The sequence below is a fragment of the Eulemur rufifrons genome, chromosome 18 (assembly GCF_041146395.1).
Source record: "Eulemur rufifrons isolate Redbay chromosome 18, OSU_ERuf_1, whole genome shotgun sequence".
Classification (NCBI taxonomy): domain Eukaryota; kingdom Metazoa; phylum Chordata; class Mammalia; order Primates; family Lemuridae; genus Eulemur; species Eulemur rufifrons.
In genome coordinates, this window is record NC_091000.1 from 15,617,648 (window position 1) to 16,194,363 (window position 576,716).

The 576,716-nt window shown below is 38.3% G+C and overlaps 1 non-coding gene across 1 annotated transcript; it reads left to right on the top strand.

The window, feature by feature from the left end:
* The first annotated feature begins 233,235 nt into the window (after positions 1 to 233,235).
* On the top strand, positions 233,236 to 233,396 carry LOC138399272 (U1 spliceosomal RNA). The gene has a single exon (XR_011236155.1). It is a non-coding gene; the product is annotated as a U1 spliceosomal RNA (small nuclear RNA).
* The last annotated feature ends 343,320 nt before the right edge of the window (positions 233,397 to 576,716 follow it).

Consider the following 576,716-nt stretch of genomic DNA (forward strand, 5'->3'; position numbering starts at 1 on the left):
AAATTATGATTTAAAAATCTCAGTTCAAAAAGTCTTTCTAAAATAATAAACCCATGCTCCTTAAGCATAAATGGAGGATTAATTCTAAGAAATCCTCCCGCCAGTTTCCTCAGCACTCTTTACAGCTATAATACTTTGAGCTCTCAATATTTATTAAAGCAAAGAAAAAAAAAAAGGAAGAAAAAATGTGAAGAAAAAGATAAATATAAAATTTTTGCTGATTTCATATCTTTTTCATGTATATCTTCAGCACTTTTGAGAACAGAGAGAAAAATCTTTTATACATTTTAATACTGACCCATAAAACAAAAAGGTGTCATTAGTGACCAATTAAAATTGAATATAACCTGTAATTAGTTTAGCAGTATGACAAGGTGTACTACTTGTATCTATTCGGTAATAAGCTTAAGTCACAACAAAAGCTGCTGTTTTAAGAAAGTTACCCACTGTTTCTCAGAGTGGGAAAAGCAAAATATGTTTAGATTCCCTGGTATTTTGAAAATGTTGATTTCAACCTTGACTGAGATGACAATCTAAGACACTTGACTCAAATTCATGTCTTTCCATTGTCATGCTTTAAACTTTATTAAGAGAAACTTTTTCAAAAAGCCATATTAAAAATCTGCAGAGATCAAAACACTAACATATTGTAGCTCTATTATATCTATTATACCAAGGGATAAAGAGAAGTAGTTTATCACATTTTTAATTAAAATGCTCCAATAGCGAGCGCCCTGCTCCATTGTGAGGCCACTTCCTCACTCCGTATGTGATGCTAATGCATGTTTACTGAGATAAATCACGATGTTCTAACAAATCTAACTAGGGTCACATAGGTTCGCTATAAGGATAATTACATTCTGTAAGTATTAATGATGATTTTTCATGATCATTGATGGAAACTGCTTTTTAATTGTTTTCACATCCTAATCAGTTCCTTATCTATTCTCACATGTACCCATTTGCTACATTTCTGATGGTTCTTTAGGTAAGCAGCCGTAGTCATCTACCAAGAGATTAAATTTGTCACCGTGTTTTACCAGAGACATTTTACAAAAGGTTTTTCCTTGTTCAATAATGGTCTTTTCTACATTAAAAAAAAAAAAAAAAAAAAAAAAAAAAGGTCTATCATGCTATTTTATGGGACAGGTAAAGAACTTCTTAGAAATTTTTCTAATTGTTTAGCCATCTTCCAAACATAGTGGGTAAATAATGCATCAGTGCCGCATTGGTTTGTGGTGCTCCTGAAGTTTAGAACGCATTACTTTTACACAGTTGGTCTATTTCTGGGCCAGATGTCCTGTGGTGCCCACTGTCTGTGTCATTTCGGTAGCTGCACACTCTTTAGATGAGGCCTTTTGAGATCTTTTACCATCCAGTATCATGTCTACCTCATTGCTTTACATTTTCCAATACACTTCTCATTATTCTTGACTATTTGCTCCTGTGGATCAGCTTTAGAAACCGTTTTGTAACATTATTTTTAAAGCACTCCAATGGAAGGAATTGGATTTGTGTTTTATTTATTTGTTAATTTGAGACAAATGGAAGGTTTCACAATATTTATTATTCATGCTCAGGATGGTGTTATGTGTCTCCAATTAAAAATAGGTCATAATTTAAAATTTATAAAAAAATTCAAAAATAAAATTCATGCAAAGAACATTTGAATGTCTTTTACTGAGGTTCAAATGTTGTTAGTATTTTATCTCATCTGCTTTGTCATTTGTTCCTGCTCTCGTCCTCTGAATTTTTTCTCTGGATGACTTGAGCGTCACACATCATGGCCATGTCCCTCTGACTCCTTCTGCTTGCATTACCTAAAAGCAAGGGTCAGCTTCATAAGTTTCCATTGATAGGATAATTTTAATTTAATTTACCATTCATTATCCTTTTATTTCAGTTGACCTAAGAATGTCCTTTATACCATTTTCCCCTTCAGAACACAGTCCAATTGGGGTCAAGAACGGCACTTCATTGTCATGTCTCCTTAACAACTTTTCATCCAGACCATAGCCACCGTCTGTCTTTATATTACATTGATATTTTAAAAAATAAATCTCCCCCCTTTTTAATAGAATGTTTCTCATTTTAAGTTTGCCTGATATTTTAAAATTATCATGATCATGCTAATAAAATTATCTAATCAGATTGAAATGATTTATTTTTGGTGCAAATATTGAATAATTAACATTACACCCTGCACAGAGACTCTCATCTGGAGGCCCATTGCTTCCATGCGTCTTTTCATTGATGTTGTTAATTTTCACACCCTGTCAAAGTGTTGCCAGACCTCTGTACTGTATCATTGCTATTTGATTTTTCTCCTTTGTACCTCATAGCAGACTGAGGGGAGATACTTTGAGACAAGGCAAACATCCTGCCCTTCATCCAAGCCTCTCCCTAGGTTTAGCATCCACTGATGAACCTTTCCTAAGATGCTCCTGCCCTGATGGCTACAAAAGGGTAATTATTGTTCACCCAGCACTTCTTCCACGTCTTTGGTCACCTAAAGCATTCTGTTGTAACCCAGACCCTCCTTTCTTCCCCATTCATTTATCTATTATAGTATGAACACAGGCATTTGTTAATGGTTTATGATTTATATGTGATTTATGGTGAAGTTGTGGCAGATTTGACCAGGGGTAAACCATTTATCCCTGTTCTTGTGACAATCCCCTGTTATTGTGTAAGAACATCCTTACTTTTTGGCAGAAGAGATATTTCAGGATCATCTTGAACCTATCGTGCCAGTGCCCTGGAATCAGCCATTTCTCTGAGGAACTCTGGTTTCCAGGTCTGAGTGCTACATTTGTTCATTGATACTGGGGTGTATTTGCACCATGGCCTTTTCAGAGACTAGACTCAGGAAATATGTGTATACACACACACACACGTACAATAATGAACACACACACATAAATGTTTTAGAAATCATGAATTCGCAGCAATACTTCCACTTCCAATCACCCCAGCACGATTTTCTTTGTTTTTCTCCATTCCATATTTAGATGCTCCTTTTCCTATGTGGACAAACCCAGCTCCCAGCCACATTTTATTATTTGTTCAGTCTTGTAATACAACTCAAATAGTTTTAGTATAGTTACACCAATACCTCTACAACAACCTACTTAAAAATAATATATTTTCGATTACCCCTGCTACATTCCTTCCTCTCCCAGTCTAAGACTGAGAAAACATAATTAAATAGTGTGTTTATAAATTACTCTCTGTAGCTCTGTGGTTCTGTCTCTCAGTCTTTCTCCTTCAGTGTGCTTGTGACAGTCATTTGAAATAAAGTTACATTCACTTGTTTAAGTTTGTTCTCATTTTAGAGTTTTTTTCCTCTTTTCCCATTCTTATTGATTTAATTTTTTAAAAAATATTATATAATATATGTGGTATTAATATGCTATCTGTTATGGATTGGAAATTTAATCCAAAACTCATGTTGGAATTTAATCCTCAATGTGATGGTGTTGGGAAGGGCTCTAGATTAATGACCACTGACGCCATCCCAACGTGGTGAGAATGGATTAATTCCCCAGAAAGCAGATTCTTGCAAAGCGTCTGACTTCCTCGGTTTCTCTCTCTTGCTTCTTCTCTTGCCATGTGATCTCCCTGTGCACAAGCCCACTCGCCTTACGCTTTCCCCACAGGTGAAAGCAGCCTGGGGCCCTCCCCTGGTGCAGTGACCCAATCCTGGATTTTCCAGCCACCCAAACAGTGAGCCAAATAAATGACTTTTCTTTGTAAATTACCCAGTTTCAAGTATTCTGTTACAGCAACAGAGGAGACCTCTTTCTCTACATTCTCGCTAACAAAGTGTACTGTTTAAGCTTTTCAAGTGTGTCGTGTGAATCTAATGGGAAATAGGTAAGAAAAGGTACTTCAGTATGATTTTAATTTATATTTCTCTTCTTGTGAGTGAATTGAACATCTTTTTTATATATATTTAAGGAACTTTTGATATCTTTTAAACAATTGTTTATATTTTTGTCCACTTTTCCATAAAATTTGAAATTTTAAAATTTCTATAAAATGTTTACTACTTTTCCCCTTAAATTTTAAAAAAGCTTTTTAAAAAATAAATTAGGGGTATTAGCCTTTTGTCTGTGACATGTGTTGCATTGTATTCCCTAGATTGCCATTTGTCTTTTGACTTGAATTTGCTATTTTAGCCATGCAATTTTTTATATATATGAACACTAATTAATAGACTCTTTCTTTTATTGTAGCTAGATTTTTAGTCGTAGTTAGAAAGCAACTCCTTGAAGCTAGGTTATAAAGAATTTCACTCATGTTTCCTTGTAGGATTTTCATATTTAAACTTTCAAACTTAGATTTCTCATTCTCTTCTAGTTATACGTAGCGTGACGATTGGATCTAACTTTATCTTTTTCCAAATGGCTATTCTAGTTGTTCCAACTCCATTTATTATGAAGATTATTTTTACCTCGTGATTGAGATGTTACTGTAATACACAGGAATCTTGGGCCATAATAAACACGCAATAATAGTTGTTAAATGAGTGGTATATTAAGTTCTCATGTGTACTTACCATAATAAAATATTTTTTTTAAAAAAGAAAGAATATATTTTACATTAATATTCTTTAAGACATAATAACATATTTTCCAATTGTGGAGTAGTTTTTAAAATATATTCTAGCAGCTTCTAAGGGGAAGTTTTATTAATAGGAAGATAAAGAGAACAGTAGTGATCTACTGTAAGTTTAAAATATATTAATTATAGATGAATATATATATGTACCAAAAGAGGAAAACAACACAGAGAAGGCAGAAACTTTGCATTTCAATGACATATTTTTTATTAAAATAATATAATTTAAATATAGCTCTTTCTCCAAGGGATGATTTCACTTGTAAACATCCTACACATTTGCTTCCTCTTTTTCTCTTTCTCTTATTGTTATTTTATTTATAGTTTGCTTTTTATTTTATTTCCAAAGAGGTTTTTATACTCACTGAGTTGGAATCATGGCAGTATTCCCCACAGTGTGTTGACAGAGTTTGACATTAATTTTCTTCTTCTCTGCCCCTCTCTTTACCCTGGCTGTACGGCACTGCCTGGCAGCTTTCAGGGAGACCACTGGCTGTCACTCAGGCTCCAGAGACAGATACAAGAGGAGCAGCTCAAAATTGTTCCAGAAGTGGTTTTGAGGAAGAAGACAGTTGATTAATTCAAGATTTCTTTTCCTGTATAAATTGCGGGAGGGAAGAAGTTTGGTAGAAAATCTCATCCATGATGAACTATGGAAACTTTATTTATTGAGAACTATTTGCTTGGCATACGGTCCTTTTATGCTATTTTATTCAATCCTGTATCTACCTCCACAAATTGAGGATCATATGCATTATTCAGTGCTACACAATTAATAAATGATAGATATCAAAATCTAGGATCTGATCATTAAACATTTGCTTTGACAGAAGATTATATAGTTTCGTGATAATTAATGTATAGCTTTTCTAAGCATTTATTATGCTCAATTTACTCTTTTAGATGATTAGAGTCTTAAAAAGATGTACAGAGTCAGCCTTCCTTCAGTTAACTTCTAACTGAGTCAGAAGTTCACCCTGTAAATTGGTGATTTTTTTTCCTGAAATTTTGAATTTCCCACAGTAAAAAACATGTTCTTCAAATATTTTTGGAAAATTTCTAATACTAGAATTCAAAACACTTGCCAAGTAATCAGGTAAACCAAACTGTACAATACAGTAGCTAGAAATCTGAATTTAAAAACTGTTCTTTCACTTGTGCTATCACCGGCAAATCATTTAATTACTGCATGCTTCAGTTTATTACTCTGGAAAAACAGGAACCTAAGAATAACTACCTCATAATGTAATTGTAAGGATTACTTTAGGCAATGCAGGCAAATCACCATCCATGGTACCCAGCTCATCGTAAGGATTTAATATATGAGTCAGTGTTGGCTTAGTTAGCCTCATGGTCAAAAACATAAGCTCTGGAGGTCTGCATTTGACATGGATAGGTCAGCTTCTAGTAGATTAAATCTCCCATTGGTATCAATGATGCATTCTAAAATATATAAACCAACAAAACCCAGAAGCTTATGATGAGTTGACAAAAACATGCCGATTCTAGAGAGGAAGACTTGGAAGATGGAGATGAGACAAACCTAGGTGAGCTTGCTGTTTGTCCACTTTTATTATGAGTAAAGTTGGCATTAAGTGGCTACACAGAGAAGTCCTTCAGTTTTTCAGGCCTGAATAAAGAGGACTGGGTTGAGGTGTCTCTGAAAAGTAAGGGGGAAGTCTCAGAAAGAAAGGAAGCAGACAGGGCGCCAAGTTCTGTTTAGAAAATTCTTCCAAGTCCCTGGCTGACTCTTCAATCATGCAACTTTAGACCAGTAGAAATAAATGAATAGTGATTAGAGCTCCTGCCCAAGCAATAAAGTTTGCAGTTCAAGTTCAAGCTAGTTAATTGCCTTCTAAAACCAAGATATCAAGATGTGTTGGTGGACTATAACAGAATCTAGATCTTCCGCAATATATAATAACATTCACAATGTCCAGGATAACATAAAAAATTTCTTGATATATAAGGAACCACGAATATGTAAGCATTTTCAAGATAAAAGAAAATTAATAGGAGTCAATCCCAAAATGACCCACATGTTGGAATTAGTGGACAAAAGAGTTAAGGAGACTATTAGTACTATGCTTTATGACAGGAAGGGAAATATGCTCACAATGAAGGAGATCATAGAAAATCTCAGTAGAGAAACAGAAAATTTAAAAGGAGGCAAACAGAAATTCTAGTACTAAAAAATATAACATCTGAAGTTAAATATTCACTGCAAGGGGTTATGATGAATACTGAGGAATGTATTGGTAAAAATGTTCAGTAGAGATTACCTGGTCTGGAGAGAAGAGAAAAAAATATTTGAAAAAGAATTGGACAGAAGTTTGGAAGCCTGTGGGACAATATCAAAAGTTCCAACACATGCAATTGATTCTCAAATGGAGGGAGAATGAGACAGACACAACATGTAAAAATATGATGGCCAAATATTTCCCCAAGTTGTTAACCGATGTATATTTGTTTCAAGAATCCCAGCAAACCCCAAACAGTAGAAATATGAAGAAAGCTACACACAGATACATCATAGTCAAACTTATCAAAATCAAACAAAAAAAAATCTTAAATATTGCACATGGAGAAACAATTATTAAAAATACTGCTGACATCAAGAAGCTGAAAGGAACTGGGCCACTGTTTACAAAATGCTGAAAGAAAAACACTGAAAACCTAGAATTCTATACACAGTGAAGATAAATCTCATTTAAAAATAAAAGTGAAATAAAGACCTTTCTGACAACTACAGCCTGAGAGAATTTTGTTGCCAGCAGAACTTTCCTACAAAGAAGCAACAAAGAAGCAACAAAGAACATCAGACGGCAGGGAACTCACACCACATGCAAAGGCAGATCTTCAGGAAACAATGACCAGTATCGGAAATGAGAATTGTCTGGTAAACGTATGCAGAAAGATAAAAGGTAAAATTAAACTTAAAATGTTCATATATAGAAATATCAAAATATTTTCTTTCAATTTCTTTAATATACATTGCAAAAAGCTGTTTCCCCAAAAAGATCAACACATTGATAAATTCCTTGCTAGCCTGATCAATCAGAAACAAATAGTGAGTACACAAATAACAAATATCAAGAATGAAAGAGAAATTAAGACTACAGATTTTATGGAAATTAAAAGAATAATAAGAAAATATTAAGAAAACTTGCCATGGCTCACGCCTATAATTCCAGCAATCTGGGAGGCCGAGGCAGGAGGGTCTCTTGAGGCCAGGAGCTTCAGATCAGCCTGAGAAACGTAGCCAGGCACCCGTCTCTACACAAAAACTTTAAAGAAAATCAGCTGGGCGTGATGGTGCACACCTGTAGTCCCAGCTACTCAGGAGGCTGAAGCAGGAGGATCCCTTGAGCCCAGGAGTTTGAGATTGCTGTGAGCTATGATCACGCTACTGCACTCCAGCTCCAGCAACAGAGAGAAACTCTTTCTCAAGAAAAAAAAAAAAAAAAGAAAACTTTATCCCACTGGTTTTGAAAACTAAAATGCATAAATTCTTTGAAAAATATAACTTAAATTGTGAGACAAAATATAAGAAAAAAACTATGAGAAGAAAATCTGTTTATTAAATGAGATTTATTTAATAGAGGCATTAAATAAAATCTACATTTATTAAATAAATGGAATTTTGAACTAAAACCCTTACACAGATTAAACTCTAAACCCAGACTGATGTATTGGTAAAACTCATTATCTGTATCTGTAAATATCTGCTACAGTCTGAGTGTTTCATCCTGTCCAAAATTCATGTTTAAACTTAAGCTCCTACAAAATCCAGGTGTAGCCAATGTTAAAGTATTAGGAGGTGGGGCCTTTAAGAGGTGATTAGGTGATGAGGTCTCTTCCCTCATTAATGGGAGGCTCTGGCCATAGCAATAAAGAAATTAAAAAAGAAACAAAAGGAAAAAAGATCAGAAAAAAAGTAATAAAACTGTTTTTATTTGCAAATAATATGAATGTTTATATAAAAATTTCAAAGAAATCTATACAACAATTACTAAAAGTATTAAAATAGCAATCTATTTTTTAATTTAGTAACAAACAATTAAAGAATGACATTAAACAATTCCATTTGCAATATCATGATAAGAGACAAAATATGATGAAATTTAGAAAAACTTTTGGCATTATTTCCTAAAATACTTCTTTCTAACTCTGCCTGGACGCTTTCCTCTCCTTTGGGGACTTCAGTTATATGCAACGTGAAACTTCTTGATATTTCTCACAATTCACTGAGATTTCATGCATGTCTGTTTTAACTTTTTTTTTTTTTTTTGTCTCTCTGTGCTTCTTTGGGTAGTTTCTATCCCTATATCCTTAAATTAACTGACCTTTTCTTCTTGCAGGGTCTAATCTGCTATTAGAGCCATTCAGTGAATTTTTTAATTTCAGGTATTATATTTTTGAACTCCATTTGGTTCTTTTTTACGTCTTCCTTTTCTCCCCTCTATGTTCACGTCTTTTTACATCAGGACATTGAAGGAATATAGCATGGAAAAGTACGAGAACCAAAGATCTGGGGGTTAGCAAGAGGGGAGTTTGAGGCGTTTTTTGCATGAATGATAATCCTCTCTTGAGTCTGGACTTGGGAAGTAGGGATGTTCATGGGAGAAGAATTTTGTTTGGGCCACTTATGTAGAAAGTAATTTAATTTCACATATATCTGGTTAATTAAAACCAGTGATGTATTCTTTATATTACCCTTGGCTTTGGTCAGAATCTTACTAGTGTGTGCATGTTCATATATTTAAAAAATTTTTATTATAAGGAGATCCCAGAGGAGCATTAAACAAATAAACAGGCAAACAATACTAAATAAATAGAATACAAATGCTAGGGTTATTTAGCACTGATAAGGATAAAAACATGTTAATAAGCCTGGACTCAGTCAAGAGATAGCTGAACAAAACCAGTGGTTCTGTTCAGGAATGGAAGATTTAGAAGGGGTGGGCTTAGCATGAGAGATGCATGTTGTATTCAGTATGAAGATTTTCTGAATAGAATTAATAAGGATAAGAGATTTGATTTACTTATTAAAATTTGAAAATTACTAACAGTGAAATTTAGATAGAGAAAATATCTTGTAGATATGTTAGTTGTATGTAGGGTTTGCCAAGTAATAAGTGGAAAAGAGTGAAGATCAATGAATGCATTTCTTGATCTCTTGAGGAACTTTATGAATTTAGAATAACGCATTTGCAGTTTCAAGTTGCCATATAAATTACATTTTCATATACTTATCAATTAGATACATTTACCTAACACCAATCTGTTTTAGAGATTGCAGTTATGAGCAAATTTGATGTAAATTATTAATATCAATTATTATCAACATTTGAAACCGTATTCATTGGTTTGTTATTCTCCAACTTACATAAAATTTCTTAAATCATTTTTCTGCATACAGAGTAGGAAAAATCCAAGCTATAAGAACAGCTGCCACTTAATATAATCCACTTACTTTACCTAAAAGAAAAATTATAACAGTTCAAGAAATACCACATATGAAAATATCTAAATTTTGTCAAATTCAGAGATAAGATTTCATGGTTTTCATCTTAAATTGTCACAATAGAACACAATTTAGATCCAGTTTTATCTCTTATTGAGGATTCCAATCAACTATACTCAGATTTACAGTCAGCTCCTGATTCTTTTCTTCAGTCATCAACCGTGCTATGATTTTAATGTGTTCCCCAAATTTTATGAGTTGGAAACTTAATCCACAAATTCACATGATGATTGGAGGTGGGGCCTTTGGGAGGTAATTGGGGTTGGGTGAGGTCATCTGGGAGGGGCACCCATGGTGGGGTTGGTGGCTTTACAAGGGGAAGCTGATACACACACTCTCGTCCTCTCACCACATGGTGCCCTTCACCAGGTCCTTATGCAACAAGAAGCCCCTTGCCAGATGCTGGCTCCATGCTCTTGGACATTCCAGCTTCCAGAGCCATGACGTAAACAAACTTCTTTTCTTTAAAATTACCCCAGCAGAAAATGGACTAAGACAACCCAATCTGATGATAGATGTCTGCAGACAGGCACAGGTAATTTCTATATCTGAGTCAGTGATGATTCCAGACACAAAATCAAAGAGTAGGACCCCACCAGCTAACTTTTGTCCTCCAAGTCTTGTTTACTAATAATCAAAGTAAGGAATCAGAGCTCAGAACTAAGTTTAAGCACTTACCACCTCCAAGAAATAGCACCCACTATTCTAAGGGCCTGGCTCCTGGCTAGGCTTGCCTCGATTTGTATTCTGATTGCCAAGAAATCTTGTTCAAAATTAGAATTGGAGACGCATTTTCCATTGATTTGCTTTCTCTGGCTAGGCTTTTGGTACCTATCAAACAATATGGAGCCAAGAGGAAGAAATTGGAGGGGTGCACACACTGCTTGCATAATACACTCCCTAAATATGGCAACTTAATGTTTCAGTGTCACGAAGGTGAGAAAGGTATATGTCTGTAGAAAGTTAAATAACATTTATGTATACAAAATCCAGGTAGGTATCTGCTTGTGTTCTGATAGTGTCAACACTGTAAATTTTGAATGGACTAATTAAAATCCACTATTAAACCATGAACGCCATCTTGTGGCGAGTTCTCCTACTGCTCCATCAGGTCATGCCCCCTTGCCCACCCAAACCTCAGCTCCTTAGCTCTTTGTAGTTTTCGGTAAGGCTGTCCTCATCACATCCAACCATTAATAAAGATGTTTTAACTCAGAGACAAATCTTGAAATACTGGGCTCCAGACAAAATTTCACAAAGTGTCAGAAAGAAATTTGTATTTGTAAGAGAAATACATTTTCTCTTACCTGTGCTCCAAATCGTCTTATTCTGCTACTTTGAAAATGAGCCCATCTTCAAAAAAAAAAAAATCATTAAACACCAAATATTTTTAACAAGAAAAAAGGTGATAGAAAACATCAAAGTGCTTGCACTGAACTTCCTTGGCTCTTCCATGGTATTAGAGGAAGCTGATTAAATACTGGTAAGTACTTCCACAGTTTCATATGTGATGCATATTCCAAGCCCATATTAATAATCCATTTTTATATACTAAACAAAACCACAGATGTAGCTTGAGCAAAGAAATGTTTTAGACCAAAGCTCATGTGTTTGTCCAAGTCAAAAATTCTCTTTGGCTTGACTACCTGTCATTTCCAATGTCTGTGATAAAGAAAAGGACATTTATGTGATAAGTCTTTCATAATTAAATTTAACTAAGCCACACCACACATTAACTGCAATAGTGTTTCTGGAAAGGAAATGTAAAACCACCACACGACCTAGCAGAATTTTTAAGAGAAATGTAGTTTAAGCAGAGTCAGAGTGTCAAGAACACAAAGAAAAGTTGGAAAATGCCACACGGATTTAAAAACAATTTGTTCATTTAGCATGCAGAAACTCAAAAAAAAAAAAAAAAATGCAGTTGCTCTGAAATTCATACACAACATTATGCCTAAAATATAGAAGAGGTAGAAGCGATGAATTTAAGTTTGTTGACTCTGTGGACAAACTGAGATGACAATGACTGGATTGACTGTTAATGATGAGTGCGATGCGCACTGTCTGGGGAATAGACACACTTGAAGCTCTGACTCTGGAGGGATGAGGGGGCACGGGCAATATACATAACCTGAACTTTTGTACCCCCATAGTAAGCTGAAATAAAATAAAATAAAAACAATGTTTTGGTACTTTCAGGTGGTAATGGTGAAATTAGGATTCAACTGAGACAATAGAAATATTATGAGAAAACCTGAGATTACTGGGTTCTGAAATAAAAACATTTAGGAGACCACAAATCAAGCACAGAATTTTATGCATGTTAATGATAAATTGACCTTTTAGAGTACACCTACTGGATGGTTAACCATTCTGTTTGTGAATCTGTGGTTAACTGGTAGTGAGGAAGCTGTTTATTTCTAGTAAATAAGCTGCAGATTATATTAATATTAACACAAGCAAATATATATTGTGGAGAAAGTACAGGGGTTGTGGAGAAGAATAGCACAAAAGAGTTAAATGATTGAAAAAAATAAATAGAACAATAATTCTTATAAGTTATGCTCAGGTGAGAATCCAGTTATAATATTATTATTACAAATACATTTTCCTTTTGTTAAATGGAAATAATTTAAAACAAAGTAGCACCTCTCATTTTGAGGGTGATTGTGCAGCATTGTGCCAGGTGTTTTGTGGATGTCAATAAATAGGAACTGAACATGACCATGTTCTTCAAGCCTAGTGAGATCTTCTGAATAAAGAAAAGGCAGAATGGAAAAACTGATCGCTTTATAATAATGATTAAAATGATACTTTCAATTATTCACACACCCTGCCTACTTAAGGAGCTGATTCCTTTCAAGATTATGCCTTAAGCCACAAGTGAATAAAATGTAAAGCTCAATTTGTTGCTGATTATTACAATTGATTAGAATGTAATATAAGCCAATATTTATTTAAAATCAATTGTGTTGTCTCTCTCCAGACCTGCCAATCAATCACAGAAAAATAAATAGTATTTGTTCTTCTCCATTTGATTCCACTGAGTTCTGGATAGTTTCAAAGGCATTTACATTAGACCTTCATGGTGCCATACAAGTTAAACAGTAACTTTTTTGTTTCCATGAAAAGTGAATTTTCTTGGAGATATTCTAAATAAATGTTCATGTTTAAACAACTTTACGTTTTTCTCTTTTTCAATGACTCTAATTCTTGGATAGAATATATTTCTCTTTCTTCATTTATACATTGATAAAATTCAAATATAAAGTTTGAGATTAAAAATTTTTTTCTCTAGTCCATATTTCATGGCAGACTTTCATACACACAAGTAGCTAAATATGGAAATCAGCACTTTAGCCAGCAAATTCTCCAGGGCAGCCATTCCGCCCTGTGTATTACAGCAGGAGCCGACGCGGAGTTCCAGAGTAGAAAACCCAATTTATCTGTCATTACTGTTGTCTTGGGGAACCAGTATCTTTTGCAAATTTAAGACCCAATGAATTTATTACATTTCCCCAAAGAAATAAGATTGAATTTTACGTAAATACACATCCAATGACATTTAAGCTTACGCTGTGTGCCATCAAAATATAAACCACGGTCAAACACAGATATTACTTTTTAAAAAGTGATCCATTTTCAAAATGAACCAATGTCTTTTTTTTTTTTTTCTTTTTCAGGGAAATAACTATTGTAGCAGAATTCTAAGGAAAAGACAAAACATTAACATTTAGACTAAAAAACATGCAAAGACTTGTCAGAGACTAGAGCGGATCACCTTAAAGGTCGTTCTACTGCCGAATTTTGGATTACAATTGAATTCAGCTTCTGACCTCAGAAATGAAGACAAATGATGGACTCTGCACAGTGTTAACTTATATTTTTAAAGTAAGTCTTGTTATTCTTTTTAAACTTTGTTCTACATAGAACACTGGCCCGTTAGCATGCAGCTTAAATGAGCTTGTCCGTGATAATCCCTCTTTCTCCATTAAGATCAGAACAAAGTACTCTGAAAGATTTGCATGAACTATCGTTCCATTAGTGTATATTTATGTGCATATTGCATCTATCAATGAAAATTTATAATAAAAATTAATTGAGAATTTCAAATGAATACTTAGTTCACTATTACTTTGTTTTTAGCTGTTCTTCCTAAAATCTCTGTTTGTAGAAATAATAATTTGCTTTTTAGAGGACACAATCTGATTTCTGTCATTCTCTGGCTCTAAAAAAATCGCTCTTTCAAATATTAGTGACATTTTAATTACCAAATGTAGTGACTTTTTCCCTTGTTATTTTAATTGATTACTGCCAGAATTTGAAACACATACCTTTCATTCTTTCCTGAAATGTGTCCTTCCTTTCTTCCTTCCTTTCTTTCCATTCTTCCTTTTTTTGGGCTTTTTTTTTTTTTCCAAACTGACTAAGGGCTTAAAGATTTAAAGTCCAACAGACCAATGGCCATGTCTGCATACTAGCTGGGTGACCTTGAGCAAGTTCCTTAACTCTCTAATCAGTGTGATATCAGATTGTGCATCTTGAGCTTAAATACCTCAAGTGCTTCTGCCAGTTAAAAGGAAAATGATATAGGGAAGGCACTAATAAGTGCAATAAAATGAGGAGTGTTGTGGAATCCCCTCCACTCTCGAGAGGCTCTGGTCCTGGGCAGGTGGCTGTGGGTGGACAGTCTGGACACATCTCCACAAATCAGGCACCAGGTGTGGAAGAGTCTGCAGCCCCATTTCTCTCCTTGACACAACAGCTGGTTTTCCAGACAGATACCCTGTGAAGGTCTTGCCAGCATTGTGAATGTACTTTAGCCATGAAATCTCCGTTTTCTCACTTAATCACTCCAGAGAATTGAGAGTCCCCTGCAGCTCTTCCTTGCTCTACATGTTGGATCAGTTACCAAATCTTGCCATTCTAGCTCCTCCGGGTCTCCTCCTTCCTCATCCTACAGCTGCAGCCCTTGCCAGAGAGCTTGCTGTCATCTGCCACGGCTATTGCAGGGGCTTCTGGATGTTTTCTTCTCCTCTGATCTTTCCAGTCTTGAATCCAAGCTCTCGGTGGCTGCCAGGTGTCCACAAACAGCACTCCAGTTAGGCTGCTTCCCTGAAAAGCCCTCTCCAACCCTGACAATGGCCACTGCTTTAGTGACCGTATCTGCCTGGCAGCCTGGCTTTCCACGCTATGGCCTCAAACCATTTTCTCATCTTGTCAACTTAGTCATTCATTTAATTCACTCAATAAACATGCACTAAGGGCCTACCGCATTTTCCATAGTAGTGAAGTACACAGACGGCTCTTGCTTGCGTTCACGTACGTTACAAGCAAGGGAGGTCGATGACAAACATTTAACAAAAATAAATGAATAAAGCTGAGTGATATGATAGAAGATAAATGAGGAGAGACGGGTCCATTTTAGGTAGGTAACCAAGGTAACCAAGGTAACCAGGGATAGCCTCTCTGAGGAGCAGGTATTTGAGCTGAGATCTGAATGAGAGGAAGCAACCATGGGAAGGTCTTGGGCAGAGACTTCCCGACAGAAGGGAGGCAGACACAAGGCCCTGGAGCAAGCCAGTCTCAACACACTGTGTACACTCAGGCCCAAACTGAATTTCTGGCTGACACGTGACTTTTACTTTGCCATTTTTCCACATAACTGCCATTGCTCATGATGGTTCCGATACCCTAATCCTCTTTCTTAAGGAATAAAACCCATCCTTTAAGCCCTGATTCAAATGCAACCCCGAGGTTTCCTTTTCTCATCAAAAGGATGAGCTCTTCCTATCATTTAGGCCTTGTCTCTTTCTTGGGACTCTGCCCATATTCTATCACTATGCACTTGTTTGGGTACTTGGTTCATGCCCTCTAGTAAACTATAAGTTTCCTGAGGACAAGATTTATAATAAATTTTTTGTATCTTTTGTTCTCTACAGGCTCTGGTATAATGTCTTAAATACAGAAGAGTTGCTCAAAAAGTTATTTATGGAACTTGAGAGAACTGACACTTTTATTGAAGCCTCAGACCTCAGCTTACTGAAGTTAAAGTCTGCTTTGACCATGGCTTCCAATTGCCCTGCAGAAAGTGACCAGTCTGCGTCACAAGTGTACCAACCTTCCACTCTGCAGCTTCTTTACACTAGGATTTTATTTCTCTGTTATCCAGCCTTATGGAGGTATTTCTACTTCTGGTATTTACCTCGGCACATGCCATTGGGTCTGCTTGTACTCCTCCTCCACTCCTAGCCACCACCTCCACCTTCCACGTTGCTCCCACCTGCAAAACACCGTGGTTACTTCCCACGTCAGCTGCAGCCTCAGACCCTCCGGGAAGCATTTCTTCACTATTGTCTCTGCCCAAATGTGGATTAGGGGCCTATATTAAGTGTTTCCAAAACCCCCGTGTTTATCCCTATCAGAACATTAAAGCATGGGGATCTATTATTTATTTATTTCTCCTAATGCACTACAAGCTTCTTGAGGTAGGAAATTGACTAAATTCTCACCTCATATTCCCAGTGATAGCCCAGTTCCTGGCGTATAGTGAGTGTTCAATAAATATCTTTGAAAGGATGAATGCACTGATTAATCATGAATTACACAAGAGCACCTTTTATACTCCCTGGTCCCTGAAACAGTGCTTGGGTATATGGTCAGTGCTCAAAAAAAAATTTGTGAAATAAGTGAATAAAATGTTACCATTATCACCATTTACTTTTTTCTATTTTTTCAAGATTGTGTTATGTATTAAGGGGGATACACCAAAATGAATAGAATGCGGTGCTTTCTCTCCAAGAACTGGCGATCTTTTTGAGATATAAAATACTTTAACACGCTTTAAAAATGGCAAGGCCACAGCACAGCTTGTTTAGAGACCACTCATAAATTTGATTGATTTAACAAGATGATGGAAATAATATAGTACACGAGTTGAAACAAAGCTGGATTTACTTATTGTGTAATTGTATAATTATGTTTTACATTTCACAGCTTTTTTGTTTCCATGAAAAGTGAATTTTCTTGGAGATATTCTAAATAAATGTTCATGTTTAAACAACTTTACGTTACTGAATAAGACAGTTCTCTTCTAATGGACAATTGGACAAGTTGTTTGAGTAGACTTGGTGGTGGGCAAGAGACCCCCCACGAGGCAGTGATAAAATTCACGTGACAGGTATTGCCCCCAGGAAAGGGGATCAGTGGACATTTTTATCAAGTACAGAGAGGAACAATGTAGACCATGGGGTCTGAGCCAGAAGAGAATTGTGCTGGTTCCACCACGGGTGACCATACAGGAGATACTTGGATTTGGAGGAGAGGGGGAACACTTGTTGCTAAGGGGCACTCCACCTGTTGCCCACAGTGAGAGCCGGGAGACAGACGCCAGAGAGGATACCCTGCCTCAGTTCAGGAGCTCAGTGAGAGAATGTTCCTCGGTGATCGTACTAAATCAGACCCTCGGCTGCTCCTCCCCGTGACCCATGGCCCAGAGCTCATTCCACAAAGCCCACCGCATTGCTGATTTGTCTTGGGGACGCAAGCCTGGTTTTGGCTTCACACCTACCCACATATGAAGGACACGTGTTTACACTTAGTTTTCTCTTCTTCTTAACAGAGATGTTTACTTTTAAACAGACTTGTAAAAGCGAATATTTTAAAATATCTTGAATGTTGTATTGCCAATCAACAGTAATATAATTCATCTCAATGATATTTTATTATCCATATCTGATGAGCAACCTGGCCATTTTACAGGAATGAGATTTCCTTTTGCCATCACAGGGCATCCAGAGGGGTTTGCCAGAGATAATTTACATGATGAAACTCAACTGTGACTTAAACATGTCATAGTAAAGCGTGTGCTTAAATCAGGACATCAATACCCCATGCTCTCATTTTTTAATCTGTATGAAGTGACGAATTAAACTGAAGTGAAAAATAAAGAGTTAGGGATAACATATAATGTCATTCATGACAATTTTCAAATGCAAAGAATATATAAACCCTTTCCCCCCTTGTAAGGCACTAATTAGACTTAATCCGGTACATTCATGTTGTATTGCAAGAATTGTTTTTTATCTATCCATGTCATTCAGCAATTTTTTTAAATCTATATATCATATATGTCATTTTTCACTTATGTCATCCCTATAAGTACTGTTTAAGAATGAAATCTAAATGATAATTCACATTTAGGAAGGAAAATTGTGTTGGTGCTGTAGTTAACTCTGCATCACCACAGCCTTACATAATTTCTGCAGGAAGTTTTACTGGATAAATGCATGGAGCCCAGGAGAAATTAAGACTAGTCCAGTTGTTACCCAGAACAGACATACTCACTAGAGGGCAGGGACTGTATCTTTAATTAGCTTTATACTTTGTACGCAGCATCAGCAATAAATAGTACAAATAAAAACATTTGAATTTTTGAAAAGAATATTTAATATTGTATTATTGCCACTTAAGACTAGACAGTAGATACCAAAGTATCTTAGCACATTTCTAGGCACATTCTCCTCCAAATCCAAAATGTGTTACTATCTTCAGTTGCATTGACTGAAAGTAAAATATGTCTTGAAAGGATAGTTACCACCTAAACTAGTCTTAATTTTGTCAAAATCTGTTAAACCTTGATCCTGCAAACGATAGCCATGCAGCTTGGCACTGAAGAACTAACTTCTAAGCACTACTTTTTCATATATAAAAGTTGGGTACAATTATAGTGTTCTTCAATATTTTCTGTGAGGATAAGCCATTTACACATAAAGGCCTTAGCATAATGCTTTATATGACTTATATAGGCCAATAAATGCAGTTATTATAATTAGTGTTGTAAAATATTAAATAATTATTAACAACAGAAATTCCAGGCAAAGAGACAGTGCTCCTCTCTGGGGTTGGGCTGTGCCGAAGCAGAGTGACTGTGCCTTCTGTTTTCCTCGGGACAGCTCTAATAAATATCTGTAGTCCTTGCATAATTATTAGCTAATATCATACACTTTCACCCTCAAGTCTCAACATTTAGATGATACATTTAAAGTTTGCTCTCCTTCCAGACAGCAGAATCAAGGAGAGTGGTGTTGAGAGAAAGTATCCAGGAGATCAGATAACAAAGAAAATAGATATTCACCCTCGTGGATATCCGAGCAGAAGTAAATTGGGATGTCTCCACCAGTAAGCTGAGTATATTGATGGGGAATGAGCCTGTAGTCAATTCAGGGGTCTGGACCTCCAGCGGCAGGATGTAAGGATGTGTGTAGATGGGGGGGCCAGGACGGCTGTAGTCCACACCCTAGAGCAAGGTCAGTTGGCAGAGCAAGGCAGATGCAGGCCTTTTAAGGGTTAGGTTTTCAGGAACTCTATCAGGTCAGAGACAAAGCACAGAGCACCCAGAAGGGAAGGCAGAATAATAACAGAAACAATCGACATTTATTGAAAGCTGTTTAATTTAAGTATATTGTGTCCTTCAATTCCCTGATAGGGAATGTGGTACCCATCTGAAGTTCCAGTCCTCTCTCTGTCTCTTACATCCTTGTCACCTTGCCCAGGTATTTAACTTCATCATAACTAAGGTTCCTGATTTTTAAAGTAAGAATAAGAATATGTATCTCACTGAGTGACTGTGCAGAATAAATGGGGGTGGAGGGAACTATGAGGGCTGTCTGGAAAGTATCCAGCCATTGTTAATATGTAATTTTCCTATTATATGGCTGGATACTTTCCGGACAGCCCTCGTATAGACAAACACACATGGAACCTAGCAAATAGGAAAAACTCACTAACATTATTACTATCCTGATGACTATGGAAACTGTAATTTGAAGTGGAGGTTTCATTTCAGGAGCAAAGCCAAGGTCCAGCTCCTCCCATGGGGATGCAAATCAGAGTCTGATTGTCCCTTATTTGGTCCTAAATCACCTAATCTAGAGACTTTTAAATCGCCTGTGCTAATTAGAGGCATATAAAATGGAGCTAAGCTTGGGCAGAGGGGAGTGGATGCTTCGAGTATGTGTTAAGGTAGAAAATAAGCAGTCCTTGGTGATCTCTCTGACCCGGGCATGGATAGCATTTGTGCTCTAGGAAATCCCGTGTGTTCCCAGTACATTGGGGTTACAGTAGGCTTGCTGAAAAGCTGCAAAATGAAGAAGGGCATCTGTATACATTCTGGAATGACTCTTATTATCTTTCCCAGAAGCATAATCTATGTGTAATGTTACAAATTTAGCAATTAAGTGCACTTAATGAAATTAATAGTATCAACTTGGGTTTTAAAAAAAAAAAGCTTTTTCCCCTCTTAAAGAAAGGACAAATAATATGGATCTGGAAAGGATATGTTCCTGATACAAAATTCACTTCAGTTCATGCATTGCCTTAACCTATTGAATTCTTGCCATTAAGAAGAAACTAAGTTGAATCTCATTTTCCTCTGCGATGGCCAAGCTGGTGATAAGTCAACAATAAAATAGGATGGAGCAACAGTGGTTGACTGGTCTCCAACAGATATAAAACACCCATTAGTTTTTGCCTATTGCCTGGAAAATTGAGTTGGATATTTAGAGCTCTGGTTCCAAAGACTTAAATAAAGACATGAGGACAGAATTAATTATCTTTAGAGTTTCAAATGCTCTATTAGGTTCAGTGTTGTTTTGTATGAATCAGGAAGCCACATAGCACTTTGAGATAAGCCAGTTATTTCATTATTTCTCTTGTTGACAGTAAATTCACATTTAAACTTAATACTACATATGGCATTCCCATTTACCACAGAAGGGGTGGCACAGCTCATCAAGTCCCCCAGGTCCCCTCAGGGATCTCGTGTTCCAGACATCTTCCCTTATCTCATACCATCCAGTTGTCCCATCCCAACGCCACCATAACTATTGCAGTTAAAACCTGATCATCTCTTAGCCTAGACCCTTTCTGATTCCTTTCTTTCCCTTCAGTCTATTTTCCCTCCTGATGCCAGAGGGATTGTAATTTTTTACTCTTTGTATTCTTGTCACAACCAGAAGAGGTGCATAGTTGCTCTTAATTTTTTTAAGTTATGCTTTGTGGAATGATTAGTCACTGCTCTAAGCCCCTTAACACATATTATTCCTTGTAATTGTCACAATAATTGTTATTTACACATAGTAAATGTCAGAGCCAGAATCCCAAACAAATTCTGTGCCACTGTGAAATCAAGTGGACTCTTGGCAAATATCTGACGAAGATCAAATGTCTTTACTATGAGCTCACCAGGGCCCTGACTATTCCTGATTAATGAAATGAGGGGAGGAGAAGGGATTCACCAAGTAATATCCAACCCAGAAATTTCCTTTTCATCTAAAATCTTTATAAGGAACAATTTTACAGATGGAAAAGTAGTTTAAAAAATAGAAAATATATTGTAAATAGTGATTGAAGGCAATAATTTTAAAAGGCAGGCCATCAAAAAATCAATGTGAGAACACTAGCTGTAAAACACCGTCTTCACTTTTCCCTCTATTCTCAACAGAGTAGGCCATCACATTAGTATCATAAATTTTAAATTTATTTTGTGCAACATTTTGCATAAATTTGCATATCATATATGGCTCTTCCATATATGAGAAAAAACAATAGCTACTTAACCACTGAACCTTTTCACAATTCAATCCAAAGAACTAGTACTCCACAAAGCACGTTTTGGTAAACTTGCTTTATAATTAAATGTGCTTAAAAGATTTGTTCTTATACATTTCAAATGCATTTAAATAAAACAAAAATCACGGAGAGATGCAGAAATACAATTAATCATTTGAACACACACTTGTAAATTATCAAGACTAAAATTGGTAACTATCACAACTTACTTTTCTATTTATTCAGTTTTTTACACTCTGGTGAGAAACTGGAGCAAAAATGAGAAGAGATGGAAATGGTAGGTGTTTGCTCTATACATAGAGGATGCTTAACTAATGAAATGGTTTTAATTCTTTAATTATCCGAAAGGCTACTAGAATTCAGATTCCACCTGCAAAAATTACTATTATAAACATATGTTAATAATAACAAACAAACACTGGTAAGATGACAACAATACACATCGGCTTACATTCCCCCCTGATTTGCCCCCGTCCATGTGAATGTTACCACTGTCCTCCAAGTTGATCACACGAGTGACTACTTTGGGATATGCTTATTTCCAAAACCCAGTCCAAAATCAAGTTCCGTGTTGATTGCACCTCCACGAACACCTTAAATTCATCCAAGTCCCTCTGTTGCTGCCTTATCACGCTGGTTCAAGCCATCATCATCTGTCCTGCTCTTCTGTGGTGATCACGCACCAGTCGCCCATTGAATCTCTGCTTTTAAAGGAAACTCCAGACAGGAGCCAAACAAAAAAGCAAATAATAGGCGTAAACATCTTCAAAACTTTCAACAATACCATTCCAATAAATTTTTTAAAACTTAAAATCTGGTCCTCTTACTATGACCTATATTGCCTCTGTGATCTGTCCCCTGTTGTGTCCGTACCTTCGACCCAAAGCCCTCTTCCCAGAACGGAGCGGGCTCTTGCCCGCAGCAGGGCTTTTGCGCACGTTCACTGTGGATTTCAAATGCTCTTCACCTGCTGAGGGCAAATCCTACCACTTCTCATCTGTCGGGTCTCAACTTCAATTACTCTTCCTCTGAGAGCTTTGACCGTGAATCAAAACAACTCTTCCCATCCCCGCAGGCCCCAGGTATTCTCTACTCAAGCACCTGCTTTGTTTCCTGCGTAGTTTGAGATTCGTAGCTTCTATAAATGCGGTGTTGACTCAGTATTTGTCTCCCATCGCAGACGATACATCTCATGAAGGCAGATGCTGTGTTTGCTGCGCTCACAGCCTTGTACGCAGCGCCTAGCTTCTTGCCTCCCACCCAATAGCTCTCAGTACGTATTTGCTAAATGAACGAATGGACGATTATCTGGAGTCCGTTGTCCTCTCTTTTATTTTTCGATGGAGAGAGGGCATCTTATCTTACTGCTACTTCCAGTGTCCCCCAGAGCAATGAAAAATCCTAAGCAATGCCTCTCTTGATTTTATCAAATAAAGGCAAAGAGGATTTCTTGCTAGAGGTTAAACTCCTGAGGGAATTGGGCCGCAGATTTCATGCCGTGCTATTGGGCAGCAACAAGGGCAGCAGGTGCTTTGGTGCCATCTTGATTTCATTCTTAGAAGTCACTTCTAATGAGTCCTCTAGAAAATTATCCATCTACCCTCTATTCAGGTCATACAAAAGCGATGTTTTGGCTTCTTTAAAACATCTTACAGAAAACATATATTTTAAAAAAATAGTCTCCTCTTTTTTTCCCCCCTTGGAGAGATGCTGACTTTTATACACTTGATGGTGTGTTCCTGCAGCTCTCCCACCAGTCTAGCGTCACTCGATGAAGAAACCTCCCCAGCTTGCACAGCCAATAAGTGCTTGCATTTTTTTAAATGTTCTTTGGAATCTTTCTCTAGCCCCAAGGCCTCCAGTTTCCATAATATTACAATTTAAATGTGATTTTCTTTTCAGAGGATAGTAAAATAGGTAGAATGCACATTTAAAAAAAAATCATACTTTTTCCAAAAAAGTGTGTAGAAGAAAAAAAGAATATGTCTCGAAATCAGACATTCTTTTAAATAATCTCTTAAAACAATGCTTATATTTCAATACATGTTTTGGAAGACAGAGGTAAAAAACATTCAATTATCTTTGGTTATAAATATTATTCATTCAAATAAGTTGTTATTAAAAACACAGAATATCATTTCTGTTTCCATTAGAAAAAAATAACAAAGCATGGCTATTTTAAATAAATTTGATGCTGGAAATATCTCTTTCTGTATAAGAATAAAATAGAAATGTCATAATAATATAAGGATGTTGAAACATGAAGCAACTTGAAATTTATGCCCACTAGTAATGAATTACTTACATTGATCATTTTCTGAAATAATATTTAAATGACTATCTCTGATGTTTTATGAAACAGAAAGATTTGAATCATCTGGTGACCAGTAGTAAAACTACTACAACAGGTAAAGATTTACTGACACCTTTCCACGTAGTTTGCCAGGACTGCCAGAACAAGGCAACACAAATTGGGTGGCTTAAAAAATAGACATGTTGTCTCATGGGTCTGGATTCTAGAAGTCCAAGGTCAAGGTGCGAGCAGGGTTGGTTCCTTCTGAGGGCTGTCAAGAAGAATCCGTTTCATGCCTCTCTCTTAGCTTCAGGGGGTTTCCCAGCAGCCTTTGCCATTCCTTGGCTTGAGGAAGTATCACTCTCATCTGTCTTCATGTTCACATGGTGTCAACCCCGTGCACACTGCTCTGTGTCCAAGTTTCCCCTGTTTATAAGGACACAAGTTATATTGGATGAGGGCCCACCCTAATGACTTCATCTCAACTCTTTCACCTACAACGTTACTATTTTTAAATAAGGTCAAATTCTGAGGTCAAATTCTGGGGGTTAGGGCTTCAATATATGAATTTTTTCTGGGACACAATGTAACCCTTAAAATTTACTATACATTTAACACTTCCCTTTCATTATCTGACTTAATCCCTGTGCCAGCCCCACAAGAGGTGTCATTATTGCAGTGTAGAGTGGAGATTGCATTAAGTATATTATCCAGAGTTACACAAGTGGCAAATGCCAGATCCTGGAGCCAAACCAGCTTTCACTGACTCCAAGGCCATGTTCTTACAATGACATCTTGAAACTTCTAAACAACATACCACTTTCAAACAAGTCTCATAGTGTCATGAGACTGAAAGTAGGAACATTTATTCTCAAAAAGTCATTATTTAAAATGTAGTGCAATAGGGAAAAATAAAGCAAAAGGAGCAACAGGAGGAGGAGAAAGCAACGACAGGGCTGCAGGAATGGCAGGCAGATGTTTAAAAAGAAAAATTGCTCTTTATCCCTCACAGTGTTTTCTGATAGTTTCTCTCTGTGTAGGGATAAGGAGTAAATAGAAAGTAAGATCAGACTTGGTTTTCCTAAGTTATAACTCAAGAAACACCCACGAAACAAAGACACAGGCTTACGAATGATCACTCCTGTGACTTCCCACCTCTAATCCAGGGGGCTCTACTCCCACACTATCTTTAAAATCTGAACCAGATAATTTATTCCTCTAGAATCAAGTTTCAGATATGAGAAAATATATAAAATTATATCTCATCAGAAAGGCTTTCCAAGCCATTAACTTCCATTATAATTATGTAATATTCATTCCTTACAGATATGCACAACTGTGTTTGATATAATCATATTATGTATGCATGGATATTTAAATTTGATTTGGGGAGGGAGGACAGGAGTTTGCTAGCAACATCCTGGTTGCTATTACATTTACTTTCTCAATATTATTTTTCTCATCTTTTGGTTCTCAAGAATCCAAATCAGTAAACATAAATCTAGAATGTTCCCTCAAGCTCATTACTTGAGAGGGAAAAAATCTACTTCCCTGGCCCTATGTTAAAAATAACTGAAAACAAAAAATTAACTACTTGCTCTAAGAAATACTCTTCGATATACACCCAAAATAGCTTAGTTATCAAGACTAATGGTTTGCTCCCCAAGGCTCACCTCAAATCCTCCCTTTTCTGTTCCCATAAGTCCAAGGTTTTTATTTCACAATTTCTGCCCAACCCCAGAAGGTTTCCAGCTTTTTAAGAACTGCTTTAAAGTCACCCATCCCAGACCCTAATACCATACATGTATCTTCTCTTGACTTCCCACTTTTGAGATACTACTAAGACTGCTTCAAAGTGGTGTTCTCTTTTACTTTGATAAGTATAATGAACTCAGTTTTTCTGATTACAAATCTTTCTGGTAGTCAGCAATTGAAAATGGAGTATGTGGAACAATGGTGGCGGTGGTGGTGCTGGTAATAGCAGTTGTATTAGAAGCAACTGTGGGAGGAGAAGCCATCTTGGCAATGGCAAGTATGTCACGTGATTTCCATTCAGTTGGGAATATGGAACTCATAAAAGCCATACAATTAAAAAATGTATCTTGACCTGTATGTTTTCAGAATCTCAAAATAAAATATGTCTACATAATTTGCAAGTTGTATTAATTCTTCCGAACTCTTAAGAGACTGTTGCTATTAAAATAATAATAAACATAAATGTGAGTTCTTCAAGTCTACAAAGCTCTTACAATTTTTATTCTATTTTTGAAGATTTTTAGAAAAAACTTCACAAGGTAAGTAAAATTATGTCCATTTTGTTAACGTAAAACTCAAGAGGAAGAGGAATTAAACTTAAAATTCATTCAGGTACTATGTAAATTAAATCCTTCACATTTAAAACCTCACATTCATTATTCCATGCCAGACTGTCCCTTCAATATAATTTTAAAGCAATAATTTGCTACCTGGGATGACATGTTATTTAATATACTGGAGCAACTTTTATAAAATAATATATCATCACCTTTGTATATTTTCTTATATCTTAAAATAAGTGTAGCATTTTCAACATTTTTATTAGCACTTATTTCATGGTGTGACCATGTGTGTATATATTTATTCCCTCAATCTCTTTGTGAATAGAGATTGTGCGCCATTCATTTTTGTATCTCGATGTCGGGAATATAGTGACACACATTGGGCCACATACATTTGTTGAATAAATGGATGAATTAAAGGATGAATGAGTGAGAGTCCTGAAAAATGGAGTGCTTAATTACATTCTAGCTAATTTATTGTTTAAAAAGAACTCTTTGAATATTTTGTAAATGAAACATCCCTTGCAAACATTAACATAATCATTTCCTAGTTAAATGTTTTCATATTGGTTTTTCTTATAGTGGGCTCCTGTGTTTCCTTCATCTTTATCATACAATAGCCTTTTGTTATGTGTATTTTACTTGAAAAGACAACTCGGCCCAAGCAGAGGGTCAGAAGAGCAATTATATTCTTTACTATTAATGTCATAGAAGGGAGAGATTGTAATTTCTAGTTCTGTTTTCTGATGAAACCTTCAGGGCAAAGATTCCCCAGTTACTTTGTAAACTGAGCATAAGGAAACAAATAATTCATTATGGATCAAAAATTATTTTGCTTGGGGAACAAATATATCAACTCTTGTATACATTCTATGGACGTCACAGCATAGTCTAGGGCAGGGTTTATAGCTCTAAACAACTGGATCCTAGAATCATGAGAAATGCCCTGTGTCCCTGTTGGAAGGCAGCCAGGCACTAGAATCAACACTTGGCAATTGCTTTAATAACCAAACGTGGCCTAAATCTGTTTTACAATTTGTCTGCCCACAGATAGCAGGTCCAAGGAGTTTTATTGAGTTACCCTCAGTAAGCCAGTCTTGTTGTTTAACTAGTCCAACTTTCCATTGGCTTTCGCTTCCCTTTCTGCGTGAGAGCCCCCACCGCGACCTCCACTATCTCCGAGGGTCTGTAAAACACCTTCTTGCTTAGCGGCCCAGAATCATGCACACTAGTGTTTTTGTATCTCTTGGGTTCAGTAAGGAGACCAGAACTTTCCTTAACCTTTTACTAATACTTATAAATTTGTCTTGCCAAGCTCTGCTTGTTGAATCCTTAACCAAACGGGTGGTTTTGCTTAAAACAGTGCCAAAGCCCTACAGAGAGCCAGCTTCTTCTGGAAGTCAATTACTGTTTAGGAAAGCGTTTTAATTTTTCAGATCACCCCATATAATTAGTGCACTAATGGCGCCCAAGTGAAAGATTTAAGGCAATAGACAAAACGCTTAGGTGGCACTTCTGTATCCTAAAAGAATGAATAAAACCCTGCCTCTCTGTATCTCTTAATTCCCTCTCAAAACATTTCATACCTCTCTTGTTTCTCACAACAATCCCACAGGACCCATGAGATAGATTATTATTCTGAGATGAGGACACTGAAGCCCTTTTCCCGGTTGTAGTCTTGCATAAAGTGAGACTTCGGATTATTTTTAAAAACATTTTAATGATTATAAAATGATTGTGTAGTCACTGTAAAATACTAAGAGTAAATGTTAGATTAAAATAAAATCCTCCTTAGCCCAAGGAAAGACATGTAGTTAATACTTTTGAGATTGTATAGATTTATACATTTTTCTTATGAACTTGGGGTTATATATTTTATTCACTTAATAATGTATCTGAAGCAATTTCTGAAATTCAGACTTATTTTTGAGAGCCTGATTTTTAATAGATGTAAGGTACTGCTACTTAATTCAAGCAATCTACTTCTAATTTGCTGCAGCAGTAGCTTTGTAAAGAACTCTTTGTGCCTACTTATAACTATTTTTTCATAATACATTCCAAGAAGTAGAAATAGTGAGTTAAAAGATATGTACATGTTTAAGAGTCTTGGTATTAATTGCAACTTGGATGGAACTAGAAGCCATTATTCTAAGTGAAGTAATGAAGGAAAAGAAGAACAAATACCACATATGCTCACTTATAAGTGGGAGCTAAGCTACAGGTATGCAGGGGCTTATAGAGTGATACAATGGACATTGTAGACTCAGAAGGAGGGAGGGTGGGAGGCAGTGGAGGGAAGAAATACCATTTATTGGGCGCATTATTTGGTGATAGATACACTAAAAATCCAGATATCATCACTACACAGTTCATCCATGTAACCAAAAACTACTTATACTCCTAAATCTATTGATATAAAAAATTAAAAATAAATAAAAGCAAATAGTTTATTCTCTTTAATAACTAGAAATAAAGTATTTTGGACAAAGGTTTTATTTTATTCAATTTTATGACCCTGAAATTTAACCTAATTACTCATATGTAGAAATACTTTGAATTCAGTATACTACTAGTGAAAGTACTAATAATTTACCCTACCGACTTGGAGTACCAAAATAATACATCAAAGTGATATGGATGTTGGAAAATATAATTATTTTACAAAAAATTTACTATTGATAAAACAAAATGAAGGTTATCTTAGATTGGTATAGGCTATAATTTCTTAGCCAGTAAATAGACTTTTTGATGTTCTTTTAAGATTCTTGATTTCAAGGTATTTTTAAAAAATACTGTTACACTTTATGTAACATCTTTTGCCCACATCAGAGCAAATGGCTATAAGTTAGAGAAATGCTTAATGAGAGTCCCTTGAGGTTTCTCAGAATGAGGTTCTAAATCTTCTCTGGCCAGACTGTGTTTGTGTTTGACCAAAGATTTGTACTGTATTTAATCTTGTCATTTTCTCTTCAAATAATTAATTGAGCTCTTAATATTTTCTGATGTATGTTTAGAGAGCTGTCTGTTTATATTTTTATTAATATGAACATTATCCAGAATGTTCAATAGCTACATTTTGATTTGAATTTATAATACAGAAGTTAAATAGTAGATCTTGGATAACAGCTTCAACCATTTTTAAAGTATGATTTTTGACCTTAATGCTACTGAAATGCAAGTCATTAAAAACAGCTGTAAATAAACACAGTGGTTACAGATTAAACTATTTGTGGATCACGGATGCTAGTACATACAGTTACGATTAAGTATTGATTCCTTACTATTGTAGCAGCTTGAAGCTAGAATATGTATTGTCTAAATCCTAAAAATATTTTTTAATTTATGTGTTTTTAGGGCTATACGAATTGTAAAGTTATAAGCCCCAATTGGTTTAAGTTACCTTCTCTATAGAAATATAGAAGGTTTTTGCACCCCAAAATATTAAATTAAACTAATAAAATTTTAACATATCTCACTGAGTTTTTAGAATGCTTTTATATAACCAAATAACCTACAGTTACAAAATGCTGCTTATTAGAAAAAAATCATGGATGACTCATTACCTCAAACCATTTTTTTCTTTTTAAACATATATTTCTTCTTTTTATGTGTGTATTATTTCTGTGATGATGTTGTTTTTCTTCCTCAGTTCCTAGCACCATAATCTTCCATCTTCCCTCCTGTGTTTTTATTTCATCATATCTTTAATATCTTTTTCTGATGAATTCATGACCCCCCATATTTCCTCTATATTAAAAAAATACTCAAGGGAAGAGTTTTTCCCTTTTTCTCTTGGTTTTGCTTTTTTTCCAGAATGTTTTTTTCATCTTTATTTGACTATACTCTTCCGTTCCTTTATTTTATTCATTTTATTATTTGACACTTCATTTCATTTCTCTTTATTATGTTTAATGTGGAGAGCTTTTTTATTTCATTTGAACATAGTATGAATAAAGCTTCCTTTATTTCATTTATTTTACTTCCAGTTTTTCTATTTGCTCCTAAAATTGTATTCCTTTCCTTATTTTAAAGTATATAGTGTGTTCTTTTCACTATGTTTTTAATAGCTAGGGGGTTCCAGTGTGCACAGAGAAGAGCCTGTGTGGGATGGCAGAGGTCTGACTTGATGGATTTTGGTTCTTGTCATTGTGTGCTGTGCTAGGGGCGTGGTAGGCAGTCCGCAGAATTTAGTACAGACTGGCTAATGTGGATTCATGGTCCTTTTGTCTTGTACTTTCTTTGACCACACTTTTAAACATTTCTCATGTGGTTGAACCTTTTATCTTCTTTATTATTAATGTTTTTTCCTATTTAAAAAACCTAATTTGGGCCGGGCGTGGTGGCTCACACCTGTAATCCTAGCACTCTGGGAGGCCGAGGTGGGCGGATCGTTTGAGCTCAGGAGTTCGAGACCAGCCTGAGCAAGAGTGAGACCCCATCTCTACTAAAAATAGAAAGAAATTATATGGACAGCTAAAAATATACATAGAAAAAATTGGCCGGGCATGGTGGTGCATGCCTGTAGTCCCAGCTACTCGGGAGGCTGAGACAGGAGGATCCTTTGAGCTCAGGAGTTTGAGGTTGCTGTGAGCTAGGCTGACGGCACTCACTCTAGCCTGGGCAACAGAGTGAGACTCTGTCTCAAAAAAAAAACCTAATTTGGTTTACATTTATTATATAGGGAAGGAGATATTTTCATTTGACTTTACTTCATCTTCTTAATCATTAAGTTTCTGTTGTTTCTATTTTGCCACAAAAGAGGATTAAACAATATGCAAAAAATAATTTAGCATGAACAACTAATTGGTCTGGTGAGAGAAGAACAGTGTGTTGTGAGGTGGGAAAGATCACTGCCATGTTATGCTTAAAATTATATGCTCCCACTGAAGTTTCCTCAGCCCATGACATGTATGTTTTTGAAGTAGTATTGTTTGGACATTGGCATGAAAAATGGACATCAAATTTATTTTACATTAAATAGCATTTAAAAAACAGTTAGCAATTGAGGACATAGCTCCAACAAAGATGAAAATCAAAGGATTCGAATCTTTAATATATGATGAGTTCAGTGCAATGGATAAGATAATGCCAAAGGGTATGGACAATTTGGGAAAGAGGGAAAAGGTAAAAGCCTAAGAATAACACGGGGTGGTGCTGGGTAGGTTCAAACCTATTAATATTCAAAGAAAGTTATGATATTCATCTATCAATCTAGCAAGATAATAAACTTGTAATAAAAATGAAAAATATAAAATGAAAAAAATGAAAGTAAAATCGTAGACGTAGGAAATTTAAGCTGAAATAGACATCCCCAGCCACTGCAAGGCAGAATAGAAAGCTGTTCAGTTTTGCAGAAATCTATTTGGTAAAATCATCCACTATCACCTGCTAGGCAGAAAAGAACAAAAACATTGTCCTTGATGTCATGGAGACTTCTCCTGGGAAGACAGACAATGAAGTGACTGTTAAAATAGGGGAAGTGCAATACAGGTTAGAGTGATGTAATCTAGTCTTTAAAAATGTTCATATACTTTCACACAGCAATAATACTTATAGGGATTTATTCCAATGTAAACCTGCAAACAAAGTTTTATGCATTAATGGCTTTCATTGCACAAATTTATTAATTATTCATAAAAAGAAAAATTATGAACAGATGAAACATTCAACATCTGAAATAACTATAAACTAAACTGCAGTACAACTATGTAAGGGAATAAGATACAACCATTAAAAACACTATATATGAAAAAGCAGTAAAATAGAATAATCCACATGCTATAAGATTAATATTAACACAAAATAAAAATTTCAAGCTTAATACTAGCTTAATCATTTAAAATATACATAAACTGAACAAAATAACTGAACAAATATAAGGAGTGGTAAAAGGTTATTTCTTCATTTTTTTTTTTATATTTGCAGTGCATAAGATTCTTTTTTTTACCACAAAATTAGGACAAAATTTAAAACACAAATGAAATTGTAGGCAATTTACTTTTATTTTTATCTTTGTCATTTGGCTAAATTTTACCTTTTAAAAAATAGACGTATTTGAGATGATGTACAATTTAAAAGACACAAACCAGTATACGGTGGAAAGAAATTTCCCTCCCTCCAGCCTTCCAGCCACTTAGTGTCCCTTTCATTGGAAGGAAACACTTTTTCCTGCTTCACCAGTTACTTCTGTGTCCTTTCAGAGATAAACTGTGTATATATAAGCATATGTCATTAATATAGTATATATCATGTACCTATTGGTTAGATATTTGAACCTGTAGATCTCTTATAAGAGGACACAATACAGTGCAAAGAGGAACAGACATGAAATGAGAGTACCTGGTTGTGTTAGTTCTACCACTTGAAATATTCATCAGTTTCAGATTCCTTATGTGAAAATGGGGTAATAGCCTCTTGCCTGCCAGCCTCACAGGATGAACACATCTAAGGAGGTATAGACAGTGGTTTAGAGAAGGGTCTCTAGAACCATACTACTGGGATTTACTGCATCTCACACATTTCCATATGCTCTATGGTTAATGAGCATATGTTGTTTAATTTTGAAATTTTTAAAAATTTTTTTATGTAATTTTGGAAAAAAGTTCTATGTTGATTTTTTTTCCCCCTCCAGCACTAATAAGATATTGCTCCATCTTCTTCTGGCCCACATGGTTTTTAATGAGGGAACTACTGCCTCAAGCATTTCTTTTTATCTCCATCTGATTTTAAGTTGTTGTCTTTATATCTGACTTTTCAGCAATTTTTTAATGATAATACTTGTGTTTATTTTGCTAGGGTTCCTTGGAGCTTCCTGGACTGGTGGGTTAATACCTTTTATCAAATTTCTAAATATTTCTATATTTCTTAAATATTTTTTCTAATTTGTACATTTTTATATTTCATTTATCAGATATTTTATATTTCCAACTCCCTGTTTTTTCACTTTCTGGAACTTCAGTTATCCTATTTTGCTAACATTACCCCAGAGGTCATTTAGGTTCTGCACACTTTTGTTCAGTCCTTTTTGTCTCTTCGTGCCTCAGTTTGCATAGTTCCTATTAACATATCTTGAAGTTCACATTTTTTCCTTCCTATAATATCTATTTGGTATTAATTTAATTCAAGTAAAGTTTTTATTGCAGATATTATATTTTTCATCCATGGGGTCTCATACAATTTTTTTTTTTTTACATCTCCTGTTTATCAGTACATCCATGTTTTTCTTTAAGTCCTTAAAAATATATTTTTTAATTCTTACCTGCTAATTTCTCATCTTGTCATTACAAGATTTGTTTCTATTAAATATTTCTGAAAAATAATTTAGTCTGATGAATGATTATTGACTGGATGCTGACATCATGGGATTTACATTGTTGAGTGGTGTATTGTGTTTCTTTAAAGAGTTTTGGGTAAGTTATGAAGATGTACACGAATTGCAGATACTTCCTAGGCCTGTTTTTTTGTCTGTTGGTTTTGTTTTGTTTTTAATTTAAGCACTCAAGCAAATAACCAAGAAAAAATCAAACAACCCCATTAAAAAGTGGGAAAAAGGCATGAATAGAAAGTTTTCAAAAGAAGACAGACTAATGGCCAACAAGCATGAAAAAATGTTCACCATCTCTAATCCTCAGGGAAATGCAAATCCAAACCATAATGAGATATTACTTAACTCCAGTGAGAATGGCTTTTATCAAAAAGTCCCAAAACAACAAATGCTGGCGTGGATGTGGAGAGATAGGAACACTCATACACTGCTGGTGGAACAGCAAACTAGTACAACCTCTTTGGAAAGCAGTATGTAGATACCTCAAAGAACTGTAAGTAGAACTACCATTTGATTCAGCAATCCCAGTACTGGGAATTTACCCAAAGAGGAAAAAAAACATTCGATAAAAAACACACCTGCACTAGAATGTTTATAGCAGCACAGTTCATGTTCACAGTTCAGCCATGAAAAATGGTGAACTAACACCTCTTGTATTAACCTGGATGAAACTGAAGAGCATTCTTTTAAATGAAGTATCAAAAGGATGAAAAAACAAACACCACATGTACTCACCATTAAGTTGGAACTAATCGATCAACACTTACGTGCACATAAGGAAGTAACATTCATTGGAAATCAAGCATGTGGGAAGTGGTGGAGGGGATGGGTAAATTCACACCTAATGGGTACAGTGCATACTATCTAGGGGATGAGCACACTTATAACTTTGATTCAAATGGTACAAAAACAATTTATGTCACCAAAACATTTGTACTCTCATAATATTCTGAAATTAAAAAAAAAAAAGGTTGAGTCTGAAATAGTCTTTTCTCTAGAGCTAGGTTAACTCCACAGCTAAAACATACTGTGTCTAGCATGTCCATGTAAGGTTTGAGATATTCATCAGGGTATCACTCAAGCATGTGAAAAATGGAATGCTTCACAGTCTTACATGAGTTTTGCAGTGGTTCAGCTTCAGCTTCCATGTTCACTTTCAGTAGCACTTCTTTAAACTTTGTGGAGTTTTATTCTAAGTCTCCGCAGGTTGATACTCAGGTACTCAACCAATGACTCCAGAAGATCCCCATATGGTGATCCAGCACTTTTTCTCTATTTAGCTTCCTTTTGTTGTTTGGTACCAGGCCCCATACATTATAGCCACTTTGGACCCGTGGGCACTTATCACTGCCTCCATCACTTAGCAAATCTGCTGGAGCACGTTTGGATTGACTCCCCCTGTGCTGCAGTGTGGAAATAGCTTCTAGGCAAAAAGGTCACTTGATGGGTTGGGGTCACCTTGCTTGCTTTCCTTCTGTTAGGGACAGTACTCATGCACTGCTCATTGTCCAATGTCTCAAAACTGTTGTTTTATACATTTTGTCCAGTTCTGGTATTCTTTTTTTTTTTTTTTTTTTTTACTGTTTTTCCTAATGAGAGCACAAGTTCTACAGCAGTTGCTTCAGTTGCTTCTTCATGGGCAACCCCTATTGCCTGCATTTAAATCCTGACTTTCCCATACATAGATGTATGAGCAGAAACAAAAGTTCTTAACTTCTTGCCTCTACTTCCTCATCTGTAAAAGAGGACAGATGATAACACTTACTTGACAGGATATTTGTGATGAATAATGAGTTAATATATGCAAATTGTTTATGAAATGTCTTGCATATTGCAAGCTCTGTGGAAGGAAATGATTGAAGCTTCAATAATGAGCAAATACAGACAGTGTCACTGCCAACATGGAGCATAGAGGCTAGTGGCATAGAGATATTAATTACATAGTTGCACAAACAAATTGCAAATGTGAAAAACACTACAGAGAAGAATACTGTGCTATATTGTGCTAGTGATCATTGTAGGAAAACCTTCCCTGATAAATCAGTATTTGAGGTGAAATCCCTGACAAATTAATGTTTGAGATAAAATTTGATGTAACAAATTACCCTTAGTCTCTCATTCTTTAAAGTAGGTTACTATAAATCATGTTGCAATTTTTTAAAAAAGTCTGTATTGGATTTCAGTGGGCCATTACCTACAGTTTGAGAATTAGATGCAATCTAATGAAATATAAAATATATGTTGTACATTTCCTCAACACGTTTGGATTACATGAAAAACAAAATATCTACATGCAAACAGTATTCAATGCTTCTCTTAAAAAAAAATCAACCTGGCAATTAAATTATGTACCATGGACATTTGCTTTACTATAGGAAGCCTTAAAAATCTCTAGTAAGTATTTTTCTTCAAAATTGAAGGATACTTTTACACTCTGGTAGTTTACAACATGATCATTCTATTTTTATAAAAGCCTATATGCACTTTCCTTAGACTTACAGAACGTTGCTAATTGTTAGTACTTGCTCCTGGCAATGTAAAAATTGAGTTGGTGATAATTCATGACAAATTTATTCTTTGTATCCATTTGCTAACAGTTTGATCAAGTATTTAAAAACTTGGTTTGAGAAAAGAATTAAGAATATATGGGAAGGCATATTATTGTGTGTTTTGGAGGTGGAAAAGAATAATAGAAAAAATCCTGTGTACTTACTAGAAGAATATAATTCACAAGTTTCTTCAAAAGGAGTTTTGTGTAAGTTTTACAATGACTTTTCTATTGTTATTAGGTTCTAAGTAAATGTTTTTGAGTTTTCCAATAGCTGGCACCCAGATCATTTTTTTAAAAAATGTTTTATAGGAATGATGGAGAGAATAAAACTTTACTCTGCTTTCTCAAGGAAGACATATTTTCTCTACAGAAGAATATGCCTTTTCTCTCCATCAAAATCTTCACAGCACATCAGACTTCTAAACCAACATCATACTGACCAGAGGACTTAATTCATTTACTCTGAAGTAGATATGATTTTATTCTTTCTGTAAGTGAATTAGTAAGATAACATTTCTTCCAGTTTCATGTAATTACTATATAACAAAGGTCGCAACATGATCTTTTATCCTTCCTCACAAATGACTATTATCCTGAGGTTGTTCAGTTTCGCCATGAGGATTTTTATCTTTTAAATTTGCATGTTTGTATGAATAAACAAAGTAGAAACTTGTCTGTGTGGTTAACTTTTATATAAACATCATCATACTATATGTGACAATATTCAATTTGCTTTTTTGTTACTTTGTTTTAAAAACTTATCTATGTTTATTACACAATTCACCCATTCTCCTTTCATGTAGATTAAGACACTCTGAATTTTCACCAATACAAACAATATTAAAATAAATATTTAGAGCTCCTCTAAGGAAAAATCTGGAAATATAATTGTTGGATTACTACTGGAGTTACGAGGTATAAATATTTTCACTTTGCTATAATGACTAAATTGCTCTCAAAAGGATTTGTATCAAATCAGTTTGAGATTTCCTTTTTCTCCATACACTTGCCATCACTTGTTATTATCAATATTTGCCAACCTACTGGATATGAAGTAATATATAATTTTAAATCTATGCTTCTGCAGATTGTCTGGATACTAATATTTGCTATTTACAAAGTTGCAAACATGTTCTACCAAGGCAAGGCCTTGATTTAACCTTAGTATGGTATAATAAAAGGATAACATGTTAAATTTTACTTATAATTTTTGCTTTCTGTGTCTTTTTAAAAATATTTTTATCAAAGATGACAAAGATATGCTTCCATATTTTCTTCTAAAATTTTTGAAATGTCACATCTCACATTTGGTTCTTTAATCCACTTGGAGTTGGTTTTACTTTTATAGTGCAATAAGAATTTAATTTTACGGCCGGGCGCGGTGGCTCACGCCTGTAATCCTAGCACTCTGGGAGGCCGAGGTGGGCAGATCGTTTGAGCTCAGGAGTTCGAGACCAGCCTGAGCAAGAGCGAGACCCCATCTCTACTAAAAATAGAAAGAAATTATCTGGACAGCTAAAAATATATATAGAAAAAATTAGCCGGGCATAGTGGCGCATGCCTGTAGTCCCAGCTACTCGGGAGGCTGAGACAGGAGGATCCCTTGAGCTCAGGAGTTTGAGGTTGCTGTGAGCTAGGCTGACGCCACGGCACTCACTCTAGCCTGGGCAACAGAGAGAGACTCTGTCTCAAAAAAAAAAAAAAAAAAAAAAAAAAAAAAAGAATTTAATTTTACTTTATTTTCCACTGCATAACTGACTATGCCAAAGTAATTGCTTCCTCAATTTTCGCTGTCATCTCTATTGTGTCATATTATCATAAATGCTGTCTTTTTGTTCCACTGATAATTTGTTTATCCTGTGAAAATACCACACTGAAAAAATTACTACTGCATTTTAATGTCTTAATATCAAAATAGGAAAAGAAAATTATTAATTCAAAATTGTCTTAATCATATTTGATTCTCTACCCTCCATATGATTGGAAAATCAACTTGCTATACATACATATCCAGACATATACAAAGTTGATTTTATATACATATGTATACGAGGTCTGTCCAGAAAATATTCAGCCACTGTTAATATAATGAGAACGGTTTGCGCCACTTCGATGTAATCCTGCAGCCAAGGCTAGTGGCCTGGAATGTGCATGCGTGAACAATGACGGCTTCACTGTGCTAGTCAGTGGGGCACTAGGTGTCATTGAGTGAGCATGTGTACTGTGTGGCCATCGCATTCAAAATGACTGAACGAGTAGAGCAACGAATCTGCATCAAATTTTACGTTAAGCCTGAACAGTGCTCCGCGGAAGCTATTCAAATGATTCAGAAGGCTTTCAGGGATGATGGAATGAGTGCAGAGCAAATGCAAGTGTGGCACAAAGGCTTCAAAGATAGTCGAGAATCTGTTGAAAGTGATCCACGTTCTGGAAGGCTTGCAACAAGAACACCTGTGAATGTTGAATGTGTACTGGTTAGGTTAAGAGATGCTAGGAGAACTGTGTGAAGTCCCAAGATGCCGACTTTGAAGGAGACTGAGGTGTCATTGTCCTGTGTACAATGTTTCTTTTATCTTGTATGATCTTCAACAAGTGTCTCTATTTTTCATATGGGATAGCTGGATACTTTCCAGACAGACCTTGTATACACATACACACACACTCTCCACATTGGTAAAATTAACATAGTAGTCTTTATATTCATTAATGTGGTAAATCTGTACAATTATTAAGGTCTTATTTATGGTCTTCAATAAATATTTTCCACAATGACCTTACCTATTTGTGTTAGATTTATTCCTAGGCATATTATAACATTTGCTATTATGATTGATAGGATGATTTTTCCAATATAGTTTCTAATTACATTCCAGTATTATATAAAAATGTCACTAATTCTCATATGTTGATATGGTGTCTATCAGTACATTCTTATGATTTCTAATATTTATCTAATTGATTATTTGATTTGGTTATTCTGTTTTTAACATTTGATTCATATATAGAGAAATATTTGATTAATTGATTTTTGGCATAGAAAATTTGGTTTTTAATTTGATTATTTGCATAGAAAATCATATCCTGTGCTAAAAATGTTGTCTCTCCCTTTCCAATAATTATGGAATTTTTTTTCTTTTCTTCATTATGTTATATTGGCTAGTATGTCTTGTACAATGTTGAATAGAAGAGATAATTGTTTTTTCTGAATTAAAGGAAAGCTTTTAAAGAACTTTGTTTCCTAGTTCGCTAATTGTATTTATCATTTTTGGAATGATCATATGCTTTTTTCCCTCATTTGAATTTTTTAATGTAAAATATTACTTTGATAACATTTTTGATGTTGAAGCATTTTTATGTCCTTGAAATATAATCTACTTGATCAGTGTATTCATTCATACATTTATAAATTATATCTACTAGTACTTTAAATGTGATTCTAGTATTTTAGCTCTAAAATAAGATTTACTTGTAAATTTTTCTTATTGTTTTTCTCCAGTTTTAATAGGAAGACTTAGCCTGATAAGTTATGTATCTACAACATTTTCTATTTTTTAACTGTTTTTAAGATATAGGGATTATGTTTTCTTTAAATTGAGGTTAAACTTAATTATAAGTTTTTTTGATGGGATAGGAATTAAATCACTTTTATTTCAATGAGAATTGTTTCCTTATTTATGTTTTCTATTCTTATTAATCAATTAGGGAAATTGATGTTTTCTGTAGAGTATTTCTCTTACTTGAAATTTTCAAGTTTATTGTTATCTACATTCATAATATTTTCTTAACTTTAGAAATATCTATCATTTATGGTTTTATATCCTGACATAAATTATTTCTGTTTTTCTTTTGTTCTAAAGCAGTCTTTCTAGAAGTTTGTCTATTTTATAAACAATTCTAAAGATATAGAGTGTACTTCTGTTAATTCTCACCTCTAGTCAACATCACACAGTGATAACATACACTTGCATGTCAAGGAAATTTAATAATGGAGGAGATAATAATAAGATGTCTATTTGTCTATATTTTATGACCTCCTTTATAATTAGAAGAAATAATATTTATGTTTATATTTTAGCAATTGATTTTTTGTTATAAATTAAGTATAAAAACAATTCTACAAGATGAATTATGGTAACATTACTATTATAAATGATTGTTTGCAGTGATCGTTGTGAAGGGAAACACTCATATATTAATAGTCTCTTTATTTTATCACTACATATCACATATAGACTCAGATATAATGCTGTGCCCACTGGAGAGAAGATTGATTGTTGATTAATTGATGGATTGGTTGATTGACTTAGAAACTGAGGAACTATCATTTAAAAGTGAACCATTAATTTTTAATCTTTGGATGTGGAATGCAATTAACATTGTGCAGCGACCCTGAGTTTTTGAGAAAGAACCTGACTGCTTCCTCTGCTTGTTTAAGTCAAGACTGAGCATCATCTAGTTTTCCAGGGAAAGAGTTTAAGAATATATATGCAGAGAGTGAGATAGTGGGAAAGAGAGAGGAGAGGAAAGTGCTATCTGTGAGTGAAGGCAGGTATCCATGTGCATAGTTAAATGTTCTTAGGACTGTGCAATCAAAATTAACTTACAAGCATGTTAGGAGGATTCTAAAAGGCACGGTGGCTGGAATGATTCCAGATTCCAGATAAAAGTATCGAAACTGACAGAGTCAGATAATAGCACCTTAAGAGGAGGGTTAGAGGGATTCTAGCATGAATTGAAAAGCTAATCCTTAAAGTATTTAATTTAGAAGACTGATGGCACTTCCGTAGTTGATGGGAAGGCTTTTCCCATCAACAGACTCTTATACTGAATAAATGTCCCTGGGACTTTTTTTAACATAGGGAAGGAAGTAGAGAGGTAGAAACTCAAAGACTCTGCTTCCTGCTAATATGGCAATTTGGAATCTCAGAGTCATTGTAATCCAATTTTATATTAATAGGGCCAGACAGTGGACGCTACTACAGCCAGACCCGCTCCCTCCTGACCCTCCCCATCAGCTGTGGGTACTGATAATCTACTGCTTCCCCTTCCTGAGAAATGCCCCCGTCCCATAGGGACCCAACTCACTTGCTCACACCTTTCGCATGTCCACCTGGGCCACCTTCGCCTGGGGCTGATGGCCCTGGGTGCACAGGCCCATGGACAGCCTTCCATAGGCTCTTCTGTTTCCTCCAAGCTTCAAAGTGGAGTTAGGCAGGAGATGAGCTTTTATCCTCCCTAGTGATCCTGGTTATTTCACTCTCTCCTCCTGAGACAACGCCAGCCATAAATCACGTGTAGGAGAACAGTGTAATATAGGGGGTTTTAAGGCCAGTCGGTTCCCCTTCTTGAGCAGCTGATTAAGTCCCTTATCGGGTTCTCATATCCCAGCCACCACACACCCACGGCAGGGCTGGCCCCAGACTACCAGAGGCAGCCTGTCTGCTCCAGAGCCTGCTGACATCACTCAAGCCAGACAACCCGAAATCTGCCCACTCCGCCTGGCCCTCTCCCTCCTGCAGACGCCATCATGAAGGCACCTGCCCAGGGCGCCCTCCTGTCCTCTGCCCTGGCCCTGCCAGGGTGTGCTATCCTCCTGGGGCTGAGAGTACAGGGAAAGTTCCAGGTTCTTTCTCTTGGTCTGTGTCCGGCCTCCCCATACCTCGCCTAAGGTAACCTGGTTAAAACACATCCCCACCTCGGGCTCTGCTTGTAGGGCACCTGCCAAAAACAGCTGGAAAAGTCCTAGAACATCAGGAGTACGCGAACATTTTAGAGAAACCTCAGAGATCATGGAATTCAGTGTGGGCCATACATATGAATCTTATATTGATGTTTTTCAGTGTGGGCCATATATATGAATCTTATATTGATGTAATGTTTGTTTGTTTTTTAATAAGTGTGTATGTTCATTCCCTACTCCCAGAGATTCAGATTTGGTGAATGTGATGAAGCTATGAGCTATGTATTTTTAAAAATCTCCACGATTTCATGATAGACAGCTATGGTGAAAGACCACTGATGGAGTCCCTCTACTCCCATTTTGTAGTTAATTCATCCATTTAGTGTATTGATGTATACTAGAGGCAAGCAAATTCTGAGGCTACTAATATTTTTCTTACTCTTAGGATTCCTTCCATCTTTTTCTTTATCCTTTTTATTAGTTTTCTTCTCCTAGCCTGATCAGATTTTAGTTCTTTTACTCATTTTATTTGACCTTAGGAAAATTACTTGACTACTCTAAACTATGTTTTTCTTCCTCTTTAATAAATTAAATTATTGCGATGTGATTTGCAAGATAGTATACTCAGGGAAGAAGTATGAAAAGTGCAAGTGTTTAGATAGCAGTTGCTATGTGATAAGCACTGAACATATTTCCTTCATCCTCCCTCCCTTCCTCTCTTCCCTCCTTTCTTTTAAATTAACCTTTAGACTAATTTGTGACACTTGGCTATGGGGTTCACATAGCTAGCTTGCCTTGATGCAACTGTATCCATAATGAGTATCTATTATTTTGATGGAAGTTTCCTAGTTTAGAAGTGCCTATCCTTGGATTATAATGAAACAACAACAGGGAGCCTAAACAATAAAGCCTTGGGGAGTCAAGACGTGTAAAGGCCAGAATTTTAAATACATAAGGTTTATTGAACATTAAAAACAAATATATTGAACTTTCCATGGAGGAAACTTTATCCTTGGTGGTACTGATATTAGCAACACAAATAAGATGCAAATACACATTCTTAGTATGCAAAACATTGATTTTATGTGGCTTCCAGCTTTCAGGTTGCAGTGCCAGGGTTTACTGACATTTAATGTTCAGTGTGATACTGTCCCAAGTGCTGCCTGCCTTTACACTATACAATATAAGCTATTGTCAAAAGTGACTTTGAGAAGCCACAAGGGCATGAATTAAATTTACAGCATTTATAGAAAATAGAGCCTGGTAAATACAGAACAAATATAACTTAATTTTCAGTTTTCTTTGGCAAAACAACTTTGCAATCCTTTCTGAATCTTTCTTATTCTCTTCATTACTCCCCATGTATTTACCCAGAAAGGTTTCTAGCCCTCTTTCCACTTCTCATCAAAGACAAGACTCTTTGTGTAAGGAAACTCAGTAAATATTGTTTTTCACTGTAATACTTGCAAAAATTTAACTTACTAATTAGAAAACAAATTCCTAAATAAATTATTTTTTAAGAATCAGGGCACTTTGCAATTTAAAGGGAACCATTGCCTAACAGCCTATCCTGATTTCTTACTTAACTTATCTGCATTCATCTGCATTTCTTACTTAACTTATCTGCATGCATCTATATAAGAATCTATGTATTTGTGAATGAGATCTGCTTGAAGTAAGCCAAATGTATATTGTGGTTCAGTTGAATTTTTGAAATTAAATTCTACTAAATGAAATGCCTTTATACTTTGGATGGAAACTTTATTGTGTCTTTAAATATATACAAATCATTAAGTTAATTATATTACATTAAATGTAAATCACTGACCTAAACTGTCTGTATTTTGATTTCACTTTCAAGATTATAGAGAACTTCAAGATCATCTAGTCTAAAATCTTTTAGAGATAATTATGGCTCTTACTGTTCCAGGTAGAAAAAAAAATAATGCCAAATATATCCTACATTTAAAAGGGTTTAATATAGAAAAATAACATAAAAATATATATACAGGTTATATAAAAGTTATAAAATACTATAAATTAAGTTAAAAAAGTAAAACTGAGTAATGCATTGAAGGCACTTAAGTTTGACCTTAAGAAACTTAAAACTCGTCAATAAATGAAGTCTGTCTCTTCACCACCTTGCATCCCTATGGACTCTGACTGCCTTGACCAACAGAACATGGCAAAAGTGACGTGTGACCACTACAGATAGAGCATAAAGAGCTTCCTGTATTTTCTCTCTGAGCCACTTGGATTGCTTACCCTGGAACATGGAGTCCACGCTACAAGAAGCCCAAGCCACAGGGAGAGGCGTCCATGTTCATTTTGGGTGGGGTTTTAACATTAAAATGAGGTGGCATTCATGTCAAAGGGTGAACTATAGGGCATATTCTCTACAGGCCGGCCCAAAGTGTCTTGAGGTCTGCAGCTGTTTATCAGGAAAGAACGTTTTAAGGCCATCCTCTGTCCAACTGTCTCGGGGCAGAACCGCAAGGTGGAGGTTTGGGAGGCCGGTGTCACGCGGTCTGTCGGAGGACAGTTGGGGAATTTCCAGCTTTAGTTGTTTCAACTGTGTTTCTCAGGAACTGATTTCTGCTTAAATACAGGGAAAAAACCTTGTGGCAGTTAGTGACACAGGCATACGTAATCCCGCCCTCACCCTGCTAGGACCCTTTGGTTCTGTTCTGATGTGTCTCACTTTAGCCACGGGGAGTCCATTTTGTCTGTTTGCTGAGGTATATTTTAACATTTGTTAGCCACAATGGATACTTAAAACAGATGCTTAGAATGACTCATAAAATCGTCCAGGTAGAATCCAGATGTGACTCCCCCTTTTGAATGTCACTGTCTTCCACTCCTCAAACACAGCTCTGTCACTAAATAACTCTACCAAACATTTTCACATAACCTCTTGTTTATCATCTTATTTTCTTTTCACTATCTCTGTCAATATCATTGGAATTAATGGCTTCATTTCTGATTTGCAAATACATAGGGTCAACTTTATGAAGTGCTCCATCTTTTCCTAATTCTCCATTTTCTACAGCTGCAGTAACACCCGGAGGAAGGGGGTCTTCCCAGGACATGACAGTGCTGCTTGACTTAGTCCTGCTCCCGGCTGGGATTGGGAAGAGCAAACACACATAAAACACTTGTGAGTCATGGGCGATCCAGACAATACTCTTCTGGCTTCTCTCTCCCTGTCCCAAAATTAAGAGAAGTTGAAATGAACTTTTTCTTCTGTAGATTCTACAAAGCACATTTGGTAGCCCTTTTGCAATGGGAAGGGTAAGTGTGGAAAATCTTCTTTTAACAACACAAAAATTTTACAGCTTATTGCAATGTGGCTACCTGAATAGCCTACACCCCTCCGCTAGAAGTTCTTTCTATATGACATGATTGCAAATGAGAAAAATGAAATGAAATAATTGAAATACTTATTTATCACAATATGGGAAATCTGTGCAAATAACAGTATCTCTGAATAAATGGGAAATAAAAATATATGCTTACCTGAATTATTTATTTGTTAAAATTAAAAGGCCTTTTTAATATTTGCTTTTTGTTTTTAATAGCTAGTAAATAGTATGCAAACAGTAGCTTATGTATGATATTCAATAATGACACAGGCGAGTTCCATGAAATGATTCCAAAAAAGGAACCCAGGCTTTGACAGCAGTAACTCAATAGAACGATAACTTTAGAAATGTGTAGATGAGACTGACAAGTAACTGACATTTTTAAAATAGTAGAATTAAATTAAAATATATTTAACACATTTCTTAATTTTACTTTAACAAAACTACTGGATGCTTTATAATAATTTACACTGACTTTTGGTTATAGAAAATAGTTTTCAAACTCTCTTTTTTGACAGCTCTGATGATCTCATCTGTACCTTTCCAACATTATCAATCTGTTCAGTTATTGCTGTCTGGTGTTCCTTCTTTTTCCTGTGGGAAGCCTCATAAGGGACCACTTAAAACTATTTCCTGGAGTCTAGAAAGCACAGTGAAATACTACCTCCATTTTCACACAACAAACAAAAACATAAAGGCAATGTGCTAAGTATTGTTATTGTTGGTAGGAAAAAAAAATACCAGCTCCATCACAAATGAATAAAAATATTTATTGATGTGAAAGGATCCTAAGGTCTTTTATTTTTCCTGCTTCAGGTGTTCAAATTATTTTATCCTGTCTATTGTAATTTGCTATATAAAATGATTCACAGGTTTAATGGTCATTTGATTGACATACATGAAAGATTATTCCATTATGTAGTCTAATCCTTCTTAGTAGAATATGCTTTCAAAAATCTCTTCTCCTATACTGCATTGTCAATGGCAAAGTGAATTGACAATAAAATTATGTGCATGTCATATTTGGTCGCTCATTGCTTGACAGAAACATATTGGCTGACAGAAGTATCAAAAGTCTTACTCAAAATCCCTTTTTTTATTTTTAATTACTCATGAAGACCAAAGTATGAGGATATGTCTTATATTAATTTAATCTTTCCCTCTTTGTAAAGATTTTGTAATAAAATATAAAATTAAGCAGAATTGACTGACATCTTTCTTCAGAAGACATTTGGCAATAATGGAAATAATTATTCTCTTCCTTTCCAGAATGCCTGGATAAATTGTGAATTGAACATAATTTATCAGAATGTTATTTTTTTCCAGAAATGAGACAAAGAAGGACTATAATACATTCACTTTCCATTATGTGATTTTCTTCAGACATTTCACCACATTATGAGTTCCTACAGGGAAATCATTATCTTTCTTACAAGAAAAAAATGAGGCAAGTCACCATTTCATTACCTGTATTTCAAAAAGTTAAATGATTTAAAATGTCTGCCCCGGGAGATCACTGTATTTGCTTGTCTGTGCTCTCACAATCATTATTATCCTTAGCTATAATTCACTTTTGAAATGCCAAACATGAGGTAGAGTAATGTTTACCAGATTTAACCTTGTTCACTTTAGTGGTTAAAATAAATCCATGGAATATGTGCAAAAGAGGTGGAAGTGCCCATTCGGAAAAATAACAAAACAAATAGGACCCAGCTAGAGATTCCCCTGTACCATTATTTGTATTTATTAATATGACTTTGAACACCTAAAATGTTATACTTATCTATAAGCACTAAATGTGCAAACAATAGCAGAATATATGCATAAAAATGTCAAGTTAACACAAGGGATATTTGAACTGCATTCACTGCGATCTAGTGGACTTTAGTGCAAAGCAAAATCAGAATTCCAACTGTGGTTCTGGCACTGTGACCTGGGACGCCTGTTACAGGCATCCTCCGTTCATTGGGTTTCACTTTGTTGTGCTTCACAGATGTGTGTTTTTACAAATTGAAGATTTGTGGCAACCCTGCATAGAGCAAATCTATTGGTGCCATTTCTCCAATGGCATGTGCTCTCTTCTTGTCTCTGCATCACAGTTTGGTGATTTTGCAATGTTACAAACTTTTTCATTATTATTATGTCTGTTATGGTGATCTGTGGTCTTTGACGTTATTATTGTGAACCGTGCCCCATAATGATGGCAAACTTAATTGATCAATACTGTGTGTTCTGGCTGCCCTACTGCCCGGATGTTTACAAGTCTCCCAGCCTCTCCTTGGCCCTCTCTGTTCCCTGAGATGCAACAATTATTGACAACAGACCAGTTAATAACACTGCAATGTCCTCAGATCAAGTAAAAGGAAGAGTCGCAAGTCTCTCACTTTAAATCAAAAGCTAGAAATAGAAATAGCTTTAGAAATAGCTAAATAGAAATAGCTTCCTCAGTGAGGAAGGCATGTCAAAAGCCAAGATAGGCGGAAAGCTAGGCTTCTTAGCCAAGATGTGAATGCAAACAAAAAGTTCTTGAAGGCAATTAAAGCTTTACTCCAGTGAGTACTAAAATGATAAGGAAGCAACACAGCCTTATTGCTGATATGGAGAAAGTTTGAGTGGTCTGGAAAAAGATCAAAGCAGCCACAATATTCCCTTAAGCCAAAGCCTGATCCAGAGCAAGGCCCTAACTCTATCGAATTCTATGAAGGCTGAAAGAGGTGAGGTAGCTGCAGACAGAGGGAAAGTGTGAAGCTGGCAGAGTTCAGTTCATGAGGTTTAAGGAAAGAAGCAGCCTCCATAACAAAAAGGTGCAATGGGAAGCAGCTAGTATTGATGGAGAAGCCACAGCAAGTCACCCAGGAGATCTAGCTAAGATCATTGATGAAGGTGGTGTCACTAACCAACAGATTTTCAGTGTAGACAAAGCAGCCTTCTATTGAAAGATGATGCCATCTAGGATTTTCATAGCTAGAGAGGAGAAGTCAATGTTCTGCTTTAACCTTTATAAGGACAGTAACTTTGGAAGGACCAATCCAATTTTCATACTTTGTTTCTGCTTTCCTCAGCTCTTTTCTATAAAGCCAATCTCCTCTGCTCAGCTCATCAGAACACTCATTTTATTTTATAGGATGAGGTGCTGCATGATTCTAGAATTGCACATAAAAGCCAATTAAGATTTTTTTCCCTACTCCTTTATTTTATTTTATTTTATTTTTATTTCAGCATATTATTGGGGTGCAAATGTTTAGGTTACATATATTGCCTTTGCTCCACCCAAGTCAAAGCTTCAAGCATGTCCATCCCCCAGACAGTGCGCACAGCACCCATCAGGTGTGCATATTCCCATCCCATCTGCCCAACACCCGATGAATGTTATTACTATATGTGCACTTAAGTATTGATCAGTTAATACCAATTTGATGGTGAGTATATGTGGTGCTTGTTTTTCCATTCTTGTGATACTTCACTTAGTAGAATGGGCTCCAGTTCTATCCAGGATAATACAAGAAGTGCTAGATTACTATTGATTTTTGTGGCTGACTAGAATTCCATGGTATACATATGCCACATTTGATTAATCCACTCATGTATTGATGGACACTTGGGTTGTTTCCACTTCTTTGCAATTGTGAATTGTGCTGCTGTAAACATTCTAGTGCAGATGTCTTTTTTATAGAATTTTTTTTTTTCCTTTGGGTAGATACCCAGTAACGGAATTGCTGGATCAAATGGTAGATCTACTTCTGTCTCCTTGAGGTATCTCCATATTGCTTTCCACAGAGGTTGTACTAGTTTGCAGTCCCACCAGCAGTGTATGAGTGTTCCTATCTCTCCACATCTGCACCAATATTTATTGTTTTGGGACTTTTTGATAAAGACCATTTTCACTGGAGATAAGTGATATCTCATTGTAGTTTTGATTTGCATTTCCCTGATGATTAGAGATGTTGAAAATTTTTTCATATGTTTGTTGGCCATTAGTCTATCTTCTTTTGAAAAGTTTCTGTTCATGTCCTTTGCTCACTTTTTGATAGAGTTGCTTGATTTTTCCTTGCTGATTTTCCTGAGTTCTATATAGATTTTAATTATCAGCCCTTTATCAGATGTGTAACATGCAAATATTTTCTCCCATTCTGTAGGTTGTCCGTTTGCTCTCATGATAATTTCCTTGGCTGTGCTTTTTAATTTGATCAGATTCCATATATTTATTTTTGTTGTTGCTATGATTGCCTTTGGGGTCCTCTTCACAAATTCTTTGCCTAGGCCAATGTCTGTAAGAGGTTAGCAGTTTGAGGCCAATTAAGATCTTTATGTTTGTTGTAGTTTTGCCTTTTGACAAATGGGTACACAATTCCCATCATGACTTCTGGGTCACTATAGAAGAATGCAACCTGGCAGAGGTGTGGAGGGGCTTCAAGTTATTGTGATGTTCTATTTTTTAAGCTGGATTGTGGATGTGTGAGTATCCATTTTATTCTATGTCAAACTCAACATTTACATTGAATTCTCTTATTTTACATGTGGTTTATTTGTTTTATTATTTAAACTCTGATTACTATCACATGTTTTTTAACATAAAAGATTCTATTAAGCTCTTCATGAGTGCCACTTCTGATGCATTCAATATATGGGACTAGAAAGGAAAGAAGAAGTATTATAGATAATTTTTGTAGATACTTTATTTTTAAGCAGAAATAACCCCCAAGGGATATAAAATCCTGGACAAAATCAAGTACTGAAATTATACACTGATTCATATTTTACCCTTTGCATATGCTAGTACCATTCAAAATGTAATTGGCATAATTAATGAACAGTCTGATAGGAGAAGCGGTGCCAGCAGTAAAAGGAAATGGTTTCATGTATGCCCCCACAGCTCTGAACACTCTATAAAAGCTCTGCTTGCAGAAAGGAGAGAAGATGAATGACCTCTGGCCCTACCTAATGTTTGTACTTGATTGCTTTATACAAATTATGCCTTTGAGAAAGGCTTAAGGTAGTCATAAAATTGCAACCAATCCCAAGGAATTCTAAAATTAAAACATAATCCACTATAGAAGCATAATTAAATTAGAGATAAACCATATCTATATAAATCTGTACAGGAAGTGGCTTCTGAAGACTGGTTCAAACCTGCACAAATATAGGCTTCTTATCTTCACCAGCAAAGATAATAATTTGCTTCACTTTAAGGGGAGGAAGTGCTCACCTGGCCAAAGTCTGCCCCGCGGAGATGGGGAGCGTGGGGGGGTGGGCTGGGCATATACACAGAAAGCAAATCGGGCAGCAACTGCAGCTGTCAGATCTTCAGAAAGGAAGCAAGAAACTCTTGCTAGTAACTTCAATTGTTATGTATTTTCTGAGGTAAATGAAAGTTGAATTTTAAAAAAATGCACTATTATCAATCAATGGACATCATTACCAATGCTCATTTCTTTTGAAAAATAATGGTTCCTAATATAAATATTCTTTTATTTTTGTGTCTTGGCCGTGCCTCTTCCTGGTTGTGTGCGCACTGTTGTGTGGAGTGGCCGTTTGCCCTCAGTGCAGAGGGGTGGAGGAAACAATCAGTGAAGAGACTGAGAATTCCAGAATTCCACAAATGGAGTCATTACCCACACGAAGCAGCAATACTGGTTAGTTGGTTGTCTGGTATAACCACGTATCAAAAGCACCACCAGCATCTCGTGTTTGTGTGGAAATTTCTCTTCACTTGAAAAAGGCAAGTGAGGCTTTTCATACCATATGCCGGGTATAGCTAAAAAGTGAAGTTTCCTAGTCTAGGAGCTATTTTTTCTCCTTAAGATGACTTTGCATATTTTAGCTTTAGTTTTAGAGTTTTTTTTATAACAAATATTAACTATTGAAAAATTGTATTATTTCCTTTTCATTTAAAATTTTCAGATGCATTACGTATTTGTTTTTACCTTACTCCAGTCCTCAATCCAGGTAATTTTCAAAGATGACTTCTTTTTTTATTTTCAGAAAAGTCTTTAATGGATATAGTTCATCATATCTTCACTATTTATTTCAATCAAGCATCACCTCTCATATATGATACATTATATTCGCTATATATGTGATGTAATTGGATTTCTGAGACACTGGATGATTTTTAGAGACACCTGGGCCTACCTGCTAATGTGACTTTCTCCACTGCCAAATGATAATGTGGCCTTGGTGACATAGGGAATGGCTCAAGAACACGGAGGGTTTCCTGTATCTGTAATTACTAAACATTAAGGCCAGTGATTAGTGGTATATCTTTCTGAATGGTGTGATAGCCTTACATGTAATAAGGATGCAGCACAGCAATTATCCGGTTTTTCAGATCTGGCAACATTCTACTTTATGGAAACAATGTCACCATCATTAAGAATCCCAGGGACCAGGTGTCAATTCTCCCAGACAGCTTTTATGGATTCAATAAAATCTCACTCAAAATCCACAGGATTTCTTGTGGAAATAAGGCAAGATAACTTGTAAAATTTGTTGGAAATCAATGCCAGCTAAGGCAATTTTGAAGAATAGAGGGAAAAATAAAGCATTCACCCCATCCAATATCAGGACTTGTTATAAAGCTATCTTATTAAAATAGTCTGGAGAGACAAATAGACCAAGGACCTAGAATAGACAATCTAGAAATATACCTGTACATAAGCAGATATTTGATATATAATAAAAGTGGAATTGCAGAGCAGTGAAAATAGGAACAACATTTTAATAAATCATTCTGTGTCAAGTGTATATCCTTATTAATAAAACAAAACAAAACAAAACAGTAGAGGACTCCTGCTTTATAACATGTAGAAAAATCAGATCAAGATTGCAGGTTTAAATCTTAGAGAATAAAACATTTCTAAAAATAAATATAAAAAAATGTCTTCATGACTTTGAGGTAGGAAAAATTTTCTTATTCAAATATATGTGCTAACCATGAATAAATTATTAAAGTTTGAACTTCACTATACTGAGGAACTGACCAAGATAACTTGGCACAGTAGAAAGAAAAAATAAAGAATTAAAAATAAAAACTGTACTGAAGAATCACTGAATATCAAAAGCACCCTGTCTGCTGAAAATCCTCCTGAGAAGAGTATGATAGCAGAGCTATTGATAGCATGATCATTTAAACAAAGAATTGCTCTTTCTAAGGCTGGGAGGAAGGAGAACTGAGAACAGCCAGCCACAGAGTTGGAGGAGACATTTCAACACATAGAACTTACAAAGGGCTTGCATTCAGAAATAAAATACCTCTGATAGAAATTTGTAAGTAAGTAGATTTGAATATAACGTACAAAGGGCTTGCATTCAAAAATAAAAAAGAACACTGGTAGAAATATGTGAATAGATTTCATTAAGTCCTTCCCAATGAGGATACTCAAAAGGGCAATAAACATAGGAAAAAGCAGTCAAGCCCATCAGTAATTACAGAAGTGCAAATTAAAACCAAATGAGTACTTCTACACAGCCACCAAAATGATTAGAACTAAAAAGTGTTAAAAACCAAATATTGGTAAAAATATGAAGCAAGGATGTGAGTATAAATTTATAAATCTACTTTAAAAATTGAAGGTAAAAATGTATGTCTGGCAAAAATGTGTAACTATGAGCCCAAAGGACAGGTGCAGCATTGCTTTTAGTTAGAAGCATTATATAATATTATCCAAATTGGAAATAATGCACTGTCTCTTAATTAGCATAGATAAATAAATCGTAGTATATTCACATAACATCATATCATTCAACGATGAAAATGCACTTCTGCAATACACTTCTGCAACATGCAGTAACATGGACACATCTCACAAGCATGACATTGGTTGAAAGAAGCCAACCACAAAAACAAAAAAGAAAGAAAGAAAAAAAGGAAGGAAGGAGGAATAGACATACTGTATGATTCCACATATGTAAAAATCAAAACAGGTAAAACTAGTCTACCTTTTGGGAGGAGGGAGGTGAAGAGAAATAAAGGCGGCTTTGGGGTTGCTAGTAAAATTCTATTTCTTGGCCTGGGTGGGGATTACGGAGGTATTTTCATCATACGATAATTTATTCAGCTGTACACTTATGAGTTGCAAGGTTTTCGTGATGTTATGTATCAGTAAAATTTTAACTTAAAATATGATGCATTTGAGAATAATATACTAAATTAAAATATGTGAAAGTCAAAGTCCACTTTCTGGAGAGCTACATATTACCTAATCCTCAATTACCAACTTCCTTTACACATAGCTTAGATGGTTTGTTTCTGAGCTTTCATCAATAGTTTAAATTTTGCTCTTTTCTCTCCTGATTGAAGGTGGAGTCAACTGGGTTCAGTCTAATAAGCACCCATTAAGGCTAAAGATTCTCTGTTCTCAGCATACCTGCTGATTTACAACTGCTCTCAATTTTATGAAGTTTGTGATATCTTAGCTTTTTCACAATATCAACATTTTTATTAATTTTTAAATAATTATGAAAGTAAAATATAACATTCTAAAATTTCTATAAGCCCATCTGTAGACAATGCTACTGACAAATCTGTATTGGTCATTGGCAGCTGTATCAACATGTAATAATACAAAATATTCATGTCTTAGCTGTTATTAGTATTAACAAATGCAATTTTGCATATAAAAGTCATTACAACGATATCAGTGTGTGACTTATTATAGTGTGAGTTACTCAAAAGCCAAATACATTAAAATTAAAAACCTCTAGGATATTCTAAATCATTTTGTAATACATTTTGTTTCAAATATCTATATGTAATAGAAAGATTTCCCTAAACCAATGCCTGATCTATATACATACGGTTTGTATACTTCATTCAAATAATTTTTTTTAATCATAGAGTTTTCTTTGGCCATGATAAATAAGTGTTGTTCTTAAGGCATGAAGAAAATTGAGCCGCTTTATTTCTTTTTCACCTTTTCTCAAGTTACTATACCTCAACACTTTCTCCTCTATATTTAGAATACCACAACCATTTAAAGAAAACTCGATATGTTATCTTTTACTCAATACTTGAATCATCAAACAGGAGGAATGAGTTTACAACCTGTTTTGAACAGTGCTTGATACATAGCATTGCTCTATAAATATTTGTTAAAATAAAATGAAATCTTTCATGAGGTAATATCATAAGTTGGTTTTGGGCTCTTTGGGTCTAGTAAATGTTGAAGGTGACTCTGTCTCTTGGGTTCTTAATTTCAACAATGTTGTTTTGATTAATAAGACTTTTATAAGACTTTTTAATAGTAACTTATTCTCATCTGTTTCATTATGATTCCTTTTCTTCTTTTTGGTTCTGTATTTTTAAAAGCCATTATACCCCCTACCTCTGATTCCCACACAAACAATTCAAATACATATTTATTACTTTGTAATTTTAGGTTTAATTTTCCTGTGTAAATTTTCAGTTGGAGTGTTTGATGAGATAGACTAGTAAATCTTTTACTTCATCACTTAACAAATTATATCAGCAATAATTTTTACTTATGTTCCTCCCAACCTTGTTTTGAAATGCCATGTTTACATAAATCACAGATTCCTCTTTCTGTTTCTAGGATTTGGGGTTTATTTTCATTGACAAGTTTATTTGTGGTCAAATACTCTACTAATTTTAATTATTTTTGCTTTGAATTATAGCTTTATTTTCCCTTTGTTCTTTGTAAAATTCAAAACCTTCTAAATTATTTTTTTCCACCGATTTCTAATGAACTTTAGAGTCATCTGATCTGAGGCTTATAGAATGAGTAGAAGTGACCTGGAAATGGCAGAGCACAAGCAGGCACAGGGAGCCACGTGTGCAAAGGCACCTATGTGCACAAGCACAGAAATTTCTATAAATTGCAAATGGTACAGTGTGATTACATTGGACAGTTTAACAAGGTAAATGGCACAAGGTCATCAGAAGCATGTCATATAAAAATTTGTAGGGTTTTCTTTTATTCTGAAGATAATAAAAGGCTTTAAGCCAGGGAAAGAGCTGAACAGATTCATGTTTTTAGGAAGCTCACCTTGATAACAGTAAAAAATGAGTCCAAAGGAGTGAGACTGAGATGTGGCTGTAATCAACACAAAAATGATTAAGGCCTAAAATATAGCAGTAGGGATTGACAGCAGAGAATGGAAGATTTAAGAAAGTGCAGGAAGAAGATCCAGAAGTGTCAAAAGACATGATTTTAGTAATGACCGTCAGAGGTGAGAAGGGCAAAGAGCAGAAGAGTCAAAATCACTTCCAAGTTTCTGTCTTCAGATAATGGGGGAAGGTGTGGATATTAACCTAATTTAGAGACTCAACAGGGGAACATATTCAAGGAGAATTTTGAATTCATGTCATCCAATGTGACATGACCCAAAGGTCGTTGTAAATGCATCTTAGAACTACCAAGAGTAATAATCTTCATTTAGACATTATTCTATGTCAATTGAGATCATGGGATTAGATGAGATTATGCAGAAAAAGTAGGAAAAAAGTGAGTAGAAGACTGAGAAAGAACCATGGAATTATCAACACAATTGCAACATGTAAAGAGCAATTGCCAAAAAAAAAAAATCATAAATAAAGAGAATGAGGAAAGTGGGAGTGAGCAGCCAGGAAGAGCAGCAGGAAAACATGGATAATGTTTCAAAAAGCAGCAATAAACATTCACACTTTCAAATGTTGCAGAGGAAAGAAGAGATTGGAAATGAAATATATACACCGGCTACTGCATCTAGAACTTCAATGATTCAGAAAGAATTAGTAGTAATTCCAATCAACCATTCATACATTCTTTCAACATGTATTGTTTGAGGGCTACTATATGAGCCAAGCACTGTGCTGGGCATAGGCCTATAGCGGTGAATTAATTAAACAAATTCTCTAGTCTAATAGAACCTACATTCTTGTGTGGGCAGAGATAAAACATAAATAAACACATGTATGTATGGGTGAACAGAGAAGGCTTCACTGTGGCGGTGTGATTAGAGACACATGGAATGATTATCATGTATAATCATTAAATGTATTATTAAAGCCCAGCTAAAAATAGAGGCAATGTGTTTGTAATGACAGAAGGATAATCTTCCTATTTTGTATAATTATTTATTTCCATGTGTTTCTATTTTCATGCTGGGCTTTAGAACATTTTCTGAGCATTAAATGTGTTTGATTGGCATGCCCACAAAACATTTTATATAGATCATAACACCATTTTCAGTTAATTTATTTACTTCTCTAAAATATGATTTATTGAAAAGTTTTTTTGATGAGACAATGCTAATAATTATGATTCGATCAATGTTTCACTTCTGCCACAGGAAAAATGTCATATGAGAAAGAAAGAAAATGCTCTGTCTTTAGATATGATGTCAGATCTCTTGATAAAAATATTTTTATAAATAGTCTATTCAACGAGTGGTGTTGGGAAATCGAATAGCTGTATGAAGAAGAATGAAAATGGACTCATGTTTCTCACTATATACAAAAATTGACCCAAGATGGATAAAAGACTTAAATGTAAGATCTAAAACTGCAAAAATTCTATAAGAAAGCCTAGGAAAAACTCTTCTGGACATTGACCTATGCAAAGAATTTATGAATAAGATCCCAAAAACAAATGCAAAATAACCCCAAAAATATAAATGGGACTTAATTAAACTAAAAAGCTCTGCACAGAAAAAGAAACAACAGAGTAAACAGGCAACCTACAGAATGGGAGAAAATATTTACAAACCATGCACCCAACAAAGGACTAATATCCAGAATCTACAAGAAACTCAAACAGCTCAAGAAGAAAAAAAATAAATAACTCCATTACAAAGTGGACAAAGGACATAAAGAGACATTTTTCAAAAGAAGCCATACATACAGCCAACAATCATGAAAAAATGCTCAACATCACTAATCATCAGAGAAATGTAAACTAAAACCACAATGAGATACTATCTTACTCCAGTCAGAATGGCCATTAATAAAAAGTCAAAAAAAAAAAAAAAAAAAAAGCAGATGTTGGCAAGGATGCAGAGAAAAGGGAACACTTATACACTGTTGGTGGGAATGTAAATTAGTAAAACCTCTATGGAAAGCAGTATAGAGATTTCTCAAAGAACTAAAAATAGAACTACCATTTGATCCAGCAATCCTACCACTGGGTATTTACTCAGAGAAAAAGAAATAATTATATGAAAAAGATATCTGCACTCATATATTTATCGCAGCACTGTTCTACACTATTCACAACAGCAAAGATATGGGATCAACCTAAGTGTCCATCAATTGATGATTGGATAAAGAAAATGTGGTATATATACACCATGACTACTACTGCGTAATAAAAAATAATGAAATCATGTCTTTTGCAGCATCATGGATGGACCTGGAGGCTGTTATCTTAAGTGAAATAACTCAGAAACAGAAAGTCAAATACCACATGTTCTTATTTATTATAAGTGGGAGCTAAATACTGTGCACACATGGACACAGAGAGTGGAATGATGGACATGGGAGAATGGAAGGGCAGGAGGGGGTGTGGGATGAGAAATTACCTCGTGGGTACTACGTATACTAATTGGGTGAGAGTTACACAAAAAGTCCAGACTTTACCACTGTGCAATATAGCCATGTAACAAATCCGTACATGTGCCCCATAAATCTATAAAATTTTTAAAAACTATATAAAAATAAATACATAGGTTCATTGTATATAACCTATAGCTAATAAATTACTGCAAATGCTTGAATTTTACCTATAGTACATGAAGCCCTTAAAAACTAAATATAAATATCTCATTGCGGGTGAGGAAATTAAAGTCACACATTGAATGAGTGACTAATATAGCCAGAAATAATCCAAAGATAGCTATGGTTCAAGAGTTGCAGTTCAAACAAAAAACATAGCGGGCAAAGTTCTCATTTGAGAAAAAAAAAACTCATAGTTTTTCCTACTACATTAGATTTTGCTCAGAAAAAGACATTGCATTGTAATATTTAATGAAAAAATGGTCTTTGATTGAAATACATTTTATTGTGATAATATTTTATATTCACAGTATATTTTTATTTCTAAGAGCTTAGAAGGCAAGTATATATGAAAATCTGTAGCCTAATTATTTCTACGTGTGTAATTCCTTTTGCAATATTAGCTGAATTAGCTTAGTGTACAAATTATTGCTGATCAGGTACATAGCTATGCATCCCTCAACCTTAGGGATAGGTTTTCCAAGATTCTCATCCACAAAATGACTGCCATCACCATGGAGATTTCAAGAGCTTTCTCATTCTCAAATCATTTGCTGTGTTCACTGGCATGCACTTAAGCTTACGTGTAGAGTAGGGTCAGTGTTCTCCTCCCTGGAAAAATAGAATGATTCATGCTAAAGAGATAATGCAAGAGCACTGTTCCATTTCATAAAAGTATCAATGCAGACAGGCTTCTGGGCTTATAGATACCATGTGCCACAGTACATTGTGTAAATTAAGATATGGATTATATAGTTTGCTCAACATATCTTCCCGTTATTCTCAATCATCCCTCTTCTACAGCTCTGTCAGCATGTGAACAAGTGTGGTCACCCAAATACCAGTGAGGACCACACGGGTAGCCAGGCAGAGCCGTCACCTTTTATTGCTTCAAGACTGGAATTACTTGCTAATGTCATGAACAAGAAGAGATGCCTCAGGTAACTTTGGAAAGCCAGATTAGCTCCCCTAGGATCCAAAAAATAACAGATGGAAGGGAAACCCAGCCCTGGGTAGGAAATAGAGCTGACCCTACAAAAATATTTGTTTCACACTGATTATCTTCAGTGTCCTGAATATGACAACATGAATAGGTACATCCCACCCAAGGGCCACCTGCAAACACCATTGTCTCCCCCAGACATATAACACACCAAAGTGTGCACCCAAATAAAGGATAATGCAGACTCTCTCTGTGCACATAGAGTGATCCGCAGTGGGCTGACGATGGCGGGGTTAGGGGTGGAGGGGTGTTGGCCTGTGTAGCTGCTGAGTTCTTCACACTGATTCCTGTGATGTTCTCTGTCACTCAGGAATTCTATCCAGGTTTTAGCATACCAAACTTGGAAACCTAAATTATTCCTTCTTCCTGCAAATTCAACATTTGTAGCTGCCTCCTAGTTTGTTATTAAGAAGAGTAAAAATAGATTTTACCATTTTTAGAAATTGCCCTATTGAGCATGCTGGGACCTGAAGAATATCTGCGGCTCTGTTTCGCTTACCATGGAGCCCCCTGCCCAGGGGAGGGATGACTACAGAGCACCAGCTAACACTTCCCTGCACATGGTCCCCAGACTTGATAAACACAGTGATTGAAAAACCACAGTGGAACATCTCATCTCTGCTATTTACATCAATTTCTTAACATCTTCATTGAAACGTTAACATTCAGTATAAAATTCAAGGAGTACAAAGGGACTGCTAACAACGACGTTTAGTTTTCGTGTTATCGCCTTTCCATTTCCAAGTGAAAAGTTATTACAATATTTCCTTATAATGTAGTTTCCAAAATTCTCCAAATGTAGCAATAAATCTAAAACATTGATTTTAAAATAATTTGTTCCATATTCAAATAGAGAAAATATGCTTTAAGGAATTTCCTTCCTTCTTTCCTCCCTTCCTTTTTCCTTTCCATCTTTCCTTTCTTCCTCTTCTCTTATCTCCCTCCTTTCCTTCCTTTTTTCCTCCTGCCCTTCCTTCCCTTCTTCATTTCAGCCTTTCTACCAGAACAGATAATCACTGACAACATCAAGCAACTTTTTAGATGTAATATATTCCTGCCAAATCCACATAACACTGGGAAACCCCAGTCAATGACCTAGTTTACAGTTTAGCAGGTGTCACCATTCTCTCTATGTGGAAATGCTGAAAAGGAATGCACACACTAGTTGTATAAATACCCAAGTCATTAAACAAATTGATACAGGACATGGCCATAAAAGTCTCCTTTCTTTTATAGGATTCAGGGTTGGCTTATACAGCTTAGATTCTCATCACTAATTACACCCTCCTACCCACTGTGATCCAAACCAAAAATAATGCTAATCTATAAGAGAAGGAAAGCTGTGTTACTATGGTTTATAAGAGACATATTTTGGTGTTCATCCTCAGTTCCTGGCACAGAGCTCTTAAAACCCTTGTTATTTCCTAAATGATAAGGGGGCTAGGTACATCTTTTGTCATTGTGTTTGGTCTTTTACCTGGTTTCTGACACAGAGCTCTTGATCACTTGGAATTTCCCGGATGGCAGGAGTGTCTTTTGTTCTAATGAGGGGACTAAGGGCGTCGGTTACCAGGAACAACAAGCCACGATTAGAAAGATGCTTGGAACTTTCAGCCCCAGCTCCATCCTCCAAGAAGGGGAGAGGGGCTGGAAATTGAGTCAATAATTGATCGTGTTTATGTGATGAAGCTTTCCTAAAAATCCCCGAACCACTGGATTCAGAGAGCTTCCGGTTGGCAAACACCCACATGCTGGGAGGGGGATGCACCCCAATTCCATGGGGACAAAAGCTCCTGCATTTGGGACCCTCTCGGCCATGTCCTGTGTATCTCATAGCTAGCTGTTCATTTCTGTCCTTTGCAATGTCCTTTGTAATAATGAAATGGTACACGGAATTAAACCACTTCCTTAGCTCCGTAAGCTGCTCTAGCAAATGAATGCAGCCGGAGGAGCCAGTCAGTGGAAGTCTGGAGGCCCGGACCTGAGATCGCGGCGGAAGTAGGGGGCGCTATTGTGAGATCCGACTCTAACTGCAGCAAGGTAGTGTTAGAATGGAACTGAATTACAGGACTTCCAGTTGTTGTCTGGCGGAGAATTGCTTGGTGTGTGGGGAAACAGAAGCATCTGTTCTGTGTTGAGTGTTGTTGAATGTGAGAGCAGGAGAAGCAATTTAGTTTTTTTTTTTTTTTTTTTTTTTATCTCAGATGGTAGCCAGCCAGGTTCAGATTGTTCTCATGATGGTTTTGATGTTCTTTGTAATTTGGATGTAGAAGTTCCTTCAGAAAGTGTCTGTTTTTGTAAGCAAAGTGTTGCTCTTGCAGCATAAAGTGTATGTTTAGCCCATCTATTGGGTTACCTGACACAGCTACCACTCTCTTACCATCACAGGCCACTATGGGAAGAGTTGGTTTAACGTTGGATTCCCAGCCTCTTCCCAGATAAAACACATCTTCATTATTCAGTATTATCTTTCTTGGATTTATGTCATATCTGTGGGCCAGTTAGCATATGTTTATTAAGAATTCAATAAGGAAAACACATTGAAAGATCAAGAAAACAAAAAAGGCCAAAAAATCCATTTTCCTTGGATTTTTTTATTAAGTTGCTGAAATGAAGGAGCATGAGGAAAGTAAACATATTACTAACCGTTCAAGCACAAATAAACCAGAATAATAATGGATGCTTAGATGATAAAGGCTACAGGTATGAAAGGAGGAGAGAACTCGTTCTGAATTCTGTTTGTTATAGAGAAATTCAGACTTGATCCATCTTGAGAGAAAAGTAAGGTATTTTATAGGCAAAGAAAAAGGGGTCAAATATTCATGATATCTAAAGGGTATGCACAAAGAAAATATATTAATCATATTTGAAGGCTAGGAACTCAGATTAGCAGAAGCAAAGGCTTTTAATAGGGGTGAGCAGTGGAGATAAGTTTATTGAATAGGTTATAAAGGTCCTTGAGTACACAACCAGGGAATTGGGTATAAATGAGAATCACTACAGCTTTTACCAAGAGAATGACATAATTGAAGCAGTGTTTCTGGACTGGCCTGGCAGCAAGGTGCAGTGTGTTGTATTGGAGTTTAGAGATTAGGTTATTGTACCACCCATTATTTAGCATTCTCTACATTACAAAGCTTTGGAACAAGTCAAAATTTCCCCTTAGATACATCTTGGTAGCGTGAGATCTCCCTATCTTATCTGGCATGACATTATGCTTCTTAACAACATGAACTCTTGACAGCAGATACCAGATCATGAAACTTTCCTCAAAGCTGTTCCACATGTTCACAACTCACCCATCTCTGAATGAGCCAGCCACACCCAGAACACTAGACAAGATGTTTATCCAAGAGTAGAATTTGGCAATTCCAAGCTGTTTTCATTTTGAACTTAACCCTTGAGGTGTATGAAAATGTCTTTGATTCTATGATGGTTTCATGCCATGATTGGTTCCTATCTGGGGTCAGCAGAAGCCCCAGTGTCCATCTCACCCAATGTCCTTAAAGGACATTGCTTTCCACTGTGAATTCTGATAGTAGCCAGTCACTTTATGTGTTTCTCAAATTCATTCCACTTGGCTTCGTAAACATCAGTCAATTTTTGTGTATCTGCAATGGATAAAGAACAATGAAAGCCATTATTCTGCCCCCAATCAGGTGGTCTATAATTGTAGGAAGATTCTTGTCTTCTAAGAGTGTTTGGACTCACTGTTACATCGTGTAGTAGATGCTCTCCAAAATTTGATTCCTCTTGTTTTTAGGGACACAGCTCCACTTACTGTCAAGTCTGCTTTGAAAATAGCTGTGGTCTTGTAACCAAGTTCAGACCAAAAGAATGTGATGAGAAGTGAGAAGTGCCATCTGAGCCAAGTCCTTAAAGTGCCCACATGTGCTTGTCATGTTCTTCACTCTTTATGGCAAACTGCAGTGGAGATGACCCCTGGGCTGACGCCAGCAATCACAGATAGTAGATGACAAAATATTTATCAGCCCAGATCCTTCAGTGACTGTGAGGAAAAGGATCACCCCCATCCCAACATGTCCACCTACTCACTACTGTTACAGGAGTAAGAAATCTGCTTCGATTGTGATGGGACCATTATACATTTTGGAAACTACTTGTTATACAACAGTCTACCATAGCTAATATAAACAGTCAACATTTGGTTTATTCTATTGATAATGGCCAATAAAAATGGTTTTTAAAAGACGTAAATTTATGGAAAGATAATTTTTATTAATAAATTTTGTGGTCAACAAGCTTAAAAATACGGAAATTGAAGGAAGGTGTGTTTATATAATTATTTAAATGTTTGGCATGTATACAACGTATTTGGGCATATTTAGATGACTAATCACTATCAAGGATTTGTAGTTAAGTGTGTTTTATTGAAAATAGCACTTAAAATATTTATAAGTATTATCACAAACCTCATTATTATGTTTTTCTCTATATTTTCTAGGACGTAAGGAAATTTTGTGAGTAATTTCAACAGTTAAGATGAAAAATATTTTGAAGAAAATTTCTTAATCATGGCTTTCAAATATATTTTCATTATATAAACTGTAGTTCTCACCTTATTAGGAAATTAGTTGACCAGGATTGCTTTAAATATATATAAGAAACATGCTGTGTGTATCACATAGTTACTTAGTTAATAAGTACCCTTTGTAGATTTGTTAAATAAAAAAGTCCAGGTCATTGTAGGAATAGAACAAGCGTAGTTTTCAAAGCTAACTCTACCTCTTTAAATATTAAGGTAAAAATGTAAATAATGTTACACCATTATGTTAGATTCTCATTCACAATTTCAGCCAATAAAATTTCACCAGGCATTTATTTTTTCACTAGCTTATAACTACCTATTTTCATGTCATAGTGGCTTAATGGTTAGGAGAACTTACACATTTTATTTCTATTATTTTTTTATGTGCACATTATAAACATGAGGTATAGTGAACATTTCATTCAGAGAGACATTAGGTTTTCATAGAGTCTTTGACAACTGGATAAATAAACTGTTCATTTGTTTGTTTGTTTGTTTTAGAGACAGAGACTGACTCTGTCTCCCAGGCTGGAGTGCAGTGGCATGACCACAGCGCCCTGCATCCTCAAACTCCTGGACTCTAGAGATCCTCCAGCCTCAACCTTTCAAGTAGCTGGGACTGCAGACATGTGCCACCACACTTGGCTAAGTTTTTTGTAGAGACAGGGTCTACAAAAGACCTGCCCAGGCTGGTCTCAAACTCCTGGCCTCAGGCAATCCTTCTACCTTGGCCTCCCACCCAAAGTGCTGAGATTACAGGCCTGAGTCACCACACCTACCTTAATAGTATCTTTTCTAAGGCATATTTTTCATTCTAAAGGGAATTTTAGGGTCAACTTTACTTAAGGTGGCTTTTTGTTTTTGCTAGTTTTTTGTTTGTTTGGTTGGTTTGGTTTGGTTCATAAGTAGAGATCACAGATGTTGAATGCAGTGATGCGCAATATTTTAGAATCCTTACTTGAAGCATAAATCAGAGATGTAAAATTGTACTTTGGAACAGTCGCCAAAACAAATCTTAGGATTGATTAGGAATGCAATAGTAGTGTTAACATATGCTTCCTTCTAAGATTTTAATGATAAACTTCACTGAAAGTTTTGTTTTATTTATTTGGCCTTTATCTAAAAAATTTTATCATGACTTCCCCAGGATGTATTTAATCTTTTTTGCTGTTTTTGTTTATTTTATTTTATTTTATTTTTTTCTAATTGGAGATGGGGTCTCACTATGTTGACCAGGCTGGTCTTGAACTCCTGGCCTCAAATGATCCTCTTGCCTCAGCCTCCCAAGTAGCTGGGATTATACGTGCAAGCCACCATGCCCAGCTGTTTAGCTCATCTTGTGTGAGGGATATTTCATATGCATTTCTTGGGGAATTTTTCATTTTCTTTGCTATTATGTCTTCTTTGTGCTAATATTGATTATACAAACTATCAAGTTAAATTTAACTAATAATTGTGTACTATTTTCTTACATATTGCTGAAGATACATCTGTAGTGCGTCGTCTCAAATACATTACCAAACTCTAACAGAGAAGTCATCTTAAATGTATCACGGAATATTCTTGTTCAAGTCATGCTATTCACTTTAATGGTTTTTATATATGGGATCATCAGTATCAAATTTAAATCACTTGTTGATAGTTGATTCTACAGCAGAAAAAATATGTGAACACAACTAAGCAATGAGTCATCCAGTCCTCGCTGTGATTCCAGCGTTCAGCACTAACAACAGAAATGTAATTGTCCTTTCTCAGCCCAGTATCCGTCCCCCCAAAAAATATGAATCCCCTATTTCTTTCTTCTTTTTCTTTCAATGTGAAACATTGTTAAGTATTATCATTAAAAAAAAGAGAGAGAGAGAAACAATGTAAAAACATTGGAATTGTCAAAGTTTTATGCTAAGAGAGAGATTTTACATGACAGGAAGGAATAGAAGCATCTTGGAAGAATGTTAAATATTTTTGCAACAAACAAAAAGCATTATTTTGATCCCTATAATTTCTACTAATAATTCACAATATAGATTATGTACTATAAAGAAATTAACTGCCAATTATTGTTCATTTTTATTTTAATTTTTTTAATTTAACATTTATTAATACTATATGATGTTTATTAGATGTCAGATTTTAAGTGCTTCTATGTGCATTAGATATCTTAATTTTTTGAGTCCTTGCAACAATTGAGTCTTTGCAATTTTTTCTGGGAGAGAATAGAATTACGCCCATGTTAACATGAGGAATCCAAGGCACTGCATAGATAACATATCCAAGGTCACAAAACCATTAAATTGCTGAGCTGGGATTTAGAGACACACAGTGTGAGCACAGCGTGAGCAGGCTTTCAGCTTTTATCCTGTCTATTGTGCTGATTCTTCTCACATTCAAACTGTCATTCTGTCTTAATCATAAATAAATACATGCATACAGAATTACTCTGCCATTAGATCTGGTTTCTCTGCTTTCTTTCCAACTGGTAGCTTTGTTCTTATCTTTTCTTTGAAAACCAAACCAAGGAAAATCAAATAAACTTGTCTGTTCATTCTTTCTCTTAATCAGACTTCATTCTTCCTTTGGGGTTATTTTGTTTATATTTGCTAATTTTTTTTTGTTGTTGTTGGTTTTTATGCTCATTTTTGTTTTTACTTGTAGTATAGTGCATATAACATAGAATTTACCTCTTAACTATTTTTAAGTGTGCATTTCAGTAGAGTTAAGTACATTCTCATTGTGCAACCATCTCCAGAACTCTTTTCATCTTGTAAGACTAAGATTCTGTACTCATTAAATTACTGCCCAGTGTCCCCTTCCGCACCTCAGCACCCACCATTCTACTCTCTGTCTATGAGTCTGATACTCCAGCCACCTCATAGAAGTGGAAACCTACAGTATTTGCCTTTTACTAACTGACTTGCTTCACTTAGCATAATGTCCTCAAGACTTATCCATATTGTAGCATGCATCAGTTTCCTTTCTTTTTAAGGCTGCATAATATTCTACTGTATGCATCACATTTTGTTTATCCATTCACCCATGTATGGACACTTGAGTTGTTTAGGGTTTATTTGTTTTTCAAAACCTTTTGTATTCCTTTTGCCTCAGCTGATGCATGAAGAGCTCTTTAGAGCACAAAATTTCACCATTAGTCATATGCCCCCAATTTGGAGTCTCACAATACACTGATAATCTGGGATGATTGAAAATTGAGAGTCTATAATCTACAGACATTTAATAATGATTTTTAAAGTCAAATTTATGCTTTAAGATTCAAAAAAGTAAAGAAAATCATACTACCTTTAGGATAGTTCAGCCATAATGCTTTGGAGGTTTTTTTGTTTGTTTTTGTTTTTCCTAAAATTTAGTTTTACTGAGATACCGTTTACATACAATAAAATTCATTCATTTTAAGTGTATAGTTTAAGTTTTTACAAATAGATACAGTCCTGTAATCATGACCAAAATCAAGATATAGAACTTTCCATTACCCCAAAAAGTTCTCATCTCATGCCAGTTTGCAGTCATTCTCCTCCTCCAACCCCTAGGCCCAGGCAACAACTGATTTGTTTTCTATCACAATGGTTTTGCTCTTTGTAGAATTTCACATTAATGAAATTTTTCCTTCACTTAGCATCTTTTGAGATGCATCAATTTTTTGCACATTATCAGCAGTCTTTTCTGTCTTATTGATGAGTAGTATTTTATGGAATGGAATTATCACAAACTTTTGCAACTTCACTTATACCGCAATGTGTTTAGCCATTCACCAGTTGGTGAACATTTGGATTATTTCTAGTTTGGGGGTATGTAAATAAAGCTGCTGTGAACATCTCTGTACAGGTTGGGGTTTTCTTAGAGACAGAGTCTTGGTCTATTTCCTGGGGTGGAGTGCAGTGATAGCTCTCTGCAGTCTCGATCTCCTGGGATCAAGCTATCCTGCTGCCTCAGCCTCCCAACTAGGTGGGACTATAGCTGTGCACCAGCACGCTCAGCTACTTTTTCTTTTATTATTTTTTATTTTATTATTATTTTTTGAGATATGGTCTCACTCTGTCACCCCAGCTAGAGGGCTGTAGCGTCATCATAGCTCACTGCAACCTCCAACTTCTGGGCTCAAGTGATCCTCCTGCTTCAGCCTCCCAAGCAGCTAGAACTGCAGGCATGTGCTACCATGCCTGGCTGATTTGTCTATTTTTTTGTAGACACAGGATCTCACTGTGTTGCTCAAGATGGTTTTGAACACCTGGCCTCAAGCAATCCTCTGACCTCAGCCTTCTGAAAGGACTGGGATCCCAGACGTGAGCCACTGCTCCTGGGCTGAGTGCAGATTTCGAGTGGATAAATGTTTGATTATAAATTTTCAATTCCAGTTAAACAATAACAAAGCAACTTATGTAAATTGTAAGTAGACCTCCTGGTAATGGAACTAAATGGAAAGTAGGAGGAGCTTAATTTCTAGTCTTATAAATTTCCAAGCTAAATGAGTTGGAATAAATGTCTAAACCTCTGTATCCTCACTTGTGATAGGAGAAGGTTGGACTCGGGGCTCATTTTGGCTTTCTCCCTTGCTGAGTATCTTTTACCCTTGCCAAGAGTCATTTCTTTGCTCAAAACACAGATAAATTAAGATCTACAATGTGTCTCATGAGTGCTGAAAATCACTTAACTTTTATTCTCTTGGAAAACAAATTTTGATTTGGCAAAACAAAGTTCTAAATCCAAAAGAACTTTCATAATATAAATTTGCGTTTAGAAAATAAATATATGCAAACAGGAAATGAGTCATTTTGACACCCCTCAATGTGCATGGGATATCCCCCAACTTGAAAGAGAAACACATTTCAAGTCCAACCCTACAGCTCACCACCTCTACTTTTTGCCGGGTCTTTTCCCAGGTGTATCCCCTCTTCAAAGCCACAGATATGTTTTGGGTACAGGCATTGGGTCATAATTTGCTCTGCAATTCTAGATTTTATTTCCAAAATGGGAATTTTCAAGGGAGCAACTTGTGTGCAGTGTGCTTTTGGAAAGTTCTAAAGGTTAAGTACAGTATCCAGGAATTTTAAAGCCAAGGGACCTCTGAGTTGTCCCAAAGTATCTATTCATCAGGAGCCTATCATTTTACCCCAGGGCTTCAATCAAATATATTGCATATAAAAAATAATTTCTTTTTCTAGTTCTGTCCTCCTTGGACCTAGTCAAAAATCTGTACTAGATTTCCAAGAAACACACTCCCTTCTCTTATGCCATCCAGTTTATGACTTTTATTTCTGTTATTTTCTGCAGTACAGAGATAATAGCTTTAAAATTGGAAATTCACAAATGCTTCTTCTAAAATCCCTGCTTCTTTAGTCCAGTTTCTAATGAGTTTGCAAGAACAGACCAGACCTGCAAGTGTTCTGTGCGTGTCAGCAATATTTCTGGTTCACTTGGTTAACCTAGTTAGATCAAATCTGAAAGAATGTCAAGTTGTCTTGAAAGCAAACAAATAGGTCTAGCCGATCCCTCATTTCCTGTGAATTGAAGGGCTTTTTTTTCCTTTTTCTTTTTTTTTTTTTTTTTTCTACTTGTAAGTCTCTAGCAAATAATTCCTGAGCATTTAGTAACTGGATTTGTGCTTTCAGATCCATTTTTATCACTAAATGTACAGTTTAAAGGAAAATGTTATCATGCAGTATTTTGGTATTGTAGAATGAAAGTTTCATTTCTCAAAGCACAGATTTAATCTCCCCAAATCTGACTTTTCTTTGTGCTCTTCTCCTCTGAATGACTCTCATGTTTTCTCTCTGGTTCCTTGTGGGTTTCCCAGTTCCTCAAATTCACACTTATGAAATGGAAATAATTTTAAATGCATAACAGGTCCTCGAGTGCCTATGATCATATCATGCCATTTTCCTGGATGATTTTCATCTTTAAAGCATCCCCTTTGCCATGTCTCCTGCTTGGTTAGTTTTCACATTTGTTGTGGTGAAATTGCAGCATTGCTTTTATTGGAAGTCAGTATCTTTATCCCCGAACCCATAACATTGTGATCCAACATCTACAATAGAGTCAAATACTATAAAAAACATCATGATGATCAACATTGCAGAATCCCTGAGTCATTTTTGCCCAAACCAGCATCTCCCTGGAGAGATTCCTGTAAGCAGAGCCTGCTTTCACCATTATATCCATGCATGAGGCTCTATAGATACCAACCTGATTATTAAATGCCTGAATGAAAAATTTCCCAAATTTACTAAATATTTGTCTTTTAGATATAGTGGTGAGTATGCTGGCCTTAACCTGGCCCTACAGATCAAAAATTTTTCTGAAGCCAGCCTAGCTTCCTGTGATGTCTTTGCAAATTGAGTCCTAATAAAGTAGCCCTTGAATAATTCAATACAGATGCTCCTTGACTTGCGATAGGGTTATGGTCCCGATAAACCTATAATAAGTTGTAAATAACATAAGTTGAAAATGCATTTCATGCACTTTTCTACTGGACGTCACAGCTTAGCCTAGTCTACCGTAAAATGCTCAAACACTCACATTAGCCTACAGCTGGGCAAAATCATCTAACACAAAGCCTGTTTTATAATAAAGTGTTACATATTTTATGTAATTCCTTAAATACTGTACTGAAAGTGAAAAACAGAATGGTTGTATGGGTAGTCGAAGCATGGTCTCTACTGAATGTATACACCTTTCGCACCATTATAAAGTTGAAAAATAGTAAGTCGAACCTTTGTAAGTCAAGGGCTATCTGCGCTTAATTGAACTAAAGGGAGTTCAGTCAATCATAGATCTATATCAGGAAGAGAGACCAACTAGGGCTTTTCTAAAAAGCGACATTTCAGTAGCTGCAATGCTTTAACAGATCATACGCGTATGTTTAAATCATTGTAAAAGAAAACTAGATGACTTCTGCGATTGGTCCGGAGGCTAAACAAAGTGCGTTGACTTTAAGGCCTCCCTGTAGGTGAAAGCATTGCTATCCCACAATTCACTGCAGTGATTCGGCACACGGAGCATCAGGATTCATTTTTAGCACACGGTGAGTGGTAGTGTCATCTTCTCGTCATCGTCAACACCCAGCGTTCCCTGTGCAAGTGTGCACCACTGTGCTGGCCTGGCCATTAGCTGTTTCCACCTGCAGCCGTTTCCAGAAGAAAACCTCATTGACTGATAATGCCCCCAGGAAGAAACAAACATTTCAGCTCCTGCTTTCATGGCTGGTACTACATTTCTACTTAGAACCCTCAGGGTTCTGAACGACAATGACAGACTTCCTCTTTCCTTCTGAGCAAAGACTTAATTTCATCTATAAATGAACAAAAATGAGGGAAAGCTCATTAGCAAATATTATTTAAAACAATTCTTTTATGCAAGACACTTTCTACAAAATTACAATCATTGTAAAGAACACACATTTAACCTTAATATATTCAAGTGTAGGATGAGCTATATTAAGAACCGATGCAGTTTTAATTGCTTAGGGAGAAAAAATTAAGAAACCAAGAGAGAAAGAAAATGCTGTTTCAGATTAAATGGTGGATATAATCCAAGGAATTCTCATACCACAAATATGCCTCTCGATTTGATTCCCACTGGTATTAGGTATAACTGAATTCTTACTCAACCTATGTTGTGGGGGAAAAGATGACTAAGAGAGGAAAAAAATGGTAATTTCAAAACTTTTTTATAGAATACACACTTGAAAGCGTATATTAAGTTCCAGAGTCACTCAAATTTTTAAATATCTGACATTTCCTAGAAGTGAATTGAACACTATTTACAGCAATTAGTATGTTATCCTTTAGTTAAGTTCTAAAGTTGGTATTTTACTGTAATCTGAGAATATTTTAGAAGCCCCCATTCACAGTTAAAAGGCCAAAGCACAAACTACTATTTTAATATACTCACTGAAATGGCCTAGAAGGGTCAATGGGTACCAAGAGCCTACTGTATCTTAAGAACACCTTCCTACTGTCAAAAGCAAATAAAATATAGAGATGGATCTCTAAGCAAAATGTTTATCTGGGAATATGTATAAAAACAGAATTTCAATTCCGACATATGCACAGACCAGGGTGGTCTCATATGTCCAAAGACCAAAGGAAGAGGTTGGGGATTTATTGGGAACAAGAAATGTTCCATAAACTGGTTGGAAAGCAAATTCACCGGTGCCAGTGAAGGCTTCTGGGCCAGCTCTGGTGAGTGGTGGCAGTAGGTACGGTTTTACCAGTGTAGTCTTGAAAGTCATGGCAAGTTGTTTCGGCAGCTCCTAGGTAAAACTGTTCTTAAGATTATAGTAAGTCTTTTTGGCAGCTGGGCTTTCAAGATAATTCCTGGAGCAGGCACTTTGGTGTCCTTAATGCTTTGCTCATCTGATCCCTTGACTTCGATTTAGTTGGGTATGATAGGAATAACTCCAATTCTTATAATCAGTTTCCACAGCACATAAACTGAATCTGATTTAATGTGATGAGTCAGGCTCACAACATTCCCTTCACATAAGCAGGTGCATATTTTTATTTTAGACGAGGACCCGAGCCACTGAAAGGAATTTTATTCTTAAACACATGGCAACTTTAATGGTATGGCCAAGGCTAAATTAGCGCTTACTATTAACTGGACTACAAAAGTAATACTTAATGACTTTTAGGGTACATGTGTATTGAAGTTCCTGTACATTTGTTGTTGTTGTTGTTGCTAGTGTATTTTGTATTTCATGACTTTAACATTGGTGGTTTATTGGTATAATAGCAGCTATCTTTATTCCTTTCTGCTATGTGATTTTTAAAACAATCCTTCATGGTAGGTTATCAAATTTAGCTATTTTGCAGTGAATTTAAATAGTGCTGAAAGAAAAAATTCTAATTTAACTCAAGTTACAAAGAAATTAACCAGAGTCATAATTAAAATAAGAAGGCACCAATTCCGTTGCTGGAATATTTTCTTTAACATGAAAGTCAAGAACACTGAGGCATGAAGGCTGGCACTTGCCTTGCTCAACAAAATATCAGAAGGGCTTAGTGTGTATATCTCTGCTTAGTGACTTACTTTAAAAAATGGTCTCAGTCACATCTTTTTGCATTCCATTTTACTACAAATGTGCTTTTCTTACTTAGAAAACTTAAGTAACAGCAACAGTAACACCAGAAAAGATTTCAAATGTAGTTTTGTCTTTAGAAAAGCAAACCATGCTTCCTCATTAATGTTTTACTCCAAAGGAGATTTTCAAAATACAGTTGGCAGGGTTTAAAAAATGCTGGAGCTGCACTTTAAAATTGTGGTTTTTGAAACCATGGCATAAATACAGATAAACTTTATACTCATCCTTTAGTGTTTACTAACTGTACAGAAAGGGAGTATTTAAAAGCCCAACAACTCTCATATTGCAGTCTCAGATACTACATTTCTCCAAGGGTAAACAGAAATAATTAAGGTAATTATTGTTCGGGTCCTCTGGCAGCAAAGCGCCTGTTTATTTTCAGCGATGGATGTTCAAAAAGATGTTTGAAAATTCATGGCTATACCTGAACCACAGTTTCATAAGGAAAGAGGAAAAAAATATATCTGCAGCAAGATTTTTGCAAGCCTGCAGAGGCCTTTCTTGCCCATGTAAATAGTTTCACTGCTGAAAAGCTGAGTCACTGCTTTTTCCAACAATGGTTTCTCACTAAGTAAAAGAAAACGATACTTTTTTTCCAGAAGCCAATACACACAGGCTGTTAATCACTGTGTCTATGGGTGGCACTTGAGGTCCCACCGGGCCAAACACCCTACAGTGTGGGTAGGGTATCAAATTAACCCCAGCGAGATGCCTCCTCTAGTCCTGGCATGCCAGCAACACCCCCAGCCCATTTTGGATTTTGCCGAATGAGGAATTTGAAGGACTATTAAACACTCTGTAAAAGGCTCACAACAGATCAGCATAAAGCCATGTAGTGCAGGTGTTTCTGTAATTGGAAAAATGCTCTGTGTTCAATGGCCCCTCAAATTCACCCTCTTCTCGAGCACTCCTTTGGGTTTTACAAAGCATTTCAGGAAACCTAAGTGCTGACTGGACTTTTCTGAGAATTCAGGCCTCTACATTTTGTGTAAAGTCAAGAGATGGGTTTTGTTTTTCCACCAACCTTTACTTAAGCTGCTGGCATTCTGCAAGTCTGTTTGAAAGCAAGGATTCCAGATGCATGAAACATTCACACATGAAGGGTTAAGGAATATGTTTATGAAGGACAGATTAGAAATATTACAAACCCCTTTATTTCTAAAACTAGTTTACAACTTTGAGCTAACAATATTTGCAGAGTAATCCATAGATGAATCTAAATAACACAACTTCATGCTTTATCTGAAGACTCATTGCTTCAACTGGAATATCTTAGATTGCTGCATACTATTTTTAAAGATAATGTGCTGATAGAAATTGTAAAGAACCAATGAAGGAAATCCGTCCTTTGGGCGTTTAGCAAACAGAGTGCTTGTCATTTTGCAGGTAACACCTCAGCTATGTGACACCTCTGTTTGGCGAGCCACGCTCTCCGATTGCTAGGAGAAGCATCTGTTTATCACGGGGCCTTTAGCAAAGTCTGCAAGTCGCTGCATCGCTAAAAGCTCCCTTATTTTCCCATTGCAGGTGGTGAGTCTGTAGCATCTGTTCTCTGGTAGAACTATCTGGACCTGCTTGTCCACTTGAGGGCTGAGTACTTTGGTTGTGCAGAAGAGCTGCTCCTAGTGAGAAAGGGCTTACCCTGAGACAATGCCCCAACACCGAAGAAGCTTCCATTGTGCAGAGGCTTCTCACCAAATTAATTACTTGCTTTAGTGCAGGCTGACGATACATAATAGTATAAGGTGCAGACCGCAGTCTCCAAATAGCAGAACAAGGGAGAGAGAAGATCCATGTCAGAGCTTCCCAACCTTCCTTTCCAGAGATTAGAGGAAAAAATCGGAGGTCATGCTTGTGGTTTGTCACACTAATCAAGTATAAACAGTGAAAGAATTGGAGGTTAGTTTCGCTAACAGGAAAACTAAAATGAAAAAATAAATAAATAAAAATGTATCATTTGCAAAACTAAATGGATCTTTCAGAAAAAATGGGAAATTAGACCATCTCCACTCAACAGAACCAAAACTATTAATAGATAAGGTCCCTCATGAACTTGAGTTGTCTTTAGAAATCATAAAATATGAGCAATATGTATTTGATCCTGATAACGAGGCTCCCCGCCAGGAAGGTCGTCTCCTTGTCTTTATGGCGTGTTGTGGTGTGATCACAGGCTTTCCTCGTGTTTTATATTTCATTAGTCAAAGTGCTGAAATGAAACTAAGTGCCTGAAATATTATTCAAGTAAAATTATAAATATATGGGAATGTTTTTATAACATGTGAGGCTTGGTGTGCAGGCCACCCATCTAATCACCCTCAGTAAGGTGCACTGAAAGTGTATTTATGAACATGTTGCACATCACTGAAGGACAAAAAGATTCATTTCCTCCTTACAGACACCATTAGTTTCATTTTATATGAGTGTTTGCCATCAGTTTACTGCCATTTTCTTGAAACTAACAAATGTATCTTCTTATTTTTAATTGATAAATTACAGTTGTATCTGAGCGTACTTGCTGAGAGATAATTTAATAAAACAGGATATGAAAGTGAGCAAGAGTTCAGGTTATAGACAAACATTTAACTATGCTTCAGAAAATGTATAGCACCAAGGATGATACAGTAGTTCATGTTAAAATACATTAACCTTGAAAGGATAATAAAATTTAAAATAATTGATCTTCTTAGAATAATAATTCTTGTAAATCATACTTGCAACAAGATTTTTTTAAAGGAGAAATTAAAGAATTGCCTTTTTTCATGCTATACTTGCAAATACAAGTATGCTTCATTTGGCACAATAAATGAATTCTTGTATAGCTGTTTCTTTTTTTTTTCTGATAAATTATTCATAAGTTAAATACCTGAGGGAAGATTGCTAATTAAAAGTATCCAATAAAGAATTGTTTTGTTAATAAAAAACTTAACTAAAGTCTTGTTAAATGTGGGCTTTTCCTTATAAAATTAATTTTAAGGTGAATTTGAATTAGGCACAAACTTTTTTTTGTATCATGTTGACAGTGTGTGTTAGTGAAAAACCTCAGCAAAATGATACAGAATTCACTTAAAACCTATTATAGTCACAATTGCCTAAAGTTCTATATTATGCGAGAGAGGTATATTATTCATTAATATCTTGCACAGGACCAATGCTTGACATATTTATATTTTAGAAGAAGTTTTACCTAACTTTTTATTGTTAGTACTGAAAACAAGATTAGAAAAAATAAATAGAAATTATAAGCTTTGCCTAAACACATAATTGAAAGTTGAAAATAAGAGAATGTTCAAAATACATACCATATTGGAGTCATTATATTCTTCACTATTACGTACAAGTAGTAATGCCATAAATAATAGATAGTTCTACTTGATGATGTACCCAATGAAACATCAAAAATCATTAATTTTATTGAATCTCAACATTTAAGTATATGACTTTTTTATGGAGTTCCATTTTTACAAGTAACAATTTAGAATCTTGTCTTACTCTTTAAATAAGCTATCAATAGGCATAACCCACATAAGTAAAACATGCTGGGGTCCTCCTCAGTAATTTTTAAGATTATAAATAAATCCTAACACCAATAATTTTGAGAACGTATCAGTTAATGTAAATTAGACACAATTTAGATAATTTTATTTTTATTCTGTGCTTAAGTCTTTGTAACTTTTTCAAAAATTGTTTTCTGGGTCACTAATTCTCTCTTCAGTTGTATCCCATTTGCTCTTTAATCTTTCCATGAAATTTTAAATGTCAATCCCTTTTTCATACAAAGGCATTTTAGATTCTGTGTCTGATATTTCCATGATACAAAGTCCTTAGAATTACAAGTCTGGGTGGCCTAAACTCCTCATATATTTGTTAATTCTTTTTACGATGAACTATCTGTCCAAACTTCATTCTGAGGCCCCTGGATTAAGGGGCCTGGATTAAGAACGGTCTTCAATAAAAGCATATTCCTTTAGTCTTGGCGGGAACCAGGAGGTGCTACCCGCTGGGAGCACTTTATGTTAATGTGCATAGATGAGATTTCTCTAATTGTGTGGAGAATGTAAATCTCAACTCCAGCCCATATGAGAAAAAACCTACCAAGTCTCAGAAGAAAAATTAGTATCATTTTTTTTTCCCCACATGGTACCCACAAAGGCAAACTGTTTTCTGGGTTGATTCCACTTAGTCCCCACAGGACAGTTCTCAGCCTAAAACCGTTACTGAGGTTTCACACAGCGTTCAGCGATGCCACTTCTGCCCTCTACCAGGGCTGTTCCTGTCACCTCTGTCCATTCCCGCCAGCGACATGTGCAGCAGGCACAGCCACAGTCTCTGTAAGTACCACTCTCGGATCAGCTCACTCTTTAGGGGGAAACAGGATGTGCAGACCCTTCGAGATCTCTATTACCTTCTCGTAAACTCGGCAAGCATTTAAAAGTCTATGCTGTGATTTCTCCGGCATCTGTATGTTTTATGCCAGAAACAATAGCTACTTTGCCATTCCGATGGAGATAAAAATCTGTACTATATGGCTGGCGCTCTGGTATTTTCTGAAATAATTTTTTCAGGATTTTACCAGGGCATGCCTAGGAGGATAAGACTAGGCATATGTCTAGGTTGTGGAGCATATGCCTGCGTTTGCTGCATTTGAAAATTTTAATCAAAAGGTAAGAGTTGAGCAATTTATCTCATTTAGAAAGTTAGTTCATTAGAGTGAGGCAAACTTGGTAGCTGCTTGGTTTCAGGCAACCAGAGAAGAGTGGAAAATTACTGTTTGAGGAATTTAGGCCCCAGGAAATACCGCTCACTGTGTACCTGCCTTAAAGAAAAAAATAAATTTATACAGCTGTGAACAAAACCACTGTAATTTTCAAAACTCCCTCATTTTCTGAAGTATTCTATTTCTAAGTCTTTGCTCTGAGTCATCTGGCTCATCAGAACAAAACAAACATTGAAGCTGTCCCCTACTGTATTTGAAACTAAGTGATATGTTGGAAATTACAGTGCTGACAAGCCTGATAGGATTAGAATGCTGACACATGGGTAATCCAACTGTTTCTCTTAGCCCGTTCGGCTCATGTGGTTTGGTGTAAAGACTGCAATATCACCTGCCTCCTTCTGCATGCCCATTAAAAAATGCAAATAAATCCTGGCTTACTTTGACTTTAATGGTTATGGTGTCTGTATTTTGTATTCTCAACTATCTTGGCACAGCTCTAATGCCATTCAAAGTGTGGTCTTCTGAAAACTTTCTTAAACGCAACTTTTTTTTTTTTTGCAGTAGTGCACAACTAGGGAGTTTATCTGGCTTGCAGTCGAGAGCGTGTACCATCTACTGCATGCATTGATTACTTCATTTGTGCAGAAGGAGTAATGAGGTAATTTTCAGTCTGAGTAACCTTTTTAAAATACTACTAGCATGATCAAACCCTGGAAATTTGGGGTTTCCTTGGTAATGTTATACTTCCAATGAGATTTGATGACCCTGAAAAATTAGAACTTTTTAATAACATAAATAAAAGTATAAACAATATATATAGAATAATCTGGGCTACTAAAATAAAGATTCATTTGGTTAGATTAAATATTTAGGTTTCATATTTAACCTAGTATATATATATATATATAGAGAGAGAGAGAGAGAGCTCAAAAATGTTTTTCATAATAGGACAGAATATTGTCAGACTATGTGATTGGGTCTGCTTAATGTTGCTGCTTTGTGTTTGCATATGGCAGTAGATTCTTCACACACTGGAATAAATCACCGAAGAAACTACTTCTGCCCCTCCATAAGCAGGAGAGTCTCTCCCTGTCCTCCTCAGCCTTCTAAGCTAGCTCTGGTATAGATGGCTATTGGGATCTCTGGCACTTTCTTGTGCACCCAGTAATGCATTAATACATTTATAGTAGTTTATCCAGCAGCTGGGTGTTTTATGGCAGAAGGGCATTTCAGAATCTGTGTTTGGTCATTCTGATGGAAACCTCGTCTGGACCGTGCCACACTAGGTATTTTTCTCAAATAATTTCTTAAATGTAATTTAAAGGCACACGTGTATATGAAATGAGAGTATGCATGCTATCTTAGCTATTCTTAGGGCTTAGCACCTGTTTCCTTATGTGGCCAGACAAGACATTATATAGAGCTAACATACCCCAGAAAGTATCCTGCTGATTCTCCAGTGCTGATTAAGGAAGACATGCCACTATGGGCTGTTATCAAATAAATTGTGACACCCCCCCCCCAAATTCATATGCTAAAGCCCTAATCCCCAATGTGACTGTATTTGTGATGGGGCCTTTAAGGAAGTAATTAAGGTTAAATGAGGTCATAGGGTGGGGCCCTAATTCAACAGAATGGGTGTCCTTATTATAAAAAGAAGAGATACCAGAAGCGAGTGTGCATGGGAGGAAATGCCTTGTGAGAACACAGCGGGCCATCTGCAGGCCAAGGAGAGAGGCCTCAGGAGAAACCAACCTTGACAGCACCTTGATCTTGGACTTCTAGCCGCCAGAACTGTAAGAATTGCCATAGTTTCGGCTGCCTAGTCTGGTATTTTGTTATGGTAGTCCTAGTCAACTAATAAAAGGATGCTCCAGAAAAGATAATTATGGTACACTAAAGATATTTTCCAGTCATCTATTTCAGTGTTTCTCAACCTGTGTGGCATGAACAGTATAAAAGTTCAGATAACTTACTTCATTACTAAATGACAATAGATACAAAATTGTTCTTATAATATACTGTACTCCAGTATGCTTTTTGATGTGGAAGGATGTCAGTGGAAAGTTATTATAACTTTAAAAATAATAAGGACAATGGTAATAATTATATTTAATAAGTATTCAGTGACACAGTGTGATTATATAAGATTCGGCCTAATAGTGTCATAACTAGCATTTGACAAGTATTTCTTATGCCATACCCTGTATTCATTTCATGCCTTTCTTATTGTACTTAATAATATTATCTCCATTTACCAACGAGCAAATTGAAGTTCAGAGATACTAATTGACTTGCAAATGGTCATAAAGGTAATAAATGCCCTGGGACTCCAGCCCATTCTTAGGCACTACTTGGGGGTGTAACGCACAAGGGAATATTATCAATCATGCATTCCGAGGCAGAATAAAAATTATACAAAACAGGGACTTGATCCAAGCCTATATTTAGCAGATAAGTAAGCTAAGTGCCGAGAATGTTAAAGAAATACATTCAAGATTAGACAACTAGTTAGAAACAGAGCCAGAATTAAAACTCAGATTGGCTGAAAAATTATCAAAATCTCTTTTTTCTCTTCTACAGTGTGAAAAGTCCTAAATTTTTAAAATGCCACTAAAATAAAAATTATATATAATACTGAAATATGTGAGATACAACCAAAACAAAAGTCAAATGACAAAAATAATAACTGATGATTCACCTTATTTCCAATGTTGGCATACATTTCATATATCATAATAAAAACATTTACATTTTTAGGACAACATTTCGTACCATTCATGCTTATATTAAAATAATATAATTAGTCAATGTAGAAATGATATTGATATGAAACTTAAAAATAAATTTAAAAACAAATAATTAATTAATTAACTTTTCCATCACATTTCTCAAAAAAAAGGTTTTGGGAGAATTTTTAAAAATTCAGTTTGAGGTTTTTATGTGGAATTTTAAACCTCTTCCTATATCCTCAACATTGGAGAATTTAGGATTGAAGGCATCAAATTATAAACTTAGTTATTAAGGACATTGGATAGTTTTCTGAATTATGGTTTGCTTGTTTTTCTGATTTAATCTTACAGTTGTCTCCTCTGTTCTTCACTCATATTACCTGATTTACATAGGGCTTAAAGAGAATAATCATAGAAAATCAGTATAGTTGGAATCGTCAAGAAAAAAATATCCTGTGGGTCAATCGTAAAGAGATGAAATGTTTTTACCTTCTTAAAAGGCCAAATTTGGAAAGAAAATAAAAGGCTTTGACAGAAAAAGGCTATACTCTTTTTTTGCTGTATAAAAGTTTCCTGGGGATGTAATGGTTCCCATATCACAGAAAGTTTTTATATGGACAAGTATTATTAGACAAATGTCAAGTCGCCAACACCTATTTCTGGGACCATTCCAACTGGGAATGCCATGTGGAATCCATCATGCACTCTCTGTGAAACATAGCAGAAAAATGTGAATTCATCCATTTTTATATACATCAAATGAAGTAAAATGTTTAAGGTCTATTAAATCATACCTAAAAAACAAATTTAGGTGTCTTTGTGCAATGTCATTTGGAAAATATGCAAAATAAGTGCAATGTACTTATTGATAACAATGAACTAACAATCTTTACGTTTTACAAGAATTGTTAAGTTTCTTAATATATAACATCCATATACACAAATAGATATTCCATTAGTAGCTAATTATTCACTAAAACATTACTAAGAAAATGTGAAAAACAGCATTACAATAGTATTAGTAAAATGTACTTAGATAATATAAATGATGTAAACAAAACAAAGTTATATTTTACAATTTCTCACACAATATGCTTTTACTTCGACCAGTAATTTTTATATTGATGTGGATAAAAATGATTAACTAAAGAAAAAAAAGGATAGGCTTTGACTTTATGTTTTCTATATTTGAATGTTTAAATACATTACTGAAAAATTGATTACCACAAAATATGGCCAATATAATTGCATTTATTAAAAGATCCTAAATTCTCAGACAGCCAATGGCCCAATCATCTTGCACTAAAATATGGATACAACCAATAGCTAGACTATGTACAATCATCATCTTAAGAACTTAAGAATTGACTTTACCTAGTATTAATGGCTGGGAGTTTATCATCTCCAAGAGTCAAGCTGCGAATTTAATTATACCAAGGTTATTTAACTCCATCAGGTCAATATGCTACACACTAAAGAGAGGCAGGTTTGAGTAACAACTCACAATTTAGCATTTTATTAAGCAAATGACTTAAAAGCATTAAAAACTCAATCGCCCCTACTTCTGAAGTTTTATTATGGGTTTTTCTTTCCCTGTACTTGTAAATTCAGAGATAACACACCACCAATTGGTTTTATGTAAGTTGTCTTTGCTTCTAAAGAAACCAAAGAAAAATTCTATGAACATAATTAATCTAGACTGCAATTATTAACACTACTAAATACTGTAAAAAATCAATGAATATCGATTTCAGAAAAACTTCCTTTTTAGAGATAAAGTACATGTGTAATAACAGAGCAGTTTTTGTGAAGTGCAAGGCCACAGGGGTGGAAGAGTAAGTAGCTGTGCATATTGAATTTTGTTTAAAGAGGCTAATATGTTTCACATATAGCTATTGTGAACTGCCTGTTATTCTTTCACCATCCGTCGTTTATCGAAAATAGATTTTTTACCCAGTTCATCAATTACTGATTTATGAATGTTAATTTTTTGAGAAAGATTTCATATATAATAGGTATAAGTTTGTGTAATTGTGCCATAAGTAAGTCTCTATCTTCCATATATATACATATATATATATATTTGTTTTTTTGCTTGTTTTTTGAAGAGAGGACAGCCAGGAAATATCAGAACATCAACAATGGAACCAACAGATAACATAATCTCCACCATTACTTCCTGGCACCCACAGTTTACCTCACTCGGCTTCTCTACCGGCCCTTTCCCAAACGTTAGGTGTAATTTTCTGTCGTAAGACTGTACCTGTGATGTCCCACACCTGCTCACACACTGTCCTTGGCTGTAGGCAGTTGGAGATGGGAAAGGCCTTCTGCGTTCACCGTTGGAATCCACAGGCTCTTCTGTTAGAGCTGGGCCAGTTCCGCCTCCCCTCGAGGTATGTTCGCAGGTACCTGGAGTTTCTCTGTGGTCTTCAATAAGATCCTCTTAGTTGCCTTTTTTCATACTTGCCTCAATAATTGTGAAATTACAATTTGGTTAGATTTGGAAAAGGAGGTCCAAAATTATTGTAGAAAATTGTTAAAATCGAGCCCTTGTGGGAACACTACCCTAATTGAACGCTGTCTCCTCATTGGTCAGAAAGAGATGCCTGGGGGGAGGGGAGGTCACAGAATGTGGATGTCTGGTGGCTCGTGTGGACTGGAACTTACTGGAACCTATCTGACAAACTATTTTTCAAACAATTAAAAGGAATCACTTCCATGACATTGCCTAGGTCTGGGTGTGTTATTTTTAGTCACAGTATAATAAGATTTCCCAGAAGGTTTCAGAGAAAAATGGGGAGGATCTCCTTGTGGCATGCTGAGCATCTCCGAGATCGTGAATTAGTGTTGGATAGCGCAATCAAGCTGGCAAACACTGACAACAGCCTTAATTTGCTAGTTAGAATTCTCTGTGGGTGGGCAGGTCAATCACAGCCCTTTAAATTCTCACACCTGTGCATCTTCACAGTTTGGATCAATGACAAATTCAAAAACAAAACAAAACAAGCTTTACCCTCAGAAAAACACAATCCTTGAAATGATGAGTGACAAGTCCTACAAAGGAAAGTGCTGTCTTGTGGTGTTCTTATTTATTTTTTTTTAAAGAGAGCTTCGTGTTTACTGTAGGCAGGCGCACGTGTCTTTGCATACTGATGAGCTCTCAGGTGCAGTGTCATTGAACTTGAGAAAGCAAAGCTTGCAAAATGGAGAAAAGTAGTTAAGTAAAACTGCTGCAGATTGCAACCACCTGCTCGTCGCCTGGATCAGTAAGTGCTGGGAGTCTATTTCCAAGTTCTTAGAAAACAGATCGACCATCAGTTTTACTCTCACGGAATTTTGATGAGTTAAATGGTTCTTAAATTAACCCGAATTTCACTATCGATAGCTGCTCATGAGAGAAAGACTGGAGTGACAGTCCATTCTTAGAGATTCGGTGGGGATGTAGTCGGTGGAACCCTGCAGACAATAGCTAAAGTTATAAATCATATCATAAATTATCAGCGTAATTTAAGAAATATGTACTAAAATACTTTAACCATATATTACATATGAGTTATTATTGTTATACAGTAAGCTTTAGCAAGGTAGGAATTTTTCCGTTTTGTTCACTGCTGTTTCCTTAGCATGAAAAAAATGGCTTGCTCATGGTAAACATTTGGTAGAATCACTGAGTATATATATTCTGAGCTTACATGATTATATATAAATATTTTCTCTTTGATGCATATTAATGAATATTTTAGTAGCTTTGTACCCAGTAACCTATGAAGTTCAAAATAATCACACTTATCACATGTTGGGTACTTTCATATACACCACATTGTATTATGTTCATACAAATTCTAGTGTCTTCTTTTACAAATAAACCAAATGAGACTTGAAAGTTGTTCAAAGACTTATCAAAGGTCCCTTAGCTAGTAAGTGTTGGATTTAGGTTTTGACCCATTTGCTGAAGTTGATATAATTTAGGTATCACATATATTCTGGCTCTTATCGTGTATCTATTGCATTTTGTTCATCTTTTCACCTAAAGCTGAATCTACGGCTATATTTATCCACTGGGACTTTTTTCTATTCTGTACAGTGATTTGCTCATTTATAATGTAGACCCACTCACTCTCACAGGGAAGTCCACCTGAGCTAGCAAGCTCAGCCCCTGCCATGTGACACCCTGCACCACCTCAGGACTCTGCAGAGTCCTCACCAGCCAGGAAGGCCCTCACCAGATGCCAATTCTCCACCTCGGACTTCTCAGGCTCCATAACTATTCTAAATACATTTCTTTTCTTTATAAATTACCCAGTTTCAGGTATTCTGTTATAAGAAACAGAAAGCAGACTACGACACTTTGTACGTTCCAGGGAAGCTAGAACATACAGTCACTGTGGGTACTTATTGTTAATTTATAGAAAGAAAAACACTTTCTTTTCCAGCACAGAACATGTATATGCCGGACACAGCACATAGTCAAGCATGGCTGTTCCATGGTCCCTGCCTTTACAGAGATTTCTGAAAGACAGAGAGAGTGAAGTGCACTGCTAGTGTCGGGAGCCACAGTAACATACAGGAAGCTGGAAGTGCAGCAAATCCCTCTGCCCACCTTCCATTTGTCAGGATTCAGTCACACGCTTCTCCCTGACCCCAACCAACAGAGGCTGGAAATAATCTGGCTATTTGCCCAGAAGGAAGTCATAATAGGCAAAATATACAACATATTTTTGTGGAGAAAGAAAACGAGTTTTGAATATATGGAATTTATTATAAAATATCTATATCCAAGTGTATATGCAAGTTCATGATTTTATTAATTTCAGTTTATTTCAGGGAGAATTTAAAAACACATCCCATTTGTTTCTAAAGTTTAGCTACATAGCCTCATCTTTAACAGGGTAAGGACTTTTATGGCTGTTAGGAATATAGTCTTGATAATCTGGCAGGTTGATATATGAATTCCAACATAAAACTGTGGTAATTAAGTTGACAATTAAGCTATCAGCTTAAAATGAAGCAACAATATTTTTATTAGCTTGCAATCCCCCAATTTTCCAATTCATTTTGTTGACATGGACAATTTCATTTTTGTTGGTCTAATTTTTGTTTTTAAATCAGAGGTGGTTTTCTTTTCACACACAAATATATATTTACTAGTTTCAAACTCCCATCTCTTTACAAAAACACTAAACATGGTCGAACTCCTGTTAAGAGTAGCCTTTAAACACTAGGTCATTAGAATCAAAACAGTAAAAGAAAACGGTTGCTTTCTCATCCTAGCTGAACTAGCTTGGTGTGTCATTCATCTTATTTGAAATTGGAGCCATATAGTGTAGTTGTTACAAGTGGGTTCTATCATCATGGTTTCACCTTCTTGTAAAGTTCTATCGAGAAGTGAGTATTTTAGATTCGGTGTGACTCAATATCTGAGAAGAGGCCAGGGAGAGAAGGAAAGAGTGTTGATTGCTGAGTAAGTTTAGTCTCACTACTAAAGACCTAGGGCGCACTCTCACCGTGATGCTAGTCCACCAGCTGCTACACTCCAGGTTGAAAACAAATTATTATAGACCTGGGAATCTTTTTCGGCTCAAAGTACCCCCACACTGTGTATGGGGATAGTAATAAATCATGTTAGCCCAAAAGGTCTACAGGTTAATAGCTAAGAAAGGATTGGAATATTTTCTTTCATTTTAGACTAAACTCTCTCTGGAGCGTATGCAGTGTAATAGAAGCAGGCAACTTGTCCTCGTACAAATTGTCTTGTGTTTTACATCCAGACTTTGAAACCCTGCTCAACATTTCCCTTCAGGTCCAATTCATGAGCCTGACATTTATAAATCTAAGAATCAAATTGCAGATCATTTTAAGCTGTATGTATAGGCCGAATGAATTGTGAACTCACAGTGAATGGAGCTTGCACTGAGATTATTTTTTCACATAGAAGAAAATACAACTAAGCTTTTTGCCATCTGATTCAATAGGAAATAAAATATTATGGGATTGATTTGAAGATGCAAACTGATTTCAGTGAATATTCACCATTTCCTCCCATCAATGGAGGCTTAACTTGATTAGGTGGTAGGATTCACGGGATTTTAGATGTTTCCTTAAAAAAAACACCCGCCTGTAATTTGATGCCTGGAATATTTTAGAAAATTTTTATTTTGGCTATGTTTAACTCACAGAGGGAGCCAGAAAACCAAGGTCATAATGAGGTAATTAATCAAATTAAATATCATACTGCTTTCCATTGCCCATGTCCCTCTGTGCTTGTAGTCAACGTCTTTGTCTGAAAGCACTGCAAAAAAATGCTGTCATTGTACTTACAAAGAAGAAAAACGTTACATACGAGAACAGTTTGCAAAATCAACCATAATATTTCTGGGTAAATGGATGACATGGATTATATCAAGCAATGACAGAAAAATATTGATATTTTAATATCATCAAGCCCAATTTTTCTCTGAGGCCCAAAATTAACCTAGAGCCAAGTGTGAGGCTGTCTTTAAGGCAGAAGATACGTAGGATAGAGGATATTTAAAATACTCTCAAATTATTTATTTATCTTCCTCACTTTTCTAGTGAGAGTTTTAATTTGAAAATACAGATGCTGGAATAATGACTTAATGGAGTTTAAATTTGGATTTCATAACTCCAAAATGTTAGTTAAGCCTCTATTATTAGAAAAATTTAACTCTTGTATGCAGAACTAGTAAATAGTAAGAGATAAAACAATTGTAACTAATCCTGTGGGCTCTGAAGAAGAACCTACTTGGTACGTAGCTTGTCTCAACAGTTGACTACTGAGGAACCTTGGGCAAGTTACATAATCTTTGTGAGACTCTTTTCCTTAAACTTATAACATGAAATAATAACATTGCTCAGATTCATTGTGAAGATTCAATATGACAATCCACGTAACACGCTTGGCACATAATGTCTCAATAATTGTGAGTAACTGTTGTTATTGCTGTTATGCCAGTAGTTACTATTATTAATTAATTCCATTGGTTCCACGATGGAACTCATATTAAAAAATAACATGAATTTTTGACCTATCCATGGTTTCACAAAAATTACTCTAAAAAAATCTGAAAGATAATCACAAGCCAAACTGTGCATTTGAAAGACTGAGGATGTGCCTTAACAATAAAAATAAAACAAGTGTCAAAGGGAAATGTTACAGATATCAGCTGTCAAACTTAGTACTTAAAGAAAGCAGACATTTCATACTTAATAACCTAACATCATTTTTGGGTTTCAGAAATAAGCTAGACAACCCATTAAGGGGGAAATTTGAATTTGATTTAAGTATATCTATCTTACTGAATATTACAACAGGATGATGGAGATATATGACTGTAGTTCAGACACAGTTCATAGCTTCAGATATGGGATTGAGAAGTATATTTAATTAAAATAGAGGTGAAGGTTAACATTGTGGTGTTGAATACCTTACCAGGGTGAGATAAAATGAAAACAGAGAAGTCAAATTTCTAATTTTTCATCACAAACAACTGGTGAAATCACAGTCACACACCAGGGATTCAGACAACCAGACCTTAGGTAGGGCATCTAGAAGCCCATGTGCCAAAGCAGCAGATTTCTTTTTTTTAAAGGGCCTAGATACTGTTATCTTGGGGTTTCCTAAAGAGTTTTCTACAGAGCACTAGTTCCACCAGATACTTAATTTTGAAAGTTTCCATGATCTGATATGCTTTAGAGATGTGTTAAAAGCTTTGAAAATTCCTGCATGAAAGAATCCTGTTAAACTTATTTAAACCAGAATTCTCTGAAGTTATTCAAATAAATCTTCCCCTCTTCCTCAGACTAGCAGGATGTCACTTTGCTGCACAGGCTAGAGTGCAGTGGCATCATCATAGCTCACTGAAACCTCAAACACCTGAGCTCAAGTGATCCTCCTGCCTCAGCCTCCCAAGTAGCTGAGACTACAAGTGCATACACCCATGCCCGATTAATTTTTTAATTTTCATTTATTTATATATTTATTTGGTAGAGACAGGGTCTTGCTATAGTGCCCGGGCTGGTCTTGAACTCCTGGCCTCAAGCAATCCTCCCACCTTAGCCTCCCAAAGTGCTGGGATTACCGGTGTGAGCCACCATGCCTGGCCTTTTCCCTATACTAATAGCATTCTAAGGAATTTGGGTTCCAAGAGACAAACTTACTGTATTTGTTGGTCAGAATCCTTTCTAACCCAGATAGCTCTTTTGTACATGCTTAATCAGCATGTTTCTTGTCTTCCAAGAAAAAGACAAATACTTCAGACATCCCAAAATTTTACTGATTCAAGGATCACAAAGAGTTACCATAGATCCCAGGATAAATCTGTTGATGCTTGTCTTCTGTCTGTGTTTGTCTGGCCATCTGTGACTTATGACCTTGAACCCTTGTGCTCAAGCCTTCATGGCAAAGCTCTGCCCATACCCCTTATTTTCACTGAATTCAGACAAACTGCTACTTCCAGATTGGTCTTATGGCTGCTTTGTATGCTGTGATACAAAACAGAGAGAGACAATGTCAGAAGTGTGCAGAAATTATAAGGCACACATATATTTCAACAAGTTTACATCTGTCTTCTAAAGATGAGAGGTGAAGCCCACAGCAAGAACTAACACCACTTATCCTTTGCTGTAGTCCAGGGATAACTGGACCACATGCAAGTGACTATTCTCTCTGAGAAATCACGGCCATATCACTTTGCTCGGACACTTTCCAGGAGTTACAGTAAAGTTCATGCTGACCATTGCTCCTTGCTGCTATAAGGAATGGATTTTACTGGGCTCCAAGAATAAGAACAACAACATATGGCAATAATTTCAGAATGAAAGAGAGTATTCTACAACCCACTCAGCTCTAATTGAGCTGATGCAGAGAGAAGATATACATGGGAAAAAAAGCACTGAAGGGCCTTCCTGTTGCTCAAAATAAATAACCACCTTCAAAACTCTATAGGTTACATATTCTAGAATTATACAAGCTCTATGTTAGGCAAATTGTTTCATAAAAAACATAATAAAGTTTTAGAGAGGCATAAAATTTTGCATTACTTTTGGAAATACAAAGTAATCCGGTGCTGCTTAGACACTTACTCCAACTGCAAATGATGGTACAAGAGAGTAATCAACCAACATAGTCTTGTGTTTCCATTTCCTAGTGAGTTTTCAACTCATCAGCACATGTTATTTCAGGTGTGTGTGTGTATCTGTCTGTGTATGTTATGTATGATAAAAACTCCTAACAAAGTAGGCATTTATGTTATATACCTCAAAATTATAAAAGCCATATATGACAAAGCCACAGCCAACATCATACTAAATGGGGAAAAGTTGAAAGCATTCTCACTCAAAACTGGAACAAGACAAAGGTGCCCACTGTCACCACTTCTATTCAACATAGTGCTGGAAGTCCTAGCCAGAACAATCAGGCAAGAGAAGGAAATCAAGGTTATCCGAATGGGGAAAGAAGAGGTCAAAGTATCCCTCTTTGCTGATGATATGATTACATATATAGAAAACCCCACATATTCCTCCAAGAGACTCCTGGAATTGATAAATAAATTCAGCAAAATCTCAGGTTACAAACTCAGTGTACACAAATCAGTAGCATTCCTGTATACCAATAACATTTACACTGAGAACCAAATGAAAGACTCAATACCTTCCATAATAGCTACAAAAGTATTTTCTTCTTATGACTGAGAAAACATTTTTCTAGAAGCCCCTGCTCATGTCTTTCTTAATTTTTTTACTTAAATTTCATTGGCCAGAAGTGACTTAGTAAGTTACATGTCCGCCCCTGCACAATTCTCTGACCAAAGCAAAGGAATTCCAATTATTGTCTTTGACTAAAAAGAATGTATCCATGAGCTGGTGATAGGGTGCCACTCCCTAAGGTCTGGGTAACTGAAAAAAATGGAATTCTGGGTATCATGGAAGAAAGAAAGAGACGCTGAATAGTAAACTAACAATGTCTGCTACCTACCATCATGAAAAATCAACTAATGTGTATCAAAAGCATCACACTGGAAGATGCTGCACTTAATCTGGAAAGGAGGCCATCTTCTCCAAATACTGGCTTCTAATGGTTCCCAGGTGTCTATTATTGGTGGCCTAGGACCATATTTCCTATCATTATTTATTTCTCGGTATATCTCATTCAGAGTATTTAGGAAGCAACATTTTGCCCATCCTCCTTTTTAAAAAAACTTCTATTCGATTTTTTTTTCTTCTAAAGCAGCAGTGTTGATAACGAATGGAAACTTCTCCATTTAGTCAAAGATAACCATTTTAAGATAAATAATTTGAGTATCAGTTTCTAACTCAATATTTCATAGGAGATATAATGGTAAACATTATGGAAATTTAAGGCAATTTAATATGATCTCTTATCAGACCTCAGCAGTGTGTAAATGGTGGCTATTTAATTGAGTTCTATCTGAAATTAAAGTTGACTTATTGAATTACTGTATTACATTAATTGCCACTCTGAAAAGCAGTTGCTGCCCAATTTATGAGCTCATAAAGAAAGGAGACTTTGGGACTGAACTATTGGTCTATGGCATCAAAAGTGTTTTATTCTTTTACCTGAGGAAGAATAGAAATGAGAAGCAAGTTTTTCAAGTTGCTAAATGAGAATGTGTTTTCCCTCCACTTTTTCTCCACTTTACCCTGAATCCACTATTTTCTATGGTATAAATTCAAAATATGTTCTATCAAGTAGAAAATAGTAAATAATCTTGAAATTAAGAAGATTTATTAAAATTACAAGTAAATGTACATAGGTCTTAAGAACATTGGTAATACAAATTAATACTTGTAATGCTATTTTCAACAATTACAAAAGTTTGAGTATGCATTAAAAGCATTGGGAAATACGTAAGACAAGCAGTTTATTTGACTTTTCAGCTTTTGCCATAAATTTATTAAACAACAGAATAAAGATAGTTTGGTCCATTAAAATGGCATAATAATATCTGAATATAATCTGCATAAGTAGTTCAGTTAGAAAGAAACAATATTAAATTGAACAAAATTAACATTGATAACAAAATATTATTTTGGGAGTTATAAGAGAACTTAGTTGAGAGGGACAACTGAAGACAGAATAGAAGAACACAGTGGAAGAAGAAATAGAGGAAGAGAGAAAGGCAGGAGGAAATCAACTTAGTTGGCTTCTTACTGCTGCTGTGAACGTGCCCTAACACAAAAAGCTTGATAACACCAGGCTTTATTAAATTATTATTTGCACATTTTGTTGACAGAATATATGAGCATATTGTATGCTTGGAATACATCAAAGACTCCAGGATAAAATTTTGTATTAATACTATTAAAATAAGTGTTTTCCTGTGACTTTGTCCATTCTAATCATACTTAATACTTAACTGAAGTTTCAGGTTAGACATGAATGGCCAAGTATCTGCAGTGTAGATGGAAAAAGAAAAGAAGATGCTGCCTGCTTGTGCCAGTTTCCTGACAATTATTATTGTCAAGTAAAATTACAGGGCAAGGAACTAATTACAAAGGAATAAAATTCTGAGAAAGCAAAATATAAACATAGAATGGGATCTCATTATTCATCATTCACTTATTATTCATGATGTAGTTCTTTTACCTTCCCTTAATGTTATTCCTCTGGTGGCTTCAATTGCCACTACCCAAGTTCTCACCTCACACTAGATTGATCTACTGTGGAATTTTGCTGATTCTCAGGAGACTTAGCATCAACAGGACAAAAAAGGAGCCCTATAAAGAATAGCTGATGCAAAAGGGCAAGGCTTCATGTGAACACAACATCTATACTCTATAGATTTGTCCGGATCATTGAAAAAGCCAGGTTTGAGCCCTGATTTAAAAAGTTTTTTCTTTTTAATTAATCCATAGAAAAAAATGCTTACTTAGTACAACTGAAATTGTATAGTTGGAAAATTTTAAAAATTTGACTCACTACAGACCAAGTAAACAAAAAATCTGAAAACATCTTGAAGGAGACTTTTTTCTTTGTTTGAAAGGTGACTGTTATTTGTATTTGTACGAAAAATACTTGGTCTTTCGTAGTATCAGAAGGATGCCTAGAATGTAGTTAATGAATAAGTCATGAGAACAAAATAAGAGCCTTTAGCTTACTGTATTACATTAATTGCTACTCTGAAAAGCAGTTGCTGCCCAATTTATGAGCTCATAAAGAAAGGAGACTTTGGGACTGAACTATTGGTCTATGGCATCAAAAGTGTTTTATTCTTTTACCTGAGGAAGAATAGAAATGAGAAGCAAGCTAAATGCTGGTTGCCTCTCAGATAATCCCTGCCTTGAAGTCACAAACCATGACCACAATAAATCACCTAAAACAGGCTCTTAACAGATTAGAGGGAGACCACTGCCTAGAGGAGAAAGAGATTACCTGTGTGCACATTAGACAGGGCATAGGAGGACAGATCCAAATACCACATACACCCAAAACACTTCCAAGTAAGATGAGGGCATTCAGTAAATACTCTATGATTTCAGGGTAAAGCAAGGCTTAGAATTTATTTTCTCATGGACGGAAACCGTATTTTCCAATAGGAATTGTATTTTTGCTAGCAGACAAGATTTGCTTGAATAGCCACACAGGCCTTGTGCACACTCTCAAGCACAAAATAAATATATGCCTGATAGAACATTAGCCTAGGTGAGGAAATCCGGGCACACTTATCAGGAAATCCTATTTCCATACCATTTATCGTACTCAGGGCAGTTTGAGGCACACAATACACGACAGGGAATCATTTAGAGAGAGATTAGTGTGCTAGTTGAGCAATAATTCAAATCCAAGTGAACTTGAACCCTTAAAAGCCAAAATAACTCCATCTTTCCTGTTCTGGGTCATTCTATTTCAGGTGAGAGAAAGTAACCTGAACTTTCAGAGCATTCATATTGAAGAACATGAATTGATTTCAGTTTTTGAATATGAAATAAATCATGACTTTTCTGTGTTACAGCTTAATGTTCTCTATCCCAGCAGAATAATACCTATCATCTGTAGAAATCCTTCTCATGAGACTTGCACAAAATTTTGCATGTTCACTGTAACTATCTTATGAAGGGCTGACACTCTTTGATAGGGCCAGGCAGTGGGGGATGGCCTCATGGCACTTGGAGATTTCATGAAGTTTAATGAACTTAGCAAAACATATATTTCAAGTGCACTCATCCAAAAGAGTGGTAGAACAAATCAAAAGTGGACTCTTAAGTTCAGAAGTCTCCACCTTAGTAAGAGAACAATGGAGAATTACTTGACATTTCTGTGTTGCTAACCCATATGTCAAGAGCCAGAAGCAAATGAGCAGAATATCATTTCTCAATACTTTCCACTGTGACCTTGTTACAATCATCTGATATCCACTAAGTGTGCTTTAGGTATCATGTTACATTTTGGTTTAAAATATTGAAAACAAACAATTATGGCCTGAAACCTACAATACAAAGAGCAACTAAAACACTTGGAAAGGGTCCTGTCTGAGAGTACAAGAGGGTATAATAATAAGCTTTGATATATATGTCAACAGGACTTTGTATCCTGTCTGGGCGTGAGAACACTAAGCTGAACACCAAGCACTGTCTATAATGAGAAGTTATTGATTCCACTTGTACGAAAATTTGTAAACATGAATGGTACAGATAAGTGCTTGATACCTCAGCCCTCCAATAGTCCAATGTGATGAACATATAGAATAATTGTGGTTAGCATTTTGAAAATAGTCTTCATGTATAGAGTACACGGCCATTGATTTAAAAGTACTGGGTGTGTTGAGCATCCACAGATTTTGGTATCCTCGATGGGTCCTGTAACCAATTCCCCAGGGATACCGAAGAACAACTCTATTTCATAAAAACATTCTTTAAGATAGCATTACTTTTGATTCACAGTTGCATTTATTTACATTTTTCTAAGGGAAAATTTATGTATTTATTTTATCATGGTCTGGGTAAAAATGCTATCTTTCCTTATGTAGAAATTACATGGGCCTATTTTTACTCTGAAATTATTTATTTTGACAGAACATTTTGTAAAATGGTAGTTCAGGAAGATGATTTAATCAGGACTCAATTGGTAGCAGAAAAATCCTGACCAGACAAACCCAGAACTAAACTCCAAATACATCCAATTGGTAAGGCAAAGGCCTGGGGTTTCTTAAGTGAAATAAAGCAAGAGTGTGTTTATTTTAGTAATAAAAATCACAGAATAGGGGTCTTAAGACAGCTCAAGGGCAAGTGTGCTGGTTCACACCTATTATCCCAGCACTTTGGGAGGTGAGGATTGCTTGAGGCCAGGAGTTCAAGATCAGCATAGGCAATATCCTAGGACCCCCAACTCTATAAAAAATGTTAGCTGGGCGTGATGGCCTACTCCTATAGTCCAAGCTACTTGGGAGGCTGAGGCAGGAGCCTTGCTTGAGCCCAGGAGTTCCAGCCTGGGTGACAGAGTGAGACTCTGTCTCTTAAAAAAAAAAAATTAAGGAAAGTATGGCTCAAAACTAAGTAAAAGGAACAAAGAAATAGATTGGACACAAATCAATGCAGAGACACTGAGTCCAAGACCAGGAGGAATAGGTTAACATGCAGTTGGTGGAGATCCAGAAAGACAGTACATTCAGGCAATATCATGGCCACCAGCAAGGATTTATACTCTAAAATTTGGAGTCCATAAATAGAAATCCAGCTATTGCTGAGACAGGAAAATTAGAGAAGCTGGGTACATAGCAGGTTATAAGAATTACTGAAAAACTGGAATACAAGAAAATAATTATTAAATAATTAAGAAAAATATGAAATAGGGCAAGAACTAGGTTTTTACCGTACTAAGGTTAGAATGGGACCAGATGTAATCACTTCAATGTAAATTAAGTAAACACTTGCTAAGTCTCCCTATATCCCCTCAGCTAAAAGGCATGTTAAATCTGGGACTAAATCTTCAGATAGTCCATCCCAGTGTCTGAAGATGGAATGCTGATGACATTCCAGTACTAAGATGCAAGAAGCCCAGTCAGGATGTTATACATGTGTTATACCTCCAAAATCAATTTTTTTCTTTGTCCTGTGTACATGGTTGCAGAGGTACAGGCTACGTTTCCAAATCTCTTGAAGTAAGTATGCCAATATGATTAAACTCAGTCTAATTAGATGTAAGAAGAAGTGATTGGTGAAAAGTCTAATCTACCTCTAACTTAAATCAAACTGCTATACCTACTGAACTGTTATAAAGAGGATTATTTCAGTGCAGAATCTATGAGGAGTTGACTTTGGGGGATTATACATTTTGTTTGTCACTGAAATACTTGACTGTTTTACCCTAATAACTAGGAAAAATAATAAAGACAGTAAAGAATAAGTGAATATCAGACATTCTTCTACTGTGATTTATCTAAAGTTTAGAGATAAAATACAGGTTGGAGTATAGTTCTGGATCACATAGCTTCACTTTCTATTAGCAGTTAACATGTTTTCTATCCAAAGAGCAGATATCTGCAAATTTCACTAACTCAAACTAAAGAACTATTAAAGAATCTCACTATCCCAGCAGCACAGAAGGAATTTGAGCAGTCACAATAAATGACAATACAATTTTGACAAATATCTTGAAAATAATTAATGAACAGTATTAACACTTTCAGATATTATTAATTTTTAAGACATTGAATTCAACTTGAAAATGTATTTATCAAAAAGTACTGCTTGATGTTTCCTGTGTGCTACATACCATTCTACTCTTTTATCTGCCAGGGAATAGGCCATGAGTGCACAAAGCAGTTTATTCGCCTCCTAGCGAGGGAAAGAAGGAAAAAAAACAAGCATTATAAATAAATAAAGCATGTTGTAGGTTCTAAGGTAATCAATACGCTGGATAAAATAGAACAGACTAATGAGGCAGGAGAGTGTGGGGAGTGCAGAGGTTGCAACTTTAAATAAGGCTTGGTTCAGGTTGGGTAACATTTAGAAGGTGAAGAAATCGGAGCAAAGGCAGAAAGACTATCTGGGGAAGAGTACTTCAGGAAGAGGAAGCAACCCTGTAAAAGCCCTAAGGCAGAACATGCACAGTGGGTTATGGGCCCCAAATCACCCAGCAGGCTTGTGTGTGCTGAGCCACCGCCAGTGCTGAAGGAGCCAGGTGTGTGCCACAGGTAGTGGCAGGCGCCGCAGGCCCTGGAAAACAACCGTGCACATCGTGTTTATATTGCATGAAGGTTTTGAGCAGAAAATTGACAGGATCAGATTCATACTTTAAAAGGATTTAATTTTTTAGAAGAATGAGTTATTCTGTTACCCAGCTCAAGAAAAATTAGAAACAATGCTATAGAAGAAATAAATGATCATTTAGAAATTCTAAAATTATATTTCAAGAAGCAAAAACCATCAGAGTTAAAAAGTGAGGGACTAGAGAGCATATCATATAAAAAGTAAAAACAAAACAACATAAATACCTGGGCCATTCATTGTAGGGGCAAATAGTTTTAAACGATGCAACAGCTACCCAAATAGAATAATAAATATCCAGTTTTATATTGTGGAGTAAAATACCTTTATATACTTATATGAGCCCAGAGCATTACTACATTTTAATAGATTACGTGAAGAATTATGATAAAGACTTTGAGGTATCATAAAACTTTAATAGGTTAGAGTTATCAGGTCCTTTTTTTGAGGAAGATAAGGAATAAATTGTGAGATATTTTAGAAGTCTTATTTAAAAAAAAAAAAATTCAAATAGAAAATCTTTCAATACCTAAATGGGTAAATTTTAGTTTTCTTAAAATTTTATTTTGTTGAAAAAAAACCCTGACAGCAAAAGATAAATGAGGTGTTAATATATCACTATGTGTTGGGTAGATATGCTCTACATGAAGCTTGAACAGAAAGAATAAAAATGATGTGGGTTGGCTTATTTTTATTTCTGTCAGAAAAATGATTAAATGGAATGGGTTCTTTCCATATTCAAAATGTAGGGAGAAAAAGGAGTGAAACAGAATGAGGATTCCTGAATATGTATTAATAGTAGATAAAATTCCATTCCGTATCTAGCATCCCTTGTCATCTGACGTGGTGCAAATTTGGATGATGTACAAAAGGTATCAGTGATTCTATATTCTTTCAATACCCAAATTGCCATTCGATGAAAATCGTATGTACTTAAATATTTTGTTGAGAAATAAGTCACACCTAGCACAAGCAATGACAATGTCTCTTTTAACCTTGAGTCAAACTTCAGTAAATGCCAACTAGGCATTTAGAAGAAGCTATTCCATTTTGTGTACTTGTTTGTATTCTTTCCTTTAAATGCAATGATTTCTTTGGAGGCTTAGCCACATGCCAGATTTGAAATGGTTGTGTTCAGTCATTTCAGTTATTGGTTGGCCTATTTCTTCATAATTCAAAAATAACTGAAAGGATTATTTTCCTTAGGACTTTCCAAAAGAAACACCTTATCACTTAGATGAAGTGTGGAAAAGTTGAATTCTAAAGCCAAAACGGTTATGAATGTCCAAAGCACTGAAAACACAGGATTATAAAGGCAGCTTGAATTTGCACTTTTTTATCGTGTTTGCCACTGTAAACACTACATTTAACACCCCATTTTTATTTCCGGGTCTTATTGTTATGTCCAAGCCTATGCTGTTTGGACATTTATTAGGAGGTCAATCAATTCTTATTTCTTAAAAAAATTACTGAAAAGTAAAGTAACAACATAATCTAAGGCAGAGTGTTAAAAACAAATACTTTTTACTATAATATATAGTAGACTGTTCATTCTTAAAATAATTTTCTCTTATTTTATGTATATAAATTCTAAGGGTATAGTGAAAATTGCTTTAAGAAACTATTTTCATTTAACTTGAAGGATGTTCTTTTTTGGTATGTGGTACTAAGACAGCAAAGATAAACTGCCAAGTTTTAGCTATCTCATTTGCAATTAAAGAGTTACTCCCCTATCCAAATAGATCACAGTGAGTATTGACAGATACATAGAAGGGGCCTGTCTCAGTGTCTCAGTATGTCTCGCCCTAGGCAGAGTCAGTCCCCTAAAATGCGTGGCCTCCTAATAAACCTAGATTCTTTCTTATATAACAGCATCTGCAATATATCTGCTATGACTTTGAGAAAGTGACACTTGTGTTTCAGGTAATTTCAGCATCTCCTATAACAAATATACCATCAAGTTTGCAGTTTCCAAGGAAGACTAGAGTCCCAGTAGGTCCAATTAAGTACACTTCCTTATAGGAAAGTTTGTCATGTCCTCTCAACTCCCACTCCTTTCCTCACTATGATGTAATTTCAAGGGATATTGTGAAATGAGCCATGACACAGCAAAGGCTGGGCTGGCCTTATGGATGGGCAGGTAGAAATGGAAATTATGTAGCGAAAGGAAAAAGACCATCTAGTGCTCAAAGGTCACGTCATTACCTTATCATGCTATTTAAAACTCAACATTAAATTTAGTTAAAACTTCTACCTCAAGAGTACCTGCCTCAATAACCAAATATGAATAATAGTAAGAAATTAAATTATTTAGCAGCACAAATAAATTGGCTCTTAGGGTTTACTCAATGTCATATGTTGGCATGGCCTCCTGTTACTTAGAGGCTACTTGGCATTTGGTTTTCTCCCAGTGAAGAAGGTTGTCTGAACAAATACAATTAAAAACATTCAGTGTCAAACCAAGATGAGAACTTACTCATATTCATTGGTGAAAACAATAGTATGTGATTAAAGTACAAAGATAAACAAGGTAGCTTATAAACTGAGAATGCCAATGGTTTTTGGGTCCCTTTATCATTTGTATTATATTTTAAGTAGCATTTAAAAACATTTAATATTGTGTTGTAATTTCTTACCTCTCCCTGGAAGAACTCTTGTGTTCAGATTAGTATGGTGTTTGATACAGCTTTGGTAGAGATGTTTTCTGCTTCAGAAAATGACATGATGTGCTTAAAAGTAGTAGCAAAAGAAGAGCATAAATTGGTTTTAGTTTCCTACATCTTTACTTGCTAGTCAGCTTCTCACTGTCCTTTTTGCATGTTTCTGTTTTCATCTTTCTTTCTTTCTGCTTAACCAGGTTGTTAGCTGAAAAGCAGAACATGTTATACTCTAAGTGAATGTAGACTTAAAAAAATATCATGAGAGAATTTGAGTATAGAAATGGTCTGGCTAAGGCCATACCACAGTGAGATACAAAGCAACGCGTAATGAGAAAAATCACTTAAACATGAGAAAGGGATTAATAAATCAGGAGAAATCAAGTGTGCGTGAAAAAGCTGGGTATTATGTATTCTGTGTTTTTAGAGACAAGATTTATTACCTGTGTAATTACTCTACCATATAGGATATGCATTTGAGCAAATGTTGTAAATTATTACAAAGTACTGTACATACAGTCAAACCTCTGTAATATTTCCACACTTACCAGCTTCCCTTATGGAGCAAACTCCTGACTTACATATCCCTGTTACAGAGAAGCAATCCTCTAGGAGCCAGGCTCAAGCCAGGATCATCATAATCCTTCACCTTGACTCCTTACCAATGTATTAGTGACGTATGACAGGTGCATGGGTGCAAAGAATAAAAATAGAAGTACGAAGACCCCAAGATGGAAACAATCTAATTGAGAAAAGGGATAGGAAACAGCTACTACTACTACTTGTGTTGTGGCAACTGCTGCTGCTACTAACAGCAACAAAAATAGAATGTATAGCACGTGTCTCATTCGAAAGAGCTGGACTGCAAATGCACTTTTTAAAAACAGAATCTTTCTTTTAGCAAAATATGAGTCTGAGCAAGTTATTTATTATATGAACCTCTGTTCCATTATCTGCAAAATATGGATAATACTCATCTCATTATATTTTATTTTTTGGAGATGGAGTCTAGCTCTGTCACCCAGGACGGTGTGCAGTGGCCCAGTCATAGCTCACTGTAACCTGGAACTCCTGGGCTCAAGCAATCGTCCTGCCTCAAATTTCTGAGTAGCTGGGACTACAAGTGCTTGCCACCATGCCTGGCTAATTTTTTAAATTTTTTGTAGAGACAAGGTCTCATCTTTCCCAGGCTAGTCTTGAACTCCTGGCCTCAACCAATCCCCCAACCACAGCTTCCCAAAGTACTAAGATTATAGGCGTGAGCCACTGTGCCTGGCCTCGTTGATTTTAAGGGTTCAATAAGATATATATAGGGAGTGCGTAGTGTTATGCCTAGAACAACGTGAGAACCCAATGAATACGAGATATCTATTTATTGCTCTTATTATTGATCATGTTAATTTTATTATTGACAGTAAAATGACATATTTAAAAAGTCTCTACAGCCAAGTAGCTCATAGCCTCATTAGGGGCTTAAAATACGCAGACAAGTTAAAAAAGTAACCATACCAGACATTATACATAATGATTACAAATAAATGCCAGGCAATATGTGCTGAAGATTTTATTTTTATATACCCATTTTCCTCCAAAAAAGAATAGAGTTAGTATAACATTCATGTTCATAAAAAGTTCACAGAAAAAGAAGAAAAACATGTTATGCCGTATTTCAGCTTTCATGATGGGCATCAGATAACATTTTTCCTAACAATTATGTGTCCAACGTAGAGATGTCCAAATAGAAATAACAGTTTTCAAAAGCCATAATCAATCTAATCTATAAGTTAATACCTAATTGAAGACACACATGGACAAAAGTAGCTGAATAATATATCAGAAATATTGGTAAACTTATTTATCGTACATTACTTTTCTTTCTAGCTTTTAAAACACAGATAGTGCGTTTGTCTGATTGGTTGCCCATTGTCTTTGCAGACACCATGAATTAGAACCTGTCAGGACTGTAACTTTTGCTCCTGACTTTGTGGTGCTAATAAGCACGGCCACTGATGTACCGCTTTGACCTGGACCGACAGCTGCTGTGCCTGCAATGCTTGTCCTGGGCCAAAGGACATTGATCAAATCCACATGTGTCAGCTGAATCAGAGGTGATTTGGAACTGCAGGGCCAGAAATGACCTACTCATTCAATGAACAGGTGGACACTTTGGGACAGCTGATGGCAGAACACATCTATGGACAGGGCATTGTTGGGTTCCAGACAAAAAGCAGGAGCCTTTGTGGCTGTTACACAGTTAGCTCACTCTGACTTCAACAAATATCCAGAGGAAATGACTATTGATCCAGGCACAGGGTCGCACTTGTCCTCATAAGTCCCAATCAAACACTTTGCCTGGAAATTCCCCTCAAATGATGGAGAATGCTAACTTCAGTATTTTAAATGGGACATCTCTGCTTAGTTATTATGTATGTCATAGGGAGTAGAAATGTAAATATTATGACTAAAAATGCTGAAAATACGGTGGCATAAAACTTTGGCTTTGTTTCCTAACTTTGTCATTTTCATGAAATAATTACATATGTCCCATTTAAAAATAAAAAGATGAAAGAGTTATTATAAATCATTATTTTTCATACTGGTTCCATGAACTCCATAGGAGGCCGTTAAGAAATCTGGCACATTATAGAAGAAGTTTACTAATACACTGAGTGATATCAATTTTGATAAACTACCTTCATCCTTGCCTCATTTCGACTATTTCATGTATTTATTTTTGTTTCAGTAGAGGAGGTGAAAGGAGAGTTGGTGGAATGGTCTTATTAACGGGAATAGAAGAGCGAGAAGTATAAAAATTTGATAATTTGCAAAAATAAACAAAGACATTAATTTTGAGGAAAAATGCTTATGCTTAATGTAGTATCTTCAGCATCACTTTCCCACTGGAATAGAGCTACCCAGAAATTATGTATTGCACAAGAGAGCTATAAAATCAGTAGAGCTGAATCTTTCTAAGCCATATCTCCTTTAAAATGATATTTTAACTTCATTTTTATTTGAAAATAATGTGCCAAAGTAGTACTATTAAGGAACTTGCACTCTTAATAAAATAAATAAGGCCTTGGTTTGCAAGTATTTCCCAAAAATGTAACTAATTATATCAACTTTAAAGGTGTGCCAAAGATAAAAATGGCTCAGAGATCTCTGCATACTTTATTTGGGACATAGTAGGAATATAGAAATATGCTACAAAATTTAGGGATAAGACTAATAAAATATTATTATAAGCAAAACATGTGAGTGTTGATAACCGTGCTACCAGTGAGTTTTTCCAAGTCTCCATTAAGAGTGCATAGCCAGAAACAATGGGATCACAATGCACTGGTGTCAAGGTGATAAAATGCTGGTGTCTCTAGAAGGGTGTTGATCCATATGGAGTCTCAAAAATTAGAATACAAAAACTGAGGCCTATTATTGCATCTCTAACACTGTGCAGCATGGGAGAGGTCCCATGTGCTGGGATGAACTATCAAATTCCACTGTGTATCTTTGAGAAGGGGAATTGGGCCCCTGTGGTAGTATAACACCATCCTAAACAATCCTTTATAGCTCTTGAATTATTTGATTTCTCGTTTAGGTTACTGTGCATAGATCAGGATTTTCTGCTCAACATAGATGCACAATCTTACCCACCCTGCGGTACTAATTTAATTTTGAGAAATTGACATTCTAAATAAATAGTTAATCTTCTGTGAGATTGAATATTGTGAATCAGTCCCATAGGCCTGACATACAAATTCTAGGACAAGACACTGGATCTTGATAGCTCAGTATAGGTACAATGGCCTGAACAAATAGTGCTGCTGTGAAGACTACTGGTTTATCTCTAACAAGCTCTTAACCATACCACATGCTAGATAATTAAAGTGACTCATAATTGGTATTATATAAATAAGCAACCTGAACTGAAGAATTAAGCCAAAAGAAAATTATTTTAAAAAATGATAAGCATATGTGTCAGTTGCTTGCTGTTCCTATTACAAAATCTCCCCAAAATAGTAGCATAAAACAGCAGTGATTTGCTCGTTTCTGTAATTCTGTGCATTGGCCATCTGAGCAGTCCGTCTGCTGGTCTAACGTGGGTTCACTTGGGCAGCTGCAGTCAGGCAAGTAGAGGGCACAGGGCGGCTTCGCTCACTGTGCTGCCTGTTCTTTGGGGCAACTCGGTCTCATCCATACAACCCTTCTAACACCTTCTACTGGTCACAGCAAATCTAAAGGCCTGCCAGGTATGAAGGAGGAGCAGCAACACCACTTTGCCAAGGGGCGTGGGTACAGCAGAGCTCTCTTTGCTGGAGGCGTAAGGCATCGCCAGCCCTTTCCATTCCTCCTCCCGCGGCTCTCACCGGGCCTTCGGCTGCCGGCCCAGGCCCTGGCTCGGTACACACTCAGGACGCGGTGAGGTCACAGGCAGCAGAGTCGGGAGGCAGAGGCAAGAGCATGGCAGTAACTGAAGAGTGATTTTTTGGTTGTTTTTTAAATCCAAATCTCTCTCCTTTTTTTTTTTTTTTTTTTTCAAAAAAAGTTCATGGGTCTGTATTGATCTTCACCTGGATCAAAATCAGCCAAATGTATCAAAGACCTTAACGGAAAACAAACCCTAAAAAATATTTCATAAAGTAAGGCATATGGGAAAATAAATGCTTGTTTAAAGCTAATATAAGAACGTTGTACTGAAATACGCTGTACTGAATACATCTAACGTGGAGTTCACAGATGGATGTTTCGTGCAAAGCTTATAGTAACAAAAATTGCCCCAGCTAGCTTGTTGATACTGTTATTGTTTCTGTTTGGTAGCAAAAACATTTTCCAACTCTAAATCAAAACTAAGATTGTATTAGGAAAATTAAAAAAATCAAAATAAGCTTTTTTCCATATGATGGAGCAAAACATTTTTTATACAATCATTTTAAATATGGGGAAAAATAGGAGATACGATTTTTGTTGTTTAAATTGAAAGGAACACATGAAAGAAAGAGAAGCTTTAACAAGATTTCCAAAGAAAAGGAAATATTAGGTATAAGGGAACCTCTCAACAGTAGCTAAAAGGAAAATTGATGACAGCGGAGGTTCCCAGGCCCCAGAGCAACGTCTGCTGTTCTGTCCTCAAACTTCAAACAAAGGAGACGTTGGGCCGCTGGGAAATTGCTGCTCAAGAACCTGCAGCGGCTTCCTATAGCCAATAAATCAAAATCCTCCTTGTGGAAACAGGAGAGTTTCCACATGCAGCTGCCCCTGGAAGGAAGGGTCCGGCTGATCTGTCAGGGCACAGGAAGGAGCCCGCGGTCTGCTCAGGCTCCCATGTCCCCTCCCCACATCCGCCACGCTCCGCCACCTCCTCGCGCTCGTGCTATCCCGCCTGGATTATGCTGTGTCTTGTTTTCTCATTATTCAGCTCCTCAACGTCTTCCAAGTCCTGCCCACTCCTAACATCCTCTAGTAAATGCTCTCCAAGTATTCTAGGCTACTCGGCCTTTCCCTGCTTCCCTGTGGAATCTTTAGTTTGCACTATTCATTCGGACTGAGCATACGATAAAAATTAGTAGAAAAACAGCAACAGCTGCCATACTGGGGGCTTTTTATGTGCCAGTACAGTGGGTGTTGTCATATTTTGGCTTTCCTAGTTCCTCTTTGTCCTCTTAAATAGTATCCCTGTATCTTGCTGAGCAATGATCTTGGCCCCTTTATGTAAAGATTTGAATGGAGGAAAATTCAAAGGAACTGTTTTTCACACGGAGCCAAGGACCCAGATCTTCCTCTCCTGATTCCAGAATCCCTCAGAAAATAAGCACAGGCCTCTGTGATGCAAGAATTAACACCAGGGCCAGAAGTTATTCATCCCAGCAGGGACAGTCACCAGATTTTGTTCTCAGCATCCTGTCTGGGACTGTTGGGCTGGAAGATGGCTGTTTTGCTTCCTGCTCCCTGCTTCTTGTCTCTCTGGAACTTCTTGGTTCCTGTCATTTGTATATCTGCTCTGGGCAGCCTTCCATTCAGTCTGTGGCTCCATGAAACCTTTCTATACATTGCTTTTCTTCAGTTAGCCTGAATCTCTTTCAGTTATTTGCAGCCCAGGGCCCTGATGTGCACAAGCACTGTCGGACGGTACCTATGTAGCATGTATAATCTCAGGCCGTAGACACAGATCAGAGAGAAGCTATTAGTACTTTTTTGTTTTCCTATAACTGTACTTAATGATTATGTTTTTCAGATGGCAGGAATCAATCTTAGGTCATTCAGGGCAACCTTAGTCATGCCAGTGTTTCTTTGCCCAGTTAAATATCTCACAGGGATGCTTCTAGTATCTGGGACTTACAAGACATGGGCTGGTTGGAGAAGGCACCAGTCCTTCAACAGTCATCACCATCCGTGCTAGCTAGCATCTGCTGGGGTGCCTGATTTTCTTCCAGATCCATGGCCTTGTTATGGGCTGAATTGTGTCCTCCTAAAATTTATATGTTGAAGTCCTAAGCCCCAGTAGCGTGGAATGTGACTGTGTTTGGAGATAGGACCTTTAAAGTGATGATTAAATTAAATGTGAGGGTGGGCCCTTGTCCAATCTAGCCGGTGTCCTCCTAAGAGGAGGACATTATTAATAGCACACACAGAGAGACACCAGGGATGTGCACACACAGAGGGAAAAACCACATGAGGACCCGGTAACTAAGTGCCACCTGCAAGCCAAGGAGAGAGACCTCAGAAGGAACCAAACCTGACAGCTTAATCTTGGACTTCCACCTTCCAGAACTGCGAGAAAATAAATATCTGTTATTTAAGCCATCCAGTCTGTAGCATTTTGTTATGGCAGCCCTAGAAAACGAATGCAGCCATTGTCCTGTGTCATCCGTAGCCTTATTCACATCATGCTTCTCACAAGCTCTACAGACCTACATCTCCTTCACATGCTTCCTCGGCTCTCTTGGGCAGTTCTGATGTCCTCTAAAACCCATACTCTCCATCACTGCATTAGACTGTTCCCAGATAAATTCTCTGCCATTTTCTTGGCTCCTGCATGGATATATGCTGTGTTCTCAATGTAGAACACGAGTATTTACTGAATAAATATACTTAATTAGATTCAAAATCATATCGATAACCCACACTTTCTTAAATTTTAGACACAATGTGTTGTTTGTGAAGACTGCCCACTTTGTTTCAGGGCTCCTGCTCCCAGGAAAGCATCTTCTGATGAGTTGATGAACGAGGAATATTGGATGTGGGTTCCTTGTACAGTGACAACTACTTTATATAGAAAAGTCAGGGCAACACATTTTGCCACTTTGATTTGCATAAAATAAAATGTATATAAAATAACCAAAGATATACATAAAGATTTTTAAAATAAAATATTGTTAATTCTGGACATTTTTGAAGCTTTTAGATTACTAGGTTGGGAGAAAATTGAGTGTGATATGGTGTTCTAGTCTGACCACTTATTAAACATTTCTTTAAAAATTCATGCAGAGCCTAATTAATCTTCCACCTTCCAGAACTATGAGAAGATTTGCTGTGAGAATTCATGATTTACTAAAGTTAATGACAATTTGTTAATTTTGTTTCATTTTTTTGTTTTAGAAATAAATGGGGAGTTTTTGTGAAGTGGGAGAAAAGAGAAAACTGATTTTCCAGCAAAGAAATGAGCAAAATATTGCTGGACAGCCAACATCTGGTATCATTTAAGTCTGGTCTGGACAGGGAAAAAAAAATAAAGATTATACCAGAGGGAGCAACCCTGTGTTTGCAGGGAAAGGGAGCAGATGACATGGCAGGTCTTTTCAGTGATTAAAAACTTTCCATTTCCACATAACTTCAGTACAAATGGAGCATTTATCTTCGTTCGGCTTTTGCATTTCATTATCTAATGTACAAACTCTGGAGACAAAAATGCTAAAATTCTGTTTTCCCAGAGAATGATGCCCAGTAAAGGTATTTCAACCTTTCTAACTCTTTAGCAAGTGACCCTCACAGCCTGCCGTAGGTAAAAGTGTATTAATTTCAAAAGGGGTGGTGGTGATTGTTCTCCTTTTCAGGAAAGGAAGAAAGAAAAAGTAAGTCCTTTCAAGGTGGATGTACGTGATTACCAGGAAATTTGGTCAAATTAAATCCACTGGTGTTGAGAGTGCAGATGTTGTAGGTAATAACTCCCATATAAATCAGTGGTGAATTAGACGTTGCTCATTTGCCTTTTCAGCATGGAAAAGGGGCCAGAACGTGGTGTATTTGCAGTGGAGCCACATGGCTGCTATTTACAGAACTATAAATGCCATACACATCACCTGAGTCACATAAGCCTAAGACAAGCAAGATAACATGCTGAGAAGGTGGCCTTGCCACATGGAACCCTTCACTTGCCCTGCAGAGCTTAAACAAGGTTCCTTCATAAGCACTTTCATTGTAGCCAGCCTACTTAATGGCCCTTTGTGCAATTACGATACTGTTCTTGGTTCTATATGACTATCCTAAAAAAAGCTATGAGTTATAAACTTTATAACATAGTTATAATATTGATACTAAAATTTAAATGAATGCACTAAGGCTAGAAGTCGACTGGCTGTAGAGATAAGTCTCTCTCCTGGGGAAAGCTAGACTATGATAGTTAAAATGTCAAATATGGAATTTTGACAAAAAATGGAATTATTACCTTAATCTAGAAAATATATTTCCTATGACTAATGCCCCCTGTAATTTAGGATCTGTATTTCTAAGTGATCTCAAATACTATGTGGTCAAAGTATTGCAGGTGATTCTGGGCAAAGAGATGCACATTTTAAGACACTGGAAGTTTTAGAAATAAAGAATCATATAAGAATTTGGATACTTTAGTATATACTTAAATATGTTTGCTGTATGTATGTATTTAGGGGTGACGACTATTAGCAAATATTAAATGTTTTCCTGGATAATAGTGGCCCAAATACTCACCAGTTGTTTGCTTTCTGTTGGAGAACAGAATTTTATCTAATAAATGGTTGTGTTTCCATCTGGGTGTCCCAAATAAAATACCTCCTTTTCTACCCCACAGACTGAGAGAGACCATGTAGGAGGATGTGGTAGAGCCCCGTTGGCCCAGTCGGTCGGTGAACCCTGAATCCTAGGGCTAGATGGACTCCACCTCCCAGCAGCGCTCCACTTGCCCAGGGCTACAGTTTCTGAAGAAGCAAACCAGCCCAGTCCCCGGCAGCAATTCATTTAGTGGAAGACGGATGGAATGTCTGGACAGAACATGGTGCATAGTTTTCTCAAATTTTTCAGTCGGATGAGTAACTCCACCTTCCTAAGGACAAAGTTAGTAGAGGCAAAACCTATCCACTTTAAGAGCTGCAATTAATTAATTAAGGCTGAAATCAATGCTGCCCTTAATATGCACAAAAGCAGGCACATTCTTGAACCATTATCACTAGGTCAGTCACATGCCCCAGATAGGGCAGCCATAGAGACCTCTGCATCAGCCTTGTAGGAGGAATAGAGTTGATTGTTCTGACCAGAGGTGCTGGTTAGAAGAGAGGGTAGAAGAGATTGCATGACTGTGACAAGGGCCATGCGACAAGGACCCATCTTTGTATCACTAGTCCAGAGGACAGTGACAGGCTCTCAATAAATGTGTGCTCAACTAAATGTATACACAGTGGTGCTTCCAAAAATAAATTTGCAATAATGCATCATGGTGTGGCTACCAAAGATGGCAGATGACAGTGTGAACTTGGCAGGTAGACTACCTGTGTGCAGGTTTGAATCCACTACTTGCTAGAGGATGACTTGTTACTTCGCCCTTTTGTGCTTCTGTTTCCTTAAAAGTAAAATGTTGGTGTGATAGTGTCTACCTCAGGGGACTGTAGTATGTAACTCATGAGGTAATATAGACATGATGTGATGACTAGCAATAGGAGGAACTAAAATACTTCATAAAATTATAAAATTACTTATGAACTACATGCACACTTCACTGACACTGATTTTCCCCTAAAGATCTTTATCATATGGGAAAGTATAAGGACACATGTAGATGATGAGTGAATAACATTTGACAATACCTTGATTTTTACAGAGCCCTCTTTCTCTAAAGTACCCAAATACTCTTGGATGTGCTTGTTTTTATATTCTCATATTTATTATATCTGGTCTTATACATTCCATTGTGCTAAATGTGGCTTCACTCCCTTCTTGGCAACTCTGACTTATATAAATGTGCAGACTAGCTAAAAAAGCCAGACAAGAGAACCAAATAATATAGGCAACAAAATATGCACACAATTTGCTGACTACAATATTTAAATTATATTGAATTTTAGAACTTTTATATCTGAATTTGGTGATTAAGGATAAAATAATTTATTATCCATGTGTCTATGTAGAAGAAAAGATTTTGCATAGATTGCAGTTGGTTACATTATAATGATTAGCAATAAAGCCAGCGAACAATAAGTTTCTCAACTAGAAGATGAGTCTTAAAAAATAAATCAGAGCCATAATCCTAAGGAGGAAGGAAGGTTTTCTGCGACTGTCCCGTGCAGTGGCATCCACAGCCGCAGTCACTGAGCGCAGACTCTGTTAGCTCTTCCGGCCGTTCCTGCCCCACCTGAATGTGCTGTGAGCTCTGCCTGACTCTCTTTGAGGTCCCTTCATACGGTAACCCAGATTCTCATTTTACCATCTTGCATTTCCCCGAAGGCATCTGGGCCATCCATTACTTTTGTAATAAGGTACAATGTATTGAGAGATCCTTGTTCTATAATTAATAAAAAATCTATTTTTTCTTCCACTAACTCTGAGAGTCTCTGTAAGGGTTTGGGCTCAGGGCTGTGATACAAATTACATTTTTTCTGATAAATTCTTTCCTCCTATCATGGCTTTCTGTGCTCACTAAGTTATTGGCCCTTACTCTGCCCCATTTCTAATAACTGCTGTGGTCTTTTTCTGTGCTATGTCCCCATTTACTAGATTTCAAATTCCTTCATTTCGCAGAAGACCCACTACTACAAAGATGGAGTACCCAGAACAGATTTTTCTGAAAGTGTGATTTAAGGAGAGGGGTTTCAGAAGGTCAATCTACCGCTAATAACTGAAATTGGAATATTGTGGGCCCTAAAAGTTCAGGGGTTATTTACCCACAGGAGATCATTTATCCTGGTCCTTGTTCAGTATTAAAGCCTTAGATGATCACCATTTAGGGGAGACTTTATTCCCCCAAGGCCCTCCCCTGCCTTCTGTGTGCCAAGCCTCAGCCTCCACATTTTTGTTATTTTCTTATGCCAAGTAACTTGCTTTCTACTGCTTACCCCAAACAGGTTCCAGATATATCATAGGAGAAAACGCAGTAAGGTGTCCCATTAGATAAGTGTGTACCCCAGATCTCACTCTTATGTAGTATAATGCACTAGAAGAAAATGGAAAATAGCACTTTCCTATTTATGATTATCAAATTTTTAGGCAGGGCTCTCTTTCCTACCAGTTTTTGAATATAGAAAGGCAATAATATATTTTCCTCCTGTCCAAAGCAAACCTCTGGACATCTTAGTTTTTGTTACTGTTGTTTATATACATGAATTATTACCTGTACTAGACTGTAATATCCCTAAGGTCAGCATTCAGTTTTGATTAATAGCAGAATGGGCTATGCATAGTACCTAAAAAATATACCAAAGTAACTAAAAGGTAGCTGTATTGTGAGCCTTGAGCCTTCAATAAATATATGCTCAATGAATGGCAATGGAGGCTATAGAACACATTGAAAATGGAAAACTTATATAATTATGCACCTGTATCTAGAGAAATTAAAATAATAAAAAAGTTGAACAAAATATGGAGGATTTTGACAGTCAATTCAACATTCAGTCTATATAAACTCTAAGGTGAACATACCACTAGGTTTTGAAATGTGCTCTTTGTGCGGAATATTCTAATGGGTGTCACGGAGGGATTTCCAAGAAGGAGACAGGCATGGTTGCCCTCATGAACCTTATTACATGGAAATGATCGTGGAAAACACCACAATGGGCTTTCTGCCTTAGAGGATCATTTATACCTCACAAAGCCAATCGAGTCGAGCCCCTCACTGCCCTGTGCCATGACTCCCTCTCAGTACAGTGATGCCACAGCACCTTGACCATGGCAGACACTGAGGCAGAGAATAGGGTTATCCTTTTGGCGAGGTCCCTTGGCATCCTGCTACTGAATCATGCTGGGAGATTACATGGAAACACAGGGACAGCAGCACTTCCCAGTCATTCTAATTAGCCTCCAAAAGCAGTCATTAAAAGAACTCCTTCCACTTGGTATGACAAAGTCAGAATCAATTAAAGTCACATCCTCCCCATTTTAAACTCTCTCCCCTATAACATGTTACAATATGCTCTTCCATATTGCTAGTGATGAGAAAAATAAGGTCATACATAAAAGAAGACGCCTTGGTCTGGGACTGAGGCAGGAGGGCAGTCTTTGGGCTGTACTATCTAGGCACTATCTATGGCAGTGAGGAAACGGTCCCTCCAGACTGGGTCTCAAGGACCCCCATGGAGCACCCGGGTGAGCTGGGTCTGCAGGACGGCCCCGTCAGTCCAGCCAGGCAATGGCAGCGGAGCTTTAGATGTTCTATTAATTGGCCAGAGCTGCCATAATGAAGTACCACACACTGGGTGGCTTAGACAGAAGAAAGCTGTGTTATCACAGTCGTGGAAGGGGCAAGATCAAGGTGTTGGCAGGGTTGTTTCCTTCTGAGGCCTCTTACCTTGGCTGGTACGTGGCCGCCTCCTCCCTGTGTCATCACACGGCCCTTCCTCTGTGTAAGCACGTGTCTGGTGTCTGAATTTCTTCTTATAAAAATACAAGTTTTAGATTAAGGCCTACTCCAAAGACATCATTTTAACTTTATTACCTCTTTAAAGACATTATCTCCAAATGAGGTTGTATTCTGAAGTACTGGGGGTGAGGACTTCAGCATAAGAATTTGGGGGGGACACGGCCAGCCCACAGCAGATTCCACAGAGCCAGTTACTGGGAAGGTGGGATTATATCTGGATTCTTGCCTGTGAGATTAGTTAATGCCAGAAAACATGTATTCAAACCAAAGTTTGTGGCCCTATTATCATGCCATGGACAGTCTATATTTCCTCATTTATCTATAGGAACTCCATGAGAAATTCTTTGAAGTTATTTGATAAAATAAAGTTTTATTCTCTGGAAAGAACATAGTAGTTCTTGGGGATCGTTGCATAGTTTTGCAAAGACAAAAAAATAATCTGCTTAATGGGCCATTACAGGTAGACATTTAATATTAAATCTGCACAAACTTCTAATTTTAGTGTCAGACATAGAGTTTTATACTCCAGGTAAGAATTTTGGAGGAAAAATAAGATTTGAGTTATACAATAGGTATTTATTGAGTACAACTTAATATGCAATACCATAACAGGTGCTATAGAAGCTGAAAACGTTTAAGGTTAAATATGGCTCCGATAAAGAATTTTTACCTCTAAAAAATAAATTTAAACATGAGATAACTTCACAAAAATGAATTCAAAGCACTTACAAAATTTAAAAAATTTTGCTCTTAGATAAAAAATTTTAAATGAGGATTTTTATAAATATATTTTATGTAGGAAATAAAATTTTATTCTATATTTTGAATGTTATTTTTACAAGTTGACAGCCTTTATAATTTAATTTAATTATAATTTAGCATAATTTAATTTTATAATATATTAATAAGTCATTTACTGAGTCATATGAAACACTTGTCTAGCTCTAAAGAAATATAACTTAAGCTTCTATTGTGCAAAAATTATTTGTCTGCATGAATCAATATATTTTTGCTCAAAGTCTTAGAATCATTAAATGTCTACTGTTGAAAGAAAGAAGGAGGATTTATTTCTAGATCTGGCCATGAACCATTTTTAGTATCCATTTCAAACTACCAAAGTCATCCCCATAACACAGTATTCAGGTCCTTATGAAAAAAGAGTAAAAAAACAAAAACAAAAACACAAGAAGTAGTGTTGCAAATAATTATTATCAATTCTGGCAAAATGATATACTCCTAGTAATACACCCATAATTCAATGTTATATGGATGTTTTTTAAGTAGATTGATATATTTTGATTGAATATCTACCACAAGCAAAACCAAAACAAGCTGCTATGTAAACAGTAATACATAATATAAAATCCATAGTTCTCAGAGAATTTATAATGTTCAAGTTAACAAATTTCATACATTAGGATGAAACAGTAAAATAAAACACAGGTGGAGTAGTAATGTAAAAATTATAATCAAGGTTTGAGAGAGGTGGAGAAGACATTCTTGCTTGTTTATGTTGGAGAAGTCATATCAAGAAAGACTTAAGTAGGTATTAACAGAATTCAAGAAGGTGCTTAAATAATTAACATTAGTTTCATGTGGATAGAAATATACATAAGGAGTGAAGCAGACTTCCAGAGGAGGAAACAATGTAATTATAGGCATTAGGAAGTTAAATTATGCAATTATGAATAAATCCAGTTTGGTTGAATGGATTCTATGTTATACCTTTAGGGAGTGGAGGAAAATGGATTTGCTTTTGGAAATAAAATCTGGGTTATACAGAGGAGTCTTGAATGACACAATATGGCAATGTGTGACCTTCATAAACTTTCAAGTAGGTTAGTAGAATCAACAAGAGTTGAGTTTGATGGAGGGTATACATTTAAGAGTTATCTTCAAAGAGCTAATAGTTGAAGCAATGAAAATGTTTGTGATGCCTAAAACAAGGTGTGTAGATGGCATGACCTCACAGCCTGATTTCTCCAGGATATTGAAGGTTTATTAAGTCTTTTTTAGTGCCCCATTTGGTTAGTGTCCCCCTTCTCTCTCTAAAGTGTCAGAGTTTGGATCATAATTTGTATGATCACCCTAGATGGAGAAAGCCGTAACCTCACAGGACCCTTACTTAATGATTATAAATGGAAAACGAGTCCAGAAGGTGGTAAGGGAAGAGTGGGAGAAGAGAGATTGGAAATTTCATTTTTTATGCATTTACCTAATGTTATGTTGGGCCACACATCACCATATTTAGTACTCTTCATACTTGGCATACAGTTAGCCCCCATGGTAATACGGAATAACTCCCCCATAATCTTTACATTAATTGCATTTCACTTTGGAATTATATTTCTTTCTTTACACATTATAACCTACTTTTCTAATTGTTGAAACTAACTTTAAAATAGTTCTGACTCATTAAACCAATGTCAGCTCAAATCAAAAGAAGTCGGTCATGATTGTGATATGTGTGTACGGACAACGAGACTGCAGGCAAACTGTCAAGTGGATTATTAGAGTAAACATAAAAGAAAGTTCACTTGTGAGAAAATTACTCTGTACATGTTTCTTTTAATATGATTCTGTTTATTTTTACCAAGTTCCTCCATTCAATTTTAAACTTCCTGCAGGCAGTAACGACTCCTTTTCTATTTCTAGTAAAATGACTGTAAACTTCAGATGAAAAGCCAGGATTGATTGACTTAGCAGTGCTCCACGAGGGGAAGAATATTGCTATGGGTATACATCTAGCAGCTGTTTAAGAGTCTCCCTGGCTGTGTTGTACATGCAAGTGTTTTAATGGCTTGATATCTCTACTGCTAACCCAGCACTGCGGCACATCTAGCAAATTCCCCTCATCAGCGTCAGCACTGTTGGATCATATGCCTCGTGCATTTTTATTACATCATATTTTCTCTACAGAAGTTTGATCTCAATGGAGGGCACTGAAAGAGGGAAGCACATAGTTTTTATAGTAGAACTATATTTCTTTATTAAGTGGGAGTGTTTAGTGAGTTTTGAGCTATTTTAATGCCTATTTGCTTCTACTAAAACTTCTACATTGGAGAGGTGCAATAAAGATTTATTTGGCAGAATATACATTAAGGAGCATTGGTATGTTAAAATCATTAATGTGATCACAAATGGCCTACTAAAATACTGAATTTGCCCATTTCTGTCTGTTTCATTGCCTGCTATCTCTAAGTAGGTTGTGCATAAGTACCAATATGTCCTTTTAATCAATGAAGATTGTGAAGTTTCCCTTATTGTTAAGATTTTGAGTTTTCAAGGTCTATCATAAGATTAGTTTTAAATTATTCAAAGTACTTTATTTTATCGTGGTCACTGTCACTTAGTAATTATGGATTAAGCTTTGGTGTGGTCTTCCAGAAAGAGTGGCTTGGCCTTTAATTTGTCATAAGAATTAAAAGAAACTCACAGTACTTTTATATTCATCATTTATATTTTGGAAAATAAAAATAATTGTTTTACTCTAGTAAATATTTTGACCATGCAATAAAATATACAGATATAGCACAGAACTCAGAAAACTTTAGATGATAGGCACTGTATTAATTCTGAATTATGATAAGGTTTAAGTCTAAACTCCTGGCTTGGCTTTTGCTTACTCAGTTTCTTTTCATCATTTAGTTGTCTCTAATATCTTATCCTTTACTATTAAATGGTTAAAATAAAAGTGTAATATTAGCAGCATTTTTCTTTTTAAAGAAAAGTTCACTTGTGAGAAGGTTATTCTGCCTGCTCTTTTGCATGTATGCTCTACATGCAAAATAAGGTACCCATTTTAAGTATACAGTTCAAAGGGTTTTGACAAAATATATATTGACACAACTCTCCCAGTCAAGATAAAGAACACTTCTATTGTCCCAGAGTTTTCTCATGCCCCCAGAAAACCACCCATCTGCTCCCTGTCACTGTCCTTCTGTCTGTCCCAGCATTTCATAGACATGCAATTGTACAATATGACTTTGTGTCTTGCTTCTTTCATTTAGAAAAATGTTTCTGAGACTCCTCCCTGTGGTTGTACATATGCACATATCAGTTGTCAGTTTCTATTCATTGGAAAGCAGTACAATGTCTGAATAAACTTTTTTTTAAATCCACTCCTCTATTGGTAGACATTTGTTTGCAGTGCTCAGATGTTATGAATAAAGCTCTGTCAACCGTTGAATACACATCTTTTCGTGTATATGTTTTCATATCTCTTGGATAAATGCCCAGAAGAGGAATTGCTATGTCAAACAGTAGGTGCATACTTAATTTTTTAAGTACCTGCCAGTTTTCCTGAGTGGTTGTCAATTGTGCACTCCATCAGCGGTGTATAGGATTCCATTTGCTCCACATCCTTGCCAACTTGCTGGCATATTTCACTACAGTCAGTTTTATCTTTGAAAGAAATGAGTTTTTGCAAACCTACATACAGTATCCTGTCTTCTGGAACCATTCTCTGGTCACTTTCTACTTATTTATTTATTTATTTTAGTACCATCTTCAGCCTCCACGTTTCTAACAATAGCCTGTGGGCATTTTAGGGAGATTGCCTCTCCATGATTCAGCAACCTGACATTTTTAAGGATGCATTCCAGTTTTCCATTAAACACAAAGCAAGTTAAAGAAAATTAAACCATCCAACAAAATGCTATAAACAGTTTCACCACACTGACCTTAACTTCTTTTACTAACAAATGTATGTATGTCCATGCCTAAAGCATTCTACACCAGAGAATGACTGAATTTAAATTTTGCCATAATCTCATAAACAAATAACTCTTTAATAAAAACCTCTTGTTTCAATTATAGACAAATGTAGTATATTAACACTCGAATAATGAGATATCACTCAGTAATAATCCATGTATTTAGATCAGTTCTCTGAGTCTCAGTTTTTCTATAAGTCTCAGTAATAATCCATGTATCTAGATCAGTTCTCTGAGTCTCAGTTTTTCTATAAGTCAAATAAGGAAAACAATAACAATATCTATTGCAGAGAAGTCTTGTAAATGATTCATATTTGTTAAGAATTTAGCAACACTTCTTGCTTCTTAGGAAATGCCAAATACGTTTAAGAATGGGTAAATACAGCTAACCCAAATCATACGGAATGCTTCAACATTATCAAATATGTGTCACCGCATAGAAAAAGAAAATTTCTTGGGTATCTTGTAAGCAATGTTTTCCAAAATGTGCCATTTAATAAACTGCAATGTTCCAGAGAGCTTCTGTTGTCCTTTGTTTGGCTCTTTTCCCGATTCGTTGTATTTACTTGCTATACCTGGGTAAGTGGCTCTAAAGTAAAACAGAACCTAGCAAAGGCAAAAATATTATTTTCTTCCCATATAAGCTAGTACTTTTAATCACTTCTTAAAATCTGTTGTATCTTAAAACAATGACAAAAAAGAACAACTGAGTTTATCTCCCCTGTATTTGCTAGTCATTTTTGTTTGTTTGTTTGAGCTCCTCTCCCTTCCTCATAGAATGCACTGACCCTATTGGAGTAGACGCTTTTCATTACAGAGGACAGAACCAACAGGACTTCTAATTTTGATATCAGATGCATTTTAGAATCCCCTGTAAGTAAATGACCTCCTAAAGGATGAAAGAACATGATTTCCCCTACAGAAATCCACAGAATACCCCTCATCCCAGCTGAACTGAAGTCATCCTCAGAGCACCTGCTTTGAGTCAAAGTGGAGGCATTCCAGGGAATGACAAAAACAAAGCTGTTAAAAAAAAAAAAAAGAATTTGAACACAGTGTAATCAATCTAACAATTAAAAAGAAAAATTTGCCTACCTCTTAGGTTCTGCTAAGTAGGTATGTTACTGAAGTACTTTTGGAAATGTGTTTTCACCTTCAGGATTAATCACACATTACCCCCCCCCCCAAATCTATAGTAAAAATAAGAAATGAAAATATTTTCTAATAATTTGAGTTACTGAAATGATCTCATTTTGTTTCTGAATCCCATGCCCTTGGATGTTGTAATATCAAGTTATTCACACTTAAACTTCAGATTCTCACTCTTAGCATGGAATAACTCTGTTTCAACTTCCCCGAAGCCATATACAGGAGCCCCAGATTTTAACAAAAACAAAACAAAATAAAAACCCTCAAAAAATTTAAAAAATTATTTAGAGTGCAATATTTCATAAACTGCTCCAGCAACTTCATTAATGTGACTCTGTCTAAAAATCTTCACACTTTATTTCATTACCTTTAACTCAACTTAAAAACTAAAGTACACCTCAGGTAGACAGTTGGTTCTCAGAGTGCATGGTTATGAGAGGAAGGACCTCCATAACTCTGTTTACTATTTCTCTCTCATTTTAAAGAGTTCATCTGTAAAATAAGCTTCATTTTGCTTTAGTGTGAAATTAGTCCATTTTGGAAATTTTAATAAAAAACAAGCAGAGAAAATTTCTAATCTGTGTCACCCATCTGTGAATAAACTTGTTATTGCTCAAGACATGTTTGCTTTTACATTTGGCATTTCAATTGTTAGACCTTCCTATACTACAAAATGCACAATATTTTATGAGCATTTGTGCCTGAGAACCATGAAATGAAGTGCTATTAACGTCTGTTCCATATATACTTTATAGTATTGTAAGTTTTCTAAAATGCAGACAGATAATTACCTGATTGTCTGAGTGCGTTATTAATTCACTAGAAATAAACACAAACCTGAAGTACCATGTTGATTTTTGAAAACACATTTCAAGAACCAAAGAAGTTAAATATGTAATTTTTGGATTTTTAAAATCCCTATTATAGCTGATTTTTTTATGTCTTTTTTTTAACATGTTATTTCTCATTAACTGGATTTGAGATAAAGAAAACAACTTTTCTCCCATTTATATTGACAAATTCAATGAATTGGAAAGGTGATGAACTGGAAAAATGAAAATTGACTATGTAAGGATGTTTAATAAAGAATAGTTTTCTAAATAAATGTATATTTTGTCTCCTAAAATATGCATATTGCCTATTTTGTCTATTCAGAACGCTTTCTTCTTTACCTTTCTGTTTTCGGTGTCAAGAAAAATCATAACAATGAAGCCATGCTTTTAAAGACTAAGTTTGTCTAAGTCCCAAAAAGATATAGAAGGAAAATTTTCATTGGATGTCACAATTATCAACAAACTACCAAGGTTTAGAAAGGTTATTTGTCACCAGGTCACATTAGAAGTAAGTGGTAGAGTCAATGTGTGAACTCAGATGTATCTTACTGCAAATCCAATGTTCTTACTCTTTTTGCTACATTAAAAAGAATATATTCAGTGAGCATCTTTGTTTGGGTGATGCACTAGCTCCTGAAACTACTCATTATTTTCTTTTTTCCTAAACAAGATCTTCTATCTTCTTCTACAAACTTCACCATTCTTGACTTTCAAAATATCTAATTCACCAGTCCTATTTGTTGTCAAACATACTGGGTTTTGTTTGAAAATGTTTACCTTCCCTTTCCATCTTTCACTGGTTTTTTAATATATGGCTTTTCCCACTAGCCTACATATTTATTATCCCTGTAATTTTCCCCAAATCCTCATTGTTTAAAATAATATAAACATCTGCCTACAAGAAAAGTCATTTCATTTTCCCCATAATAGAGTCTTTGTAAAATTAAATAAAAGTTAATCAGTATAGAGACTGGATCTTATGACTAGGTAATCTCTGTTTTCTTCCAAATTTAACACTTACATGATATAAAGTTTCTCATTATACTATTTGCCCATAATTTTAAAGCTAAAAGTGAAGTTACAAACTTTAAAGACTCATTGTCTATTTTATCATTGGGAAAGCTAAAGCCCAAAGATGTTGAGTGACTTGCTCAACGTCACACAGTTGAAGAGTCGGGAAATGAAATAAGTCATTTGCTTCTTTTGAGGATTTGCTTTATTTTTCTGTGCTGCAATAGACTCTACCAGCTTTCCTGTGTACTATAGGTAAAATGTTATATTCTTGATCACTATAGTGACACATCATCAAAAATACTTATTAAAATAAATGATAAACTTTGAGCATTCAGACAAACATTTTTACATCTAGTAAGATTTTTTCTTTTTGTTTTAGATCAGTTGATAAGCACACAGATGTCGATATGCATTTGATTTTTAGTGAATAGATAAAAATGCAAACCATTTTCCTTCAATGTAAAAGCCAATTCTAGTGATATTAGCACTTTTATGGTAGAATGCTACTATCCACATTTATAATACTTTAATACTCTAATATTTGTTTAGTATCAGTTAGAATTAGAGTGGTCTATATACAACACAAAATCCACATAGTGGCTTACACACACAGTTATTCTCTCGCATAAAAGAAGTCAGGAGTTTACAATCCAAAGCTGATACAGTGGTTTCGTGGATTCATTATGAAACAAGACCAATCATTGTTTTCTTCCATCCATCCTTAGCATGGTACTCTCACCTGCAAGATAGCCTCATGGCCCAAGAGGGATGCTGGAAACTTTGCTATCTGTCTGCTTTCCAGGTAGCAAAAAGGAAAGAAAGGAAAAGTATAGAATGGCTCACCTCTTCCTGAGTCAGCATTTAAGCAACGCTCAGAGATGGTCTGCACAATGCTTCTGCTTATATATCATTCCCCAGAACTTAGACACACAGAGGCCACACCTACCTACAGAAGAGATTGGAATATATGCTTTATATTGGAGACATATAAAAGAAAGAAGCAATGATGTTAGGTACAATTTGGAGAATAAGGCCCTTGAAACCTTAATTTGCAGTCTTGAAAAATAAACCCACCAAGCCAGGAAGTACATTAAAAAAAAAAAGCTTAAAATTGTATTTCAAAAACTGTAGTATCACCTTCTAAGAAAGTTGGTCACAAGTAAATCTTAGAAAATCTATGTGCCTTAATTGGCTCACTTGCAAAATAAAGAAATAAAATCTGGCATTGGGATAATGTAAGATAATTAAGATAATGCTAATGACAGTGATAGCAGATGTGAAAAGGCTTTGCAAAATTATATTTTTAATTATGTACGTAGGAGTTTTAAAAGAAATCCTTGATGATTATTATTATTTTCTCAAGGTTGTTTTAAAAATTGAATAAGCATCAAAATAATTTTCACTGAATTAATATTATCTATGGAAAATCGGGAGAGTCAAGGGCTAAGACATTGTTCTATGTTATCTATTTACCCTCAATCTATTATTATCATAAATTTTCTACACAGTTGTGGTTGGTTTTTTTTTTTTCCATTTTTGAGTCCAGATTTTCTTAAATGACTTTCTCCCATTTAAAATTCTAACTCTTATACTGAAAACCCATAAATGTGAAATAAATAGATTGTGGTATAACCAAGTTAATTATGGACTATTGCTTAATCAGTCTTTTTGTATTAGAGTCAAATTACATGTGAACATTTGGGTCATGAAGTTGGATGAAATTATTGTGTCAAGATAAGACTTAGGGGGTTCACTATAAATACTACACTGTGATATCATGGCTCTATGAACATCAGCACAAGATATTTAGCAATTCTTTAGGTGATTTAATCATTTAAGCAACCCTGTGAGATAAATTGGAAAACAATAAGGTTTTGGTACTGAATTATACTCCTTAACCATCAATTGAACGACAATTCCTTTTTTCATTTTATCTTCTTTAAACATAGCCTGCTGCCTTCATGCATAATATAGCATAAGAGGAATTCAATTATGAAACATATATATTGAAAACTAAAATGTGTTAACATATCTATCCAAATGAAAAACATACTTAACATATATTAAGAGACTTTATATAGGCAAATTTGTTTTTATTAAGTAAATCTAAATGGTCCCAAATGAAAATTAAAGAAATGTAAATATCAAGGAAAAAAAGACTTCAGAATTGAACTAGACAGAATGGTTTCAGAAGAATCATGAATACTAAATCTTCGCTAAGTAACTTGGAACACTTAACTGTGAAAGCTCTAGAATTGTCAAATATGACCAAATTAACTACTACTTCCATTAGCTACAGAATTTTCTTCAAATATTAGTCATTTCTATTTCTATAAGCATTCCATAAAAGTACATTATAAGGTATTAGAATATCTGCCACTCACTCTGGTGAGTGTTTATTCTGCTTTCAATTTCTCAAATATCAATTTAGGTAGACATAATTTATTTTTCATTAACTCAGTGGTTAACATAGTATATCATGTTTAAATTTAGAACACAATTTGAATAAGAGATATTAATTTATTTACTATTCAGACATTCCAAATTTACTGAGTTTTAGCTGTGAGTCTACAAGCCAGATACAAGGTTACTGATAATTGCAGATGTGTTTCCAGAGCTGCAGATAATAGACAGTAAACATCCTGGCCCTCATCCCCTGCAAAGTGGTTTCTAATAAAATTCCCCTTTTGTTCTTAAGAGGCACACATGCCAAAAAAATCTAATTTCTATATTTTGCTAATTAATTGTACAACAGTGGTTCATAGTAATTTTCTTCTTTCCCCTCACAAGTTTTAATTTCTGCTGGTATAAATGTGTAGATCTTTTATTTCTGTCATTTCTTCTTCCTTTCTTGTCTCTTCCATTGTCCTTTTTAAATCTTTCTTCTTAGCCCTTGACATGCCTGACATGGTGGGTGTTGTTATTTGCTGTTTATTCTCTACCTCTCGGCTAGAATGAAAAGCAGAGTCTCTGTCATTATTTCCACTATTCTATCTCCAACCCCTGAACCAGGGCTGGGAAGTTGTGAGCCCTTGATAACTATGGTGGAACAAATGAATCAAGACATCCTGGCCTTCATCGCCAGCACTGTATTATTACCTGGAATTGTTTTTAAGTGGTGTCTTGCCTCCACCTCTGCGTCTTCAAGCGATTCTCCAAGCTGCTGCCTGAGGGCCATTGTAAAAGCCAAACCAGACCATGCGGCTCTTCTGCACCAAATCCTGCAGACTTGCCATTGCATGGCTTGTAAAGTCCCTTGTGACTCTGCCTGCCTTTTCTCCTTCACACTCCTCTCTCGTGCACTTCAGCTACATTGACTGTCTTTCCATTTTCCCCAAGTGCTTTACATTATCCCGAACCACCACTTGAAAAGACTCGGACCCTCATTCCTAGTCACTACACTTAAGATTTCAATTTGAATGCCATGTTCTCAAGGAAACTTTTCAGATATTTTCCAGAGTGTGTTAGGATTCTCCAGTATAGACACTCTACACTTATGCTTTTCCTTCATTGTACTTATCACTTAAATTATATTGTTGTAGCATTATTAGATTAAAATCAGTTTTCTCCCCACTGAGTTTTAAAATAATTTTTTTTCCAACATTAGCAAGAAAATTTTTGTGGTGTAGTGATGATTACATGACTGTGTCTATATATCAAAATTCATTATATTTTATGCTTAGAATTGCTGATATTCATGGTATATAAATAAATAATGCATCAATTAGACTTGTTTTAAAAATAAGAAAGAAGAAGAACTTTGGACCCAAATGATATCTGCATTTTTCCAAAGAGTGACCCTATATAGGAGCTAACAACTGGAAATTGTTAGTGGTGAGATTCTCAGAGGAGGAGGCAGGAGAAAGAGGCACCTGCAGAGCCCATTCCTCTGGAATGACAAACACAAGCAGAAATTTTGTATCTGCTGCCCCTTATTTGAGGCCTGTGCTCTCCTACTGGCTCAGCCTGCAGAGCCCTCATCACCCAGTTGTGCAGCCAGCTTGCTCCCTGGTAGACAGTAGAATCTGCATACCACCTCTACATGGCTGAACTCCATGCCCTCAAAGCCTTTTCTCCTCTCTGCACCTATTTGCATGTTATTTCAATGGCTTGAAGTGCTCTCTATTTCTACTTGTCAAAATCCCTCTGTCCTTTAAGGCTGAACTCAAATATCCCTGTGTTCATCTTACTGCAATCATAGATGTACAGCATCATTTCATGCACTTAACCTTGTTACAAGACTCAATTCATGTTCTGCTTTATTTTATGTTATTTTTTGCATTCTGATACTACTTATAGATTTTTTAAAATGACATCAATCCTCCCTTTTTATACATATAATTGATTTTTATCTAAAAGGAATGATTGAAGACAAGTGATTAAGGAATGAATCATTCATGTGTTTAAGGGACCTGCCCTCACTGTTCCCTTTAATAATCATTTTAATACATCCATTTCAGAAAGGCGTCATAGCATTAGCATCTACTTTTCCCAAACAAGCACAAACCCACATGTTTATTTCAGTGTTTTCTTTGGCCACACAGTTGTTAGCAAGCAAGCTTATCGTCTTTCACTGAGCTAAAAAAGAAAAGAAAAGTTTTCTTTCTTGATTGCTTTGTTATCTGTGCGATGGATGATCATTCATTTTGTTCAATAAAGAAGGAAAGTGGATGTGATGAACTTCCCCCAACTTGTATTTATTGTGGCAGAAAATGCTATTACTGGCTGAACTTCTGCGAGTGTGGCACTGCTGTAAAGGATGAGCATTCAAAGTGCTAGAAATTTAATTCCAGATATACATGCAATAATTCTCAAACTGTCCAGCTTCTGCTAATACAAAATGACACATTTGAGAAGAAAACGTACATTTCCTTCCTGGAGCATTTCCAACTTGTCTGAACAGCTGAAATTTTCTATTATGTACAAATGGCCACTAATGCTTTTCAATGGCTGTTCTTGGTGCACAATCCCTTGGGCTAGAAAAGAAAACATCTCTCACAATGCTGCCCTCACAAAATGTACCCACCGTCTGTATAAAAATTAAAGGAAAAAATGTGTCCACAAAAGAAACATGGGAAAAAGTGATATAACAACTTAATTACAAAGAATTATAAAATGTTAAGCAAGCCACAAGTAGGAAGGTTTGAGGGAAAAGTATCTGGCAAGCTACATACAGTCGGTACAAATTTTCCCAGGATCAGCTGTACTATTAATCATCTAATTAATAAATATATGCACTGTGGTATCTATAGGTGTTTATACTATCCTTACTCTTTCTTAGAAAATAATTTATCACTGTACTCAAAAATCATTCAATAGAACATTTCCTTCAATACACAGTATATCACTTCTTTTCACATAAGTACATGAAGGTTGATATCTTCACTGTAGTAACACTTTTATATGTAATTTTAAATCTGTACTATTATATCTTAGGATTTGTTGGACAGTAGTGTGATTTTCCTGGCAGCAAGCTGTGGCCAATGTGGGAGGTACTTGAATCTGGCTCTTGGTCAGAGGCAGGCACTGCTGGTGGGGACACAATGCTCATTAATTTCACACACATCTTTATTATTGTGTCACCCTCTATGTCAGGCACTGTTCTAGGCATTCGGTTTGGTCATAATAGAGACGCCTATGTGAAAACAATGGAAAAGTGACACTGAGCTGTTAGGAACATACTATTTGCTAAATCCAGATGATGTTAGAAATCCCTATTTCAGCAGTGGTTGACACCAAGAGTTTCTGCTTTAGATCTTGTCTCCCTCTGTGCTGAGCTGAGATCCAGGTAAGAATAAGGTGAGGTCTTTGAGCCATTTCTGGGCTAGACAGCCTACTAGAAAAGGAATATTTAAATGGGTGTAAACCATTTATATGGTTGCATAGGGCACATGGGCACCTCACTGCCAGGCCAGTGGGGCTGAAATTCAGCACCTGCTCTGCCTTTCAAGGCATGTATCCTGGCATGGGGTTGCATCTGTATAGAGCTAGAGGCATCTTTAAAAACATTGCATAATACATGGTGCACATACCAAGTCACTGGCCAAGTGCACAGCCTTCCCAGAGGGCGGCCTTTTTTCTGATTTGCACAGAGATTCACCGCAGGTTAACAGTCTTGACTATGTTAGCCTGGGCTAAGTATGCTGGAGGTAAGTGGCACTGGAGTTTAAGAGTCGGAGTACAGCCACTGAGTCAGGGAGACGGGAAATCCCCCACTTGGGATTCTCCCACTTGGGAAATCATATAGAATTCCAGAAGCTTTCACTGGGACCTTCAGGTCTAGGTAAGTTTTAAAATATGCATTTTAAAGCACTACAAAGAGACCCAGCAGTGGGAGCTGGAGCATCACTGTGTCTCAAGGCAACACAATAAAAATGTCCTCAGTAACAAGCTGCTGAGATTCTTCCTGCTGCCACTCAGGACTGGGCTGGGTCTGGGCAGCCCGTGCTGGAGAGAATGTGGATCTAGCTGAAGAGCATGTTAGGGGGCTGGGAGCCTGAGAAGGGCACTAGAATCCCCCGCCCCTCTCTAGGCTGCTTCTGACATACTTCAGCAGCTGAGACCTGTCCACGTCTTGCTGTTGCTATAGACTCTGCATCTCCAGCCACTCTGTGAAAGAGGGTAAAAGAAAATGCATGAAAATCGGGTCAGTCCCAATTTATTAATCTACTGTTTGACTAAGAGTGCTTCTATTAATCTGTGCACCAGCAAAGAATTCCACGTTCTAGCCTTGAAAGGGACAAACAAAATCTTTCCTTTTTCATTCACTTTTGGATATACGTTCCATACCTTACTTTCTCATATAAAGTAGCTAGAAAGAGTAACCTGAGGGTTTATAGCAAATATTAATATTTATTTCATAACTTCATACTGTGGTGCTAAAAGGCCTCCATCAGGGGCACATCTCCAGCCCTAGGAAAAAAAAATGAATTCAAGCACACATGCCTGGTAGGTGCGTGTGCTGGTATGTGAGGGACAGTGCCATTTATTTTTTCATTTCATTAAGTAAAAATGTTTGAACCACTCCTATGTATGTACTAAGGAAATCTATGTACCTATTGAAACTGCAATTTAACCATCTAATCAAAGCCCAATTTCCATGGGTGACATAGTCATTGCATACACAACTTTTCAGGTCTCTCCCACACAGAACAAACGAACAGGTGATCCACTGGCAGAATGTTTTGTTTTCTACCAGCTAAAATCACCGTCTTGCAAGATGCCAGACATGAATCAAAATGGCTCTTCAGTGAATTTTAAAATACAGGCACCAACATTTCCTCAAGGTAGTCATTTCACCTCTGCATACCTTAAACACTGTGTTTGTGAACCCGGGAAATAATGCTTGTTGTGAAATAGACAGAGCTGGAATGAGTGTTTCACGGGTTGGAGATTCTACTGTTGTTATTCTAAGGTGGAAATTCCCAGGCAGTCTCACAGCTTCCCTCTATGTCCCTAGCACGGCCATAAAAATTCTTTATAGATGGAAATGATTGCTGAACAGAGTCTCTGGGGATGAGCTGTGGTTTGCTCTTCAGCCAAGCAATAGCAATAGCAAGATGTCCTCCCATGCATTAGCTCCTGAAGTGAGCATGCTATGGCTCCCAGGGGCTTCCTGTACCCTCGGATGCTCTCTCAGTGTGACGTTATCTCTGGAGACCTCCCAAAGGTCTGAGAACATGCCAGGGGCAGCGTCTAACCTATAGACTGGATATTTACTAGAAAGGCCCAGATGCTATGTGCTTCAGGTAATTGTTTGAGAATTGATGCCTCACTTGGAGGCATAGCTAGCTTTCCCTCATTGCAGCGATGCTCAGGGTGTAACCCAGGTGAACCCCTTCCCTATTCATGGCTCCTCTGAGACCTTGGGGAGCACCCCTCAGGGGGCCCATTTGCCAGGTGTGCTCCATCCCTGCCTCCTTCCCTGCTCATTGGAACATGGGAGTTACCCCAGATTCAAATCTGTTAGTAGCCTCCAACTCAGAGCGCAGCAAGGGCTAGCACAACCTTTGATAATTACTACTATTTAACATTAAAAGGATGATGTGGCATTTGTCCTGTATTTCTCCTAAAGTCAAGAAGCCCCATTCCTGGGATCATAGGTCTATCCGTTGCTACTCACATCCTCAGCCTTTGCTTCAACTTCTGAACATCTGCAGCAACAAATTTCACATCATCGACACTTAAGGAAAAAATATTCTTTGTTGAAAAAAGTCATTGTTTCAGGAACAATCTTTCAAACAAGCAGATTTCAAACATTCTGGACACTTCCCCTCAGTAATAAATACATTTTATATCAAATCCACCAAATACATGTTAATATAATTGAAAATTTAATGTGTTTCTATTTATTCTATGTTGCGATGTTCTATTCCTTAAAACATGGGAGTTATACCCCCAGCCTGATTTTACGACCCACTCAAAGGCTGAGACACCGTTAGCTAAGGACTGTCTTGGAGAAGAGTGTACGTGTGCAGAGTGCTGTGGGATGCTGCAAGTCCCTCTGGCCAGCGGTGATGAGGCCATTAGCAAAAGGCTCTGCTCCAGAAAATTGCTGTTAACAAGCACACCTGGGAGCCGAGGTGGCTGCCCCTCCAGCATCCCCAGCTGTGTGTCACCTCTCCCTTTTCATCGCTAGCTAATCATTACACTCTCTCTTCTGGAGCCTGGAGGAGACCGCCGATCCCTTCTCAATGCTGCACCCCAGGCAGTGGCTACTGGTTTCCTGTAATTGGCAGGAGAAATAAAACCTATTTGCCACTTGACCCTTCATTCTTTCTTGTGTCAGATTTGAGTCATTGTTCAACTCCACATTTCTAGATAAATGAGGAACTTTGGGGATGGCAAAGACAACAATCTGGGGTGACCAGGGACAGTCGGAGGGCCCCCACCTAGCAGGGGAGGGATCTGGGTGTAGTGGCTGGACTGTGCTGCAAGGAACTACACAGAATCGCCCCAAACCGCTCCATCCTGTATGTGAGATTTCTGCTCCCCCAAACTCTAATCATATAACATCGTTTTTATGCAGAAGTTTAGCTTGGCATATGAGATGCCAGAGATACTTCTGCATGCTCTGCAAGGATACCACACGTCTCTTCTGTCATATGTTTCATAACAAGCCTGCTTTCCTGCTTGACATCCCCTGATTTTGACACTTCCACCCATTGGTATGGTTTCCTGCAGGCTGTCTCTTCATTTGAAACAACCCTCTCTGCTCTATAGACACCCTTTCCTCCTCTCAGGTAACATTTAAGGCATGACTTTTGTATGCAGATACTGATGTACATTTTATCTCACTATGCCAAGGCTTGTGAACCTATTAATTATCCTATAAATGTTCATTAGCTTCATATTAACCAATCATATCTACATGAAATCCTAAAGAGAGTTAATTCCAGGAATACATAATAAGATAAAATATCTACAAACATTGTGTATTCGTGTTTTTATGATTTTGAATTTATTTGTTTAGAGACAGGATCTTGCTCTATTGTCCCAGCTAGAGTGCAGTGGTGTCATCATAGTGCATTGCAACCTCAAACTCCTGGGCTCAAGCTACCATCCTGCCTGAGAGGCCCAAGTAGTTGGGACTATAGGCGAGCACCACCACGCCTGGCTAATATTTCTATTTTTTGTAAAGATGGGTTCTCGTGGTTGCTCAAGTTGGTCTCAAACTTCCGACCTCAACTCCTCCCACCTCAGTCTCCCAGAGTGCTAGCATTACAAGCATGAGCCACCACACCCAGCCTAGGAGGCAGGTACCATATCATCATCATCTTCTTCTTCTTCTTTTTTTTTTTTTTGGTAAAAATTTCTATATTTGGTAAAATGCAAAGAACTAAAGCATACAATTCAATACATTTATACAATTTATATAATCAAATAATTAATACTCTAAACAAGATATAAAACACTACCATTTTTCCAGAAATTTCCTTCACGTCCCCTCCCTTCCCATCTGTAAGAAGACACTATTTTGATTTTTGTCATTATAGATTAGTTTTGCCTTTGTTGAACTTAATGTGAAAAGCATGAAATGCAATGTAGTAATTTTTGTCTAGCTTCTTTTGCTTAGCCTTTTTGAAATTTACTTCTGTCATGGTACATACCAGTGGCTCTTACTTTTTTATCATTGAATAATATTCATTTATCCATTGTCCTATTGGTGGACATTTGGTTTGATTCAGGGTTTGGCCAGTGTAAATAAAAATTCTATGAACATTTTTTGTGCAAGTTGAGCATTTTTTTTTTTTGTGGACATGTTTTAATTTCTCCGGGGTAAATACGTAGTGAAATTATTGTGGTGTAAGATAGATCTATGCATAACATTATAAGAAATAGCTGAATAGTTGCCTAAAGTGTGTCATTTTACACTCTCATCAGCAGCATGGTAGTTTCAGTGCTATACATTTTTGCTAAAATTTGGTATTGTTCATTTTCTTACTTTCACCAACTCAGGTTGTGTTATTGTCTATTGGTATTACTTTTGGGGGGCATTAGTTTGCACAGTGACTGTTGCATAGAAACCTAGTTCACTATATTGAAAACAAACACAATATTCAGAGCTTAACATACTCATAAATATTAATGAGAGAGACAGAAGTGATGGCAGAAATGTCAAAATGAGCTCTAACACCCAAAAGTAATATTTTCATGCCTTCATCCTTTCAAAATACAGGGTGAAGCAGTCTCTACTGTTTCTCTCTTCTCTCTGAGTAGAAAATTACCTGGATAGGAAGTTCTTTTAGACTAATAAATAATGTTTCTAATGGTTCATAGGTGAGTGTTATGCAGACAGAAGAATCTAATTCTTAACTTGACTCTTAGATCTTGGATATCTTGTCTTCTCTGATATGCAATTCATTGTTCTTTCTTCAGTAGGCTCAGAGTAAATAACTGCCTTGAGCTAAAGGGAAAAAAGGTAAATTCCTTGTGCCTTCTCTACAATTAGATTGACTTCACTTAATTCACAAATATTATTCTTAACTATTTACATACAATGGTATCCCCATAACTCTCATGTTAGACAGTGATTTTAATGAATGAAGGGCATTGTGAGCTGGCTTCAATAGCTGCTTGCTGCCACATTTCACTTATTCCGCCCTGAGATCAGTTGGTACCCTGCTTTCTTGTTCAGCTTTCCCTCGGGTAGGGTTGGGGAGGATTAAGGCGGAGGCAAAGTGTTTATTGGAAGACGACCCTCTGGGGCTCTTCTCTCCAATCTTACTGAGCTGCGTATCTCAGCAGTGGATTTTCTGCTATTCTGTCATCAGGCATTCTTGACTTTATCCTCTCCCACTCTCCACATATCTCAGCAATCTCTATTTCAGTTTCTCCACCTTTTTTTTTTCTCCTAATTCCACATTTTTTTCACATGTACAAAGCTGTCTTGTTATTAACATCTCTCATTACACCGTGTCTCTGAACTCCCCACCCATGAAATAGAGACATATTTGCTTTTGAAAACATGTATTTATCATACCCCCTCTGTCCTTTTTTATTGTCACTTCTTTATTTTAATCCTTGTTTACTCTCATTCAGCAAATTCTATTTCTAAGACTCCCAATTCTTACCATTTTCTAGTCTCTTTTCATCTCAAACTTTCCCCACGTATGTTTCTTCATGCTTTTTCATAGCATCCAATTTTTCCCTCCTATTTGCAGCATAAATTAGAGATTCCTTAGGCAAGCATAACACAGCCATTCTTCAGCAGCTCAACTTCCCAGCTTCACTTTGTCCCGATGTTCCTGTGGGTCAACTTCAGCCACACCAAAGTCTTCACCGGTCGCAAATAGATCCTACCCTTTCAGATCAGTGCGTATTTCCATGGCTGATCTTTCTACGCATAACGCCTTTCCTTTTCCTCTCATCTCCATTGCAGCCTTGCGCACCCTTCGAGGCCCTTTTCCTGTCCTGGCCACATGGCCATGCCTTTCCCCGCTCTAGCTGGTCAGCTGAGGTGGTTTCTCCCTCTGCCACTTCTGTACTCTCTCACACCAGTTTCTCATTAACACACAACTTCCGACTATTCAATATAGTTTAACTGCCAGCGTCCTACATTAGTGTCTTATTCAAGGGTTAGTTTCCAAAGTGAAATGCATAAAGTGAAAATAATGAAAGCAAAAAACTACCAAGGAAAATCTATTAGTAAAATTTCCCATGAGAGAGGCTCACCTTAACCCTCAATTATTCAATGTAACAGATTTTCCTCCAATACTGGGACAAATTACTACTTTGTGAATTGCGTACCAACTCATGTACTCAGCTTATACTTAGAACTTACTAAAAGCTTATATACAATTTGTGTGTGTACATGTGTGCGTGTGTAAACTCAGCACAAACTTCATTTTGAGTCTTCAAAAGAAGAGGAGGAGGTATGTCCCCTTTTTAGACATAAAGAAACAGGTTTTGGGAAACAAACTAACTTGCCCTAAATCATTCAGTTATTTACTAAGTCAAAAAAATGGATTTGAATCCAAATGTTTATATCTCAAATCTTTTGTGCCAAACTATTTTTGGGTTAACAACAATGAAAGAATTTGCACTCACAACAATGAAAAACTTTACACACAAATAAGGCAAAGTAAAATTTTTCAAAAATTATGAAAAAACTCAAAGAACTTCAGGGCTGATAATTTTTATTCAAATGTCATAAGAAATTTTAAAAGGTACACATTTGCTTCCTTTGAATTATAAGAATCAAATAATCAATATCTTTATGGTGTCCTAAATAAATACTTCCTTGAAGAGTTAGAAATCTGGAAGAAATCTTCGCATGGTTGTATCAAGATAGTTCTAACTTGATCTTTCAATAAAAAGGGCACATCAGAAACAACAAAAGAGGGAGACATTTCTTATTTCCACCAGATTTTTGACTTAATATTCTAAATGCTTCAAGTACTGACCTTTCTGTCCATATTTCTATTTTGCCTTATATTTCTGGCTGTAAGACGCTGATTTTCCTTGAGAAAGTAAGACCACATTTGTTTTAGAAGCTACGATACAGGAAAAGATTGCTTGGCCCCAAACACAAATATGAACTGTGTATTCCAAAGTTTAAATCTTCCAAGTTAAAAGAATAGCTGTGATTTAGTCAATGGCATCTTTTGAGAAAAGCTACACACTTCAAAAATTTCTCCAGAAGACACAGTCAGTGTAACTTGAAATAGTTTCCCAATAGGACAAGAACAGCATTTAATAACCACACAGAAGACACAGATGCAGGATAAAGGGGAGATGGAATTGAATCGGATCAGCACCCAGGTGTGACAGAAGTGCCATGAAATTATCAACTACAGGCCAGGGCGATACGACTGTGATGCTGAACACCGACGCTGGAGAACACAGCTGAGCAGCGCTGAGATTGAAGAAAAGAAGGTAATTTACACTTTGTACAGAGGTAAAACTTAGAGAAAGCACACCATAGAGTTCCAGGAGTACTTACTGAGAAGGTTCATCACAAGCTAAAGAAGAAATCAGAGTGAAAAATAAAAAGAAGCCAAGAAATAGGAGAATCCACTTTCAAGAACAAAAGTTAATAATAAAGAAAATGTGTCAAATACACAATTTAAAATTATATTTCGATTTGTTGTTTTTATGGTTGTTTTACAAAATGCCCAAGTGAAGAAAATTCCTCTTACCATCTAGCACAATGGAATATTAAAGTTTCATACATTGGAAATCCATTACAAAAACATTTCGGTGAATTAGTGGATTGTAGCTAAGGATTGGAATTCTGATTATACTATAATCTGAATTTGATTTGTTTAAAGGAGCTACCACTTAAAGGTCGTGAATCATGATGCAGCAGAGATACACTCCTCACTGATGCCCTTCAGACATAGACCCCTGATCAGCACTTGCAGAAAGTATATTTGTTTTAAGACAATTTTCCCCAAACTCAGGTTTTACTTTGTTTATGTTGCAGGTAGAGCAGGTGTCAACATAACCAGCATAACCAAGGTCTGCTCCCTTACCTTGTTGTGGTTGACTTCTCTTCCATTTTCAACATTCTATCTTTGTGAAGCAGGGTTTTCTGCAGTGACAGCAACCAAAACAAGATTACAGAGTAGACTGGACATAAGCAAGACACTTGGGTGTCACTGGTCTCCCATCACTCCCATATGGGAACGTCTACTTGCCGGAAAACAAGCTCAGGGCTCCCACTGATTCTGCATTATGGCGAGTTGTATAATTATTTCATTATATATTACAAGATTATAATAATAGAAATAAAGTACACAATAAATGTAATGCACTTGAATCATCCCGACACCATCCCCCTCACTCCCCCACCCCTATCCGTGGAAAAATTGTCTTCCATGAAACTGGTCTCTGGTGCCAAAAAGTTGGGGACTGCTCCACTGTATTAGAGCATGAAAACAATAGCCTTAAACTAAAACATCTTGTAAATGATGTAAAGTAACGAACATGACACTTAGTGAAGTAAGGCACAGAATGTGAACAGAATAAACTTCTCTATTTAATCAATACCCTTTCTCTTCCCTTTCTTCCGATTAAGCATGTTATAGTTAAGGTTTGTGTTTTAATTTACAATAGCTAGAACCATCTGTCTTATGTTAATACCAGCCAGTGTTAAAGAAAAGGGGGAAGGGGCAATGAAGAAGAAATTACCAAAGAAATTATTCAGGGAATTACCCAGCACTTGAAAGACATGAGCTTCCAAATTGAGAGTCCAGCATAATGAGTCATAAAAGACGCTCATGCCAAGCCTACCATCAGGAAAATTCAGAACACAGGAACAAAGGAAAAATCCTAAAACCTCCAAAGGAGAGAAAAAAAAAGTTACACACAAAGAAAGGTCATCTGACTTTCCATCAGCAATGCTAGAGGGTGGAAGATGATGGCACAATGACTTCAAAAGCCAAGGAAGAACTGTTTCCAACTCTACATTCTACACCCACACAAACTATCAATCTGAGGCTTGAACTTTTTACAATTATATTATAGTAATATCTCATTTAAAAAAATGTTCATATGTAGCTTTGATAAAACTAAATAATTTAAAAACTGATAATCTGATGCCAATCCAACCAGAGTGTCAAAACTTGATAAGACTATTAGAATTAAACCACCGCCCCTTCTTATTTTGATTACCTACTCAAAAAACATACATTTTACTTAAAATTCTTTTCTTGAATGTCCAGAGCAGACCATATATTAATTTTAAATCAAAATAAAATGTATGCTTATAGGAATAATTTATTTATACACACATATATACATGCTTACATATATGAACATTTATATACACACACTATATGCCTACAAATGAATGTAAAACCATGTCTCTTGCCTACAATGACTATAGTAGGTTTTCTTTAAAGCAAAGAGTGTTTTTAAAGCACTGCATTGATTAATTCATAAATTGTGCCTGTTGGCTAAGATTCTGATATCAAGGTTTTGAATGTTAACAGCTTATCATTGCATGGCAGAAATACAAAATAATTTTCTAAAAAATAAATTTACTCATTTTTTTTTTATTTTGACATCTCTTTTGATGTTATGCTTCCAAAAAGAGATTTTAGAATTTGATTCTGAAGGCCTCAGCTATAGTATACTGTCATTGATCCATAGTATCTTTAAAAACCTAATAGAAAAAGAAGTTTATTCTATTCAAATAAACTTTCATTTTGCTCTCTGTCTCAGTGGGCACAAGAGTCTTTTGTAAGATGTAATGGCAAGGATCCCATTTTTCACCATGTCTGGCTTTTTCCAGAGGCCAGTAAGTTCAGTCATTCATCTTCCCAAAGTCCTGCACACCATCAGTATCCTAATTACTGAGAATAACTAGTTTCCTTGGTTAAGATTACACCACAGTAATTACATAGCAAAGGACTTTTATGTAAAAAAAAAAAAAGTTTTCTCAAATCAATGAATCTGCAGATAATTTTTAGGAGATAGGTCATGGATACAGAAAAATTGATTTTTAAAATTTAAAATATCTAATTTTAAATACATTGCTAAAATAGTCCACCCAAAATGAAGATATCTAAAATTAAATTTAAATAATTGCTTTAAAAGAGATGGGTAGTAAATGCCAAAGTGAAATGAATGGTATATTTTTAGAGACATCAACCTGTCAGAAATTATATACTAGATGCATATATTTTGTCTTTGATTGCTTCAAACATAAGCATCGTTTTGAGACCTTTAACAATTCACATTGATTTCTACTTTTCCAGGTAAATATATGCAAAATATTTGCAGTAGCATATCTTGAGATCATCCTAAAACACATATACCAAAGTATCAACATACACCAAGTCATCATAGTCTCTCATTTCAAGAATTAGTCATCAGTAGCCTTTCAGCCATAGGCTGTGTTACCCACATTTTCACACTGAAAGTAATTGAAGAGGCTAAGTTTTCATAAAATTTCTCTATAGCAGAACTGTATAGATACAAAAGGGTGATAGGCATTATTAAAAACACACATATCCTTTAGTTAGAGTTAATATGACTGCCTAACAAATCATCCAAACTGCAATGGCTTCAAACAATGACATTTATTTTCCTTACAAATCTCCAATTTGGTCATGGCTCAATGGAATTGTTTGGGTCTGCTTCACTTGGCATTGGTGGAGTTATCCAAAGTCTGTCCAGGAGTTGTGATCACTCTAAGGCTCACTATCTCATGTGTCTGGAACTTGGTTCTTGCTGTGACTTGAACCACACCTGGTGCCATTGGTCAGAACACCTACACATGTCTTCTCAGTGTAGTCAGGGCATTCTTACAACATGGTACCTTGGTTTTAAGAGCAAGTCAGAGAAAGAGAGCTGGACAAAAGCTGTATAATGTTTATGACTTAGCTACAAAAATCACATAGTATCAAATCTGCCACACTGTATTAGTCAGAACAATCATAATTTCCACCTAGATTTAAAGGGAAGAAAAATAGACATAACCTCTTCATTGGACGGGTGTCAGTCACATTGTAAGAACACATGGGATACACATGTGGATATCGATGTTTGTGTGCATGTGTGTGTGTGTCCATGCACATGTAGGCATATGTACACACATGTAAAAACATTTTGGGGACACAATCTGCTACTCTTGGTTTCCTCTTATTCCAGTGGAAATATAAGATTTTATCAATTTATTGAAACTATTGGAATTCTCTTCAAAAGGTTGATCTTACTTCAAGAGTTATTGAATGAATTGAATGAGCAGTACCAACTAGGGCACTTCTACAGACCCTCAGATTCTGTCAGCACTGTAGAAGAAAAACGTAAATTAAGAATGGGAGAGTACTATACCATGGGAGCAGGGTAACAAAAAGCTGTTGTTCATGCCAGTCCAGCAACCTTTCTTCAAATATTAATACATATTTATTTACATTTGAGGGAGCTGTGGCTTTCAAAGGGGGTTAAATTGGTATTAATCACTGATACATGTCTAACCAATAAGATTAATTCATATCCCTGGCATAGTGATGGACTCAGCAATAAGTTACAGCCACTGTTTACCATTACATTTGCTCAAGCTTTGAAAAAGAATATGATCATTTCCCTTTGCAGCAATCAAGCAGGTAGGCTATAAGCCTGTTTCTAACAGCGTTCTTTTTGCTACTGGCATAAAAGCATACAGAAGAAAGCAAATGAGCAGAATAGGCACTTTATGAGTCATTTGATCCTTTAGAAGTAGCTAAGGTAAACTTTTAGTAATGTGAACAAATTTATTCCTTTTTTTCTTGTTTGTCTATTTATTAATTCAGGTCAATTGGTTTCTGTCAGTTATAATCAAGAACTCTGAATAAATACCATGTAGGTGTTAGGAGAAGAAGTTTAAGCAGAATGGATATTTTCACAGTGGAAGTAGAATTAATTGAATTCTTTTTGCAAAATAGCAAAAAGACAGATGCAAATCCAGTCATTATGAGTAAGTTAAATGCAAATGGAATCACTTTAATCAAAAGGCAGAAACTGTCAGACTGGATTTTTTCTAAAAAAAAGGCGACTATATAATATCTACAATTAAAAGCACTTCTATTTATTGTATCTGATTATTTAAAGTGAATGCAGGTAGAGTTGAGATTTAAGTCACTAGATCTTGGCTGACTATTGGTGAGAATTCAGACATTTAACACATTACAATCTTGACTTAGAAAAGATTCAACAGTCAAGTCCATCAATCATCAAGTTCTAGTTAATGGTCTGTCTTCTTAAGAAAGATGTTCTTCAGGTTATTTCATTTCTTTGTTTTCAAAAATCCCTTGATTTCCATAAAGGCCCAGCAAGGAGTTCATTAAGTCCTCTCTCAAAATGCCAGGAAAAGAAAAAAAAGCTGATTAAAATTGTCAAACAAGACCTGGGGTTGTGGTGGGAATAGGGATTGCACACATGGGCAAGAAGATCTTTTGGGGTGACAGAAATGTTCTAAAATTTGATTTTTCTAACACATAACTCTTTAGATTTACTAAAAATAATTGACTTGGCGGTGGCTCACGCCTGTAATCCTAGCACTCTGGGAGGCCAAGGTGGGCAGATCGTTTGAGCTCAGGAGTGCGAGACCAGCCTGAGCAAGAGCGAGACCCCATCTCTACTAAAAATAGAAAGAAATTATATGGACAGCTAAAAATATATATAAAAAAAAAAAAATTAGCCGGGCATGGTGGTGCATGCCTGTAGTCCCAGCTACTCAGGAGGCTGAGACAGGAGGATCGCTTGAGCTCAGGAGTTTGAGGTTGCTGTGAGCTAGGCTGACGCCACGGCACTCACTCTAGCCTGGGCAACAGAGTGAGACTCTGTCTCAAAAAAAAAAAAAAATAATAATTGACTTATACAATTAAGATGGTGAATTTTATATTATGTATTTTTACCTCAATAGAGTGCTTTAAGAAATACTTTAAGTAATCTTATTGCAAGTTAACCTATGTATAAGTACTAAAAAATAAATAAAATGACATGAATAATACTATATTTTTTCCATTGGGAAGTAAACATTGATAGAAAGTGTGAAGGAAAATATGGTACATGTATGGCATGTATGACTTACTTTAATTGTCTTCAGTATGGAAATTAATTTGAAATATACTCCAGCAAGACTGGTTGACTAATTATAATGATATTAAGATGGAAGACGACTTTTTCCCCATTTATTAGAAAAGAAATTGTTTTTTAATATTTTGCTTAAAATAAGCCATTCCAAATATTTCAAATCTATTGTGGTTTTGACATTATTTCCCTTGGGTGTTTAATTTCTTCTCAGTGTTTAATTGCTAATATAATAATTTTAAATATAGGGAAATACTTTATTATAAATAAAAGTATTTATAAATACTTTAATTATATAGTATATAATTAAAGTGTATAAATGTGAACTGAATTTTTCATAGCCAGAATTACTATAACACTACATATTCTTTTTTATATTATGCAAATTTACAGCTTAAGAAACACTCGTACAATTTATTATATATCTGACAAAATTCTAGTCTTTGAAAATGCATTAGAAATAAAGTAAACAAAAATCTTTGAATTTGTGAAGTTTATATCCTAGTAGAAGATTTATTTCATGTTCTTTTCAAACAGTATCAGATAGAATTTATTGTCTAAAATGGTTGATTGCTGAAATGATTTTTTTAAAAGATAGGTTTTTTTTTTTTAAGTTTATTTTCCTTCTCTATTTATTCAGAACCCCTTACAAATCTGTTATGTTTTGTGGGTTCTTTTTTAATCTTTAAATGAAATATCATATAGATCATTATGAAGACATTTGTGGAAAAAACATATGCATTTTCATCGATCTCCTCTCACAACAAGGGTTGATAAAATATGACCATCTAGTTCCTGGTGAATTGTGGACATTATTTTTCAATGTGTGTGAGGAATCCTTACATGATATCCATGAGTTTAGTTGATATTTACCATGTAAGTGAATTCAGGTCCCTTTAACCTGGACTCTTGCAGACAGAAGCATGGCTGTGCCACCTCAAGCAGGTCAGACATTAGAGAAGAGAATGGTGCATCCTTCTGAGAAGAGACACAAAAAAGGTCCTTTAAAGTTACATATTACAGGATAAAGTGATCAAGGATTTCTGTGCAGGAGGAGAAATGGCACTTCTGGAAAAATTAGGAGACTCTAGTGAGATTGGGGGGATGGAGAGCAAGGGGAAAATATCTAGAATTCCTTAAAAGAAATCTTGCGCTATCAATAAAAGACAACTAGCAAACAACAAGGAGAAATCTGGCAGCAGAAGGGGCAGCAGAAATGTCCCCACCAGCAGACAGTGACAAGCAGTTCATGAAGAATAGATCCTATAGGACAAAATCCCTATCAGTGATCTTTATGGGAACAATAAAAGAAGGGTGGCAAGTGGGGTGACAGGGCCTGAGGAGACCAGAGGCAGCTCCAGTAAGCTGCCCATGGCCGAGGAAAGCACAGGATGGCCGTTAAAAGTGTCTGGGCACCATAAGAGTGCACAGAAGTTAATGACAGAAGAAGCTGTCAACTGTGCAGGCATCTGAGAGCTACAACCAGGGACACCCAGGAAAAAGCTTTCTGTACCACATGTCAGAGGTAAAGTGGAAACATGGATAATTCAGTAGAAATCAACAAGGAGAGGTGTGAATGTCTGAGAAGCAGATGGGATCAGAACCAGAGAGGTCCATGTATAACTCAGCAAAAGCCAGCCATGTTCATTGATGATGACCAGAAATACAATGTCACCTGGTGATGCCACGGCCCTAAATAAGCCTCCAAAACACAGAGGGCACCTGAGAACAAATAGGTGTGGGGAACTTGGACCAGATTGGGCTTACTCTTGCTTAATGAGATGATTATTTTTAAGTATTAATCTTTGTGTCTTTAATTCCCTTATCTCATTGTAGGTGGTCTTTTCCCTAGCTAGTCAGAATTCTTTGGTAAGACTTTACACTGCATAACATTAAAAGAACAGGTGAATGTTGAGGGTCTTTGTTTTGTTTTTATATTGTTTGTTCTATTGTTGTTCTATCTGTTTTGGATTTTTTTGTTTGTTTTCCAACAGGATTTTGAAGATTTGTCAAGAAGCTACAATGAAATCAGTTTAAATGTATTAATATATGGAATTGAAAAGAGCATAGAGGAAGAGACAGATTTTATCACTTGTCTCTCTACTCTTGAGAAATCGATAGAAGGGTTTTCCAGGACAGAATAAAGGCAATGGAACAGGAATGGGTGTGACCTTAGAGGACACGAGTGTACCTTCCCTGTGGGAGCCTAGGAGGGAGAGTTGGAGTAGAGTCTGCAGCAGGAGATTGCTCTGCGTGTGACCTGTGTTTGGACATCTTGTGGGAACTCAGACAATTTGTGAAGGCCAAGCCAGTGTCTTTAGGATTTCCCACCATTGAGATAGCACCATGATTCACCACGGTGGAGAAACCCTGTTAATGGTTTGCCTAGGGCTGTAGCGTATGAGCTTTCTTTGCCAGTGGCATGCACGTGGCCCTCTCACGTGCTGCTTGAACTGTCCTGGATAGACACTTTTTTACAGATGAGGAGACATCCTTGACCTTGGACCCAAGGGGAAAATCACTGTAAGGAAAGGAAAGTTCTAGCTCTGATGTTTGAATGGGACTCAAGTAAGTATTACATGTCAAATTACTAAGAAAAGTTGAAATTGGTGAAGATTGTGTTTTTCATTAGGTAGAAAGGAGTACTCAAAATACACACTACACTGGATTCTGTAAGACAAATATGTAGACATACAAGGACAATCACACACACCCAAGTTTTGAGATCTGTCAATATTAGGTTTGCTTAATTTGAATCTAGTAGATTATTATAATTTTTTTCATATTTACCCTCCATATTAGACTTTAATCTTCTGGAAGACAGGGATTATATGTTCCTAGCTTCCCTAGCCCAAGAAATCAATATAGTACATGATATATAATAACTGCTATTTAAAGGGTTTTATTTGAAAAAGAATACAAGGATATGTGAATGAATATAATTTTTAACTGTTAACCACTCACTCTGATAAGAGGAATGAAATAATGAAGAGGTTTGTTTCTTCAATTTATATTGCATAACCAGATGTTCTAAAATAATTGTTGCTTTAAAATAAGTTGTATCTCTGAGCCAGATGCAGTGTGGCTCACACCACCTGTAATCCCAATGCTTTGAGAGACTGAGGAGGGAGGATCATTTGAGGCCAGGAGTTCAAGACCAGCCTGGACAACATAGTGAGACCCCATCTCTACGAAAAATTTCTAAAATTAGCAGAACATGGTGGCATGTGCCTGTAGTCCTAGATACTTGAGAGGCTGAGGAGGAAGGATCACTTGAGCCCAGGAGTTCAGGCTGTAGTGAGCTATGACCATGTCAACACACTCCAGCCTGGGCAACAGAGTGAGACCTTGTCTCTAAAATTAAAAAAAAAAAATTAAGATGTGCCTTTGGAACTACATCCCAATGAACCCTTTGTGAACTGTAGAGGTAGTATCCTGCTAATATAGTCAATTTTCTTCTTGCCAAAGTATTCTCTATTGTCTTTAGCAAAAACTATTAAAGGATGTGTGACAATTAGGATACAAAAATGTTTCCCATCAATAGTTTTGGGTAGATCTCCACTTCCCAGCCCTGCAAATTCTCAGGCATATATACTGGTAATGATTTTGGTCAGCTGAGAAAAAAGGAGGAGTAGTAACTGTCCCTCACGGAGAGCTCCTATATTTGAGCACATATGGTTACATATAATTCAGCTAATCTGGGAAAATAGTGAAAACTGATATTGTCATGTAATTTCTGTAAATTCTATGGTAGTACTTAGGAATGATATAAAGAACTTTCATTTTGTAGTGCAATTCAATTCAATTTCAGTGGCAACAAAGAAACACTTATTGCTATTTCTAGTGTGTAGCCTTAAAAGAATCATCTCCAACACTTAAGTATTATTGATTATGCAAATACTCCACAGAAACATTGACTTTACATTAATGAATTAATCCACTCATTTATTAAACATATATTTCCTAAATTCTACCATTTGGCCAACACTCTAGATTATGCTCGGATAAAGCAGTGTCTAGATAAATCTGTGCTTTCAGCTGGGTACTGGGGAGAAATGTGGAGAGAGGAGGAAAAAGAAATTAAACAGGCAGAAACATGACCAACTTCAGAAGTAATTTGCAATAAAGGCAATGAAAAGGAGCGGTGAGAGAGTGGCTGGAGGGGCCACTTTGAGCACATGAACAAGTACTTGAAAGACATAAGAGAATCATCAAGTGCAAGGTCTCCAACGTTGGTGGGGTTTTTTTTGTTTATTTGTTTTTTGTTTTTAGAGAGTCTCACTGTGTCACCCAGGCTAGAGTGCCATGCCATTACCCTAGCTCACAGCAACCTCAAACTCCTGGGCTCAAGCAATCCTCCTACCTCAGCCTCCCGAGTAGCTGGGACTACAAGAATGTGCCACCATGCCCAGCTAATTTTTTCTATTTTTAGTAGAGATGTAGAGACAGGGATCTCACTCTTGCTCAGGCTGGTCTCGAACTTCTCGCCGCAAGCAATCCTCCCACCTTGGCCTCCCAGAATGCTAGGATTAGAGGCATGAGCCACCACACCTGGCCTTTTTGCCACCTTTCTTGGAAACTTAATAAGCCTGGGTAGTAAGCAGGAAAAAATTAGTATACAAAAGAGCTCAGAGTCATTCAAAAGAATCATGATAGAGAAGAGTTGATAATTGTGCAGGAACTAATTATTCCATAAAACTGGAGAAATAAATTAGACTAGGAGAATTTAAGAGAGCCACTTAAGATATTAGCAGGCTTAGTAAGCAGCTATGCATTGGTAACATACAACTTTACACTTCTACCTAAAAGCTGAGATTAAGCAGTAATAGAAAAGGATATTCAAAAGCAATTAAATGGCCTCAAGGAAGGCTCTATTTGGGTGTGAAATAGAAGTATGAAATATTCAGCAACTGCCCACAATATTCTTTTAAACTTTTATAGTTTTTAGGTATTTTATTTAACTGTGTTGGAGAGGAAAAAAAATAAAGAATCCCCCACCTCAGCAAGGTTTTCCAGCTGTAGTCCTGTAAACTAGATTAACATAGGGCAGATTAATGACAGAAAAGCACACAAATGTTATTAGCATGTGAATCCCCAAAACACATGGAAGAAACTCAGTAATTAGCAACTCAAAGGGGTGGTTAGAAGTTGGTGTCTATACACCCAATGTAGTAGATAAAAGGGAGGGGGAGAAAGGGCACTCAAGAAAAGCAATGGGCCCTTAGAATAGATGGGAGATATGAGACCTGGTAACAAAGTCTGTCTGGATGTGGCGATGACTTCTTTTCTCTTGGAAGAGAAGATTATGTTACTGAAAACGCAGCACTTGTCCGAGAGACTGAATCAGAAGAACAAGGACAAGTCTTTTGGGGATGAGGAAAGAAATTTTACTTTGCCAGCAAAGGCTGAAAAATGGTAGACCTTCTTGACTCAAAATCCAAATTTCCTACACATAGGCAGAATTACAGAGCTTTTAAAGGATGGGTTCTCAATTCTAGGCAATTACTATCTAATTGCTCCATCCCTGCCAAAGACAAAGCCTGTGAACTCCACCAGCCACCCACCTGGAGGGCTGGTGCCACGTGGGATAAGAGCAAAAGGCCTTCTTACTGCTCCTCCCTACCACTGGCCTGAGACAGGGATGCAGGTTAGAAAGAGTGGGGGAAGTTTTAAAGAGACGTTTTTGTTTTTGTTTTTGTTTTTGTTTTTGTTTTTGTTTTGTTTTAGGTTGTTCCTCTGTTACATATTCCCCACTCTCAATATTTCTCTTCCCTATCTCTGGGAGGAGGGACAGCTACTCTGTTACAATTAGAGAAGCTCCCAGGGGGAGTATGTAGGACCATTGAGTTATTTTGGGAGGCTGTGATTCCAGGCAGATAAGGGATTTCATGAACTCAAATGCCCTCAGCTTAAAATAATTCTTGCATTAAAGTTGCCTATTTCGGGGTGGCATGTTCTGATTCCTTCAAGCTCGTCATTCATTATTTCAAAGAAGTAAATGTTTTCTCAGATATTAGGGTTATTTTGTTACCTGTACTTCTCTCAGCCATCCACAGTGATGTGTGATTCCAGGAGTCATTCATTTTTTGCTTTCTTTATGATTTGTTATTTTCATTCAAAAACTGTGTAATCAGCAGTAAGGCTTAGAAATGAGTAAAACACAAATGCTTTCCTATACAGCGTCTGCTCATGTCTACATTATTAAAAATAAATAACATCAATTTCTTTGTGGAAGTTACCAGATATATATTTTTTTATTTAGGGACATTCATAAATCACACAAGATTAAACTGATTTAACATAAGTAAAATTATTTTAAAAGAGCAAATTAAGAAGAATGATTTCCAAAAATTTTAACCTTGTTCTTGAGGTTAGCAAAATACAGCAAATTCTTAGTCTAGTTGAATCTGAATGAAGCCTTGAACTGCTGTAGCTGAGGGGCCCACGACCTGCTTTCCCCTCAGACAGTGTTTGTCAAGTTACACCTGGCAGCATGGTCCAGAGCACACGTCCACCTCTGGCTTTGCCATCTCCTCTGTCCCTTTCCCATTCTCATCCCCAGTCCCTCATCCCATAATGAATAAGATGCCACCCAACCAAGCTACTGCAGGGGATTAGAGCAACAATTATTTTTCCAGGCACTGCAGTGCCTGTGAAACTTTAATGAACTCATGAAACTTTTATCACTTTCTCTCCTTTTTGACTAGTGTAAGAAATCACCACCACCACAAAAATAAAAAACAATTAAAAATATAAAAAAAAGGCAAAACAACAGAAATATTCATGAAGACAAAACACCTCACAGTTCCTAAACATTGTTGTGCTGGCAAAACTAGAAATCTTTATTCTCTCTGTGAATGATATCTGATATAACATACAGACAAACACACACACACACACAACACACACGCCTCCAAGAAAACAAATGGTTTGTACACTGCAGTGAGCACTGTCAGCCCTTAACAAATAAGAAACGCTTGATTCTACTCATTTTCTTGCTTACATGTTTTGAGAGGCAAGAGGATTATTTGATGATACAATTTTAGGACTCTTGTTGGAATCTCAATTACAAATGATTCGTGGTAAAAAAATAAATATGATCATGCTGTTCAGAAGTTCAAAATCAACATTTAAGAATCCACTGTCCATCATTTTGGGGATAATGTTTTAACCCATTCCTATATGTATGTGTGTGTGTGTGTGTGTGTGTGTGTATGTATTGAGCCAATTTGCCACTTTTAACATAAAAATCTTTATATATCTCTTGTTTTTCCAATTCATCTTTCCTTAATTTTCTTATACTTGTTCACAATCAATTTTTCTTGCATTATTAAACTCAACTTTAAGTCATAAAAACACATTATTCAAAATATATTTATTCAAAACAAGAGATAGCAGTCTTATTGTCCCTAGTTCTGGAGCTTAAAAGGTGATCACATTCTGCCTGGTGGCTGTCCTTCACAGAGTGTCTAATCAGTGCTATGTTTGGGCCAAAAGCAAATTCATAGCATAATCATAAAGCTTTTGCATGAGAACCAATGAGCTCCAAGGGGCTTGATTGCTTGAAGGGTGAACACAATTCAAAACAGCCCGACTGATGTTCCATGTTGTTAATAAATGTAAGGCAGGTATCATAAGAGAAATATTAAAGTGATATATGATTCTCATATGACACTGAAGATGAGTTAAAGTGACAGGGCACCAATTATTGCCTTTAATAGGACATTAAAACCTGGACACTCCGTATACCATTTTATCGGGGCACAGGTAGCAAATCCATCAAGAACTCTCAAATCTGCAACAACCTGAAGGATAGTTACAATAATTGTGCAGTTTTATACTCTATCGGTCCCTTTGTATTCGTTTTATGATCATAGGATTGCATTTGATATTCCTAAAACATGTCATGCTAAAATGAGATTTCCACACTAAAAAAGGTAAAATAAATGAAACAACAGATAGAAAAAAAGAAATAAATCAAGTTTAACTATTCCATTTTAATTACCCTGCTTGGGATCCCAATTTTGGGACTACACAAACCCCTATTAAGTAAATAAACATGTTTACTCTTTATGTTGCTGTTAAAGATTGTTTCAACATCCTAATGTTTATATAACAGATACAATATGAAATATGAGAAGTAAGACTATCTATTGCCTTCTGACAATGCATGTTTGTAATCCATCTGTCAATAGAAATTGATTATAAGACCACAACACCCTGAAAAACCCAAAATTACACTTATGAGCAACAGTAATCATAATATTTGCTTCTTACATAAGTTTTAATATTTCATCACTAAATGTTCTGAACATTTCACTGTGCCTCATAAACCACAACAACTGAGCCATGGTTGAAAACTTAATGGAAAATTTCAATTAATTATTGATATATTGTTACAGTGACTCAAGAGAGTTTCTTGCTAAGCAGAAATAACATTATGTTTTCTGCTCTTAACTATTTCAACACCTGAAATATTCATCTTTAGAAAACTATAAATGCTAATCTAACAGTGTCTAGAAAGCTGTGACATTAAAGCTCATTTTCCCATTGGAGTTATTCTGGATTTTGAAAGCAGGAGATAATTGTGAAAAACTGAAAGGGACAAGATTAATTCATAGAATCCTCTAATTACTATCATAATCCTGTAGCTAAAATCTAGGCATGAAGACATGTAAATGACTTACTTTTTGTTTCCCTGAGCACCAACTATTAATTGTTTCTGAAATCAACTGTGGTATTTGCCAAATAAGTTTCATAGTAAGGAAGAAAGAATTCTGGTACATTCTCAACATTTTTAAACAAAAGTAGTGGAAAATATGGCCATATCTTTATATTTCAAAATAAGCATTTTAAATGATCTCAAATCCTTATTGCATAAATGTCCTGATTCTACCAGTTCTCTTGGGCTTCCTTATCGTTCTGCTTTAGGCCTTGGCAGTATCATCAGTTTCCCTTCTGACAAGGAATGTTCACATTCGTCTGAGATGGGTTCTGGGTTATCAGATCTGGCACCGACAGCTGGAGCAGCACTCGCAGCTAACAGTAACACACAGCACAGAGAAGTTTCTCAATGGCATTTCCTCTAAGTGCACCACCCCACAAAATTTCCTCCGTCATAAACTGAATATAGTTCATACTGTCTCCAAAAGATTGTTGGAACTACATTTCTCATGCATGATCTAACATGGTTCAAGTTCTTAGGACTTCAACATGATTACAAGAACATAAATAAACAGAATCTTTTTAAAGCTTGGGAGAAAGAAGACAAAAAAATCTGTTAGAGATCAAACTATGCTCACACAGATAAAAGTATCTTAAGAAAGTGCCTAGAAATCCTGCTGTTGAAAATGGTGTTAGGTGTATCTTAAAGGGGAAATAAATGCACAGTATTAAACTCAGTTTTTGAGACAAATGTAAATCAATTAGAATTGTCCACTAGTTGTGTTCAAAGTCAATTAATAATTCTATTCCACAAGCTGACTTTGGCCTTTGCCTTATACTACAAAGACGTCATTAAGACTCCAACAAAAGTGACCCAAATTGTGTTAGTTCACTGCAAGTTTTAATACTCAGAACTTGTTATGCTTGCTACAATAATAGCATCATTCTGTGCTAAAGCACTTCTCCTGAATAAACTTTAAATGAGCTTTAATTTAAAGTTCCAAAATTTTTAAATATTAAACTACGTGAAATGCTATGATCTGTTAATGGGACAGCAATTTTACAGAGTCCCCCAGTAGCGTATCTGTAGCCTGACAGTAAAGCTCCAGTAGTACATTAGTCAATTGTTTTGTTACTCAAACAAACATATTCTGCATAAGAATACCTTTTGTTTTTCCTCATTTGCCTGTATTTGCTCAATCTTATTACTTGTAGCTTTAAAATATACAGACATAACTAAATTGTACATAGTTAGAAAAGGAGGACATTTGGAAATGTGATGAGAGAAAGCCTAGCCTTACAAAACAAGAAAGAAGCTCCAGTCAGGCACTTCTAGAAACAAAGAACAGCAAATCAGTCAACCTGGCTCAAGAGAAAAGAGTTTCCCCAGAGCTCCTGGGCCAGGCACAGCTTGTCACAGCCACCAGAGCCACTTGCTTGGCTCCAGCTTCGCCTTCTCTGCTTTCTTCTGCACAATGGCTGCTTCTCTCCCATTATGGCTTCCTTCTGCCCCATAATTTTTATTTGCATGTAGCTTTGACTTACATTGATGCCAATTCTGTTAGTTTCACACTCACCGTTATCTGATCACTTTCTCTGAGTCTTGTTACTCAAATTCTGCAGAGTGAACATTGGGACAGCCCGACCTAGAGACAAAACTCCACCACAAGTCCAAGCCACTGAAGCTCAGGGAGGTGAGGTCAAATAGCACATTCCCCTCTGCAAAGCCCACCTCTTCAGAAGGGATTGTGGACTCTGGACAATACCAAAAGGATGAGGCACAGGCTAAGAAAATACCCCACAGTGCACCTTCTATAATAGACAAATTGTTATTTACACTACATCAAATTCATAACAAACTGAAGATCATTATTGTAGGGGAAAAAAGCAATAATTAACTAAACTTCATGGTAAAATGTCTACTATATAAATAGCATAGTAGTTATACTTGAAATGGAACTATCTGGGTCCAGGTTACTACTGAGCAAATAGAGTGAAACTAAAGTATGTCAGATATAGATATAGATATTCATGTTTGTGTATATATATATATATATATATATATATATGTATGTTCTCTCTCCATATATATATGTAGATATAGAGAGATATTTAGAGAAAGGAACAACCATTAATATTTCTATGACTCCATTTTTTTTTGTCAAAAGAAGAATCATCATGCTATATATTTATTGGATTTATCTTTCTCGAGGCCCATAATGGAAGCAATAGAAAGAATATGGAAATCTTGGTAATTTCGATATCATTGCTATTGGGTATTCCCTGAGAAAGGAAGGGACCCTTGATATGTGAGAAATAGCACTTTTGTAAATAGATGTGATTTGAAAAATACCAATGTTCTCGCTTTCTGGATTAGAATATTGTTTAAAAAATACATTCTGGCAATAATAAACCAATTGTAGACTAGGAGTTAACAATGATAACAAAACTGACATTAATGAAGGGTTAGTGCATGATATGTAACTGTTTAATTCACCAACAACTTTGTGAGGCAGATACTATTATTATCTAAATTTTGTAAAAGAAGTGTGAATTGACAAAGTCGTTGTTTTCCCAAGGACACACTGCTAGTAAATTAAATGGTGGAACCAAGATTCAAACCCAGTTTTAATTGCAGAGTAAGCCATTGCTGGCCCCTGACTTTAAATTCCAGATAAATGAAAACAAGCACATGTTATTGGTATTCTAGCAGTTTTGCAGAATAATTCTAATGGCACCTGTATTCTCTGTGATATTACAGTGAGATAGTCTATGAATACTCAGAGTATAAAGAGCTAGCATGCAATGAAGAGTTGTTTGAATTTTTCACATTTTATATAGAGGTTTTTGGAGACTGTTTTAACATTCATGGAGAATATTAGGTCATTCTGTCTTGGAAATCATACCTTCCCCCAAGGGAATCATTTTGTCAGAAGATAAATTAGGAGGCATATTGCTTAGAAGTAAACATAGAAAGATGGATCTAATCTGCCCAATTGTCTTATTTCTTTTTCTTTTTGTGTCTTTGTGTTGACATGTGTATGTGTGCTTATATCTATACACACGCACACAAACACACCTGACTAAGGATCTCCAGCGAGTGGAAAGATAATCAGAGGTCCAATAAACAGGCAGAATCGTTATATTGCTTTATAATCCATACATGACTGAAGTATTAATAGTATGGAGAAACAAATTTATAATTGTGGCCCTTGTTCCTTGGACCAATCTCAATACCAAAACCACTCAGATAAAAGGCATCAAATTAGAGTCAGTTGATTGTCTAAGGGAAAACGGGGTTTCTGAGATGCTAGAGATAAGAGAGCAGAGACAAAGTTCAAAAATACCTGGGCTGTGACTGCATTTTCTTCCCCAAAGTGGAAAAGTGGTCACTGATGCTGTGGTTAATTCAAACAGCAGGGAAAGCCCACATACTTAAACTGATGGGGTTGTGTAAACTGTGAACCCATCCCCTCCTCCCCAAATTTTTAAAACTAGGTAAGAATTTACATTCTAAAATTATTAATAAAAATATGTTTAACATTGGTAAAAATGAAAATAGCAATATTGGAATAGTTAAAGAATATGTGATATTATCTGACAATGCACTATTACACAGTTATCAGATATTATGTTATACAACTCTCTGACAATATAGAAAAATGCTCTAGATGCAATATTAAATGAAAAAGGAGGAACTTATTTGCATGTAAGCCTGACCACACACAACATGTAAAATGAGGCCATTTCTGTCTCAAAATAGACGAGACCAAGCAACGTCTAATATCCCGCACATCCTAAAGTTCTAGCCCAGAGATCATAAAACTAGGGGCCCAATCTGAAAGTGACAAAAACCCTAAACTCTGGAGTTATGATCTTACATTAAACTTTTATTTATTTAGGAGTTATGAGAAAGACTAGGAGAACTACCTGAGATTTCACCTGTGAGCAGAGAAATTAAGTATTCAAGAGAGCAAATTTAATAGGAAATGTGGAAATGTAAATTAGTTGTTTTATAACTGAACCTAGTTGTTAAATCTACCATTTACATGTGTATAAAAGAAAAAATGGAATGGAATATAGAAAAATATGAATAGAGGTTTTCATTAAGTAATAGATTTATGGGTAATTTTTCTTCCTTTTTTTGGTACATTCTGTTTTTACGCAAAACAGTATTAATTCCAAAATTTAAAAAAAGTTATTGAAAAAGAAATTAAGCCAAAGACATAGAAAACTAATTTCAAGTCTATAATTCTCAGGCCAACTTCCACTTCCAATGTTGGAACAAGATCCTCTAGTCTGATACTAGTCCTGGGATTTCACTACCATAAAGTTTGTTTAGCTTCTGAGTCTCTCAATAATTCAAGTTTCTCATGCACCCTGTGCCAATTTAGACACTAACTTTGGCTTGGGGTATATCGCAAGATTATTTTTTCAAAATAATGGAATAAATTATGCAAACACAACACACAAAGATAGTATGGTGCATACATTAGGTATTCAATAAATGCTGCCTGCAACCAGAGACAAAATTCATTATTTTTTTGAGGACTGCTGCTTGATCATAGAATAAAGATGAAGTAGTGTTTTGAAAATGAATAAGGTGTGCTAAATAACCACCCATTATCTCACTCATTAGAGCGAGATGAGTTATGCATGTTGAATGCATGTTCTGTGTTCCATAAACACAGAAATCTGTGGGAGCCCCACTGTCCTGTTCTCCAGAGCACTTCCTTTAGAAAAAGGCCCATTAGATTGAACTTCTTAATTGGAACAGGGGAAGGATTGCTGTTTTATTGTCTATCCTTGTCTGCACATATTCCTGCTTCCAATCAAATGTGTCAGTAACGTGCTCACACTACTCACAGCATACAGACTGGCGCCACCCTCACCTGCGGTAAACAGCGGCCCTGGGCTTGCGCACTGCGCTATAAATTTACTAGGATATCTATTAATAATGCCAAAGGTGCAGTCATTGCCTGTTTGAATTCAATTTTCACGCACTAGGATTTTTTCCCCCCACTCTGAAAGTGCTCTTGTCAGCAGGGTAAGGAATTAAAATGTTCAGTGGTTAAACATTTGCTACACGCAGTTCAAAAATAAATTGTCATTTTTAAAGACAGACAGAGAGACAGGCAAACACGTATGGATAAGAAATGCATGATACACGGACTGATCCGGAACTAGAAACAGTGATGCTGCAGGCCTGCCCTTCTGCACACGAGACAGGCGACTCAAGTGAAGCGGGGTGCGGGGTGCAAGCCCCTGCGGGAAAGGGGTGACGGCGAGGGAGGGGCACCACGGCGTTCGCAGGCAGGCACTTTAGGAGAGGAAAAATCAATATAAGCATTACATTTGCAAACGAAAGTCGGGGTTATTGTTTCATTGGTCAAGGTTTTAGACCACAGAGTAGAGACATTTAAATGTGCGGTTTAAATCACGCTAATATTTTTGAGATTGTCTATTTATTCAAAACATTAAACTTAATTGACCCTTCAAGACAGATGACTTTTTCCTTTCCATCGTGGTTGTCTTAACTCTCACCACTGCCTTCCTGCTGATTTCTTTTATGAGACTCTTTAGGTCCCATAATTGAAGATAACGTGTATTTCCACCGTCACCACCAGGCTTATTCATTTGTGACAGCTCTAAACCACCACCAAAATTCCAAACTGGGGAAAGGAAAATACATGATAAAAATATAATCTTATTTATTTTAAAGAGAAATTTATAACAAAATATTCATTCTCCTCTTTAGAAAAATAATCCCAGGCATTTGTTATAGTCTGGTTCCAAACATCACTGTATTGCTTTAGGGCTTTTTTTTTTTAATTACTATGATTAAAAAAGCAAGTAAAAAGGAAACGGGTATTTGTCCCTACAGCTGTCAGATTTTCTCTCTCCCTGGTGGTTCCCCAGTGACGTACAGAAGAGAGGGTGGAGGTCGAACTTTTCATCCAGCCAGGACAATGACAACTGCACCACACCTCACCCGGCCACCCTGGGGACTGGAAGTTCCCTGAAGAAACCGTTATCTTTCCCATGGGAAACTCACTCTGCTCCAGGTGCTTGCTAATTAATCCTCCCAGTGGTTTTGTGTTCCTTCTATTTTACAGATGAGATCACTGGTTTTGGAAGCTTGGAATTGTTATTTTTTTTTTTTTCTGAAAGATCCATGACTAGTAAGTGACAGAACTGGAGTTGCCACCGGCCTCCCCATCGGCAAGGAGAGCCTACCTGTACCCGTCTCCCCTTAGCGAGGCCTGAAGGAGCTGATACACCCAAAACACTTAGAATGATGTCCTAGACAAATGACTGTTGTAACTACGGGGTGGATCTGCCAAGTTCAAAGAGAGAGAAAATTTAACAATATTTGGAATATCTTAAAACACTATTTTTCAGAACACTGATAATGGACCACCCACATCAGAATAATCTGAGTGCTTATTAAAAAGAAAAATTCCTGGACCCAATCCTAGACCTCCTGATTAGAAACTCTATAAATGGGTCCTAGAAATCTCAATTTTCAATAACCTGACTACTGAATTACCGAGCATACCAGGTTTTGTGAAATGTCCTATAACCTAGTCAGGTTTATTTACATAATTTATAGTGGAGCTGAGGTGAGGTGTAAATAATTATAATAGTAATGATTGTAAAAGTGTTGAAAATGAAAATTCACAATTGTTTCGTGGCTCATTATTTGTATTTTTATGACATTGTAAATTAGAGACTTAAGAAATGAGAAATACGGCCAAGATTCTTATTTCTTATTTTATTAATATTATTCTTAATGCTTTCACATGTAAATATTTTTATACTAGTGGAACATGGAGGAAACAGTACTGTAGTCACAGCTACATACACAGCTTCTGCATTCACAAGTGAACAGGAGTTCTCAGGCTCCTGAATAATTAGTGCTCCTCACCTATTTTTGAGGAGCCACAGGACAAGACAGGACCCTCTGTCTCTGTCATTCTTAGAGCTGTTTAAACTAATTGCAATACAGTGTTCTCAGTTATCCAAGGGCCAGGGGGATGGGAGCAACTTGATAATTGAAAACTTGGCTAATAGGAAATGACCAGTATATAGTGGAGCAACTGGCTTGTTAAAAGCAATAAGGATGCAAGCACTAAGCTAGAACTAAGGGGAACCTTCAAGCGTACGTTCAAGTGTGTCTTTCCGCAGCCACCAGCCTCTTACCAAATCGTAGCTGCAAAGGCTGACATGGAATACAGCACACGTCTCCTCCCTCGACCGGCTTATTTCCTGTCTCTTCGCCGTTTCATCTGTTTTTCTACCTCACATACACCCTACATAATCCAAAATATTATTTTATAAAAAGACTGTGTATAACAAAAATGCGTAGTTGCTTTATTTAAATAAGAAAAATAACCTGCATTAGTAAATCCATTAGAGTTTTCCTTGTAAGTTTGTTATCCTGACTCATGAGTGACTATGTCAGTCACTTTGCAGTTAAAATAGTCTCCTCTAATGAAGTTTAAACATTCCCAACATATGGGCTGCTCTTCAAAAAGCATGCAAGGCACATAATTCACTGTGGGCTCAAGGTGCTAGATTAATGGTCACATAATCATGCAAAAATCTTCTAAAAGTAGTCAAACTGAAGCTGGGTTTCTGGTGTAAATGCAAAAATGTCAAAGATATAGCCAACAAAAACACTCATTTTCAATGTGGCCTTGTCCTTCAGATTATAACACTTATTTTTGAAATAATAACTCCTATTTCATGTCTGTAAGCCCATGAAATAAAAAGCCTGATGTCATATTCATATTCAATTACATCCATGTTGAAAAGGCATTCAGTTTTTGTATAAACGCGTTTTAGATGTTGGAAGAGATATGACATCAGAATACTCCATGGTTTGCATCAAAGATGCTGGCATATCTCACCCCTTGTTGTATTCTGAGACTGTCTTTCCACACAGACCTGGGGTTTGAAACCAAGACAAATACCAAATGATTTCCATCTATTGGGCAAAACCCCAAACTCAAAGTGCAACTACTTTAATTAGCAGCCCAACCTCCAACGTCTATATGTTCCACAGATTTTTGAACACACAAGCCTAAGTGTTTAGAGATCCAGAAATGCAAAAAGAAAATACAATTATTACTATTTTGCACGTAACAAAACGAAATTCCAAAATACTTGAGCTTCCTTGAAGCAGGCAGAGAAACAACTCCTACATTCCAAGTCTATCAATGCAGCACCGATATTTTTGGATGGAATTAAAATAATAAAAATCAAATCCAAAGACCTTCTTCCCATGGTTTGTGGAGGCTGCAAATTTTATTAGTTGCTATTAGGGCACAATAAATGAGAGGTAATTGTGAATCGGAGTTAGTGGCATCTCTCATTTTGAATGTTAGCTGTGGATTCCCCTGAGTTGAGCAGGCTGCTCCTGGTCCCACTGACAGCCACTGCACTGGTGTAAGCACACGTGGCAAGTGCTGGCGCATTGGTCACCCCTGCAGCCACATGTCCCCCATCTCTCCCTGGTTGTCTTCCTATGCATGACATCACAGAAGAGGAGGAGTTTAGTGGGCAATTGATAATCGAAGTTTACATTCCTTACAGGAAATCTATTAACCCAAGGAGTTAGTGTAATTAATAGTAGGTATTTTTATGTATCTCAATTTTGGAAATGATTCTCACAGTTAGTCACCAATGCCCAACTCCTCAACATCAAAACTAAATTTCAGAGTTAATCATTTGTATATTTATGCTTACCTTAACACAATTTTTTAGACATATAAACCTCCAAAATGCAAGTAAAATGCATAACAATAATTATAATAACATGAGCTAACCTTTTGAGTACTTACCATGTTCTGAACATTTTATATGTACAAAATAATTTAGTATTTATAAATCAATCCTACCAATAGTTTTATAAGGGAGTTACTATTTATTCTTATTTTACAGATGAAGAACTGAGGCACAGAGAGATTAAATAACAGAAAATTATCTCTTTAGTCTCCATAATTTCTTTATTTTCAATTAGCTTCCTTCTCTACCCATGTAAAACATCTTTTCTCATCTATTTGCAGGGCTGATTTTCAGGTTCCCGAAAGATAGTCACATCTGGAATTTATGTACACATGTTGTTAAATATTTTTAATATCAACTTGGACTATATGCTGGTATATATCAGGGTTCCTTCTCTTGCATTTCTATATAGGTAATTTCTATGCCAAGGTAATTTGCATATAGTGGGTGCTAAACAGAAATTTAATAAATGCAAGAAATCAGTGATACTGAGAAGGATATTAGATTCTCTGATCCTATTTCTTCATCTGGAAACAGGGAAGAATAACAAGACATCACAAAATACACAAAAGAGTTGTAAAGATCAAGTAGATCAAAAATATACAATATGCCTAGAAAACCCTAAAATTTTACACATATATCTCTGACTATGAGTTCGATTAGTACTGAAATTGCTACTTGTGTTACCCTCTCCACTTTTTTTTTTTTTTAAGAGATGGGTCTCGCTCTGTCGCCAATGCTGGAGTGCAGTGTCATGATCACAGCTCACTGCAGCCTTGAACTCCTGGGCTCAAGTGGTCCACCTTCCTTAGTCTCCCAAGTCGATAGGACTACAGTCGTGCACCACAATGGTTGGCTAATTATTTTTTCATTTCCCTAGATGAACTATTGGAGTTCCCTCCAGCCCAGGAACAGGGTATGTTCTTTTGGTGTGATTCCCTCGGAGACCACCTCATGTCCCAAGTAAAAGCCTTGATACCTTTGATGGGTTCCTAGTCACCTAGGAACACCTTAAAAGGGCCAGAAAGAGCAATGTCACTTATCTTCAGAGTCTGAGGACCCTCATTTACATAAACTTCTAAAAGGGGTATTGCTAGAGCCATCAGAGTTTTTAACTTCCTTTAGGCCAAATATTGGCTCACAGATCACAAATACAGACACGCAGACAAATGAAAATCAAAACTAAACCAAATGGAGTAGTTCAGTGGTTACAGCTTTTTAGTATCGCCTTTATTCCTGAGGACTCCAACTAAAGATTCAGGACTTTAACCTGGCAAGGGGTCCCTAAGGGTAGGACTCTAACCCACAATTCTTGTAAGACCAACAACAAAGGTAAAACACATATTAACAAGGCATCACCCAAAAGATATCTGATTCAGAAGCAGTTGCTTCTCCCAAAAGAGAAGCTGGCACAGAGGAGCCAGAAGTGCCACTTGAGGAGAAGCGGGGACTCCACAGCCAAGCCTCTAGACAAGCGAGTCTGGGTAACAGCACTCAGGGTGGGGAAAGGGGCCTGAAACGCCCTGAGGACCCACAGTGCCCCAGGTAGGTGCTGTCCCATCTGGGGTGCTGAATTTGTTACCAAGCAGTGAGCTCATCCCCTGATGTGTGCAGAAGCCAATACCATGGCAACAGTTTTTGAGAAAAGAAAAGGCTTTATTGCAAGCTTGGCCAGCAAGGAGATAGGAGGTAAGGCTCAAATCCATCTCCCTTTTCTGGGTTCTAGGAGCAAGTTTTGCTGATTAGAGAGGACAGGCTGGTATACAAAAAATGCAGGATTTGGCTGGAGGGCTTAAAACTGGACCATTTATGGTAAGGTATGATGAGGCAAATTTTAGCACCAGATTTTCCTGGCCAACAGACCTTTCGCTTCTGAAAAATTCCCAGTGCTCAGGTTCTGGTCATACTCTGGTCCTTGTGGTTCCTCAGGAAGCAAACTTTGGTTCTGAGTGTTATTAATATTTGAGGTTAAGTTCTGTCTCTTCTGCTCAAGTTCAGGTTATGTGACTTGCACCCTGGGGTCTGTTATAACTGAAAAACAACTCAACATCCACGTATTGACAAAGTTGGACCAGTTTGAACTGGTTCTGCAGTTACATTACACTAATGTTACACCATAATATTACATTTATTTATACATATATAATGTGTGTATACATATACATATACATATGTCAATTTCTCCTTCTCTTTTGTCTTATACCATAGAATTTTCCCCAGAAATAGTGTCAAATATAAAGAGACCGGTGTTGCAATTTTCCCCAGAGTGCATCTTAATGAACAATGTATTATTAATATAAAACAGTATTCAACCTTTTGCATTTAAACCATGACAAACATTGATGCTGCTTCTAATTCAATTGTTTCACCTATTGGTGGTGGAGGGCAAAACACATTAGCTATAAATTATGGTTAATAATGAATAGGACATTTACAAAGGAAACCAATACATTTCAGTTCAAATGAAAATTATGCATAGTCAATAGTAAAGAAATATCACCTAATAAATCAAAATCAGGGGCCAGGAAAAGAAAAGAGAGCCTCAGTAAGAATCCAAAATGTGTGAGCTATCCTTGCCCATAATTAAATAGGTCAGACTGGTTACATAGTCCATCAATAGTTAACTTGAAATTGTTTCTGGAACTCAAGAGGGAAACTTCAAATTTTTATTGCCGTGGTGAAAAATCTCTACACGATGGCTCATATGATCCACATATTAGGCTCTGCTCTAGGGGAGAGCCTTCATTTTAGGGTCTGTAATAGATTTTCAAGGATAACTTGTATACTTTGAAATTGTGAGTTTCTGCAAATCTAGAAATTCTCTTCAGTGACCTATCACTTTACCAGATAATAAAATATTTGCATTTGGATATCAATGGTAAAAGAAATGAACTGTGTAGCTCACAACAATAGAACACATTGAACAGTTTGGGGCAAATAAATTGTATAGTAAATATTTTTGGAAAAGTCAAATATTATATTAATAAAACAAATGACAGGGCAGAGGCTTAGTCATGCCAAGCACAAAGAAACTTCCAGATCCAAGATATTTCTAAAGCAATTCCATTGAGCTTTTGCAATTATTCCTCAAGGGACCATTTCTGAATAGAATGGCAAGTAAAGTCAGTTAATGTGAAACAAAGACTGTATGAGAAAATTCAAACTGCCTTTGGCATTATCTGCTTTTCACTCCCAAAGAATGCATTGATAGTGACAATGAGTGTGACCCCAAATACCCGGTTGTATGCTCTCAGCTATTAACAGAAGAGAGTAAGAAACTGAGACACAATAAAAAAGAATTGTTTACTTATGAAAATGAAATCTTAGTCATTCCTCTACATATACCACGTGCAAGTAAGCCCTGATTATAATATCTGGGAGTAACAAATTATAAAATATTCAAAACATTATTAGGATTGGTGATAGAAGCATTTGGCTCGTATTTACATGAGTCTTATTTATTTTCAAGCTGGATCTCAGAGCGACTGTGCCTGGCTAAAGTGCTCTCTGTGCAAGGCTACCACCAGTTGCACCCCTTGCTCAGGGTACATTCTCCCGGGATAAACGTTCCAGGATGGGTGAAACTTCTGGAAAGAGGATCAAATCCTAACAATTTCCAGGAAGACGCACAGATGGGAGAAGTTAATATACGGTATTGCTAAAGTGATGATTATCAATATTCCTATATGTCACTTTCTTTTCAATCAGATGGACTCAATTATCCACATGTTCCCTGAAGCACAATACAAGGTACTAAATAATGAGTGATAAAACTCTGGCCCTGGGGTCATTAGATAATTAATGCCCATTTTTTTCTTATCAGCAAAGTCACACACACTACCCATACATATCCTCCCCTCATTACTTAGTAAAAATGTAAATTCCTTATCAAAGCACATACATCTCTAGTAAGATAATGAAACCATTGCTAGAAACAGAAACATGTCAACCTGTCAAATTTGGATCCAAATTTATTAGAAAAGGGAGATAAGATCGAGAAAACAGAAATGAGTGTCTATGCTGAGTATCACAGAAACATTTATTATACCGAATCCAAAAAGCTATTTAAAGTTCCTACAGAGTAGCAGAAACCAGACATCTAATTTCACTTTTTACCCGAGCCAGATATTTCACAAACCACTTAATGACCAACACAGATCATCCATCTTAAGTTAAAAAGTCACAAGACAGGCCGGGCGCGGTGGCTCACGCCTGTAATCCTAGCACTCTGGGAGGCCGAGGTGGGCGGATCGTTTGAGCTCAGGAGTTCTAGACCAGCCTGAGCAAGAGCGAGACCCCACCTCTACTAAAAAATAGAAAGAAATTATATGGACAGCTAAAAATATATATAGAAAAAATTAGCCGGGCATGGTGGCACATGCCTGTAGTCCCAGCTACTCGGGAGGCTGAGGCAGGAGGATCGCTTGAGCCCAGGAGTTTGAGGTTGCTGTGAGCTAGGCTGACGCCACGGCACTCACTCTAGCCTGGGCAACAGAGTGAGACTCTGTCTCAAAAAAAAAAAAAAAAAAAAAGTCACAAGACTGCGATGTATTAAATACACATGTGATTGTCAGTTTTGAAGCCCCACCACATCCCTAGATAAAAGGAAGGATTATTGGAGATGGGACCCTGGTTAAAACCCAAACCGCATCATTGGTATGAAAGGCCAGCAATTAAGAGTACATTTGATTATGTCAATTTTTTTTAAAGATTCCAGGGGGTTGCACTATTAAAAAGCCACTTCCTTTCATGATAAACTTGCTTTGTATCTTTGATGAATAAGGTGGAACTTTTCTGGAAGGGAAAATATTAAATTCTCCTTATATGCCATTTCAGTTAAATTATAAAATTTGTGTAATATTTTTGAAAAGCATAGTTGTAGAAACAGCAATTAAGAAATCTGTGTTTCTCCCCTATGTGAACATTGATTGAGCAACTCTCCACTTTAATTTTTACCAAATGTTCCTATTTTGAGACTCTTTAAGAAAAGCCTTGACTTTGCCAATAATTCACTTGTATTTAAATGTTTTGTAAATTTAATCAAATTTATACATAGAAACTGTCCACTTACCCATGCAGTTTTTTTCTATGGTTGTCCTTCCCAAATGGTATCTGTATTTAATATTCATTTTTATAAAAGTATATTAAATGTTTCCTGAGATTAAAGCAAAATAAAAGTGAACAAAGACTACATTGGCATTATTTTCCCCTGAAATTTATTTTTAAAATAATGGAAGAAAAATATTTTCTCTTAGTATGAATTATGGATCTTCCATTAATAAATGCCATTTAATAAATGGCAGATCCATAATTCATAAAAATTTTACAACTATTTTTCCTCTATTAATAAATTTTGAGCCATACCTGAGAATAATGTGTGAGACCACTTGCTGTAAAACCACAGGGCCATCAGTCCTGGTACAGAGGCGCCATTGCCCACTCTCAGCTGCATTGACGTACATCATCAATTTGATCTTTCCATGTACGTGTATGTTTTCTTTCAATTTCAGCTGGTAGCTGTGATAGTACTGGTTGTTTATTGCATGGTAAACATTTCCACAAAATTTGTTACCCCATAGTTCTAGGGATGAAATCAAAACCATGTTTTTTTAATGAAAAACAGAATATCATGGTTCCCAAATCATTTTTGAAAGATAAAAGAGAAGAGTAATACTCAAAAGTAAAGAACACCAATTATAAATTTACTTTTTGGAACTTAGGCCATCCCAGAACAAAGCAAATTATTGGGTTTTAGATTATTCTAAGGCAATATACTTGATAGGGATAAAACATGCAATTTCTGTGCTTCTTTTTTTTTTTGAACCATATACCTGTGTAAAGTCATATCTTCATATTACATTGAAATAAAAAAAATATTTTATAGACAAAAGCTTGGTTTTCTATTTGCTTTTGAAAATCCAAAAGGTGGCATGATTTCTAATATTCAACATGTATATGATATAAAGACTTCAGAACACAATTTTTATTTTAACATGTTTTCTGTAAGTCCTGTTTCATAAGGATAATATAACATGAAAGATATTTTTCTTTCTTCTTCTGCAATTTTTTAATAAACTTAAAGTAAAATGTTTTTATTCCTGTGGCATAGACTTAGAAAGGCAAATATGGTGGGAGATTGGAGGGAATTAATCCTTCATTCACATTCCCCTGTAGATTCTGAACTGATTAAAATTAGATATTAATAGAAGAGCAGAACTAATTAAGAATAGATACAACCTGTGCAACTGTACATCGTATTTCTGCACAGGAGCCGGATGCGAACTAAAACACATTTAGTGCCCATTTGTATAATAGAAGCTCTGGATGAGAACACAGCTTGGTACTAAAACAAAAACAGCCCCCCTCCAACTTCTGTTCTAGCTTGGATCTTCTGACCTAACTTACCTCAGGGGGCTTGAAGAAGGAAATAAACCACAGATGTGTGGAGAAAAAGAAAGACCTTTCTTTCTTAACCTGTTTAGGGAGGCAGAAGTATCTTGTGTGGTCTGAGGGAGGAACTCAGGAAAGGGAAGAATGGAACTTTGAAAATTTCTTGTAGCAACTGTATTAAAAATGATATAATAAAACATACTATAATTTTTTTGTAATCACTTCACCAGAAAACTGTATAGTATAAAGATGTCACATTCTAGATGCAGACTAGAATGCATTTAGATTCTTAGTTCTGCTAAATCTTAGTTCTGCTACTTAATGTGCTGTAATTGTTTCATCTATATAACACAGGGATAATAGTACTATTTCCTTCACATCTGACAAGCTCTCAATTGAAAAACACAATTTGAAACACCACTAGGAAGGAAAACTACAACCAATTAAAATTGACACAAAGCTTTCTTAATATGATGAATTTCTATTTTGTGTGCTGATTGAAAAAAAGTAATTATACATAGATCCTTTAAATCATATACTGCTGTCATGCACATATAAAAAGGCAAATGTAAGTAAGATAAATTGGTTTAGATATTTCTAAGACTTCTTCATGTGCAGATTCCAACTCTTTCAAATCACCTCTTGAATCAGATTCTTCAGTGTCTTACAGCATCGCCTGCAGTGCTATTAAAAGTGTTTGTGGTACAGCATTTCTTATTACACTAGAAACACGTAAACCTACTAAAAGGCATTGACTCTGGGCTCCTAAGCTGGCTTTATAGAACCAGCCTACATTTGATGCTGCTATAGGACTGCTGTTAAACATGTCTGGCTGTTTATTGTCCCTGCCATCAACCAACAACTTTGTGGGCCCTAGGGTTTTCTTTTTCTTCTTTCTTTAATTTCAAAATATCATGGGAGTACAAATGTTTTGGGTTACATGGATTGATTTTGTTATGCTTGAGTCAGGGTTCTAAGTGTGCCCATCACCCAGATAGTGTTCATTGTACCCGTTAGGTAGATTTTCCCCCATCCCCTCCTCCCTCCACCCCCGCTTGATTTCCACAGAGTTTTACTTCCCTCTGTGCACATGTGTGCTCACTGGTTAGTTCTAGTTCAATAGCCAGTACATGTGGTGTTTGCTTTTCTATTCTTTAGCTACATCACTTAGGATAATGGTCTCCAGTTCTGTCCACAATGTTGCGAAAGGTATTAATTCATCATTTTTTATGGCTGAGTAGTACTCCATGGTATACATATACCACATTTTGTTAATTCACTCACGAATTGATGGGCACTTGGGGTGATTCCACATATTTGCAATTATGAATTGTGCTGCAATAAACATTTGAGTGCAGGTGTCTTTTTGATATTAATAAAATGACTTCTTTTCCTTTGGGTAGATACCCAGTAGTGGGATTGCTGGATCAAATGGTAGGTTAACTTTTAGTTCTTTGAGGAATCTCCATACTGTTTTCCATAGAGGTTGCACTAATTTTCAGTCCCACCAACAGTGTACAAAAGTGCTTTATCAGTGCCTCTGGGGTTTCCTTCCTAGCTTCCAACATCTATTCTGCACATTTTGAGGCTGGTGATGTTTTCACATATGCAGGTAACAACAAATACCACCTCAGCTTTTGTCTCATGTATAGGGATTGCCAGAAGTCATCCATTTTAGAATATATTCTAATTTTAGAACTGTTAAAATACGAAAAAATTATGCATCATAAAATTGATAGAAAATAGTAGAGTTGCTATGTAGATTTAAATGAGTTAAACCATCTAAACACCTTAGCAGTGTCTGATCCAATGTAAGCACACACCAATATGAGCAGTTACTGTTATTCCTAGTTAACCTAGCACATGTTAATGAGCTCCACTTGGTTAATTATAATAATTAATGGAAATTTTACTCCACAACTCTTTTGCATTTTTGACTCCTTAACACTGAAGAAAGTTCTTTGTAACGTTAAATGCTAAATAAACATCTCTAGTCAGTGCCTTCTATTATGCTGAAGATTAAACCAGTGGTTCTAGGCAAAAAGAAGTCTATGGAGTGTTACAGCAAGCCCTGATTGAGGTATCTGTTGAATCGTTATGGCATTTATGAAAGTGTGAATTTAATAAAAAAGACAGAATTATCCTGCCTTTCCCTAATATAATTCACATAGCAACCTGAATTAAAACAAAACTGTTTTTACTCTACACTAATGCTTAGCCATTTATGACCTCTGCGAGCAGGGCCATAGGAACATGTTGCTGAGTGGGTCAGTTATTTTATTTTTTCTGTTTACTGAGAAGAGAGGATGAACTCATCAGAAGTCTTCCATAGCCCAGGATCAGAAAGAAGGACAGACTACATTAGACTTCAGGCTGGTGGCTGAAGGTCACCTTTATTTAGAAGAGCATTTTAAATAACATAAGCTTATACTTTCATAAAATTAGGAGAACCTACCTGAAGATAGACTACTGAGGTTTGATTTCATTTCATAAATTCACCTTCCATTTACAGTCCGGTACATTTAAATCCACATTCCTGCAACAGTGAAGGATCGCTGCCACCTACAGGCACAGATCGGATTAGAGAAACAGCTCAATACCTAAGAAAAATGAGTGTTCTAGGATTTAAATTAGAAATATTCTTTTAGAACAGTACCTTAGCAAAGAGAAACAGCAGCTTATAACAGAAATCTTTTAGAGGCAAACCTTTTGTCTGTCGCTTTTACTGACTGAGTGAATCACTCATCCGAAAAGACATCAGTGTTACCTGTGAGATGAATGAAGTATGTTTATTTATATGTTATGTACCGAAGTTTCAAAATACTAATTTCCCACATAGTTGGAAACATGTAGAAATAATGTATGTGGCTTCCTAGTTTGTTTTCTAAGAGCAGCTTGCTAAAATGTAAAAGCAACTGTGAATATACAATAAACATGAGTCTTCCTTCTTCCCTAACATAAGCAAAGAGAAAGGGAAAAGTTGTTATTGCTAAAAGAAAATAGAATGCATAAAGTAAGAATCCAATTCTAAACCTCTACTAAAGTATTTCCTTGTTTGTCAAAAAGAAATGGTTCCCATATATTTCCCGCAAATGCATGTTTTCAGCAGATCCGCCAGATGTCCAAACAATGAAATACCATCCTGTGAAAAAGCCTGTGCTTAGGGTATTCTGACATACCCATGCCAAAAAGTGGCTTTGGCCAGATTCCTCCTTCTTATGCTCTCAAGTCATACTTCCAGATAAGAGAGATTCAGTTACAGTTGGAATTGAGAGTAAATGCCTGGAATTTATCCACACCAATTCACATTTTGTTAATGCCAGCATTGTTCAGTCTTAACCTAGGTATTCAAGCCCACTTTCTTGCTTTTGGACCCTTTTGATCTGGGAAGAGAGTTGGCCTAGAACCAAAAAATGGATTTGGTAAAAACTGAGTGGATGGAAAAGCTCAGGCATTCGTTACCTCCCAGAACAATAGAAACTATTTCTCCAAGAATTGTTTTGATAAGAGGGTGGCAAGTCCACGCATTCTCTCAGTGAAGCTTCTCAGGGTAGTCTGTTTTAAACCGATCAGATTTAGTCTTCGTGGCACACACTCTGCCTTTTCCTCTCTCAGTATCACTCACAAGCCAAAAGATATGCATGTCTCAAATTTAAATAGAGTAAACCCGGAGTTCTTAAATGATGAACTATGTGTCAGCGCAGCAAACATAAGGCTAGCCTCAATAACACCACGAATGAAGTAAGTTCCTAACAAACATTCTATTTATTAGCAGGTTTACACCAAAGATAATCAGTGGTTCTATGAACCTACAATAAAAGCAGAGGTTACTACCTATGTTTTGAAGAGACAGAGTCAAGCTTGTAGCATCAAGGCCAGTAGTGACATCTGCCTCCATGTAGGGTTTGATGGCAGCTCCAAGGTAAAGCGAGGCATGGTTGTTATTCACTATCAGTGAACCCCTGGGAGAAGAGAAGATCCGGGAGAAAAAACAACCAAGAGATAACTATCAGAGCCATGAGTTTCTTTACTGTGTTAAGACATTAATGTCGGACAGGCGCCATGCTCACGCCTATAATCTCAGTACTGTGGGAAGCCAAGGAGGGAGGATCCCTTGAGCCCAGGATTTGAGGCCAGCCTGAGCAACATAGTGAGACCCTGTCTCTACAAAATAGAAAAATTAGCCAGTGTGGGGGTGTGCACCTGTAGTCTCAGCTACTCAGGAGGCTGATGCAAGAGGGTCACTTGAGCCGGGAGTTTGAGGTTGTAGTGAGCTATGATGACACTAGTGCACTCCAGCCTGGACAACAGAGTGAGAACCCCAAAATAAATAAATAAATAAATAAATAAATAAAGACAATAATGTCTTCACTTTACCTTTTTTTCCTGGAATCCTCACAGTCTGAAGTAGTCTATCATATTATTTCAAAACATTGTTCTTGGTTCTCTCTTTCCTGCCCATAGCAGGACACAAGAAATAGGAACTTTCTGATAAAAAGGAGAAAAGAATCATCTTTTACTGTCTTCCATCTTTCCTCCTTGAATCAAAAGTTGCTTCTCAATTGCTCAAAATTACTTAAGACAGGCAGTATATTCATTGTTAAATCAGTGTGCAGTCTATACTGTAAAATTAAAAATACACAGGATATAATTGCATCCTGAAATATTTAAAATCAAAGATTCATACATATCCTTCTCATATAAATATCATTAAACAAGTCAAATTGCTTTTTATTTAATCAATAAAACAAAATGATTTGAAAGAGCAATATCACAAAGCTTTGCTGAACTAGTGTTAAATCTATTTTTTCTAAAGTAATGAAGCATAGAAACCTTCTGTTTTTTGGTAATGCATAACAAACAAATTTGCACATCATGCCTGAACTGCGTATGAGTGACCTTGAACTACACTTGAATAAAATGTCTTAATGAGAAAGAACTAATACAGGGAAAGCAAATTTCAAAACACAAAAGGGCATCCAAGGAAACTGGAATCTCCACCTATGAGCAAGCTTGACCCATAACATTGGCTTTGAACTTGTAAGTGAGAGAGAGAAAGTAGAGGGGGCAGGGTATATTTTTCTTTCTCAAAGTGTTTTATAGACTTTGAAAGCCTAGTATATTTAAATTGATTTTAACATACTTAAAAAAGTAGAAGAAAGCAAACAATTCCAGAAAGTGTAATCATCGTGTATGTAATTTCCATAATAATACAAATGTGATGGTATTGGACAGGGCATTAAATATTAACATGCAAACCAACTCATTGTAGACAATTCAATTCAGATCATCTGGCAACGAAACAACCCTGAGCATATGTTCAATAATGGCATAGAAATGAAGTGACTGCCATTTTTAGAAGTGAAAACATGTTTGTGGCAACCCAAATATCTGCTCTGAATTGTAAACTGTAATAATGGGAACACCCAGCCTTCAGAGTCCCAGCATCTGCAATGCCCCCAGCCAAGCATAAAGGCAGATCTACAGTGGAGGTCAACATATATTTGCTGAAATTAATACATAGGTAGCAGTATAGAGATAGAAGACTATATGCCATACTTTTCAAAAGTGTGGTGTAAAATTCTAAACATAAAGCAGTTTTCATAGAGTATCAAAACGAAAACTACACAGAAGCAGTTGATGTTTGAATCATATTTTCCCATCAAGTTGAACAACCATATTTCTAAGTAACATGTAATTCAAGTCCTGTCATGTCTCAGAATTAATAGCCCAGATTCTTAATTCTTACTGAGGTTGACAAATTATTATTTCTTATGGCACCAGTCACACTTGATCATAAGTAGCATCTCTACTCATAACTCTCCTTCCATCAAATTGAGCCTAAGTTTATTTGTCTAACACAAAATGCCAAAAGGTCTATGATGTGCAATGAATCAGATGTTCTACATTAATGAGTAAAATGTTTCATGTGTGGAAAATGATTCTCTGGCTTCCAAATGGCTTTATACAAATACAAAGCCACAGTTGCTAAGCTATTATTTCACTTCCAGGGTAAATGTCTGCTGTCTAATATTTTAGAAGCAGTACTAAGTTGTTTTCAAGTCATTGAGCCTGAAGGCATTGAAATGTCACAGATTATATGTATACATATATTTTCCTGGCATCATCAGACACTTGTTTTTCTTAACTTTCTTAACTTGAGGATCTATCAAGAAAATAATATTATGCCACCATTGAATTCATAAACATTCTTTGAGGGAACAGGGCCTCTGAATATTCTATGTCATTAGGTTCTGCTAAGTATTCTAAACAACATAAATTAAAGTCTATTCTATTATTTAGAATGTGCTATTAAGAGGGAAATGGGAACCTCTAAAAGCATAGCAGCAAAAGCACAGAGGCCAGGTTTAATTGATTATATAATCTCTGGTCACTTCATCTTTTATACTATCAGCTTGATCATCTACCAAAATGGGCATATGGTACTGGTTTCATTATAAAGCTTTAATAAAGTTATTTATGTAAAATATAAGGCTTAGTGCCCAGCACACGGTAAATGCACACTAGACATCATTTTATCATTTCCCTTCCCCACTTCACACATTTGCATTCCAGTATGAACTGAGAAGGGAAGAAGGAAAGGGGCCTCACACCTCATTTTCTATGTAACTGTACAGTGGACAGGTCGAGACCAAGGAATGACTTATCGGTTTATAAACCTAAAGGAAAGAAACGAAAATGGTGGATTTCACATTTGATAGTATAGTACGGGGGTAAATTTGATCTAAATCCTTATGTTCTTCACCAGGTAAAGTTTTCAATATGGTGTGACTGCCCCAAATTCTTAGCCCTAGGCCTAGCCCAACCCACTGCATCATTTGTGGCACAAATACTTCGGCTCAGGCAGAGGCACGAGGACATGCCACGTTTCACCTCCACGACCTAAAGCAGCTCTTATTTCACCATGACAGAAGTCAATCTCAGTCCGTCAGGGTGGGAACCTGCAGCCGTGGGGCCGCATGTGGCCTTCTGAATCCTTGACTACGGCCTTTTACTGAATCCAATTTTACAGAACAAATAATAAAGGGATTTCTTCTGTGAAGTCTGGATTTGGTGGACGGGGATCTGGAGGGCCACATGTGGCCTTGAGGCTGCAGGTTCTCACCCCCACCAGTGATGCTTAAGGTAAGCATGTCTCTGGAGTAGACCCTCTCGCCTGTCAGATTACACTTTCTATAAAGAAAAAAGAGACCTTTATCGGTCCTGGTTATAACTTGGAAATGAAGATATTTCCAGAATAACTATCTGTAATCCATAGCCCGCCTTAAAGTGCTACCTCTTAGTCTTAACTTCTTTTGGTGTGATGTCCTAGGAATATTGAATTCACTGACTCTACAAAGAAATTCAGAAAAACCAAAGATTAAACAATGATTAGACTATTACCATTAGCAAATATTCACTATTGTAACCTTTATTTGAACATTGATAATTGGTGTGTATACAGTATTAATGCTTTCTATTATTAATACAATTTAAGTAACTAGAAATAAATGTTTATTGACTTTTCAAATAACAGAGTTCTCTCTAAGCAACTATTATTGTACTGATGTAGAAGACATAGAAATGAAAAACAAAAGAAAGTACTGCCTTAAAAACAAGACATACCATGCCCCCAAAAATGACTTATTTAAATTTTGTTGGATAAGAGTGATCACCCAATCTTTTATACTTATATTCCTACATGAAAATAGGGACAAATTATTTTTTAAAGTATTTTTAGATGTTAGCTCTTATTGATGAACTAAAGTATCTCAAGGCATGATTTAAGCAAAGCTTAAAGATTCTTCATGAAGGAAGTTCAGTCTCTGAGAAGCCAATCCATGCTCTATCTTCCATCATTGGAACTAACTGTACTCCTCCAAAATGCTACATTTGATTTTATAATGATACAGGAATATGTTAAAAGAGATTTCCTCAAGGTATGTTTGAAAGCTTACTTCTCTTTTGAAACTATTGAGGGATAAAAATCCTATTATACTGTAAGATTAAAATTACACACTTTGTATATTTACAAACACACATACAATGACATTTACATCAAAAGTAGATGTGGAAAAAAAGAAAGTTAGAAATAAGATTGTTACAAGGCTGTATATATAATTGTGGAAATGTCTTTTTAACCCCTCATTGAATACTTCTCTTACAATGCCAAACTTCCCTCCTTGATTGAAATGCTGTCCAGATTTATGTAAGTAGTTGGCTCTCAAACTTGAGTTCCTGAGCTTAGACCACAGTCGTAGCACGTAATCCTGAGGCAACTCTGTGTCTGCTGACATCGCAAAAATTGATAAAGCATCTCAGCTCCTCCAATCTGTCTGACACAGCACAAAGCTGAGATTGTCGTGGAAAATTGAGTCTTGACAGTATCTTCCCCTCACAGGCCTCAGCTCAGAGCCTACGGTCAGATTACACTTGATCCAACTGGACAAACTCCCAACATGCACTGAGCATAATTCCAGTTCTTAAGGGCTTTCCTGAGACAACAACAAGACCAAGAAGAAAACTATTGAGATTTTTTTAAAGCTGAATTTAAGGCATTACATGGATACCCTTAAAGAATGGAAATTGGACTGAGAACAACACCAGCCTTTAAGACATCATCTGGGTCATATTTATCTATCAGTGTCTCAACTCTACCTCAGAGCAAAGTGGATTAATTTCAAGGCCTGGCCAACTTAGGCCCTTTCTAACAAGATGGCTGCTATTACAGCCATGGCTTCAGCTTGGATGATATTTATGCTCTGGATCACTGAATGCAGGCAGGTATCGCAGTGGCTCATTTTATAGGCCAGTGAACATGATATAGACAGTTAGTGATGACTGGGAGAAATCTGGACTGATGACATGTGATGGGAAGAATTCTAGATACTACTACTATTCACCCCATTACCCCACATCAATGTTAGAGTTTGAATTTTTAACAAAAATCTCAGCTCCTGCTTCTACTTAAATGCTAATGCATTTTAAGCATTTTCTAGAAAGCTAAAGCTACCAATATGTTGAATAATGAAAAAATTAAATATAGAGAATATTACATGTATTTTCTTTGCTATCTGCGTGTATACATATGCAAACATACATTCATGTTAAATAATTCAAGAGCAGGCAAGAACCATTAACAATTCAATAGAAGAGCCAATATTTACTGAATTGGTCCTTGAAATTCATGCAAGATATTTGATGATGTCCTCAGGAATTCCTTCTTCAAGCTGCATCAGTATGCTTCTCAGTAGCAGTAAAGCACTCATAATTAAGGAGAATATAGAGTTTTGTGCTCAATCATTCTTCTAAGAAAACTTTGAAATTTTATATCCAGTAAATTTTCAGATGTATATATTGCAAACTAGAAAATGTCACCTATTCTACTCTATTTTATTTTTTAATAAGTTAATATGTTTACGATGTTTAAGTGTAAAGGCAGGTGGGTACTTACAACTTAGAGACACATTTTTCAAAACTGTTAGAAAGTACAAACTCTAGCTACCCCAGATATCTATTTTTGTGACTACAAAATTTAACACTCCATAGAATATGCCTTCACATATATTGCCTTACTGAACTTCCTAAAGATTTATGAAGTAAGTAGGGATTGATATCTTTATTTTATAATAAAGAAAATGATAGTTAAAGAATCTTAGATTTCACCCTGATTTTAATACCCATAAGTAGTATCAGAGATTGAAATTCTGTCTTCTGGTTCCAATTCTAGAGCTTTCTCCATTATAACATTTTGCATCTCAGCAAAAGATATTAGGTCAACAGTCTTTTGATTGTATATGACAGAAATTTAACTCTGACAAACTTAGGGTTAAAGATATTGATTTATTGATGCACAAAATTGCAAAATCCAAGAGTATATCTGGCTTCTCACACAATCAGATCCAGGGGCTCAAACAGTCCCATTGATGGGGGTGTCTTTCCTTTTCCCTTCATTTTTGAGCATTATTGATCTTTTGTCATTATATTTAAGTAGATTCTCCACATTTGGTAGAAGAGTTGGCTTCTGACATGTCCATAGTCTTGTGATACCAAAAGGAAAATGACTGTCTGATACCTGAAATCTAACGTCACGTCTTTGAAGACTATCAGCTGCATTTGGGTCATATGTCCTTCTCTGAACCAAACACTGTGGTGAGAAAGTGGAGGCTCTGTTTAATCACACCTGAGCCTTGAGCCCACTTGTGAGAGTGTGAGAAGAGCCGGCATGTGGTGTCACGTCACCTGAATCACATGAAACAGACAGCTTTTGAAAAAAAGTGTTCTGCTGTTGTAAGAAATGGAAACATTGTACTCACCACATACGTATGTGCACGCACACACACACAGATACACCACACACACACAGACCGTCTACCACAATGTTTCTGAATCCCAACATTTTACTGCTAGTTCCTCCTTTCTTCCTAACATGTAACATTTTTACTTTTAAAATGTCTGCTTGGGTCAATATGTAGATATTTTCTAGCCATTTCCTAAAATAATAATAACTAACACTTACTGAGCATTTACTATGTGTTAGGCACTGCCCTGATTCTTTATATTGATTGCCTCTTTTAATATGAAGACAACCTAACATGATAGGTACTGTTTTTCATTTTCATATTATAGTATGGGAAGGTTTGTTTTAGAGATTAAGAAACTTTCCCAAGGCCAATTAGCCAGTGAGTACAGAGTCAAGATTCCAACTCTGGCAGTCTGACCCTGGAATCCACACTCTAACACCATGCAACACATCTAGTCATAGACCCTTGGGAAGGTCTTAAACATGGTAGGTGATTGTGTGTGTGCACACGGGTGTGCTCTGATCATGATAGTCAATAAGAAGTGCAAAGCTACCGGGTGTTCAGCTGCAGCACCTTCTCTGTTTGCCTTGAAATAACTCGAATGAAAATAATATCAGAGAAATCAACATTTTAAAGTGCTAAAGTTTTCCATAAACACCTCTAGCTGGAGGTGGCAGCAGGGAAATAGCCCAGCAAATATTATGAGACATTAGCCCTATTCCAAGGTAAACATACCTTAAAATACAGAGAAGTTCAAACCGAAATAGGTCAGCCTGCTAACAGTAGATTTTCTTTTTTCACCTTGTGGAATATTTTGAGGATTCTTTGCTTTGTATAGAAGTCCAACATAAAATATCATGTAAAAAAATTTCAGAAAACTTTGCTGCCAATCATAATAAATTTGTGATCCAGAAACTAAAAGAGAGCAAATACCATTTATCATAAATGAAACATATGCAGGGATAATTAGATATAATTATGGGGGAATTCTATATACGAGGTTTTAATTTATTAATACAAAAGTTTAAGATATAAAATTAAATAGATATCATGTCATTGTAATCCTAAACCATGACCAAAACAGGTTCATATTTTTAATATGAATTATTTTCGACTCTGATAAGTTATTTTGGTCTTGTACAAAATCCTGGAATTGTCTGTTGTTAACAGTAGTTTATAAAGATGTATTTGTGTGTACTACTTCTCATTAAATAGCTGTCAAAAAGGAAGAATGCAAAAGTCTGCAGGTTAGGGCAGGGGAATGAATCAGCTCAGTTCTGTGCTACTCATTTGGCAACAAGCCCTGAGTTGTTATTTGTATATGCCAGGCAATCAACAATTTTCTGGGCATCTATTATCTTCTCATTAAGAAAATTCCAATTACTACAGTTGGCAATCTTTTGTCTGTCTGCTTCCAACCCATGGTACAAATATGACTGGAATTTCTATGGTCCCCTTGGGAGATTAGGAGTGGACACATTATCTTGTTCCAGTGGTAGCAATTAGATCCGTTATTTCCTGCACTGATTAAAATTAAGGTTGCTGACTGTAATGGTATAACATTTTCTTTAGGATGCATATAAAATATGGGTAGCAGGGTAATTTTACCTTGGAATGAATGCTGAATGTGTTCACAGTGTACTTTCCAGTTTTCTTATTCTTGTCACCATTCTGAAGCATCTTACTACTTCCAAAGTTGTTATTTTCTTTCTTTCTTTTAAATCATCCAGATATTCTAAGTTATTTCTGCACCACTTGGGCATGATTCAGGTAAACAGCATCCTAAGCAATATTTCTGTTTCTAGCATATATCCTGGAAAGTGATATTATTTGTTCCTTTTTGTTTAATTGAGCTAATCTTGCTCTAACACTCTCAGTATCAGCAAGTGTTGATAGGCACACACTGTGTACCAAGAATCATGCAATGCTGAGTATCAGCAGAGTTCCTGGCACTAACATGTGTTTTCCAGGTACACGTCACAGTGCTCTGTGGCTGAGTCTCACCTCCCCAAATCCTTTCCTTCCCTGAAACATGTCCTCTGCAGCACCATCATGGCTCTCCTCTTGGCATACCTGTTGTTCCTCCTGGGACATTCCCAGAACCTTATGGGATTCCCATCCCTCAAGCTAATAGGACCACTTCGGGTGGCAGCTGGCATTTCTGCTGTGGCTGGTTACATCACCCTTTCACTTACCTTGCCCATCATCCCCACCCCTGAAGTTGACACAATCGATAGCTACTAGTATGGTTCTAGCTCCGTCTACACACACACACACACACACACACACACAGTTTGCATTGGGGAGGGCGCAGAAAGAATCCCACCCCACTAATACCCCCCAGTACTACCCAAACAAGCTGATGCATCCCGATTTGTTTTCTCTTTGAACTTTTTTCATTCCTGAAACAGTCTCTGGAAATTAAGGAGTGAGTAGCATTTGTCCACTGTCTCCAGACTTGATAAAGAATTTAATTGTAAGCATTAGTCACCATCTCCAATATATCTCATCATTGTGGCTCACATGAGTTTTATCAGAATAACGTGAAAATAGAATCTCTAATAACCTATCCTAAAAGAGAAAATTTCTATTGCACTTTCTAAAATTCTCACTACATACAAATCATTAAACATATGATCCCTTCCTTCAAAGAGTTTGGAGGTTAAGAGAAAGGAATGAAAAGGGAGAACATGGGTACTTTTTCCCAAAGACTGATTTTTTTGAAATAAGAGTGAGTCCTCTAATTCAATATTGGACACAAAAGGATTGCAGGGACCATTGTCTCAGTGGTCAAGTTTAAATATTCATTGTTATGTCTACTCCATTATTACAAAAGGAAATCTACCAGTAATCAGAAAGTTTGCAGAGTATGAGAGCTTCAAATCACGCATATTTTCTGAGAATAGAAGTGAAACAAATTTAAATTTGTTTCCGCTTAAGTGGAAATTGGTACATGAATGAAGATATCATAGTTCAGTCACTTCAAAAATTGCTTTGTTTTGTTAAGGTTTTATTACATTGATCTTTCATTTACGGACTGTATGCTGAAAAGAATGTATTAGTTTTTTTCCTACTGAATATACTGTTACAACATCAGTATGATTAGAAGTTTTAAATTCGAAAGCCTCCAGAAATATTAGACAATGTCTAGTATACAAATGTTATTAGCAATATTATAAACTTTAAGATTTATAATTCAATAGTTAGAGAATACTTCTATCTTCATGAAAAAGTAATGCAGTAGAACTCTTAACCATGATATAATTTTCCCCCCAAAAAGTCAAGTGTATTACTAAGCCATTTTTATAGTACTTACATTTAATTCCCTAAGGTTTTCTGAAAGTGGGACAGTGTACACGTCTCCACAAAGGAAAAGAACTGTCTCTCTGTCACTGTTTGCCTTACCTGTAAGTGTTCTGAGTCTCCATGGTTAGCTACAGTGTCCTATGAACCTAAAATAAACAGGGATCTGAATGTTCTACCCCCTGGGAGTCTGGGGTAGCCTTTGGGGAAAGATGCTCATTCTGAAGAGAGTTAACGGATTGGCAGAAGTTCTGTCCTGTTCTTGCTCAATAACTCCCTGGTCACCTACAGGAAAGCTTCGAACACATCTCTGGGAAGACGACCACCTGCCTTCCACTGGTAACACCTGGCTTGGGTTCCAAGCAGCCATTTCAAGTGGTAAAGAATGCACAGTGAGGCTGTGGCTGTAATTAGAACCGTCATCATTAGCCAGTTGAATCCCTTGTTCCAAAGTCTCCTCATTAGACAGTATTTATCCTAGTAACATCCAGGAAGTGCCGTGGAAGGTCACCACATGGGAACAGATTTTGGATGACTAAAGAGCAGACACAGCAGACAGTTCTCTCATGGAACACAAACACGGCCTCTTCTGTAGTAGAGATCGAGCGACAGCTGGTCATATAAGGAGAGACCAGCAGAATGCCACCAGCCCCCCGGGATATCCAGACCTCACAGTGGGTAAAGATCCCTCGTGGAAGTATTAGAAATCCTCAGCTCTGCTCTGAAGATCACTCAGTAAGACACTGAAAAACAGCAGAGTATTGCAAGACTGTGCTCTGTAATCCACCAGGTGCTGGCGAGGATGCAGGACTGCGATGCTTGCTGGTAGGAAGGCGATGTGGAAAACTGTTTGGCAGCTTCTAACAGTGAAATGTACATTCATCATCTGTGCCAGAAAATCCACTCTTAGATATTTAGGTATGAGAAGTGAACCCTTATGTACATCCAAAAATCTGTGTGAATATTTTATACCCAATTTATTCATAATGGCTGAAAACTGGAAACCAACTAAAATTTTTTTTTTTACATGGTAAATAAACATACTTTATTGTTAACCCCTGGCTGTTTGTAGATGCACTTTATAAAGCTGAAGAAATTTCCTTGTATTCCTAGCTTGTTGATAGTTTCTATAATGAAAGAGCATTAAATTTTTATATTTTTTGGCATCTAGTGAGATGATCGTATGTTTTACTTCCTTAGTGTATTGATATGGCAAATTACATTGTTTTATCTTCACCTGTTAAATGAACCTTGCATGACTAGGATAAAACATACTGTCTTATGATCTATTATCTATATTATGTGTCACTAGTTTCTACTCGTAAAAATTGTCTTGAGAAATGTTGTGCTTATGTTCTAGAGAGATAATATAATGGCCTGTAGTTGGCTTTTCTTGCAATGTCTTCCTCTGGTTTTGGTAGCAGGGTAATTACGGCCTCATCCTAAAATGAGTTGGGCAGTCTCTCCTCCACTTCTATTTTCACAAAGAGTTTGTGTAGAATTTATATCATTTCTTCCTTAAATAATTTTTTTTAGAATTCACCAATTTAGTCATTGTCATTTGTGGATGGAGTTTTCTTTTTTGGAAGGTTTTTAACTATACATCAATTTGTCTTTAATGTCTTTAATACATTATGACCATTTTGGTTATTTATTTCTTCCCTACGGACTTTGTATCATTCAAGTACTTTGTATCATTCAAGGAATTTGTCCATTCCATCTAAATTGTAGGACATAAGGACACAAAATAATGCCTAATATTTCCTTCTCATTATTTAAATGACCTCAGAATCTCTAGAGTTGGCACCTTTTTATTCCTGTTATTTGATAGTTTGTATCTTCTGTCTTTTTATCTTGGATGATTTTATTAATTATATTAATCTCTTCAAAGAACCTAATTATGGGTTTCATTGACACTTTTCTATTGACTTTCTGCTTTCAATTTCATTAATTTCTTCACTCTTGTTTATTACTTCCTTTCTTCTGTTTGTTTTGGGTTTGATTTCCATCCTTTTACTCATTGGTTAAAGTGGAATCTAGATCATTGATATCTGACTTTTTTTTATTTCCTAATAGAAGTTTTTGATGCTACAAATTCCCCTCTAAGCAATGTTTTACCAGCATCTCAAACATTTTGAAATGTTTTATTTTTATTCAACACAAAATATTTTTAAATTTCTTTGAGACTTCCTCTTTCACCCATGGGTTATTTACAAGTATGTGGTTTAATTTCTAAATATTTTTAGATATTCTACATATACTTCTACTATTAATTGCTAGCTTAATTCTACTATGTCCAGAAAGCATAGTTTGTTTGATTTTAATTTTTGAAAAATTATTATGGTTTGTTTTATGGGCCAGAATATGCTCTGTCTTGGTTAATAATCCCTGTACACTTGACAAGAATGTGTATTATTCTACTATTGTATTGAATGTTCTATAAATGCACTTAGCTAAAATCTGTGGGTAGTATTTTTCAGGTTTTATATACACTGATTAATTTTCTACTTGTTCTAATAATTACTGATATAGAAATCTTGAATGTCACTACTATAATTGTGGATTTGACAATTTTCCCTTTCATTTCTAACAGGTTTTGCTTTATATATTTTGAAGCTCTATTATTAGGTACACACACATTTGGGGTTATTATGCCTTCTTGGTGACTTGACCCATTTATCATAAAATAATACCTCCTAATGCTCCCTGCTCTGAAATCTACTTTGTCTGGGGTTAGTGTAGCCAATCTAGCTTTCTTGGATTATTGTCTGCCTGGCCTGTCTTTTCCCAAACTTTTACTCTTAACATATCTGTATCTTTATATTGGAACCATTTTTGATAAGTCATTTTTTATCTCTGTGACTTCGGTTTCTTCACTGTTAAAAGTATAATGATACACGTCCTGCCTGCCTCATAGGGCTATGTAATTCAAACTGCCTGAAGCATTGCGTTCACATAATCTAGTTTTGTGTCAACTATCTTATTATTGGATTAGAAAATAAATCCAAAAACCTATTTAAAATGCAAGGATATTTAAAAGAGCACTCACCAGAATCTTGAATAATTTTATGTTAGCAGAGTCTTGGGGGAATATTCAGGTTACAAACATTTTGAGATGTATCATCATCAAAATTAAAGATAATAATAGATGTAGAGAAAAAATGAAAACATCACAATGATTATAACACACCCAACTCTTTCTTGTCAATATTCTGTTTCTTACATGAGATCCTTCATCACTAAAATTCACAGCAAAGCCTTAGATTGATAAAACTTGTTTCTACCTATCTTGATATGTTTTTTACTTTATCTGCTATTACAAAACACTAAAAAAGTAACAACGGTATGCATTTTTCACACTACACTAAGAAGACTATTCCATGGGGGAAAATGTGTCCTACATAATTTTGGATACAAAATGATCAAATCATCAAGAAAAGCTTGGGGATATGATTTATATACCATAAAATTCAACTTTATAAAGTGAAAAATTCTGTGTTTTTGATTGTATTTCATGAAGGTGTGAAACTATCACTACTGTCTAATTCCAGAACATTTCCATCACCCTAAAAAGAAAACCCAAACCTATTTTCAATCACTCCCTATTTGCCCCTCTCTTAGTCCTGGAAACCGCTCATTTTTCTGTCCCTTTCAGGATTGCATATAAGCTATGATTATATAATATGTGACCTTTTTATCTCAGGCTTCATTCACTTAAATTAGTGTTTTCAAGATTCATCTATGTTGTAGCATGAAATCAATACCTCATTCCTTTTTATGATTGAATAATATAAAATATATTGTAGGGGTATGCCTCATTTTATTTATCTGTTTAGATGCTGAACATTTGAGTTGTTTCCATTCTTTAGCTATTACGAATAAGGCCACCGTGGACATGCATGTGCTAGTTTTTGTGTAAAGATACCATCTTAATTCTTTTTTTGTGTTGCTACACAGGAATACCTAAAGCTGGGTAATTTTATTTTGCAGGCTGTGCAAGAAGCATGGTGCCAGCATCTGCTCTGCTTCTGGTGAAGCCTTTGTGCTGTGTCAAAACACAATGGAGAAGTCAAAGGGGAAATGGGCATGTGTGAAGAAGGAGCAAAGCCTAAGAGCATCCTGACTTCATAAGAACCCACTCTCACAGAAACTAATCCATTTCCCTGGCAACCAATATAGTCTTGTGAGAGTGAGAACTCACTCAGCCCCACTAGAATGGCACCAAGCCACTCATGAGGGATCCACTTCCATGACCCAAACACTAGACACCATATCTCAACACCACTGCACTGGGGATCAAATTCCAACATGAGATTTGGTGGGGACATACAAACCATTTCCAAATCATAGCACATATGTTTTCAATTCTTTTGGCTATACACCTAGGCATGGAATTTCTGGGTTATATGCTAACTCTATATTTAATCATGTGAGAAACTGCTGGACTATTTTCCAAAGGAGTGTCACCATTTCACATTGCTACTGGCAATGTGTAAGTGTTCCATTTCCTCTACTTCTTCTCCAGCATGTGATATCCTCTGTCTTTTTAATTATTTAACATTAACTGGTCATTCTTTTGGAAGTGAAGTAGTATCTCAATGTGGTTTTGATTTACATTTCCCTTCTGGCCAATGATATTGAGTCTCTCTTCATCTGCTATTGACAATTTGTATATTTTCTTTAAAGAAATGGCTACTTAAATCCTTTGCCCACTTTTTATTTTTTCTGGTCTTTTTATTGTGAAGTTGTAAATATCTTTTACACATTTTTGGATACTAGCCCATTATCAGATAAATGATTTGCAAATATTTTCTCCCATTATGTGAATTCTATTTCACTTTCTTGATAGTGTTCTTTAAAACACAAAAGCTTTAGTTTTGATGAAATTCAATTTATCTACTTTTTCTTTACTTGCTTGTGCTTTTTTATTATCTAAGAAATCAAGACCTAAGCCAAGATAAGGAAGATTTACACCTGTGGATTCTTTCAAGGATTTTATTTTGGGTACTTACATTTAGGCCTTTGATCCATTTTAAATTAATTTTCCTATATGATGTGAGGTAGGGATCTAACTTTATTTATTTACGTATTTGTATGAGGTATTACAGTTTTTACAGCATCTTTCATAGAAAGTACTATTCTTTCTTCATTGAGATGTCTTGACTTTAGTTAAAATCAATTGACCATTAATGCATGGGTTTATTTCTGAACTCTCAGTTCTGTTCCATTGATCTTGCCCATCTGTATGCTACTACCACAGTCTTGATTACAGTAGCTTAGTGCCAAGTTTTGAAATTGGGAAGTGTAAGTTCTCCAACTTCATTCTTTCTCAAGATTGTATTGGCTATTCTGGGACCCTTGTATTTCCATATAAATTTTAGAATTAGTTTGTCGTGTCTGAAAAGGAACCCAGGATTTTGTAGTAATTGTTTGAATCTGTAGGTAAACTTGGGTAGTATTTCTATATTAAAAATATTAAGATTTCCAATCCTTAAACATAGATATATTTTATTTAGGTCATCATTAATTACTTTCAATAATATTTTATAGTGTTCGGTGTACAAGTCTTGAACTTCCTTTGTTAAGTTTATTCTTTTGTATTTTTTTCTTAATGCTATTGTAATTGAAATTGTTTCCCTAATTTTATTGTTGGATTGTTCATTGACACTGCTTGGAATATAATTGATGTTTACATATTGGTCTTCTATCCTATAACCTTGAATTTTTTTATTAGCTCTAACAGTGTTTTGGGGAATAGCATCTGAACTTTCTATATACGAGATCATGTCATCTGCAAATAGACATGGGTTTACATTTTCCATTCCAACCTGAGGTTTTTTTGCCCCTTTTTCCTCACTTAATTTTCCTTCTAAATCTACAGTAAAATATTCAATAGAAATGGATGATGGGAGTAGACATTCTTCTTTGTTCATAATCTTAGGGATAAAGCATTAATATTAATACTTTTACCAATAAGTATGATGTTAGTTGGGGCTTTTTATATATATCCTTTATCAATTTGAGAAATTCCTTCCTATCCCTAGTTTAAGTTTTCTTTTCTTTTTTTTTTAAATAATACAAAGGTATTGGATCTAGTCAAATGTTTTCTCTGCATCTTTTGAAATGACCTTTTTTTGCCTTTATTAATGTGGTATATTACATTGATTGAATTTAATATTTTGGATCATTCTTGCACTTCTGGGATAACTTCCACTTGGTCATGGCATATAATTCTTTTTATATGTAGTTTTACTGGTTGCTAGTATTTTATTGAGGGTTTTTCTATATTCATAAGAGGCATTGATGCGTAGTTTTCTTGTGATATCTTTATTTGGCTTTGCTATCAGTATAATACTGGCCTCGTAGAATAAGTTGATGTGTCCTCTCCTCTTTTATCCTTTAGAAGCATTTGTAAAGGATTGATAATCATTTTTCTTTAATCAGTTGGAAGAATTTATCAGTGAACTTTATATCTGTTGAGGGCTTTTCTTCATGGGAATTTTCAGATTTCTAACTCAATCTTTGTACTTGTTATATGTATATACAGATTTGCTATTTATTCTTGAGTCAGTTTTGACAGTTTGTGGGACCTTCTAAAGTTTAGTCATTTTGTCCAAGTCTTCTCATTTATTAGCATATAATTATCAATAGTTCTCCCTCATAGCTTTTTATTTCTGAAAAGATAGTAATAACCCCTCTCTCTTTCCTGATTTAATAATGAGACTCTTCTCTTTCCACTCTCTTCAGTTTAACTAAATATCTGTCAATTCTGTTACTCTTTTTCAAAGAACCTGGTTTGGTTTTGTTATTTTTTTCTATTCTCTATTTTATTTATTTTCTCTCATATCTTTATCATGTCCTTCCTTCCACTTGCTTTGGGTTTAGTTTGTTCTTATGTTATATTTTCTGTAGACGGAAGGTTAGGTTATTGATTTTAGGTCTTTCTTCTTTCTTAATATAGACGTTCATAGTTATAAATTTCCTTCCAAGTTCTGCTATAACACATTCCTAAGTTTTGGTATACCACATTTTTGTTATCATTCATCTCAAAGTATTTTTTAAATTTCTGTTGTGAATTCTCATTTGATTCACTCATTATTTAAGAGTGTGTTATTTAATTTTTGTTTGTGAATTGCAATGCAAAATTATAGTATAGAGATTATAATTAACATCTTAATTTATAGCAGTATAATTCAGATTAACAGCAACTTAATTACTATAGTATATAAAAACTGCTCCTATATAGCATGATTCCCTTCCCCCTTCCTTTGTTTTGTTATTGTCATACAAATTATGTCTTTATACATTGCATGTCCATTAACACAAAATTATAATTATCACTTTGTACAGGTTTTTCTTCAAATCAGAAAGGAGAAGAAATGTGTTATGAACAAAAATACATGTAGACGGACATAGTTACTTATACAGTTACTTTAACTGGTGCTCCATGGGCATGTTGGGGCATTCCTTCCGCACTTAGTGAGGTTGTTTAAAAATCTGCCTTACCCTTCCCTTCCTGCTTATGCAGAGGAAGTTTGGCCAGAAGCCAGATCAGGGCCTTCTCAGTTCTTTCCTGCACATGCCCACAATCACAGACCTGCTCATAACCCTATGCATATTTCCTAAATACTCAAGAAGATTTTGGAGATTTTAAGCACCCTATGTGAACATCTCATTTCACAGATTTTTATTTAATACTATGTATTTACCCCAGGTATTTAAACCTAGATTTTCTCTAACTCTTATTCAATGCTTCAAATAGCTGCAATCTTAATTTACTGCCTCTATTGTCTTTCTTCTTCTTTCTTTCTCCTTTTTTTTTTTTTTCTCGACAAATACCCCCAGGGAAAAAGATGATTTGCATTGAGCTGTTTAAAGGAAAGCTTTGAGTCAGGTCAAGGATAGTCTTGCAAGTAGCATCTTCCAGGGAACCACCGGACACTTTAAATAATCTGAGATGCGGCCTTGGAGAAGCTCCAACCCTGTTCTGCCTCCTGTCATGGCGGCCAGGCTGCTGGTTTTGCTCTGACTGTGGGCTTTTGATTTTCAAACTACTGTGGAGCTGGAGGAAGCAAATGGAAATAAAATACGCTAAAACACCACAAAGCCCACTGTTCTTACCAAGAATCAGTGACTTTTCTTAAATAATTTGCTCCTTTAATGCCTGTAAGTCTTTGTTAATTTCCAGAGCTCCAACAATTTTTGTGAACGTTCTCATTGCATTTATGTCACAGGGAGTTTTTGAAGGTCCTTACTCTGCCATTTTCTCTGAGGTCATCTCTACAATGAGGTTTTGTTAAAACTGATATTCTGTCATTAGAAAACATTTGAATAGGTATTTCAGTTTTAAAAAAATGCTTTCTAATCTCCTCTAGCGTGATTCATATTTGTGTATAATGCCCCTTCTCACCTGTAGACTTGAGCAGTCATCCAGCTTTTCAACTCCTCCACTGGCATTGTCCTGTTCCTACCAGCTGAAGGCTAACCGTAACACATTGCTCAAGAGAAGTTTTTTTAAGAACTAATGTGTCCAAATTTCTTAAATTTTTATATAAAAAAGAAACCTTAAAAAGACAAAATGTGTGTTGACGTTGATGTAAGGTTTCAAAAGCACTTAATGGTAACAATTTTATACCTTACAGTTGTGTAATAAAGTCCTGTATCACGTTTTTCCCCAATAGGTCATATTTTTATTAGATAGAAGGCAAGAAAAAACTAGGAGGAAGGAAAAACTTGGTGTCTGGTTTGTGATTTTGATGCATTTTATAAGGTAGAGCATGCAATCAAATCCATGGTTATATCCTTTTTTCTGAGGAAATGCTTTTCATAATAACAATTTTGGCAGATGTCTTACTGTTCAGCAGATCAGGAGTAAAACAATTGTTTACTGTTAGACTCTGTCTGGCCAGGAAAATTATCATACCAGAAAATACTCCCTTTCGGTAAACATTTTACTTATGGACTAAAAAAAGCATGTAGTACTATTTCCGGAAATGATGCTATGAACAAGTAAAACATTAGTTGGAGACAACAATGTGGTCACAGATGTAAGACCATAAGAAAAACAAAAACAAAACTGAATACACATTACAGTATTTCACTCACTCATGTATAACAATTCCCTCTGGTTCAGGAACATAGTGATTATGATTTGTGGTGATTTTGTTTATGATACAAATTTCAAAAGAATGAACAATTTTCACTGAAACCCTTGGGTTTATTATATTTGTTAAATTTTATTTTAGAATCTATCCATCTACTTCTAGTGAGTGTAAGATAAATAAAGAATGTTTGGCTAATAGAAAATACTTTTCTATATCCCTATAGGAAATATAAGAATATATTGATAAAAAAACAAAAGCAAGCAAACCAGTGTTGATCATTCACTGTGAACTCCTTTTGCTCAGTTGTAATTTTTTTGGTAACATGTCTGGACTTCCTCATCAGCCTCTAGTTAAAACAGTGAAATTTTGTACTAGCATTTTTTTAAAGTCTATAAATGAGAGATATAACTCCAAATGTCATTACACTATAAAATTTCACAATTTCAAAATTTTGTATTCATTTACTAAGCATGTATGATCATCGATAATGCTGTGTTATAGAATAGTTGTGAATTATGAAATTATTTAATAAAAATAAATAAGCATTTTCTCATTTGAGCCTCCATAGATTGTAGGGAGTTACTAATAACAAAGAAATATATTTTCTAGCCATGTCACAGAACTATTTATAGCTTACACTTGACCAACCAAGATGTTTTTAACATGAACAAGAACTCTTCAGAGTAAACTCAGAATTAAACTTTGAAATTGAGTAAACTTACCTAATGTGTTAATAGCATTATAAAGCATTCCTTATGGATTTATTATTCTTTGGAATTTATTTGAATTTGGTCTAGATTGAAATGAGTTTAGCACTTAGCCTGAGTTATTACCTATTTTACCATTAAAGATTTACATTTCTCCATCTTTCTTAAAATTTGCAATGTTCTTCTTGGCACCACTTGAAGGAATATTTTTTGGTGGAAAAGATGATAATTTCAGTTTTTAAGCACTGGCAATTTTTTTTTTTAAAACAAAATAAGGAGAAAAACTTAAGAAAGTGACATGGAAGCTAAAGCATTAGACAAAAATTGAGCTGATGGAATGTCATTAATTAATTGGCCTTACTTGTGTAAGAAACAAAAACATGTTTCCTATTTTATGCATGCCTAATCCTAGTAGTTTATTAATGTCAAACTTAAAATATAACAAAAATTGAATATTATTGCTGTGGAAAGGAACTTGTATAAAGCAGGGGTAATAAATGTAAATGTTGTCATTTTACTTAGGCCTAAAAGAAGGATTTCTGACTTAACTAGCTTGAGACAATATGTGTTTGCATTGATTTGTCTCTGCTGCATTTTGATGTGGAAAATGTTCAGTGGTATTTTAGTAGATATTTTGAAAGAAAATTGTTAGCCATGTTGCAATAAACAACAAATCAAAAATTGTCACATATTGTTCCCAAGCAAAAATATCCTTCCTAATCCTAGCTTCGCAATGTGGCTCATGATTGCATGTCCTCTGAATTGATTTTATTCTCCAGAGTTTCAGAGAACTGCTTTCAATATTCTGTTTATAGTTATTCCTATGCAGATTTGCAATATTGGAAAACTGGCTGCATGATTTACTGTTGTTTATTTAGAATCCTTTTAAGAGAAAGGCATTGCAATTGATCTTAATAGAACATTTTACAGAAAATTTAGCATGAAGAGAACAACTAAGATTCCTTAGATTGTTTTATTATTGAAAGAGGAAACACAAAGGAATTTGCTTGTGTATCAATACCTGCCTTTTGTAATACAATGAAAATTTAATTACCAAAAAGCACTTTTACAAAAATAATTACTAACTGGCTAAAGCTGCCTGTTTTTTTTTTTTTTTTACTAAGATAAGTAATACAAAACAGATATGTAGGGTCAAGTTAGCAAGAAGTTGAAGGATGAAAAAAGCAACAGAACTATGTCAACAACATTGCATATGATGCTGAAAACCATTATGATATTTCTTCTATGAAAATATGTATACATATTACCATGTGAGTTCCAATCAGAAAGGCAACATATTGCCCCACCCTAATTAGATAAGACATCCTTCCTTTAGGTCTAAGTAAAATGAAACATTACAAATAATAATAAAAAGGGAAGGGGATGTTTCCTGTTATGCTACTAGAGAATTCCTAAGCTTATAAAACCTTAAATAGCTTATAGTTTTTAAAATTTCTTTTCAACATTTAGTAATAATCAAGTGATCATGTTTTCTGAACCCGAAATTGGGACACACATTCTAACATCTCTTATCATCCTCTTCCAGAACTAGGACATACTATTCAGAATCTGTCGTGCTGATAAATGCAAACATGAGCAGTATGAATAAAATGGCCAAAAATGGAGCTGATGCATCAATGATGTAAAAGCAAAATAATGATCCATTTAGTCAATAAAACACTCATTTAATAGCTTCTCTCTTTTTTTGACATCATGATACAATTTGGAAATATAAACAAGATTCATGTCTTTTGCTCAAAGAAATACATTTTAGCATGGCAGGGATAGGCATATGTGAAGCGTAGATGAGTTGTAGAAATGTCCAAAGCAAAGAAGGGGGTGGCTCCTTGGAAGTGGTCCTTTCTGTGGTGTTGAGTGGATTAACATGCCATGGATCTCAAAAACAGTTCTTTAGAGAACAATCAACACTGAAAAAGACTCTTCAAATGGACAAGTACAACGTGAATATAAAATCTAGAAAAAGTCAATAATTACATGTTACATACATTTTCATGTATGATATATCACCAATTTGCTATTTTTACCATTCATCATAATTAAAGATGTTGGTTTTAGTCATAGGGGAATTTTGGATGGTAAGAGAGGAAAGTAGGCCTTTCACTTTTGCTCTTTAGAAGTAATTTTCAATAAAATTAAACACTAAATATCTTTATTTTTTTTAAAACTTGGATTCTAATTTTTGTAAGGGCAGCATGAAGAAGTCAGGCAATTATAATCTGTAAAATCTAAATGTATAAAATAGACAAAAATTTCAAAAGAAAGCATTTTGGAGCACTGGAAAATGATCAAAGCCCAGCAATAATGTGACAGGTGTTTACTGTGAAAAACTGCTACTACATCAAGTAAAAAGGTCAGTTTAGGGTTGTTTTTGCCTAAGGATATTACCATCCTCCCTGATTTAAGCATTGCAATCCCATGAATTTACCAGCTGGAGGTGGCAGAGTAGATTTGGGGTAACCAACAAAGCAGATGAACATTTAAAGATGACATTTTTGAGGAAAGGTTCACTCACATAGAAAAGTCACATAAAAGGGATGAGACAATAAACAAATCATTGCATAGCTGCCAGATTTTGCATGTGAGTGGGAGATGCTAGGGAGCACAGTGAAACTGAAAGAGGCTCAATGATCTAAAGGAAATATGTTCATGTACTAGATAATATTAATAATTGCTAAGTATGAGTAAATAGGAGATCTCAATTGGAAAATGGAATATTGAAAAGAAGTAGAAGTTCTAGAGATCAAAAAGTATATTATATGAAATGAAAAAAATCCTTAGAGGACACAGCAGCAGATTTGAGAATCAGTGAACTCAAAATTAGATGAATAGTAATCATGTAATATGAAGAATAAAATTTTTCAAAATAAGGAAAAACAAGAGGCACAGTAATCTCTAAGCTAACTTCAATAGAGCAATAATTGAAATCCCCAAAAGACAGAAGAGAGGTGACAGCAAAAAATAAAATTGAAATTATGGCCAAAAACTTCTCAACTTTTATGGACATTTTAAATTTATAGGTCCAAGAAGCTCAATAAACTCCAAGTAAGATAAATGCAAAGAAAACCATGACTAGACACATAGATAAATTCTTATCAACCTCAGAAAAAGAGGAAAAAAGTTAAAATGATATAGAAAAAGAAAAGAAAAATATAACAATGGCTAACTTCAGAAAAAAACAGAGGCCAGAGAACATTGGAATGACATAGTCAAAGTACAGAAAGAAAAAAAATGAACCAAAATTCTGTATTTAATAAAACTAACCTTTAGGAATGAACATGAATTAGAACATTTCTAATTTATCAGAAACTTAGGAGAATTAGTTGCTAACAGGGATACACTACAAGAAATGATTAAGGAAGTCCTTCAGGTTTGAGGGAAACCATACTGGATGGGAACGTGAATGAACAAAACTGAATTAAGAGCAGTGAAAATGGTAAGTATCTGGGTTCAACAAAGAAAAGGGAAGTAAAGGAGAAAGAGAAGAACAAAAGAGAAATAAGACCAATAGAAAATAACAACATGACGGTCTCACCAACCTACCAATAATCACATATAAAATATAAATAGACTAAACTTTCCAAACAAAAGTCAACTTATCTGATTTTTTTTAAAGAAGAAGAAATAGACTTAAGAACAAGGAGTAGTTATAGAGACAAAAAGGGATGTTTCATAATGGTAAAGGGTCTCATAGTAGTAAGATGCAACAATTTTTAAATTGCCTTCCATCTAACAACAGAGAGGAACACGCAGAGAACACACCTTTAAGTGTCACCTACCTTAGGGACAAATGAAGAGAGGGTAGCCATGGAAAGAGAACAGAAAGTAATGTTCTGAGAGAAAATCAAGTCTCAAAGTGTGTCATGGAAACAGAAAAAGAGAGAGTACCAAGGGAAGAAGGATGTCACCAAGGCTGCCTCTTCCCTTGGTTGGGGTTTCCTAAGAAGTCTTCAGAATCTGGCCGAGGTTGGAGCTCAAGGGTCATGGTGCTGTCACCACTGCTATGTGACATTTTCTGAGAAGACGTAGGGACATGGAATCCCAGGAGTTGGTTCTGTTCTTAAGCTGGCCAAATCTTGGCAGCGAAAAGACAGAGGAGCAGGAAAACAGTGCAGTGGACAGAGCTCTCACCCGACCGTGAGGTCCAGGCTACAGGGGGAAGGACTTAGTGAAGAGAGAGCCCAGAGACCACTAGGACAGGTGAGACTCTCAATGAAGACACAGCTTTGGGAGAAAGGTTATGGAATAGGATCCTAAAATAAGGAAAAGAAGGAATAGAAATATAATTTCAGGATTTATAGCTTCAGAGACTGGTTTTGAGAGACGATGTGGTCTGGGGATCAGTCGTGGGAGAAGGTTAAGTGAAGAAGAAGACATTTCTCCCAAATCAGGAAGGGTGAGACTACGTGAGGCCAGGGTGATGATCGTTAATGTGGGTACCATAAGTCAGCAAGAAAGCTGGAAAGAGACAGGATGGGATAAAAAGTAATCTAAGTGATATAGAAACATGGCCAATGACGATATGAAGGGAGTTGGGGCCAAATCTTTTGAAACTTAAAGGCAGAGGAGAAATGCAGCCGGTTCTTTTATGAGTTATGTTTCCAATGTGTTTCAAACAGGGGGATTTGCAAAGGGCAGTGCTTTTTTACTGATGTGGGTTGTAGTCCTTGGAACAGTAAGAATTGCTTTTACTACAAACCTTTCTTTTCTAGCGGCACTGCCCACGTGGGCCTCTTTGCCAGAGAAAAGGTGAAGTGTGCCCCTCTGGACATATTCACACAAACTTAGACCTGAAGTTTCACTGTTTGAAACACATTGGTGAAATCTAGTTGCCCAAGAAATTTATGACACTGCCTTCCTATGCAGGGCTCCGACATAACTCTTTGTAGTTATGTGACACGAACAGTGGATTGTCATCCTTGAAAGCTTTGCTCTTTGGTTGAACCTGTAATGATTTGCTTGGCCTTTTATTGCTAGAGAGAGTAAGGGGAGTGGGAATGCTGAGTTATTACAATCAGAATGCTTGCCCTGGGATTTCTGTAGCCACCGACCTGACCGACAGGCCATATTCTCTAGTTCAGCATTTGCCTTTTTTATTGTGATTTTCTTTTGTGCATAGCGATCATAAATAATACACCTCTCAACACATCTCCCATAGCCATGGAATTCAAAAGCCATTCAATATCAAACTTTCCCTTTGGAACTCTCAGGGCAGAGCTGCTGGTTGAGACAGCCACATCCCCAATATTCAGAGATAATAGAAAGTTAGAAGTTTAAAACACCTGTACTGTGTTATAAAGCAAAGGATATATGGCAATGCAAGGCTAGCATAACTCAAATGAGGTATCTTTCCCAAGCAGTAAAAATCCCAACCCATTAAAATGACTAATAATATTGCTCTGTATTTATATAGTGTCTTCCTACAAAGGAGCTTAAAATGTTTTACTAACATTTTCTCATTAACTCTACCTTCATCTCCATGAAATATGTGGTGCGAGTTGTTACTGCTCTTTTTTTCTTGCTTTACCTGTGGTTAATGTGATGTCTGGCATGCAGTGGCTGTAAACCCAAGGTCATTCTGTGGATTGGGGATTATAACAGCTCATTTTACTGGTTTTTTCCCATTTGCTCTATGATCAGTGATAATGTCTCAATTCAGGCTTTCTTTTGTCTTCTCGAATAGCTGAGAGTAAATCTAGGTGAGTATAAATGGGCTAAGATTTTACACTAAATTGATGGTAACATTGACAAATTTTCTTTTCTTGTTTGTCATTAATTAAATACTTTCACAATAATTGTATGCCATTTCTCAGGCAACAGAGAAGAGATTATTGTGAAGAATAAAAGAAGAAAAATCATTAATCAGCTCTGTAAATTTCTGCTTTGAAAAAAAAAAAACAACATTCCAATGCCAGAGAGGAGAGAAACTTTGAGGAGCACTAGGTTTACCTAAAAAAAATTTTTTAACACATGTGGAATCACCTTTTCGCTTCTGTGATGGTGATAGTATTTCAAATGAAAGTATTCACATTATCATAAAAGGAAAAATGGAAGACAGAAAATTAGAGATTTTAATTATGACAAAAATATTTCCTTTACAAAATGACATTATAGAGCAATGGAATTGGCTTGGTTTGTTTGATGTTTTTATATTCTATTACCTGAAATTCATTTTTTAAAAGGATTCTTCAGTTGCAACAGTTTCCTTATGCCTCTGCACCTTTACGTACTGTGCCTTCACCCTAAACAATCCATAGCCATATCATTTTGAAGCCTTTTCTGAGCACACAAAAATGTAGGTCTCTCCTTCCACTGGACTTCCATTGCGCTATGCACAAGCATCTCTATCGTAGCTCTCATGCCAAGATTCCAAGTATGTGTTTATGCACCAGTCTTCTCTCTTAGACTGTGACCATAGCTCATCAGTGGCAGTCCCAGTGCCTGCCACATGACATGTGCTCTCTATGTGAAGAATGAGTGATTTCATCATTCTTGCTGATTCCACTGTGTCTTACTGCCTTGCTTCATTTTTGTTTTACTGCATGAGTCTATAGCTAGATAAATGATAAATGAATGAAATAATGAATGAAGGCATTCAACTGATCGATAAATGTATTGTGATCGATGTCAGGCTCCCTCTGGCTGTCTTAAAAGGGCAAGACACCAGCACTCGAATGTTTATAGCAGCACAAGTTACAACTGCAAAGATGTGGAATCAACCCAAGTGCCCATCAATTCATGAGTGGATTAACAAAATGTGGCATATGTATACCATGGAGTACTACTCAGCCATAAAAAATGATGAATTAATACCTTTTGCGACAATCTGGATGGAACTGGAGACCATTCTCCTAAGTGAAGTATCTCAAAAATGGAAAAACAAGCACCACATGTACTCACTATTAAACTGGAACTAACCAGTGAGCACACATGTGCACAGAGGGAAGTAAAACTCAGTGGAAAGTACCAGGGATGGAGGGAGGGGGCAGGGGAGGGAAATAGACCAACCTAATGGGTACTATGAAAACTATTTGGGTGACAGGCACACCTATAGCCAGGACTCAAGCATTACAAAAATTATCCATGTAACCTAAAGCATTTATACCCCCTTAATATTTTGAAATAAATTAAAAAAAAAAAAAAAAAAAAGAGCACTTCAGGAGAAGGCTTGGGTCTCAGCACCTAGAAGTCGTGAGGTCCTGTGCATACTCAGCTACAACCCTGGGCTATACATGGAGCCTCTTGGTGTGTATGCTTATTCACAGTGAAGACAGGCATAGCTACCAGCTACAACATTCTGTTGTTGTTATTTATGGATGTGTCCATTCATGTTTGCTTATTTTCAAACATGTATTGGTTGCTGTCTTGAGTGTCTTCCATTAATCACATTACTAGCACAGGACTTAAAAACGTTCTATTCACCCAGCTCTCTGTCCTAGTCCCAGACATGGGGAGAACCACAGCAATCCTAAACATTTAAAGTCATTCTATTCTTTAACATCAGTCAAACGGTTTGGGTCCTCATGGTACGTTAACCTCATGCTCTGCCAACAATTAGCATGTCTTTATTCACATCCCCTCCTCCTGAGTCCACACCACGTTTTATCATTCTTTGGATTTTTCTGTCCCCCATGTAATTAATAACATTAAAATTTGCTGTGACAAAACACTGCAATAAGAACTTTCTCAGATAATTAGTTAACTCAGCCACCATTATGCATTGCCAATCATACACAAGGATTAGTATATTAACAAAAGAATCTTTGACAGTATTTGTAGAAAGTTCTATAATTCAGTATCTCAGCTCAGTGGGCATGAAGCTGTCAGCTGAGCCTTTAAAGATATTGTTATCATAACCATGTTAATTCTCAGGAAGAAACATTTTGCACCAGTGCCTACAGAGCGAAGGTCCACTGACAGCTCTGAAATGTTGAAATACAGGAGAATACAAGCAACTGTATAGATCAGTATGCAATTGTACCATTAAAACGCATGAGCATCTCCATGACGGCTCTTCCCAGTAATAGTAAATTACCTAGTGGGCTTGTTTATTTAGAATTTTGAGGATTTTAAGTATGTTTCTTTTCATAAATAGATATTAGCTCTTCTCAGAATCCAGGTAGACATGGAGAGTAAATATTCCCTTCAGTCCTTTATTTTTGGTGTCAGTGGATTCAAGACCAACATTTCCCTCATCCACATGTTTGTGACTGCTATCAGCATGAGATAAACCAGCTATTAACAATAGCAATGGCAATGGCAGTGATAATAATGATTATATTTACTTTTTAATTTAATATTCACTATGTGCCTTGTTCTATGCAAAGTATTTCATATTTATATTGTCATGTTTAATTTTCTGTGTAATTTTACACCCAGTTTCCTGGTTTCTCTAAGTTTAATCTTCCTGAATTTATCCTACCACAGTGGGTACTAGGGATGGGGAAGTATTTAAAATGCCAATTTTAGAGTGTCTCAAATTCTTCTGGTTTAAACATTCCCTTACAGTAATTCTACCTCTTTTGAAAAAATGACCATTTTTTTCTAATTTCCTCTTCTTCCTGTTTTTCTCACCACACCCCACCCTAGTTGGTGTATGGGTCCATAAGGTACCTAACATTCACTTGTAATTATGCCTGAGGGGGCCTATTCTAGTCATTCATGCTGTATAACAAATTACTCTAAAACTTGGTTGCCTAAAACAACCATCATTTTATTATGTCTCACAGTTTCTGAGTGTTAGAAGTCAGGGTGTGCATCTGGCTTGTGGTTTCTCATGAATAGTTCACAGGTGGTGGCTGAACTGAGAAACCATGAGAAAGGAATAGCCAGGCCTCTCTCTCTCTCTCTCCATACAATCCCAGGGTGCCTTTCTGTGATCTCTCTGCATGGATTTGCTTGGGCTTCCTCATGGCATGGCTGCCTGAAGGCAGAAAAAACTGCTTCCATGAAAACTGAACTCTTCAAAAGCAAGTATTCCAGGAGTCAAGGTGATATTTCATCTCCATTCCTGACCTAGCCTTGGAAAGCACTCAAAATCACCTCTGCCACACTTTATAGGTTACAAGCAAGTTACAAGCTCACCCAGATACACGGGAAAGGAAAACAATTCAGACTGCTCAATAAAAATATTGTCAAGGTCACTTTGCAAGAAGAGCATGTGAAATGGGAAATAGGATTGTGGCCATTTTTGAACAGTGCAATCTACTGCTCATGGGTGGCCTGAGCCATAGGCAGCTGCTCTACTGTTGTCAATAGATTGAGGTCTAGTGAGGAGCAATTGTCCCGTCTGGCCATCTGCCTCTGGTTCTGAAGTCTCTCTGCTCCATGGGTTCTTGCTTCCCTTCTGGGGGCTCAAGGTCCTCTCAGTAGCACTGCTTATAACACATGGGACCCCCACACATCCCACCACACTGTGGGCAACTGAAAGTGTCATCTCAAGTTGGCAGATGCCTTGCCAATCCAAATATGGGGTTCCTGTTGTGACAGGAGAAGAGGCTGTCTGGGCTTGGATGCCTTGGAATCCCTCCTAACTCTGTGGAATACCAGCAGTGTGACCCTGAGACAGTAGGAAAGAGGAAAGAAATCCTGCTATTTTACCTCTTCACTTCTCCTTAAATACATTTGCATCCTAAACAAGATGAAATATATGGCCATTAAAACATATTAGAAACATCATATATATGAATTCATTCAACAGATATTAATTGAGCACTGATACACAGTAGGCTCTGTCCCGTCCCCACGAAGCAGGCATTTTAGTAGAAAGACTGAGATGGGCAAATGGACTTACTGAATACCTAATTAAGGGTTATGGGTAAGGGTGGTATTTTGGAGAGAGTGGTGAGGAGAACCTCTTGAAGGAGAGAGGAATTTTAGCAGAGACCTTAATAAGTGGAAAGGCAGGTTGTGCGTAGATCTGAAGGAAGAACATTTCAGGCAGAGTGAAGGTCCTGGCCTGAAGACACATATGCTCCCGTTGCTGCACAAGCTCAGTTGTGAATAGGTCAGAAGGATGGGGGAGAGGGTGGTAAGAGAAGACTGTAGAGACAGAGATGGCAGGGACCCTAAGATTCGGGCCGTGAAGGCCGCTGTCTGGACTCGGGATGTGATTCCCTGAGGGGGTACGCTGTGTATATCATTCTCATCTTCTTCTTCATCCTCTGAAGTTTCACTGAAAAAATTAACTGATAAAAGACAGATTATTAGGAGAAAGAACATACAAATTTTGGGATCACTCTTTTACTTGACATGGGAGCCTTCAGAATGAAAACCCAAAGATATAGGAGAAATTGTCCATTTTTATCCTTAGGTTCAACAAAGTATGGTAGAAATGTGACTGTACAAAAAGGGTAAGATCTAATGCTAACAGATGGAGTGGGGAAACCCAGAGAGGCCTGTCTGTCTAGGTCTTCTTGGCCTCTCTGAGCAGCATCCTTCCTTCTGGGTGTGGGACAGGCCCTCTCTGGAATGGGGGTCTTCTGACCTGCAGTCAAATGAAGTAGGTCAGAGAATTTCTTGATGGTCAGTTTTTACACAGAAAGGAAGGGGGAAAGTTCAACGTTATATTTTTAGGTTTTATGGCTGGCTTTAGGGAAAAAGAATTTGGATTTCAAGGACCCACCTGGGAAAAAGAGATTGTAGTTTCTATGACTAGCCTTAGAGGAGAATGAGGCTGAGACACAGGAGGGCAGGACAAGGTCAGAAAAACTTTTGCTTCTGAGGCTGCTATTGAGGCCTTCATTTTGGGATGTCATATTCTGGGCCCCAACACTATATACTATTTCATCTTACAAGTATAACACCGTTTTCTATACTGTCCTCTTTGTGGTAGACATTTAGGTTCCTTCTATTAATACTTCTCACAAAACTGGGTTATTGTTATTCATTCTAAAAGTTTCTGTCTTAAAATAAGACTTACTGATTTATTTATTATGACTGATATTACAAAATAGTTTCTATGATCCAGTTTTGTGGCTTCTAATTTGCCATATTTTTGCTTTGTTTTCTATTTTTCCTTTTTCTGCCCACTGTTGGTAGGTTGCCTTTGCTTAATTCCTGTATTGGTTTTCCATGGTGTGAAATTAAAGCAGTGTACTTTTGTGTTTACCCTTACATGCCGAACATGCATGCTTAATTTTTGAAAGGCTAAAATGATTCCATATTTTTGTCATCTTTCCAAACAATACCATTCCATACCCTACCCATTTTCTGTACTTTCGAAATCTGGCATTTAATAGTCATCTTTCTAAAAGTTTCACCAAAGCGGCCATTGAGTTTCTTTACAATTTCAATCAATAATTATCTAAATGTAACAACTATTACCAATTTCATTGTGGCCAATTGCTTTGTATCTACATCTTCATTTGAGGTTTTTGGTTTTTTATTGTTGAAGTACATCTTCTGGGAGAACTCTCAGTAAGCTTCTGTGAACAATAAACTCAGTCTTTTATGTCTGAGATTGTCTTTGTTTTTCATCACAATTATTGCACTGTCACCTGACATTTACTGATGCCAAAGAAAAATCTCTGGTATCTTTCTCTTTGATGCTTGGCCTCAGTGCCACCATGCAGGAAATTTTTTTTTATTTGTGCTGCTTGGAGCTTAGGATAAACTTTCAGTCTGAGCACTCATGTCTTTCTTAATTCTGGAGAATTCTAAACAAATTTTTTTTAATATGACATCTTTACCACTGTCCTGATTCCCTGCTTCTGTGACTTTTCATAGAGACTAGAGCTTTGTCTTCACGCCCTCATTTCAAATTCTCTTTCACATTTTCTCTCTCTTTTCCCCACTGAGCTCTATGTTCAGCCATTTCCTATGTCTTTATTCCAGTTAACTAAGCTCCCTAGCACTTTATTCAACTTTCTATAATCTGTTTAAATTAGCTGCTGATCTTTAAAATCTAAGGTATGGTTTAATACAGTTTTGTCCTCATCTAATGCTTTTTTCCCCTTTCTGTTTGATTATTTGAAATCACTTCAGAAGTTTAATTTTAGACTATAAACCTCCTATTTTTATATGTGCTGACTCTCACTCATAGCTGTCTGCTTCCTGGTGGTAGTTGCAATTTTTTATGGTGATCTTTATGATATGTGTGATTCTCTCTCAATCAGAAATGTCCTGGTTTGTAGCATTTGTTCCTGTGAGGGTTATAAACTTTTCAAAGAATCTAGACTAATTTTATGTTTCTGTCAACAGAAAAGAAAAAAAAAAAAAACTCTGTAAAATAATTTAAAGAGGATTACCTGAGCTGAATATGAGTGACCAATGGCCTAGGGTACGTAATCTCACGAGGTCCCGAGAAAACATGTGTGGGACGGCCAGGTCACAGCTCAGTTTTATGCATTAATGGAGACAGGAATTACAGGTAAAATCATAAATCAATAAAGAGATAAAATTTTAGAGATAAAATTTGAATGGTCTTGTTCCTTCCTTTACACTAGAAGTGACATGGAAAACTGAGATAAAGTTAAAATTTAAGAAAAAATTATTTGGTTTTCTTGTATACATGTCTAACTCTTTGCTAGAAACAATAGGAAAGTATTTAGTCCTTTCATTGAAATATTTGAATTATTTATGTATTCCAAATGAATTTATATCTTCATATAAATTCTTATTTAGAAGTCGCATAGCTAGGGGATTCATACCCCTTAATTTCATATATAATGTGTACAACCCCACTGAGTTGGCTAATATATGGAATACTGTGAGAAGAAATAAAAATATGATAGAAAAATAATATATGAGCCTATGTATACATCAAGGAAATGCAATGACTTAGCTTACATGTCTTCCAAAGAGTTGCTGGCATTGTAAATTGCCTTATAATATAACTTAGAAAATATGTTCTATATTTTCATGTGAAGTAGTAGTTTCTTTTTTAAAATTTATTTTATTTTATTTTTTTAGAGATGGGTCATGCTCTTTCAACCAGGCTGGAGTGAAATGATACCATCACAGCTCACTGCAGCATCAAGTTCCTGGGCTCAAGCAATCCTCCCACCTCGGCCTCCCAAAGTGCTGGGGTTACAGGCATGAGCCACCATGGCCCGCATTAAGATTCAGTACTCTAAGAATTACTCATTGCATCCATAAGCATTTGAATCTATCTCACCCTCTTTTTTGTTTATTACCCTGGGAATCATGACATATCTTGGTCCTACTATGTGTGAAAACAAATTGTAATTTTGAACCTTTAAGCCAGCTCATCAAGAAAAGTTGCTACGAAGCAGCATATTCTTTTCACAGTTTGAGTGGATAGCACCCAAAGAACTAGTTGCAAAAATAAAACAAAAACTGTTGAAATAATTTTGTGTGGTGAGCAAGTTGCAAGAACACTTTGCTGGCAAAAATATAATGAAGCATTGATTTTTATGCTCTACACAACTAAAAAGGTTACTTTCAACACATTTTCCCATAGCATTAAAAAAACCATTCTTTTTCTTTTATTATTTATAACTATCCTTTAGAAACTTGAAACTGGTTTGTTTAGGGTCACTCAAGAACTGCAGGAATACAAATGAATTTCTTTGAACTTCAAAAGAAAGAGATTTGAAAAACACATTGTGGTATTGTCTGGAATCATCAGAGAAATTACATAGATTTTGCATACAAATACAAAAATGGAAATAGTTTATTAAATATTTCCTTTAGACTACTAGATGAAACTAATCTACCTTTGTGTTCTACCTGTTACCATAATTTCATGCAAATCACAAGAAAAAGCAGTAGTCTATTTTAAAATAAAATACAAAAATGTCTATATGACTCTACATTATTTTTACAAATATTACTCTTTTCTATCAAATAGTTTGAAGCAAAAGTCTGAAAAAGAACAGATTTCCTTATAAAACAAATAAAGAAATAAACAACTTGAGTGGGATGTCTACACTGTTGAATGGAAGGGGTGAGATACCTGTGGATGAGGATAATTTGCAAACAGCAATCCTATGTTACTAATGGCTGGAAAAACTGACAACCTGAAGGATTTCAAATACCCGACAAAGCTTCAATCTAACTTTGGATGACAATATCAGCAGAGATTTAAAATGTATATATAACTTTATGCTAAGAGAGATGTACCCCACTTAGGTGTGTTTCAAATGTGCACCTAAATACATAGAGATATTTGGGGGAAAAAATCTGTCCCACTATTAATTTTTTACAATACCAAAAGATATTGTCATACAAAGTAAAGAGATGTGTTAATATTTGTGTTTGTACATTATGTGTTTATAACTCCTCTTCCACAATTCTGCATTTAGTGTTGCATATACCAGATAATGCTATTAAGGAGGAGGCATTTCCTCAATTTTTCTAGGTTTATTTTATAGTTTTAATTTTCCCAGTTCAGGATCTACACTTGTCAATAATGCATGTAGCAAAACGTTGATCTGTGGCACTGCAAAGCAGAAAAAGCCAGTCACGATTATTTTGATGCTGTAAGATGGATTTTCTTTTGTTTGTGTCAACTGAAATGGAAATACACTGTAAAAAAAAATCTAGATGAAGGCCTTGTCACTCTGGATGAATATGGGCTCGGAAGCCTACCTTATAACTTAAGAATTCCCCCACATGAAAGAGAACCTCCAATAGTCTCTACTGGGCCTTTCGAACTAGTGCTGTGAGCTCTTTGCTGACTACATAATTGCAGTTAGAAAAGAGTTCCTATAATTGACCAAAGTTATCAGATTTAATACCTACTTTTACTTATGTTGACAGCTCACAATTGTGATACAAGGCAACATCCAGGACCCTGTATTGTCATTAAGTAGCAAGAGAAAATTGCAGAGCTCAAATGAGGTCACCAAATAAAAACGAGCCTCAGTTTTTGGATTAAAAGTATGTTTTAATGTGTTGCATTCTGCCTAGTTCATCTATAAATTGTATTTTCCACGAATGGGAATTGAGATCAAAATTATAAAGTTGAAACTCTTTAAACAAATTCATAACAATATTATTTTCTGCAATTGCTGATGCTATACTTTCTTAAGTTAATTTTAATTTCAAGTAAGGTTTCTTAAGTATCTACCCAAACTTCTTCTAGGTAGCCTATTTTCTAGTTTGTTTTTATATACACACACACACACACACACATATATACACTCACACATATATACACACACATACATATATAAAAATATATTTTTGGTTTTTATATTTATAACTGCTTTAAGCTTCGAATTAATATACAGATAATACATATTTCTGAGTTTATATATATATATATACTAATATATAACTGAATAAATGTGCTGATACAAACTGTCACAAAAGAAGTAATGTGTACTGGTTAGGATAATCCCACTGTTGGTGATTTGAATTTGACAATATTTTGGAGAAATTTCTCAGGGATGGAATGAAAGAGACCACAGGTATATGTGGACAGCCTGAGAAGTTCATGAAACCTTGTAAATGTTCACACCAAACTTTCAGAGATGAGGAGAATAATGATACCCCAGCAAAACCTAAGGGTCTGAGGGAGGAGTGTGATTACTTCCGCTTTTTAACGTTATAATTGATCTTTCCTTTGATTACTCATCTCTCGAAGATGCGAAAGAAAAGAAACTTCTTATCCATGGAACGTGAGCCGCTTCTAAATTACCAAGTCCAGAGAGACATGGAAGAAGACAACAGTCACGTCCCACTCCCCTTGTGCTAAGTAATCATCTCTTGAATCTGCTTGCTGTCACCCAGGAGTGGCTCCAAATTACCCTAACAGTGCTCCACAGTGGACCCCATAATCCACACAGTGTGTAGCCCATGACTCATCAGTGCTATTTCTGAAAACCAATGAGAATTCCTGACAAACATCTTTGTATCTGTCCCCCTTTTTGCCTTTAAAAACCTGCTATTAACAAAGGCCTAACCAAGCTCATATCTAAGGTCCCTTGGGTCTGAGTCTCCCAGACAGCTGTCTTCACTTTGGCTCCGGTGAACTTTTTAAAATTTTATTTTGTGCTTCAGCTTCTTTCTGTAGGTCAACAAGGAATATGAAAGTATGATTGTACCATAAAGTACTAACGAGTCTGTTTGCAAAATATATATATATATATATATATATATATATTTTATTGGTAAAACAGAGCGATTGTGGTAGTAGACGTTTTACTACCTATATTGACCTTCCCAGTGAGATCTCTGTTAGCCAATTGGGATCCTCTATTCAATCTTTTATCTTCTATCCAGAGTTTGGGTGAAGGAGACTCAGGTGGAGAATATAGGAGCTACTTTGAGCATTATTTATATTGTTCTACTCCCACATTTTTTCTAGCAATAGCGATCCAGAACCCCCTTTTTTTACTGTGTTCACCATAAAGTAAGGCTTGCTTTTTGATCAGATCATTTTGCTTTCTGTTACGAAAAGCAATCCCTGTTGTATATGAGAAGGTATTTTTATTAAAAAATATTAAGTAATTAATAATGTAAAATTTTAAGATTCAGAAGCTGGTCTTTAATCATAGCTGCTAGATGAATTCTGAAATGTTAAAAACCTAGAATAAGTCTCCCAAAATAGGGTATAGGGAGATATAAAAAAAAAAAAACTCCCATCATTATATTCTGATAAATTTATTTATTTACAAATTTGTGAAAGTGAGAAAGCTATATTGTTCAGTGATCTCTAGAATTTTATCATACTTATTCTCTATTGATTCAGTTACTCCACTGACTTCAAAAAGAGGAAATAGGGACAGTACCCCCTTTACATAAACTTTCTTCCCTACAAAGGGAAGGCAAGCATGGAGAATTCAGTTCTCATTCTCTACTGAAAAGATTAGTGTCACTTTGTATCAGAGGTCTTGAATTTAGCTTCTCATCTGCATACAGTAAATAATATGGCATTGATTTAAGTTATTATTTGTCTCCTTTCAGTGCAAGGTATATTAAATAGCATGTAAATAAACATGTCAAGCAAAACCTATTTATTGTCACCGGAAAGTCATTTGGTAGACAGCTTGTCAGAGACTGGAAAATTAACATCTTTCTGAAACACTTTTTCTTCCTAACAGGTTGATACATTTAAGACAAATATATAACATACGCTGGTATTATTAAAGGCAAAACTGTGCCTCCTGCTTCTGAGGCTTAACAGAAAGCAAGAAAACGAATTTCAAATTTTGTTATAGCTCTGACACAAAGTAAGGTTGTCTTTTAACTTTAATTGAATTTTAATCATTTCATGAGGTATATTCATGCTTGGATATTCCTTGCTATACAACAGAGAAATTTCACATTGATCAAACTTGCCAAAGCCACAGAAAGGAAAAAAGATATCTGTAGGAGCTCTTCTCACATTTATTGTTCATTTGTTTGGCTGTCCAATCTTCCTGCCCTGTCCCAGGAAGGTAGCAGAAAGGGAGGACTTGTCCCAGGTGAATACTGCAAAACCTCTCCTGGACTGGAACTTTTGGGAATGTCTTCCAAGGGTTTCAGAAAAGAACTGACAATTTAGCTGTTGTCCAATGCCCTCCCCTGCCATTCAGTGTAGTCGGAGCAAGCAAAGACACCAATAACGAATACAGAAAGGAATGAGGGATAATGTAAGAACATTCAAATTTTCTGTTATCCCAATAATTTGAAAAATTATGGCTTAAAATAACCTAAATGGTAAAGCCCAAGGGAAACAAGCAAAGGAACAAAAACCTTACCCAATACTGAGTTGCATAGTCCTCATGGTACACTGACACTGCATCAAACTCATAAAAACCCAAGGGTAAAACTTAAGATGTATCTTCTGAGATCTGTTTATTATTGTTATTACTATAATCAGAAGTAGTAGTAGTAGTAGAAATAGTTGTAATAGTTTCACATGACTCCCTCCATTCTGCTCTGACCCCCTGCAGTAATATCTTTCAGGTTAAAAGCTTCTGCTTAGCTCTGCACATAGGCTAGAAGGAAGGTGACAACCATCCCTTTCCCAAAACTAACTCCTGGGGAGACAAGGAAGGCATACATACAAGTGGCAATGCTACATTAAAGATTTGTAGGAACATCCTGACCTGACCATCATTCTTTAAAATTAACTGACTAAGAACAAAGAAGTTTCTCAACCTCCTCTGACCCTCATTCATGCCCAGAGGAGGGTCCTCGGTTACCTCTTGCAACTCACCTCTTCTCCCTGCTTCCCTTAACATTAAAAGGAGCCTAAAGTTCATACTAACTTAAGACACTTCATTAGGACATAAGTTTGCTATCTTGGTTTGCTGGCTTTCTGAATAGAAGTCACTTTCTTTGCCCTAACATTTTGCTTCTTGACTTACGGGCTGTACAGCGGGGGCAAGTGATACAAGCTTGACCTCGGTTACATAATTATGGATTTGGAATGATCCATCAACACCAATTTATAGAGTTCAGATTTACATCTACATACAATCTCACCAAGCTTAGCAAGAGTCGAAGCTTATTTTCTATCAGACAGAGAACAACTCTTTTTCTTGACTCAAAAGCATCATGTACTAACTGACAAGGTAATCAGCTGCTCAAAAACTTCAGTGATATTCTTTTTTCTAGAAATTAAATACAAAGTCCTTAACCTGTGTTGTGGGCTGCCCTGTTAGTTTGGCTTTACACCTTTATTACTTCTGGGGGGAAAAGATAATCAGTCTCCAAAAGATAGACATGGTTGAAAACTACAGGTTCCCTTCCTTCAGCTACTATGACCAGGTGGCACCCAATCAAGTCCCAGACTTAATTCTACACCCCTCCCCCCAACCACAAGCAACCTGTCACACACAGTTGTCATGTAATCTGTTGTTATTTGACTAATATCGCAAATCTCTTTTCCCTCTCTGGCGTTCCAATGATGGCCTTGCTCATGAGATTCACGTAAGGCAAATGGAGCAATGGTTCAGTGGCAGGATTTGGCCACCTTCTTCATTAGAATCAGGTGACAGAAGAGGCAGAGTAGAATGGAGCCCTGAGCCAAGACTGTGCTCAAAGGAGCATAGGTCGCCAGACTCCCTAACTTCGCATGCCTTGTCTGTGCAAGGACGCAGGTGTTTTACAGGCCAATTCACATGTCTCTAATGAGACACATTCTATCAATGAGAGAATATTTTCAGTATCTGTTATGTTAAATTAAAAAAAAACGCAGAGTGCTGATCAAGACAACAGGTAATAGAACTACTCGTAACAGCTCTCTTTGCAGGGTGGAATCCTCATTAAAGTCTTTTAAATGCCAAATACCACCCCTGGACTCTCATTATTTTTGTTTTTTTCCCAGTATTTCAAATAGTACCTAATGCCTCCAGGGGGTAGATTAAAACTAACGCCTTTGTATAACACACTGTCTGTGCTAAAGTTTTGTTCTGTTTTGTTTTTATAATCAAATAAAATATGACATATCCAAGGCCTCCACGACACGGTTCTCTTCACATTCTTTCCCCCAACACCTCCACTCCTGCTCCACCAAATAGCCCACTAGACCTGCACATGTCTGCACTGCTTTCTCTGTCTGCAAAATCTTACTTCTCCCATCTCTAGTCAAAAAATGTAATTCATCCATGAAAGCTTATTTTTGAAGCACATTTCTTTAATGCCTTTATTTCTATATATTTAATAACACTTATGAACACACTTCTATATATTAAATAGCAAACTTACTATACGTTTGATAACAAATTTTATTGATTCCTAAACTCACTATACATTTATTAAACACAGACAATGTTCTAAGTCATGGGACAGAACAATGCATTGTTTTCCCCAAATCCGGGAAGCCTACCAGGGTGCAAAAGCAAACGGGAAAACAGTGCGAGGAGACGCTAGTGGAGAAATAGAAAGCAAGTTTGCTGCTAATACAGCCTAAGGAAGCGATCTTCTAAATTTGCTTAGCAAAATCTCAAAGGCTTTTCTTAAAAAAAAAAAAAAAAATACTGCTTGAGGTGAGATTAAAGAATAAATAGAAGCTATTCTACTGAAAAGGCAGAGGCAGAGAAGCATGAGAGCAAAATCTGACCTTCTGAGAACAGATCATCTGACTACTGTGCCTGGTTGCTACTACACACTTGCGCCATGGTAAGAAATTTGAATCATGGATTGTAGACTGCGGCGGCCACTGAGATTGGAAATGCAGTGATTAGTTTCAAAGAACCATCTTGGAAAGATCACTCTTCCTGATAGGTGGAGCTGACTTGGAGAGGGCAGGGCCAGAGAGGGTGCAATGAAAATTGCTAATGGTTCAAATAAGGGGTGAGGAAGGCCTGAGTAAGACAATGGCAATGTGGACAGAGAAGGCAAAAATGGGACCAAATATGAGATTTATTAATACTTAAATAGCATTAGCAGTGTGACTTATAGCCAAAATATGAGGGAAAAGAAGGAGCTGCCAGTTAGTATGACTGTTGGGGCCCCGGTACAGATGTCTGTGCCACAGAACGAGAGGCTAAGAACAGGGGAGGTGTCTCAGTGGAGAGACAGGGATACAGCGATCCTAACTTTACAAATGCTGAGTCCGTAGAGTATGTGCAGCATCTAAATGGTCAGTTTATATTTAATCCTAGAGCTTATAAGAAAATACTGGATACAACATCAATTTGAGGTCATCATCATAAAGTTGTAGATGAATGAATTGGCAAAAATGAGGGTACCTGAATAAAGCAATAAAATAGAAGGAAAAGAAGGTCTAGTCTTCAATTCTTGGAAATGGAGTCGTTTAAACGGGTGGGTAGAGAAAAAGAAATCTGTTGAGGAGACACAGGAGGAAGCAGGCAGGGAATAAGAAGTGAACCAAAAGAAATGGAGGGAATGAGAAGCAAGAGAGAAAAGAATTTCAAGAGGAAGAAGGGCCACATTGTCAACTTCCTCAAGAGTAAGCAAAATAGAAAGAAGAAGAACAAAAAGAATCCACTGGAATGGCTTCTAGAAAGTCAGAGGTGACCGTCATGGCAATAGGTTCAATGAAGTAGGGGATAGAACATGGATATAACGTCTTGCTCAGTGTTGCCCTTACTCTAGCTTTTCTCAAGCCATTTCATTCTTTTCTTATCCCCGCTCTTTTGTGTCATAATGACTTACCTTTGTGTTATGGACTAAATTGTGTCCACCCAAAAATTCATGTGTGGCCACCCTGACCCTTAGAGTGACTGTATTTGGAGACTGGGCCTCTTCTAAGGAGGTAATTAAGGTTGAATGAGGTCATAAGTGTGGGGCCCCAATCACAGACTACAGGTGACCTTGTAAGAATAGCCACCTCTCTCTAGGAACATATGTGAAGAGGTTACGTACGTGAGCATACAACAAGATGGTGGCCACCTACAAGGTGAAGACTCAGGGTGCAACCTCCCTTGCCAGCTTCTTCTTCTCTGGACTTCTCAGCATCCAGAACTGTGAGAAATACATTTTTCTTGTTCAAGCCACCCAGTCTGTGAAGTATTTTGTTACAGCAACCTGAGCTAACTAATACACTTGGTTTCCATGACAGCACCAGGCTTTACCTTATGAAAAGCTTCTTAACATATTTTGATCTTATGCACACTATTCAAAGTAATAAACCTGTGCAAAAGTCCAAATGGTAAATTCATCTCTAAAAACTATTTACCTATATATGAAACCCATATATTTTATTTTCTAGGGAAAAATTAATAAAAGTTCCATGTCCATAGTAGAGTGGCTCCTATATTAATGTTTTGTGTTTATATGGGGAGAAGAGGAAACTATCAGGGCCTAATATACTGGGAGTGAATGTGATCCCAAGTGTTTCTTGTTTATGAGGATAAGAGATTTTAAATTCTTCCATTGTGGGTTTCATAACCTCAGGGATACACAGGACGTCTTTAAAGTCAGAGTCTTGGTAGGAGGAGATAGCGATGGCTCCATGAACAATTCTGGCACAGAGAAGGTAACGAGAGCCAATCCCAATGCAGTGTGGTCCATTCTAGACAATAACTATCTCTGACTCACTGATGTGCTTTGGCTCCTAGGAACAGACCAAAAAATGCCTGCTCATGACCAAATTACAATGCGTTTACAGTCCTCTGGAACTCAGACAGCTTAAAATTCAAGACCAGGAAACAATCGACTCTGTACAGCTCACAGTGATTCTCCCAAGAGCCGTCCTGAGTCTTTCTACCACTTTCTACACTGTGCTCACTGCTCTTGTGATTTCATGCCTCTGGGCCAAAATAAGAATATACTACGAGTGACTCTGGACCCGGAGTAGATAAATAATTAATTCGAAACTCAGCCAGAAGCCACTACTCCTGACTTCAGTTGACAAAAAGCAACTATTACCCTGATTCCAATGCTGAGTGCACAGACTGGGAAAAAGCCCTGGAGTGCCATGATATTTGCAATACGTGTGAATGACGATCTCCTTTTAATACAGTTTCTTACCTCCTGTTTTCCCCAGTGATATCCTCGTAACCAGAAGCAGCCTGAGCGAATTTACCATTCTCTTTATCTTTTTTTTTCTTCCTTACTACACTACAGCATGATCCATTTTGTTAGTGTGATATATTCTTTGCTATTCTTAAAATCAGGAGACCTGTTTTACACATACTAAATGTTCAAAATTGGCAGAAATTTAGAACCCCTATCCTTAAAACCAACTTATGTCACAGAAATCTGTACCTAGCCCCAGCAATTCTCTTGCATTCAAAAAACTGATAAAACAAGCAAGTCAAAGCCTGAGTCCTACTCCAAGCAGACGAATGGGAATTTCTCTCCTAAAACTTCAAAACCAGGTACTTCGGTCATTCATTTATAATTTTTTTCCTATTTCATACTAAAGATGGTAATGTGTATTAAGAAAATAAATGAACATATATACCTCAACGGTGATTAAACATGGTTTCCTCCTAAAGCCTCTCACATTTTGCTACTGTGGAAAAGTTACATGTCATATCAAGCATTACTTTAAAGAATCTTTAGATATTGCCAAATTCATTTGTTGAATTAAAAATATGTGTATTGCTCATACACAGGTATTATTAATTCATAAAATGGAGGCTTAACAGGGCTGCAAATCTTTGGATTAAATCAATGTGGCTATTGAATTTAAGAAATATACCCATATTAAAGAGAATGTATCTGGGAGGTGGACCTACCATCAGATTAAAGCATCTTACTGTATAACAAAAAGGGCATGTGATCAACATCAAGAATCCTGTTTCATTTATCACCATTTCATGGAATTGATTTTCTGTCCTTAGAAATAGGGAAATTTTGTAACTTAGCCACCAAAAGATAACATGACTTGACTTCACTTTCCTAAAAGAAAAGAAAAAAAAAAAAAGTAAACTTTTTTTCTAAGCAGAGAGAATAATGTATGGATTAGAATACCATTTCATGTCAATTTGATGAGGTTTTCTTTTCATTTTTGTTTTTTTATTAAACACCTATGATATGAATACTTTAATTTCCTGAAAATCTTTCCATTTCACTAAAACATGATATTTCTAGATATTCAGCCACATTATACAACCAAACACTTATATCCCATGATACAATATGTAATGTTACATTTAGAAACAAATGCCAAAATGACAGACAATGCTAAACTTGAAAGGTGTGAATTTGGGAAAATATTTAATAATCAAACATAACAGCACATCATGTCTAGTTTAGAAGTACCCATTACAGGGGGAGGTTCTCTGAAGTTTGATTTCTACAAATGAAAGTCAAGTATTTCTGACCTATATGGAAAAATACAAAAAAGCAAAGTAAAGCAGTAGCACATATTTGGCAAACATCCTATTGTTTGAGATGTGTTATTAGGTTTCTGAGGGAAAATGTTTGCATTTTTTCCCAGGGGGTAGGACTCACTCTATCTTAGAATTTTTGTTGTAAAACACTTTTAGTTTATTAGATGTTGTAGAGTTCTTAAGTACGTGGCCTATGTAGTCAGATGGCCCCCAGCCCTCAGAAGAACCTCACACGTGTGTTCTGCTGGATTTTACAATTAATTCATTAAGATTTTGATTGAACAAAGATTGATTTGCACCTTAATGGAAGAGGCACCATGTGAGGCATCACTATGGAAACAACAGCAAACACATTAAATATGGCCTCTGCCCTTCAGGCATCGATAGAAAGGGGTGCAGAGAATTCACGCCGTGAGGACCATGCAGAGTGATACAGCGTTACGACTGTATGCAGTACACTATAAGGGACATACTGTGGCTATAAGATTAATGACAGCCCGAAGACCCACTCAAACATCTTACAGGACCAACGCTATGTATCACTTAGCAATACATTGTAACCCAGCCTGGGGAGTTCCAACCCTGGCCTGGGTATTATCTGACCTCTATGACAAGGGGACTTAAAACCCTGGCTGTCCTAGAGACAAGGCCACTGCAGCACTGATGCTACTTTCCTGAGCTCTAAAACAACGCTTACCCTCACAAGAATAGCTTAAACTCGCCTTTACCAAAGAAATACCTGGGCTGACTACAGGTATAAGAAAGAAGGAAGGATCCCCCAAACCCTGAGAATGGCCTCCTGATAAAGACTTCCCGCTGAGGTGGCCATCTGACCCCTGACCGTGTCTGGGCCATGCCACCAGCCTGCGTCTGCCACCCATCTTGTAAGAGCACGGTCAGGACAAAATGCCTGAACATCGGGAGGCGTCTAAGACCCATCTTTGACGGGAAGCAGGCACAAGGGGAAAGTCTCTTACGGAGAAGCTGGTTAACCAGGACCACTCAAGAACCTCGAATATGACAGTATGTATAATTGTATAATTTTAAAAATGTAATACAAAACCAGGCCTTAGGAAGTGGCTAGCAGAAAACAATGCGGCAGAGAATAGTTTATATAGGGAAATAGTTTATGATAAAGTGAGCTTAAGCAGTGGGGAAAGCGATATACATTTCCCACATCTGCTGCACTAGGAGATGTGGAACCCTGGAAATAGGAAAGGAGAACATTTACTGAAGGGCGACCTAGAATTCTGGAAAATATTATGTCACCTAGACTGTGCGAGAGCTGTGTCAATGACAGAATAGGAGCGGGAAAGGGAGAAAGCGAGAGAAACCAAGAGAGAGAACACAGTGAAGGGCAAGTGGATCCTGGCAGCAAAAGGGCCCAGACACTCTAATATTCCTACACTCACATGCATTTCCTGACTTCCTAATGTCCATCTCACTGAAACTCTTCCTTATCCCAATTTCTTGGGGCCATCTTTATTGCCATTTTAATTCATCAGCCAGCTGTCCTTAGTGATTTGTCATTTGGGTCTCAGAATGTCCCTACTGTCTTTACCTGGTTAAGCGGAACTACTAATGGCCTCCATTATGGCACAGACTTTTCCCATGACAATTACAGCTGAACACAGGGGGAGGAGTTAGCTCTAAATGAAATAGGTAATCTCGTATTTAGTCACATTGTAGGCATAAAACGCAAAAATATTTTGAATCAAGTGTATGTTCTCAAATTAAATTATGGAATGGCAGAAAAAAGAAAACAAGAGGAAATAATATGTGGATATATTTAACAAATGGAGTCGGGGGAAAAAAGTCATTTGAAAACTAGTCTTTCTGATACTTCTAGCTTCTTAGCATGGATATTGGTTTTGTGAGCTAAAAGGAGTTTCTAAGAAGGTTCCAATTCGAAACTCTAAAAGGACTTTTTTCTCTTTATGATTGCAATTTTAGAACAATATTCTATGAGAGTGAGTGTTCATCATCTGGTGATATGCAATGATAGGGTTTTGAGCCAGATTCTTGACAATGTCAATAAACACACTTTCTATCAACCACACTTCTCACTCCCCTGGGCATTATGACATAAATACCAGTTGGTTAAATCCAGTCTCAGCTATTCTCTGAGAAGGCCAAACTTCAACCACGGTTATGTGCACACTTGCAACACTGCCCGGGGGTTGAGTCAAGGCCACGTGTGTATCCTGCTCCCACGGCTCAAGTGCGCCACCAGTCGGGCAGAGCAAGGAGGTACACGTTCTGCATCCGTTATATTTTGGTGATATTATTTTCAATTAAAGAGAGATATTTCCTTCTACAAATATATTTCACCTATTTGGTGTTTGATAATGTCTTAATGAGATATTAAACTTGTTTACGGAGTATAAATCTACGATAATTATATTTAAAAAAAGGAAAAAAGTAAGGAAGAAAAAGAGAGAGAGAGAGAAGGAGGGAGGAAGGAAGGAAAACAAAACAACAAAACCTGTCTCACTCTCATAGAAACTCTTGTGTTCAAATGCAGTTCATTATGGTTTTTTTTTTTCCTTTAAATAACACCCTTAAGAAATGCACAATACTAAAACTCGAGAATAATTTGCATTTTTGTGGTTAAACAAACCACTGTGAACTGTTTAAATAAACCATGAGGGCTTCATAACCGAGAGTCAAATGTCTGGGCTGCGCCTGATCCTCCAACAGGGTTTCGGCTGTGGTTTGCGGGCTCTTGTAAACTAAACCCCATGGAAACAGCTCGTGTTTACAGCTCATTTGTGACCGTTGGGGACAGACCACACTGAACTGGCTTGCTGCTTCGAGAAAACACTCTCCCAGTTCTTAAATTGTCTCTTCATGCTTTCCTTCCATGTACGTGAATGCAAAGCCATGTGACATCCCTAATGCTCTAGAAGCTGTTTCTGGGGTCATGAACCCAGTGACATGAGCCAAAGTCTTCAGAGGAAACTCTCCTGGCCTGAGTGACTCTACTCATGGGCCTCCTTCCTCCCCTGCCACCCCATCCTGGCTTCGCTCCACCTCCTGCCCACCTACCTCCCCACACGCTGCCCTCGGTCCCCGCCCCTTCTGTCATCAACTCCTCCCCACCTCCCGTTTCTCCTGCTGGAGGCAGCATGTCTGGCTTCGTCTCAGCCCCGGGCCTCAGCTGACATGTCAGCACTGCAAAGAGCCTGTCTCTGACCAGGCAGCAGAAATCAGGCCTCCCTGTGTTTCAAAGAACCCACTGCAAGAGGCAACTATCCCATTTATTTCCTTCTAATTGTTCTCTTGCGTATTGCATCTGTCTCTAAAATATAAACACGACCAATACAGCCATCTTGACTGTCTTATTTGCCATTTTATTTCCAGCATATAGTAACATATTTGGAGGAGAAGTGTGCACAATAAGTATTTTTAGAATGCTTGAGTAAATAGTTCCACATCGATCAAACTGAACAAAATGTCTGAGGCTCTTTTGAGAGGCCTACACAGATGTAAATAACTCAATTATATCATTCTAGCACCACTCTGCTAAGAGGCAACTAATAGCCTGGAAAGGCTGAGAAGAGGTACCTACTAAAGTTTACATTATTAATTTGGTGGGTAACATACGTATGAAAAAATGTTTGAGTTTTCCCTTAATTTCTCCATCATTGAAGACGAAAGAAAAACACCAATGTTTCTCCAGCACATAGGTGATCTCAGGGCAACTGGAGAAAGTTTGAAGTTATTCAATGTTTGGCTAACTGAATTTGCTAGTCTATGTACACAACAATCCCACAAGATCTTGATATACTGTTCTTTTTAGACGTAGACCGAAGAAAATTAGAATGACTGAAGCTTTGATTCTTATTCCTCTGAACGTACAGTATATTCTGAATACATAGACAGTTACGCTGCAACCCAAAGAAACAAATATTTCTGGAATATTGTATTCTATCAGACTTCTTTGTTACCTATTTTATGTCAATTTTGGCTGCTTTATATGTTCCAGAGGAACCAAGATTTTCTCACTTAAACAGGAACAAATTAGTTCCAATTAAGATAGTTTATTTATGAAAGCTGTTTAACTACAACTGTGAGAGGCACCTGGGGAGGGAGTCTGCAAATTGGTATGCTAGAAGAAGGTTCTCACAGGAGTATGAAAGCTAGACGAGGTTTGCTGGAAAAAGAATAAACAAGAGCCAGCTAGTGAGAAGGAAAACAAAAATCACAAACGCAAAAGGACACAAATCCATTCCCTTCTCCACGGGAAGGTCACTTGTCTTCCAGTCAGTAGTAAAATTAGAAAAGTAAAGATAGATAAATATTGATTTTGTGACATTAAGTGCGAGGGCTTACTTTAAATTTTAGTATTATAACTTTAAAAATTAAAAGTTAAATATGGCATCTCTTTGGCTCTCCTGGAGTGAGCTGGAACCCATTCTATTAAGTGAAATATCCCAAGAATGGAAAAACAAGCACCACATGTACTCACCAGCAAACTGGTTTCCCTGAGTGCACATTTGGGATTCACACCAATTGGGTATTGGACAGAGGTCGGGGCTGGGTGGAAGGGATGGGTGTATACCTACTTGATGAGTACGATGCGCACTGCCTGGGGAATGGACACGTTTGAAGTTCTCTCTGGGGGGGATGGGGTGGGGGGAGGGGAGGAGTGCACACCTATATGATGAGAGTGATGTGCACTGTCTAGGAAATGGACATAACTAAAGCTCAGACTCGGGGGGATGGGGAGGCATGGGCAATGTATATAGCCTGATCTCTTGTACCCCCTTAATGAGCTGAAAAACAAACAAAAAATAAAAAAATAAAAATAAAAATAAATAAATAAAAATAAATAAAAAAGTTAAATACCAAGATCCTGAGGCAAGATGGTTGACTAGAGATCATCACCTAAGAGCACATTTAGGAACAACATTAATCGGGTGTCGGGCAGACGTGGGCAGGGAGGGGATGGGTATATACATATATAATGAGTGCGATGTTCACCGTCTAGGGGATGGACACGCTTGAAGCTCTGACTTGGGGGTTGGGGGGAAGGGCAATATACATAACCTAAACTTTTGTACCCCCATAATATGCTGAAATAAAAATAAAAATAAAAAAAGATTTTTTTAATTATCTGAAATTAGAATGTGTAAGGTCTAAATTCCCACATCAGCCATGTTCAGACAACTTGATGAAAATGCCACTTAAAAAAAAAATCAATGATCAAAAATGGCTAGTTAAGCAAACAGAGATTTGAACAAACTTCTTAGACTTATTGACAAAGGAAAAAAGAAAGAAAACAAGAAATTGAGGGATAAAAGACTGAAGCTGGAAAATTACTGAAGACAATATATATTAGAGAGAGCAACAATAAATGAATTTTGAGAACGGTGAACTATAATATTTGTTTAGGTGGGTATACATGTGTCTGTATCCATTTGTTTGTGAGAATAATATGTGACTAATAAAATTTGAAAATATTTGACATTATGCTTAAACGTGAAAATGTCTTATTTTTATTTAAATAATGAATTGAAACTTTATTAAAAATGAAAAGAATATTTTATTTTAACACCATTTCTGTCAGCTCACACACTTGTGGATATCTTGTCATATTTTTATCTGGCCGTGGCAGTCATGAAGCTATTGCTAATCCTTGAGCCAAGAAGTGATGTGAATAAATGTGTGGACTGACAGTAAGTTTGCAAACTAGACATTGTCAGGCCTGCGGCGGGGCAGGGGGACCGTTAGACTTGTCTCCTCATACTTCTAAGGTCTGAAATTTAGAGCTGATGCCATACAAAAATGAATGTATTATATCTGAGTTTATTTAAAAAGTAACCAATAAGCAGATGATTTTGCAAAATAAATGATGAATACCAAAATGTAGAAAAATATGTAGAAGACAAGCTTGAAATTCAGGGCAGAAGACATAGATGTGAGTCCCACTCTGGAGGCGATCTGAAGCCGTGCAAGCTGAAAAGGCTCTGAGAGAAGAGCAAGGAGGACAGACAGGGACAACCGCTGGATCCCGAGGAGTGCACACGTCCAGGTGGCAAAAAGCAGCAGTGGCGAAAGTGCATATGGGACAAGGAAGTTAACACAATAAAGCTTCGCAGAGACTAAGACTAATTGTAAGTAGAGTGAACTCGGGCCACTTCAGAGCTATCCTTAGTCCTTTTGCTAACTTCAGTCATTCTCTTTAACTAGACATTCTGATCAGTTATCAAACTGAAATGGGCCATCATTTATTTACCTTCCAGGTTTTTATGGGGACTATTCATTGCAGCAGGGACTGGGATCATCTTTGTGAGTCCTTCAAGGAAAATGAGTTCCATGAATTTTAACATGCTGTGTTAACTAAGCAATTACGATTTGCTTTCTATTTTGTGTCTACATGTAGTAGTAGTTCATATAGTTCAACACTCCAAAAAAAGCAGAAACACTAGCCAGTGAGTGCAGACTCAAGAGAGGGCAGTATCTATTGAGCACAAATGTGAGAAAATACAACTGGCGGCAGAACTGGGCAGCACATAGAGTCCCTGCAGGAGAACTTTCTGCACCAAGGGCCCCAGAACCCACCTCCTTCTCCATCTTGGCACAGATCGCTGCACGTCCAGCCCCTCCAACTGACCGCTTTTCTCCACAAGCAGAATCTTGAAAGTTAAATTGGTTTGTTTTGCTGTCTGTTCCTTGGACAGAAACCAAAGAAGCCATTCACTGCAGGTGGTTATCAGTCAGCATTTGCAACCATGGTCCCCACCAGTTTTCCAACAGAAACACATCACATGATTAAAGGCAATGTGTAAAGTATTATTTTAAAGAAATGCCACCAAACTTATGTCTGAAAAGAACGCTAAAAAGGCTTCAGAAGATGGATGCATTTTTATAGTTCTAATTCTTGAAAGGTAGCTTGACTCATTTAAATGATTTCCCCTTTTTTCCCTCAAGAAACACATTTCCAGGAAATCCTTGTTTTTTGTTTTTTTGCATTTTTTCCCCATCAAAATGTTCTGAGTGCCTACCTACTCTAGAGCCAGACCCTGTTTTAGACCTAGGAGATACCGCAATGCGTATGACAGACATAGTTCCTACTGTCATGGCATTTACGTTCTAGTGAAAGAAGAAAAAAATGAGACAAATAAATAGCTACAGACAATTACAAATAGTGTTAAGGGCCATGAAGAAAATGAAACAGGTAGAGAGATAGGAAGTGGTTAAGTGGAGGTACAAGAATCGATTTTGAGGAGTGAAGACCTGTTGAAGGAAGTAACATTTGAATTGGAATGCAAACACTGGAAATAAGCCAGCCATCTAAGTATTTGGGAGCACAATTTCAGGCATAGAAAAAGCACGTGAAAGCTCTGAGATGACACAGAGCAGCAGCAACAGCAACAAAATTGTGTGGCTGGCATATGGCAGGCCATGTCAGGATGGTGCAGTCTGCTGCGGAAACAGGCAAGGGTGGAGCCATCTAGAGCCCCGTGCATCATTTAAAGAAATTTGGATTTTGCTCTACCGGCAAAGGGAAGTCATTGAAGTGTCCTTGACAAGGGAATAACATCAACTGATTGACATGTTGAAACTACCCAGTTTCTATGTGGCAGATCCCCTGTAGGACAGTAGAGCTCCTGCGTGCTTTCCCTGAACGACTGCAAGAAATAGTGGTGCTGTCTTCCCTGAGAAAAGCAGGGACTGAAAAATACCTCTGTGCTCGGTAGGTCAAGTAGCTCCACCTGGGGAAGAGCTTTTCGCCAAAAAGCAATCACTGGTATCCACTAGACTCCTGATGAAGTCTTTGTTAAGTGACACATATTTCCTCAATTCTTACACCTGAACATATCTCCTCTTCCCATTACTTTAGCTGGAAGCAATAACAATGTCCTAAGATGTGCAGTTTTAGCAGGAATAATAGTGCACGTGTTCTCAAGCAGAAGACCTTTTGGAATGGTTCAGAAATTACAGCCAATTCTGCAGCCATGAGAAATGGCTATGGCAGGTCCCTGTAAACAATAATGCATAGTGCAAGTAAACATTATTACTAGTACTGGAATACCAAACATGCTCAAACTAGGGCACGCACCTGCACTAACTCCCACTTTTCATCACTTGGCCCATTGAATGTCTATTTGTAAGCAAGTATCAGAAAAAAGATGTCTGGCGCTGCAGTGATGACAATTCTATCAAAGTTGGAAGCTTTGAACTCTGAATTACTTCCGAAAATACAAACCTTAAGCTGGAGAGAGCTGTATTCACTGGGGGCATTTCTGTGAACACAAATTAAATATTACATAAAAGAGACAATACATACAATCAATAGCAAGCTTGGTCTATTCTTTTCTATAGACTTTCAGAAGAAGACACTGATGATTTGTAAAAATGCATTTTCACCTTGTTTATATGTATTTCACTGAAATTTACTGAACGAACTCTTCAATGTAAATATTGAATCAGCCATTGTCTCTTTAGCACAGTAGTCCAATGTTATATCCTCAAAGTGGGGAAAAATTAAAACTACATGGGAGAGTAGCTCTGGAATGTGAGTTTAAGGTTACTATTTAGATTAAAATATTAGTTTCAATGACTGCGGAGAAAAATGAAAAGCATTTTTTTCCATTTAAACTTATCAGACTGATAATGCCAAAGTAGGAACATGATTTTCCTTCAGCTGTGATTAGTGTGGCATGAAGAAAATGTATGGATAGTTTTTCCAGGTTATCGGGGGCTGCTGGACATGTCAACTCTGTTGCACTGCAGAGCTCAGCTGCTGGGATTGGAAGAGACACTGCAGGGGCCGATCAGCTAGACGGATGCATGGCTCATGGTTTTGTTTGCTAGGCGAGTACATAGAACAAAAATGTGGCATGCATTTGTGAAGCCAAAATTAGACCGTTTCTCATTCTGAAGATGAGTCAAACCTTATTGATGACAAATATTCTATAATCCTAAGGGTACCTGATCCAAAAGTTTATGTTCCTCTTAGTTTGCCAAGTTGGATATATCTTTGTTGTTACTCAAAACCAGAGTTGATCTAGCTTTGGAAAGATATAGAAATTACTTGTTCTGTATAATAACCAGGTAGTACTAACTTTCTGAACTCCCTGTATAAAATGTTTAAATGAGATATATATTTAAAAGTCTATAATTAATGAAGTGGTTTTCCATATAGAAGTATACAAAATTATTCATTGACCTTGAAAGATAAAGATTGAAATGGGATCTGGTCAAAATATGTATGCACAAAAAGTTAATAAGATGAGAGAAATATTATTTACCAAAATTAGACAATAAGTGCAATTTCAAGGCACTCCTGGAAACTTAAATGAGATGAATTAAAAACAAAAGTCAAGGTTTGTTTTTCCTTAGTTACTTAAACTATATGAGATATATATCCATAATCACTTGCTCATGTAGCACTAGGTGTTCGAAGACATTTTAAAATATGTATGTCTGCATAAGGATGATGACCGGAGTTTTATTCCAGCTCCCTTACCTTCTGTGCTATCCATCAGTGTCCAACATGGTGCACCTGCCCCTCTCCAGATTCTTTCTAAGACACTAACAGTCTGGATTCCAGGTGAGCTGTACGAATGCTGAGTGAGTTTGACGCTGCTGCCCACGGGTACAGCATACGCAGCTAAAGTCAGGGCTGCACGATTGGGTAGTCTGGATAGAATGCTGGTTCCACCTCTTCCTTACTGTGAAACTTGGGCAAGTTATTTGAGTTTCTTGTTTTGGTTTTCTCCACTTTAAAATTTGAATATTAATATTACCCCCTTTGAAGGTAGTTATGGTGATTAAAGGACAAATCATGGTCATCTCTTTGTCTCCATTTTCTTCTCACACCCTTAGTTGGTAAAACCTGCCATTCTCATCCCACCTTCATTTTACCTAGAAGTAGACATTTAGCTCTTATCATAAGTCTATAAATTAAAGCTATTGCTAGCAAGCCCAAGAAACACCATTCGACGAATACTTGTTGGAACTGTGAAGTGCTGAGCCAGATGCTGGAAGGAAGTTAAAGGAAAAATGAGACACTGGTCTTGTCTTTGCCCTTAGAGCATAGTCAGGATATTATATATGTTCAAAGAATTATGTAGGCACCTAGACAGTGATAGCCACCACTCTGAGTTTAAAGGTAAAAGGTGGGGATTGGTAGTCATAAGAAGGCTTAATAAAGTAGGTAATATTATTTAAATGTTTAAATAATAATAAACTAAATTATGTATAAAAATCTAATTTGGATGCAGCACAGATGTATGAGGGAAAAAGTGAGGATCCAAATTTTAAAGTGAAAACAGATTTAAAATATTTTAGTTCGAAATTGTTCAGTTAACAGTTTCCCCAAAATACCCTTCAGAACAGGCAAAAAAAAGTCCATCCACTTATTTATTTTTCTCGTAAGCAATTAAACATATTCTTAGCTTTCAAGTGCTACCATATTAAATTTAAAAAAGTTATTGAGTTGCTCTGTTCAACTATAGATATGAACCATAGCTTTACTACAAATAAAATTATTTTCTGCCTATTAGAATTAGCATTGTTTCTTATACTCAACACATTGTTTATATTTTCCACTCAAGTATATTTGGCCATCAGCCTTATATTGAAATTATGTTTCTGTGTGTGCGACCTCTAGCAGTTGCTGAGCTCTTGTGTCTGCAATTTTGTTCATCTTTGGAATATATATAACACCTTTCAATGCTTTGCACTTAGCATACACTCAATAAATTTTTCCTAAATTGAACTGCTAAAATGCACTGGGAAATGCCATGCTGAAATGCAGTGGTTAGAATGTAATGGTGAAAAAATGAATTCAAATTTTCAAACTGATACAAACTTTTGTAGTAAAACTAATTTGTAAATTGGGGACTTCCTGGATCACAAGAATTATAAAATACAGATTTCATTCCAAGTTGCATGTAGGATCAGAATTGGAGAACTCCTTTCAATGCTCACATCATTTTTATATGGAGATAGCAAACACTTTAAAAAATATATTTTAAGCTAACTTTAGATAATATTTTAGAATATCTTCTAACTCAGAATGTTTGTACCTCCAAGAGTCTGCTTCAGATCAATAAACATTTTATTGAGCATTTAACTGTGCACCGAGGCACTGAGGTAGACCCTGGGGATACATCAGTGAGCAGTATATGGGACCTAAACCCATAATAGGAGGACATACCGTATGTTGCCTGCACTCATGTGTTTGTCATTATTTCTACCAGGCAATTGGCCCCTGGAGCTGAAGAACAGAAAATGGAATTTAGTACCCAAATTTCTGTGTCATTTTGCCACAAATCGCTTCCCTTCCTCTAAAATTAATTCTCTAGAATGAAGACTTGATAAATGCTCTGGCAAGTTTAAAAAATAAATTGGATAAGAGCATTTGATGACTGCTAAGTGATTTATCACTTTTACTTATTCTCATGCAATTCATATAATGCATGCAAATATCTGGATATAAATTTTTTGTACTGGATTTCTGTAACGATTTAACATAAATAAATTGGAGATTTCATTTCCTCTAATATTCCTATGTTCTTATATTTCCATCATTTTTTTTCTTATTTGTCTTACCAACAGAAATACTTGGGAATATGTGAAATTACTATACAGGGCAGCATTTAAGAGAGGTTTGTGAAACTCGACTCCTATTCTTGGTAAGAGGCCTCTTCAGGACTTGGTCAAAACAGTTATCAAGGCTGCAGGGATGCCACACAATGTGTTTTAGAGTCACCCCACCCTCCTGACTCATCCCAAACCACTGTGTGTCCTGCCAGATTCTTATGAACAACATGTAATACAATGTGCTGTCTCAGGGTTTCCACCACACATTGCAGATCAGTGTCCAGTCAGACATGACTTAAAGTTGGTAGACCAACAAAGTTTACCTGGTTAATGTGGTTGGTTTGTGGGCTACATTCTAAATAGAGCAGAAGTGTAAAGATTTAGAGACCCATTGCCTTTGGTCTCCATAAATCTAAATAAAGGTAGTGGGCTAATTGAATCCCTCTTTTGACTCAGAAATCTAGCATTATTGCACTTTTGGTTTTGTCTTCCTCTAAAAAGGCACACAATGATGCCTCCAGTCCCTCCCTGTTATTTTCTCGAGTCTTGGTGCCTATTCTTAGTAGAAGTAAAACGTATTCCATTGCACACTCCCCCTCCCTTCCTTCACTCAGAAGACACTCCACAGCAACTGGGACGGATGGTGAATAGGCTTCCGCAGTCCTGTTCCGTGGAGCTTTCTCTTGAGTTGCATACGCCTCATCAACAGAGAAAAAAATCACTGGGGAAGTGGTCAACACAATCTATAGTAAAATCTCAAATTGTAGTTGAGCACCAAAAATTCAGATTTCCATCTGAATTGACCACTCTATGATTATGTGCAACTAAATGAATATATCTTTTAGGATATTTTCAGCTGCAAGTAACAGAAATCCCAAATCAGATTCTCTTACAGAGGGTGGAAATAAATTCTCTCTCCCAACAAGAAGTTGAAGGTGGGGCAAGGTCCAGGCCTGAGTGACTCAGCAGCTCACTGTTGCCATTGGAGACCCATGTCCTGGCTTCTGCTCTGCCCTTCCCAGAGGGTCAGCTTCGCCCTCAGCCTCCGCCCCTGTGGTCCCGCATGACTATGCAATGCCACGTGTCACAGGCCATATCCCAAGGCAGTGTCTCTTTTCCAAGAGGGAGAAGACTTTTCTTAAAAGTCCTACAGTAGTATTCCTCCATGCTGCCTTGGGCAGAATTAGTTCATAATATCGTGTCTAAAATAGTCATTGATCAGGGGGATTACAGCGATTACATGGATTGGCTTGTGTCCTCTGTAGAATGGCTATCTGGGAGTAAATCCTACTGGCCACTCTGATGAGTGTCTCTCTGTGATGAAGAACAAGTTTCTATTATTTGAAAAGAGCTATTGAATAAGGCATTAGAAAAATAGCCATAAAAACGTATTCAACACTGTCTCAAGTTGCACAGGCACACATAGTATGTTAGTATTACATAGTTAGTTAATATTACAAAATGACAATGTGTATCATCATCTTTAACAATGAAAATTCAGTAAGTGACCTCTTGTGGTTGATCTGACACCAAAATGCAAGTTAAGCTTAAATGGTTTTTATATTGTATTTATCTGAAAAAAATGAGTAGTGAAAATTAAGGACAATAATCATCACTTAAGACAGACTTTGTTAATTTCAGGTGATACTTCATGGACATATCATGAGATTAAACTAAACTTGATAGAATGGAATTTTTAACATCTTTTCTTTGGGTCTCTGTCTTTACTGCAATGAATCGTTTGTATACATTGCTTTATTATAGCTACAAAATATCGTAGATTAATAGAAAGAAATTAATAGAAAGAAAAAGCTAGGTTATACCTGCCACTGGAACAAAATTATCACTTTTGGTTGCTATAGTAATTCATAATAAGACTTTTTCTTTATCACCAGCCAAAGGTTGTCTCCAGAAATCTTTCAAGATATATTAAGATATAGTATGCTCAATAATGGCTTAGATTTACAGGATGTTTCTTTTTAATAAATTTTACCCCAAACCACCTTGCTGACTTTGCATATTCCAGATATTTCCAAATTGTTAATGTACTTTCAAAAATAAAAAGTGTAGGATCCTTCATTCTTTTTATTTCCTTAATTCTTCTGTTGGCCTCAGTTTATTGTGCTTTGATTATAGAATCTGACCAGCCTGGCTTCAAACCCCAACACAGAAAAACTTCTTGAAACTTAGTAAATATTTGACTCCTCTAAGTTATATTTTCCTTAGCTGGAAAATATGATATAGAATCTTTGTGATAAAACTAATACATATGCTTCATACATACTAGCTTAATAAATCACAGTTATGATTATTGATAGGTATTGTATTTACAGTGTCTTGCAAAATGGCTCACACACAGATTAGACACTCAACAAGTATCTCTTTTATGTGTGTGTGTGTTTGTGTGTGTAAAAGAGAGTGAGAGAGAATGATAGAGTTTACGAGTTTACTATGACATTTTTATTTACCAATGAACAAACAACTTACAGAGTTTATCCTCAATTTGATCTCTCTCTTTCTTAAGCCCAACGCATCTCCCTCTTGAACATGTTGGTACGGTTTGGATGTTTGTCCCTCCAAAGCTCCTGTTGAAATAAGATCTCCAGTGTTGGAGGTGGGGCCTGGTGGGAGGAGTTTGGATGAGGGGGTGGATCCCTCAGGAATGGCTTGGTGCCCTCCCTGCAACGAGTGAGTTCTGATTAGTTCATGTAAGAGCTGCTTGTGTGAAGGAGGCTGGCACCACCTCCTCCCTCTCTCGCTCCTTCTCTCGCCATGGCCATGTGACACACCTGCTCCCCCTGCGCCTTTGCCCCAGTTGGAAGCTCCCTGAAGTCTGCACCAGAAGCAGATGCAGGTGCAATGTTCTTGTACAGCCTGCAGAATGATGAGCTGAATAAACCTCTTTTCTTTATAAACAACCCATCTCAGGCATTCCTTTATGGCAGTGCAAAATGGACTAACACACATGTGAAAGATTGTTGGATGTTGCAAAAATTCAACTAAGCAATGACAATCTAAAGACAATCAAATAATGGTACTGCAAAACTTCCAAAGTATCAGGATTTTATGTAGTTAAGAAAATGATTTGGAGAACTGAATAAACCAAATGGAAACAAACAAGCAATAGTGAAAATGAACAATATCAAGATATGGTGATTTGAATAGATCAGACTAATGATAAAGCCATAGCTCCACAGATCAAGACAAGAAAGAGCAAACACAAATTACCAATATCAATCAGAAATGAGAGAGGAGTTATCCCTGCACTAGCTCACAAACATTAAAACAATAATATGAGAATATAATTGTGGAAGGAAGGAAGGAAGGTAGGAAGGAAAGACACAAAAATCAGAAAGAAGTAAACTGTCTCTGTTAGTGGATGACATGATGTTTACATAGAAAATATACAAAACAACTAATAAATATGATAAGTGAATTGAGCATAGTCCCAGGTTATAAGTTTTAAAAAGTCAATTGTACTTTTATGCAAAACAGCAAATGATTAGAAAATAAAAATTTTAAAATATCATTCACAGAGCACCAAAACCCATAAAATTCTTAGAAATAATTTCAACAAAAGTGGGCAATTAAAGGATGTCTAAATAAATTGAGAGACATAAAAAGTTCATGAATTGCTAGACACACTATTAAGATGCTCATTCTCCCTAAGTTAATTATAGGTTTAATGCAATCCCAAATATAATCCTAGCAGATTTTTTTTTTTAGAAATTCACAAGCTGATTTTAAAATTTACAGTTAATGCAAATGAGCAAAAACAACAATAGGAAACACAAAGTCACAGGACTCACACTGTATGATCCCAAAACTTATTATAGAACTATGGCCATCAAGTCAGTGTGGTACTCGCCTACAATCAACAAATGGAACAGAATAAAAACTGGACTCCAAATATCTGATTTCCCACAAAGATAATTGGGAAATGGAAAATTTTTTCCACACATGTTGCTAAAATAGCTAACTATCCATATAGAAAAAATAAAATTAAATATTAACCTCTATTTCATATAATACACAAAAATTAGTTTGAAATAGTTCATTAACATAAATAAATGTGGAAACTAAAACCATAAAGCTTTTAGAAGGAAAAATAGAAATAAATCATTGTGCCTGTGTTAAAGGTTTCTTGTGTTACAGAAAGAAATAACCACAAAAATTGATAGATAAATGTCCATTGAAATTATTCCTTCTCTTTAAAAATCTCCATTATAAAAATGAATGGACAAGAAGTTAACTGGGGTGACATAGTTACAAAACAATCTCTAATGAAGAGCTGGAATCCAAGATTTAAAAAGAACTCCTTAACTAACAATAAAAGGGCAACCAAACTCATACGAAAGATCTTAGCAGTCATTTCAAAGAAAGATTGTAAATGACCAATATCTACCTGAAATCATACTCAATATCACCTGTCTTCAAGGAAACATGAATTAAAACCACACGATATAGAAGAAACAGGAAAAACTTATAGCACCAGCGAAGATGTAGAGCAACTGGATCTCATATATTGCTGGTGGAAGTGGAAAATGGTACAACTACTTTGCAAAAAAACGTTTTGTTATACAACTAAAGTTATACTTCCCCCCAAAACCCTACAATTCCAATGCTAGGTATTTCTCTAAGAGGAATAAAAACATATGTCTATAAATATCTACATAAGAATATTTATAATTGCCGAATATTTATAATTGCCAAATATTTAATAGGTGCTCCATGGAACATACCATTATCTTATTAAACTGACACCTATAATTTTTTGATGAGCAGAATAAAATAAAAATATTTATATCTTGACTAAATTGTATCTTCTGTATTTTAATAGATAATAAACCATAAGAAACTAAACTTAAAAATGAAATTTTAGTAATATGTTATTATTTATTTATTTATATAAAAAGAATTATGTAGGTCATTTCCTTTTACTTTTTCCTTGATTTCGCCAAAACTCCAAGTAGAGAATATTACCAGTTAAAAAAATAAATCACATATTATGTTAGAATCTAAAGTTATTTTAAGAAGCATTTAATCCAGTCTCCTCAGTTTACAAAAAAGAAAAATGATATTCAAAAAAGTTCAGTGGCTTATTCACACCATCATGGAAAAAAAGAAACAGAACACAGCATAAAACAAAGTATAAGAATCTATATTACTTTTGAAATTGAGCCCATTTTATTTTTTTCTATAGGACAGAGCAGCAGGACTATGCATATTAAATTTTATGTTTCATTGTATGCCTGTTCTTCTTATAGAAAGCCAATTGGCATTCTTCAATGTGCATTAAAGAAGGCAAGGTGTATAACATGGTCATAAAACTGTAGCACTGAATTGACTACCTATCACACAACTTGCTATTTGAAATTCTTCTAGTCTTCCTTATGTTTCTATTGAAAGTAAAATAAGTTATTAGCAGTTCTCAGTTTCCTGATTTTTTTCCATAGAGGTCATACTAGTTTCTATTAATTAAATTAGATGACCTCTCATACTGTCAGGATTGGAAAATCTATTGGTGCGTACAAAGCAGAGATCTGGTATAGCGAACATTGATTTTTTTTTTTTTTTTTTTTGGAGCATGTGTATTGATTATCACATCCGGTTGGATCTAGCCCTCTTTGACCATGTGGTGCTTTGTTGCAAACTGTCTGATGCATGGTGCCAGCCACTAAGAGCCACTGCTGTCAAAAGGCAGTTTGATTTGTGCTGTGATACTAACAAGGAATAAATTTAAAAGGCTGAAGTGCGGCCACTGCTGGAAAGGACTGAAATAGATAAGTCATGTCTATTCACAAACATTCTCTCTGTGTCCTTCTGAATACAGATAAAATAACTGGACTGTCATTCCATATCTTGAGTATTTAAAAATCAGTAACCAGATGTCAACATGGTTTTTAATGTAGTGGCCAGATGAATATCTGAAGCACAAGTCTGTGGATTTCTTCATTCATAAATATCCTAGAAATATATTTTCTCTATGTCAGGCTGTTAAAAAGAACACAGGGAATTTGCCACCTGTCTCAGCACAGGAGAGTTCTCCATTTCCTGTCCAGTTGCTCATCTTAGATGTGCACGTCCTCCTAGGCCAGAAAATGACCACCTACTCACTCCAACCCCAACACTCCCTTCAGGGATCGAGTGGATTCACATGAATTTTTCACTGACTAATAAGGTTTTTCAAGTTCATACATTACTTGTGGAATTTTCTTCACAGTTAAACTGTTATATGTTTATTATATAAATTTTACAAGAAAAAGACGTAGGTCAAAGGAATACACTTCTAATTGCAGGATCTTAGACGTCAGTTAAGTCTGTCTTATATCAACATGGGAAGGGAAAAGAGGAAACAGGACTTCTTCAAACATCCAGTTAGTACAACTTGTGAACCCAGCAACTCTGTTGCCAAGTAATAGATTTAGTTCATAAGAACTAAATAAAATATTTCTTCAAACAATATTAGAACATTTCTTGCAAATATTTAGATAACAAAATTAAGATAGTTTGCGTATTTTATGATTTCTCTTGATAGTGGATAATTGATAGCTATCAAAGTTTTCCCCCACTTTGGGAAAATTACATCAATTTAAATAATCTTTTATGTAATTTTAAAAATATACATGGAGATCTGAATAGCATAAGATTTTTCATATTAATATGTGTCTTTCAACTGGATATGTTGTACTCTCTCCTGGTACCTTATTAAGTCAGTAACATCTTCTAATTCTCCAAATTCTGAAAGGTGTTAGAGAGAATAGAAAGAGAGGGATTTTTAGGAATTTTATGATTGTTTTGGGAAATTACATTTAAATACATGAATCACCTTAAGAAAGTGTTGAGATGTTCTAACGTTATACACTGAACTATATGCCAAAAAGGCTGAGATAAAGGGACAAATGCATTGTGAGAAACTCTCATCGTGAAAGCAATAAGAGGTAGTCTTATTAAGACATAAAGAAATCTTTAGTGGTGGAAAAAAAGAATGGGAACACATAGAAAAAAGATGAGCATGACAGGAAAGAGAAAGTACCCCAGGCTAGATATATACAAAGGATAGAAGTATTTCAGTGAGCTGCAAAGTGGAATGAGAACACCAAGAACTTGGCACACCAGGCCAGAGATTTTTGAATTTGATCTGATAGAGAAGTGTAGGTCTCAGCACTCAGAAGGGACAAGATGGGGCATCCCCTGGCCAGGCATTGGGTGGCCCAATTCAGACACGGGACTGACCCTGCATGTGGTGAGACTGATGATTGCTGAACTGCCTAGGAAAAATGGATAAAATGATACCTAACATACCTAACACAGCACTGGGATGTTAAAATGAGATGATGATGTTTATTTGCACACCTGATTTGGGCTGTCATCAGTTTCTATTTATCTTTAGTGACCTCTTTGGCCAGTCCCATGCATTATGAGCAAAATAATAAGAATATAAATTGTCACTTGGGCTCATCACAGCTTACGAACACATCAGTGGACACAGTAAACTGTTTTCCCAGACATCTCACAATAAAAACTAAACTGTCCCAACTTTTTTTAAGGACATACTAAACAAGGTCATGTAATAACCTGCCAGCTCAGGGCCTGGGAAAAGTATCGAGTGAAATTTTAAGTGAAGACAGAATGTCTATTGCAGGTTTCAATATCATGATGGTGGGATAAGTTCTAAATTATGGATGATGATTCATAACCCCACAGGGCCCTTTGGCAATTTTCTGGCTGGCTTCTGGACTCTGACGGTCAATATGGTCATGCTAATTTAGTCTCTAAAAATATTCCACTGTTTTAGTTGTTAATGTTTTCCATTTTAGCGGTTGTTTTTTGTTCCCTTTAATTTAATTTAATTTTTGTATATGTAAAATATTTTCATGATTCCAAGGTCAAACTATTGTTTAAAAATACACACATAAAACTCTTGCTTGTACTCCAGAATCATCTACCCAGTTCCCACCCATCATTTTCATTAGCTCTTTTTTTTTTTTTTTTTTTTTTGAGACAGAATCTCGCTCTGTTGCCCGGGCTAGAGTGGTGCCATGGCATCAGCCTCACTCACAGCAACCTCAAACTCCTGGGCTCAAGCGATCCTCCTGCCTCAGCCTCCCGAGTAGCTGGGACTACAGGCAAAAACCACCATGCCCGGCTAATTTTTTCTATATATTTTTAGTTGTCCAGCTAATTTCTTTCTATTTTTGTAGTAGAAACGGGGTCTCGCTCTTGCTCAGGCTGGTGTCGAACTCCTGAGCTCAAACGATCCACCCGCCTTGGCCTCCCAGAGTGCTAGGATTACAGGCGTGAGCCACTGCGCCCGGCCCACCTCTTAGTTTTTGACAAACAGATATATTTGGATGTATTTTTATTTCTCCTTTTTTTTTTTTTACACAATATATACAATATCCCACAGCCCTGTTTTGATCACTTACAAGTATATCTTGGCGATTTTTATTCTCTGTGTGTGTGTCTGTGTGTTTATAGGTGATAATATTCCACTTGGGATGTGTCCTAGGTTGATGGACATTATTTCCCAATCTTTTGTTTTTACACTAATGGCACACTGAAGAAACTTACGTACTTTCCCCCTATTTGTGAAGCTGAATCTTCTAGTTATATGTGTAGAATTGGCAGTGCTGAGGCAAGGATTACGTGGAGTAACAAGTTCCTTAGATATTCCCAAGCCATCGGTCCCCTCCACAGGGGTTTTATCAATTTGCATCCCCACCAACAAAACAGCAGAACAACTGGGAATCTGAATCTAGCCCAAACAGTGTATTTTCAAAGTTTTCTATTTTTGCCAATCTGACATGTAAGAAAAAATACTCAGTTCTAAAACTTTTCTAACAATAGCAAGTTAATAAGCATCACAAAAGAAATAATAACCTTTTCTCAATTGTATAGTTTTGGAAATGTTCTATTATTTAGAAATAGCTCTTGAGTGTCCTCAGTTTGCAGAACATTTTGAAAATACCAACAGCAGGCATTACAGCGTTGGTTCATTTGCCAGACAGGGAAAGAGCTGAATCTTTGTATTCTCCAAAGAGAAAATTTATAAAGCAAACCTTGTATGTCACTTCAGTGGAACCAAAGAACACTGTCATTTCAACTCTAAAACTGCACATAATATGGTTGAGTATGCTGCATAATAGTCACATTGTTCCAACTTATATGTATAAATACTTCTCTCACTTTTATAAAAAAAGATTTTAAAATTCTGTTTTAAATTAATTGCCAATCTCCTAAGATTTGACATTGAATATACCATCCATTGTAATTAACCAAGGGGTAAAAAAATAATGATTCTTTTTCTTTTCATGGAACAATAGAATTTCATCTAGATTTTCTGATTAATTTGGTATTTTACTTTGCCATTATAATTCAATTTATGTAGCTGTTCTGTTCATTCCTTGAAGGCATTTTTATCATCCATGAAAATCTGAAATAAAAAGGAATAATATTTCAATATTCATTTTCCCCCACAGGGATCCTTGTGCTACTCCACTGCAAATAACTATTTAGAACTGGCAGTTTCAATGTTTTGAAGCTCCAGAAAGCAAGTTTCTACTTTTTCATATCACTATGTTTTATTGCTCACAAAATAAATGAAAATAAATTCAAATTACTTATTATTATCACTAATATTGATAATCCAACAACAAAATAAAGGAAGTTAACAATCTCTTTTTGTTATATTATGTCATGCTGGAAAATAAGTTATTATTAATATTATTCTTTTGAATAAAGGACCATTATGTGCTAGATCATATTTAAAGCAACAGTACTTGGCTGTCCAATTATTGCATTTCTTAGTTATGCAGTTTCATTCTCACTATTTTTATATTTTTTCTAAATATAGCATCATGTTTATCATTGACTTTTTAACATGGAGAAAACATACGAATAGTAATAAATGCTTCATACATAAAAGTAATAACTTCATTTATTTGCCATACATCCTTTTTAATGTATAAATTTGGTATGTCCCAATGATTCTATAGTTCATAGATAAACCTAACATATTTAGATTACAATTTAACTAAATTGTAATGTTTCAGTCTGGAAGCAAAATATATCATCAGAAAAAAAATTTTGAAGTAGGCACGTGGTGCTGGATCTGTGAATTGTTTGTAACAGGTAAAAATTAGGGGAGGAAAGCTGTGTAGGTAACGCAAAAATGTTATTTCCAGAGATCGTATGTATAAATGTGCATTTTCCAAAGATCTCGAGCGGATCCTGATGAAATAAACGCCCAGGGTTAGCTGTTACAGTCCATGTTGTTTTCTAGATCTCCACCTCCGCTGGGTGTCCTCGTGGGGCACTTAGCCCAGCTCTCAGCACACGTGGACCTTGAAGCTCCTTCATCCTCCTGCCGCCGTTCACAAACTATGTGTGCAACTACCTACCTTGCCGGGTGCCCGAGCTTCGGTCGAGAGCCTATGTTTTAATATATTTCCCTAAGCCTCGTTCGTGCTCTCATGATTCCCACCACAGGGCTAGAAATAAACAGTCTTTCCAAATACGGACCCCAAAATTATCCTCCACTCCCTTTTCAAGTTCCTTCGCGCCCTAATTTTACCTTATCTTTAGGCTCTGGTCCCTGTCACTCACTTTCTATCACATAATTCTGGAGACACAGCAGAAACTTGGAATATGGCAGGTGCCTTTTTGCCTCCTTGTTTTGATCTTAAGCTTTGGCTTAAACCCCACAAACTCTCATCCTCTCCCTTGCCTCTAGCCATGGCCCTGCCATTAGTCCCAGCAATAGAACTAGCGACTAGTAATTATGAGTGTAGCGTCCCTTCTGCCTGGAGTCCATCACCTAGAATCGTTTATTACAAGGATTTGTTCTGTAAAATTTGGATTCTGTGAAAAGGCCACACTGAAGATTCCAGAAAGCCACAAGTGGCCCATAAACGGCAAGTTCTCCACCCGTGAACATTAGGAAGAGGCTGTGCCTGCTCCACACTCTGTCATCTTCCCTTCAGTGGATGCAGAGGTTGGGGAGTCCCTAGAACACAGCAAAGCTACGGGACGGAATGAATCCAGGCTCCAGAACCACCGCGTAGGATAACTGCTCACCAACGCGAATACCCACATCAGACTGTTACACGCCTAATAACAGAGTCTATTGGTAAACCACTGGCATTTTGCAGATGATTTGTTACAGCAATTTGAAACTTTATATTGCAATACTATGTAGTATTGCAACTTTATATTTGCAAATCTTAAGACAAAAGCAGAATTCCACAATTTAAACTGAGCAACTTGTCTCTGATGTTCTTTCTGTTTCTGTTAATTCAAGAAAAAAAATTTATTAAACACAATTTTTGTTAGAATGCGATGCTAGATTATCTCAGGAATGTGACTATGAGCAAAGTGTGGTTTTTATTCTTAAAAAACCTAAAACTTAATATTATGATGATTTTCACTAAGCTATAGAGAAATCTTTCCTTGCCTTAGAAGACATTATGTGGCCGGGCGCGGTGGCTCACGCCTGTAATCCTAGCACTCTGGGAGGCCGAGGCGGGTGGATCGCTCGAGGTCAGGAGTTCGAGACCAGCCTGAGCAAGAGTGAGACCCCGTCTCTACTAAAAAAATAGAAAGAAATTATATGGACAACTAAAATATATATATACAAAAAATTAGCCGGGCATGGTGGCGCATGCCTGTAGTCCCAGCTACTCGGGAGGCTGAGGCAGTAGGATCGCTTAAGTCCAGGAGTCTGAGGTTGCTGTGAGCTAGACTGACGCCACGGCACTCACTCTAGCCTGGGCAACAGAGTGAGACTCTGTCTCAAAAAAAAAAAAAAAAAAAAAAAAAAGAAGACATTATGTGTATAAAGAAGTAAGTATAGGTGAGGTTTCTGACTGTATTTTGTGCAGATGAAAAAAAAAATTCTTGTCAAATGTTATCTACGAAATATTTCTATAAGATTTTTAAAGACCTTAATATGTGAAATGTACCGCACAAGTCACTATAAAAAGCTTTTGGAGGACATAGTCCCTGCATTAAATGAGTTTAAAAATAAAATGACAAGCAGAAAAGTTAGACCATTTTCTTTTTCCATTTTGGAGGAACATGTTGTTTATATTTTTTCAAAAACCCATTTTTCTCTCAAATCAAACAGTTGTAAACTAATAGAGAAATCAATTAGATAAAAGCAAAAAGAAGATAATTAAAACTCTAGAGCCATACTTAACCTGGCAGGAGTTACCATGACCGGGAAGGTGGTTTTCCCAAAACCAGGCTCATCCATGGCACTGCAGATGTGCTGACCCCTGAAATTTCCCAAAATATGGGAAACTCCACTGCATAATTTGTGGTTGGGGGACTGCATTCACACTCTCCCTTGGCAGGGGAACCTCTATAGCTAGATCTCAACTATTAATCCATTTCTTTATTACGAGGAAACAAAGCTTCTTAGCAACCAAAATAATTCTTTTGTTAAGAGGCAAAGATAAAGTCTAAAAATTTTACTTAAGAAAACAACTTATTTTCAGTGCCAGTATTGTCCTGGAGTAATATGGCATCAATATAAAATTCACAAGACTCTATTTGAAATTTTAATTATATTTATGTTCTTTTGGGTCAACAGCTATACTCAATTCTACCTCTGTACCATATTATTATCTAAGCATAATATTGTATGAGTAAAATTGCTTTAAATAAAGGAGATGGCTTGGAAACAAACACCTGATACACTCCAGATTGGCCCAGGGGAATAACAGCACAGGCTTTGATAAGACAATAAAGAGCTTCCTGATTGTCCAAGTAATTCTATAAAGCAAATAATTTGTATGATATTATATAATGGCAAGAATTTTTTGCCTTCACTTAGGAGGACTGTAGTACTTTTACATAGAAACCTGGCTAACATTTAAGTAAAATACTCAGTTCTGCCTGAGAACAGGTGCATGTGTATACCCCTAAAGAATCAAATACTGTGATGCAGAATAATAACAATTTAATTGTTATTCAAATTTTTTCCACTACATTTTCATCTTAAATCACATAATACATTAAGTTGAACACTTAAGGAAAACGTATATATTGAGAGAAAATGTTGTTATCATGCATTAAAATAGAACAGGCACTTCATCCAAAATGGCACTTCCTCACTTAATGCTCAATCTTCTATTTGCTCTTGAATTAAGATTTATTTTTAATCTAAATAATATTCAAGAAAATGAAAGGGAATGCATATACACTGCTTGTGGGAATGTACATTAGTACAGCTACTATAGAGAACAGTATGGGGGTTCCTCAAAAAACTAAAAATGAAACTATGATATGATTCAGAAATCTCACTGCTGAGTATATATCCAAAAGAAAGGATATAGTATATCAAAGAAATATCTGCCCTCCCATAGTTACTGCAACACAATTCACACTCAGCCTAAGTGTTCATCAATGGATGGATGGATAAAGAAATGTGGTACATATACACAATGAAACATTATTCAGCCATAAAAAGGAATGAAATCCTACCATTTGCAACTACATGGATGGAACTGGAGGCCATTATGATAAGTGAAATAAGCCAGGCACAGAAGGACAAATATCACATGTTCTCACTCATATGTGGGAGCTAAAAATTATTGATGAACTCACGAAGATAGAGAATAGAATGATGGTTACTATCAAGGGTGGTAAGGGTAGCAGGGATGGGGATAAGGTTTTGGTTAATGGGCACAAAAACAGAATTAGACAGAAGGAATAAGATCTAATGTTTGGTAGCACAAAGGGTGACTACAGTTAAAAATAATTTATTGTATATTTCAAGATAAGTTTCAAAATAACTTACTGTATATCTCAACTAAAAGAGTAAAATTGGAATGTTTCTGACACAATGAAATAATAAATGCTTGAGGGGATGGATATTCCAATTACTCTTATTTGATCATTGTTTTGAATGCTTGTATCAAAACATCGCATATACCCTATAAATATGTACAGCTATTATGTATCCATAGTAACTACAAAAATAAAGAAAAATTAAAAATAAAAGTTTATGCAAGTTTCCTCAAAAAAAAAAAAAAGAAAGAAACTTTGGCCTACTTTTTAGTTGCTAAATGAAAATCTAAAGTTTGTTTAAAACAATGATGTCTTGTAGTATAAGAATGTATTCTGTTTTGGTTGTAGATAAGCCTTGTCACATCCAAGTATGTCATCCCCGTCTCAATCTGTCTACATTCCCAGTGTTGCAGAAAAATAGAAATGGTCTCTCATCAACATGAAATATTGCAATACTAAATGACACCCAATAATATATCCATATAAGGTTTGTCAAAGCAACAAATCCCATTTTTCCTTGTTAATAGTTTACTATTATCATACGTATAGGTCTTTTGTTGTTTGTTTTGTTTGTGCGAAATACTTTTAACTATTGGTCTTAATTCCCTCTTGTATTTATACTGAGATAGCTATCATTGACCCATATAAACTTTAAAAATATATAAACATACACAAAACACATATACATACTGATATGGTTTGGCCTCTCCAAATTTTGTGTTGAAATTTGATTTCCAGTGGTGGAGGTGGGGCCTGGCGGGAGATGTGGATCCCTTGTGGATGGCTTGGTGTTGGTGCCCTCTCTGAGATAATGAGTGAGATCTCACTTTATTAGTGCATGCAAGAGCTGCTTGTTTAAAGGAGCCTGGCACCACCTCCTCCCTCTCTTGCTCCCACTCTCACCATGTGACATGCCTGGTTGCCCTTCACCCTCCACCTTAATTGGAAGCTCCCTGAAGCCTCCACCAGAAGCAGATGCTGTCACCATGTTCCTTGTACAGTCTGCAGAACCATGAGCCAAATAAACCTCTTTGCTTATAAATTATCCAGCCTTGGCTATTCTTTTACAACAATGCAAAATGAACTAAGACACACACATAAACACAAAAAGAATAACTCTAGAAAAAATTATTTTCTTTCACATTTTTATGAATAGTTTTGAAACAACATAAAAGTTAAATATCAACTTTAGTTCTTATAGAAAAATAGGTGATTAAGACACTATGATTAGAAAAAAAGTTAATGAAAATAGTCAATGACTAAAGACTATTACTCTCTTAAATATTAATATTTTTCAAAATTTTGTTCTAATTGATCTAAAATATGTTAGTCAATATGAAAACCAAATAATCCCTTGGTTATTATTAAATTATTAATAAATGACCTTATTAATTAAAACCATTTTTTTGGTGAACACACATCAATCTTTTTTTGACATTTAAAAATCCAACTTTATAACCACACAGTACCTTTACCAAGTGATAAGCTATTCCAGGAACTAACCCTAGAGAGAAATAGGACTCTATTTCTTTGGCTAATCAACAATTATTATTGAGCTGATTTTATAGTAATATGCATAATATTTGATATTTGCTATATTTAAATTAGCATTATTGGATATTAGTGTGATTCAGCAATACATACTTATTCCTGTACAAATTTACAATGAAGGAATTCAAAGAAATACTAGTAGTATTTCTTCATAAGAGCATCTTCTAAATGATAAATTCTCTAGATCATGGTTAGTCTTACACCTTTCTATGAGCTGAGCTGCCCAGGTATTGCAGAGCAATCATACAATGAAAATAGAGACAATATTCTGTACTTTTTTGGGAGGTGGGGGGTGGGGCTCCACACTGTTTCTTTCAAATCTATCTCCCACTCTATGCCTTATTGCATTTATTGTGTATCTTCCCCTTACTAATTAGGTAATAGTGATTCTGTCCAAGATTGATAGCTGTTCACCAAAATGTATGCTTCTGTTCTTACTGAGCAATGCAGACTACATTTCCCATGCTCCCTTGAAGTTAGGTGAGACAATGTGACCAATTTAGCAGCACAGTGTGCATGGAAATGACCCGAGCCAATTGAGGGTGGGGTCTTCAAGATGGCAGCACGACTCCTCTACACTTAATTCCCTGTTTCTTTTATCTAGAGAGGAAACGAGCAGAGTGGCAATAGAGGTGACCTTGAAAGCCCTGTGCCAAGGATTGCAGAGTTGCCGGGTCTGGGTGCCTGAATAGCCATGGAGGCCAACTTCCTGCTTATCTGAAACACCGCCCCAAAATTGGTACAGAACAGAGGGAAAACAAAAACAAACTTTCAGTTGCTGAGTCACTAAATTATTGTTCGTTTTCTTGTTATGGATGCTTACTTAACGCTAACTGATACAGACTGCACAACTCAGGTGCTACCATAGTAAAGACATGACATTTTCTTAACAGTTGGGAAATAAACGGTAAGAAAATAAGTTATAACGGTCTAAAAAACTGATAACCTTTCTTATGTCATCATAAAGCTTTTGGTAAGCGGGTCAGTTGGGCTAAATTAGAAAAGAACTTATTTGCATCTTACTGCCTTTTATTAATAAACGTCTGCAGGGCCTCTAGTGAAATTCTCTGTTTCATTCAATATTAGTAATCTATTTCTTTTTTTTTTTTTTGTCTGTACTGCAAGAGGTTTGACAATATCATTGATCTTTTCAAAAAACCAACATTTGGTTTTATTGATTCTCTATAGTTTTTTGTTGTTGTTTTCAATTTCATTAATTTTCCCTTGTGTCTTTATTATTTCCTTCTTTCTTCTTGTTTTGGGTGTATTTTGCTCTTCTTTTGGAGTTTGTTGAGTTGAAAGCTTAGATTATTGATTTGTGGCTCTTTTCCTTCTCTAATACGTGCATGTAGTGCTATACATTCCCCTGTCAGCATTGTCGACGTGGTTTCTGCAAATTTTAATACGTTGATTTTTTCATTTTCAATTAGTTCAATGTATTTTTATTCTATTTTTTTTAAATTTGTATTTCTTTTTTTATTTGGGAGTGTTGAGTTTTTAAGTGTTTGGAGATTTTTCTGTTATCTTTCTTTTGATTTCTGGTTTTATTCACTTGCGGGCAGATAAACTACACTGTATGATTTAATTTTTAAAAATGTATTGAGTTTTGTTGTTGCTGTTGCTATGGCAAAGGACATAGTTTACTTTGATAACTATTCCATGGGTACTTGAAAGAAAGTATATTGTGTTATATGGAGTGAGGCGTTCTAAATGTTCATTAGATCCTGTAGATTGATGAAGTTCTTCTATATTCTTGCTGATTTTTTTTTATCTAGTGATTCTCTTAATTGTTGTGGGAGGGTGTTGAATTCTTCAACTATAATCCTTTTTAAAACATACTTTCACACAGCCATTCTAATTCATCCATGAGGCAATATGTTATGACTTAAACCATTACTCTTATAGAATCTTCCTTTCTTTGCTAAACACAGCAATACAATATTTTAACCAATCTATTTCCTTCTCAGTAATTCATTTTTTATTCTTTCACACCTCTTCCCTATAGATAGCACTTATTATTTGCCTCCGAGAAGGGTGGTTACAGCAAAGCTGTTCTTGGCTTTTCTCTTTTTCTAAAGAAGTTTTCAAATTCATTGTAGAGACATTATGTATGGGAGGCAATGTATTTGAAGTCTTTTTGGAAACCAAATACTAGAACCCTGAGGAACTCAAGAAATAAAGTTCACTTATAAATACTAGATTGGGAAGAATGTATGACAAAGTAAAAGTCAGTTTACCTGCCCCGGAGGAAATGAAGTTACCTGTACTGGAGATGGAGGAAAAATCATAAATCCATCAGGTTAGAAATAATTCTTACATCCCTGATGTGAGCTGTATTGTGGGAGTTACAGAACTCAGGACCTGGTAGAATATGCCAGACTGCATAACGAAGGAAACCAAAGACAAGGCAAGAAAACAGTGTATCGGTTCTATGGCAATGTGGAGAGCACACAGCTGCATCAGAAATGCCCTTCCTTTCCCAAACTTGACAATTCTGATAAAGCTCTTCAACACTCAATGGTCATCCCAAGGAAGAAAATGGAATTGATTACATTTATGCCAAATTGTTTGAGATTAAATTTTTAGCCAACATAATGGAACAGCAGCTCATATTTTTATAAATCAAATTCAGTTATAGAAAAACAAAGCTGCATTATTTTTCCACACCTAAGTTTGTGGGCTGTGAAATGTGTAACAACTGCAACTATATGCATCACACAGACAGACATAACTCATCCTGAATCTTGCCAGAACACCGGTGCCCTTTCCCTACCCGACTCTGAAGGATGTGGTGAGATTCAAGCGTTGTAAGGAAATCAGTGAAGGAGTAAGAATTAGAAACGGGAGGAGGGTCTGGAATTTCAAAACATTTATTCAGCAATCATGAATGTTGAAATTTTGATGGTTTGGAATCTGAACATAAAATTTTCAAAAATGTCAAGAAGACCAACTCCAAATCCTCTCTCATATCTTAAACTATACTTTTCCAGGGCATTCTGGACAGAAGTTCACATGCTCCAGTCCAATCATTGGGCTTTAAGAATAGCTCAACCACCCACTTGTGTACATGGCAAATGTACCCCAAGTTATAACCCCAGTTCATAAACAATACCTTTAACAAGAAGAGGCAAAAATATTTTGTAGAAAGAAAATCAGATATCAACATCTTTGTTTAAATCCTAATTCTCTCTCTCGACCAGGTAAAATCTTCACGAGGTAATGATTCCATCACCAGGGCACCATGATGAAAGGTAGAGCTCATGGCACATGCCAGATAAAAGTTAGCTATTTTCTTATTTTGATTAAGTATCATTTCTTTATTACTAATGCATTGGGTAAATTATATAATCTGTCTGTATCTTCATTTCCTCAAAAATGTGGATACTTGTCCTATGTTAAAATGTTATAGTGCTGAATAAATGAGATAACATATGTGTTGGCCCTTTAGACATTAAAAATTACATAATACAAATAAAATACAACCATCATATTTATCATGTCATAATTACATTATAATCTCAATTGATCAAAAAACAAACTTTCTCATTAAACATAAAGTTCTTGATAAGGAAAACCAATTTCAAAACAATGGATTTTAGCACAGAATAAATATATATTATATGTGTGAATTAATATTAAAAAATTATAAAGCAGACAGATGACTTGCAATGTTCAGGTGACCACTATTTGAAAACATCAAAGATGAGCCCAACTTCTTATTCTGAATATGTCTTTTTAAATTCTTTTTTTTACAATGTTCAATCAGATTTGTACAAACTTTGCCAAGTCTGAAATATTTAAATATTTATATCATTTACATTTTCAGTTCAGTGGTTAAAAGAAAATCACTATTTGCTTCCGCCATTAAGGTGGTGGTTCAACAGATTGTAAATTAAACAGGTGCATATTTACCATGCAGCCAGTTTCATCATTCCTGCATTAATTATATTCATTTGCTTTGTTTCTCACATTTGGGATTATGATAAGTCTTCAAGTCATAGAAATTAAAATTTTATAAACATAGAAATTAAATAAACACATTCAAAAGCACCCATTTTTTATTTGCAGTTTATCTGTGTAATTTACATGTGCATACACATAAAAGTATTAATGGAAATATTTGATCTACAATAATGTATTTTGTGTTTCTTTGGCTTGACTACATTATCATATAGCATAAGCTTATTACTAGTGGAGTTAAGTTGTATTTATCTCAATATTAGTAGCGTGACTTTTATTAGAGATTACTTGTACAATTCGGGAAGAGTCACCTTTTACATTTGTAATCTTTTGTGCAGTCGCTTAAGGTAATGAGTTTTATTTCTGAAACTCATAACCTCCTAGACACAATGCACACTCCTTTATCTTTAGAAGAAAAGAGAACAATGAGAATTCATCTTTGAAAGCAGGACTTTGCCCAGCACCTTCCTTGCCCAGTGTCTGCTACTGTTTAGCTGACAATTTAGAAGTCACTTCTATGTTACCATCTCTTGGTGCTGGATCTGTCACAATATCTCAAATGATTTCACATTTAGGCCAGAATGACGCATGGGGTGTTTGAAACCTAGCAACCATTTTCTTCCGGAAGTAATAGAACTACTGTTGGTACAAATGATGGTCTGATACTACATATTATTTTGTGGAAAGAGGCCAGATCCTAAACGGTAATGCTTGCTTGTAATAGCTTTTTGGACAGACTATGATTTCTCCTGCCTAAAGAGAACTAGAAAAAGACAAATTACAGGCTAAATGACAGGCTTTCAAAGAATTATAGATAACTCTCAATTATCCATGCCATGTCATGCTCATTGCCAGACGTTGGGTAAGACCCTAAACCAGCTGGACATCTGAGCTCTAGCTGGTGCAGTCTCTGTGCGGGCAGCTGTGCACTGTCCCCGTGGCCGGGGCATCCACCACCTTGGCTATTCATACAATGCAAAGAGAAGTGCCAGAGAGGAAGTTTGTGTTGGCCTTATTTCATCCCTGTGTAAAAACACCCTCTGCATTATCAGTCAGCCAGAGACGATCTGGGCTTGCTTTTATTTATTTATTCCAAAAATATCAATTGAGTAGCTCCTATGTGCTGGGCTGTGCTCTAGGTGTTGCAACTGCAACAGTTTTTTTAAAAAGATGAAAATTATTGTTCACCATGGAGCTTGCATTCTAGATTCCTTTATTAAAGGAGCTAGCAGGCTTTTCTATGCTTACTACCTCACTCCCCAGCCCAGGCTCTTCCCAAACACCCAATATTTGCTTCTGTGACTTCTCCAAAGCTAAAAATGTCATCATAAAACAAGTTCTTGAAGTATAGAAGACCGTGTATGCTGGGCCTTCAAAAAGGGGTCCCAGATTTTCCTCTGCTTTCTGAAAAGAACAATGGTTTGCTGGTGAGGAACCAATGTGCTACTGTTTTCCTTTATTAACCCATGTCCGAGGCACTGATCAAATACACTCTTCCCACCTGGAGGGCTAAAGAATATTCTAAAGCTCCTCCCTTGAAGATAAGGAGCAAGAAGAGACACCTAGGCCATTTGGGATGTCTCTGTACTACAGAGAGAGCAGTAGACATTTTGATGAATCAGCAGAGAAAACAGCTTAGACGGGCAAAAGAGCGGGGTGAACCCTCACGCCAGAAGCACCACAGCATGGCCCTGCCAGACACACACCAACTTTTATTTCACCTTTTCGAATATGGATTAACGATAGCAAGGTAGTTGGGCAAAATGATTAGCTATATCCTGGCCTTTTAGAAAAGGACTCTACTAAAGTCATCCTTGCCATTTGGCTTTTGCCCAGGGGAAAGTATGCACTTTCCCATGTGGAAGTAGAGTGCATTTTCATTCTGCAACTCGTACGTTCTTATACATACGAGGTGAGGGTAAAGATCTGGAATGTTTTCTCCATCCAAAGCCTACTCTATGCAACCACTAGCTGAACCTAGCTTTTCTGTTAAAAAAATTTATATATATAATATATATTATATATATATAAATGTTTTCTTCAATGCTTGATTTATTTTTATCATAAAAACTGAATTGTGAGCCATGTATATCTAAATACTTAAGGGGCAGAGAGCCTTCTAATTGAACTCAGATTATATTTTGGGGTCAGTATTCATAACGGATCTTTGAACTAACCTGATCGATGATCCCAGTGGTCACACCGTAGGCTGAATTTTCACCTTGACGGTCAGGGCAAAGTCACCCCCTCCATGCCCGCCAAGCTGTTGGCGTGTGGAAGAGTGGCAGTGAGACTCGTAAAGAATGGTGCTCCTTCAAATACTCTGGGGATGGGTGTCATAGAGTTGCTGTGATGGAGAGGACAGACATAGAGTTAATTTTTTTTAAATGATAGATCAGTCATACAGAACATTATATGATTATATTAGAAAAATAAAAATTTCTTCATGAAATAAGCAGAAAGAATATTCTAGATATTCTAGAATATGTTAATGTCTAACACAAGCCCAACTGATGCACAAAGCCTTTAAAAATAGAATTATTCATAGAATAATTGAGGAGAACTATTTGAACTGATTAGGCCCTTTTATCTTGACTCATTGATGAGAACAGATTCTCTGCTGTTAGGGAGCAGATTAGTCTGCTATTGAGAGAATCTCCTTGGAGTCCCCCTGGAGCACCTAAATAAAACCACACAATAGCTGAGTCCAACACACCTGCCCGGAGCTCACTACTTACATTCCTGACAACATCTGCAGGAAAAAACTCAAGTACAGGCATACTTCACTTTCTTGTGCTTCGCTTTATTGCACTTTGCAGATATTTCATTTTTAACATATTGAAAGTGTGTGGCAACCCTGCGTCCAGCAAGTTTATTGGCACCATTTTTCCAATAGCACATGATCACTTTGTGTCTCTGTGTCATATTTTGGTAATTCTTGCAATATTTCAAACTTTTTCATTATTATTATATCTGTTATAGTGGTCAGTGATCAGTGATCTTTGATCACTTAGATGAGTGATCTATTGCAATTGTTTTGGAGCACCACGGTCCACACCCACATTAAGACGCAAACTTAACTGATAAATGTGTATGTGTTCTGATGGATCCACCAACTGGCCATTCCCCTATCTCTCTCACACTCTTTGAGTCTCCCTATTCTCTGAAGTGCAGCAGTATTGAAATTAGGCCAATTAATAATCCACAAAGTCCCCTTAAGCACTCATGTGAAAGGAAGAGTTGTGTATGTCCCCCTTTAAATCAAAAGCTAGACAAGCTTAAGCTCAGTGAGGAAGGCATGTTGAAAGCTGAGACAGGCCAAAAGCCAGGCTTCTTGCACCAAACAGTTAGCCAAGTTGTGAATGCAAAGAAAACTTCTGGAAGAACATAAAAAGGGCTACTCCAATGAACACACTGATGATATGAAAGTGAACTACCTTATTGTTGATATGGGGAAAGTCTGGATGAGAGATCAAACCAGCCACAACTTGTCCTTAAGGCAAAGCCCAATCCAGAGCAAAGCCCTAACTCTCTCCAATTCTGTGGAGGCTAGGAGAGGTGAGGAAACTGCAGAAGGCAAGTTTGAAAATAACAGAGCTTGGTTCATGAGATTTAAGGAAAGAAACTGTCTCCATATCATACAAATGCAAGGTGAAGCACCAAGTGCTGATGTAGGCATTGCAGCAAATTATCCAGATCTAGCTAAGATAATTGATGAGTATGGCTACACTGAACAACAGATTTTTCTATGTAGATAAAACAACCTTCTATTGGAAAAAACATGCCACCTAGAACTTTTATGGATGCAGAGAAGCCAATGCCTGGCTTCAAAGTTTCAAAGGACAGACTGACTTTCATGTTAGGGGTTAATGCAGCTGGTGGCTTTAAATTGAAGCCAGTGCTCATTCATCATTTTGAAAATCCTAGGGCCCTTAAGAATTATGCTAAACTACTCTGCCTGTGCTGTATAAATGGAACAACAAAGCCTGGATAACAGCACATCTGTTTACAGTATGGTTTACCATGGTTTACTGAATATTTTAAGCCCACTGTTGAGACCTATTACTCAGAAAAAAAAAAAGATTCCTTTCAAATATTACTGCTCATTGATATGTGCATTGAGATGTTCAAGGAGATTAATGCTGTTTTCATGCCTGCTATCAAAACATCCATTCTGCAGCTCATGGGTCAATGAGTATTTCGGCTTTCAAGTGTTATTTATAAAATGTATTTTATAACTCTAAAGCTGCCATAGATAGTGATCTCTCTGATGGATCTGGATAAAGTAAACTGAAAGCCTTCTAGAGAGGATTCACCATTCTAGATACTATTGACAATATTTGTGATTCATGGGAACAGGTCAAAATATCAGCATTATCAGGAGTTTGGAAGAAGTTGACTGCAAACCTCATGATGGCTTTGAGGGGTTCAAGACTTCAGTGGAGGATATAACTACAGATGTGGCGGAAACAGCAAGAGAATTAGAATTAAAAGAGTATCCTGCGGTTGTGACTGAATTGCAGCAATCTCATGATAAAACTTGAATGGATGAGGAGTTACTTCTTATGGATGAGCAAATAAAGTTTCTTGAGATAGAATCTATTTCTAGTGAAGAGGTTGTGAACATTGTTGAAATGACAACAAAGGATTTAGAATATTCCATAAACGTAGTTCATAAAGCAGCAGCAGGGTTTGAGAATATTGATTCCAATTTTGAAAGAAGTTCTGTGCATAAAGTGCTATCAAACAGCATTGCATGCTACAGAAAAATTTTTCATGAAAGGAATAGTGTATTGATGTGACAAACTTCATTGTTGTCTTATTTTAAGAAATTGCCACAGCCACCCCATCCTTCAGCAGCCACCACCCTGATCACCCGGTGCCATCAACATCGAGGAAGACCCTCCACCAGCAAAAACATTATGACTCTTCTGACTCGCTGAGGGCTCAGATTATCGCTAGCAACTTTTAGCAATAGTATTTTTAATTAAGGTAAGTATATTGTTTTATTAGAAATAATGCTATTTTATACTCAATAGACTACAGTATGGTGTAAACATAACTTTTACATGCACTGGGAAACCAAAAATCTTGTGTGAGTTGCTTTATTGCAGACCTTTTTGTGGTCTGGAACCAAGCCCACCGTGGCTCTGAAATATGTGTTTAGTTTTTAAAACAAAAATATAACTTAAAAATTAAAAATTACAATGAGTTTTCACAAATTTATATATATGCCTCTATAAATGCCTACTCTTATAGCATCATAAATAATAGTTTCACTAACACTCCTCTCTGCTCTGCCTGTCCATCTCTCCCTCCCCCTAGACCTGTGGCAGTCACTAATCTTTTCATTATTTCTGTTGTTTTGCCTTTTCCGGAATGTCCTATAATTAAAATCAAACAGTCTGGAGTCTTCCCGGATTGGCTTCTTTCACATAGAAATATACATTGATGTTTCCTCCTTGTCTTTTCATGGCATACTCGATAATCTTTTATTGAGAGTGAATAATCCTCCATTGTCATCTTTCGTAAAAAGCCCATCGAAAGTACAGCATCAAGCATAATCCCTAATGTCGACTACAAACTTCAAGTGATAATTATGTGTCAGCGTGGGTTCTCTGTAACAAATGTACTCCTGTGACACAGGACGTTGATGGTGGGGGAGGTTGTGTGTGGGGAAAGGGGTATGTGGGGACTCTCTATACTTTCTGCTCAATTTAGCAATGAACTTAAACTACCATAAAAAATAAAGTTTATTAATTAAAACCAAAACAATTACTTTAAAAAAATTCAAAAATTACACTGTGTTGTGTAGTTTCCAAATCATAAGACAAAAAAGACACAAAAATATAAACAATAAAACAAAATATAGAAAATAAAAATATGAATGAAATAAATAGTAGAAGGCATAAGACAGAAAAGTGGACCCAAACATATTAATTCTTATTAATTATTAATTATGTTAATTTATATTAATTTAATATATTAATTTTGACTAAATGGCATTAAGTGAGGTTTGAAGGATTTACCCATCACATTCTGGTTGAGAAGACTTAATAATATTACCTCCTTAATTAGCTGAAAATCAGTTTAAAATACGCTTAAATACAAATAAAAATTCCAAGGAGAATGTTTTGGAATTTAAAAAAGTGATTCTAAATTCATCTGATGAGCAAACACATAATGAGAACCAACATTACAAAATAAAACTGTAAGATATTTGAAATCATTATGACTTAGAAATTATACGAATTTAAAATGGCACAAAAATAAAAACATAAGAAAAATAAGAAGCACAGAAATTTAGTGTAATTTACTGTAATAATAGGATGAAATTTTTTATCTATAAAAGAACAAATGTTCCACTCATGGTATTAAAATATTGGTTGATTTAATAATGTAAAACGATAGAGTTGGAACATGATCTCACAGCTTATATAGAAGTTAATTCCAGTATTAAATATAAAAAAATTAAACAAAAGAGGAAAATTAAATGTGTGTGTGTGTGTGTGTGTGTGTGTGTTTTGACCTTGGAAGAGAATGTCCTTTAAAATCATAATTTCAGAGAGAAATCATATAAAAAGGGGTGATAAACTATACTATATAAAATGTAAAATTCTTACACATTACAACACCATCTAAAAAGCAAAAGATAAACAACTAGGGAAAATTTTACAATTATATTACACAAAGATGAAAATCCAGGATCCATATCTCTCACCACTCACAAAAATTAATTCAAGACAGAAGACTTAAATGTAAGGGCATGAAACCCTAAGCATTCTAGAAGAAAATGTTGGAAAAACTCTTCTAGATATTGGCTTAGGCAAAGAATTTATGAAGAAGACTTCAATGGCAATCTCAGCAACAACTAAAATAAATACATGAGACTTGATTAAATTAAAAAGCTCTGCACAGCTAAGGAAATAATCAACAGAGCAAAGAGACAACTTACAAAATGGGAGAAAATATTTGCAAGCTATACATCCAAAAAAGGGCTAATAACCAGAATCTACAAAGAACTCAAGCAAATCAGCAAGAAAAAGATCAAACAACCCCATTAAAAAGAGGGCAAAAACTTGAACAGAAGCTTTTCAAAAGAAGATAGATAAATGGCCAATACACATATGAAAACATGCTCAACATCACTAATCATCAGATAAATGCAAATTAAAACTACCATGACATATCACCTTACCCCAGTTAGAATGGCTTTAATTAAAAAGTCCAAAAACAATAGATGCTGGCATGGATGCAGAGAGAAAGGAACGCTTATATGCTGTTGGTAGGACTGCAAATTAGTACAACTTCTATGGAAAACAGTATGGAGATTATTCAAATAACTAAAAGTTGACCTACCATTTGATCCAGCAATCCCACTACTGGATATTTACCCAAAGGAAAAGAAGTTATTTTATCAAAAAGACATCTGCACTCAAATGTTAATTGCAGCACAATTCACAATTGTAAAGATGTGGAATCAACTCAAGTGCCCATCAATTCATGAGTGGATTAACAAAATGTGGTATATGCATACCATGGAGCACTACCAAGCCACAAAGAAGGATGACATAAGGTCTTTTGCAACAATTTGGATGGAACTGGAGGTCATTATCCTAAATGAAGTATCTAAAGAATGGGAAAACAAACACCACATGTACTCGCTATTAAGTTGGAGCAAACCGATGAGCACACAATGCGCACAGAGTGAAGAAAAACTCAGTGGAAATCAAGTAGAGCAGAGTGCAGAAAAGAAGAACAAGTGAAAACCTACCTAATGGGTACAATAAATACTGTCTCAGTGATGGGAACGTTTATAATCCTGACTCAAGCATAACAAAAACGATCCATGTAACCAAAAACATTTGTACCCTCATAATATTTTGAAATAATAAAAAAAACCACAAGTTCACAAGTAGCACTATAAAAATCAAAACTCAATTATATTAAGCCATATAAATTTTTTATTGTTTTAAAAAACTGAGTCTTTCTCATTTTACTAGAAAGCATTCACTAGAGTAAACTAATAAGATTCTTAATGAGGTCAAGAAGACTTGTTGGGAAAACTTCCCCTTCATGAAACTGCACTTAAGAAAACTTCATTTCCATTGTGAAGTATTTCTTTAAGATTTTTTGGACTGTTTTTTATTATGTAGATTTTAAAGGGAACTTTGAGTTTTCATCTATTATTTTTTAAGATGCTGAAGGAGGTTTTAATCCTCTCTTCAACACACATTTATACACTTCTGATTAGGAAGTATAAATCAAATACTTTATACTGGCAAGATTTCTCTTCTGAAGCACATCTATTGTCATTATTAATAATGATTGAATATTTTTACTCCATAAAAATCTATATTATTTTCTTTGTAAAGGATAGAAATGTAATTCTCACTATAAAGAGAGATAAAAAGTAATCCTTTCGACATACGGATGTCTGAATGATTTATCAAAGCACTCAGATTTTAAATTGCATTTATAAAATGTTATTTATATTTCTATACAGATTCACATGAAGAGTATACAATTTAAATCATTATAAATCTTGTGCTTTTAATGAGTTGTGATAGTCATTAATTTTTTATCACATCTCCCCAAAGGTGGGCTAATTACTGTTGTGATGTTTTCAGCTAGAAGTGTAAAAAGTATTTCCCATTTTTGATGACTTTGAAACATAACTCTTGGGATATAATATCTGTGTGAAAAGCATGAAATGGATAGTCTGTCAAACAGTATGCATTTTTCCCGTAATGAAAATTTCCTCTACACTAACATCCATCTTCTACTACCTGATGGGCACATAAAAGTCAAACTTTCTAACGTTGTTAGCTGTTATTTATGTTGAGCTTGTGCCAGCTTCAGGTATCACAGGAAGTGGGCAGGAGGCCGCAAAGTACACATATGTACACACGCACACACTCAAACAAAACGCATACTGTCATGCCTACATAAGAACCTAAGAGATGGGTAAATATATTAGGCTTCTCTAGAACAATGAGTTTTATGGAGTCTATTGGAAAGTATGACTGTAGCTTGAGTGAGATGCCTGCAAAAGATCCAGTTTGGCCACTATTTATCCAATTTTGAAAATACAGACAGAGGGCTCATAAGATAGGAATTCCCATCTACACATACAGGAAACGTGCTACTACATACTATGGTAAAAAGAGTGGCTTGGTAATTTGTAAAATATATCCAAACATAGATGTCTTGTTTTCCTTACCCGAAATCCTTATCAAGCGATTGTGTATGTTGATTTAAATCTTCCCAGGAACAAAAATAAATAAATAAATAACCAACCCCACCTCTATAAATTATTAATAGTAACTAACTTTAGTTCACCTGTTCTAGACATTTCTCTGTTTGTTTTCATATTTGATCACTCCATTTATGATTTGATATTGGCACTGAACCCTCTGATGTGATAGATTTTTTTTCAGAACTTGCTAGAACAATCGACTTTGTTCTCAGCATTACGAAGCTACCTGGGGCATATAAAGTTTCCATCTACATTTGTATGTAAGCCAGATGGGAACAACTTAAACTAGTTTTTTTCCAACATCTTAGGTCAGAGCTGTGTTTCTAGTTTGTCTTTTTGAACTGTTTTACAATCCGATTTTGCATCTGTGAAGTTGGATTCAGTCTGATATTTATAGAGATATTTATTGATTTACTATCCTACTTCACATGAGACTCACAGCTTTGATCCATTACATTAGCTGCCTACTGTGTTTGTAGCCTAATTAATATATAAGTTAGAGGAAAGAAGTGGCAGCCAACCCAAGCTCAGAACACACTTTTATAGCAGCATGAGAAATTTAAAATAGCTCACAAGAGTATATCATGAAGTTTATAATAGATACGTATGGTTAAAATTCATTCTTATAATAACCAACATATAGTTTACAAATTGGGAGAAGATTTTAAATGTGTGAAAAGTGATGAACTTTCATCCTGAGCATATAATTAACATGTCAAGAATGTGGTTTATGTTTTTATCTTTGTGAAATTCAGGGACATTTGGGTGGAAGAAGTATTTATAATGATGGAGAGTCTACAAAGTGCTGGAGGGTGCTTTTTGACAGGAGGGAGGAATGGTGTCACATAGATATGCTATTGTCACAGCTCCATGGGAGCATTGCTACTTATGGTCTCCCCCCTCAAACTCTCGGGGAAACAGTTCACCAACACTGAGACAGAACTTACCATCCCTGATAGGAAGAACAACCATACACTGCATTCAGAAGCCTTTGTGTAGGAAGCTTCTTTCAGATACAAACCATGGATTATTTGTTTTTTCTCTAGTGTCTAGTACAATGTCTAAAATAAAACAGATATTCTGTAAGGATATTCACATCCAAAATATGCATATTTCTTTCCCAGCAAGGAGTAAAAGCCCTAAGCTTTGTTAATACAGTGAGCCAGTGGCCAAATGAGCAGTAGAATCCTCGCGCTGTAATTTAGACACTCACTGCCACTCTCTGACCGTTATCCTTCCTCGTCATTTCTTTGTAAGTGGCTTGTTTGTCATTTTTGTTTGTTTGTTTTACTTTTTTTCTCCTCTCTGGAATCATTTGAAATTTTCTAATTAAAATTGGTGAATAGGTTAGACCTTTTTCACTAATTCTTATCCCATTTCATTTTGAAGTTCTGGTTCTCTCTTAAACTCTAGAAAATTTTATTTTTTTCTTTTTATTTCTCTTCTTTTTATTTTTACTTTCTCTTTCTTTCTATTTTCTGTGTCATTTTTTTTCCTAAAACTCTTATGAATTAAATGTTGGGTCTCCTGAATTGATCCTCTCTCTTACTTTTTTCCTTTTCTTTTCCTTTTTTTCTCTTGCATCTCTATGTACTAGGAGGTTTTCTTTGACAGAAAATTGCAACCCTTTTATTAATTTTTATTGGCAATTATATTTTTAATTTTCAAGAGTTCTCTCTAACCCTTTGTGGCTTTAAATTTTTTTTTACATAAAATGATCTTTTACAAGTATGAAATGCACTTAAATTGTTCTAAAGATACCAAACTGAGAGATTTTTATGTTGTTGAGTTTGTGTTCTCTAAATTATTTCTGTTTATGTAGATATGGTTCCACCATTTTCCCATATAGCACCTCTTGTATTATCCTGGCTAGAGCTGGAACCTGTTCTATTAAGTGAAGTATCCCAAGAACGGAAAAATAAGCACCACATGTATTCACCATCAAATTGGTTTTAACTGATCAACACCTAAGTGCACATATAGCAATAGCATTCATTGGGTGTCGGGCAGATGGGAGAGGGGAGGAGGAGATGGGTATATAAGTACATAATGAGTGTGATGTGCACCATCGGGGGAATGGACACACTTGAAGCTCTGACTCAGGTGGGGCAAGGGCAGTACACATAACCTAAACATTTGTACCTCCATAATATGCTGAAAGAAAAAAGATATGGTTCATCAATTAATTTAGGGTGATCAGGTGGAAAGGCACATACACAAACAAAAAAATAGTGATGCTTTCTCCTGAGAAATAAGACCAGAGAGGTTTTAAAAAATACACTTTTCTGCAACTATCCTCTAAATATTCAGGTTTATGTGGTTTAAGTATTCAGCTGAAAGTCTAACTTTAAAAATAATCCTCAAGGTGGTTGTTATAATCAGCCTAACTGGAAAGCTCAATTCCAAGCTCTTAGACTTAGGAAAACAGAAAGAGTCTAATTATGGAGCCAGCATTGTGCAGTTTGTGTCCTAAAAACCTTCTGCAACAGAATCACTTGAGCTATTTATTTTAATGTGATTTTCTGGTCCATTCCAGAATTGCTAAAGCAGACAATCTGGTGGTGATACTTGGAAATCTGCCTTTTGATAAGTTCCTTAAGTAGATCTTAGGCACGCAAGTTTCTGAGACTCACTGCTGCAATGGAACTCAAGGCTTACCCCAACCCTGAGATCACATCATCTCACCCTGAGAGGTACACAGGACATTAGTCAATGTCAAGCAGGCTGGACAATGCCGCCAGAGTGGTGCTTCCAGTGAGAGGAGGAAAGAAGTGAAGACTCTTTGCTTATTTAGCACGTGCTCTGCATTACTTTCATGGAATTCTCCTTTCAGATGATGGTTCTTTGGTTTTTCTTCTGAATCCATGATATTTTGGAATTCCTTTCTCATCTGTTGATGTGATAAAAGGAGTGGGGGCTCTTCTTCTGGTCTCATACAACGCTGAGAAACCAAGCAAGTTCCAGGCACAGGTCCAAAAGAAAGGAAGCACACTGAGGCTAGCTTCCAGGTTAAGCAAAAGGACTTTTTGTTGCTCCACAGAACTCACAGGGCTGTGGAGCCACAGATGGCTGTGTTGTCCCAGCAGCAGGTGTGAAAGAGCACACATTCCTGCTCTGCATCAAATAGCACTGCCCCATGCCCATGTATCTCTGATCTCTTGTCCTGATTTATTCTTCCTCATAGCACTTCCTTGCCACTTTGTAGAATATGTAATCATTTATTTTTATTTTCTATCTCCTCCCCAACTAGAATTTAAACTCTGTCCAAGTTGAGGATTTGTTTCTTCCCTACTATGTTCCTAGCATGGTAGGCCTCTGATAGATATATATTTCCTGAATACATTTACCTTCATATCTTTTCTGTGTTTCTCTCCTATGGAGTCCTGACTAAGAATGAAAGGTAAAGGATAAGAATAGCTATCAAATGTGACCACAAAAATTGACTTTGCAATAGAAGATATGAAATTTCTGACCCTATACATAAACATTATGTCCAACAATGTTAACACCAAGCTAAAAAACAAATATTAAAGATTACATTCAATAAATATTCTTTGAAATTATTTTCAATAGCTGGAGTGTCCAGCAAGAAACAACAGTTCATTTTTGTTGCTGCTGTGATTGCTTTGGGGGTCTTCTTCAAAAATTCTTTGCCTAGGCCGATGTCTGAAAGGGTCTTCCCTACATCTTCTTCTAGGATTCTTAAGGTTTCATGTCTTAGATTTAAGTCTGTTATCCATCTTGAATTGATTTTTGTTGTAAGAGGGGAGAGGTGGGGATCTAGTTTGTAGCTATCCAGTTTTCCCAGCACCATTTATTGAAAAGAGATTCTTTTCCCCAGTGTATTTTTTTGTCTTCTTTGTCAAATATTAGATTACCATATGCAAATTCTTTCATCTCTGGATTCTCAGTCCTGTTCCAAAGGTCTATATCTCTGTCCTTTCTCCTTTTCTTCCTCACTGGGATTTTCTTCAATGGTACTGTCCGCATTACACATTTGAAGGGTGTCTCCTTTCCCTTAGCTGACTGGCTGTGGGGCTCACCTTCTGAAGACAACGCTCTGGTCTAAGTGATATATCTAAACATATGCTTCACATGCAAATTTGAAAGGCTGCCAAAGTATTTATCATTTATATCTTCACAAGAATTTCTCCTTATTAGCCAAAATCAAGTATGGAAGAGAAGGGTCCCTCATTGTTTGCACAAACCAAGGAATGAAATCGTTCCAAAGGCAGGGAGGGCGAACACCCCTCAGGTGTTCAGCTTTAGCAGAGTAAGGTTTTCAGTTGTCTAAATCCCTGAGGATAACAATAAGCACAACATTTTCTCTGTCTTATAAATTATGCTGTAAAAGCATTAAGCTTCTACCCACCAAACTAAGCAATCTCACAAAAATGCCACTTGGGTTTCTCTCCTTGTGGTCCCTTACTCAGAACATGTTCATCACAGTTCTGTGTGTATTTGTATCTGCCACTCTGTGCTCCTTTTATGTCAGATTCTTTTAAGAAATGATTATATCTTCCTGCTGACAAATCATCACTGTGACTTTCATTCCAACATGTATTGGTGTCACCTAATACATCATGCCCATTTCCTTTTGTTAAAATTTAATGCTTCATCTTATAACTCTGAGACTAAATTCTCTGCAGTGTCCTCCTAAAAAATCACTAAGCATTGTGTTAGTAATTGTTCTTCCTTCTGTCAAGCAGATGTAGGTTTCTACACAGTGAATTTCATAATGAAATGTATCTCTATTTCTAGTCATGAATCTATCATTTTATAAGAAAAAAAACAAAATTCATTTCCAAATAGAAAAATTTCATTATTTGACATCTATGAAGATAGTTGTTTAATTCAAATATTTTCTTTATCATTTCACTATTATGAACTTAAATTTACAAAGACTTAAAATATTGCTATTTCTTCAACTTCTTTAGTATTCATCTCAAAACATAAAAAGCATGGAGAAAAATCATCAAAGAAGAGAAGTCAGTGTAAATGCATTCGTAAATAGAAAGAAAGAAATATATTTTTAGTCATTGCTCAAAAATGACTATACTATTATGAAATACAAATGCAGTTTTTGGGTGAATGGAACTACTTATAATCTTAAAATCCTTTTTGAGATTTGCTACTTAGACCAAATCATTATGAAACTCCCAAACACAGGAAGAAACTAATTCTGGGAGGTAGAGTGTAATGTCAATATTTAAACAATTTTGTTTCAAAGACTAATGAAAAAAAACCATCAGTCATAAAAGCAGCCTATTATAACATGCTTCAATTCTCACTTATAGAAGAAGAAATGATAAAATGACTTTTACTGTTCTGCCTGTGTTCACTTCAACTCCCAAAGATCTTTTAATCTTTAAATCTAGTATCTAAAACACAGATTTTCTATTCTATTCAGAACTCAGCAAGCTATAACTATGTTGAACATTACATTCTGTTTTATTAAATTGAATGTACTAGCTTAATTAGTTTGATAATAAGTTGTACAGACTTCTGGAAAGAATCAAAAGACGTTTGTCTACTCTATCAAAATGTGTGTCTTTCCTAAATACATATTGCATCTTGGCAGTTATATATGGTGAAAATGAGAGAAAAAGACGCTTGGCTGACCTTGAAAGGCTATTCAAAATAGCTTACACTATTTAATTTCTGAGTAAGTTAGAGACTAGCCTGCCTCAAGAGTTCCTCAGTCTTTTCCTGTTGATGGATGTACCTCTCTATGCCTGTTACATACTATGAGCTTTGAAAGTGTCCAGAGACTCCAATCCTTTTGCTACCAAACATATTGGAAACCCACAAACATAATTAGACCTGCTGGTTTTATGTGTTTTATCAGCCAGTGACATCATGACAGATGAGAATGTTCTGCCAAGGAACGTCAAAATTTCCTAACATTAAGGTATTCGCAGACAAATCACATGTACTAAATGTCATTTAATCTATACAATGATTTGAACATGATCCAGACCCAAAGCAAGAAAAAAAAAATTCCTCAATAGCCAGGCTTTTTATAACAAGACATTTGATTCAGAAGAAAATACTGTCAGGATTAACAAACTATCAAAAATTAAATAGGGCTGGTGAGGTGGCTCACTGCTGTAATCCTAGCAATCTGGGAGGCCAAGCCATGAGGATCACTTGAGGTCAGGAGTTTGAGACCAGCCTGAGCAAGAGCAAGACCCCATCTCTACTAAAAATAGAAAAATTAGCCAGGCATGGTGCCATGCACCTGTAGTCCCAGATGCTCGGGAGGCTGAGGTAGGAGGATTGTTTGAGCCCAGGAGTTTAAGATTGCAGTGAGCTATGATCACACCATTGCACTCTACCCAGGGTGACAGAGCAAGACCCCATCTCAAAAAAAAAAAAAAAAAAGTTAAATGAAATAGTTTGATATCTATTATCTATGGCAAGAAATATATCATTTTGCTTTTCAATTATTGTCTCATCTGATGAAACATCAGACATTTTACTGAGAAAAACAGACAAAAGCTAGTAAATAGTACCTTGCTTTTGATGCTCTTTCTTTTAAATCTGTGAATCACAAAAGTAATACAATAATAAGAAAATGAGTTGAAATATGTGTGTAGAAAACAGAGCATTCTACCCAAAGTACTTCTTCGAGAGATAAAAACTCCAGGATAAGTGAGTCCGAGGGGAGATTAAAGCAAGTCAGCAGAGTTCTTCCAAGACATAAATACATCACACTTCACAAGGAAGGGCTTTTCATCAGGCATAGTTATTTGGATAAACTATAATCAAACAAATGAACTAGATGCACACTTCACAATTTTTCTATTGACACTGAGTTTTAATCTTTAAAGGGTCATATTCAATAGCAAGCTCCTTACGGCCATACTCTGTGGACAATTGCCTGAGAGAACAATGACCCAACCCTCATAAACTGGATTTAATAAAGCAGAATGAAGCCATGATTGGGCTCCTTATTTACGAGACATGAGCAGCAGCTGCATGGTGTGAGCCGCTTTCTAAATGGGTTCCGCCTCCAGCAGTTGACTAGACCAGATGGGAAAGTGACAAGCTCCACTTAATATGTCACAGCATCAGCATGGCCATAAAAGAGTCCCGGCAATTCTCTTTTGAACAGAAGCCACCTGTTTACTATAAACACACCTCTTATTTCTCAAACCACAATTTTAATTTGCAACTTGCACCTGAAAGGTACCATACCTTTGAGTTCAAAGCTGCCAGGTTGCAAATCAACCGTGAGTGTTCGAAGAGTTTAAGTCTCTGTGGTAGAATTTGGACAGTTTTAAAACTTTAATGTGTCTAAAGCTTGTTTGTAAATGATCCAATCCATCTTCTCTTAAAAGGGGTTTCGTCATAATTATAATTTGAGTTAGTTGGCACTTGATTTGGCTCTTGCTTTATTCTAGAACTATGCTTATTAGGAACAGACTCAGTACCACTTTGGTTATTAGAAACAGATTCATTGTGCCCTCTACTTTATATCAGTAGCACAGATCTAGGCTGGAAAACTAAAGATTTGGCTCTAGCCTGTAGCTATAACTTCTGCACAGAAAGAAGGAGAGTATTTCATCTGGCATCTGGGCCCTCACTGTTCATTATGAGAGATCACTAGTGTCTCTAGATCTCTAGGATGGTTTTGCAATGATCATATGTCTCATGGGAGGAAAAGAAAAACATTACTTTAAAAAGTTGGAGCTATTGCATAAATCTAAAATCAAAGATAACAGACATCACTAGAACATCAATTCACATTACGGTGCTATAAATCTATTACAGTAGACACAATCTCTCTCTGAATCAAAACATTCAGCACAAGAATGAAGAAAAAGCAGGAAAACAATCTTATTTGGATGATGAATTCTGCAAGAAATTTATGGTATAGCTCAGTTTTCTATTACAGGTTTTATCAGGAGCCTGGGATTAAACTTGGATCCCTTCAGGATCTAATATACAGATACTTTTGCTTGCCCTTTTTCATTTTTGCTACAAACTTACCCACTGACTTAACAATGCTAAACCCAGGGTATGTGAAGGATACTTCATGTAGCAGTATTTTTAAAAGGGAGCAGGAAGGGGGCAGTTCATCAGCAGTGTTGGAGCATAATATAGGTTAATTGGGCATTTCTCTAGTTGCCTATTATTTGAGAGAAAATACATGAATTTTGAAGGCAACTAACTGTGCCCCTGTTGATTTATCTGCCTATGCTAGAGGGTCTCTAAGGGTTCATTCGTCACAAATATGTAGATATGTTCTTTGTTTTTGTTTTAAATTTTATATCATATCTATGTTATACTGATTTTTTATTTTGTAGACCCAAGTTTGCTGGTTTAGCCTAAGGAAAAAAAAAAAGCAGTGAAATCATTGGGATTGTTATAAGGACAACTAATTGTCTAGAATATGCGTAAGGCAGTGCTGCTCTGGGAGCTGGGATAGTCATCACATTGTTGGATTATGCATTATCAGGTAATCCATATCACCAGGTCACACACAGCACTCCATTCGTTTACACAGGTATCTCCTGCTATACAAATAAACTACAGACAATGTGTGTTAGAAGATGGAAATGGATCAGGTTTAATGGAAACTTTTACAACAATCAGGCACACAGCACTAAAACCACTTTCTTCCTTACTCCCTCTGCTGAATCCCCACCACAAGTAATCTGAGGCCCAGGATAAAAGATACATTTAGCAGATAATCTAATGTAGGCATGCAAGTCACAGAGTAGGTTGCATTTTGATCTCCAGGATCCAGCAGCTTTCTATGTTTGACCACGTTTTCATTTTCTCCGCCAAGCAACTCCTATGGGGCACCACAGCCATCACTTTGCACAAACAGGCTGGTGCTACCTCACTTGTCATGGTTTCACAGCAAGCCCTGTCATGCAATTGCCCAGATTATAAGAAACAGAAGGGTCTCATCAGACACATATTCAGAACACGTGGTGAAAAATAAAATGTTCCTGACTTTATGCATTTGATCAAATAGCACTAAAGTATTTCTGAATAGTATATCATAGGGATTCAAAGAATAAAATTAAAAGAACATTTCTTTTGTGGGAGAGAGACCATATCTCACTTAGAGAAAAATATAAGAACTGCATTGCATCTCACAAAATACCTCCTTAACATTGGATATGATAGCCAGAGAGTTGACATGAGCTTATCATTTCTTTTTTTTTTTTTTTTTTTTTCCGAGACAGAGTCTCACTCTGTTGCCCAGGTTAGAATGCCATGGCATCAGCCTAGCTCACAGCAACCTCAAACTCCTGGGCTCAAGCAATCCTTCTGCCTCAGCCTCCCCAGTACCTGGGACTACAGGCATGTGCCACTATGCCTGGCTAATTTTTTCTATATGTATTTTTAGTTGTCCAGATAATTTCTTTCTATTTTTAGTAGAGACAGGGTCTCGCTCTTGCTCAGGTTGGTCTCGAACTCCTGACCTTGAGCGATCCACCCGCCCCGGCCTCCCAGAGTGCTAGGATTACAGGCGTGAGCCACTGTGCCCGGCAGCTTATCATTTCTTGAAACATTTTTAACAAATCTTTCTCCAAAAGATTGACTTCTTCTCACAATTAAACAAGCATTTGTTTGCTAATGCATCTACCTTGTTAACTTCTGAGGATAGAAATGGGACAATTTGTGCTTCTGAAAAAATAAAATCTGATAATCTCATTTTTATAACCTTTTATTGTTTGATATTTGCAAAGTGATTTACAAGTCATTAGAACATCATACTAGTGTATGTCACTATTAATTTTCCAATTTTACAGCTGAGAAAGCAGAAAATAAAAGATTTGTACCACGCTACCTACTAAATCTGGTGCAATGCAGGATTACTTTTGAATTAAATAACTCATTTTTAATTCAAAATGTTTATCAAAATAGATAAATAATGTCAAATCAGATCATGTTCAGATAGCTTTTTTATTTTTGTCCTCAATGTGACGTTATCACAAATTTATGGGTAAAGCAAGTTTTGCCTTAAAAATCTCAAAAAAATTTTTTTTAATTTAGGTCATTTATGGATAATCTTAATTAAACTTTATACCTTTGTATAATTTGAAATAAACATCATATTTTAATTTAATTATTCATGTCTTTTTGGTTTGAAAAAATTAAATGAAATTAAATGAATTCAAAGCTGTTTTTTATGCAATGTCCATTTGAAAATTTTAATGCTATCTCATCTTAAGTTTTTCTTCTACATTACTGTTTAGAATAACCAACGCAGGTGTAGCTAAAACAAATTAAAATTGTGAAATAGTCAGTTCCCAAACCTTAATCACATAATGAAAAACTATTATAAATATTATTGTTAAAACATTTATAAATAAACTAATTTAAATTGCTTATTATTTTATAGCAACATTCTACAACCATTAAAGGTTTGTTTCCAATGCATATAGTGTAAGATGAAAGAGGGTGGGGAATGCAACCTGTTCACCATATTGCCAGCTACTACGTATAGAACTAGAACATTGTGAACATTTTTGTCTTATTCTAAAACTGTATACCTATATGTGCATTAATTCTGGTTTTAACAACTGGGAATGACAGAGTAAAGTAACAGCTCTTTTTCATTGACATTTTCTTATCTAAAACTTAATAAACTCATGAGATAGGTATTTTTATTTCATTTTATAGACATAAAAACTAAGTTGCTGATTGCTTAAACAATTTTGCCTAAGAGTATCAGTGAGTGAGTGGCAGACTCAGGACTCAGACTAAGCTGTGTGCCCCCAGGGTTCACATAATCGTGATTCTCAAACTTTAATGTACATGAAAGAAATCAACTTCAGGCCAAGCAGGAGTAAAAGATTCCAGATTTAAATACCTGCCTGAATCAATTAAAAAGGTAGGCAAAATTTAGGAAACAACATTGTTTTTCACAATATTGGGCATCAGGCAACGAAGGACAGTAATCACTGAGAGATGAGAAATGAACAAGATGAGCACTTGTCCTGGCTCGCTGCCTGGGGAGGGTTTTTAGCAAAGAGTGGGGGGAAGGGGGATATTGGTGATGATCTGCTGTCTCCCACAGCTGAGCAGACAGAACTGGGAGACTGGAAATGTCAAGAACACTAGAGTTTGCAGGACAGAATACTGGGAAAGAGAGAGTTCCAAAGATATTAATAGAACTCCAGAGAACTTCAAAAAGCTTCCCTTGTATCTTCGATTCTTACAGATTAATGCATGCATATGATGAAATTATACAAGGCTTTCCTCTCCCCACCACCCCCACAAAGAAAACAACACAAATAAGAATCAAAGCACACAGAGGAGTGGAAATAGTGCCTACTTTCACCAACCAGCTTGGAAACTTCAATCTCACTGGGCATTGGATAAGGTACTCAGAAGAGTCTTACCTTGGTAATGGAGCAAAAACAGCCCTAGACTCAATGCTATCTTGGGCTCAACTAAAAATGCTTAAAAGAAAGACTCAACAGGATCATATTATTTCCATGTAAGTAAACTGTGTCTTATAATGAAACTCAAGAATATATTAGAAAAATATCCAATGCCTGAAAAGGTAAAATTCATAATGTCTGATATCAAAAAACATATGAGGAATTAAAAGAAACAAAAATGTAACACCCACAATGAGGAAGAACATCAGTCACTCAAATCTGACTCATAATTGGCATATGTTTAGTAGAAATAGACATTGAAACAGTAATCTGCACAGTTAACACCATACTTAATGGTGAAAGACTGGATGCTTCCCCCCTAAGATGGGGAACAAGACAAGAATGTTCCTTCTTACCACTCTATTCTATATACTGTACTGGAGGTTCCAGCCAGGGCTATTGGCAAGAAAAACAAATAAAATGCATCCAACTGGAAAAGAAGTAATGCTATATATATTCAAGGACGATAGGGCCTTGTATATAGAAAATTGTAAGGAATTCACTGAAACACTATTAAACCATATAAATGAGTACAACAAGGTTTCAGGATACACACTCGATATACAAAATCAATTATATATCTATACGCTTGCAATGAACACCACAAAAATGAAAATAAGAAAACAATTCTATTCACAATAGCATTAAAATGAATTTAAAAAGTAGGAATAAATTTAGCAAAAATAAATTGAAAATGTATACCCTGAAAAATACAAAACATTGCTGAAAGAAATTAAAGAAAGTCTAAATAAATGGAAAAAATATCTCATGTTTATAGATCAGAAGACTTAACATTGTTAAGATGAAAATATTCTCCAAACTGATACACAGAGTCAATGCATTCCCTAGCAGATTTCCAGCTTATTTCTTTGTATAAATTGATAAGCTCATTCTGAAATTCAGATGGAATTGCAAGGGATCCCAAGTAGCCAAAAAGGAGAAAAATAAAGTAGGAAGACTCACATTTCCTATTTCCAAAACTTACTTCACAGCAATGATAATCAAGACAATGCTATCTTGGCACAACAGACATACAGATTAGTGCAGCAGAACTGAGAGTCCTGAAATAAAACTATGCATCTATGGCCAACTGATTTTGAATAAGGTTGCCAAGACCATTCACTGTGGGAAAGAATAGTCTTTTCAACTAATGGCTCTGGGTCAACTGGATAGTCACATACAAAAGAATGAAGCTGGACCTGTGCTTTATATCATACACAAAAATTAACCCAAAGTGGATCAAAGACCTAGGTGTTGGAACAAAACTATAAAATTCTTAAAAGAAAACATAGTAGTAAAATCTTCATACTTTGTATTTGGCAAAGCATTCTTATATATGACATCAAAAGCACAGCAAGGAATGGAGAAAATAGATAAATTTGGACTTCATAAAAATTTAAAACTTTTGTACTTCAAATAACACTATCAAGAAAGTAAAAAACCCACAGAATGCAAATATTTACTAGTCATATTTTTGATAAGGGTTTATATCTAGAATATATAAAGAACAGCTGCAACTCAATAATAAAAAGACAGCCCGATTTTTTTTATGAGCAGAGAATCTTAAATAGACATTTCTCCAAGGATGTTATACAAAAGGCCAAGAAGCACATAAAATTATTTGCTCAACCTGATTAGTTATCAGGAAAATACAGATCAAAACCAAAATTAGATACCATTTCTCACCCAGTAGGGTGGCTAGAATAGAAAAGTCAGGTAACAACTCAAAAAGACAAGCATATAAAGAAATAGAAACCCTCATATACTGTTGGTGGGAGTGTAAAATAGTGCGTTCACTCTGGAAAACAGTCTGGCAGTTCCTCAAACAGCAAAACAGAGTTACCAGATGACACACAAAATTCCACTCCTAGATACAAATACTCCTCAACGTTTGGTGGGGCTACATGCCAATAGACCAAAAATGCTTTTAATACAGGCAACACAACAGACTGTCCCTGATGGTGTGAAAGCAACACCCATTCAGTAGAAGCCAGAACCCCTTCATAAGTTATAAGGAGCTCCTCAGCTTTTGATGGGGTTATGTCCCAACAAACACTGTAAGTTGGAGACCATCTATATATATATATATCCAGGAGAAATGAAAATATATGTCCATGCAACAACTTGTATACACATGTCCATAGCAGTATTATTCATAACAGCCAAAATGTGGACAAAACCCAAATGTACATCAATGGGTGAATGTATAAACAAAATATGATATTATCTATATAATAGAATAATGTTCAGCAATAAAAAGAATGGAATTCTGATGCCTGATACAAAGTGGATAAACCTTGAAACTATTATGCTAAGTGAAAACAGACAGTTACAAAAGAGCGTACATATATGCATGTGCATACATAGCAAATGCACATATATTTTGTATATATGTGATTCTATTCAAATGAAAGTTCAGAACAGGAAAATCTATAAAAACAGAAAGTAGACTGGGATTACTTAGGGCTCAGTAAAGGCTGTTAGGAGAATAGTGTGGTGGTATCTAAAAGATACAGTTTTTCTTCTTCAGATGATAAAAATGCTCTAAAATTGACTGTGGCAATGGTTGCACATATCTTTGAATATACTAAAAACCATTGAATTGTACACTTTAAATGGATCAATTGCATGGTATGTGAATTATATCTCAATAAAACTATTAAAAAACCTGTAAATCATATATTCAAAAAAGCTAGAAGGAAGACTTCATGTATTAACTAGAGATGTGGGAGATATTTAAAAATGCAAATTGAGCTTCTAGAAAAGAAAACTGCAACATCTGAGATGAAATACATTGAACAGGATTAACAGCAGATTAAACATCATAGAAGATTGGTGAGTACAAAATACAGCAATTAGACGTCATCCAAAATGAAAATTCCACCTAACATCAATAGAATATATATACATTGCTTTTAAGCTCATGAGGAACATTTACCAAAATAGACCATGTCCTGAGCCTTAAAACAAGTCTCAAAAAAATTCAAAAGAATTCAAGTCAAACAAAGTATGTTCTAAGACAATCATGGAATTAAAATAGAAATGAATAACAAAAACAACTAAGAAAAATCCCTAAATATTTGGAAATTAAATAACATACTACTAAAAATCCAATGGGTCAAAGGAAGAATGCAGAGGAAAATTAGAAAGTATTTTGAACTGAATGAAATTAGAAACACAACAGATTACAATTTGTGAAACCCCACTGCAGCAATACTTAGGGAGAAATTTATAGCACTAAACACCTATCTTTTAGAAAATAAGAAAAGTCTCAAAGCAATGACTTCAGCTTCTTCCTTATAAAGCTAGAAACATAAGAGCAAGTTAAACTGAAAGTAAAAGTAAAAAAGGAACTATTAAAGATCTTTGTGAAAAAAATGAAATAGAGAAGTAATAAAGTATGAGAATAAAACTGGTTCTTTAAAAAGATCAAAAAATGAATAAACCTCTATATATACTGCTTTGGGAAGAAATAGAGATATCACAGATCACCAATATCGGGAATGAGAAAAGTGATATTAGTGTAGTTTCTACAGACATGAAAAAAATAATGAGGAAGTATTGTGAATATATTTATGGCAAAAATTTGAAATCTCAGATAAAATCATCAAATTTTTTAAAATACACAATATGTGAAAGCTTACTCAAGAAAACACAGATACCTGAATAGCCTTATGTCTGTTACTCCTTATCTATATCCATCAATATGTCAAAATTTATCAAGTTGTGCACTTTAAATATGAAAAGTTTGTGTATCAACTCTATCTCATTAAAGCTATTAAAAACAGGAAAAAAAGAATATGATGGAAGTAAAATATGGTGCAAATAATACTGCTGACTTCTAGGTCTAAGTCATAAAATGTGCTTCATCTTTCAACTTGTTGCTGGAAAACTCATTTTTAGAGTCCTGAGCTACCATGTAAGTAATCCAATTACACTGAGGCCGCCATGCTGTGAGAAAGATCAAGTCACATTGGGAGAGCTTCATGTAGCTATTCCTGTCAATGGCCCTAGGTAAGGTACCAACAGCCATGAGTCATGTGGCAAAATGTTTATAGCAGAACAATTCACAATTGCAAAGATGTGTAAAGAACCAAGTGCCCATCAATACATGAATGGATTAATAAAATGTGGTAGATGTATACCATGGAGTTCTACTCAGCCATACAAAAGTGGTGAACTACCTCTTGTATTATCCTGGACGGAGATGGAGCCCATTCTACTAAGTGAAGTATCACAAGAATGGAAAAACAAAAACCACATGTACTCACCATTAAATTGGAACTAATCGATCAACACCTATGTGCACATATGGAAATAACATTCATCAGAAATCAAGCAGATGGGAGGAGGAGGAGATGAGTAGTAAATTCACACCTAATGTGTAAAGTGCACACTATCTGGGGGAGGGGATGGGCACACTTATAACTTTGACTCAAATGGTAGAAAAGCAATTTACATAACCAAAATATTTATACTCCTGTAATATTCTGAAAAAAAAAAATTGGTATTGTGCACACAAATCATGGGAGATCTTGTTAAAATGCAGATTCTGATTCAAGAGGCCTGGGATGAGGTCTGAGACTCTGCATTTCCAACAAGCTCCCGTGTGCTGCTGCTGCTGCTTGACTGTGGGTACACATTGCATTACAAGGCTCTGTAGAAGCCCTTGCACATGTCCCAGGAGACAGACGCAGCGATGCTCACAGCAGCATTGAAACAGGGAAAAGCTGGCAGGGACCTGGCAGTATGTTAACATGAGAAAAGATAATACATTATAATATATTTGAAAGAGAGGATACCACACTAGTTCCACCTTTACAACATGGTGTTAAAATGAAAAAAAAAATCAAAGAATGATTTCTATTGTATGTTGCCCTTTGTGTAAATTTATTTGTGAACATAAAAATATATAAATTATAGTGGAAGACTACACACAAATGTGTGTGAAAATGGTTACCTCTGATGAGAGAGAAGAATGGGATGCAATGGATGGGAGCTTGAGCTTTGTAATATAAAAGAAAATCAAAATATTAGTATGTATTGGTGCAATATGATGGGTACTCATTGTACTGTTTCTTTTTAGTTGTATGGATTTTAAATGTTTAACTTATATAAATGTTTATAAAGAAAATCTCCAGAAGAGGGGCCATTTATGGAACAATTATGGGACTGATTCTTTGCACTAGAGTTATTTTTAAAAAAGCCCTCTTTGTGCTTACATATTCCGTGTAGGTTTGTGTGAGCAGGAGCAAGGTGGAAGGATACACATCAAGCTCAACATTTCAGAAATAGAATAGGAGTCTCAGGGAGTCCTCACATTTTCATTATGTTTCCTTTGGTTTTCTCTTTCGTTTCAAACAGTAATTATGCAATATTTTTAATATAAGCCCTTATGAAAAATTTAAAGTAAAATAAATTGAATATCAAATAAAAAAACAAGTAACTTTTAGGAACTATGACCTGGTACAAAGTACAACTAACAAAGAACATGTTGTTTCTAATCAAAAGATTCTTACTCATAATCATATATAAGATATTTAATTTCTACTCCAAACGTATTAAAAGGAATGTCATTGATATTCTAACTTCCCTACTTCCTGCTCCATCTTCACTCCTGCTCTTTTCTTGAATAACTGCTGGGTCCCAATCTGCATTCCCATACCTAGTAATACTTCTTTACATCTCTTGTCCTGATTAAGTCACCAAAGGTGAGTCTTAACTGTAATTCAACCCACTCCAATCAACATAACACCTTATTGAAATTCTCTGGTAAAATCTCTGCCTTTGAAAGGAATTGTTAACAGTATAAAAGATAGAATCAATGCTGGCCTTCATTTTTCAAAAAAAAAAAAAAACTAAATGCTGTCTAATGGCCAATTCAAATTGAACATAGTGAAGCCAGCAATCTACAGCAACCTAAGCTTCAAGTTCATTCATGCAGAACAAGAGCAGCATCTGAGGCTGAAATGACAGAAATGTAAAAATATATTATTTTATGTATTATATTATGAATTTTAAATATATTATTCTCCTGCTATGTTCCAGGCACCGTGCTAGACTTAGGAAAACAAAATCATAACAATGGTCACTTTTGCGCTTTGCTACTTCCCACAGGTCAGACTGGTTCTTCAGAAATGTTGAGGATGTCTGCACAGCAGAGAGGAAAGGAGAGAGCAATTCATGGTAGTATTTTCCCTACAGACCCTGATTAAACCGAATGTGGTGCTAAAGACATTTATGGTCCCATATAACTTGTCCTGCCATTTCTTTACTTCTCTCTTTTACAGTCCTTTCTACTCAAGTATCTATTTCACAAACCTTGTCATTGTTCAATTCAGATGCTCTAAATGGAGTTCAGCACTAGTGGGGATTGAAAACGGTTGCATGGCTAGTTAAAGCAGCCATTCAGTTTGTATTTCTGCCATTATTATCACCATCTCACCCAGGTCTCCTGGAGCTGAGATTATCTAAAAGTGGATAATAGCACAGAAACTGGAGGAAGTGGAAACAAAAGATTCTTGTACTCAGCAAGCGTGTTAACATGTATCAAAAGAGAGCACATTTTCATGGTTGTGTGTGTTCATCTTCCATCAGTTATTAAAAAAAAAACTGTTTCCTATGTACTGTGATGACCTCATTTCTTATAGGATTGAAATCTGCAGAAATTCTTTTATTTTCTTTAATTTGAGACATTGGCAACACGGTGTCGGCAATTGGAGGTAATCTGTACCGAAAGTAACCATTGGCAGGGCCCCCTGCTGATGACTCTAGATCACTACCGTCCATTCAACAGCCAACTCTCAGCAAAGCGACCTCAGACATATTTTATTAGAAATGTAAAACATAAGCTGGTAATTAAAAGCAAAAATAAAAGGAAAAAATGTTTACACTTCCTTTCTTTCTCTTCCCAACTTCCTCACATTCCCCTTCCCAACTAAATCCAAAATGAAAATAAGAGAATTTGAATGGTTCCAGCATAAAGAAAAGACAAACAGTTAAGGTGATGGATATCCCAAGTACACTAATTTGATCTTTACAAATTATATGAATGTATTAAGTTATCACATGTACGCCAAAACTATGTACATTAATTATGCATCAATTAAAAATAAACAAAAACAAAATGAAAATATAAAGGACTTTACCTTAAACCTATGTAAGTTTTCTTATCTTCACAGCTGGAATGCCTGAACAGTTCAGGGCCTTTGTTTCATGACCATCTTCGCCGAATATCTTTCTGTTGTCTCAGTGACTGTCTGCGCTTAAAGACCTCTTTTGCCCACAGACCCGATCAGTCAGATAGGCTCTCATGAAAGCTGTTGGGTTGCTACGCCCCTGCAAGCCTGCACCACTCAGTCCCCAAAGCCCACTAAGTAAGGAAGTTTTCCAAAGGCCCACTCTTATACATAATCCCATGAGATTTTTTAAGGTACGCTTATGCCAGGAGCCTACATTTGAATAGCTCCCAGTCTAGAAAGAGAGACAGACATGGAGTGATTGCAGTGCAGTGTGATGAACAGACCAAGGAGACACTTGCACAAGGAGAAGGTGGGAGACCAGAGCAGTTCTTTCCAAAGGCATTGCCACCAAACTCAGTTTCAAAGGATAATAAACATTTACCAATGGATCAGAGAGTGGAAGTTCTTCTGAAAAGAGAACATAGTATTTGCAAAAGGCAGGAAGTGCAAATCAATGTAAATGAACTGGGGCTCTCAGAGTCCAGAGTGGAGGGACTGCATGATGGAGAACGGAATATGAGACCAAAAGGTCAATATAATCAAGATAGTCCTGTATTCATTTGATCTGGGGTCAGTAAGCCATGCTGCTGGGCTAAATCTAACCTACCACCTGTTTTTGAATATAAAGCTTTAATGGAACCACACTTGCTTGTTCATTTACATATCATCTATGTCTGCAGCTGCTAGGGAGAGTTGGAACAGAGATCCCAGGGCCCGCTAAGCCTAAACTAGCTACTATCTCACCTTTCACGGAGAAAGTTTGCCACCCCCTGATTTAGATGATGGGCATTCAGTGAAGTACTTAAGCAGATGTTAATGAGAACTCATTTGTGTTCTAGTCTTGTTGTCAGCTAGCAGAGGTGATGACGCAGAGGCAGGAAGGTCATTTCAGAACGAGAAACAGAATCTAAACTGAGGCAGTGGCTGTGGCTATGAAGAGGGAGAGCAGGGAATGAAATGAGTTCGTGCTTAACAGACACACTGGGTAAGACCTGACAGTGTTGTAGGCGCAGGTGAGGAAGTGAGGAGGCAGGTTTTCCTGCCACTCCCTGAGACGGGGGTATCACTTACTCAAGGAAGGGCAGGTCTGCGTAAGGGAGAGTTCAGAGAGGCTGTGCTGACTGCTCCCTTGAGTCAGGGAAAAAACATTTCTATCTTTTTAAAAAAGACATACTTTCTTATTCTTGTTACCAAAAGTAACATAGCACAAGTTTGTTGAATAAAATTGTATTAATAAAGAACAAAGGAGAGAGAAGACAAAAATAAAATTATAAGAGTAATCCTTATTGTTGCAATTAATAAACATACTTAGTTTGTGTCTCTTTCTCCAATGAACATACATGCTTTACAATTTTTTACCAAAATGGAACCGCACTCTTATACTGTCTCATAAACTCCACTAAAGATAGATACTTAGGATATTTTCAAATTTTGCTCTTACAAACAGCACTCTGATTGCATTGTTAGATACATTTTTGATGAGTATTTAATTCTCCCCTTATAATAAAGTCCCCTGTATGGAATTGCTAGGTCAAAGAAAATGTACATTTTTAATTTTTTTCTTATTTTACAAGTGGCTTATAATCATTTATTTGCAGAGTGTAGAAATCCAGACAAACCCATGCCAGAATAAAGAGAATTTATTAACAAAAATATTGTTAGACTCAAATGCAGAAAAATAGCTGAGACTTCTGAGAAATGCACTGGGAACCCGAAAGTCGGGTGTGAAATAGTTCCCTTTCTTCCTCTTCCTCTGGTTCTTCCTCCACATTCAAACCAAGAGAAAGAAAGAAAATATATTAAAATTAATAAAAATACATAATTTATATTTATTCAGATTCAGTCAAATATTTAAGACAAATTTAAGTAGGGTCAGGAATGCAAAGGATATTTATGCTAATTACAAAGCTAACAAATGAGTTTATAGCTCTGATTATCATCATGATCATCATCAATTTACATTCCTTGAGTCACTTCTTTGGGGACCAAAACCTATTTCTCAGAAACAGGGTGCATCTGGAAGTAAAATTCATTTTTTCAAGGTTCAAGAGGATTACTTAGGACATTCCAACTTCAGAATGTTACCCAGTCTCTACTCTTCTGAAAGAGTTAATGCAGTTTCCAGAATAGTTTGGCATATTAAGTAATGTCAACAGAAAGCGGCTGGATTATAAAACAAAATCCCTGAACAACTGCACTGGGAATAGCATGGCTCAAATGATCTATTGCCATTAGACAGCTGCCGCAGGCTCACCCTACAGCTGATGAACCTTGTGTCCCCAGAGAGCACTGCCCTCAAAATGGAACACCGCACCAGGTACACAGCAGAATTTAAGACATGTCCATTGAGATCCAAGGTAAATAATGTGCCAGACAAAAAAGAAAGAAAAATTAACCATATTTAAGAGAAGCATTATATATATATTTTTTAAAAGAGTTGAAATTATTCATTCAAAAATGTTCATAAGTATATAAATTAGCTTTGTGGACTTTAAAAAATATGTCTTCTAAATAGTCATGTTTTTATAACAATAGCTTCTTTTTAGTTTGAATTACCTGAAAATGTAATTAAATGGCTGCAGTTGAAGAAACAATGCAACTTATTCCCAAAGAATAATTTTTTTCCTTTTGGAAAAAAAAACTTTCTGGATTTTCTATAGTCACTCTGGAGAGGAGCATATCTGTTAAGTGTACAAGATCTGGAGTCAAACTGCTTGGGTTCAAGTCCCAGTTCTGCCACTCACTAGCCTTGTGGTCCTCCTTAAGTTACTTAACATTGTTATATTTTAAGCTCTTTATCTGTAAAAGGGATGTAACTATTAATTATACCTGCACACAGTTGTGCTCTGAGGATTAAGTGGATTCACACATATAAGGGAACTTAGAAAGATACCTGGTACATAATAACTACCCAATAAATGTTTATTATTTGTATGCTATGATAGGTAGCTGTGGCAGGATAATAAAATCTGTTTCCATGTAGTTATGATAAGCTGAAATGAAAAAAAAAAGAGAGAGAAAAAAAAATCTGTTTCCAGTTTCCATTCACAATGACTTTTTCTGGAAAGTGTTGAATGTCCCAATATTAGATAACACGAGGCCTTTGGTGAAGTACCATGTACTCTTTCCTAGCCTTCTTCCATTTTGCCCTTTCTCCTTAGTTCCAATAAAACCAAAGTCATGCTTTTTAAATGTACATGTCACTAATCATGGAGAGATACGACTGTGTTGAAAGATAGACTCAAGATTTAAAATAATCTCCATGCATTGGAATACTGAACTCCAAGTACTATGACAAAATGCAACATGAATAAATAGGATACTCCACATCTGGGATCAGAAAAATCAAATACATAAATACAAGATAATGGAGACCTAGGTCTAAAAGTTTAGATACAATTTTATATTCTAACCGCGCTCTTTTAAAAGCAAGTCTATTTTTACCAATGTAGAAATTATAATTCTAACAGAAGCAGAAAATTAAATTGACTGAAGTACAGAGTGAGGGGGAGGAGTTCAAATTCACTTCTAAACTTTCAGTTATAAAGTAGACATCCCATGTTATCTCTCAAGGCATCTTCCCACATCTATACAGAATGAGGAGTATCTTCCAGAGTGAGTATGAAGTGTGAAGGAATCCCAAGACTAAGCCCTCCAGTATTTACAAATCAAGTAAGCAACTGATGAAGGATATTAAATGAAACAACCAAATGGGCAGGAAGGCAAGATTGCAGGGAGTCATGGAAGCTGATAGGAGAAAATGTCTTCAGGAGAAAGTGGTTAACTGTATTGACTGCTACCACAAAGTCTACTAAAAGGAAGACAGAGAGGTGCCCTTTGGACTTAGCAGTGGGACAGGCATTGGTGAAGGTGTGTAGGTGGAGTGGTGGGGTCATGTTGGCATGAGATCCGGAGGGCAGGGGAGGCGAGGAACAGAGGTACATCCCATATTGATGATTAGACAGTTCACTTAAGCTTGGCTGCAAGGAAAATAGAACTGTCATTACAGCAGCTTGTGGGTGTAGAAAAAGGATTTTTCCCCAAAAGAGAGTCTAGAATACTTTTGAATGCTGATCCAGAGATCTGTTAGAGAAGGAAGGGTTGGGAAGTAGCCAAATCCCCACGGCCTCTCAGTAGGGAGAGGAGATGAAATCCGGATCATACTGGATAGGCACAGACAGCCCCCTGGTTTCCCTGAGCTAAGACTTGTCAGAAGAGAAAAGGTTTCTGGCTTTTCATGCTATGTACACTGGGGTCCTATAGTTTAGTTTATACTATCAAAGCTTCTTAACAACAGAAGTACAGCAAGATAACCAAAAGGTGTGGGTGGGGAGTGTGCGTAGATTCAACCTGTTTTGTACAATGAAATGTAGGACTTCCCTGATCCATAGTATTAACACTTCATGTGTTAATTTTTCATGTTTTATTGTTTTTTTTCAACCACTTAATAATAATAGCTACAATTTATTTAAATCCTATCATGTCCCAGGTACTATAATGGGTACATTGCGAATATTAATTTGTATCCTCACAGCAATTCTGTGTTATGGAAAGAGTATAAGATCCTAGCCAGAGGTAATTTTCCACACATATTCTTAGTTTTTAGTACAAAATATCAAAATGGAAAGAAGATTTCAGCACTTAAAATTATCCAAACCAAGTCATAAAGTGCACAGGTAATAGTTTCAGGCAAATGCTTGTGACGGGTTAATTGGTCATGATATTTATTGAGTGTCTGCTGTGCCACAGTGGGGGGAGAGATGAGCATTGATTCAAAAGAAAGTCCCTGCTCCATGAGTGACACTTCAAAAATATTGCATTCATTTAGGGAAATGATACAAGAAAACTTCTTTCTTGATTGAATACAACTCTATTAGATACTGCTATCAGATTTGACAAAGTTCTCCCCAGAAATTGATCTAAAATAATAAAGTATTTACTAAGAGTAATATTTAGCAGTAAAGTATTTACTAAGAGTATGCATACAACATTGGACACATTAAAATTAAACAATACAATGCACTCACACCTTATAATTTAAGGTCCTAGATGATAAAGTTAAAACTAAATCAAGACTCTAGAACATGGACAATGTGTGTTAAGCATTTATTGTTACCAAAGAAAGAATGTATTATTTACCATTTTTCCCCATTTTTAGTAGACTTATAAAAAGTTAAAGCAGTTGAGATGAAACCATGGGGATGAAGCAAGAGTTAACAAGGAAGATTGTTTAAATTATCTAAAAGTAGATTACGAATGAATTCTTTAGGAAAAAATGCAGTTTAAAAATCTACCACTACTCCCATTACCACGCACACACACACACACACTGACTTAAAGTAGGTGAAATTCTGAGTACTCCCAGGTTTCTAGTCACTATATGGGCTGCTGAGTAGCTTCACTAGAGGGTGAAACTGTCTGGGTCCATGAGTCTGCAGACAGTCAGGGCTTGAATTTCAAAGTCAGATAGCTTTGCTTGGAATCCAGACTCTATGACCTTCCTGGTATGTGACCTTGGGCAAGTTTTCATGCCTCTCTAATATGAGAGTAATGGTAATGCCCGTCCCGTAGTGCTGTAAGGATTGAGAGGGTAAATCGAAAGAAAGAGTTTAGAAAAGTGCCTTGCACATAGTAAGCACTCAATTAAGTTAGTTATTATTACTATTATTACTGTTTTAATTGTTTAACTTATGTCAAATTATTGAGCTTTTTTAATGTAATTCAAAAATTTGTATCATTTTGAAAGATTGACATTTTCCATGTTGCATAAATTGTGGTCTCAAACATACACACCATACACACAAATACACATATTTTGGGCCATCACATTAATTCCATATGATATCTAAGAAACATATGAATTCCGTTGAGTCACCATAACCATTGCTACCCATGAACATTTTTCTAAGAAATTTATTAACGTTTGTGAAGAAAGAGTCCCACACCATATATTATTCCAGCTTTTGAGTGAAAAACAATTGTCATCTTTAAGCATGCATATGTAACACATGGTAGTGATTACGAGTGAGAGGTGACTTCTAGTTTCATGAAAAAGCACCCCATTATTTTGTTTCCATTTATAAAAACCATCAGAAAAGTCAGGGGCCATTAAGTAAAATATATAAGACAAACTGCACCCTGTAAAAAATATAATATATTTTTTACTGTTTTAATATTTATTGAAATATTAAATATTTATTTAATATTTACTCTCTAACATTTATTGAAACCATTCCATCAGTTCAGTAACTACACTGTGTATTTTCTGTTTCATTTTCTGCATTCTTCTTTTCCAGAAAAATCAGACAAAAGTTACTGGGAATGCCATTTTTACAGTTTGTTAAAGAGATTAGATAAAAAAGAAAATCATTTCCTTAATTTCTTATACCCAGGTTTGTCCTTTAGGATAATTCTTGATTAGAGACAAATATGCCACTGGAAACTCCTCTGTGTCCATCATATCAGGATGGAAAGGATGAGAAAACGGGAGCGAGAATAAGAATTTCCCACTTTTCCCCGGTAGCCAGTTGCGGGAGCGTGCTTCCCTCGGCCTATTTGACTCGTTTCCTCCTCTGTTGAATTTTTTTCTTTTCTTTTCTTCTTCTTTTTTTTTTTTTTTTTTTGAGACAGAGTCTCACTCTGGTGCCCAGGCTAGAGTGCCGTGGCATCAGCCTAGCTCACAGCAACCTCAAACTCCTGGGCTCAAGCGATCCTCCTGCCTCAGCCTCCCGAGTAGCTGGGACTACAGGCATGCGCCACCACGCCCAGCTAATTTTTTCTATATATATTTTTAGTTGTCCATATAATTTCTTTCTATTTTTAATAGAGAGGAGGTCTCGCTCTTGCTCAGGCTGGTTTTGAACTCCTGAGCTCAAACGATCCACCAGCCTCAGCCTCCCAGAGTGCTAGGATTTACAGGCGTGAGCCACCACGCCCAGCCCTCCTCTGTTGAATTAAGGGAGTCGACCAACTGATTTCTAAGTTATCTTCAGTACATTCTATGATATTAAGAAATAAAAAACACTATGTGTTTTCAGAAACTCTAAAATATAAAAGCTTACAATATCAAAATTACTTTGTTTTCCATTAATTTGTCATGAGTTAAACAAAATATTTCTTATCCAAATTTTGGAATGCTTATCAATTTTCAACTAATATTGACCATCTTGAAATTTCATGGCCTTCCAGAATAGCACCAGGATGGACTAAATAATGAATAATACACAATACAGTATATAACATAATATAGCAATAATATATTTTCCCCCTTTCGTTGAGCAAGAAATAACTCAAGACCTCCTGGATAAGACAAAGGGATCTGTTGAGAACAAGTAACTCTAAGTTTGGAAATGAGAGCCTCTTTCATTACCTTTAAGACAAGTACTTACCACGGCAGTGCTGTGTGGTAACTCCCAGCCCTTTCTCTTTGCTTCTGTTAATAACTTTCCCAAAAGGCTTGTAAACACACACAATGCTTTAGGACATGATTTGGATTTAAAAAAAAAAAAAAAAAATGTAGATTTCCCCAGGAAACAAATACTTAATCTTTGATTAGTCATTTAGATTTGCGTATAAATGATCTTTGACATTCTGGAATCTTCCAGAGTGGAAGGAGAGGCACAGAACCAGAAACCTTGGGGGGACGACAACACACTTATTCTGCATCCTAGTTTTGCTATGAGCTAGTTCCACTAAGAAATAATGCACAACTCAATGGTATACCACGTACGTATTGTTGAGAATTCAGTAGAGAAACAAATGAGCCAAGAAATCAGATTGAGTAAACCACTTCCACCCTGCTTCCCATGTAATGACAGAAAAAGTAAATTTTTAAAACAAAAAATCAAGAAAGAGTAGGATATGTCTTAGTTCAGACTTCTATAGCAAAAATACTATAGACTGAGTGGCTTAAACAAGAAATATTTATTTCTCAAAGTTCTGGAGGATGGAAAGTTCAAGATCGAGGTCAGGCAGATCTGGGGTCTGGTGAGGGCAGCTTCCTGGTTCACAGACTGCTGTCTTCTCTTAGTACCCCCCGTGGCAGAGAGAACAGCTGGGAAGTAAGCTCCCTCATGTTCTTCTTATAAGGGCACTGATCTCATCTTGAGATCCTTATCTTCACGACATAATTGCCTCCCAAAGACCCCACCTCCAAATAGCACCACATAGGAGATTAGGGTGTCAATATATGAATTTTGGAGGGACACCAACATTCAATCCATAGCAGAAGACCTGCAGAATTTATAAAAGAAAGAAAGCATATTGAGCTGACAAATAAAGCAATGGAGGGGAAAAAACAGCCTGGAAGAAATCACAGAGACAATCAGAAAAAAATGCTATTGAGGTGGAAGTGGTTTTCAAGGCACTGAGAGCTAAGACTACACAGATAAAAACTGCTCTGGGATAGTTACTGGGAATAATTAATATGGTACGTACGGCAGAAGCATCTGGACCCCATTGGCCCCTACATCTTTTTTCTCTTTACTGAGCAATGGTCAAGAAGCACCTATGCCCTGCAGAAAGCAGGAAGTGAGATTCCCCGAGCCAGAGAATGAGGTAGATACTGACATCAGAGAGGTAATACACCCAACGATCCTCAAACAGCACTTTGACACCTCACTTACAGTCATCCATGACCTATCCCTATAAACTGAATGGCCTAATGGACAAGAATTTTCAAAGAAAAAGACAAATCTGCAAGCATTTGAGCAAACATTGTGCCAAGAGCAAAATACACCAAACTAGTCAAAAAAGAAACTAACTTACAGCAATCTAATTAATAATCATAAATAGTAAATGGCAAAGATATTAAATAAGATTGTATATACATTAAAAAGAAACATGGTGATCTCAGAAATTTTGAAATATCATTGTCAAAAAATTACTAATTAAGCCAAAAAGTAATATGCACCCAATTGAAAAGTGAATTAGTTGAAATATTAAGAAAAAGATTTCCCCAGTAAACTATTCTAAATGTCCAAATATGGAAAGTATTAGAGAGTTAGAAACACAAAGAAGATTCCAAAATTTTAGAAATGGCTGTGGGAGAAGTATAAATGGGAAGTGTAAATAATTAGACAAATGGTAGAAGTCAATTTTTAAACACTAAAAAATAACTCGAGTCACCAGATTGATAAACCCCAAGAAATGTCAAGAAGGACAAAAATGAACTGAGAATTCTGATTTAGTCCACATTTTACACCAAAAATAAAAGTTTGGGGGTACTTGAAAATCTGAGCATTCATATGTGTGTATGTAGGATTTATATAGGACTGCTCCATACATTATGTATCAGAGGAATGTTCAAAAGGATACACAAGAATCTATTAATAGTGGCACTTCTGGGAAAATGAATAGATTAAAAAAAGATGAAAAGAGTGAAGAAAGTCTTCATTTTACTTTATATGTACTGCTTGAATCTCTCATAATTAAGATGTCTATGTGTATTACTTGACTTAATTAAAAACATAATTTAAGAAAAAAGAGTTAATACTATTTTTAATTGGTAATATTTTACATGTTAATATAATAGAAAGTTTCAATTAATAATATTTAAATAATAGTATTTTAATTAACATTAAAATTAAATAAAATGATTTAATAATTTTAAGAAATATAAGAAAATAATATGAAAGATTCAACATTCAATATTTAAATTTATATCAAATATGTAAAGGGTGATAATTAAAAGGACTTTGAAAATTATAGGAAATTTGGAACAACAGGTCCTGTTAAACAGTAAATGTTATAATGCCATACCAAATATTAAGCTTTTGAAAACTCACATTATTTTAAGAAATTACTAAAGTAATTTCTATGGTAACCATAGTCTTTCATTAGACATGGCACCTGCACGTATTAAAGGGAATGATATAAATTAAAAGAAAGAATCTACAAGATAAAAATAAATGAAAAAACAACAGAAATAGCCTTATAACAAATACATCTGATTTGCTTAGAAAGAAGTAACAAGATGAGTTTGAATCTCTTTTAGGAAAGGAAGACATAAAAGATCATCTAGACTTTTCTTATATTATTTGAAGTAAAAATATTTATTAGCTAGCACTAGATACAGGGGCATATCCCCCTTTTAATTTAGGATTTAAAAATTTTAAAAAGGAGGGCCCATTAAGTAATAACTAGGTATTAGTTATAATACCTAGACCTAGATACTCAATGATGTTTTTTGGTGAATAAGTAAACTAGTTCTAATAAACTCCTAGCATACCCAAACAATACCAGAATTGTTGCATGTGGATTGACATGGCATGAGGCAAAGTGTTTTCTAAAAGTGGGCAATATTTTGCTGTCAAGGCCGTAGCCACCACAAACCAGCTATAAGATCCTGAGCAAATAATTAATCAATTTCCTGATTTTATAGCATTAATAATTGTCTTGCCTCCTTTCCCCATTCCAATTAGATGCTCAGACAGGTACTTGTTAGTATTTTAGGCAAACGGGATATGACAGAATGATATGACTCATTCCAGAACATATCATAATTGCTATGTAATACTCTCCTTTTAAAAATTTCAACAACAAAACATTAATTTTCAAATGACTTTGTTCCACTGGCCACGAGTGTCCAAGGCAACAAGCACTGCACTCTCCAAATATTCTACCTGTGCCGCATAAAGCCACATAAATGATGAGACCTCCTTGCCTATAAGCCAAGAATGTGGGTTAGCTGATGTGGCGCACCCACACATACAGCATGCTGACTCAATCTTTAACCCCTCAGCTTGGCCTGTAACAGTGAAAAGAAAAACATTGGTGGTGGTGAAGTTACCCAAGAGCAATGGACCCAGTGTGACGGGTCCATGGGAAAGTGAGGAAGGCTTGGAGAAGGGCACCAGGTGTTGGCATTGGAACCCAGCTGAAGGTGCAAATCTGAGCTTCTGCCCACTAACTCCTCTATTCACTCCTGAACACACTGAGCAAGGGAATTAACTATTGTTTTTAGCACATGATTAAAAAAACCTAACAGCTATTCAAAAGAAAAAAGAATGTAGTTCATTCACTAGGTGATTTGATCATTTCTTTCATTCCAAATAAACAGACAAACCCTAAGTCATTCTTTCATATTCGTAAAAGGACTTCACAACACTTATGGACAATATGTCTTTGATTATAACAAAAAAATTGTTTGAAAAATAAGGTAGATAAACTTTGTGCTCAAGTCGAATGAAAAACAGCACACAAAAGGCTTGCTTTGTATAGAACTTTTGTATGGAAATATATTTAAGGTTTATTTAGTAGTTCTAAAGAAAGTGATAACATGTATTCACTAAATTTTAATGAGTTTTATAGCACACATAGATGCTGCCTTACAGAGTGACTAATAAAGTAACAGGCAACTCTACACGCCGTATGTAAAACTTGATAATTGTGTCACGGCATGTATTCATCACTCCTCTAAACACTTGACATGTACTAACTTATCTATTCCTTACAACAACCCTAGGAAATAGTTGCTGTGATTATCCGCATTTCAAAATGAAAAATTTGAGGCACATAGAAATTAAAAATGAAAAGTGCCCAAAAAACAGCTATGAAGACAAAAATGTAGAGTCTGGATTCCAGCTATAAGGAGAGCTACCAACCATGGCATCCTATTTTGCTTCATGTCTTATGAAAACATGCAACCCTGTTCACATATACAACTCATACTGTAAGCCATCAAGACAAATGTTTACTGAGCTATTTAATAGAAAGGGTTAAGACTTCGAAAAAGACAGATAGTCAAAGAGTGACTCTCTCTGAACTAAGTAGACCTAGGATTGCTACATCCAATAAACACAAGCTTATTAGTGAGGCTTACATAGAATTAACAAGATTAGGCCGTGATTAGGATCTAAGCATTGACAGGTTAGCACTGAAGATAGGTTGATGTTTTTAAAAGTTTCTACTAAATACAAACAGTTGGAAATTATTTAATTCCTAGCATATTTTAATAATGAAAAGTTTCAATAATTATTTACTTAAACATATACAGTAAAATTTAAGTACTCTATAAAATTTATACTTAATAAATTAGCTTTTTTAATAGCCAGAAATTTTACACTGCTTTTTTCTCTTTAAATTCATTTTCATTCCCACAGAATATTATTTTTCTATAATATACTTGTGTTGAAAAGCTTTTTATTGATAACCCAATCATATTTTTCCAACAATATTCTAAATATAAATTGATATTTGGTAGTCTTATTTTATGTGACCATAAGTCTCCAAGTGTTTAAACATTTCTTCAAGATTGAGTTATCATTGTAATTATTATTAGAACTCAATTTTAAAATAATGTAATTTTAAATTAAAATTTAATTAATTAATGATTAATAATTAATTAGTAACTAATAATCTAAATTTACATTGGAAATGCATCTGTTAACGAGATGGATGGAGCTGGGTTATTTTATTTTTTTGCAGTTAGGTCATATATCTGTGGATATTACTGCTGGAATGAGACAGGACTCAGCATCCATTTTTATGTCTACTTTTCATTATTACAGATGGAATCTCTGAAAATCTTGTTCACATAAATAAGTAGATGGAAGTTGAGGGAGTCTGGATATAACAACGTCACTCAATAATCTTAAATCCTTTTGAATGATGTGCTGAAGTCTCACAGTCTTTTATCATTAACAACAATCACTGTTATTTATCTAGCAGCTTGTCCGTCGGGGCAAAGCAGTGGAAACTACCTGACTTGCAGAAGCATTTTTACCCAATCCTCGGCGTCATGAACCCTCTCAGTTCCAACAGTGCTATTCCAAGTCCTCCCTGGGCGGCCGCCCCAAGGTTTCTAAGCCCTTGGGTCGGGCACACAGAAAGGCCCATAGGTGAGAAGACGTGTGCTTTCCCGGTGGGAAAGGGACGGTGGGAAGGAGACACGGCTCTTTCATCTCAGGCATGTTCTCAGGAAGATCAATTTTGGAAAAACTAAAAAGTGAACGTAAGATCTGGAAATTAGTTCCCTTAATATCACCGAAGTCTAGCATCTGTTGAAAAGCCTTTGCTTACCATGTGGGTTCATGTGAGCGTGCGCGTGTCTGTGGGTTTAGAGCGTGCGTGGTGGTGATTTCAGCAAACGGCCGCGGGCTCCCGTGTGGCACGGGTTGTGCTGAGCATGAGAGCTGCGTGTCAAGAGCGTGGCGCACGGTGCGGGGTACAGACCAGACACCCGATGGAGGATACTTTCCCAGGGGTCGCTGTGGTATTTGGCACTTGAGGCCCTCGCTGCCTGGAGTCCTCTCCCCGAGACCACCTCCAGGTGGCTGCTAATGTCAGTGGCTCTACGCGTGGGCATCTTCCTGAGGCCTCCTGGACGCCCCGTCTGAAGCAGCCGCCACCACTTGCTATCACATTTTCTTGCTTTTTTCTATCATAGCTTTTAATGCTTCCTAATATTGTCTTGCCTCATTTTGTTTTTAGTTTTGTTTGTGTCCTTTCATTGTTTGCTTTCAGCTACTGGGATTTGAGCTTTTGGGAGCGGGTGCTGTCTGCGTCCCAGGCCTGGAGCAGCGTCTAGCACAGAGCAGGGTTGCTGGACACGACTGTTTAATTGAAAGAGTGAATGAGCATGTGCACAAGTATGCCAGGGCTGCCAAAACAAACTGCCACAGAACAGATGGCTAAAACAACAGGCATTCATTTTCTCACAGTCCTGGAGGCCAGAAGTCCAGGATCAAGGTGTCCACAGGGCTGGTTCCGTTTAAGGCCCCTCTGCTTCACTCGTGGGTGGGTTCCTCCTCTCTGTCCTCATACGGTCGTCCCTCGGCCTGTGGTCTGTATTGCTTGAGCCTTGATCTCCTCTTCTTTTAAAGACACCTGCTGTATTGGATTAGAGCCTACCCATATGACCTCAAACGCCCTGTCTCCAAACACAGACACATTCTGTGGGACCGGGGGTTAGGACTTTAACATATGAATTGTGGGGGACACAAGGCAGCCCATAAGAATGAGTGGATACTCTAGTTTCAGATTCTGACTAGAGCAGCCAAACCATTAGTCCTGGAAACTAATTTCAGGAACCTCTACTCACCAAGTGACAGGTGATGTCTGGAAAAAAAACCTAATCAAGTCCAGGTTTAAAAGCAAAGCATATTATATACACATGAAGTGCTGCACACAGATGCTAACAGCAGCCTTATTCCCAACAGCCAGACATTGGGCACAGTCCCAATGTCCATCTACTGGTGAATGGATTACATAGTGGAATGTATCTGCGCAAGGAAATTCCACCCAGCAATGAGAAGGAACTACTGACATGTGAAACAACATGGCCCGACCTGGAAAGCAAGATGTGAAGTGATAGAAGCCAGAAACCAAAGCCTCTATACTACGCAGATCCATATATATGACATTCTAGAAAAGGCAAACTGTAGGGATAGAAAGCAGATCAGTGGTTGCCAGGAGCTGGGGGCGGAGAAGGGACTTCAAAGGAGGACTAGAGAACTTGATGGGGTGATAGAGAATTTTTATAACTTCATTGTGCTTATTGTTACATGACTATACACACTTGTCAAAACCCCTCAACCGTATGCTTAACATGGGTAAATTTTATTATAAATAAATTGTTAATAAAACTGATTTCTCAAACATCAGAGCATATCAAGGGTTCTTTAGAATCTATGCTTTCCTATGATAGGTTACCATAGAATTTTTACAAATGTCTTTCTCACATATATTTTGGGAAAAAATGTACCCATACGCCACAAACATATGCATTTATAGGTGAAACAAGGCCAACAGCAATGCAGATTTTATTTTTAAAGTTCTAGAGAGTGCTAGGGGAGTAGAGAACTGTGTCAGTTTGAACCTGGAGTTCTCCCTGAAGGCTGCTGAGATACCACCTTGTGCATTTCCTGTTTGACTCCCCAACGCCAAAGCTGCCCCTGAGAAGTCAGGGAGGATGTGGACAGGATCCCTCGAGCCATCATTATTTATCTTCATCGACTGCAGCAACTTACACATTTTTATACACTCTCTCACTCTGTATCATTTAATAATTTCACATGGAAGTGTTTCCCCAAGCAATAATATTAACAAATGCTAACACTGCAGACAAAGTCGTGCTCAATAGAAGGGCAAGAGATTTGAAGGGCTTAGAATATTTATGCTCCAATTGGAAAAAGTGAGAATTTTTAGAAAACAAAAGTTTCATCTAGAAAGAAGAGTTTATTCCATAGAGGACAGATGGAGAGGACATTTGTGTTTAATTTAAATGTTCTGCAAAAGTTAACACTTCCAGCAGCGCAGCGACATCCCCAGGTTTCTGGCAGGTGACAAGAACACCGTATCCAGGACCGTCAGGGGAATCTGAGATCTCGGGGTTCTGGACCTGTCTGGAGCTGGAGGGATCTCTTTGAAATGAGGCGAACCAGGAAAGGACTCAGAGGAGACTTCCACACACCCACCCAAACACACACACAGCCCCAATCCCCCAAGGTTCATGTTCTGGTTAATTAGACATACCAGGTTTTCATAATCACTGACTGTTCTTTCTTTGGGGGCTGATTTGGTTTAATGATTCCTGACATTTCATCCAGCACACTGAAGTTTTTACAGCAATAAAAAATAACAGCCTCTCTCCTGACAGCAAAGACGGTGTATTCAGTGCTGTCAACTAGCTGAGCACTTACGACTCTCCTCTGTACTAACTCAAAGCGCAATAGCTGGAACATCAAGAATAATTATATCAAATGGCCACGGCAACTGATTCATAGGATGTGCAGGTGAACGCCCGCCTCAAACTCGACAGTCTCTTGTGTCTCGAGCTGCTTCCAGCAGCAAAAGGACTCTCAAAACTTCCCTCTCCTCCTCATTTGAGTGTGGGAAGCTGCCAGGAAGGCTCCTTTTGAAAAGCTGTGATCTAAGGGTCCAGCCCAGCGCTGGGCCTCGCAAACTCTCCCCAGGGAGCAGCCGCTTCTGTGCGCGTGGAGGCGGCTCTCAGGATGAGAGGACGGCCGTGAGCGGAGGGGAGTCCTGGTGACAGCCTGATGTTTGGGGCCAGCAAGGAGTTGTTGAGATCAGCAGTAAGAAATGTGGATAATGGCCCAAGCAGCTCCCCGGGGCAGTCTGAGGGAGAAAAAGGATTAATGACCTCTGAGACTTGTTCTCTTTCTACTCTTTTCCTGAAATGCCAAAGCACGGAGCCAGTTATCAATCAAGAGAGTGAAATATATCAGTGGATGGATTTGGTTTGCTACAGTGACAGCCAGCTCCACTTTTGAATACTCTTTGAAAACAATTTTTACTGTGCAATGCTGGAGAAAGCCAACAAATAATAAACCTGTCGCAGTACTCACCAAGAGGTCGTAAATACAAAAGGCGGCCTCGCAGCTGCAAAGGGAAGCCGTTCCTAAGTTTGAAAAATTGTCAGTGCTTAATCATTGCATCTGATATCAATTGTCATTCCAGGTTGTGATTTGGGCGGACTCTTATCTTCAGCACTCAAGAGGCAGGAGCCTCCCGTTCCCACGGGTTGGTCTTAGAGCTCAGAGCAGAGACACAGCCATCGGAAGGAGGAACAGTTGTTCTTTGAGTTCTATTTATTTTCCCAACTGTGTTGCAGTTACACACCAATATTTCTTCTTTTCGTTTAGTTTGGAAAACTATGCTAACTGGTGCTTATGAATTTTTGGTGATAAAATTTCAAAGGCAGTGGAAACCCATTTAATGAAAGCGACAGGCCTCTGGGGTCTGCCTAGGAGTCCTGGGCCCTGGGGCACTCCAGGTGGCCTGACTGTGCTTCCCAAAGCAGTTCTCATGGTGTCATGTCCCTAGAAGACTTTGTCCCTCTCTGTGTGTCCAAATCTCGTCTGCCCTCTCTGCTCCTCTCTGCAGTGATCAAACACGCTCTTGGAGGAAAAGGCCCTGACATAAACCCTGACTCGAGAGCAGCGAGAACTTCACCAAGGAGCGGCGTGCCGAGTGGACGGCTTTCAACAACATCCTGGAGCTTCCGTGGGATGCAGCAAACTTTGTGACCAGATTCTTCAAAGGAGGACGAGGAAGCTGCCTGCCGGGTGGGTGGAGGGATCACGGCAAGCAGGAACAAGTTACTTCAGCTAAGCAATGTGCTGTTTCTAATCAAGGTAAAGTTTCTAGGTTTTCAGAAGGTTCCCATTTCCTGAGAGGTGCTAGGTCACACATTTTGGTGTTGAAACTAAAAGTTGCTGGATTTGGAAGTGACAGCTATAAGCATGTATCCCTCAGAAAGGTGATTTTCAGTAGTGAGAGGTCATTTATTAAATAAGTTGTCTTTTCTGCATTAAATTTTCCAACACCTGGTCTGCGTGGGTGTCACAGGAGGGCAGACGACCTCTGCTCAGTTTGCTCTTCCCTGAGGCTAATCCAAGTCACCTCCAGGAAGCATCCCCCTTTGCTGAGCCTCCATTTGCAGCTGATTTTAGAAGACCTCCCTCTTCTGAAGCTTCTGAGTGTAGCAGGCAGTGTAGGCACCAAGGTGATGATTTATTAGTGTGATGAAGCAGCTGTGTCCAAAATGGCTACGTAGGGTTAGGAATGGATAAGTCACTCCCAAGAAAAACGAGGAACTAAACTATCCATGGCTTTCCACCTGGTGACATACAAGGGGACCCCCAGACCTAGAGGGACTTCCTACAGAGACTGACTGCCCATGTAACAGGAAACCCTGATGGTCTCGAATTCCTGGCCTCAAGTGATCCTCCTGCCTCAGCCTCCCAAAGTGCTTAGATTACAGGTGTGAGCCACCATGCCAGGCCTTTAACTTATATGTTAAGTCACTCTCACTCAGAGGGAAATTAATGAAACAACTTTTATAACCCTAGCAATGCTGCTGCTATCTCTCAAATGGGTTCGAGGTATCCTGGGGGACCCTGCCTGTATCTTCCAAGAAAACAGAGAGGTTAGGGGATAACAGGTATAGTTAGAACAGTGAGTGTCAGCATAAAGGTTAATTGTGCAATAAAGAAACTCAAAATAAAATAATTCAAACAAGATAGAAATGTATTTCTATCTCATAGAATACCCCAAAAGTTGGCAGGCAGTCCAGGGAAATCAGGTGCACTTTCTCCAGGATCCAGGTTACTGCTATAGTGTATTCTTGGGTGTACTGTTCACTCCTTCACACTCGAGCTCAGGTCACCACCACACTTCCACATTCCTGCCCCTGGAAGGGGAGAAAGGAAGTGTGGACGGTAAGCTGCTTATTTTCATTTACTTCATCTGGAATTTACACATATCAGTTTCACTTTGCGTGTCTGTCGCCAATATTTTCTCAAAATATGTTGTCTAGCTGGGTGGCTGTGAGCCCCATGACAACTCCGGGGGTCATATAATTAAGAAGAAGGGAGAACAAGGACTGCACAATAATTACCTGCCCTTGGCATGGTTGACTGTTTCTCCCAACTCCAAAGTTAATAGCTTATCGTCACGTAATCTAGATGAGGTAGAGTTCTTAGTACTGTAAGAATTTAATAGTTCAATTGTCCTTTCAGAACAGAAAAATAAATAGGAGAAAAATTACACTAGGAAAATATTGGGTTTCTTTTTTTTCCCCTTTCAAAATGTGGCAGCAATACACGAGTTACACGCACAAACACACACACAAAATGAGTGCAAGAGGCAATGTGATCAGTCCTTGGTCTGGTGTCCCGTGATAACGGGGAGACAACTGGGATAAAAGCAGTCATGTGTTTTTAGATTGAGAACATGAAAGAGAAAAACAAAAACAAAATAAAAAAAAAAAGCCAAAAGGAAAATAGAGATGACCAAATTCTCTCCTTAGAGAAGGATCTTATTCTGAACTCCCACTGAAGAACTATGTAGCCTGAGTTAAGTTGAGTGATTTTTATATAATGACCACATTCTAATGTTCTTGAAGTAAGCACCAAAAATAATAACTAAAAACTTTTCTGTGTATGGAGATATCCACAGGTGACTGTGGAATAACGTGACTAGCACCTGCAGAATTTGATTTTTAAGAAAGAATTTAAGGATAAGTTATATATAGCCAACAGAATTTTCAAAAGAAAAATAAAAACAAAACAACCAAAGAGAATGACAAGTGCAGAGCGAAGCAAATACCAAACAAATAATTAAGGCTGTAAAATCAGCCTCCCAGAGAGTCCTTTGTATTTGCTGACATGTTTTACATTTTTATTTTGCTCTATCAGTGATACATATAACTCCACATTTAAAAAAAAAACCATTTTTGCATATAAAACCCAATGTACTATTTATTAATGTCATTGGATTTGTTCTAAAACAAATTACTTTTAAAGATATCAAGCCGCTATGTGATATTCTATTCTCATAGCCCTGGAAATTACTGAGAAAACAAAAGGAGGAAAATGTTGCCAAAAAGGACAAGAGCTAACTGAATGTATATAAAACGTTGATAATAAGTGTATAATACCATCATTCATTCAATAATTGGGTTCCACTAGTTTTAGAAATATATTTTTTTTCTGCAGTTATATATTGACAGTCTGCATAAGAAGGGATTCGCTAAGAAAAATTATCTAATCATCAAAGTTACCTCGGTAAGAAAAAGACATTTAAAACTGGACAACACTCCTTATCGATTTTCTACATTTCTATTATGATTTTGTTTGAAAATATTGTGAATTGGCCAACAAATGTGTTATTTCTTCTGTAGTAACCTGAAAACTTCTGCTGACCACACGTAGGAATGGATGTGGAATGAAATTAGGTTGGACTCCGGAGATAAGTGCAAACTCAGCTCTCCAAACTCAGTACACTTTTTCTATAAAAGAGAATAAACATCTTAAGTTGCGTGGGCCACACACATTCTCTGCCACTTCTTCTCTTCCTTTTTTTCTTTTTACCTCTTTAAATGTGTAGAAGACGTTCTTAGCTGGGGGCTCACACACACACCAGACCTTGCTGCCTGCTGCTCCTGTTCCAAAGGACCAGCCTGGCAATCAGCCAGTCTCAGTTCACACACATCTCCACTATGAATGAGGAATTGACTGCACACATGATTATATTGTTTTTCATAAACTACTCATGCTCATTGCTTGAAATTTTTATTCATTATACTTTTTAACAAAACTTCCTCTTCTCACCTTTAACTCAATAGCTAATAATCAGTCAAAATATAATCTTTGCCTTTCCTATTAAAGTTTAATTTTTTATCAAATATGCCAAAGTTCAAGCATATCTGTAATTCCGTGTGCCCTGAAGGACAGATCCGTAATGCTGACTGATGTGCTAGGCAAGCCTTGCAGGGAGCATATTAGACCCACTATCGTAGTGACTCTCCACTAGCATGCTATGACGTAGGTACTGATTATCCACCTAGGGAAACTGGTCCCAGTGCAACTCAGTGACTTTCCCAAGGTCACAGACCTGCTAAATGGTAAAGGCAGAATCTGAACCTTTCTCCTAAATTGAAGGTTAATCCCTTCTATCTTTTCTTTGAAAACTCCAGGCTCAACCACCTCCCCAGGAACCTTGCAATTTACAGACCAGGGGGATAGGTCAAATTGGATCCTGCCTGTTTTTGAATGGCCCAGAGCTAAGAATGGCTTTTACATTTTGAAATGTTTGGGGAAAAAACCCAAACAAGAATAGTACGTCATGACATGTAAAAATTATATAAAATTCAAATTTCAGTGTCTATAAATTTTTATTGGAAATTAGCCATGCTCATGCATTTGCACGTTGTCTGTGGTTGCTTTAGTGCTACAATGGCAGAGTCAAATAGTTGTGGCAGAGACGTGCAAAGCCTAAAATATTTTCCATCTGGCCCTTCATGGAAAAATTCTGCCAATTCTTGGCTAGACTATAGACTATTCCTTTTCTCTATTTTAAATTCAATCTAGCCTTCTAAGTAGATATTTACAAAAGGAAAACCCAAGCAAACAAAAAGATCTGTCACTCATTCTCTATCTTCCAGCCACCATCTTTATTCTCTCTTCATAACCAAATTAGTCAGGAGAGCTTTCAATATTTGTCTCTATTTCCTTACACTTCATTCACTCATCAACCCACACTGTATTGGCTTTGGAGACTATCTCCTTAACAAATAAGCTTTTAGTAATGTCACCAGAGAATAGAGATATATTTGAGTCTTCATCCATCTTGTCCTCTCAGATTCTATACTATTGACTAGTTTCTCCATTCTGAAGCGAGTTCTTTCTTTGCTTCTGTGTGGGAAAACGTGCCTGCCTTGCCTCCAACTGATCTGGCCACATTTTCTCTGGTCCCTGTTCAGACCCATTCTTCTCCACACTGGGGTGGGGAACCTGCTACCTTGGGGACACATGTGACCTTATGAATCCTTGAGTGTGGCCTTTGACCAAATTTGGATTTGGTCAAAGGTCCACACATGGGGATCCGGAGGGCCACAGATTCCCCACCGATAACTCACAAATTTATTTATCTCCAGTTCAAGCATTGCTTTTTGCTCCAGACTCATAAATCCAATTTGATATTACCGCTTAGGTGTCTGAAACAAAGTTTAACACATTCAGGACCAAGCTAATATCTTTGTACATACATTTCTCCCTCTTCTATCCCACCTTCTAATTTCAGACGCTGGCATCACCATTCATACCTTTCCTGAAGACCTGAAATCTTAGTCTTTGACAACATTTGACACCACCTCTCCCTAACTTCCCACTCAGTTCATCTACACATCCTGAATCCTTCTAGACTCCACCCGCTTCTCTCCTTTCCCACTAGTCCCTATATTCCATTCAAACCAACATAACCCTTCATCCAGCCTCCCCAGGGACCTCCTAGCTGCTCTCTGGTTCCCACCCTGGGTCCCTCCAGCCCATCCTCTACACCACAGCCAAAGTGGTCTTTGATTTAATACCAGGACAAAAGTTTCCAGAAAGGAAAAAGGATACCAACAAAATAAAAGTCTACTTGGCATCTGCAATGAGCAAAATAAATATTCAATGTACTACAGTAAAGCAAATTTAGCCAAAATATCACTATTGCTCAATGAGGGAAAGAAGACATTTTTGGTTATTCAAAACTCATGATGTTTATTCCCTAAACAATATTGGCAGGAAAAAAAAATTAACTTAGTGATTTATTCCATGAATATAGAGAAAAGTATCCAAGAGAAGATACATGGGATGCCAGAGACAGTGGACCTGACGTAGGGGCATGGTGCCTTCTAAGCTGTCTGCATATGAGCAGAGTCAAGGACTCCAGGAAGGATAACTTCAAAAAGACATTGGATCTACTTTAACAAATTCCATGCTAAAGCAATGCGGTGATGTTAGTGATAATGTGAAGGTGTATTATTATTTTGCAAAAAAAGAGAAGAAAAGAAGTGATCAAAAACTTCAGGGAAAGCAACAATAAAACAGTACCAGAAAGACATGGTCCTCATGAAACAAAATAAAACAGGATATGATTTTAGAAATTAGCTAAGTATTGAAAAAAAAAAAGAGAATCTATTTAAACATGGCAGTGGGAATATTCACCTTTGAGTGGCCCAGTTTTCCTTTTGACGTATATCCATATGCAGCAACTGATACATATGCATAATGTTTGGAAATGACTATTATTTTTACATTTATTGGTTTTCAGTTTTTAGATAAATCCACACACAAAGCAAAAAAGACAATATAATAACATTTTTAATAAAATTTTATAATTTTAAAATAACAGTTGACAAATGGCAACGTTTCAGAGGTTGAAGGTAGGAGAAGGACCTTGAGAGACTGAATTTACATGGTGGGTAGTCAAGGAATATTGCTTAAAGCGGCTGGATAAAGAAATTGAAATTTAAGTGTGATAATATAAAAATATCACATGGGAGGAATTGAATATAATTCTATCAAATATTGGAAAGAGATGGAAGAAGTGAGGAAGCAAGCTGGGATGAGAATAAGTGAGCTAAGCTTGTCACCTGTTGTGACAGGGAATCACTAGAGCTCGTAGTTGATGCAACGACAGAGTTAGGTGGAAACACAGTATTTGGGATATAAATGTAATTAACAGGAGAAAAGAAAACAAGTGAACTCCATGCAGTAGGACAGGAGCCAGGCAGATCAACTTTGCTGTTTGTTTCGTACTCTGAGATAGTTAAATTATTTATTTAGTTTGTGAGTATATTACTCATGTAATAAAAGAAAAACAATAGTTCAAAAGAGTGAAATGGGGTTTGACTCCATACAAATATTAAAATTTAGAAGGAATAAACCTTCAAGTCCCGAGAAATAAGAAAAGAAAGCCACAAGAAAATAGAGAAAGTAAAAACAATTTGGAGAGATATTTATATTCTCGGGCATAAAACATCTTGATCTCACTGCCAAAAAACCATGATATATCCTTGATATATCTCTCATAAAAAATAATAAAAAAAAAAAAGAGTATTAAACTCAAAAATCTCTCACACGTGTTGGAGTTAGAGATTTACAGAATCACAAAGGCATGTGTTACTCCACAATAGAAACAACAAAATAGTAAAACTGTCTTAAGTTGTAGAAGAAATACTTGTAACTGAAATAATGTGAGGTGAGAAACCCTAAATATTATATACCCTTTGTCTATGGAACCCCTGTGCACTCCATAGAGTTCAGTATGAGGTCCTCCCTCTGCTGTAAAACGCGGCTTGGCAGCAGGAAGTGGAATGTACATCTGTGATATTTAGGATCGGGGAGGCACTCAGTAGCTTCCAGCAGGTGCCTGCATTCCTCCCACAAGCTTTTAAGCACCCATTCTTTTTAGTCTTATGTTCTCATGAATATCTTATACATTTTACATCTGAGGAGAGATGAAAGCATAATAATCATATTTAATTATTTGAGTAGCTATTTTTGTCACAAGTATCTATGATGGAATTTGAGGGATATTTAATGCAAAATTATACATGCCCTCCATAGGTATTTTCTTTCTGCAGTGAGCTTATTGCAACATGCCCAGCAGTGATAAGTCCGTTTTACGTATATACACAAACACAGCATCTAATGTTCAAAGGCCACCTAGGGAGCACAGTCTACATCACGCCAGCTACATAAATCGCTTCTTTCTTACTTCGGAGAGATTGTTTAACACCTGCTTGCACACCTCCAGTGCTGGCAAGATCTCTTCAAAAACAGCCTAATTAATGGTTGGGAAACACTAGTTATTAGACTATTTTAACTTACATTGAGTTGAAATTTGCTTCCCTTTTAACCCTATTGGTCCTGGTGTGATTTGCCCTTTAAAGCAACATAGACTAATTCTATTTTTTTTCCTTGCACATTACACTTCTCCAAGCATTCAAATTTAGCCACACCACTTTGAAGGTTTCTTTCAATGCAGTTAAATAAACTAACTTTATACCTTTGGTTCAGGGCACAGTTTTGAAATCAGACAGACCAGAGTTGCCCAGGGCAATGAGACCTAGCTCTAAAGACAAAGGTCACAAACGTGTTACACAGACAAGCAGGCTCTAATTTTTCAGTTTCTTCCTCTTTTTTAGAATTCATTTCCTATCCTCTTTCTCCCTAGTTCTCAACTCCTTCACTTTGGTAATAAACCTACGTATAAAGCACCCCTGACATAAGTGAACCCATCTTAGAAAAACAGTCCATTTAACGTCATAGTGCCAAGTTCTTACAAAAGATACTGCATCACCATTTTTTATGGTTGAGTAGTACTCCATGGTATACAGACACCACATCTTATTAATCCACTCATGGATTGATGGGCACTTGGGTGGTTTAAACGTCGTTGCAATTGTGAATTGTGCTGCTATAAACATTCGAGTGCAAGTATCTTTTTTATAAAATGTCTTTTTTTCCTTTGGGTAAATACCTAGTAGTGGGATTGCTGGATCAAATGGTAGGTCCACTTTTAGTTCTTTGAGGTATCTCCATACTACTTTCCGTAGAGGTTGTACTAGTTAGCAGTCCCACCAAGAGGGATGTAACTAGAGGCCATTCTCCTTAGTGAAGTATCACGAGAATGGAAAAACAGACACCACATGTACTCAACACTAAATTAGAGCTAATTGCTCGGCACGTGTGTGCAACATATAGAAGTAAAACTCAATGGAAATCAAGTGGGCAGGGGGAGGAGAGGATGGGTAAATTCACACCTAACAGGTACAGTGCACACTGTCTTGGTGAAGGGCACACTTAGAAATTTGACTCAAACTGTACAAAAACAAATTGTGTAACCAAAACGTATGTACCCCCATAATATTCTTAAACAAAAAGAAAAATAAAATTAAAAAAGAGAGATTTAAAAAATAAAAAATAAAGTAATTGTGCCAAGAAGGACCAGATGTTCATAGACTGCACCAAACAGATAAGGGGACAGCCCTTTACTATCAGTCCCCACCAAATGACTTAAGGGCCATAAAAAGAGCAGGACCTTTCTGGCCAGGTGCTAGTGACTATCCTGTGGTCACATAATAAGCACCAGGCACCTGCCACCAAAGGTGCCCAAATCAAGAAATCTTCCTTGCAAGACAGCGACTGCTCCGCTGACAACCGACAGGATCTGCCCAGTGTGTTCTTCTCATCCACAGCGCTCTCTTTGGACTGGTTCATCAGTCCCTTTTCCTATCCCCCTTTTCTGTTGATGTTAAATGTTACTTTGTTTTATGTGGAAATTTTAATCTATAACTTTACACATGCCATAAGTACACTACCATGCATGGTTTGCAATCCTGGCTGCCTCGTGGAATGACTTGAGCCTGTGCACTCAAGGCTCTGAGGACCGAGTGAATGGTCAGTGCTCAGGAGAACTGCCTTCTTGGGAACTCCACAAAGCTCATGGCCTTTATGATTGAAAGAGCATCACAAAACTCTGACATCGTGGACAGACACAAACGTGTGTGGGCCTGATTATCCCTGACCTTGCACCACTCACGGCAACCTACGTCCCCTTCACTTTCACTCTAAATTGAAAGAGTCACTTAAAGATCTTCAGTCAAGGGCCTTGCATTCCAGGAGCTCAGTGCCATTTTATCTCCAGCTGAATTACTTGCCGTTGTGTAGACATGACCCTACCATTCAGTTTCTGCAGTTCCCTCTCACATCATGATTATAATAAGGGGTACAATTCTGAGGTAAGCAAATAATTTCCCAGAGAGCATACTTCATCCCTCCAAGCATGAACCCTTCCAGGCAAACAGGATCTCATTAACTAACTAAAGTGAGAACACATGCACAGGGACATTCGCCATTTCAGAGGACAAAGCGCACACTCTGGATTCCAGAAGCATCTCAGAAACAGCATAACAGCCTCTCTGCCAAATTCAAGCCACATACAACAGAAAATAAATTGAGAACGCTACAAGTATGTCTCTTTAGGTAGACACTGTAAGATATATGGCAAAACACGAGTCTTTAGATGCTGTTTAGAATTTACCCCATTCATTTACTGGGGTAAATTTCACTCCAGTAGTCAGCTTTGATAACGTTTCTGGATCCTCCTCTTTATTTACTCTCCAATTTGCAACAGGTAACAGTCTAAAATTGAGATACTCGTTCTAAAGTAAATAGTCAGCAGAAGAAGTAAAAGCATCCCTTCCTGCCTCATTGGATTTTAGTTGCAAAGGACTTGGAGGGGAAGCTGCTCTACAGTCTCAGTGTTTGAAGAGGAAGGGGACAATGAGAGAAGATGAGTATGTCACCTAACACCACACAGCTCATCAGAAGCCATGCTTAGACTCACGCACTCTATTTTAATTCAAATCAGAGTTGTGCTACTCCTTTGCACAGTTTGATGCTTGCACATCCAAATAAAATTTAGCAGCCTACCCAGGGATTGTAACCCTACCCAATCTCAGAGTTACCTCTCGTCAATGGAGAAAAGAAAGTAAAATCATGCAGAAGAGATTCTGTCTTGGAACCTTTCAAATTCTCTCTCCCTGCAAAGCAATGCTCTACCCTGAGAGTAACGGGTCACTGTCTCTGAAGTTGCTTAGAAATCTATCAATAATATTTCATTACCAATAGTGCACTGAGGACTTTTTTTGGATTCTAGCTCACAAATGTGGAGAAATTGGATTGTTGTGGGTAATGATTCATTTGCTTCCACTCCTCCTTTGCCCTTCTCATTTGGCGGGATTGATTTCCTTTCTCCATATAATTTCACTTGTCACTATTCATGACTTGAGAATTGACCCTCTCCTCTGCACTTTCCTCCAAGAGCCAGCTTCTATTTTTAAAAACAATTGAAATTGCACATTAATGAAAAATTATTGAGGATGGCACTCAAATAAAATGCTTGCTTTGGATTATTTTTTTCTTACTAATGTAAAGTGCTGCTCTTCAGATAGACCTATAGAGCAATATCAAATTACCGCCAGTACTTAAACAATGAAACAAAGAAATCATCAGGAGTCCAGCCCAAGCCTCATCTCATCCCTCACACACCACGGGAGCAAATCTAATCTTTAGCTCCCTTTTTGCCTACAGAAAGAAGAAATGGGAAATAATGGGATCTCTGCCTCCCAGTTTCTAAAGAATTCAAAAAGAGAGAGACAGGGAGATCTAAATCAAAGCTCCTGTAGGCGTTGCTGGAAAATAGACCTTCTAATATGCTAGAGAACTGGAGGGAATGCTGCTTTCTCTCCTTAGACGAAGACGCTGCCTTCTTGGAGTTGAGCTTGGTTAAAATAACAGGTAGAGCTCAATGTCCGCAAGAAATTTCCTTACGTACAAGTATTGTTAGCAATACTTGCACTGAGAACATAGGGGCAGAACCAGAATAAGAGTGAAGCTTTCCAGATCCAGTAAGCCCCCAATGTGTGCAAACAGTGACATTGAGTCATATGCCACTGCCACGCACCTTGAGGCCAGGAAAGCTACTATAGGAGGCACTGCTTTGACTGTGATAATTGTCTTCTCCTCCTGATTCCTCCTCCTTTATCAGGTTACTTTTTCTGGTATGTGAGTTCTGAGGTTCTTCGGAAGTAGAAATTCCACTGACTGGTATCCATTGCATTTATGTGCTGAACTAGTTGAACAAATTCATTTCTCCTGTTTTTACATGAACATGAGGTACAACAAAGCAATAGGTACCTGGGCAATGCTACAGAGATTTTGATGTTCTGCTAAATAGCCTATTGTAGACAAATCAACTGTCAAAAGCATAATCTTACACCATGGGAAGATTTTATCTTCACACAATAATGAAATATTTTACACAAAGATGATGATCTAAATTCTGAAATATCTACATGTGTTTTTTTTTTTTTTAAATTTTCCAAACTTTAAGCAGTTTGAAGATAAGTTACTTCAAGGAAACTTAGCCTACTAGGAAGAGGAGACACTGGTTTGCCAGACCTAAAAATCAGATTTGGCATCTATCTGCTGTCATTTGGGCATGTTATTTAAGCATGTTACACCTCAGTTTCTTCATTGACAAAATATCAACTTTCTATGATAATTAGAGTGAATGAATATAATGTCTTAGCAAAGTGCTGGACACTAGAGGACAAAGTAGTGTTGTTTTGTAAGAACGTATTTGGAAAATGTGAGAAAAAGCGGTTTTGACACAGCATGAGGCCCTCACCAGAAGTCACCAAATACAACCACCCAATCTTGAACTTCCCAACCAGCAGAAGTATAAGCTAAATAAACCTCTTTTCTTTATAAATTACCCAGGCTCCAGTATTCTGTTACAGCAACACAAAATGAACTAAGGCACTTGACAAGTCCAAAGTCTGATGGGTTGGGTTGCAAGGCCAGAAACTCAGGGAAGAGCTGCAGTTTGAGTCCAAAGACTCTGGTGGAGGAAGCCTTTCTTGCTTGGGGAAGGTCCATCTTTCTTTATTTATTTTTTATTAAGGCCTTCAACTGATTGGATGGTGTTCACCTACATTATGAAGGGTGACCGCTTTACTAACAGTCCACTGATTTCCATGTTAATCTCATAAAAAAGAAAAAGCACATTGATAGAAACATCCAGAATAATGTTTGACCAACTATCTGGACACCGTGGCCTGGCCAAGTTGATATATAAAACTAACCACCAGTTTGCCTCATCCTACAAGACTCAAGCCAGTTCCCTGCAAGAAAGAATTATCTGGCCCAGAATGTCAGTGGTGCTGAAATTGAGAAAGGCTGTGCTAGAAAGATGACGAGGATATTGGAACGGGCTCTGCATAAACAAGGGAGCCTATAGTGGGAAAAAAAAGAATTTAGACTCTTTGAAGGCATTTTTCAAGTCACTCTCACATGTGTCTCAGCAGAAGTGCTGATGATTGGCACTCAATAAATGTTGCAGACTGACAATGAGTAGACGCCATGAATGGGGCACTGAGAGGAGAAATATCACCAGTATAAATTTTACTTGGTTTTGTAATATTTCATGACAGGATTTTTCCTTGACCGTGTGTTTAGCATGTGCATTTCAAAGGTTGGCTATTAAAATGACAGACTTGGCTTACACTTCCCCATCAGCCTAAGCTACATTCTAGTGGCCTTTTGTTTTGTTTGTTTTTATCTATGTTTGCCTTAAAACTAAATTAGAAGCCTTATATTTTGTAATAAGAGTACTTTGGTCAAATATACCTATACAAAAAATAGGTGTTCTATAGATTTAAGTGTTAGTATTCTCACGAATAATAAATCAAGGAGACTCACTTTAAAAACTTGGTTCGAGTTCTCTGAACTAAGAAAACTTTTTTTAAAAAATTAGTAAAAATATGGGTTTTGGTGTTATTTGTTTGCTTTCTCCCATAGTAGCATTGCTTTATCATAATTTAAATTAAAAAGAAGTATGTCTTACAGTCCTGAATGTTTTAATTTTTCCTGTTAAAAAATTTTCAATAGGTATTTCTGGCCATTTTTAGTAGGTACAAATTGATTATGTAGCTAAAGTCCTTCCATTAGGAAAAAAAGTTATGTTGCATTCTCTGTATGGTCTTTCATAACTCATCCTGATCCAAGCACAAGCAGAGCTGAAAGTGTGATGAACCCACAGAGGTTTCACAGTGCAATCAATGAAGTACCAACGCTAGCTCAAAAATAGCTACAAGGCTATCTTTGGTGCTTTATAGCTACAAATATGCTGTCAAAAATTAGATTTTCTTTTTTCCCCCCTTGAGTAGTAAGCGTTTGTTTCTAGGTATTTAACGGACTCCTTTAGATCTGAAGTTCTATAAAGTTCATTGACAGAGAAATTGAGCAGTTGATCTTCCCATAGACACTGCTGGCCATACCTTAGTAAATATGACCTCCTTAGTAATCACTTTCATACTAAATAAAATAATAATCCTTAAACTCATACGCTTAAGTACAAATCTTAATTTGGCAGGACATTCCTCGGTCTGGGTGGCAATGCCTAAGAGGCTCTTCTTTGAGCTGAGCAGAGTTAAATGACCATGGCTACCATTTCCACTCTGGTTGCCATTTTTAAAATAATAATTAAAAACAACTTGCATAAGGTTTGTTGCTTTCCTTGCAAACTTTAAGGCAAATACTTTTAGTTAAAATAAGGAAGATATAAGAAAAGCTAATTGATTTACATGAGTGGTTAAACACTGACCCATTACCTTTGATGTAAACTTTTAGAATTATTTGAGAAATGTTAAGTGTGACTCATAATGAAGTAGGGGTAAAATATGTACCTTTCTTTCAAGTTGAAGTATATTTTTTTGAATAAATTTTTTTTTGGAATAATTTTATACTTGTGGAAAAGTTTCAAAAATAGTACTGAGAGTTCTTATATACATACCCCTGTTAAAATAACTGAATGGGAAGCCATCGGATAGGGTGGCTCTATTACCTGGGGTTCCCACATAAGCAAAGTGGAACTTGAGCCCAGGAAATCACAGGCAGCCAATGGGCCATTCTCAAACTTTAACCAATTAAATAATATCTTTGCTCTTTTTCCATATTCACCCCATAAAAGCTTTCTCCTGTTATGTTGGCACAAGGAGGAAGGGGAACAGATTTCTTGCCTGGGGGGTTCCACTGAGAAATAGATGACGTTAGGAGTTGCTTTGTCTACGAGGAGGAACAAATTGACCAGAAGGGGGGCTTCCAAGAAGGAACAGATGGTGTGCCAATGGGTCCCCAAGGACTGAACAGATGTTTGATATATGATAGGGGGTTTCCAAGGACTGACCAACCAGAAAGAGGTAGAAAGACCACAAAGTGGCGATATCATCAAGGCCATAAATGAGGGTTTCTGGAGCATGTGCACAAGCAAGGTGACAGTATCCTCAAGTGACCTACCCTCATTAACATAGTAAAAGTCACACCTACCAGTGCCATGACAGTTTACAAATACCGTGGCAACCCCCAGAAATTGCCTTACAAGGTTAAAAATGAGGAGGGTTCTCAGTTCCAGGAATTCGCCACCTTTTTCCAAGAAAAATCATGAATATTCCACTGCCCACTTAACATAAAATGAGAGAATCAGCATAAAAGGAAAAATCTTGTTAAACTCAGGGTCTCCTCCACTCTCGGGGGGGTTGACCCATTCCTTCTCTGGAATGAACTATTCTTTAGTAAACTTTGGCACTTGCATCTGCTTGGTCTGCTCATTTGCTCCGTCGAGTCGGTACCAGTAGCCATTCTTCAGTACTAGGAACCAAGAACCAGGGAACACAGGGACCTGACATCTGGTCCCCACACTGGACATTCCCAGTCCCCCTCTGGTGTAATCTTTCAGGGCTTACATTTCAGTGCTGCCTGATTCATGAATCCCTATTGGCTCAAATAAACTCTTTAAAAATTTAATGTGCATTAATTTATCTTTTAACACCCCTCACCTAGTTTCCCTTATCATTAACATTTTACATTGTTATAGTATATTTATCAAAGTAGGAAATTGACATCTGTATCTTTATTACTTTCCTAGGGCTGCTATGACAATTTATCACAAACTTGAGCTTAAAACAACAGAAATGTATTCTCCCACAGTTCTGGAGGACAGAAGCCCCAGTCAAGGTGTTGCAGGGCTGCACCCCTTCCAGACCTCGGGGACATCCTGTCCCTTGTCTCTCCTGGCTTCTGGCAGTTGCTGGCATTTCTTGACTTGTGGCTCCCTCCTCCAATCTCTACCTTCATCGTCACATGGCCTCCTCTTCTATGTGTGTCTCTCTGTGTCTCTTCTATAAGGACACTTGTCATTGGATTTAAGGTCCACCAGATAATCAGGATGATCTTCTCATCTGGAAATCCTTGACTTAATTACATCTTCAAAGCAGTTTTTCCAGACAAGGCAACATTCACAGGTTCCAGGGGTTAGGACATCTGTAATCCTCTGGTGGGTGGCAGGGAGGGCGCCATCATTCAACCCACTGCAGTACATTGCTATTAACTAAACTTTGGACAGGTTTTCCGTTAATGTCCTCTTTCTGTTCCAGCATCCAATCAGCGCTCCACAACGTTGTCCGTCTCCTATTATCAGTGACAGTCCCCAAACTTCCCTTGTTCTTTATGACCTTGAGAGTCTAGAGGTGTACTGGCTGCCTGTTCTGTAGAAAGACCCCCGATCTGGGTTTGTCTGACATCCTTCTCAAGGGGCTTGGGGAAGGAATGTCACAGAGGCGAACTGCTTTCCTTGTCACATCAAAGCAGGGCACATGATATCTGCATGACATCACTGAGAATGTTAACCTTTGCTGCTTTTTTAAGGTAGTTTTGCAAGTTTTTCCCCTTTCCCTACTTTATTTATGGAATCAAGTGGCAAAGTCTAGCCTATGATTGCGAGAGAGGATTAAGATCCAACTTCTGTAGAGTGAAATATCTATGCAAATAACTTGGAATTCTTCTGTAAGAAAAATTTGTAACTTCTTCCCCATTTATTTACATTTTTATCTTTTACTTATATCAGCATGGACTTGTATAAATGTATTTTATAATTTGGGTTATAATCCAATCTCATGTTGTTTATTTTACTGCTCCAATTGTTTGGCGTTGGCTCGAGATCTCTTCCAGGTTGGCTCCTGGGTCCTTCTGACACACCTCAGTCCTTTTATTTTTTGTTGTTGTTTGGTTTTTTTTTTTTTTTTTTTTGAGCATCTTTTTACTTTCTGGTACTATAAGATGCCCCAGGCCTATGTTGTATGCGTGGTTTACTTGTTAAAGCCAAAGGAAATATGAAATGCTCAAGACTTTAATTTTGCCTGTCTGAGATGAGGAACAACACTTACAAATACCTTTTGTGATCTTCATAAGTAAAAACAGTGGCACAATTTCATAGAGTCATGATTAAACAAACAGCCAGGTTAAAGAGTTATGTAAGATACATAACTGCTTTTCTTACAACTAAAATGTTCATGCCTCAGGCAGAAGACAGAGCAGCAACGCTGAATTCTAATCACGGCGTTAACAACTTTTAACTCCAGCACAATCTCAGCCGAGAGCATCAATTCCCTCTTGGTGCAAACCTCCACCGGCTGTAGACTCAGAGCTCCCTTCTCACCACTTCTAACCTCTGTCAGTGTTTGTAAATGTCCAGAACGTGCTCTCTCAAAAATATCACCAATTGAATAATACATTGTGCTCATATAATAGTTTTGGCTCTTGAGACCCTAGAAAATTTTACAGCGTAGATGTAGGTCACTTACTCCAGAAATGCACTGCAACAAAGCTGCCTATGAAAGCTGCAAGGACACATTTAGGATAAACCATACTACACAAGGACTCCAAGTTGTGCATTTGTTTGTATTTTCTGTAAAAGAGAGAAGCTAAGAGAAATTTCTTTGATTATTGTTGGAATTCCCAGGAGAAAGGCTATATTTTCCTGACATTGCTTAGTCACCAGCACACAAAAGAGAGTCAGAATGAAGGTATTATACAACAATAAGGATAACTTCAGGAACGTATGACATTTCACTATTTTTAAAACACATATACGTGCACATACACACACACACACACACACACACAGAGGCTGATGACATTAGCAAAACAGTCCCACCAGATGGGCAAGGAAGCTCAATATATAATTTCCACTCTATGGATGAGAAAATCTGAAGTAAGAGATGCTAAATTTCTTGGTGCAATCATGGTTATTTACTTGCAGGGCATAAGAATTCAGGAGGATTCAGGAATGCCTTCTGAATCCTTTCATATTAACAACATATGTACAGAAAATCACAATGTGTGTAACATAATTTGTGTTACACAAAATATGTAACATATCTAAAAAGTTCTTTCATGTTTTTTATGGAATATAATGAGGCTAATCCCAATGGGAAATTTGAAAAGCAACTACGGAGTAGTCAACCTTCCTCAAAACTCATGCTACATTTACATGACCCAACAACATGTTTACAGCCTGATTAACCAGTTAGTTTTCCAAAATACAGTCTAGCCACAACAAATATTCTAAATCTTTAAAATGTAATTTCAAAGAAATTGTGTGTGTATTAAAGCCCAAGTGGAAAAATATGTGGGTTCTTTCCTCCAAAACAAAGAGTTATTTCAATAAAATTTATTTTAGCAGGATATGCCTTGTAAAATTGTAAATGAGGAGCTATGACATGATGTGCTCTTTTGTTTTTTGTCATGGGAAATTTAAAAAATACCATATTTTGCCTTGTTATTTCCACAAAAGCACTTAGCAACCTTTCATATTTTCAGCATTACTTTTTGACAAGACAAAGAGAAGAGTAATCTGTGGGTGGCACTCCGAAATAATAACCAGAAGAGTGTCATAAAAATGAATATGATGTCAGCTGCTAGACTATATTTCTCTGAAAATCAAGATGAACATCTTTGTGATTATAATACAGAGTGATCTGACTTTTGAAATCCAAATGAAGTCATTTATTCCAAAGGGTAGAGGCTCCCAAGTACTGCAGTCACCTTTTTAAGAGTAAAGTAAGGAGAAAATTTAGCAGCCAACTTATTTAAGATTGTTTTTCTCTGCTTGTAACGTTAGTCTTCTTTTATTCTTCCCTTTAAGATGAATACGATCTAATATATCACTGAATATGTACTGTGGGTAACTCTGAAGAATTAACCTAATGTATTTTGGTATTTAGCTGTTAAGTGCAGTTAAGAAATTACCATCCCCCAAACTGTAAATTAATACTACAACTGGCAATTACTCTATTTCCTTTCAGTGTCAGTCTTGATAAATGCTTGATTTTCTTTTGGTTTTCGGATTGTGAAAGCAACAGCGTATCAATCTGACTTCATGTCTTTCACTTCTGCCACTGACTTAGAGATCCTGGTGGCATTGCAGGCTCCAGCTGGGGGGTGGGTGGGGAGCCCTCACACTAGGGTCCCCGGGAGTTTCTCACTCTCAGATTAGTCCACAAAATGCCATGTAAGTGTTCCTACAAGTTTATGGCTCCAGGTGCCTCTGCTCTGGGGAAGCTGCCCCCAGCTGTGGTCCTCTGCACTCCCCTGTCTCTCCAGATTTCAGGATGGCGGTTGGCCGGGTGACGTCAGTTCTCCTGTGAGTCTAAAAAAGTCATTGATTTTTAGTTTCTTCAGTTTTTTCTTGTTGTAAGGACAAGGTGATGACTTCGGAGCACTTTACCTGTCAGAAGGAAACTGTAGCAGAAAGTCTCTAAACTCAGCCTCAGACCTTTGTTGCTGGGTGACCTCCTCACTCAGGACAGTGGCTGGAAAGCACCACTCTCTTTCTCAGGACAAAAGGGAGCAGGACTAATAATAGATTCCAAGAGCCAAGTGTTCTACCTTTAGGCAGCTCTAGCCTTGAGTTACTGAAGACAGATATTTAATCATTCTCTTACATCTAAAGGGAATTAGATTAATTAATCAATCTTAATAACTGATATTAGCCATTAGTATTACCCATCAGTAGAAGTCTGGACTACTGGCGTATTACACTTTAAATTGAATTATACTGCATATTATACTACCATATACAATAGATTTGAAGAGACTTGATATATACACATAGAGAGAGAGAATATATACATATATGTATATTTAATTATATACATCTATATATTTGGCAATTTTAGGTCCATTCACCACTCTTCTCTACCCTCCTCTGTGTCTCGGGAAACTAATTAATGCAGACTAAATTACAATGCTCCTTTGCCTTCTGGTCTTTGGTTGGATTCATCAGAGGACAAGAACACAAACAGAGGGAAGAAGAGAACATGGTTGAAGGTTTGGTTTCCTCAGTTTATTTCCTGTGTGCTCTGTGGATCAGGTACATCCTCAGACAAGGCCACTGGTCCTCCCCAGGGATGTCCTTTAGGGTCTGCAACTGCTCCTGCCTGCTGCCCATTCCTGCCTGGCTGACAAAGCCCAACTGTTTACGTGCCTGACCTCCAGAGCAATTTCCAGTATCAAAGGCAGAAAAGTACACAACCCAGGAGGTGTGGTGATAACGTCATCCCCAAAGCTTTTCTTTCTCCCCAATTGCTTTTGGACACTAGATCATATTAACATGTCTAAAGAAAGAAGGAGGAAGGCAGTGTTCTGGCAGCCCTGAAAATGACATCTGCACAGAAGAGGAAATTGCCCAATGTTCTAGTTAAAGAGCCGGGACCAGCAGCTTTTGTTTTCATGAGATAATCGGTACTGTTGGCTTTGTAGTTTGTGGAAATGTCTTCCAAATTCTGTCAGCGTTGACTGTGAGACTGGCTTTAGGTTGTTGTGAATTTTGACTTTTTTTTTTGTTTTTGTCTTAACATATAGTTTATGGGGCAGTTAGGAGAGGATATCAGATGCTATTTTAAACTCAAAGACTGACTATTGAATTAACAATGACCATTAAATAAACGACACATATTTTCCATCTCATGTGATGTTCAACACAATATAAAACTCACCTCTTTATCTGTTCCATATAATTGAGCTGAACTACCTAGATATCCCTGAATTTCCCCAGATCCATGACTTTGTTTTCCTTCCTTCCCTTAGCTCTAGCTCTACCTATTGAAATTCTACACTTTATTCAAGGATTATCATGGATAGGAACTCCTCTATGAAACATATTCTGATGTCTTCAGTCAGATATTATCTCTTCCCTAAAATCTTGGAGACCCGTTTCAGCAGCTGTAGGTTACTGAAGCAGAGCATAGCACTTTCCTGTTGGACAAAGGTCACATGGGATGATGTCACGTGTGACTAAGGGGACAGGCAGAGCACTGAGCAGATTGACAGTGGCCAAAATCCAGGGAGACTAGTGTGTCATGTAGAGAAAGCACAGACTGAGAAGGAGTCTTGCAGGAAGCAGCAGGATAACCAGCTGTGGCATCCTAAAATCAAGGCAGAAGATTCATAACGGAGGGAGTGGTGAGCAGCGGAATGAATGAATTCCATTCATTGAATTCACAGCTGGAAGGTCATTACCGACCTCAGCAGGAGCGGTTTCAGTGAGAACTGGAGGTAGAAGCTAGACTGCCACACACTGAAGAGTAGAGAACATTGCTTGTACGCCTGGTCCTCTAGCTCCAGACACGCCAGCCTTTCCAGCCATTCATGCATGTCACGTGCCCTCGGGATGAGAGTTGTGACATTCTCTCCCTTCTTATCCAGTTAACTCGTTCTTAGATTTAATAGACTCAGATGCTCCTCCTTTACAGAGTCTTCCTTGAACATTACCTGTTGTATCAGGACTTCCTGTTCCAGGTTCTGATACTGCCCTATCATTGATTCTGATTCCACGTCTACCTGATTCCAATAACATCTGCCTCCCTTTCCACCACTACATGAAGATGGGGCCCGTGCCTTGTTTTCTGATTATCATATCCCCAGCATCTAGTGATGTTACTGGTGTGTGGTTTTTTTACTCAACTAATAACTATTCCCCCCCTATAAGACTAAACACTTGAATTTATTCATTTATTTGGTTTCTCTGTGGTGCTTTGAATATGCAAAATGCTTGATAAATATGTTCAAGCAAAGAATAGTTAATGAAATTGCATTAAAAAAACTAACAGAGACTATCTAAATGGTCACAGAGCATCTAGAATCTTTCTCCCACATGGTATGATGTGCCTTCTTTGTTCACCTTTGCCTAGAATGATGCCTGGCACAGAGTTAGTAAAAAACATTTTTTTGTTGAATTAATAAATGAATGATTGGATTAATGTAAAATTGTAATTGGTTATAGGCTGTAATCCATACCCTTGCAAATTAAAAAAAAAAAAATCAGAGAACCCTCACCGGGTACCAACTCTGCCAGACCTTGATCTGGGCCTTCTAACCTCCAGAACTAGGAGAAAATAGATTTCTATTACTTAAGCCACTCAATCTATAGTATTTTGTGATGACGGGTGGAGCAGACTAATACAAACTGAAATTACTTTATTACAGAATCTCTGGGAGGGCAAGGGTACAATTTTGATTGTCTTGCAAGGATCTGCCACTTAAACCTTTACCAGGGCATCCCAGAAGAACCAAGAATCACCCACGTGTGTTCACAAATAGAGACATTGATTCCCTACGTGGTCACAGCCTCAGTGACTCCTTTCCTTCCCCCAAGTTCCCCAGGCGGGTGTACACCTGGCAGCATCTAGGTGAGCCCGGCCTCCGGATCCACCACCAGAGTATGGAAACACCTTGTTCATGAGACCAGTGAGCTGCACACAGGGGACTGCGAACGGTTCTTCAAGGAAAAGATGGAGAAAGACTGAAAACATTCCACAGCCAAAAAACAGAATGAAGAATCACACACCAGACCGGTGAGCCTGATATTCCCTTGCCAAATTTCAAACCAGACTATCGAAAGGACAGTTTTTCCTTGGTGGAAAAAAAAACAAACAAACAATAATCGCTAAAGGAAACACAATTTTATTATGAGCTAGGTTTCTTAGATTGGTACACCTAACTGACCTCAGAATGATATTTGAGGGTCTTCCATACTATAATTTGCACAGCATTAGAAAATGTAACACAGGTTAAAAAAAAAACTAACTGATTGATATCATCCTAAAAGGAAGTTTCTAGTTACCTGCCATGAAAACATTTTTAATATAAACACACACACACATATCAAGTCATCAAATGTGCAAATGACACAGGGTCCGGGCACAGGTTAAAAGAGACGGCCTCAGAGGCCAGATCGGACTTTCTCCTGCTGCCTCAGCTGGTGCCCTGTGTCCGCGCCACCATCCACTGCGATGCTCGCTGAGAGAGCCAACCTGGATGGGAAGACGCTTCCACACCCATTGCTCTTCCGTGGGCCTCTGGCTTTTCATCTGAACACAAAGATCACTCCCAAGGCCATTTCAGCTCTTGGTCCCTATGGTTCTTACGAGACCTCTTAGTTTGGGCAGCACTTTTGTTTTTCCTCAGAAAACCAGTCTTTAATCTGCTCTTCCCTGCAGGCTTTATGAGGCTTTCCAACTGATGTGTCACTAAGCACGTGGAAACTGTTGGTTACAAAGAACAAACAAAGAATGAAGTATCTTTTCTGAAACATCTGTGTTCACCACCCCAGTCCATAGTGCTGTGCCTCTCAGTAGACCCATGGCGTGATCTAAAAACAAACAAATATGTGGAGGAAGGAGAAAGAATGAGGAAGATTATAAACTGTGTTTTAAATCGTCTAAGATTAGCCTCTTCCAGCAGTGTCTTAACAACTGGAATGATCTTTAAATTATGTTGTGTGTTCAGATCCTTGTGGTCAAAACCCCAGAGATGGCACGAGCTGCAGTGAGTCTGAAGAGAGTGGAAGAAATTCTGGCATCTGTGGCTGTCACAGCACAGTGGAACTCTCCAACTTGCCCTTTTTTCTCACTAAAATCCTTCTCCCAATGAGAGCTGCCTTGATATTTCACCAAGTGCAAACTCCTCCAACCTTTAGGGCTTTTTGCAATTAGATCACCTTGCTATTTTCATTACTTCATTTTATGGCTTTCAGAAAAACCACCTCACCTGTGAAATGTAAAATTTTGAGAGGGTCAAAGAATGATATCATATGGAAGGGAACATTAGATCTGGACGATTTACATCTTAATATTATGAATTCAAAATTAATTAGAAAATTCCATCAGGGATGATAGGTAGTGAGATACAGTTGTTCTTAAATGTAGTCTCAGTTTCATTTCTCCCACAGATTCTAAATCTTAGGGTGCTGGTTAACACAATTGCCTTTAATCATCTCTGCATGGACACAGTCATGCTAGTTCTAGGCTAATAAACATCTTTGGTCCAGTGTCACTTTTTCAGATGATACATGAATTCTTGTTATCATTGTGAGGGTGCGGATAAGCCTGCTTCCATAACCCAACAGACATTGTGAGAAAATGAGTAGGAACACACTGAAATGCAGAATCCTCAAACTTACTTCCAAAATTAAAAACCATCCACCCACAATTTATATTTCATATAGTCTCTGGTAAAACACCCTATAAAATAAATTCACAAGTAATGATCCCTGTACAAAGGCTGGCAATACACTTTCTTGAGGACATTTGACTTCTCCTATTTGCAGAGAGCAAAAAAATGGTGGATATTAATAGTGAATTTCTAGGTGCTTGTCACAGTGCTTGTGAAGAACCCTGGCTCGTTTTGCTGCGTGCCCCATAGGTCCCTTTCCCACAGACACATAAATCACTGGGAGCTGAGTTCACCTTGAACACCAAGTTCTCTGATCAAGCATAAAAATCAAATCCTTTCCCCCAGAATGCTGCACGTTTTTATGTAAGGTCTCTTCTTGCCGAAGAATGCTAAAATTGTCAGTTCCCTTGCTCTGTTACCTGCTCTTCATACTCTGCTGGGGCCAAAATGTGTCAAATGGACAGACTGCTCTGCCAGAGACAGTCAGGTTTTGTCAAAATAAGAAAATTAAACCCAGACCTTTTCATAAAAACACAGCTTTGGAGTCCGCCAGGCCTGCTCCCAGCTGCGCTTCCTCCTGGCACTTCAGCCTGGGCCAAATGTTGTCTCAAAGCATAACCGAATCAGAAATTGCTCAGGCAACCTCTGCATCAGCTGACACAGCCAACTGGTTATGGGAAAAGTGGTGTTTGTCAACCCCCAGTTTGAATTGCTGACCATAAAACATGAGATAATGACAAAAATTAGCTCCAGAAGAGAAGTTTCGGTTGTCTGAACTTGTCTTTTCCCATTTGGGGGGCCCTTGGGAAATATAGGAATTCTCTACTTTATCCTTCATCATGTTTTAGTATTTTAGGAGAGTTTGTAATGCTCTCAAAATTGGTTTGGCTTTCATTTAGGGTTAGAATTCTAGTTGGATTATCATTAATATTCTGCCAGTTAACTTTTGATGGTTAAGAATTCCCCATTGAAGAAGATAGTCAAAGATTAGAAAGGTAAGAACACAGCCAGGTATTCATCAGAGATGCCGGCTGGAGCCTTTCCCTGGTCTGCCTTTGTCCCAGGGTGTCTGAGGTCCGTCTGATGCACTCTGAAGGGTTAATGGTGAGCTCCGGATGGATTCTAAGTTTTCTACATCAATCTCAGAGTTCTTCATTTCCTCCACATAAATATTCCAAAGAACAGATGGCTGAGAAGTTATTGCATCACAAAGTAAGATAGAAATAGGAATGACCTTTCTTGCTCAATTACTGTCATTTGATGCTGGCTAATTTGAAAGTAGCAAAATGGTGTGTCTACCTTTAGTCATAACTCAATTTCCAGACAAATTATATGTTGCCATAAAGGTAAAACCTGTGCTGATACTCTGCGAGACAAAGATGTTTTTAAAAAGAAGAAATGGCTCACTTTTTAAAATAGCATTTTAACCAGTTCTACCTGTGTTAACCTTTTGCTTCCAACCAAAAGGTTAATTCGGATTCAATCTTTCAAGTATTGAAAAACTGTGTTCATAATTATTCTTATGTTCTTTCTAGTTTTAATGTGTTTTCCCAACCCCTATACACACTAAGGCTCTGTTGTTTATTGGTTTAGCAATCGACTATTGGGATGGAAAAAGAATGGTCCCTCATACCGGAAAATATGAATGCATTGCTTATTATAATTTGCTGGGATTTAGTATAAACACATACCTATAAGTATCATATTAAATAGCTACAAAATTATTGTAAAAGTGCCATATTAAAAAAAAAATACTTCTTCAAATAACTCTCAGAGTTCATTCTTCCAAGAATAATTCTCTTTAATTAATCGGTTAGGCTCTTATTTGAGCCATTTCTTTAAATTCTAGGGTAGAGGCAACAATTTATGTTTAATTTGTTTTTCTAATCACAAGTGGATTTGAACTGGAAATTTAAAGGTAAACTGGAGCTGTCAAACTTATTTTAGGATAATTTTCAATTAGCCTAAATTAAATAAACACTACAGAACTTTTAGGTTTAGCTGTTACTGAGAATAGTCCGTATTAATATTTGCTTACTAATTTTTATCTTGTTTCTAATCTTTAAATAATTTGCTGTCTTTTAAATCTCCTTTCTCAGATTGTTGAAGTAGCACAGAAAATCCGTTCTGAAATCTCATCCATTCTGAAAGTAAATGTACACAGCTGTGAAACGATGCCTCTTTTCTCCACACGTTGCCTTATAATTCTCTCAAGGAACCTGTCTAATTATTCATTTGTCCTTGATGTCTTGACAACTTTTATTTGTTATGAGCCTCTGAATTCAATATCCAGAAAGATGGCCATTACTCCCACATTACACTAGACCATATTACAGAATCAGAAGTAGTAAATATAATATACCAAAAGTTATGGGTTTTCTACTGAAGGGGCCCATACAATGCCAGGCAGAGTACGGGGAGGGAGAAGAACCTTGAAGTGGTCACAGATGCAAAGGAAATATGTGAATATGAGTTCTGATGTATAGGAGCTGAAGGAACTAGCAAGGACATATCCTGATTTTATAGTTTGAGCATTTAAGGTATGGAAGATAAAGCAGAAATGTGATTTGTAGCCACCACAAAACACACCTTCCTTGCTAATGTCTGGCATTTTAACTGCCTTCGCTTGAAAACACTTTCTGCACTTTGGATTGCTGTACTTCTATGCTTTTGACAATTGGGTAGATTGTGCATTAACCTTCTAGGAAAAGGATCCAACCTGATTTTTTTTTTTAACTTTTAGAAAGATAGCTATTAAATAAATAATATAGTGGTTTTGTTCTCTGATTTATTTAACAGGGTGAATGACTAAAATATTCACCTAAAAAGTCTGTAAATCAATACAATTCCCATCACTCCAGGCAATTGGGGAGTTGTTCTGTCTAGTTTTTAAACAATTCTTTTAGAAGCTGAGCCTTTTCTTCAAATGACATCACACATAAGAGTCTAGTGTGTAGAACAGATTAAAATAAGAACAGCACCTACAGGACCCCATTTCCCTTATGGGCTGGCAGCAGACCCCTCCCCACATGAGTGCACTTGCTCACACGCACGTGCACACGGGCACAGACACACACTGCATGGACCCTGGGGAGATCCAGAGGACACATTTTGGAAATAAACCTACTAATATGCTCTCTCAATACCTCTTCCAGTCAATTATAACATGGGTTTTTTTCCCTAAAGTGCTACCAGGGCAAAAAAAATAAAAATAAAAACATAGAAAAGACTAAATGGAGAGTTCCTTTCAAATATCATTTTGTTATCACCAATTTTAATTTGTGCTCTGAAGGCACCATCCCACGATCTGCACTCTGGAGCTCTTATTTCTAAGCTTGGCTGTGCCATTTACTGGCTGGATGACCTTGAGGAAGTTACTTAACCTCTCTGAGCCTGTGTGTCCTCACCTGTAAAATGATGTGATAACTTTAGCTACCTTATAGGATTGTTAAATGATTTAATTCATGTGGAGCCTCAACGAGAGTGTCTGGCACATAGTAAGCACTTAATAAGTTTAAGCTATTATTAAGTTCAATAATCCACACACCTACAAAGAACAAGGCACTCAGGGTTTTAGGGGATAAAGAGAGTCAGTAATGCATAATCCTAGCCCGTAAGAAATTGACAACATCCTTAACTAAGGACCTATATAAGTGCTTAAGGAGAATTTCTAAGTTGTATGGGAATCCATAACTTCCTCCAATCCATTTGGATCTAACTGAAAGAGAAGGGAACAGATGAAAGCTACAAAATGAGGTTCCAAGTGTTGACCTCCTTAGTAATGGGGGAGGCAAGTGCCTGATTGCTCCAAGCAGCAGGCTCCTATACACTAGAACATGGAACAGAGGACAACCGTCCTCCCTCTTTCAGCCTAGCGACAGAATCTGAAAGAGCCCAAGCAGAAGAGCTGCCCAGCCAGCTGCTTGAACCAGACCTTTCCTATACATGCAAGCCTGGAGAGGTTCTCTGTGTAGCACACCACAGAGTAACAAAAAGGAAAAAAAAAAATAGGTTCTGCCTGGAAACTGAGTTTTAGCACTCTCACTGACCTCACCAGATTAATCAGTCCATCTTCCAGGAGGTGGCGTGAGTGCAGGGCCCCAGCTGTTCTCAAGGGGGTCAGATGGCACCACTGGGGCAAAGAAGAGGTTGGAAGTGAAGGAGGTATCTTGGGTTCACACAATGACAGGGATACCAAACTGTCCTGCAATGAGAAACACAGTTCTTTACAATGAAGAACTGCCATGCCAATGCACTAGTGATGCCCCAATAAGAAACGGTAGAAAGAATGACAAAAACACACCCCCGCAACACTTCCACTGCACAGAGAGGGTACTGGCAGGGAGTCCTTTCTCCACGACCCGAGGTGGGACACCAGGGAGAAGAGGAAAAACATTCTCCACCCCAATCCTCACTCACACACAAAAGATCACTTTTAACTGGGATCACGAAGGTCTCCCAAGCAAAAAGTCAAGTTTCTAGAAGAGACAATTGTTTTTACAGACGTTGAGATATACAAGGGGCAGAGGGTATAGCATGGAAAAGGAACAGGGACAGAAAAACGGAGAGCAGAGTTGAGAAAGGGAAAATGGTGTCTAATGAATAAGTAGGTGCCAGAGCTGGAGCAGCGACAAGCACTTGGTCCCCAGGGCACTGGGTGGGAAGCCCCGGATGGTGACCATTCTGCAAAGTTAAGACTCAGCCTGTAGACAGTGGAGAACCCCAAAGTTCTGTGGACTGGAGATGGTGTATGCTCAGAGAAGCAACAGATAGATGGATTCAGCTAGTAAGAGACACAATTTAGAAGACCACCCCACTTGTTCCAGCAAGAGTATCACAGCTTTTCTTCCTTCTTCAAAACTTAGATCAAAGCAATTCTTTACACATATAAATTGTATGCTTATATGTAACACATTTGAGCATATAGGTACACAATGTTCCTTATAATTATTTTACCCATATTGCTCTGAAATTACTCTCCATTCTGAATTATAGAACTGAAGCAAACCTTGGCAGTCATTTGATAGAATCCTTTCAATTCCTCACAGCAGGAATCTGAAGATGAGAAAAGTTGAAGATATTTTTCATCAAGGTCACATAGACGGCTAATGACTTCGTGAGTACAAGTTACTTCTCCAATTAGCTAAGTTCCTTGAAGACAAGTACTATACCTTGAGGTTCTAATATAGTGTTATTTAATTTTAGAACATCTTTTAATCCAGCACTTGGAAAATGACCAACCTTTAATCAAATACCTGTTGTCCATGAAAATTGAACTTCTGTGAATGACAACTTGTTAAAAAATAAACAAAAATCCTCTAACAACAGATTCAGGTTAACCCGATTCTAGCTCAATCTCAAAACCGATCTTTAAAGAAAATTCTAAATTCTTGTGTTTTCTTCATGGAATTATTTATAGACACTTCCTGAACAGGCTAACTAGATTGTTGTTTTCAAACATCCTAGTTATATAATAACAAAAAAGTCATCCTGATTTCGTCCGATCACAATGATTTAGGCATCAAAAATATTTTTCTATTTTTGAATAGAAAAAATAAAGTCATGAACAACAGCCATGGAGCTAGGATATTAAAACTTAATAGTATTCTAATTCTATTTGTAACACTTTTATTAGTGAGCAGCTACCATTCCTCCCCTCAGTATAAGAAGTCAGCCCTCCTTTCTTCCTGAGAATTCCCTATTACTGGTACTTAACTTCAAGAGGTGAATTCTTAGAATGAAAACATACCAAGGAAGTCTTCGGACAGCTTTTCAGAGGCCTTGGGAGCTCTGCATTTCCAAAAGAGAGCCAAGACTGTAGCCCTCTTCTGATTGCTAGAGTGTATCTTCTATTGAATAACCATACCTCTTCCAGAATAGTGTCTGTAAACCATGCCACACACCCTAGAAGTTGATTTTTCTATAAAACTTAAATAGAAAGGCTCATTAATTAAGTATACAATGTGTTTTAAATACCTGTGTTGGTTTTATTCCATCTCCAAAGTGACCTCTAAGGAAGTTTAAGTAAATGCTTTTTAAAATGTTGATTATTCAAGGCCAGACTCTCTTAACTGGCTGCTAACATGGGCTGGCAAAGAGAGACAAAACTTTATGTGCTTTAGGGCTCTAAAGAGTCACTTTCCCCAAACCTACAGGGCAAAACCCTTCTGATTCCTTCAATGTCTCCAGCTTCTATGTTTAGGTTTGAAGATGTTTTAGAATAATATTATCATGATTTCTTTCTTTCTGCCGATCCTAATTTAGATATTTTGTATATTCTACCGCTTTTCCTCAATTCCAATGGTAGAAAAAGACAATGTTTCCTATTCTTCAAAGTTTCCTAAGAAAGGTGAAAAACTTCCACCCCACTCCCAGTTGGGAACAGTTCAGTAGCAGTGTTGCCTGTCTCTCTCCAGACTGCTCTACTTTCCCCAAGGAGGCGGGAATGAATATTAATTGGGTCTTTAGAAAGAAACACTCTAGGTTCATGTTTTTTTGTAAGATCCTCTTGTTCAAAAGAGAGCAGAGAACTCCCACGCCCCTGCTGATTCACCAGCATATAGAGATATTTTCATTCCACCTGTGTGATTCCTCCCTCCTCCTCCTCCTCCTCCTCCTCCTCCTCCTCCCTCAGATTTGGAATGGTTTAGAATTTGGAGGTATACATATTAGAGCACAGAAAATTGAATCACACATTGACAAGAAGAAATAAAGTACCACGTTAAAGTTCTACTTTAGTTGTAAGATACATGCCAATCTAAAACTGTCCAGATGCAGGGCGAGGAGAGTATGGAAAATACGATATTAATAGTTTGGAGAGTATTTAGCAGCCATGTTAAGTGTATCTGTTCCACCATGATGAAGTCTCTCATTGTCGATCAATGTTTATCTGAGGGAAAATAATACTTGAATTTTAGTACACTGAGTCCCTGGAGTGGAACCTTCCCTACTGAATGAAGGCACAGGATTTCCAGGGTTGTCCTCCCAGCCCCACCGCCCATGGTGGAAGCTCTGAGCCCTCGTCCTGGCTGGACGTCTGCACCTGAGCCCCACTCTCCCCGGGGCAGGGCCGTGAGTCCTCAGCTAACACACACTGCCCAGCAAGTGTACGGAACGGGCTTCCATCTTCATCATAGTCTTCAGTGACATCATCCAGGCTATGAACCCAATCAGGACCAGGAATCCACTCAGGGGACACAGTGCCACAGTGCACAGGTGGCGGCTGTATGCATGTATGTGTAAGGCAAGGGATGAAGCATTAGTACATGTGGGCCTCAGGACATAGAGAAAAGCTGGAACCAGGTCAGAACCAAACCCTGAAATCATGAAAATCTAGGGGATGCAGCCATGGGGGAAAAATTCTTATACAGCCCCAAATTTTCCAATTTTGAGCCTCACACAAAGATGACAGAAAGGCTTTTGTATGATTGTCAGATGGGAAGAAATGTCTCTATAGGAGTTAAGCTGACAACTTTACCTTGCAAAAACAGCTGTAACTGTCTAGGAGGCTCTAGCTTAAAAATAAGAATACACGTATTTTTTAAAGAAATTATTTATTTAAAATCCAAATTGTATTCCTCAGAAAAAGGATTAACGATAACTAACAATTATAATTAGTTTCGGGGAAAAACAAGTAAACACAGAATAATATATAAATGTTGGCCAATTAATGACCCCATAATAAATAGTCTGCAATTGGATAAATAATCCTTTAGACTGAGCCCTGAAGTATCAACACTGGCAAAATTAATGAATCTTTTATAGACCCTAGTTAATAATAGACTTTAGATCTGACAGGTGTGTGTTTCAGAAAAAGTAGAAATTAGAGTATTGCAAGGCTCTCAATCCCCATTCACTGATATTATGTCAATTGTGGGGCCATTTTCTTGACAGAGATAATAGCAGTTCTTTTGATTAATGACTTGAAGCTTTTCAAATTTATTTGTGTTTATGGGTGACCCAAAATAGTCATTTTAGGCTGACAAAAAAGCAAAAAGTTAACAATAAGTTCACAGCTGTGTAATTTGATCTTTGAGGGCTTGGGCTCCAAATTCAGATTGATTAGATTAGAACCCCTACTCTGACATTCAGAGCTCTGAGTTTTTGATAGTTTGTATTACTAAATCTCTCTGCCTCAGTTTTCCCATCTTTATAATGGTCAGAATAACAGTTTCTACCTCTACCTAGCAGGTTGCAATACATGGTTAGAACAGGAGCTTGTCCCTCAGAAAAGTCCTAGAATGCTGAACCCATGGATAGCTATATCAAGCTCATGCTCAGAGATGAGCTTTCAATCTGAGGTTAGGCAAATTTAAGAATTATAAACTAAGAAAAGAGATGTGGACAATAGGATTTCCATTTTAAATCAAACAACAGTTATCACAGCCTCCCGTGAGGGAGCAGATGGTGACAGTTAACAGATTTCCCCATAATCACTGAAATGAGGGCATGGAGCCAGATTGCATTAACTGAAGGAAAACATACTAACTGATGAAAACTTTTAATTGTTACCCTGTCTACCCTTTCTCAGAAGCAAACTTCAAAGGGCTGAGGGACTTTGATAACCCACATCTCAGTGCAAGCTGATACGGACTCAATCATACAGAAACTTCCATATAACATCACCTCTGCCTGAGGAGCACAGAGACGCTTTAAATTCACAGGGTCAAAAGTGAACACTTGCTTACACCAACTCTGGAGCAAGTTCTTTCCTCAGTGCCCTGCTGCTCAGGAAATAGCACCTCAAACTACTGAGCTGTTGAGCTAGAAGTCTGGTGATCCACACTATCTTGCTGCTAGACACCCAACCTATCATCAATCAAGTCCTGTTGATTCTGTGTCCAAAGAGCATCTTCCTCTATACTGTCGCCACCTTCGCAGGCCTCGCCTAGCAGAGGAAAGAACATTCATCTCTGGACAAAAAACAGGATTTTCTAATGAAGAATGCAACAGAACAAAAGCAGACCATAGAAACAGATCTGCAGATAAATAAGATGTTGGACTTAGAAGATAAGAAACCTAAAATAACTATGATTTATATGTTCCAGGAAGAGAGAAAAATACTAAAGGGAGCTCTTCAGGCTGAAGAAAAATGATCCCAAAGAGAAACAGAAATTTGGGTAGAAAGGAATAAGAATGAAAAGAGTAAATATGTGGATGAATTAATATTGACTGCATATAACAATAACAACAATGTCTTGTGGGATTTCAAACATGAAGAAAATTAACAAGCAAAAGATTTGGAATAAATACAGATAACAAGTTTTTAAAATTCTACTATTATCAAGAAAGTAGTAAGTGCAATAACTTACATAAGACTGTAAGAAGTCACAATATATTTTGCAATATCTAAGATGGCCAATAAGAGAATAAGAGAATGTATAACTACTAAGCTAATATGAGAAAAAAGAATAATAAAAATATGTATTAATCCTAAAGAAAGCAAGAAAATAAAAAATAATATAACATAGGTAGGAAAAATAGAAATGAAATAGAAAGTTGATAAATATTAGTATTAAATATATAAATAATTACATTTAATTGAAAGTATAAGGTTGTCAAGCTGTTTGAGAAAACAAAATTCAACTTAATCTACTTATAAAGACATTGAATTTAAAAACACAAAAAGATGAAATTAAAAGGTAGGGGAAAAAAAGATATACCACAAAACACTGACCAAAATAAAGTGGTGGAAATATACCAATATCAGACAAAGTGAATTTTAAGACAAGAAGCACCCTTGTCTTAATGATAAAAGAGTTAAACCACCAGGATGATAAGCTTATGTACACTCAATATGGCTACAGAATTTTATATATAAAGCAAAAATTAACAGAATTAAAAGAGAAAAAAACACAAATCCAAACTGTTAGTGGGAGACTTTAAAGTATCTCTATCAATAGCTCGTAGAAAAATCAGACAAAATTTTATTAAGGATATAGAAGATCTGAACACACAATAAACAAAGTTGACCTAACTGACATATATGGAATAATACCAACAACTATATCAGATTTTACATTCTTTTCAAGTGCACATAGTACATTTATAAGGTATAAATCAAGACTGAAAATATAAATCGGAGATTCATAGTGATATTGAGCTAGACACAAATACATGAATGACTAGAAAACCTGTACCTCTTGGAAAATTAAGCAATAGACCTTTAAAATAATGTATTGGTCAAAGTAGAATTTAAAACAAAAACTGGAAATTATTTTGAACAGAATGAAAATGAAGAAAGACCTATCAAAACTTGTTGCTTTTATAAAGTCCTGATTAGATAGAAATTCATAGCCTTAAATATATGTATCAGGAAAAAAGAAAGGGAATCTCAGTTTCCATCCCAAGAAGGTAGAAAAGCAGTAGCAAACAAAATCCAAAGAACCTAAAAAGAAGGATATAAAAAAGATAAAATCAGACATCAGTGAAAATAAATAAATCTAAAAGTCAATGTTTTGAAAAAATTAACTGAAATTATACACCATTAGCAAGACAAAGCAAGAAAATGAAGACATAAAATGCAATTTATTAATATCAGGAATAAAAAGAGCTGCAATTATACATTCTACAGACATTAACAAGACAATGAGAAGATATGCCAAAAAACTAGATGTCTTAGAATAAACGAGTGCCTTGAAAAACAAAATTTCAAAAACTTATATAGGAAGAAATAGAGAATCTGAATATTCTCTTAATGAAGAGACTGAACTTGTTATTAGAAATCCCCCCTTAAAGAACACTCCAGTCCAGAGGGTTTATAAGCATTTAAAGATGAATAAATACCAATTTTACACATACTTTTCCAAAGAATAGGAAAGAGATGCAATTGTTTCCAACTTATTTAACGCAGCCAAAGTAACCATGATACCAGCAACTTACATTATAAGAAAGAAAAATTGTAGACCAATATGTCTCATGCACACAGACTCAAAAATCATTTAAAATTGGAAAATTTAAGTTTACTGATATATAAAAACATTAATATGTCACATAACAATGGAGCTTATTTCAAGAATACAAGGTTGGGCCGGGCGCGGTGGCTCACGCCTGTAATCCTAGCACTCTGGGAGGCCGAGGTGGGCGGATCGTTTGAGCTCAGGAGTTCGAGACCAGCCTGAGCAAGAGCGAGACCCCATCTCTACTGAAAAATAGAAAGAAATTATATGGATAGCTAAAAATATATATAGAAAAAATTAGCCGGGCATGGTGGTGCATGCCTGTAGTCCCAGCTACTCGGGAGGCTGAGACAGGAGGATCCCTTGAGCCCAGAAGTTTGAGGTTGCTGTGAGCTAGGCTGACGCCACGGCACTCACTCTAGCCTGGGCAACAAAGTGAGACTCTGTCTCAAAAAAAAAAAAAAAGAATACAAGGTTGGTTCAACATTTGAAAACCAATGTAGTTTACCACATTAAGAGAAAAAGAGAGAAAATTATTATTATTACTAAAGTGTCATGGCCTTATTCTTAGTTACCAACAAAACTCAATGTATTTGGTAGTTAATGGTCCTCACATCAAGAAAAATGTGCATCATCCACGATTCATTTAGAAACAGGCAATCTGCCTAGTTCCTTCTCAGACCAAACAGAGGGCTTAAGAACTAATAAATTTCTTCCAGAAGTAGAGTGAAATACTACCTCAGCACAATAATTTCTAATCTTGAATACAGACATAAAAAGAGCACTTCTGTACTTATATTATTGTCTCTTGAGAATGCCAGATTGTATTTTTATGCAATTAACTTATTCGTAGCTATGTTTACATACATATATTGTTTTTGCCAAATAGATGTTACTGAGTAGTTTTGTAAAAATCAAAGCACTTTTCAAATTCTCCAAATGAGCATTTTATTTAAATGAACCATGTGTTAAATCATTTTCTAAATGGGAGAAGCTCTCCAATTTCTTTTCAGACATGTACATGGCCAATAGTATATCAAATATTAGTCATATTAATGAGTTCTGACTTCCCTTCACTCTCTCTTTTTCCATATATTAGGGTTTAATCAAAGGACTTGTAAGGATAATTTATTAATATGTTAAACCAAGGCTGACTGATAACCTTCTATGATAATGTTTTTGCCAGTCTTTCTTACTAAATTACACCTCAATAGAGGATCCTAGCTTATTATATATTCTTAAGTTTCAACTATTCTAATGTGTTCAATTGTTTCTCTTTGGATGTTGTTGATTTCCTTTCATACACTTTCAAGTGAATCAGCTAAACAAAATCATCACACACTGAGATGATAGGCAGAAAAAGCCACTCTGAAAAAATTCTTGCAAAAACTACTACATATTTGGTGTGTCTGACCTCCAAAAAGTAATCAGACTAAACACTGGGACCTTAAAAGGGATATATGATGGTACACAGTCCAAACACTTATGATTTGCCAAAAACATCCTTGTGAGTTTAACACATTAACTGCCATATAAGTTGTATTTAACTCATGCTAGTTTGAGCCCGGGGCCCCGTGAAACATACACAACTCACATGTCTCTTTATTTTGGGAGCCGAGAGAACTATTTTTCAAGCTGCATATAACTCACGCACAGAAAACAATAAAAAATAACAAATTTTTCATTGAATTAAAGAGAATCATTTTGTTTTCAAAGTTTTTATTCTATTTTTGTAATAAAACATTGTGGGCCCCAACGAAAATTTCTTTTCTAGTGTGGCAGTCAATGTGTTAAAACACAAAGCAATAAGAGTAGATAAATGCAAGTAATTTCACCAGCCTTGAGTGCTTTAAACCTAATTAGGCTCTTTCTTGAGAAGCAAGAGAGATCAATTTATAATAATAAAGAGGAATTCATTTATTATTACATGAGAGGGAATCAATAGGACTCTAATCAGTGAATTCATTTGAGAAAATATATAAATACATAATCGACAGATGATAGCACTGTACTGGCAAAAAAAAAAAAAAAAAGGAGAAAATTCCAGTATAATGAATGGAAGCCTTATGAAAGGTTTAGCTGGAAACTGTCCTGTTGGGTCCTTAAGGTTAAAAACATCTCCCGAGTTTCCGTCTCTGACCCCGGCCCACACTCTAGGCGTGGAGAAAAGAGGCTAGAACTGACTGAAGACAACAGAGTTGAATGAGTTCCTACAGACTCCAAAATAAAAGGCACAATTATCAGACGCTTAAGCTGCTACAGAAGCCTCAGCACCAGTGTCATTGTGTTCCACCCTGGAAGTTCAAGAAGAAAAGGGATCATGAGAACTTCAAATTCTGCAAATACTACTAAAAGCTCATGTCCCTTTAAGAAGAAAATGTCTATGAAAATGAGTGGTTTGATGCCTAAGTAAATGACAAGGAGCAACACAAGCTGAATGACCAGAGCAACACCTTAACTGCTATTTTGCTTTGTGTACTCACAGGGGCCAAAAAAGTTTGCAAGAAACAGCCTGAAAGCCTACCCTGTCCCAGAGACCCACATTGACAAAGGAAAGATTTCCAAGGCTGTGTTTGGAAAATTTAATATTTAAAAAACCTTTGCTATATGTGTCCCTTTGTTTGGGCCTTCTGTGATTTCTTTTATGAGTGGGCCTTTTTTAATATCAAAATGCTGGTTGTTCTTATATCCTTTTCAACTCAGTCATTATTTTCTTCCTTTCTTTCTTCTCCATTCTTTCTACTTCTCTTTTTTCCCTTCTCACTTAGCTTTCTCTTCCTCTTCTTTTCTCCTCCTCCTCCTCCTTCTTGTTCTTCATCTTTGTCTTCATCTCCTCCTCCTCCTCCTCCTCCTCTTCCCCATACCCCCAAACCAAAATTGTACCAGAATTGTTCATATTGGTGTGGAAAGGTCATGTTAATGGTAAGATTTTGGCTGACTGTTGTCAATTTTGGCAAGATCCTTTAGCGTGGACTTGAGATTGGATTACAGCACTTGTGATTATAGCACCCCAACTCAATAAAGCGGAAATAAAGGTTTTTCTTCCTGGGTAATCCTACAGGTGAGAGCAGTGGATCACAATCCCAGATCATGCCATGCAGATTCCTCCAAAAAGGGAAAGAAGGAATGAACAAGAAGATTTACAAATCCTAGTATTGAAGTTTGCCTATTTTTCCTTTATTAGGGACATTATTCTCAACATAAAATGACCACAAACATTAGGAAATAGTATATGCAAATAGCATTCAAGAAGAAACACTTATTATCTAACTTCTGAATTTATTATTCAGAGGAAAGAAAAATGTAAATCTACTGCAAAAGAAGCTGCCAATTAAACTTAGAAAATATTTTTTAAGTATTCCCATGGTGACAGAGGCATAGGCTTTTTTTTTTTCTTTTTAAATTTAATCAGCTTCTAAACACAACAGAGGCCATGTTACAGAGAAGCATCAGGTAATACCATACAGAAAAGACATAAAGGGAAAATTTATGGATCTTAAAATCAATCTATTTTTTTTTTTTTGAGAGATTAGTGATTTCCTTTGCGTAGATCCTGAAAAGAAAAGTGCATTTGCAATGAGCTAGAAGTGTTAACCTGTATTTTGTGGGAAATGACAATATTGCATGTTTTAAATTCAGAACAAAAGAAACCTATAATGCCAACAATGAAAATCAAATGGTATAGCCAAAATTTAGCAGGATTTTTGTTCCTAGCATTTACTAAAACATCTCTTCCTCTTGAAACAGGTGTCATTCATTTTCAAGTATGTTTCCAGGACTGAAACCCTTTTGGCTTTTTAATCTTAGGTCAATAGTGGAAGTGTTAGCACGAGGAAAGTTAATACCGATTTTCTCACCTTAGACTAATAAGATTTCTGGATTGCATTGGCAAACAATTCAATAGAAATTTAGAAAGGCTACTTTAAGAGCAGGAAATCCCTTGTCAGGGAGAAAACACTATAGGCAGACAATTCTCGTGTCCAATGACTTCTACATTAAAAACAAATGTTTCATACTATTGAAATCATTTCATTATCCAGCTCGTTCCTCTTATCTGGAGGTAATTTTTAACAGATTCCAGCCTCCTTTGCAGATGCAAATTTCCAGCCACTCTCCTTCATGCCCCAAGAGGCCATTTCATAAGCAAGCTAACATCAATTCAAACAGGATTCATTTTTTCCATCACTTTACACCCTAGAAAACTGATACAGACTTCCCCAGATGAAGTTTAATACAGAACATAGGTTTATGAAGTGTGGAACCTCATTTCAAATGTACACATAATATATTGATATGGAGTTTGGGAACATTTTCAAAGAATACAAATGTGCCGGACCCAAGGCTTAAATGGTCCTTTTCACTGAAATACAGCTCGTAAAAGATTTCAGAAGGCCAGAAAACTTTAAAATTTAGTGCCCTTTTCTGAGATTTCCCAGAATGTTCTAATTTGGAAACTAAATTGTATATCCAGCATGCAAACGTGTAGTGTAAGCAATTCATTAGATTAAATAAATTTGACAGTTGCAGACCTGATTATGAATTTCAAAGCCTGAGTGTCTAGAGAAAAGGTGCATGACTAAAAACCATGATGACAATAAATAATATATAATAATATACGAACAATAAAATGTCCCCCAAACTTAAGAATGTGGTTACTCTTAGTTAGTAGAAATGCCTGGAGGGTCATGATTATTCAAATTCTGTATCCTGTCTGAGAAATGCCAACAAGGGATCTCACGTAACACACATAATTGCACAATTGCCTCTTACATGACTTCTTCCTTAAAAGCTTGGAGATGTACCCTCAATCACATCCAGCCTTCCTTATGGGTACAATACCTGTTATCATACCCTTCCTGCATGAATTTCTATTTTCATCCTGAGTAACAAGCTACATAATTAAACTGGACTATACAAAAATAGTACATTTTTACTTAGCCGAAACTTCCATTTCTGTTTGATGCTTTTCTCACTTCAAAGTATGCATCCCACTTCATTCATTCAACAAATGTTTATTGGTGCCTATTTCATGCTAAGAGTTGAGATGCAAAACTGGAAAAAAAAATTATTTTGTCCTTCAGAAGCTAAAAATTAAGAAATCTGGAATTAGGTTTAGTTTTTTTCTTTAATGGTTCTGTTCAACCCTCATCCATACTTTTCATGATATTGTTATTTTTTTTACTCCAATCATTTTCATTTCATGCTGATTTGTAAACATGATTCCTTTTCAAACAGAAAAATTTAAGAAGATCTGATGGATAATTTCATGTGTCAACTTGACTGGGTGAAGGGATGCCCAGATAGCTAATAAAACATTATTTCTGGGCATGTCTGTGAGAGTGTTTGCAGAAGAGGATTAGCATTTGGATCAGTAGACTGAGTAAAGACCATCACCCTCACTAATCTGGGTGGGCACCGTCCAATCTCTTGAGAGCCCCTGGTAGAATAAAAAGGCAGAGGAAGGGCAAGTTTGCTTTCTGCTTGATCTGGGACATCTTCTTCTGCTCTTGGACATAGATAATCCTGATTGTTGAGCCTTCAGACTTGGACTGAGTTATGCTATTGGCTTTCCTGGTTCTCCAGCTTGCAGAGGACAGATTGTGGGATGTTTCAGCCTTCAAAATTGCACAAGCCAATTTCTACAATAGATGTAACATATATATCTCCTATATCTCCTATGATAGATAGAATACATAATCTCCTATTTGTTCTATTTTCTGGAGAACGCTAACAAAAGAAAAAGCAGTCTGTGATTCTACTACTTAGAGAGAATCTCTGCAAATGCTCTGTGTCTTCTCCTCCAATGTTCCCTCCCACACTACCATCATGCTTGTAAGTTTATCTAGTCATAGGGTCAAGAAGAAGTGACCATGCTTGGAATGAGACCGTCCTCCTGCCTACTTCCATGGAGTGGGATCAAGGAGGGCCCTCAAGTCAGAAGTAGATCGACCGTCCCTCCACTGAGCTCCAGGCCTCTGTTGGTAAAAGCCAAGTGGGGCACTCCAGGCTCTGAATACTCTCTGAAAGATCTCACCACCACCCACTTCACTCCATCCAGACTGATCTCATTGTACCCTTTGTCCCTATTTATGTCGGACACATAGGAATCTGTCTTCTCAGTTAGCTCTAGTATCCTGACCTCTAATCTATTTCAGATCCCCCTCTCAGAACTTATACCCTTATTTTATTCTTAACATATACTTTCCCATCACTTCAAACCCTTACTCTGTGGCTCTAGAAACTCTCATTCAAACTTTCATTCAATCCCTTGTATCCTTAATACATTTTCTCAGCTATTTTTTGTTTCTCGTTGCTCTGAGGACACTGTTTCCCTGGAAGCCTTCTTTGGAAGTGAGAAATATGTCATCCCTGCTCCTCATTGCTGCTTCTGGGTCATTCTCCTACAAACTCTGGGCTTTGAATCGCATGTGATTGGGCTAAACGGCCTAGCACACCTCCACACTGGAGCCGCTCCCTGGCTCCTGCAGGAGTTTAGTTCTTCCTTTGACCCTCACACCCCTGGTTTTCCCTCTAATTCACCCGTCACTTCTCAGCCTGCTTGGTTGGCTGTCCCTGTCTCTGAGCTCTGGATGTTTGAGGGTTTAGTTCTTGCACCCAGGTCTAACTGGGTTTCAGAGTCCTAAATACCTCTCAAGCAGCCTTCCCAATTCCTTCCATCTGAATTAAAAGTGGCCCCATTCTTCTAGTTGCTCGGGCAAAAGTTGACATCCCTTGATTCACTCCTCTGTTCCTCTTCCTCGCTCATCCAGCGCACCGACACACTTACCTGCTAAATGCCAGCTTTTATCATCTCTAACATGTGCCATGGTTCCCATTTGAAGATCTCTGAAATTGTATGTGACAAAACTGGATTGCAGGTCACGTTTTAATTGACAGTGGAGAACCTAAAGAATACATTTTCTTTCTTGGTTAAAGTGTGCATTAAATCATTCTACTATTCTGCTGAAAATCTTCCAAAGGGCTCTCTTTTATACTAGGTAAAACCCAAACTAGATAAATAACTGAAACAGAGCTACACTTTGTTTCCTTCCTCTCTGAATCCATTCCCTTTTGCTCAGTCTGCTCAGCCACGCGGGGCTCTGGCACACCCACCTTGGCACTTACTGGGAATGCTTTCCTTGCAGGTGTTCGGGTCTCACCCCTCACTGCCTTGGAGTCTTTCGGCAAATACCACCTTCTCAGTCAAGCCCTCGCAGCCTCAGCCTCCGACCACACTGAAAACTGCAGTTCCTCCCTCCAGCACTCCCCATTGCCCTTGTGTTTCTCACCAGAGCACTTACTACTTTACAACACATAACGCATTGTTACTTACCTATTTTCCTTACCATCTGTCTCCCCCCTGCTAGAAAGTGCCATAAGGGGCAAAATTTTCTAATTCTTTGTTTTTTAGTTCTTTCATTTATTTCTTTCTAACCCCTTTGTGATAGAACTGCATATATGTGTATGTATACATAATAACATACATTTTATTTTTAATTTATATGAATTAAATGTAAATTAAATGTAAATTAAATTTATATATCTTAAATATGTCTTTTAACTTTAAAAAGTATAATTATAGATTATTACAATAAAATTATGATATTGTATAACTAATATAACATTATTGTAATAATTGTAGGTGACATTTAGTAAGCACTCTTTACATTATGCTAAATGGTTTTATGTAATATTTTATTTAATTTTCATTACAAGCCTATGAATTAGGCGATATAACTCTCTTTTAGAAATTAGGAAATTAATTCTCAGAGAAACTAAATAATTAGCCCAAGTCTCCCAACAGCACAAGAGCTAGAGGGCTGGGATTTAAATTCAAATTTGTCCAATTCCAAAGTCTAGGTCCTAAGCAATTCATTATTTTGTCTCTGAAGGTCAAATACAGAATTTATGGAGGAAATCACACTGGCTATATTCACAGCACTTGTTTAGATTTCCCTAGTTCTACTCTTTATCACCAGGCCTCTTATCCACAAGCATCCCTGCTCATGGGCTCTTTTTTTTTTTTTTTAATTTTATTTCAGAATATTACAGGGATACAAACATTTTGGTAACATAAATTGCTTTTGTACCATTTGAGTCAAAGTTATAAGTGTGCCCATCCCCCTGATAGTGTGCACTGTACCCAATAGGTATGAATTTACCCATCCCCTCCTCCCCCTGACCTGCTTGATTTCTGATGAATGTTATTTCCATATGTGCACAGAAGTGTTGATCAATTAGTTCCAATTTATCTGAATTCTCTCACAGCAGTTGGTGTGATTCCTTTTAAGTATCTGTATATGTATATGTCATTTATCTTTATAGAAGAAGTTGTGGCTTCAACATCATTTGTGATCCTTGTAGATAGTCTGATTTTGGTTTTGGGGTTTTTTTTGTTTGTTTGTTTCCTTCCTGTTTTGTTTTGTTTTGTTTTGTTTCCCTACGGTTGCCTGCAGCAAGTAGAAAAACATGCTTCCTTGACTCCTTGTTCAAACCTGGTGGACAGAGAAAATGTCTTCTCCCACCACACAAAGGCCTTTCACGAAATAGGGCCTATGTCTTCTTAGGTACCAACACCTGTGTCCAGGGCATAAGTGGCCTGGAATGGACAGAGCCTGGTTTCCTCCACCAGTCGGCTATTGGAGGGATGGGATCATTATGCTCGGCTGCGTCTAATGAAGACTCACGCTGGGCACTGAGGGGGAGCAGAGGGGGCCGTGGCGAGCTGAACAGAGGCAGGGGTGTTTCAGGAAAGAAGCGGGGAGGCAGGGCAGGCAGCTGGCAATGCCACTGCATAAGACAAGGCACCTGGTGCCTTTCCTGGGATCAACCTACTTGAACATAATTTCAAAGATTTTTTTCTTATAATTTATATTTATACAGTACTACTCTGCCCCTTTTGCTATTCTTGTTTGTCTTTCCTCACCTACCATAGTTTTCATAGGCCTTCATTGACATACGACAGCTAAAATACATGTGCTCTCCCTAGTGTTCAAGAGTAGGATAAGATATCTGCTTTGTTTCTAAATATCTATTATACTTAAATATCAGGTATGGCTGCTAGCCTAAAATTATAATTAGGCACAGCAAATATATAAATAAACTGGATAACAGAAAACTAGAAATTTTCAAAAAAATTTAGCTTTTGTAACTATATTAAAACATGATTCCAAGTTCTCTGACATGCCTTCCATCACAAAGTGGGTCTACATCCTCCCTTCAATCTGAACAATTTGACTGCTTTATTAATACAGTGCAATAGAATACATGACAACCCAGGCCTTAAGGAGCTGGCAGCTTCCACTTTCTGGCTCTGGAAAAACTCACTCTTAAAACCAGCCACCATGTGGCGAAAGAAACCCCACGAGGCCTGCGGAGAAGCTCAGGTGGGGAGATAGAAGCCCCAGCCCACGGCCCTGGGTGGGCTTCTAGCCACCAGCCAGCACCAACTTGCTGTCATGGCCCCAGTCAGTCTGTCTCAGCAGATGCCACTTGCAAAAAAGACAAAGTATCCCTACCAAGCCCTGCCCATATTGCAAATTCATGAGCAATATAGATGATCTTTGTGGTTTTGGGTCACTGAGTTTTGGGGTGGTTTGCAATAAGTAACTGAAACAGGCCATAATGTCTTACTTCTACCTAATTAAAACTTTGATGGATAGTTTTGCAATAGTGTGAATTATGCAAAACTAATTTATTTTAGTTTCATCTGCTCTCTGTTCCTCAATGCTTTCCAATGAAGGATCTACCTAAAGAAAGGGCCAAAATTTAAAAAGACCAAAGCTGATGCAAGGCTTGGATAATCCACAAAATGGATAATCAATGTTGTGTCATTGAGATATAAAGTATAATTATCCAGACAGTCAGTGCGGAAAGAATTAAAATGGGACATTATGGCAGTGCACATATTTCAGGAGAACATAAATTTTCCTGTAAGAGTTAGAATCAAAGCTGCATGCTTAGTGTCGTGAAACTAGCTTTTAGAAGCAGGATCGTGGACATTGAGCATTGAAACTCAAGCTATTAGGCTGAAATCTTAACTTTTACTAGGTCACAGAGCCAAAGTTTTGATTTATGTAAAATATACTAAACCATGCTCTGTGCCAGATCACGTGCTTTCACATGATCTTGGTTAGAGCATTTTCTTAGGATATTGTATCATTTCACACAATCTTTTCTTTCATGGAGAAATGCTCTCCTTCTGGCCTTGAAATTTCCCTGCATAAAACAAAAAAAATCTAAAAATAGTGTAAATATTTTTCAACCCAGGATTACTGTATTTTTCAATTTTCAATTATAGTTTTGTTTTCACAGTTACATGACTATGACAATCATTGTGCCATTTAGGTACATTTGAGCATCATTTTTTAAATACAAATTATTATAAATGACTAAATAACTTCAACAGAAAAGATTTCTTTCTTTTAGAAAATGTTCTCCTAAGAAACTTTCTAATTGCAAAATAAGGGACTCAAGAGGGTCTAATATTTCCTTCAAGACATTATTCTTCCCTGAAAGGGAAGAAGGAGTAACAATAGTAGAAAAAGTAGTAGTAATGATAAAAAATGAAACGGTCTATTCATAGACAAAAGAAGAAAATATTTAAAAAGAAAACATATTAATTTTAAAGTAATTCATACACAAGCTGAGTATCTTCAAATATAGGCAATAATTAATATAAATTAAGGCCACCCATTTAAAGAGGTTGCATTTATGAATTTCACAAGCCTTGAAATTCAAGTAAGGAGACTCGCTGCATCTCCTTACTAAGAACATGCATAAAACTCCCAAAGTCTGAGAATCTGTCCTCTTCTGACTCCAGGAGTACAATGACCACAGGAGTATAATGACCAACAAGTGCTGATAAGAGAGCAAAATTTTAGATGCAGATGCCCTAGGAGTTAATAAATAATATAGTGAAAGTTACTATGGACCCCATCTGCATTATTATTTGAATCCTCATCTAGAGACTATGCACATTTTTCAACAATGAGGTCCAACTTATCTCATTTTTCTCAAGTTCTCATGAATCATGTCTTCTATTCATTATGTATCACAACCTGCCTTTGTTGTTTTTAAAAGGCCTTCAAGTACAAACCAGTAACACAAGAGAATGTTTGATTCAGCAGCTTTCGTGATGGGGCAGCTGGAAAAATAAAAGATGATTGATGAAGCAGTGACACCCATTTAGGCCACTGGTAAATATCACATTATCCCTGGAGATCAGTGGCATTACCGCCTTCCTCATGTGTGCACACTGACATGTGGGCACATGTGAGTAACTGAGAACATATGTAAAAATGTCCTATGGGTGTTATTAAGTTTAAAAAGTCCATTATATCACACAACAGAAAATAATTAGCTCTGTTATTTATAAGTAAGCTTTCAAACTGACAAAATAGAACTTTGGCTAATATCATTTAGAGTGAAAATTAATTGGAGAAGCCATTTACAGCAGACAAATTTTGAATTATTATTAATAATTCATGTATATGTACATAGTATTTATGAAATACAAAAACATGTATGTGTGCAGATTTTGAAAATAGCTTAGTGGAAAAATGGTGATATCAATTAGAATTGTTAATTATTTAGTTTCTTTTTTACTCTTTGATGAATTATCTTTCCAGTTGATTTTTATTTTTATTGATATCTTTCACTGGAGTCTAATTTTATAGCTTTGTACACTCCCTTCTTAAAGCAATGTTAGTTTAGTTTTTGCTGCTTTGTATATTAATAAGCTATGAGTGCTTTGTGAGTATTTAATATTCCCAATGCATCATTCTTTTTGCAGAACTCACGATGGATATCACTGAAAAGGTGTATATGAATAGGAACTCAAAAGACGTGCTGTGAGGAAAACAGTGTACGTCTTGGAATCAGACAGCTCAGAAATAAATTACAGTTTTTCATCTATTAGCTTTGTGAGCTTGGGAAGTTTATTTAATCTCCCCAATCTTTTCTTCCTCATCTCAAAAAAGAGGCCCCAAACACCTACTTTGTAGAGTATTTAAAATAATTAAAGAAGATAAAGTTTGCTAAAAATCTAACGCAGAGTCTAGTCCATGGTAGGTGATCAATACATTTAATTGTTACTAATTAAATGAATAAGATATTAATACCATCTTATTTTAAATATTAATAACAAGGCAATATAATGTCACCAAAAGCATGGATTCCGAAGCCAGACTGCCTACGTTCAAATCCTGCCTCCTCCACTTACTCACTGTGCAGTCTTGAGAAATCTACTTACACCCGTGTCGTGATTCCCTTATCTATATAATTAGAATGACAGTAAGAACTGTCTTCTAGATTTGCTTTGAGGATTAAATGAATTAATATAAGAAAAGTGTTTGGGGCAGTGTCAATTATCTAGTAATTCCTATATAAGTGTTTTCTGCTATTATTAAATAACTAAGGCTATTTTAACCATGAACTTGCAGATTGTCGATAGACTGGCCGTGTTTGAATTCCAGCTCTTCCACCTACTAAGTGGGTGACCTTGGGCAAGTTTTTGCTGTCTCTGTGGCTCAGTTTTCTTATGTGTAAAATGAATATAACAGTAAATCCTCAGAGAGTTTGGGGGATATGTATACATAATAGATATACAATGTGGGCTATAAACGTGTTTTTAAGATATTTGCATTTTATATATATATATGTATAATATGTGTGTTTGGAGAGAGATCGAGCTACATATATTAATATAGATATAGATATCCTATGACAAAGCCCAGAAATCGGAAGTAATCAATAATTGTTAGCTATTGTTATGAAAATAAAGAAAAATATGATTTTACCAATATGAAAATTATTAAAATTACAACACATATAAATTAAACCCCTCCCACAAACTAAAAGAAAATAAATTGCTTTATTCATGATAATTGTAATAATAAAGTGGATACTTTGATTTGTCATTTGTTTGAGGCAGGGCTTAGCTTCCGTATTTTTCCTCCATGGGAAAATGTGTTAGAAATTAAAATATAGATTTATGTCCACATAATTCCTTGTGTTCAGGAGCAAATTTTCCCCATCCTCTTCACAGGTATTAATTAAGAGCACAGATAAAAATGCTTTCTGCAGGCTTCGACCCAGTTTAAATACACGTTGATTAGAACACTGCAGTTTAACTCACCTCCCCAGGTTCTGTGGAAACCCAGCGCAAGGGCTGGGGTTCCAAAGTCAGGTTAACTGATTGCCCGGGCTAACCACTAACCACTCCTGTCGGTTAAAATGCATTATTTACATACTAAGAGTGCAAATCTGCCATCTGGGGCAGTAAAGAAAATGGACTGACCAGTGGTGCTGCGGGGCACAACAGCGGTACAAACGACTGTCACCAGGTCCCAAATGCCCTGAGAACTACGTACAAAACAAACCGGGTGACAGCCTCAGGTTCAGTACCGCTAACCACCTCTTGTCACGTTTCTGATTAACAGTCTGTGTCTCAAAAGACAATTACCTTTCAGTCTGCATCCTTCTTTCACAGGAACAATGCTTTGCGTTCACAGGAGCGCTTCTTTCTTTCAAAAACTCCACGTGACAAATACCATCTTCCAAATCCTCTGTGCCGAGCAGGGCCTGAGCGCGGATGGTGGCTGAACGAGGAAGCGCAAGCCCCTGTGCGCTGCATTTTCATCCGAGTCTTTTCCACTCTTCTCCCTCCACCCCTTCCCGTGCAGGTCCTGTCTACGCAGCAACTCTTCCCATTCAGTCGGAGTCTGCTCTGGCTCCCCTTTTTCACTGGCATAGGCGGGGATGTAGTTATGAGAACTAGTGAGAGGTTTGGGGCGACTGGCATTCACCTCAACTGTAGTGCCAAATTAACAGCCCATGCAGATGTTCACTTCAAGAAATGTGACGACCTGTCCTTTCCTCTGGATCGTTCTCTCTCCGTTCCTTACATCCCTGCCATGCAGAACGGCTGGGCTGCCCTTGCGCACTGCGGCGCTCGGCCTACACCCGCCGGCTGCTCTGCCCGGATGCCTTTCTGCCCGCTGCCCCCAGCTCTGTGCGCTGTTTAGGGTCACTCTCCAACAGGTGCCATCCCCGCCCCTCCCTCGAGGTGTGAGCGTTTTCTGTCTATATCCTCATAGTCCTTTGGAAATACATACTTCTATGGGGGTTAGTCATACGTTCTTTATTTTTGTTTTTAATTGTGGTAAAATCCACATAAAATAGACCATTTAACAGTTGAGTATTGTTGAGCATATTTACATTGCTGTGCAACCAATCTCTAAAACTTTTCCATCTTGCAAAACTAAAACTCTATACTCATTAAGCAGCTCTCCCATTTTCCCCTCCCCCTAGGTCCTCCTAGCCCCTGTTCTGCTTTCTGTTTCTGTGAATTTGACTACTCTAGATACCTCATAAGTGGAATCATACCACCATATTTGCCTTTTGTGACTGCCTTATTTCATTTAGCATAATGCCCTCAAAGTTCATCCAGGTTGTAGTATGTGTCAGAATGTCCTTCCTTTTTAAGGCTAAATAATATTCCAGTGTATGTATGTATCACATTTTCTTTATCCATTCATTCATTGATGGACATATGGGTCGCTTCCACCTTTTGACTATTGTGAGTAATTCTGCTGTGAACATGAGTGTACATATATATCTTTGAGATCCTGCCTTCAATGCTTTTGGTTGTATATCCAAAAGTGGAATTTCTGAATCATATTGTAATTCTATTTTTAATTTTTGAGGCATCACCATGCTATTTTTCATAGCTGTTTCACCATTTTACATTCCTATCAGCAGCACATAAGGGTTCCAGTTTTTCCATATCCTCGCCAACACTTGGTATTTGCTGGTTTTTTTTTTTTATAGTAGCTACTCTAATGGATCTGAGAGGACTGTCACATGTTATTTTAATTATCTGTGTGTTGTCTGGCACTAACTTCCTTCCAGATAGGGAAGCATGTCTTTTCCACTGGACTCACTCATTTTTTCACATGCCTACAACAAAATATGTCTGCCAAAAGTTCTGATCAAAGAGTAAATGTTGCTTCTGGTAAAAATTGCTATAGAACTTCAGAAGCACTTTGCTTCCTCAGGAAAAGAAGAACAGGGACCCAATGAATCCCTCCTCTGGTGGGCCAAGGAGCAGAGACGTCACGGTGGGGGCTCCAGGTGGCAGTGCTGGAAAGGGGAGCAGGGAAACCCTGTAGCCTTCAGAAGAAAGAAAAGGAGGGTGGAAGGAACCCAGGGAACTGGCCCCGGACTGAGATAGAGCCCAGAGAAATTTCATTAGGAGAAAATCCCACCTGCCATAATCCTGTCCCCAACTTCCAGTAGTCTCTATCTCCACCCTCCTGGGCAGACTTCAGGTTCCCCTGCCCCTCTCTCCATGGATGTCATCTGATATGTCACAGGGGTGCTTCTGTGCTCCTGGCACCCCAAGTCAGAACACAGCTGGAGAAACTGTGCAATTCCCTTTAATTAGGCTTGTGTGATCCAAACAATCTCAGAATGAGCCCACTGGCAAATTGGAGAACGCCATAGCCTTTATCATAATTTTATTTATGACAAACCAAGAGTCTTAAAAAATATAAATGGCACAAGATCAATGATTATATCCCCAAGCTCCTGGTTCCTGCTCTGTTATGGAGCTTGGCCTTGGGAACTTCATCAGCAGTTTAAGGATGCATATTGCATATTTCATTGTCAAACTGTTAATATATTCCTTCCCCCGCAGCTCAGTTTTTCCAAAGGAGCCTAATTCTTCTTTTTATATTCCTGCTCCTATTGTCTCTCGTTACTACAGTATGGGCAGGTCTGGGACTCCCTATCTCGCAACGTTCCACATTGTTAAGGCACAGGTCTTCCCGTTCAGTATATTCTTCAAATAATTACAGGCCTGTTTCATAATAAACTCTTCCCAACTTGTTACCAGTCTACATTTTTATCTCCTTTTGCTCTGCCTTTAAAGTTGTTTCAGCAATGCTAATTATAAAGAAAACGATAAGATTGGATTGCTTTTCTTCCTCACTCACAGCAGCTCAGAAAATGAATTGTAGCATATTCTCTTTTCTTATTTGTGCAGGTAATGATGTATTCATTGTGGCAAAGTCTTCACAGATAATAAAAATTGCATGCTTTTTGCAGATGTGCTAATTATCTCGTCTTGATCAAGAAAAATATATTGAATTGGCTCCCTACAACACAGTTCAATTTATACCCGTACTTGATGCTGGCAGGAAGCCTGAGCTATTTTAGTGTTACTTTATTTTTTGGCTAGGAAATAAAAATATTCTGGAAAATTACAATTAAGAAATGCTTAAAACAGCTAATATATATAATCGATCATGGAAGGTCACTACCAGTTAAGTTATGATGCAGGTGTAAATGCAGTGAGAGGGCAAGAAAACCAAAGACAAACAGCATGGATGGTTTGCAATATCCAACTTGAGTAATGGAAACTAATTCAATCTATTTTGGATATGCAGAGATAACTCTGTTATTAAATGACTGTTTGCACCAAGAAAGGAGTAAACTATATATTTTTAAGACATAAAAACTACATCATTCCATGACAACCAAAAGAGGCCAACATTTTCATGATGTTTTATTCATTTATTTCCTTATATTTGTACAGCATTAAGACTAGAACTGTTTGCAATGGCAGGCTAGCTTTACTAGGTTCTGTTACTTTTGATAACAGTTGTTTGTAATTTTCTGAACGCATACTTATTAATAGTTGTGCAACTTGGTGTAAGACCATATTCCTAGGGGGAAAGCGGTGGTCTTTAACCTTAACTTACATATTTTAACCTCAAGGCAATCACTCAATAAGATTTATGTTTACAAAATACTACTTTCTATTAATACCATAATGATTCACTGTAGAGAGAAAAAATGAGAGAGAGAAAGAGCTTGTCTTCATGTATTTTGTTTTGTGTTAGTGGGAACCAGATTTTTCTTCAATTTCAACCTATGGACATTTTCAAAACAAATAGGGAAAACTGGATTGCTCTTGTTTCTAACACATAAAAGTCACAAGCCAGGCAATCCACAGTTCTACCACCCCCTTTCTCTCCTAATCATCTCTGCAGACAACAAACTTTCATAGTGTCAGAGACGTGCTTAATACGAGCCCACTATAAGATCAGAGGATCACTGAGTTCATCACTCCACGTTGGTCTGGGGATTGGTGCTTCTCCATTAAAAAATAACGCTAATATAAAAGTAAGATATGGAGCTAGAACTAAAATTCAAGTCTTTTGGTTCCCAATCAAAAGTTCTTTTCACTAAAAGACTCTCGGCCTATGACCTTAGAGGAGAGGTCTTTTCTGAGTCTCTGTCTCGTTTTCAAAATTAGTATAATAATATTAACCAAACCTACTGATTGAGTTGTTTTTGCTGTAAAACTCACATTTCCATAAAAGCATGATGTAGATATAAAGATTAATATTAGACATTCTGTCCTTGAAAATAATAAAAATCTCAATATAAAAAATTATGAGCATGCTACTCCCACATATATAGGGACCAGACTTCTCTCTCACCTGATAATAGTGGTAGTATCATACTAACTTGTGAAAATCTCCACATGGAAAGGAAAGTGAGAGACTGACTCAAGTGCCTGCCCAGACATCTGCACTGGGCTAGTGTTCTGACCAGAGTCTCCCCAACAAGAGCTCGTGCTGTGCTTTGGTCCTGGAGCCAAGTTGCTATTGCCCTGTGACAAGACGGAGGAGTTTCAGGCAGTGGCTGCACTGGGTCCCCCATTAACACTCACAAGCTACACCTGACGGCCGCCACCTGATGCCTGTACCATGCACCTCTCCTCTCTCACCAGGGTTTTGGTCGGTGCTAAGGAACACGATGCCACAGGACATTCTCCATGTCCATGGATCTAGAATCCAGTAGAGTGAGGGACATGGCACCCTATGTGGTAAAATTTGACCCAGGGAAGACAGTTACGGAAGATAAATTCTGGTGTTTTCCACTCTCTGGATGAACTGTTTGGAGAGGCAGCCCCTTCTAATGGCTTCTCTGACTGTGTTCTGTGACATACAGCTATGACCAGCTCAGTGACAGCTCCCTCATATGTGAAGTTCCTCGTCCCTGTCTTATTCACCTCTCACTTGTGCATTTCTTGGGTTGCGCTCATAAAAAAGTATAGCACCTGATGTTTGCCTAGGGGACCCAGGCAGAGAGAGTACCAAATAGAAAAAGCAAAAAGATAAATGACTGGTTAAGGGCCCAATTGAATATAGAAATTATAAATTTATATTCAGTCAGTCAACAAAGTTAAATGACTTTTTTTCAGCATTCTAGGAATAGAAGTAGAGAAAACAAGGAGTTAGGTTCATTTATTCACTTAACTGAGTTTTTCCCATGTGTCAGTCATTAGACTAGTCATTAGGGATTCCAAGATATAAAAAAATGTAATAATTTATTGGGTTCTAGTTGGTCCTTCTTTAGAAATTAACATTATATACTGGACTTTCAATTCAAGATAATCCAAGATGCAGGTGAAATTGAATGTGTGAAGAGTAGACAGCGAAGAAAATAATACATTGGAGGACTCAGAGGACTGAGGCAACTGAGCATCCAATGAGATCAGAGAACATGTCATTGAAGAGGTTGAAACACACTCAGCAAAGCTCAGTGGAAAAATATTAGAACCCATTTCAGAGATTAGCTATTCTGGTGACAGCACAGGCCAGAGAATTACCATAAGAGTGATTGGTACTAATGGGGCAGAGAAGAAAATTGTATAAATAGAAAGATTCAAAGAAAAATAGATGTGTGGATGAATCATCAGTGTGAAGTGAAAAATTTACAGACTAAAAACAAAAAATGGTACATGTCACCTTAATATGCTCTTCCCTAAACATGGCTGAGCTAGGAACACCCTGCAACTGAGAAGAAAAAGTGCTAAACTCACCGATGGCTCAGCTACAATGGCCTTCTTCGGTCCAGTAATGGAAGAAATAAGATTTCACAGACTTTTTCTGGGTACAAATACCTTAACTATGGCCATGCTTTTAAGTCAAGTCCCAGGGCAAGAAGTGATACCAATAGGAAAAATAGCATATAGGAATGAGAGAAAGGCGGGAAGAAATTATAAGGAAATAAAAGGGAAGATTCAGCCCTGCATAGGAAGTGCAATCAGTGCAGGGGGAGGCGAGTCAGAGGGGGAGTGTGCGGAGAAGCGCAGCCATGCAGAGCAGCGAGCCTGCAGGTGTGAGCGGGGGCTAACACTGTGGACGTGGCTGTGGGCTCCTGCTCTCTCTGACTAGATTACACCAGTAATGCAGTCTCATGCAGCGTTCATGCTATTGCTTCATTTAATCATGCCAGTTGCTTCTGTCAATGATGCCAAATCCCTCAGAGATACCCTTTTCTTGCTAAGACACTCAGGAGCCCTCATAGGAGACCACACTGCACCTCCCGGCCTTTTGACTGCACGACACTGACCTGCCCCTTTGCAGCCTCCCAGCGTCGGAGTTTGGACGCCAGGCCTGCAGTCTCCAGCATCCCCGGCCAGCAGTTGCCAGTGAGAAGCCTGGTGAAGGACCTGGAATGTGTCTCTGAGTTTGGCAACAAACACGTGAGCATGTGGCAAAACAGGAGCTTTCCGCGGAGGCCTCTGAGTGTTTTCCTGAAAATTGCCTTTCTAAGTATTGAAGAAAAACCTGATCATTAGCATCTATCTTCCAGGTCTGTGACCCTTTGATCTCTAAAAGCGTAGAGTACACCTGAAAGTCCCTACGGTTTGCCCTGACCTTTTCACCTTCCCAGCAGTCTACAACGTCTCAAAGCATTTAATTCCTTGGATTAAATTTCACCCTGCTGGAAAAACCTAGAAGGATTTCTGTTTTTTGGATACAATTCTAACTCATACACATTTTTGTTCTTTCTACTACCCATCTTAACATGGAAACTGGTTATCTTCTAGTGCAATAGTAAGTTTATAAAACTTTTTTTTTCATTAACTATAGAAGTTTTTTTTTACTACTTTCAATGAAAGTGCCAGAGATTAAACATAAAAATAAGATATCTCAAATATAAAAATCATACTATCATAACCTGTTGATATGCTGTTCTTGCTATTACCAAATCAAATGAATTAATAATGTACTTGTTTCCTTGGGGTAAATCCTACTTTATAAGTTTTGGACCTGATTTCTTCACTGTATAACTTAATAGAAGCCATAAAATTCAAGAACTGGTACCTTTGCAATAGGTGAGAGGAAAGAAATTAATTGCTGCTTAGGCATAAAAGAAATACTTTCCACTTCTTTCTGGAGAACACTGCTGGATTCAGGAAATAACCACTTAGTCATTCGATCAAGACTATAGTAAAAATTGTTCATTTATGTTATAATTATTCATGTAATTTTAGTTATGATTTTAATTCATTTCCATTACTTAAGCTGAAAATTGCCAAATTATCCTTTAAAAATTCATTTTCTCACCTTTCTATTAGAAAAATGCTAATTATCTTTATTACTGTTTCTGATATTTAAGGAGAAAGAGCACGGGGTTAGAAAATCACAAACATCTGTAAAGCTACACACCGGGAGGCTGTGGCCCACGCGCCCCTGCCAGTGCTGGAGGGCAGGTCCGCAGCCTCTACTCAGGTGGGTTCTGAGCTGCCTCTTTGCTGCAGTGTCTAACCTGCGTGAGTATAGGAGGTAGTTATGACAATCACCCAGCTTTTCTGAGCCTGTAGGAAGAGAAATTGAAAGAACATGGTTGGCTCCACAGGAGTAGGGGAGAAGCTAGGATAAGTATTTAATTTCCGGAGATGAATCCATGGGGTGTGGAGAGGGAGTAGATGAGAAAAGCTTGCTGACCTGCCATGGATGCGGCACCCTTGGGGCCATCACGGCCAGTTCTATGAACGCTGGGACAATGAACTGATCATCCTTGTGACTATTTTTATGATCAGCACTATAATGTTTGTGTGACTCTAAAAATTACCTTCATCTTAATACACAAAGAAGGGAGAAGACCTCAGGGATACACCTGTCAAGAAATTTCACCATCCCGGTGTGTGGTCACCTTTTCTGTTGCAAAGAGTGGTCACTATGAAAGTGTTGTCATAGTGACACCAGTGGAAACTGTGAACCAATCTTCAGAGTAGACAATACCAGGTCAAGCGGCCAGAGGGGGATCCTTTTCTGTGATAAACATTGTAGAGTTTGGGAGCCATTAAAGATTTTTGCAATCAAAAACCTAAGGGAAGCTTGAGGCAGGACCTTTTCTGTTGCCTTTACTCTGTTATCAACCAAGTTACATATTCCTTACAAGTTAGTTTAATGAAAAATAATGTTAAACAACTGTCATGGCTAAATAATCCATAAAAGAATTAAAATGTCCAAGAAAGAAAGAATAAAGGGGATACTAAACTAACCAACTTTTCATTTATGAAATCCTTTTTCATACAAAATTCATATCTGACAGTATCTCAGCTTTTCATATAATTCTCTTCCATGGTCAACAAGGCCCGGGCACCATGGAACAATCCCGCGGGAAGCTGGATGAGTGGGAATCTGCTCTGAGCATTACCATTCCTCAGCACCAAGGCTCCATCTAGAACACAGAGAGTTCTTGGGATTTACCATATAATTACCTTGCTCAAAGGTTGAGTGGGATAGAGATGAGCCCTAGAGAGTTACACAGGTTTTTTTGTTTGTTTGTTTTTGTTTTTTTTGAGACAGAGTCTCACTCGCTCTGTTGCCCAGGCTAGAGTGAGTGCCGTGGCATCAGCCTAGCTCACAGCAACCTCAAACTCCTGAGCTCAAGGGATCCTCCTGCCTCAGCCTCCCGAGTAGCTGGGACTATAGGCATGTCTACCATGCCTGGCTAATTTTTTCTATATATATTTTTAGTTGGCCAGATAATTTCTTTCTATTTTTAGTAGAGACAGGGTCTCGCTCTTGCTCAGGCTGGTCTCGAACTCCTGACCTCGAGCCATCCACCCACCTCTGCCTCCCAGAGTGCTAGAATTACAGGCATGAGCCACCGTGCCTGGCCTAGTTACACAGGTTCTTAGTGAGCTGACCTCCATGAGAGATCTTTGCTCTCCTAAATGACTAAAGGTATTAATTTAATGACAATTATCATAAAGATAGAAGGAAATTCAACAGACTTAATATCAAAAGATATGTGGAGTTTTCAACTGTTTAAACATGGACATTCCTCCAATAAAACACAAACACATACCCAGCCATAATTTCATATATGTCTATTTAACTATTTTTGTACATGGATTTTATCTTTAAGTAAATTTCTTCCAAGTTTAGGACAATATCTATTTTAGTGAAAATGAACCATAGCCAGCCCATCACTCCATGAAGATGAGCATTCAGTAAGCATATTTGAGAGTGACTTGGAATATTAAACTATGAGATTTTTATGGTCAGACTTAACACATTAGTCTTCCTTATCCTCAGCTTCTAGCTTAATAACCTAACTCAATCCTTCCTCTTTCTTAGCACCTATTTCAATAAATGTTAAATAAGTATATGAAAGGATGAATGAACAGTGGAATCTACATTTTCATATCCCATCCTATTCAAGCACTTTTCCTCAGAGACTCTGCCATTTATTTCTATGACTAATCTGATGTCCTGCAATAATTTTAGCTCCAATAACTGAGGATGGAAGACAGAAGTTCCCCATTTATCAAGAGGTACCTTAGACTTCTCTGATACATCGTGCACTTACAAAGCCTACATTCAGACCATGTAAAGCCATCACAGCAGACTGAATGGCATATTTTTAATCCGATTAGCTGACAATAAATCACAAACCCATGTGAATCTTTTTATTCACAACTTCTAGATCTCAAATATAAAAACTGTATGGTCCCAGCACATGAAATTGTACTAATAGAATTCATTAAATTATTTCAGCTAGCATTTCTTTCAAAAGGACTAACAATAAATTAAATTGGGTTCACCTCTTTTCTATCCTGTGTTTAGCTTCCAGATCTGCTCAGCTTTCTGTATCTAAAACTCTTACTAGATACTACCCCATTTTGGTTAGATTCTTCCATTCCAGAGGACTGTATTAATTTACAATATAAGATGCTGCCACTATCTGAGGGACACAAATAAGAGCAAACGTATAGCTGGTCCCTTTAAACCAGCAGGACATAAATAGGCCACACTTCTAGGGTGACAGAACAAGTAAAGGATATCAAAGATGACAAAGGGAAAGATAAAGTTAGCTAATAAGTGGTATTCACTCATTAGCAAACAGCATTTATAAATCGTTCAAAATATTCCTATTGCTAAATAAGTTATGGGGTACGTTTTTGTTCTAAAACCAGTCTAAGACAAAGTGATGAAGTCCATATAAAAGAGTTGCACCAAATCACCATGATTCACCACACATCTTTAGAAGCCTGAGAATGAGAAAGATAACAAGAATTAATTCCTGATTTACATATTCTGCTAATAAAATGGCAAGGTCTTATGGAACAAACACAACAGCTGCAAATCATGTAATTATGTATCTGTATGCAAATTCGCAGGCATCTCATAAATGCTGGAACACTATTTGCAATGCTAATTGAGTGGCTTTTATTGCGGCTGCATAATTTCTACATGTGATTTGGGTTCCAGATGTCATTGTAGCTTGTGAAACCTTTATTGTCAGGTTAGCTGAGGTAGCACACATTAACACCACTCATAAAACCTCTGTTTGTAATTAAACTACTTGCAGTGACTCAGTGATTTTTCATCATCTTCTCGTCCAACTCTGTTCCTCACATAGCATGCAGCTTGCATTGCGACTGGAAGCTTGGGCCAAGGAGATTTCTCTGCATCTACCTTCCCACACAAGCGGCTGATCTGTTTAATCTCATCCACATAATCCAAGTTCAAGTGTCTAATGAGCATGGGAAACAGATAACAGACTGAGGGCAATATGAAATTGTTGGCAAATGCTATAAGGTTTTATTTTAGGTTTTATAGCAGTAAAAGTAGAATTATTTCCTTTTGCTATTATCTAATATGGTATGTTAACAGCCTGAAGAATTATTCTTTCTTTTATAATAATACAAAATGTTTTGAGATCATACAGTAGGGAGTTGGTACCATAGTTTCAATTCACAAGCAAGAAAAAAGTGACATTAAGAAAAAATATGTATTGGTTGGCCACTCAATATAAGGAAGCATTAACACATGGGCCCTCAAATAGCTCACAAATACTTTGGAAGGCAAGATGTAAAAAGGATTTACAATCACATACGAAAATATGAGACCTGGTTGTTCACCTGGAACTAAAACAGATAAATGAAATCAGAGATAATCCTCATAACTATTTTAAGCTAATAATATGTCTTTTCCCTTGCCACAACTTCCATCAGAATACCACTAATGCTGTAAGAAAAATGAGTTGGTATTTTCACTGCTCTTTTCTAGTTCTTCTAAGAGGAATCAGAAAAATTATAAAAGTAACCCCTGATATTTGAAAGGTTGAGTTTCCTCAACATACAACATAAACTTCTTTGAGCAAGAAAACTACCTTCTATTACAAGGTGCTGAGTGGGAACCTTCCTGGTCCCTGGAGATGCAGCTATGACCCTAAATAAAATGAAAGCACTAATGAGCCCCCTCCTCTAAAGATGAGTTCTTAATACCCCTGGAACCTCCAGGCAGGGCTTACTAAGAGGCAGCAGAACTGTCACTACTTCCATTAACCAACAGCCCACAAGAGCCTCCCCAGTCTGCAGGTGGCCAAAGGGGTAAGTGTATGCAGCATCCTTGAGGGGAGAGCAGTATTCTAATTCTCAGCAGGGGAGGAAGGGCTCCAGACTGACAGAGTGTGCAGCAATGGGACTCTGGGCTATCATTACTTAACTGGAGACTTGCCGAGCTGGTGGCCCAGGACCGAGTTGGAAGGGGGAGCTCCTAGGAGAGCTTGACCTCTGCACCCTGAGGGTGGAAGCATCTGTGAACGTGAAGATGATTGTTAATTTCTCAGTTAGAGGACAAGCCAACAGGATTTGAAGTACACACACGTTACAACCTATAGGAAAAAAAAAGAAAGAAAGGATGGGGTCATTTCCCATCGCAGTCCCCCGTGGCCCTGGGAGAACCTAGAAAAGATATTAATAATCAGCAGCTCCCACAGCTCCCCATGGATCCCAAGGATAGTTAGGAAAAGTTACTCCGGTGCTGTCAGGTAAAAACCTCCAACCCCAGGGACAGGACATGGGGACAGGAACCACTGATAGTGCCAAAGGAAAACTAGTCTACCCTCCCCTTAGTGAGAGAGGGGGCCACACTGAAGTTGAACATTGGTCTGAGAAAAATGTGAGTACCACCCATGTAGACGTCTCAGCATGAACCAAGGCCATCGACATCAGGCGGAGCCAGACCAAACCAGTCAGGCCAACCAAAGGCACAAGATTTGGACTTTCTCAGGTGTCCTGGGCATGCACGCAGCTCTCTACATGTGCACAGCCTTCTAGATCCTCGGGAATATGACAGAGCTCTCCGAAGGTCCCTACAGACATCTTGTTCCCCAGATGCTCCTTAGAATTCTGATCAGGCTCTTGGTGTGCACGTGGCATCACAGCCTTGAGCCTCTGTGACGTTCAGCAGTTTTGCTGATTGTCTTCAACAAACTCTTGGGGATGGGTCTTTTCCCACAGAGGGAACTCTGAGTCAGGCCAAATAATGACAACACCCTGCAAACGGAGGAGATTTCAGGGTGCTGCAAGACAGGTCCAAAAGTGACAGTGCTCTGGGAATGAGCCTTTCAAGGTTGCTCCAAGCCCAGTGAACCCCCTCCAGTGGCTGCAAGGCTGCTGGCTTTGGTTACGAGGCCACAAAACATCCTGTTCTCAGCATGCTCCTATTGTTTTTTCTTTCTTGAGTAAATACTCCTCATATTGTTGCAAGTCTAAGTTTGCTTTCCAGATCTCTGTAAAAGTTGATTTTCACTGTGTTTGCCACTGTCTTTATTGGAGCAGATTTGTGGAGTCCCTTTGTCCACTGCTTCCAAAGCTCTGGTGGTCTATTCTTGATGTCCTCAGTGCACTATTCCAAAAGATAATATACTTCCATTTCTAATTTAGGTATGACAATTCTGAAATTATTAGTTATTTCTGTAGATCTCTCAGTTAGTGACACTATAATTTTGCACATTGAACTTCTTCCAAATAGAATCTTCTGAGGGATGAAAAATGAAGTTTTTTCATAGAAATATGACATGTAACTATAAATAGTTCTTTATCAATTGAGAGGAATCTAAATGTATAATTACTAATAAATACTGGTTGAAAGCTTAACAAAGACTATTGTCACATACTAAATAAAAGACAGAGAACTCATCATGATTGTATAACTGAGAACCCGTACATTAAAGTAGAATTTGCTGTCCACTTGAGACATTCTCCTTCATTCTCTGGTGGTTTTCCCCCTAACCTTTGCTGCCTACTGCACAGCAAGTTCCTGAAATGTCAGCCGGGATTTTTAAGATGTTTATATAAACCACATGGAAGTGTGCACTTCCTTCTTTCCCTTCAATATATTCTCCAATATCCACTTTCCAGGAGGTTTTACTACAGCTTAGCTCTAAGCTGGTGAAGATGAAAGATCCAATACTTAAAGAAAAAAGAAAATAAGTAATAGGGATATTGGTGGGTTATGAAAATTGAATCACTTCTCAATTTGAAATAGATAGACGATAGTCTGGGAACCTGCCACTTGATATGTGCCTTGAGATCAGCCTTACCTTCTCTGGTTTTTAGCATCTTACAGAGTGACAGACAATTTCTTAATATAAGGATATAAGAAAGTAATTCTGGGTGAAGACAAAGTAATATTGATCTGTGTATACTGTCTCTGTCACAGACATAGCATGATTTGTGAGAGGGTGTCACTGTGGTTTTCCATGATGTTGAGCTGAAAAGATTAAATTGTCTCCATAGCATATTAAATGAACCTTTAATAACTCCATATGGGTCTCTCATCTATAATTTTATTTAAAATTTACTTGGGTCTATATATATGTATATACATATATTAATGTATATATATCCTCTTTATTAAATAAAATCCAACTTGGTTTCAACAACCTTGAAGTATTTATAACCCTCTAAACCTTAAATACCAACATTTCCCAAATATGGTCCTATATAATAACTAAGGATAAGGGTAACTAAGTCTTATTTACTTATTTAGGGTCACTTATTTAGGTCCTGAGCTAAATCCTCAAGGATCATCTTTAGCTACAAGAACCATTAGGGAAAAGGTCACAGAAGCTCTTTGACAAGAGGCACAGAGAATTATCGGATAATCCAAGTTTCATATTCCAATCTCATTTCTACTCAGTTTTCATATGATTGTTTTTGTAACCATCATCTCCCTTTTCCCAGTCTCTTCCAAGTGATGCCTCCTTGGCATGGCAGCCAATTGATTGCTCGCTGATTGCTGTAAGCCTGACTCTTAGGGTGCCTGTGGGCTCCATTGCCAGTGGTTCTCATCTAGGAGCGGCACCATTTACCTCTCCAGAGTTTTCCATACACTGTTCCTGTACTAATTTTCTTATAGCAGTTTTTAATCTATCACATATCTGCTCAGAAACCTTCAGCAACTGTCCGAGTTCTACTGCACCAACCCAGACCCTGTGTGGCTTTTACGGACTTCAGCCACATCATTGGACACCAGTAACCTAACTGATTGCCCACTTCTCCATAACTCTCATTGCCCAAAGCAGGCAAACTGAGGTACCCTCACATTCTCTCTACTGACCTTCATGCTGTTGTTTATGTATTCCCCTTTTAAACCAGTTTCCTCCTTATTACTCTATAAATACTATTTTTAATGTCATTGCTATTGGTGTTATTGGTTTAGAGTTTTATCTATCAATGATAACTATGGTGACCACATAATTTGTTGTTTTAAGCAGGATACTTTTGAAAGGGAATAGGGTGCTATTAATGATACACCTGGACAAAAAGCATAAATTGGACATTCTAGGGCAACTGAGACTGTCCCAGCCAAACCAGGTCTCACAGTCAGCTTATAAGACAATTTTTTGTATAGAATCCTAAGAATAATATTGAACTTCTACAAATCAGAAAATTATCGACCAAATTAAAACTCTACTTCAGACTCGGATTTAGTTACCAAGGAAAGAAAAAAAGTAACTATAATTTTAACACCTTAGAGAAATACAAACTTGATTTTAAAATACCTGTTACCGCACCAGAGATGTCTCCTGTTTGACTCATCATAATAAACACTGTCTTTAAAGAGGTAAAGGAAATGTATCAGCAATTTCTGTGTTAATTTGGACACGGTTGGGAATTGCGTGTTTTTATTATTTTTTTGTAAACTAGATTAAGAAACTGTTGATGGGAAAGTTGTGCCATTTTTACTCTCATCTCAGAAAATCTGGTTGCCCATAGAAGTTCTTCAAAGTTCACTACATAACCAGACATAAATTAACCAAATATTAATATAAATTTACAGAGACTTAGAGGTTAATGCAATTAATCAAAACTAATCCAATCTATTTGGTCTGTTTAAATTTATAAAACAATGACAGAAATCTCTCCATAATTAGTCTTAAGACATTAGGCATTATTACTCAAGGCAATAAAAACTAAAACGATTTGTTAAAAATTACACAGAAGATGCCTACGTAGCTCTCTCCTCCCAAGTCACCTCCCTACCTCAGGCCCAGAGAATGCAGGAAGGAGGAGGAATGGCTTCATGGGAGGTGCCCCCTAGTGACAAGGGCACACTAGGGAGCTGCGTGCTGCCCAGCAGGTGGGTGACACCCAGAGAAGAGGACTTCATCTCTCTATGAGAACAGCCAGAGGCAACCCTACTCAGGGAGGAGAGACTGCCTCAGTAGTGGTGCTGATGGTCCCTCTAACAAAAAAATGGCAACATCAACAGTAACAGTGTTTAACATTTGCTACACACTTACTATATATCAGGCAATATTAAACCTCTGGGGCTTCTTTTCAGCAAACCTAATCGTCACCTGGAATCCCGAGTCATCGCTGCCATACCTGGAGACCACCTTGATCAGCAGCTGTGTTAATAGGCCAACGAGCCCCTGGGAACTGGGCAGAACACCTGTTCCACTGCTAGTTAAGCAGGGTACATGATCTCATGTCCTCGGGCCAATTAGTCCTTACTCAGTAGGGATGCATTTTATAGAAATTATGACTCTGATTTACAAAAAAAAAAAAGCCTGGTTTGAGATGTTTTATACACAGCCTGGGAGTTCCTTTCACTGTTACTCAGATCCTATGTGGTGTCTTCATTTCTGTGAAGTGCATGGCTCTCCCTGGCTTTCACGTTCCAACAGAAAACCAATTTTCCCTGTTGTGGGAGAAATGACCAGGTGGGAAACACTATTAATTTTGCATGAAAGAATGGAAGTTTTTTAAAAATAAAAAAAAAAAAGTTCAGCTTTTAAAAATCAGAGCTTTTTATTCCTCTGGCACACCACATCAGGCATCCCCAGAGAGGAGGCATTTACTTGGAGCCTCTTCATGCAGATTATTTTCACTGAATGCAGCAGAGCAGAAACACCATCCCACCATCCGTTCTCGTTGCCAATGTGCGTTGGCTTCTTCACAAAGGAGTCGAGCTGAGTCATATGCCTCAAAGAGCATGTGCCCCTCTCTTCTCACAAGACAGCCATTCTCTTTGTTCCAAGGTAGGTGTACTGCAATGACACTATATCCTATTAAATTCACCCAGCAGCTACCTTCTCAACTCGGTGTGTTACCTTCAAGTTCATAAATCTTAACTGTGGTCCTATCTCTATCTTAGGGGTGGAAGCAATTCCAAACAGAAAAGGGAACTGAAATGGCCATTACTTCAGGAGCCCACCTCCAAGCCCTTTTCTAAATTCACACTCATCTCCAAAAGAGCAAAAGCCACAGCAATCATTATTAGCATTTGTTTTGCATAATTACCTTGGGAAACAGGAGATTCCCAAGGCTGGTCTCAGGAACTGATTTGCCTGTGGATTCTCGAGCTTGGGGAGAGCAGGCAGGAAGAATGGAGGCACACAGCAGGGTTCTCCAGGCCCTGAGTTTGCACACTATTAGCTGACAGCCACAGACTCTCCCAGTAATACTCTAGGGATGTGGCAGCCCAAAGGGCAGGAGAGGAGACCAGTTAAGGGGTGCCCGGGGCCATCCAGGCAGGGTGAAGGGAGCCCACAGTAAAGCAGCAGCCTGGAGTCTGCACCTGCTTCCCGAATGCACCACTGGGCTGTAAAATCAGTTTCTTCCAGGACTCACTTACCAGAAGACAGGACACTGCTGTGACTGCCCTCCGGAGGGGTGTTGGGGGCAATCCAGGCACAGCACCAGCCTGGGCTCAGTGAGATGCAGGGACCAAGGCAGGAGGTGTATACTTCCAGAGTCCCCTGACCCCCCCAGTACCGGCACCTTCTGGCCTCTTCCCAGCACAAAGGGGATAATCTGCAAGGGCCTTAGGCCACTAGGCCACAAGGGACAATAGAAGCTGTATTAGCAAACCACATTTTCACTGATGTGAAGATGTTGAGGTCAGTGTCCACCACCAACAATCTCTTCCAAGACGTAGAGTTTGGTGACCCTGGTATATCAGGGCTCCCTGACTTGGCCCCCACTGTGGATGCTGCTCCTCCTGAGGGCCTCTGCCCCTGAGCACGCTCAGCAATGAGAGCCACAGGCTGATTACCAGAATAGGAGACTTTCTTGATTTCTTCCATAGGCTGCACAGCTGAGGTTTCAGCTGAGACCGGGAAGATGGGAAACAACCAGGCACAAGAAGTGTGTGTTGTGCAGGGGGTGTGGTGGGATGGAGCATTTCCTACAGGGGAAAAAGTTTGGCTCACACAGGAAAATAGTGTTTCTGAGGAGCAGAAAAAGGGAGAGGTATCATAAGATGACGGTGGGGAATTAGGCAGGGACCATATCATTGCAGCTGAAGGAGTCCTGGAGAGAAGTCTGTTTTATACTCTAGGTGTAAAATATAATAATGATAACAATTAAGGACTTTAAACAGAGGAGAGACATGATTAGGATGTTTGCCGAATGAATGAATGGATTCACTTCCGTCCAGTAAGACAGCTTCAGATAGGGTCTGTACCCCTGGCTCCCACGTCTCCTCCACTCCCTTTTCTCGTATGTTACTATCCTCTCATCACCCTTGGGCATTCTGAAACCCAGCCCCTCTCTCCTTTACAACTCACTCTTTCCACGACCAACCCTTGCTGGGAGAGGAGAGCCATGTGCCAATGTAGAGCTACCGCTTGAAATATGTAAAGACTCACAGAATTGCTTGCTGACTTTTGCATGTGATAAAAAAGCTATTTTGCAGTTTGCTCACCTGCACTGCTCGTTCGCCTCCCTCTCCACGGGAACGCTTATCTATTGGAATGGAAACTCCAAGGGAACAGGACACACATGTTCTTTAGTTCTGTGTGCAAATATGTTACCCGGCTCTGCAAACCCGGCAGCAGTGCCAAATCTGCCCTCCGTGCCGCTGACGAGGGTGCTTACAGCCTCCGGAGATGTCGTAACACCTCCCTGAGGGAAAGAGCAACACACCCTATAGCTGTTTTTATTGGTAAATGAAATTGAAGAGTGCTAGTGGCTTTTACAGTACGAAATTTCCCTCAAAAAGCATTGGAGAAGACCAAAAGCAAGGGACTTTAGCCCACATATCTGGAGAAAAATACCTTTCCTCTCCAGCAGGGGAAAGGTTTTGATTTACTCAACATTTATGGTTTAAAGTAATTTATTTATCCCAAGTTTGTTTCACAAGATTGGCATGGAAATCTCATCTGCTGTTAGCCTTTCCACATTTTTAAAGCATCAGAGGTCTGACCTTGTCTTTCCATAGCTCAAGAGAAAGCTCTGTGGCTTCTATCTAAAGCAGTTCTTCGTGCGGCTTGTACTTGGTATAAGTTAAATCGCTAATGGGCTATTCGGGGGGCTGTATAACGTTTTGCATTTGTTTTTCTTCTCTTTATCCTTTTTTTCCCTCTATTTCCTCTAGGTGATTCATCAAGCATATTTCTTGATCCAGCTGTGAGAGATTAAGAAATGTTATTTGCATTCATGAGAAGACTTTTCAGGCAAGGAACAATCTGCCTGTTGAATACATTCATGTAAATAGAGCAAATGTTTTAAAGCTGAGCAAAAAAAAAAAAAAAAAGCAAGAGGCACATGGGACGGGAAAAAACTACCTCTCAGCATGAACCACACACAACTTTGATCATAACTTCAAATGAGACTAGATCTCACCAGGTGTGACAGGCTCTGGATCCAGGACATCTGCAACTCTGATTAGAGCTCAGGCTACACCAAGGCCCCTCTCTCCTCACATCCCCTGCTCCAGCTGAGGAAGACCCTACTTCTTAAGCATCTAAGCAGGGAGACCACAGGGTGTGAGGAAGTAGGAAGAGCACTGGCCTAGAGTGAGAAGACCTGGGTTCCACTTTCAGTGGGGCCAATGACAGATAGAATTATTATTAATAAGATTAATACTCAAAGCACAGGCCGGCGGGGCGCGGTGGCTCACGCCTGTAATCCTAGCACTCTGGGAGGCCGAGGCGGGTGGATCGCTCGAGGTCAGGAGTTCGAGACCAGCCTGAGCAAGAGCGAGACCCCGTCTCTACTAAAAATAGAAAGAAATTATATGGCCAACTAAAAAAAAATATATAGAGAAAAAATGAGCTGGGCATGGTGGTGCATGTCTGTAGTCCCAGCCACTCGGGAGGCTGAGGCAGTAGGATCGCTTAAGCCCAGGAGTTTGAGGTTGCTGTGAGCTAGGCTGACGCCACGGCACTCACTCTAGCCTGGGCAACAAAGTGAGACTCTGTCTCAAAAAAAAAAAAAAAAAATACTCAAAGCACAGTTTCAACAATAATGAATCTCACATTCATTAGTGCTACATACATGTCCAGAACTATACTAGTGTTAAAAGAAAAGCTTTAAACAAACTAAATTTAACCAAGTTTATTTGAGCAAAATGAATTGGGCAGCACTTTAAACTAAAAGGGGTTCAGAGATCTCTACTGGGGAGGGGGCAGTGAGCGTCTATAGACAGAGCACAGAAGTAAAGTGCAGACATAGTAGTTTGACTGGCTACAGCTGGGCATTTGCCTTATGTGGGCATGGTCTGGTAGGTAAGTTGGCTGCCTATGTTGCTGAAGCTTGGCTGCTTGTGATTGGCTGAGACCTGGCTGTCTATTATAAAAAGATATAGAGCAAGTTCTCTCGAATAACATTGTTTCATCCACGTCATTTTGTTATAATGTTAATGAAAAAAGAAATCACTTTCCAGCCAGGGCCGCCCTCCATGTGGAGTTTACACGTTCTCCCCATGCCTGTGTGGGTTTTCTCCATGGACTCTGGCTTCCCCCCACATCCCAGAGCTGTGCCTACTAGGTGCACTGGCATGTCTACACGGTCCCCGCTTGAGTAAGCATGGGTGTGTGTGAGCCCTGTGATGGGACAGCTCCTGGCCACAACTGGTGCCCACCTGGCTTCCCCAGCTGCAGGGATGGGCTCTTGCCACCTGCCACCCTGGACTAAAATAAGCAGACCTGGAAAATGAATGAATGAATGAATGAATAAAAATTATTGTAAAATTAAAATTCATAAAGTTTATGATACTTATCCAAATGCACAACAATGAAGAATGAGGTCCAAAAGCACTCAGCAAAGCGGCCATATTTGTGATTGCTTATGTCTGAACTGTGTGTGGTAGGAGGTGCTCCTTACAATTTTCACTTTGCAAACATTTATTTCTTTATTTAACCCACCACCACTGCTACTGCTGTCAGTCACTGATTCACTAAAAATCGAATAAATAACTATCTTACTTGTTTTTATTAATCTCTCGTAAATGTATGCAGAGCTCACATTTACTTCAATGTTTAGTATTAGAAGTGTTTTCATCTTTATTTAGAAGTCTGATGATGTTTCTATGACCAAAAATATGCCGTAGAAACTTAACTCTTGTTTATATCAATTAGCCTATGGTAAGCAAAATTGGATTCGTTACACATTATTCTGCTTAAAGCCACAGTTTCCTGGAACCTATCCACAATGTTGAGTGAGCACTGACTTAACTCCCAAGTTGGGTTTGGCTAGTTCATGCACTAAGTTAGGTTGCAGTTTGTTATATATTAATATAATAGAAACTCGAAGTACCAAGACAGCCTCAAGCCAACCTGAATTTAACACTAGGTATTTTAAAAACATGATCTAGATCTTTCCAGTAGCCCTGTTATCTTTTCACTAAATGAGAAATCTGAGGCTTAAAAGGGGTAAGTGATTTGCCTGCAGTCATTTTGCTAACTATGGACCTTAGTTATTTGCTGTTGTTTGGTTTTAATCTGAAAAATGAAGCATTGGACTAGGTGAGCACTACGCTTCTCTCTAACTCTACCAGTATTTGATTCAACAAGTCCTCTCAGCCTTGCCAGATGTGCCGTCTCTCTGTAATTTGAGTTTTAACAAACCAGTTCTACTGCCCCATTCTCATTCGCTTGCACTCCGACAAGAGAAAGAGAAAGGAAAACAGAGCAGTCGCAATAGAAGGGAAGCGACTTCAAACTACAACTTCCGGCAGTATTAATACAACCCAGTACGCAGGAGCCTTCAGCGAGGGATCTTCTTGGTGTGCGACTTCCGCCAGCTCGCTCGCTCTTGACTTTCGCTAGTTCTTACTTTATTAATTTTCTGAAGATATGAGTCTCGGTGACCTTTCGAGTAGCTCTAAGCCCTAATATTTGATATCTAAGACAACTAAAATGCCAAGTTATGAAGTACCAAAATAGAGAAAATTAGGCTCAAACCAGAAGAAAAAAAAAAATTAATTTCCTCTGTCTTTCTTCTAGTTCCTCCCTCCTTGCTTTGCTTTCCCAGGGACTCTATAAATCACACACGGCCACTTTTTGTTCTCAAAACCTCACATTAAGGAAAATTATAGAAAGGAATATGCAATTTGACAACTTTTTCTGATCGAGAAGAATTTCTGAGTGGTCTTTGAAATCTACTTGAAAGCCGCTATAGAGGAGAAATTACAAACGCAAGGATGAGAGAGGGAGGGCCCAGTGCAGGGCTAAACCTTCAGGGGACTGCGGAGCAGCCCCATGTCCCTTCCATGTGCGGCTTGGAAGAAAACAGCCGCTCACAAAGGAAAGAAAAATAACATTAATATATAAATAATGGATTATTTATATATTAATTAAATAGGTAGGAAGATATGCAGAAAACTATATAAAATATTACCATAGGTAAATATTAGAGATTTTTTTTTACTTTTTTTATTATTATCATTTCAGCATATTGTGGGGGTACAAAAGTTTAGGTTACGTATATTGCCCTTGCCCCCCCACGCCCCCGAGTCAGAGCTTCCAACGTGTGCATCCCCTAGACGGTAGGCAATGCACTCATCGTGTATGTATACACCCATCCCCCCCCACATCTGCCCGACACCTGATCGATGTTATTCCTAAATGTGCTCTTAGATGATGAGCAGTGAAACCAATTTGATGGTGAGTACATGTGGTGCTTAACTAGTAGAATGGGTTCCAACTCTATCCAGGAAAATACAAGAGGTGCTATATCACCATTGTTTCTTATAGCTATTTTGTTTGTTTTGTTTTTTATGGAAGTACTTAAACATAAAACAGAACTAAGCTGTGACAAAAATCCCACAAAATGCTAGGGAAAAGAAAAGGCTTATTTTCTTGAAATTAAGAGTAACTCATACCTCAGAGATTAAAGGTTAATTTTCAATTTGCTGAAAATTTACCTGACAATTAAAGAACTTCATGTTCTGCAGCTTTGAGTTTAGACCTGTGATTGAATTTTCATTTGCCAGGGTTCAGCATTGAGGTGGGCTGGCATCAAATTCAGGTGACCTGGACTTTCTCCCACTACTCCATCCCTCTAGAGGCCTGTCCCTTCCACATCTCTTTTCTGTCATAATGAAAGTAATCTCCTTAAATACCTAGAAACTGGGCTGGGCATGGTGGCTTATGCCTGTAATACCAGCACTTTGTTTGGGAGGAAGGCAGTCAGGAGGACCACTTGAGTCCAGGGTTTCAAGGTTGCAGTGATCTATGATCTCGCTCTTGCACTCCAGTCTGGGGGACAGAGGGCGACTCTGTCTCTAAAAAACAAACAAACAAAAAAACCTCTGTTTATACTGTGAAAATACAGCTGAAAGATGCAAATAATTCAAGACTCGCATATATGTCTTAAATGGAAACTAATTTTTAGGCATCCTGAAAGGTTTTGAATTTGTTCTCTGGTATTTTAATAAACCATTACAATGCCAATAAAGAAATGCTACAAGAATAAGAATAACACAACTTGTTTACCATTTTTTTCCTCCATCTCTGTTCCCTGGCTCTGTCTTTGTCTCTCTGCCTCTCTTTATACATATAGATGACATTATAGAGAGAGACAACATTAACATATATATACAAGATGGCTGTCCAGAAAGTATTCAGCCATGGATACAATGGGTACATGAGTACAAAGGCTGGATACTTTCCGGACCGCTCTCAGGTATAAAACCTTTGCAGTTAAGCTCCATTACATCACAACATACATGCTTTTGGCCTTTTCCTTTTAGCTTATATTTCCTAAGAATAAGGATATTCTTTTACATAATCTCAGTATAATTTTCAACTTCAGTAAATTGATAGAGTGGTTTTAGATATTGCTTTTATCTAATCTTCTATCCACTTTACTGTTTTTTAAATTGATCCAGTAATGTACCTAATAGCATTTTTTCTCCTTCCATAAGAGGATTCAGTCTAGGATCAGAAATCGTATTTACTTATCATGTCTCTTTAGTTTCCTTTTTAGTTTGGAAAAAAGTCTGTATAGCCCTTGTCTTCAATGACATTAACATTTTTTACAAAAATACAGTCCCCAGCTATTTATAAATAGAATATTGTTCACCTGGGGGTTGTCTGATGTTGACGCATAATTAGAGGCAGGCGATGCATTCTTAGCTAGAATTCAACAGAGGTATATTTTCTTCCTCTCAGAGTATCACAGCTGGGGGAACATAATGTCCATCTGCCCACATTAGTAATGTTAATTTTGATCACCTGGGCAAGGTGTTGCCTGGTTTCTCCATTAGGGTTACTGTTTCCTTTGCTACTAATATGCAGTCTGTGGGTAGACAGACACTTAGGAGCATGAAAATACATTGTTTTCAGCAAAAAGTCCCATCTAGATTCATTATCAAGGATTCTAGCCTGATGCAGTATTTATTAAGATGGTTAAAAATGGAGACTTTTTATCTAACTTTATTACTCCTTCCACATTTACCAGTTGTCAAACAGCATTCCATTCATTCCATCTCTATCTCTACCTCTCTCCTCTCCTTTCCTCCTAATTTCCAGAATGGTTGCTATTTCAAAGGATTATATTCTTTAATTCTTAAATCAATTCTTTTATTTGAGCACAGGCTGACTTGTGTGTGAAGGTTTTCTACATTTAAGTGACCAGAGAATAATAGCACTATTTTTCCAGAATCAGTCCAAATTCACTTTAGCTCTGGATCTCATCTTCGGTCTTATAATCCAAGTGGAAGTTAACCCTAAGTAGTACTTTTGCTTCCATTAGATATGAAAAGAAAGTATATTTTATTGAAAATTATTGTTATAATTATTTGGGGATATGAGAAAAGTCATGAGATTAAGTGGAAAGAAGAAGTAATTTCATAGATCACATATCTGAATTCAAAAATCTGTGTTTCTGCATGTAATGAAGAATTTACCTTTCACTTTGGAAGTAAAATCAAAATTCTATAAAATGAGTTTGAATTTGTACTCCTGATTAATACTTTCAATAGTTATTGAATTGAATCCCCTCTGTTCAATCATTAAAGTAATGATCCCCCTTCACACATAATTTTTAAATCATTTTAATTAGTCTTTGGGGAAAATCTTCCATAAAAGTGGGTAAGGGCCTCCCATATGTGAATAAAGTACTTTCTAGTTGAAAGGGGAGTCAAGGCTACCCATTTGAGATCCTTCTAATACAAGTACTCTAACATCGCAGCTGTCAACCAACCTGAGCCAAGTAATCTACATTTTGGACACATAAACATTATATTCAGTTTAAAGTATATTTTAAGGAGTTCTATTTTAAAAATTATATATGTATTTTATATTTTATGTATATATATATATATATATAAAGAAATCTGTTGTCTGTATAGGTTTGCATTATCTTCAAGTCACCAAATTAAGAAATGGCAAAAGTTAAAGAAAACTTTATTGGTGATAATTTGTACTTTTCTCTCTAATTCCGGGGAAAAGACCCTTCATCATTTTTGGTTTAGTACATGAAAAATGGCTTTGACCCTTATAAATTTCAGTGATATGGACCATCTGCTCCACATGATAAAATAAAGGTGGTGATTTACTGGTGTGCCTTTTCATATGAATAAAACACAACTCAGATTTGCATGAAAGAGCAAAACCAAATTAAATAGACATTGAGATGAATATAAACACAAACTTTTCAACATCTTAATAGAGAAGATGTAGGTTTTAACTGATGATAGCTCAAATCAGATTCAGGTCAGATTGATGAGAGTTTTTATTATTTATAGGAAAATAAAACCAAAAAAGTAAAAATTTGAATGAGATGCTCCAAAAGAATAAAGTGTTTGTCAATCTGTGCCACAATCACTAAGTTAAAATTGAATGTCAATAATCAAATAAAAGTCTTATTTAAGAAGCACCAAACAATCTGGAAAGATACAGTGGAACAGCTAATGAAAATGTTAGGTGCAGCTCTCAAAAAAAAAAAAAAAGTAAAAGAATCTCATTTGAAGACAGAGATTGCGTTGTACTTTTTTGGAGACCTAAGGAAACTATAAGATTATTTCTGTAACTTTGACTTTGACATTTATTTATATGGTCATATACCCCAAATACCTGCAACATTTTACTATAATCAAATCATGAGAAATACACATTTTTGGAGATAAGTTAACTACACATCTAACTTTTGGAATTCAGCAAGTTAAGTGAAATAAACTCAGTGTTTTTGTTCTATTTCCCCCCATTTACCTTAAATGCTACCAAAGAAACAATAAAGTGACTTCAGGGACAGAGAAGTGAATTATTAGCCTAGTGTTGACCTCATAGTGGTAGGCTCTGGAGCTTCTAATAAAACATCACTTTTGGTGGAAGTTCAGACATTCCAGATTTAATGTGCTTTCTTTTGTATAAAAAGATGACAATTGATACATCAACAGATCATGTTTTTGAGTTGCTTTCCAGATAGACTTACACATAACATCTTCCTTCTGGTGGTTTCCATGAAAAAAAATTATTTACTTTTGGGAGGTGGCTATGGTTAACATAGCAAATTTATTGGGTGTCTTGAAGATCAATATTCTCAGAGTTTTTTTGTTTTGTTTTTTTTTTTAGCTAAAACTCAAAGAATAATACCAAACTCACAGATTTTGTCTGGATTAAATCAGATTTGTTAATTTGCCAATCAGAACTTGGCACGCCAGCTGCAAAAGAATGCAGAGGACTCTCTAGCCCACGGGCCAAGCAGCATAGGTACCACAGAGTCCAGAAAGTGACCTAGAACCCATATGCACGCTAAGACTCAACCCATGCAGCTCCTAATTGTCAGTCGAAGTGGTTTCATGGTGACATCTGAGCCACAGGGAGGTCCCAGTCTGGGTACTATAAAACAAGACTGAGACCATAACCAAGCCCCTTTTTTGCCCTTCCTTCTGCTCTCCCTTTGCTGCCACAGTGAGTCCGGTCGTCATCCGTGGTACATGTATCTCGCTCTGTAAACCTGAATGCTGCTCTTGCTCTATAATCCTATCGTTCTCTCCTCAATAAGCCTCATTTTCATGCTTGCCTAACTTTGGTGCATCTGGTCATTCTTTGGCCATGAGTGCATCAAGAACCGACATTTCAGACCGAAACCTGACAGATCGGCTTGTTTAAAGAAAATACTTGCAAAGAGGAGAGCCTAGTTCCATGACTTTGGAGTTCACCCTCAGGTTTCCTGGTGGCCAGCAGCTGCGTGTGTGCTGGGTTGTGGGTCACTGAGATATGAAACAAATGGACTATGCCTCAAACAACCTCAAGTGGAGGGGAAGTTCCAGCCGGGCCAGAGGTGACAAGGGTGGTGCGGCTGGGTTTCAAACAACTTGTGTCAGGTCTGCAGATGATGCCAGGGTGGCAACCACAGTAAATAATGTATGACGGCCAAAAACAAAATCAATACCTCTTGACAGGAGAATAAATTCATAAATGATGGTATCCTCAAACAGCAGAATATAAAACAACTAACTACTGTCTCTCACAACAACACAGATGACTCACAGGCTTTAGGTTTCAAGAAAGAAGCCAGGTTCTACAGAATACGCACTCTATGATTCCATTTACAAGGTGTTCCAAGTCTGGCAAAACTAACTGATGACTTGAATTCAGAACAGTAATTACCGTGGAGGGCGCGCTATTGACTAGGAAGGGGTGCTGTAGATGTTCTGTATGTTGGTCTAGGTAGTGATTACTTATTTTGTACATAAGTAAAAATCTATCTAGTTGCCATTTTATGAACTTTTCTGTATTTATATTATACCTCAATAAGTAAATAACCAGAACTGAGTTTCAATTAACACAATAAGAGGTTTCTAAACTTAAATGTCTACATTGTTATGTAATCTGACCAAAATCAATTAAGTGCAAGGATATTCAGCCTAGTATAGTTCGTGGCAGTTATTTACAGGTAAAATTCCATATTCATATCGCCTACCATTTGATATTCCTTCATAGACAGGTCAGTAAGTACAATATAGCATAGTGCCTAAAGCACAACTTTGGTCCCTAGCTGCCCTATTTGTGTAACCCTAATAAGTTACCCAGCTTCCACTTACAAGCAAGATAAAAATGTCACCTACCTTCCTGGATCATTGAACAAATTAAAGAGGATACTGTGTGATGGGCAGAGGGTAAGAACTAAATAAGTTTTATATTTTGTCATTATAATAATTATTATTTCTCTTCCACAAATCTCTAGTAAACGTGAATATGTTTTGATAGATAATTTGTGCAACCACAGCAACATCATTTTCAGCATATAAGCAATTTTAGTCACTCTGAGATCATTTTAAGTCCTGGAAACCAAATAGAAATTTAGAAAAAAAAAAAAGTGGGCTAACATTGAACGGATGAGGAAGAATCGGAGTAAAGGTATTTGCCACATAGCTTTGAAAGAAGGGGAAGAAATGCTGATGCACAATGTTCCCATTTCTTAACACAGCTCTCCAGTGTGTGGGCAGGAGGGCGTGGAGTCGAACAGTGGGACTAAAGCAATACAAACGCTATCTGTTAGAGAAGAGGGCTGAAAAATAGCTGCTCAGCTGGTTCCAAGATGGTACTGCACAAGTACAGAGGAGTCACCACCTCAGAGTTGTGAAATCACTATGGCAATGAACATTTGAATATCTGACTAAGGAGGAAAAATTGGCTCATGGTGCATAATGTCTGTGTCAAAGCTAAATTAATTACAGTCATATTTTTGAAACTGCAGAAGGAGATTCTGAATATTTTCTAGTGATTATTGGATAGTAAATGAAAATCAATCATACTGTGCCCACTAATTTAAGATGTGTGAAATGTTTTTATAGTCTAATCACTATGCTGTTTTATTGGTTTTCATGCACAGAAAAAATTCTTCATAGCTTCACTCAAGACCCTAGGCTCTCAACCCTATTTTGTGCTCATAACGTGTTAAGTTTCTCTACTGGGAATTCTCCGACTGTATGATTATGTTAGAACGTTGATCCTCAAGAAATGGGACATGATACTTTAGCAAAACATCATCTTGAGCCAAGACCTGCAACCCTAAGATTTCTGAGAACACTTAAGAGTCTACAGATTGTTTTAAATTCCTGGTTATTTGTGTTGAAATAATGGACCTTATTCTCTTTTCTTTATGGATCAGTAAAACTTAATTTTTTCCTAGGCTAACCTGGTTTTCAATGGCCAAAATCCCTAGCAAGCATATTTGTCAGCCTTAGGAGACAGAAACATTTTAAAGAGATGCTTTCTTCATTGTTTAAGGTGGAATTGTATAAGTCATGATGATGAATATGATCTTTTACCAATGGGCGGGTGAAAACGGCTGATTATGTTTCCCTCTCAAATTTCCACTCTTTGTGCCCAGAATTCTGGCCCCTTCATATTCTATTTTTAGCTATTAGGATCATATCCAGTTGGAACTGACCTCTGTGGCAAATATGGACAAATTAAAGGGTAAAAGATCTGGGAGACATTTGACATACCCCTTATGGGCCCTGAAATAATAAAAAGAAACAAAGAAACCTAAGAGAGCAGCTTCCCGGGAAGGAGGGTGAGGCGTGTTTGACGTTGCCCAGGATGGCACGGCTGCAATGAATACGCCGCTGTTCTGGACCAGGGAGTGTGGGATTGAGGCCCCAGCTGTGATAATAGGAGCACAGTGACCCGTGACAGCAACTTGACTGAATTGCAGGTCTGGAATCTAATCATTATGTTAAAAAGAGGTGTTGAGCCCACGAAAGGAAGGCAAGTCTGGAAAAAGAGACATGGCAATATGTTAAAGCCAAAGTGCAACCTAAAAGCCACAAATACATGTCTTCCCACCTGCTATTTGTTTCTGCCAGGGCTGTCATCCAGGGAGCCGGAGACCAGAGCGCGGAGCAATAACGCGGTGGGGTGTGAAAGCCCGTCCGCGGCTGAAAGGCCTCGTTCCTGCAACGGTTTTTCCCGACCCCGTGGGTGGAGCTCCGTGAACTTCAACACAGGCCTGAGAAAGACACTGGGTCAGCAAGCTAACAGCATGCAGATTTCCACTCTTTTCTATTAATATTTTAAACAAGAAAAATGATTAAGCAGTATGCCTTAAGCGTTGAGCAATATAGTGCATTGAAAACCATGCCCTGCTAAAAATAAAAATGTATTCTTCCAGGAAGTAGGGCCTATGTCTACTAAACATACTTAGTAAAATCTCTTCTATGTCAGTGTCCCCAGAAGGTCCCTAGGACTCAGCAGGAACAGTGGTTGCCCCTGGAAATGAGATGGGGAGAAGCTAGCAGGAGAGTGTCACTGTGCACCTTTTTGTACCGTGCGGTTATTTTCCCTGTGTGTAGTATCGTGTATAATTATAATCCCTTACATTTACATAATACTTTGCAGCTTCAAGAATCTTTTCATATCAATTCTCCCATTTGAGACTGAGGTGCAGTTGCTTTATTAGTTCTATGTTACAGAGGGGGAAATTAAAATCAAAGAGCTTTAGAGATTTACTAAGAGTAAATATTGGAAACCAGACTAAAGTGCCAGCTTCTAACACTCAGCCAATCCTCCTTCCACTACACCACATTACTTTCAAGGAGGAGGAAGAGGGGAAGTGAGAAAAGAAAATCAGTTTAGTTCCTGCCAAGGAATGCAGTCAAAATCATCAGTTTTGGAGTGTGTTATCAGTAAACCAGCCAAGGTGATACCTCAGGAGTTGTCCAATTCAAAATCTAATTCAAGGGATTTGAATTATTCAATAATAAAAGACTTCTTCCCTTTGCATTTAATTCACCAAACATAAATAACAATATAACTTGTAATTATCTCAGAGCAACTAGGAACAAATTTCTTTCCTATCATTCATAGGGCATAGGGCTAAATCACATTTCTGAAGTGAAACCTAATCTAAAAACTTTCCAATGCAATGTCATATACTTAGGTAATTTAAAAAAATATTTAGAAAGTGAAATCCCCAAGCATCATTTATTAACAGATTCTTATATTGTCTTCAGTCATTGCCATGACGAAGAATGCAACACTAAGCCAGTATGGACATATATCAAAGAACTAAAAGTAGACCTACCATTTGATCCAGCAATCCCACTACTGGGTATCTACCCAAAGGAAAAACAGACATTCTATTAACACAAAAAAAGACATCTGCACTTGAATGTTTATGGCAGCACAATTCATAATTGCAAAGATGTGGAAACAACCCAAGTGCCCATCAATACATGAGTGGATTAATAAAATGTGGTATATGTATAACATGGAGTATTACTCAGTCATAAAAAATGGTGAACTAATACCTCTTATATTCTTCTGGATGGAGCTGGAGCCCATTCTTCAAAGTGAAGTATCACAAGAGTGGAAAAACAAACACCACATGTACTACCATCAAATTGGTACTAAGCAATCAACACTCATATTCACATATGGAAAGTAACATTCACAGGGTGTCGGGCAGGTGGCAGAGAGGGGGGTGGAGGGGATGGGTAAATCCACACCTAACAGGTGCTGTGTACACTGTCTGAAGGATGGGCATGCTTGTCAGGTGACGCAAAGGCAATTTATGTAACCAAAGTGTTTGTTACCCTCATAATATTCCAAAATTTAAAAATAAATAAATTAATTAAAAATAAATATAAAAAAACTAAAAAAAAACCCTAGTACAAATATACAATTAGATAGAAAGAATAAGTTCTAACATTTGATAGCAGTGTAGGGTGACTATAGTTAACAACAGCGTATTGTAAATTTCAGAATAGCTAGAAGAGAGGACTTGAAATGTTCCCAACACATAGAAATGATAAATACTTGAGGTGATGGACACCCAAAATTGACCTGAATTGACCACTGCACAATCTATGCAGGTAGCAAAATATTTATATACAAATATTATGTATCAATAAAAAAAATTAAAAAACGGAAAAGAAAGAAAGATAACTGCAGGCTACAGGCTTGGGTTTGCCTGGCAAAGACAGACAACCATGTTCCTAAGCATGGATGGGGACCCCATGAGCAACCCTGAAGACAGTAACACATGAATTCACTGGTCCTTATGGGTCCCGTGACCTGGTAATCCTCACATTAGCTGGACTTCAGTTTCCTTCCATTTCTTCCCCCATCCTTAAAAGTAATGCATGTGGCTTATCAACACCGATGGTTTGAACCCTACCAGCAAGGCCCAAGTTCTGGTTTCAGCCTTGTGTTGGTGGCTGTACTACAGATGTGAGAGTGAGTGAAGGGTTAAAAGGCCTTGTGGCATCTCATCTTGCTGAGGGGTGCGCTGGGGAGAGTGGGTGTGGAGGGGCAGAGCAGATCTACCTGCGCAATGGAAAGCACACTGAGGATGCGAAGCCAGGGTGGAAATGGCTCGGGACTACTGTGCACACCTGAACTTGATTTCAGACAATTACCTTCCACCCCTTGCCAGCTTCTCCTGGATAGTCAGCTCAGCATTTCTCTCCTGCTAGCAGAACTTAAGACCAAGAGACTAGTTGCACTGGGTAATTCGTTAAGGTGGGACTCTGTGTCTTGTTGGGCGTTTCATTTCCAGCAGTCCACAGAGGACCTTGCACGTAGCAGAAATACAACAAGTGCTTCTTGAATAAGTGACCTGGGCTGAAATTAGCATTTGGGGTAAGAATATATCTTGAAAGAACAGAAAATATACACTTGACATATTGTAGGTGGTTGAGATTATTAAATGGAAAAATTATGAGATTTTACAATTGAATGGGTATCATACATACTTCCTAAATAATATCTGATTTTGCCTTTACCACAGAGAAATCATGTAACCAAAAATAATCTCCTTCAAAATGTCTTCCCAGACATGACAACAAATCATTTGACTTCATTGTCTTACTCTTTTCCCCAAGATGCCTGACCTTTCCACTAAACACTGTCCAGTGCCCAGAATTTCTCTGAAATTCACTGAATATTATTTTCAAGTACTGTAATTTTTAAAAGGCATACCTAGGCTTCTTTTAATCACTCTTCCTGTAACAATTAACGTTCATAAGAAGTTTAAGGGGGGATGGGAAACATTTACTTACAACATACCAAAGGGTTTTTAAATAAGAATGGGAATATAGTAAGATAACATAATAAAATAGTAAATATCCAAAGGCATGCTTGCTTCTGTATACCAAACATTGGAGGAGCCTATTTGAACATAAGAGCTACCATTGACATTCTAGCACCTACCAGGGGCACCTTCTTCTGCAGATCACCTGTCCAGCACGCCTGCCACCACACAGAAACCAATCACATCTTGGACCCCCGGTTACAGGTTGCACAATTGACGCTCATTTTGCACTGGACAACAGGGGAGCAACCTTACAAGAAACCAATGGGCCTTGCTTCCTGAGAATCTCTGTCAGAGCATGGAACATAGGATAAATCATAGCCAACTTTTTCTCAAAAGTTTGCTGATGTGAGAACCATGACCTTTTCAAAAGCAAAGTGATGGATGGAACAGAGCAAGCAATATGTAGATTTTTTAAAACAAGGCTGGCAAAAAAAAAAAAAAAAAAAAAAACCCAGTGATGTATCTACCAAAGTAAGCTAGAATACCCTGCTGGTACCCTCAGTCAGGAAACAAAAGGAAAAGGTTATATCTGTCTGAAACAAAAGAATTTGTTAAGCAAGAAAATAAAATAAAGTTAAAACCAAGCTCACTGTAAGAAATGCTAAGTGGGCCTGTGCTAACCGCCACGTCAGAAGTTCTCGGTGTTCCCGAATAGGTGGGTGGCCAGGTGTTTGTAAGGCGCAGCCTGCCTTCTCCAGCTGGGGCCTTGGGACAAGCCGGGGAGTGGAGACCCAGCCACGCGCTTTCAAGTCTGTGTTGAAGCAGGGGTGCAAATCCCTTCAGACAACTCTCCACGGTGTGAATTTATGGGGCCCCATGCAGACTGTGACTTGTATAATCGTCACTTAGTTGATTTTATGCACACATTGCAGATTTCATTACATGCTGGCCCTTAAAGAGCGTTGTAATTCAGAACAAAGAATCCAAATTCTTCAGTCACCACCTGACTCCAAATGCACAGCCTTGTCCAGAGGGGAGTCTGAAAGCAGGAACCGAGTTTATTTCTCCGTAGAAAATAAATGCTCACCAAGGTGTGTCTGCTCTAGTTTTTTTAAAAAAAAAAATTGGAAGTAGCCAGTTAATGTGTTGGTTGGTTACTTGTTTGTTTTTTCAACTTCCCCAGAGGATCCAATCACAGCTTTCTGTGACATTCCGATCATATTGGCCAAGAGAAGTATAGGACATTTCAAATGGACCCTAGACAGAAACTGAAGACGGGGACAGGGCGGGTGGGCCAGGCACAGCTCTGCTGAGGCATCAGCTCTTCCTTTGATATGAGAGTCGAAGTATTTCTACTCAAAACCTGCCTGTCTTGCTGTTAAGGTGAAACAAGAGGCTACCTGGTGAAAGAAATCTCGTTTCTCCTGATAAACCTAGACTCCCACCATATCGTGAAGTTCCCCAACTTTGACTCTCAGAACAGACCCCCGACTCTTTTACTTTGTGTGGACGTGAACCTTTATACCCCTGGGCTCTGTTCTACCTGTTCCTACGCCTAGTCACGTGCTTGCCTGGATTCTCTACTAGGCAAGGGCGCTCTCCGAGCCTGTGGCTCACTTGTCCTCAGACTGGATTTGTCCCTCTCCCCTCCCTGGCTCTGTTCTGCACCTCTGGATGTGGCCCCTGCAAGCTGTGTTTCCAGGGGACGGGGGCTGCTGGCTGGGGACACAAGTGATGAAAGCAGGAGACGGAGAGCACAAGGAAGGAAGAACAAGGCGATCACTCCCCCCTCTTGACCTCAGGCCCATCCCCGTGGTTAGCTGAGGAGACACTTGAACTCTGGATCTCCTCCTCCGTTGCCCAGGAATCTTCTCAAGCAACATGTAAACAGTCGGTACATTTGCATTTGTTTCAGTAAGCCTTTGAAGATTCAGCCCTAAGGATTTGACATCAGGAAAAACAAACGTAGCAACATGAAATTCCAAGTCACTGAGAACATTGTGATCAGGAAAGGGAGGGAACAGGAATCCAGCCCCAGCAACAGCTCGCCTTTCTGAGAGCTCCCAGACTCTCCCACGGTGCTCCTCAGCATGCCCAGGGTATTCCAGAAGGAACAAATCTCCGAGAGGCAGGTCTAGGGATGTGCTTTTTAACAAGCCCCAGATGATGCTCTGAACACAAAAATATGAGAATGACTTCACATCTCACTAGAGCCAAAAACAGTAGACAAATAAGCAAGGATGGGATTTTCTTTTGTTCCCACTTTCTGTGTGCCCAGTTCCACATAACATCATACAGTCCTGGAAACAGAAAAAGAGGAAAGAAAGGTACCTACATCGTGGTACAAGTGTTAAATATGTACAGGTCATCTTTTCACTCACTTTGATGGGAGAAAGGACAGGAAGTAAAAGAAATATGATATGATGTCCCCAAACGAAGGATATTACACTTAGAATATTCATATACTCAGGTTTCAAATTGCATTCATATTTAGTTAGTACTTAGAGATCATTGGGGGAAAAACTCTTTCTTCCTTTCCTAGTACTTGTTTTAAGAAAGGGTAGAGGAAGCTTTCAGTTGTTCTTGCTTCCGGCTTTCACAATTCTGAACACGTGTTCTACTTGTGGGAGACTGTTATTTTTATGGCTTTCTCCTTTCAACTGGGATAAGAAATACAGCCACCTACAATCCACATGCTTTGACACTGGATGGGACCATGGCCTATATATGGTCCAAACAAAATCGGCTTCTGGAAGAGGTGTAGCTGTTTTGAAGGCAAGCCACTTGAGTCGAAGGTAACGCTGACAGAGCATAAAGCTCCGTAAGAGTATATCCTGCTAGCATGGTCTATATTTCAAGAGGAAATCAAGTCTTCACTGCTACTGGAGTCTTAATATTTCTTGGATCAAAAAGACTTCATCTGATACATCATGACATCAAGATATCATGATTTGATTTGACGTTGGATTCTGATTCTGCCACAACATAGACACCTAAGCTTCCTGAACCTCAATTTTCTCATCTTTAAGATGAAATCCTAAAATTTCAGGACACTTTCAACTTCAAAACTTATCATGCCATGCAACAGAGAGGCAGCAAGCACATTGCCCAGTCTCCTGCCCCAAATCGTAGTCTATCTTGTATGTTTTTACCAGTTTGTAAAATTGTAAAAGCTAACTTACACAACAACCTTTGCAGCCTTGACTACAGGACGATGTCAGGTGACTTTTTATACTAAGTGCTATATTAGAGAACATCGGGCCCTATGCCATGAAGTCTGACTGGTACTACAGGAACAGGAAGAGTGTGATGGAAATCACATTAGGTAGCTGCCCGGGACTCAGGTGAGCTTAGCTATTCACAACAGACCACGACCAGACCTGGTGGCTACCTGAGCAGTGAAGAAGCTCCAAGGATTATCATCTGCTTGCGGGGTAGCTCTAACTCACCTATATCTAAATAGTTCATCTTAGAGGGCCCACAGAATAGAGAGAAACTTATAGTGGTGACCCAGGACTTCTCAGCTTTTCAGGTGTGCTCAGAGGAGCAGAATCCGCAACAGCTGAGAGAGAGACGGTAAATGGGCGCAGAAACCAAATGGTGGCCGAGAGCAGCCCCTACAGGTTGACGCTGAAATTGCTTTGCAATCCTATACCCTTTCTTATCCATCAAGTCTCACACTTACGGAATATCGAACTTTGCATTTAAATCCATTATCATCCTTCCTTTCATGTAAATTCAGAAATACCAATGTGATGTTCTATCTTGGTGTAAAGTTAACAACATTTGACCTAAGGTCTCTTTGCCCAGACTTCTTTTCCACATAGTGTTGCAGGTGGTGGAGGCTGGAGGTGAAGAGAAGGGGGTGGAGGAGGGAGTGTGTGATTTAGTCGTGAGATAGTACAAGGGCAGTAGTGCTGGTGTGTGCAGGAGATTTTAATGCTTTAAGTATTATTTTATTTGTACTTTGGCTTAATCACTTTTGGAACAAATTAGTCAAAGAAAGACAACTGATGCTTAAGCTTATTTCTTAGATAAATACATACAAAAAGAACTGCATTTCAACAACCACACAGACAAGAATAAGGATGAGATCATAGCCTTGGTGTACTCAAACTTTGGCTTAGTTCCCCATTGGATATTTTATTAAGGGAATCAAAGAGTTGAGAAGATTCCGTTCTGCCATGTAAACTAAAAGCCACCTAGTAGTTGAGAAATTGAAAACCACAAAGCTTGAGAAGAAAAATGAATGCTTTGGAGCATAAATTTTTCCATTAAATTATTCCAATAAACTTAGGACCTTGAAAGTTACTATGCTCAAATATGTTTTAAAAGGAAGAAAATGCTCTTTGCTGCCTTTGAACTAGGATTGGAAATTGAATGAATAAAGTAATAAGATTTTTTTAATCCTACTCAGATAAATAGATCAATTTATTACTTTCCCATTGATTTAATATCAATCAGTTTAAATTGAATGTAAATTTATTAATGTAGGAGGTAACTTTTCCAATTTTTCAATTAAAAAAAAGCAAGCCTAAACATATCCCTAATTATATCTTCCCTAAGCTTTCCAGATGAATACTTGTTTTTTCCACTGGTGGAGGAAGAACATCAAAGATGAATTAAAGGTTTTCATATTAAATCAGAATAAGAACAACTCTCAAGATTTACAAGCCATTGGAAGTTGCTGAGCTCAAATTATTTCTCATACTAGTTAGGGATAATAGAAGAGCATTATAATTTAGGGTTGGATTAAAGTGCAGGATGCCACATTACCACAGTCATAGGAGAGCTACTAATTAACAGGAACTATGGAGTGGAATAAAGTGAATTTATCATGGGCACCCTATTTATTGTTCTCTCCAATTTCTTTCTCCTCTTCTCTGCCAGACTCTTTTTTTTTTTCTTTGTCATCTCCATTGAATAAAAACAAGCCACTTATAGGATTCAATGGACAGAGTATGGCTTAATAACCAGGATTTGGGGATTGTAAGACAACTTTTGCCAGAAATTAACAATGTCATCATCCAGGCATTTAATTTCACTGTAAATGGTAGAAGATGCAATGACTTCTTAATATTACTTGATTCTAAATTTAAAGCATGCTATTGTCCAATTTTATTTTAAAGAGGAGCAAGACAGGAGAGAGCAAATATAAAGCAAAGGGGAATAAGAAAGAAGCTTAAAATTAAATTTGAGATGTAATCCTATTATTATCTTCAAAAATGTCTTAGGTCTGGATTTGGCTGTATACAATTGATCTATGTAGGCCCTCCTGGGATTTTCTTATCTATAATAGAAATATTGATTCCACTGTGACCTCTGTGTGTCTTGGCTTTTAGAACTCTAGACGTTAATAATTCAGGAAAAGTCACAAAATCACACCATGGAAACAGGTTGTCAAGAACCATGTATACAGCAACCTCTCCCTGATGGGGGGCATCGGAGCACTGTCCTCTGTAGCTAACGGATGACTCAATTTCTAAGCTGTTATTTTCCATCCAAATATCGCATTCTTCCCACCTTCCATCATCTCCCACTCCCACCTCTGTGCAACCTATGCAAGTGTCAGCACCCTAAGCCAGCCCCCTCTTCCCACCCACTCACACTCTCTTCAGCACACAGGTGCCATGTTACTCACCCTGTGCTCAACTCCTTGCCCCTCTCCCTCAATCTAACTTAACAGACCAGCACTTGCTACCTTTTATATGTTCCAATCCTCCAACCCCCTCATTCTCATCCCCTCAATAAATGCTTACACAGAAGTTATGACAGCTAAATGTACCATAGACAAATACATCCATTAACTAACATTTTAGTAAGGATGCACCAGAAGTGAGTATTCAGGGAGGAATAGCTCGAACAAAGGAAGCCATGAAAATTTGTCAACAGAAATGTTCCAATTTTGGAAACATGTCAGATATGGCACTGTGCATGAGATGAGGTTTCCAAAACTGCTGCTTAACGTTTAGTTTTCTTAGCCAGGCTGGGACTACATATCCTTTCATTACATCAGTATCTGCGGTATTTGAAATACCAGTGATCTCACTGAAATCCTTCGTTGTCATCATGCCCAAAGCGACTTTGAAGATAACTCTGCTCTGAATCGCCTTATCCTCCCAGAAAAGAGCAGCAAAGAGGCAGCTTCTGAGGTTGTGAGACAGACAGATTTACCTTCCGCCCGGCATTCCCTGTTGGGTGTCATTGGTTGCTTGAACACATTTTTATCACATTTGTAACTTTAAACATAGCTGTACTGGTGGCATCAAAAGGACGCCTAACCCACAAGCATTTGGGCTACTGTCTCCAATAACAAAGAGAGTAAAATAAATAAAGTAGTTTTAACAACAACAACAAAAGTAACAAAATATTTTTGTTTCGACATTTACTAAACTCTTTCCCACTAATCACAGCTGAAAGCTTTAGGACACAAACAGCAAAACCGTTTGGGCAGACAGCGTATAATCCAGGTGCTTTGCAAATACCACAGTAAGGGAAGGACAACGTGAGCACTTCTTTGCTTCAAATGTTCTAAATTGGTTTATTTTTCATTAACAGCAATCATCACACACACATACACACATCTTCTACATTGAAGCTTCTATAGTAGTATTTTTCTAATTTTAATTTTGTTAATTGAATGAAGAAACAGATTCTTCCTACTAGATAGGTCCTCAGAAGTAGAATTTATGTTTTCTGCTAGATAAGGAATTCCTTCAAATGGAACAGTCTTGATTAAAGAGCCCAGACAATACAATTCACGTGGAGGTCGGGAAATTTGGCTTCCAAACATAATGAAAATGGGTTCACACTGCAGCTTTTCCCATTCTCATTACAATATTTGCCTTGAAAATAGATTCATATTGTGGCATTTTCGACTCCTATTATCGTCTCCTGTCACAAGCATCAGGTATGAGAATTTTAATGCCTAATAAGCTCTGACCACAGAATCCTACACCAATATTATTTTATGCTTCTGGACAAAGAAAGTACTCAGATCTGTTGGCAAATCCCACTGGTCGCAGAGCTATAAACAGGGGAAGATTGGAATATCAGTCAATCAGATGAGCAGATAGGATTTTTAAAATCTAAGAGCATATCATTTTGCATCTCGGAACGTAAAGACCATTAAGATTCTGATCAGGTATTCTATAACAAATGAGAACAATGAATGTTACATCCCAGGACACCCTTCTAACCAAAACATATTTTAAATTCTGGAAGAACATCACCTGAAGCCCCTGGAGTGAGAAGAGGTGAAGCCATCCTATTCCTCAGAGCTGGCCCTGGCTAACAGCACACTGATACTGATATAAGGCAACAAAATAGATGCCAAAAGGCCATACTTTTTTCCCCTAGAAACCAGACGAGTAGTTTATTTACAGCAATTTTCTTTTCAGAGATATGATTTCTTTTTTGTCTCAGAGTTCAACAATTTCAGGCCCAAAGTGGCTCCACTAATTATTAGCTTGTGAGCGTCCTTTTTCTTCATCCATAAAATGGAGATCATGTTACCTGCCTTGCATACCTCACAGAATTTTGGCAAGAATTAAATGAGATGATGTGTATGCAAGCGCTTGGACAAGTACTAAGTGCTTCTACAAACATGACATGATCATTATTAAATCATCTGTAAGTTAGGTGTACACTGACTGGTAAGTAAGGCCCCATTATAAAATTCATAACTGAGGCCTCCAATTTCAAGGCCAAGTGGTGGCATCAGCCTGTAGTGTACGAATCACATTGGGAGGAGAGGCAGGTGCAGGATAGAAGACTTTGTGATTGCTTCGGGCATGTTTCAGCCCCTTTTGCAATCCTTCAGAGCATGGGCCAGGAGCCCTTCTTATATTCTCTGTGAGTTTCCCTTCGAATCACTCCTTTGACATGGTTGAAAAATGTGCAAGCTAAGGAAGATAATACAAATCCTGCAACGTTGTCACTTACCATCCTAGCCAGCGCAGGCTCTTGGAAAATGAAAAAGCCTCTGACATATTGAAAGTTAGCAGCAATATTCTAACTGGGCTGAGAACAATATTTTTAATCCTCCCTGGAAAGATCAAATTAAATCAGTGGCAAGCTCTGCCTGATACAGCTCTGTGTGTCACTGACTGTTCGGATGAGAAACCTAAAGATGTCTGCAGCTCTTGACTTTGTAATTCACGTCTTTCCATAGAAATTCCGTGAGCAGCGATAAGCCATCCTGCATAAAGATTAGCCTCAAGACAGTGAGATGGCGTCAGAGGAGAGGGTTGGAGAACACAGACACCCATTTTGACTGGCATTTAGATTCAACTAAAAACCGTCGAATTTCACAGCTGAACTTTAAGCATTATTCAGTCAGAGGTTTGATTTTCCTTCTCTTTTCAGCAAGGCAACCTGGCTATATACTTCAGCCCATGCAGCCATGTATTTTAGCCATTGTATATGAAAAGCAGATTCTCTTAACAATAATTCCGAAATTATGGCTGTATTCATTAAAAGTTCTATTAAATGGCAGTTAAAACTTGAGGGCCATGGTTTTCAAACTTTAGTGTGCGTAAGAAACATCTGGAAAGCATAAAAAATGCAGATTCTAGAGGCCTGCCTGCAGAGTCTGATTGAGTAGATTTGGAATGAAACTCCAGAAATTGCATTTTTTAACAAGCACCCCAGGTGAAACTTATCCTACAGTCTTCCAATCTTAATGCGATTTTTATAATCCCAATTGCATTTAAATCCTTTGAAGAAATGAAAAAAAAAAAATGGAAGGGGGACAGCCCAAAATGCATCTTGACAGTTTTGTTAATAGTCTTCCACTGGATTTTGGAGATTTTAAATCAAAATTTTATGCCATATTAATCCATAATATGAACGCTGTCTTTCCAAACCAAACAAATCAAAGAAAAGATGTGTCCCCAGAAAACTATTCTGCTCCCCCAAAGCAGGTATCTTTTTTATGGGATATTTCAAGGAGCCTAGTTTTCTATGTTCAAGTTAGTAGTATTAGCCACAGTATTTAATTTAAGTATAGGGCTTTAAGTTTTTGTATTCACTCTGATAGAATACAAAAAGGAAGTATAAAAGTAACAAGACCAACTCAAGATGCTCAAATATCCACGGCATATTCAATCAGCAGTGAAATACGACTTCAGCTGTTCTTCCAACATGAAGCCCAGTGTTTCAATACCTGCATTTATCTATTTTTTTATTTTAGAGGTCTAAGATCTTAACTCCTAACGTTACGTAACGATGGCATTAAATATAGCAAAGCTAACTGGACCGATGTTATATAACACTGGTCTATATAGTAACTGCTCTTTTCAAGTCAGCCTATTCTTTTTCAGAAGAAATTCTAGATTCTTCAATCCTGGGCAATTTGTTAATAGAAATCTGTGTGGTGTTGTTTGTTTTGTTTTGTTTTTGTTCTTTGCACTTGAAATTGGGTTTTACTTTCTGCTGTTTGTTAATTCTTCCCTCCGCCCTCCACTTCCTGCTATTTCACTAGGCTTCACAGGTCTCCCTTTTTCACATGTAACTTTGCTTTCAGCCAGGAAGTTGTGTCCTTGAAGTTGTGTCCTTTGTGCTGAATTTGGCTCTCATACTGTCTGAGATTGACGTGCTGCCAAGACTCCCACCCCCTCCCCACCCATAAACTATCAGCTGCTTTGCCAGCTCTAAATTCTAATTTTAGTTACTTTAGCCAGTATGACTTCATTTTTTTCTCTCCATTTTTAAAAAATTTATATTTTATTGATACATAATAGATGTATATATTTGGGGAGCACATGTGATAATTTAATACATTCATATAATTCAGAAAGAGCAAATTGAGGAATTGGGATATCATCACCTTAAATATTTGCCTTTTCTTCATGCTAGAAATATTCAGATTATTCCCTTCTAGCTATTATCTAATATACAGTAGATTATTTTTTAATTAATTTTATTTTTTATTGATACATAATAGATGTACATATTTTGGGGGTACATGTGTAATTTAATACATTCATATAATTTGTAAAAACCAAATCAGTGTAAGTGTGGTATCCAATATGTTAAATATTTGTTTTTTTCTTTATGCTAGAAATATTTGAATTATTCTCTTGTAGCTATTTTGAAATATACAATAGATGATTGTAAGCTATTACTTCACAGGGTCAGCTTCATGGATGTACGATCTGTGCAAATGCACAGAGATAGGCACTTGGTTTAATGCTCTAGTTGTCATTGTCTTAAAATTCTTAATAATTTTTGGACAAGGTGATTCATGTTCTCATTTTTCACTGGGTCCTGAAAATTATGTACCTAGTCCTGCTCCTTAGTAATATTTAGGTGTGACATTGAATGTTTCTTTCAGGAAACATTACCTATATTAACACACTGCTTTGGTATGGTCATAATGTATTAATGGATTTGTTCATTATATGTACATTTTTGTCAACCACTGAACTAAAGAAAAGAATAAAGATGCAGTCCCCAGCCTCACAGAATTCCAAATCCAATGAAAGAACTTATTGTTTCATATCAGATGGCATGCAGTAAATAACACCCATGAATCTTCTTCTGAATACACAGTCACAATTTTACATGACTTTGTCTGTATACTAACAGACACAGTGTACCTATTATTCTACATGTAAGGAGATTGGGACTATGTTTAAAATTCAGGTAATATCAGATATTTTGCATTCTGAAAAACAATAAAATTATTCACTATCTAGTTAATTGTAGTGGAGTCAGTTAGACACAACTATACTGGCTCTCAGTGGCCCCAATCCCCTGTGGAAGAATTTCTCAATAGCACCTGAAGATGACCTCTGAAGACAGTAATGATTTCCTCTTCTTCCACTTGAATATGCATACTGGTTTCTCCATTAACTGGATTCAATAAATAACAAGAAATATGTCTGGTTTTAGTTTTACATGCACACATGCTAGTAATGCATGCACAAGCTTTGTGAGAAAGGTCATGGATGAAGCCAGTCTGAAATCTGCAGAGGCCATGGAGTGCAAGTCAACAGCAGTTATTCTTGAAACTTCATTGTATAAAGTAAAAAATGAAAAATACTAGCTATATAGTGGTTATGTATGCATGTCAAGGAGAAAGTGCCTGTTAACAGATCCTGCAGGAGTTTTCTGCCTACAAGTTAAGGGTCAGGGGACAGTGTACCCATCTCCACAGAGGCTGGGCCCACGCATGCGATGCATCTTCAGGCCATGCTTCCTTGCCCTGTAGCCATCCCACTGAATTATTCATTCAGCAGGGACGATTCGCCAAAAGACGCCTGTGTATTACCTCCCCAAATACTATAATCGTGTTTTTGCCATAGTCAATCTCTGCCTCCAAAATCTTTTCAGAGTAAGTTATACTATAGACCAAAGATTTTCACATACTTGAGGTTTTACCATTCTATGTGCTAACACTTTGTTTTCTCTTCCAAACAAGGATGAAAATCTTTTATAAATTATAAGACATGGTCTTGTTTTTATAAATACTGTTTTGATAGAAAGTATTCTAGATGACCTAATTATAATTTAAATCATTGATTAAATACTGTCTACTTCCAACCAAGATGAAGTGGATTTATTCTCTCACTTGAAACAAACAAAAATACAGAAATAAAATGTATGAGACTATAATTTTTAGGGCACTAAACCAGCTAACAAAGTATAATAATCCCTGAATGAGAATAAGTAGATCAGGTGAGCCCTACAATTGGCCCAGCTTACTTCAGTGAGAGAATTTCCAGGGTTTGATATAGGGAGGTAGAACTCAGGTGGATTTTCTTATACTCCATGAATTGAGGACACAGAGCTGACAGTCTGGGAATATCACGGTGTCTAAAGCATTGGAGAGGAGCTAGAGTCATAGAAAGAACTCCATTGTCAGTCAGGGTTCTCCTAAGAAACAGAAGCAATAGGATATATTAATATATGTATGTGTGTGTATATCTCATATATATACACATTTCCTAATATATACACATCATATATGTCTCATATATATAAAGAGAGAGTGCGTGTGTTGTTATAAGGAACTGGCTCACATAATCACATGATTATGGAGGCTGAGAAGTCCCAGGATCTACAGTCAGCAAGCTGGAGACCCAGAAAAACTGACGTGTATTCTGAAAGCCAGCAGGCTACCCACCCAAGAAAAGCAGTTGGAACACCAGAAATCTCCAATGTCCCAGCTCTAGCAGTCAGGCAAAAGGAATTCTCTCTTATTCAGCCTTTTTGTTCTATTCAAGTCTTCAATTAATCAGATGAACCCCCTCCCCCCACATTAGAGGGCAATCTACTCTACCAATTCAAACCTTAATTTCATCTAAGAACGTTCTTTCAGACACACCCAGAATAATGTGCTGTCAAATGTCTGGGTACCCTGTGGCCCAGTCAAGTTGGCACATTAAAATTAATCATCTCATCCACTTAGAGTATTGAGAAGAATACTGATTAACATTTGTGTAAGGAAATTACCTGAGTTAAGAAAAAAGAAACATCTAAATGAATTAGAGGAAACAATAACCAACATTCACACAGGGATGAGAATAATGTCTTTTTCCACAAGTTAGAGTAGAAAATTTATCATTCAGGGAGTCATCAATAGAGAACTCAGAAGGGTCTTTTCTCCATATTACAGGATAATTAGCCCTAGACTAAATGCTGCTCTGTTTGTATTTAACCAATCTTGAAAACAAAATCTGAAAGAATTAAACTTTTCCAACTGAAATTACTGTGTCCCAGGTCAAAGCTCAATCATATTTATAAAATTAAAAAAAAAAATCAGTAAACTAAAAGGTAAAATTTACAATGTCTAGCAGTCAATGAAAAATCACCAGGCATATAAAGAAGCAGGAAAATACATCTCACAATGAAGATAAAAATCAATCAACTGAAACATACCCAGAATTAACACAGTTCTTAGAATTACAAGAAAAGGACATTTAAAAAGTTATTATTTCTGCATTCCATGTCTTTAAAAAGTTAAGTAAAGACATGAGGAATATAAAAGACCCAAATTGAACTTTTAGAGATGAAAACTACAATTGTCTGAGGTTGAATTTAATGGAAATAATAGCACATTATACATTATAGAAGAAAATATTAGTAAATTTGAAAGCAGGATAATGAAAACTATCTACAACGTAACATAGAGACAAAAAAATAATAACAAGTAAATGAACAGAGCACTACTAACAGAGCTTTTTCAGGGCTACTTGGGCTACTTCAAGTGGTCCAATATATATGGAATTAAAGTCCCCAAAGATGGAAACAGAAAATATATTAAACCCATGGATCCCAGGAGCTCAACAAATCCCAAGCATAAGAACCATGAAGAAAACTATACCAAGACAACACTGTAAACAAATTGTTCAAAACAAGTGTTAGAAATAAGATCATAAAAGCAGTCACAGGGTGCGGAAGTGAGGGGATCATATTTTACACAGAGAAGCAAAGGTAAGAATGACAGTGTATTTCTTACTGGAAACAATGAAAGTAAGACAACGATGAAGCAAAATCTTCAAAGTACTGAAAGAAAAAGACTGAAATTCTCTACCAGTGAAAATATTTTCCAAAAATGAAAGTTAAATAAAGTTTTTCGGGCCGGGCGTGGTGGCTCATGCCTGTAATCCTAGCACTCTGGGAGGCCGAGGTGGGCGGATCGTTTGAGCTCAGAAGTTCGAGACCAGCCTGAGCAAGAGCGAGACCCCATCTCTACTAAAAATAGAAAGGAATTATATGGACAGCTAAAATATATATATAGAAAAAATTAGCCGGGCATGGTGGTGCATGCCTGTAGTCCCAGCTACTCGGGAGGCTGAGACAGGAGGATCGCTTGAGCCCAGGAGTTTGAGGTTGCTGTGAGCTAGGCTGACGCCACGGCACTCACTCTAGCCTGGGCAACAGAGTGAGACTCTGTCTCAAAAAAAATAAATAAATAAAAAAAAAATAAAGTTTTTCAGATTATACATAAGCAGAAATAATTCATGATCAGCAGACCACACTACAAGAAATGGTGACAACGATTGATCCATAAACACTGTTATGACTAAGCAGCAAAGCCTGTTGAATTAATAATTTTATTTTACTCCTAAATGAAACAGTTCCAGTAGGCTGTTTTATTTATGTTTCAGTTCATATGGTCAGTTTTATAATTGTGTGGTTTTCACAAAATGACAAAACCATCAATAGCTTTTAGTTATCAGTTCTCACAATCACCCCTGTCCTTTTCTGTAGCAGTCCCTCTTATCTGTCCTAATTTTTTGCTTCATCAGTAAGCTTAGACACTAGATAACAAAATTTATTAGAATTACAAATAAATTAAGTTAAAATAGCCCCATAAGCTGTGATCCACAGGTTTTGTGATATACTTAGTTACTCCAAAGCTTTCCTCTCATCTATATCCTGGGAAAAAGTAACATAATTATTAAAAGGAAAATTATTACATACTGAATGCCCAGTGTGTGCTAGTCATTATTCTAAATCCTTCACATACATTATTTTTAATCTTTTCCATAGCCTTCAGAATCTCCTTTCAGAGTAGGTAAGTTTATGAACAAGTAGACAAATGGTAAAGAGTGTTAAGATACCATCTTCCAAGATGTCCCGAGTTAAAATCACAGCTCTGCGGTTCCCTAACATTAAACCTGTGAACAGGACACCTAGGCTCACATTGTGTAGCAAACCCAAAAGTCATTTCCTGACTCTGTGATTAGTGGAAGCACAGTACACAAGAGGGCATTCAAGCAGTGAACTATATATGTTTAGAATTATTTATCTAATATTCACAAAATAAACGCAGGAGCACTGAAAGTTACCACTGTGTATCTCCTAACTCTTGTTACCTTGATCTTATTCTATCCAATCATGAGGTCCAGGAAACAATTTCAAACACATAAGTCAGATATCTCAGGGATGGCTAGATTGATCATCAACCTCTAGTAGTGTCCCAAGGATAACAAGTGCCACACAGTTTCCTTAAAGGAACCCAAAGCCTGCCAAGGAAATAGAAAGGAAAATTGGGCCAAGCAGCATGATAGATGGGTTAGATCAGCCTGCCACTCCCAAGCATGCTGCCGGAATAGTCTGCAGGGACAGTGACTTAGCAAGTACCACAACCAGCAGTCACACAGCTGAAATAACCCCTGTTTAGGTCTGATCCTCACGAGGGTGAAAGGTATGCTGCTCATTTGAAGGCCCATTAATTCTATCACTGTTCACTCAGTGTTTTACTGGCAGCAGTCTGTAGGAATGCCATTTCATTTTTACTTTTCAGATATGTATTGAATTTATAGACAGCTTCTTTTCCAAATGATCAGTGAATTTCAACTCCAGAGTCTTTGAGTCAGAACAGGAAAACTTTAGTACATAGGTAGATCTAACCCTTTGTTTGATTTCATGTAGACATCAAGTTAATACAGCTCTCATCACTGACACTGCTGCTCATGGGGAAATTTACACTCCATAGGATTATTATGACATCCCATTCATGCAGCATCTCTGAAAGCTAAAGAATGAAGAGCAGTGAAATATCTCTGAATACAGGCCAAAGAGTTAGTCACTTCAAGTGTGTTGGGAAGACGTGCAATGGCCTGAAGCCAGGCACCAAGTCAGCAAAAGAGGCTGTTTCCTAACACTTTGCATTGACCACTTGATCACCTTCTGACACCTGTTCCCATCAACCCTCCTATACCTTTCTTTTTCTCTTCCTCTTTGTGTCTCTCTTTCTTCGTCTGTCTTCACTTCCTCTTCTTTCCTGTTCTTCTCTTCTTTCCTCTTTTCATCCATTTCTCTTGCCTTTTCCCCTTTTCTTTTCTTTCCTTCATTCTTTGCACTGCCCTTCATATATTATAGAATTTAAGGCTAGGTGTTGTATTTGTTGATTTATGTTCTAGAGTCCTAGTTTTTTAAAAATTGGAACAAATGGAAACTTTTACACACATCTCAAGGATTAAGCAGTTTTCCATGTGGCATTCGATGCCTTTTCCCTGAAGACAATGGACCTTGTACTAGGAACTACACATCTGAAGGTATGTTTCATTCAGGAGCCCCAGAGCATCAAGACTTGACTTAGCCTTAATTGCCATTTTCAAAATATATGACATATATTTTTAAATTTGGGTCTCCATTTGTCTATCATCTGGGTCCTCTCTCAATATATTCTGAACTCAAGATGGAAAAATAAAAACGAGTGTTACATATTAGCTTTCTAACTCCCACCATAATTTCTTCTCCTTTTCAAATGGTTTCTCTTCTTGGGCCCTTTGGAAGCAATGTGAACAGTTCACTGACTTAGTAGACAGAGAAAACATGGCCCGTGCTGGAAGGAATGGAGGAAGACAAAGTGACATGGGGCCTCCACAATAAAGAGCCGCTGAATGTGTGGGTGAGCTCCATGTGGCTCCACTCCACAAGCTTCCAACAAACATTTATTGAATCATATTAATAGCAGGTATCTTTTCAAACCTGGACTCTGTGCCAGGTATTATCTGAACCACCTTTGACACAGTATCATTCCACTAAGGAACTCTAAATATGTAGGTTTATTTAGTAAGCAAACTAAGCATGGCAGGCTGGGTTAACACCTGGCAAAAATAAGGAGCCCAGGTGGGAACCACACTCCGGTCTGTCTGGGTGAAAAACTGGTGCTCTCGCCACTGTGCACTGGGTACATCCACTGTAGCCAAAGTCTGGTATAAAGGCTGTGAAGGATGCAAAGAAATAAAATACTTTGTGTCAGTTCTCTAACCTCAAAAAGCACACAGTCTAGTTGAAGAGATAGAGTTATAGGTAAGAAAAATTAAATAACAGCACAAGATCTGAAGAGTCATATAATATTATCTTTGATTCCAATCTAAAAAATATTCCAAAAAGAGAGAAGTGACTCAGAGAATTCCCTGTGCATAAAATCCAAGTTCTATCAAATGTGATTAGTTCCTTATAATCTATTCTACTTCCAGGAAACACTTTACCTAATTAGAGTCTCTGGGCGGCTGAGATCAGTCATGCACAATATACTCTACTTTCCCTAGTTTCCCAGTGACTCACTCAGATGAGACAACTCCTTTCTGCATGAGGCTTCATTTGTTTGCTTAATCTTTCCTGGTTCCTTTCTAGGTTTTGTATCTTGATCAAATTTTAAGATACAATCTAGTAAACTCAAGATCCACATTGCCTGAAAGAAGAATGCTGTTCTTGTCAATTATTTGCTATGATTCTGTTTATTTCCCTCTAAATAAATAGGAGCATGGTACTTTGATTGATAACAATGAAAAAAATATTAGAGAAGTTACCATGATATCCCAGGAGAAAGAAAACAAAGTACGGCATGCACATAGCACTGATATTCAAGCAACTTAAAGCAACATAGAGAAAGAAAAGTGTATAGAATGAACAGAATCAAATATAACACAAGGAAAACTGAATTATGGGAGAATCATAAAGCAGAATTGCCAATAAAGTCCATCCTGTAATTCAGTGAGAAGCAGCAGAGCACAGCAAACAGAGGAACGGATGGTGGGTATCCGGAATTCCATCCCATTTGGCCAACAACTGACAGTGTGATCTTGGAAATTCAATTTACATCTCAGGACCTTTGTTCCCTGGTAAGAGTGGGAGCTTGAATGAGATTGAGGGTTCTTAGAAATCATTTGGGGGAATCATGAACTTAAATAGGAAAATGTATCTTTACTTTCTATAATCTCTTCTGTAAGCACTTCCTCCGATTATGAATGCAAGTGACAAAACACAGTACTATTAGCCACACTTGTGATTTTTGTTCCAGCATAAATTGTAGGTATTTTCACATTACAGAACAGTTTTTACAGTTATATCAAAATATCATTTATGATCACCAGCTCTTCAAATTTACTATAATCATCAAAGTTGCAGCTGTTTCTTGTTACTTAATGCATTAGCAAAAAAATCCCATACATTACTGTATCATAACATTTTAAAAAATGTTTTGATAAATGTTTAAACATGGTTGGTTTCCTTTACAGTCATATTCATGTTAGCTTATGCTTTTTAAAATGTTTTTTCTAAGATGGGACTTTAGCAGGTTGCCAACAGGCTCCCCTGGGCTAGACAGTGTCTCAGGGCTGTTCCCTCTCACACCGCAGAATTCTAAATCTTCTGGCTCAGAACCAGAGATGCCTGACTGTCTGGGACATGCATGAAGAATAAACAATAGCAGGGGATGGAAGCAACTGCCACATGGGAAGTGAGGTGACAACAACAAACAATAATGGCATTGGAATTCACTGAATGCAACTTCAGGTCATGTGGGTGTTGAGGAAATGCTCAGAGAGAACAGAGTAAGATGAAACAGCTCAGAGCATCAGCAAGAAATGCGTAGCTGGCAAACACACCAGGCAGCCAGACTGATGCAGACGCTAACACAGCCCACCATGCTGAAAAGGTACAAACGTGTGGCACTGCCAACACTCACTGGCAAGCCTTCCCTCATATGGGCTGTTAGTTGTTAGCAAGTAACAAACGAAGAAGAACAAGCGGTGCTATGGTCACACAGGTTGCAGCTGTGGTGGAAGCACATGCACAGGCCCTGACGCACAGTACAAGAAACCGCATGCTCTGACGTGTCACACCCACGGCCGTGGGTTGGGCGCACAGGGTAGAACTGCAGCAATGCGCTTACTGGGATGGGCCCGCTGGACCCAGGCATGTGAACCACTCTGCAAATCTACCCTGGCATCTTCTGGCAGCAAAAACATTAAAAGATTCTCCTATAAAGAGACACGTGAGTTAGCTGAGGTGGCTCCTAGCAGCAAGATTTAGAAGTAAAAGGGGAGGAGTAGATGGTGTCTCTTAAACTTTAATGTGCACAAAAAGCATCAGGCTGTTTGGTAAAAGTGCAGGGGTTCAGCATCAGAAGGTCTGGAGTGGAATCCCCTAAACTTGCATTTAACCAGCACCCCAAGTTTATTACGATGCAGGCGATCTGCAAACCATACTTTCAGAAGAACTGAAAGGGGTCCCCAGTTGAGGTATTTTGGGTCAAAAAAGTAAATCAAAACAGCATCTTTGTGAGTCCATACCTACTCCAGCTCAGACACCTGCGCAGGACTCTGGACCTGGGTGAGCAACTAGATACAGGTTAAGAATAAAGTGATGAAGAGGCCAAGAAGAAAGCAGTTGAAGATGCAGCAGAAGGAGAACGTGAGACGGGGGAGATAGGATGCTGGTACGGCCATAAAAAATAACTGCCCCCTGCAGCCAGCCCCATAAAAGGAACACCCTATTACAACTGGGGCCGCTCCAGAAGCAGTTGGCTAAAGGCTTCTGACAGGGAAAGATTCAGACACGGTCAGTCATGGCCCTGAAGGAAAACAGCTAGATTCCAAGTAGAAGTGAAAATCCCACATGCTTGGTTGATACACCATCTATACAAAATCCCCTACAAACACGAATTTAGATAGACCCTCAGCTTCTGGCATAATCTGGCATTTCCTTCTGTCTCTGTAGGGTCCAATTTCAGCTATTTAGTAGCTCCACAGGGAGTGGTACACTGGACCAGTGGCCTGAGTGTCCTATTGAAGAATACAAAAGTAGCAGAGGGCTGGATTATCACAGCAGGGTTGCAGAAAGCCCAGTCTCAGCCTGGGCATGAATTCAGGTCAACCATGTGCCATGTTGAGTACAGTACTAATCTTCTCTTTCTGTATCACCACTGAAGAAACAGACCTGCCTATTCACCATCCAAGCCCTGTACCCACTGCTTCTGTTCAGAACATAGATAAAGAAGCCCTTCAACCACAGATTTTATTTTAAAAAACTGCAAAAGAGGAATCTCTGAAAACAAATATACTACTAAATCGGCCCATTACACGGCCTCCCCAGAGCAGGATCTGTGCTTGGAACTTAGAGAAAGGAAAAGATCATGATCTTTCATGTTAATTAGATCTTGGGAATCATGTCTTTGAATTTGAAAGAATGATCGCTAGAGAAAGCCATTGAACAGGGAGGATAGTAGAAATTAGTGTGTTTGACCACCTAAATGTCAGACTCCAAGAAAGGTTCTTTGTGTGCAGCATCTAATATGGTATCACTGACTGGTAACTCAGCAAACACAGTGAGAAAGACACACAGAATCACATTGGCAGAGCCAGAAGGGTCCTCGGAGATTATCAGGTCCATCCTTCATTTTTCCCAAGAAAAGAGAAAACTGAGTCCAAGAGAAGATAAACAACAGACGGATACGCTTTTCTGCTTCTCTTATCTAACCTCTTTCCAAGGCACCACACAACCTCCCAGGTGAGCAAGCAGATATGTATAGCAATAGACCCTAAGGAACTCAGCTTTTTATTGAAAGTCAGAACATATGTGCTGGATATAAGCCTCAGTCCAGAGACTAATGTGGGAAAGAGTTATGTTTCTTATTTTAAAATTCCTTTGTGAACTTCTAATTCTATTGGGATAGGGAAAAATTAATGTCAGTCAATTCTCTCCCCACCCCCTTTCCCAGATATTGTATCTAAGTTCCAGGGAACCACGGTACAGGAAAGCATATGGTCCTAGACATCATCTGCCCACTTTAGCGTCAGATGGGATGCTTGCCATCTTGTTGGGGTACACCACTCCCCATCATACATGCATGTCACCAGTGGCCATGCATTTCTGTCCATGTGTCCCCTTTCTGGCTGGTAGATCTCTTGACAGCTTCTCTACTGTGGGATGGAGACACAGTCTGTGATCTTGCATTTCTGTACCAGCTAATATTATGGGAAACTTCATGACTCTGCCTATGAGATTGTCCGCCCAGGCTCTCTGCAAACATCTCCCTCCATCACCTCCCATGGCTCTCTTCAGATGTGGGTCCTCTCTGCTCTTGGATCTCACAAAGATTTTTAGGATTTGCAGACAACCCAGAGCAATGCCTGGGAGAGAAAAAAAAGTAGGAATTTTCTCTCTAGGATCTACATCCTAACACCAGCTCACCCTACCCCATCCAGAGGAGCTTTTCTAATCTTGGAGATGGGAGGGAAGTAATCCCTTTCTTCTCTGTGCTTCCTGCAGCCCTCACTGCTTCCTTAACAGCGTTGGTATTTAGAAATAAAATTAAAGAAGACTGACTTTTCTGGAGTTTTCACCCTGTCTTATCTTGCTGCTGAGGCAAGGTGCAAGGGATGGTCCACAGGCGTGAACTGAGCAGGGTGGGGAGAAGAAGGGGTGGGAACGAATGACTGCACGGATTCAGTTCTGCTGTGGTTTAGCACCAGAGCTTCAAGTCAATGGAAAATGAGGATGGAGTAAAAGCCCCACAGGAGGGGCATTTGTGAATTTATCAAACTTTGATATAGCAACTTTTAAAACTATATTGAATAACATGATGCAGAGAAAGATTTTAAACAAATATAAACAGTTTACTGTTAATATCATATCAACATTTTATTTCTCCTACTTATTTTCTGAACTTTTCTAATTCCTTTGTTTATATCTGATGTGCTTTACCTACAGGCTTGGCTGTTCTTGTTGAGTTGACCTTTGGGAAGCCAAAGGTGGGTGTGAAACAAACTAGTATTGATCTGTCCAGTCACCAACCTACTGAGGCCCTGGAGATCCTTGTAGAACAACACGGGCTAGCCTTCATTTACCCCGTACTCAGTCTACAAGAGGGTTACATTTCCAACAACTGGGAAATATTGTGACCAAACTTCTGAATCCTGGAGTTTGTTCTACAATGATTATAATTAATCAAAGTGAATTTAAATTCTCCATTTGTCGCCATAAAAACATCAGGTACTTGCTGGTCTTGGGGACGTTTAACATATATCTTTGTTGATAAGCTTAATTATGAAGAGGAGAATTGGGGTTTTCTGAAGATGGTTTCTAGAAATTTTCAAAATACTTTAAAATATGACATCCATTTTTGCCTGAAGGTCAAAGCAGGTTTTGCAGAGGCAAATTGAAAGCACATTTAAAAGTCTCATCTTGTGCTTAGGTATAACAGGCTCTCAGAATGTCAATCTGAAGACCATGCCACTCCTGGTACTTTGAAAGTAACAACGAATTTTCAACGAACTCCACATTCATCCTGACAAATCCTTTGGGCTTATTTTTAAGATGACATTTGTGTGCTTCATGACTTTTTGTTTCCAGGCAAGGGTTTTTGTGCTGCTAATCATGACCTAACCAGCCTCATTATACAATCCCCGCAGAGCCAGGAATCCTGCCCAAAGTTAGAGAGGCAGTTTCGAAGCAAAGTTTACTTCGCACAGTTCCTATTTCTTCTGAGTATTGGATTTTTATTTATTGCAGCAGATTTATCATGTGCTAGATAATTTCACATCCATGGCTTTCCTAGCGCCCAATTTATCAAGACGAGCGGTGCCACATCCTCTTGTATTTTATCGCAAGTACCATCAGGGCGAGAGAGACAGGTTCTCTTTCTCCCGCAGTGACTTTGCTGCTAAATCATAATTCATAACGATGAGTCTTTTCTGGGTTCAATTTTTAATGCTGCTTCCCTTTTTGGGATGTTTACATAACAGGAGAAAAGAGGGCATTCTATATGAGTCACATCCATAACACTCACGTGTTCTCCGCTGCCAGGATGAAAACAGATAGCTCATAAATACTCAGTGATTTCAGCTACTCACTTTGGACATTTTTTGTAAAGTTGCACACTTTTTCATTATCAAAGGTAAGAAAAATGAGGAAAAACTGAGGCGGCCTGAAATCATGACTTTCACTTTCCTTCTAAGTTTAAAAAGTGAGGCGGCTGGCGACAGTCCACATTGATTGTGTGTTACGCAATCAGCCAGCATCAGGACCCTATGAGTTAGTGACGGGCCATTATCCATCAGCAAGCAGAGCTGTTCTCTTTGTATGCTGTTCTTTAATCTATGAATACAGTTACTAACAAAATCCATGGATTTAGACAAGAGCAATGGCTCTTCTCCCTCTCTCTTGAGAGTAATGATTGTTATTTCTTAAAGTATTAAGAAATACTTTTCTTTTTCCACGTTTATTTACAGAGGGCTTGCCTGTGCAAGCCGGCACATGCAGTTTACTGCACATGGGACATTAACTCTGAAGATCTCGTTTCTGTGAAAGTTAGTGCAGTTATCCAAATAAAAACATTTTCAATAAGGGTAAATATTAGAGAGCAGCGATCTTTCCAAAACGGGTCGAAATTTCTCTTTCAAAGGACTTTCTTTCAAAGGACTTTCCAGTGAATATAAAAAGGCAATGTGCTGAGAGTCAAAAGCCATCAGAACAGCCCCCACTGTGTGACTCTCAGTAAAATACCTCCTCTCTCTGAGCCTCTGGGGCCTCATCGGTAAATTAAGGACAATTTCTGTTCCCAAAGTTCATGATTCCTTTACTAACAATTTAAATTCAACTTTGTGAAAAAGGACAGCAAAATTGGATTTTCTGTTTGAATTTGATGGCTCCTACTCTAGTTAATATAAAATGTGACTGTCAGAACCCCATTCCAAAATCATTGTCAAATTCACGTGGCCTCCTTTTGTCTGTACTTTGTAAGTATAAAACTATAATACGTGGACAATATTTTCTCAGAACTTCAGAGCTTTAAATAAGATGGTGGTTGCGTATTCTCAGGAGTGGTAAATGGGTTTGTTCCTAGAACACTCACATAAATGCAGTGCCTCATTATTAGTTTGGTAAGGCTTTTAGCACTATATTAAAAAGTTAATAGCTATTTGTAAGCATGCCAGAGATCAGTTATTATCATCTCCCTCTTGAAGTTCAATGCTTGCCTCACTCTAATGGTGGCCTGAATTGCTCATTAAAAGTAATTTGAGTCCTGAGGTAAAAACTAACTGTGTATTACCATCTTACAAAAGAAGAAATTATAATAACAAAGATTAAATGAGTTTAGGATCATCCAATAAGTCATAGGTTTAAGAAACAAACCAAAAAAGAAAAATCCCAATAGATGAAATTAAGTTACAATACACTCTTTCATTAGAAAAAGAAAAACCAGATTGAGAACAATCCAACATTTTCAGGCACCTTAATGAACAAATTTGGCCAACTAAATGCAGAAATGGGTTGTTGCAAAATGGCCCCCAAATATGCTTTGTAAAGTGTTTGACTCACAAAGTATACACTCGGTAAATGTTAGCTCTTGTGAACACAGGTCACGAGCCAGAGGCTCTGTTGTCTTGCTGGAGACATTTTTACCATTGTCATAGATTTGTAAATACTTTTAGCTCTTGTTTCTTGTCTGTTCTGCCTTGAGAGGAACTTGAGAGGAACTTCCTTGCGAGAAAGATATTTGATTCCCCTTCCTCACAAACACTGTAAATGAGGCTTATTGTTCTGGATTTTGTGGTGATGGTGGTTGCTTTGGTTTGGTTTTTTATTATTTCTTGTCATTTTTTGACAAGCATCCCAGCCCATGTGGCCTTGGGGGCCCAGGTATAATAATTGCCTTATGACCATTTACCTCTTCTAAACTTAGGAACCCTAGATCTCGAATCGGGGCCTGGAGAAGGCATTGCTGCTGAGGTCATCTTGCCCTAGAGTAGCCACAGGCTACGAAGGGAGAATTTCTCAGCTGGAGTCCGGCTGCGAGGCCATTTCAGGGGAGTGTGACTTGGTGAGAGGGTGAAGTCTTAGTCTATAAACATAGGTTCTTACATAGGCACACACATCTCTATTGACAAAAATATATCATTTATATATATTTACCAAATATATATCAGTTGACAAACTCGGTGTTGTGTATGGGGGTGGGTCACCTGAAAGCATATTACACAGCACTGTTCACTGTTAATATTTGCGTATTCTTTCTTCTATATGAGGTCATATTGTGTGTACTATGTTTTAGTTTCCTCTTTGCACTGTACACACTTTCAATGCCATAAAATATTCCTCCGAATAGTAATTCCATGCCTGCCTACAGATGTATCAAATTACCTAACAAATCCCTGTGTTTAATCCTTTATAATCATTTCTAATTTTTCTCCATTACAGATAACACTGCCATGAGCATCCTTATGCAAACATCTTTTTTTAATATGAAAGATATCTTCCCCAAGATAAGTGTCTCGAAGTGGAATTGCTGATGACAACAATATGAGCACAGGAGTAAAAGTTACAAGTGTGTTTTGGGTTTCAGTTTCTCACTAAGTTTCAGCTCTGAAACATTCTTCTAACATAGTGTAGTAATTTAGAGTCAGACAAACATGGGTTCGAGTCCCAGCTCCGGACTTCCTAGCTTGGTGACATTTGTATGAAGCGGCCTCTAAATTCAGTTCGTTCCTGTGAAAAACGGGGATAACGACCACCTTTCACGGCTGTGGTAAGAAAGAAATGAGATCATTAGCACAGGTCCTCGGGTATACTTCAAGAGGCAACAGCTGTCTTGCCAAGAATGTATAGGCCAAGGCTGTAAATCTCAGTGAGTCTAAATGCTGAAGGCTGGGTCCTCTCAGAAACATATGCCAGGTGTGAGCACACGTCAGAGGCCAGCAAGCGGCCCACCCGCCCGCAGCCTGTGGCGTAGTCAAGGGATGATCCGATCGCCATTCACGCTCGCTTGCCCAGGCGGGTGAATACACTTCCTCCCCCGACTCTGAGCTCCGCTGGGACTCGCTTTGGGCGGCGGCACAGGAGCAGACCTAAGCACTCCCCGTGCACCCCGAGGCTCCCGGTGAGGGCTGGGGCTCAGCTGGCCTCACTGCGCTCCTCCCACACCACGAGGAGCGCAGCCAGCCCTGCTCCTCCACCTGGCTCTGGCGGTGAAAGGCAGGCGGAGGGGTCCTGCACTCCACCACAGCCAACCTACCACCAACCTATGAGGAACGAGGATCCAACGTCTGTCATTGTGAGCCACGGGATTTGGGGCCCCCTGGGAATCTCCATGACTGCTAATTTCCGCCCCCAGGGCGCGCTCGACTGCAGAGCAGAGACAGCAGGGAGAGGAAAGAGCCTCTCCAGGGGCATTTCTCTCCTGAGACCCTCAGGAGCGGCGGGACCGCGCAGTCCCTTCCCCCTAATAACAGCAGGCACCACAGTGTGAGCAGAAACAATGTTTGAGAAACCAGAGCCAAGGTCCCAAGGTGGACTGGCCGGTCATAGAAATCTGTCCTGTCTCACTTTGGTTTTTTTCTCTCCAGGGCTGATTTACAAGGTGATAAAAGACTTCAAGCTGCAAAAGGTACTTAGGCTGTTAAAAGCCAGCTTTTTATGATCCCTTGTTCTTTATAGTACATGTTGTTTCATTAATCAAACGCTTCTTCTATTAGAAGTCCCAAACCTTTAAGATGGTGGGACATTTCGTTTTTATTGCCCTGAAGTGGAATGAAAATCCACACGCTCCCTGGCAGGCGCTGGGGAATTCTTAGTGTTCAGACTCTTTCCATCCTCGGTCCTCTTTGATTCTATCTATTTTGTATTAATCTTTTAATCTTCCTTTTCTTTTTCTTTTTGCTGTGTGTTGAGACTGTGAGACATGCTGAACGGTGAGCCAAAAGCCTTCTTTTTCTTCCAGAGCCATGTATTTGAAGTCTGAAGCCAGTCACTGATGTCATAATCAGGCCCGTGGGCTTGTACCGTGACCTCAGCTCTTCTGGCTTCAGCTTCAGTGGGCTCTGCCCTATCTTCAGTGAATAAATTATGTGCTCTCATTCAGTCAGCCCAGAGCAAAGTCTGTCCTTGTTCGTATGTCCCTTGTCACCGGTGGGTCTTATGCCAGAATCCCTTACTTGATGTACATTTTCATGACCAAAGTGATTAATTTGTGATTTTCTAGTGTCTGGCTTTCATTTTTACACTGTTCTGAGTAAGCTATATAATTATTTCTAACTATAAATCTACAATTTGAAATAATTATATAGTACCACCACAAATCAATTTTTAGAAATAGATGGACTATGTATTAGGTAGATAGATAAAATGATAAAGAAAGACAGAGATCAACTAATATAGATAACATTGCCACAAAATTATAACTCATAAATACTTCGGAGCCTTTAGAAGAAGTTTCCAGATAAATGCGATCCCTATCTTATTAGTGCCTAGACTATAAAAGCAATGATTTGAAGAATTTTTGAAGAAGTAGGTGACGCCAAAGGCTGTTTTTAGAAATAGAGTTGTATTGGAATATAGCCACACCTGTTTGATTATGTATTGTCTTTGGCTGCGTTCACACTACAAAAGCAGAGTTAAGTAGTTGCAACAGAAACCATATGGCCTACAAAGCCAAAATTGTGAGAAATTGTTAGCAAAAGTTCAGTATTTGTCCCCGTGGCCAAAAGAAGAACAAGGACAAGTGGTTTGAGGAAAAGGAAAGAGAAGTTTACTAATTTGCCTGTAATTGAGGAGCATGGCAGACTTAAAGTATCGTCGTCCTATCTGTAAGCAGAAATACAGAGCTTTTAAAGGGGGGATTAAAAGGGGGGTAACACTTTATTGCACTTAACTGCTAACATACTGTGTCCCTAGCACCTAGAGTAGAGCCTGTCCATCTGCCATATAGATGGATAACATTTGTTTATGAAATGAGTGAAAAACGTGATTCACTGGTTATGCAATCCCCATTGAAATATCTACAATTGAACTGAAGCGAGAGACTAGTCAGAAACTATACGGCCAAAACTTGGCACGATAAAGAGAAAACTAGTGAATTTTTGTTTTAAATAAGCCCCTAAGCATCAACAGCACTATGCATCATAAAGCTGAAAATAAACAATAATAAGAAAATGGCAAGCCAACTTTCAGGATCCCTGAAAGCTTCCTAATGTGATCCTGGGATATAGTTCAAACACCTTATTTTGTCCACAACTTCCTGGGAGATATTGGACGCGCAGATATAGAGCATTTCTGGCCAAACAACCATGACACACACTGTAGACTGAGAACGGATGCTGTTAGGATAACACGTCTCTCCCTGTCAAGGGGCCGTAGACCACGCATGTCGTCTCCTCTATTTTATCATCAAGTAGGACGGGGTGCGATGGGGCCAGCAATGTTGATGGGCATTGATCTGTTTCAGACATGAATTAACTCAGAGTTTCAAGGACTGAGAAATGACTTTAGGCTTTCCCTTTTAAAAAGATGCTATCTCATTTTCTAAGTAGAGAGAAGGAAAAAAGTGGAAATGGAGAGAAGCAAGGTAAAAACTCAAATAATGTGAATTAAATCTGAAGGAGAATTGTTTCTTCCTCTTATGTTGTATTTATTGATACTAACTGATAATCCTACAATGAAAGTTTATGTTTTGAGAGTAGGACAAGAATATGGATTGTAAATTTGGAAGGTGACCGGGAAATTACCCCTGTCCTAATATATTTTTCATTTTACACTCCCCCCCCAGGTAACTTAAAAAAATACTGCTTTCATAAAATCCTGTAGTGAACACAGCAATGGAATTCTGGTATTATAACTACTTTCAGACAGAAGCATAAAGATGAAATTTCAAAATGTTAAGAATAATCAATGTGAGCCAAAATTGGACTTTGAATATTTGACGGCAGTGTTATTACTTCCTGTTGGTGGTGTGTTTCCAATTCCAGGGGCTGTGGGGGAAAAACAAACTGTGCACATGCACACAGTCTCCCAATATTGGCTCCATTTGTTTAGAAGATCTAATGGTTTTATTTTCAGCCTAATGCCCATGAGATTCCTTAATAATTTCAAATTCCGTCAGAAATGCCCCTAACTTCAAAACCATGACTAACGGATTCATTTCTTTTGATTTGTATAGCAACAGAGTAAATAAAGTTAACACGTATCAGCAGTGCTGCAGAACACCTTCGTTAGGCCAATTAGGAAGAGCGGGTTTAATGAGCAATGCATGGGCAGCCAAGGTGCTGGTGATGCCCCCAGCGGCAATGCTGGAGCCAGAGTGTGGGGGACTGAGCAAAAGGACCAGTGTGTCCAGACTCCTTCAGGAGCCTGAAGGTGGAAAGGGCTGTGGGAGGAGCGAAGAGGACAGAAGATTAAAACAGATTATTAAGAGGATGTTTAAACCTTAAAAATATGGGGCAATTAATATGAACACTAAAAGCTTCTAAAAGCTGTGTCTAATAAAAAATTTTCTGGAGACAGAAAAACACATTCAAACACAAATAAAGAGAACCAAAATGAGAAAATAATGAGCAAAATAGCAAAAGCAAAAACTTGGGTATGTTTGTGTGACAGTCAATCTCTTCTCCATTTGGAAAAACAGGTACATGTCTGTGTGTATTACATTATATTAGATTTAAAAGTTCTTAGAGTTTAAGGACTAGGATTTTTTTTGTTTTTAATGTGTCATATACACTTCCTGACTTCCTGGCATAATATTTTATCATTCACTTGTATTGTGTTCATTATACCGTGTTATATTCAGTATATACCTAAGGGCCTCAGGATCATTATCATAATTTGGATTAAACTCTCCAAAAAACATTGTCTAAATGCAAATCTTGTTTTTCTTCTTTTTGAATTTGTCTAGGAAGTAAATTTCATCAGCCTGCCAAATAGACCAGCTTCTCAGAAGATGTAGACTTTCCGTGAAATGGGAAGTTACAGAGTTTTCCTTTTAAAAGTGCCTGTGTGTATATCTCATCAGGTGTCTCCCTTCCTGCATTATCAGAGACAGCAGTGCCTCGGGTCTAACGTCAGGGGCATCTGCTTGTGCCAGGAACGCTTTACTGAAGTGAGGAGGGTGTAATAAGGCTGGATTTTCACCGAGAGCATTCGTTATTCGTTAGGTTCTTGAATGTTAAATCACAAGCTGAATCATTGTCTCCTTTCTTTCTTTCCTTCTTTCTTTCTTTCCTCTTCCTTCCTTCCTTCTCTCCTTCCTTCCTCCCTTCTCTCCTTCCTTCCTCCCTTTTCCTCCTCCTTCCTCCTTCTCTCTCTCTTTCTTTCGTTCTTTCTTTCTTTCTTCCAAGTCAGAAATGGCTTTGCAGAGATAAGCTCTGAGTTATCCATTAACGGATTAACAGGTCACAATTTATACTGAAACTCATCTCTTTTCACCTTTCAAAATAAAGCTCATCTTCATTAATGTGCTTTCTCTAGGAGGTACATGAAATCATCAAAACATTACCAAGAAGGTGAAGACTTTTGGGGACCCACCAACCACCCTCAGTGTGCCTTATCACAAAGTACCGGTGTAACAGCTGCATCGTAACACGGGGGCAGAGAGCATCCATCCGGTCTGTGCAGTCCTGGGCTGTTAGGAGATTTGCTGATCCACGTACTAATTTATTCTAATAGACAGTAAACATAAATTTATTTTTTACTCTTTTCCCAGGTACAGTTGAAAAGGTTTGGCCCTGGTTTGCTGTCTCTGCACTCTAAACCTTCTACCCTACCTTTAGCATGCTGACTATCTATTTGGATATTGGCTAGCTAGTTTCTCAGTGCACCTCCTGTTCAAATTGGGGTTTTCCAGATTGAATGTGCTCTCTGTGGTTTGTGGTATTGTCCATAGGAATCCACGAATGATGCTTGGAAGTGACATCTGAGCAGGGAAAGGTACCATATTGGCATTTACTTCCCATAGAAACATCTTAGGAGGAAAGTGGTTAGTGTTTTTAAAATATGGTTTGCATCTGAGTGCATGCCTTGTAACATATCCCCCACCAAAACCAAAATGTACAAGAAATAAAATATAGAGATCTGTAGCCTCCATCATGCAAATGTAATTTATAATTAACAAGTTGTTACTACAAGTAAGAAATGGTTGAGCAACTGTAATGATCGCAGCTCACATACTGCAGTGAGCTAGGGGTAGAATTTGCAGGTCCTTTGAGCAAGGTGGTGCTTTCCTTGAGCACCGTGTCCCGGTGCTCAGAGCAGCCGTGCTTCCCTGATGGTGGTTTGTTCTAAGTGGGCGTGAGAGTAGAGGGCAGCTTCTGAGTGACTGGTGGGTGACAGAGTCTCACCACCTCAAGTCCCTGTACAATGCTGGATGTTTGTTCCCAGCGTGGCCTCTAACACTTTCAGTCTTGGTAACTTAACTTTTCCCAAAGACAGAATCAGCGATAGCTCCCCGGTGCAATCACCCTTGCTTCTTGGATATCCCCAGAAACAAAGTCTTTGAGTCCTGAAATGGCATATGAGGAGGGACCTACAACATTAGAATTTCTTTCAAATCTAGAGCCTCAAGAAGCCTGTTTACTCAGAAGCAGGTAATACACGGTAAAAACTGACTTGTGAGCTAGTCATTGAATATTCTCTCAGAAATACCGAGCTTCCAGAGTGCAGGAGGATGGTGGGATTAAGTCACGCACGTGGTTGGCTCTGATCACAGGAGAGGAGCGTTCTCTGATATCAGAGCGACCCCCTGTCAAGGAAAAAAGTCAATGTCTTTCAGGGAGGGAGGGAGGGAGGAGGCAGGAAGTCCCAATCTAGCAAGAGCACTTCTTGTGTCGTCAGCTGCTTTTAGTTCTCTGAGCCTTCATTTTGCTCAGTTCTGACACCAGCCTAAGCCACCAGTTGCCAGCTTCCCTGTGGATGGGCTCCTCTTTCATGTGTTGGGGTGGGTGACCGCAGTCGCCTCTGGTTCTAAACTGCTTCAAGCCTTGGTTCCTACCACCATTTTACTCCTTAGCCTGAAAAGGAACACTTGGAATTTGGCCTTTGACTCTGGTAGGGTTAGCTCACCGGGTTTTGCTCTCTATATATCATGGTTTTCCCTCCGGTCTGATGTTATGCCCATCGTGGAATACTCTGATTGATGAGTTCTGCAGGTCTCAGAGTCACCTGCGAGTACACCTGCAAAAAGTTACGTATTGAGGCTCTGTCAGCCCCTCTGATCACACCTTCCCATGCCCAGGTTTTTGTCCTATAGCTTTTGTTAGAGGCTGCAGGGGAGGAGGGCCAGAGCATGGGAGGGATGCCAGCAGGGACAGCTCAATGCCTGAGGGTGAGAAACCCTAGAAAACCGAGTGATGCCATATGTCATCTGAGTGATAAGGGATAAGGTATTAGGAATGATGAGAAAACTCTGAAGAAAATATTATCTTCAATTTCTCCCTAATTTCTTGCACAAAGTATGGGTAATGCTATGGCCCATGAATTTGGAAAGCATACATGTTTGTTTTTAAGTTAAAACAAGAGAAGTGGGTTGATGAATTAGAAGAGAAAAATAAGAATTCTCTCTTCTTTCTTTCATGTGGCAGGTAGGGGTGTAGGGAGTTACTCATGTAATTCAAAAGGCCTTCTGGGCTAGACATGGTGTCTCACACCTCTAATCCCTGCACTTTGGGAGGCCAAGGCAGGAAGATTGCTTGAGCCGAGGAGTTCAGCTCGAGACCAGCCTGGGCAACATAGTGAGACCCTGGGTGTGGGGAGTGTGCCTGTAGTCCTAGCTACTCAGGAGGCTGAAATGGGAGGATTGCTTGAGCTTGGGAGTTCTAGTGGAGACTGCTGTGAGCAGTGATCGTGCCACTGCACTCCAGCTTGGGTAACAGAGTGTGACCCTCATCTCTTAAAAAAAAAAAGGCCTTATGATTTTTAAAAGGAAATGGTTGCAGTTGTTAATCTGTGCAAAGTCTTTCTGTAAACTTGTGACATATAAATGAGCTGAGGTTTGAATTTTAGCTTCAGTCTAATGTTTGTAGGTTACAATTGCACACAGCAGTCTTGTGAGGGTGGGTGTCAAAGAAGTGGGTGACGTTTTCACAATTCCATTTTCTCAATACTCCGATCTATAGACATCCCATGACACCTAGGAGTACTTCTCCATGTGCTCAGGGCTTCTTGCTACACAAATCTCAACAGAAGATGACAAATTGTCCCTAAAGACAGTTCTACATCATAAATGTATCAGTGTTTCTCAGTCCTGAGTTAGTGTTTTCTCTCTACCTCTCTATCTCAGAGAGTCTCAACCCCAGCACTATTAACATTTTGGGCTGGATAATTCTTAGTCGTGGGAGGCTTTCCTGTGTCTTGTAGGATATTTTAGCAGCATCTCCCTGTACCCACTAGATGGAAGTAGCATCCTCCCCAACTGTGACAACCAAAAATGTCTCCAGAACTTGACAAATATCCTTTGTTGAGGAAGGGAGGGAGCTTGAGAACCACTGCTCTATCTCTTTCATAACAATTGATTCCGGAAAATTTTCCTTCTACTGTGTTTGCTGATAAGATACTTATCAGTTGTTCGTGTCTTCATTTAACATAATTATTGCATAACTACTGCATGCATGTGAGGAAACAAATGCTAGTCTAGCTGTGTGCTAGACATTACAGAATACTCCAGGATCCTTTTACAATTTTATTGGCCAAATATCTGGAATTTGATTGGTGACAATAGCCATTAAAACAAGGGCACTTATAGGTTAGAGCTGGGCTTACAAACGGCCTGGAGCTGTGAGGGGTTGGGGAAAGCCTGCTCCAAATCAAGAGCTCACTGAGTCTGTGTGCAGGGTTTCAAGAGACAAGAATGAAGGCTCAACAGCCATGGAACATCTGCCATGACACTTGCCTGCGAGCTGCTCAGAGATGAGCAAAATAATATTGCTTCTGCTGGCACCTCAGATGCTGGTAGGCTCTGAGTCCATACGCAGAGTGGTTATGAATTTTCGTAATGAGCCAAGCCAGCTGAGACTTGGTGGGCGGACAGCTCCGAAGTGTGGCTGGATCCATTATCAGAGTGTTTCAATAGGCTAAGCCCTGGGATATGACACTTAAAATCAGCAGGCCCAGGAAGCACACCACACCTCTTTAAACTGCAGCCTGTGGCGCAACAATAAAATGAGAATGAATTAGTCTTTTGGGAGCTAATCTCCGAGTTGAAATGCAATAGAAATTACAGCAAGTAGCAACTTTCTAAATTATTTTCTTATGCTTCATGCCGTTCTTTAGTCTATATTTTTAGTGTTTCCACCTACTAACTTCATTCTCTCTCCTGCTAGTTCTAATACATCTCCAATGATGTATTTTCAATGAGAATTCAATTACCTGGAGAGGTAGATGTGCTAAATGGCAATTTTAGGATTATTTTTTTTTCCAAGTTGGTTGCAAAGCTGACTCATGCACGATTCTAGCTCTGGTACTGTCAGGAGAGAATCACTGTCAACAAGCCATTAAAAATGAAACCTAATAATGAGTGAGAATAGATGAAACATCAAGTAAATCTCCTTGTTCTTACCGATTGCCTCATTTAATTGGCACTGTTTTATTGAATTTTTAATAGAACGAAATGAGATTTTAATGTAATCTCATTGAGTTTAGACCTAGTTCAATATATTAATTTATTATGAATCTTTCTTCATTAACTTGTTTTGTATGAGGTTATGCAATGAAAAGTTTCCCAAATTGCCAGTTACTTGTAAACTTTTTAAAAATTTTCTCCAAAGGAGTTTTGTTATTAATATTTGTAATAATGTAAAAAACAAAGTAAAACCATTGACTAGTATTTTGTTTACCATTGCCCTTGGTAAGGTACTGTGAGTTAAGATAATATATGTTTATAATTGCTAAATTTTCATGAACTTGGAGATTGAGCCTCAATTATATTAACCCTTCAGAATGATAGAACAGTGGCAATAACTACATAATCCTGTGTTGTCCCCAGCCATTGGAAAAGCGAGTGACTGGTTTCATTTTATGTGATCTGAAGTGAGTCTTATTATAAATCGTATACTTAATTTGACTCATACAATATAACTTTTTTAAAGGGGAAACTGTGCAGGTTTCCCTGAAAAATTGCTGAGGTTGCTTTTGTATATTAACTACATTCTGATTATTTTATTCCACTGTATTTAGGGAATTAGCATCAGATTCTCAGATAGGGCACATAATGAACTGCAAATGTGTAAAGTCCCAGCTATTTTAACAAGCGGATGGTAAAACCAGAAAGACATTTCCAGTTTCCCGAGGAAAAGTACAGAAAAATCGTCTAATAACATTTAATGGAATCCATGAATAGAAGAGCTTCTGGTAAAATATTACAATGATTTGGTACAGATATTACAGTGGTGCATGTGTTTATCATTTTTCTGGAGAGTTTGCTTTAAAATATCTCTTAAATTACATAAGTAATATATGTTAATTTTTAAAACACAGAGAAATAAATAAAAAATCATTTGTAATTTTATACCCAGAGACAATCACTATTGATATTTTGTTATATTAACATAATCAGATAGATATTTCTGTTTATTTCATATAACACAGGGAAAAATTGTTTGTAATATTTTGTAATGAATTTTCTACTCTACACAACAGTGTATTACTTATCAACAAACATATCACTAGGAGCATCCTGTTTTAGTGGCTGCATAGTATCTTTTGGTGTGGTTCTATTAAAATGTATGTAACCGGTCCTCAGTGTTGGTTATTTAATTTATTTTAAATAGTTTTGCTACTATAAGTAATGCTGTGAGGAACATTTTGCACATCAAATTTTGTTTACTTCTTTCCTCTGATCTTATGATAAATTTCTAGAGTGAAAGTGAATTTATGTTGCTGAAAAATGACTTCTAGAGAATTTCAGAGTCTCACAGACAGCCTATTCCAACTCTTACAGCAGTTCAACAAATGAAATAGTATTTCAACAGGCACTTGGAAGAAGAGGTGCTTATTTATTGGGTGCATGGACAAAATGGAAAAAGGAAGAAAAAGAACAATTATTCCCTTATGCCTGAGTCCAGAGCAGAAGTCTCTCCTGGACCTAGACATCTCCCCAGGGTTGGGTGTTACTGACGGGGGTCTGGCGTCAATGGCTATTCTGCGCCCTGGCCATGTCTCTGTCACTCCTGTTCCAGGAAGAGGAAGAACAGCATCGTTGGGTCTTAGCACATCGCCCTGGCATTGTGGCCTCAGTACTTGGATTTTTACAGAGTTTATACCCCACTATATTAGCTTCCTGTGGTGGCACAATTACTACAAGTTTTGTGGCTTAAAAACCAGCAGTTTATTCTCTTGCGGTTCTGGAGGCTGGAAGTCTGACATCAGGGTGCAGCCAGGGCCATGTTCCCTTTCAGTCCCCAGGGGAGAACCCTCCTGGTGGCTCCAGCACCATTTTGCTATTTTTTATGGTTCTGCTGATACATTCTTTTTTTTTTTTTTTTTTTTGAACTCTTTTTTTTTTTTTTTTGTCCCAAAGTCTTGCTCTGTAGTCCGGGCTAGAGTGCTGTGGCATCAGCCTAGCTCACAGCAACCTCAAACTCCTGGACTCAAGTGATCCTCCTGCCTCAGCCTCCCTGGGACTACAGGCATGAGCCACCATGCCCAGCTAATTTTTTCCTATTTTAATAGAGATGGGGTCTTGCTCTTGCTCAGGCTGGTCTCGAACCCCTGAGCTCAAGTGATCCTCCTGCCTCAGCCTCCCAGAGTGCTAGGATTACAGGCGTGAGCCACAGGGTGAGGGCCAGCCTCCTGATACATTCTATCCTTCTGTTCCATTCCAAGTGCATTTACCTTTTACCTCATTAAGCAGAACTATAATATAGGTGCTTTGAAGCCTTTTTCTGATAATTTTGACATTGGCTCGCTCAGGTTTGGAATCCATTGATGGGCTTTTCTTTTGAGAATTGTTCACACATACCTGGCTATGCATATGTCAATTAATTTTGAATTATATTGTGGACATTTTGAATACTATGTTGTGGAAGTTCCAGGTCTTTGTTTTAAAATGTAAGTTTTATTATTATACAGGTATGGTGGTGCCACCAAATCAAGAGGCAATTTCCACTGAAAATATAGTTTGTTACTCACAGTTCACAAAAGGAAGGGGTCTGCCTGGATGTACAGGGTGTGGGAAAGCTCCAGGCTGGGTCCCGAGAGATGGACGGAGAGGGAGGAGAACGTGGCAGAGTCTTTGTTACGGTTTCCACGGGAAGGAACGGGCAAGGCGGGGTCAGCAGGTTTAGGATCGGCCAGTTTGAATAATGTCATTGGGCTCTGGGTGAAGGGCTGTCCCTGAGATGATTAGGGAAGGGGCATGTTGGCCTGGTGTGTAAGAGCCAGATAGGGCAGGTGGGGGTGGGACCGGTTGGTTACCTGTATAAGGTGTGCTCACAGAGCACAGCTGTTTGCTGTCTCGACAAATTAGCTAACCCTGAGAGGGGCAGTCTGTCTCATCAGGAAGGCACCAGCCACAACAGCAGCAAGAATACAGAATATCAGAAAACATCATTAAGACAGCCTTGTTGAAATACTATGGAGAATGTTGATTTTTACTTTTTTTCCCAGCAGGCAATCACTGTGGCTTGGTTCAGACAGCAGGTTCCGTCTCACCTGGGGCAGGAGGGTTCCCAGGGCCTTGGCTGCGCCCATTCGGTCCTGTGCACATGACAAGCCCTACATATGTGCTATGTAAGTGCTAGTAAACACACAAGAAAATGTAATCACGTCAAATTAAATTAAAAAGATAATATGTTATCAACTGGGTAGGTGGCAATAGGGAGAATAAAGGCAAAGATGAATAATCAAAGATATCTTCTACCTGGAGAGATGTTCAGTGCTATGGCATGGTGGCAACTGGCATTGACACATTTATCTAAAATTCCCACATTTGAGAGAAAAGGCATACAAAAGAAAATATGTTTCTATCCAAATTTTACATAAAGAGAACCATGGTGAGAAGGAATTACTGTATCTTGGTGTGCTCAAAAATTATCCTATTTTAGTCATCTAAAATATGGATTTTAGATGACTAATTTCTTAATGTTCTGCCTGCATAGAGACATTATGAAAAGACAAATTAAACCTTCACAGATGTAGCTAAATACCTGACTAAGTATGGGGTCGAGTGACGGGACAATGGCACAGAGAGGTGTGCATGAGAACCTGCATGTGAAAGTGATGCTGAACTCTTTGTCATTCGGTTCCAGAGGGGTCTGAATAGGGCCATGGATGATTTCTGGGTCCTAGAACCCTCAGAAATGTGTGTGCATTTGTCTGTTTTTCTCAGGAAAAGGTCCATCAGATGATCAAAGGAGTCCATGTTCCAGCAAAGGTTAAAAATCACTGGTACAGAAATTATCATCATTTGATTTTCTAGTTAATATTATGTGAAAATATTTTTTCAAAGAGATAATCTACTCACCATTTAAGATGAGAATCTAAAGATTACCCACTTTGTATGAAAAAGGAAAAGAATCAGGGAAATTAAACATAAAATGACTATCCCTTAAATGTTCTTTTTTCTTTACTTTTATTTCTCTTCTACATTACTGTTATGACATTGTACTGATTTTTTTTTTTTTTTTTTTAATTTGGAAGACATCTGTGCTCACTATTATACAACCATGCTTGGAGTTTTTTGTTTTTTGTTATTAAAGTAGGTGTTAAGGTAAACTGTATTATCTAAGGATTTCATTTCAAGGTAATAAGTGGAGCATTACGAATGGTTTTCTTTCACAAAGAGAGGGCCTTGTTCTAATAGGATTGAAAATCACTCTGCCATGCCGTATGGAAACAATTCTAATTGTGTAAAATCTAATACTTTGCAAACTGTCCATAAAGATGTTACTGAATTTAGGTCAGAAGAAAAAGATTTTATGTAGAGTCTATGTTTGAGAGGAAGGAGGGGCTACAGCTACATACAGGGTAAAAACAAAGTTCTATAGTCAAGGAAGAAAAAAGTAGAATCTGAGACTCCTCTCTCTCCTTCTCTCTCATGTATCTCCATGTGTGCCTGCTCTGTTCTAACGCATCTTATCTTCCTTTATATCTTAAAAGAGCAATACTTGCACAGAGTAGGCGTGTGCTATATTTGTTAATTGATTCATATTCTGCACAATCACCAATTCTCTCGTCCCTATCTCACCCACAGTAGGGTTCAATAGCACTAACAATGGAAAAGATAATAAGCGAATCTAAGTTTAATCCTCTTTTGTTTAAACTAATCTCTCTCTGTAATTAATGGCTGTTCATACCATTATTGCTAATGAATCTGGAGACCGTTGTCTACAGCTGCGCAGGAAGCACTCTATTAAACGATCAATTGGAATTCAAAGGGGAGAGCAGAGTCCGGCTTCCTATTGTTCCCTTGGTGACTTTTTGCTTAATGAAAAGGGTGTCTGAAATATAAAAACCAGATGGAGCCTCTCCCTGTGTGCGTAGCTCTGAATCCTGGATTGCGTCCTAGCTTTCCCCACACATATTTAAATCTGAATGTTGTAAGAATGATGTGCTTTAGAGGAGTCAGTGGGTTACACCGAGGGACTGGAGGAGTGAGGCAAGCGAGGGGAGGAAGTAAAGGCACCTGGGGAGCTTTTAAGGAGTCTCTCTGAGCCTCCATCCCCACCCTGCCTGAGGGCTGGCCCAGGAGGGCGTGGGCTTCCTCTGCAGAGCTGTGCACTTCCGGAACCTCCTCAGGGTCACTTCTGTGCCACAATCGAGCTCCGCCCCGCAACACACACACACTAGGTGAGAAACTGCAGGAGATACCTACAGCAACACACATGGCTTCCTGATAGGACGTTGCTTTTTAAAAAACAGGCAACCTTTTACGCTTTTGGATTGTTTGAATTTTACTATTTCAAACTATAATACTTCAAATAAACTGAGAGCTTTAGATTCATAATACATACTATGAAGTGTTAATGTTTCATTTATGGAAAATCTCCGATGTACCAGGAGCTGTGCAGGGTGATGGAGCATACGGATGGAGTGCGGAATTCAACAGAAGTCTTGGTATATATTGTCACGTGTTGCTTAATTGAGATATCCAAATGGTATTTTTAGTCACCTCCAGAAGAACCTAACCATATGTACATGCATCGCTTAATGATGGGGTTACATTCCGAGAAATGCATCCTTAGGCGATTTTGTCACTGTGGGAACATCAAAGAGTTGGTTGCTCCTAGGCTACAAACCTGCACAGCATGTGGCTGTACTCAGTACCGCTGGCAACTGTAGCACAATGGTAAGTACTTGTGTATCTAAACATAGAAGAATTACAGTAAAAACATGGTATAAAAGATTAAAGCACGCCTGTAGAGGGCACTCACCATGAATGGAGCTTGCAGGACAGAAAACTGCCCTAGGTGAGTCAGTGAGTGAGTGGTGAGTGGATGTGAAGGCCTGGGACATTACTGTGCACTGCTGTAGACTTTATAATCACTGGACAGTTAGGCTACCCTGAATTTATAAAAAAAATTCTTTTTTCAGTCATAAATTAATCTTAGTTTACTGCAACATTTTTACGTCACAAACTTTCTAAGATTTTTTTAACTTTTTGACTCTTTTGTAATAACTGTCAACATTGCACCCCTTGTTGACAGACAAGATGGACTGTCTGTGGCTCAGATAAGACCCTCAGGAGAAAATTACGTGGCCACAGCAGGGAAAAGGACATGGTCACATACCGCTACATTGTTAACTACTATAAGGTTTGTTAACTGCCAGGGGTTTGTCTCCTGCAATGACACAGAAACCTGTTCTAGAAAAATATTGCCTGACTATCCCTGGTGGACTTCCTGATGCCAGCTGACCAGGACATCCCCTGCGCCTTGCAGGTCCTGCCAGCCGCACCAGTTGGACTGGACCGACCTTGCAAACACTCCTTCCTGATAAGAAGCTGCAGACCCAAAGCCAGTTCCGGCGGCTTACAGAGACTGTGTGCAAAATGTCTTTATACCCTATGGTTCACGTTTTGATGTAAAGAGCTAAATTCCACCTCATTTTAATGTTAAAACTCCACCCAAAGTGAATATGGATGTAAGTTACATACATGTTAAGTTGCTGAGCATGCGCTAGACTTTCCCCGTAAATATCCACAGACATCCCCAGCCCTGATGAACACACGTGTAAGACAGAGACGGGAAGGCTTCAGTGCTGCTGTTTCCTTCCCTGCTGCAGAGCGAGTGCTACGGCTTCCCTGCGGGCCGCGTTCCTCAATCTGCAGATTGTCACTCTGAAAATGAACTCTCCTTTCCCTTTCCTCCCTAGATTTCACGGTCACTCTGTTAACATAACACCTAGCTTGAAACACATTTTTCAGCTGTACAAAAATATTTTCTTTCTTTATATTTTTATTCTAAAAGCTTTTGCCTTATAGAAAACATTTAAAATTTTTTATTTTTTAGATATTTTTGTTAAAAACTAAGACACAAACACACACATTGGCCTTGGCCTGCACAGGGTCAGAATCCTCTACATCACTGTCTTCTACAGCCATATCTGTCCAACTGGAAGGTCTTCAGGGGCAATGCCACACGAAGAGCTGTCACCTCCTATGATACCATGCCTTCTTCTGGAATGCCTTCTATGGGACCTGCCTGAGGCTGTTATACAGTTAACTTTTTTTTCTAATAGGTAAAAGTACAGTTTAGTATAACAAGGAAAAGCATAGTGTTGTAAATATATAAACCAATCATGTAGTCATTTATTATGATCAAGTATAATGTATTGCGCTGAATTGTATGTGCTATACTTTTATACGACTGGCAGCGCGGTAGGTTTGTTTATACCAGCATCACCACAAACAAAAAAGCAATGCATTGCACTAAGATGTTATGATAGTTACAGACAATGCCACGAGGTAACAGAAATTTTTTTCAGCTCCATTATAGTCTTATGGGACCACTGTTGTACATGTGTTCTCTTTTGGGCCAAAACATGGTTATATAGCGCCTGACTATATCATGAAAACACTCTTGGTCAAGTCATACCCCCAACCCTAACCCCAACCCCAACCCCAACCCTAACCCTAACAACCCGAACCCTAACCTTCACGTGACCTCCAGGTCACCTCCACATGACCAGCCACATGTCCACGTGACTGGCCACGTGAACATTTCACAGCCATTGACCCTGACCCAACCCTAACCATAAAGCTAACCCTGACTGTAACCCAAACCCTAGCCCAAACCCTAACCATAAACCCTAAACGTGACCTTCAGGTGACCTCCAACTGACCTTGATGTGACCTCCACGTTACCTTCAGCTGACCTTCACGTGACCTTTGCGTTACCTCCATGTGACTGCCACGTGACCGCCACGTGACCAGCATGTTATCTTGTAACCAGCCCATGTGACTGGCCATGTGACCATCACGTGATTATCACTTGACCATCACATGACCAGCCACGTGACCGCCGCCTGACCCTTATGTGACCAGCCCCACGACCATCATGTGACCACCCACGTGATCACGTGATCAGCCCACAGCCCACGTCAGCAGCCACATGACCACGTGACTGTCACGTGACCATCACCATGCAGAGAGGAACAAACTGACATGCTAGGGCAAGCTGCTGGCGTGTTACTACAAATTCACTTCAAGTTGAACTGTGGATGAGAATATATACTATTCATACTAAGGGTGAAAATGCTTTTCTAGATATACAACTACTGTCAAACTCAAGTGCAATATGTTGCTTTAGTTGTTGAGTCCAGAGCTCAGGGACGAGGTTAGAACCACAGGGACTATGGGATTTGATTATACGCATCCTGAAAAAAAACCAATCACTTATTTGGATCCACAGGGATTGATTTTATATTTTCCTTTTATAAACACTTATTAAATGCCTACTGCTTGCTAGATATTATGTTGGTCCTGGGGATAGAAACAACATAGTCTCGTCTTCAAAAAGTTTGCAGTCTAGCAGGGGAGGCAGCCTTAGGGAGCAAGGTTACCATAATGTGGTCAGGGCATCATTAAATATGACAAGGCACGGCCATGGCATAATGTCAGGGATATGAACCATAAAGTCAGGAAAGAGGACAGAAAGGAAGACCTTCTAAAAGGACGTGGCCTGCAAAAGATTATTCAGAGATAAAAAGCTTTAAAAAATGGTTTTCTCCTTCAAGTCTTTCTTAAGGAGAAAACCATTCATCTTAATCACTTGGTTAGTTAGAAGCAAAAGTGATGTGAATAGGAAACCTATGCAAAGAATTGAAAGATGAAGAGCCATTGAAACAAACATTATGGGCAATAGGGTATTGTTCCCGATGATCAAAATGACCACTGGCTTGGGCAGTTTGGCTCACCAAAAATAGCTGGCAAGGACAGCCCGAGGGCAGGTATCAAACTGTCACAGGTGATGATAGACACCTGAGGTGGTTTGGAGCAGTGGCTCCCATCTCCCTGTGCCTCCCGTGTCAGAGATGTCACCACAGTTCACCCCAGAGACTCCTTCTGTAACGCCTCCTCTCCCTGTAAGCTTCCTGAGGGCAGGAGCCACGTCTCATTTGACTCAGCATCTGTGTTTGCCGTTGTGGTCGACAGTGTATGATTGTTCCACGAATAAATCATCAGCGACCTGGAGAAAGATTTAACAAGAAAAAAAAAATCCGTTTTTGTGGTAAATAAGGGCTAAGCAGCAGACAGTGCAGGCAGACATCCGGGGCCACAGGAGAGGGAACCGGGGCAGACAGAAACGGCCTCACCTCCTACCTGCAGTTGGGGTTATCCTTACCACTGTATTCTCAAACCCTAGAAAAGTACTTGGACATAGGAAGCACTCCGTAAATATTTTTTGAATGAATGAATTAACCCAATTGACATTTTTCTTATTACTGCCTTGATTTTTTTTTTTTTACCTCATTTTAAATTATAGTAGGATTCCTTTCTTTTCTTCACTTGGAGAAAAACCTCAGCAGATGATAAGCACAATTTAGAATGCTTCAGGCCAGGACAATAAGCATGCCCATCTGTATCTGTGGGTGTTGCTTCAGTTTGGGCAGAAAAGATACAGCCAAGAAGATATGGAGAAAGAAACAGGAGAAAAGCCCATGTGTACTTAATATTTATCAGTGTAGTAAAATTCTCCAACAGAAAAAGAAAAGACAAAGATAGTTTAATTGGATCCAGTGTCTTTGAATAATTTTCCCCCATTTTCCTCTGAAGAAAAGAAAGGGAGAGAAGAGACTTAACCAAATAATAATTTACAATTAGTCAAGTATTTCTGAGGGTGCCAAGGCAAGAGGTTGTTGAAGTTTATTTCTCTTTCTTTTACTGAGTTAAATTTCCAGCTCAGAAGCATGGACTGAAATGGAAGAGCAATCAGTTACAAAGAAAAAAATACATTTGGTGTCTGTTTCTGTTGGACAAATAATTGAAAGCATGAGTATTGTGCGGTTTCTCTAAGACTTCAAAAGTGTACATAATCACAGAAAAGGGAATGCCATCTGTTTGTTGTTAGGGTCGTGTTTTATTTTCTTGCTTATACTTTCAATATACTCAATGAACTTAGCTTTTTATAAAGAAAATTAATTATTATTTATGCTAGGTTTACATTAGTGATAAATATACTCATTTTCCCCTTTCCATTAGGAGTATAATAGTGTCAGATAATAGATTAGAACCATTTGGCAATTAATCACAATCACCCACGCTTAGAAACTGCTCATTGGCCAAAATAATCAGTAGAAACACTACTCAGAAAAGAAAGCATTCATCTTTTGTAAATCTAATAATATGTTGGCAGGTCTGCAAAGTTTGCTAACAATAACTTGTGTGCTGCAAAACATAAGGGGTGCGTTATCAGAGAGAATTTATAAGCCATTCTCTATTAGAGCCCAACCACCTTAGCATCTGTGGAATCCCAGTGTCAACAGTAAAGGTAGAGAGTGGGAAACAATAGAGCATCAGACCTGAACCTTAGACTCAGGGAAGTGCATTGTGACTCAGCAGCAGGACTGGGCCTAGAATCCAGTTCCCCATGTTCCCAGCTCAATGACCGTCCAACTGCACCAGGAGTGTTCTGCATAGTCAATGTCATTTCTGGCTAGAACAGACACAGCTCCTATTCATCCAAGAGGGCTTCACACGCCAATTCCACAAACAGCTACTGAAGGCAGACTGTATTCTAGGCTCCATTAGGTACACCGTCCTGAAATTTGCACATAGCATTTATTCCAAAGGCTAGTTATTGTTTTAATATTGGGAAGTTATGTCAGTCTTACCTTATGAATTTCTCATTATCTGTCAACTAAATTCAAGACACTGTGTATCGGCTGAGTGTTTGCCATATGAGAGTCCATTACTGTATCAGATACCAGGGATACAAAGGAGAAGCCCCTGCTTTGAAGAGCTTGCCGACCAGTTATACAGAAAAAATGGGCAGCGTGACATCTATTCAAAGACACTTTCATGACATTGCAGTTTTTTGTTGTGTTTTGTTTTTACTTTTCCTCTCACTAGTTTGGCTGTCTCACTTCAGTCATTCTCTCCAATGAGGCCAGAGTGTATTTTCTAAAAAAAAAATCTGATCACCTCATTGCCTGGCTTGGAAGCCACTAGTGGACTCCAGCAAGCTCCAGAGCTGAGCACCAGGAAGATTCCACAGCCTTCTGTAAACTGCTGTGTGTGCTGTCTCTGGTGTCATGACTGCCCATAACCTCCCACCCTCTTTAGCATGTACTTCCAACAGCTTCTCAAACACGCCATGCTCTCTCCATACCCTGTCCTTGAAATAGGCTCTGCCAGCTTCCTTCAACTCTGCTCACCCCACTACATCACCCCCAGCCCCTGCTCTTCTCATGCCCCGGGCTACCTGCTACTCATCCTTCAGTCCTGCTTCCTCTGCTGTGCACTCCAGAGCACCTTCCCTTCTATAATACCCAGAACGTACTATACTGTGGCTTGTCCTTCCCTCTTCCTCCAGGGACTGTAAACCCCTGGGGGCAGGGCTCACATCTATTGGGTTGACTACAGAATTTGTAGAATCCAGGATAAACTTATTGTTACCGAAAATTCAGTAATTGTCCCTGAGGCTAATCAGTGGAAACAGAATGAGGACAAGTGGTTTGAGGGAATGGAAAGAGAAGGTTATTAATTTGCCAGCAAATGAGGAGGGTGGCAGACTAGCCTCTTGAAGGACCACCATCTGGCCTTTAAGCAGAAATACAGGGCTTTTTAAAGGAGGGCTTTCAGAGGCTGGGCTCAGGTGGGCTCAGGTCTGTGTGACCAGTGCCACATGTCATGACTTTGGGCTATTGTTGTTTAACTATAGTTGGTGGTTTTGGTTGAACTTATCTCTGGTGAAGATGATCCTGTGACTTCTGGACAATTCTTTTGAGCAAATCTCCTAACAGCCCAGAACTGCACAGACCGGATGGATGCAGGTCTGACTTGGGCTATTGTTGTTTAACTATAGTTGGTGGTTTTGGTTGAACTTGTCTCTGGTGAAGATGATCCTGTGACTTCTGGACAATTCTTTTGAGCAAATCTCCTAACAGCCCAGAACTGCACAGACCGGATGGATGCTCTCTGCCCCTGTGTCACGATGCAGCTGTTACACCGGTACTTTGTGGTAAGGCGGCCGCACACTGAGGGTGGTTGGTGGGTCCCCAAAAGTCTTCACCTTCTTGGTAACGTTTTGATGATTTCATGTACCTCCTAGAGAAAGCACATTAATGAAGATGAGCTTTATTTTGAAAGGTGAAAAGAGATGTTTCAGTATAAATTGTGACCCATTAATCCATTAATGGATAACTCAGAGCTTATCTCTGCAAAGCCATTTCTGACTTGGAAGAAAGAACGAAAGAAAGAGAGAGAGACAGAAGGAGGGAGGAGGAGGAAAAGGGAGGAAGGAAGGAGAGAAGGAAGGAAGGAAGAGGAAAGAAAGAAAGAAGGAAAGAAAGAAAGGAGACAATGATTCAGCTTGTGATTTAACATTCAAGAACCTAACGAATAACGAATGCTCTCGGTGAAAATCCAGCCTTATTACACCCTCCTCACTTCAGTAAAGCGTTCCTGGCACAAGCAGATGCCCCTGATGTTAGACCCGAGGCACTGCTGTCTCTGATAATGCAGGAAGGGAGACACCTGATGAGATATACACACAGGCACTTTTAAAAGGAAAACTCTGTAACTTCCCATTTCACGGAAAGTCTACATCTTCTGAGAAGCTGGTCTATTTGGCAGGCTGATGAAATTTACTTCCTAGACAAATTCAAAAAGAAGAAAAACAAGATTTGCATTTAGACAATGTTTTTTGGAGAGTTTAATCCAAATTATGATAATGATCCTGAGGCCCTTAGGTATATACTGAATATAACACGGTATAATGAACACAATACAAGTGAATGATAAAATATTATGCCAGGAAGTCAGGAAGTGTATATGACATATTAAAAAGAAAAAACAAACAAAATAATCCTAGTTCTTAAACTCTAAGAACTTTTAAATCTAATATAATGTAACACACACAGACATGTACCTGTTTTTCCAAATGGAGAAGAGATTGACTGTCACACAAACATACCCAAGTTTTTGCTTTTGCTATTTTGCTCATTATTTTCTCATTTTGGTTCTCTTTATTTGTGTTTGAATGTGTTTTTCTGTCTTCAGAAAATTTTTTATAATACACAGCTTTTAGAAGCTTTTAGTGTTCATATTAATTGCCCCATATTTTTAAGGTTTAAACATCCTCTTAATAATCTGTTTTAATCTTCTGTCCTCTTCGCTCCTCCCACAGCCCTTTCCACCTTCAGGCTCCTGGAGGAGTCTGGACACACTGGTCCTTTTGCTCAGTCCCCCACTCTCTGGCTCCAGCATTGCCGCTGGGGGCATCACCAGCACCTTGGCTGCCCATGCATTGCTCATTAAACCCGCTCTTCCTAATTGGCCTAACGAAGGTGTTCTGCAGCACTGCTGATACGTGTTAACTTTATTTACTCTGTTGCTCTACAAATCAAAAGAAATGAATCCGTTAGTCATGGTTTTGAAGTTAGGGGCATTTCTGACGGAATTTGAAATTATTAAGGAATCTCATGGGCATTAGGCTGAAAATAAAACCATTAGATCTTCTAAACAAATGGAGCCAATATTGGGAGACTGTGTGCATGTGCACAGTTTGTTTTTCCCCCACAGCCCCTGGAATTGGAAACATACCACCAACAGGAAATAATAACACTGCCGTCAAATATTCAAAGTCCAATTTTTGCTCACATTGATTATTCTTAACATTTTGAAATTTCATCTTTATGCTTCTGTCTGAAAGTAGTTATAATACCAGAATTCTATTGCTGTGTTCATTACAGGATTTTATGAAAGCAACACTTTTCTAAGTTACCTGGGGTGGGGGGTGTAAAATGAAAAATATATTAGGACAGGGGTAATTTCCCGGTCACCTTCCAAATTTACAATCCATATTCTTGTCTACTCTCAAAACATAAATTTTCACTGTAGGATTATCAGTTAGTATCAATAAATACAACATAGGAGGAAGAAACAATTCTCCTTCAGATTTAATTCACATTATTTGAGTTTTTACCTTGCTTCTCTCCATTTCCACTTTTTTCCTTCTCTCTACTTAGAAAATGAGATAGCATCTTTTTAAAAGGGAAAGCCTAAAGTCATTTCTCAGTCCTTGAAACTCTGAGTTAATTCATTTCTGAAACAGATCAATGCCCATCAACACTGCTGGCCCCATCGCACCCCGTCCTACTTGATGATAAAATAGAGGAGACGACATGCGTGGTCTACGGCCCCTTGACAGGGAGAGACGTGTTACCCTAACAGCATCCATTCTCAGTCTACAGTGTGTGTCATGGTGTTTGGCCAGAAATGCTCTATATCTGCGCTTCCAATATCTCCCAGGAAGTTGTGGACAAAATAAGGTGTTTGAACTATATCCCAGGATCACATTAGGAAGCTTTCAGGGATCCTGAAAGTCGACTTGCCATTTTCTTATTATTGTTTATTTTCAGCTTTATGATGCATAGTGCTGTTGATGCTTAGGGGCTTATTTAAAACAAAAATTCACTAGTTTTCTCTTTATCGTGCCAAGTTTTGGCCGTATAGTTTCTGACTAGTCTCTCGCTTCAGTTCAATTGTAGATATTTCAGTGGGGATTGCATAACCAGTGAATCACTTTTTTCACTCATTTCATAAACAAATGTTTCCATCTATATGGCAGATGGACAGGCTCTACTCTGGGTGCTAGGGACACAGTATGTTAGTAGTTAAGTGCAATCAAGTGTTACAAAATCAAAGGATAGAAATGTGTATTATGTACATGGCACAGAATGGATAATGGAGAGTTCATTCCAGCTGATTCTACTCTGTTCTAAAAGTTTTTGTTTTTGATTTTGTTTTTGTTTTTGTTTTTAACAGAGTCTCATTCTGTTGTCCTGGGTGGAGTGCAGTGGCGTGATCATAGCTCACTGTAGCTTCCAAATCCTGGGCTCAAGCAATCCTCCTGCCTTAGCCTCCTGAGGAGCTGGGACTACAGGCATGCTCTACCACACCTGGCTACTTTTTCCATTTTTAGTAGAGATGGAGTATCTATCAGTCTTGCTCAGGCTGGTCTCAAACTCCTGAGCTCAAGCAATCCTCCTGCTTCGGCCTCCCAGAGTGCTAGGATTATAGGTGTGAGCCACTGACTGTGCACAGCCAGTTCTAAAAGTTTTGAAACCTGAAAAATATTACCCATCTGATCTTTATAATACTTTTAAAAATTTTGTTCAATATTAGTTCTACGTCTTTTAAAAAGACTGGAGAAGTCATGGATCATGTTATTCATGATCATGTTATTTCCATAATATACTAACAACATTTATGGGTACTAATACAACAGAAAGTATTCTTTGTGTATTAACATGATAACCAACAAGTGATCTATAGTTTTCAAATCAAACTTTGGGAAAGCATTGATATACCTAAAGCCCACTCAAGGAGCATTGCAAACACCTTATCTGTTGTCTCTGTCAAATGATTCATTCTTGTGAAGCTATGTGGGCTGATATCTATTATTACTTTGTATATCTTATTGATACTAAAGTCATTTGAGTCTATCCATGGCTCCTGCAAGCACTGTTTAAGCTCACAGTGGCTGGTATTCAATGGAGTCAAGAAGCATTTAAACAGCAAAGTCAAAAGCCATCCTTGGCATAGTTCCTCCTTTCACAGAAGAGTCTATCTAGTTGAGACCTTTGCAGTGTACCATAATTGTTGGAAGAGAATGAAAGCTGAATTGACGTAAAACTCATAAATGTTGGTGGATTTCAAAAAAACATTTCCCAATTCCTTCACCGATGACTCATCCAGTCAGTGCAATAAAGCAAAATAGATGACTTTCTCAGATAAGACTACACTATAGAGGAGACAGTCTAAATTTGTTTTATTGCTGAAATAAGTCATTTTCGAATTACCTTGTCACTTAAATTGGGTTTTAGTTTCTCTTAATTTGCAACATGAATTATCATATTTTAATCTTCAAAATACTGAACAGAAAATCAATGCCAATGCAAAATTACACTTAAAACACTACCTTTTCTTATCTTCAGCTATTAGACTTGTCTCAAATAAGTTACTCTTCTAGCATGTTAATATATAACTAAGAAAGTATAAGTAGTCCTTAAAGTATTATACAAGTTATAGGAATTTCTATTGCATAAACCACAGTTTATGCATGTGCAGGAATGATTATCTCAATAAAAAAATATTCATTTAGAGAAATATTTGGTTAACAATTTAGGTAACTAAGCTTAGCTTTTAAACACAAAACAATGCAATCTTTGAAAGTCATTTAGTGTTGGGGGTGGGGAGACTAAGCATTGAGTAGTATAGCTAATGCTAAAAGTCATTAGAAGATATTATATTTTAATATAATAGGCGGATAAGGTGGCTTCCTTACTCAGCTCAGTGATCCTTGGTCTTGCTCCCTCTCTCTCGCCACATAAATAGCAACTAAATAAAAGAGCAGTAGGCTGTTCCTCTTACTTAACGGAGCAGGTATTTCTACATGTTTCGTGAATATAACAATACCTTCATTTAGTGGTTCAAAGAATATTAAAAACATTAAAACATTGACCCTCATAGTATCTCAGGTAGTAACACCAATAATCTCCATTTGCAGATATAGAAAAATAGGACGTAAAGGTAAAATGAATGAAAACCCAGGCATTAACTCCATTGCTTTTACTTGCCATGGCTTCAACTTTTGCCTTGTTCCAAAGAACTCTTGACTCTAAATTACATAATCTCATGGAACACAGAAACTTCTGAAGAACTACAACAGCTGTGGATCTTTGTTTTCAGAAATGCACTTCTCTAGTGTGGTCATAACTGTCTCCTTTAAGGCCTTTACAAGCTTTGCGGACTATTTTTAACAATCCTCTTTCTTGATCTGTATTTCTTGCTATCATTTAAGAGTTTCCAATTTAATTATTCTGGAGAATAATCTGGGCATTGGGATTTTAAAAGCTCCTGGGTGAGTCTTTGTGCAACAACACTTGGAAACAACTGTCCTAACACTATATTTTCTGTAGAAAAAAAATAAAAGCACACGTAAGTCTGAATTTTTCCGATAATTGGCTTAATTCACAAAGTCATATAACTTTTGGGCTTGGCATAAATTAATGGATAGGGAATATGATTTCCATAAGATGTCCTCATCATCTTTTTATAGTTGAAGTCTATGTGTAATAGATCATGTATAAATGACAAAACGCCAGCGTCGTGAGGTGAGAGCATCGGCGCTCTTTGAAACTCAGGCGTGAACAGGCTCTTTCTAGAATTAACCAACGTCATCTTTGTGCCTTGGCTCAACTTTCCCACACCTGCACCTGCCAACAGTCCACCCCTAACACCCTAGCTCCTTCTGCTGCATCCTGGACAGGCGACCCTTTCAGCTTTTGCCAGACAATATCTCGGCAGGTAACTCACAGTGGGCAAAGCAGCTGGCTTCGCCAGTGATACTCCCGTCATTACAATGCTGCTTCTTCTGAAGGGCAGATGCCTCCCAGCAAACTTCATTTGTGTGATCTCAGTCCTGCCTAAAAGCAAATTAAGCTGCTGCGGTTTGAACGTCTGTTCTCCTGCCATGTGACGTCTTCCTCCATGTTATGACACAGCAAGAAGGCCCTCTCAGATGCCGGCCCCTTGACTTTAGACTTCCCAGCCTCCAGAAATGTGAGTTTCTATGAGAAATGAATTTCTGTTCATTGTAAATTACACAGCCTGTGATATTCTGCTATAGCAGCACAAAATGGACTAACTAAAACAAGAGTCCTTTACAGTTTCATGCAGTTAGCATATTTGCTTTCCCATTTTTTCCCTGTCCTAGAAATAAAGATTGCAGATGGGTGCTGTCCACATCCATACCCATCTAGAATCTAATTGCAACTCTTTTAATCATTCCATGTTCTAGTTATCTATTTCTCCATTAAAAACTACCCCCATAATTAGTGACTTAAGACAATAGTTTATTTTATAGTTCTGTGCTTTGCTGACCTTCTGTAGTTGTTGATTAGGACATGCCAAGTGTTTGCAAGTCAGCCAACCATGGGACTAGAGTCATCTGAGAGCTCACGTGGGGTGTACATGTAAGGCAGTTTCCTAACTCACCGCAGTGATGCTTGGTCTCTCCTTCTCTCGCTCCACATGCCGTCTCAGGCTCTAAGTAGATTGCCACTTCACTTGGACTTTTCACAGCCACCAAAGTAGTCACACTCCTAACGTGACAGCTGACGTCCAAGAAGCAGGAAGCAGATGCTTCGAGGGCATTTAAGGGCTGCACCCAGAACTGGCACAGTGTCATTTTTGCCATATTTTATTGGTCAAAGCAGTCATCATACCTGCCCATCCTGGAGATGTAGAGTGGAGAAATAGACTCCATTTCTTGATAGGGGCTACATCACGGAAGAGCATGGGGAAGATATTGTTGTGGTCATCCTCGGTGGGAAAACTCAATCCACCACATACACACCTTCAATGATGCTCCAGGTGATAGGCTAGTTTCTCATGGTTAACATACAAGTGAGTCTTGGTCCCTGCTGCGTTAATAATTTTAGCAGATGAATCACATAACACCACTCTCCTCTAGGTCTTATTCACAGGAACATTTGTCAAGCTACTACCTGATATTTACATTAACATTTCTTTTAACTATAATCACAACTTTGCTTCTATTCCTATAAAGTTTTGCCTGGTTGGTCTCACCATGTATTCTAACCTAAAAATATAATTCTGAATATCTACCTTTTAAACGCTCATCATCTAATAAGTATAGCCTCTATATGTTATACAAATAATTCATTTGTTCATTCAACATGTATTTATTGAGCACTTTCAACAGTCAAGATGTTGATAACATCTTATACACATTGAATGGAACGTGACCAATCACTTAACCCTTTGTCATGCTACTAGACCCTTCCTAAGGCTGATATTAATTCATCAACACATCCTGAATACAGGAGTTCAAGTGGGCTGAACCCTCTTTAAATGTATTATATGCCAGACCATATTTCTACAACTAGTTTGCTAGGAAAGCATATGAGACTTTCTCAGGCACCATATTTGCCACATCTGATCTCTGAGTGCATTATCCTATGAAAAAAAAGAAATAAATTAGTTAAATGAATTAATGCAAATATAAACAGGCTCCAATTGATCAATACTTTCTATTTTAGGGCCATACATATTTTTTTATGTCATTTTCATGTTTTCTATTCTTTTTAACAACTTAGTTTATTTCATTTGATCTTTAAAAGCACCCAAATCTGTGTACCAAGAATCATTAATCAAAAGCTCTTAATTAATAAAGATTTATTAGATAAGGATTACTGGTTTCAGAATAATTAAAATTTAATTAACATGCTCACTTGAGCATCAATCACTGGCCCTGATGATCCAGAACTCCATGCCAGTGTTATTCTGACTTAAGGCATCATTAATAGCAGCACTGATTACGTACAGTAAGTAGGCTGGTTGTAAAGATTTGCAATTGATACAAATTAATAAACAAAGGGGAGTTCTCTATAAGACCATTTCCCCCATATTTGAACCCAACATAATGGTTTTGTTTTCAGGTAGCCAAATTGTGTTTTTATTACTTTAATTTTGCATTCTCACAACCAGTAACATGAAAGCAAATAAATAATGAATTATTTCCAAGTTCATGATCACAAAACACAGTCTAGTTTCATTCCTCTACTGGATCTACTCATTCTGGGGTAGAGCTGTGCTATTTGGGGGGTCTAATGGTTTGGGATTCCACGGAAGCTGCCTAGGATGAGCCTTCTTGAAGGCTCTACTGTTGGGCTTTCCCTACTGTGTGATGTTGTTTTTATCTGGAAAGCCAGAATACTACTAGAGTCTGTTTTGCTGCAGATCTGGTTAAAATTATATCTCACTTATCCATTCCATATCTAAAATAGTTCTCAAATATTAACTAATTAAAACAATTACATTAAGTAACTTGCTTGAAAGTAATGACTATATTTTTCAGAATTATGTGAGCTCACCACAGACTGCTAAGAACTTAGATGTCACCTGATAAAAGTTATCAATCTACAACATTATAACTATTCATATGTCTTATTGCATTGTTTTTACCATATGGAGAAACTAAGTCACAGGGTTTTATAGCTCTGTAAAAGATCTGAGATGACATTCATTCCAGTGCTAAAATTAAAGGCCTTTCAAATTCTACTCATAAGTCCTACCCACCAGACCATAAATTCTACTCTGAAAAATCGTTAAATTCCCCTTTAGTTCAAGTGGAAAAAACAGTTCCTTTTAGACCTAGGGGTCTTTGGTTCAAGTGCCAGAATGAAAGGCTTTGTCATAAAACCACAAAAAGAACTTTGATTAAAGAACCCCTAATGAAGATCTGACATTTAATCTGCTCTTTTATTGGATAAGATTCTTTAAATATTCTCTCTTTATGAATTCATTTCATATTCATTTGGACTAGTACTTGATCATAGGAACGTGACTGTATGCTGGTACTAAAAGAAGATAATTAAGCAATATGTTCTGCCAAGGACATCGTCACCCTCTAACATCCATCATCCCACTTGGATAGTTAATAATTTCAGTAATGTTGCCATGACATTGTAATGAGAATCTTTCATATCCTGCAGCTCCCTTGTCAATTGGACCTCCTCTAAGGTCAAATGCTGGCAGCTTTGTAATAAAACTTTCATGTGTTTGCTGTGCCCCTTCTGAGGGGTTCCCCCTGCCCCATTAGTAAAGAAAAATGCCAACAGGGCTTAGATCGTAGGTAGGTTCCTAAAAGCTGTCTTCTCCTGCTCCAATTGCCCTTGTGGACATTCTACCAGCATGCATTGAGAAAAATAATATTGAGTAAACTTGTACAAAAGTATCAAAGGCAAACAGTATGCGTTATCCATTAATATAGATATAGATATGCTGAAATAATATACTAAGAAATGGAGCCATATTTTCAGTGACAATTTAAAAATAAATAGTTCCATGAAATTGACTTACAGTTGAAGGTCTAATAGCACTTTTTCTTTTTGCGTATTTTCTTTTTCCTTGAGAAGTTTCCAGTTGATTAGAAATTTGTATAAAGCCAAGGAGAGTTCCAAAATTGCAATTCTTCTCTAGGCTACATTAAATTCTCATCCAAGGCCTCATCTCAGCAAAAACATTAAAAATAAAGAGTGGCTAAAAGAATAACAATGAGAATTCAGTCTTCTGAATCCCAGTCAACTGGGGGTATGTGTGTGTGTGTGTGTGCATGTGTGTATGTATGTCTTTTATTCACATTTTTATGTGAATACAGGAAGACTGTACCAGAGAAATGCCTCGGGAGTAAAAAAGAAAATGTATTTCCACATTATTAGTATTTTTTTTTTACTGACAAAACAATAGTAATACATGTTAATCTGCATTCATGGCTCTAAAATAGCTTATATATGGAAGGATCTCAGCATTTTGTAAACCTTTATGAAGGTGGAAAAGACTCTGGACTTCACCATGAGGTCCTTGACACCCACAGGGGATGTACATTTGCCCTCAAAAAGGCTCATAAGAAAGACTTTCCATTGATCCGGCAGGAATATAAGTAACTCTCCCAAGATTTTCAACATTATACTCAGCTCTTAAAGATTCAGGGGGATGAAGACAAAACATTAGGTCAGAAAAAGATTATGTGGAAAAAAAGGATTTAACCCTATTGCATTTTTCGTTGGAAGATAAACCAAAGACAAAGTAGAGGCATTGAGCACATTTTCTTGCTGAGCTTACTTTTTTTATTTATGTCATAAGTAACTTTTGTCTTTCTAGGTTAGTATGGAGGTTTAAGGAGCTTTTGAAGGCTGGGCGCGGTGGCTCACGCCTGTAATCCTAGCACTCTGGGAGGCCGAGGTGGGCGGATCGTTTGAGCTCAGGAGTTCGAGACCAGCCTGAGCAAGAGCGAGACCCCATCTCTACTGAAAAATAGAAAGAAATTATATGGACAGCTAAAAATATATATATAAAAAATTAGCCGGGCATGGTGGCGCATGCCTGTAGTCCCAGCTACTCGGGAGGCTGAGGCAGGAGGATCCCTTGAGCTCAGGAGTTTGAGGTTGCTGTGAGCTAGGCTGACGCCACGGCACTCACTCTAGCCTGGGCAACAGAGTGAGACTCTGTCTCAAAAAAAAAAAAAAAAAAAGGAGCTTTTGTTTGCTCTAGATAAAGATTTTGTATCCCTAGGAAGAGATGGCATAAAGTTGGATCTCTGCTTAGACCCCTCATAGTACATATCATCACAGTTGAAAGATTTCTTTTCTCACCCATCATTACGCTGATAGCTGAAGCCCTCATAACAAAAGACAGCTAACAAGAGAACAGCGTGTGAATTTATTTAATATAAGTTTGACATAACACAGTAGCCTTGGAAAATGAAGATGCAAAGAAACTGGAAAATCTCTGTATCTTTATGTTCGATGAAAACATGGAGAAGTGTGATTGGAGGAAGGAGGTGTGAACTAATGGAAATAAGCTGGGGAAACAGTTTGCTAACAAGGCCTATTTGTTCAGATTCTCCCGTGTCCTTGTGTCTTCAGAGACAAGGACGTTCCCTTCTTCTAGCCCAGAGTGGGCACCTCTCATGTGAGGGTCGTATAACCTAATTCAGGGGAAGGTTAAAAAATTCTTTTCTAGTTTCTGCCCTGAAGCAGGGCAGAAGGGTGGAAAAGGTCAGGAATCCTTCCTGTTTCTGTGGTTTTTTAAATGCCAAAGTGCCATATTTTGGGATAGCACATCCTGAATCTCGTCAACTATAACTGCTTTTACTCCTCATCCTGCCTTGGGACTCCGTGCTCCATGAAGGCTGTCTCGTCTCATGGGTGAATCCCCACTTCCAAACACAGTGCCTGGCATAATGGCCCATAATATGTGTTAAATGAATATTGGTGACCAGAGGTGGAAAATTTCTCAAGGTCAGACTTTGAAAGAAAACTATAAATATATGGAAACCGGTGGAATTGAGTATAGGCAAAACAATTCAAAGAAACTAGAATCACTAGTGGTAGGGAAAAAAGTTAATACAGCTCAGTGCTAGGTAGAAGTTTTACTTTATTTCAGTAATCGTCAAAACTTTTCATGGCTCACATAAAAAAAATATCCCCCAAAGCATTGAAAAGTCACTTCTCTTAATATTGGCAACTATTCTCCTGTGAAACACATTACATCATGTTGGGACGTCTGTCCTTCTTATGAAAGATATGTTAGTGTCCCTTCCTATTTATTGATGTGATCTTAACACCTCTAAATTGTAAATGAATTTTTTTCTATATCTAACCTGATACTTTTATCCTTTTTGGATGGGTTTGTATTGGATACTCAGTTTTCTTAGTTTTTATATAAATTTCTTGATTTATATTCCAGAAATTTAGTTCCACCTTCAATTTCTTTTCTGTTAAAATACTTTTCAAGATGATTCCAGCTTCCTTGTACTGAGGAGAAATATAAATTTGAGTTCTTAGATTGTTTTTATTAATAAATACCTGAGTTTCTTCTGTCTTTATTTTAATTGAGAAATAAATGAAAGTTCTCCACTTAAGCACTTTGACATGATTGATTCTGTAAGTTAACTCTTTGTCATGAAATAAAATCACCTTTAGAAAATAACAAGAAAAAAAATAGATGGAAGGATGTTTATTCTCCGATATTTTCACCAGTCCCCACAGGAGCACAGAGGAAAATAATTTCTGCTCACCCTCCCCTAAAGTAACAGCTGTTTCTCTCAACAAAAGAAAATGCTGCTGCTCTTGAGCACCTAAACCACCTTAAAATGCTTCCTTTTCCCATTTTGCTCTTGCTCTCTATGCTAACATTTGTAAACTTTCAATCTGGCAAGGTGGATGAGGATCTCTTTGGATATATCTTGTAAATATCAAATAGAATATTATAAGTGACAAAATGTCACAGTTGTCTAATTCTGAAAGCTTTAATGCTTCCCCTGGTCTCTTGACTGTGGCCTCTTATGTGTGCTTGCAAAACCATCCTCCTTCCTGTGGAACTGGAATAATTTACAGTTTCTTTCCTGAATTTCAACCTTCAGTTTATGCAGCAAAGCACAGTATCAATGAGAAAAAAATCAAGAAAAAAAGAGAAAGGAAAATAAAAGAAGAGAAAGAAAAGGGAAGAAGGAAGGGAGGGAGGGAGGGAGGGAGGGAGGGAGAGAGAATAAGAAATGGTTATGTTAAAGACAAAGGTTCCATCCATAGATCTAAAAGATTTGCCCTCAGGTTACAAACTGTTTTGTAAAGTAGGACAAAAATGCTCCTACAACTCTTCCTAAATTACTTTTTTAAATATTATCCTTAAGAACATTGCCTCTTTTTTTAATGAATTTTCACATCCAAGCAAAGTGAAAAATCGAGGGGATTCAGTTGAAAACTGGTATTTTGCCTAAATTATCTGCAAAAGGGTCTTAAACTTTTGCTTTGGTGCAGTTACATAGAATTTGTTCTCTATGCACTAATGGCACTTGCATTGTTTAAATTATTTTAGTCCCTAGTAATATAAAGCATCCATTCTGCTTTAGAGATTAGGAAATTGATGCATTCATTCTTTCACTTAACACATATGTTTTAAGGTGGATACCTTACTAAATGTGGAGGATAAAAATATTAATAAGATTAATGTGATTCAGTCCCTGCCCAAAAGGAACTCACTGAGATAAACACATAGATTTTTGTATAAACACATATAAACCATGTTATGTTCTATAATATAACTATAACACAGATCTATGGGCACACAGAAGTCTGGAAAGGTCCATGTCGTGGTCAGATGAGAGAATGTGTTCCCAGTGCTGTGCTTGGGTGGACAGAATTGATGGTCAAACTAGGCACCCACCCCCTGACAGCAGCCACAGCCAACCTGCGGGGAAATGGGCTCTGGCCAAGCGCCTGTGAACCGTGGGTCAAATAATGACAAAGATTCTCTCCTTGACCGCACCCTAGTCTGGCTCCTCTGAGCTGCTTTGCAACCAGGCCTCGTCCTCCAGACCCTGAATCCTGCTAAGTCAGTGTAGCCAGAATCTCCCCACCCTTGATATCTGATCTGATCACTTTCCTCAATCCCCATCAACCATCTCCAGGTGATATCTGTTCCATCCCGCCTGCCTTCAGCAAGCATCCTGGTGAGTCTCCCACAGCCCCGAGGTTCCCTCTTGTAACTTTCCATCCACTGACCCCCATCGTTGGCTGTCAATCCCCACTTCTCCATGCTGTGTTTGGAGCTGAGCCCAATGTCTCTCCCCTGCTGCAAAGACCCGTTGTGGTAGTCCCTACACCTGTCAAGACAGTCCCCCTCAATTAAGTCTGCTTTTCTGTTTTAAGAAGCATCATGCTTAATTTTTTCTTCATTGATGAGCTGGACCACTGTGATGTAATGAAAAACAGATTTGGTCTTTGACAGTGGTTCCTGGCACACAGAGCTCCTAAAACCCTTGGGATTTCCTGAGTGACAGGAGTGTCTTTCGTTGTTCTTAATGAGCCCCTTTCCACACACCTGAGCTTACGCTAATGAGGGGAGTAATGGTGGGCCCCCAGACAGCTTCAGGATGGGGGCTGGTGGCCAGAGCAACCAACCATGTGATTAGAGGGTCAGAACTTTCAACCCCACTCCCTCTACCTCTGGGAAAGGGAGAGGGGCTAGGGATTGAGTTCAATCACCAATAGCCAATAATCTGATCAATCATGCCTACATAATGAAACCTCCATTAAAACCCCTAAACAATGGTGTTTGAAGTGCTTCCAGTTTGGAGAGCCCATCAAGGTGCTGCAAGGGTGGCAGGCAGGCAGCAGGCACGCAGCTGCATGCACCCACACACCCTGACACAGTGCCATGTATGTCAATTCCATCTGGCTTCCTGAGTTGCATCCTTTATGTAAACAGTAATAGTAAGTGAAGTGTCTCCCTGAGTTCTGTAAGTCATTCCTGTGAATTTTCAAACCTCAGGGGAGCGGTTTTGGGACCCCCAAATTCATAATCCCCAGGAAGAAATGTGGGTAGCCTGGGCATCCCATTTGTGGCTGGCACCTGAAGTAGGAGCAGTCTTGTGGGGCTGAGATTTTAACCTGTAGGGTCTATACTAACTCCAGGAGTTAGCGTCAGAATTGAATTGAATTGTTGAACACGCAATTGGTGTTAGGGAATTGCAGAATTAATGTTGGAAAAGACACCATGTATTTGGTGTCTTTAAAAAAACTTCTTAACCACACATAGGAACTTCAACAATTCTCCTGCTATTCCAGAATCAGCTCTACTTTTAGTTAGGAGAAATACTATGAACAGCTAAAGGCCTCCACACTAATTGATTAGCCATTCCTCCTCTGAGATTTAGTATTTGGCATTATATTGCAATTTTTGTTTATTGGTCCGTCTCCCCCACAGGAACATGAATTCCTGGAAGGCACAAATCAGGTGTGATTTGTATTTGTCGCATTATAGGCAATTAATAAACATTGGCTTAATGAAGGCAAGAAAATTCTAATAGGAATGATAATGTCTTAGCTCTAAGCAGAAGCAAATAATGATTTGCATAACCCTAACCTGTCCTGCAAACTATAATGAAAATTAATCTACAGAAGACTTGGATTGGCCACAGTAACTCTTTGCACCTGGACAGGACCCACAAGTACATTTATAATATTTGAAAAAGCCATAGCATAGTAATTAAATTTATCGTATGCTGAAAATTCCAAATGCTGATGAGGATGAGGAGCAACTAGAACTCTCATAAATTGCTGGTAGGAGTTTAAAATGGTATGACCTTTTTTCAAAATAGTTTGTCAATGTCTTATAAAGTTTAATGTGTAGTTACCATAAGACAGCAATCACAATCTTAGGTATTTACCCAAGAGATATGAAAACATATGTACATATAAATACTTCTATGCAAATATAGCAGCTTTATTGATAATAGCCAAAAACTGGGGAGGGGAATGTCAATTTCTAACTGGTGAAATAATTGTGACACATTCATATAATTGAATTCTACTCAGCAATAAAAAGGAACAAGCTACTGATATAATCAACAACATGATGAATGTCAAAAATATTAGGCTAAGTGAAAAAAAAACAAAGCATAAAAAGCCACATACAGCATGATTCCATTCATATGCCATTCTATAATAGAAAAAGGCAACACTAGGAATAGAAAGCAGATGAGTGGCCATCAAGGGCTGGCATCAAGGTTGTGGACTGACTGCCAAGAGGCAGGAGGAATTTGGGGGTAACAGAAATGTTCTATATCTTGGTTGTGGTGGTAGTTAAGCACTATACACATTTATCAAAACTCATCAACCTAATCATTTGGGAAGGGTGACTTTCACCATTGTAGGGGAGAAACTTCTTTTCTCACCCCTCGATAGGTTCATGGCTGAGACCCATAAAGCAAAAGACAAGATAGATGAACAAAAGAAAAGCATACAAATTTATTTAATATAAATTTTACATGACTCAGAGCCTTCAGAAGTGAAAACCCCGCAAAATAGGGAAATCTGCATATTTTTGTGCTAAGTTTGAGAAAGAAGTGGATAGTTGTAGGGAAATATGATTGGAGGCCAAAGAGGTTGGTATAATGTTAATAAACTGGAGGAACTTAGCAAAGCCTGCTCGTTCAGATTCTTCTTGGCATTTTCTTGTCTTTTATGATAAAGATGTTTCATTCCCTGGGGTATAGAGAGGGTAGCTCTGGAATGAAGGTTTTATGACCTACTGTAGAAGACAGGAAAATTCTTTTATGGTCTGCTGCAGGGGAGAAGGCTAAGGGGAAGATGAGAGAGATCTTCCTACTTGTCCAGTTTCTTCCAATGCCAAGGTCCCATATTCTGAAGTAGCATATCCAGAACCCCATCACCATACGTAAATTATACCTCAGTAAACCCTGACTTTGAAAAATTACAACACATTATTTAATCCTGTTATTAAGTTGAAAAAATTAACACTGACATATTTTCCTTTTTTTTTTTTTTTTTTTTTGCTCTTGCTACATATTTCCAGGACATGGTAGGAATTCTCAATAGTGGGAATTTCTAACTTTTTTGGTGTTAACCTGAAATTTGAAATTAAAAGTTTTTTTTACTTTATCATATGTTTGTCACGTTAGAAAAGACACTGTAGGGGGTAGAAGCAATTAAAGTGAATATCCTTAATATTATTGTTACTGGATACTTTATTCTAGTAAATAAAACCAAAATATTACATCTTTAGCTATGACGTCATAATTGACCATGGTCACTACTCACACCAGCTGAGTCCATCCACAAGCAGGAGTCACTGAGGGAATCTCAGATCCACGATAACTGTGGAGTGGTCTCAGCCAGAGTCGCTAGCATTACGTCGCACCCCCAGGAAGCATAGTCACCCTTTAGAGTTCACCTTTAGCTGTTTCATTTACTTAGAAACTACCAGAATTTCTCAACCAATATTTCCAACACAGACAAGAGGGAACCTGTGTTAGAAACTAAAATAGCCCTGACCATTATTTTGATGAACTAAGGGTATCAGCTTTTAAATATTATTAACCCTTAGGACCCCAAATCAAGCATAGAATATATTCTAAAGAAGGGGGCCGGGGAAGAGAAAAAGAAAAAGAAAGAAGAAAGGAAAGGAAAGGAAACACAGCGAAAAGGATAAGGTTTGCTCCAAGTGGAAAAATACTGCTTCAGATTCTAAATAATGGCCTGAGAGAATTCATGCTTCTCTGAAAATCTGAACACACTCTCTATATTTCATAATTAATTGGAAAAGGAGGAACGTGGATACCTGAAACCCAGTAATAATGATGTGTCTCACCATCATTTATGTCCCTGTCCCTGACAGACTTTATAAGAGTTATTAGCAAGTTAAAATAAGATGATAGGCTTTTCATCTGATCCTCTCTGTTGCCCACACACAACAGATCATTTATTTTCCTCAAAGCCAAGTTTCCTTTTTGACTGTGCTATTTCTGCCAATTATACAATTATTTAAAGTGGCGCAATCTCTGACTCTTCCCACCCCCAATTCCAGTGTGCAGTCAGCTCTCTGTTCCTCTCCAGGACACCTCACACAGCCACCCCAACACCTTCGTCACAGTCCACCCAGGGCAATGCCACCGTCTCGCATTTGGCTGCCCTGCCTCAAGTTTTTGCCTCTCTCAGTCCATCTAACCACTGCTTCTAGTGTAAATCATTTCCAAAAAAATAATTTGTGAGGTCAGTCTCCTACAGAGTAGCCTCCAATGGCTCCTGACTGCCAAAAGTCAAAACATATTTAACAGATCAAAACCTACCAACACTTCAAAACGCAACCCACTATCTCCAAAATTTTGCTACTGTTCACCTAAATTCATCCTCTGTTCCAAACTAGCCTATTCTTCACTCAAGAGCATGCTATATTCATTACCCCACAGGACCCTTTGGAAAGAGATTTTTGCTAAGGTGGAAAAAGCACTCAGAACCAAGTTGGCTGAACTTATTAAGAATGTCCTCATTGATTCTTTTCTCTGTGGAGGAACTGCCCATTCCTCAGTGCTGAGCTGCAGCCCCAGGTGCTCAGCTAAGCCTGGCCCCCACCCGCCTCAAGGTGCTCTCCCCTCAACAACTGGGGCTCGATAATGAAAACTATAAAACATTCATGAAAGAAGTGGAAGGGACACAAGATATTCCGTGCTCATGGATTGGAAGAACCAATACTGTTAAAAAGTCCCAAACCCAAAGCAATCCACAGATTCAATGCAATCCCCATCAAAATACCATTGACATTCTTCTCAGAAATAGAAAAAATAATCCTAAAATTTATATGGAACCACCAACAACCCAGAATAGCTAAAGCCATCCTGAGCAAAAAGAACAAAACTGGAGGAATCACATTACCTGTCAAATTATACATACAGAGCTATAGTATCCAAAACAGCATGGTATTGGCATAAAAACAGACACATAGACCAATGGAACAGAATAGAGAACCCAGAAATAAATCCACACATCTACAGTGAACTTATCTTTGACAAAGGTGCCAAGAACATACAGTGGGTAAAGGACGGTCTCTTCAATAAATGGTGCTGAGAAAACTGAATATCCATATGCAGAAGAGTGAAACTAGACCCTTATCTCTCACCATAGACAAAAATAAAACCAAAATGTATTAAAGACTTAAGTCTAAGACCTGAAACTATGAAACTACTATTAATAAAAGAAAATATTGGGGAAATGCTTTAGGACACTGGTCTGGGCAAAGACTTCTTGAGTAATACCCCCAAAGCAGAGGCAACCAAAGCAAATGGGATCACATCAAGCTAAAAAGCTTCTGCATAGCAAATGAAACAATCCACAAAGGGAAGAGACAACCCACAGAATGGGGAAAAATATTTGCAAACTGCCTGTCTGATAAGGGGTTAATAACTGGAATACATAAGGAGCTCCAACAACTTAATAGGAAAAAATTTAAAAATCCAATTAAAAAATTGGCAAAGGAACTGAATAGACATTTCTCAAAAGAAGACATACAAATGGCTAACATGTATATGAAAAAATGCACAAAATCAGTCATCAGAGAAATTTAGATCAAAACTACAATGAGATGTCATCTCATCCCAGTTAAAAGGACTTTTATCAAAAAGATAGGCAATCATGAATGCTGGCAAGGATGTGGAGAAAGGGGAACCCTGGTACATTGTTGACAGGAATGTAAATTAGTGCAACCACTATAGAAAATAGCATGGATGTTCCTCAAAAAACTGAAAATAGAACTACCATATGACCCAGCAATCCCACTATATAGCCAAAGGAGGGTAATTCAGTATATTGAAAAGATACCTGCACTACCATGTTTATTACAGCACTGCTCGCAATAGCCAAGATATTGAATCAGCCTAAATTTCCATCAACAGATAGTAACAGAGTAGTCTCCCCTCCTCCCATAGATATAGAAGGGAAATATTGAGAGTGGTGAATATGTAACAGAGGGAATGGCCTGGAAAAAAAAAAAGCCAAAAATATTTTCCATCTCTTTAACACTCCCTGCACTCCTTTTTGAGAACTAAAGCCTGCATCCCTGCCTCAGGCCAGTGGTTGGCAGTAAGTTTTTTGTTATTTGTGCAACAAGAGATGCCCCAGCTGGAACCTGGTAAAGGGAGGTCCTGGGTAAAGGTCACGGAGCTTGTCTTCAGTGGAGATGGGACATCGGAATCATCAACTGTAGTTGAACAGAAATTGCCTGAAGCTGAGAACCCATCCTTCAAAAGCGCTGTACTTATGCTTATTATTAGGACAATGGCATTTCAGACAGGGGTCTCCATCCTCCTCCTTTGCTGGCAAAGTAATAAACTTTCCTTTCCTGCTCAAACCATTTGTTCTCATTCTTCTGATGCAGCCTCGAGGACAAGTGCTGAGCTTTTGATAACAGCCTCAATGATCAGCCCTACCAACCTAAAGATTTGAAAATACCATCACTCTGAAGGCAGCCTAATGAGCAGACCAGAAGATCTGGTCTCGTCCTGCATAGGAATATTCTCTTTATTGCGCCTTCATGCCTCAGAGCAGTGGGTTTAGTTCCATAAAGCTATCTAACTAATGAAAATAAATTTTCTGGATGACCGAGAAGATAAAGAGCTGATTGGCACATATAAAGAATCTCTTAAACCATATGACAAAATATCTTCAAAATGGTTAGTTTGTTAGTCAGATATTTAGTTTGATTAAATATTTTAGGTGAATTAAAAGCACACTCCAGTTAACTTCTTTCGTATGTGATTTTTCCCCAAGCTATAGCTGTACCTGTGAGACATGCTGATTGGATTTATTCTCTTTTGCTGAACAGGACTGCCAAAACTTTACTAGACACTTAAGCAAGAAGAAAATTGGGTATTTTGAAAGCACTGGAAATAGTCAAATATTTGCTCTGGCAAAAAAATAACTTTTTACCCAAAATAAAATAATCTTTTAGTACTAACTTCAGAGCCAGCTGTGTGTCTTTGGTGCCTTTGCCGCTTTCTCCTTCCTACCCTCTGTCCACCGGCTCCCCTCCCCGGACACACACACACACACACACACACATGTGTGCGCGCACATACACACACACATACTGTCTCTCTCTCCATGACTTGGCAATGAAATGAGGCAGAAAATAAAAATGAAGTTTCAAAGTATGTCATCTCAACACTATGTGTCACTCCAGAGAAAGGTGGGTGGTGAAGACAGAAACTGTACTGCTACCTTTCAACTGGAGACTTCATCATGGGTGGCTCTGGGAGAAGACGCTTCCTGTGGCCTACAAGAACACCAGGAAAGAGTCTCGGTGAGCATGGTGAGCTTCGAGCTGCATTAGTCTGTCTGAGCCTTTTTTCTCTCTGTGCACAGAAACGTTTAGTAAAGAACAAGATTGAAAGGAAACAAACCAGGCTGTGATGGTCGTCTGTCATTTGGCTTTTCTTGCAATCAGTTCAAAAATGGGATGAGAAACTCTTTCTTTTTTTTTGAAATATCAGTAAAAACAAAACAAAAAAACAAAAAACAGGGGTCTCTCCAGGCTCTCAGAAGGGCTGCAGTGCCTAGCATGGTAAATTATAGGAAAGGTATACATAGTGGCTCAGCGTCTCCAAAAACAAAGCCACAGGAGGTTTTTCACAAGGGAAACCCTAAGGGGAATATGAGTAGATTATAGAGCACAGAGGTATTACAGCCTCAAAAATGGTTTTGAACATCAAAACAAGTAACATGAGGATAGAGTTGTTGAAAGGTTAGGAATCTACTCTTGATTCTTAAACATGTGATACAGTCATGTGCTGCACAAGGACGTTTAGGTCAAGGACAGACCATCTGTACAACAGTGGCCCCATAAGATTGTGATGCTGTGTTTTTACTGCATATTTGCTGTGTTTGGATATGTTTAGATACACAAATACTCAGCACTGTGTTACAACTGTCTACAGTATTGAGTACAGTAACATGCTACATAGGTTTGTAGCCTAGGAGCAATAGCTACACCATATAGTCTAGGTGTGTAGGAGGCTGTACCATCTAGGCTTGTGCCAGTGTACTCTATGATGTTCTCACAGAGATAAAATCACCTAATGATGCATTTCTCAGAATGTGTCCCTGTCACTAAGCAACACCTAACTGCATATAAGCTGCAGTGTGATATTGATATGTCTTTGCCAAAGGATAAATTCACTACTCTCCAATGGAGCACAGCATTCCAAGAATTAATTTGTAAAATCCCTCTTAATAGCAAGTGCTCTGTATTTCTAATACAACTCGGCCTTTGCCTCTGAGAAATGGCTACTTCACAAACTCCCATAACAGAAATTTCTAAGGCCACTGCTCAGATAGCCATGAACACAGCTTGCATCAATGAATATCCATGAGGAAAGGGGTTTTCCAGCCCAACTGAAACTGGATGAAGAGTGAAGGGATTAGAGGTAATATAGCAGAGTTCTCTTCCCAGACTCATGGACCAGGAAAAATGCCTCTCTGTCATACAAAGATGATGAGATAACGGGAAGGCCAAAAAGACCCTCTGACTCCCCTGCTTGCAGGCAGCTGTCAGACAGCCAGACACTGCAGGCAGACTGTGATCGGACAGGAATTACCATGGGCTAGCACTCCATCCAAAAGAGATTGCTCTGCATATGACATTGCTGTTGATTAGACATCAGAGGAAATTCTTCAGCAAGGATGTGCATAAATAAAAGTACAAAAGTAAAAGAGAATACATGGGCTTGAGAGAGAAGTCCTGAGGACAAATTTTAGGGCAAATTTCTATCAAGTAGGTCTATGAATATAAATATAAAAAAAGAAAGGGAATAGGATAAAATAAGTAGAACAAAAATGTGCTTAAATGATACAGAGAGAAGAAAAAATTAGCCACAGGAGAGTAAAAGAGAGAAATAAAGCAGGTACCTTGGCAACATTAATAATACTGCTGAAATGAGAGGTCGTGGAAGCTGTCCAAACCCAGCAGATACTGATAAATGCAGACACGTTACAGAGTTAAGCACAAAGAGACAAACTAGAAGACGCCTACTTCACCCTTTGAGTCTGTAGTTATTTTGGTAGCTAAAAAGTCTGGTTAAAATACCCAGGAATCTTGTAGCTGCTCATTCTAAATTTTACTTTTATGATGAAGAGGCAAATGAAAAGAAATTAATGCAGAATTTCATGAAGGTGATGTATGGCAGACTCAACCACAAATCTACATCTAAAGTGCGGGAGAATAAATGGTGATGGTGAACCTGAGACAGAAAGGAAAGTTTGGATTATCCTCTGTGTACTAAGGCAGAAAAGGTATGCAATGATAGTTTTAAAATGTCAATCAAAAATAGTGGAAAAATGTATCACTGCTAAGTGTTAAGATCTCATCAGAAAAATAGGTCACCCCAGGCATGTTAATAGGCATACCAAACACTGTAACTGAGAAACTTTCGTAACCTAGTAAAGTGCTTTTCAATTCTAGAGGTCAAGGTGGTTTTTATATTTAGTACAATATGTGTGTATATGTGTGTAAGTATAATTACCTTATAGATATCATACCTTGTGCTCTATTCCTATAAAATAGGAGAAAGGCATAAAAACAGGACTCTAAAAGATTTAGCCAAGGGCTCCCACGTGGCAATTGGTGGGGGGCTTGGGAGGATGGAGATTAGGAAGGGAAATGACATGTAATCTAACACAAGAGATTAAAAATGGTAGGTAACATTAAGGGAAAGTCATTAGGAGCTATATTTATTGTCTCAAATTGGAAAAGGATGCAAAATATCCATAAAAGAGAAGCCAATCTTACGATGAAGTGCTGTTTCCCATGCAGGACTATAATGCTTTGTGCTTTTAATCCCTTACCTGGTGGTCTCTTGAAAACATTCATTTCCACTTCCCCATTCTGCCCTCCCAGGGGTCAACCAGGGGAGGAAGGCTAGAATTGCACCCTGTGCATTTGCAGAACAAGTAGCCACTTCTCTTTCTCTTTGTCCTGTTTTTTTAGCACAGTGTGTGTTCAGACTCCTCACTACCCATCACCAATCACAGGCATGGTGCACAGCCTCACAGACTGATTATAGCCATACCCACTAATGTATGCATTGTGCTCTGTATAACAATAAATATAATAATGTACTTATATTCATATAAATTTTATGCTCACGGTAAATAAGATATCAATAGGAATAGTTTCCCAAATCTGTAATATCACACCATAAATTACATCTGCATTTTCCCTTGTTATTAGTTATTTTCAATGTTCTTTTCATTATTTCAGTGAGTATTTGTGTTAGCATTAGCATTAGCGTGAGCATTCCTATTCTCTTGTAGTGCTCAAAGCCAGGCTTTCAGAGTCAGACATATCTGTGTTTCAATCCATCACTGCTGCTTTTTAGCTATGTAGCCTTGAGCAAGTTGTATAATCTCTTAATTCTCAATCAGTTTCCTCATCTGATTTTAACTCAGTCAGTTGTAATAAAAATTAAATGAGATAAGCAAAGGACACGTTCCTGTCACCTAGTGTGCATGAGTAGCTTAACAGTTAGCTTCTTATTTTCTTCTTTCCCAATTTTGATGGACTCTCTCCTAAATCGTGCAGTAAGAGTCACTCTGGTATTACTGTGGGATTTTCAGCAGTGTCTCCCCAGTGGAAGATAAACTTCAGCAGTTAGGATGCTTGGTACGGTAAAATGGAAGCTTGACTTGAAAGAAAGTTGTGCAAAAATCCCCATAGTGGGAAAATAAGACCGGAGAAGAAAGTCCTAATTAGCCAGCACTACGATGATGTATCGTGAGTGTCAAAAGTGAGTAGCAAAGTCAGTACTATTTCTGCTGTTGAGATAGCCAGGCTTTAGGAACGGCCGTGTTCCCCAGTAATTTAATCTGAAAGACATAAATCTTGACTGAAAAGCTCCGTGCATCAGTAATGGAGAGAAATGCCTACATTCTAGCAGGTTTCCATGATAAAAGACAGGTTTTCATACATATGAGATCAGGAAAAACAATTATCAATCAAAGACAGTCCCCTTGATACCTATTTGAAGTAAAATTAGAGGTCAGTAAAGGCCAAGAAAAAGAGAGACTGGGTTGTCTCTGCAATGTTGAGGAGCTCATCGCCAGAAATTCTGTCTTACAGAGTTTCAGCTGCATGTGATTTTGAAACATTAATGATTAAACGCCTGCCAGACAAAGAAAAAAAAAGGATGTCAGAAATCAAAGACAGATATAACTGTATCATCAGCATAAAAATGGAGGCTGACATCATAATGATGAAAAATCAGTCCAGAGTGCAAGTATGCAAACTACAATAATGGCCAGACACATATCTCATGGTGCTTTGGAAGACAGCACTGGCAATTGGTGAAAACAGGGTGATCTATAGCATCTGATTGCCAGAGAGCTGGGAGTTCACAGAGCACAAAGTCAGGCACCCCAGAACGGTCCTTTGTATGCAAATAACACACCACACTCATCCAAATTCACTCCCCAAATCAGGGTTATCTGTAATTCCTCTGTTGCAGCCTAAATAGCTACAAAAGCTTAACCACATCACTTAATCAATGACCATCTGGGCCATTTGAGTATCAGGTAAATTTTGGCCCCAACTCACCATTCCTACAGCATCATTCAAGGCCAGTGAGGTCTGGGGACCTGGGAAGTCCCAATATGCATCCAGTGACTCGTCTCTGAGCAGTTGCTTCTCCCAGACAATTGAGTTAAGTTTTACAGAGGAACAGAAAACTTAAACTATTACCAACCACTAGACTATTAAGATTCTCACTATACCGTTATTTTCTTGAGATCCCAGATCAGGTTTTATTAAATTGCTGCATTTTCCAGAATTTTTTCCCTGGTGGTTTCTCAGTTAAGATTAAATGGGGACCTCAATTTAAAAAAAAAAAAGATTAAATAAGGAATGAAGAAAAGAAAAGGGAAAGAAAAGAAAGGAGGGAAGAAATGAGGAGAAGAGAAAAGGAAAAAAAAAAAAAAGAAAAGTGGCATGGCAATTCTCAACTCTACAATCCAGACGGGGAGATATAAGAAAATCAAACTGGGCATGCTGAATTAGTCAGTGCCATGCTCACTAGCTGCTATAATAAACAACCCCAAAATCTCAGTGACTTAACACAATAAAAGTTCATGTCTTTCCCATGCAAAGTCATTGTCTCTTCAGTGGCCCTCCTTGGTGGGTCTCTTCCAAGTGGTAACTCACAGATATGAGCTGCTTCCATATAATAACTTTGCCTTCTGTAACACATAGGTTTCTAGTCCCCACAGAAGGAACAGAGAGAGTAGGATTTAAGCCAGTACGAGGCACACAACTCCACCCACATACCACTGGCTGCAGCACAGTAGTAAGATCCCAGCATAACTGCAGGGAGTGAGAGAAACGTAGTCTTTGCGTGTTGCCAGGAAGACACAGATTGGAGAGCCACACAGCCACAAAGCAGCATATGCTCTGTGTGAGCAGACAGGGAAGGCTTTGCGAGAAATCTGGAACAAGGCATTCTAGACAGAGGAAACTATGCAATCCCAAGCTTGGAGGGGACGTGTGCAGGCGGTGCGTAAGGGTACAGGTTACACAGATCTGGCTGAGGCAGTTTTCGAGTAGCTGAAAATAGTGAGAAAAGACCAGAGATGTAAATTACACAGATTGGAGAGGATATGTAATGCCAACTAAGGAGCTTTGACATACCCTTACAGGTAGCAAAACACCTTTGCCCGTATCCCCTGGCTGTGAGCAGTGGTCAGTACCAGGGGTCTGCGTGGCCCATGGAAGAGGAGCAGCTGCAGGCAGCGGGGAAACCAGGCGGCCCCCTTCACGGAGCCGCGTACTCACCCTGGTTCCAGCACTTCACCATCTTTGTGAATTTGGACAAGCCCATCAAGTCCTTCATGTCTCAGCTGATTCATCTGTAAAATGAGGAAAATAACAGTTAATGTGGAAGAAAACTGTGTGGACCAATTTCTAAAATATGTGAGAGAAGAGTAAAGCAACAGAAAAACAAATGCAGTTGTGGGCCGCAGTCCATGGACAATGAGTGGTCCAGAGTGGCCTTACAGAAGTGGAAGCAACAACGGGGCACAAAGGATAAACTTATAAGATTCAGAAACACAGAGACATGAAGACAGAGAGTAGAAAGGAATGAAAAATGGCTTGAGTTTTTGAATCTAGGTAACTGAAAATGATAGTATCACTGAAAGAACAGCAGCACATATACTAAAATGGAAGGATACAGAGAAGATAAGCACAAAAACATATATTTAAAAAAATAAATAAATAAGGTACTTGGATGGAGCCCTCTCAATGGAGAGGACCAGGAGTTCAATTTTGGACAAATCATTCTGAACTGAAGGCAAAAAAACCAACTGTTCTGTCAAAAGTAAGAGATACTCAAGCAAAGTTCAGGAATTCATTGCCATTTAAGATCAATTTAGGATCAATTCACATAGAAAGAGTTAATTCCATATGTAAAGCAAACACTACTGTCCCTTTCAGAAGTTTGGATTGCTCTAATGTAGATTTAAATTAACAGCAAATAACATTTTTTAGTATCTAGGGGTATTTATCTTCTTTGTTTCTAAATGCGAATACTACCAAATCTATTTGAGAAGCAGAAAACCAAACCAGTCCTCAGGCCTTTCCTCCAGCAAAACATTTGTGTTGACAAAACTAACTCTAGTCAATGTGCAGGGCTCAGTCCCTGCTCCAATCCTTGGAGCTTTCTAGAACCCCAGGAGATTCAGATCTCCTCCCAATGCCACCCAACTTCTTTGGATGTTTTCCAGTGAGGGGGTCCAGCCTGAAGTTTCTCACCCTCTCTGGCTGTCTGCTTTATTTCTGACATGCCCCAGAGCTGGCTGGGGAAGGGGTGGGGAGCCTCACGGTGCCCGGGGGGGGGGGGGGGGGGGGGGGGGCAGAGCAGCAGGGCAGGGCAGACAAGCCTCTACTGTGGTTCCTGAAACTATTGGTTCCTGAAAATTCCAGCCAATGACACAGCTACATGGTATGGTCTGAAGTGTAGGTTTGAAATAAGAGCAAAGAAAACAGAAAGAAAAAAATAAGGCAAGAAAAATGAGGTACAAAAAGAAAAAAGAAAAAAATTTCACAGGATATTTCAAACTTTTGTTAAGCATCCAAATTCCAGACACTCAACAGAACAAAACTTTTTCACAGCTATTTGTGCCTTGGGCTTATTTCCTAATTCAACACTGTAATGGGATCAAGTTAGTAAAAGCCTACAATGGAAAAATAAAGTATAATGCAAATTGATCTCTCGCACTGTAGCTAATTTATCTTCTAAAACATTTGCGAAAACTCTCTTTTCACTGACTGCGAATATTGTCTAGATGGGTGCTTAGTATCAAACTGCGAAATGGCTTTGTGAATATGCAAAGCAGCTATTCCTCTTGGAGGAGGGAGGGCTGCGGAGCAGATCTCTACAGCGCACTTCACACAGCACCTGGTGCGATTTGGGCGCTTCCCTTCTCTGTCTTACAAACAAGGGATGGAAAAGAACAGCTTGATTCTAGAAAAGCTTATATTCAAATGAGAGGTTCGCTTGGCCTTCCTCTCAGCTTCCTCTGCATGAGGCATGTGGGAGATGCCTACGCCCGAAGAGAGGGTTGGGCTGGGCTGAATCCGGGAAAATAAGGAGCAGACCCAGCTGGGAGCTAGAACTAGAGCCCTGCGTCCACAGGGACTGTTCGTGGTGGTCTGGAGTAGACAGAACCCAGGTGGCCGAATCCCAGTCATGTCAGATTAGGTGAGGCTGAGTTGCAGCCGGAGAAAGAAAGCAAAAACCAGCACCACGTCTAAACAAGGGATGTCTCCAGAAATGGCAGGGGCGTCCAAGGTTGAGCACCAGGCAGAAACCAGGACATCACCGGGCAGGCGGGAAACAAAGTGAGAACATCACAGGCATGTCCTCAGCGTGTCTTCATTTCTCAGAGGGCACGAAGATGTAGGATCAGGGCAGACGTGCCGAGTCCCTTGAAGCTCACTGAATCTAGGACACGGAGAGGCTCAGCAAACAGACGGTCTCTCTAATGTGTTACGTTTCCCAGAGGACTCAGGCACACAGGGTGGCACAGCCCAAGGGCACTCGAGCCGTTTGGACCAAGAGTTGGCACACTTTTTCTAGAAAGGACCAGATTTTAAATATTTTAAGCTTTGTTGGCCAAGAGACAAAATCAAAGATATTATGTAGGTACCCATAAAAGAAGAGATAAAATGAACTTCCACAAAGTTATTCTTATCAAAATTCAAAATATAGCATAATCATTTAGTATCAAACTGTGAAACGGCTTTGTGAGCATGCAAAGCAGCCATTCATCTTAGAGGAGGGAAGGCAACTGAGCCCAGCTGCACAGAGCACTTCGTTTATTGTAACACAGGCCTACGAATGAGATGAATGGAACTCTTTGGGAGGCAGCTAACATTTTGCTCATTTGAGGGTCGAAGTTAGTTCCCGGTAGAATCAGAGCAATCACACAAGTCCACCTATGAAAACAACCCTCAGCCGCGCTGCCGCACGTCCACAGGTGCCGTCCGGATTGGGCTGCCGTTTGCTAACACCTGATCTAGACTCATCTGCATATTTTATAAATAAGGGATCTGACTCTCAGAGATTTAGGGATTGCCCAGATTCACAGATCTTGTGGAAATGGGACAAGCACTTGATCTCACCTGGACATTTGTGTCCTGACTCCAGGACAATTCTGTCACGTTTAAAGTTTGAGATTGACTGTGCTACTACTTCATTTTAAGTGTCAATTTGTCTAGGCCAAGGTGCCCAGATATGTGGTCAAACATAAACACGTTCTGTTTCCGGGAGGGTGTTTTGGGATGAGATTAGTACCTAAATCAGGGGACGTGTATGAAGCAGATGACCCTCCATAATGCAGATGGGTCTCATCCAATCTGACGAAGGCCTGAATGGAACAAAAACTCCCTCCACCCATCACAGAGGGATTCTGGCCTTTAGACTAGAATTGCAACATAGGCCTTTTCCTGTCTCTCCATCCTGGTGGTCTTCGAATTTGTTTTTTTATTATTAATTTTTTTTATTTCAGCATATTATGGGGGTACAAAAGTTTAGGTTACATATAATGCCCTTGTCCCCCCTCCCCCCCAAATCAGAGCTTCAAGCGTGTCCATCCCCTAGACGGTGCACATCGTACTCATTATGTATGTATATACCCATCCCCTCCCCCACACACATCTGCCCGACAACCGATTAATGTTATTCCTAAATGTGCTCTTAGGTGAGGATCAGTGAAACCAATTTGATGGTGAGCACATGTGGTGCTTGTTTTTCCATTCTTGGGATACTTCACTGTGTGGAATTAAAAGATCTCAAAGTCCTTTTTATGAACTGCATTTATGGGGAAAAAATAGCCCTTCGTATAAAGTTCCATCTCAGGGACATAGAACATACGCACTGCGGGGGGAGGCATTTGAGAATACCAGCAAATATTGTTTGCTAGAAAGTCTGTGCATCTCTGCAATGTAATCACTCCTTAAATCTCCTTCACATCTCTGTGCATCTTTGCCACGGGCAAGTGGGGTTCTATGGGAAAATCAAGGAAAGGGGTGGAATTTTTTATCTGGGTAGATGTCATGCAGAAGAGTGTTAGCACACATAAGAAAATGATATAGGACCAGGTGTGGTGGCTCACGCCTGTAATCCTAGCACTCTGGGAGGCCGAGGTGGGAGGATTGCTGGAGGTCAGAAGTTCGAGACCAGCCTCAGCAAGAGTGAGACCCCATCTCTGCTAAAAAAAAAAAAAAAAAAAAGTAGAAAAAAATTAGCCAGGCAGCTAAAAATAGAAAAAATTAGCCGGGCATGGTGGTGCATGCCTGTAGTCCCAGCTACTCGGGAGGCTGAGGCAGTAGGATCGCTTGAGCCCAGGAGTTTGAGGTTGCTGTGAGCTAGGCTGACGCCACTGCACTCTAGCCCAGGCAACAGGGTGAGATGAAAACAAAAAGAAAGAAAAGACAGAGAGAAAAGAAAGAGAGAGAGGAAGGAAGGAAGAAGAAAATGATAGCTCAGCACCTACAGGAAGTGGCAGGCTTGTTAGGCCTCCCTTATCCAGAGCACAGGAACAGGAAACCCCGCTGATATCTGGATACATATAAAGCATTCATTCATTCGGCAACCAGCACCACAACTACTGTCACCCGCAGCCAGATCAGAGAATGTATCACTACGGCACTTCCTTCTCAGGCGACAAAAGCCTTCCTTGAGGAGACAAGCTTTGAGGCCCTGTGAGTCCAGCTCCCACTTAGTCATCATGCCCAGAACCAACAGCTTTTGTTGACTGATCTGAAATCCCTTCATCACAATTACTAGAAATAGCCTCTAACCCAAAGAGGGTGCATCCTCTTCCCAAAGCCAAACTGCCTGGTATTTTCCAAGCCCAGACTAGAAACCAGCTGTCCTGCCACTCACCCAATGCATGTTTCGCCACACATGCTGCCTGGCTTTAAAAAAAAAAAAAAAAAAAAAAAAAAACTCAAAATCTAGGAGAAGAAAGTGAAACAAGACCCCCTGGCAAGGTCGGGCAAGGGGCTTTGCAGCCAAGCCGGACTGGGGCCGGGGTAAGGAAGACATCGTGTGGAAAGGCTGCCATCGTCCCCCGAGGAGACAAGAAGATTTGCAGCAGCTGCCTCGTAAGAACCAGCTGCGGAGAAGCCACCTCGGAGGTGAGCAGGCCTGGAGGGGGAAGCTGCAGACGGAGAGAGGAGGGAGGGGCCCAGCCCCCCAGTGAGAGAAGGAAACCACAGGGTCTGCCAGTCTCTGTCTGGCTGAACCCCCCTCGGGAAGCCTCATACTGCCTGTGTGGGGGCCAAGGGAAAGCCTCCCCTTCAGCCTCTGAAAAGCCAACTCACAAAAGGAGATTTATAGGAGAGGTGGCACACAAATTTATTAACATGCACACGGGGAAGAACCACAGAGCAATTGCCCCAACCCCGCAGTGGGAATCAGAGGTGTGTATCCCATCTTCAGATCACCCAAAGAAAGGGCGCTTGGATCCTGGCAGAACAGGTTATGGGAGCAGGAGCAGAGGAGGCCTGGCTAGCAGAGGGGGTCTTGTCAGGGAGACAACACCTCACAGGGAGCAGCCCCCAGAGAGAGCAGATGGTAACTGTTTCTTCAGACCTTTCAAGGTGTCAGACTCTCAGTTAATCTTTTCTAGCTCTGGACGAGTGAGGGCCTCAGAGACAGCCTGGCTGCACCAGTGCAGATTCGCTACAGATGCAAATCTCCTCCACAAAAGGCAGTCAGCTTGCCGCCTCTCTGAACAGCCATCTCAAAATATGCCAAAGTATATTTTCAGGTGAGCGATTTTGGTTTCCCTCCCCTGTGAAGGCGCATGGTTCTCATACAAACTCACGAGAGAATGCGGCTAATGGCGCAGTTGAGCACTGAATGCTCCGTCCTGGGCTGTCTTTGATCTGATCTCGATATTTAAGGGGTTCTCCATGGCCTTTTCTGATGTGGCGTAAAATGTTGAGGTCCTATCACCAGAGCTGAATTGGGTCTTTCTAGAAACCAACTTTACTTTCAAACCTGAGAATATTTATAACAAAGCAGATCAAGAGATAATCTACCTCATTATCTTGAAATTTTTGAGGCATCCTAGACAAATGTCTATTTTAAAGTTTTCCTTTTGCCTTATTTCCCTAAGTATGTCCTTTCTAAATCATGAAATCAAGAGCAATCTAAAAAAAAGTGTTTTAAATCTATAGTAGAAAGAAGCTCTAATAAAGGTCTAGTGAATAAATTATTGCTTTTGAAGTGTTTAGAACTTTGAGAGCGATGTCACAGGTTTTCAGACCCCACTATGTCATTTCCATAAGGATGAGGTGAAGTACATCCTTCTTTTAGTTTTTCCAAAAGTTTGGAAACTTATACAAGATCAGAAATTTCATGTCGACTGTTCCTGAGAACATTAATAACAAAAAACAAAGCAATTTTTTTTAAATTTGTGATACTGGTTTGTAAACATAAGACAGCATACTTCTGGACATTATTTAGATATTAACTTAACATGTTATGAACTAGAAAATGCCAGCATTGAATCTGGACGTTTTTGACTTTTTTTCCCCTCATCTTTTTAAAGATTAAACCACAGAATTTTATTCTCTTCTATTCCCTCTAGGGAAAGCAATCTGCCAGTGCTTTTCTGAATGATGCTAACAATATAAAGAAATATCGAAAACAATTAGAGGAAAATGGCACTTTGAACTTAGTAGAAAGTATACATCAACTCTCACAGGAATTCTCAGAAATAGTATTAAAATTTTGGTCATTTCATTTTTCAGCAAGCAGAACAGCATGTAGTTATTTATTGAGTGCACTTTGCAGGGGGCATAAAAAGCACACAAAAGGCTTCTTTTGTTTATGATATGGATTTGCACTGTGTTCAGGAGGTTTTCTTCTGGCTGCTTCATCATAGTTTGTCCAAACTTCTTGTAGGAAGCAACGGGGTCTCTACTTAAGCCTCTTGTGAACAGTTCCGCCCGGCCAAGGTCATGTTGCTTTTCCCCTGAGAATCAGAGCCCTGTGGATCCTATTCTGCCTGTTCTTCCCCCGGCCTCCTGTTCTTTCAGCAGGGCAGATGCCTCCCAGAAGGAAGGCAGATGCCAGGACTGTGGGGGCTCTAGAGCAGTGGCAGCCAAGCTGCAGGAGCGGGGAAGAGGCGGCTTTGCACAGCCCGCGCCCCACACGATGATGACTTTAATGTAAGGAACGATGCACACCGTGAATGTGGAAAACCATCCAGGCTGAAAGAGGAGGCTGCACAGCCAGGGAGCGCTGCCAAGCATTTGCGAGCTCTCTCCTCTGCGGACAGACAGCTGGCCGGCTCATTATTCCGCCTTTTCTGCTGTTGGCAACGTGCCACCAGCGGAATGTTGTGCCCTGAAGGCTTCTGAGGTCTCTGCTGAGATGGGGGTCCCAGAACAAGCCCCTGAAGTTTTTGCCTAGTCCCCCCAGACTCAAAGTCAGTTGTGCAGATTTCTCAGGCTGACTCAAGCCTTAGGGAAATGTCATATTTGTGCACTATTAATTTTCTTTTTAAAAAATCATATTTACCAGAGCTATCCTGACCAATTTAGAATAAACCTTGGACTTCAGGTCATCGGGCACTAGGAGTCTGAGTATTTCTTCTGTTCAGATTCAAATCAAATAATAATGTCCTGGCACCATGTCTTTGTGAAGAAGCCGGTAAGAAACCCGGGTCTTCAGGCGGACCTAGCACTGGGGAGCCGCAAGATGCTGCAGCAAAGTCTCTGTGTTTCAGTTTTCTCCTCCTCAAAAGATGAAAAATAATATCATACCCCCTTCCCCATTTCACGGGATGCTAAAATTTAACATATATCATAGTGTTTCTGTTTACAAGAAAAAGGCAGGATAGTGAAGTAGCTAAAGGGCTCCTGCTCCCAACACAATTGTAAGCTCCCAACACAACCAGGGCAGACGTGGCAAACAGACGTCATACACTGACGTTAGTGTCAGACAAGATCAGTTGCTGTGCCTGGAACACTGCGGTAACCCAATGTGTCAGCCATTAGAGCTGTCCACAAATACCGAGTTTCTCCTTCCAGTCACATAATAAAATTGCATTCCCTACATTTGAGGATTTGTACCCAGGCTTTGTTTTATCTGGGTATAGGAAAGAGATAACAGGCTTTGAAGCAAGAGATTATTCCCTGCAGTTCCCAAGGCAGGGAGCACACCCTCCACCCAGGGCTGCCCGGGAGGTACCAGGGCTGGTCGGGAGGCGAGGGTGAGGGGACAGTGTGGACACAAGCCTTTCCTACTACAGTGGTGGGAAATGGTTAGGAGGGGACGTCCCTTACTGGGCGGGAAACAAATCACAGATGTTGGATTAGTGGTTGCAGGGTTTGTCTTATGACTTCCATACTACCTCAGAACTCAGACTGAGGGGGTGGCATAAATAACTTAGATTGTTGGCTTGTCCCTGGGATTAACAGATGCCAAATAATCAATGACAAAATCTAAAAAAGCGTTTAGAGCACCCCACCTTGTGATGACTGTCCATGCAACAATTCAGGCATGAGTCACAAGTGGAAGCGACATGTGTCACTTCCTGGGGAAGGACGAGTGCGGGGGTCACCACACCCCCATCCCCTGCCACAGTGGCCAGGAAAGTGCACTGTGAGAAGGTGCCTTCATCCACCTGCATTCCCGAGTGACCAGGCAGTGCAGAGTCCTTGCAGACCGATGTTGGAGGTGCAGCCTGAGCGAGGAGCCTGCTTTGGGGTTAGGGCACCCAGTTATTAGGAATGTTTATTCCACAGCAAACCCCAGCCGATCCCGACTAGAAGGACTTTGCCCTGGGGGTGGGGGTTCAAACACTTTGGAAGTAGGACTATGGGCCTCTGCGCCCGTCCCACACTCCCTGCGCCTCCTAGAGCCACTCCTCACTTGGCTATAAAATGTGGCTCACGTGGCTCCAGTTCCCAAGGACAGCCCCTCGGAGACATAAGCAGGGAGATGGAAACGAGTCTGTTCCCCTTCCCCTTTCTGGTCCCTACTAGTTGTGACACGAGACAGGTATATGTAAATGAATATCATTAGATAGATTCACGACGCAGGGCAGGCTACCTACCTACAGCACTCGGGCAGCTACAGCCAGTCCAGAGTCCATGAGGGTGGCAGTGAAGTCTCTACCCTGGTTCCCTGGGTCTCAAATAACCATTTCCCCAAAGTGGAGAAATTCAGGATAGAATAACGCTTGGGCAGAGGAGGGGAATGGCGGGGCCTCGGAGTGCAGTACATGGCGGCTGCAATTATATCGAGCCCTAAAGAACTCTCCAGGGCAGGCTTTGCTGCTCCTGTTTTCCTCAAACTGCTCAGGATAGAGCAAAGCTGCCAGTCAGGGCTGCAGCCTGCACCAGCTACGCGCACGTCTGCCACACTTGGTGGGACAAGCGCATATGAATGTCTTCCAAAGCGGGGGAACAGTCACTCTCAAGGACCACACACAATAAATGCTTCTCCCAACTGCCTCCTCCCTGCACGGCAGCTCCCTCCTCCATGGAGTCAGTGAGTCCGCACTAGCATGCAGAATGGTGTTTGGCTTCTTCCTGCTTTCAGAAAATAAGAAAAGAATATGAGAAATGCCGCCTCTCCCAGAGATACACAAAAGGGACACTCTCAGGTGGCATCTAGGGAAAGGAGACAGGGTGGCCTGTTATTCCAATTACACATGCATTGAAACAATTATCACTTTCACACTTACTGTGCTTTGACACCCCCAAGCCACCATTTGGATGTCTACTTCCTTATCGCAGACATTGTCATTACTACTGGTGAAACCACCACCAACCCCAAAGAGGTAAAAATCCTGGCCTAGACCGGGGCAGCAGGAGGTTCTATTTACTGAATCATGAGCCTCACATACCTGTCTTTCTCCCTCCAAAGGGAACAACCCTCCCCCTGCCCCTGCTGTCGTGGGGGTGCCCTTCCAGCCTTTCCTTGCCTCCCAGTAGCAGGGGTTCTTGACCAGGTGGCCAGCTGGGTGTTTCACAAAGCCCTGTGTGCACGTAAACATGGGCTTCTCTGATGGTTCAGTCATCGATTGCCAGCATGATGCTGAGTGACAGTCATAAACCTCAGTGGCATGTGACAGTGAACTTGCATTGCCGATGTGTCTGGGTGCTCAGCTCAGAGGCTCTACTCATCTTGGCTGGGCTGGGGCTGCTGGCTGCCAGCAGACATGGGATGGCCTCGGCTGGGGCAACTGGGGTGAGCTAGCTCAGTTCCAGGGGTCTCCCATCAGACAGCAGTTTGGCCGGCGCTGTTCTCACAGTGATCGCAGAGGGAAACTGGCCCAGCGGCCCCTGAGTCTTTCAAGACACCACTTGCATCAGATCTGCTAACATCCCACTGGCCAAAGCAAATCACGTGGTATCATGGTTAATTTTATGTCAACTTGACTGGGCCACAGGGTGCCCGGGTATTTGGTCAGACATTATTCTGGGTGTGCTATGAGGGTATTTCTGGATGCGACTGACGTTTGAATTGGCAGACTGAGTACAGCGGGCTGCCCTCCCCAGGGAGTGGGCCGCAGCCAGCTCGGTGAAGGCCTGACTGGAACAAGTGAAAGGCAACTCCTCCTGCTTGATTGCTGGGACATTGTTTTCTGTTTTGTTTTGTTTTTGTTTAATTTTCCTGCCTTTGGACTTGAACTGAAACATCAGCTTTTCCTGGAGAGTCTGCCAGCATTTGGACTGGAACCATCAGCTCCCTGGGGTCTCCGGCTTGCTGACACATCTCAGGAATTCTTAGCTTCCATAATCACATGAACCAGTTCCTTATAATATACATTTATAAATAATATTATAAAGAATAACATATATATACGTGTGTATATATATATGTCTCCTATTATTTCTGTTTTTCTGGGAAACCTTAACAAATTCATAGGGCTAAGCCCAAAGTCAAACTGGGGTCCTCTATAAAATTACATGGCAAAGGCTGCAGATCAGGAAACAGTAAAGAATTGGGTCATATTTGCAGTTATGTGCTTGAGGCAAGATGTAAAGAAGGAGCTGGAGTTATTGAGATAAAGAAGAAGAAACAGTGTTCCAGGCAGGCGCAGTGTCTAGCACGTACAAAGGCCTTGTATCTGGGACAAAGGAAAGAGACCACAAGGGATGGAAGGAAAAGCAGTGTGACTGGAGCAGAGTAGCTCGTGAAAGATGAGGCCGGATGAAACAGGCAGGAGCAGCTCGTACAGGGCCTGGAGGACAATTTAAGGAATTTGGGCTTTATCCAAAGAGAAAAGGCAAGACATTGAAGGTTTGCAAGCTGCGGCTATTCTCCCTACCACAAGACCTCAGTCACCTACCCACCCAGCAAAGAAGCGAGCTAGCTGCTTTGGGGGCAGCTCATTCCACCTGAGAAAGAGCAAATGCACTTTTTAACTTTGGCCACAAAACACACACTTCACTAAAATATCCCCACTCCATGCTTACCGTGCCTCCCGACCTGCAATCTTCTCCAAGCCATTCTTATCCTCTGAAACAGTGAGAGATGCCAACAGACACTCAGGGGAAGAGGACAAAGAGCTTGGGCTTCAGGGGAAGATTCCGTAGGAGTCTCAGCTGTGCCACAAATTGTGACAATGAGCGCGTCACCAAGCTTTCTCTTTTACCTCTCCTTACATGCAACAAGGCAGCTCACCCCTGCGGCCAGAAATAGATCCTTGCTCAAGGTGGCGGCGGACGGAATCCCGGGCAAATTGATAATCCATGCAAGGAAATTTTTAATTATTATAGTCCTTCTCTGGTAATTGGATCACGTTTTCCCTGTGATCTGAGTTTCTGTTCCGAATTTTAACTTGTGGGAGAGAAAAAGTCCTTGAAAGTCCTATGACTCATTGGCAAAATAAGAAAATGCCAATGAAATATGAGAAACACAGAAAGAAATTAAAAGACATTAAAAATCTATTGTCTCTCCTGCACTCCAAAGTAATTTTTAAATGGTAATTACACCTTTGAAGAGTATCTAATTAGTATGAAAAAGAACTTTGGCTGAATGTAGAGCTCTTCATCTGACTTCAATTGATACACAGTGATAATATTCGAGACTCATTTCCACAGCTTTTATCGCTTGACTGAGCACTGCTCTGTCCCTAAAGTTTAAAAGGATTTTCCAATCTTTTGCTTATCAGAAGCTGAGCAGAGGACCTGTCATGGCTTATGGAGGTAACAGAGCAGGTAAAACTATATTTAAGTGCCCCGTGGAAAGCGCTGTCAAGTCCAGGCTATATCAAGGTTACGGTTTGTGGTAGAACAAGGATCTAAGCCCCAAACCTCCAAAAAGAAAGTTTCTAGTCTCTTCTCATCTAGATCATCCCATAGCATCTGGTGGTTCCTTTGAGGGGCCCACTGGCACCCTGTAAGAACCATCTTCGTCACCCTCATCACCAATAACAAAACACACTTAGGGCTCACGGTGTGCTTGGCTTCGTGTTAAGTGCTACTGCAGATAAACGATGCGCACTGTGAAATAGTTTCAGAAAAAGACATGTGTGGTCTCTCTCAAGGAAATGCCCAAATGGTCTAACTAGCTTATTAAGCAGAATCATTCATTACGAATCTATTAGATTTGCTTAAAACACACCATACATTGCCACTGTCGCAGATCCAATGGCAACAGCCCTTTGAACTGAGGCCTATAAGTTGCCTTAATGGGTTACATCAAAATTTTAATGGCCCAGAACTGGGCCACTTACATTTACTACCGAGACAGATGTTGAGCACTGCTAATGAGAAGCGTGTCAGGTACAGGCTGTATAATGCCCTTCCTTGAAATTCTGGAACTGATACAGATGCCATTGTTTAATTTTTGGTCGCATCTTTTCAAAAAAGGGGGATTTTATAACAACCAAGTCAACTGTTTTTCTTCTGCAAGGACTTTCAGATGCATTTCCAAGCTGCTCCCCACTCTCCTCCCCTGCTCACTGCACTCGAGCCACACTGACCTCCTTCATGCTTCTCGGGGCCTTTGCGTCTGTGCAACCGCTGCCTGGAAACGTGGTGTGAGTCTGGGTCCTCTGAGCAGCACACACCAAAACGGTATTTGACATGCAAGAGAGTACTTGGGAGAAAAGCCTGGAAGGAAAATGGAAGAGGAAGGAAGGAGGGGAGTTTGGGCAGGAAACGTTTTAAAACGAAGTGTGATTCTAAGACCCTTGGCAAGGCCGATAGTGGAATCCTCCGGCCCCGGCTCCCTGCAGAGGGGTCCTCGATCTCCCTACCGTGTGTCTGCCTTTGTGTGTCCTGCCCTGCTCAGTCACTGGCAGACAGCGTGGGTTTCAGAGCAGCAGTGGGCCGCCGGGCAGTTTCCAACAGGAATCACCTCCCCACACCCGTGGAAGAGCTGAAAAGCACCTTGTCACAGCCTTACAAGCTCTGTCTCCGGTTGTCCTCATAACCAGCTCCCAACCTCCTTGGCTTTCTGCTCCAATATCCCCTCGGAGGGGTCTGCCCTGACCATCCCATGCATTCAGCCCCCTTCTACCGCTTGTTGGTCCCTTTTCTCTGCTTCATTTATTTTCCACATCAGATACAATACACAGTCGTCCCTTGGTATCCGTGGGGGATGGATTCCAGGACCTTGTGCAGATACCAAACTCCTCCTCCTCAAATGCTCAAGTCCCTGATATAAAACGGCATAGGATTTGCATATAACCTATGCACACTCTCCCGTACACTTTAGCTCATCTCTGGATTCTAAGTATAATACCTGATGAAGTGCGAAGGCCATGTAAATATTTGTTGTATTGTATTATCTAGGGAATAATGACAAAGAAAAAAGTCTGTACGTGTTCAATACAGATAATTTTTTTCAAAATATTAGGGACCCACAGATACGCTGGGCAGAGTGTGTATTTACTGGTTGATGTAGCAGGTCACCTCCCTTCCCTAGACTGAGAGCTCCATGAAGGCAAGGACTTGTACACCCCGTCACCTGTCACACTCATACTCATTAGCGCAATTCAGTGTCATTTAACTTTATTGCTTCACATTCTTATTCTCTGACCTATAGATAAAAAATATTCTCCTGGAAAAGATTCTTCTAGCTTTTGTTTCTATATGATATCTTACTTTATTTAATTTCTTAATGCAGCCAAAAATTAAACTTTACTATGTGTCTTTCCTGTGTGTCAGTTGGTCACTTTTGACATAGCAAATCAAGGTCTCTCTGTGGTATTATTTTTTCTTCTCTTACTACATTCCACAGTCAATCACGTTTATGAGCTCAAAGAAAAGAGATGGCCAAATTGCTAAGATAAAAATATCTTTCAATCCTGAAGATTTTATTCTTCCACACAGAATTTTCATGTATAAAGACAAGTAAGTATGCTTTCAGACATCCGCCATTCACACAATCCATCCTCCCTGAAACCTAAACATTATTGGTTCCCCCATGCTCTGGGTCTCATATTTCAATATGTTTCCGTGGCACCAGATTATGTGATCCCTGAAATCAAGTCTCACGTCTCCTTAGTGTCCAGTGTGCAGCATTGGCCTTGGGACATAACTGGCGCTTAATAAGTTTATTAAATAAATCCTCAAAACCTTGAAGTAAATTAAGTGCCTGTCTATTAAAATATTCTCCAAGGGCTAAATTCAGACTGTACTCTATAGTTAGGAAGAGCACAAATGCAAATACAAAAAATTGTAGGTAATTTGCACGTTCAAACACCATGTAGCCTTCTCTTTGGTAATTGCAAGTAAAATTCTATTCACCATAGTGCACACATGGACGTAAGCCATAGGTAACTCTTGTCTCCATGCTTGCTGAGCACAAAGCTTTATCTACTTTAGATCTTGCTTTACGCTTCTCATAGTAAAAATATAGAGCAACATCACAAACCTGAGCCCCTCACCCATGCAATCTAAATACTGAAAAGCAACTATGTCGATAGTATGACAACTGTTTGATTACGAGATAAGAAGCACTGTGATGGAAACAGAAATAAACTCTGCATCTGAGCTCTAGGAGGAAGCTATTACAATCAGTACTAGAAAGAAAAAAAATCAGAAACCATGTTAGTAAAGGAAAAAAGAAAAGGAACAGAAAACATCAACTGCAGCTACTACACAGCAAGGTATTCACAGTCTGGCTGCCTTCCACTAATCTTCCAGAGAGGTTACTCCGGGATGATATGTTCCAAGTATCTAAAGCCATTCACCTCAAAGAAGTTGTGACAGTTACTTTGCTGTTTTCTTCCCACTTCTCAAGGGGAAATTTAATCAAGATTGTCAGTGCTTAAAAGAAAAGGGGGGAAAAAACATATACAATCAAGCTATACTTCAATACCCAAATAAAACCACCAAAAATTAATCAAAACTTGATTTGAAACCCTTCCAGAACTGCAAAGCTCATGCAATATCCCAGAGATAGATGGCACCATGAATTTTGATGTACATGGTGCACCATTTGATAAAGCGGTGATGTTTTCCTGCCGTAAGTGGTATAATTATGCTATGCATCAAGTGCATTCGCTTAGTAATATCCCCGTGCCACAGTCAGCCAGGCAGTCCTCACCAACTGGCATCTGCACAGGCCACTGGTCCTGCTGATTCCACTTTCCTTACCGCTGGGCAGGCTGCAGCCGCCGTGTTTTCACGAGGCGAGCTAATGATCGAATGCTTTCTTGCATGTTGAGGTTAATAGATAAACTAATATATTTTAGCACATTCATTATAGCCAGTTTTCCCCTACGAAAAAAATTGCACATTTGGGTCTTCCGCCTTGACAAATGTGGCACTTCATCTTAAAAGTTGATTAAAATCAATACCTCTGTGGAAATTACATACAAAATGTATTAGTAGCCCAGATATTCTGATAAGAACGCTGCTTATTCTCAGCTCTGTTGTCAACCCGCCCACCACAAAACTCAGGCTAAAACTGGAGTGCGTACTCATGAGGAATCACAATGGCTTTTCAACTAATAAATTAAAATTACTCATCAGTTAAACCATAGCCCATAATTTAAGACAAGCTCAATTTTAGTTGAGTGTGAACAATAGTGCTAACTGATGAAGAATTCCAAGAAATTTCAAACACTTTGAAGTCATGTTTTATGTCTAATCGAAATTCCAGAAATTCTATGGCATAAACTTTCTCAATTTTAAAAATACATCATTTTAAAGCCAATGGACCAGGCCGGGCACAGTGGCTCACACCTGTAACCCTAGCACTCTGGGAGGCCGAGGTGGGTGGATCGTTTAAGCTCAGGAGTTCGAGACCAGCCTGAGCAAGAGCGAGACCCCATCTCTACTGTAATAGAAAGAAATTATATGGACAACTAAAATATAGGTAGAAAAAATTAGCCCGGCACGGTGGCGCATGCCTGTAGTCCCAGCTACACGGGAGGCTGAGGCAGGAGGATCGCTTGAGCCCAGGAGTTTGAGGTTGCTGTGAGCTAGACTGATACCACGGCACTCTAGCCTGAGCAACAGAGTGAGACTCTGTTTCAAAAAAATAAAAAAATAAAAAGATAAAATAAAGCCAATGGACTGGAAGAAAATTACCTATGTTAATGAACAAGTACATGATGGGGTTGTCGCTGAACTACACAGAATGATTTTGTACCTCAACATTGCTCATCTTAGCTCTGATTCTCTCCCACAGCCTTACTTGTTTACCACACTACACTTCTCACTTTTCTCCTGCAAAGTCAAGCCTTTTCCAAACAGTTCTCCCTAGCAAACCCCCACTCACATCTCAAGGTCTAGCTCAAGTGCTGTAATACATAACCATTGTTCTAGTCACTGTGGCTGTGTAACAAACAACCCCCAGTCTCAGAAGCCTAAAACAGCCACAGATTGTGTTGGCAAGAATGTGGACAAGGCACCACAGAAGTGGCTTGTCTGTGCTCTGTCATTTCTGGCATCTCAAAGGCAGAGACCCAAAGGCCGGAGGTGGCCCAACAGCCGACAGGTGAAATCAACCAGAAACATCATTATTTACATGTCTGGTGGTTGATGCTGGCTGTTGGCCGGGACCTCAGCTGGGGATGTTGAGTTGAAAACCTCCTTGTGGCCTCTCCATGTGGTCTGGGCTTCCCCGCAGCATGGGGATCTGGGGGTATTCAGATTTTTTGCATATGGTGGCTCAGGGCTCCAAAAGTGAGTACCTCAGTAGGTGAAGCAGGAACTGCATCATCTTGTAAGGGAGGAAACATTTTTCCTCCACTCTCTTAGGTTCTGTAGCCAGAGCTGTGAATTAAACTGACAAAAGGCAGATTAACAGGAGAAGAGTGTGCAGATTTTACTTGATGTTAATATCTTACATGGATGGGGGTTTCATTAAAAAAAAAAGAAAGAAAATCAAAGAAGTGATTTGACTCAGGGGCTTATATCCCATTTTAATAAAGGGCAATAAACCGTGGAGAAGTGACTAGACAAAGGAAAGGGGGTTTGGACTTCCAGGGCCAGTGAACTGTAGGATAGTAAGTATATGGGGAAAACTAATGGCAGATACAGGTTATTTAGTAAGGTTTGTTTATGTAGATTCATCTCAGTGCCGTCTCCATCTCCAGTGGTACGAGTTGCTCTCCTCTTCCCTATATGGGAGAAGGGGGACACCTTCACTAGGGAAATTTATGCCCTTCTTTTAGACAGATAGAAGCAGGGCAGGGAACGCTTCCTGTGTCTTCTCCTTCTCAGTTGCCTTCCGTTCAAAATAACTCATACACCAAACTGGCATGTTTTAAGGTAGCACATTCTGATCCCTTCAACCTTTTCTGGTTTAACCTCCAAAGTCACTCAACATCAGCATCACTTTCCCTACACTCTATTGGTTACAAGTAAGTCACAGGACAGGGAAAAGAAGGAAAGGTTTTGATTGGTGATGCTACTGGGTGTTTGCTTGCTTGTTTTTTCTTGGCTGCTAAAAGGAAAGTGTAGACAAGAATGAGAGGAGGCAGATCTGCAATACTGCAGAACAGCCTGAGGTTTAAGATTAAGGATATCTAACAGGCCATCTTAATTAGTTTGAGTTGCTGCAGTATCTCATTCTTGCCTCTCCTTAGAACTGCGATGAAGTCTGCCGCCCGTCCAAAGGCCTGGGTGAGTGCTTTGTGTGGAATGGTATGAGTTCCACGGTGGAGTGGATGCCAGAGCAAAGATCAGTCCTAAAATTAGAACAGGGCATAAAATAAGCAGAAAGCAATAATTCAGTGGAGAATGAAGTCAGAGCTGGAAATGACTGTGGGAACAAAAACCCCAGCAAATTTATAAATATTTGCAGAAGGACTTTGAACTTTGTACTGGCAGAGACTAGAGATATACGCAAATCTTAGCCAGATCTTAAGGAGCAGAATGACCCCCACTGGCAACATGGTTAAGTATGTACTACAGGTTGAATGTCTCCTCCAAAACTCATGTCGAAACTTAATCCCTAACATGGCAGTATGGAGAGGTGAGCCCTTTAATGATTGGGTCATGAGGGCTCTGCCCTCAGGAATGGATGGGTTAATGGGTTAATGGCTTGACCTGGGAGGGGAGCTGGTGGCTTGTTAAGAAGAGGAAAAGAGACCTGAGCCAGCATGTTAGCACACTCAGCCCCTGGCCATGTGACAACCTGCACTGCCTGGGGACTCTGCAGAGTGTCCCCACCAGCAAGAAGGCCCTCACCAGATGTGGCTTTTCGACTCTGGACTTCTCAGTCTCCGTAACTGTAAGGAATAAATTCCTCTTCCTTTATAAATTACCCAGTTTCAGATATTCGTTTATAAGCAACAGAAAATACACTAAGACAGTATGTTTTAGGTAAATCTCACAACCCTCTGTGCATAATATCAGTAAATATTATTACCCTGTTTTACAGAAGAGGAATCGAATCAGGGAGGCTCCAGTGCCAGAACTAGAACTAAAGCTCAGACATGCCAGACCCAGGGTCCGGTCCTTTCCACCCTACCTCCACCTGCATTCCCCAGCACCCACCAGCGAAGTTATTGCTCCATACTCTGTTCCCGTGCTGCTTTTGTTTGTTTGTTTCGTGTTGGCATTTACTGGTTTCTTCATTTTTCATCTTTATGTCTCTACAGCAGTTCTTCCCATGTCATGTGGCAGTTTGTCTCCTTATGTGACTCTCTCTCATGAGACTGAGCTCCTTGAAGGCAAGAAGCGTCTTGCTGGTATATTCTCATCACCTAGAAGTGTCTGGAATATGATAGGTATTCAATAAAGAATTTTTGCTCATTCGATCATTTATGCATTTGCATTTATTGAACACCTAATAGGTGTCAGAGACACTGTGGCAGGTACTGAGATGCTGAGCTCATGCTCATGGGCAGAAAACATTATGCAAATAATCACATAAACCAAACACATCACATAGCACACTGAGGCATGTGCCAGGTCAGAGAGGAATGCAGTATTTCAGAGAACAGGGCAGCTGGGAGAGTCAGGGAAGGATTGCAGAGGAAAGGATATGTAAGTGAGGGCCAAGAATGACTACATGGGTAGAAGGTCTGGCAGAGGGACCAGGCTGGAGGGCGAAGACAGGGAGGGAAGCCTGAGAGGTGAGCATGAAGCCCAGCCATGGTATCAGAGAACAAGGCACTCTTCCCATCAACAGAAAGTAGTCTGCAGAGATTTCTGCAGAAAGGAAATCCACAGGTACCTGTCTCATTCCCCAAATGTTTGGAGCAGCCATGTATTTTCTTCACAAACTCCCTCTTTACTAAAGATTGTCCAGCATATTAAATAAGAAAGCCTCTATTAGGACGACCACATCCTTAACACTGGCTTGTCCAGACCAGGGACTCCGTGGGCAGCGGCCGCTCTGATGAGCGGGAGTCAGGAGCTCCCCAGAGGCTGCAGAGCCTGAGAGGAAGAGACTGAGGACGCAGTTAGGGTCTCCTCCTGGGAGGAAAGGCCTCGCCTGTAATGCTGGTGATGAGATTGTACACACACACACACACACACACACACGATTAACCGATAAATAAATATTGGTAATCATTCATAGAAAATATAGATTTTTCTTAAAAATCATAAGCAAACCATAGTTCAATATTTGAATGGGTATATTTTTCTTACCATGCTATATCTCCTTGGCCTGTATTCCTTGCTAAGAGATATTTTTCCAAAATTACGTTGTACCAGAAAAATTTAAATTATGACTACTCCAGTGATATTGTCAATATGACAGTCATCTGCAAATGAATAACATGTTTAAATGTATCAACGTGGAAACCATTCTGCACGGTTGACTCAACTCACCAATTCACCACGCACAACAGTCACCTCCTCTGCAGCTCGCAAGACTTCCCTGTTTGTTGACAAAGCAACTTCCTTCCTCACTCCCAGGCCTGCACCTCTAGTCCACCTCCCCAGCCTGCATCTCTTTGTCACCCTCACCTTTATTCACAGCCTGCATCCTAAGTGATTGTGCCTCCAACTTCCCTGCCCTTAATTTCTCAATCTATTCTTGACCTCTTGCCTGTCCCTGCTCTGCTGTGAATTACTTCTCCTGACTAAATTCGGGCATTTCACCAAAACTGTAATTTGAGCTCACCCCTAGAATGACCCAGTCTCAGCCTGATTGCCTGACCTGCTCTCAGCAGAGCCCTCCCAGTTCAGGGACCCTGGGCCGGTGATTGCATCGTACCCGTCCCACGCGGGAGAAGACAGCTCTCCCCTCAGAGGTGCTGGCTGCAGCCGGCTTGAGAAGAAATCCACACTTAACAACGCACAGACACGAATATTCCGTGGCTAAAGTTTATTGGGTTTTCCCTCCGATTCAGTATAATTCCATCTGTAGAAACAAACGGTAAGCTGAATTGACATGCATTACCTGACGCTGTATTTCCATTTTGCTCTATTAACAAAGACTAGAATTTAATTTCCAAGGACGTCTCAGCACAGATGCTCAGGTGGAATGTGTACTTTCTTATGAATTAAGAAATAGCATTGCATGTCCCTAAGGATGAGGAAGTCACAATGAGGGGAAAACATGATTTAAGAAAAAATACAGGTGACTAAGGCAGCATGAGGCATTTCTACGCTTAAAGGAAGTTGAAAGACAAAATAGAATGAAGACATTAATAAAGAGTTTCCTGCATGGTTATCAATAAATATACTTTTAAATGGAAATTAGTGGGGTTTATTTTAATTGGCTTTTATTAGTAGTTGTAACTCTTTCCATTTCCTGAATCAATTAGTCCTAAATTGGAAGTTAGTGGCCACAGGGTACCATAATTCAGGAAGCTTTCGAAGATAAGTAATTAGAATAGATTAGGCAATGGCTTCCCTTCATAGCTATGAGCTTAAGTATTCAGAAAGCAGGCTGTTCCCAGACCATGCTGTAAAATATAAAAAATTGACATTTAGTTGAGGAGAGGGGTCTTTCCAACCCTATTTCTGGCTCTTCTTCTTTCTCTTTCATCTCCTTTCTGCTCCCAGGGACACTCAAGTTGAAACAAGTTAAATTTGTTCACATTAAGGCATTATGCTGTTAACAGCTTAATATGTTATCGCTCCCATTGGTATTTGCACTTTGATAGAAAATAATGCCTTAACTCAAAAGAATGAATTGTTTGGGCAAGAGATGAGGGGATCACACGGTGTTCAATGTGCTGGCTTCTATAGTTAGCTCAGAAAGGACCCGGAGTGGCAGCCCTCCACATTTTAGTGTGTTTTTGGTCAACATTTTTTCTCATGTATTACATAATTGTGATCATATATGGTACAGAATTACACAAAAATGAGAATTTTTTGTATATCCATTAGGTCATTTTATTACTTTCCATTTTAGAATAAGTATTTGACATGTTATTAAAAACCCCTGTAAATACACTGTTAAGTCCTGTATAATATTCCATTATATGAATGGGCCAGTTTACTTCATTATTTCTATTGTTGAATATTTAGGTTCATCTTTCCCTATTATAAATAATGGTGATGAGCACCTTCATGAAACAGGTATTTATCCTTAGTATAAGTCCTAAAAGTGGGTGAAAGGATATAAATAATTGTAAAGTGTGTCTTCTTTCCCTTGGACAGAAATGTGATCATTTTTAAAATTCTGCTTTTTATAAAATCTTCAACTAAGTGTTTATTTTTTCAAAGTTTATGTGCTGTGTTAGGTACCAACAATACTTATTTACCTGAAATTTCAATCCCTAAGTGGGTCACTTTAAATACATTGGGCTGTCCACGTGACACTGCACAGAAACATCAAAAATAGGGATTTTGATCCAAATGTTTGGATAGCATCATTCTTGGTGGGGTGGTGTTCTCACTTTTAAATGGCCATGATATTTTCAGGATCTTTTGCACATCCATCAGGGCATTTGGGGTTATGATGCCAAGGCAACCTTCCTGACAGGCTACTGTTTTTTTGTTTTGTTTTTTTTTTATTGCAATTAATGCCTACAGAAGTCCTGAACAAAATTCTCACTTAAAAAATTGTATTTGACACTAAATGGACATTCAAATTGGCCGATAGTAAAATGGGTGCGGGGCAGCTTTCATGCAGGGAGCAGAGGGCAGCAAATTAGCATGAAATCACAGAGTAGATGCGGCAGAGTGGACCGAGCACAGCCTGACAGGAACAAAACATCGATTTAAACAAACCCTATCCTGGGAGAGCAAAAAAAACCATATAATATAGCTCACCAAAATGGGTGTATGGTTGCAGTATTTGCAGTATCTTCTCTCCAGGTTAGACATAGATTAGCCAGAGAACAAAGATTCGATGATACAGACTTAGAAGAAAGCCTTAGTATAAGAAACACCACTTCAAAGTCATCTGGAGTAACCTGACCCTCGTGACCAACTCACAGTGATGACAATATACGTGGCAAATCCTGACCAGACAGGGAAGAGGGAAAAGGGAAATGAGACAGTTTGGTCTTCATTTCTCTTGGAGAAACCAGGATGTGTGATGTTTTACTAACAGGCATACTCCCTCTATGTAAGTATCCTAGTTAAAGGGAATGGGGTGATTTTATGCTCTGTTGAAAAGAAGGGGGATGGTTTTCTACCCTAAAGCCACAGGTGCTCTTTTGAGCACTGCACGTAGCATATTTGCTATGTCTTTCCTACAAATAGCATTTCAGTTATATGAGAGCTGGTCTGCCTTCCTGCAATAACGCTGTTTGTGTGCATTCCAAATGCTCCGGGACAATCACATCTGGTATGGACCTTGACTATTGGAGCCGTGACGACAGCAGTCTCTGTTCCTTCCTACCATTTGGTACATCGTGATATATTAATTAACATGGGACTGTTAGGTCACTGTGTTGTTGGGTTGAACTGATACCTTTTACAGTGTGAAATTCCCTAGGAAAGATTTTAGGAAACATCATCAAAGACCACACAATCTTGTTTGGGTTTTTTGGCACTCTGTCACCCCGGCTAGAGTGCAGTGGCATCATCATAGCTCACTACAACCTCAAACTCCTGGGCTCAAGCAATCTTCATGCCTCAGCTTCCCAAGTAGCTGGGACTACAGGTGCGCCACCACACCCAGCTAATTTTTCTATTTTTGGCAGAGAAAGGGTCTCGCTCTTGCTCAGGCTGGTCTCAAATTCCTGAGCTCAAGCAATCCTCCCCGCTCTGCCTCTCAGAGCACTAGGATTACAGGTGTGAGCCACCACCCCTGGCCTGTTTTCCCGTTGGTTTTTGAGAAAGGGTTTCACTCTGTCGCCCAGGCTGAAGTGCGGTACCCCTAGTAGAGCTCACTGCAGCCTCGAACTCATGGGCTCAAACAATCCTCCTGCCTCAGAATCCAGAGTAGCTGGGACTACAGGTGCATGCCACTACATCCAGCTAAATTTTCTTATTTTTTTTTTAGAGATGGGGTGGCACCCTGTTGCCCAGGCTGGCCTTGAACTCCCGGCCTCAAGTGATCCACTCACCTCAACCTCCCAAGTGCTGGGATTACAAGCGTGAGCCACCACATCCAGCATATCCTGATTTTTTTTAACCAGATTTATTCATCACAAAGTTCTGAAGATACGTATTCCATGGTGTTTTGAGTCACAGGTGCTATTTATTCATGCAATTAACAAATCTGTGCTGAAGGCCTACTGTGTGCCAAGCCCTTCTAGGCTCTGAGCATACAGCAGTACATAAAGGAAACGAACATTCCCGCCCTCCTGAGGAAAGCTAAAGCAGCGAGGACAGAGAGTTCCAGGCTGCCATTTCCAGCACGGTGGCCAGGGAGGGGCTCACTGTGAAGAAGACATGTGAGCAGGATCTGCAGACGTGAGGGAGTGATCCACAAGGATGTCTGGAGAGAGAATGTTCAGCACAGAGGCCCAGAAGAAGGAACACAGCTGACACGTCTGAAGACCAGAAGAGTGCAGGGAGGGAAGCGTGTGGGGGTAAGATGAGAGTTGGGGCCCTCATTGCTTTGTGGGGTCTTTGGTTTCTCCTGAGGGGGGTGGGAAGCCATCGGAGGTTTTGTACAAAGGACTGATACTACCAGACCTGCCTTTTAACAGGTTCTTCATGGAGAGATGAGACTGCCAGTCCCTACAAGGTCTGACACTTCAGCCTCTGCAAAGCATCCTGTGTTTCTGCCACTTCACTGACACCATAACATCTTGGTTTGGGCACAATTATCTAAGTTTATTTTGAAACTTTGGAGAATGACACAAAGAAGAGTTATTATTTTTAATAGATCAAGAATTCTTGTGTTGGTGGTCAAATCAAAGTTGCTTCTTCTGCTTCACCAACAAATTGTCACATCAGCTCCATCCAAAGGCTAGAGCTCAGCAGCAATTCATAACTGTCAATATAACTATCAACTCTTAAAAAGAAGTGGAAGAAGAGATTTTAAATTTATAGCAAGGTAACCCAATTTTCAAAGTACTGGTAAATCTATATCCCTAAGTTGTGTGTTCTTTTCTCTGGAGTGCCTTCAAAATAACAATTATAATTTGAGATGTGGACCATATAAAATGGACCAAATGATAAGATAATGGGCAAAAGCATTTCCAGAATGAGACCAGCTGTCACTTGCCCTTGTCGTTGGAAGGGAGGTTCTGGCAAACTTCCATTGGCCCCCAGCCTAGACTTGTTTCAAACTGATTAGCAAACATTCTAGTCAATCACTCCTTTCCCAAATTAAGTTGTTGATAAGAAGAAAGGCGCAGTACGATTTGCATTACAAAGCTCTCAGGCATCTGATGACATGTGACTTCACTGAAGCTCCTTCATATTGAGTAAAGTTAAGGTTTCTCTTCTTTATAAATCAAGAGGGAAAGACGGGTAAGCCCAGACCATTTTGCTTACTAAAGAATAGACTAAAATCGAGCATTCAGATGTTCCTCATATTTTAGGCAGATGTGTAAGTGAATAGTTTTCCCATCAACTGCATTTCTACCTTCACAGGTATCTTGGTCCACATGCAGAAATGCAACAAATTTTGACCTGGTTCTAAAAATAGACTTCTGATATTCTGAGACAGAACCACTGTCTTTGTTACTGGATAAATTGAGTAATCATACTACTTTCGACTCTTATATTTTATGATGTTTCAGGAATTATGCTGTGATCTAAGACATATTCCAATCTGCAGGACAACAATACTGAAATAAAATTTTCTCCTTTTCCAGTTATCTGGAGATTTTATAAAAATTAAATTTTATTCCAAGTTACTGTCTGAAAGTATGTTATTACCACAGTAATAAACTAAATCATTGCCTTAGAGAATATAGCAAAGTTTGTATTCAAAAGAAGCCTAAGAAATCATCTGGCCCAACACTCTGGTTTTGGATCTCAGGACATTGGCGCTCAGAGACATTAACTGATCTGCTAAGATCACAACACAAATTAGTACCAGAGCCTGAATGAGAATGTAGGTCTTCCAATTCCTAGCCAAATGCCTTGTTACTGTAAGAGTGACACATTTGTGTCCTCAGGAAGCCTGAGATATTGTCCCAGAGTAACTTGGAATCACATGAATCATTTAGTAACATAAACAAGGTGATTTTTAATATGTCTAGAATTAACTATGCAGCCTTGTGTATAAAGTATAAAACCAAAAGACAGACAGGTCTGATGTGAAGCTGGCAACAAGTGGTGCCGTGCTGTAGATACCCACGCTAGCAGACAGTATAATTTCCACTGTACGTGCCTCATGGCCGTATGAGAGACCTGTTAAGTATTCAAATCCTGCAGTGCTGGCTGCATTCCAGGACTAGCTGTGCCAGGGTGTTTATAAGCCTGGGAGCTCATTAAGCCACAGGGCCCTCAAACTGCAGGAGTGGAGGAGGGAGAATGAAAAGAATCGCAGCCATCATTATTGTGAACCAAAGAGAAATAGTTTCATCCTCATCATTCAGTAGGATAGGAAAAAATTTTTCCTCTCCATTTTAGATTTTGTGGCTGGAGCCTATGAATTAAACTGACAAAAGACAAGTTAACAAGAGACAAAGGCATGCAAATCTAATGGATGTTTTTAATTCTATATGCTCAAGGGCTACAGGGAAAATAAGTAAAAACTCAAAGTAGTCGTTACACTCAAGGACTTGCATACCATTTTAACAAAAGGCAATAAATTACAGGGAATTGAATAGACAAAGAAAAGTCAGGGGTGGCTTCTAGGGGCAGTAACTTATAGGAAGGTAAATGCATAGGGAAACTATGAAAGATAAGGGTGATTTTAGTGAGGTTTGTTTGTGCAGACTCATCTCAGTGCTGACTTTCTCCACGGCCATAAAACTCCCTGGAGAAGGGATTTATGGCAGTCTTCATTTCTCAGAAGTTTCTATTGTTAGTCAATAAAAGGAAATTCTGAGATTGCTTCTTTCTGCATCTGTTGATTCTCAATAGTCTTCAGCTTAAAATAATCCATATACCAAAGCAGCATATTTTGAAATGGCATATTCTGATTCCTTTCAATTCAATAGGAAATGGGAAAAGTTATCTAGAATCATTTTATACAGAGAAAAAATCTGGCAGTAGAACAAGAGACCTCATACAATTCTAGAACTTAATTGCTGGAAGACGACTTAAAAACCATCTTGCACAACTCGCTGCTTGGGAAACTGAGGCTGCTGTAGCTTCCCCCAAGGTCTTTAGCTAATAGGTAGCAGGGAAAGTGCTTAAGTCAGGTCTCCTAACTTCCAGCCTGACTCAGTACTTCATTAAAGTCAATTAACTAATCGGCGATCTGCGGGAAGATACTCCCGAAAGGCCATATAGGAGACACGGTCTCCATTCTCAATGCAGCCAATATCAATACTAACAGAATAGCTGCAGCACTTTCCTGAAAGCACCCACCTCTCTGATGCTAAGAGACTTTATAAAATGTTTAGCGTTATATGAAAGATTGTTCTCAGGGTAGGAATAATCTAATATACACCGTCAATAAATTCCAGACAAAAATACTGTAGACTAAAGAAAAGAATAGACCTCAGCATTCCTTTTCCATCAATCCTTTAGAAGTGGGCTATAACAAAAAACTTACTCAAAGTAGTGGAAAACAGTTCCTATTCCCTAATCAATGTCATGGATTATTTTCAACAGCAACTTGAAGATACAGACTCCAAATCCCAGTACATGTATCTTTTGGTACTGTCGTTCCTTTCATTTGAGGACCCCAAAGTGCTACCTGGATAGAACGAAGGTTACAAAACAGGTGGAAAAGCGCATTCGTGGCTGCCCGTTTTAGAGATTCTTTAAAAATATATTCCTGAAATAATCCTTTCTCTTTCAATGTAAAACTTTAAGTTTTAAGGCTATGCTAAACGTAAGAGGGAAAGACTAGATTTTGATACTTAACACTTCACAGCACAGTTTCAGTTTTGTAATTCTGGAATAGCTCCTCCTGACCTCACCCAAATAGGACAGACACACACAAGCATTTGAAGATACAAAGTTAAACAGATAGTATGAAGCCTTCAGTATGGAGGAAATGACACAGGGAAATGTGTAGAAATGGAAAATTACTAAGATGCTCCAGGAATGGCAAGCAAATTCCACTGCCAGTTTTGGCTCCTGGGTCAAACAGATCTGAGTCTGAAGCACTATTCTGATGTTCCTATGATCTGAATGTCTGTGTTCCTCCAAAATTCATATGTTGAAACTTAATCCCCAATGCAATAATATCAAGAGGTGGGGCCTTCAGGAGGTGACTAGGTCATGAGGATGGAGCCCTAGTGAATGGGATTAGTGCCCATAATAAAAAGGCCTGAGAGAGCTTGTTTTCTTCTTCTGCCAGGTGAGAACATGTAGAAGTCTCCAACTATGAACAGGCCCTCATCAGACACTGAATCTACTGGTGCCTTGAACTTGGACTTCCCAGTCTCCAGAACTGTTAGTGATAAATTTGTGTTGTTATAAATTACCAAGTCTAAAGTCTTTTGTTATAGCAGTAGAAATGGACTAAAGCAGCCATCTTTCAGAGAATTTCTCTCTCCGGGCCTCAATTTCTCATTTGTAAAATTGGAATAAGAATATAATTTACAGTGTTGTGGCAAAGATGAAATAAAATAAATGAATATAAAGTTCCTAGCACAGTGCCTGGCAAACAGCAAGAGAGCACCAAATGTTAGCAATAATAATAATATTATTAGTTGTTACTGTAGACAGTTTAGGAAGAGAAATAGGAGGATTTAGGTTAGAAAGTGGTCAGGTCCAATCATGGAACTCTTTGTTCTAATGTACAGTATCAAATCTATTAAAATCTCAAGTATATATTCAAAAAATGTTCATAATTCAAGCTGTTCCAAGAAAACTCAATAGCACCCATCATTAGTTTGTCATCATGGACTCTCCAACAAGCTCTCACCTCATTTGGAGATACACTTACCTGTGAGTAGAGAAGGAACCCTTCATAATGCTTTGGATTAGTGCTTGGGGGAAGATACTGAATACCAATGCATTTCGCTTTGTGCTCATCAAAGTGAAAGGCCAAAATGCTAGCTTGGATTCACTTCTGACTTGGTAGATAACTACCAAAATCACAAGTATTGTTAAAGCATTTCCATGAACATATACATCAAAGGCAGTGAATTGCTCTGAATGTGTCCTAAATAAAAATGACCTGTGCATCTCCTAAGCAAAAATGTCATTTTGAGGGTTTCTTTAATGTGGAAAATTTTGCTAAGAACCAAGAGGAGGCCACTGGCTTGATTTGCAGTTATATCTACTTTTGTTGGCTGTGTGTGGTTACTGATAATTCCTAGTAAAAGTGTTTAATACAATGTAATATTCAACTTTTTTTGTCAAGTCGTTCTTTATATATCTCATCACAGACCCCAGAATCCAAGCTCTTCAGAGGCAGCACAGCCCCATTTCGTGTTTCTCTGTATCCAAAGTAGTCATAATGGGATTCCATGCACATACAACAAATATTGGTTAAATAAATTGCACCTTTATCCAAAAGCATCAAACACGCTTCTTAGCCATAATACTCTCTCTAGAAGGTATTTTGCACATAGAGTATCTAAGAATAACAGTAGATGAGAGACCTTGGAGTAACAGACCCACTGAAATAATCTCCAGTCACTAGAGTCTTACTAAGTCAATGCTATAAGAGAGTGTTTCAGGAGATTCTTTCAAGGACAGAGGTTGCACAAAATGACCACTGAGGTCTCTCAAAACTCTAAAATTCTATGATGTTCTACCAATGCTATATTCACAAACACATAATTTAATAGTTCTTACCAGATTCTATTTTACTCACTTTTGAAAGGTCATTTAGCTTTTTTTTTTTTAAGTGAGCTAATTACTATAGTGAGCAAAGTAGTCTTGAATGATTGCAGGTGGCAATGCTATCCTATTGCCTACTAAAAGCTAAGGTGACACCAATTAAATTAAGGGTGACTGATAATTCTCTTTTATTACTATACCTGTATTCATATTTATATACTTTTCATTAATGCTCCTGGAGTCAGTTAAAAAATGAAGGGGAACTAAACTCAGCTCATTAATAAAATCTAAAAGTTGAGTTTCCAGGCTCTATATGTTAATTACTCTCTGCCACCGCAAAGGCATTTTAAAGCAGCACGGATGAGCACATAAGCAACGAAAAGAGACGTTCCAGAAAGGAACCTCGAAGAAGAAAAATAACAGTCAGGATAAACAAGATCAGCAGCCCAGCAGTCCTGCCAATTCTTCCGTGTCCCAGTGGTGCTTTTAACTTATTAATGTTGGCTGGTGCTGTTCTTGAGTGACCTGCTGTTATAAATGCCTCATTGTTTGGTAACCAAAGCAAACAGCACTCTCGTTGCCAGTAACCTGATTAAGAATTTTGAAAACAAGAGACATAGCAGGTAATAAGCTTTCTGCATGGGACCTCTGCACTGTATAACCACTCAAGCTTTCAGAGCATAAAGACACGACCTTTTCAGTCCTTGAAGCTCCTGTATTGTGCAACTCTGCTTGGTTCAAGGATGATGCCAATAGAATCCTCCTAAGTGGCTCCCAACACGGATGGATGGAGTAATCACCATGCAAATCATTAATCCCTCTCATTTCATTGACTCAATAAAGGAGCACTAACAAGTCCCCTCTATTTAAAGCCCCATTGTGTGTTGTGTCTGTGTGTGTGTGTTTGTGTCTGCCATTTAAAGGTGTGACCAGGTCCTATCCTGCAGCCTTTTCCTGGTAATGTAAACCCTTGTTCATTTTCAGTTTTTTCCTAACATTGGCCTGCCAGTTGAATGGTTATCATTAAATCAATTCTTCATGCAGTAATGTAGAGCATTCTATGATGCCAGTTTTCAAAAGGTATAATACACATTAATATTCCCCTTAAGTTGCTGATGACTAGGAAAAACACTACACTAATAATTTTCTGTTAAACGTAAAGCAAAAGCTAAAATGTTATTTATACTTTCTCATTCTATGTAGAAGGTGATTTTTCATAGGTTATTGGCTGCATTTTATCTGTTCTGCATATTGTTAAATGACCTTGCTCTCTTTTAAATAAACTTTCTTTAAAAAAATATAACTCACTTATTCCCTTGATATCAACACATACTATGTAACCTCCAAATATTGCTACTGCTGGGGAACCTTCCTGATATTCTCTCAAGTGAGGTCATTTTTTCCTCCATATGTCACTTGCCATTCTCCACTTTTGTGTTCTCTTTTGTGCACTTCTATTCTATTTTATATCAGTCCACAGTTATGGCATCCATTAAAGATGTTTACAAATTCTTGTCAAGTAAAATGAATAAATGGTCTGATGCCAATTTTTCTCAAAATTACTTTCACTTTCAACCCAAGAAGGGCTCAGTACTCTTTACGCTTCCCTGTTGACTGAACACAAGGAAATGCCAGGTCATCTATGAAGCCTGTGTTTTACCTTCTGATTTTTCCCAGCTATCATTCAAGAACACAAATAATGTCTGGTAACAGCTCTGCTCCCAGACCCCATCTAGTACTCACTCCACCCCATCATGACCTACAAACCAGCACTGACTACAGAGTTCTAAACAAAAATAATTGTCCCAGATTGGTGTCTACTACAACTGGAGGCAGAGAGAAAGAAAGTTTATACATTTGGAGTTTGGCTACACTTTTGCCAAACATTGGGGTCTTCTACTGAAATGTCATGTATAAAACATATGCAAGAGCAGAAAACATAGTAAACATTAGCAAATATATATGAAATCCTTTTAATATAAGCCTAGGAAACATCTAGGAGTTCCATTAGAGACGTGTGAATAGAGTGCTCTTCACTGACATGCCAATACTATGTATGGTATGACTGGAGTGGCATGAACAGTATTTCTCACCACTCTTAATTTTATTTTTAATCCTAAAAATAATACTAAAAAAGCAAGAAGAATTTTGTTTTCAAATACAAATTCCATTGTCAGCAAAACTAGGAGAAACTAGATAGAAACCATAGTCTCCAAAATACATGAGGAGACTCAAAAGAGCTGAAATCAAGCAACCCATGTGAAAAACTGCAGAATCACTTTAAAAACTGACTCAAGAAAACTTTTCCAGGATAAAATTAGATTCTCCCAAAAAGGAAACACTGAGAACATCCTAGACAATTAAAAAGGAAAAAGAAAAAATTACAGAAAAGAAAAAAATCCTTTAGTTTGTCAGGAAAAAGAATCAAGTCACTTAAAAAAAGAGAATGTAATTGGTCAGCCTTATAGTTTTCCCTAGCAATATTTAATGCCAAAGTACAGTGGAACAATACTTACAAGATATTCAAAAAGAGAAACTGAGAACCAAAGGTTTTATACCTAGCCAAACTATATTTTAAATTTAGACTTCAGGCAGTTTTAAATACACAAAAACTCAGGGAATATTTTACTTCTTGGGAAAAGTACTAGCAAATGAACCTCAACCAAACAAGTGATGACTGGGGAAACTGTGGCAAAAGAACTGTGAAATGGCATTGACTAAAAGTAAAATAAACATGTGAGTCAGGGGAACAGAATGAATGTAAATGCCATATGCCCTAAAAGTAAAGCAATATTACAGCTAACAACTGGAATAGGAGGAGGAAAGACTATAGCACACAGAGTAGATCAAGACTGCTGCATACAGACAGACATGCAGTCTGTGCAATGCTCAATTCTTACGGGTATCGTCCACCTATACGTTGACATGAACAGCAGCCCTAGACCTATGCAGACACAGCGTGCGTGAATACAGGTCACAGACCTGAGGAGATGTACCTCATTCACCTCATCTGTAATGGCCAGGGGTCAAATTATATCATTTAAAGCAATAAATCAAATTTTAGAAATATAAGCATATGTAACAATAAAATAGCTAATACTAAAACATTACTAATGTTGTTGAGATTTCAGTGGTGAGAGAGTTGAAAGGAGTAGAAAGAGAAAATGCCTAATTTGAACACTATGCAAAATAGATAAGTAATGAATACTGAGTAAATAAATGCATTATTAAAAATATTGTATAAAGCTACTGAGCAAGTTCCCAAACCTAGATACCAGAAAAATTGTTCACAAGCAAACAAATCAGACCACATAGTAAAAAACTTTTAAAAAATTTATAAACACATAAAGTCTAATATACATTGCATGAAAAGCCAAGCATAACTGTTATATCAATAAATATAAATGTAAATGCAAGATACACATATATAATTAAAACATTACTGAAGGACCTAAAAAGTAATTTGATTAGACTTACAGAATAGAGAAACTTGGGATAGTCTTCTCTCCCCAGTGAAACAACCATTTATTTAACCAGTGAAAATTATAAAGCACAAACACATAAAGTCTCTGAAAATCGACTTGAGGGCGGACAGCAAAACAATAAGAATTTATTCAAGAAAATCTCCTAAATGTTGGTAAAACCGTGGAAGTCTATGACCTCTGAGCCAGAATCATCTTCCATTCCCTCCCCCAGGTACACGTCACAGAAGATCTATTCCTTGTCTTGTCACCAAGAACGTGGGAGCTCCGTCTTACCCTGACTCCCCAGCAGAAAGCCATGATTTCCCCCCAGGAGACGGATGTTGCCAGCCTATCTCAGCCCCAGGCTCTAGCCCTCTAAATAAAGGGATTCAGATGGCGTTTCAAGTCATGGGGACAACATGGAATATTTTAACAAATGTTGTTTGGACAAGTAGGTAGATACACGAAGAAATAAAGTTAAATATATTTCCCACATCACATACTAGAATAAATTCCAAATAAGACAAAAATTTTTAACATAAATAAAATCATAAAAATAACATGAAAGAATGCCTTTAAAACCTAGAAGTAAGAAAAGCTTTTCTATTTCTGAAAATCCAGAATCCATGAAATATTAACACGTTACTATATAAAAATAAAAAAATTTCAGTATGGAAAAAATGATAAGAAAAGTCAAAAGACATCTGACAAATTGGGGGGCAGACATCTGTAATCATATCACAGGCAAAGGGTGAATCTGTCTCTGTATTCGAAGTTCTTAGAAATCAAGAGGGGAAACATTAACAACAGAAAAGGGTTCAAAAACACAAATAGTTTCAAAAAAATTCAAATGATTCTTTGACAGATTGTCAACCTCAGTTATAAAATGAAAACAGCAATTAAGTTATACTGAAAGATGATTTTTCACCTTTAGAGTGTCAAAAACTCAAAGTTTTATAACATACGCCATCAGTAAGGCTGTAGAGTGTAAACTTTCACTACCCCTATGGAGGGTGATTGGTATCTGTCCAAGTTAGAAACACCTATAATCTTTGACAGAGCAATGCCACTTTTGGTTTTATACAACATCCTTGAACATGTGTACAATAATGTATGCATAAGTGTATTCATTGAAGCATTATTAGCAAAGGATTCAAAATAATCCTACCAGGCCAGGCGTGATGGTGCACACCTGTAATCCCAGCACTTTGGGAGGCTACGGTGGGAGAATCACTTGAGGCCAGGGATTTGAGACCAGCCTGGGCAATGTAGTGAGACCCTATCACTACAAAAAAGTAAGAAAAGTTGGCTGGGCATGGTGGCACACGCTTATAGTCCCAGCTACTCAGAAGGCTGAGGCGGGAGGATCGCTTGAGCCCAGGAGTTTGAGGTTGCAGTGAGCTATGATCATGCCGCTGCACTCTAGCCTGGGCCACAGAGAAAGACCCTGCCTCTAAAAAACCAAACAAAATAATAATAATAATCCTATGGTTGGACTGGTTAAATTATAGTTTATCTGTTCAAAGGAATGCTATGCCCACATTAAAAAAAAATTGGATAAATTCTATATACTGACTGAAATGGAATACTATTTAGAGAAAAACAAGGTTTAGAACAGTGTGTTTAATCTATCTCTTCTGTAAAGCAGGAACATAAATGCATACATTTATTTCTGCTTGCGTGTGCAGATAGACACATAAGGAACTAATGACAGGAATGTCCGAGTGATGTGGCCAAGGCATCCAGATAGAGGACAAGTGTACAACTAGGCAGAAGACTTTCAATGCACACTCTTCAATATTTTATATTTAACCATGTGAACTAATTTCCTACTTAAAATAAATCAAATTTTAAACTAAAAAATACAACATAAAAAATTAAGATGATATAAGTGAAATAATCCATTCTCCCTACCTAGTCACTACTGCTTGCTATGAAACCCTCTAAAGAAATATTCCCACAGGAAACAACTGAAAGAAAAATAAAAAGCACGCAGCAAAGCAGCATCATTACTAGCTCAGACTTTGGGCCCCCTGAACCGCACAAGCTGAACCACTTGGAGAACTCCTTCAGCCTTGTGTAGACACCTCAATGGACTCTTGAAAGCAAATCTGAATCTCAGAGTTACAGCAGGGCCAGAGCAAGGGGAGAGAAGAGAAATAGCTTCTCTCCAAAGCCTGGGATTAACCTAGGCCTTCTCATGCCAGGGCAGTAGCTGAGCACCAGGCTACCCCACAGCCCGTGGGGTGCAGGCGCTGACCCTAACACCTCATTCCGCTTCTTCCTAGACACAGCTGAAGGGAGCTGAGTGTCTAGCTCAATGGTCTCACCTTGCACTCATTTACAATGAGAAGGTTCTGACTTTTACCCCTTCAAGGCCCCACCTCTAGAAAATGTCAACCAGTAGGTATCTTGGAACCTGAACACTATTCCTTGTTTTAGGGAGATAAACTTCAATGCTTTCGATCTATACTCCACTCTTGCAGGGACGTGGGTGTGCGGAAGAGACAACGGGGCTAGAGGAGGAGCCTCGAGCTCCCCAGGGAGGCCGGCAGGATGTTTTCCAGGCCAGTTCAGGAGTTTATCAGCCACAGAGACAGGCGCTAAACACTTCCTGTGGATAAATATTTACACATACATCACCCACATGAATTGAGTCTACAATGTGCCTACATTTCTTGTATCAGGTTGGTGCAAAAGTAATTGTGGTTTTAGCATTGTGGAAATTTGCTGTTTGATATTGGAATACATTCTTAAATAAATGTGGTTATGTTACACATCATTTTAATGCACTTTTCTCACTTTATGTTTTTTTGCTAATGACTTATTACTTGCTGTTTATTTTATATTTATTTTAGGCTATGGAAGTGATGTTAGACAAAAAGCAAATTGGAGTGATTTTCTTATTCAAGTTCAAAATGGGTCATAAAGTAGCAGAGACAACTTGCAACATCAACAACGCATTTGGTCCAGGAACTGCTAACGAACGTACAGTGCAGGTGGTGGTTCAAGAAGTTTTGCAAAGGAGGCGAGAGGCGTGAAGATGAGGAGCAGAGTGGCGGCCATCGGAAGTTGACAACGACCAAGTGAGAGCAATCATCGAAGCTGATTCTCTTACAACTACAGGAGAAGTTGGCAAAGAACTCAACGTCGACCGTTCTATGGTTGTTTGGCATGTGAAGCGAATTGGAAAGGTGAAAAACCTCGATAAGTGGGCGCCTCATGAGCTGGCTGAAAATCAAAAAACTCCTCGTTTTGAAGTGTCGTCTTCTCTTCTTGTACACAACAACGAACCATTTCTCGATCGGACTGTGACATGTGAAGAAAAGCGGATTTTATACAACTACCAATGATGACCAGCTCAGTGGTTGGACTGAGAAGAAGCTCCAACGCACTTCCCAAAGCCAAACTTGCACCCAAAAAGGTCCTGGTCACTGTTTGGTGGTCTGCTAACAGTCTGATTCACCACAGCTTTCTGAATCCCAGCGAAATCGTTACATCTGAGCAGTGCGCTCAGCAAATCGATGAGCTGCCCTGACAACTGCGACGCCTGCAGCCGGCATTGCTCAACAGAAAGGGCCCAGTTCTCCAGGACGATGCCTGAATGCACATCACACAACCAAGGCTTCAAAAGTTGAACGAATTTGGGCTACAAAGTTTTGCCTCATCTGCCATCTTCACCTGACCTCTTGCCAACCGACTACCACTTCTTCAAGCAACTGGACAACTTTTTGCAGGAAAAACGCTTCTACAACCAGCAGGATGCAGAAAATGCTTTCCAAGAGTTCATCGAATCCCAAAGCTCAGATTTTTATGCTACAGGAATAAACAAACTTATTTCTCATTGGCAAAAATGTGTTGATTGTAATGGCTCCTATTTTGATTAATAAAGATGTGTTTGACCCTAGTCATAATAATTTAAAATTCACGGGTCTGAAACTGCAATTACTTTTGCACCAACCTAATAACTTGTACAAATTTGAATGAATCTAATGTTAAACCAGGCTACATCTAATAGAAGAGTTTGCTCTTATGAGTTTGAGTTAGATTAGGCATCACTTTATAAGAAATGGCTACCCATATTATCTATGCTCTGCTTTTTTATAAAAAGTAATTTGATCAAAATGCATATAAAATCACAAGAATTTTTTTTTTTAAGTAAAGGGAAAAAATGAGGTCTTTGAAGTATAAGGCAAAGAGAAAGAAAAGAAAGAGCCAGGTATAAGACTCATCCATCACACAGTGCATGCCAAATAATCCTCTGTTTGCCAGAGACGAGTAACAAATTTGGTTCTATGCTTTGTAGACAACTCAAAGAGGTAACAAAACTCATATTGTTTACTTGGCGTAAATAAAACAATCACTTGGTAAAACACAAGTTTTTCAGGTAGTGAGTCCAGAAAGCAATTATTCTGTAGTTCCTCATCAAGAAGTCACCGTGAAATGTAAAAATAGCAGCCTCAACAATGACTTCACAGGAGACACAAAGATGAGTTTTGCAGGACTGTTTTTTATAAAATCCTACAATGTGAAGTCAACAGCACAACTCAATGAAAAAAATTCCATGGGGAAAAGAAAAGACTACAACTCACTGAAAACACATGAAATGACCTATTCCCGAACACAACAGCTGATCGTCTGCGGCTGCTCCGGCGTCCCAATGGCAGTATATCTGCGAGGGTGTGGGGTGCACACACGGGGTCACCTCTCAGTGGACAAGGTGAGTCTCCCTAGCACCTCCAGTCACTGAAGAATGCTCGACTCCTGGGCCTCACACAACTGGGTCCTGCTTCCTCAACACAGCAGGTAAATGTTGATTTAAGCCAATGGAAACACAGCAGGGAGCTTCATTGTTACTCCAAATATCCACTTAAAATATAGTTACTTGCTATGGGCTTTAGAACAAGGGAAACAGAGACAAATTAATCAAAAGAAACAAAACAGTCATTAAAGACATTACTGTCAGTGGTTAGTGGTTAATGCATGAGGCAACTTGGCTGAAGTACTTAGCTTATTGCTAAAGGCATAGTCCAATACACAGAGGGGGGGAAGTGAAAGAAAATTCAACATATGAATACAATACTGCTCTTTCTTTTTTTTCTTGCCTGTGAAAGCAAGCCAAAATGTCAACACTGACTCCTTAACTTTACTTTCTATATAAACAAGCAGCATTAGCATTTCCCCAGAGGAAAGGGTAGAAAATTGTTCATAATGAGGTAAGATTTGGAATTAAAAACAAAAAGAGTGGTGTGCTCGAACAAAGCCAGATTATCCAGTGCAAACAATGGATCAACTGTCAGTTGAGTGAAAAGATAACCAAATCTCCAGTGCCCAGGGGCCTGGAAGAATAACTATGACACTAAACGTTTTTTTGTGAATCAATTTTCCTGTGTGTTAGAGAAGTGAACAGTTTAACCTTCACACCGAGAGCTCTGCACACACAAATGCCTAAAAGCAACTCAGCCCTCAGTTGGAGTATGTCTGAACCTCTTGGAAAGATGGACGACTTTCAACTATTAAAATTAATTTTTAACTATATATCCAAAAAGTGGGAGTTAAAGATTCATTGAGCTTAGCAGTTACAGTTCCAGAGAAAGAGTGCCCAATGGACAGCTCTGGGAGTGTAAGCCACTGAAATGCAGAGACTGTATCTGTGTCAATCACTTCATTCAGCACAGAAACCATGCCAGTGAGGAATGAAGCACTTACAAATACTTTTTCAATGAAGTTGACAAAGAATCACACACTTGATTGGAAGAGACAGACACCCAACTCAAACCAGCCCTTTTAGAAAAGAAACTGGGGGCTCCCCTTACTACATTTCAGGAAGAACATGAGCAAAGCTGGACCTCCAGCTAAGACTAGCGTCTGAAAAGGGGCCGGGATTCCCTGTCTCTTGTTCTTTCATTTCCACTTTCTTGATGAGTTAACTTCATCCTCTCCAACCTAAAACCCACTTCTTTCCTATGATGGAAAACATAAGTCAGTAGCTCTCTGCTAGCATCCTCCTAGACTGTGGTGGGAAGACTCTTCCTCTACTTCATTCTGTGATTGGTCCCGTGGAATACCTGCCTCCCTAAACCAATCCTGTAGCTGAGGATGTGGCATCCGTGATTGCCCGGGTGGCGTCGGGTGCCTATCCTTACAGCCGGAGGCAGAGATTTATGATCAGAGTGAGGAAAGAGAAGTAGTTCCTGCAAAAGATAGGAGAGTGCACTGAACTAGAGAAACAGGGGGAAGTAATGAATCCAATAAACCACTGTACTTAACAATTAAATACAATACTGGAGAGAACCGTTTTCTGCTGTCCTTAAGAGAGTGTGAGAGGGAACTGCCAAACAACATAGCTAATTTTTCAAAAATATACATTTTAAATCTTATTTATCTTAATGTGCTTTGTTTTTCAAAGTCATTATCTTTGAAAGTTATCTTCTTTCGGTGATGCTGAAAATATATCCAAACTCCCCTTTTGGAATTGTCTTTACAAACTGTTTAAAACTGTTATAAGCAAAACTCTTATTAACTGATGGTTACACGTCAGTGAGGAACCAACCTTAAGTACTGTAATTGGGTATGGGTGATTTTGGTGGTTTTCAAAAATCACAGATACTCTTAAATGGTGAAGATTCACTCCCACGGAGCCATCTTTTAAAAATGCGACAGACTCTGAAAGCGATTCCATAGGGCTTCAGAACCGCTTAGTAATTGCTATTGTACAACGGGGCTCAGGTGGAATAAGAAAATAGTCACTATTGATGATTATATTGAGGGGGAAGCACCATGCTTTTTGATATTTAAGACATTGGTTTGTTTGTTAGTTTTTTAAAAGTTAAGTTATGCACACTAAGGTAGCTGTTTGCAAGTCCCCAGGGAGGTCTACCATACAAGCCAGACGGCGGACTGGGTTGTCAAAGGCCACCTCAGATGTTTGTAATATCCGCAGATGTCCTGGAGGACACCGAAGGCTTGGTTCATGTACCCAGATGGCTGCTGAGATAAGCAATGCACATATACCCGTAACATCCTGGTGCACAGCACCGTTTTTGCCATTTTCCTGACTCTCACACAATGTAAAAGTTTCCGTGCCCTCACCACCTGTCATGACTGCTCACACTGATAACTTTTAAAGTAAAGATAATCAGAATTTATCCTACCATGGATAAGGCACTATGGAGGATTTCATAAATGAAGGTAAATGCATGACAAGAGCAAGAAAAGAAGGAACGGAGTGAGGGAAGGATACATGCTAAACATAATGACACTTTGTTACAAATGAGGAGGCCACTACTTTCATGGATCTCCCTTAGGGAGCCCTCACTACAGACATGTGCTCGCCATACTCAGGACTCATAATTGGCCGATTCTTCCTTGCCCACGCATGTACCGTATCTGCTCCAGATGTGAGGAGCAAAAAAACCTGTGGTCCAAGCAGCAAGACAGCCTGTCTGACCTCCAGAGAAGACACCTGACTGTTGCTCGCCAGACCAGCATGCGCGGTGCACAGCTTACCTGTGAGCCGGCCTCCCAGACAGCAGGGGCCTGGCCACCAAGCACCGCCGGGCACTCTCCAGGGTATGAACCCACCCTGTAGCCACCCACAGAGAACCTGCCTTATTTTGCTCTTCTGAGCATTTTGGCAACCTCAGGCCATGCAGAAGTGGAGAATGGCTTCATAACAGGAGATACATGATCTCATTAAAGTCTCAAGTAATCTTTATTTATATCCTTCCTTAGACCAGTATGGGTTTAAGACTGATTTCAACATCATACAACAGACAGCGAGTCACACTAATGTGTACTGATGGTAACAGAAGCCAACATTATATAAAAAACAATCAAAATTATAAAACTCATTAAAAGAAGCACAGTTGTGGGGGGAACAGAATATGGCACACCTACAATAGATCACCACATGACTCAGCTGGAGTACCTTAGAGCCCCATATGTTAACACACAAGAATATATAAGATGCTATTTGTATGAAATGAGATATTTCTAAAGTACATTAAAGCAAACCTCTTCCTTTAGCAATCAGTTATGTATATTCTGGGAAGCCCTTACTGCCCTTACTGCAAAATACATAGAAATAGGAGATAAAATGCAGCAAACATGCGTTTAAATGCATAACTGTGCTTCGAAGAGAGTAGGAGAAATACCCAGGGGAAAATGACAATAAGACAAAGTAGAAAACCTGATGGTCAATGAATACAAAAAGCATGAACCAAAAACCAAAAACTGCTCTGGAAACATTTGCCAATTCCAACAATCTAGAGACCTGAATCTCAAGGTGGTGCAGGCAGCGGAAGACAAGGCTTTGGGCCCCTGAAAGGTAGGGACTTGGAAGTGAGACCTCTCCACATATTCAGGACTCATGAATCAGGAAATATTAATAAAAGCTCCTAACAAAAGTCAAGAAATGAAAAGGAGCTTGTCCGTCTCAGTCTGAGTCCTGAAAAAATTCCCCTTTGAGTATGTAAAACCACAGAAACAGGTTTGGGTTTTGAATTTATACTTCAGCAGGGTCTAAGAAAATCTAAACCAAGAGAGAAATATAAAGAAATCTCAGGTAGGGAATATTTTGGAACACTAGGCTGAAACAAATACAGAACTTCTCTTGAGTGACATACTCACAACTGAGATCTCACAGACTTCCCACCAATTAAAAATAGTTAAACAGCACCTACAAATCAAAACTGCAAAACACATAAGTTATTTGTTGTTTCTGTTGACTCTAGCCCACGTTAGCTAATTTCCTTATGTAGACAGAAGTAGAACAGGGTCAAGAATTTTGAAAAAAAAAATCCATCAACACAATAGAAGTCAGGAAAAGAGGGTAAAAAAGAAGTATAATAAAACTGAGGCAAAATAAAACACTTAAATGAGTTTGTATAATAAATACAAATGTTAGTAATCACAATAAATGTAAATGGCTTAAACCACTCATTTAAACACATATAATGAAACTAGACTCAAATTGGAATGTAGCCATATGCTAAAATTAAAACTTCACAACTAAAACATAATGATAAAAAAATTAAAAGAAAAAGAAATACCAAGAAAATATTAATATTAACCTAAAGAAAACTGATATAACAATGTAAACAACTGGTAAAATAAATTCAAGGCTAAAAGCATTATAAGAGATAAAAATGGTCACTAATTAATTATAAAAGTTCCAATTTACCAAAAAGAAATAAAAATATAAACTTGTATGCCACTAAAACTATAGCTCCAAAAAATAGCAAACAAAACTTGAGAGAAGTAAAAAGAAAAATGGACATATCCAACCATCATAACATTAAATTTTAATACATCTCTCTCAGTAATTGGTAAATCAAATATGCATAATTTAATAAGAATGCAGAAGATTTGGGCACCATAATTAATAAAACCAAACATATATAAGATGTCGCATCAACAATTAGTAATATACATTCTTCTTAAGCATATGGTTACAAAAGAGGCTAGTCTCAACAAATTTCAGATAATCAGTATCATACAGAAAAATGTAGTATGACAAAATTCAATTACAAAAAGATCAATAATAAAAAGATCATTTATAACAAAATACATCTGGAAATTGTAAAACACATAAAAAGAACATGGTAAAGGAGAAATGATAATGGAAATATATTTAGAAAAATGGAAATACTGCATATCAAAACTTAAGGATACAAGTAAAGTCTAAAAACATAAGAGCTTTAAATTTTATATAAGAAAATTAAAGTTTAAAAATCAATGAATTAAATGATCTAGGAATGATACTTCTGTGTGGGATCCAAAATAACTGAAATCACGATTTCGAAGAGATAGTTGCACATCCATATTCAGTGTGGCATTGTTCACAATAGCCAAAAGGTGAAAGCAACCTAAATGAATGCATGAAGAAAATGTGGATCTATTCATGCAATGGAATATTATTCCACCCCAAAAAGAAGGAAATCCTGTTATATGCTACAATATAGCTGAATCTTGAGGATATTATGCTCAGTGAAATAAGCCAATTACAAAGGGATAAATACAGTACTGTGTATTTATCTGAGGTATCTAAAGTAGTCAAACTCTTAAAAACAGAAAGTAGAATGATGGGTGCCAGGGACTTGGGGCTGAGGTGAGGAGTTGTTCAATGGGTACAGGGTTTTGTAGGTGAATCCGGAACTCCAACCCTACTTATGCTGGCCTAGAGGACAAAAACAATGGGAGATGAGACTATATAGACTTTTGAAAGGTAAAAGGTGTAAACCAAGCAATCTATACCTACCCAAATTGTCATTCATATGTGAAGACAGAAACAAAGACAAAAAGAAATTCTCAAACATGCTGGAACTTAGGACATATCATTTGTATAACCTTACTGAAAATCTACTCTCCAAATTAAAATAAATTATAAACTGACAAAGATCAAATTAATAATTATAATACCTATCATTTATTGAGTGCCTAATCTCTACCTAATCTTTACTAAATATTTTATAGATGTTATTTCTGAATCAAATTCCAATTGAAGCTGTGTGATATTTTGAAAGTTTCTTAACTTCTCTTTAATTCAAACTCAAAGTGATAGGATAGGACAGGAAGAGGTGGAAATCACAGAGGATTGGCAATATCTGGACAGAGAATGGGGTCCAAGAACATCTTTTGGTCACTTTTGCTCAGGACTAGATTTGATCCTCATGTGCTGATTTTCTGTGTTGGACCTTTCTTCATTCCTCCTATTCATTCATTCTTGCTCCTGTCTAAGCATTACCTGCTCGGACTTTTAAACTCTTTTCTAACAACCCCTCACACACAGGAATTACTGAGGTCCTGAAAGACCTGGAGATCAGTGATAAACATTTAAATCATTTGACTTTAATCAAATATTGAAAACTCCAACACCCCCAACATTGCACCTATATACATGTGGAGAAATCCATCCACGCACCACTGCAAGAGTAGCAGCAGCCCTTGCCATGAATCTTAGGAATCTCCTCCTTTTCCCTGGGCTCCAGAGAATTGCCAGGTCTGCTTCATCAAAGTAACTTTGTTTCAGGTAAGAATCATAGCTGGGTGGGGCTGGGCTGTGTTATGGTACATAAGGGATGAAAGCGGGGGATATTTCTTACTTATAAATGTATGTTCTTTATCCTTTAAAGTCTAGGTTCACACCTCTCAATGCATTTCTTTGCACAAAATCTCACTGCGTCATTAATAGAGTTGCCCACTGCATTGATAACATCATAATTCCATTCACTCTAACCTGATTAAACATGCACTTGTCTTCCTTCAAAACAACTGGAGAAAAATGGCACACATGCTTCAGCAAAGAACTCGCCACACCTGCAGTGTGCATGGAGCTGCTTTTATGTCAGACGTAATGTGTTTAAGGGATAGTGTCTATAAAGCTGTGTTGCATCTGTGTGTCTCATTTGACTTATTTCCTAAGACCTATTTGCTACTGTTCTCTCCTTTGTGATTGTCATTGTAGAGTTAATCTTTTTATCATCATTAGGGAATCATAGTTTAGTACCAAACCAAAACTGCAATCTTATTCTATCACATTCTGAAGTCAGTTTACGCTTCTGGCCCCTTTGGAAGGTCATGAAGCATCACAGAGTGGGGTCATGATCTACAATCCCTTGAACACCCAGGCAGCAGAAATCGCAATACTCTGACTGACCCTGGCTGTATTTTAAGGAGACTGTTTTAGTAATCACAGTTTATTAGCACTGAGTTCTTAGGCGACCGGTTGCACAGAACATCTCTTACCCTGCTGAATAAAAAGTGACTTGGGGCCTCTCGGGTGATGGTAGTTGGGGTTGACAGCGGTGCTGTAGGAATAAGGACTGAATCACAGAGTCTGCATTGAGCAACGGGGAGAATGTATTTTCAATCACACCATTTCTACAACAGGTCAGCTGTAATTCTCGCACAGCTAACCCAGCTCTAAAGTGAATATGGAGTAAGAGCAGCTATTGTCAGGCCCAAACCACCTGAATTCGATGATTTTTATAAATATGCTATTTTATTCTATCAGAAAAATTCTGTTCCTTGATTCCTTAAAACAACTTCTGTGCTACTTTATATAAGTGAAACTATAAATTTGCATAATTGCTTCATTTAAAGTTATTAAATTGCTAAGCCTGCAAAATTCATTAAACTTATTTTTACTGGGTTCTGATCATTAAATGAAACAATACCTTTTCTCTTGAAAAAGCACCGATTTCCTGGAAACGTTCCTCGTGGCTTTATTCCCTCTGTTAATTGATCCTGGTCATTTAATTCAATAACTTTTATAAAGTTAAAGTTATAAGAATGTAATTGACTTTTACTTAGCTTCCAATTATGTCTAATTTGTTTCTATTCAGTCTCATTAAATCTAATTATGGTTGGACTAATACTAATTACTCCCAATAGTTCATTTACTTTAAAATAAGGACTCTGTCTTCTGTTACTTTCAAGTAATTTTTCATCAGGGTTAGGTAGGGTCTCTTAATTATATTAATACAAATGGCTTCGTACACACATCAATAAGTTTGCATTTAGTATTAAGCAATCCTATGTAACTCAGCAAAGCTGGGCAGACCCTAGATACGGCAGAGCGTCAGAGGTGTCTGCCCAGTAGCCGTCATTATCAATAGTAACCGGGAGACCACCACTTAGTTTCACATATCATTACCCTAGTTACAGAAACTTGTAAAAAACACAGAGTTTGAGTAAAAGAGAGTAAAGGATAACATGACTAATATTCTCAGACAACATTTGGAAGAGGTAGTATCTTCTCAGAAATGGTGCATTCCTGGAACAAGCTCATTTTGTGTTTAGTTTTTTAAGTACCTATTTCTATTTTGATAAATCATTGTAAAGACCCAGTTTCACAAGGACTATCCATGTTAGCAACCACACAAAGGAACACCTATAACACAAAATCAAAACAAGGATAGCCTGTGCTTTCCATTAAATGCCCATTACTAAGCTTTCTCAGAAGAGAGAAAGCATGAAGTTACCTTCCGATGATGAAAAACGGAGAAAAAGGAAAATGAAACAAGAAATGTTTGGAGACAACAGTGGAAAATAAGTAACGGAAACAAAAATGAATGGAATTATTGTTTTGTTTGGTACTGATTTTCTATCCTGATATCAGAAAATATGGGAAAGAGTAAGGCACATTTTTCAAGACAAATAGTGCTTGAAACAAATGATTGTTAAAAATTATTTTGCAGTGCTAACAAAAATCTTTGTGGTTGTTTCTTTCATTTAAAAATAAGATATTGTATGATTCCATTTATATAAATTCTTGACATAAGACTATGAAGATGGGGAACAGATTAGTGGTTGCCAAGGAGAAGAACTGGACGGGCAGGGGATAGTAGCGGCTACACAAGGACAACAGGATGGAGCCTCGTGCAGGATGCTACAGTTCTGTATCTTTATGGCGGTGGTGGTGGTTACATGGATCTACACATGTAGTAAAATTACATAGGACTATACTACGCGCACACACACACACACACACACACACATACACACGAGAGCATGTAAAACAGTTGAGATCTGAGTAAGCTCTGGGAATTTTAGCTATGTCAGTTTCTGGGTTTTGATATTGTACTGTAGTTACACGTCACCATTGGAAGAAAATGAGTGGAGAATACACAAGATGCCCCTGTACCTTTTGTGGTTTCCTGTGAATCTATAATTATTTCAAAAGAAAGTTTAAAATTAAGTATAGCAAGACCTAAAATCTATCACCATCAAAGAGGAACAACATGAGGATTAATGAGATTGTTCAATAATGTCAAATACCCAATACTCCATGTGGGAGCTGTGCTCTAGCTACTTGCAGCACAGCTATCACTTAGCATCTTTCTGATGTGCCCTAAAGGACTTGTGCCCCTGTGGGATTTCCAAGGCCCAAAACACTTATTTGTTACTAACTTCATAGTCAACCAAGAAAAATGCAAAATGATAGAATAATTATTTATGATAAAAACTAGTATTTTTATTTATACAGAGACAATAATTGTAAAAAATGTAAACATTTGGGGTAAAGGGTAGGATCACAGTAAGATAGCAATGGCAAAATATAAGGAAGAGAAAACAAGGGGGCGTAAGTAGCTCAGGACTGTGGGAAATCCTGGATCTGAGAAGCAGGAGAACTGAGACTTTATTGTGTTTCTGCTCAAACCTGCTGTAAAACTGAGACAATGCATTCCCTTTCCCTGACTCTTAGTTTTCTTTGCCACGAAATAAAGTGATCTAGGTCATTTTCAAGGACCCCAAAATACTAACATTCTTTGATTACAGATGGATCCAGTTGGATCCCTAATTTCAATAAGCATAAGGCTTGTGTGCTGCACTGCAAGCGTTATGTCTAAACACCCATACTGGGCCTAATAAATGATTGAGTCTAGCATTTGGCAGCTGGAGTCCACGGCAGCTTGTTAAGTGTTCCTGAAGCTTATTTTGTCAGTATATCAAGATAAAATGTTAACATAATAGAGATTATTAGCAACTAACAGTGTTGTGTTATCTCAGAAGACCTCCTAAGGATAATGCTAAGAAGTGGATTAAGTAAAAATTAGCCTGATTTTACCCCCAAGATTCACTAAAATTATTAGGTAATTAGGTAAATAGGTATTCCATTCATGAAAACGCACACTCTCAAATAACCAAACTTGCAGTTTCTGGGATGCCATTATTCTAATTCTTTATGCAAGTATTAATTGCATCTTCATTTGGCTAAGCATCTTGAACAACAGCAGCCTTATAATTTATCACAACTTCTTCATACACCTGTACACTTGAGATCATTAGAACATCAACTTTAATACTCTCAAAAAAAAATTCAGGAACAAAACCCCATATAACGTAGAGATAAATACCTAGGATGTCCATTAATAATCAAAAGCTAAAAGGCAGTATCAGTAATCTCTGACAGTGCTGTGAAAAGGCATCAGGTTTATCATCATCAAGTTAATGAAAAAATAGTTCTTAGCCAGCTACTGCACTTTAAAATTACTGTGTTGCCTGCAACCAAGATATGAGCCTATTCAAGAATATAGACTATATTCACATGAATGTCTCTGCTAAACTCTCTCTGACCTCAACATGAGAGTAAACAGGAAGGAGGGGTAGGACAGATAATAGCTCTCTCAACATAATTCTTCAGTCTCTGAGAGGCACGGGAACAGGATCATTGCCCCACCATGGCTCTTTCCCATCTGCTTTGATCATGCAGGCAGACCTGTAGCGAAATGTAATGAAAGCACTAACATACAGTTTCCTCTGCCGTATTTTTCTTAGTTTCACACAGAGAAACACCTAGTCACATTGCAACAGAGTGTGCTCCTAACCCCAGGATTTTGCATTCTCACACTATTGGCCACAAGATGCAAAAGGCAAGGCAAATCCATCGCTATAACTGGAAAGACTGCACAAAAGACACTAGCTATGGATGGCTGGTCAGAGCAGTAATATGATTCGGGGGCATGAGAAACCCTACATGACTCTCATTGTCTAGCTATTTTGTAGGCTGCTGGTTGGCTCCCAACCCACTTCAGGCACAACAGAGTACACCACAGTTAGGCCAATCCATAGACCCACCAGCGGCCCAGGAGTGGCCGGATGTGAAAAGTTCTGCACAAAGGGGAACCAAATGAGCCGGGGGGGATGGGGCGCGGGGGGGTCTCCTCCTTGGCAATTTCCATTGGGAACGTATAGAAATTGGTACTTGGCAATAGAAGCAGAAGTGAAACATTGTGAGATAGAGAGAGGCTTTGAAGGTCAAAGTGAGTCAAGGTTAATACGGCGTGCAGCAAAACTGCTGGCACCTCCCCATCCCCCATCGGAAGACTGAGCTGGAAGTGCAGGAATACTGTGGAGACAGCTTCCAGCTCAGACCAAAGGGACAGCACTTCTCACTGCCAAGTTCAGAGGGAGCTATTATGTATTCCTCATGCCAGACCCTCCCAAACTACTGCAGGGCCAGGCAGAATTGAAGATTTTACATACATATGTGTGTGTATGTACATGTGTATGTGTGTGTGTGTATAAAAAAATAAGGCACAAATAGTGTTGAGAGCAAGTATGCAGAAAGCCAGGAGATTGCCCTCTTACCCTCCCTCCAATTTGCATGGGTGAGAGGTGGGGAGTGTGAGGCCAGCACACTTGGAAAGTCTATGAATTCCAGATCACACCAGGATCCCAAAGAGTGAAGGTTGGTGTGTCAGAGATTCTCAGGTCATTCGTGGGCCTAGGATAGCCACAGAAGACGCCTAGGACACAGGTTACCGACTCCCGATGGATGGAAGGGTCCCGTCTCTCCACATCAGAGCCTCCAGGTTTTATTGACGCTCCTGTGAACACGCATCACTTATGTTGCCCAAGGCCCCGTGCTGGCTCATCTGTTTTCATTTTGTCGTGCACAAACTTTACGTGTCCAGCCACGACCAAGCAGAAACAAGGATAAGCAATTATAAGTGGATATTTCCCAGATGCAAGTCATTTAATATTTTTATTAACACTTAGAGAGGCAATGTCATTCAGTCCCCACGCCAAGTGAATGTTTCATAGGAAATGCAGCTACAGTATGCACCCAATCATCATTTAAAAATAAAGGCAAAAATGAAAATGTCTCTCCAGCCAAGCCCATTGTTAACATTTCTATATGTTATAAAATATAAATCTAAAACAATTTCTAGGTCATTTACAGAGAAAAAAAGTTACCTTAAAATCTGATACTTAATAGGAATGATTAGCGGTAAATATAGTCAGCTTAACCAACATGAAAAAGTGTAGGAATTATATATGATTAGTGTCCAGATAAAATCCTTAGCCCACTCTATATGGAAAAAGAATATAAATATTGGATAGGGAAAAATCAAACCTCCCTATCTTATCTCTTCTCAAGAGCATGTTTAAAACCTTCATCTTTCTCGTCATATCAAGCACAATCCGAAATATAAGCAAAAACCTTGCTAATTTTTAGGATAAGAGTGAATTTTAACTCTTCATTCCAAAAGCCATTGTCCTATTCTGGTTGAAGAAAAAAGTCATCTTCTGTCTTTTGCCATGGAACATTTAGGCTACAATTATAAGAGGTAAAAAAAAAAAAATATCCACCGGACTGTTTATTTCAGCCCAAATTCATGCAAAACAAAAGTGCTGCCAGAGGCAAGCCCCTTTTCGCATCTTCCCTGCTTTGTACAATCTTATTCCTCATTTTACTTCTCCATTCCCTTCCCTTGACTCTGCCCCAAGCAGCCCTGTGACTGCAGAGGCCTCACTGGGCCAGCAGCCGGGGTGGCAAATGGAGACCAGTCAGGACGAAGTGCACTCAAGACAGTACCCACGTCACAGCAGTGACCAAAGTGGCAGGGCCAGGCAGAGTTTAAACTGACAGTGAGACTTCTGACCACATAGGGAGAAAATTCAGCACCTCTCGACACCCTGTTCAGGGAGGGCTGAGTAGAGACACCAAATTCCAGGTGTGATCCACGCCCTACACACTGTTGCTGACCCCACACGCCAGGCCAGCTCAGGTCTTCCTTCATCAATGCCCACGTCTTTCCTTTTTCTCCATCCTGTCTCACCATTCCCTCGTCTTCCTTCTCAAGAATGATTATGCTGTACAAACTAAAAAAGAAAAATATATATTTTGTCAACTCTAATTCTTCCTCTTTACCAGTGGCTCTCCAGCAAGGCAATACTGTCCCTCCCTGCAGCCCTCCCCAAGGACATTAGCAATACCTGGAGACATTTGTGTTTGTCACACCCCGGGGGGGGGGGCGGTGCCCCTGGCACCTAGTGGTCTATAGATGCCAGGGATGCTGCCAAATATCCTACAATACAACGGACAGCACTGCCCTTCCAGCAAAGAATCACATGGCCCAAAATGTCTGTGGTGCTGAGGTTGAGAAGAATTGCTTCAGACACCATCGTTTAAACTTCACAGCTAAACTTCTTGCATGTTGTCTGCACTTAATGGTTTGTACTTTCTCCCTTCCAATTCACTGCTGAACCCAAGAGAATCTGTCAGCTGCCTTCTCTGCTTCACTCACACTGCACTCGCCAAGGTCACACACAATTCGCATACAGAAAAGTTCAACAAATACTTTAGTTCTCGCCTCTCTTCTTTGCCTTTGTACAAAGAGAATCTTCTCATCAAGACAGTGTTCTCGGTGTGACGTGATGTCAGTGAGACGGCAGAAGAGGACCCCTGTGGCTTCACTTCCCCTACACAAATCTAACTAGCAGCTATGCATGGCAGGAAGACCATCGTGAATGTGCCCAAACTCGGCACCAAGGCTGAGACACATCTCTTGGGCCACAGAACTAAGAAAAGCCATGTCAGAGAAAGGCAGTCTTTGCCCAGGCCACTCATGCCCCAAGCTGGCAGAGCGTCGCACACAGACACGTTCCCTGGACCCACCGTTTCTATAATACAAAAAGAAAAATGAGCCGGAGGGAGACATCCAGCTTCCCCACAATCTGGAACCTTTCGCAGGAGGCTCAGTCCTGTGTGGTCCCATGGGAAACACTGGGAGTGCCAGCCGGGCTGGATCACAGGGGTCAGTTTAACGCAACCAACCAGGGCGGGGCTCACAGCAGCCCTGCACAGACCTTTGCAGTCGCTCTGCGTTCTGGCCAACAGGGGTGCCACACCAGAGAGCCTAGCCAACGTCACCACGCTGAGGATACAGGGTCCATAGATCCTTCAGGCTCATGTCCCTCCCCAGCTCCCCCACAGAAGCCAGGCACTGTCATTAAGGCCCCCCAGACCAGGAGGCAACTGCAGGTGAGTGACTGCCCCTGGAGTGACTGGACAAATTCCACCAAATTTGGGTGCTCTGTCAAGCCTGTCCCTGGCGGGGAGGCAAGCCCAAGCGCAGGCATAGCTGTGGGTCACAGCCTCCGGCCCTGCCCTCCACACGTGGCAGCCCCACGAGTCCTCTAACTTTATCCCATTACCTTTACATTCTCTGCTTTTTCCTCTCCTCCCCACCCTTTGCAAATAAAAAGACCATGTTCTGTAAACCTTCCTCTCAAGGCTTAGGGTTTTAGTAATTAAATCTATCAACCTGCTTTAGAGATGAAAGAGCTGAGCTACAGGGAGGCTAAGTAACTTACCCGGGCCAGAGCTGTGACCTAAAGTCTGCATTTCCAGCGCCACGCTGACACTAACCCAGGCAATGGAAGGCCCAGGGCAGAGGAAGAGGACACACTGGATGATGAAGGCAAGTGGGAGGGAAACTAGGAAAGACACCAGAGACGGAGCCGGGTGCCCAGGGGTCTCCTAGGAGATCCCTGCAAGGTGGTGAGGGGCAGGCTGCACCAATGACGCGGAGTGGGGGGCAGAGAGAGCCCCCCACCATAGCATGCCCCTGTCACGGCTCAGTGCCGGCGTGTCCCAGGCAGCGACCTGTCAGGGAGGCACAGAAGACGTCATACACGCCTCTACCGTGCTGCTCCCAGGAGTTGTTGGCTCATAGTCAGGTGTCACTGGGTGTGACCCGGTGGCCCTCTGCAGTAACAGCAGGCAAGTGTCCCCTCGAGAGCAGCGGCACCACTTACCGAGTGTCCTCCCAAGCACGTTCCCTGTTTCTTGTTCTTGCTGACATTTGGCTTCTGACGACTTTCCAGATTAGACAAAGCCTTTCCTGAGGCTTGGTCCCCTGCCCCAAAGTAAAGAATAGGCCAAAAATCCTCAGCTTCATCTAAAAATAAAATTTACCCTAAAATATCTATAGTGGTTTAAAAAACCAAATGTTTACAACTAAACAGTACACAAAAGGGAAATTTTTTTGTCCAGATTTTTTTGCCCAAAGGATTATATCATCTCTTAAATGTTAATATTAGTCCAAAAGTAGGTTTATATAAAATTTCAACAGAAAGTGGCATTCTGCTGGCTGACGCAGGTCCTGTTAAGTCACACGTGTATTTATATATAAAATACTATATAACATGTACTAAACATACGTCACACTTTATAATGTATACTATCTATATATAAATGTTTGACAAGGAGATTTATAGTGATATGACACAATTTTGTTATAATTTTAAAAATCGGAAGTAGGACCTAGCAATGTGTTAAAAATGTTGAACTGAACAGCCCTTGGTGCCTTAATACCATTTTTATTTTTCCAAAACAAACATTTAACATTCAGTTCTTTTGTACATCCCCAGGTAAATGAACTTCCTCATTTGCCAGCAAAGTTTCTTAGAACAATAAACTTAAAAGAAACAAGTTCTGTTTAAAGATGTTTCAAAACTTCAAAGACGTTATCCAATGTACAAAAAGTCCCATAGTTTATAAGAATAAATTAGTAATGAATGTTAAATTCCACTTTATTTTTTAATTTTTATTATTATGAGCACATAATAGTTGTATATCTTTATAGGGTACATGTGATGTTTTGATGCAGGCATACAATGTGAATTAATCAAATCAGGGTAATTGGGGTATCCATCACCTCAGACACTCCTCATTTCTTTGTGTTAGGAACATTCTAATTCCACTGTTAGTTATTTTAAGTATATCCTAACTTATTGTTGATTAGAGTCACTGTTGTGCTATCAAAATTCCATTTTATTTCAATGACTAATTAAAATAAAAAAGTTTCTTTACCATATTCCTTAACCTTAAAAGCAATTAATAAACAATGATTAATAATATTGCCATATCTTCATTACGCCCAGGAGACTATTCAAATTCTTCTTACCCGAGTTGTATAAGCAAAGTAAAAAAAGCTGCTCGGAGAAATACCTAAGTGCTTGAAACTGAGCTGATTATTATATTAGGTCAGAGAAAGCCACAGCTAAATTTATCATTTTCACATGTCTCTTTTCATCTGCCAAACATAATTGCCTTGTTATTTGCCTTTTTAAACTATAAAATAAAGTTCAGCGCACAAATAAAAATTCAGGGCAGCTCAACACATAAAAGTTGTTTTTACAGTGATTCAAATCAAAGCCATCCTGCCCCATCCTGCTCTCACTTAGAACGGTTTCAGCTGGAGCAGAAAGGTGGTAATGGATAACGGCCAATCTGCGGTGAAATATTATAAATGCAAGACTGTGTCCTAGAAGGCACCAGTGTTCAACATCCTAATTACTCAGATGTCAGAAGTACAAGATTCCATGCTTTCATAATGTCAAGATAATTAAAATAGTTTGCAAAATCTGCCCAGTGAACTTTAAATTCCGTTGGCCTCCAGAGTCTCTAAAAGAATGGAAAGGTGCTCTGGGTGGCCTCCTGCCTTTACCTCAGCAGCACTTTCCTTGCTGTCCCTAATAAAGCACACTGTGACCCCAACCCCGTCTCATGAGCAGAGGACGAGACTGTGCACCAGCTCACGGGCTTCGGGAATAGAAAAAAAGCACGAGCCTGTTCCATGTCCGCCACTGTGCTAGATACTTTCTTAGACATCAGATCTCACTGCAATTTTTTGCATTGAAAATAAGAATGTGGGGACCCAGAAAAGCCAAATAAGTATGCCCAAGCCAATGGCAAGACTGGGGTTTGTACCATCACCTGTTGGTCTGGAAGACTTTTCCAAAACCTGGCGCAGGACAGATTTGAAGAGATGGGCATAAATGACTGCATCCATTGTGTTGTCACACCCTCCTTGACCAGGTTTTGAATAAACAATTCAAATGAGAAGGGACTATATTAGTAACTATCACATTACATTAGTTGTCCTAGAAGAAGCTATTTTTTCCCTTCTATATCCCCGATGTCACGTGGCTCCAAGCATCTATTCAAAATGTACAGCAAGCCACTATTAACAGCACAAGCTGAAGTCGTAATGATAATCCTCTCGCATCAGTCCCCACCATACGGGCTAGCCCGTCCTACAAGATGCATTATCATCAGTTATAAATAAAACAGTCCCTGGAGCTGAAAAAAGGCGTAACAGCAAAGTGTCAAGCATCCCCTGTCATGATCTGAAGTTAAATTTTTCAAGGTGACTGAGCACAAGGGTGAAAAGGTGTTTCACTGGGTCATTTTCTGTGCTTCAGATTCAAAATTCTCTTAAAAGAAATCCAGGGTGAACTTAGCTCATGACATCAACCACCAGATCACATAATCCTCACTGAATCGAATCCGATGCTTCTGACGGTGAGGTTGGAGGCTCTGCCAAGAGCTTCTGCATATGCGTATTTCTCAAGCAATGAGAGCAAAAGAGAGAGAGAGAAAACAATGTGAAGTTCAGGAGCAGCTACCATGATGCAGTCAGTTCTTCCTCCATCCTAGACACCGCAGGAGAGAGGTGAGCCCCTCTAGACACAGGAGCCGCTAGTCACATGTGGATATTGACCACTTGAAATAGGCTAGTTCCAATTGAGATGAACTGTAAGCGCAAAATACACCCTGGATTTCAAAGAATTAGCATGAAAAGAAGAATACATATCTAATTAAATTTTTTAACTGATTATATGTTGACATGATATTTTGGATACATTGTGCTAAATAAAATATATTAAAATTAATTCCACCTGTTCCTCTTTGACTTTTTAACAAGGACACTAAACAATTTTAAAATGTTTTTAAAAGTCCTACTAACCCATATATTCAAAGGAGTTGAAAGCAGGATCTTGAAGAGATATTTGCACACTCGTGCTCATAACAGCATTATTCACAAGAGCCAAAATTTGGGGTGAAAACTACCCAAATTTTCATCAACAGATGAACAGATAAGAAACAAATGTGGTATTCCATGTGACGGAAACTTATTCAGCCATAAAAAAGAGTGCAGTGTTACTACATGCTACAACATAGTTAAATCTTAATCTTGTTATGCTAAGTGAAAGAAGCCAGTCACAAAAGACCACATGTTACATGATTCCTTGCATATAAAATCCCAGCATAGAGAAACCTACAGAGACAGAAAGTGGTTGCTCAGCTCTAGGAGTAGGAAAATGAGGTGATAGCTGCAGGGTGTAGTGTTTCTTTTTGGGGAGATGAAAATCTTCTAAAATGGACTGTGGTTATGTTTGCACATATTTGTGAATATGCTAAAAAACATTGAATCATACGCTTTAAATGAGTGAGTTGTATGGTATGTGAATTGTATCTCAATATAGTTGGGGTTTTCTTTAAAGAAGGAAAACTTTCGAAAAATAGGTGGAAAGGAGGGAGACGAGAATTTCAGGGAGACGGAGTGGCACCTGCAAGACAGGTGAAAGGGCAGATTTGTTCTCCCCCTTGGACGGACGCTCCTGTCCTTTGTCCTCAAAGAGTCAGGCCAGGTCTCGTTGGCCCCCGTGACCCAGGAGCCGAGGAGCCCTCACCCAATGAAGGTCTCCTGGCCTGCGGCCCACAGCACTGCCACGGACCACACCTGTAAATGGGCGTACATGGAACTTGTACTTGCTCCTGGAAGAAATGGTTAAGAAAAAAAAGAAAAAAGAAAAGAAAATAACAATGCAAAACTACACAGCAGGGGGGGGGGGGGGAAAGCCCCTCATAGAATGCATGAACTTGCCAGAAAAACTCCATCATTAACTTCTTTGGTAAGGGCCACAGAAGTTGCTAGACAAAAATAATGTAACTTCTCAAAATCACAAAGCAAATGAACATATTTACAAAAAAAGGTGGGGGGAATGTGCAAGAGTTTGCTCTTCCTGAATTGCATAGATGATGTTGTATTTGAACGATAGAAAAATGTTTCTTTCTTTCCTAACGGTATCAAAAAAAAAAGCCAGGAATATGACGAATGCCATCCCATTAAAGAACTGAGACACTTTGCATGATTGCGTTTTACAGCCCTCACGCAGGCTGTAGACTTACACAACTAAATAAAAAGAGACTGTTAAACGGCTGCAGTGAGATGGAGCTTTTGACCTCTGCTTCCCGTAACAGGCAGAATGATGGAGAGGCTGACACACTGAGCCCACAGGTGAGTGAAGGCGGCCAAGCCACGGCACGGAGAGGAAAACCATGTTGTTACACGGCCCATTCACTCCAAAATTAGGGGAATGCCAAAAAGCTGTTCTTCCAAATAGAAGCATATACATGATACAAATAGCACCTGCCATGTGGGAGAATTACATGATATTTTTCCGTCTTTTTGTAATGATTCAGATATCTGTGGATTATTACTAAACGTTGTTGACTAATCCCTCTGACAGTAAAGAATTCATGAAAGCCTGAATTTTATGATACAGACTTTTTCTACATTTTCAAAATGCATCCTAGTCTTGCCCAGGAATATTATAGGGTCCTAAATGGTGATTTGTGTGATCCTGTGAAGTAATATATACAATAAGAGTGGCAAGCAATTAGCATATGTTCAAGACCAAATCTTGGGAAATGATGTGTAGCATTCAGGACCCAAACAAGGTAGGATGTATTTCTCTTTCACACCACTTTCTAGGAGAGGACGGGGAGCTCAGGCTGGGAGAGCAGCTCTGCAACGTGAAGTCACCTGAGGCCTCCGAGGCCTTCGCCTCGCTGCCCTGGCATCCCCGAGGGTGTTCTGATCACCCATGGTGCCGGCACTGACTCCCCATCATGCCCACCGTTCATCCGATGGGAAAAGAAAGGGGGGCCCAAACATCTCCTTCTAAGAGCATTTCATCGCTGGGGGACTTAGACACGTGGCCTGGCAGCTATAGGGGCGGCTGGGATACGTAGTCTCCAGCCAGGCAGCCCAACCAGAACTCAGAGGCTGAGGCTTCTGAAATTAAGGAAGACAGGAGAGTGGGTACCCGGGGATACTTAGTATTGCCATGCCTGGCTTAACAAAGCATTTGTGTGTTTCGTGGTGCAGAATGCTGTATACTTTGGCATAGCTGGATTTACAATGTTTGAGCTCATCCCAATCACTCTCTGTGCATTCTACAATCCCCACTCCACCCCGTCCTCAGGAGGGTATCATCTGAACTAGCTCCCGAAATCCTCTCTTATATCCACAAGTTCCTCTTTGAAAGTCCTCTCCACCTCCTAGGCACTGGCGAGCACTACTTTCCCAGCCTTCTCCTTAGGAAACAGGTTCTTTCCTCCCAAGCTCCACATAAGCAACGGCCTGCAGGCGAGGGAGGCACCCCTCTTCCTCCCACTGACGTGTCTAAACCAAATCTCCTTCTTTCTCCTCCCTAAGCTCCAGCTGCTTACAGCACATGCCACCTGACTGTACCACCTGCTGTCCCTGGAGTCATCTTCAGACCTCCCACGTTCTTTCTGTCACCCACAAGGAGTTTGGCACCTGGCTCTGTCTTTCCCTCCACCAACTCTTGTTACCCTTGTCAGTGACTTCAGCTTCCACAGGGATAATCTGCTGAGCAGTGAGCTCTGAACCCTCAGCGTCCTCTCCTATGACACTCGTTCCTCTGCCGTGACCACGCCTGAGAACTTGCCCTGTGGCAGTTAACGCACTACCCCATGGGCTGATCTTAACATCCCCCTTAATGACCCTTCTTACCTTCCCAGCCCACTTCCTCTGGGACACTTACTCCAACAATTTCCCAAAAGTGTAAACCACAAATCCATTGGCCTTAACATGTTTTCTTATCCATCATACCCTCCTGCTTTATTTTATTCTTTCTCAGCTTTGGGTCCAGGAGCCATCAGTATAATCATGTTACTCAATTACATGAATCATCACCACAAACTTTTGTTTTATTGTGTACACACAATAAAGCAACATCCCAAGTATTCACCTACTTAGCACCACCATCCAGTAGCTGAAGAAAATCACAAAGCTACGATGACTGTTCACACTTTAAATTCATGGTCACAAATTGGAAACACACGCTCTTCACTGTCCAGCTGTCCTGCTATGTTTCTCTTGTAAATACCCAAGACATCCAAGTATTTCACGCCTTCTTTTTTCTCCTCAAGTTGACAACACTTCTCCCTCCTCCTTCTCAGTGTGGAACAGGAGACACCCAACAGAAGCTCCCCCACCTTCCCACCACCAACTCCAACCCCCCCAGAAGCTTCGCCTTTATTAGGGTGTCCCCACTCCTGTCTGGAGGCAACACCTCCACCTGCACTCTGGACCCATCATCTCTTACCTGTACCCCCGTACCTCCTTCTACACCAGGTAATGCTCACCAACAAACAAACTCCAAAACATCCCTCCCCCACACGCCTTCCCTGGACCCAGCACCTCTCTCTAGCCCCTTCCCTCATTTCCACTCCTGCACCTCATCCTCTCTTCCTCCCATCTGGTCTAGTGTCCACCCTGTCGCCCCCATGAAGCTCCTTGCATCAACTTGACCAGGCCTTCATGTTGCTAAATACAGTGGCTCATTTTCTCTCTGCATCTCACTCCAGAAACATCTGGCAGAGCCGATAATTCTTGCTGAGACGTCTCCTTCCATTGGCGTCCTCAGCACATTCGTGGCAGTCCCCCCTGCATCTCTGGCCACTCTCCAGTCTTATCAGGTGGCTTCTGTTTCTCTGCCAGACTTCTTCTTTTTAAAAATTTATTTCAGAATATTATGGGGGTACAAGTGTTTTGGTTACATAAATTGCTTTTATACAGTTCGAGGCAAAGTTATATCCTACAATGCTCAGGACAGCACTGCCCCCCGCTCCCAGCAAAGAATCACAGAATTGAGAAAATACTTTGACTCAAGCAAGAGCAATGGGCTGTACTCTAGATTTTCTGATTTATATAAGACAAGCTAATTTCCTTTATCATTGAAAACATTTCCCCACGGAATTTAATTCTAGTGGTGGGAGACAGAATAAACAAAGGGACATAAAGATGATAAAGCTATGTAAAAATCTAAAGGTGTAGAGTGAGGTAGGTGGCTGGGGCGAGGTCTAATTTAGATAACACGGGCCAGGAAGAGCTCTGAAGAGATGGCGCTCAAGGTCTTACGTAGAAGACGAGTGTGTTGTGAAATGATATATTCAGATCTTCAAGTGATTTAAATATCTTTACTTCTTATATGTCTAGTAGTGAGTTTTGGAGAAAAACAAGAATTTGAATGAGAATATGCTAGAAAAAAAAGAATTATAATTTGTACTTAAGCTAAGCCTACCTCAAACCATTCTTGAAAGATGATCACGCAGACTTTCCAATTAAAAAAATACTGTTACTTTCATTAGCACATTTTTAAATGCCTAAATGCAACAGAGCAGCCATTCCTAACAGACACCTCCCCATTTAGGTTTCTGCTGCTTCTTATAGTATTCAAACACCCCTTCCAGGACGCCCAGGAAGCAGTGGTTCCCTCTCAAGACCAGAGACCATCCGTCTTTGTCTTTCAATAGTCCTGCACTTATCATAGACATGGGCTTATCATAGGCATTCAAAAATCATTTAATCAACCAATCAACAAATTGTTTATCCTCAATGTCAAGCTAACCCAGTTTCTAACACATAGGAAATACTTAAATCAATATGTTTATTGAGTTAACATGTTACAAATGCATAATTCACCTAAACTCCTGTGGTTTGGGAGGCTCAGGTGGGAGGATCACTTGAGCTGAGGAGTTTGAGACCAGCCAGAGCAAGACCAAGACCCCATCTCTAAAAAAAACAAAAATTAGGCCAGGCGCAGTGGCTCACGTCTGTAATCCTAGCACTCTGGGAGGCCCAGGCGGGTGGATCGCTCGAGGCCGAGAGTTCGAGACCAGCCTGAGCAAGAGCGAGACCCCGTCTCTACTAAAAATAGAAACAAATTATCTGGCCAACTAAAAATATATATAGAAAAAATTAGCCGGGTATGGTGGCACATGCCTGTAGTCCCAGGCACTCGGGAGGCTGAGGCAGAAGGATCCCTTAAGCCCAGGAGTTTGAGGTTGCTGTGAGCTAGGCTGATGCCACAGCACTCACTCTAGCCTGGGCAACAAAGCGAGACTCTGTCTCAAAAAAAAAAAAAAAAAAAATTAGCCAAGCACAGTGGCGCATGCCTGTCATCCCAGCTACTCGGTAGGCTGAGGCAGGAAGATTGCTGGAGCCTAGGAGTTTGAGGTTGCTGTGAGCTATTATGACACCACTGCACTCTAGCCCAGGAGACAGAGCAAGACCCTGTCTCGAAAAAAAAAAAAAAAAGACAATGTGTGGAACTCCTAGCAGTCTGTAGCCCAGAGTAAGGCCTGGAACAGTAAGATATTACAATGGTGTTATTATTTAGTATCTCACACACATTTATGCCTTGGGAGCCCATGGATGCAATCAGTAATGACTATTTTCATCATTGTGGGCACTGAGAGGCTTTCTGAGGTTTTACCCTGAGCAGAGCAGAACCGAGAACTATTAATAATTCTAATACTGCAAACACTTAGTCTCAAGACTCAGCAGCACAAGATGCAGGAGTCAGAGCCGAAGCTCTGGTTATGAGGCTCTGATAGAAGCAAGCTGACAGGACGTGCATAAAAGCAAGGCCTTTCACCAAAGAGCCATAAGTTGCAAATAGGTTTTATATAAGGCTATTTTTCTCAGACCAGAAGAGATATTCTATTGGCATTTTCAATAAGAGTATGAAATTACAGTAAAAAACAGGGGTTATGAGAGAACATTTTTTACAGCTTTTTCTTTTTTTATCTCGGTATGTAAAGGATTTCTGTTAGTACATAACACAGGCCAAAAACCCAAGCATCATCCTTGACTCTTTTCTTTCTTCCATATACAGGAAATTTGGTTGGCCCTACTTTCAAATCTGACTGAATCTTGACTTTTCCCACCTCCAATGCTACAACCTGGTTCAAGTCACCATGATCATTCACCTGCATGTCACGCACTAGCCTTGAACAGGTGCCCTGTTTCCACCATTGGCTCTATAGTCTGTCCTGGTCACAGCAGTCAGAAGGTGCCTCTTGAAGCTCACATCTTCGCCTGTCACACTTCCGCTCAGCATCTGCAAGGGCTCTCCAGTTCTGAGCCAGCGTCCTCAGGACAGTCTCAAGGCCGTCCGTGGTCTGGGCCCCAGATCAGCCCCGTCTCCTCTCTCAAATTCCACCCTCGCCCACTGCTGCGGCCACACTGGACGCTCGCTCACCCAGGAGCACAAATGCAAACATCTGCCTTGTGATCTTTGCTCTGCCTGCTCTAGCCGGAAGGCTGTCCTCCCAGACAGCCCTTGTCTCCACAATTCTCATCACCCTGCAACATTCCTAACAGTCTGCTTTACCAGGTTTATTGTGTGTTACCTGTCTCTCTCCTTTAAGAGCAAGCTCCTCAAGGACAGGGATCTTTGTCTGCTTTGGTCAGTGATTTACCCCGAGCCCCGAAAACTTACAAGCAGTGCTTGGCTCATTGCAGGTACTGAGCAAATACTGAATCAATAAATATAAACTAAGAAGATAGAAATGCCATACCATTAGCAGAGCCATGCCTGCCCTGTGGGGAGCAAGCAAGACTTTGCATGTGCAAAACCCAGGGTTTGCCACCTGGTTCAGAGCCACCACTCTGCCTCTGCTTGGAGGCACCAACAGAACACGGAGGGTGTTTGGCAGAGAACGTAATCAGCTTAGTTCTCAGAGCAGATGATGCACGGATTATGAGACACTGAGCCTAAGAGATTTGGAATCAACATGAATGAAATAAAAACATCATCTGAAAAATTAGCAGTCGGTCTGTACTAATGTCACTTTTTCATTCTGTAAAATAAACATAGTAAAAGGAATTTTTCACTTAAAGTGATGAAAGTTACTGTTATTTGTCTATAATTTTTTGTAGCCTTCTATATGTCTTTCACTTACACTAGACCCTTTGTAATCTTTTATTATCTCTATTTATTTCACCTACATATTTTGGTAACAAAGTGTTTAACATATTTTTTGTTTAACATATTTTTGTTAAATTTCATCCCCAGTCTCAAAGCCTTTTTTCTAGATAGTCATGAGCTCTAAGATTAAAAGGAGAATAGGAGGATTAAAAGGAGGATTAAAGGAGAATAGCTAAAGAAAAGGTTATATTAGGCAGGTAAACTATAGCCTGAAGGCCAAAGTTGGCCCACTTCTGTTTTTATAAGTAAAGATGATTGGAACGGCCATGTCTGTTCACTGGCCTCTTGTCTCTGGCCGGCTCTGCACTAACTACATAAGCTGAGCTGGGTGGTTGTGACAGAGGCCACATGGCTACAAAACCAAAAATATTTACTATCTGGCCCCTTGCAGAAAAAGTTCGCTGACCTCTGTGTTAGGTTATCTACCTTCTGATTGACTTTTCACAGATTGCTGCAGGATAGTGCAGGTCATTTATTGAGCACCAACTGTGTGCCATGAGCATATGCCTGGCATATGAGGGTGACTTTTGCAAACATTAATGATAGTTCCAAAGGTGACCATGGACAAGTATCATACCCCTCCATTTTAGAGATAAGATAAGAAAGGTGGTGGGGGGGAGAAGGAATTGTTCATACTCAAAAAATAGATGTCCCTCATTAAAGAGCATTGCTAAGGCCTTGACTGTCAAGAAACCAAAAACTAAGAAAGGTTAAGAACACAGGAAACAGGAATGAGGAATGAGTTATTTCTTTTGCTAATAACTCATGATAGATATTACAAGTGGCCAGAGGGACCCACATCATCACATCATAACATGGGGCAAGGCAAAAATCTAAAACTCTTTGAGATGTCCAGCAGCAGTTGGATTCCAGCTTACATAATCATGGTACATGTATTAAAACTAAGAAATCCACATTGCTATAACACTATTAACTACAGACTTTATTTGCATTTCACCTGTTTTTCCAATAGTGTCCTTTTTCTGTTTGAGCCTCCAATCCAGAATACCACATGGTATTCAGTTGTTATGTCTCCTTAGTCTCTCTCTGCCAGTCTGTGACAGTTTCTCTGTCTTTCCTTCTAACTCGTGAACTTGACACTTTTGAAGAGTACGTACTAGTCAGCTATTTTGTAGAATGTTCTTCAATTTAGGTTTGCTGATGTTTTCTTGCGATTAGACTGGCATTGTGTGTGTGGGGAATAGACCACAGAGGCGAATTGCTTTTCTCATTGTGTCATCTCCAGGGGTACAGGATATTAGCAGGCCTTATCCACTGGTGATGCTGACCTTCGTCACTCGGTTGAGACAGTGTCCGCCAGGTTTTTTCACTGTAAAGGCACTATTTTTTCCTTTCCCATACTCTATTCATTACAAGCAAGTCACCAAATCCAGCTGACCTTCATATGGAGGGAAATTAAAGTTCACCTGCTAGAGGGAGGACTATCAAAGAATTTGTAGACATATGTTACATTCACCACAGTAATTTATAAATTTTAAAAAGCTACGAGAAAGGTGTCAGTGTGTAAGGGCCTGTCAGAGTGCAATGAGCTTCACAGACAGGACAGGTGGACTAGCTGGAAAGCCTTTCCTTCCACATGGTGAGCCTGAAGTGTGCTTCCTTCCTCCCTAATAAAGAACCAAGGGACAGGGACCTCCATTGCTGTCACTGAGTGAGGGTCACCAGGATCTCCCAACGCAGATGAAGATCATCCGTCCCTTTCTCCCCCGAGAACGCTGGAGCCCTGGGGAGGTGCATGCGACTCTCAGCAGCCCCTCTCCAGCATCTGGTCATCTACTAGATGTTTCAAAATACATCTTCAAATATTTACTTAAAATAGTACATAAGAATAAAAAAATGTAAATTATTAAACTTGCTGGAGTGAGGCTGGCTAGGGCCACTCACTGGAAAGTGTGGTGGGTCCGCCTACCACCCCTCCCTCTTTCTCTAATCCACTCACGTCAGCGTCAGACTTTCTGCAAAAAATACAATTATTATAGTTGTTCATGTAGAACAGAGGGCAGTTTGGTTTTATATCCAGTAGGCCTATAAGATAATGTATTTCTCTCTCAAGTTCCACCCAGAACCAAACTTCCTGATCCACAATAATTTCTTCCTCAACTAAAACTAAGAACACACTTTTCCCACTGAGGAAATCACCAGAGATGCTGTTTCCAGCCTGACTTATTTTGAACACTCAAGTGCACTTGAAACTGACTCCTTCCCTAAAAGAGTGAGTGGGTGTGGAGGCAGTTACCACGTAGCAAATCTCTAGAACACTGAACTAAAAAACTCATTCCACATTGCTTCTCCCCATGCTCACAGACAGCCACACTAATCCCAGTGGCGTATCATAAGTATACATAAATATCCTAATTAAAGCAAACAACTAAAACCCCGTCTGTGGTGCTGATCGCTGATCTCTCGGGGTCCACATTCAATTTCCTTTCTTCAGAATGTCGCTGCCTTCCCCTTGATCCCCAGGGCTATCAAAGGGCTGCCGTGTCTGTGCACTTTAAGCTCCTTAGGGGTGGCATCACAGGGACAAAGAGGACAGGACGTGGGAAAGGCACCTGGAGTGCAGGGAGCCTACCAAGGTGTCAGCGTGTGCTGCAGTTTGATCCTGACGTCAGGTTACTGAAATTGAAGATGGAAACCCGTATTGAGTCATTCGGTTCTCTCCCTCGAGGGCAGTAGATTATGCCGGGCAGTATATTATTTGGCACTTTATCCAGTTCTGTTTTAAATAGCTCTTCCTTAGAGGCCTATTATTAATAACTCAAACCTGGCAAGGATTTTATTACAAATGGAGGGCTTTATACTGGTTGGTCGTTTCTTCCGCAAAATGCACATTCTGCTGCTGAGATATTAAAAACGAAACTTACCAAATAACATGAAAGCAGTGCAGGACTGTAGAAAAAGTGTGGAGCAATAAGTAAATTGTCCCAGATGCTCACTCTGACCTGCCTAGACAACAAGCTTGCTGAGAACACTCTCCTCAGTACTTTGTCCTTGGAAAAGGGGATACAGCCAAGCTCGGCTGCCCACAGGACTGATAGCCTCATGCCCTATTACTCCACAGTGACCCCTCACAGGCCAGAGGACCTCCAGGCACTGGGCAGTTAATGCTCCCAGGCAGGTCTCGTGAACAGCTGACACCCACATCCGCACTGCTTGGTAGGCAGGTAATCTGATTACACACCTACATGCTTGCTCTCACCTTCGCCCTACCAGAAAGTCAGTGATACCACTAAAAGGCACATCCACGCTACTTGTCAGCAAAGCACCTCGGTCCTCAGAATTTTCCATGGAAAAAATGGGAGGGTGGGAGACTCTGGCTTTTTCTCCTCCCTGGCTCTGTAAGTGTCTGCCCAGGGAGGCTGATTCCCCAGCCCATACCATTCCCTAACCTGTGCATGACAGGGTCCCAGGTGGAACCTCTATCAACTAGAAAGAATGCCTGTACCAGATTGTGAGGGCCTGGGATACTGTATCCTGAGTACATAGTGAAGGTCAGCACATTAAAAAAAAAAAAAAAAGAAAACCCACAAATTGTAACTACTACTATTTGTGTAATTATGAACAACAGTAGAAATGAACAGGCAATCCCTGGAAATCAGAAATAGTATTGTAAAAAAAAATATATGAAACCTAAAGAGTACATAGTTTGGTTTGTTATACAGAAATAAAATGTTTAAGTCCATGGAGTAAGTAATAAAGCACTACTTATGGGTTATACTCGTCAGGGAGGAAACCAGTAAGTAAGGAAAGTGCACGTGTTGAACCAGGCACCTAGGTGCACCTACCCCTCTGCTGCCCCGAGGGTAAAACCTGGCTATGCACCAAGACATCACCAAGGCATCAGCTCCAAAACTGCTCATGACTTCTCTCCACATGGGGCTCTTTTGATCTCATGCGGTTCCTAACAGTGCCCAGCATGGTCCCCATCAGACCCAGAAAATGTCCAATACGTGAAAGTATGCAGGATGTGAGGTGGTTTCCCTTTACACCCCAGTGAGGGAGGGAGTGTGGAAGTACGAGACTGTGAGCTTTCCAGGACGTGTGAGGGAGTGTGAGAATCCCACCAACAAAACCAGAGAGGACCTGGCCCCTTTCTAGCCACCAGGAGCCCAGGGACATCCTGCCTCCATCCCTAACTGCTCAGTGCTGCCACACAGGTCACCATCTATAAATCCACGAGAAGAGAAAGACCACAGAGGATCACGAGTTTAAACAGTTTAAAACAAATTGGCATTGAGTGTTAAATTCCCCGTCCATGTTTGCAGTGTCTTAAGCTGAACTGAAACAAATTCCAACACCACAACACAATACTGCTTCCTAGAAACATAACTGAAAGCTGAAATAGAAGGCCATGAATTAAGGGCTGAGTACATTTTAACTAATCAAATACCCACAAAAAGAAAGATTTGGCAGTACCACCTCAGGCAATATAACAGTTAAAGCTTTTTATTAAGTTAAAAGAGCATTATGTTATGTTAAATTGGTAAGCTAATGATAAAGATACGGCATGAATAAACTTTAATATGCCAACTAAAAAGGCCTCAAAATGTATATAACAAAAACATACAGACATATGGCAGAAGTTGATAAATTTTTAAATCACTATTATCAATATATAACAGGTCCCATGTTCAAAAATAAAACAATATAAGGACTGAAGAAGGAATAAGCAATATAATTAATGAGGTAGAACTAATAGAATATGCCAAACTTTTTATCTTAAAAGTAGATCTCATCCTCTTTGATATGTTTAGTCCATATACAATCACCAACTGTGAAAACAAAATTATCAACCTATTTCCAGGAATTATTATGACAAAGAGCTGATAAAAAATATTTACCCAAATGAACCATTAGACTGTCAAATAATAGTGATGTGCATGATGACTTCATCGCTCCTTGCACACTTTGCTAGTCCTCGTAATTCAGATATTTTGTGTCTTAGCTTTTACAACCTTCCAGTCTGCAATAATAATTTTCTAGTTTGCTGTGGAAATGCACCAAACCTATAAAATCTGCAAAAGTCCTCAAAATGCCACATATGTGGATTGTCACTGGCCCTCATAATTGTGCTTCACATTTTGCACCAAATTCTTCTACAAAGAAAAACAAATATACCATGTGCTACAGAGAAATGAATGAAAAGCACCTACCAGGAGACTGCGGAGCTAACACTCAGCACCTTCCATAATTCTGCATTTGAGGCTTTTGTAGACAACTCTGCCTTTCAGTTCCCCAATCAACACATTAAATATGCATCCTTTCCAGAAATTATTGTCTGTATACCTTACAAGTCTAAATACCAACACCATTTCACCAGAAGGGCAGGAATCTTTTCAACGTTTGCTGTGAATGACAAAACCATATAGCTCAACTGAAGCATGGATGTGCAAACCTAGGTGCACACCAGGAATGGTAGCAACCCGAGTATGCAGACAGGGCCCGTAAAACTGACGCAGCTGGTAACTTTTCCCAGAAAGTAGACGCAGGAGATTAGTAGCTGTTTTTCTTTCCTTTTTCTTTCCCTCTCCTTTTCTTGTTGACATTGGAAACATATGTCCTCCCACCCCATTATCGCTGCCACCGCCCCTCCCCGCCAACAAAGCAGCCCATTGCATGGACAGAGGGAGGGACATCTTGTCACCAGTTTCTTCTCTATCCAGATGTGGTTTTCCAGAGTAGCAGAGCACAGGAAGCTGGCTTCACTATAAAGGTTACTTTGTGGACCGTTGTTCTCTGACACACGTGAAGAATAAAGTGTGGTGTGTGGGGTGTGTGTTCTAATGAGGCAAATTAAAAACTCCAGTGGTTCACAGACTTTCTAGGAGCAAAGTATTGCTCTGTAGGACACAAAAGGGTTGATTTGAGGAATGCTTCATAAAAACAGCATTTTTTTATTTGCTCTATAGAATAAATTTTCAAGTCAATACAAAAATCTGTTCTCCACAAAGATGTACACATGAACTTCAGTGTGGACAAGCCCGTGCACCACAGCTACAGCAAATTCAGAGCCACATGACAGCCACCAGCTTTCCCCTCCCACTTCCATGTTTCTGTCTCTGAAAATTGTTCCAAAAGTGATAAAATATAATTATCTCCTATAAAATCAGTCCCCAAAGGTTAGAGACAGACACCAAAACACCCTAGATTCCTTTAACTCATTTTGAAATGACTCCCCCAACGAGATATCTACATAAATACTTTCATAATCTAAGAACTTTTAAATTATCTTGTTCTATTAATGTGCAAGAAAAATTCTTATCAGTGGAATTCCTTTAAGTCTCAAGTTATATGAATTGAATGTGCAGATGAATACAAAACAATAATTCCTGCTTGTTATAAACCCATTTTTGCTCAGAATCCCACAAGGACAGGACGGCACCAGGGAAAGCCTGGTGCCCGGAGCCCAGCAGACCCGGTTCTGCAGCCTGGTGCTTGTGAGGTCAGGAGCAAGTCAGAACCTGCCTCTTGATTTGTTCTCTGGGGTTAAGCCCGGCTTTATCTAAGGTGTCTCCCAGATGTAATATTCTTTGCGTTGAACTTGCTATCAAATAGTTGGCAGGACTGTGCCTATGATTCATCCAGTGGAGAGAAAAGTAGCCTCCAGACCCAGCAACGGCCAGGCTCTCCCTTGCTGGTGTCTTCACAGTCTTCCCCTCCTGCCTTCCCTGTGTTAGAATCCCTGGGACAGTTAGAGGCACTCGCGGAGGAAACGGTATTCATGGTCTACTTCTCCTCTCCTTCAACAAACAAGAAGCTATAAGTTGTCTTTTATCACGTCCAGTATTGGAAAATTTATGTCCCCATGTGGAGGCACTGTGTAAAGAGGCATGACCCCTGCATCCAATGACAGTCCACACCCACTACTCCGACCTCCAAATCACTCGCCTCAGGTACACGCCATTAAGTTGACACTGTAATTTATTCGCCTACGAGAGTACCTCAGACATCCCAAATCACCCACATCAAGTGAGCTGCAAATAGCACAATGGCCTTGAACTCCCCAAGGCATCCAGGAGACATAATGGATAGGCTGGTCTGTCGTGACTGCGGTAAATAAGGGGCTCGGCCGGCCCTGGGAAGGCAGGCAGGTGCTGCACCTGCGGCTGGCGCAGTCTGCGACAGCGCAGACCGCCCCGAAGGGGGAAAGCTTGGTACCTTCTCGCTTTGTTCTAAATCTTCCTTGCTAAGCTTCCCCCCAGAGAGCCCCTGGAGAGTTTCAGCCTGTGAGAAAAAGACAAGAAGTGAATTCTATTTCAGAAACTGGACCCTAAGCACAATTATGCTTAGTTGCGTAGCCCAAGGGAGGAAGGAGCTCATTGGAAACGAGTCAGGCACTGGGGTGCGCGTGGCTTCAGATAATCATGCGACGTCACTGCCATTTCCACTTGGGCAGCAATTCTTGAATTGCCATCTGAGTGGGAAACGCATCTAATCCTTTATATTAACAGAAAAAGCTGGGTTCCAGCTCAGGGTCAGTTAGGCATTTCCCCAGGAGCAATGAGAAGGTGCCCCAGGGACAACTAATCGCCATGATCCACCTTGGAGCCTTGTGCCCGGGGTTTTGGCATGGGGTGGCCAGTCCTCCAACATCACCAGCTCTGCAAGGCCCACCCTAAGCAGGAAGCTGTCTGACCACAAGTAACACCATCATCACTCTTTATACATAATTGCAATTCTTCTCCACATTATTACTTTAAATTGTTTTTATAATAAACCCTGTTCTGACTTACAACACTCAGAGGATTCTTTCAGGTTAACATAATGCTAGCTTTATTACAGCTCAAATGAGCACAATTTCTTAAAGCTAAGATAAAAGAAGTTGTATCAAGTACTAACACCATTCTTGAGGCTGACATCAGTCATCAAATTTTCATTTTATCCTACATCTTTGTCCACCCCCAGTTCATGCCAACACTTTAAAACAATCTTTTACTGGAAATAAATGTACCACTATGTTATGGTGGGATTATACACATTTCATTCTTTATGCTTTTCTGAATTTTCCCAGTTTTCTAGAATATTAAGAAAATGTTGTTAAAATCATGGCAAACTTTTGAAAGTACACATATTTAATAATGTGGAACATTTATAATTGTGTGGGACATTCTGAAAATGACAAAAGTCCTAACTGGCACTGTATTTCTATTCTGTACATCAAAAGCACTCAAAAGGTACCCAGGACACAGCAAGTGCTCTGAGACCTCCTCAGGCAGCAATTGAGAAAAAAAACTTTAATTCACTAATTACAATAGGAAAAACTGGATTATAGAACAACTGATGATTTGCCCAAGTAATAGCTTGGAGCACTCCTGGGGGAAGCTGGTCCTTGGCTCCCATCATTCTGACCACCGCTCAGGACCTGCTGCGTTACCCCAGAGTACATGGAATACGGAAGTGTGAAACCACAATGAAAAAGCCTTAACTTTCTGGCCAGTTTTTCTTTTTTTTTTTTTTTTCTTAATAAATTGAAGATTGACTTCAACATAATCATGCAGCCAATTGAAAGACTTTTTAAAAAGCTATGTTACAAAAAGAGTTGCTGCTTTTGTTCCTCAGGACACCAAATATTGAGCCTCACTAATATTTCCATTGAATTGGCAATTGGCTTGACTTGTTCCCAAATTGACTTTTTTTGTCCTTTGGCATCACATAGTTACAACCTTAATCTAAAAGTCATTAGCAACTAAATGTAAGATTATTGATTTAGCTGCACGGAAAACCAAAAACTTGACATCTTGATGGGAAAACTTCATATATTTTTATAATAAGAATAGCTAACATTTAATGAGCACTTAGTATATGCCAGATGGTATTCTAAATCTATTACACATATTAACTCATTTAATCCCTGTAGCAACCCTACGGAGATGGCAATATTATGGTCCTAACTTTAACAAGGAAGAAACTAAGACACAGAGCAGTTGAATAACAGCCAATAAGTAAAGAAGCAAATAACTGACTTGAAGCAACTTTGCTCTGGAGTCTCTTAACCACTGAGCTAGAATCGCATCACCACACCGCAAACGGTGGTGTGGTTTACTAATAGTGTAGGGCTATATATATAGTGATGGGGACCATGGGCTTTGGTGTCACACAGACTCAGGTTTTCATGCCCAGTCTGTCACTTACAATTTGCGTATCCTTAGACAAATTAATTATTAAGTAAATCTCTTTACCTCAGTTTCCTTAATCTAGTATTAGGTTATTAAGTGTGAAATATCTGATTTCTTTAAGTACTAAATTTGACAGTTGATATCTCTGACATTTCACTTTGATGCTTCTTATTTTTATTGTGAAGATTCCTCAGTCTTTCAAACACACAGTTTGGCTTGTGATTATCTTTCAATTTTTTTAGAGTAATTTTTGTGACACCGTGGATAAGTCAAAAATTCACGTTATTTTCAAATATGAGTTCCGTCGTGGAACCAATGCAGCTGAGACAGCTGAAATATCAATGAAGTGTGTGGGAAGGATGTGGCCAATAAACGCACAGTACATGGATTGTCTGAGAAGTTCTGTTCTAGTGATTTTAATCTTGAATATGAGCCATGTGGGTGACCTGAGACCAAGGTGGATAATGATGAGCTGAAAGCTGTAGTGGAAGCGAATCCATCTCAGCCTACACGTCAATTAGCAGCAAAGTTTGACATTACTATTCCAACAATATTGAACCATTTGGAAAAATCACCGAGGTAAAGAAGCTGGATAGATGGGTTCTGCATGATGTAAATGAGCATCAGAAGAGAAATGGTCTCAAAGCTTGCCTTTCTTTGCTGTTATGACATAAAGGTGAACCATTTCTATACTGTATTGTTATGTGTGATGAAAAATTGATTCTTATTGACAATGACAAGCATTCAGCACAATGGTTGGATAAAGATGAAGTGCTAGAACACAATCCAAAACCAAATATTCATCAAAAAGAAAGCAAATGGTGTCTGGTGGTCCAGCACTGGTACTATCCACTATAGCTTCATGAAACCTGGTCAGTCAATTACAGTGAATGTGTACTGCAACCAATTGGATGAAATGATGAGGATGCTTGCAATTAAGCAGCTGAGATTGGTCACTAGAGACAGGCCAATCCTCTTGCAAGACAACGCTCAACCCATGTTGCACAAACAACACTGCTCAAACTACAGAGGCTGGACTTGGAAACTCTCTGTCATCCACCATATTCACCAGACCTTGCACCAACTGACCAGCACTTCTTCCAGGCTTTGGACAACTTCTTGCAAGGAAAAATGTTCAACTGTCAACAAGCTGTGGGACACACTTTTCAAGATTTCATCACCACTGGCTCTCCAGGCTTCTTCGATGCTGACATAAACAAGTTAAGATGGCAAAACTGTGTTGGTAATTTAGGCACATACTTTAATTAATTGTACTGCTTCTTGTTTGAGATATAAAAAGCTAAACTTTTGATTTGAAATTGGACATTTCCTATTCAATGACCTTACCTAACTTACAGGATTGCCATAAGGAGCAGAGAATGTTTGCAAGGTGTTTGGCCATTGTAACCACATATTAAGGTTCCTGTAAATGGTGCTTACTAGAATGATGTCAACTTTCTAGCATAAACTTCATCCTCTGCAATAGAATGCTTTAGAATGTTTACAATGAAATAAGAAATTTACAAGGAAGGCAACTCCCTTGTTTCAGGACTGAAGAAGAGTCAAAAACCAAAATGTAGCTGTAGTTGGAAAGTTTTGCAGATCTCAAGTGAGTAGCACTTTCATCTAGTTATTCTTTCATTCAACAGCATGGGAAATACCCCTATTGGAGTGTTCCTAAACTCGTTTTTGCTGCCAAAATGCAGAAACACAAACAACGCAGTGCTTGTGATTCCTGCCTCAAGAGATCTGTGAACAAAATGGAGAAACAAGGAGCTGGCAGGAAGGACCGTGCCAGGCCGGCTCAACACGACACTGTTTTTTTTTTGTTTGTTTTTTTTTTTTTTTGGGTGGGCGGGGAGCAGGTAATTTCTTCCATGAGAAAAGCCAAAGCATATTATTCTAGTGACAGTACTTAAACACACAGAATGGAGACAGAACATAAAAAACAGCAAATTGCTTTTAAAAAAAAATCAGCTCCTATGGGAAAAAGATACTCTAGTTTTATTCCCTTGGAATAGAAATTAATGCTCAGAGGAAGAGTCTAGCAAGTGATAGGTAAGGAAGTCAATTAACATTTGCTAGATGATCAATAGAAGAACACTTAGAAAATTTTCCATGTGACAACCAAAACCTTCTTTCAGGAAAGACACTTATTTGCCTTGACTGACTCCTGAACGTGTGTCCATTGCAACTGTGGTCACCAACAGAGGAAGTTTGTCTACAGAAAACTACTGGCAACATTTTTAAACTATTTGCTATATTAGTATATTTTAAAAACTTAAAATGTAAAGGAGGAAAAATAATTTTGCCTTTGGAATTAGTAAACTTGGCCAATTTTTGGCAAAAAATTCCTCAGACTACTGAATCTGCAGGGTTGAGAGGCCAGCAGAGATGATGGTTACAAAGTGTATCAGATAATTTTTGTGCCATAAAAAACCATCCTGAACTTGGTGGTTGTGATGGTTTATTTCACATCAACTTGGCTAGGCCACAGACCCAGATATTAGGCCAAACACCATTCTAAACGTCACTGCAAGGGTATTTTTTGGATAAAATTAACATCTAAATCAGGAGATATTTAGTAAAGCAGATTACTCTCCATAATTTGAGTGGACCTCTATGATTAGTTGAAGGCCTTCAGAGAAAAAAGGCTGAGGTTCCCTGAGGAAGAAGGAAATCTGCCTCCAGGTTGTCTTTGGACTCAGCTGCCACATCATAGCTTCCCTGGGTCTCCAGCCCTCACGCCTGTGCTGTGCATTTCAGACTTGCCACTCAGTCTTCACAATCACGTGAGTCAATTTGCTAGTAAATCTCTCCCTCATTGGCTCATATATCATATATAGATATATATGTCGATAGATAGATAGAGATTCTATTAATTCTATTTCCTTTTCTGGAGAATCCTGACTAATGCAATGGCTTATACAACAATGCTTATTTTGCACGGGTTGGCAATTTATGCTGCCTTCATCAGGGTAGCTCTGATAGTCTGGGCCAGACTTAGCTGACCTGGGCTGAGCTTATTCATGCATCTGCAGTCAACTGTCATCTATTAGCAGATTAGCAGATTAAAGATTTGCAAAAATGTAAAACAATTTCACTTTTCTTGCTAATTTTGGGGGGGTTTGGAAAATAGTTATTTTTCATAAAAATATGTTATTTATGTTAAAATGTGTTGGTCTAATATTATTTTTAAGTGAGTTAATAAATATTTTTTAAATTTCTGAGCTTAATTTTTAACACAGTGAGTATGGCTGGATATAACCCACATGAGCAAAAGCTCTTAGGGGTACTCGATAATTTTTAACTGCGTAAAGGGGTCTGAAGAACAAAATGTTTGTGAATCCCTGCTCTGATACATGCCACTGTCATCTGGAAGTAGCTGTTGTGGATCACGCCTTAATCTCAACACCATGGATGTGACCATGGGCACTCAGACCTCTTTTAGCGGTGACCAGTGCCATCGGCTACATAAAATGTATTGCAGGTTTGCTGTATGTCCAAAAGGTGAGGCTTGCTGTGTAGGCAGGAGCCAGGTCACAGGAAGCTTCCCGTACTTAGCTAGGGTTTCAACTTTATTAAGGAAGAAAAAAAAGAGTAACATACATTTTAAAGAGCAGAACGATGTGGTCCAATTTATATTTCAAGAAAATAAGTGCGAGGCTGTGTCTATAATTGAATGAAGGCAACCAGGCTGAAGCTAAGACATCACTTGGAGCTTTTAGCTATAATCCAGGTGAGAAGAGATTAGCACCTCCTAATTAAAGCACAAACAGAAGGAAATGAAAGAAGGTCTTTTGGGAGAGACAAAGGAGACAGATCTACACTACTGGGTGACTAAATGAATATGCAAAATGAATGCCACATCCTTCTTCCAAAATCTTTCTCAATAGTTCCCTCAAATTCTTAACATTATCCAAAAGGCATAAACAAGTGTTTTACAAAAGAAAATATGCAAATAATCAATGAACATACTAAAATGTGTTAAAAATCACTAGAATAAAAATGCAAATTTAAATAATAAAATAAATTTTATTTAACAAAATAGCAGGGTTTTTTTTTTCTTTAGAAACACCTATTTGTAAGGGCAGGAAAAAAGACTTTCAAACATATTTGATAGAAACATGAATCAGTACAACCTTTCTGAAAAGCACTTTAGAAATATGTATCAAGATTCCTCTGTGAATTTATCTCAAAGGAGTACTGCTCATATCACTCATCGCTTTCTCATATACCATATAATTTGCTTATTTATGTCTATCATCAGTCTTTACCTATGAGGATGTAATTTCTACAAAAACAAGGATTATTTGTATTCTAAGCACCTACAAAGAGTGCCCAACACATTGTAACTGCTTCATAACCCCTTCTTAAATAAATGAATTAAGATGTCCACAAGGCTTAAGTACAAAAGCGTTCACTACAGCATTGCTTACGATAACTAAACATTGGCAAAATTGAAACGTTCACCCATGGGAGACTGGCCAGGAAAATAATGGTGCTACCATCCAATACAATATCACATGGCCATGAGAAAGTAAGTCATTAAGAATATTTAAGGCTATGAGAAAACATTTGCAATATGTTAATACGGTAGGAAAGGATTAAAAAGTGTATGGACAGTAACATATTAATTTTATTAAGAAACAGTAATAATGCCAAAATGTGAACCATTGATTACCTCTGGCTGGTGAGCTTACACTCATTTTTGTTTTCTTCTCTATGATTCCCATATTTTCCACAACCAGGTAAATAAAATTTTGAACCATCCTCATACTCCACAAACTTCTCTAAGTATATTTCATCACACTGCATGGTATCATAATGATGTTTGCAATAATAACACAGAGTTATTTTATAACATTAAATTGCACTCAGTATCCTCTATTTAGACAGAAGGAAAATCTATGTGGTGAAACCATGGATTTGATTACTCTCAATTTTTCTGCGCTCTCATTTCTAAATTCAGAGGGTGGGCAATGCACTTTTTAATGCTTTCCATCCTAACAAGCTAAAATTTTAGGATGTTAAAATTCTCCAAAGGTAACCTTCAATTACCTGTAAAAGTCATTTATATGAAATATCTAGGTCTACAATATTGCTGGTTAAATGAAACATTATTGCACATATTACAGGGGAAACGTACTTATTTGACCTTTGGTAGTTTCAACAGTACAATTTAATATTGTATTTTCTATGCCATTCAAGTTGATCACATAGCGAAAATGGCAGAATTTTGAAAAATCTATACTATGTTAGTATCAATTTGTTGTGTCAATTAGCATCAATGTATTATACATAATACCTAAAAGTTTTATACGTATTTTAATGGTCTTACAATGGGATTCCAAAATGGTGTATAAGAGGAAGAGGGGCACGGGGAGTTTGCACACACGAGGGAGTGTGTCCACATTGACACATCTAATGGAAGAACTGCAGAGATGAAAATGAAGTTAAGGGTTCCTCCAAAACCCTTAATTTGACTGAATACTGAATTATGTTTTTCCTCATCAATACACTCTGTTAACTAGATTTTTTTTTAACTTAGTGAGAAGTGACAAAATGTAATCCTACCACTTACAGGAATAGAAACAATTTCTATTCATTGATCTTCTATTTTTCATTAAGAAAAGTGAATTTTGGGGCTTCCATATTGACTTTAGCATGGCCTTCACCATGCAGACACACCTGTGGGAGTTTTCTTGAGCTGCAGAGCCCAAATATATGCTCAGAATTCAGTTACAAGATGATCTTATAAAAGGCACTAAACTCCAGTGTGTACCATTGGTTTGATACAGTTGTTATATTCAGATTTTGACCATCTGGTTCTTTTATTTCACCAGTCTGTGTGTGCTTGGGATATTATTCTACTATTAAAATGAAGAAATACCAGGCTCACAATAAATAATCCAAATAAATTATGTCATAATGTTTATATTGTGGCTCTGTCTGCTGAGCATTGATTAATAGCACTTTGGCCATGTTGATTCATCATCTAGGCATGTTTATTTGAATATATTCCTTCCCCGTTTTCCCAGGAATCATTTTCTTCACTATCTCAATATGCATAATTTTATTCTTTTAATGAGGTAATTACAAAGAACCAGTCCTAACTCCTGTTTCTGCATGTATGATTATCTAGATAAGCAGTCTGAAAACAAGGAGAAATATTGTATCCAAGATTTTTAAATCTTTCAAAAACACATTGATGAGCTGGCAAGAAAGTAAGAACTGCTAAGACTTATAAATCTAAGTCAAGCCAGAAACCTGGAAAGGTAAACAGAGCATTCAAACCCATTTGTCACCATTGGGCATCTGCCAAACTCAGTGAAATTCAGCTACAACTTTTATGGCCTGATGGGTGGGTGGGGAGAGTGAGAGACAGAGACAAAAGCCCAGGCCAGCCCAGAAGCCCACCCAGCTTTTCAAAGAGTGGAAATTCTGAAGGTCAGAGCAAAGGTTAATAATTAAAGAAAAAAACAACTGTGCCTACCTTTGCCATTTAGAACTGTGGTCCCTAATCCCGGGGCTGCAGACTGGTACTGGTCCGTGGCCTGTCAGGAAGTGAACTGGGCTGCGTAGCAGCAGGTGAGCAGTGGGCCAGTGAGTGAAGCTTCATTTGTATTCACAGCTGCTCCCCATCACTCATCACTGGCTGAGCTCCGCCTCCTGTCAGATCAGCAGCAACATTAGATTCTCAAAGGAGCGAGAACCCTACTGTAAACCGCACGTGTGAGGGATCTAGGTTGCCCGTTCCTTGTGAGACTCTAATGCTTGATGATCTGAATGAAGTGCAGCTGAGGCGGTGATGCTAGCACTGGGGAGTGGCTGTAAATACAGATTACCATTAGCAGAGAGGTTTGACTGCACAATAGCTGTAATGCACTCGAATCATCCCGAAACCATTCTCCCCACCCTGTCCGTGGAAAAATTTTCTTCCATGAAACTGGTCCCTGGTGCCAAAAAGGTTGAGGACCACTAATTTAGAACATTACAGAACCCAAATGGAGAGCTGACCTCTGACCCCTTTGCTCCTGGGAAGCTAGGGCAGAGGCACATGACCTAGGTTCGGGTCTAAGATCTTAAGAAAGTGATGCAAGCTCTGAGGAAGGTAGAGATTATGTAAAGTTATTGCGACAGTAGAGTTAAAAACACAGCAGTATCAGGGCAGCAACTGTTCATCAGCAGCATTGCTAATGGCTGTGTTCCTAGCTGCCTAGTACCACTTGATTTCCACATATTTTCTGAATATGGTTCTCTGGACTTGAAATTGACTCTTCTAATTATACTTCTAATGAATATTACTTCTTCTGAATTTCCTACTTAAATTAGCCAGAGTTGATTTGTTCTTTGCAACTGAGCAATTCACCGATATAATCTTCCCACAAACCCAGAGATCTTCGATGACCAAGTCAAAGAATTTTATCTGGGGCAGAAGTCACTCAGGGAGGCCCAAATATAAATAAAAGATGATAATCTGGAAGAAAGTTTTCTCACAATTACAGCTGCTGTTGGTCAGGGATCTCTCCAGGGGTCTGACCTCCATTATAACTCTATGACCTTGAAAGCCTTAAGAGTGACCCCAGTCTTCTTGCCTGATACCTTCTTAAACTCTCATCCATACAACGATGACTCACGACCAGTCCAGTAACCAATCTTGAATCTTCATGGTCCAATCACATCCTGACTAATTCACACCAAGAAGAATTATCATGCTCATTTTCCAAATCATAAAACTGAAATTAGTTTAGTAGCTTGACAAGTAATAGTGAAGAACGAAAAGCCTACATCCTAGGTGTTCACAATTAACATTGCCTCGTGAAACTAATCATTTGTTCCACCTTGTTTTCATAGAGGTATCCTCATTCATTTTTAAAAGAAATAAATATTAAGTACCTATAACGAGTCCAACACTTGGCTAGGTGTTCTAATTGACATGAAGAAGTGGCCTTCCCATCAGGTGGTCCTGTAATAGTATAAAAATTTTAATTTGAGAGCTGTTTTTATCAAATTACTGTGTGTGAATTCAGAGAAAGCCTCAGTTTCCTCATGTATAAATTGGAGGTGATACTCATTTTCCCTGTCTGCCTAACAGAGTTGTTGTAAAGATCAAATAATAAGTATCACCAGTAAAATAATAAAATATTCTTTCAGGTACTTGGAGGCAAGAAAATTAAGAACACTTTCCAATAATTAGACTATGAAATCAAGATATAACTTTAGTCAACAGCTAAAAATAAAGTCAGAAATGTAAACATTAGGAATACTGCCAAACAGAGAACTTATGCTAAAGGGTTTCAGTACAATGGGTGTCTTAGCCAAGACCATCTGTATTACAGAGATGAAAATATCTGACCTACTAACTTTCTTACTCCATCTTTGCTGAGAGATCATCTAGAAAGTTGTAGACTTTTAAGGTAGTTCTGTCTACAAGCTGATGTTCAAATGAGAATTTTTGTCAATGGGAGCATTGCAGTTCACACTGAAATATTTGTGATTTAAAATTAGTCTTGTGAGTTTGGCTTCTATGAGCCCACTACTGAAGATGATTTGGTGACAGAATTAGATTTCTGAGCCTACCAGACTGAGGGCTAAACCCCAAACCCACCAAGATGACACCATGGGAAAAATCAGGACAAACAGCCAATACTTGGAGTCTGGAATCTCAGGGTCTACTAATTCCTCTGGGACAACTCTTTCCTCCACCTCACCTGAGCTTGACTGCTATGAGTAGTGAATATTTAGTTAAAAGGAGATTCATGGTACGGGCAAAGGTATGCTATTGGTAAGTAAATGGGGATAAAATAAGCTCAGCGTGCTCAAGTGTCAGAGATTAGACAAGCTTGGCTTTTGTAGGAGAGTCAAAGACATGGAAGGCAGGTGAGACCAAATTCTGAAGGACTGTAAATGCCAAGAGACAGTGCTTGAAGGTAATTTAGTGTATAGAAAAGGTAACCGAAAGTTTTAAACAAAGACTGTTATGATTTAATGGGTTTAGAGAGATTATTCATCTGGCAGCAACGTGCAGGAGATGGGAATAAGTAAAGGGCAAAAGGCCAATGAAGAGGTCTTTTGTAAAAACCCAGTTGCCAAGTTATTTAGAACTTGACTGCAATTGTTTGTTTTCCCCTGCCCAGTGCCCCTCTTTTCCCATGGGAAGAATGCATCCCTTTGCATGCACAACTATTTCTCCTCCTCCCCAGCCTGTGCCTCTGACAGAAGTTGATTTAAATTACCCCGTCCCAGTTTCTGCTCATGGGCCCAGGATAGCTCCACCAAGGCAAAGTCCTTCAGTGAGATTTTTCAGTTGATTCCTGCCTAAAAGTGGAGCCAATCATCTTCTAGTCACGCTTGATTTGGGCAGTTGATCACATGGGAAAATTATCTCCACAGCATTGCTGAATTCTAACCGTCCACTTATGACTGCTGTCACTCTGCATGTCCCTCCTCCCTGCTCATCCCAATCCAAGAAATCTCAATCATTTCCATTCTCAACTAGCAGGTCATAACTTGCAGCTGCTCATTTGAGACATCATAGTTCAAAACATTCTTTTTCAATTTGAATTAAGTCTAACACAAATTAATATTTTATATTCTTTTCAGTGGCAAAATTTTCAATTGCTACACCAAAGGAAAGTGATGATTTAGAGTAAGCTTGTTTTTATCACTGTCAAATTCCTTCCTTTTCATTCTCTCATATTTCTTACTTATTGCCTACTGCACACCCAGTCACAGACATATTCCTTAATATTTGCTCTATTCCATGAAAGAAAGCTGTGTTAGCAAAATTTTTCTTCCCAACCACATCTGGAGATGTACCTTTGGAGGTATTCCCAGGACTTCAATATTCTTAATGCCAGAATTCCACATCAGAAATCCTTGAACACACGACAAACTACCATGTGGACCGAGTCTATTCACCACCTAGAGGAGTGGCTCCCAAACATTTTGAGCTCAGAACTCTGTTGGACTCAAAAAGTATCAAGGACCTCAAAAAGTTTTTGGTTTTTTGATTTATACTTATTAATATTTACCATGTTAAAAATTTAAATGGACGATTTTTAAATATTTAGTAATTTGCTTTAAAATAGTAATAATAAATCTATGACATTATATTATATGCAATATCAATAACATTTTTATGAAAAAATACGTTTTCTAAAACAAAATGTAGAGGAGGAGTCTATTATTTTCACATTTATCAAACGCCTTTAATATCTTGCCTAATAGGAGACACCTGGATCCTCCCATTTCCTCAGCTCAGATTGCAGAGGTGTCATTGTAAGATCATGAGACAGCAAAAGGGCTAATACAGTTTAGATATTATTGTCAAAATAATTCTGACTCCCTGGCTACACTGAAAGGGTCTTGGAAACTTCCAGGGTTCTCCAGATCACACTCGGGTAATAGGTAACTACAGTATGTAGGGACAACCCAATCCCAAGTGGTAAAGCAGGTAAGATTTGCCTCTGGCTCGCTTACTCCTATCCATTACTTTAGCTCTTCAAATACCTGGTGCCCAAGATCCTCATCCTCCCTTCTGATTGCTCAGAACTCCTCACCCTACTGCAACAACAAGATGTCAATGGAAAAGAAGCCAAACTCTGTAAAATAATTTAAAGAGGTTTATTCTGAGTAAAATTTGAGGACCATAACCCAGAGCCATGCCCAAAAAGCCTTGAGCAAGTGGACTCGCCATGGTTGGGTTACAGTTTGTTTTTATACATTTCGGGGAGACAGGAGTTACAGGTAAAGGCATAAATCAATACCTGGAAGGCATACATTGGTTTGACCCAAAAAGATGGGCCAACTTGAAGCAGGGGCTTACAGGTTATAGGTGGGTTTAAAGATTCTTTGACTTGTAATTGGTTAAAGACATGAAGCTTTGTCTAAAGGCTTGGAATGTTTTAAATTAAGGAGATCTGTTAATCAGAGACAAGATACCAAACATATAAATGTATAAATTGAGGACCTGCAGGTTTGTCTTGCATAACGGTAGGCCTATCAGTGAGTTACAAAGGATGTCTCCAAGAAAGGAGGGGGAGCATGATGAGGCATGTGAGACCTCCCTCCTCCTGGCAGGCAATTTAGTTTTAGAATATCCCTTTGGCCAGGAGCGAGTCCATTCAGTCAGCTGGTGGGGGGAAGCCTTAAGATTTTATTTTAGTTCACAAAGTAGTGACTGACCTATCTGTAGTGCCACATGTTCTCAAGGTGTCAATTTCTTTCAATCAAAATTATTCATTCTCTGATTATCCCCTGAGGGTCCAAACATGTAACATGCTAGTTTAATACCTAGGCTGTTAATTGGTGATAATCATTCAATAGCTCATCCATCCTTCATACTATATTGTATTAATATTTTTTTACTTATTTTTTAATTTTATTTTTAATTGACAGATAACATATTTATTTATGGGGTACAACATGATGTTTTGATACATGTTTACAATGTGGAATGATTGAATCAGACTAAGTAACAAAACTACCACCTCACATACTTATTTTTTTGTGGTGAAAACTTTAAAATCTACTCTTTTAGCAAATTTGAAATATAAAATACATCCTGATTTGTAATAGCCACCATTCTGTGCTATAGATCACTAAAGCTTATTCCTCCTGACTGAAACTTTGTACCCTTTGATCAGCATCTCCCCTTTCCCTGTCCACTCTCCTCCCCCAGCCTCTGGTAACCATCATTCTACTTTCTACTTCTATGAGTTCAACTTTTTGAGATTTCACATATAAGAAAATTATTTCTATGTAAACATATCCAGTAAGAGGGCTCGCATGTCACTTTCCTCAGATTGCATCACCTCTGCTTTCTCACCCACCACTGACCCCCTTCGCAGGGTGCAATGAGTATTGTCGTGTATGTACTTGAGACATTTGAATAAATGTGTAGATTATTTCGCATCCCTTAGTAAAGGCCACTTTTGATTATAAAAAGTTGACAACCAGGCAAAAAGCAAAAGATACCAGCAGAAAACCAGAACAACAAAAAATACCAACTCAGATGCAGGAAGAAATGAAATACCACAGCACTGACATTCAAGGGAGAGCAGTGATAGTATCAATTCCTTAAAAAAAACAGCAATTTTCAGCTTAACTTTGTTTTAAGAATAAAAATCATCATTTTAAAACTAACTTACAACATAAGAGCTCTTAAAATTATAAGCAAGGTCTAGATATTGGTTTTGAGGACATACAGTTTTGGCATCTTGTCCATCCAAGAACAGCAGAAAATGGATCTAGGTTGGTTTCACTGAAGCCATCTGAAACCCACAAGAAGATAAAATGGGACTATTGAGCTCAGTGTTAATGAGCATCACTTCACCATTGCCTCAAGACAATGAGGCCACATTCTCATGATGCAGGATGGGTAATTAATGCCTCCAATTACCTTGAATTTTCAGAGGTAACAATGGTTAAGAACTGCTGCAAGCTATGCCTGACAGAGTAGAGTGACCAAGGCAGAGAAACTCAGATTTTATATCATATTACTTTTTGTTTTGGGAAGGCACAATCCTACCTATTTAAAAAAATATTTTTATTACATAGGAAACAAAATATTTTTTTCTAAAGGAATAAACGTGCAGCAGCCACTCAAAGTGGAATAAAACGTTTCACAAACTCTCTGGCTTCACTTGATGGCTTTGCTCTCCAGTTGTAACTCGATCCATTATAACTCCAGGCTCTTTCTGTGGATTGGCTTCTAGTTTTGTAAAATCCAAATGTATCACCATAGGAAAATTCAGAACAGGCGCACAAGTTTTTGCACTTTGGTTACTGAAATGGATGTTGTCTTGTTAATCTTAAAGGATTGGCAGAGCAATTTTATCACATTTTCTGAAAAAAAATCTATACAGATTTAAGGTCTCACTCTGGATTTAATTGAAGTAACCTTTTGTACAATCTAGCTTTAATGAAGTGCAATGAAGTTAAACTCCATGGGGGCCATTAATCTGAAACACTCCATTTAAAAACTACAAGGGGAGTTTTTAATAAACAGTGTGAACTAATGCCCATGTGGAAAGGTAATTGAGAGGGAACTGGTGTCTGGGCCAGACTGTTATTATACCCTTATCACAGGTAAAGCCGAAACCCCAATGGCAAGCCACCCTGTGATTTATCGTGCCCTCCTCGTCCTAACTTTAAAGGAAAGGCTACGTTTAATAATGAAAAAATCCTGCGACTAAGCTATAAAATAACTGAGCAATTACTTAGAATAATTTATACAGTGCAATACACTGACCTTGCTTTAAGCATAAAATCTACAAAATAACTTTGGCAATAAAACTGTGAACTACTAAAAGGACTAAAGGTTTTAACTATTTTTATTGGGTGGTGCCTAGGGGGACCATAAATACGTATTACACTCTAATCACAAAGCTTAAGAAAATTCATATTTTTTTTATCTTAAAATAGCTTTTCAGAGAAAAATTTGCTCGGTTTGGCCAATTGGAAATCAAGAAGTCTAATGCCCTTACTTTATTGGGATTAGATGTAATCTCTACAATATTCTTTCTCCACGTGTGAATTCTGCCTCACTCTCTCTCTTTTAACTCCCAGCCATGACCTACGGAGGAAAAATGGCAATAACTTTTCTATATTACCTATTTAAATATTTACTCTTTTGAAATTAAAAAAAAAAGAAGGCAACTGTGCTCTGTTGCAACAGAAAGGATTGATGCTATCTCCCCAGCCCACAGAGGCAAGGATGCTTCTATTTCTGAATAAGTAAATAACGCTCCACCCCACAGCAGTCCACAATCGATGTTTCCACTTTCCACAGTGGCTTTCAACAACAAAGTTTGGCTTTTACTCCAAACTGGCATCAGAGCAGCACATAACCAAGCATGACATATCACTCTAGCTGCCTTCGATTTCTCAATCACTGTGGCTGAGCAAACACTTTTTCTCTGAATGCTTTGAATTCATGAAATGATTCCAACAGGCTATCTTGCATTTGACTTCACATCCCATGAAATCCAGTTCATTTCTGCAAGATTGGAATATCAGTACATTGAAACCCTGAGGAAACAAAGTTTTGAGATGAGACAGCAACTTTTGGCTATAGAACTCTGCACTCTTAATGCTTGTCTTGCTTCACCCCCAATAAAGTTAGCCAGGTTAGCTCCCAAAGGAGAACAAAGTCACAAAGAGGTTGCCCCTGGGGCAGCTTTACATAAACAAAGATACTAGAAAGAGACCTCCCAGTCAAAAATGCTGCTCACTTTTATCACTCCTTGATCTACCTGAAATGAGAAAGTTACTGCTTGAAAGCAAAAAGGTTTTATGGTATAAATGCACTAAGAAGTTACTGGTGTCTTAAATACACCTCGCTAAGGGGCTGGCCCATCGTTTGGAGGACATTGGAAGACTGGAACAAAGGATGGGGCCCTTAAGAAAATGGGTCCCAGGGACCTCAGGGAGGCATGGACTGAACCCGGTTATCTGAGATGGGGACTGAGTAGAGTTGCACTGGGGTCACAGAGATGGAGGAGGGTGTACGAGAAAAAAAGAAGGCAATACGAAGGTTCAGGGCATGGCCCTGTTGTGGGGTTCTTTGTCTCATCCCCAGAAGGTAGAATGAGCTTCAGAGGAACTACACAGCCATACGTAAAAGCCTGATTCCTCATCAGCCCACAGACCACCAAATCCTCAGATGAACCCCACGTCCTCCAGGAGGGAGCCACCTTTCTGAGTGGGGGAGGACATAGCTACCTTCCTTCAAGATTGAGAAACTGCCTTAGGAAGGAGACAGGACTTCCACATCTAGTTTCACTCTCTTACAAAAGTCCACTAAAACGTCAAGAAAGGAATTTTTTAGGGCCTAGACCTGCAAGGATGGGGCGAATGGGAAAAGAAACCAGAGTGGAAAGGCAGAAAGACATGTGATAACTGCCTTGGTGGGTCAAAAAAGATGACCCCTCAACTAGCAGTAAGAAAGGCCAATAACCAATTGGATTTGAACCACATGATCCCTAAAGGGTCAGTGGGGAATCGTACACCTCAGGAAGTGGGGTGAAGGTGGAGGAATATCTGGAAGCCTATTTAAAAGCAGATAGAATTCCATATCCCCACTCTAGCAGGAAAATGAGTTACTCTTTTGAGAAGATCGAATGCAAATTTTCAAGATGCCATCAAGAGGGTGGAGTGGGCAATGTTGAAAAGGGAAGATTAAGTGGAACTCTACATCCTTGATGCCAGGACCCCCAACCCCAGCAATCTGCTCCCCCTTGGTTCCCAGGTCATCAACCAGCCAGAGCTTCGCCCTCAGCAGAAGACCAGAAGGCTCTTCTCTGAGGACTCGGATCTGCCCAAGAGGAGAGACAAAAGTTATTGACGTCAAGGTTTCCCCAATGCAGTAGCTCAACCAGACCACCCCACATCAGAGCCCACCTCAGCAAGCCCACCCAGCTACTCAGGGTTTCCAGCAGTCTTCATCTTCTCGTGTTTACACGACCAGAGCGCTCAGGAAACCCAATCATCTGAGAAAAATCACTCACATGAAAGAAAGAAAAAACAAGCACAAAAGGGTGACGATGACACTTTGGAGGTTACTATGGAGAAAAGCTACTTAGACAGAAGATAATGTTCTCCTTTAAAAAAAACTGATTAGTAGCCTCAGAAAAATAAAAGAAAATAATGCAATTGTGAAACAAGCGCAAGATGCTATTAAAAATGATCATTCAGAGAACCAAAACAAGCTTTTGGAAATTTAAGATATGATAGCAAAAATTACCCCCCAAGAAACTATGGAAGGTTGGGAAATAAGACCGATAAAAACCTCACATAGGGAAAAGGTCTAAAAGATGCAAAATAAAGCAGAAAAGTTCATCAGCCCAGGATGACCACTGTCTGACTAACAGCAGCTCCAGGAAGAGGAAAAAGAGAAAATCTCTGCAAGGTCAGGTCAGGCGTGGGTTGACTGCATCCCTCAAATGTCTTTTCTGGGAGGTTCCAGTAACCACTCCCTCCTCTTGCCCCAGCAAATATAGACATAAGACAGGACCCTTGCTCTCACTGGCCCCAGGGTTCTGCAGCCTCCTACACATTTGTCAGCCGTCCCTTTATTAAACAGCTCTGAGGTTTCTACCTTGAGCTTGCCCTCTACCTCCTCCTGACTGATGGGATTCAGCCCACATTCTTTATTTCAGGCTGCTGGAGGACGAGGATCTCCAAATAAGGAAGTGGTTGAAATAATAAGAACACTGAGATACAGGAAACAGAAGAGCAAACAGAGTGAGGAAGGGACTCCCCAGTGATGGCGAAAGAGCTCCAGGGTAACACAGCCCAGTGTGGGACCTGAGAGGGAAGATCCCACCTTGGGTCAGGCCTGAAGGTTCTAGAAAAGATTTCTCAAGAAGATGAAAGTCTCAGAACACCTAGCATGTGGAAACTTCTAGAAAGGAGATTTGGACAACTAGCAGCAGGTTTGGGGTTAAGTTAGTGATAACAACATAGGAAAGTCAACACATGAAAAAAAAAAAAAAAACAGTTATTAATCCAGAAAACACAAAAAGTCATATAGGGGAAGAAAAGCAATCATAACTTGCCACAGGCTCAGCACTGAACGGCAGTAACATACGTCACAGTAAATGAGAACCATGGATATTGATCTCACCGGAAGAATGGCGCAGTGGGGAGGGTGCTTGTCAGGGGTGGACCTGGGAGGGGGAAAGAGGGAAAAGGCTTCATTCCCCTAAATAATGCCTGAAATTGAAAATTTGATAAGCAGCAATAAAACATGCTATTTTTAAATATAGTGGCAAATACAAAAAAAAAAGGGGGGTAGGGGGAGTAAAGTTTCAAGCTGTTGTCTCCTGGGAGAGAGGTAATAGGAGGAGAGGAGTAGCGGATTATTATTTTTCATAACAGACCTTGTGGAATTATTTAGTTCTTCAAACTGTGTACACACAACTTTGTTAAAAAATACAAATGAGAGGGAGGTAAGAAGAGAGGGAGGAAGGAAGAGAAGGAAGGGAGAGAAGGAGGGAAAAAGTAAGGGAGAGAGACTTGGTTTAAAGCAAAAATCAAATTAGCTCAAATAAAAATGGCAGGATACAGAGAGCTGCTTCAGTGCTGCCTGGCCCTTCCTGCTCCTAGCTGTCCTCACTCACTGAAACCCTCTGACCACCCGGATATGCCAAGAGCTACAGTTCTCAGCGACCTGTCCGGCCCTCTGTCTGACCAAATCCCTATGCCAAGCCTGGTCCTGGCAGCTCCCCAAACAACCCCAACTGTGTCTGACCACACTTCCTGGGCACCTCATCCTCCCCTCTCTGTAGACACTCATTAACCCTCCAACAGGGACACCCACAAATCCTGGAGATTTGTGGAGACACTCCCAGAACCTCATAACCACAGTTCTCCACCTTCAACCCCCTCCGGCCTCTTGGACCAGTGGTTAGTTTCTAGCATTTATACGGGGATTATTTTATGCAAGTCACTTCCACTGAGCCTAGATTTGGAAGACTCAGAGATAGAAGTTTAAAAATAAATTGAAAAAATAAATTTTTAAAAAGATAGATGCTAATTGCTTAACTTGTGCAATTGAACTATTGAACCTACCGCTGACACACACTGTGGAGAAAGAACCCCCCCATGCAGCAGCATGGACAACCTCACCCAAGCCAGCAAGAAATCCACATAGCTGTCTCCGCCTTGTTCTGTTATATGGGAACCCCACAGTGGGAGTCACCTTTCAAATTTTATCTAGTACTTTCATCTTCAGCCCAATTTTCAACTATGGTATCAATTAATTTAACACTTCTGGCAGAACCTCTTCCCCACTTCTCAAGATCTGAGTCAACATCTTATCAAATATCTTATCAAAATATGAAAACAAAAATTGGGCCCAACCTAAATAATGTCCCCCTCGCCACACACACTATCAATTAATTTAATTCATTGAGTGTAGCAATCCTAAAATATTTCTCAGGGTGCTCAATATTGTATCAGCAGAACAATTGGACATTAATCTTCCCATTGACGAAGTGACTAATTATTAACCAGGTCCCATCACTTAATTGCAGGTCTCATCAATGCCATTACTGATAGTCATATTTCCCCCCTGTAGTCAACCTGAGACAAATACATCGAGTGATATGCAGGCCAATCTGTAAACATATCTTACAAGGGCTAAGAAAGTTCTCAAAGTCCAAGCTGATAAATGCAGAATGTTAGGGAAATATTTGCAAGTAGGGAATCAAATGAAACTACACAACTACCACTTGTGCTCTTCCCATCTTGGAAAATTAGACAAAATTGCCTCTTCCTTTATCCTTCTGTAGAGTTAAAATGATCATCTGTAAGACTGTAAAATCAAAGCTCAGGTGTAGAAAGCAGAAATCACAACCAATCCAGCTGGGTGCTAACAACACTGAAAGCAAGAGTGAGCTCAGGGCTGTGTCTCCAGAAAGGGCCCCCAGAGATACCCCTGCAGAGACAGGGGTGGAGGGGATGTGAGCCGCCCAGGAGCTCCAGTGTGCACTCGGAGGAAGCAGCCTCACTCACAGCTGACCTGGGCCTCAGTGCCCAGAGCCCACCCAACCCCCTGGCCAGCAGAAGTGCTGGGCCCTCGGGCCACGCTTTCAGCTCCCTCCACCCAGCAATCTCGCCTCTCCAGACTCCTCGACTAAGTCCTGCCTTTGCCAGGCCCTGTCTTGACCTCGATCTCTTTAATTTAATCTTGTACTCAAACTCTTGCCCTCCCAAGCCCGCTACTGCTCCCAAGGACAGGATGTTGGTACACAGCTATAGAATTTTCTCTTGCTTCACAATTTTGAGAGTGTCCATTTCTTGCAGCTTCCATAACTGCAAAGATAGGCATGCGTATCTTTTTGTGAGCAAAGAAATAAAGTTCCCAAGAAAACTTTGGTCTTCAAGTGTTTGAGTTAGTTTTACTCAAAAAAAAAAAAAAAAAAAAAAGTAATGTTACCATATTGGGGAAAAAAAAAACCTTTAAGACTTCTCAAAGGCTCATTGGATATCAAATAGTCCTTATAAAACTGGCTATAGTATAAATTAATCAAAATTACATATCTTTAATGTCCCTTAAAAATCTAGCATTTCATATTTTTAGGGGCCCATTGAAGCTGCAGAGGAGTCAGGGGAAGGAGAAATAAGAAAGCAAAAGATGAAGGGGATAAGGGTGTGGGAAGGAGTGAAGAGGGCAGTAGAGAAAGGGCAGTTTATGGGCAGAGAACACAGTAGAGAAACAATGGGATGGGGTGATAAGAGGGGAATGGAAAAAGAGTATGAAGAGAATGAGGATGGTGGCAGAAGGCAGTAAGAAAGGAATGAGCAACAGAAAACACCTGCTTACTACACCTCCCAAAACACACACACACACACACACACATACACTCACACTCTCACACTCACACACAATCTCACTTTGCTTCTTTCCAAACTCATTTATGTATTTCAGCCAGTGAGTCCCCATTGGGCAATTCAATATAGTGGAAAAGACTCTAGCCTGGAATCCAGAGAACCCAAATTCTAGTCCCTGTTCTGTGAATGACAAGTTCTGTGTGACTCTCAGCAAGTTGCCTAAACTTTCTTCATTTAATCTCTCCATAATAAGAGTGGTCAGCTTCCAGGCATGAGGGTACTGGGCCTCTGTGAACAGAGAGAGGAGGAAGACACCGAAAGAGAGAAAATGAGAACCAAGAAATGAAGAATGGAGTTCGGCTCATTCATTCACCACCCTGGCCTTGTGAGCACTCTAGATGGGGTCCGAGTGACTCCACCACTAGGGCTGCAGAGCACCTATGATGCTCTTCCAAAAGAAGCCTTCAAATTAACTGACCAACACTTACGTGCACACACAGTAGTAACATTTATCAGGTGTTGGGCAGGTGGGAGGGAAGAGGAGAGGAGGGGGGAGGGTGAGGAGGGGAGAGGAGAGGATGGGTATATTGACACCTAATGGGTGCGGTATGTACTGTCTGGGGGATGGACACACTTGAAACTCTGACTCGGGTGACTCAGGGCAAAGGCAATATATGTAACCTAAACATTTGTACCCTGATAATATGCTGAAATAAGGGATTTTCTCACTGAGCCACAACTTCTCCTCTCCACCTCATACCAAACACACATGACGTGCTCACACCTACACGTGTGTGCCATGCTCATACCTACATGCATATGCTATGCTCATTTCCAGCTCCCAGCTTGAGCTCCTTTACTCAGCCTATATTTATTAACTTTCCACTATTGGCCAGGCCAAGCGGAGGACTCTCAGATATTTAAGACAGGATCTCTGTCCCTCAGAAGCTTATACCTCCAATGGGCAAGATAGGACATCCAGGTAAATAATTTCCAGAGTATGACAGGTGCTCTAACAAGGGCATAGGTGAGCCCTATCTCGGGGTCCAAGGAGCCTCAGTGTCTTGAGCATCCTTCTCCTTCTCTACCCTATGACATTCCATTTCAGTATCTAGTTCAAGTCCCACCTCATCCATGAAGTCTTCCTCAACCCCATCTGTCTTCAGTGGTCTTTCTCTTCACTGAATTTATAGCATACTCTCAATCTGAAATAAAGAAATCTACTTCTGAATGATAGACTGTCTTCTTTGCTATACTTTCATGTGGGTTGGCTTCATCTCCCCAATTATTACACATTGTACACTTCATAGGCAAGGATTCTGTCTTCCACTTGCTTTGCTTACCTCACCATACCCAGCATAGTGGGTCATTATTAAAAACATTTGTGTTTTATCTAAACTTATAGTATAATGCATGCATTCCATAAAGATTAGGCTTCAATTGTTTCTTAAAAAAGTAATACAAATAATAAATGGACTAAAATAAAATTTTTAATGAAAAACTTTTCTGTTTTTAATGGGAAAATAGGGATCACTTATGTCTAACAGAAAGAATCTCCAACTGATTTTACCCTAATTTTTAAAAAATGCTTCATTTACTCATTTATTCAACAATTACATACTGAGGACTTACTATGGTCTAAGTGTTTGTATTTTCTACACAAAGTGAACAGAATGGCCTGCTTTGAAGAGCTTCTGTTCCAGAACTCTCCAAGAGAACAAAACCCTGAATATTGACCTTCAAGCGTTTCCTGATGTCCCAGAGCCACTGGATCACTACGTTGGAGCCACAGTTCACAGCAGGGCATTCTAAGAATTCCTAAGCTAAGAATATATATCTTGTCCTTTGTAGTTTTTCCTCCCTTTGCCTAAAAGGTCTTTGGCGTGCTATGGAATGTGACTACCCACTGGTCAGCTCCAGCATGGACCACAAACAGTAGAGTGGCTGCAGAGAGCATCGATGGAAATGTGCTTCACCACACTGTTATGATTGCTCAGTATTTTTCATGATTTTCCTCAAAGAAATATAAGCATAGTGGTTCTGAATTACATATGGCCATAGCATTTTATTGCAGCTAGCCCATATAAAGAGGTTATTGCAACCCCTGCATTAGGCAGCGACCTCTTTGATAAGTAACACATGGCATTTCCATCCACCAGATCAAGGGGCAATGCTCAGAACATAGAGAGAATTCACCAAAGGTTCCCACCAGGATTCTCTATTTTCCTTTCTGCTTTTTGAGAATTCATTTCTCTTAGAAGAAAGAAAATTACCTATGATTTCCACTTAAGCCAAACTGCCAGAAAATTGCCAAGAAAAATTTGGAGAAAGAAAGAGGATTCGAAAAAGAACATAAACCTCCTTCCATCTTATCAAATCCCAATACTCCGTTGCTAAAGAGAATATGAAATCTCAGCAGCAGTGGGGACAAAATATGAAAATGACATAATTTGTTTATTGACAGCCAGGTGAAAGTGTATCCTAACACAGTCACAGAGAGTGTTGTTACTATTTAAACAAGGTAAAGCAACACAAAAACATTCGGCCAATGAGATTCACAAGACACAAGGTGCCGTAAGCCAGTGAGTGATGGGCACATTTTCAGTCTTGCACTGTCACGGCAAGGGGTCAGATCGTCAGAGAAGTCTTGACAAAGGATTTCGTTGACCTCACAATACATTTTACATCTCTCTCCAGAAATGTTTAATATCTGCAATTATGTGTCAGTCATCCAGGAGCTTCGGAGCACTATGCAACTGCAGTCATGTGAAAGAAACCAGTCAGAAAAGAAAACTGGGACTTTACTGTCCTCTGCTGGACGCACAGGCTAAGGACTACTCTAGCAGCCTCCTTAGAGGATTGCCAGCTGGCGGCACTCTGCCCACAACAAGCATCGTGCATACAAGGCTTAACCTGTGCTGTCCACACCAGCATGACTCCTGCGGCAGCTGGGATAATCCAGCAAGTAATTCAATCTTCATCTAACTAAATTATTAAAACCAAGGAGTGATTTTTAAAATATTTAAATTGTTCTTTTTAAGTAGTTCTTACACATTTAAGAAAAAAAATTTTGCCAATGTGAAAACCGCCTATTGACATTTATCCATAAGAGTAAACACTTACCACTGTCATGTGTTAAAAGAGATGGAGACACCAGTGTTAACATGAGAAGAGCATCCCTTCTGTGCCACAGGTCAGAGACATTATATAAACCACTAGGGACACATCCAAGTTTGTTGTCTATAGATTTGTTTTGTTTTTGAAACTAACTCTTTCTTTAAATGCTGTCTTTAAACATAAATTGCAATGGAGTTGAATTAGTTTGAAAAGGACTTTGTATGTGATCATGCCTATGCAACGTCATCAGCCTAGACACACGCTGCAGCCCTGGGAAGGGCATCCACATTCAAAAGCAGAAAAAGTAGTGCATCCAACTTCTAGTCAAAATACTGTCACTACACAGCCAAGCCACTGATTGACTGGAAGTCTGCTTCCATCCAAACCAGTTAATTTGGGAGATGAGGGAAACAACATTTACTGAGCCCAAGCTGTAGCTCATGTGACCTCACAAAAGCACAGTGAGGTACACGTTACCTGCACTTTACAGAGGAAAGAGCAGGCTCAGGATGCACATACAGAAAAGGCTACTAGCATTCACCCCTCCGTCCCCCGGCCCCCGTCTCAGGCTCCAGAGACGTGATCTCACCTCCATGTCAGATTCTCTTGACCTGATTCTTCTAAGCTGGGTGGAGAAAGATAAGTTGAGGAGAGAACACCTAGAGCTGTAGCCTGGAGGCTGCCACTGATGTGTCTATGATCTACGACAAATCATAACCTTTCCACATCTCAATGTTTACATCTGTGCAATGGGAACAATCTTGGTGTCACATTTACCTCACTTCACAGTTACTCAAATGAAACAGTCTTACCGGTGGATTTTAGGTACTGAAAAGAAAGTATTTGTTTTTAAAAGAGGTTGCTTGGACCAGGGCAAAGAGCTCTGACTCTAGAAGTAGATGAAGCTGGGTGCGACTCCAAGGTCTGCCACTTGCCAGCTACACAACCATGCAAGTTCGAGCCCAAGTCCCCTGGTTGTCAAACAGAATAGTAACAACCCTCCTCCAGTGTCGCTCTGAGAACCAGATTCGCCTGTCCCATGGTGAATGCTCAAAAAATGCTCATTAATTTCTATCTCCCCAATTACCTTCAAAAGTGATGAGTTCTTCATCTATCTGAAGAGTTTAAATCTAGCTGAGGAACTAGATTCCTCTTGGGATTACTTCTAGTCCTGTACTTTTAAAACTATTATTATGCAAACTTTTTCTCAGTGCTTAGGAAATAATGGAAGGTAAGTACAAGGCCACTTCTATGATCCCAGCATGATTGTAGAAGCTGGAAGAAGCTTAAAGGGCACTAGTTCTATTTCCTAACTTTAGAAATAACAACCTTGGCCCAGTGGACTCCCCCAAGGAGGAGCCAAGACCAGACCTCCAGCTCAGTGGGCTCTACAAGACATAATAATGCTGTTTTAACTCAATCCCAGCTGGAATCTTCCTGGGGCACACAAGGAGGACACGCTGAGTGACATGGGGCCGTTAGGGTGAGCCACCCCTCAAATACCAAACGATAGGATGGGAATCAGAGTTATCACCTGGTCAGGAAACTACTGCAAACAAGCATCATAAAAGAGATTTTTTTTTCATCTGTGTAGAAATAAGCCTATAGTCTTAAACACATTTTTAAAAATCTACAGTATTTATGTATTGTGTTGGGAAAGTGAATACATTAGCAAAAGCTGCTACTGAGCACATTAATGTAAAACGAACCAAATAAATAAAACCCCACGGTCTGAAGGAAAGAGAAAAACGGCCTTTGGCAGGACTGTGAAAGAGATGCTGTTTAACCACAGAAGCGCCCCCACCTCCACCCCCCGCCCTCGGCAGCCTTTGCTCTACATCTCCCACCGTCGGGGAGAGATGTTGAAGTATTGCTCATCTAGTCACATCGTAAGTTGCCTTCTACCTCATTTTATTCTTTCCTGAATTCATTATAGTATTAAAAAGCCCTGCCTGAGATCTATAATGCAATATTACCACAATTTAGTCCCTGCCAGCATTCAGCACCCTCAGCATCCCGTCTCCCAGAATATATTACAAAGATATTTCACTATAAACTTAGTCGTCTTTCAGAAATGGATACAAATAGCACCTTGTGCGATCTAATGAGACTGGGATGGAGCTTTGATCTGTCTCCCAGGTTTAATAATCGGTGGCCTGTCATATGTCACTCCTTCCTTAGCTGCTTCCCAGTGAGAACCCCCACTGCCCCCACCCCAGATTCACAGATTTCCTAATTACTCTTTGTGGTGTATTTGTTTGTTTTCTTGGGTGATTAGTTGAACGGAATCCCTGCCTGGAGAATGATTTTGGATTTGTTTGTGTTGATTTATTTACTTGCCAATGCCAAGGCAGCAGCACCAGGCATTTGCATTAGAAAACAGAAATTATTACCATTACATCTTTGGCGTCATGCATGCACATACATATAATTATGAATGAAGATAAATTGCCTTTTAAAAAAAGTCTGACAATATTTTTTGTAGCATCTTGTGTCCATGTGCTTCCTGAGCAAATATTAACATAATGCATGATTCTTTTTAGGAGTATTGACTTGTCAAGACAGCACTGTACAAATCCAGCATTTTTAAATACCAGCCAAACAAATCTTAAGAAGAAATATCCCAGCACAGAGAACAATACACAAATACAAATCTAAACTTTCCTTTTACCTACCTGAGTTAACATATATATTAGGCATATCTTCTTAGATTGTAAAAGTCATTCCTACTGGAGAAGTTCATAAACACTCAGGCAACCCTCCTGCATGACTTATAACTTAACGGCATACACATCTGTATATTTCTCTGCATTAGACAAGGGCTCGTTTTCAAGCTTCTGTTAATGCCTAGAAGTAGGAAAATATAGGTGTGCCAATCTAGGACCTTTATAAAAAGAAACCCACAATGCCCCGCTATCCTCAAAATCCATTCATAAGACCACCACAGAGAGAAGGCCCTTTTAATAAAATAGTCACTCAATCCTGTGGATGGGCTCCCAGGGAAGATCTTTCAAACATCAATTTTCACAGTATAGCAAATTTGCTAAATTGGAATACATTTACATCTTATATCCTCTCTTGGTAAAATAGAAAGGCTGGGAAATGGACTTTTGACTAGCCTTCAGCAGGAAAGAAAGCTATCTTTTTTCCTTCACTTATTTTTAAACCCACTAAACCTTTATGTGGAGTAGAAATATGGAAATAGTCTGGGAAATAAATTCTCAGAAGCAGAACTGATGAATCATTTTAACATATTTACCTGAAAAGTATGAATTTTCCTTCCCTGAAAAACAGACTGGATTAACAAGTCATGCCCTTGAGGACTGGCTGGACTTTCCTATGCATGTGCCTGCGACTCAGAGGGCTGGCACCCGCGGGGGACGACGCCTTGGCTTGTGCAGCAAGGGCCCCAACCCTCCGCCTCCTGGGGGAGAGAGAATCTGAGATGAACTGAAGCATGAGAACCAGGTATGTCCCTGAAGGGTGCCTACAAATACTAAGTGCTTTGTTTGAAATAGCAGTATCTATCATATCGATCAACTGCTAACTACTTCAATTTTACATTATCTTATAATAAACTGTAGTTTGGGAGATCTTTTTTTTTTAAAGTTACTTAGAGAGAGATACTCATAGTTGTCATTCTCCACTTATACTCAGCCAAAGTGTCACTGCTCAGGTCCTTCATAGAATTCATTGATACATTAGTCATGAAAAGCTGTGTTTTCCTATGATAGCAAATTAACTCTCAAAATTTCATAGGCTTAAGAAAATTAAGATGTATTTCTCACTCAAGTCCAATGCAGATCAGTGGGGACTCTGTTCCACCCCGTGACTCGGGAACAGAGTGACAGACACTCCGACATCTCAACATGTGGGCCCGCGGCCAAGGGGAAGAGCAGATGTGGGGAACTCCCAACTGCTCTTCCATGCCACCCCAGAACTTGCTCGAGGGACTTGTACATTGAGCCTCAGCCAGTGCAAATGCCAGGGCTCCAATCTAACCAGCACGGAAGCTGTGACATGTGAGTGAGCAAGTGGATAGTCAAAGAGCATTAGATGTCTCTGAAACACCCGCTATCCTTTTTCTGAAGGTCAGAAACCTTCACACTGCACTCTCTCAAAGTCCAGCTTGGTACGCTCCAGCTTTAGAGAGAGGGCCTGCCATCAGTCTCTTCTCCTTCCAACCTACTTCCTGGCTTTAGAATCAAAAGCCATTAAGCAACTTAATTCTCATTTTTAAAGAAAAACAGAAAGTAACATTTGATTTCTCATTAAAGAGGCATTGATGAGAATGGCAATAGCTCTTGCTTTAGAATAAACAGAATCACCTGAACCTACCTCTAGTCTTTATTAGCCATGATACTAAACGCTTTCTGTGCTTTAGGAGTTTTTTAGATATTAATGACAAATCAGCTTGTTATGAGATTGTTCTCACTAAATTATAACCTCCTTGAAAGCAGGATGTGTATCCTAACACATCTCAACACCTCCTGTAGACCGAGCACAGCATCCTGCGTAGGAGTGGAGTTGATTAGACCCACATTAGGAGTCCTTTTTCCTGCTGGGTTTATCACATATTCATTCTCACCAGGGAGAAGAGACAGCATCTGCCTGGCACTGACTCTCACATAAAACTGCAAGTTATAATCATATTTTTGACGTTGGAGCTTTGGTATTTCTGATTCTGTCAAGTGGCTTCTGGATCAAGCAAACTCTCACTCAGATTAGGGAATGAGGCTTTGATTAACATGTTGATCTGAAAGCTCCCCGACATTAACACTCTCAGAGGATAACTTTGACTGGTGTATTTGATCTTTTCCTTTTTAGAAAGGAGATAAAAAGTTCCATTCATTGCACTTCACACATCATCTCTAAAAACCTAAACCAAGTCTTATTTTCTTATCGAATCACATCCAACTTTCTTCACTTGTCTTTGAGACATTATTTAATCTCTCCTTATTCTATTTCTCTATCTTCATATGGACCAAAGCTTACAAAGACTGGTATCAAGGAGTAACATGTTTTGGACTAAACATGCCTGTCCTCTCAAGGAAAAAATCTGGGGAAGTTGTGAACATTTTAGAACATTTCCCACATTGTCCTAAAATTCTTTGTCATTTTTCCCATCACGTGGGGTCTGTTCTCCCACCACCACCTAACAACCTTGACTCTGGAAAGGTTTATGACTGCTTAAACCAATGGAGTATGGAAATGACTTTCGGTGACTCCCAAGGTGCCATAAAAGGTGATTTGACTTTTGCTTATACACCAGAACACCCATGCTTGGAGTCCTAAGCCACCAGGTGAATCTGACGACAAAGCCCCTGCCCTTTTCACTAAGCAATACCTAATCGCAGTCCCAGCTCCTCCTTGAGGCTGACCTCAGTCATCACTCACCTTCTTTTCCTGGAAATCATTTGACTGTTTTAGCATGTCTGGTAAATTATGGATTTACCAGAAACTTTTCACCATTTAGACCATAAGCTCTCAGGAGGTGAGAATAATGTCCAAAATTACTTCTCTTTCCCACAAAGTATCTTAGTGGTTCTTCCTGGATGCCTACATGGTCCATTTTTACATGTGGGACAGTTCGGTTACAATATTTGTACTATTTTTCTTACATTAAATGGGCAAACTGAAGAGCATAAATTAAGAGACAAAAACAAATAGACAGTTCTGATTTCTAATCAGGGATGTAAGAGAGCTGGAAAGAGCATTGCCGGGGGGTGGAAATACAGCTGAGGAGGAGCAGAAACACTCAGGAAGGCCACACCTCTGAGAGCCAAGGACACAGGTTAAGGCCAGGCTGAATCAGAACATCAGAGGATGTGTCCCCTCGCACCTCCTCATCAACACTAACGAGCTTTAAGTAACAAGTGACAGTGGGACATGCTGGGAGACCCACAAGGGACAGACACTCTCTGAGGCACAGTGTGAAGGGAAGACCTAAAGCTGAGGGTGGAGTCGACTTTGAGGAAAAACTCCGTGAAAATCCTCCCCCACGTTAAATACAAGGTATTGTTAGAGGAGTTTGAAGACTGTGAAGGACTGAGGTTAACCATAGCAACTACAAATCTCAAAAGCAGTCAAACTCCTCTCTAGATGAACACAAACACCACTAAAGGCCTAGCAGAAAGACAGGAGGGCCCATTCCCAAGCATAAAAACTATCTATCTCAGTCCCTACTATCCTATCCAAATTCTCATTCAGGTTTTTATTTTAGTAAGTCAGCAAGCACGAGGCCATCTTTGGTTCTGATACAACTGGCCTTGATCATATTCATGAAGGCAACCATGATACCAGGGCCAACCTGTGTATTCTCACTTGTTTTCCTGTCTTGGAACAACACAATACTGAAAAGCAAAGTCCCTAATGTGATGAAAATCTCTCCAATGCACAATCGGTTGAAAATGTTGTGGGCCCACAGCCAGAAAGCATTCCTATGCCGGGTTGTTTTTTTTTTTTTTTTTTCAGCACCCTAAATTAACCAGCTGGAATTCCCTTTTAAGTGCCAACCTACTCAGCCTTTCAGAATGCAGAATTTTTCTTTTAATGGGATATCTGCCTCTCATCACAGACATAGAATAATACATTCTTGACTTCTACCAAAAAGCAGATTCTTTTGATACAATAAGCTCAGAGGAGGATGAAGACAGATTCCAGAGCACTTATTTCAGACAGATATGTGGGTGCTGAACATAGACCAAGGTAGACTACTGGAGCCCCGGCTGTCACCAAATGAAGCCCTCAGCATACTAATCCAGGCCTGCCTCCTGCAGAATAAGTCAGCAGAGAAAAAGCTATTGCAAAGGAATAATTAAACTAATTAAATCTATCCATAAAGAAGAGCTCCAGGATCTAAGATTTGGCATAATGTTTCAAAAATGAAGCCAGGCACATTCTTCTAGTAGTTTTCAAATTCTTGTTTGGGAAACCATAACATACTACTCAAAGGTCATTTTAATTCTGAAATATTCAAAATCAAAAAGCAAGATAGAAATATAATACTATAAAACTCTCATTGTGAAAAGATTAGGTGATGTAAGTGTGGTTGTTTATTCATCTATTCAAACACATTTATTACACACCTGTTACATTCCAGGCCCTGAACTGACCTAAGTTATGCAGTGGATAATACTATATTCTGAGATACCGATTCTTTGTCCTCCCTGCATTTTTCCCTTTTCCTAGAGTGACACAGTGGGCTCTACTCTAGAACTGCAGTCCCCAAACCCCAGGTCACAGACCCGTACTGGTCCATGGACTGTGAGGAACCAGGCTGCACAGCAGGAGGTGATTGGGGGGCAAGTGGAGCCTCATCTGTGTTTACAGCTGCTCCCCATTGCTGGCATCACCGTCTGAGCCCCACCTCCTGTCATATCAGTGGCAGCATTATTTGCAGGAAAACAAGCTCAGGGTTCCCACCGATTCTGCATTATAGTGAGTTGTATATTGTATAATTATTTCATTATATATTATAATGTAATAATAGAAATAAAGTGCACACTAAATGTAATGCACTTGAATCATCACAGAATCATCCCTGCTCTCCTGCCCCTGGTCCATGGGAAAAATTGTCTTCCATGAAACCAGACCCTAGTGTCAAAAAGGTTGGGGACCGCTGGCTAGAACACGAGCTACTGAGTCGGACTACCATGGTTCATTCCATAATCGTACACTCTCCAGCTATCTCACCTTAACAAGTTACTTAATCTCTTTGTGCTTGAATTTCCTCATCCGTAAAATGGGAATAACAGCAGTGATGATTAAAGACTTAAGATGTAAAGCATTTAGGAGAGTGCTCAGATAATAAGAGACTTAGTTTTACCCATTACGGCTTGCTTTTATTGTTCTCTTTCCCCCAGTTCAAACTGATAGCTCTTCCTTGTCTCAGAGGAAGTAGATGACACAGAAGACACTGGAAGTGCTCAGAAAAGTCACTCTGCGAGTCTAAAGGGGATCAGTAACCTGCACGCCAGAGGCAGCTCAGAGCGCACAGCCTGGCAGCAGATCTGAACCCCTCCCAGAAGCCGCCTCCTGCCACGGCTCTGTCCTGGAGCAGGAGAGCAAGGCTTTCTGAACGCCTCATGGGCAGTATTGCTCGTCCCTGGATCTCCTCAACCTGCTGTCAGGGGACCCACCCTCAGTGGCACAGCTTGTTATTCATGCCGTCTCTTCCTCAGACAACCAGAACCAGACTCTGTCCTGCTGTTTCCCGGATCAGGTCCCCCGCCCGGGGCCACCAGGTGCCTTACTGACCCACGGATGGCCTGAGCTGTTTCTACTGCAGGACAGGTCACTGCCCTGGTCCATGAAATCCACAGTTTTGATCCACTTCCTGTGATCTCACATGCGCTTCTCTTCCCCTTAGAGGAAGCCCTTCACCTTCCGGTGGTGTGCTGGAGCCAGCCTGTGCTGCCTGGGGAGAGCTGATGGCATGCTAATCTCTTCCAAATGCTGCTCAGTAATAAGATGTTGATAGCTTGAAATTGGCCACGGTGGGAGTATAAACAGCTGAGAAACCCAGCAAGCGCTACACACCAGAACTTTTTCACCTGCATCCCACGCTTTGCCTCGCTGCCCCGGAGGCCACGGTAAACCAGAGTCCTAGGCCTTTTGCTTACTAGAGAAGAAAGGGTGGACAACATCCTTCTAAGCTGGTCTCTCATGTAATTCCAGTTTCCTCTCCACACTATTGCCAAAGTTATCTTTCTAAAGTACACACTCTAGTATTCAAAGTTTAAACTTTAACATGACATTCAAAGTCCTTCTCATCTGGCCCTAATTTTTCTTCTTCCTCCTTTTATCTTAATATATATTCTTTTATTCTCTTCCTGATCCCAGTGACCACTTGCTATGCCCCAAAGGTTTCGTGTACTTTCAGGCCTCCATGCCTTTATCTGTGCTCTTCCCTGGGCCTGGAATGTCCTCTGCAGGTTTGAAAGTGACCTCTGCCCTGAAGCCTCCCTCAGGGCTGTGGGCAGCACGACCCTTTTTTATCCCTTCTCTCATTTCTCTAATAGAACACGAGCAACCATGAATTTCAGATGGTTGTACTCATGCTTTATCTTCCCTGATAGATTTTGTGCTCCCAAAAGGCACAACTGTATCTTACTCATCTCTATGTCTACTGGACCAAGGTAACACTCAGCATAATACTGGTGCTCAAAAAAAATTTTGTGAATAATTAATGAAGATGTAGAAGAGGAATTCAAAGAAAACATTAAGAACAAAAGTTCATCTTCCTCTTCCCTTTCTGAACAAATCGGTTTAAATGCCATTAGGTGGGGCTGGGCAGGAAAGACACTGATGCCACCAATGAGGTCGGGGATGGATTCAGGGGGCGACAGCACAATGCCGGAGCCTGGGTGGGGAAAAGGGTGTCCAAGAGGTGGAGCAGGAATGAAACCTGATGCTGGTGTCAGAGCCCCGGTGGGGCAAGAGGGCACCCACAGACACATGTGCTAAAAGTCAAGAAGCCAACTTAAAGGGGCTCCTACGAGAAAAAGCTAGAAAAAAAAATCAGCATCAAATAAATGATAGTGACAGATTATAATCCCTTGAATAAAATATTGAAGTTTGGTTAAGAGCATAAAATTTTCAGTCTCAAAATACCTCTTCACCAAGTACTTGTTAATCACAAAGGAAAAATGAGTAACTTTAGCGAAGACTGGCAGATCCAATCTTAATGAAGTGATCAAACTAAACATTATCAGGAATGGGGACAAATCAAAATTGTGCAATGAGAAGAACAGTGTCACCTGTGTGGTGTTTCTGCCAAAGATTCCTATCCTGAATACAATCATGAGGAAACTTGTAACCAGTCCAAATTGATGGACACAATACAACGTAACTGGCCTGCATCTTCAAAAGTATTAAGATAATGAAGGTCAAGGAAAGAATGAGAAACTTTTCCAAACTGAAAGAAACAAAAGATTCTGAACTTGATGCTTTCGCTATGAAGAATAATATTGCTGAGACAATTAGCAAACTTGAACGGTGCCTGTGAATTAGATGTAGGACATATTAATGTTTATTTTCTGATTTTGATGGTTATATAAAGGACCTGTTGGAAAATGTTCTAGTTTATAGGGAATACACCACAGAGTATTGAGAGTCAATAGGACATTAGATTAGTAACTTGCTCTTTAAAAAATCAGGAAAAAACATTCTTTGCATTGTGTTTATAACCTTCCTGTAACTTTTAGAATAAAAACTGTAAGAGTTATGTACATAATTCTTCCCAGGCACTGATAATCTATCATTGCTGGAGAACCAGCCACATTGGTTCCATATGTGTACTATTTTTATGATATCAGAAATAAGAACTTTTAATTTTCTTTCTTTTTCTTTTGATATAGTTGATGTATATTATTGATTGTAAAAAAAAAATATACTTTTTACTTGATAAATATTGTGTTTTTTTTGAACTTCTGAATGTGAACATTGAATCTTTCCACTAAGAGAAAGAATGTTTTGGTTTGATTTTAATGCTGCTTTTTTTAAATACTGGTGGTAGCAGAAAATATTAATTTCTTTAAAAATCTGTCTATCTTGCTAGATCCACATTTGGTTTGTATGTTTTTGTGAACAGATAAAATTAGCTGCTTTTGGCTTGTTGTGTTTTTAATTGAAATGAATATATCAAAGCAGTCATCCACAAACACGTACATGCATACGTTCAGGGGGGTCGAATGTGGCTAATGATTATCAGACGTCACGCGAGTACAAACTGCATTTACCAGCTCCTTTGTCCAGACTTTCATCTTCCTGGGAAGCAACATGACCATCTCTGTTTTCATTGCCCTATTTTCCTTGATTCTAAGATCACATGTTTTCATTTTTTAACATTTCTAAAATAAAGAATTTTTAAAAATCTATATCAAAACAGGTTTACCATTTGCAAGGTACCATTGTAACTAGTGTTACAACTTGTCTTTGGCTATACATGTAGAACATAGTCAAATCTCTTGCAATAGATGACAAAATCTTCAGAGGTGGGGGAGGTTATTGTGAATCCTTGTAGGACCACCACTCAGGCTTCAAACAGCTACCTAGCAAAAACATCAAGCTGTTTACCTTTCAGAGATTCATGAATCAGATAAGGAAAAAGTGAAACAAGAAGTTTAGACATAGCATCCCTCAGTGTGTCTAAAAGGTAGAGTAGCCAGGAACTCTCCCAGGGCTGAGGAGTCCAGAGTAGGAATATGGATTGCAGGAAGCCATGTGTTGTCATGACATTGTGCATCATGGCAGGCACTGATAAATGATGCAGGAGAAACCTTAGACTCTGAATGTAACAAAGGTTTAAACTCAGACTTCAAAACATAAAATAAATTTGCATAAATAAACATATGCTTTGTCAGCATTAAAAATTGTGTACATTTAATGCATTTTAATCTATAAAAGTTGTATAGCTTATAAATAATGGTGTCATAGAATTTTTTTTTTAAATACACCAGTTCCATAGACAACTTCCACTGGCACAATCACAAAAATGGCTAATAGTTCTTCACTTTCAAAAGCTGACAGGAATATGGACAAGGATTGAAAATTATAGGCTCTGAATCTCTAATTTCCTAATAAGTCTTCAATTAGAGACTTAAATCTCCACAATTAATGCCTAGCTGAAAAATATTCTTCGAGGCAAATGCCTGAGAACACAGTATTGTGCAAATAGCTTAATGCAATCATCTGATAGATTTCTTTTTCAGGTTACAATTATTCTTTCATTGTCTAATTATTCTCTTCCCTTGTGCCAGTAAAGGACTAGGTGAGGCACAACATCTAATAACGTTCTTGACACATAGTTGGCATTCAATAAAGACTTGATTATATGAATAAACAAATTGATTGAGTTGAATTAGTTCATCCTCACAGAAAGGAATGTATACTGGTGACTAAGAAAGTTAGTATTAGCTCTGCCCTACACTTGAAAGATTTTCTGAGCCCCGTTTTCATTCTATTTGTGTGACCTTTAAGTGTCTTACTATGGGACTGCTTGAAGCTCTGTGAAAAAATGCATTTAATAGATCATATTCAACTACAAAAGAAACTTGTCAGTTACAGAATTTTATTCTTAAAATAACAAAACACCTGTCTGTTTTGAAAGCTAACCTATAAACCTATTCCTTTTTAGATTATATTTCATTATGCTGTTTTGATTAGAGCTCTGTTTTATTACACCCAAGGGTGCCCACATGAAGAGTTAGGTTGAAATACAATTCTGATTCATGGACTAATGAAAGTCTTGATACTTCACTTCCAACATGACCTTTCTCTTCACTCTGGAGCTCTCGTTCAAAGAGATAAAAGGTCATACCAGGCCCAGACATTCTGTATTATCTCTTTCTTCCACCATCTAGATGCCAATGTTTATACGCTCACAGCAGAAAGGGATAAATAAATAGAGATTAGACATCAATGGGGGCATCTTTGGCCTCTCCAACATGACCCCTTCTTTTTTCATCAACAGTGAAGGTGCCCAACATCAGCACACACTGGCAATTTGTCACTCACCGGCTTCTCTAGTTTTAGGCTTCCACTTTGATGAATGTGGCAAGCAATCGAATCCAACAAGAAAGGTTTGGGCCTTTATTCTCTCCTGCTGATAAAAATTGTACAAACATGAAAAAATTATTTCAGCCAGGTGGACATGGTACACAAATGCAGGCTTCTTCTTTTTTTAAAAAAAAAAAGGACTCTTATCCCAGTCCACAGGTTTGTTTTAACCCAATCCTTGGATTAGAGAAATCCTAAGACCCATATAGGACTGTAGGTGTTTACTTCATAGCATCTTGTAAAATCAGCAAGCATTAAGTCAGAAACAATGGGCCATGTAATGTGTATATTAAATTAAGAGGTGAAAAGAGCACAGAATGTAGAATCAGAAGTTCTCTTCTTAAATTTCAGCACTGACATTAAAGTTAATTAGCTGGGTGACTTATGACAACACATTTATTTGAACTTCTTCATCCTTAAAATTCAGAAGATATATTTATTTATACTTAATAATATCAACAACAACATAATTACTATATTTTCTTCACAGGATTATTTAGGAATTCAAAGATAATATTTGTGCCATAATTTATAAACACAAAGTACTGTTATTATGGCAACCCTAAAAAATAAACAAGAAGCCATCACGTTTGCCAACCCCATGAACACACTGTGTCTTCCAAGAATTCTACATACCAGGAAACTTGACACCATCTCCAGTGTCCACATTGCAGGATTATATTGCAGGGAATGCATATGGTCCAAGAAGATGTTCTCTTTAATAGCAAATTCATTATTCTAGGAAGTAAAGGCACAGTTAGAGTCTAACATAGTCACGTGTAACACCATAATTGGATAACGTGGAACTGACCTATGTCTGATGCCAATACCGCTCTGAGTTCTTTTATGATCATCCCTCTTGAATTGCAAATTTTAAAATATGGAATGACGATAATATGCACCACACAGAACTTATGGCAAATATAAACCAACAATACGGTACATGTGCTGTGAAGTCTGTCTGGGTGGCTTTAAAGGATCCAGAAGTAGGAGAGCACATACAAGGCCACTGTACATGAATGAAGACTAACTTTAAGGGATATCTGTTGAAGTTAAGAATGCCTAATCCCTGGAAGTGTTTAAGCAGAAACTAAATAATCCTCTATAAGAAAGGTTACAGGGAGGATTTAACATTTTGGTAGAAGACTGGCCTACAAACCTTCAAGGCTTTCAAAGTCAGTCTTGGTGACTCCAGGACCTTGCTGATTTGATCAGTTTGTGTAACTATACTCTGGAAATAATAAAGTGAATACTTACATAAATTTAACTATTTTTTTTCAAGATTCAGATGTCAAATTTTATACTGTATAAATTCTCTTAGGCCGCTTCTCCTGACATTTCCATAATCTGAATACAGTATCTGCCCAGAAACAATAACTTTAAAGTTTGATATCCAAAATTAAAAAAGATGTAGGATGATGCAATTATTCTCATTCATTCCTAATTGAAATACAGTGGGGGGAAATTAGGAGCCCTAAAAAATAGTCATCTCTTCTGGCTCAGTAACTCTGGTAATTCTTCTTCCAGGACTTTATTCTAGAAATATACACAAAGGTTTATATATAAAGATACTTAATTGGAAGTTATTTACAGTTATTTATACTCCTTAAAATTTGAAAATAATCTTAATGTCCAGAAATAAAGGATTAGTTAAATTATGCATGTCTGTATCATGTAATATTCTGTAGCCCATTAAACATCATGTTTTATAAAAACTTTATTAACAAAGGGAAATGCTTGTGATATATTAAATTTTAAAAACATGTTTAAAATCAATATATATTGTGAGATTTCTCCCAGCTTTTTCTTATGTGTACACATACACACACACACACCCTACACACACAAAGCCCAGACTAAATATACCAAAATATCAGTAGTGATGGCTATCTCTAAGTGATAGAATTATGCATGATTTTTATTTTCTTCCTCATGTTTTCCAGAATTTTCCAATTTTTCTACAATGAACAAATACTTCTGTAATTAGTAAAATCATAAGTGATATTTTCCTTTTAAAGCTCTCCAAATAAGTCCTTCTGAATTCCATGGCCATCATTTAATTCAATAAACACATTTTGAGGATTAAATTGAGTAAGTGTTTTATCATTACTATCAAAAGATGATGGAGATACAAACTTTATGCTATACATTTTGATGCACTACTTAGTAAATATAATTATCACTGAATAATGACTGAGTTGCCCTGTTTAATTTATATTCACAGTTTAAAGATTTATACTGTATGACATGTAATAAAATACTTGATGTATTGTTTCCCCCTGGATTCTATGCCTTGCACGTAATCAATACTCAATATCTCTGAAGAAAAGAATGAAGGAAGGGAAGGAGGGATGATTAAATGTGTTTCCTATAAAAATGACTATCACCGCCTAGTATACTATTTCTATGAGAAACTTAGACTTGACTTCTATTTAGCACTTGTAAGTCCCAGAGTGAAGCAGTGACAGAGCAAGTTTGTAGATTTTATCCCCAACACATCTTGGCTCTACAAGGCTTCCGTTAACAAATCCTTTGTTAGAGCTGGAAATGGAGGCCGTCTGCACCATCCTGACTTTCTCAGAACCACGCTGAGGAAAGGCAAGGAGGTGGACCCCTGAGGTCCTGCAGCCGCCGTCCCATCCTGCTGCCCTGCCTCCTGCCTTCCTCCCACCCACGGCCTCCCTTGTCCCTGAGCGCCAGCTGGGCTGCTGCTGAGTAGTGGCTACACAAGACCGGAAGTGGGTCTGGAAGACAAACTACAAAATTACACAGATTTAGCAAATAAAGGTGGAAAACAAAAAATGTAGGGCAGAGTGTGGGTTAGGTGGTTCTTTGTTAAATAAATTCAATCAAATCTGTTTCAAGTGATCATCTGCAGAGTTGGAAAATGTAGGGGAAGTGAATCTGTTTTAAAAAAAAAAAAATGACCCAGTAAATTCACAAACTTTGTTGAAAGAATTCACAAATTAGTGTTTTAAGAAATGTATTCACTAATAGAATATTAGGCTTCTGTGACTTGGGCTATGTTTAAAAAAAAAGAATGTCTGTAAAGGTCCATGGTCTTAATATTTCTGAAGAAACGCCTTGTGTTGAGTCACACTATTGGGGTCCACACTAAAAGCCATCAGTCGACCTCAGTGGAAATAAAACACTAGTTTGAGTGATGGTTTGGGGGAAAATGGGCATCAAAAATCAACATATTCTGTCTCAGTATGGTTTACCTGAGTGATCTGAATCTTTAAGAGGCAAGAAGCAACTTAGCACGTGGTTTCTCTTTGTACAGAGAAGGGATGGTTTCCATCAGGGCTGATAATAGTTAATGGGTGGAAGATAGCATAGAAAATAGGAAAAGCTGGCGTCGTCCTGAATGCACCATTGAAAGTGAAAAGCCTCACTGCTATATGCAATTGGTTTTGAAATCCCCCTGACTGGAAGTCAGAAATGTTAGAAGTTAATATACCGTTCAGGGACAAAGAGCACTTCTGATGTTCACGGAGGATGTTTTCAAGGTGAAACCAAAGCCCATAAACAAACAGAAAAGCTACATCAGCTGTCTCAGAAATCGTATCCACATAAATTCTTCATGCCTTAAAATGACAGACTAGAAAGCAAAGCCACATGTTGCTTGCTTCATTGCCTGTCGTGGCAGCTTTTAAATCCCGGCCTTCCTGGGAAGTGACCTCATAAGAAAATCTTATAACACTGTCATGTGGGGAAATCCTCATAACATTTGGGTTAATGCGCTTACACTTATAGGAGAGGTCGCCAAGAACATTTAATAATCAGAAAGTCCTGGGGGGACTTGATGTTAGCCGGGTCATGGAAGGATCTCCCTCAGTGCACATCTGGGATGCTCTGTGGCATATCCTGTAGCAGGCCACGTGCCTCAATAGCTAAAATATAGGCCTGAAAGTTACGAGGGTTTGGGGATCACGTAGCAACTGAGCTATTGACCGATGAGCTGACCCTAGACACGTCACGGCCTTGTGGTACTTCAGTCAGCTTAGCTGTAAAATTGGGCACAAAGGCCAGACTTTACCAAAACCAGATGTTGTACTCCAGCTCTGCTCTTCAAATAATATCTTTTTTTAATGTGGCTGTCAAGTCCCTATTTTTTCACATATAGAAAAGCAATGTATGTCAGGCTGGAGTCTACTCTCCCAGTAAGACTTGGGCAGGATGAGTAAGGTCCAATTTGTTTATTTGCCAATAAAAAAAAAGATTGGCAAACAAATACGTGTACACTTTCAAAGTTCAGACAATGTGTGTATAACGGGTATTTATATGCATAAATACATATGTATATTTATATATACACACACCCCCACCCCACTCTCATTTTACATATCAAATGACTTTGTTGATTCATCAACAAATAACCAATCTTAATCTTTTCAGTTATGATAACTTCTGAACTATTTTATTATTTTCCTAATTAGTATTCTCCAATTGCTGGTAGAGGAACAAGTCTGTGTTTTCTGACATTCCTTTCATGCCAGAGTTGGAAACTCAATAGCCGTGCAGATTTCACTTGAGCTGTGAACCAGGGGTTTCAATATTCCCCTCTTCAGCCCTCCCTGGAGCCAGATGGCAGGGAGAGTTCCGGAGGGGCCCCAAGCCAGACAGAAGGCAGTCCTGCTAAGGGCACAGCTTACTTTAATACAACAGCTCCCTGTGCCCAGCTCTCGTGGTAAGTCAAGCCAAGGCCCAATCCTGCCAGGATTCTTGCTGCAGAGAAAGAAGCCATAGCCCAATCCAACTGGACCAAATGCCCATAATCTCCCCTTCATCAACTCAAAGCAATCCAAGCACCAACTATAACATTCAAACCTGAATGGCCAACACTCCTGTTCGTGGAAATTGGAACAACATATTTCAATCGAAAACGCAGTTGGCTCCATAATCCAAGAACTACCCATCTGTACTATCAATCCAAAATAAAAATAAACAAAGGAATCGTGAATTTTACTAATCTTTTTGAAACTGTTGACTCCTGGCTACTGGTGGGTAAATACTCCTATTTTGTCAATAGTGGCAAAAAATGGTGAACAATATTTTTGTACTATAAAACTCAGCCTGAACTGTTGTTCGGGGGAAAAGAAAAGATTGTCTCTCAGCTGTGGTGATTCTGTAGGGACTTCTAAGGCAGTGAGACACGAGCAGTTAACAGTTATTTGTCATCAGATGACCCAAAAGGAAGGAATATTATGGACAACAACAAAAAAAGATATTGTGGAGTGAAACTACACTACGCGTGAACTTTTGCCACTGCTTGGTGTAGAAGCCCTATAGAGAAATAGAACAAGTAAGTGCACAAGTGGTCTTATCAGACATCGTTATACTAGCTCCCAAGTGACAATGTACATCACAAAATTTGGAACTAAAGGAAAAAAACACATTTATTTGAAAAACCATTGACATTTACAGGTAGTTACATTTTTAGCAGCTCTTTGAAGCTTTGATCATCTCCTAGCTGCCTCAAGCAGTTTGATGCTCCGTGGGAAAATCTGGACTTGGGGAACCAAAACACTGTAACATAAGCCACAACAACAGTACCACGGAGAACAGAGGCCACATGTGGTGATAGGAATAATTGTGCCTGCGAAACTCAAAATTCTCCTCGGAAATGCCTAATTTGTTTTTCTTGAGACATAGTCATTGACTCCTTCTGGCTTGTCTCAAGGTGGGACGTTAGCCCAGGTATTTCCTGTGAAGCAAGATCATTTCATCAGAACCTGAAACATTTCCCCAGCAGACGTTGCCTCACAGTATGTGACAGTGAAACGGACTTCTGTCATGCTCCGTACGTGGAGGAACTGGGTTTGGCAAATTTTGCCATGCTCTCTATGAAACCAAGCACACCTTTTAAACCATCTGGGAGTTTGATCTATTACAAATATGAGCAGGACAAACTCTTTTGGCCCATGGTTAAAAAAAGAAAAAAAGAAAAACAACAGCAATAACTCACAAGGACTGGGATCTAAATGTGGATTTCAGTAGGACATTGCATAAATTGTATGGTGAGTTTGAGATCTCTGGGTGTCAAATCTCAGCAAAATTAGGTATCCCCTGCTCACTTTCTCCCAGACTGAGATTCAAGGATGCGTACACTGAGGTGACACATTCTAACACGGACTGCCCATCACCGTAGGTTAGTCAATACACCTTAGCTACTCATCTTATCTCAGGAAACCAAGAGACTAAGTTCTGTGTGGGTCACATTTAAAAACCCCAGTTATCACTGGATCAGAATGCATCATTCTTCCCTGCACAATCTAGCTGTACATAGTTGGGGCATTTGATCAACTTTTCAGCCTTGACTTTCTCTCTCTAACCAAAGGGCTTTGCACCATCAGAGAGTCTCAGCTTTAGTCTGAATAGGAGTCACCTGCAGAGCTTCATAAACATGCCGATGCAGCAGTTCCAGAGTGGAGACCAGATCTCCTGTGTCCAACAAATCCTCCGGGGGGGGGTTGATGCCAACGGGCTATAAACCACACTTGTTGAAATAGAGAGACGGATGATGTTTGAAGTTCCTGGGAACACCTTGGTTCTAAAGCATCTAATATACTAACTACTCAGTCTCCAGCAAATGGAGCAACTAGACCCTTTAGCTCAGGAAATATCTTCGCACATCAGAGTAAACCAAATTAGAATAATAAATTTCCTGAAAATTTTTATTATTGTCCTGGGTATCAGTATGGTTATGGTATTTATCCAGCAGCCTTGATACATTCACAAATGCAGACTGTGAAGGTCAGCTGGCTCTATTGTTTAAAGTTAGTAAATACAAAATACTTGGAGCCATTGGTTTTAAAGATTCAAATTTTGTCAAAACAATTTATGGTACATGCTTCACCCTGCATGTTCTTTAAAAACCTTTCTAGAGAAAAGAAGATTACCATGGACTGACCTACCACAGCATTGCCTATTGCCACTTACTGCACTCCGTGCTATATTAAGTTATCCTGGTTGGAATTGTACTAGTGATTGTCTAGTGCTATATCCAGTAACAAACTACATGTATATTATAGGGCATCGGACTGATGTGAGCTCAGAAGGCACCTGTGTGAAGGTTTTCAAAAGAACAGTAATAAGTTTTACTAGATGTGACAAACCTTATAAAACTTAAATAATGTCAGGCTTTATAAGCATTTCATATAATACAACTGAACACATGGAGGGCATTGAGGATGATATTTAATTTTTTCCATATGTGGATTTAATACCACATAGAAGTTCCAGTCCCAGATTGCTAATTTTCCACCATGTGGTAGCCATTTAGTTGTATTTTTTAAAACACTTACCAAATTACAGACTAGAGTTTCAGAGGCAGCAGCTATGAGTAGGTTCAAGGTGCATGGTATCCCTGTGGCTTAGTCCTGGGTCTCGTGAAGAGGCAGTAAATCTTGACAGTATTTTTATGACAGCGCTTGCTGGTTTTTATAGGAATGAAAATGGGAGTTTGCAAAACCACATGCTAAATGTGCTTCTAAAAATAGATTTGATTAATGTTACTCTTTCCAACTCTTACCAATTTTAGCCACCTCTAGAAATATAGGCTAGCACCTAGGATTCAGCCCTTTCAGAAATGCCTATGAATTATAAGGTTTTCAAAGAAATCCTTACCAGGAATTTGAAAAAGTGAACTGGACCCAGAGTCTTAATCGCTCATTTTTGAAAAGTGACCTCAGATATGTCATTTAACCTCTTCTGTGCTTGTGTCTTTTTATATCTTTAATCAGGACAGTAATATTTGTCTTCATTTTCATATCACAGAAAAGAAAAGACTTAGTCAAATTAGAGGAACAATACCTCCCAATACCAGCTGAAGTTTATCTTCTATAACCACACACAGAGAACTTGTATATTCCAGAATAAGAAAGACCAAAAGTATCTCTATTTATTCATTTTCTGTCTTATTTTAAGATATCTTTGAGTAACTGAATAAACCTAATGAAGGAATTCTTAGAAAGAGGCAAAACCCCATTGGCAAGGTGTTTGGATCCACACAAATCGTTCAGCAGCAGCCCCACCACCTAATGTGATAAATGTACAAGAAGGTTCTGTGAAGACTTTAAGCTCCTTCAAAATGTTAGTAATTATTATTAACCCAGTGAGACAGACCAGAAACCTGAAACCACTAGCCAGAGCCTACATCTGGATTCCGCAGTCAAAAATGAAGACACCTATTTGATGATTCATGTCTATCTGGCCCAGAATAAAAAAATACCCTTTCAAAATCATCAACTCCCGGGGAGATATGTTTTACCTCCCAGAACCAATTATAGTTAATTCTCCTGAGTTCAAATGGTTTGAGACCAAGTCTATTTCACACATAACTGAATACTCTGGACAACTTACCCAGGAAAACTTAAAACATATACATGGGTCTCTCCACGGAGCCTCATAGCACAGCGTGGGCAACAGGCATAACAGTCCAATTTTCAGGCTTGCAAAATTAGCAGGAACAGCCATCAGCATGGAGGAGGGAGACTGTCCAGGGAGAGAGACTGCCCACCAGGATTCTGGAGCCATCTCTGCCGTCCCTCTGCCAGAGTGTGTAATGGAATCAAAAGTCATATACACTTTTACTCAAACAAAGAAAATGTAGCATCCACATTTCCTATGACTAATTGAATCTTTCTCACCAGCCTCCACTGTGCCAGATTACTAGGGGGAGCCAGAGCGAAACAATTTCAACTGTCCGTTTAATGGCATCTCACCCTCTAATGGTTCAGTTTCTTTTTTTTTTTTTCCCCATTTTGAACCCTTTACATTTATTTATTTTTCTTTTTTTATTTTTTTATTTCATCATATTATGAGGGTACAAATGTTTAGGTCACGTATATTGCCTTTGCCCCACTTGAGTCAGAGCTTCAAGCATGTCTGTCCCCTAGACGGTGTGCACTGCACCCATTAGGTATGTATATACCCATCCCCTCCTCCCCATCCCATCTGCCAAACACCCAATGAGTGTTATTACTGTATGTGCATTTAAGTGTTGATCAGTTAAAACCAATTTGATAGTGAGTACATGTGGTGCTTGTTTTTCCATTCTTGGGATACCTCACTTAGTAGAATGGGTTCCAGCTCTATCCAGGATAATACAAGAGGTGCTAGATCACCATTGTTTTTTATGGCTGAGTAGAACTCCATGGTATACATTTACCACCTTTTATTAATCCACTCATATATTGATGGGCACTTGGGTTGTTTCCACATCTTTGCAATTGTGAATTGTGCAGCTATAAACATTCGAGTGCAGATGTCATTTTTATAGAATGTCTTTTGTTCTTTGGGGTAGATGCCCAGTAATGGGATTGCTGGATCAAATGGTAGATCTACTTGTAGCTCTTTGAAGTATCTCCATATTGCTTTCCACAGAGGTTGCACTAGTTTGCAGTCCCACCAGCAGTATATGAGTGTTCCTATCTCTCCACATCTGCACCAACATTTATTGTTTTGGGACTTTTTGATAAAGGCCATTCTCACTGGAGTTAAGTGATATCTCATTGTGGTTTTGATTTGCATTTCCCTGATGATTAGAGATGTTGAGCATTTTTTCATATGTTTGTTGGCCATTAGTCTGTCTTCTTTTGAAAAGTTTCTGTTCATGTCCTTTGCCCATTTTTTGATAGGGCTGTTTGATATTTTCTTGCTGATTTTCCTGAGTTCTATATAGATTCTAGTTATCAGCCCTCAAACAGTCTCTTAGCAATTGGCTCTGTCTCTTTGGGTAAACGTTCAGTCTCTCAGGTGTCCACAGTGGTGGCCCACAGAGACAGGCATATGCAAGGTAAGAAAGGGGCTTTGAGTCTACATGGATCCTTTGAATCTTGCTAATTTCTTTGTAGAGCCACCAGCTCGCCATGGTCCCTGGTGCCTTGATGTGGTTTCTGTTAATACTAAGGTGTGCCTGGTGAGGTTGTGATTTATTTTCTTTTCGTGGTCAGTGCCTGGTGAGGTGAGGCTGTTGATAGTTTTCCCACCCCACTTAAACCCCCAAGTCTCTTCCATGGCCAGCATCTCTCTCCTAGAGGACTATTTAAGGCCTTTGCAGTAGGGTCTTGCCCATTTACCGTGGTGGCCCCTGAAAGTAGGGCCCAGATATCAACAGAGCTAATGTCTGTCTCCTTCCCCCACATGGCATTTGGGGACCCAGAGTGCTAACTCAGGATCCTCTCTGCCCAGTAAGACTACTTTTACTCTGTGAGAGCAGCCTCATGTTATCAACAGATCACCCTGTATTTTGGTCTTCCCAGCAAAGATTAGTAAGCAGAGGGAAAGTCCCTCTGCCTTTGTCTTTCCTCTCAACATAGTTAATGACTCCTCTGTGAGATTTCGGACCAGATTGGGGAGCCATGATGCTGGCGTCACCTGTCTGCCTCCTACCCCCATTACCCACTGTGACTCTCTGCTTCCTCTGCAGCAGGGAAGGGAACCTACTAATGTCATATTCTGATTCTCTCCACCCCATGGCTTATAGATAAACTCTGTGATCAAGTCAGATCATAGATATGTTAATGGAAGCTAAAGAAATTTAGAAAACTCATTTCTACCTCTCCAAACTGGCTTTTTGGCTTGTGGTAGACTCAGGAATACTATTCTGGATATCAAAAGCAGAACATGGCTTCTATAACAATCCTAGTGCTTGCCAAGGTAAATGGATTCCTCTGAAAGAAAAAGAAAAGTATAGTGATAGATTTCTAAATATTCTCCACATTATAGGCAGAAAGAGAAGGTGGCAGTCCACTTCATCCCCACACACAAACACACAGGACCCTGGAAAATCCCTTCCCTCTATCACAATCCTCTACCTATGCAGACACACACATACTCACACAGCTGCTCCCAGCCACTTCGTATAATGGTTGTTCAGAAATGATAGATTGTATTATGTATTCCATCCAATATCACTGATATCCAATTTCATGAAACATCCTACAGTGATACATTCAATCCTGATTTGATTCCAATTCTGATTTCTTATGGTCCTGACATTTTTACATTCTTATTTTGAACTGTTACATTTCCATTAGTGTCAGGAACTTACAGTTTTCTTCTCTTTTTTTTTTTTCTTTATACTACAAATGCTCTGAATCTCACAATTTTCTAAACTGCATAAACACGAGTAAATAATGTTTTACAGGACTTTATGGCCAAACTCCTTACTATTTCTAAAATATCAATTAAGAATGCAATCATTATTTTATCTGTATCCAGGAATATACTTTATGGTCTTTATTGTTTTTTCAGAATATTAAGGGGGTGCAAACATTTTGGTTACATGACTTGCTTTTGTACAGTTTGAGTCAAAGAAAGTTATAAGTGTACCCCTCACACAGATAGTTTTACTGGGCTCCAAGCCTCTCTGGGTTTAATTTAGGCTGCTGTCTTCTTCTTTCTCAGCATTGTAGTTTTTCTCAGTAGGGTCCCCAGATGTCTCTGTTGTCTCTCCCTGTGATGCACACCTGAGCTGCAACCACTCTCTACTCTCCTCAGTCCAATATTCTACCTTCCAGCCAGGAAAACCCAACAAGAAATGTCTCTAGTCAGCCTTTTTGGCACTGAGATGTTCTTACAACAATATACAAAATTTGTTAGTAATCCTTAATTATGTTACATTTTTTCACCAGAAATGGTAATAATAATGTACTGAAAAGTAAAAAAAATGAAAACTTATTCTCAAGACCAGGTTTGGGGGTTTAATTATCAAGATGATTTCTACAAATATCTACCTCATTTTGATTCAGACAGTCCCCTGAATTTACAGATAATCTTGATATAAGGCAGAAAAGTAACCATTTGTGTTTTGGAAAAGTAAATGGACATCGTTTTGGCTGCAGCTCTTAAATAAAACTTGGAGTGGAAGATATTCTAAATCCAGTTTAACTCCACTAAAAATTACCCTGCTAGCATACCTAGTGCCCAGGTCTTTGTCTCTAGCACTATTCTCCACTAAAAGACACAAGGTTCCTTCAAATAATGGCTGATAACAGGCTTAGGATAGAATAGATACAAAATGAGCCTGGATTATCTTATTATGCCAGAAAGTAAAAGAAGTGCTCACAAAAATCATGGGGGCACATCACACAAGACACAAGAGGCAGGTAAAAGGTATTCCCACAGGCCTGATCTTAGATAATGTGAACACCAACATATTAAGGACGGTGATGAATTATAGACCATTGAAAATATAGAATTAATGAGCCCAAACCAATAATCAATAGATAAGCAAGTCAGTGGAGAGGAAAAAGTGATCTTGCTTATAGCAGAATGCTAAGTGTTGCCTGGTAAACGTGAAGACAGACAATCATCATTTTTCAGGTACCATAGTAAACTGTAGTTCAGGTGTGAGTCATCAACAGATGCCAAATATAGGGAGAGATTTTCACATGCAGAATATTCTAGCTTATTAGTGGCAAAAGGAAAAAAAATACGTGGGTTAAATTGGAGGACACTTTGATCAGGTGATGGAAATTAACATCCACATCAAGGAGCAGGTAAACATCCCCTGCCTCTAGAGAAGCACACACATCACTTCTGGCTGGAATGCACAACCTGAATCCAGACATGAGCAGCCACCAGACAAGCACCAAATGAGGGACATTCTCTTTTTTAAAAAGGGACTTCAAAATGTCAATGTCATAAAAGGCAAAAATAGGCTGTAGAAATGTTCCAGGAGAATAAAAAGACATGAAAGCCTGTTTCTAGGTTGGATCATGTACTAGACTGGATCATGTACTAGAGAGGAAAGAGGACTAGAAAGAACTTTATTGGGTCAGTTGACAAAATTGGAATGTGAATGCTTGTTAGGTAAAATTATGTAACAACATTTAATATACCAAAGTTGATAACTATGTTGTATTTAAGAGAATATACTTATTCTTCAGAAATATACACTGAGGTTTTCAGGGCCATGATGAATACAGTTTACTCTCAAATGGTACAGGACAGAAAAAAAAGGAAAAAACAATTTAAAACACACACACACATACACAGAGGGCAAAAAAGAAGAGAAAAGCGAATGAGAAAGAAAATGGAATAAAATGCTAAAAGTAGATTGATCTGGGTAAAGGTTATATAGGTGTCCTATATCTTATTCTAGTAACATTCTGTAAATGTGAAACTATATTCAAATCAAAAGTTTTAAAAATTTCTTTCTTTCCCTTACATGTATTGTATAATTCGTTGGCTTTCAGAAAGGCACAATCTTTTTGAAAAAAATTAGATTGGCCCATGAATAAATAAGATAAATTTCACGATGCTTTTAAATAATCTTTAACAAGAAACAAAAAAAATAAAGATAAGGGGGAAATTGAAACATTTAAAAAACCAAACATGGATTTACATATAAAATCATGAGCCTTGTTTGATCAGAAAACAAAGCTAATCAAAACTATGAAAACTGCAAAATTTTTGTCAGTTTAAAAATGTGGAGGAATATTTTCCTTAACTAAAATCATGCACAAAGAGTGAGATTATAAAAACACTTCACGTCACTCTCCTTCAAATTGGGGTAATTTACATTCACAGATATTTCAGACTAATTGTCAAAATAGGACAGACCTTCTTTCTTCATAGCAAGATAGTAGTTGTCAGTATAAACACAGTGTGTAGTGTTCTTTTTCTGGGCCGTGGGAGTGCTATTGTTTTCTCTGGATTAGCAGGTAAGTTAAAATAACCTCCTCTTCCCAATTCTATGAAGTTTTAGGGTTTTGTTTTAGAAGCTTAAAACATTTTTCAGATTTTTGGTAAACTTTTTCTTCTTCCATTCCGGTGCCTGGTGTCTTTACAGATATACCTATAAGTATGTGTTTTCAAGAGAGAAGATAAAAATTTGAGTTTAATATTTAAATAAAGAATCTATCTTACTGTTCTAAATCTTGTGTTTGAACAGGGATAAACACTTTAAAGAACTGCAGTGAAACTCTTATGACAGAATTTCAGGGAACAAGAAATAGGTGGTGATATTTTTGAGGAGGGATTTCTTGCAATCTGAAATTAACCTAGGTAAAGCCTACTCCACATTTCTTAAGGGCTATCTTCTGGTCATTGCCTGTAAGATAGAAGATAAATAAACTGGCATTTAAAAAGCTAAACTATAATGTCAAAAAAGCTAAAACATACCATAAACATATAAAATGTAAAACTAACACAGAGTACAAACATGCAAATAGCTCTTGGACAAAGCTTGCATTTTTTTTTTTTTTACCACATAGATTAGAACATGAAAACACAATATTTTTACTTAAGTAATGATCAAGGCTCCTTTTCAACTCTGTGACAAAACCTCATGAGATTTTTTCAAATAAAAGTCAGCGTTCACCCACTGTCACTTCCACAGCCTCTGAGAAACTCATCCACGGAGGTGCCTCTCTTCAAGAGACAATGTTCCAACCTTACATATAACCTTACTCACCAGAGCCTCCCTGGCACCGTCCCTCCCTGGGCTGTCAACAGCACAGCACACGCCCAGTCATCCACTGAAAGTGCAAAAATCTACTTTACTACAGTGAAGGAGGAAGTGGAGACCCGAGCTCACTGCAGCAGGTAAACTGTAGATATGCAGAACCCCCATCTGGCGACATGACTTCCGCAAGATTCACTCTAACACCCAGGCCTGGCCCATAAGGGCCCTCAGGGAATGGAATGCTGCAGCACCCTCTATGATTCTGCAGGTTGTTGGGTTCAATTGGATGCTTCCTCGGCTCCTGCATTGGGGGGTGCAGTCATCTGGGGTCCACTGGGCTGGAACATCCAAAGTGCTTCGCTCGTATGGCTGGCCTTGCTGCTGGCCGTCTGCTGGGAGCTCCCCCGGGGCACCTAACAGCGCACTCGGACTCTCTTCCACACCGCCTCTCCACGCGGCTTGGCCTTCTCACAACGTGGGGCCAGGTTTCCGAGAGTGAGGGTCTCAAGAGCAAGCATTCCAAGAGGAAGGAAGCAGAAGTGACTTAATGCTACTTCCTCCATATTCTAGCCTCAAAGCAGTCCCGAGGCCAGCTTGGATTCCAGCAGAGGAGAATCTTTTGACAGGAAGAGCAGTGAACACAGGCAGAGAGAGGAGGAAAGGTGCGCACCCTCTCAGGGCACCAGCTGGCACTCTGCACAACCGCTACCCAGCAGCTGACACCCAGCTACTCGGGAGGCTGAGGCAGGAGGATCACTCGAGCCCAGGAGTTGGAGGTTGCTGTGAGCTAGGCTGACACCACGCACTCTAGCCTGGGCAACAGTTGGAGATTCTGTCAAAAAAAAAAAAAAGCATTGTCACATTTTCCTCATGTGGTCCTAAGAGGACATTAAGGCAGGAATTATTATTCCCAATTTACAAAGGACAAAGCTGAAACCAAAAGCCTCCTTAGATTCTGACCTCTAAAATTAGCTATTTGAACATTCCCTTAAAGGACCAAGACTGAGCAACTTCAGCAAGAACATGAATTTGCACACATACTGAGTTCGCAGTTTCACTCTGTTATATTTTACACTCAGAATGGAAAAAGACATCTCGGAACAAATTAAAATACAGTTGGCCCACCATATCTGCAGGTTTCACAAGTGCACACTCAACACACCACGGATGGAAATCCACAGCTAGGGAGGGCTGACTGTACTATTTTTCATCCACATCCAGTCAATCAAAGCTGCTGAACATTTGCCTCACACAGACACTGGGAATTAGACCTCTTCCCATGTTGAAAGGAAATTATTCCATGTCAGGAGAAAATAGTATCTTTTAAAATAAATATAATAACTACTGAAAAATACAAGGTGTCATCATCACCAGTAATATCTTTTTATGAGATGAAATGTCTTAACAGACATCAAGAAATAATTGATTGCCCACTTCTCAGTGAGAGCAAACAATTAACATTTGGCGATAAGATTAAGTGAGCTAACCTAATCATTTATTTTATTAAAAATGCTGGCATCACAATCTGGATAATGTATTTTGAGAGGGAGATAATGCACTTTTAATTTCTAAATTGATCTGTGCAAAGAACCGAGAGCCCTGGAGGTGTGCAGCGTGGATTCATCCGAATGATCTAAAGAACGACTGGCCACCCAGCAAGGTGAGAGCAGCCACCGGGAAGGAAACGGTTTGAGACCATCAGTATGACACATCTACAGGGCACCAAAATTGATTGATTTTGCTGGAATTGAAGCAATATGAATATACCAGCAGGATCCAAACCTGCTTTAAAATACAGTCTCACTGAAACAATCCCGTTTTGCCAGCAAGGTGGAAATTAATTCATCATTGGTGCTGTAGCCGCCACACAGTACAAAAACAGAGCCAGCACTTCTCCTCTAGCTCAACGTCATTTCACAGATTTAACTTTTGTGTTCTCAAGCCCAACTTCTATAGCCTCTATACAGGCATTTTACATTTCACTTGTCACTCTCTGTTCTCTAAAAGAGGGGAAGCAGATTGCGAGTTGTAGTAAAATTACGAGAATGAACTGGAAGAAATGTTTTGGATAAAGAGCTGGTAACATTTAAAGCAAATTGCCATGGTATAAATTCAGCCCTGTACTAACACCGTCTCATAGATCACAGAGTAGATGGTCGGTGAAGTTGATGGGATATTGATTTCTGCAGGAAAATAAAAGACTATAAAACAAAAGATGATTAACATGAAATCGTTGAGTGAAGCAAAGTCTTAATAGACTGGGAGTTGTTAAATAAAAGAGAGTGAGTGAGAGGATGGAGCTCGCAGATCACTTACAGCAGAATCCTTTTCGTTATATATTAAAATTCTCCTGTGTGTTTCTGCTTTCCTGTATGTTATCAATCCATATTCACCCAGTGAAAAGCATCCAAAATTAACATGTAGGGAAAAGCAAACAAATCTGGGACACTTCATCAATCAGGGAGAAGGTACCTCAGAAAGCAATGGCAATCAGAGTCTCAAGACCTATAAATACTGTCAGAAAATAAAGCTTTTCTTTTTTTCTTTCATTTCACAAAGTCCCACTAATGTTTCACTATTATGCCATGTGCACCTCTTTTTTCTTTTAATAAATGCTGCTGCAATGCAGCTTTGCAGGTTGATTCGTTGCTTAAAATATGCAGTACTCGACGAACAGATATATTTCCAAAATATTCTTCAAGTTTCTAGGGACAAGCAGTTTTTTCTATCAAAATCACTCTACACAGGAAATACACTCCTTATTCCCTCTGCCCCGCATAGACACATACACATACCGCCAAGGCCACCATCACCAAGGCCACCATCACTGCCACCGTCATTCCGGCTAAATATTACCAAAGAAGCTCTTTTGCCCAGAAAATCAGGCATCCCTAAAACCTTAATGGTTTCACTTCATTAAAAAAAAAAAAAAAAGCAGCAGCTTTTGTAAATCAGAGTCAGAACTATTAGGGAAGTAACTACAGAACTCTCTGTGTCCTGTCAAGCACTCAGATTCAGTGGATAAAGGGGTGGCCTTAGCTCTCCCAGTGCCAGCTTTCAAAGGCAGAAATGCTGATCTCAGTCGAGCAAGTTCATGCTCCCGCTGATGGAAAGACTTTTTTCCAGAAGACCTCAAAGGCCCTGCAGTACGTTCAGACAAAAAGTAAAAACATGAAAATATTGAAACTAGGATTTCATTGAGTATCTTACCTTGGGGAGAGCTTCAGCTGAACTATTCATAAAGACAAAACTATCCTTGTTATGCTTCTAATCATCACCATACTACATAAAATATCAATGAATGAAAACACTGCTTGACATTAGCAAGATTGTATGAAACGACTATAGTATTTACTCCAATTTTCCCCAAAATTTCTCTTTTACCCATCTCACATGAGTTTTCTCTTAACCTCTGTGGAAATGACGTACGTAAAACAGCAAACCCAAGTTTCATTTTTGTACGTAGACCTCTCTAATTTAATTTAGGGTTGCCAGATATGGAAAATAAAAATAGAGGATACCTAGTTAAATTTGAATTTCAAAACACAATGAATAATATTTTAGTATAAGTATGTCCCATGTAATATTTAGTGCATACTTATAATTTTAAAAATTATCTGTCATTTACCTGATTCAAATAATAACTGGTACCTTGGATTTTACCTGGCATCCTTACTCTAATTATGCTCCCTGATGATTTACATTGTATTTTAGAACTTACTCCATCATTAAAGGCCAAAAAAAAAAAAAAAAAAAACCATCATGTACAGAAAGGCGGAAAAGTTCCAATTTGTGAATAAGAAAATGTACACAAAAGCCCCTTCTAGCTTTGTAAGTGTGATACCAGTAATTCTCAATGGGTCGTGGTGGGGAAGAGGATGGGAAGAGTTAGAATCATTGAGAAATATTTCCCTGGGATTGAAACCACTACACTGTACAAATATTATATAGCACTTCTCCACTTTTATTTTCCTCTTGGAAGGCAGTGGTATTGAGCACAAGCTCTGGAGTGAGACTGACCTAAGTTTGAACCACACTCCCTCGCTGACACTCCCTCGCTGTTTGCTCCTGGACCAGTTTTCCTCCCTCAGCCTCCAAGCATTCATATTTAAAATGAAAGCAATGATCCCTGCCTCATGTGATAAGGGGACACACTAATGGAGGTACACCCCCTTTTTAAAACACTAGATCTTTATCCAGTGCAAGGTCAGCCCTTGCTAATTGAATACTATTATTATCATACTGTGCAAATTGTTTTCGCCATGCTTGTTGACCAAAGATAAGGCTCCCTGGTAAGAATAGTCCCAAAGGACCCTCTGCCCTGGGTTATGTGTGAACTGAGTCAGGGGTGCACATGAGAAGAGGCAGCAGCCACTTGCAATTTGCAGGGTACCTGGCTACATGAGCGCTTATTCTGAAAAAAGTCAGGACTCCAAGGAAAGTCAAACTGCATTCAAAGCCCTTTCTCTCTTCATCCTTCCTTGTGCTGACTCTTTCGAGAATCTCTCTGGGTGGAATTCCTTCCCCACTCCAAGGGACAGAAGCAATGAGTCCATTCCATTCTAAGATTTGCTCTGTGTGGTCAGAAACAAGTATTTCAGTAAGTCATTCCTGCAAATTTTAGAATGGCTCCTAGCAGTTTGGTTCTGCTCTTGGAAGTCAACATTCCTTACACCCAATCTACCTGTTTCTTTCCCTCCACATAAATAGGACAGAATTAGCCAAAGACCCCTGCCCACCAAGGCGAAGGAGCCGCGTAATTGCGGGGAGGGGTCGTCACATGGCTCTGAGGCGTTCCGTCTGTGTGGGCAAACCTCTCCAATCAGATCCCCTGAAGGCCTAGGCTTATTACCTCATTAGAGGAAATAGGACAGCTGCTTCCCTGAAAGAAATGCTGGGGAAGTTCAATTTGTGAAATGTGTTTCATTTCAAAGCTGTGGCTTACAGGCAACATGGATTTAGCAGGACCAGCTTATAATGCAATTTCAAACCCACCTGAAATCTGGAGTTTCTCTTAAGGATTTCTACCTCTCTAGCATGCTTGGGGGAGTGAAGGATTACTTGTAACATTCTTTGCTACCTACAGAGACAGCAGATGCCAGCACTGTTAGAATTGTACAGGCTGCTGGTGCTTTGTCCCCTTCTACCCTGACACCACATGAATATTTTGTAACTGATCACTTTTAACACACACCTAGACCTATACCATTGAATTCTCTTACCAAAAGTGAAAATGTTTTCCTAGAACTCATAGTCTGTTTACTTCAAAAGCACTCTCATCTGCCACGCTCATTAGCAGAGAACACCCGCCACGTGGGCCAGATGTGCATCCTTTGTTTCCATTGCATTCCTAAGACATTCTTTCAGATGCATGCTTTCCCCTGATGTTTAGGCAGAGAAGGAGTTAAATAACTAGATGGTAGACAAGTCACACGTTCACCTACGTGGTACCTGCCCTTCCATCCCCTGCGTTCCCCTCGAACATGCTCTCCCCTGGTCCTTGCCTTAGCCCCACATCCAACAGGGAGAATGAATGGTGATAGCAACTCACCCTCTCGATTCTATCTTCTTAATTTCCTGAATGTATCCAACAGCCCTGCTCATAATATCTGAAGACTGATCCATCACTCCCTCAACTGCACACAGGAAGAGGTGGATAAGAATATATGCATCGTTTTTAAATTTTCAGTAATTTTGATTATCTTCAAAAATCAAGGTCAGGAATGCTAAGACCGGACTCCTAAGAAGTCGGTCAAATGTTGAGTTCCTAGTGTGTGCCGGGCACAGTGCTAGGCAGTGGCTGTGGGGAGTCCCTGCTCCCATGGGGCCGAGAGTCTGAAGTTTAGATTTTCCAGATGTGTCGACAAATTAAACCACATGCAGGTTCTTTGATTTTTGTGTAACTGAGATTCAAAAACACCTTATATTTGGAAATATTTTCTTGTTATTTCTTTATATTTTGTGGATCATGCCTTCTAGATCAATGTCTGAAATTCAAAAGAATACTTTTGATCAGAGAGGGGTAGGGAGCCATCTTGGGCTAAAGTCATCTTGGGCTTGTGTCTAAGTCAGCTATGAAACTAAGCAAGGTGACTGGAAAAAGGCTACACTTGAAAAACACTGACAAGCAACAGTCCTTAACCCCTTTGATCAAAAATAAATAATAAATACATGTCTGGTACTTAAAAAAAAAAAAATTCCAGAAAGAAGAAGGCAAACATCTAGGACTACCAACTTGGGAATGCTGAGATGTACTTTATTTTAGGGGTAGCACAGATGGTTAACATAACTAACTATAATCACATTGCTACCAGTTCTTTGAGTTCTACATTTGATGATTTTAAAGAGGAAAAAAAAAAAACCACAGTATTCTTCCAAGGAGGACTTTGTCTAGAAGGTACATACCACGGATCAGATCACTTCCAAGCAAGCTTGTCCCTCCAGTTTGCCAGTTACTACAAGGATCTGTTTCCACTCAAACACTGCTGACCCCAGATGTGTGGGCGTTCCCCACACCAATAACCAATTCTCCAACTCTCCAGACACCCACTGGGCATCTAATAGTTCAATTCCATTCTGACACTAACTACCTGGATTCAGCACAGACCCCACAGGCTGAGGACTCAGTCCCCTAAGAACCATAAGAACCCTCCACTTCAGGCACCAATCACAAGTCCAGGCCACCTGTACTTCTGACTGACCAGCTGTAAATGGGGGGTTTCCACAACTCTATCCTTGGGGTTAACTTGCTAGAACTCAGGAAAACTGTTTACTTTCTATTACCAGCTCATTACAAAGGCCATTATAAAAGATACAAATGAGCAGGCAGATGAAGAGGTGCAGAGGCGAGGTCGGGAGCTTCCCGTGGGGTTGACGCTTTCCCCAGCACATGGAGTGTTCACCAACCTGGTCACTCTGAATCTTGTGGTTCCCCTGAATGACGGAGGTTTCATTACGGAGGCATGGGTGATTAACCATTGGCCATGAGTGACCAGCTCAATCTCCAGCCCCTCTCCCCTCCTCAGAGGTTGGGGCTAAGGCTGACTGTTTCAATCCTCCAATCATATGTGGGTTTTGGGGGGGTGGGGTTGGTTTTTTTGTTTTTTTTTTTAAAAATCAGGCAAGAATCCATGGTTGTTTCCTTGGGCAATTATCCACCATCCAGAAGCTATCTAGGGGCCCGTGGTCACCTCATTAGCATAGACCCAGGTATAGTTGTAAGTGGCTCATTTTGAATCACAAAAGATGGTCCTCTCACCCCTCTCTCTCAGGAAATTACAAGGGTTTTAGGAACCCTATGCCAACAACCTGGAACCATGGCCAAATATGTATTTCTTATTTCTTAATCACAATATCACACCAGTATTTAGCACTAGAGCTAACTCAAAGCAAGAAGCCGTCATCTAGGCCTACAGGAAGTGAGCACACTGCATCAGGATATCGAAATTCATGAGCTGGGGCACCATATTTACCATACAAGGGGAAATAGGGAACCTGGGGCCTAAAAGGTTGATGTTGATTCTTATCCCACATTAACAACATTTGATCATTTATTCAGTATGCTGGACACTGGGGATGATGCAACAGTAAACAAGACACAAGCGCCCAAGGTCCCTGCCCTACTCTGTGTACTGACAAGTGTGATAAGGGAGAAGTATGGCTAATCATAACTTGTTGATAGATCAAATCAGTCAGTCAGAAAAATAGAGGTTGAAGATTGAGCCCGCCTTAAACACTGGCAGGGCAGGCAGTTGCTAGATTCATCCATTCCTGGCTCACACATTACTGTGTCACATATTACTGTGATGCCGACTAGGTGATGTGTTCTCGGGGGTAGCAAGAAGGCCTCCCTGGGCAGCCTGAAGCCAGTTAGCAAGCAAACCCCTTCCCCCGCCCCAGCAGCAGGAAGATGACGCCCTGCATTTCCCAACATTTGGCCTGCATCAGGCACCTCTGGCCACACACCCACCGGCGCTCACATACTCTGCCACCTGCAAATCAGCAAAATGTTGTTCTCACTCAGTCCCCCCAAGCCAATTCAAAACCATGTGCATTTGTCTCCAGCATCAGCCATAATCAAATTGCAAAATAGGGCGATGGCTTGTGCATCCTCAGGTCCCCCTTTATCCTCCAGTCTGCCAGGGCTGGCCCCATCTCCTTCCTCCTGAGCTGGCCACCCCAGGACCCTGTGTCTGCAGCCATGCTCTCACTTTTTTGTTTTTTAAACCTCCCCCCCCCCATCTCCTTTCTTCCTTCCATTGCATCAGAAACCTGTCCAAGGTATTGGCTAGTTGATTTAGGTGAGATTAAGGAACGATGCCTGACTTTTTGAGGTCACATATTTGCATTTGCTGAGTGCATTCGCAGCAAACAAACCCTATCCAGTCTGCCTTCGGTGCTGCCAATTTAGCACATCACAGGCTAAACTAGTCCTTTGGGGACTTGGCTGGAAAGCAGAGAGGGCAGAGGCAGCGGGTTAGCGGGCAGGAGATGGGCTCTGGGGGCAGCAGTCTGGGGGAGTCTCTGCTCCACGGTGTGCTTGTCCCACCTCTTTCCCCTCTCTGTGCTCAGCTTCTCATCTGTGCAGGGGGGGCCACAACACCTAACTCAGAGGGTTGTAATAAATATCCAATGATCCAATATTCGTAAGAAACTTAAAACAATGCCTGGTACATAGCAAGAATGCAATAAATGTCAGCTATTATGTTGCGATCAGCAAGACTGACCATGTAATTTGTGAGGCCCAGTGCAAAATGAAAATGCAGGACCCCTTGTTCAAAACTGATTAAGAATTTCAAGACCACAACTGCAAACCATTAAGTCAAGTGCAGGGCCCTTCTAAGCACAGAGCCCTGTGAGAGAGGACTGATCACAGGCCCACAAAGCCAGTTCTGACTCCTAGGTTCAGGGCAAAAAGACATCCCTGAATTTAAGATCCAGGAATTTTTCTGGGTGATCACTGAGAAAAAAACCTGGAGACCATCTTTTGTTTGTCTCTGGGGAAGGGGGCACTGGCAAGAAAAATAGGTAGCACTTCTCAAAAATACAAATTAAATATACTAATACCAAAAAAAAAAAGAAAGAAAGAAAGAAAATCCTAAAGTAGGTTTTGTAAACGGCAATCAGTTGAACAACTTTTTGATGGAAGATCACAAACAAAAATAAGTTTGGATATTTCATTAAAGCTCTTCTTCAGTGGCAACATCTTACGATAAATCCATGTTGGTCACTCTCTATAATCTCCTGCGCAAAATAAAAAAGAAAAAAAGCTTTTGCTAAATAAAAGTTGGATGCACTCTAGGAGGCCGAGGTAGGAGGCTTGCTTGAACTCAGGAGTTCGAGACCAGTCTGAGCAAGAGCAAGACCCTGTCTCTACTAAGAATAGAAAAATTAGCTGGGCATGGTGGTGCACACCTGTAGTCCCAACTACTCCAGAGGCTGAGGCAAGATCACGTGAGCCCAGGAGTTTGAGGTTGCTGTGAGCTACAGTGACATCACTACACTCTACCCAGGGCAACAAGAGCAAGACTCCAGCTCAAAAAGAAAAGAAAAAAAAAGGAAAGCGGGGCAACAAAGTGTATTTATAATAAGTTTGGACTTCTTCTGAGATTAAAAAAAAAAAAAAGCTATGGATCTTTAGATTCATCTATTTTTAAAGCCATATCCTTTACTGTTTAATTTTGTGGTTTAAATTGCCTGTCAAACCATAAGAAAATAAAGCCTGAATCCAGAGCTGAATAAACCAGTTTTACTTTCACATGCAATTATAGTTTTTTAATCTTTTTCACCAGTTCATTTTCAACCTCTTTTTATTTTATCACTTGTAATCAATTCTCAGCAATTTACTATACAAATGTTATCAAATGCCTTCCATTTATTTCAAAGACCTAAATTCTGATGAAATAAGACTATATGATCAATGCAAAGAGCATCCTGTGTCCACTCCCAGATCCTTGGCTGTAAATCATGATACGACAGAATCTATCTAGAGGTGGAATCACTGCTACCAGTTCACATTGTTTAGTACCAGACTGCAAAATCTTCATAAATCATATTACTTTTTCCTGTTTCTTCCACTTCACATCTCAGTGAAAGCACATTCATTTTCCAAACTCATCATTTCCAGTGGTGTTCATTTTCAACCTTAATTTCCTGGCCAATCTATTCATCCAGATACCTTTTTTGGAGATGGGGTTTGTCTGAATACACTGCATTAAGGCCAGTAATTATTATTTTTTTTTTTTAGAGCTCTTCTCACCTGCTATATAACCCCTGAGAAAAGGTTAATATATCCTTATATATTCTTAAGTCCCAAATCTCTTCCTATTCCATGAGCTTAAAACATACCAAGGTAATTTCAGATCACTTGAACTATGGCTCTGTGGGTTGACAACAATAATACTATATTAATTTCCAGGTCCCAGAAATAAAAGAGACAAACTGAAAATTTTTTCCAATTTATAAAACCACATTTTTAAAAACTTGCCTCTGGGAAAAATTATTTGAAAATTTAATTTTTGAAAACACAGTTTTAGAAAAATTAGCACAGAAAATTAATGTTCTATGATCTTGAAAAATCCTCTTAGCAAGCTATTTTTATTAACAGGCTATTTTCCTGTAATCCCAGCACTTTGGAAAGCCAAGGTAGGAGGATTGCTTAAGGCCAGGAGTTTGAGACCAGGTTGGACAACATAGCAAGACTCTGTCTCTATGAAAACTTTTTAAAAATTAGCCAGGCATGGTGGCATGCACCTGTAGTCCTAGCTACTCAGGAAGGTGAGGCGGAAGGATTGCCTGAGCTCAAGAGTTTGGAGTTACAGTGAGCTATGATTACACCACTGCACTCCAGCCTGGACAACAGAGTGAGACCCTGTTTCCAAAATAAAATAAAATAGATCATTTTGACTAATAATGACCTTTGGGCTATTAGGTGGAACACCCTCCCCCTCCCATTTAATTCCTTGGGCACTGTTCACTCCAATAGTAAGAGAAATAATAATTAGGAGGTGGTTTTTAAGTCCTCCCATGTGTGCTGAAATTTTCTTGATTTTTTTCACGTAACTTTGAATTATGGCTACACCGAGACAGGACTCTGGGTTCCATGAGGAGACTTGAGACCTGCCCCATATTCATTCATAACTCCCCTCTGCCCTCCCCCTCCACTGCCCTAGTTTCAAGCAATGCTATCATCACCATGGCTGCGACAGGGTTTATATCCTTGATTCCAGACCAAAATTAACAGCAAAGTGAACAGTGGCTCGCAGCCATGCTGAAGGGAACACATGGCTTGGAAGAGCCATGGCCAAGTGAGTAACTGAAGGGTGGTGTCCCAACAATCTCCTCTGTTCCCAAACATACAAGAAAGACAGTTTTCGGAGTCAAGTTCTTGTATGGACATCCCTGACCCCCTGTGGACTCGCTGAGAACAAGAGCTATGTCTCACACACCCTTGGCACCTAACATAGTCCTGGACACAAGGATGCATCCCGTAACTTAAGGTGAAAGGGATCAACAACTTTGCCAAAAATGGGAGCTAGCTGAGCCCAGTGCCTGGTGAAACAAGAACCCAAAGAGCAAGGTTTTGTCATCAGGGGAAGATGTGGCAGGCAGACCACGATGGGAAGGACAACAAGACACTGCTGACATCTGAGAGGCTGGTGGGGGTGACAAGGAAAAAGGTGTAAACAAGCAGGGTTATGGGAAAGCCACCAAAGACTGACTTCTCCTACTTTGCAGGTTTTGCCAGGGCTCTCCCTAGAGACAGACCACACTGTAGGCAGACCCGAAGTATCCAAGTTGGAAAAGGAGCCCTATTGTCCCCAGTATTACCACAGGACACTGGATCATTGAAGGTGGGGATAGTTGCAGCCAGAGAGTATTTAATCATCATATCTGGGAAGTGCAGGAACAGTTTCTGGTGGTGAATCCTTTTTTAGTTCATAATTGACCTTGACTTCTAAACGTCTAGCTCCAATCAACAACCCATCAGAAACCGCGTAGACAAGAGACCAAGTAGAGAGAGTGGTCAAACTATTGACAAGATAAAATGGTCAACTGGTTATTTTGCAGGATGCATTGAATGAAATCATCCTGAGAAGTATTTGATAAAATATGCTACCTTTTATGCTGAGAAAAAGAAGTCAGACACAAATGAGTACATACTGTATGGCTGCATTTATGTGACGTTTGAAAACAAGCAAAACTAATCTATAGCGACAGAAAGCAAATCAGTGATTTCCTGGGGCTGGGAAGTGACTGGGAGGAGACAGACAAGAGAGGCAAGAGGGAAATTTCTGGGATGACATAAATGTTCTACATCTTGGTTGCATTGGTACATACATTTGTCAAAACTCACTGAACTCTACCTTTAAAATCTATGCATTTTATTGTATATAAATTATACCTCCATTAAGTTGATAAAAAGAAGCTGTCTTTATTTACATATAGACTTTGAAAACTTTCAGAAAGCCATAAAATTCTCTACAATTGGCAACCAATCCTATATAGCTTAGCACAGGAAAAACAAGAGAGCATCCTATAACACAATCTAGACGACAAAGAAAGAGAACTCAACCTCTCTTCCAGTTCTGGGTCTGATTTATATGAATTCCAAAGCAAGAGGCATTCTAAGTTAATGTCATAGCCATAATGCACAGTGTATTTAGCTCATTGATTATTCATTTATGTTCCCTTATGAAAAAAGTATGTCTATATAGTTCTTGTTCCAGAGTGTAGGTTCATTCATTCTGTCTACTGATCCTTTTATTGTCTTTTAAGATCTGGAGTAAGAACTTATATGACAGCTGTCTAGACAAGATGAACTCAACTGAAACGGCAGTGATGATTCTGGCAGCTGACCTAGGTTTGACCAGCAGTACCCCGTAAAGACTGGTGTCCCAAAGGTCTTGCTCCTGTCAGGGGATCATTAACTTTACTTCCAGGACAAGCTTGAAATAGCACTAACAGGGCTAGAAAAAGTTTTCTGTTTCTTTATGTTTGTCTTTTTCTTAACAATTTTGTCCATTTTTTCAAAGCTATAGGTCATTCTTTACCACATATATAGGCTATGTTGTTAGCTGGTGTCACTGATCAGATGCTGTGGCTGGCAGTCACACATAGCTACCACCAAGATTTGCTTGCTGGTCACTATGGGCTTTGTCTGCTTGCTTTGTTTCCGCCTGACCCCAGGTGGTCTAGTCATGCCATTTCTCCCTGTGTTCCCCATGAGATAAGACCAGAGTGGGCTTCCTGGGGAACACTCAGAAAGCTAGGGAAGCTGGGTGCCCACCTCTGGTTCTCTTTTCCCTCTGTAGAAACCATGGTCTTGAGGGGATCTTCTCTGTGTGGTGCTGTGCTGTCTTGGGAGAAGAGGAAGGTCAATGGAGTCAAAGTGAGACTGTTTCTGTCCTCATTTTTATGCAGTATTTATTTCACTCTGTGGACCATGCAGGTGACTCAAGCTTATTCCCAAGTTTTGGGGTTTTCACCAAGGTGTTCTTGTCTGTGGATAGTCACTAGTTGAACTTTCTGTATGTATTGGCAGGGGCCGGGAGTATGCCAGTGAAACCTGGTACCTCCTATTCTGCCACCTTGCTGATATCACTCCACGTCACCATCACAGATTTTGCTCAATGAAAGTCAGGCCCTAATGTTTCCAGAATTTGAAAAGCATGTAACATGATTAGAGCATAAGTCTCCTATGGGTTTTAAGGGCCATCATGTTATTCCTTAAGGAATAAATCAAAGTGTCATTTTAGCAAAGTGGCATTTCCATGTGTGGTACACCTATGTGTTTTCTCACTGTCTTCAACACTGTTACAAAGTTTACCTACTAAATGAGGTTAGCCAGAATGAGCCATTTTCTAATGCAATGGCCAGAGCCACCTGTAGGAGCTGTTCTTTCAATTGTATTCTCTCATAACTTCTGGTATCCTAGGGCCAGAATTATTTGTGAAATTTTTGGATTTCTAAATCCAAAATTGTGCTCTTCATGATGTAATTGTCTCAGGGTACAAGTACAGAGAAAGCAGTGAGGACGTACACATCATCTGAAAGATGAATTGCAGCCTGCTCTAAGGGTCAGTAAGCTGGCCCTCTGCCACACCAAGGCAGGTGGACAAGTCCGTGCTGTGGGCCTGAAGAGCCACACTCCAGAAAGAATTTTGAGAATTGTTATCTAGAATATCTTGAATGGCCTTAAATATTACCTGTAATTAAGCACAAAATGATAAGCTTATGTTAATTTTTTAAAGAAAGTACATGTTTTATAATACGTTCAGTGAATGTTTCTGCTGCTTTGGTACAAACAGAGTACTGAGTTTGAACACTGAACCAGCTCAGTCATTAAATATCTAAATGGTACCTGTTATAAGCAACTGGAGAAAGAATACTCTTGTGCATATATGTATGGCACTGCACGTGTATTTCAAACTGTGACTCTGCTTGAATGAAGGGTGGTTGCTCTTTTAATACTGTGGCATTTATAATTAACCTGTCAGAACAGCTACTTAAGTAAAAATGATGAAAACAATTTGTCCAATACTCTGTCCTTCATATAAAAACAATTTTAAAATGAGTGTTTTTCTTTTTGTATCCATCCATCTGATTACAAGTCTAGAAATGCATGTTCATTTATTCCAAATTATTTATTGCGTATCCATCACTGTGCTGGTAGCTAGGGAAACAGAGAAGAGCGAAACAAACATGGTCACTGCCTAATGGGGCACATACTCTAGCAGGAAAGACAGATATTTTTAAAAAATCATACAAATAACATACATATTCTAGTCACAATCTGTGATAAATGCTCTAAAGGGAAAAAAGTCCATGAAAAGATATAAGTAAGGGACCTAATTTAGAGACTGATGGGGGAAACATTATGAAAAGGGCCTCAAGAAAGTGACATTTTACTGCTCATGAAGGATGAGCAGTGGTTATTCAAGCAAAACTTAGGTGAGTTTCCTAAGCAGAGAGATCAGCATATATAAAATCTCTGAGTCAGACCCAAGCTTGATTTGTTCAAGAAACCAAAAAAAGGCCAGTCAAAGCAATGCAAGCAACTTGAAGCTAGAGAGTGAGGATGCAGGAGATTAAAAACACATAGCAAGCCATGCTAACTATCTTTTTTTCGCACTAATTATAAGAGAAGAGTATTCGTTCCATAACGTCAGTCGGCTTGCTCCAGGCTTTGCCTCTGAAAACACTTGGGTTTCAGTTTTCTTTGGTCTGCTGTACTAGTTTTCACTCGTTCTTCTGTTCACCTGGGTGTTAGTTTCCTAGGGCAACCACAACAAAACATAACTACCACAACCTGGGGGGCTACGACAACAGAAATTCATTCTCTCACAGTTCTTGAGGCCAGAAGTCTGAAAGGAAGGCGACAGCATGGGTGATTTTTACTTGGGGACTCAGGGAGAAACCATCTCATGCCTTTCTCCTAACTCCTGGTGGCTGCCAGCAACCCTTGGCATTCCTTGGCTTGTGGCAGCGTAACTCCAATCTTGCCTTCATCCTCACATAGCTTCTCCCTGTGTGTCTCTGTCTCTGTGTTCAAGTTTCTGTATTATAAGGACACCAGTGTTGGATCAGGGCCCACCCTATGATCTCGCTTTACCTTGATTATACCTGCAAAGTCCCTGTTCCCAAATAAGGTCACACCCACAGGTATCAGGGGTTATGACTTGAACATACCTTTTTGAGGTATACAGTTCAACCATAACAGGAAGCTATTGAAGGATTTTTACCATGGGAGTGACAAGATCATATCTGTATTTTAATATCACTTTGGCTAGTGGGTGGAGAATGGATTGGAAAGGGGCTAAAGTGGAAGGGGGAGACCAATTAAGAGGCTATTGTATGTTCCATTTTTGGTGATATAATATAGTAAGAAAAGTGTTCTGAAAAATTCTCATCATATAAAATATACAGAAATATGAAATACGTATTTTTAAATTGTTTAAATATTTAGCTGAGCTAGAAATAGTAGCGATTATTAATAATTAGCTTTAAAGAGGTTAGAAATGTTCACGGGCCAAAATATGAAAAGGCAACTTCAATTCCGAGTGGCCGGCTGTCACTGCAGCTGTGGTGTTTTCGGGCATCTGCACCAGCCTGTGGGCCTGAAGGCTTGAGTTTTATATGCTGGAGGGGAGAGCAGGCATGATGTCAGCCAAAAGAGGGAGTTAAAATTAACATCTACAAATAAAGCCAGGGCTTGCAAAGTTCATTTACATAGACATATATATTTAAATTTAATATATCAAATAAATTTATATACCAAATATTTCTATATCTATATCTATCTCCATCCACTGGCCAAAAAAAGATGACAAAGGAATACATCATTCTTGGTTTGGACTCAGGGTGAAAAAAATAAATAGAAATTTTTCGTGACAATAACCATAGGATTGACATACTTCAAAGTTGGTTTTAAAATTATATTACCCAGTAAGTCCAGGAAGGCTCAAATCAACTATTTTAAATAGCCATGATTTGGTTATACTTTAGCATGCCCAAGATGCAAACATGAATTCTTTACAGAAGAATGCACCCTCAACATAAACCTTGCCAGATTCTTTCATATAAAGCCCCGACATTTAAACATGAGCTTAATCCAAAATATAAAAATCATATACCAGAGTTTGCAGAAAACAACAGACGACAGAAATAAACTACCGAGGACTTCAGATATCAGAAATATAGCATACAAAATATAAAATATATTTTTCATTATTTAAAAATAAATTGAGATCATGAACTAGGAGCAAAATGCTACACACACAAAAAAAACCCCACAGGCTAATTTGAAAAAAGAAACCTTCAAACAAAAAAAATGTAATCACCAAAGTTGAAAATTCAATAGGTCAGATAGACAAGATAGTACACAGCTAAGGAAACAATGACTTATAAAGAAATTATCTAGAATGAAGGTTAGGGATATAATGAAATACAAAATATGAAAGAGAGGTTAAACTACATAAAGAGCAGCCCACAAAGATGTAGCAAATATCTGACTTATGACCCAGAATGGGAGGGTAGAGAAAACAGGGAAAGCCAAGCATTACCAAGCAGAACAGATAAAAAGGAACTCATACCTAGGCACAAAGTAAAACTGCAGAAAACCAAAAACAAAACAAGAAAGATCTTAAAAACATTCCAAGAAAAAGGCTTACCCACAATGAAATAACAGTTATATAAAAAACAGACTTTTTGCAGCAGTAACAATGAATCCAGAACACACAAAGTACTATGCTCAAGTTGCTGAAAGAAAATAATGTTCATCTCAAGTTGCTTGCTCAGCCAAACTATCATGTAATAATTAGGGCAAAATAAATGCAGTTTAGGCAAACAGAATCTATGTTTAATATAAACAGACCTTCACTGAAGGATTACTAAAGGAAATACTTCAGTTAGAAGTAAAATAATTCCAGAAAAATAATGTCTGGGATGAAATAATGAATAGTAAATAAAGAAATTTGTAAGTATAAACTAAGATTGAAAACATAAAATAATAATAGTGTAAATATATGAGAAAAACAAGACAGAATCTAAATATTGTACAAAAGTACTATGTAAGACAGGAGGCAATTGACCAAAATTAGGATACTACATTGCTAGGGAGGAAAACAGAGATTAATTTTGGATTTTGTTAAGATCAAGAGCAACCATGAAATGATTAGAAAAAGGCTTTATAAATTCCAAGCCAATAGAGGGGAAAGAAGAATTTCTTAAGTCAAAATTCACTAAAAAAAAAAAAAGAAAGAAAGAAAGAAAGAAAGAAAGAAGGAAAGGAAAATATAAAGCAAAAAATTAGATCATGAAAATAATCCAACTATACAAGAAATCATACAAAATATAAAAATATAAATGGATCAGAGTCACAAATTTAAAACAAAATCTTAGATCTAATTTTAATTCAGCTGTAAGTTGTTTATAAGTGAAATATTTAAAACATACAAGCTCCCTCTTCACCCCAAAGAAACTAGATTAGATGTGAAAAAGTAGGAGAGGGAATGAGCCTTTACCTATTGTAATACATTCTCTCATAATGTAAATTATGTCTCAGACTTGGATTTTATACTTTCTGTATTATAAAGGGGAGAATTTGGGTGCAACAGTTAAGGGACATACCCAAAATCAGACTTGACACTCATTTGCAGGAAAAGGATATTCAAGGGCTTGTGCCTGCTAACGCTGGCCCAGCACACTGCCTTATGAGACAAAGAGTTTTAGGCTTTCAAGTGGAGAAGGTGGTACTCAGAAAGTTTTATGAAAATCAAGTTTAACTGTGGTGTGGTGTTTTTGTTTCAATGGTTTGATCGTGCATATATAAAATTTCATTTTTTGCCTGTCTCCCTAACTGGCTGGCCAGCTGCCCTTGGCCCTGTGTGTACGCATGTGCATTTGTGTGTCTGTGCATAAATAGATGGAGAGAAAAAAAGATGTTGGTGTGATGTTCACCTAATTTGATGATGATGATTTCTCAGTAGTAGATTTATATGATATTTGTTCTCATTTCAACTTTTCTGTATTGCTTGAAATTTTTATAATGAGAATGCACCTTAATAAAAATCTTTTAAAAGTAATTAAAGCTAATTGTAGAACATTTGGAAAATATTAAAAAGTATAAAAGAGAAAATAAGTAACACTCCTAATTCTATC